The sequence below is a fragment of the Heteronotia binoei genome, chromosome 12, assembly GCF_032191835.1.
Source record: "Heteronotia binoei isolate CCM8104 ecotype False Entrance Well chromosome 12, APGP_CSIRO_Hbin_v1, whole genome shotgun sequence".
NCBI classification, from domain to species: domain Eukaryota; kingdom Metazoa; phylum Chordata; class Lepidosauria; order Squamata; family Gekkonidae; genus Heteronotia; species Heteronotia binoei.
In genome coordinates this window covers 80135740-80543986 of record NC_083234.1, presented here as the reverse complement: position 1 = coordinate 80543986, position 408247 = coordinate 80135740, and the positions used below count along the sequence as shown (strand labels likewise).

At 46.9% G+C, this 408247-nt stretch overlaps 1 protein-coding gene across 3 annotated transcripts; it reads right to left on the bottom strand.

Annotated features, from left to right (window-relative positions):
• Positions 1-29792: 29792 nt before the first annotated feature.
• RXRA (retinoid X receptor alpha) lies at positions 29793-317907 on the bottom strand. 3 transcript variants are annotated; one of them, XM_060250971.1, is made up of 11 exons: positions 317869-317907; positions 118464-118729; positions 90451-90601; positions 88871-89050; positions 76105-76161; positions 68727-68896; positions 50417-50546; positions 49234-49366; positions 48797-48888; positions 47151-47256; positions 29793-30848 (listed from the first exon to the last, which is right to left on the bottom strand). In XM_060250971.1, the coding sequence occupies exons 1-11, from the start codon at positions 317894-317896 to the stop codon at positions 30701-30703; spliced, it is 1461 nt and encodes a 486-aa protein (XP_060106954.1). In that variant the 5' UTR covers positions 317897-317907; the 3' UTR covers positions 29793-30700. The 3 variants fall into 3 exon arrangements, with proteins under 3 accessions (XP_060106954.1, XP_060106955.1, XP_060106956.1); XM_060250972.1 differs by having other exon boundaries at positions 49234-49321; XM_060250973.1 differs by lacking the exon at positions 76105-76161.
• Between the last annotated feature and the right edge of the window lie 90340 nt (positions 317908-408247).

The following is a 408247-nucleotide window of genomic DNA, read 5'->3' as shown; positions in this document are numbered from 1 at the left end:
GAGAAGTAAAGCAGGAAAGAAGCCCAAAGACATCCACGCAAAAACAACCTCAATTATGGAAAAATTTATATAAATAACTTACTGTATGACCAACAAATCTAATAATACAATAACAAAGTACCCTGAAAACACAGTCCTCTCATTCAATACACAGTAATAATAATAATAATAATAAATTTTATTTATATCCCGCCCTCCCCACCTCGGCAGGCTCAGGGCGGCTAACAACATTTTATAAAAACATACAGTAGTTAAAAGCCTTTAAATTTAACAATATAAAACATTAAACACTAAACTTAACAACATTAAAACCAATCCAATGAGTACAGTTATTCAGCGGTATAGGTCTTCAAACCGCATTGGCGGATCCTTAATTACCGATCTTCTTAGCAGTCCAAGTGTGCAAGCTTAAAAAGGGCGGTCTTGCAGGCCCTGCGGAACTGATCAAGGTTCCGCAGGGCCCGCACCTCCTCGGGGAGTCGGTTCCATAGGGTAGGGGCTGCGATTGAGAATGCCCATGCCCTAGTTTTCTGGTATTTAATCTCCTTCGGCCCAGGGATGGTCATTAGATTTTTCCCAACTGACCTCAGTGCTCTCTGGGGTTCATATGGGGAAAGACGGTCCCTCAGGTAGGCAGGTCCTCGGCCATATAAGGCTTTAAAGGTAATGACCAACACTTTGTACTGGACCCGGTATATGATCGGCAGCCAGTGCAGTTCACGTAGCCCCGGCCGTATATGTTCCCATTTTGGGAGTCCCAACAACAGCCTGGCCGCCGCGTTCTGCACTAGCTGCAGTCTCCGAGTCCGGCACAGAGGTAGCCCCAAGTAGTGGGCATTACAGTAGTCTAGTCTTGAGGTGACCGTTGCGTGGATCACTGTTGCGAGGTCCCGGCGCTCAAGGAAAGGGGCCAACTGCCTTCCCCACTTCAGATGGAAGAATGCTGACTTGGCAGTGGCTGCTATCTGGGCCTCCATCGATAATGAAGGCTCCAGTAAAACACCCAGGCTCTTTACCTGGTGCGCTGCTTTCAATAGCGCACCATCGAAGGCCGGGAGAGCTATTTCCCTTCCCAGAGCGCCGCGACCCACGCAAAGGACCTCTGTCTTCGCTGGGTTCAACTTCAGCCCACTCAGCCTGAGCCATGTTGCAACAGCCTGTAAGGCCCGGTCGAGATTCCCTGGTGCGGGGTCGGGCCAGCCGTCCATTAGTAGATAGAGCTAGGTGTAATCTGCATATTGATGGCAACCCAGCCCAAACCGCCGGGCAATCTGGGCAAGGGGGCGCATATAGATGTTAAACAACATCGGGGAGAGCACTGCTCCCTGGGGCACCCCACAGTCCAGTGTGCGCCTCCGGGACCGTTCACTCCCGATAGCCACCCTCTGTCCCCGACCCAGGAGAAAGGAGGAAAGCCATTGCAAGGTCGACCCCTCAACCCCAATGTCGGCGAGGCGGCGCGTCAGTAGCCGATGGTCGACTGTATCAAATGCAGCCGACAGATCTAACAGCATCAGCACCGCAACGCTGCCTCGATCCAGTTGCCGTTGGAGGTCATCTACCAAGGCGACCAACACCGTCTCCGTTCCATGGCCCGGCCAGAAGCCAGACTGACATGGGTCTAGGACAGAATCGTAATCCAGAAACCTCTGAAGCTGCGACGCCATGGCCCTCTCAATAATTTTACCTAAAAACGGTAAATTAGACACCGGCCGGTAGTTCGCCAATTTGGCCGGGTCTGCTGTGGCTTTTTTCAAGAGAGGGCGGACCAAGGCCTCTTTCAGAGGTGTTGGAAACTGCCCCTCTGAGAGGGACCTGTTTATGATGTCCCGTAAAGGACAACTAAGCTCCCCCTGGCAAGATTTAATCAGCCAAGAGGGGCAAGGGTCCAGATCACATGTTGTCGGGCGAGCAGCAGAGAGGATTCTGTCAACTTCCTCCAGGCTGAGCGGGTCGAAGTGGTCCAGCACTAAACCCGAAGACAGGCACAGGGCCTCAATTTCACTCACTGTATCCAAAGTGGTAGGCAGGTCTTGGCGGAGCAACGAGATTTTATCTGCAAAATATCTTGCAAATGCCTCACAGCCTATTTCTAATTCTCTAACGTTTGGTTTGCCTTGTGGCAGCGTTATAAGATCCCCAATTACTCTAAATAATTGTGCTGGGCGCGAATTTGCAGATGCAATCTTGGTTGCAAAGTAATCTTTCTTTGCAGCCTTGACTGCCATCTCATAAGACTTCATAAACGTTCTGTAGGATGTTCTTGTTGCTTCATCCCGAGTATGCCTCCACTGCCTCTCTAGTCGTCTGAGCCCTTGTTTCAGCCGGCGCAGCTCCAAGGTATACCATGGAGCCAGCTTCATACGAGGGCGTAGAGGACGCCGGGGTGCAATTTCGTCGATAGCCCTGGACAACTGGCCCTGCCAGATCTCCACCAGGTCATCGAGGGAATTGCCAGTGGGCCAGGGATCCCTCAGGGCCGTTTGGAACCGTTCCAGGTCCATCAAGCCCCGAGGGCAAGCCAAAATAGGCTCTCCGCCCATACAGGGTTGGGGCAGCGTCCCCATACGGGCCTTAAGGGCTAGGTGATCCGACCATGGTACCGCTTCTACGGTGATATCGTTCACCAAAATCCCGGATGCAAAGATCAGGTCTAATGTGTGCCCGGCCTGGTGTGTGGGAGTCGTGACAAATTGAGAGAGTCCCAGTGTCGCCATGGCCGACACTAGGTCCATCGCCTGAGTGGAGGCCGTGTCGTCGGCATGGACGTTGAAGTCGCCCAGGACCATAAGCCTCGGCTACTCCAACGCCCAGCCCGCCACTGCCTCCAATAGTGATGGTAAGGCGTTAGCTGGTGCGTTAGGCAGACGGTACACAAGCCAAACTGCCAACCCCTCTCCAACATCCCACACCAGACCGGCGCATTCAATCCCATCAATCTTTGGGTCCGGGAGAGCCCAAAAGGAGTAATCCTCCCGTATGAGTAACGCTACGCCTCCCCCCCGCCCGCTAATCCGTGATTGGTGAAAGACCGAGTATCCCGGGGGGGACATCTGGGAGAGAGCTACTGTCTCCCCGTCCCTCACCCAGGTCTCGGTCACGCAAGCCAGGTCCATATTCTGCTGTAGCAGAAACTCTCTAAGGGTCGCGGTCTTATTATTTATGGACCAGGCGTTACATAACACCAATGACAGAGGCGAGCATTTCCTCTTGGCCCCACTACCTGCCACCATTGGGATGGGAAGTAGACTGGAAGGTGGCCGAGCACTATTTTGTCTCTGTCTCCTTCCATTATATTTCTGTCTATTCCCACCGTCATATCTTCCCCTCCCCAGGAGCACTGGGATCCCCTGGCCGAACATCTGCAGCAACCCAAGATAAAGTCACCGGTGTCACTCCCCCGATTTGTCTCCACCTGCAGTTTCAATTACCCTCCTCACCGGCCCCTCCGATTCCCGGCTAATAACCCACTACTTGTGTCTTGAATTAATTAATTTAGTTAGCCCTCCCAGTCCACCTTACAGTCAATTAGTTTAAATTTCTATAAATTCATTGGTTCCTAAACTTGATAGAAGAAGTCTGGAGAAAACCTTGCGAAGCCGTGAAGTGGAAGTCCAAGGTTACGACGATTCTTTCAGCCAGGCAGATTAATCTGTCAAAAAAAGTTCAGCTATGGCTGTATATGAATTATTCAGGAAATGTGAAGCTTGTTAAACCCCCAGGTGAAACAGGGCTATATGCGCTTCCCTGTTGCTTTATTGCGCTGTGTTGCTCCTACAAAATAGCGGTGTTCCGCTTTTCGTGTATACACCTTCCTGGCTGAAAGGCTTACAAAATTGTGCTGTGTCACTAATGCAAAATAACGCTGTTGTCAATACCTTCCTGGCTGAAAGAATCACCATAACCTTGGACTTCCACTTCACGGCTTCGCAAGGTTTTACTCGGACGTCTACTATCAAGATATATACTGTGTACTGAATGAGAGGACTGTGTTTTCGGGGTACTTTGTTACTGTATTTATTAGATTTGTTGGTCATGCAGTAAGTTATTTATATAAAATTTTCCATAATTGAGGTTGTTTTTGCGTGGATGCCTTTGAGCTTCTTTCCTGCTCCAACTGGGGATTGGCAACCTTATGCCTAGGTGGTGAAGAAGAAGAAGAATTGCAGATTTATACCCCGCCCTTCACTCTGAATCAGAGCGGTTTACAATCTCCTTTACCTTCCCCCCCCCCACAACAGACACCCTGTGAGGTGGGTGGGGCTGAGAGAGCTCTCACAGCAGCTGCCCTTTCAAGGACAACTATGGCTAACCCCAAGGCCATTCCAGCAGCTGCAAGTGGAGGAGTGGGGAATCAAACCCATTTCTCCCAGATAAGAGTCCATGCACTTAACCACTATGGCTGACCCAAGGCCATTCCAACAGCTGCAAGTGAAGAAGTGGGGAATCAAACTCATTTCTCCCAGATAAGAGTCCACACACTTAACTGCTAAGCCAAACTGGCTCTCACACCAAACTGGGGAACATCTCCTTGAGAATATAAGAAGGGGCCATGAGAACATCATGATTTCCTCAAGTATTACATATAGGTAAGGTAAGAAAGAAGGGGTAAGTAACTGAACAGTAAATCCAGCTAAAATTGGAATAACACATTGGGTGAGATGTGTAAATCACAGTAAATTGATGTACAGATAATAAGGTAATGGTAAGTAAAGGTAGTCCCCTGTGCAAGCATCAGTCGTTTCCGACTCTGGGGTGATGTTGCTTTCACAACGTTTTCATGGGTTGGTTTGCCATTGCCTTCCCCAGTCATCTACACTTTCCTGCCAGCAAGCTGGGTACTCATTTTACCGACCTTGGAAGGATGGAAGACTGAGTCAACCTGGAGCCAGCTACCTGAACCCAGCTTATGCTGGGATCGAACTCAGGTTGTGAACAGGGAGCTCAGACTGCAGTACTGCAGCTTTACCACTCTGCGCCACAGGGCTCTTACAGATAATAAAGCAGTCAACAAATATGAGAACTGAATTGAAGCCAAGTGGCACCTTTAACACCAACAAAGTGGTGTCTATAACCCTCCTTCACAGTGCCTTCTTACTTTTTGGCGCTTTTTGACTTACTTTTTTCAGACAATAGAGCTTCTGGGGTTACACACACACATACACACACACATACACACACACAAATATTTCTCTGACATGAGGCATGGGTGGGGTTTTTTGCTAGGAGGTAGGATGGGGTATAAATTGAGATGAGAAGGAGGAGGAGGATATTATTATTGGATTTCTATCTCACCCTATACTCTGAATCAGAGTGGCTCACAATCTCCTTTACCTTCCTCCCCCCAATAGACACCCTGTGAGGTAGGTTGGGCTAAGAGATAGGTTAGGATAGGTTTGGTTAGGATAGGATAGGTTAGCTTAGCTTAGGTTAGGTTAGAATAGGATAGGTTAGGATATGTTAGGTTAGGTTACGTTAGGTTAGGATAGGATAGGTTAGGTTAGGCTAGGACAGGTTAGGATAGGTTAGATTAGGTTGAGTTAGGTTAGCTTAGGATAGGTTAGGTTAGGATAGGTTAGGTTAGGATACGTTAGGTTAGGTTAGGATAGGTTAGAATAGGATATGTTAGGTTTGGTTAGGATTCGTTAGGTTATGTTAGGACAGGTTAGGATAGGTTTGGTTACGTTAGGATATGTTAGGTAAGGATAGGCTAGGTTAGGATAGGTTAGATTAGGTTAGGTTAGGATAGCTTAGGTTAGGATAGGTTAGGTTAGGATAGGTTAGGTTACGATAGGATACGTTAGGTTAGGATAGGTTAGGTTAGGTTACGTTAAGATAGGTTAGGTTAGGTTAGCTTAGGATAGGTTAGAATAGGATATGTTAGGTTTGGTTAGGATACGTTAGGTTATGTTAGGATAGGTTTGGTTACGTTAGGATATGTTAGGTAAGGGTAGGCTAGGTTAGGATAGGTTAGATTAGGTTAGGTTAGGATAGCTTAGGTTAGGATAGGTTAGGTTAGGTTACGATAGGATACGTTAGGTTAGGATAGGTTAGGTTACGTTAAGATAGGTTAGGTTAGGTTAGCTTAGGATAGGTTAGGATAGGTTAGAATAGGATATGTTAGGTTTGGTTAGGATACGTTAGGTTATGTTAGGACAGGTTAGGATAGGTTTGGTTACTTTAGGATATATTAGGTTAGGTTAAATTAGGTTAGGTTAGGATAGAATAGGATATGTTAGGTTAGGATAGGATAGGTTAGTAAGCTAAAAATAGGTCAGGTCAGGTTAGGATAGGTTAGGATACGTTATTTTAGGGTAGGTTAAGTTACGTTAAGATTTGGTTAGGTTTGGTTAGGTTAGGATAGGTTAGCTTAGCTTAGCTTAGGTTAGAATAGGATAGGTTAGGATATGTTAGGTTAGGTTACGTTAGGATAGGTTAGGTTAGATTAGATTGGGTTAGGTTAGCTTAAAATAGGTTAGGATAGGATAGGTTAGGATACGTTAGGTAAGGTTAGTATAAGTTAGGTTAGGTTAGGATAAATTAGGTTAGGTTTGGACAGGTTATGTTGGGTTAGGATAGGATAGGTTAGGATAGGATAGGTTAGGATACGTTAGGTTACGTTAGGTTAGGATAGGTTAGGTTAGGCTAGGACAGGTTAGATATTGGATTTATATCCCGCCCTCCACTCCGAAGAGTCTCAGAGTGGCTCACAATCTCCTTTACCTTCCTCCCCCACAACAAACACCCTATGAGGTGGGTGGGGCTGGAGAGGACTCTCACAGCAGCTGCCCTTTCAAGGACAACCTCTGCCAGAGCTATGGCTGACCCAAGGCCATGCTAGCAGGTGCAAGTGGAGGAGTGGGGAATCAAACCCGGTTCTCCCAGATAAGAGTCCGCACACTTAACCACTACACCAAACTGGCTCTCCATAGGTTAGGTTAGGATAGGTTAGATTAGGTTGGGTTAGGTTAGGTTAGGATAGGTTAGGTTAGCTATGACAGTGACAGGTAGTGGGGCTAAGAGGAGCCCGTCTCCGTCATTGGTGTTATGTAATGCCAGGTCCATAAATAACAAGACCTCAATCCTTAGGGAATTCCTGATTAAACAGGATATGGACCTGGCTTGCGTGACCGAGACCTGGGTGCGCGACGGGGAGACGGTGGCTCTCTCCCAGATGGTGCCCCCGGGTTACTCGGTCTTTCACCAATCACGGACAAACAGGCGGGGGGGAGGGGTGGCACTATTCATATGGGAGGATTACTCCTTCAGGGCTCTCCCGGCCCCAACGATCGATGGTCTGGAATGTGCTGGTTTGGCGTGGGATGTGGGGGAGGGGTTGACGATCTGGCTGGTGCACCGTCCGCCTAACGCACCGGCCAGCGCCTTACCATCCCTGATGGAGGCCATGGCAAGATGGGCATTGGAGTTCCCAAGGCTTATGGTCTTGGGTGATTTCAATGTCCATGCAGATGACATGGCCTCCAATTGGGCGCTGGACCTAGTGTCCTCCATGGCGACACTGGGACTCTCCCAATTTGTTACCACTCCCACGCATCAGGCCGGGCACATGTTAGACTTGATCTTTGCGTCCGGGATTTTGGTGGACGATATCGCTGTAGAAGCAGTGCCATGGTCGGATCACCTAGCCCTCAAGGCTCGTGTGAGTGCGCAGCCCCAACCCTGTATGGGCAGCGAGCCTATTTTGGCTCGCCTGCGGAGTCTGATGGACCCTGAGCGGTTCCAAACTGCTCTGCAGGATCCCTGGCCCCCTAGCGATACCCTTGATGACCTGGTAGAGACCTGGCACGACAGGCTATCCAGGGCCATCAACGAGATCGCACCCCGGCGCCCTCTGCGTCCCCGTAATAGGCTGGCTCCATGGTACACCTCAGAGCTACACCAGCTGAAACAGGGACTCAGACGACTAGAGAGGCGGTGGCAGCATACTCGTGACGAAGCGACGAGAACATCCTACAGAACGCTTATGAAGTCTTATGAGATGGCAGTCAAAGCTGCAAAGAAAGATTATTTTGCGGCTAGGATTGCGTCTGCAAATTCGCGCCCGGCACAATTATTTAAGATAATTGAGAATTTGACTATTCTGCCTCAAGGCAGACCAAACATGAGAGAATTGGAAATAGGCTGTGAGGCTTTTGCGAAATTTTTTGCAGACAAGATCTCGTCGCTCTGCCAGGACCTTCCCGCCACATTGGATACAGTACAAGAACCCGAGGCTCCGTGCCTGTCTTCTGATTTTATCTGGGACCACTTCGACGCACTTAGCCTAGGGGAAGTCGACGGAATTTTCTCTACTGTGTGCCCTACAACTTGCGATCTTGACCCATGCCCCTCCTGGCTAATTAAATCTTGCTAGAGGGAGCTTAGATATCCTGTACGGAATATCATAAATAGATCCCTCTTGGAAGGGCAATTTCCAACATCCTTGAAAGAGGCTATGGTCCACCCTCTCTTGAAAAAAAGCACAGCAGATCCAGCCGAATTGGCGAATTACCGACCGGTCTCGAACTTACCATTTTTAGGTAAAGTTATTGAGAGGGCAGTGGCGCTACACTTGCAAAGTTTTTTGGATGACACTTCCACCTTAGACTCCCACCAGTCCGGCTTTCGTCCGGGCCATGGGACGGAGACAGTGCTGGTCGCTTTGGTGGATGACCTCCAACGGCATCTGGATCGAGGTGGCGTGGCGGTGCTGATGTTGTTAGACCTGTCAGCTGCGTTCAACACGGTTGACCATCGGCTACTGGCCCGCCGGCTCGCCAACACATGGATTAGGGGGTTGGCCTTACAGTGGCTTTCCTCCTTCCTTGATGGACGGGGACAAAGGATGGCAATTGGGGGAGAGCTGTCCTGGAGGCACCCACTAGTGTGTGGGGTGCCACAAGGTGCAGTTCTCTCTCCAATGTTATTTAACATCTACATGCGCCCCCTTGCCCAGATTGCTCGAAGGTTTGGGCTTGGGTGCCACTAATATGCAGATGACGCCCAGCTCTACCTACTAATGGACAGCTGACCTGACTGCGTCCCAGAAAACCTGGACCTTGCATTGCAGGCCGTGGCAGGTTGGCTTAGGTTGAGTGGGCTGAAGTTGAATCCAACGTAGACAGAGGTCCTTTGCTTGGGCCACGGTGTCCCGGGAAGGGAAATCCCCCTTCCGGTTTTTGACGGTGTGCTGCTGAAAGCGGCCCATAGGGTCAAGAGCTTGGGGGTACTTCTGGAGCCTTCATTATCAATGGAGGCACAGATAGCGGCCACTGCCAAGTCCGCGTTTTTTCACCTTCGACGGGCAAAGCAGCTGGCCCCCTTCCTGGAGCGCCGGGACCTAGCAACAGTGATCCATGCTACGGTCACCTCGAGACTGGATTACTGTAATGCCCTCTACATGGGGCTGCCCTTGTACCGAACCCAGCAGCTGCAGCTGGTGCAGAACGCGACGGCTAGGCTGCTGTTGGGACTCCCAAGATGGGAGCACATACAGCCGGGGCTGCGCGGACTGCACTGGCTGCCAGTGGTGTACCAAGTCCATTACAAAGTGCTGGTTATCACCTTTAAAGCCATATATGGCTGAGGACCTGCCTACTTGAGGGACCGTCTCTCCCCATATGAACCCCAGAGAGCACTGAGGTCAGCTGGAAAGAACCAGCTGAATATCCCTGGGCCAAGGGAGGCCAGATTGAAGACCACCCGGGATCGGGCCTTCTCCATTGCAGCTCCACTGATGTGGAATCAACTCCCGGAGGAGGTACGGGCCCTGCAATGTTTAGACCAATTCCACAGGGCCTGTAAGACCTACCTCTTCAAAATAGCCTTCACCTAATACCGAGCCAAGAAAGTTTCGCTGGACATGTTTTAGTCATTGAGTCTTATTAAAGACCTAAGTTATAGCACCACAATATTAATTTTAATACAAGCTGTTAATGATTTAATGATGATTTTATAATTGTAATTGTAATTATTATGTATGGTTTTATTGTATATTACATTTATATGTTGTGAGCCGCCCTGAGCCTGCACTGGCGGGGAGGGTGGGATATAAGTAATAAGTATTATTATTATTATTATTATTATTATTATTATTATTATTATTATTATTATTATTATTATTATTATTATTATTATTATTATTATTAGCTAAGGATAGGTTAAATTTAGTTAGGTTAGGAGAGGTTAGCTTAGGATAGGATAGGTCAGGATACGTTAGGTTAGGTTAGGTTAGGATAGGTTAGAATAGGATATGTTAGGTTTGGTTAGGATACATTAGGTTATGTTAGGACAGGTTAGGATAGGTTTGGTTATGTTAGGATATGTTAGGTTTGGATAGGATAGGTTAGGATAGGATAGGTTAGGTTAGAATAGGTTAGATTAGGTTAGGTTAGCTTAAAATAGGTTAAGTTAGGATAGGATAGGTTAGGATAAGTTAGGTTAGGATAAATTAGGTTAGATTAGGTTGGGTTAGGTTAGTTTAGAATAGGTTAGATTAAGTTAGGAGAGTTTAAGTTAGATCAGGCTAAGTTAGGATAGGATAGGATAGGATAGGTTAGGTTAAGTCAGGATAGGATAGGATAGGTTAGGTTAGGTTAGGTTAGGTTAGGATAGGATAGGTCAGGATAGGATAGGTTAGGTTAGGATAGGATAGGTTAGGATACGTTAGGTTAGGATAGGTTAGGTTAGGAAAGGTTAGGATAGGATAGGTTAGGTTTGGTTAGGATACGTTAGGTTATGTTAGGACAGGTTAGGATAGGTTTGGTTACGTTAGGCTATGTTAGGTTAGGTTAGGATAGGTTAGGTTAAGTTAGGTTAGGATAGGATAGGTTAGGTTAAGTTAGGTTAGGTTAGGATAGGTTAGGATATGTTAGGTTAGCTTAAAATAGGTTAGGTTAGGATACGTTAGGTTAGGTTAGGATAGTTTAGGTTAGGATAGGTTAGGTTATGACAGGTTAGGATAGGTTAGGTCAGGTCAGGATAGGTTAGGATAGGATAGGGTAGGGTAGGTTAGGTTATGAAAGGTTAGGATAGGTTAGGTTAGGATAGGTTAGGTTAGGTTAGGTTAGGTTAGGTTAGGATAGGATAGGTTAGGTTAGGTTAAGGTTAGGGTTAGGAATTTTTTTTTAGGAAAAATATTTTATTTTATAATACTTTTCCACATACAAACTACCAAGCTTAAGAAACTGTACATATTCACTAAATCTTTAAAATCAATACAGAAAAATGAAGGAACTAAATCTGTATATATCTCAAGTTCAGTAAATAATACATATGGCCTTTGTAGAAAATTAGCATATACATGGAATGCAGATTAAAGCTATTAATGCAAAATATAACTATACACACTTATGTACGCATTGGTACAAGGTCAGTAGAATTTATAAAATCCTAAAGATATATTAAAGTAGTACAAGGCAATCCTTAAATATAAGCAGAAAATGAAGTATGATATTATACAACTTAATGAAAGACTGAGTGGACTGTTTCAAAGTACTGTTATACCTGAGTTATATTATTATTAATCTATTAATAAACCATTAATAACGTCTTAAAAACATGTTAACATGTCAGTTATATATCTGCAAAGGCACCAGAAGAAAGGTTAAATAAAAGTTAATTCTTTATGGGACTGGAAGGTTCACCTTTTGATACCACCATCACCGTTTCCACAATGTATCTTTACAGGTGTTCTTCTGTTCTCATATTCTCACACTATTACTAGAACCCGTGTAATTGTCTTTTTAACAGGAGTTGGGGTTTTCGAACAAGATTCTGTAAAGCGATTTTTGAAAATAACTTGTAATACAATCAGATTTAACAATCTCACTACTGACCATGGGACTAATACTGTTGGTTTCTTTTCCCCCTTCAAGGGACCACCACTGACCAGGTTGTCCAAAACCTGCTTGAGGTTCACTTCCTGAGACTATTGTTTCCCAGTCTTGAAATAATAAAAAGGGCCACTTGAGAAGTGATGCAATTTTAGCCCAATCCTTTCTGACTGCTATGCAAGATGCTACTGCATGAGAAAGGGATTCTGGAGTTACAGTAATTTTGCAGGTGAGGCTCTTCCTTTTTGGCTTGCAGTTGCATACAATGCATCCTAGCACAATTTGGTTGATCTAGAGGTGCCACAAATCGTAATTTCCCAACTTTTAATTCCTGGTGATATGCTCTCCACTGTAAGTCTTTCAAGAAAAAGGGGATGGACTTATCTCGGAATGTGGGGATTGGAAAAGATGGTATTGGGAAAGAGTCAAACTCAGGGATCTTCCTTGGTAATAAGGTTCTAATACAGCCGTCTCTAACAAAGTCCAGTAAAGTTTACCTATTTGGCCTTTCCTACCTGCAACCTGAGTTTTAATTTGAAGTGCCTTCATTTTATATTTACTTGATTGCTTTAGCTGCCTCCTGTAAAAAATTTGGTAACATATGCATCCTCATTGCTGTCATATGAAAAGTCAAGTTTTCCTTCAACCACCACTCCTTTCCCCAAGGAGTCTCCAACCAGCTTTGAGCAAAATTAATCCAAACCTGTTCATCTTGCGTTTGAACTGTAGTTGCATTCTGAACTTTAAACTAGATAGAGATATAGAGTTCTCAGTGTTTAAATGAATCCATGCATTCTTTCCACTGTCAACAATATTCAAAGTTCATAAAAATGCAAAGGAGAATTTCAGGAAAACACTAAGCAAATGTTTGTTATGGTCACTTTGAAGTATATACAGCTACAAAGTAATGATTTCTCATCACTCCTTTAATAAATCCATTGAATGAAGCAAGTTCTTCTAAGCTGAATAGAATGCAGAAGATAATCCCTTTAAAAAGCTAAGCGCAAGTCTGTTATTCAAAGTGGTGATTTCTCCCCACTGCTTTCATAAATCCAATCATTCTCTTAGGACAGTAAAGAGTCTTGTAAACTGAATTACATAAATCCAATCATTCTCTTAGGACAGTAAAGAGTCTTGTAAACTAAATGACAAGACTGAATTAAGAGTCTTGTAAACTGAACTAAGAAGAGAATTCCTGAAAAAAACTAAGTGAATGTTTGTTATGTTCACTTAGTAGAATTTGAAAAGATACAAATAACTGATTTATCCTCACTGCTTTCATGAATCCGTTCATTCTCTTAGGAATCTCTTAGGTCTTGCAAATTTAATAAAATTCCTGGAAAAAAGTGAATGTCTGTTATGTTCAATTGAAGTACAAACAAATACAAAGTAGTGATTTCTCTGCACTGCTTTCATGAACCCTTTTGTTCCTTAAGGACAATGAACAGCGTTCCAAGCTGAATAGAAACCGGAAGAGAATTCCTGGAAAAAGCTAACCAAATGTCTGTTATTGCAACTTTGATCTCAGTATAGATACAATGTAGTGATTTCTTCTCACTGCTTACATGAATCTGTTCTTCTCCTATGAGAATTAGTGGAATCCTATAAGCATTGAGAAGAAATTACGACTTTGTAACAGTATTACATGAGAGTCAAAAACAGCATAACAGACAATCCCTTGGTTTTATTCAGGTATTCGGCTGTGCATTGTATGAAGCCTAGAAGGGTATTTATTGTACAGGGAGAATCAATGGATTCCTTTAAACAATGGCAAGAAATCACTAGTTTGTAACAGGGTTACATAGAGAGTCAAAGTGAACATAACAAGCAATACCATGGTTTAATTCAGGAATTCTCCTGTACATTTTATTACACTTTGAAAGCTGCGTTATCTATAAAGAATCAATGTATTCTTTTAAGCCCTGAGAAGTAATCAATAGTTTGTAACATAGTGAACAATAGAGTCAAAGTGAACATCATAGATAACCCACTTGGTTTTATTCAGGAAATTGGCTGTACATTGTATTGCACTTAGAAAGCTCTTTAACCCCTAAAGGGAATCAATGGTTTCCTATTAGCACTGAGAGAAAATCACGACTTTGTAACATAGTAACCAATAGAGTCAAAGTGACCATAACAGACAACGCATCGCTTTTATACAAGAATTCTACTGTGCGTTGTATTACGCTTAGAAATCTGTCGTATCTCCTAGGAGAATCAATGGATTTCTATAAGCACTCAGAAGAAATCATGACATTGTAACAGGGTTCCATAGTGTCAAAGCGACCATAACAAACAATACCATGAATCCAGGAATTCTGCTGTGCATTGTATTATGCTTAGAAAGCTGTCTAATCTCGAAAGCAAATCAATTAATTTTTTATAAACCCTGAGAAGAAATCACTGGTTTGAAACATGGTCATGTATATAGTCAGGGACCCCATTCATTCATTTTATTCAGGAATATGGCTGTGCATTGTATTAAGCCTAGAAGGGTGTTTATTGTATAGGGAGAATCAGTGGATTCCTTTAAGCACTGAGAAAAAATCACTTGTTTGCTATATAGCAAATAGTCAAAGTGAGCATAACAGACAATGCATTGGTTTGATACAAGAATTCTGCTGTGCATTGTATTACACTTAGAAAGCTGGCTTATCTCCTAGGAGAATCAATTGAATCCTATAAACACTGAGAAGAAATCACGACTTTGTAACAGGGTTCCATAGAGTCAAAGAGAACATAACAAACAATACCATGGTTTAATTCAGGAATTCTCCTGTGCATTGTATTACGCTTTGAAAGCTGTTAAATCTACACGGAGAATCAATGTATTCTTTTAAACCCTGAGAAGAAATCACTAGTTTGTAGCATGGGAACGTATGGTGTCAATGGTACCATAAGAGAAAATCCATTGGTTTTATTCAGGAATTCGGCTGTGCATTGTATTAAGCCTCGAAAGGTGTTTATTGTACAGGGAGAATCAATGGATTCCACTAAACACTGACAAGAGATCATTGGTTTGTAACATAAAAAACAATAAAGTGAGCCTAACAGACAGTCCATAAGTTTTAAACAGGAATCTTGCTATACGTTGTATTACGTTTAGAAAGCTGTTTAATCTCTAAAGTGAATAAATGAAAATACAAGGACTGAGAGGAAATCATGACTTTGTAACAGTAACTAATACAGACAAACATAGTAACCAATACAGTCAAAGTTTATAACAGTAACCAATAGAGTCAAAGTGGACATAACAGACAATCCATTGGTTTTAATCAGGCATTTGGCTGTACATTGTATTATGCTTAGAAAGCTGTTTAATCTCTAAAGAGAATCAATGGATTCTTTTAAGCCCTGAGATGAAATCTCTAGTTTGTAACATGGGAACCTTTGGAGTTAAAGGGACCATAACAGACAATCCATTGGTTTTATTCAGGAATTCGGCTGTGCGTTGTATTAATCCTCGAAGGGTATTTATTGGGGAGAATCAATGGATTGCTTAAAGCACTGAGAAGAAATCACTAGTTTGTAACAAAGTAACCAAAACACTCAAAGTGACCGTAACAGTCAATCCATTGGTTTTAATCAGGAATTTGGTGTACATTGTATTTATCTTAGAAAGCAGTTTAATCTCTAAAGAGAATAAATGGATTCCTATAAACATTGAGAGGAGATTACGACTTTGTAGCAGTAACCAATTGAGTCAAAGTGACCATAATCTGTTATGCATTGCTTTTATAAAAGAATCCTGCTGTGCATTATATTACGTTAAGAAAGCTGTCTTATCTCCTAGGAGAATCAATGGATTCCCATAAGACTAAGGAATCACAACTTTGTAAAATGGTTACATAGAGAGTCAACGTGAGCAAAACAAACAATAACATGGTTTAATTCAGGAATTCTGCCGTGCATTGTATTATGCTTAGAAAGCTGTTTAATCTCCAAAGAGAATCAATGTATTCTTCTAAACCCTGAGAAGAAATCACTAGTTTGTAACATGGGAACGTATGAAGTCGAAGGGACCATAACAGACAATCCATTCGGGTACACATTTAGTTCCAGAGTAGGCAGTAGTGTTGTTGTTTCCCCCAATTTGAGAAAACCTATTGTGGGCTTGTCAGTGGGTGAGAGCTTGGACAGCGACCATTTCCCATTGATTACAATTACTAAACTGGAGGCTGTTAGCCATTCATCTTTGGTTCCAAGAGTTAGATGGTCTGAGAAAGTTCGAGAGAGCATCGAGAGAGTTGCTTCAAACAAGTAACAGAACTAAACCAACAACTGGTTGAAGCTGAAAACCCTTCTGAGGCCCTCCAAATTTATAGCAATATAACCTGGCCATAATTAACTTTTATGAACAACTGCTAAACCCGATTCCCCTGTTTGGACCCATGGTAAGCTAAGGAATGCCAAAAACAACCAACTGCGCACAGTATATTGCACTTATCATAACAGCCTCGCTGCCAATATTCTTTTGAGCTACTTTGAACTGAAAAAATAAGCTCAGAGATATTAGTGGCTCATAAGACAATTATGCATTAAGAACTGGGATTTATTAGTGCCTCTACTGCAAGCTTTTCTGGTCATACGTTACTGGTGCTTCTGAAGAGTCATTGTTTTAGACATCCCATCCCCTCACTTCCAGCACTTATTTTTTGACCCTCTGTCCATTGTATCCAATCAGCAAGAACAAATCCCTCCCAAACTACCTGAATGGCCCCGTTAGTCCTAATGACATTAATCATCTAATCAATCAGTTCCTGTTGGCTTGGTGTCAGGGGCATGGCTTAATATGCAAATGAGTACCTGCTGTGCTTTTTCTACAAAAAAGCTCTGGTAAGATGTATTGCCTTAATAGCTGAAGTGTGGTATAGCGGCCTAGGTGTGTTAACCCCAAAGATCACATCTAATCAAGGAGTTAAATATGGCTGTATTCTAGCCCCTTATCTGTTCAATTTATTCCTGAATGATCTGGCCGTCTCCCTAAATGCTATTAATGGTCACTACCCTAAACTTGGGCCATATATTCCTTTATTGCTTTATGCTGATTATATAGTTGTATTGTCACACTCGCAGAAGGGCCTGCTACTCGCCTTTACTTCCTATTGCTAGGCAAATTTCTTGTCTATAAACTATGCAAAATCCAAAATTATAGTATTCTCAAAGCCCTGGAAACTACAAAGCTGGTGCCTCAAGGGAAATAATATTGAACAGGTGGAATCTTTTATATACTTGGGGGTCTTTTTCCAGTACAATCATAACTGAACAGTTCAACGCAAGCAAGCAGTCATTTCAGCAAGGTGTAACTCGTCTGCGGTGGTTAGCGTCTTTTACAAAAAGGGCAACCAATTTGTCCCAGCTGTCATTCGTGTTTTTAATGCCAAAACGGTATCTCCCATTTGGATTTGCGCCTTCAATTCCCAACTTGAGCACATTCAGGCAGCATTTCTACGCCGTATTTTGGGAGTCCCCATGTTAGCTATGCTGCAATGTGCCTAGAAACGGCAACCCATTTGATCATTTGATTATGGTTAGCATAGCTGCTAACCATAAAGTTTTGGCTACGCCTACACTTTAGGGCAGGGTTATATTCATATGATGCTATATTCATATGATCCTTTGTTTCCAATTGGTATAGTCGGATCCAGAAGAAAATACATTCCATAGGTGTCTCCCAGGACAACCTCTGTATCCTAAGTGAAATGCAGGCATTCAGAATTCTGAAACAGAGGATTTTAGATGTTGAGAAACAGTCCCTTTATTCCTCTGAACATAAAACTTGATCCCCTTTGGTATCTTTCCAAATTATGGGCTGCCTACTGCCTACGTCACCCCAGTTACGCCGCTCTTTTATGTTAAGAAGACTTAATGTTTTACCCTCAGCAGTACTGTCTGGGAGATTTACCAGCATCCCTTATCAGGAAAGATTCTGCCCGTGTAATGAAGGCACCTTGAAATGGTCACCCATGTCTTATTTCACTGTGATTTCTATGGAACTGTATAAGTGCAGGACTATATAATCAAACCTATCCATAACCTTTATAGACTGCCTGAGCAAATTTGGCTTTTATTCTACTATCTGACCAATGTTCCCATACCACTAGTATAGTTGTAAAGTACCTTTTGGCTGCCATAACAATCGGAGCAAAAGACTAACTCCCCTTCTTGATGCTGGACTAGTTTTTATAACTGAAACTCTGTAAATTTGCCATGCTGTATCTTTTGCTGAATAGTCTCCTATGTAGAATACTTTGCAGAGGAGAATTCCTGAAAAACGCTAACCAGTTATGGTTACTTTGAAATCAATATAGATACAATGTGATTTCTGCTTACTGCTTACTTGAATATGTTCAATCTCTTTGCACAATGAATATGTAGAATACAGTGCAGTGGAGGTTTTCTGAATAACACTAACCGAATGTCTGTTACGGTCACTTTGAATTCAATACCATTGTTTACTTTAATATGTTCACCTTATGTTTACATTTAATTACTTTGCACAATGAACAGTCCCCTATGTAGAATACTTTGCAGAGGAGAATTCCTGAAAAACAATAACCAGTTGTCTGTTATGATTACTTTGAATTCAGTACAGATACAATGTAGCTCTCCTCACTGCTTAATGAATTCGTTCATTCTCTTTGCACAATGAATAGTCTCCTATGTAGAATACAGTATAGTGGAGATTTCCTGATTAAAATGAACCAAATGTCTGTAAGGTCACTTTGAATTCAATACAGATATAATGTAGTGATTTGTCCTCACTGCTTGCATGACTCCATTCATTATCTTTGTACAATGAATAGTTTCCAATGTAGAATACACTGCAGAGGAGATTTCCTGAATAACACTAACCGAATGCCTGTCATGGTGAATGAATGCCTACCTTTCCCATTGTAGAATACATTGCAGAGGAGATTTCCTGAATAACACTAACCATATGTCTATGTCACATTGATTTTAACACAGATACAACGTAGTGCAGAAGAGATTTACTGAATAACACTAACTGAATGTCTCTTATGGTCTCTTTGTATTTAATACAATGCTGTGATTTCTCTGCACTGCTTACTTGAATATGTTCAATCTCTTTTCACGATGAATAGTCTCCTATGTAGAATACACTGCTGAGAACATTTCCTGAATAACACTAACCAGTTGTCTCTTATGGTCACTGAATTCAATACAGATACAATGTAGTGGTTTCTGCTTACTGCTTACTTGAATATGTTCAATCTCTTTGCACAATAAATAGTCTCCTATGTAGAATACACTGATGAGAACATTTCCTGAATAACACTAACCAGTTGTCTGTTATGGTCACTGAATTCAATACAGATAAAATGTAGGGATTTCTCCTTACTGCTTACTTAAATATGTGAAATCTATTTGCACAATGAATATAGTCAGCTATGTAGAATACACTGCAGAGATTTCTTGAATAACACTAACCAAATGTTTTTTATGGTCACTTTGAATTCAATACAATGTCGTAATTTCTCCTCACTGCTAATATGAAGCCGTTCATTCTCTATGTAGAATACAGTGAAGTGGAGATATCCTGAATAACACTCACCGAATGTCTTTTATGGTCACTTTGGATTCAATACAGATACAATGTAGTGATTTCTGCTTACTTGAATGTTCAATCTCTTTGCAAAATGAATAGTCTCCCAGGTCCCAGGCTGGCACAAGGAGCAGCATGGGAACTACCTTCCCTTATCCCTCATTTAAAGACCACTGCCAGCCCCAGGCTCCACTCCCATTTACAGACCCTCATGGGAAGGGTAGTGACAAGGGCATGGGTGGGGGCAGCAAAAACTCCAGCACTGCTCCCCAAATGGTTGGGAACTGCTGGTATAAAGGACTGGTCACCCCAAAGCTGACACAGACTTGTATCGCTCCTGTTCTATCAATAAAGGCAGCTTTCTGACCACATTGGAAGCCTTCTTTGATTGAGGATATTCCCAGGGCTGACAGAATCAAGGAACAAATTTAGGTAATGTCTGTATGTACTTCATACAGTATTAATTGTATTAATTTCTCATCAGTGCTTATATGAATCCATTCATTCTCTTATGAGAATAAACAGTCTTCTAAGCACAATAAAAGGAACAGTAGAAATCAAGGAAAAACATAGATAATGTCTGTTCTGGTCACTATGAACTATATACTATTTACATATACATTGCATTGATTTCTCATCAGTGCTTACATAAATCATCTCATTCTCTTAAGGGAATCTCCTAAGCATAATAAATAGAATAGGAGAAATTAAGGGAAAAAATCGAGAATCTCTGTTCTGGTCACTATGAATTGCATACTGATGCATTGTATTAATTTCTCATCAGTGCTTACATAAATTCATTAATTCTGTTAGCACAATAAAGAATTTTCTTAGCAGAATACAAAGCACAGGAGGAATCAAGAAAAAACAGAGAATGTCTGTTCTGGTCACTATGTTGATATAGATACATTGTACTATTTTTTCCTCAGTGCTTACATGAATTCATTCATCTTCTAAGCATAGTAGAAATAATAATAAAAAAACTTAGAGAATATTGGTTCTGGTCACTATGAACTGAATACAGATCAGTACTTACATGATTCATTCTCTAAGCATAATAGTATTTTAAGCACAAGATAAAACACAGGAAAAATGAAGAAAAACCTTACGAGAATATCTGTTCTGGTCACTATGAACTAGATTCAGATACATTGTACTACTTTTTCCTCAGCATTTACATGAAATCATTCATTCTCATAGGACAATAAATTCAGATACATTGCACTGATTGCTTACATTAATTAATTCATTCTCTTAGGGCAATAAGCAGTCTTCTGTTATTTCTATTGTGCTTAGAAGACTTTATTCTCCTAAGAGAATGAATCGATTCATGTAAGCCTAAGGATAAATTAGTACAATGTATCAAGTTCATAGTGATCAGAACAGACATTCTCTAAGTTTTGTTTCTTGATTTCTCCTATTCTTTGTATTATGCTTAGGAGACTGTTTATTCTGCTAATAGAATGAAATAATTTATCTAAGGAGTGATGAGAAATGTGTACAATGTATCTGTATCTAGTCCACATTGAGTAGAACATACATTCTTTAAGTTTTTCCCTTCATTTATCTGTTATTTGTATCCAGTTCATAGTGATCAGAACAGATATTCTGTAAGTTTTTTTCCTGATTTCTCCTATTCTTTGTATCATGCGTAGATTGATTCTGCTAACAGAATGAAAAAATTAATGTAAGCAGTGATGAGAAATTAGTACAATGCATCTGTATCTTGTTCATAATGACTGGAATAGACTTTTTCTAATTTTTTTGCAAGAGATACTGCTTTGTTCAAAGTGCATTACAAAGGATATTGCTCTTGGCCTTCTAACAAGAAGAAGACTGCAGATTTATACCCCACCCTCCTCTCTGAATCAGAGACTCAGAGTGGCTTACAATCTCCTATATCTTCCTCTCCCACAACAGACACCCTGTGAGGTGGGTGCGGCTGAGAGGGCTCTTACAGCAGCTGCTCCTACGAGAGCTATGGCTGACCCAAGGTCATTCCAGTAGCTGCAAGTGGAGGAGTGGAGAATCAAACCCAGATAAGAGTCCGTGCACTTAACCACTACACCAAACTTACTCTCATCTTCTGCAAAAGGTGAAACAGGAAAGGTTAAGGGGGAAAGACCTACCTTCCCAGAGCTGTGCTAATTTGAATTTTAAAAGGCATAACTTTAAATTTTGCTCTTTAAATCACTAACAGCGCAATTCTAAGAACTGTTTCAAAGACGTAAGCCCAACTGAAAAGACCTTAGTAGGATCATGAGCAAACCTGGTTAGGATTGGTCTTCCAAAGAGGAATATAGCTTCAGAGAAACTGTAGGGCTGCATCACTGTGGGGAATACAAAAAAGAAACCACAGAATGCCCACTGAGGAATAAAAGAGAATTAGAACTGAATTATATTTTAAAATGCTCATATATTTTTACTTTTTTAAAAAAACTAATACATTTGTTCAAAATACTGCAATTTCCAGCAGAATTTTATTTTTTATTATTATTATTTTTTACTGAACAATAATAATGGTAGTGATTTCACAGTAGAGGAGACCTGCAGAGTAATGCTGTTGGTGGGGGCCACAAAAGGAGACCATGTGTGGTTTTCAAAGAGTAACAGATAAGGTAAAATCTATTTACTCTGGGAAAAATTGACTTCTGAAGAGAACTTGGATAAAGCAATTTCTACACAGGTTTGTCCCTGCATCATTGTGGGCTAAACATACAAACGACAGCTTTAGAACAAATCTTAAAATAGCAGAAAACATACATCCCCTGCAAAATTATGTAAGAATATGCAAGGGTTAAAATTACATTTGTACAAAAATAGATATTTAACTTTATTGTCACTTTAGATACTTTGTTTACCTTTTAAAATCTTTATTTTTTTTCTTTGTAACCTTTTCTAAATTTCATTTTTAGCTATGCACTCCATAGCAAAGGCATCCATTTTCTATGGGTTGGGAAAATGCTAAAGCTATAGTTCAGTCCACCTCTTGTTTTCCCCCACCCCCTCCTCCCTAAAGCATCCTAAAATAGATGCAACAGTTCCTTGGGGTGGCACAGATCTGCTTTTGGCACCCACCACTGGGGAGGGGCTGGGGGAAAGTGAGGTTCCAATGCAATGTACTTGCTTTTATAAAGCAATTAAAAATGCGCAGAAAACCCCAAGACGTTGAAAAATAAAAAAGAACTGGGAACACAAAGATAACACTATGGGTATAATATATGACTATGATGAATGAGCATATTTATACAGTGTATCTATCTACACTACATACATGAACAAACACACACAGACCCACACACACAGAAGTCTCATCTTTGAATGTGTCCTGGGATATCGCCAGCCAGTCGGCCATTTTGAAGCAACGAGGGGGCAAGAAGCAGGAGAGGGCGGCTTGCTTGTTGCAATGATGTTGCTTGCTTGTGTTTGCACCAAGGGTTGCTTGCTTGGTGCAAACACACAAAGGGGGCACCCCAAATGCCAAGGGAGGGTCAGCTTTGCTAAGCACAAAGTACCAGAAGCATTTCATTTGTGGTCACAAGAAGAGAGCCTGCAGAACTTCTCCCAACTTGTTCCAGAAGGAGTTGATTAGAGCTTGACTCTTGCCATGCTAGTGTTCGGGATTGCACCATCCTGTTGCTCTCCTGCCTGAGTGGTTTCCTGCCCCCCTCTGGCCTATGCTGATGCCTCTGCAGGATGTGGGAGGTGAACTATGCTTGGACCAGCATTAGGTTCAGCAGCTGCCTGCTTGGCAGCAGAGGGTAGAAAGTGCAGAGCTACTCCTTCCATGGTAACTAATCAATTTTGCTTTTAAAAAGTGACTGCACTGTGTCCTTGCCTTCCTCTTCCAGTTCTGGAATTGCTCTCCACACAAGAACACCTCATTACTGAGTCCCTGCAGACAACCATTGGCCTCTGGCAAGCAGACCACCCCCTCTTGAGAGAGCTCACCTCTGGGACAGCTTGAGGGCTGATGGTGGCGGAAGCAGCAAAGCCAAAAAGGGAAACGGGAAAGAGAGAGAGAGAGAAAACACAAAGGCAAGGGAGGATGTCAAACATAGCCAGAGATGTCAGCTTTAGAGGCTGCAGTGGTGTTGGATCCCCACAGGGTTTTGACATAAGCTTTGCATGCCCTCTGGGAAGTGATCGTATTGGGACCTGAAATTTGCACACTTGCTCCAAACCAGGGCAGCACATCTTGTCCACCACAATGTGAGAGGCTGAAAATTGATTTAGCCACACTCCCAGTTGGGTGAAGCTCTGGGCCTCTGCCCCAGTGTTCAAACTACCGCACCATTGCACTCATTTCACATGCCAGCAAGGTCATGTCAAAGATCCTACAAGCTAGGCTTCAGCAGTTTGTAGAAGTTCAAGCTGGGTTTCGGAGAGGTAGAGGAACTAGAGATAAAATTGCCAACATTCGATGGATTATGGAAAAACATGGGAGTATCAGAAAAACATCTATTTCTGCTTCATTGACTATGCTAAAACCTTTCATTGTGTGGATCACAGCAAGCTGTGGCAAATCCTTAGAGATGGGAGTACCAGACCACCTCAGATGTCTCCTGAGAAACCTATATAAAAGTCAAGAAGCAACTGTCAGAACGGGATATGGAACAACTGATTGGTTTAGAATAGGAAACGGAGTTCGACAAGGATATATATTGTCACCCTATTTATTTAATTTATATGCAGAGTACATCATGCGGAATGCTGGCCTGAATGAAGCACAAGCCGGAATTAAGATTGCTGGGAAAAACATCAACAACTTCAGATATGCAGATGACACTACTCTAATGGCAGAAAGTGAGGAGGACCTAAAGACTCTCTTGTTGAGGGTGAAAGAGGAGAGCACAAAAGTAGAAATGAAACTCAACATCAAAAAAACTAAAATCATGGCATCCGGCCCCATCACACCTTGGCAAATAGAAGGAGAAGACATGGAAGTAGTGACAGACTTCACATTTCTGGGATCCAAGATCACTGCAGATGGTGACGGTAGCCATGAAATTAAAAGACCTTTGCTCCTTGGGAGGACAGCTATGGCGAACCTGGGCAGTATAATAAAAAGTAGAGACATCACCCTACCAACGAAAGTCCGTATAGTTAAAGCGATGGTTTTCCCAGTAGTAATGTATGGCTGTGAGAGCTGTACCATAAGGAAGGCCAAGCGCAGAATAGATGCTTTTGAGCTGTGGTGCTGGAGAAGAATCTTGTGAGTCCCTTGGACTGCAAGAAGATCCAGTCAGTCAGTCCTAAGGGAAATCAACCCAGCCTGTTCCCTGGAAGGTCAGATGTTGAAGCTGAAGCTCAAATACTTTGGCCACCAAATGAGAAGGGAGCACTCCCTGGAGAAGACCCTGATGCTAGGAAAGACAGAAGGTAAAAGAAGAAGGCGACGGCAAAAGATGAGATGGCTGGACAGTGTTACTGATGTAACAAACATGAATTTGAGCAGACTTTGGAGGATGGTGGAAGACAGGGCCTGGCGTGACTTTGTCCATGGGGTTGCAAAGAGTCAGACTCCACTGTGCAACTGAACAACAACACTTTCCCAATCTGGGACAAGTCTAGCATCCTTAAAATACGTGGAATGGGGTGCTTATGACCATCTCCCAGCCCCCATCAAACCCTTGGAAGCCCTCAGTTCTTTCCAGCTCTGGCTGGAAAGCTTGATACCATTTACAGGACAGAAGGTGACCTTGAGCTCATAAAAAGCAAGGGAGGGATGGTGGCTCAGTAGTTGAGCATCTGCTTGGTAAGCAGAAGGTCCCAAGTTCAATCCCTGGCATCTCCAACTAAAAAGGGTCCAGGCAAGCAGGAATGAAAAACCTCATCTTGAGACCCTGGAGAGCTACTGCCAGTCTGAGTAGACAAGACTGACTTTGATGGACTGAGGGTCTGATTCGGTGTAAGGCAGCTTCATATGTTCAGTTCTGCAACCTAAACAATTCAAATGGCAGGCTGGGAGAAACATGTCCCTGCCCTCCAGGACAAGTATTTATTATTTTTTGACGTATTTAATTTAATTAGCAAAATTGTAGCATGAAGTGACTCAAAGGTTTAGTTCACAGAAACAGGAGTGTTCAGTTTCAGGTTGCTAAAGAAGAGGATCTGGAGGTGCTGGCTTATTTTTTGGGGTAATGCTCGCTGAAATATACCTGCTTCTCTCATGGCCTCAAACTCCTTTGTGGCATCATACTTCTTATAGAATTCTGCATATGCCCACTTCCTGGTGCAAACACCATACTTGAATCCAGCTGTAATTACAAGAAGGGAGAGATACTGCTATATTTCCTTAGATGGCTAGTCAACAGGCCTCTCACCTGCAGTTTGGGCAAGCAGATCACATGGTTAACCTTCTATGAGGAGCCAGTTTCTTTTACAAAAAACAATCAACTCCTTCATTGTGTTAGCTCCAGGTAGGCAGCCATGTTGGTCTTAAGCAGTAGAACAAAGTTTGAGCTCAGCGGCATCTTTAAGACCTACGAAGTTTTATTCAAGGTATGAGCTTTCATGTGCAAGCACACTTTCTCAGATACAACAGAATGGAAATATAAATAATTATCTATAATTTCTATTTTATTTACTAGGAATAAAGTCCATTGTGAAGAAAAATACAATGCATTCTAGAAAGAGGCTCTGGGTAAGTGCCACCTCTTGCTGTCTTCCTACCCACCCAGGGCCAGATATAGACTTTTTTGCACCCTAGGCAAGCCTGTTTGCTCCCCCCAGCTGCATCTCAACCAGGTGCACAAGACTGCCACCTGAAGAGGCCTGGCCACCTGGTCTTGGTTGGTTAAGTGTCTTCTCCACATGAGCAGCTGTGGGTTGCATGTAAAAGTGTTCATCTGTCAGACTAACCATTAAGTAGACAGGGACGGTGGGGGGGGGGGGGGGGGGAGAGAACCTAAATTGGTTTAAGAGACACACATCCAGAACTATTTCATTCAGTTTAAGAAACTTCTATGGATCATTCAGAAATGCCAATCAGATGCTCTCCCAATAAAAAGCAATGCAAGCACCACAACGCTATGCAAAGCTTAATGCACGCATTGCACACACTGAACCCTCCTTAAACTTGGAAAGAAACATTTGCAACCCCCCCCCACACACACACATACACACACACTTCACACAAACTCTGGCAAGCCCCGTGTGTGGAAATACTTGCAAAGCTTTTGCATCAACTTCATGCGCCAGCAGCCCTCCTGGTGCATGGAAGGCATTCTTTGCAAAATCCCCCTCAGTGCTCTGTTGCTGCTTTGTGGACAGCCTCTCTCATGCCAGCCACTCCTGCCCAGCACCTACCTCAGATGTAAGTGCACTTGCTCTCATCCAGCAAACTCGAGCCTGAGCCACCCATGGTGTGGGTGATCTGAATGGCTGATGATGAGAATGATGCAGAGAAGTGGCAGAAAGGTGTGCAGCAGGATTGTGTCTCCCTTCCCTGAGGGAGCTGCCAGGGCAGCCCTTCTCTTGACCCCACACATCGGTTTCTCCAGCTGGCTGCCCAACAGCAACACTTCCTCCACCCCAAGGGTACCACCCTCTGAGACATCTCCTTCCTTCAGCAGTGGGGGAGGCAGCAGGGGGAAGGTCCGTGAATCACGTGGAGGCATCACATTTGGTGCCCCCCAAAGGCTGGTTTCCCAAGCAATGGCCTAGGGTCACCTAAGAGACATTCCGGCTCTCCACCCATCCAAGTGAAGGCATTCATTCTCCTCTCACCTCAAGGGGAGCTGATCTCTGCCACCTGGAGAACAGGTGTAATTCTGAGTGATCTCCAGTCATGCTTCCCCAATAGGAAATGACTGGTTTGGAGGGTAGAGTCTATGGCATTGTACTTGTCTGAGGTTCCTCAAACCTAACCCTCTCCAGGCTCCATCCCTTAAATCTCCAGGAATTCCCTAACCTAGAGTTGGCAACCCTATTCTTCTTTATCCACCCCTGACTTCAGCTTCCCATCACCTCCCCCCTCCCTGCAACCTCTACATAGGAAAAGGACAGTCCTACATAGGAAAATGACAAGGTGAGGACCAAAGCAGTTTGCATCATTCTTCTCTTCTCCCTTTGATTTGCAAAAACCTCCCTGTGAGGTAGGTGAGGTTGAAAGTATGTGACAAAATCACCCAGCCAGCCTCCACAGCAAGAACCTGGGTCAGGCAGACCCTGCTCTGAAACCCTAACTCTGAAGCCCTCCTCAGACTCCACCACAAAACCTCCAGGAATTTCCCACCAATCTGGTACTGGTAGCCCTAGTCAGGGCTGGCCCCAATGAATTCTCCCTCAGAGATCTTTCAGATGAACAGTCTCTCTTTGATAACATTGTTGATCTTAAGCATGGGACTTCAATCTCTCTCTTTGCCTTGCTTTCTTCTCTCTCTCTCTTTGTATCTGGTTTGCTGCCATTTCCCCATTTCTCTTCCAGAGGAATCCAGAGGCGGCTTTCTCTGGCTCTTTCCCTCATCCTCCCTCCCTCAGCCAATTGAGGGCAGGCTTTCTTTCTCTTTGCTGTGAAGCAAAGTCCTTGTCCGTCCTGGGTCTGGAGCATGGGGGTTTCTCTCCATTGAGATTGAGTGACAGCCAGCTAAGCCAATCGGATTTATATCCCCCCTCCACTCCGAATCTCAGAGTGGCTCACAATCTCCTTTATTTTCCTCCCCCACAACAGACACCCTGTGAGGTGGGTGGGGCTGAGAGGACTCTCACAGCAACTTTCAAGGACAACCTCTGCCAGAGCTATGACTGACTCAAGGCCATTCCAGCAGCTGCTGGAGGAGTGGAGAGTCAAACCTGGTTCTCCCAGATAAAGGTCCGCACACTTAACCACTACACCAAACTGGCTCTCATAGGTGAACCCATGTCTGGAGAATTATGTTATAGGGGAGATTCTGTGTTATTTTAATTTTCATTCTATCGTATCTGAAGAAGCGTGCGTGCACATGAAAGCTCATACATTGAATAAAACTTTGTTGCTCTTAAAGGTGCCTGCCTGGACTCCCACCTTTTCCCTTCATTGTGTCTTATGCTTATGAAGGAGAAGAGATCTCCCTTTAGAGGGCCCCTACTCATAGCAACACTGCACCCTTTGGAGGCATCGCTTTAGTTCCTGTTCCTTGAACCACACTTTCAAGCCTCTGCTTACATAATGAGATAAGGGATATTATGGATTCTGCTTTTTAATAAAGATCAGCTGAGACTCTCTAGAAGCTGAGATCCTAAGCTTGTGCAGAAGACACACAGCCTTGGCGAGGGCTCTTTCCTCACTCCCTCTTAACAGATCATGTTTTCATTATCATGGCCCTGCCCTGGAGTGGCCTGACAGGGGTGTCAAAAACTGTTTGGGCTTTCCAGAATAGCTGCTCAGATGTTGTGTTGCATTCACTAGGTCTCAAGCTGGGCAGTGGTGGCTTTTGTTCCAAAGGCTTCTTCTGAAAGTGCCTTGAGAACTGGGACAGCTGGGACTTCAGTCTGCAGAAAAAATCCCCAAAGTCCACCTACTTCAGTTTCCTTATTTCTAGTGACCCACCAAGATGCCACCTGGAAGCCAACCTTCAGGGCATGAAGAGAACAGCCCTTCCCCCCGGCTTGGCCCCAGGGTCTGGTGCTTAGCGGCAGGCTGAACATGTTTCCTTCATCTTTCAGCTTAGTTTGTTCCAAGTTCTGTGAGGAACCCAAGGTCTTCCAGCTGCCAGATGTTAAGCTTCCAAATTAAGCAGCAGTATAGAGAAAAGGTGTTCTGCCCTGGATAGCCCAGGCTAGTCTGATCTCATCAGATCTCAGGAGCTGAGCAGGGGCATTCCTGGTCAGTATTTGGATGAGAGGCCACCCAGGACGTGCAGAGCCAGGCAAGGGCAACCACCTCTTAGTCTGATGTCTTGAAAACCCTACATGTAGCCATGATGGCATTTTACACATATGCAGAGAGAAAAGGACTGTGGGAGATGGGAGGAAAGGAAAGACTCTGGGCTCTGAGCAAGACTGCTTTTCCCCACAGAGGAGTCTAGTGAGGCTGGCTGGAAGGCTGGCCAAGTGGTAGGGTAGATTTCACAAGACATTGTGGCATTTGCTGGACTAGGAAAGTCTGGGCCAGATGGGGCAATAGTCTATACCCACAGGAAACAACTTTATGGGCTTCCACTGAGAACCCAGCAGCCCAACAATCAGCTTTTCCAACCTGAAGGTGCTGACACAAAAAAGCGCCACAACTCCCCTAAATAACAAATGTTCCTGAGAAGTGCATGAATTGCTGGCTTCGTGGCATGCATCTACTAAGCACGCAGTGGCTACTGCCCATATGGGAACAGTCAGTGGCACAAGGGATGGGTCTGTTTTGTTTTTAAAGCTGACATAATCTACTGGGAAGAAGCTCAAAAGGAGAGAAGAGATGGGGTGATCCCAAAGGGAATCTTCTTTTACAAAAGCCCCAACAGCCAATGAAAGGGCATCACACCATCCCACCCCCCTGGCCAGCAGCATAGCATACAACCAGGACTAACACAGCTGCTACAAAGAAGCTTGGACTGTCCTTTGAACACTGCAGTTGGCTTGCAATCTGATTAGCTGGCTCGGCTATTGAGAGAATTTCCTCTTAGCGCGTGCGGACACACACACACACGGGCGCTCTCTCTCTCTCTCTCTCTGACTGTTGGGGAGCAGAAATGACAGCCCTGCCCTTCACACTCCTATGAGATTCTGGCCTTTAGCATATGGCCCCTTTCCCAACCATTGCTTGCTCTCAATACAAAGACAGCTACAGAAGATTATGGCCAGTTTAGCCAGACTTCAACCCCATCTCCTTTTGAGAAGAAAAAGGGATTGTTTTTGTTTCCTTAACTGGAGGCAAAACCACCACATCCCTTCAATCCCCCCCCCCCCCCCGCTCGCCCTTCTGCAGCCCAGCAGATCAGACAATTTGGGGGGGAGGGGTGCGTGCAGGGACAACCACAGCCACAAACAAGGGGGAGACAAGAGTGAACCAAGTGCGACACTGCTCTGAAATCCATCTGTGCTCAGGAAAGAGGGGGTTGAGTTAGTGGCAGTTGGGGCCTTTGGTGTGGCTGAAACGTGTGGTCTCTGCATCCATAACAAGCATAGTGAAAGTCACTCCTCAGCTGCAGCACAGGTGCCAAACCCAGGAGCAGGCGCAGTCAGCAGTGTGTTCAGGTGCCACGTCACCCAGAGGACAGCAGGCAGTGTCTCTTGCTCTGGGAAGGAAGTGGCAGAAGAGTGGGAGGCCTTGTGTATGTGGCAGAAAAGAGGGAGCCTGCTGAGGACTCAAGCCAGAGGCCCTCTTTTAAGTCATTTGGTGGGGAGCTTCTAGCATCTCCATCAAGAAGGTGTCAATCGGTGTGTCGCCTATTAACTTGAAGAAGAAGAGATGCTCCAAACATTTCAAGCCAATGGAGCGAAGGGCTGGGAGGCGAAGCAAGAGCTTGGCAAACCTAGAAAGAAACAGGAGAGTTAGAACAGCAGCCTAGTCACCTTTAGGAAGCTCATAAACAGGTCATACAGGACCTCCCAGAATATGGCTACTCCAGAGGGTTGCCAAATGACCTGGGAAAAAAGGCTTGTGAGATGGAATAATATCACCCGCCAAATAACAACCCATTAAGCCTATGCTAAGTGACAGGACATCTTTCACCAGACCAGTTGGCTATCTTTCTATGGTCAATAGACTATCAGCCCTGGAAGTTTCCAGTTCTTTAAAGCTTATGGCAGTGAGTTCCATGTTAGCTGTGTATTGTGTGATGAAACACATCCTTTTGTTTGTACTGAATCTATTGCCCTTCAATTTCATTGGGTGGAAATACATGCTGTTGAGCAGACCAAAAAGCTACAGAAGTCTTCACTGAAAGCAATCAACAAATTACCACAGCAAGTGAAGAAGATGAGCTTGAATATAAAACTGGCAGTCCGTGCAGATACTTGAAAGAGGAAACTTAAAAAATAAACAAACAAAAAAAGGGTTTGCCAAGCATAATTCCCTCTAAACTGTGCTAGGGGGCGCTGGCACACAAAACTTTAATAGGAAGTTTGGGATTTCTGCTTCAGCTCAGCCAGGGGCATCTCCTTCTGGGGCCTGTAGAACTGGACGCCCTGGTCCAATCTCTTTGAAACTTGGGGAGGTTTTTGAGGCGAGGCGTCAGCAGCTATGCTGCACCTTTGGAGCATTTATCTAAAAAAACCCAAACCCATTCCAGATGCCACCAAGTCAATTCTCATTTATAGCCTACTAGATTGAAACCCATATTTCGCTAGAGTAACCTTTGATCCAGATATAATACTTGAGGATATATAATTTTTTTGTTTTAGGAAGGGTGTTTTGTTTTTTGGAATTTGCTTTGTCACTAGCATTTTGTAATATAATAGCAATAGCATTTCCCCAGAGCCTCTTTCTGGAGCCTGATGCATTTTTCTTCACAACGGGCCTTATTCCTAGCATAGAATAAACACCAGCTGTTTGAGAGCTGCAAGATATGGACATCAGGTGTTGGAAGGAAGTAATGTCCTAACTGATGGGGGAGGGAGGGAGAGATGGAAAGAAATCAACTTTAACCTTAAATGCATTCTCCAAGCTGGCTTGGCGAGCTGATTTAAAAGATGCATCCTCCAAGCTGGCCAATGGGGTGGGGGGAGGGGGGGGCGTTGAGAGCTGCACAGGATGTATGAAAGAGCCACAGTTCAGCCACCTCTGGACTATAGCATAAATTAATTTTTTAGATTACTTCCATAACCTTGTAAAAATCTCAGAATAAACTATTTTGAATTATATTTAAGCTAGATGTTAAGAATAATATAAACATTACAAGAGAAAACAATCAAGTCAAATTTCATCCCCCCCTTTCCACTATATTGGTAGGCCTGGCCTTGGGCAGTTGCCCTGTGCTGAGCCTCGGAACACACGCAAGCACTTGGGGGGGGGCAGTCTCTTGCAGTCTACTTCATTTTTTTTTTTAAGTGAAATATGACAACCAGTGTTACAGGTCAAGTATAACAGAGGATGAACAATCACTGCCAAAATCCTGCCTAACTTAACAAACAGGAAGTTGCTTAAATGTTATCAACATGTCCAAACTATTTCTTTATTCAAATATGTACATCCCACTTTTCCCTGTTACTCAAGGCAGCTAACAAATCTTACTGGAATGCATAATGGGACGTGGAAAAAACTGCTTTTTTCCATCTCCCTTGTAGCCTCTGGGGCTACAATGGCCCCAAGTATCCTGACTAACTCATCAACACCCAGCTTAAACCCCTGGACCTAGAAACCCAAAATCCGGGGAGTGCATTCCTTCCATGATGCAAGCACCCACTAAGAAGGGATTCTTAGAAATTCCACCCCTAAGGGGTAAAATGTGTTTTCACAAAGGGATAAAGCTTTGCTGTGTGGCTGGCAGGCTGCTGCTTGCTTGCACATCCCTCTCTTTGACTGGTCTGCTGTGGAGCTCTGTGTTTTGATATGAAAATCAGTTCACAGAGACTGCAGATAGTTCAACAGGTATCCTGACTAACTCATCAACACCAAGCCCAACCCCTGGACCTAGAAACCCAAAAATCAGGGAGTACATTGAACATAAGGGACCAGGCCACATGGTTCCCTGGTCCCTGGATGGAGCTCGCCTGTCGCCCCGCCCATCAAGATCTGTGGCGGGAAGTTTGACTGACCAGGATTGGCCTGGTTGGAGGACAGGGCTGTTCCAGGTAATGTACATAAGCGGGGTCCGGCCCGCGTGTTCCCTCTCTTGTAATGTGCTACTGAATAAACTATGTTGCCTTCAAACCGTCTCGTTTCTCAGTACATTACAGTGGCAATGAAGGTGGGATCCTAGCTAGCCCATTCCAGTGGGGCTTCGCGGATCCGGCCAGAGACGTCAAAGGCAAGCGGTTGTAGACCGACGTGCCCGCTGCCACAGCCACCATGGCTAACCAGAGCAGAACCACGGGCCGACTCGAAGAATTCAACCCCGCTACCCCGGAGAGGTGGGAGACCTACACGGAGCGGGTCGTGTGCTACCTGCGAGCGAACAGGATAACGGAGGACAGCCTGAAGAGGGACGTCCTCCTGAGCATCTGCGGAGAGGCCACATTCGAGATCGCCAAGGGTCTCTCGGCCCCCGCGAGGATCACGGAGAAGACCTACGAGGAGATAATCAGACTCCTCACCGGGCACTTCTTGCCCCAACCCTCACTTGTCGCCCGCAGGTTCCTCTTCCACAAGAGGGATCAAGAGGCGGGAGAATCGGCAGCGGACTACCTAGCCACCCTCCGCCAAATCGCAGGCAACTGCAGCTACGAAAAGCTGAAAGAGACCCTGAGGGACCGTTTCGCCTGGGGCCTGAGGGACGAAAGACTGCAACAGAAGCTCTTCACGAGGGAAGAGCTCACCCTCCAGAGCACCTTCAACAAGGCTGTGGCATTCGAGCGGACCATGAAGACCTTCCCCAAAACAAGGGCCAAGGCCGTCCATCAGGAGGAAGTCGGCCCCAGCCAACCAGACGAAGAAGAGGCACTCCAGCTACGCCGCCAGACGAGGATGGGCCCACGAGCACCCCAGCAACCCTGAGCGACCGACAGACCAGCCGCCATCAAGTGCGCCAGCTGTGGAGACCAACACGAGCGACGGGACTGCCCCTACCGCAACGTGGTCTGCAGAAGCTGCGGCAAGATGGGCCACATCGCGAGGGCCTGCAGGGCCAAGAGCAACCACCGCCGCCAGACCACCCACCAGGAATCGACTGAGGACCACTCGATTGCCTCAACCTCCGTGCAGGTAATGAACTTGCCCAACGATACCCCCCAAAAGGTCAAGGTTTCTGTCAGGATCGAGGGCAAACTCTGCCTGATGGAACTGGACTCGGGTTCCTCCAACTCCATAATTTCGGAGGAATCCTTAAGGGAGCTGTGCCCACATGGCCTGCCTAGACTGCGACCGACAAGCTTCGTGCTAGGGGATTTTCAAAAAAAATCCTGTGGAAATCCTGGGGTGGGCGACGGTGGGGGTAGAGTACAACGGGTTTAGGGATAAACTCAACATCTTGGTGGTTAAAAGGAGTCAGCTCACCACCTTGTTGGGCCTGGCCTGGTTCCGGCCACTGGGAATAAAGATTGTGGGGGTGCAACAGCTGGGGATGCAGGGGTTCGAAAACGTGTGCCAGGAGTTCCCGGAGGTGTTTGATGGGGCCCTGGGATGCTACAAGGGACCTCCCATATCCCTACCTCTAGATCCCCATGTGCGACCCTTGAGGCTGAAGGCCCGGAGGGTTCCATTCACTCTGAAACCCAAAATCGAAGCAGAGCTGGACCGCCTCACAGCCCAGGGAGTGCTGGAGCCCGTGGCCTACGCCACGTGGGAGACCCCGATAGTAACCCCGGTGAAGCCGAACGGGGAGGTGTGCATATGCGCCGATTTCAAATCCACCATTAACAGGGCGCTACAGGACAACCCCTACCCCGTTCCAGTAATCAGCCACGTTCTGGCAGCACTAGCGGGGTCCAAGATCTTTGGGAAACTTGGCCCAGGTGTACCAGCAGCTGCCTGTGGACGCCGCCACGGCAGAAGCGCAGACCATAGTAACCCACAGGGGGGCGTTTAAAGTGCGGCGTTTGCAGTTCGGGGTGAGTGTGGCCCCGGGGGTGTTTCAGAGCCTGATGGATTCTCTCCTCAAAGGGATTCCCGGGGTGCAACCATTTTTCGACGACGTTTTGATCGCCGCACTGGACGCGGAGGAATTTAGCAACCGGCTGCGAGATGTCCTCCGCCGTTTCCAAGAGGCCGGTCTGAAAGTCAAGCGTGAAAAGTGTTCCCTGGGGGTATCGAGGGTAGAGTTTTGGGGGTTCGCAGTGGATGCTGCGGGAATCCACCCGACGCTGGACAAAACCAGGGCCATAGTGGAAGCCCCCACCCCCAAGAGCAAGGCGGAGCTACAAAGTTTCTTGGGGTTATTAAATTTCTATCATTCATTCTTACCCCACAAAGCTGTCCTAGCGGAACCCCTCCACAGACTCCTAAACAAAAATGCCCCATGGGTATGAGGGAAGAAGCAGGACGCAGCGTTCCAAGCAGTCAAAGGGCTGCTCGTATCCAACAATGTGCTCCACCATTTTGATGAGAGCCTACCGGTGATCTTAGCATGTGATGCGTCACCGTACGGGGTGGGCGCGGTCCTGGGTTACCAACTCCAGGATGGGAGGTCCCGGTAGCCTACTACTCGAGGACCCTGACCCCAGCGGAGTGGAATTATGCCCAAATAGACAAGGAGGCCTTAGCAATCGTGGCAGGGGTGCATAGGTTTAACGATTACCTGTATGGGAGATGTTTCACCATAGCCACAGACCACAAACCGCTCCTGGGCCTCCTAGCCCCGGACCGCCAAACGCCCCCGATTCTTTCACAGCGCGTTTTGCGATGGAATCAGTTCTTCAATTCCTACACATATGCCCTGGTCCACAGGCCGGGCAAGGCGATGGGACACGCAGACGCCCTCAGCCGCCTACCGCTGCCCTCGATAGGCCCCAACCCGGCCCCAGCACACCATGTGATGCTCATCGAAATGCTACCAGAGAGACCCCTACACGCAACAGAGGTAGCAAAAGCCACGGGGCGAGACAGAGTACTCACGCGGGTCCTCGACTGGGTGGTGAGGGGCTGGCCAGAGGGAAAACAGGGCGAAGAGTTCAGGGCATACACAACACGCAAGGAAGAACTATCTGCCCACAAGGGGTGTCTGTTATGGGGGAGCAGGGTAGTGGTTCCCCCCCCGCTGCGGAAGCAGGTGCTGGGGGCCCTTCATGAAACACATCCAGGGATTGTACGAATGAAGGCCTTAGCCTGCAGCTATGTATGGTGGCCGGGGATGGACGAGGAAATAGAGGGGTGGGTCCAGAGGTGCAAAACATGCCAGGAGTCCCAACCTGAACCGCCCAGTGCCCCCGCGGAACGCTGGGAAGCACACAGGAAGCCATGGTCGAGACTACACATAGACTTTGCAGGGCCCTTCCAGGGCCAAATATTCTTCATCTTGGTGGATGCATACACCAAGTGGTTAGAAGTCATCCTGGTTGCTTCAACCTCGACGGCGGCAGCCATCCGGGAGCTACGAAGAACCCTGAGCACACACGGCATCCCGGACACCATATTCTCGGACAACGGGACCGCCTTCACCTCCTGGGAATTCTGGGAGTTCATGCAGAGATACCTGATACAACACATCAGGTTCGCCCCCTTCCATCCGGCCACCAACGGCCAAGCCAAGCGGATGGTGCGCACCATGAAGGAAGCCCTGGGTCGCATTGTGCAGGGGGATTGGGACCACAGCCTAGCAGCCTTCCTATTCGATAATAGGATAACTCCCAACCCAGTCACGGGGGTCAGCCCAGCCGAGCTTCTAATGGGGCGGAAGCTAATCACTAGGTTGGATAGACTGCACCCCGACCGAGCCACCAACGTCCGCAATTCCCCGGAGGTCAGAGAAGCAGCCCGAGGATTTTTCCCAGGGGACCCAGTATACACTAGGAACTATGGATGCGGCCCCGAGTGGGTAGAAGGCCGGGTGTTGCGAGTAATAGGGTCCACAGTGGGAGGCAGTGTGTTGCGGAGGCATATAGATCAGATACGTCGCCGCACCTTGCCGGAAGAACCAGCCGCAATATAGAGCGAAGAGGAGCTCACGGCCGTGCCCCCACAGAGATCCACCCCAACACCGCTGAACCGCTGCACCCAATCAGGAGGTAGAGCCCAATCATAGCGAGGGCGACTCCCAGGCAACAGGGTCACCAGATGAGGTACTTGGTGCAAACAACCCTAGACCGGCGGATCTCCCACGAGGGGAAACAGTCGCCCCGTCTGAGGCAGCAGCCACGGCCCCGGCAGCTCCGCCGACCGCTCCGACTCCACCGGCCATCCCAAGGCAGTCTACCCGGGAGCGCACGGCCCCAGGTACCTGCAGGACTATGTGTCCTGAGCTAGGGGGGAGGAGTGTTATGTATTGAACATAAGGGACCAGGCCGCATGGCAATAGCTACTGAAGGCGACCCCCTGGTCCCCGGATGGAGCTTGCCTGTCGCCCTGCCCATCAAGATCTGTGGCGGGAAGTCTGACCGACCAGGATTGGCCTGGTTGGACGAGGGGGCTGTTCCGGGTACTGTATATAAGCGGGGCCCGGCCCACGTGCTCCCTCTCTTGTAATGTGCTACTGAATAAACTATGTTGCCTTCAAACCGTCTCGGTTCTCAGTACATTACACCATGGTTGGCTGGTTGATGGATGGCTGGGAAGGAGATAGGGTTGCCAACTCCTCTCTCTTTCTGTCTTGCTTTCCCTCCCTCCCTCTTTGTATCAGGTCTGCTGCTAGGGGACACCATCCCACCCCTTTTCCACTGTATTGGTAGACCTGTCCTTCATTCCCCCCATCTCTGGCTGTTTCCCTTCCAGAGGAAGAGAGGGAGGAGCTGTCAGCCAACCAAGGGAAAGACTTTATCTGGCTATTTCCCTCCTGCTCCCTTTCTCAGTCAATCGAGGAAAGGGTTTTTTTCTCACCTCTGTGAAGCAGTGTAATAGGTGGTTCAACCAATGGGAGAGTAGGGAAAGCCAGCAACTGCCAGAACTAAGGTTGATTGCCTTTTACTGGCAGAATCAGCTTGGCTGGCTAGCAATAGCTACTCAGGTGCAAGAGAGGAGTGGACTCAACCAATGACATGCAAGTACCTATGGTCAAAGGATGATGCAGCGCAATCCCAACCAATGAGGGAGCTCAGTTCCTTGTTAAGTGGGACTTTCCCCCCACCACCAAAAAGTAAGAACACAGTCAGACTGATCTTAAACTGGCACAATGCTAGCTCTATTTATGGCTGCTCTTTCAGTAAACACAGACACATTCCCAGAACTACAAAAGAAAAGGAGTGTGTGTGTTGGGATCAGGAGTGTTGGCTGGCCCTTGACAGGCAGAAAGGAGAGATGGCTGTGGGATGGGAATTGTTGGTGGTCTGGCTGTAGAAGGAGAAAGCCAAACCCAATGAGTGTGGGTGCTCCATGAAACCAGTTCTGGAAGGGAAGGACTGGCCATAGGGCTTCAGGTGGAGAAAGCCAGCTTAGGGTTGCCAGCCCCAGGTGGACCCTGGAGATCTCCTGGAGAAAATGGCTGAGAAGAGGAGGAGGAGACTGTATACACACACACCCATACCACATGCATATACATGCACAAAGACACAGATATAGAGAGAGCATATACACACACATACATATTGTGTGTCTCTGTGTACATATGTGTGTGTGTGTGTGTATGTATATATATGGCCACCGCTGCTATAGTCAAATGTAAACTCACTCACAACTTTAATATTACTAGTTTTTTTCACTCACACAGTAGAATTTCTGCTTGCAACACTGTGGAGCTTAGAGGGAACACTGCTGCCAAGTATCATCTAATTTTGATGCAAAGTTTGAAAACAGCACATTTCAACTGAATACCAGAAAATATGCAAGCCTCACTGGGTACGTTACGGCTGTTTAGCACCAGTTAGAAGCTGCTGGTTCTTGCAAGCCTTTTCTTCTTTGCCATTGAATCTCCTGGGCTGCAGGAACTCAACAGAATTTTGTTTACAAACTTCAGTGACTTCATCACATATACAGAACTGTGACATCACTGGGGGGAAAAAATCTTGTGATTGCCATAGTCAATAGGACTAGACAGCGGCAGGAGCAAATGAGGCCACTGACATTTGTGAAGGCAAAGCAAGGAAACAGCACAGAAAAGAGCAGCACAGAGGCCAAGAAGGCTTGTTTGCAGCAGGGGCTGGAAAATCACAGCAAAGAGGAGCTGCTCATGAAATGTAGCACCAAACGAGATGGGAAAGTTTGCTCCAGGTCCAAATTCTGGTTCATGCAGCACCTCTTGATCATTTAAGAACTGGCCATCATCAGATCTCAGAGCATCTCTGTCCCTCACTGCCCTCCGCATACATCCCGCAGCCCCCCCTCCCCAGACATGTAATTATTTGTTTTTATTGTCAGTGCATGCAAATGTGCAGTTCTGAAAGCTGCAACTGCTTTCTGGTTTGAATCCCAGAACGGAGTACTAGGAGCAGGGAAGGGCAGGGAGAGGCGTGCTGAGCTGCCAACTGCTGTGGGACAAAAGAAAAGAACATGCAAATCAAAACCCGGCACCCTCCCTCCTTCTCCAAATCCAAGAAGTTTCATTTCAGCACTGGCTGTTTGGAAACATTTTGACTGTCAGGCTTGGAGCTGTACCAATCAGAGAAGAGAGGGCTGAAGAAGTAGCTCTCCCCCTGCAGTGGCAAACTTGGCTTGGAACTGTTTCCTCTTGTCTCACTAGCTGGAGGGAAGGAGTTACTGAGGATGCAAATGCAAACAGGCTTCTGATTGGCTGCTTGTTCACAAGACCCATTAATACCTCCTAGTTAAAAGTAACTGGCAGCTGAGAAACAGCCCCTTCCTCCCTTCACCAAGTTTTGGCATCACTCCAGACAATGTTCTCAAAGCACAGAGAAGAATTTATTTCTGGACAAATGAAAGGCACTGACTGTGGCAAAATAATTCTCAAAGTATCTGATTTATTCTTTCTTTATTGCAGAGAAAAAAGGGGGGACTCCTCCCCCTCAAAGAGAAACAAAGAAATTTGGGGTTCCTCTATTCCAGACCAAGAAGGAGCCTGTACTGGCTTGCAGGTGCCAGAAGTAAAGCAAGGCAGTGTCTGTGGCTTCACATCTAAGGTTCTCATTGTGTCCATGCCTAACAGCCTCTCTTGGCTGGTTTCTACAGCCTCATGCCTAAGGGTCATGCTTGCAGTCAGCTGCGCAGAAGCAAGCCTGCAACTACTCATCTTTGTTATCAGCAAGCCTTGGCCTAGGAGGCATGCATTTTGCCATCTTGTCTGTAGCTCTATTCTCAGCCTCTGTCTGCAGCACTCTAAGGATGCAGGTAGGGTTGCCAGGTGTCAAGTTCCTTGTTTATAGTAAGCTTTTGTGGCAGTAATTGTGGCTTTATGGCTTAGGCCTGCATTATGTCTCTGGTAAAGAATGTAAGGTGATTACCATAGTGAGACAGCTAGAGCCTCCAAGGCCATTCTCTTATCCTCCCTTCTTTCACTCCCTGTTTTCCCACAGCCATTTATCAACATATTATTGTAACCTGTGACCTTTGCTACTTTGAAAATTCCCAGGTGGTAGAAATTATTGCTAACCGTCTATATATTGTGTGCCATGCTTTACCTGTTCAGTTTTCTCACTGGACTGTCTAAGAAGTACCATGCTTCAATAAACAATTCATTTACTTTCAACAAATAGTCTCGTTATTGACAGACCTGGAACTTGACACCAGGTCTGTGTTGGAAAATGCCTAGAGACTTTGAGGATGGATCCGGGAAAGGGCAGGGTTTGGGGAGGGGAGGGGCCTCAGCGTGGTACAATGCCATAGAGTCCATCCTTTAAAGCAGTCATTTTCTCCAGGGGAGCTGATCTCTGCCAGCTGGAGATAAGTTGTAAAAGTGGGAGATCTCCAAGCCCCACCTGGAAACTGGGAGCCATAGGTGTGGGTGATACTGGTGGGCTGGGAGTGGCTAACTGAGGTTCACCTGCTGAACCAGGGTTGGAGGGTGTCATGATTCTGCACCAGAGTTGGCTGTGAATCTTGACAAGCCTGCAGCTCATTTTTCTGCTGGTCAGCTTCTGTTAACTCAAGGTTTCTCCTGAGGAGTCATTGTTATAACTGAGCCCTGACTGACCCACAACAGAGTCAGATAAACTGAACATCAAATTAGCCAAAGGACCATTGGGTTTTCAGAAGAGAACCTTCAAAGCACATTTCTTTTTCTTTGCCGGTGGGGGGGGGGGAGACCAAGTAGCCACCTTAGTCTACAGACAAAAGTTAAGCAAGATGCTTTTTAAAGACCAACCAAAATAACAAGAGTGCATCACAAACTGGGTTCTCTAGCAGGTCTCGGACAGGATGCTGAACACCAAAAAACCTGGAGTGTGTGGGAGGGGAGGGGAGTTGTTTAATAGCACGGCTGTAGTGTATCGAGATAACGATACAACGCAATAACGCGATAACATAAAACCAGCCAGCGCGACCCTGCGCAGAGCGACTGGGCTGTCCCCGGGCTGCTCAGCGCAGGGCACGAACTCCCAGCCAATCACCAGCTGTGGCGGGAAGTTCAACAGGCCAGGATTGGACTGGCCTGTCAGGAGGGAGGTTCCCGGAGTTGTACATAAGCGGGACCCGGCCCGCGTGTTCCCCCTCTTGTAACGTGCCTCCATTAAAGCATGTTGCCCTACCAACGTCTCCTGTTTCAGTATGTTACAGTGGCGATGAGGGTGGGATTCTAGCCACGTTGGCTACACCGGAGACAGGGCAACCCACGGGCCACGACCGCCACCATGGCAACCCAGAGCGGTACCACCCGTCACATTGAGCCGTTCAACCCCGCAAATCCCGAGGGCTGGGAGTCCTACGCAGAACGGGTTGAATGCTACTTGAGGGCCAATCGAATCACAGAGGACAGCATGAAGAGGGACGTTCTCCTGAGCGTCTGCGGGGCAGCCACGTTCGAGATCGCCAAGGGTCTCTCGGCCCCCGCAAAACTCACCGAGAAGTCCTTCGCGGAGATCATCAGGCTCCTCACTGGCCATTTCCTGCCCCAACCATCTCGGGTGGCCCGCCGGTTCCTTTTCCACCGGCGAGACCAAGCAGCAGGAGAATCGGCCGCCGACTATCTGGCGGCCCTACGCCAGATTGCGGGAAACTGCAACTTTCCTCGGCTGGAAGAGACCCTGGCCGATCGATTCACGTGGGGCCTCCACGACGAGAGGCTCCAACAGAGGCTCTTCGCGAAGGAAGAGCTCACCCTGCAGAGCACCTTCAGCGAAGCCGTGGCGTTCGAGAGAACCGCGAGGACCTTCCCCAAGGCGAGGGCCGACGCGGTCCACCACGAGGAGCTGGACCCCGACCGTCCGGACGAGGGAGAAGTGTTCCAGCTGCGCCGCCCAGCAGGGGCAACCAACCGCGCGCCACAACGACCCCGAGCAGCCGAACGATCCCCAGCGGCGGAGAGACCACCGGCCCCCAGTGCGCCAGCTGCGGCGACCCCCACGACAGAAGGGACTGCCAGTACCGGACCTGGGACTGCCGGAGTTGCGGAAAGACTGGCCACATTGCAAGGGCTTGCCGAGCCAAGCCCAACCGCCGGAGGCCGACCACGCACCACAAGTCAGCGGAGTTCCACTCCACAGCCTCCACAACCCTACAGGTACTGAACTTGCCCCTCGCCACCCCTGACAAGATCAAAATGGCAGTCCTCATCGAAGGGAACCCCTGCCAAATGGAGGTGGACTCAGGTTCCTCCATTTCCATTATAGCAGAGGAGACCCTGAGGAAACTGTGCCCCCGCCAGCAGCTTCAATTAAGGCCGGCGGACTTCATACTTCGGGACTTTCAGAAGAATCCGGTGCAAATCGTGGGGTGGGCCCGGGTGCAAGTCGAGCGGGGGTCCTTCTACGGCCCGCTGGACATCCTGGTGGTAAAGCGCCAGCTTACCACCCTGCTAGGACTGGCATGGTTCAAGCCCTTGGAGATCCGCTTGGAGGGGGTGGGGCAAACCCTAACACCCAGGGGGTTCGGGGAGATATGCCATGAGTTCCCAGACGTGTTCGACGGCTCCCTGGGGAGCTACAAAGGGCTGGCCATCTCCCTACCACTAGACCTGACGGTCAGGCCGATCCGGCTCAAGGCGAGGCGGGTCCCGTTCGCCTTGAAACCAAAAATAGAGGCTGAACTAGACCGCCTCACTGCCCAAGGGGTCCTGGAGCCGGTGGACTATGCCACCTGGGAGACTCCCATCGTAACCCCGATCAAGCCAAACGGGGAGGTGCGGATCTGTGCCAACTATAAGTGCACAATAAATAAGACACTGCAGGATAACCCCTACCCAGTGCTGGTGGTGAGCCACGTCTTGGCTGCCCTAGCGGGGTCTAAGATCTTCGGGAAGCTGGACCTGGCACAGGCCTACCAACAGCTCCCGGTAGATACTAAGACGGCAGAGGCCCAAACTATTGTGACACACAGGGGGGCCTTCCGAGTGCGGAGGCTACAGTTCGGGGTTAGCGTTGCTCCGGGGATTTTCCAAAGTATAATGGACGCTCTCCTCAAAGGGATCCCCGGAGTCCAACCGTTCTTCGATGACGTTTTAATCGCCGCCCCGGACTCCGAAGAATTCGGCAACCGCCTAAGAGAGGTGCTCCGCCGGTTCCAGGCAGCGGGTCTCAAGGTCAAGAGGGAGAAATGCTTGCTGGGGGTACCATGGGTGGAGTTCCTGGGTTTCGCCGTAGACGCAGCGGGAATCCACCCAACGGAGGAAAAGACCCGAGCCATCGTGCAAGCCCCGGCCCCCACCTGCAAAGCGGAGCTACAAAGCTTCTTGGGGGTGCTTAATTTTTACCATTCATTCCTCCCACACAAGGCAGCCCTAGCAGAACCTCTACACCGGCTGCTGGACAAAAAAACTCCTTGGGTTTGGGGCAAACAACAAGCCGCCGCGTTTCAGGCGGTCAAGGACGTCCTGGTGTCCAATGCGGTGCTCCACCATTTTGACGAGGGCCTCCCCGTCATCCTGGCTTGCGATGCGTCGCCTTATGGGGTGGGGGCAGTCCTGGGGCACCAACTCCCGGACGGGAGGGAGGTACCGGTTGCATACTACTCCCGCACTCTAACAGCAGCCGAGCGCAATTACGCGCAGATAGACAAAGAGGCTCTGGCGATCGTGGCGGGGGTCAGAAAATTCCACAATTATCTGTATGGGCGGAGGTTCACAATAGCCACGGACCACAAGCCGCTCTTAGGTCTGCTGGGCCCAGACTGACAAACCCCCCAAATACTTTCGCAGCGTGTGTTGAGGTGGAACCAATTCCTCAACTCATACACATACACACTGGTCCACCAAGCCGGCAAGGCTATGGGCCACGCGGACGCACTCAGCCGATTGCCCCTTCCAGTCACCGAACCTGACCCAGCCCCCGCACACCTAGTCATGTTGGTCGAATCCCTCCCGGAGCAGCCCCTCCACGCTGTGGAGGTCGCCAAGGCTACAGGGAGGAACAAAACACTTGCAAGGGTTCTCGACTGGGTGGTGAGGGGGTGGCCAGAAGGGAACATGGGGGAAGAATTTAAGCCATACAAAATGAGGAGAGAGGAGCTAGCAGCACACAAAGGGTGCATCTTATGGGGTAGCAGGGTGGTGGTCCCCCCCCCCCGCTGCAAAAGCGAGTCCTAGAGTCACTCCACGAGACCCACCCCGGTATAGTAAGGATGAAGGCTCTAGCCAGGAGCTACGTCTGGTGGCCGGGGATGGACGAGGAGATCGAGAACTGGGTGCGGAGGTGCAGCATATGTCAAGAGTCACGCCCCGAGCCACCAAGCGCCCCGGTCACACGGTGGGAAACCACCCGGAAACCTTGGTCCAGGCTCCACCTAGACTTCGCGGGGCCCTTCCAGGGACAGATCTTTCTGATCATGGTGGACGCCTACACCAAATGGCTGGAGGTCATTCCAGTAGCGCCCACTTCATCAGCCGCCGCAATACGGGCACTGCGGCGGGCCCTTAGCACCCACGGCATTGCGGACACTATAGTCACTGACAACGGGGTGGCCTTCACCTCGGGGGAATTTCAGGCATTCCTGCAGAGGTACCTGATCAGGCACATAAGGTCGTCCCCGTTCCACCCAGCCACCAACGGACAGGCAGAGCGAATGGTCCGAACAACCAAGGAAGCCCTGGGCCGGATTGTGCAAGGCGACTGGGACCACAGACTAGCTGCCTTCCTGTTCGACATCAGGGTAACCCCAAACCCGGTCACGGGGGTAAGTCCGGCGGAGCTCCTCATGGGGCGCAAACTCATCACGAGGCTCGACAGGCTACACCCCGACCGAGCCTCGGACATCCGAGGGTCCCCGGAGGTCCGGGAGGCAGCCCGAGGGTTCTTCGCGGGGGACCCCGTGTTCGCATGACACTACGCCCAGGGACCCATGTGGGTGGCGGGTCGGGTGAGGCAGGTAATTGGGACCCGTCATTACGAGGTATCCACAGAGGGGGGCCAGACTCTTCGGTGGCACATCAACCAGCTGCGCCGCCGCACTCTACCGGAAGGGCTGATCGACGTGGAGGAGGAAGTACCCGGGGGAGAGCCGGCTAGGGGTCTGCCAGAGGCCACAGCGCCAACACCAACCCTGCCCGCCAGCGAACTCCCCAGACCAGCAGAGGCCGAGCGACCCACAGTGATCGACCAGCAACCCACAGCAGCCTCGGCCCCCGGAGAGACTCCCGCGGCCGAAGCAGCACCGACACCACAGGCAGCTCCTAGACGATCCACCCGGGAGCGCCGACCTTCCGCCTACCTAAGAGACTATGTACAGCAACTAGGGGGGGAGGGGTGTAGTGTATCGAGATAACAATACAACGCAATAACGCAATAACATAAAACCAGCCAGCGCGACCCTGCGCGGAGCGACCGGGCTGTCCCCGGGCTGCTCAGCGCAGGGCACGAACTCCCAGCCAATCACCAGCTGTGGCGGGAAGTTCAACAGGCCAGGATTGGACTGGCCTGTCAGGAGGGAGGTTCCCGGAGTTGTACATAAGCGGGACCCGGCCCGCGTGTTCCCCCTCTTGTAACGTGCCTCCATTAAAGCATGTTGCTTTACCAATGTCTCCTGTTTCAGTACGTTACAACGGCTGCAAAGCCTGAAGTGTGCAGTTGAAGCCTTAGAAGGGGAAATGGGGTGTGATGCAGGCTGAATTGGCTTAGCACAGATGGTGATGGGCACAGAGCTGATTTCAAAATTGCACTGAGCTGCTGGGTCAAAGCAGAGAGGGAAAAAAAGGGCACTCTTGCTTTGTGAAGATGAAAGGCAGCAACTGGTGTCTGCACCGCTAACCAAGAGGCCCAGGACCCTTGTGAGGCAGAGAACAAAAGGAAAACTTCCAGCACAGGTAAAAAGGTCTCCAAAATGTGTAAACCAGGAGTGTCAAACACGCAGCCCAGGGGCCAAATCAGGCCCCCAAGCAAATGGCTCGTCTTCTTCCTTCTCCCTCTCTCTAGCTTCCTTCTGCATCTCAACTTGCTTTTTCAGGTTTGATCAACTGCACAGGAGCTACAGAGCAAACTTGATTTTGTCCATTGGTTGAAACTCCTCTCCCTCCTAGTCCCCTGGGGAGGGAGGGAAAGAGTCAGAGTTTCCTTTGCCCAGTTCCCTGGATTCCATTGGAGAAATACAAAGAAAGCACCTTTCAAACCAACAAGTGCTAATGTTTTAACCATGTTTTATTTTAAGTTTTTTTTTTAATTCTTTTAGTTGTGTTTGTCTGTGTCCTTTAAAAAGTTTCTATCTGTGCTACCTAATCTTAAATAGGTACACACATGGCCCGGCCTGGCCCAATATGGCCCGCCCAATAAAGTCTCATTTATGTCAGTTCCAGCCCACATAACAAATGAGTTTGACATCCCTGGTGTAACCTTTCCCAGAGGAGTCTAGTTGCATTTGTGGTGAATTTGTAGAGCTCTTCCCTCAGGCAAAAACTAACAGAAAGCCAAAAGACTTCCAAGAGTAACTGAGTAAAATTTACTGTATCTTTGGTGGTAAGAAGGTAACATAAACAGTGTAAGGAATTAGCAAATTGGCTAGTTTCCCACTATCCTTCATTTCTTCCTTTTGACCATTTGCTGCAAACAAGGACACTCACCTCCCAGGCTGGTCAGGATATTTGTTTTTGCAGTAGGCCTCAAGTGAAGCATACACCTTCTCACGGAGAGCCTCAACCTCAGTAGGATTGGAAAGACCTTTTGAATCTGCAATGAAAGAGAGGCCCTTAAACTGGAGATCTTTGGAAGCTTCCTGAGGACTAGAGGCAAGGGTATTTTATGGAATAATTCTTTGTTAAAAGCAAGCAAAAGGCTTCGGCATAGCTTGAGCACGTGGTAACAACAGGTCTTTGGTTATAAATACTGCTAATTTTATCTTGTCAGGGTGAGCTTAACAAATGATGGTGAAAGCACACCCATGGGAAAGAAAAAAGGAACAAAACAAAACAAACATCAGATGATTAAATTATTTATAAAAAAACACACTCCTAATGGCACTGCTTGCTCACAGGATTCCATGGCCTGACACATCCATTCAGATTTTTGGGTCTGTCCCCTTTAATTTCCCCAATGCTGCATCCCCATCTTCTCAGGAATTGGTGGGCTGAGTACCACCAGACAGAATTCTGTACAGGAATTTAATGAGACCTAAGGACAAGGACATTCAGCCAGGACTGAATTCCAAAGGTATTTCCTTTACGAGAGTTCTCCCTTTGTAGATCAAGAGGCCTGGAAACACAGACAGATTTGAGAGCTCAGAAAGGAGGCTTCAGAACCTGAGAGGATGAACCTGACAGAGAACACAAAGAATTCTTCCCAGCAGACATGGCAGTGTGACCCACTTCGTGTTCCCTGTCAGTTTCAGTCTTTACAACAGACTGTTACAGAGGGCCAGTACTGTTGCCAACTTCCAGGTGGGGCTGGAAGATCTTTGGGAATTACAAATAATCTCCAGATGACAAAGAACAGTTCCCCTGGAGAAAATGGCTGCCTTGGATTGTGGACTCCACGGCATCTTATGCCTGCTAAGAATCTGCCCTCTCCAAACCCCACTCTCCCAAGGCTTTATCCCCCAAATTCCAGGAATTTCCCAAGCCAGAGCTCACAACCCTAAAAAAAGCGACTCCTTTGTGCAGCTGAGCTGTGACCAGCTGAAAGGTCATCTGACTCAGAACTCCGACTCCTCACCTCTGGGCTTCTGACAGATATGAACACATATGAAGCAGCCTCCAACTGAATCAGACCCCAGGTCAGTATTGTCTCCTCAGACTGGCAGCAGTTCTCCAGCGTCTTTCACATCAGGTCCTTTTAACTGGAAATGCTGGGGACTTCTGCATGCCAAGCAGATGCTCTCCCACTGACCCATCCTCTCCCTGACCCTCATACAGCATGTGCGGAAGTCGGGGGAAGTCGAGGGCACATACCTAAGGCAAGCAGGAAGATCTGCACTGCACCTCACTTGTGCGCCACAGAATCACTCCACCACAGCAATGGACAGTGCATGGTGCTTGACAGAGTGGCAGAAGCAAGAAGGGGCTCTATGCCCCAAGACCACCTAATCTACCTAATCTTGGCACAGTGGCCGAAAAGAATGCCAGGCGGAGGGCAGAACCACCAGGTTTCCTTTCTCTTCTCCAATGTCAATTCCTGGGCACATGGCTAGAACATTTTTTGTCTCCTGATGTTACTAAGGAATGAACCCCAAGCCAGGGGAATTGAGGCCTCCTCTCCGGGCAGTCACACTTACCAGGGTTGAAGAGTACGATTGCTCTGAGGCATCCCAGTTCTGTTTTGTCCATCTGCATGTCCCTCATTTTGGACACAAGTTCTGTCAATACTCTGCAAGGTCAAAAGAATAGGAACCAGTGGGGATTCTGGAAGCATTGCCGCTTGCCCTTGGGTACCTAACAACTGCACATTGTGAGCCTCTGAACCCCCAGGCTAATTTCTTCACTAGGACTTATAATTTCCAGTTTTTGGAATGGGGTTACTAAACCCATGAGGGCTGGAAATGGATGTCTAAACAAGAACTGTTAGCTGTTCTTTATAAACGGTAATTAGACCCAACCTTTATGTGATTGGTGGAGGATCACAGGCATACATGTAATGGGGCCAGATAAGTATGGCAAATCAAAGCCAGTTTGAGATTCCTTTAGCCCCTCAAGAAGGACACTTCCTCCCCACCTATCAAAGATGGCGCCAACCCCCGCACTGTGAGCACTGTTCCGGTGGACGTGGAGGCCGGTGGCAAGAAGGATTCCATCTTTCACAGCTATGGACCGATGAGAAAAGGACGCGATAAGTAACTCATTCCAACCTGGAGAGGACAAAACAGGGCACAGAGTGAACACTGTGTGTCCCAGACTCTTTGGCATGTCTCAATGCTAAATCCAAATTTTCCCCTTGGTTTAAATTAATTAAAAGAGATCATGTTAGATCTTCTTATTTGGTGAATATTTCATCTCAAAAACTCAGAAAGGCATTTACATCCTTACGTTTTCAGACAATGTCAATGGCTTTGCTTACGGGAAGGTGCTATTAAATACCAGTGGCCTTACATGTTTGTGTATGCGGTGCTTCATTTCCATAGGATAGACTTCATTACATCTTATTTTGCCCGATGTATACAGAAGTTAGAGCTAAATTTCTTGATCGCCTGTTAATAGGACAAAATGTTTCCTCTGATTCTGATAAGATGGTTTTTCTATGTGATGCTGGCCTGTTTTGCCCTGGCTTCAAAAAGCGATCAGGGCCAGGACTGCGGCCTCAGTAAATAATTCTTTTCATGACTAACTTGGCACAAGGTTGGGGTGAAAAGGAAATCTTCTGCTGGTGAACCTGCGTCTCAGATGCTGTCTGCTTTCTTTGCCCTGGCAAAAGCTACTGCCCTGTCATGGTTGCCAGGGGGAGACCTGGGTTCCAATTCGCACTCAGCTGCAAAGCTCATTGGCTGCTCTCAGCCTCACCTGCTTCATAGGGTGGTCGTGAGAATAAAATGGAGGAGGGGAGGGCCATGCGCATTGTCTTGAGGTTTTTGGAGGACTGGCAGATGGGGTACAAGTGGCACAGGCATATAGACAGAACTCATTAGGAGCAACTGAAGCCAACGCTGGTGTCTGTCTGCATAGTCATGCCGATTCACCCATAGAGCTCCACCTTCAGTGCCGTTTCTCGATCACACTAGGGTGTGTCGGAATTGCACAACTGCTTCTTTATTGTCCACACCATGAACAGATTGCATAGGTCTGCTGTGAGCCTTTTCTGGGCAAGTGATTATTGCCAGCACATCCAACCTTAGTTGGCTGATGGTTAGGGAGGTGCACCTTGGGCCCAGTCCCCCCCACCCCCAGCAGCATGCCCTACTCACCAGCCCTGAGCAAGATGACTTGGTCGTCCAAGGGCAGTTCTGAGAAATGCGGAATCCTCTTTGCCCACTCCACCAAGGTGAAGAGCTGCTTGTCTGCTGCCTGGCATATGTTGGTGACTGGGTCATTGGGCTGTGAAGGGCAGAGAAACAAGCTCAGAGCAGGATTACTGGCAAAGGTACCACCCAAATAGCTTCTGTCATTTTGCATTTGATTTAATGAAAAGCAGTTAGCAATTCGGGGCATTGTCAGCTGTCAGGGCAAAAGCAATGCATTGTTCCAGAGCTGTTGTTCTTCCTGAGGCCATTTTCTGCAACCTTGTTGACTTGGTTCACACACACTGACCTTTCATTCTACTGGCTACAGCAACTCATGTGACTTTGCTGACAGCATCACAAGGCTACGTGCTGATGTCACTGACGCCTGCGAATAAAAGCACAGCCAGTAGAATGAATGGCAGTGTGGGAAAATAAAGTCCAGGAGAGTTTGAGCAAAAGAGGCACCAGGAAGAAGCAACAGCCCAGGGAGCTGAAAACCCCTGAACAGGAAGCCTTTCCAGGTGCTTGGCTAGCTGTGTCAAGGGTGCTAAGCCTGGCCCAAATGCCAGAACGAGAACACATTTGGTGTTGTTCTAGTGAAGGCTTCAGACCATTTAACAAGTGGGATTGTACCATACTATACCTATACAGATGGCAGGCATAGAACAGGCATTGTGTCCCACCTGAGCAAAGTTGTGTGGACACGACCAGCTCCTGACCATCCAGATAGCCTCATTTAAGTAAGTCACATAAGCCCAGAGCCAAGACTACAAAAAGGCGAGGAGAGTGCTCAAGAACATGTGCAAAATGGTGTTAAAAGCATGACTCACTTCCAAGCCACCTAGTTTTATCCTCTAATAATGCATTCTCAATCTCAAGCTGGATGTTAAATCAGTAAGTATTCAGTAACAAATCACTCATGGACAGCAAACATATAATTTATACTTGCCTGGGTCCCAGGCTCCCCCCGGACTTACCCCACGTGGAAACAACCCCCAGCAACATTCAAAAGCTCCTGACTTCAAGATCCCAATGGGTCTGGCTCTCATACCTGCCGAGAACCACTCTTCTACCCATTGGCTTTTCTTTCCAGAAGCAGACCCAGAGAATTATGGGATGCTCCCCTGCCAAACCCCCCCCCCCCATTTCTCCTCCAAAGGGTGCTGCTGTTTGCATGGTAGGAGTGCCAAAGTCTTGTTCATCACTAAACCACAACACTGGAAAGCATTTAAGGAGGGAAATGGCTGTTCCTTTTGAAATACTAGGAAACAATGAAAAACAGCTACGCCAAAAACAGCTAAGTTGCAGCAGGAGATGCAGCCCAAACACTCCAGTTCCACACTTAAAATTAGATTTTAACCCACCAAAGTTGGGTTCCACAATGCACCTTCTGTCATTTACTGGTAAGCAAAATAAGCAAAAACAAAATAGAGAGACGAAGATCCAGAAAGAACTGCGAACAGTTTTTCTTAAATTTTTATTGTTATAACTTCCTTTAACTGTCTTAATAACTTTTATTGAGTAATTTGTGTTAAACGTAGGTCAAGAATTGATCCAGGCTGATCTTGCACTATCTTTAAAACTTCGCTTTAGCTAATTAGTGAGACATCTGAGCCTGCATTTCATCCACCAGCTTTTTGAAGTTGGGTGAATATTGCATGAGGGCCAGTCTCAGGGAATCCTGGAGATGTTCATCTATCATGTTGGAACGCTGTGTACTCTTTGTCATTTTCAGATGGGAAAACGCAGATTCACACAAATAAGTTGAACCGAAACAGGAGCGTACAGCTTCACTGCATCTTCTCAAGTTGGGAAATTTGTCTCTAGGCACTAGCTTCCGAAACGATTCTTGCTCAGCACAGGTCTTGAGAAAAATGTCATTTTTAAAGGTTACTATTTCGTTTTCAAGAGATGCCTTGTTCAATGAGTAATTTTTACTGATAGCAGCTGCAGTTTCCTTAATGTCCATATCTGCTTTGAATGGGTATGACAACTTTTTCAATTCTTTGGAAGTCACAGAATCTTTTTTTGAATTCCTGGATAACAGAGCAGATTTCTGTCACATACTTCTCGTTCTGAAAAACCAAATTTGGGTATTGTCCCAGATGGTCCTGCGTATTAGGAAAATGATCAAAAGTGTTGTTTGCAAGGTCAGTCATCATTAGCTCAAACTTGCTCTTGTAGGATGAAACTGTACTCAACATCTCGCCAATGCATTTCTTTTTACTTTGTAGTTCAATGTTCATATCACTTAGTTCGCCTGCTAAGTCAGCAAGACATGCCAGATCACATAACCACTCCTCATCTTCCAACTCTGCTTTGTCATCTCCCCTCTCCTTCAAAAACCTTCTTATTTCATTCAGCAAATCACAAAATCTTTGCAGAAATTTGTGCCTACTTAGCCACCTTTCATCTGTGTGCAAAATGATTTCTGCTGCTCCTTCATCAAGAGTAAGATTGAAAAGCCGACTTTGAAATGATCTTCCACGAACTGAATTTACAATTTTGAAAGTGATATCCATGACAGTCTTTGTATTGAGTCTCTTGCTTGCCAAAACTTGCTGGTGAATGATGCAGGGGTAAGAAAGGAAATCTGCAAAGTCATCATGCTGTCTACAGAGGCCTATGAAACTGTTAACCTCACCTGTCATTGCTCTTGTTCCGCCAGTAGTGATGGAAACAAGTTTATGCAATGGAAGATTACACTTTGTCACAAAATAATGGAAAAATTTGAATATTTCCTGACGAGTAGTTCTCCCTTTTAAAGAAATCATTCCAAGTAGTTTTTCTTTAACACTGAAGTCTTCAAAAACCATCCGGATAAAGACTAGTAACTGGGCTATGCCTCTTATGTTTGTAGATTCATCCAGTTGGAGTGAGAAAGCAACACAAACTGAAACATCCTCCAACAATTGTTCAGTTGTGTCTCCACACATCTTTTCTATTCGCCGCACGATGGTGTTTCTTGACAATTGTACGTCTTGAACAACAGCTATGATCTCTTTCTTATTCTTAAATCCTTCAAAAAGATTGTCTGCTGCTTCAAGAAACAATCTTTTACAAATTCTCCTTCACTGAAAGGTTTGTATTTCTTTGCGATCAGGTTGCTGACCTCGAAGGATGCCATGGTTGCATTGACCGAATGGGACTTTGGCTTCGCCATCAACTGTTGCTGCGCAGTCAATTTAGATTTCTTTGAGCTCCAGCTTATGAATTTCACTTTTGGGTGGAAAATCAGCATCAAATTTATTGCTATGCAGAGCCTTATAATGATGCTCCAGATTACGCTTTTTGGGCAAGGATACAGCAGCATTACAAAGTAGACAACAACACTTGTCTTTCACCATGATGAAGTAGTCCATTTCCCATTCATCATGAAAGTGATAGGTTTTGCTCTTCTTTGGAACACTCATCTTTGTTATATTGGGGTGTCTGGGGTGCTAAGTTAACACTGGCTGAATCTTGTCCAAAACTGTCACTGTCCCAAAGTATTAAAGATCAACAGGAACTGAAGACCTCTGGATGATGCCAAAACCACACATGCAGTTCTAAAAGTAAAAATAAGAATTCATCGTACTGGCACCAATAATCAAATACCACCACACCAAACAATCATCAAAAAACCCCAAACACCTGTCCAGCAAACCATGAGACCAAGTGGGGCTGGTGATCTACCTCTGTCCCCTCTGCGATCTACTGGTAGATCGCGATCTACCTGTTGGACATACCTGCTTTATACGCATAGATTCATGGCAAAATGTGCTCAGTAAATGGATATCCCCATTTGCAATAGTTATTAGTCCTGATAACCAGGGCTTTTTTTTGAATCAGAACTCACAGGAATAGAGTTCCTGCTACCTTCTGGAGCATTCCGACAGGCTTAAGAGAGAAAGCAGACACTTAGGGGACTGTCTCTTGAAGTGTCTGCCTTCTCCAAGCTTGCTTTCTCCAACTGTTTAGCTTGGAGAAAGTAGGCACTTAGTAAGACCCCAGGACCCAATTTTGCAAGCTTCTTCCCCCCCAGCTCCAATAGCCGCCATGTGTAGCCTTTCCAAGGCGAGGCCAGAAGCAGCTTGGGAACTGCTTCCTTTTTGGAAGGTGTGTGTGCACTTCAGTCTATAGAAGCCAGTCTGATCGGGGGGCACGGGAAGCTTGAAGAACAAAGGCTGCTCCCAGTGATGTGAGTAACTAGCCCAGTCCCTGCATTTTTTTTTTTTTTTGTATTCCTTCATAAGTCGTTTGCACAGTTAAAACAGAGAAAAAAGAGTAAGCCAGAACCTTTGGTTTCCCTGTGTTGGTCTGGATAACTTGGTTGAAACTTGGTTACATTTAACAACTCTCCTGTGTGTGTGATGTGTTTATTTTGGCTGCTTTGTGTGTCTTAATGTGTCTTTGTGTGTCTTAATTCCTTGAGCTATATAGAACTTCCTTCTATATTATTTTTCAATATTATTACTATTATTATTGTCTTCCCTTTTCAGAGTTCTTTCCACAGAACTTTGTGTCACTGCTTCTGGCCGTGGGTGACTTCTTTCGCAATTGAGCATGGTTATTATTTCCAACTTTCATACTCATTACTCTACATTTATCCCTTTTGCTTTGGGAAGGGGGGAGCTGAACAACTATTTGGATGATTTGTAGTCTGCTTGTGAATCCTCTCCTTTTTTAAAACGTTTTACTTAGATATCTCCTTCACATACCCCTTTACTTGCTGAGCTTCCTATTGATATTCAGACTTTGAAAACAGTTTCATATATTCAAATAACTGTTTTAGAAATATTAATTCCTTCAGGTTTCATTTTTTATATACATTTGTGTTTTTCAACATTATTAGTACTTTATGATTTTCTTTCCTTTTGTGCTGTCAGAAGCTCATTGATTCCAGAATCTTGAGCAGCAGAAGACACTTATTTTATTTTTAAATGCAAGTTCTAAAAGGACTGAGACCAATTCCACAATTGATAGAGTGTTCTTAGGATCCTTGCCACTGAGTCAAAGAGCCAGGTTTTCTGGAGTATTGGGAGGGGGACATGATTTTAAATGAAATATGTTTTTATACTTTTGTTTTATAATTAATTCCCCATCTTTTGAAGGTATATGAAAAACCCTTCTATGGTTCTGTATCTGTCAGCTTCCTTTATTGCTCAGAGCATGTTCAGAAATTTAAACACACACAGTCCCGAATTTCTCAGTGTTCTGTTTCCTCTGTTTAAAAAATTAGCAACATGGCAGCCTCTGGTGACTGTGTTGGAAACTGCTTTAAAGCTGAGATACTTGTGGTGTTTATCTGCTGGAGTGACTATAATGCCTTTACTCTAGAACTTCCAGCATCAATCACCAGAAACTCTATGAGGTGAGTGTGGCGGGTGATGTCAAGGGGTATGGCCTAATATGCTAATGAGTTCCTGCTGGGCTTTTTCTACAAAAAAAAAAGCCCCACTGATAACTAATAGAACATCTCTTTGTGGGGATGTGCCATTTTACATTTATGGGGATGTTCAATTTAGTTAACTATCTGGATAGCGATGTTCCATTTAGTTATCTGCCTGTGTGGGGGTGTTCCATATAGTTATCTGCCTGTGTGGGGGTGTTCCATTTAGCTATCTGCCTGTGTGGGGGTGTTCCATATAGTTATCTGCCTGTGTGGGGGTGTTCCATTTAGTTATCTGCCTGTGTGGGGGTGTTCCATATAGTTATCTGCCTGTGTGGGGGTGTTCCATTTTGTTATCTGCCTGTGTGGGGGTGTTCCATTTTGTTATCTGCCTGTGTGGGGGTGTTCCATTTTGTTATCTACTACTGAATTGTAGGTGACAACAACAAAGGAAAGCGCTGGCTGAAAACAGGATATTGGGGGGCCTTGCTCTGGAGAGTCACATTTAGATCTGACTCTTGAGTAAAATCCCACTGACAGTCGGTGAACCAGCATAGGAATCCTGACTCCCGCATCTCTTTCTAAATTTTAAGAGCACATCACTTTCAGATTACTCCAGAGCAGAGACGATCACAAGGCCTCTGGACAACTTTCTCTGTGATGTAGAAGGCGGTGGTTTGGGAACGGAAATGTGTCATAGAGGGAACTGCAAATCCCGACATCACCTCTTCTCTGCAATGCTTTCAAACGCCAGAGTTCAGACTGTCCTCCTTTGCATCTGGTCCCCTCCCTGGATGTCTCTTGCCCACCTTCCTTCTGCAAAAGGCCCTTCTGTGCCAGAGGATAAAATGGCTCCGTTCCAGAGCATGACAGACTGAAAGGACATCTCTGCCACCTGATCCCCCTGGAAAAAGTGCTGGGAGGCACCCTCTCCAGGCTCAGGCTGCAAATGCCACCCAGGCCTGCGAGACTTCTCCATGAGAATGGTCAGAATTGCAGTGAGGGTTAAGTGACACCAGAACCCCAAACCCCAAGCAAGACAGAACTCAGCACTTGCTGAGGGAGAGTTCTGCAGGCTCATGCTCCCTAACAGAACATCCTGGGGGCCTCGATTCTCTGCCTTGGCAACAGAATGCACACAGAGGAAGCAGGCAGTGGCCAGCAGGCATGTGAAGGTGCCTTATCCTGAAACAACTCTGATTTTTGGTTCAAGTTCCTTGATAATAATATGAATTCTTAGCCCCCTTCTTGAAAGGAATTGATGGTCATAATCCAAAACTAGGGGTAACGCACGTACCTCTCCTTTTGTATGCAGATAATGCTCTATTATTCTCCCTTTCAGAAACAGGGATGAAAAGGGATGTTATCTTGCTTTTTAGACTATTGTGAATTGAATAAACAGACCTTAAATTTTAATAAATTCAAAATCATGGCTTTCGGGAAAACCTGTCAAGTTAAGAGGGAACGGGACTGAACAGGTTGAAAGCTTTAGATACTAGGAGTCTGTTTCCACTATAGTGCTAGATGGGTTACCCACAAAAAAGAAGTGATAAAATCTGTGAATACTAACATACTTGCAATCACTATTATACTAAGGGAAATCACTATATTCCTGCAGCCTTTAGAGTTTTTAACCCCAACATCAGTGCTAAACTGCTTCATGGCATTCCAATCTGGATCACAGTCCTTAATAAAGCAGTAGAACAAATACAATCCAACTTTTAAAGGAAAATATTGGGGCTGCCAGCGTGTGCGCCCTATGCAGCTATACACTTAGAGCCCAATCAAAGACTCCTAGAGACAAAAGCCTGGATTATAACAATTAAATTCTGGTTATGTTTACATTTTAGGAGTAGCCCCAATAGTGTCATTGCATACATGCTATCTGAACTTTACATATACAACAACAAACCAAAAAATCAGTACATCTGTGCAGCATAATAACTTTTCAATTAACAAAGGATCAGAGATATATACATAATCTTCACATATAGCTTCCTCTCCCCCTTCACCTTTCATTACAAGCAGTTTGTTCAATAAACAACGAAGTTTTTTGTATTTCAGAGGTACTTTACAATATGCTAAATTGGAATTTTCTATATAGTCAAAGAAATAAAACCATCTTTCCAGGAACTCATTGTTGTCAAGCATCAGATCTCAAAATAACAAGTCCTTTTTGAAACAAAGTACTGGTTTATTGATAATCCATGTTGCTTGAATAGGCACGAGATTGGAAGTGATACAATGTAACTCAAGAGTACTAGCTTTAAGGGGGCACATCAAAGACACCTTAGGAATTTCTACCCTAGCATGTGAAATTCACACACTTGCTATTTTATCTACCATTGCGGTTTGCTACATCCTGGGTTCAGACTCCCAACATGAGCCTGAGAAAGTATTCCCAGCGGCCTTATCTTCAAAGTGGACATTCCTGCATTTGCTGCTAGTGAGAATGAAAGAAAGGTTACATGGCTTTGATGTGCACTACATTAAAATAACAGTCAGTAATATAGGCATGGTAAAAAGGAAACAATAAAGAGACAAGATGCTTGACAATTGTTAAATTGTGGAGTCTCTTGCTGCTTACTTTGTGCAGCTATTTTATCAGAAACTAAAACATCCCAGACTTTTAGGAGCCAACTATCTAAAGTATAATTAGAATTAGCTGAAATCTTCCAATTGGAAGCAATCAGAAGCTTGGCTGCCAAGATAAGTAACACTGCCAACTCCTTTTTTAGTTGAGTTAGCTTAAGTTCTGACCAGTCCAGTAATAAAATCACTTCTGGTTTCCTAGGTATGGAGCTATTAATGATCTTTTCAATGGTAGGTAAAACTTTAACCCAGAAGCCTTGGATGATGGGGTAGTCCCACCAACAGTGTATGAAGGAGCCTATTTGTTTACACCCTTTCCAGCAGAGTGGGTCTGTTTTAAGCTTGGAATGGAAAAGCCTTACTGGCGTCAGGTACCATCTAATCCATATTTTAAGATGCTGCAGTTTTAAATTCAGAGCCGGGGTTCTAAAACGAGGATTTGACCAAATGTTGAGCCACTGGATTATTGGAAGAGTAAAGGTTCTGGTAAAAGTCTTGGAATATTTGAGTTATCCCTTTTGAGGTATTAATGATATCTCCTTTGGCAAGAGCACAGAGTATAAATTAAGGTAGATGATTTTTGTTGCCCCATCCTGTATTTTAATAGTTTAACCGCCCTAGGTGTTTTAGTTACATATTTCTGCTTAAGAAATCTCAAATTGTTTTGGATCCCTGACGTCTCAAGAGCTTCAAGCTTCTTCCTTTCCATATTAAGTTTTTAAAGCAATTTTTTCCCTCCAAATTTCATATGCTTTACTTCCATCTCTTTAATGGAAGCTCTAAGGTCTGAGATTAATCCTTGTCTTTCTTTTTTACAGTGCGAAGAGATAGATAGTAACTTGCCTTTTAACACCGCTTTGAATGAGTCCCAAACGACATCCTGGACTACTCCACACTTAGCATTAAACTTAAAAAACTCTTGAATTTGTTTTATAATGTCTTCACAAACACCGTTGTGTTGCAGCAATAAAGGGTTAAATGACTAGTTAAAGCCTTTACTGTCTGATTGTTGGAAATTTAGTTTGCATATTACCCAAGCGTGATCTGAAATTGTTCTGTCCCCAAGGTCTGCATCTGAGATTTTGCCTATTAAGGAGTGTGAGACAAAAAGATAGTCAATTCTGGAATATATTTTGTGTACTGGCGAATAAAACGTATATGATTTTGAAGTAGGATTGAGGGAACTCCAAACATCTTGGAGATTGTATGCATTAATAAGTTTTTGGAGCATCTGTGACGAAGACCGGTCATGTTTTATCATTTTGTTTCGGTAAGTGCGGTCTACTGCTGGGTCCAAAATAAGATTTAAGTCACACCCTATAACTACTTCTCCTGTTTGAAAATCAAAGAGTTTCCTGAGAAACTCTTCTATGAATTCAATTTGGTGGGAATTGGGCGCATATATTGAGGCTATGGTGATTTGTTGGCTGTCAAGATCCCCAGAAATAAAAAGAAAACGCCCTCTTGGAGCTGCCAGTTCCTTTTTTAGAATGAAGGGGACGTTTTTCGAAATTAAAATGGCTACTCCCCTGGCCTTTGAGGAACCAGGGGCTTGGAATTGTTGGGTGAACGATTTGGATTTCAAAAGTTGAGCCTGGTTTTTTTTCTGGTGGGTTTCTTGCATGCACAGTATGTTGATCCGCTTCTTATATACCAAGTTGGCAACCCTTTGGTTTTTTTATTGGGTTACCCAGGCCACGACAATTCCATGTACCAACCTTAAGTGCCACCGACATTGATTTTCTAAGCTTGAATTCAAAAAATGAACCTTTTCCAAGATTAGTTTCTCTCTGATCCCCAAAACCTAAACACCCAACATGTGGAACCTTTTAAACTAAAAACACCCTCCTCAATGCCTGAGGATTTGTTTCCTATGATTCCCTAAAAAGGGAAAGTACAGAGGGAAGCTTACGTGCCCTCTGGCAAGAAACTAAAACCACCTCCACTACTGGGAGAATGTGCCTGAAGAAGAAAAAAAAATAAGATCATTATATCCAACCTTTCTCCTCTGTTTGAAGTTCTATATGTGGTTTGGCTAAGTTTCAGAGCTAAATGAAAATTTTAAATCAGAAATGAAATTATAAAATTTGTTTTTGGTTTGTTTTGTCCTTCCCTATTTTAGAAAGGCTATTTGTCCACTCGCTATTCTACCTTTGGGGACTACCTTTACCTTTTAGTCTTCTGGCACCTCACCTGTTCTTCAAGAATTCTCAAAAATAATGGCTATTTTTTCACTTTTTGAAATAAGCCTTTGACTCCATTTCTAGGACTAAACCAGGGGTGGCCAAACTGTGCCTCAGGAGCCACATTAAGTGGCTCCCGGAGGTCAAGGAGGGACTAAATGCAGGCTTACTTCCAAGTAAGTGTGCTTTGCATCAGGCCCTCAATCAGCCTCTGAGTGCTGACCCATAGGTAGGCAAATATTTTAGCCATTTCTGAGGAGGAGATGGAGGGGGAAATAGACAGGCTTGCAAACTCTTCTCCTTCACCACAGAAGTTGCCTGGAGATAGAGCGAAAAAAGAGAGCACAAAAGAACCTAGGGAGCCACTGGAAGGAGGGATGGTGCAGGATTAGCAGGGGCATAGTCAAGATTTTAAAAGTCAGGGGGCTTTTTAAAAAGTCATCCACTGTGGGTCTTGCCACTTCTCATAAGCTTTCTTCTGGCAAAAAAGGAAAAAAGCAGGCTGCAGCTTGGAGGGCCTCCTGGAAGACAGGGGGCAGTGCCCCCACAGGCCCTCCCTAGTGGCTACAGGCTGCTTCTTAGTTTCATAGAGCTGTTGTATTTATTTATTACTTTAGTTTTCTAATCCGCCCTCTCTGCAAACGGACTCCGGGCGGCTAACCATCAATCAAAGCACAATTTAAAATTACAATAAAATTATATCTCCAAACCAGGGGGTAGAGTATCAATGGTGACAAGATAGAAAAGGTGGCCAATTTTAAGTACCTGGGGGTTGTATGGCAAGCCTCTGGGGCAAGGAAGCACACTGTGAATACAGAGCTGATGCTGGCCAAAGATCTGTCCATGCCATAGTCAAATTCCTGCGCACCAAGGGAGAACAATACATTACATTATATTAAATTATTCCAGGCCAAATTTTATATGGGACAATGCCTGGGTTGCATCTTCCTGCTTGGCACCCTTGGAGTAAGTGCAATCAAAATTCGTAAGAACAGTCCTCACAAGGCCTCGATGTGTCTCTAATGCAAATTTGCACCTGGAGATTGGTTTGGTTAAAGTTTTGGACAGGGTATGCCTCGCCTTCATCAACCTCTGGCTAAAGCTAAACTGCATCCCACAGGGTCTAATTCCCTTGTTTCTCAATCATCTTGACTGAAGGCAGTAAGTAACAAGCTGCTGAGTCTGGGCTTTCCCCCTCATTCTGTTTTAGAGATGGGCTTGATCAGGCAAAACTAATCTTAAAGAAAACATTGTTGGACGTTGAGCAATGTTGAGAGTTCACCAACCTATCAGGCCTCACTGAGTTCTAGATACTTTGTATCTGTCTGAGATACAAGTGAATTGGAGAGCAGTTTTTCCTAGCTGTCTCAGTCAAGTACTAGATTGGATATCCAGAAGCCTGCGCTGGATTATCTGAAATATTGTTGAGGCAGATGATAAATAAAATGAGTTCAGGGAAATACCTACAGACCTAATTTTATTTTAGATTAATTTTAACCAATTAGATTCATGAAAGTCTGTCAGCATTAAAAAGGTGAAAGAGTTCAAATCAGAATTAAACAAAAGGTGAAGCCAAAATTTAATAGTCTACAGCCAAGCCCGGGTTTCTAACAGCATCTGACCAGTTTCAAGACAAACTGCAGCGTATGGAACACAATTAGGGAGACAGAAGATTTTTTGTAAAAAAAATTGTAGCCCCTCCACTGTTTGATTAATTGTCCTTGTCCAAATTGGAGCTCCATCGAGGAGTTGTGAGCTAGATTTTGCATTAAAGGCCATGGGAGCATACCTATTGCCTCTCAGATAGTAGAAACAGCCAATAGTGGCAGTGCTATTTGTAGCTAAATTAATGGCACATTTACGGTGTGTGACCCAGCTTCCATTATAATAAAAATTAATCCCCAGATACTTAAAAGATTTGACCTGCTCAACAGAATTTCCCTGAACTGTCTATGTAAATTGTTTCCAGGATTTAGCAAAAACTAAGATCTTTGTTTTCCTATAATTCAAGGTTAGTCTGTTGTTATTACAGTGAGACAAACACAGATATAAAAGGCACCTCAGGAACACAAAAGTAAAACAGGGTCATCCGCATATAAAAGAATTGGGAACACAAATTCAGGAACACAAAAGTAGAAGAGGGTCATCCGCATAATAAAAATTGGAATATGGTGTTGACCATTTTTAGGTGAGTGTCCGTCAATTTTGGACAAGGCACAGGCCAGGTCATTTAAAAACAGATTAAACAAAGAGGGGGCAAGAATGCAACCCTGTGTTACGCTTTTTCAGAATGGGATTTTTGGAGTTAGGTTTGCCTGGAGGCTGAATTTGACCTGGCAACTAGTATGAGTGGAAAGATTTTTAATTTTAAAAAGTAATCTAGTCTCCTTGGGGACTAACTTGTCCCATAAGAGATCTCTAGGGATTGAGTCAAATGTGGCTCTAAGATCTAAAAAAGCAATAAAAAGCTTGTTACCAGATTTCCAACGATATTTAGCAAATAGATGTGACAATACTATATAGTGGTCCAGCATAAATTTTCTACTGTGAAACCCTATTTATGTTAGCCTATCTGGGCCTAATATATTATGCTCGCTCATCCATCCTTCTAATTTAATTAGGTGTTTTGCATAAAGCTTGCCAACTTCTGACAGAAGGCTGATTGGTCTGCAATTGTTGGGTAAAGAAGGATCGCCCTTTTTGAAAATAGGGACAATAACAGCATTAGTCCAGTATTCTTTATCATAGTGAGCAAAACAGCTAAGGGGGGAGACCACCATTCAGGGTGGGACTTCAATAGTTTTGGGGTAACCAGAGGACATTTTTTGGTTTAAGATGTGTGTAATAATCTCCTCAGGAGCCACTGGTGGCCTCTCAGGCATCACAGCGATATTGTTCAGTAGAACTGGAGAAACTAGCACCATCTTAATTAAAAAGATTTTAAAAGTATGAAAATCAGGTTTGAGGTGGGATTGGTGGTGATGAAATTGGTTTAATCCACGAGACACCAGAAATTAAGGCCCAAAATTTCCCACAGTCCTTTGCCCTAACTACTTTGCTAGGACCAAACTGCCACTGGTCCTTAGCATACTGGAGTTTCTTGGCCTTGATTAGGTCTGTTAGCTGTTGCTTGACAATAGAATAATCCTTCAATAATGAAGACTTTTTTTGGCTCTGAAAACTATGATAAATGGAGTGAAGAGTGCACTTCAGACATATACAATCTCTATCGAACCAAGGATTATGATTGAGTTTATATTAGAGAACTGAGATGGGAGCTGGATTAAGTGAAGAAATGAAATTTGAAATTAAAATGTCATATAAGGAGATAGCTTCTGAAGGATTTGAGGTCATAAGTGAAAAACACAAGTCTTTGATTGCCTGTTAGTGGACTCTCCGTAAGATTATGTGGCCAAATAAATATGGGAAAGGACTCAGATGATAGCTAGTGAAGCTAAATCACGTTCAAGGTGTGTCTGGGGAGTGACTGAGAAAACCAGAGGGAAATGGTCATTCTCAGAACGAACATCAATATTGAAGAGCTCTATGTTAGCTTTAAAGATAAAGGGGTTAAAATATAATCCAATACACTACAACCTCCGGTGGATACAAAGGTAAATTCCCCCGAGATATCACCTTCATGGGAACCATTCAAAATAAATTTATCAAACTGCAAACAAAATTTAGAGAGGAGTGCCCCCACCTGATTAATATCTGTGTGCCCAGACTAAAAAAATATGGGAGGAAGTTGTTTGGATTGAAGTTCAATGCAGCCAAAAGATCACGATTATTTTTACCAATTCTGGAGTTAAAATCACCAAGAAGAATAATGTCTACGATAGGAAAACAATATTCTAATTGTTCAAGGTATGAAATCAAACAGTCCCAAAGAGAGCATAGGGAAAGTTTATCAGGTGCAGGAGATAAATAGACACTGACAACAATAAAAGCAAAGTTCTGAAGGCTGAAATGAAAAGCATGGGAAAGAGGGTTACAAACAGATAATTCCTGCAGTTTAAATTTAGAATGTGGAGAGAACAAGAGTTTTAAACCAGGTTGGAAATGACCCCGAGGATTACTCTTGAACCCGAGCAAGAAGAATGTTGAGAATCCTTCAAGGAAGGAAGGTTGCAGATTGTGTCCAGGTTTCTAGGAGAAAAATAATCTTGAATTGTTTTAGGAAAGAACAAAAGTCATAGTCCAGTTTCATATTAGCCCATGTTCCAGGATAATAACTTCAGGCTGGAGTTTTGTTGATTGTCAATCTCTAACAGCTGTTCCAGAGATTTATTACTATCAAAATTAATATAGCCATTGTTAATATTCAGACCACCGTTTGTTCCAGAAGGAGATTAACTAGGATTAGAAACACTGGGCTGCACAGGGCTAGCTAGTCCAAAGGCTGTATGAGGATGAACCATTGGTTGGTTCACTGAGCCAGCTGGGTTCTGAGGGGAGGAAGGAAGCGAGGTCATATTGACTGGATCTTGCGGGAGGGTTGAGTTCGGTGGCTCCTCACTCTTCTGGTTCAGCAAAAGGCATGATAATTCCTCCAGTCTGGCTGTAATTAACTGTTGATCATATATGCTATCAGCTTTTTATAAGTAGCCAGAAGGTCTTCTTCCAAGGTGAGATGTCCCACCAGATGCCCTCTCAATAGACAAGAGGTCTCATCAGGGTCTTTCCAATTGGTTAGGTTGTTCGGCTTAGATTTGTTTAATGTGCTGTAGTTAGCGGTGATGGAATTAGAGGCACTGGGAGAAGTATCAGCCAGGACAGTACAGCTGTAGAAGATGGAGGAAATAACGGGGCTACTGTGGTATTCTGGAAAACTCTTGCAGTTTTCCTTTGGTCCTGAGAAAGGCTTTCTTGCTCAATAGAAGTTGTGGAATTTTTGAACAGCCAAAATGTTTTTTTTTTTTAAATATATATTCGTCATTTATTGAGATTAGTATATATAACAAATCCATAGTAATAATAAGTATTTAACAATTAAACAAACAAAAATTACGTAGTTCACAATTATCCACTCATCCAGCACCCTGTGACCCATCACCCTTGTTGCCCATACTTATCTATCACTGCCTATTGTATGCCTAATACTTGATATAGCTCTCTGGACCACCTTGGCCCCCACAGCCTAGAGGGAACTATGTTCAAAATCACATCCCGGACCCTGTAAATTATTGACAGCCGCCAAAAATGGTGCCCAAATGTCCTCGAATTGTTGTTGTTGCATCATTCGTCGGTAGACCAGCCTTTCATCCACCGCCAATCGCAGCATGTCCTCTAACCATTGCGCTACGGTTCCTGAAAAATCCGTTCTCCACATCTGCATGATTATCCTCTTTGCCGTCATCAGTGCCCGAAATCCCCAATATCGCTGTGGGCGAGACAACACCCATGTTGACGGGAAGTAGTTTAAAAGAACTTGCATGGCTGTGAATCTGTGCTGACCTCCCAATACGCGGTTTATCCACCTGAGTATATCGCCCCAGAAATCAAGCAGCACCGGGCATGACCAAATCATGTGGCTTAGCCCCGCTTCACCTCCCTGGCATCGCCAACATGCTGGTGAAGTCAAGAGGTTAAATTTGTGTAGTCGAACAGGTGTCCAGTAAATACGGAAATGAATTTTTTGCTGAATTAATATCAAGCGTTGATCTTTAGAAACTTTTCGGATCGCCCTGTTGATTGTGAACCATTGGAATGGTAGAATATTAAGGTTCAGTTCATCTACCCATTTTACCCGTAATTCTTCAATTAGCTGTTGTTGTTGCGTCCCATATCGAAAGTATGTGTACAGGGCTTGCACTGGGTTATCTTGCTGCCATGTCCGCCTTAATACAGCTAAAAGGGATGGTGGATCAGGGGCGGCCAAGGCATCCGGACCCAGCAGCTGCGTCAGCGCCGTCTTTATTTGGTAATAATGTAGCCATTGGTTAGAATCAAGATTATACTTGTCTTGAAGCTCCTTAAATGTCCAGAATTCTTCTCTGTTTGGGTCTCGTAGATGATCAAGAGTTATTATTCCTTTTTCAATCCAACCCTTCCAGACCACTTGGCACCCTCCAATCCTCAATTCTGGGTTTCCCCAAAGAGTCATTGATCCATGTAAGAAGGCGTTAAAGCCTTGCTTGGTACCTATTAGCTGCCATAATCGCCTGGTGGCCTGAACTGTTGGAAGCAATACTTCCCCTTGGTGGTGCTTCGAACCCAAAACCTCTAGCGTAGAAAGAGGGGCCACTGTTGAAGCCTCGAGAGCCACCCAGTCTGGAGATTCCTTCCCTACATCTTGCCTCCACTTACTAACACTTGCCAACATATAGGCCCTATGGTATACACTTAAGTCTGGCATACCAAAGCCACCTTGATCAGCCAAAATGTAACAGGACCTTATGTACTAAATTGGAGTTGTTCAGCTGCTCAACTGGTATCAGTTCAACATGGTTAATTGACAAGAGAGACTTTAAATGCCTCACCACAATAGGTTTTGTATGCCAAGATGGAATATGGCCCTTACAATCACCAATTGTTAAACATATTTTGTGTGGTTGTAATGTCAAGTGCCAGGCAGGAGCTGACGTAGAGTGGTCCTAGAGTGAGATGCTGGTATTTTATTATAACTCTGGCTGTGGCCAGTTTAGAATGTAAGAAAGTTAAATTACTGTTAATATGCTCCATAGTTCTCACCGTAAGGACACAGAAATCAGCCAGAGTACAGCTACAGGCTTTAACAGGGTCATTTACATGGCAAGAGCTTGCTGCTTGGGCTGACACTCTCTTGAACCTAGGAGAATTTGAGCTGTGAGCAATGTCTCCATTGCTGCAACCCCTTCCATCATTACAGAGTTTGCCGGCATCAGCAGCAGCTGAAGCACCAATTGCAGCAGTTGAGGCTCTGGTTACCGAAGGGGAGTCAGAAAAGTTTGCCAGAGCTGAAAATTTGTTGCTGAATTGAGGTACTTGAATGGAGAAATAATCTTCGATTTTTTTTGGGGGGGGGGGGAAGAGTTCTTCCGACTCCCTTACGCTTAAGTGACCCCATTATAAGCTTGCTTCCAAGTTAAAATAGTTACTAACGTGACAGCAGACAGAGTGAAGAATAAATACTTAAAGCCTCATAGTGTTCAAAAAGAAGCAAGCAGTAAACTAGGGAGAAGAGAATTAACAAGCTTGACATCAGAGGCTGCTTCCTCTCCTAACACTTGAGACCTTGCTCTTACTCAACTTCTGGCAACAGCCCTCAAAACATTCCAAGTCAATAAGGATTATTGTACATTTTTAACCCAGCCCAGTCAGGAGAAAACAGGAAGCAGTGAGGTTTAAGTCTTTTCTTGCAGGAACCTCGGAAGATAACCACTAGACAAAAAAAAATGCTTAACAACTCCTTCTGGCAAGCCAAACAAATGTATTGAGCTTGATAAGCTGGGTAGGCAATACAATATCTGCTGTTACCAAAAGAGCAGAATAGAACTTGGCAAGCAATAAAAAATAAAACCTTAAAATCCTTAGAGCTCTGCTGTAGATGTTCGTACTGGATGCTGCCCAACCGGAAGCTTCCGGAGATGTATAGTTGCTTAGCTGCTTATCTCCCCAGCTGGAGACTCCTAGTCAACAGAGGGCATTCTCTCTTGCCAGATGGCAAGCTCTCCCCTCTGTGGTACTTGAGGATTGATACAAAAAGGTCCTTATGGTAGGCACAGGGGAATTTGAAATGACAGAACATGTTTTTCTTCACTGCCCTTTTTACTAAGAGATCTGTTCTAAGTTTATTATGTCTTTCCTTAGCAAATATCCTGGATGTTTTGAATTTGACACAGGCCAGATTGCTACTTTTAGGTGAAAACTCACAGGTTGTAGCTCTCAGCGCAAAATTTTGTGTAGCTGCTTGTAAAGTTCAACAGAAAGTTTTAGGTATTTAATAATTTTAATATTTTAATAATTTTGCATCTCTTAATTAATAAGGGTTTATCTCCTATATCTATATATACTGTGAATTATACATATTATGACATGTTGGTCTGTTTTTAATAAAGACTGATTCACCATCATTAATTTGTCTAATTGTTTTTCAAGTTATCTAAGGAGCAGCCCAAAGAAACAGTGTTGGCATTTGTTTCCTTACCGAGTTTGGAGTCAGGCCCATGTTTGCTTCGATGTATGTCTCTGTCTTTGGCTCCACTGCCAGCTCGGCTTCTAAAATCTTCTCCACAGGCATGTCCTCATTTGCATTGCTCGTTGACTCAACCTCATTCTCATTGCGGTCTTTCCCTCGCTGCCTCTCTTCCTGCACCGCTGGAATGCAAACAGAGAGAAAAAATAAGTCTGTAGCTCTGAATGGAGTCTTTTGAAGAGGGGTTTGGGAACCCTTCAGGTTTTCTGGTCTTAAGACTGGAAGTTCTAGTGAACAGCACCAATGCCTGCAACTATGCAAAAGAGATCAAGAAAGGTGCCGAGACTGCGAAACAGAGTGGGGCAATCAGAAGCTGTTCTGCTCATATGGCCTGGGCAGGAGCAATGAACAGACATTGGGCGTTTTCACACTCACCTTCAGCCGGCGCGACCCCCCTCTTCACCGCGCAGGATCTGCGCGGATTTTGCATGTAAAGCCGCGGAGCAGCCGAAAGAGCCGGAAACTCCCGGCGCAAAAGGAAACTGCTTTTTGGCGGTTTACGTTTGCGCCGCAAAAGCGCCGGGAGTTTCCGGCTCTTCCGGCTGCTCCACGGCTTTACGTGCAAAATCCGCGCAGATCCTGCGCGGTGAAGAGGGGGGTCGCGCCGGCTGAAGGTGAGTGCGAAAACGCCCATTGAGAATTGTGAGAAGTACTGGCAACTGGTTAATCAAATCATGTTAAATTCTAAAATCAGGTTCTCTTTTCAGCTTGGATCACTTTGATCTTTTCCCAGCTCTGTAGAGGAGAGACAGATACCCATGGGCTGGGCAGATTCTTGAGGGCAGGGAGCCATGTTGAGAGGCTTCCATTGGTCCTAAGTCTGCAGCCACAGAGTGAAGTATGGGGCTGAGGAGGAGAGAAAATCAAATAGCACTCTTTCCCCAGATTTCCTCAGTTGCTCTTACAAAAGGCCAGTAAAGGGAAAACCCAAGTGAGACTTTCTATATGTGTAGAAATTATAGTTCTGAAAAACTACAATTCTTTCTCTTTTCTCATTTTCAATGTCACGCCTCAGGCTGGCTTTTGGTATGGGAACACTAACTGATCTCGCAGCTGTGTTGAAACATCTCTGACATAGTTCAAGATCACAACTTTCCACATGCTTGCCACCATTTCAGCAGCTTTCTAGAACAAGACCTGAGAGAGAGCTGCAGTCTTAGGTCTTCCAAAGGCCAGACTTCACCGCCACCTCAGAGTGACTGTGTGGACTGGCCACAAAGCCTGTGGGAGCACAGCACACAGAACACCCTTCTGGCCCACAAACTTGGTATAGGGTTGCAAGCGCTCAGGTCCCGGTGGGGGTTCCCTTGCTTTTGAGGGCTTTGGCCTACCATCAGTCAGTGGGGGAAAACGCACTCCCAAACAGTGACGTCACCTCCAATGTTGCCAACACAATGATGGCACTTCCTGGTGATGTCATCATACTAGGGATGTCACACAGTAATGCTCTGGTTTTTGGACAAACTCTATGGTTTTGGAGTCAAAACCCACAGTTTTGCACAAAAACCAAAGTGTCACCCCTGACATCACCCAGAAGTGACATCATTGCACTGGGCCCCAGAACGCCCCCCAAATGCCCAAAGTCTGTGAGATTTTCAGCCCAATATTCCTCTGCCTGCCTCTCAGACAGCTGCATAGTATCATAAACTCTTTTTCTGCTGCTCAATCATATAGAAATCTTAATCAAATTATGTGGGTGTGACTTAGCAGAAGCAGCAGATCACTTTGGTGTGATGAAAAACCTCACTGGAGGGGGGGGGGGGGAGAGGAGAGGCCTCACATGGGGGGGGGAACCTCACATGAGGGGCGGAGAGGAGAAGCCAAGATTTGAAATAAGTAAAAATAACCAAGCATCTCTTCCTTCCTATCTCTAGCTTGTGCTCTGAAATATGCCCATAAAACAGAGGAAGATTATAACCGCAGCCTCAGAGAACTTTGCCCCATCCACAAAATCCCAAATAAATAAATAAAATGGTTCAAATTAGAGCTGAGTCAAAGCTACATGGAAAAAATAAGTTAAAAAACAGTAACCTCAAGTTGTTCTGATGCTTTCTGCCCCCCCCCCTGCTTCTGAGGTGCCCTCTCTATGACCCCTCTTCTTTGCACTTGGCTGTTCAACCCGATTGGCTGCAGAGACTCATGCCCTAGCACTGGTGAAATCATTACACAGCTGTAGCACGATGACACCATGGACAAAACCACAAGGATTGCCAACAGCTAATAAAATGAAAGAAGGCTGAGAACAGTGAGGGCAAAAGAAACAACCAGTTGCCAGAAGGGTCTCCAAAAAAATCACCAACAACATCAAGGCACAAAAGCAAGCACAGAACTCAAAAAGCCATTTCAGCATTAGCCTGGATCCAGCAGCATTCCATGCACCAAAGGAAGCCTTTGGGAGTTGCCACTGGGGCTTTTTGTGAGCAGGAAGGCACAGGAACACAGTTCCAGCTGGATTGGTGTCAGGGGGTGTGGTGTAATATGCAAATGAGTTCCTGCTAGGCTTCTTCTACCAAAAAAAAGTCCTGGCTGCCACCATGCTCTCCACAGGAATTTCAGCTCACTGATGGATGAGAAGAGCTCCGGCCTCTGGCTTGTAAGCAACCGATACTCCCTTTAAGCCAAGGGTGTCAAACTCATTTGTCCAACATAAATGAGACCTTGTCGGGCTAGGCCATGTGTGTCATAAAACGAAGTGCCAGGTAGCGGAGATACAAACTTTATAAAGAACACAAACAGTTAAAGATTCGTAAAAACACACGCTTAAAACATTAGCACTCATTGATCTTAAAGGTGCTTTCTTTGTATCTCTTCTATGCAATCCAGGCAACTAGGCAAAGGAAGCTCTGGCTCTTTCCTTCCTTCCCCAGGGTACTGGCGGGGGGAGGAGGGGATCCTCAGCCAATAGAAGGAAGAGAGGCTTGGCTCAGTAGCTCTGCTGTGCAATTTAGAGAGCCTGGCAAAATCACTGAGGCTCTGCTATGTAGCTCCTGTGCGACTGAGCAAACCTGGCAAAGCAAGCTGTGATGCAGAAGGAAGCAAGAGAGAGGGAGAGGGAAGCAGATGACAGCCAGTTGCTCGGGGGCCTGATAGGAGTCTTTCAGGGGCCTGATTTGGCCCCGGACCACATGTTTGGCACCCCTGCTCTAAGCTATGGAGTCTTGTGAGGAAATATTCTACTTTGTGAGCTACTGGCATTAAAGTTCTGAGCTACTGCATAAATTAGTTTGCTCTGTGGCCATTTTTCCAGAGCTAGGACAAAAATGTGTGATCAAGAGGCTAAAAACTGCGAGCCAGCTTAGAGGGAACACTGCAAGCAACAGGGTGTTATTAGCACCAGGTCTCCTGTAGGGTGCTTCCTCACAGAGGCTTTGGTCTGTATTTCCCCCACCCAAACTTCAAGACTGATACTGCCATGTAGTTGTCTGCCTTCCAGGTTCTCCCCAGGTTCACTGAATGTTTTCTCTATCTGCTTGGGCACATTTTCTCTTCTTAGCAGTAGACATGTCCTTATAGTGCAGTGGAATACTTACAACTACTTTTCTATAACACCAGCAAAAAGCACTCTAATGATGTGGAGGGGGAGGGGCATGAGAGGACTTTTTGAAGCCTTCATGTTAGCTGCCCCCCCTTCCATCTGCAGCCTGACTTCCAGGATTTAGCCCTGGCTTTGCACAGCCAGACTCCAAGTTTGTGTAGCCTTTTCGGCAGATTCCTTGGTTCAACCATCATACTGCTGAAAGCCTGCAAAGATCACAAAGTTTGCTTCTCCCTTGATCCTTGCAAGGGGAGGTACACCATACAGACGCCCTATTAGCGTCCTGTTTGAGATCCAGATATGACTGAGATGACTGAGTTTGTGATCGAGTGTTCCTCGGTGCTAGCTGGAAACAGCCCTAAATAACAATCCCCCTTGGATAATTACCCCCCCTAAATAATAAATCCCATCAGTGTGCTTGCACCCACCCAGCAGCACCACTGATCCCAGAAGCTTTTCCTGTCATCAGAGGTGAAGATTCCTGACAGCTCTGTATGGGCTCACCCCCCTCACAGCCCCAGGGCCCTGAAGGGGAGGAGATGCTGTCAGGTATGCCCAGGGCATTTTTTGAGCAGAAACACACAGGAACACAGTTCTGGCTGGCTTGGCATCAGGGGTGTGGCCTAACATGCAAATGTTCCTGCTGGGCTTTTTCTACAATAATGCCACAGGCCTCTAAAAAAGCAGAAGTGGTTGTATGAAAATGGAGATCAAAGCCAGGTGGCCAGAGACAGGGAAAAAGTTCCTTCCATTTGGTCCAGTTAAGATTCACTAGGTTCCAAGTTTCACAGAAATCCTCTTGCAGGGAGCATGTTGAAAGCTGAATCGAGGGAATGCTGCTGGGACTGCACATGACCTCTACCCTTTCAGCAGCAGTGGAAAAAATTATTGGATTGTGCCTCAAAAGATCTCACAGAGAAGCACCGGTGGCCTGCCCCCTCTGGAGACTTTCATAAAACTGATGTTAGCCTGATTTGCTGCAGAATTAAGGCTTCCTCTATCATGAAGGTGGCCAAACTGCAGCTTGGGAGCCACATGTGGCCCTTTCACACATATTGGGTGATACCAGACGGCCGGTTTGGGACAGCTTCAAGGCATCCCAAATAGAGCCAGCTGGAAATGGAAATGGAGCACCCTGGAGCTTCCAGTTGACGCTCAGAAAAGGGGTGGGCCTTTTTGAGCTGGCTCCCGGCAAGCCAGGGGCGGGACCAGGGCAGGGATGGGATGGGATGGGAGTGCGTGAACAAACTCATTTGGTCCTCCTGCTTCCTGTCCCTTGAGCAGCTTTAACCACCCATCTGGTATCACCCATTGTGTGGCTCTTAAAGCCCCCAACACCCTTTTGGCCAGATTGGAGAAGGCATTTTTCTCTTTAAATCACTTCTCGAAGCCAAGCCAACCAGGCTTAGAGCATACATTTAAAGTTGCTTTCTTGCTACGTCTCCCCATCTATTTTCCTTCCTTCTGTTCTGTATTGCAGCTCTCATTTGACATTCATGTCTTGTGGTTCTCAAACATCTGACATTTATTCTATGTGGTTCTTACATTAAGCAAGTTTGGCCACCCCTGCTCTGTCACCAGACAGAGCCCTGCTGCACCAGAGCTGAACACCCTCTGTTCTTCTTGTTAAAAAAGGCTTTGATTGCCAGAAGAGTTCTGTAGGACTCAAAAACTCACACAGTGTTGGTGGTGCGGTGGGGTGGGGTGGCAGTGGAAAGAATTGTCAAGTCACAGCCAACTTGCAGCAGCCCTGTAGGGTTTTCAAGGCAAGAGACAAACAGAGGTGGTTGGCCATAGCCTGGACCTCCTTGGTGGTCTCCCACCCAAGTCCTAACCACTCAGCTTTCAAGATCTGATGGGACTGGGATAGCCTGAGCTAGCTAGGTCAGCAGAATTGTGCTTAAGGAATGCAGCATTTTGTAGCCCCTGTCTGAGATTCACGAAGGTCTTTCTTTACTGAGGGCAGAGTTGCAGGCATCCTCGAGCAATGAGGAGGCTGGACCAGCACGTATCTGTGGCCTGTGCATGCAACTGACCACGTGCCATCCATGTCTGAGCCCACTTTGGGGGTTCACCCGGTGCTGCACACTGCAAACTTGGGGGACCTCAAAGTGCTGCAAATGCAATTTGGGGGACAGTGTCCCCCAAATATCAGTTCCAATACAGTGGATAGGATGCTGGGATCCTGAGGGACTACAGCAGTAAGGAGGCCTTGCTTCAGTCTTTGGAAATACTCACAGCACAGCACTAAAAGGGCACAGGGGGGTGACCGAGGATGACACAGATTTGGAAACGAAACCTTTTGATGAGATGTAAACTGTTCATTCAAGCAAGTAACTACCTCTGTCAATGCTGCCATTAGATAATGGAACCAGGAGCAGAGGAGAAAGAGGGCAAAGGAGAAAGAGATAAGTGTACAGAAGAAGAACCATAAGGGACCAGCGCAACATGGATCCATCCAGCCCCACTTACCTTCCCAATAGTGGCCAAGAGAATCTCAACAGCACCCCCTGATGTTTGTCCCTAGCAATCAGGACATCAGGAGACCCTGCTGGATCAGACCAGCAGCCCACCTAGCCCAGCATCCTGTTTCACACAGGGGCCAACTCAATATCCTGGAGGGCCAGAGAGCCCAGCAGCTGAGGACTTCCCTCTTAGCAGGGGGAATCAGAGGTTTGCAGCCTCTGCATGGGAAGGTTCCCTTTGATAGTAGCTACAGAACCTAATTCCCTCTTCAAACTGTCTGTCCTTGTAGCCACCACTACGTCTATTGGCAGCGAGTTCTACAATTCAGTTACCTGTATTTCCTTTTGTCCATTCTGAACCTATGGCTCATCAATTTCATTGGGTGCCCCTGAGTTCTAGTATTATGGAAGAAGGGGAAAAAAACTATCCACTTTTAAAACTCTGGCATTCAGAGTTCTATTAACTCCACACTTGGCGTTTGCATTTAGCTAACATGAATCTGCAGGTCTTTTTTTCTTTTTTGCAAAACCAGCTACTCTCATGGCCACCAGCACATTCTGTATGGGTGAGACAAAGACTGTAGGCAAAAAGGGTCATGCAGAATGTACACGATGCATCAAGGGAAGCCAGCATCTTCAGTGTAGTGAAATTACTCTGATTCTGCCTGTCGTGGGAAGGTGAAGAGTGCCAAAGGGTTAGCATCTGTGGTCTGGAAGTTCCACACACAGCCACAACTGAGGGTGACTGAGGATGACACAGATTTGGAAATGAAACCTTTTGATGAGATTTCCCTGTAAAATCCAGCAGCATAAACTCACTCAAGGTAGCAGGAAAGAATAGGATTGCATAAGTATAGACACTACTTTTATAACTTTTATTCTATCAAAATGAAGATAAACATTGCAGCCTCATGTATGTGGGGACATGATGCAAAACAAGGGGGACAAACAGGACCAAGGTCCCACCTCCCTCTTTTGGCATTGCCTCTTCCACTGACCCAGGCCATTCCCAGGCCAAAGGCAGAGAGCTGGCACCTTTGGAGGCTCCTTCAGGAATAGGTGGGTTTAAAGAAACTGCATCTGAAGCAAAGCAGTCTTTAAAGGGGGAGTGACCAAAGGAGGGAGGGGAGAAATGATGCATATTGTCAGGGGGAGCAGTAAGAGACTTGCTGAGCTTTGGGGCAGGGCTTAGGTGGGGAGGGGAGGTCTACCATGTCGCCTCCCCCTAACTTTGAACTAGGATATACTTCTAGGATATACACTTCTGGGATATACCAACATGGCTTGCTGCTTAACAGCTGGTCTAGTAAGATTAAAATGGGAATAATACCTTGTTCCTCCTGCCTTCCTGGGAGTCTTGTGGGCCGGGATGGATGGTGCTCCATCCCTGTAATAGAGTAAAAATTTGGAAATGAAACATTGTTATAGCAAAGGTTTTGCAGCTGTGCTTTAGCAGTAGGGTTATGTTTATAGCACCATCAGCCTACATGGTGCTCACCTTTTGACTGAACTGCAAAAAAAAAAAAAAATCATTCATTTCAAGAGGGGTGGGGGAGGGGAGATGATGGGGCTTCTCATCCAATAAGCCCCCTCACTTGCCTCCCATTTACTGACAGGCCAGCAGTGCCATAGGGGGCCAAAGGCTGCGGGTGGAGGGCTGGAGGGATGCTTCCCTGCCAAGGCATTGAGGCACATCTCTTAACCATAACAAATGCCACCCATTGCCCTCAGGATCTTGGCAGGGGGGAGCCTGGACCTCCCCCATGGGAAAGTGTCAATTGATGTCCTCAAAAAGCAGCCTGGCAACAGAAGGCCACCTGCCAAAGAAGAAGGGACACCATGAAGATCTAGCACAGGGGGCCAGGCCTGGAGTAATTACATGGGGGGAGGAATGTATCCAAGGACCCTCTGAAGTGAACCCCAGGCAGGTCTAGTCCGGTTTTGCAGCCTAAAGTGGCAGTGCCACATGATCCAAAAGGAGAAGCCCACAATCCCTTGCAACAAAGAAGAGTCTCAGGCACACCACAGGAGCCGTGTTCTTTCCCTCTTTCAAATGTTTACAAGGATAAAACACTGGTATGTCCTGCGAGTGAAGTTCAGCACTGGGATGCTCTGCTTCTGAATTATTATTTTTTAAGAGCAAGACCATTTCTGCAGTACCTGCTTACCCCATTTTAGCAAAGAGTGGAACTCACATCTGATGCTTTGACTTTGGCCCACTTGTTCTGCGGCAGGGCTTTAACCTCAGGATCGCACTCACCCCATGTGTTCCACAATCAATTTGAAAAGGGGCCAAGCTGCCTCCTGTCAGTGACGTAGCAAACCTTTTTTTTTTTTTTTTGCACATGTGCAATTACATTGCAATGTTATCAGAGGGGGGAAACGAAAGCACCGTGGAACACTCGGGGGGTTGGGGAGAAGTTTATAACTATAGGAAGTGCTGCGATGTGAATAAAATTTTGTGTGTAAACAAAGCACCACGACTGAAGACTCTCTAGAAGAGGACTGTCAAACTCCCAGCCAGGGGGCCACACCAGAGCTTCCATCAGGCCTGCAGCAATCTCCTTCCCCCTCCCCCTCCTGGCCTCCGCCTTTGAAGTTCTGAGGCTGCCACCCACATTCCCAGCTCCTTCTGCAAACCTGCAAGGAGAACACCCAATGAATTTTCCATTAAGGTCTCTGCACCCAGAGATCTTTGTGGAAAATCAGTTTCACGTTTTCCTTGCAACTTTGTGCTGCCATGTATTTCAATGGAGTAGAGCTAATGTAGTGTTTTGCAGCTTTTTGCAGTGTTTATGGCCAGTTTAAGCTCTTTGCAAATAAAGGGTAGATGTTTTGATCCAGCTTGTGTCTGCTGAATGAACTGGTGCCTAGTGAGTACTCTAACCTGGGAACCCACAACTAAAGGGGGATATTACACTGGAGAGTCATTGCCAATCTGAATAGACCTGGGGCGGGGGGGGGGGGGGAGCTTGCAATGCTGAACCATTTTGTGTTTTCCCAGGCTCAGAGCATTTTATATTTTTAGTTGCTGCTGTGATCCACATAATGGATTCTTTGTTAAAAGGTATCACTGGGGTTCAGCCGCTCTTTGGCGATGTGCTGATCGCTGCGGCCACCGAAGAAGAGTTTGCCTTCCATCTTTGGGCGGTGCGCCAGCATTTTGATGGGGCAGGATTTAAGGTAAAAAAGGAGAAGTGTGTGTTAGGGGTCTGTATGATAGACTTTCTAGGTTACACGGTGGACACGAGTGGAATCCACCCTGCGCAGGACGAAATCAAAGCCATTTGTGATGCACCTGCTCCCACCAACAAGGTCGAGTTACAAGCTTTCCTTGGCCTCTTAAATTTTAATCATGCATTCCTCTCCCACAAGGCAGCAGTAGCGGAACCCCTGCATAGGCTTCTGGACAAACAGGCTCCGTGAATTTCAGGTAACCAGCAAGCAGCCACTTTTCAGGCAGTCAAGGACATTTTAACTTCAAACAGCTTGCTGGTGCACTTTGATGAATGGCTAGTCTTGGCCTGCGACGCTTCCCCCTATGGGGTGGGCGCTGTCTTGGCCCACGTGCTACTGGACGGCTGCGAGGTCCTGGTAGCCTACTATTCCAGGATGCTGCAAAGGCCAGAGCGCAATTATGCGCAGATTGATAAGGAGGGCTTCTCCTGGGTTTTGGATTGGGTGTGGAGGGGATGGCCTATGGGCTGGGGTAGGCTCAGAATTTGCAGCGTTTGCATCCTGACGGGATGAACGTTCTGTGCACAAGGGGTGTCTGTTGTGGGGGAGCAGGGTGGTGGTTCCAATGGTGCTGCGGTGTGTCCTCACCATGCTGCACAAAACCCACCCAGGCAGGAATCATGTGCATGAAGGCGTTGGCCTTATGTATGGTGGCCAGGAATAAATGAGGCTATTGAGTCTTGGGTTGCCTGATGCCAGCCATGCCAGGAGACACGCCCGGCTCCACCCCGAGCACCAGCTCAACAGTGGGAGTCCACACGCAACCCCTGGTACTGTCTGCACCCGGACTTTGCGGGGCCCTTCCAGGGGCAAGTATTCTTCCTCATCATGGACTCCCACTCTACATGGCTTGAGGTAGTCCCCGTGGCATCCACCTCCTCCTGGGCCGCTATTGGTGCTCTCCGTAAAGTCTCCGCTACATACAGCTTGCCCCGACATGATCATTTCCGACAATGTAATGGCTTTCACAGAGGGCAAGTTCCAGGACTTTTGCAGCTGAAACCTAATCAAGCACATTAGGTCAGCCCCTTTCCACCCGGCCACTAATGGCCAAGCTGAGCAAATGGTGCAGTCCACAAATGAGTCACTCCGTCGCATCATTCATGGGGACTGGGAGGCCTGCCTTGCCAAATGCTTACTGGCACAGCACACAATCCCTTGCACAGAGCTACTAACGGGCTGGTAGCTCCTGGTCCGGATGCACCCTGACAGAACCCCAGACTTGCAGGAGGTGCCGGAGGCAGTCTGAGCACCCCAAGGACTCGATACGGGGGACTTAGTGTTTGTCAAAAACTTGGGGGGGGGGGCAGCATGGTTACCAGCTTGGGTTTCTAGAGTGTCGGTCACCACAGAGGGCGGGCTCACAATGAGGCGTCATATAGACCAGCTATGGTCACGTGAGGCACTGGGAGCGAGATCGATGAGGACAGCCCGACTGACCTGCCTGCCGCTTTGCCCCCCATGGCTGCCGAACCGGCGGTACCCGAGGCTCCGGCACCCATTCTTCCATCCGAGTCGGAGGCCTCTGAACCACCGGCCGAAAGCCCAGCATCGCCACGCACTCCACTTGCCACGTCTGAAGCTGTGATTGCTCCACCGCCCACTCCGGCGCTCAGGCACTCAACACAGGAGCACTGCAAGCCTGCCTACTTAAGAGTCTATGACTGCTAAGGTTTGCTAACTAGGGGGGGGGGGGGGAGAGATGTTGTGTATGCGGACCAAAGTGAAGACTGTAATGGGTGTTCCTGCCTGGCTCATTGGAGCCATAAGAAAGGAGCTTGGGGACTCAGGAACAATGGGCAGCAGGATCCAAATCCGTGCTGGCCTGTACCAATCACAAACCCCCTGCTGGTTTGAATGACCCAATAACATGCTTGTGCGGGAACCCTGAGTTGTATATAGTCGGCCCCGCTGGCCCAGTTCCCCAATCTTGAAGTGCAGCCTACCTAATACTGTATCTGATAAAGAGCTGATGCTCACTACCACCTCGCCTCTTCCATGCATCAAACCCACTATATCTTTCTTTCTTTCTTTCTTTCTCTTTCTTTCTTTCTTTCTTTCTTTCTTTCTTTCTTTCTTTCTTTCTTTCTTTCTTTCTTTCTTTCTTTCTTTCTTTCTTTCTTTCTTTCTTTCTTTCTTTCTTTCTTTCTTTCTTTCTTTCTTTCTTTCTTTCCCTCACTACCAAGAGACTATGGGCAGTTGCTGGGTGAAACTTCAGAAGCTGCAAGACAGGATGAATAAGGGCAGAAGGTATCAAGGAATACCTTCAGTATTGCTTGGCCTTCCTCACAATGAGCAGAGATCCAGATCAGCTCTGCAATCAGCAACCCACAGCAGAACCCTCCCATATCTTCGCAGTGGAGGACGGTAAGCAGTGGGGTGCTGCAGGGCTCAGTACTGGGTCCCATGCTCTTTAACTTGTTCATTAATGATTTGGAGTTGGGAGTGAGCAGTGAAGTGGCCAAGTTTGCGGATGACACTAAATTGTTCAGGGTGGTGAGAACCAGAGAGGATTGTGAGGAACTCCAAAGGGATCTGTTGAGGCTGGGTGAGTGGGCATCAACGTGGCAGATGCAGTTCAATGTGGCCAAGTGCAAAGTAATGCACATTGGGGCCAAGAATCCCAGCTACAAATACAAGTTGATGGGGTGTGAACTGGCAGAGACTGACCAAAAGAGAGATCTTGGGGTCATGGTAGATAACTCACTGAAAATGTCAAGAAAGTGTGCGATTGCAATAAAAAAGGCCAATGCCATGATGGGAATTATTAGGAAGGGAATTGAAAACATATCAGCCAGTATCATAGTGCCCCTGTATAAATCGATGGTGTGGTCTCATTTGGAATACTGTGTACAATTCTGGTCACCGCACCTCAAAAAGGATATTATAGCATTGGAAAAAGTCCAGAAAAGGGCAACTAGAATGGTTAAAGGTTTGGAACACTTTCCCTATGAAGAAAGGTTAAAACGCTTGGGGTTCTTTAGCTCAAAGAAACGTTGACTGCAGGGTGACATGATAGAGGTTTACAAGATTATGCATGGGATGGAGAAAGTAGAGAAAGAAGTACTTTTCTCCCTTTCTCACAATACAAGAACTTGTGGGCATTCAATGAAATTGCTGAGCAGTCGGGTTAGAACAGATAAAAGGAAGTACTTCTTCACCCAAAGGGTAACGTGGAATTCACTGCCACAGGAGGTGGTGGTGGCTACAAGCATAGCCAGCTTCAGGAGGGGATTGGATAAAAATATGGAGCAGAGGTCCATCAGTGGCTATTAGCCACAGTATATTATTGGAACTGTCTGGAGCAGTGATGCTCTGTATTCTTGGTGCTTGGGGGGGGGGCAAAGTGGAAGGGCTTCTAGTCCCACTTGTGAGCCTCCTTTTTTTTTGGCCACTGTGTGACACAGAGTGTTGGACTGGATGGGCCATTGGCCTGATCCAACATGGCTTCTCTTATGTTCTTATGTTCTCTGTTGGTTCTGCAGACATTCTGAGGCACTCCCCAAATGCTCTGAAATGGTAGGGCCTCGGCCAACATGGTCTTTGCAAAGGGGCTGTTCCCAATACCTGCAGCAGTCCCTTTTGGCCTTGCTAGTCCTCCCTTTCCTAAAGTTTATATTTCTGGACTGCTTTGGAGAATGGAGGAATTCGCACCTTGTCTCATCCCTTTCTATCCACATAGAAAAATACGGTTTAAAGCACCATAGATATTTATAATTGTGGATAACCATTCACCTCCATTTATGAGAACGAACAGGTATTACCTATATTCTATGTTGTTATTTTAGGATTAAAATATGTCATACACATGTGCTGTGATTTTTCCATGTGGGCTTCTTTTCTTGTGAGTTTTTTCTGTGCGCTGTGGCGGGGAAACAGGAACACCATCAGGAATTTCCTGGGCTGGAGGCAGAGGGTCTTTCTCTGTGGGTCTCGGGTGCCAGGCTGAGTGGTACTGGCTTGCCCCCAGTCTGGGGCAACGCTGTCTCTTCCCTGTCACTGTCTTCTTCAGTTGTCCCCGGGTTCTCTGTCTCCTCAGGAAGCATTCTGTGGCACAGCTGGTCGATGTGCCAGTGGAGCAGTTGGCCCTCCTCAGTCAACACTTCATAGGAACAGGGGCCAGTAGCTCAGATCACCCTGGCCTGAACCCATTCTGGGCCGCTGGTGACATTCCGGGCATACATGGGGTTGCCTGGAAAGAACTCTCTTGGCGCTTCTTGGCTCACTGGGGGGGGGGGGGGGGGGCGGAGTGCAGCTGGTCCAAATGTGTTGTGAGGCACTGCTCCATGAGGAGTTCTGCTGGACTGCGGCTGGAGGCCGTGCTCAGGGTTACATGATGGCTGAACAGAAAGGCATCCAGCCTGTGGTCCCAGTCCCCACGGAGTCTTTAGAGGGACTCCTTGGTGTGTGCACCATTCTCTCTGTTTGCCCATTGGTGGCGGGGTGGAAAGGAGTGGACCAAATGTGCCTAATTAAATAGCGTCCCAAGAACTCCTGGAACTCCCCGGAGGTGAAGGCAGCTCTGTTGTTGGTCATGACTGTGTCAAGCAGACCATGAGTTCTGAAAACCTGTCTGAGATGGCTGCCCGTGCTGATGTGGAGGCAACGGGTATCACCTCCAACCACTTGGTGTAGGAGTTCACCAATATGAAAAATATCTGGTCCACAAAGTCCAAGTGTAGCCTCACCCACAGTGTGCATGTAGACTCCCACCTGTGCACAGAATCCTGGAAGGGCTGGCACTGCTTCGCCCATGTCTTGATCTCCTTGTCCAGCCTGGGCCACCTCACATAACTCCTGGTGAAGGCCTTCATGAGCACAGTCCCTGGGTGTGTCTCATGTAGGCCCTCTAAGACCTGTTTTTGCAGTGGTGGTGGAATCACTACGCGGCTTCCCCAGAGTAGGCAACCTTTGTGGGACGACAGTTCATCCTTGCGGGAAGCGAAAACTGTAAATTCTGGGCCCACCCAGGTGATGGGCCATCCCCTGCCCACCCAGTCCAGAACACAGGAGAGGATGCAGTCCCAGACCAAGTATCTGGCAACATCTGAAGCGTACAGGGGCAGATCAGGCAGCTTCTCCAATCGCATGATCTGGTGCACCAGGTCTGCATCAATAGAGCACTGCAGAAGATGGCTGAGTGCATCGGCGTGGCCCATAGACTTCCTGGGGCGATAGACAAGGTTGTACTGGTAGGCACCCAGGAAGATATTCCAGCGAAGGACCCATGGTGACAGGACCCATGGGGTTTGCCTATCCAGGGCGAGCAATCCAAGTAGAGGCTTGTGGACAGTTGCAATGGTGAAGGCCCATCCATACAAGATCTAAAAGTAGTTCCACTCTGCTGACGACAAGGTGCGAGAGTAATAGATCACTAGCACCTCCTGGCCGATGCCCTAAGACAGCCCCAATGCTGTAGGGAGAAGCATTGCAAGTAAGGACCACGGGCAAGAAGTCATTGAAATGATGCAGGACTTCACTGGAAACAAGAAGGTCCTTGATGGCCTGAAACACGACCGCCTGTTTCTTATCCCAGACCCACAGAGCCTTCTTGCCCAGCAGATGGTAGAGCAGCTCAGCAAAGGTGGCCTTGTGTGGCAGGAAGGAATGATAAAAGTTCAATAGTCCTAAAAAAGTCTGTAATTCTGTCTTGGAAGTGGGTGCAGGGGCCTGTACTATGGCACAGATCTTCTTGGGAGTTGGATGGATGCCAGCAGCAATGACTGCATATCCCAGGAACTCCACTCATGGAATGCCCAGGAAATACTTTTCTTTATTTACTTTAAGCGGGCCGTCTTGAAACACTGTAACACAGAGCGGAGGCAGCAGCTGAACTCTTCTTCAGTGGGGCAGCGATCAGAACATTGTTGAAAAATGGCTGGACTCCTGGGATTCCGTTAAGAACAGAGTCCATAAGATTCTGGAAAATCCCTGGTGCCACGCTCACTCCGAATTGCAACCATTTCACTCTAAAGCCCCCCCCCCCCAAGTGGGTAACTATCGTTTGTGCCTATGATAAGTCCAGCTTCCCAAAGATTTTAGCACCAGCCAGGGAAGCCAATACGTGGCTGACCACCAGAACCGGGTATGCGTGGTCCTGTACTGCCTTATTGATTGTGCAATTGTAGTCCATGCAGATGGGTTTGATTGGTATCACTATCGGAGTCCCCAGAGGGCATGTGGGACGGGCTGCAGTACCCCCTGGGCTACGAGGTGGTCTAGTTCAGCCTCTGTTTTGGGCTTGAGTGTGAACAGGACGTGCTGAGCCTTCAGCCTTATGGGCTGTACAGTTGGATCAAGTTAGCTCTGTCAAAAACCTTGGGGAACTCTTCACAGTTCTGTGTGAAACTAGGAGGCCTGTTTATATGCATGCAAAAGAACCACTCCCCAGATTCCCATACCAAATCACAGCAGTCAAGTTTCGTGCCAAGACTGCTCATTGGTTACAGCTTAATGTCCAGATCTAGAGATGTATCAAAGCGTCTCTAGCGTTCCCACTGCTGCCCGGGAGCGTGTGAAAGCTTCCCGCCAAACATAAGGTCCAGTACATAACACTTCCCAACCTTTTCTTTTTGCCCAGCAGTAAACTAGAAGAGGTGCAAAAGCAACTGGCAGGTAACACAACAAATAAGCTGCTCGTTTTGCATAATCAGAAACCAATCTATATAATGTACAGCAACACCTCACCCGGAGTTGGGAATCTTGACTACGGCAACCCCAGGCCTGCAGCAGCAAAATCCAATTAGGATTCAAACGTGCACATTTTGCATAAATGGGGCAAGTAACATATTTCAGAAGAGTATTTGCTTTGTCTGGCTGCACAGCGCTGATGCACAGCTCTGTGGTGCAAAATGCAAGCCAAATGCAGCCTTGAACTGATCACACAAAATCCACTTGGGATATGGGTCAGGTGAGGCACACTGCGTTTAAATCCAGTCAGGCTTGAAAATATAGCTACCAGCTGATCTGCTCTGTACAAAGAGATATCAGTTGCCAGGCCCAGACAAGCCACATGTAACTGGCTGGACGGGCAGGCTGGCACTTTCTATGTCCTGCCTTGGGGGGTCATGGCTCAACCAACCTACCATGATGCCTGACACTCAGGCAGGGGACAGGGGGCCACAGCCGTACAGCCACAATGCCAGAGGCTCTGCAGCCACAGTGGTAGCCCATAGGCCATTGTCTGTAGTGCAGGAGACCACCCCCCTGGTGATTCTGGAGCCCCACCCTTGAGTTTTGCAGGGGGGTTCCCAAATCACTCTGCCTGTCTATTTGCATGTCTCTCCGCTCAGCCACCCAAATTGAAGCCTATGTGGTACATAGAAAGGGTGTGGGGGAGTTTTCTCTCGCTCTCTTTGGCAGCAGCTTCAAGACTGAAAAAGAGAGCACTTCTCCACAGAACATGGCTTGTGAGAAGAAGATAAAAATCATGGTGGATAGAACTATCAACAGTTAAACAACAGATAACTGGAAGCTCCATGAAAATATTAAGTGTATCCCTAAAAACTGGGTAGTGTGTGTGGGGGGCGGGGGAATGGGAGATGGCTGCTATATTCCTGTTCTGCATATAAACAAGCCAGGAGCATCCGGCCAGCAGAATCCGGATCCACCAGTCCCACAACATGATCCAGCAGAACTCTTCTGTCCATTTGATTTTCCTGCTAGATCCTGGAGTTGGCTCTTTTCCTGGCCCCTCTATGCTTCCTTCCAAATGCCCTTTAATCAGTTGCCTTCAGAGCTTCCCTAGAGAAGAGACGGTGCTGACATTTCCAGAGACGGCACATGCAAGGCCTCAGATAACCCTGGAAATGAAGCATGTCAGATTTGCTTAGTTCTCGCTAAGGCTGCAGATGAATCCTCCATGCTCTTCCACAAAGACAGCTTTGGCAGGCAGAGTGACTCCAAGAAGGCAAAGAACAGGCCTGGAAGTTTCCTGAGCTGCGATCTGGGGCCAAATGAGATCATATTTGTAAAGCATTTGTGAATAGGGCTGCCAATCCCCAGATGGGAGCAGGGATCCCCCAGTTTGGAGGCCCTCCCCCCGTTTCAGGGTCATCAGAAAGTGGGGCACTCTGCTGGGCACTCCATTATTCTCTATGGAGACCAGTTTTCATAGGGTATAATGGAAAATTGATCTGTAGGTATCTGGTGTTTTTGAGGTAGATGCACCAAATTTTCAGCATAGCAACTGGTGACTCTCTTCAAAATACCTCCCAAGTTTCAAAAAGACTGTACTGGGAGGTCCAATTCTATGAGCCCCAAAAGAAGGTGCCCTTGTCTTTCTTTATTCCAAATGGAGGGAAGGCATTTAAAAGGAGTGTGGTCCCTTTAAATGTGATGGCCAGAACTCCCTTCAGAGTTTAATTGTGTTCCTGGCTCCACCCCCAAAGTCCCAAGATATTTCTTGAGTTGGACTTGGCAACCCTACTTGTGGTGTACAGCAGCAGGCTGACAGAGAAAGAAACCTGGCCTGAAGCCACCCCACTGAGCTTGATGGCAGAAAAAAGGCCCTGAGTCCACTTCAGGTAGGGTTAGAATCATAGAAAAATGTGGCCCTGGGTCCTCCTAGGTCCACTTCAGGTACGGTTGCCACCTCTGGGTAGGAAATAGCTGGAGCTTTTAAGAGAGGAGCCTGGGGAGGGAGGGAGGGAGGGGACCTCAGCAGGGTATCATGCTATGAAGTCCACCCTCCAGAACAGCCATGTTCTCCAGGGGTATTGATCTCGGTGGTCTGGAAATCAAATGTAACAAATGTATCCCTCACTCTGGGGCTCTGCCACTCAGGCTCCCCACAAACTCTCCACGGGTGACCTCTCTCTGCCACTCTCAGCACACCCGCTTTTTATCTCTCCATAATACTTTGTACGGTCAGCATTAACACCAATGGATTCTCACTGCTAACAATCATCCAACTGCGGTATTCCTGGCACCAGCCATCAAGGAGCCCACCAAAGACAGAGGCAGAGCACTTGGCACCAAACCCTTGTGCTGGTTGGGGTTTTTTACTACAAAAGAAACCACCAAGGGCCAGGAGAGCTCTGATTAGGAACAGAGAAACAGTGCTTAGAGGAGGGGGTGTGAACTTCCTGGGACCTTCCCCCCCCATCAGAGCACCCCCCTTCCCGCTTCTGAAATGGCTACGAGTCTTCCCCATCCCATGGAATAATGAAAAGTGACCAGCCTTTTAGGACTATCTGCTTCAGAGGGATAGTTTTGTTCGGGAAATGGTTCGAAGTTTTCCCTCACTGCTGAAAGCAGAGTTCCATCCCTTACAGTTCTCTCCCCAAAACCGTGAGATCCAGTCAACAATCTTCAGCATGTCTGATAACAAATGATCCAGAAATCAACCCCCTTATTTTGTTAAGAGAATCAGTGAGACTCAACATGGACTCTGTGAGGAGAACCAGGGCTTTTTTTTTGGTAGCAGGAGCTCCTTTGCATATCAGGCCACACACCCCTGATGTAGCCAATCCTCCTGCAACTTACAGTAGGCCCTGTACTAAGAGATCTGTAAGCTCCAGGAGGACTGGCTACATCAGGGGTGTGTGGCCTGATATGCAAAGGAGCTCCTGCTACAAAAAAGCGCCGAGGAGGACTAAATTAAAATGATCAACAACAAGAAGGAAGCAAATGTAGACTGTGCAAGGTGGAATTTTCAGCACTTGCCAAAGTAACACACTTTCCAGTAGACTGCATGCCCCCTGCTCTTGTGTCCCAGGCCAGACCCTCTACAAATACTCATGGAGAGTTGGTAGTCTTCCATGCAGGTTCAAATCACATCCTGGTTTGTTAAGCACACTTCCTTTTGAAAGGATTAAAATGATATTTTGCCACATTCAGAAATTCTGGCGTGTCACATGCAGGTGACAATGGAATAGAAAGATGTCACATGACCCGTTAGGGCAGGAAGTAGGGAAACTATTTAGTATCACTGAAAATCACAGCTACCTCCCCACAGTGCCTTACAAAGTGAATATTGTGGGTAACAAGAATCCCTGCACTGTTGGATCCTTGACTGTACAATGGCCTCATCTGCCTTCAACCTTCCTTTGAATCCACATCATGGCCCCTCTTGGAACCTGCTGGGGCAAACCTGCCAAGAGAATAGACCCCAGGGCTGTGGAGATGGTGCAGTTCCTTGTGGCAGAGGATGAACAGCACAAGAGATTATATCGGCTGCAAGATTTAGCTCCCTGAGACACACTGCTTTTTGTATCCTTTCTTTAAAAAAGACATCACACCCCTCCCACATAGGATTACACAGCAATGCTTGAAAATGCATGGACAATGACAGGAGAAATCATGGACTAGTTTCAGGGACCTCCTTTGGTCTACTCTGACCAGCAGAACAATTTATGCAAACAGCAAAAATGGGGAGGGATTATGCAAGACATATCCACATGTTTTAGGAAGGTTGCAGAATTTGGTTTCTGCAGTGAAGAATTTTATTATTGTTATTATTGGCAATATTATTACACCTCTAATCAACTGTTGCACATTACACAGAAAGAAGGGGCTTGCGGAGAAGGTGGGATAAAAGTCTAATGTAAATAAATAAATAAACAATTCTAGACTGTACTCCTTCAGTTGTAAGGAACATGTATGAAGAAACACAGAAACAAACAGACTTCAGCACAGCTAAGGCTGTTCAGTTGCTAATCCATGTGGTGGCCAAACTTTGAAGGCTCTTCCATATAAGAAGCTTCCTGTGTGTGCAAGATAGGAGTGTGAAGTAGGGGCTTTTGTCTTTCAGGAGAGCATTCAAAAACAAGACCTCCTCCCCACCCATCATCAGAAGACGTTGCATCCAGCAATGTACCCCCACCCAGCCTGGTCTACAGCAACATCGCAGGCCTTACCTTCTCTCTTCATGCCCATTGCAAGGCATTTCTGGTACCGGCAATACTGGCACCGATTCCGCTGACGCTTGTCAATTAAGCAGTCCTTATTATCACGACAGGTGTATGTCAAGTCTTTGCGCACTGTCCGCTTGAAGAAGCCTTTGCAGCCCTCACAGCTGTACACCCCATAATGTTTACCTGTCAGGAAGAAAGAAGAGGCACCGATGGGAAGCTTTTGCAACAGAGTCCACAGAGCTGCATATTTGCCCAGCTGGAATCCTGTGTCCTGTGATGTGTCTTGCACACTAGCCCATTTTATTCATTCCAAAGTTTATATCTTATTAAGTTCAGAGCAGCTTACAAAAGTGTTTAAGACAGACAGTGAAACCAAAGTAAATAAAAGTAGAGCAGTATTCCAAACCCAGCAGAAGTAAACAATATCGGCCCTCCATAAGTCCTTCTAAAAAGCAAAAGCCTTTCATGTGGGCTGGAGTCGACTGCCCTTCTTCTGGCAAACTGTTCCAGGGGAGGGCAGCAATGCCTGATGAGGTCCTTGGGGTTGGTGTACAGATATATATGTCCATGGGAAGAGGCACCAGAAAGACGTCCAAATAATTCAACTCATAGTAGAAGAGGCATGCAGGGTTCTCAGGTCGAGAGGGGCTTACAGAGTCAGAATCAGCACCTTTAATGGATCCCAGAAGTAAACAGGCAGCTGGTGGAGTTATTTTAAGACAGATTTGGGAGGGGGCTGTCTGAAAAAGCAGAAAGGGGGAAATCCATGGAAACTGTCAGTTTAGTCTGGATCCAACCCACCATTAGCAACTACCAGTGGAGCTGGCATGCCATGCCAGGCAGAGAGGGTCAGAATTCCAGCTGAGTAAGACACAGAATTCTGACCCCAAACCCTCTCTCTCCCAGTAAATGTCTGCTGCATTCCAGAAGGGACATGAAAGATCTGTCCTGCTTACCCTGTATATATCCAGAAAGGACTCAGTGGAAGTCTCTCAAAGACTTTCAAATAAATAGAAATAGGCAGGTGGGGGTTGAAAATGCCATCTCTCTCTCAACTTCCACTCAGCCAGGAAACTTCTGCTACTGATTTGTGTGTGTGTGGGGGGGGGGGGGGACACTTAAATACCAAGACAGAACATCGCCTCCCATCCCAGAGAACAGCTAGTGAACTGACCCCCCCAACAGTTATATGGGGCCAGATGCCACTATGAGGCAGAGGCAGGAGTGTGTAGCTCAATTTATTTCCGATCAAGATCTATAATAGCCTGTGTAACTGTTTGACTCAGCTTGGATAAAGTCCCAAAGCGGCCCTAAGGCTGTTAGACCCAAGCATGTGGCAATAGAGGGGGAGGCACTGCACTTAGAGGCCATTCCCTGCCCCTTGGACACCTCTAGGGATAGATAGTCACTCACAGCGGGTAGGAGGCAGACTCGGGGTGAGATATTATGATAGGACAAAGCTTATTTTGTAATTAATTAAAAAATTAACTGGTATTAACTGTCCAGTCACATAGTGGCTGGATAATTAATTTGGTTCTGGTACCCCACCCCTTCTACAAGACACTCTGCAAATGTGGCATTACCTGAAGATCTGTCCCCACAGATCGCACATATGTGCTTAGTGAAGGAGGCCATGGCTGATGAAGGGTGTACTGGCACTTTAAGGACTCCATTGAGGCCCAAGGGGGGTTTAATGTCCTCTGTGCTGCTCACTGAGTTCATGGGGGAATTGAGCTGCAGAGACAGGAAGACAAAACAGGATATCACCATCAAGCCAGAAAGGGAAGGAAGAAATAACTTGATGATGCACATCAACACAGTCAAGTGCTGTTCAATTCATCAATTGCTGCAAATGTGTATAGTCGTCCCAAAGTGTTCACAAGCCATCACAGTTATGAGGTCAGAACCTTGAAATCAACCCTGGCTAAGAAGAGGAGAGCTAAGGGATAAACATGGATCTTTCCATTTTCCCTAGTGTAAATTCCCCAGTGCAAATGGCACTGGCTGTTCTGCCAGCCCCCTGATATCAAAGAGACAGTCTGAGGGAAGCGATGTGAAACCAAGTGAGTCTGCGCCTGGTCAGGACTGATGAACGTCAACCCCTTCTGATTCTAACACTGCATGCCTTCAAAGAGGGAGTCAGCTAATAAAAAATGCTAACAGCATCACAAAGCACTTCTAGTACATTAACGCAGCTGTCCTATAACAGCCACAAGCCAGAGCTCTCCCCCAAATGGCAGACAGGGGGGGGCTTAACACGGCAAAAGGTACTTTGTATGAAGCTAAGCATGGAGCCGAAAACTGAGGTGAGATTTGAACACACAACCTTCCAGCTAATGTTCTTGGCTATACGATACTGTACATCTGCTCCAGGGCAGCTCATCAGATGGTGGCCTTGCCCTGGGATTGTATCTTGATTTCTTTGTCTGTCTATAGGAGAAGACCTCTCCTCCACTGACATCAGCTGGACCTTCTTGAGGGTGACCCCATGGTGCCATCTCAGCCTCCCTAGGAAGCCTTGCCAGGCTTTTTGGCTCTGGCTCACGGTTTCGTATGATCTGTCCTGACTTTTCCCAACAGAAAATGTGGTTTATAAATACAGTATTTATAAGTGCTGTTTCTATTTTATTTCTTACCAGTAGTAAGGCCTGTTGTAGTGAAAAATGCAAGAGGCTCTAGAAAGATACAGTGGGTAAGTGCCCCCCACCCTTGCTGGCTTTCCATTCACCCAAGTAAAGTCATTCACTCCTCCCCCCCACCTCAAGGGGAACTGATTTCTGCCAACTGGAGATCTCCAGCCCTCACCTGGATATTGGCAACACTGGTTCCCAGGAGGAAATGGCTGATGTGGGGGTGGAGTTTATGGCATTATACCTGTCTGAGGTCCCACCCCTCAGGTCAACTTAAGTCATTCCAGTCAAGTTAAGGTAAAGTTAAGTCATTCCAGTCAGGTGGCATCAAGTCACCAAGAGGGTGCTGCAAGGACTAAGGTAGCCAACCTCAAGGAAACGGCTTGGCACAATCACACAGCTCTTCCGCTTAGGAGTCATGCTTAGGCATTAAGACAGCTGTCGATTATACAACCTAAATGTGATTCAGGGGGAAACTACCAGGATGATCCAGGTAGCTTTTTAATCTTGATGGGAGGCATCTGGAGAAGGGGTAAGAACGGGTGCAGCTTGGAGGGCAGATGTGATCATGTGCTTCTTCTTCCCCTCCCTTTAAGGTAGGCTAAGAGAGAGAGAACAGCTAGCTCAGCATCACCAAGTAAGCTTTGGAACCTTCATTCAGCACTGACTGCTCAGCATCCATTCCAAATATCATTGTGTCCCAACCACAGCCCAGGTTTCTGACCTGGGGTGACTCTACCCCAATTCTAGTTGCTAAAGTCCAAACATGAACTTGACTTGTGACTTCACTGATGCATCTCCAGCTACTTTGTGATGTATGGCATCCAGTCCCCATTGAAAAAATTGTGTCACTTTTAGGCAAAATGATCCTGCACAAAAGCCACCCATGAGATCCTTGAACATTGCTTGTTTATGCATGTGCACACAACAGGTGCACAAACACTTTTCATTCCATTTGAAAACAATATATATAAGCGGCCAGTGGCAGCAGCTAAACCACTGCCATGTGAATGCAGGCGCACAATAACATGTAATGCCACTTGGACATAATAACATAAACCAACAATATTTGGCATATAGAGCTTTACATTCAAAACTATGAGATGTTTTGTGCCATATCATTTCCATAGTAAGTAATGACAAAGCATATTGACTTAAAGCATATCTGAGGGTTTTTTTCTGACCGAGGAAGCCAGAAACAGCTTGGGACAGCTTGGCGGTTTCACACCACCAAGGCATCTCACTTGTACCCTTCCGCTTCCAAACACCGAGAAGGGCAAATGTTGTCCCCATCTTCAAGAATGAGAAAAAGGAGGCTCTGGGTAATTACCAACCTGTCAAATGAAACTATACTGGGAAATGTTTTAGAACAAATAATCAGTCAAGGCCTTGAACATTTAGAAAGGGTAGCTGTGATTACTAAGAGCCAGCATGGGTTCAGTTGTGCTTGCCACATCCTTGCTCCTGGCCCCACCCCCAAGGTCCCCAGATATTTCTTAAGTCAGACTTGGCCACCCTATGTCAGACTAACCTTGGCTGGGTCCAGCATCATCATGCCAGATTAGGGTTGTCAATCCTTCGGTTTGGAGGCCCTCCCCCCACTTCAGGGTCATCAGAAAGCGGGCGGTGGGGGGGGGAAGAAATGTCTGCTGGGCACTCCATTATTACCTATGCACACAAATTCTCATAGGGTGGAATGATCTGTGGGTATCTGGGGCTCAGGGGGGAGGCTATTCTTTGAGGTAGAGGCACCAAATTTTCAGCACAGCATCTGGTGACTCTCCTCAAAATGCACCCCCCCCCCCAAATTTCAAAAAGGGTCCAATTCTATGAGCCCCAAAAGAAGGTGCCCCTATCCTTCATTATTCCAAATGGAGGGAAGGCATTTAAAAGGAGTGTGGTCCCTTTAGATGTGATGGCCAGAACTCCCTCTGGAGTTCAGTTGTGCTTGCCACACCCTTGCTCCTGGCTCCACCCCCAAAGTCCCCAGATATTTCTTAAGTTGGACTTGGCAACCCTATGTCAGACTAACCTTGACTGGGTCCACACTGGCACTTTAAGTTGATACAGGAACGGCTTCCAGACAGATAAAAAAAATCAAGTCCAAACAAGCACATCTGCCTCCGTCCTGCTCCTGTACTCGCCCCATCCTCAGGTGTCTCTGATGGCTCAAAATGCTGCCACTTCTGAAGTGATTGCAGATTTCTGCACTTTTTTGGTGTCTGAATGCCGGAGCCTGCAAGCGAGGCGCATTGGCGGTTCACCCCAAGCTGCTTCCAGCTTTTTTTTTTTAATCATTGCTTCCAACATATAGGCACACAGACACACATGTGCATGACCAATTTGGTGTAGTGGTTAAGTGCATGGACTCTTATCTGGGAGAACCGGGTTTGATTCCCCACTCCTCCACTTGCACCTGCTGGAATGGCCTTGGGTCAGCCAGAGCTCTGGCAGAGGTTGTCCTTGAAAGGGCAGCTGCTGTGAGGGCCCTCTCCAGCCCCACCCACCTCACAGGGTGTCTGTTGTGGGGGAGGAAGGGAAAGGAGATTGTGAGCCGCTCTGAGACTCTTTGGAGTGGAGGGCGGGATATAAATCCAATATCTTCATCTACCTCACAGGGTGTCTGTTGTGGGGGAGGAAGGGAAAGGAGATTGTAGGCTGCTGAGACTCTGTCCTTGAAAGGGCAGCTGCTGTGAGAGCCCTCTCCAGCCCCACCCACCTCACAGGGTGTCTGTTGTGGGGGAGGAAGGGAAAGGAGATTGTGAGCCGCTCTGAGACTCTTCGGAGTGGAGGGCGGGATATAAATCCAATATCATCATCAGCATCATCAATAAATGAATGGGGGAGAAAGAAACCCAAGCCAAGCTATGTGGATGGTGCACAACAGTCATCTGACTGCGCCAACGTGCGTCCCATGTGGGATATGGGCGCTTTGCAGGGGACAGGTTTCTGCAGCTCCATTTTGAGCTGGCCTGATTTGGGATGCCTCCTGCACACCCCAAGCTGCCGGTCTGGACCACGCCCTGATCACTTCTTTTTTGAGGCAGTTACTATGTTGCTGGATTAGGGGGATGCTGTAGTTTATCTTGATTTCAGTAAAGCTTTTGATAAGGTTCCATTCCTGTTGAGAAGTTGGTAAAATATGGTTTGGATCTTATTACTCTTAGGCAGATCTGTAAACTGGTTGACAGATCACACTCCAAGAGTGCATTCCTCATCCTCTTGGAGAGGAGTGGCAAGTGGAGTGCCTCAAGGATCTGTCCTGGGACCTGTTTGTTCAACATCTTTATAAATTTGGATGAGGGAATATTTATTAAATTTGCAGATGATACTAAATTGGGAGGTGTAACAAATATGGTAGAATGTAGAGTCAGGATACGGGATGATTTTGACAGGCTGGAAAACTGAGCTAAAACAAAAATGAATTTCAATGGGGATAAATGTAAAGTTCTACACTTAGGTAGGGAAAACCCAATGCATCTTTATAGGATGGGGGAGACTTGTCTTGGCAGTAATATGTGCAAAAAGGGTCTTAGTGGAACATACACTGAACATGAGTCCGTAGTGTGATGCTTAAAAAGGCAAATGTAATTTTGGGTTGTACCGACAAGTTTAGTATCCAGGTCATGCAAAGCAATTAAATCGCTCTGGTTAGACTTCACTTAAGAGTATTGTGTTCAGTTTGAGGCACCACAGTTTAAGAAGTGTGGCAGACGGGGCCTGTGTCAGTTGCTGGGTCCCGCTCTGCCCGTAATTCTGACCTGACACCCGACCACTCCACTGCCTCAGGGTATTGCTGCCACCACTGTCCCTTTCTTGGGCTTTGGTCAAGCGGGGCAGCCTCTTAACTTCCCTCTGGTGTCACTAGGAACCCACCAGGGATATCTGGGGCTTCCCTGGAGAGTTAGCAACTGACCATTTTACTACTCCTGATACATACTGATGTTACACTGACTTTGATAAGGAGATTTTACCCTTAGCACCTAAACTGGAAGGTACATATTTGCAATATTACTATTTCCTGTATATGGTGGCATAAGGCCAGATACATTTGTGGCCTTAAAAAAAAATTGTGCCATTCATTTCCAGACTGAAACATTCCATTTTGGGTCCTATATTAATTATTTATTGATTTACAAGGATAACAGGGACTCTGTTGTATGTTGTAATTTATAATATTTAACCTCTGAAGAAGGCCTCTGCAGGCCAAAACATGTCATGTCATACAAGGTTCTTTCATGTGCATTTGTCACTTTGATGATTTGATGAGGCTTCATTTGGGCCTCTTCAAGGTTTTTATGTTTTTGTAATAAACTGGTGTACTTTTGTCTATAACTATTGATGTTTTTAACTTTTAGCCCCTTACTAGAATACTTAATTTCCTTTGGAGGTTTTTGCTTGGTTTACTTTCTCTTCCCCTCTCTTTGTGGCAGATATAACCTTGATGGGGGTTATCTTCAGGACCGCCTCTCCCAATGTGAACTCCCCCACGCTCTGAGGACTGCTGCTCAACATCTTCTCCTAGTCCCTGGTCCTTAGAACCCCTGGCTGGCTTCAACGAGGGCCAGAGCCTTTTTGGTCCGAGCTCCTACCTGGTGGAATGAGCTCCTGTTGGAGATCTGGACCCTGCAGGATTTATCAAGGAGCTCTTCTGCTAGACTTTTAATTAATCCAGCGGGCGTCCTTGAAAATCATCACTTCCCCCAGCATTTCACCATTCTCTCTCTCTCTCTCTCTCGGCTTGACTTCGCGAACGAAGATTTAAAAAGGGTGCAGTAGTCCACGTCCGCTGCAGGCTCGCTGGTGGCTGACAAGACCAATGCGGGACATGCAGATCCGGCCACAGTGGCTGCAGGGAAAAGTCTGATTTGGGGTTGGTGCTGTAGCAGTGCGATTCTTCCTCAATCTCCTTTTGTCCTCAAGACCAGCTATGCGTGCATTCTCAAAGGAAGAGACAGCCTGGTGGATGGTGTGCCTCCATGCTTTGCGATCTGAGGCTAGGTCAGACCACTGGTGATGGTTGATGCGACAGGTGCCAAGTGATTTCTTCAAAGAGTCCTTGTACCTCTTCTTTGGTGTCCCTCTATTTCGATGGCCGGTGGAAAGTTCGCCATACAGAGCAATCTTGGGAAGGCGGTGGTTTTCAATCCTAGAAATATGCCCTGCCCAGCGCAGCTGCGTCTTCAACAGCAGTGCTTCGATGCTTGTAACCTCCGCCCTCTTGAGGACTTCAGTGTTGGTCACAAAGTCACTCCAGTGGATGTTGAGGATGGTGCGAAGGCAGCGCTGATGAAAGCGCTCAAGGAGTCGCAGTTGATGACGGTATAAAACCCACGATTCGGAGCCGTAGATGAGGGTTGTCATCACAACCGCTTTGTAAACATTGATCTTTGTGACTTTTTTCAGATGCTTGTTGCTCCACACTCTTTTGTGCAGTCGGCCAAATGCACGGTTTGCCTTTGCCAGCCTGTTGTCAATCTCCTTGTCGATCTTGGCATCTGAGGAGATGATGCACCCCAGGTAGCTGAACTGCTGGACTGTCTTCAGTACTGATTCACTCACAGTGATGCAGGGAGGGTGATAATCTTCCTGGGGTGCAGGCTGGTGGAGAACTTCTGTCTTCTTCAGACTATCTTCTAGGCCGAATAGCTTGGCAGCCTCTGCAAAGCAGGACGTCATATGCTGCAGAGCTGATACCGAATGGGAGACGAGTGCAGCATCATCAGCAAACAGTAGCTCTCGGATGAGTTTTTCCATTGTCTTGGAGTGAGCCTTTAGTCGCCTCAGGTTGAACAGGCTGCCATCAGTGCGATAGCGGATGTAGACACCATTGTCATCATCTAGATCTACTGCGGCTCTTTGAAGCATCATGCTAAAGAAGATCGTAAAGAGAGTTGGTGCGAGAACGCAGCCTTGCTTTACACCTGTGCCTATTGGGAAGGGCTCCGAGAGGTCGTTGCAGTGTCTGACTTGGCCTCGCTGGTCTTCATGTAGCTGGATGATCATGCTGAGGAACCTTGGGGGACATCCTAAACGTTCCAAGATTTGCCACAGGCCTTTCCTGCTAACGGTATCGAAAGCTTTGGTAAGGTCAACAAAAGTCACGTATAGACCCTTGTTCTGTTCCCTGCATTTCTCTTGGAGCTTCCTGAGAACAAATACCGTGTCGGTGGTGCTCCTGTTAGCTCTGAAGCCGCACTGGCTCTCTGGGAGAAGTTCTTCTGCAATGGTGGGCACCAGTCTGTTCAGGAGTATTCTGGCAAGGATTTTGCCTGCGATGGAGAGCAGGGTTATCCCCCGGTAGTTGGAGCAGTCTGACTTTTCTCCTTTGTTCTTGTGTAGGGTGATGATGATTGCATCGCGAAAGTCCTGTGGTAGTTTGCCTTGTTCCCAGCAGGTGACAAGTACTTTGTGAAGTGTGCTATGTAGTACTGTGCCCCCATGCTTCCAGATCTCTGGTGGGATTCCATCAACTCCCGCTGCCTTGCCACTTTTCAGTTGCTTGATGGCTTTAACAGTCTCTTCTAGGGTGGGGATCTCATCCAACTCTGTTTTCACTGGTTGAAGTGGGGTGAGGTGGATTGCTGAATCTTGAACTACGCGATTGGCACTGAAGAGAACCTGAAAATACTCCGACCACCGGTTCAGTATGGATGCCTTGTCTGTGAGGAGCACTTGGCCGTCTGCACTACGCAAGGGACTCTGAGCCTGATATGATGGGCCATATACTGCCTTCAGGGCTTCGTAGAACCCTCTTAAATCACCAGTGTCTGCACACAGCTGGGTTCTCTCTGCAAGCTTGGTCCACCACTCGTTCTGAATGTCTCGAAGCTTGAGTCCTTGTTCTTCCTTGTGGAGAACCCGAGGACTTCTTCAGAGATCTGCAGGATGGTAGTTTTTAGGTGTTCCCAGAGTGCTTCTGGAGAAGGGTCTGTGGGGCAACTGGGGTCCTCAATTCTTGACTGGAGTTTTGCCTGGAAGGCAGCTTTAACTTCGGCTGACTGAAGGCTGCCAACCTGAAGCTTCCTCCGAGGGATACCTCCTCTCCTGGGTGTGGGTTTAAAGTGAAGACGGAGATTGCAGCGTACAAGACGATGATCCGTATGACATTCCGCACTGGGCATTACTCGGGTGTGTAAGACATCTCGAAGGTCTCTCTGGCGCACCAGGATGGAGTCGATAAGGTGCCAGTGCCATAATTTCACCATTATGGTGTTATATTATGCTGTTAGCCATCAGCCGTATGCTGTTTACCGCCTATGTCCAGGGCCGGTGCTAGGATTTTTGGCACTGTAGGCGAGCTGCCCACTGGCGCCCCCCACAATTTAAAAAAACAGGAAAAGTGTAGGAAAAGTGAAGGAACTTGAAACTATTTACATTTGTAATTACTGGTTTCTTAATTTTATTATTTTTAAAAAACTGAGAATAAGTAATATAATATCATCATAGGTGGTTTTATTTTTGATCCTAGACCTACAGGGGAATTCTGCAGTGGTCCAGAGATTTACCATCTATCACCAACCTAAAGCATGAAGCAATACCATACTGCATAACATTGGCTATATATCAAACTGAGTGCAAACAAGTTTTCATCAGCTTTTTCATAGTAGCACAGGAGCATCTTAGGTGCTATAAAAGTATATTGCATAGGTGGGAACAGCTCAAATTCTGATATGTTTCATGAAAAAGCTACCTCAACTTTACTCAGCAAGCCTACCTAAAAGTCAAGCTTGACAATATGCTTGAAACATCTACTGCTATTATTGAGCATCATTTTACAAAACCATCCTCCAGATTCAAGAGAAGTCCCCCGTCTTAACAGTAGTTATAATCCAGTCAGATATGGTATATAGATTTCTTTTAACTCTGGTTGCTAAAAGATTATGCCTTATGAAATGTATTATTAAATGCTTGTATGTCTGCTTCTAAGTCCGTAGGAGCTAGAAAACAGCTAACTATAACTGTTTCATTTTATATTTCTGTGCCAGTTTCCTGAGCTATAGCGGTCCCGTGGCGCAGAGTGGTAAAGCAGCAGTTCTGCTGGACTGTGGTCTGAACGCTCTGCTCATGACCTGAGTTCGATTCCAGCGGAAGCTGGATTCAGGTAGCCGGCCCAAGGTTGACTCAGCCTTCCATCCTTCCGAGGTCGGTAAAATAAATACCCAGCTTGCTGGGGAGAAGTGTAAAAGACTGGGGAAGGCAATGGCAAACCACCCCGTAAAAAGTCTGCCATGAAAATGTTGTGAAAGCAACGTCACCCCAGAGTCGGAAGCGACTGGTGCTTGCACAGGAGACCTTTCCTTTCCTTCCTGAGCTATATTTTAAGATAGAGAATGCTTACAAGTGTGTATGGGAAATGTGTGTGTGTGTGTGTGTGTGTAGTATAAATATCCACCTCTTCCTAGCCCATGGCCTAAAGCTCTGCTGTAGGGTCTTATTTGCCCTAGAGAAAAAGGACTAACGTCTATAAACTATCCTGTTGCCACAAGGCCTATACAAGCTGATTAGAGACAGACACTTCAGTGAATGCAGACTTCTCACATACCTCCCACCAGCACCCCCAGGGCATTTTGTACCCCTGCACTCTTGAAGGCTAGAGGAGAAAGAGAGAAGCAGAGTTAATTTTGTAGGATAACCCCTCGTAATGAGTGGTGGTGAAAACTGCTGCCAGGAAACCTTGCTGGTTCCCTGTGGCCACTCTTACAACTAACCTGCCTCACAGGGTTTGTAGGAGGATAAAATGGAAGTGATAATGTTGTGAGCCTCTTGGGATTCCCACTGGGTAGGAAAGTGGGACATAAATGAAGTAAATAAATTATACTGAAAGCAAAGCTGCAAGTGCCCGGACCTGGATAGTCCAGGCTCGCCTGATCTTCTCATCTCTTGGGAATTAAAGAGGGTCATTCTGGCCAGTATTTGGATGGGGAAACAGAAAGGAAGCCTAGCTGCTGCAGTAATACAGAAGAGGAAGAGTCCAGCAGCACATTAAAACCTGACCCCTCCCCCCCAAAACCCCCTCTCACCCCCCCCCCCCCAAAACCCCCTCTCACCCCCTGCCACAAATTTGGCTAGTCCTCAAAGGTGCTTGCTGTCATCACGGGTCATTCAGGCTCACATCCCAACTGAATCCCTGGGGTGAAAGTTGTAGCAAGCAATCCTGAGTCTTCCCTGAACTGATGTGTTCTGCCATCGACCACTTTTTCTGTCACTTCGCTTGAGACAAAAACAAAAAAACCATTAGGGTTTGTAGAATCTTTCGGGATCCTCAGTGGCGTTGCAGCCGGAGCAGGCGCTCAGACCTTCTTGGCTGCTGTGCACAGGAAGATCTGAGCCAAGAAGGTCAGAGCGCCTGCTCCGGCTGCAACCCCACTGAGGATGTTCTCCGCAGCTGAGAACGAAACGTCTGGAAGGAAAACTTTCTCCAGTAGAACACGGCACTTGATCCCGAAAGATTCTACAAACCCTAATGATGTTACCAGCCGTGAAAACCTGAAATCTTTGATAACAAAAAAACCCTTGACTGATCAAAAAAAAGAGAGACTTAACAAAGGCACAGACAAAATAAAATGCCCAAGGGGGAAGGGGAGAGTGATGTCCAAGGAAGTTTTTAAAACACACACACACATTTGCAAGCCCCACCCCTACCCTTGTTATCCATGCTAAGCAGCCGCAGCACTCTAGGCCCAAACTTCTTGCAAAGAAGGAGAGCCCCCCCCAGCCCAGCCTCCTGCAAACTTCCAGTTTGACGAGAGGGGGAGAGAAGGGGCTGCCTCAGCTGGTAAATAAGGGAACCATAGGGCCTGCTTCAGAGTTCAGTTTAAAGGAGAGGAAACAAGAGGCACAGCCAGCCCACTTGTTTAGCCTGGTTGAGGGAAACTTCCCTGGGTCAGGCTGAATGAGCGAGGCATGGCTTGGCCACCTAGCCCCCTCCCTCCCACCCAAACAACTCAAGCCGCCCTCCGAGCGGCAGGGACACATGCCATTTGTTCAGCCTGGCCGAGGGAAAGTTCTGTTTTCTCCGCCTTACTGACTCACTCACCCTGTCCCTCCTCCTCCCCTTCTGCATTTTCACTTCCTTGGCTTTGCACCAAGACTCCCAAGTCCAACTTCTGAAAAGGGGAATCTGCAGAGTTGGGGCTGGATGCAGGGGGTGGGGGTAGGCCAGGAAGGTGCACTGCATCTGAATGCTCCCCAGTCCCTCTTCCTGGCTCCATTTCTTGCAGAGGGCTCAGGGGGGCAACGGCGCAGACATACTCAACAGCAACAACAAAGCAAAAGCTGCTTCCATGCAGCATGCACCCCCTCCACTGGGGGCTGGGCTTGTGCCTGGCTGGGAAGGAAGGAGAGAGAGCAGTTTTGCCCGGCAGGCAGGGGCTGGCAGCAGCGGGTGGCATGCTTGGAAGACGGAGGGTGGCAGTGTCACGTTCTCGAGGTGCAGGCAGCCAGGAGTCCAAAGCTAGTCCAAGGTCAAAGTCCAGGAAGTCAAGCAGGAGCCAGGTCACCAATGCAGAATCACAAACTGGAATCAGAAGTTAATGTCCAAAAGCCAAAAGGTCAGGATGCCAAGGAAATCAAGCAGGTCAGGATCAGGAATTAGGAAGGAGCATGGATGCAAGCCAGAGAATAGACTTGTTGCTTCCACAAGGTTACCAGGTCCTGGATGGGAGTTATATGGGAGTCTCAATCAGCCTGCTCCATGGGTGGCAGTGACTCTGCTAGAACTCAGGGCTGAGAGATCTGAAGCATGGGCGTGCCTCATTCTTCACTCTGAAAGTTCTTTGCGGAGCCTGCTTCGAACTCTTGAGGTGGGAGGAGGAGAGCTTGGAGGAGATTGATCGTCAGCAGCTGACACTGGTGCTGGAGAGTGATTGATGGGCCAGCTGCTGTTTCTTCAGCTGAGGAACTGGCTGGCAACTCTTCCAGGTCTGTTAACCCTTCCAGCTCCTCCTCGGCAGGGCTCATTACACTATCCCCCCCCCCGCAGGACCTCCCCCCACAGACGAGCCAGACCGGTCAGGGTAGGCCATGTGAAACTGCTGCACGAGGTCAGGGGCATGTAGGGTGTCCGCGGGTTCCCATGAACAGTCCTCGGGGCGATAGCCTTCCCAGTCCATGAGGTACTGGAGATCTCCGCGGTGGATTCAGGAGTCCAGCAGCTGGTGGACCTTGTATTCTTCCTCGTCATTGACCAGGACAGGAGGAGGCGGTGCTGGAGGCGGCGGTCAGATGGGATCCGGTGGTGTAGCAGGAACAAGGAGGGACCGCGGGAAGACCGGGTGGATGCGGACGGTGGCTGGCAGCTGTAGCCGGAGAGCAACGGGGTTGATGTGGTCCATGATCAGTTAAGGCCCCGCGAAGCGAGGGTCCAGCTTGTGAGACTGGCCAGGCCGATGCAGGTAACGGATGGAGAGCCAGACGTAGTCCCCGGGCTTCAGTGGGGGCCCCACCTGTCGCTTTCAGTCGGCAGCTGTAGGCCTCTTTAGCCTGTTGGAGCCGCTTACAGAGCAAGTCCTGGAGAGCCCAGAGTTCCTGCAGGTGCGCATCAGCAGCAGGGACTGCTGTGGGAGACAGGACTGTGGGAAAGAAGCGAGGGTGGTACCCATAGGTGGCTGCAAATGGGGGTCTGTTGTGTGGACGCATGTACGGGGTTGTTGTAGGAAAACTTGGCCGGGGTAGCAAGGCAGCCCAGTCATCCTGCTGTTAGCTGGTGTAACAACACAGGTATTGTTCCAGCGTGACGTTGGTGCGTTCGGTCTGCCCATCTGTTTGGGGATGGTACGCCGAGGACAAATGCACCTGGGTGCCTAAGCTGGAGTGCAGGGCTTGCCAGAATCAGGAGGTGAATTGGGGGCCTCTGTCTGAGATCAAGTGTGCCAGGTGCCTGTGCAGGTGAAAAATGTGCTGGAGGTACAGCTGGGCTGTTTCAGGAGCCGTGGGCGGTTTAGGACATGGAACAAAGTGAGCCATCTTGGTGAGGAGGTCAACCATCACCAGGATTCAAGTGTGCCCCTTGGACCTGGGGAGCTTGGTGATAAAGTACAGGGAGACGGTGTCTCATGGTCCTGCAGGCGTGGGTAGGGGATGCAAAAGCCTTGGGGGCTTGGCCGGTACATCCTTGACCCGCCGGCAGATTTCACAGGAACCGACATAGCGGACCACATCGGCACAGATGCGAGGCCACCAGAACTCCCGCATGAGCAGGTACAGGGTCTTGTGTTGGCCGAAGTGCCCCACAGGAGAGGCGTCGTAGGTCAGGTGGAGCACTTCGGCTCGGAGGGGCCCCAGAGGCACGTATAGGCACCCATGGTGCAGGAGGAGACCTTGGCAGGTAGAGGGGTCCCCAGCCGGGCTGTCTTGCACTTCCAGGAGGCATTGCTGAGCCCAGGGGTCTTGGGCCTGGCTGGCCTGGATGTCTGCAGCCAAGGTTGGGCGGGTCATGGTGACAGCGAAGACCGAGGGTGCAAGGATGAGCCCAGTTGGGGTCTCCGTTAGAGGCAAAGTGTACTTCGGTTTTCGGGAGCGGGTGTCCGCTTTCCGGTTCTGGACCACTGGATCTGATGCTGGGTGAGACATCAAGCAGTCTGTAGATGCTCCAGGTTGCAGTGGCCAGTCAGGACCTGGATGGGGTGGCAGGCCCCTTCAAGGTGATGCCTTCAAACCTCCAAGGCGGTCTTGAAGGCCAGGAGTTCCCACTCCCAGATGGTGTAGTTGCGCTCTGCGGGCATCAGGTGCTGTGAGTAGTATGCGCGGGGTTGGAGCGGCTGGGAAGGGCCCTCCCGCTGGGATAGCACTGCGCCGAGGGCCACGCTGGAGGCGTCGGTCTCTACTGTGAACGGCAGCTGCAGGTCTGGGTAACACAGGAGCAGCTCGGTGGTGAAGCAGGTTTTTTTAGGGTGGTGAAGGCATGGTCTGCCTCTGGAGCCCAGTGAAATGGCTCTTTGGGCCGGAGGAGCTGGGTCAGAGGCGTGGTTACGTCAGCATAGGCAGGGATGAACTGGCGGTAATAATTAGAAAAGCCAAGAATCCGCTGTACGTCCTTGCGGTTCCATGGCGTCTGCCAGGTCAGAACCACCTTGACTTTGTTCGGGTCCATCCGAGTCCCATGTGGTGAGACGATGTGGCCAAGGAACTTGACCGCTGTTAAGTCGAAGGCACACTTCTCTAGCTTGGTATAGAGACCATGCTCACGCAGGCGCTGCAGGACCTGGCGGACATGCCCTGCGTGCTGGGAGGGCCTTTGGGAAAAAATTAAAATGTCATCTAAATAAATGATCACAAAGTGGTCGAGCAGGTCGCGGAAGATGTCGTTCATCAGCCTTTGGAAGACAGCAAGGGCGTTGATCAGGCTGAAGGGCATCACAAGATATCCGTACTGGCCATAGCAGGTCCTGAATGCCGTCTTCCATTTGTTTCCTGCGCGGATCTGCACCAAGTTGTACGCGCCCTGGAGGTCCAGCTTGTTCTAGACCTGGGCCTCCTTAAGGCAACCCAGTAGTTCTGGGATCAGTGGCAAAGGGGAGCGGTCCCAGACAGTGATTTTGTTCAGGGCCCGATAGACATTGCAGGGCCGGAGCTCACCGCCTTTCTTCTTGACAAAGAGAACAGGGATGGACAGTGGGGACATGGATGGCTGGATGAAACCCCATTCCAGGTTTTCGGTGAGGAAGACCCACAGGGCTGCTACCTCCGGTTCGGACATGGGGTAGAGCCGCCCCATGGGCAGGGGTGCCCCTGGTACCAAATCGATGGCGCAGTCATAAGGCTGGTGCGGGGGGAGCTGGTCGGCCCTCTTTTCCTCAAAGACATCAGCAAAGTCTGTGTGGGCCAGGGGAAGTAGAGGACCAGCCGCTGGGCCGGCGGCCAACGTGGCCGACCAGGCCTGGTGAGGACAAGGGTCCTTGAAGCTCAGCATTCCCGGTGCCCAGTCCACGAAGGGGTTGTGACTCTGCTAGAACTCAGGGCTGAGATATCTGAAGCATGGGCGTGCCTTATGTCTTCGCTCTGAAAGTTCTTTCCTGAGCCTGCTTTGAACTCTTGAGATGGGAGGAGGAGAGCTTGGAGGAGATTGATTGCCAACAGCTGATACTGGTGCCAGAGAGTGATTGATGGGCCAGCTGCTGTTTTTTCAGCTGAGGAACTGGCTGGCAACTCTTCCAGGTCTGTTAACCCTTATAGCTCCTCCTCGTCAGAGCTCATGACAGGCAGAACCACTGGGCTGGAGTGGGTGCACGAGAAGTTAATGATTTTGGCGGGGGTAAAGGGTGGGTAGACCGTCGAGGCGGGGGGAGCACACATGAGCTTCACTCCAGCAGCTTCCCCTCCTCCTCCTTCCCCCAAGGCTCACTCCCTTCTTCCAACTCACAGGGGCTTAAGGCATCGACCAGGAAAGGCAGCCGAGAAAAGGGGCCCCCAGGAGGAGAAGCAGGAGAGCAGCAGCATCTCAGCGAGGGTGTCGCTGGCTAGTGCAGCACTGGAGAGGGCAGGAGAATCATCTGGACAAAGCGGAGTGGGCAGGCAGGCAGGCAGGGGGCAGTGAAGGGCAGACTTGAGCAGCTGCCGCTGCTGCCACCTCTCGGCACCACCACGAGCCTGTTGGAAGAGGATGAGGCAGCAGTCGGAATTCACCCAGGAATCTCTGGTTGGGGAGATGTAGGGAGCAGGTGCCCCTGTAGGCCAGGTGGGTCCTAGGCAGCCGCCTACCTGGCCTACTTCTACCCGCCGGCCATGACTATGTCTGTAAGATTGTTTACTGTGCTGCTCCTGTTTTGTAATGTCTGTTTTTATGATATTATTTTAACTGTCGTTTTATTGTTGTAAGCTACCCTGAGCTGCTTGCAGGATAGGCTGGGATATACATCTAAAAATTAAATTAAGCCGATTTCCTGTCCTCTCTAGGGAGTTGTCCTCAAGTTACTAATTGGAAACAGGAGGGGAGGGGGAATGAGGAGGAGACTAGGCCAAGTTTGATAATATCCTCCCATCCAGCCTACAGAAAGTTAAACCCACACACAAGATAGCATTTTTCCAAAAGAAGGATAGTCTCCCACCCCAATTACATCAAGCCTTCATGCTTGCATGATTTAATGCCCTACCATTGGTGGTTCTATATGGGAGATTTGCAAACATTCCCTATTACAAAAGACTGCCCATGTAGATGAAGGAAACCTGAAATGGTAGCTGTTATTTTTATGAAAAAGTCTGGGACTTCCCCTTGTTTAATCATCTTGTTTAATCAGAAGAGAGGCTAGTTTTCTTTCTATTATCTGACTGGCGTTCCCATATTACATACTCAGTAGCAAAGAATCTTTCAATTCCTATGATGATCAGGGAGCATAGGATTAGATCTCTTACTAGGTGATTTTTTTTATTGTATTTCAAATCTGAAGAAGCATTTCAATCCATATTCATTGTTGTATTTTCGAATGTGTGCCAGTAAAGCAACTGAACTGAACTGAAGGATTTCGACAAGTCCAGAAGAGGGCAATGAAAATGGTGAGGGGGTCTGGAAACCAAATCCTATGAAGAGAGCCTGAAGGAGCTGGAGACGACTGAGAGGTGATCTGCTCACCTACAAGTACTTGAAGGGCTGTCATACAGAGGATGGTGCAGAATTGTTTTCTGTTGCTCCAGAAGGCCTTGACCTCCTCCCATACAACCCACAGGTTCAATGCGTTAAAATTAAATCAAAAGTTTCCCGCTAAACATTAGGAAGAACTTCTTATAGAGTGGAACAGGCTTCCTTGGGAGGTGGTGGGCTCTCCTTCTTTGGAGTTTTTTAAACAGAGGCTAGATGGGCATCTGACAGCAATGCTGATCCTGTGAAATTAGGCAGATTATGGGGCAGGAAGGGCTGCATCGATGCTTAGTTCTCATGGCCTCTTCTTCCATGCCCAGGGAAATGCTTACCACCCCTTTGGGGCCAGGAAGCGATTTTCTCCAGGTCAGTTTGGCCAGGGATCCTGGAGGGGTTTTTTGGTTATCTTCTGGGCATGGAGCCTGCAGGGGGCACTGGGGTGAATGGGGGAAGGTATTTGTGAAGTTCCTGCATAGTGCAGGGGGTTGGATGACCCTGGAGGTCCCTTCAAACTCTATGATGCTATCATTCTTCAGGCTGACATGGAGAACAGCTGACAGCTACAGCAGGGGGTGGGGTGGGGATCCAAAGGTCTTCTAGAAACAAGACCTGCATGTGGGTCAGGAGATGGCAGGCAGCAGAAGTTCTTCCCTACACATCTTCTGCCCACATACAGGATATTCTCAGTGAGTTGGCAAAAAAAAAAAAATCAGGCAGCTGCAGAGTCAGCTTATGGGACTGGCAACCCATCCAGGTTCCTCTTTCTGCACCTTTTCTGAGAAGCACGGCGCCACTTGGGTCTTCCCTTCTAGCGCCTGTGGGTTCTCTGTGTTGCATCATCAGGCTATAAGCAGAACTGAACTGAACACAAAATCACAGTACTCATGGGTGGGAGAGGATCATCCAGACTACAGATGGACAACTTCTGCATTCTCATGGGCCGTTTGATCTGAAGACCAGAAGCATCAGCCTTCTCTCCCCCCAAGGAAGATCAGGCTCTATTGTACAGCTGGTACACCAGAAGGGGGCATAGGGTCAGGGAGCAGGGGTTGAAGGTTGAATGTTAGTCCTCTCCACAACTCAATGAGAAGTGTCCACCTGCTTCTCCAGGAGGCACTGGTTCCCATACCGTAGTTCTGGACCCCAAAGTGGGACACAATTGTATGTAAAATGTGAGCAACAAGGCAAGCTGGAACAAGAGGCTTTGTGAGACTCAGCCCATTTGGGTCTGCCTGTGCAGAATGTGTAGAGGGGCCTGTAGCAGCTCAAGGCTGCTATATACTTTGATAAATATTAAACATAAACCAATAGAATATAAACTTGTTTAATGTTAACTGTTATGAGTTTCTTGTGTTTCATGTTGGCAAGGGAGGAAACTAGCTTGGAGTTTCTTTGAGAGTCCCCAAAAGTACAGTACATTTGGAAAGTTCAGCAACCACTACAGTACAGTAGCAGTGACATGCATAGATAGATTCTCCTCTTTTTATTTGTAAGTTACATTTAGCATTTTTTAAAAAATGACAGGGCCACCGGAACCAGACAGAGTTAATGGTGTGTGTGTGGGGGGGGGGGTACCTCTTGGCTATCCTTAATCTAGACTAGGGATGGACACGAATTCAAGCACGAACCAAAATTTGTGATGAATCAGGCTGGTTCATAGTTTGAGGAGAATGTGTCTCCCCTCCCCACCAAGAGGTTCCTGGGGGCTCTGAAGGCATTTAAATACCTTCAAAGTTTACTTCTGGGTTCCACTGGAGCACACCACCAGGCAGTGGCCTGACTCAAGTGAGTTGGGATGGTGGGAGAGACAAATGCCACTGAGGCTCAGCTCTAGGTGCAGGGATCATGGACTGATCAAGCACCATCCTGCCCAAGTTGCTATTCTGAAGACAAGGAGAAACACAGACTCAGAGGGAACAGCTGCAGTCCCCCATAAGACACAGCTATGGCAGAGGTCATGATCAGAAGGCACACCTGGTCTTGCTTCTGTCCAAGGCCTTTCAAAGCACAGTTCTTTATATCAGGCTGCCCTCCAGAGAGCAGAAAGATGCAATATTTTTAGAAAAAAGCCCGAAAGGTAGATTCTGGATTTGAAAAGATAGAAGGTTTAATGTAAACATTGTAAAATTACTTTTTATCACTGATATGCATGCTGCTTTTCTCCTAAGAGCTTAAGGCAGTTAAGTCTGCCAGTTCATGAAGGAGAAGTGAACCATGACAGCCAACCAGAACACACACACATGAGAAGAAATGGCAGGAATTGAGGGATAAACCAGTATGGGGAGGCTATCAATATTGTGCCTGTTTTGCAAGTTAGGAAGGAAAGATCCCCCTCCCAATTCAATTCAGAAACAATTTGGTGAACATGAATGGGTTATGGGTTTCTTTTGATACAAGATCAAAGCTAAGAGGCACATCATCAGGTTGTGGAGGCCTCTGTGCTCAAGACCAGAAGGGCAAAAGCGGAAGGATAAGCCCCTCCCCTCCAGAATCACGTTTGAGCCGGCCTCTGCTGGAAGAGGAGGAGCTCCATTCCCAGCAGTAAGGACTGACCCACTACCAGGACCACCGGAGAAGCCTCCTTTTGCCACCTGTGCCAGGCCAGACAGGTGTCTTGCCCTGACCTAGCCACTGTAACCATGCAGCTGCTGCTGTTAACTTTAAAAACTTTTCACAACTTGGGGCCCTTAGAACTGCAAGACTGTGTCTACCCACGTGGAATGTTCAGTCATCAGATTTATTATCCTGCTTCATTTATACTCCCACCCTTCTGCCCAATAGGGTCCCAAAACAGCATACTTAGTTCTCATCTCATCCATTTTATTCTCACAACATCCCTGAGTGGTAGGTGAGGCTGAGAATGTGTCATTGGCTCAAGGTCACCCAGCAATTTCCCACTGCACAGCAGGGATTCAAATCTGGGTCTTCCAGATCCTAGTCTGGCACTCTAATCACTGCACCATGCTGGGGCAAAGGCCAGAGATAACTAGGAGTTCTACCAAGTTGGCAAGTAAGAACAGCCACTCCTGGAGCTTGCACTTTTCCTATGACTGCCCACAGGCTGTAGAACAGGTTTCTTGAAGGTATGCAGAAGTCCCTGGCCTCACGTGGTTTTCAGATGCTCTGTAAAGCATGGTCTTTTCATCCTGCCTTTGATAGGGAAGGTCGAGGCCTGCTTAATTCTATTTTGTAAAATTGCATTTGTTTTTAAATATATGTAAACTGTGTTGGCTCTTGCTAATCTGGTGAAAAGTGAAATGTACATATTTTACGTATAAATACATACATACATACATGCATCTCCAGGAAGTACTATTTCGATTTTCACAGCCTCTCACATTTTGGAGATATTCAATAGAACAGATGTCAGGAAGTAGTATAAACTGCAGAATTAACTACCCAAAATCCAAATCTGCATAATAACTTACATAGGGCATCGAAGTCACCCATCTTCAGCACAGAATCAAGATGGCTCAAGCATGTTTACATGCACAGTGTCAGAGAGAAATCTGGCGTGTTCTCTGTTTGTGGTCCTGTGTATTGTGGAGAACTCTCAAGGCCCTTGGGCTCTGCTAGGTCTCCGGTGCCAACCAAGCAGAAGCTGATAGCAAGTGGCACCTGCCATCTGATGCTGCACACCTTCCATCAGGGTCACCTCTACTCCACAAGGCAGGTACATGCTTCATTACCCTGGAAGCTTTGCAGACCCTCACAGAGACATGTGGAGGGGGTGGGCAAAGGTTCCCCTCCTTCCTCCCCCTTCCATATTTTGTGTTCTGTAAGCTCAGGAAAAGAGCAGGGCAGGGCCTTAAGTGTCTCTTTCAAGAAGAGCACCTCAAGCAAGCCATAACGAAATGTCAGGAGCTGGCTTGGCACCTGGCAGGACCTGCCCCTCCTTTATTTTTGGCCCTCTACCTCATGTGATGAGTTCCAGAAACAGAATTGGCATGGGGCTAGGGTTGCCAGGTCCAACTCAAGAAATATCTGGGGTCTTTAGGAGTAGAGCCAGGAGACTTTGTGGGTGGAGCCTGGAGCAAGGGTGTGATAAGCACGACTGGACACCAAAAGGAGTTCTGGCCATCACATTTAAAGGAACCACACACCTTTTAAATGCCTTCCCTCCATTTGGAATAATGAAGGATAGGGGCACCTTCTTTGGGGGCTCACAGAACTGGATCCCACAGTCCAATCTTTTTGAACCTTGGGGAGTGTTCTGAGGAGAGTCACCAGATACTTGATCCCACATTTCGCTATTGCTTCTATGAGCTTTCTGAAAGAATTATTACATTCAGTTCAAATGCTGTCGCTTACACCAACATCCATTCAGTATGGTCAATTTCCCAAGTTCTTTCGGAAAGCTCAGAGAAGCAATAGCGAAACGTGGGATCAAGTACTGCCACATCATATTTTACTTCCTATGCCTTGCTGTACAGAAGATAAATTTTGTGGAGCGTGGATCTTCATGGAAGACTTCTTGAAATATGATTGGAAATTTTTAGGAGCAGTGCTCCGTGTGAAAGACTCTGCCATTCGAATTTTCATCTGCACCCAGCTGTTGGAATATATTGGACATTAATTTGTTTCTAGGTGACTGTGGGTGTGAGAATATGTTCCTTATAGGCTGATTATGTACTTTTGGTTTATCTAATAGAAATTTTGTAGATTTTCTAAGTGTTATGAGAAGTGTTTGATTTGTATATTAATCTTGAGGCTAGTTCTCGTGAAGGTTTGTTGTAACCTTAGTTTCCTGCACCAGTATCCACGTTGCTCTTTGTTGGTTGCTCAATCCCCAGGTGGGGGCAAGAGATCCCCCCGTTTGGATGCCCTCCCCCAGCTTCAGGGTCATCAGAAAGTGGGGGTGGGGAGGGAAATATCTGCTGGGCACTCTATTATTCCCTATGGAGACTGATTCCCATAGGGTATAATGGAGAATTGATCTGTGGGTATCTGGGACTTGGGGAGGGGCTGTTTTTTTGAGGTAGAAGCACTATAGCATCCAGTACCTCTCCTCAAAATCCTCCAAGTTTCAAAAAGATTGGACTAGGGGGTCCAATTCTATGAGCCCCAAAAGAAGGTGCCGCTATCCTTCATTTCACACCCTTGCTCCTGGCTCCATCCCCAAAGTCTCCTGGCTCTACTCCCAAAGCCCCCAGATATTTCTTGAATTGGACTTGGCAACCCTAGCTGAGAGATCTCTCAAGAGAACTGTGACTGACCCAAGGTCACCCAGCTGGCTCCGTGTGGATAAGTGGGTTCTCCAGATTAGAGTTGGCCGCTCTTAACCACTATACCAAGAACGTACAATGAACCATACAGAAATTATCTAGGAGAGAATAATAGAATCATCGAGTTGGAAGGGACCTTCAGGGTCATCTAGTCCAACCCCCTGCACAAAGCAGGAACTTCACAAATACCTCCCCACCCCCACGTACATCCCCAGTGACCCCAGAAGATGGCAAAAACCTCCATGATCCTTTGCTAAACTGGCCTGGAGAAAAATCGTTGACTGACCCCAAAATGGCAAGCAGCATTTCCCTGGGCATGTAAGAAAGGGCCACAAGAACAACTTTCCTGCCCTCTATGCAACCCTTCCTGCCCTCACAGTCCTACTGTAACATGTGGTCACGTAAGCAATATGCAGGCACCAGACTTGTTGAAGAGATTCAACCAGCCCTCCACCACAAATCTACCCCTAATGTGCGGGCCAGGATCAGGGCACGTGTTGTGAAGGGCGTGAGCCTCACTCCCCCTCCAGAAGAAAGTGTGTCCTCCTGTCACCATAAATCAAGCGAATAAAACAGCAAAAGGCCTGGCAGGTGTCCTGCTCCCAGGCAGCAGCAGCAGCAGCAGCAAACAGCAGGGAGAGGCCGTTTCTTGATCTGCCTCCCCTCCCCCACTTTGATGGATGTGCAACCCGCAGCCAAGACGGGGCTGCCAGCGACAGGTGGCCAGGGCAGTCCTGGCTATTTTTAACCAGGGGGCTTATCTCCTTGTCATGGGAGGGCTTTCTGTCTTTACATAATCTACCATCAGCCCGGCTGCTTCCCGCCTCCCAAGAAGGGAAACTCGCTGTGTGGGAGGAAATAATACTAACAACGGCAATTGCAGAGGCCCATCTAGAAAGAGGAAAACCAGGACTCTGCTCCACAAGACCTGCAGGAGGGGCAGTGGTGAATCTTCCCCATCTCCTCCTCTTGATGCCAGCCCAGCACTTTCCCCCATGGCTTGGAGGAGCCCATGCATCCAGGTTCCTTACAGTAAGGTAGCTGTGTCCAACGTATAAAGAAGTGCATCTTAAAAAAGACCAAACCAGCAGATTCCGAGAAGGCCTCCAGGAGGCCTGGAAGGGAGCTCAAAAAGGATGCCTTCCGTTGGTGCTCAACTACCTCTCAACATGGAAGTACCGTGTCACCTGCCACAACTGGGAGCCATCCTGGCACAATCTACGTACAGACCTGACCTTTAAAAATCCATCAAAGCCTGCTGCCACCACTAGATCTCCCAGCAGAAAATTAGCCATAAATAAAATAAAGGTGAATAAATCCCACATGAAAACAAAACACACTGGAAAAATATTTCATTTTGCAAGTTCTGAATCTACTGCCTCCCATCAGCTCCTCTAACTTCTAGTATTATGAAAGAGGGAAGAAACTTCCATCTTCATCTCTCCAAACAAATCTTTTAAAAAGATTTAACTTTTAAAAATTCTATAAGAACTTAAGAGAAGGCATGCTGTTCAGGCCACTGGCCCATCCAGTCCAACACTGTGTCACACAGTGGCCAATATGTGTGTGGGTGTATATACACATACACACATATAGATACATACATACACACACACATATATATATAATATGGCTAATAGCCACTGATGGACCTCTGCTCCATATTTTTATCCAATCCCCTCTTAAAGTTGGCTATGCTTGTAGCCTCCACCAGTGAATTCCACATGTTAATCACCCTTTGGGTGAAGAAGTACTTCATTTTATCCGTTTTAACCTGTCTGCTCAGCAACTTCATCGAATGCCCACGAGTTCTTGTATTGTGAGAAAGGGAGAAAAGGACTTCTTTCTCTACCTTCTCCATCCCATGCATAATCAATGAAAGATTACATATTTTTGTCAGGAGATCCACAAGTTCAACTTGGATGTATGCCATCCGGATCTGGTGACATTAGTTTTGAATTCGTCAATCAGTTGTAGGACCTCCTCTCTTGTCACCTCAATCTGACTCAGGTCTTTCAACACCCCTTCCAAAATTAGTGGTTCTGGAGTGGGCAAACACTTCTCATCTTCCACAGTGAAGACAGAGGCAAAAAATGCATTCAGCTTCTCAGCCATTTCCCTATCCTCCTTCAGTAATCCTTTTACCCCTTGGTCATCCAAGGGCCCCACTGCCTCCCTGGCTGGTTTCCCGCTTCTAATATATTTGAAGAAATTTTTATTGTTGGTCTTTATGTTTTTAGGAATATGCTCCTCATAGTCCCTTTTTGCCTGCCTGATCACAGTCTTGCATTTGATTTGCCACAGCCTGTGTTCCCTTTTATTAATCTCACTTGGACTAGCTTTCCACCGCTTAAAGGAGTCCTTCTTACCTTTTACAGCTTCCATTACTTTGTTAACCATGCAGGCCTTTTCTTGTACCTGTTTGTGCCTTTCTTAACTTGTGGTATATATTTTATCTGAGCTTCTAGGATTGTAGTTTTGAATAGCTTCCAAGCTTCACCAAGGGTTTTGACTGTATTTACCTTTCCTTTCAGTTTCCTCTTCACATGCCTCCTCATCTTAGAGAATTTACCCCTTTTAAAGTTCAACATGGTTGTGCTGGTCTGTTGGGGCAACTCCCTATTTATACAAATGGTGAAATCAATAACGTTATGGTCACTGCTCCCAAGTGGTGCAATCACTTTTACATCTTTCACCAAGTCTTGGGCATTACTTAGGACCAAATCCAGGATCGCCCCACCCCTGGTAGGTTCTGTGACCATCTGCTCCATAGCACAGTCATTGAGAGTGTCTAGAAACTAAATCTCTTTCTCTCTTCCTGAACACATATTGACCCAATCAATCTGCGGATAGTTAAAATCACCTATTACGACACAGTTTTTATGTTTAGCCGCTATCTTTAATCCTTCCCTCATATTATAATCATCCTCTATTTTTTGATTTGGTGGGCGATAACGAACACCCATAGTTAAATTTCCTTTTGGGCCCTCTATTTTGACCCAAAGCATTTCCAGAAGGGAATCTAATTCTTTGACCTCAATTTTACTGGACTGTATACACTCTCTAACAAACACAGCCACCCCACCTCCAACCCTTCCATCCCTATCCTTCCGATATAACTTATATCCAGAAATCACCGTGTCCCACTGATTCTCCTCATTCCACCAAGTTTCTGAAATTCCCACAATGTCTATGTTTTCTCCCAACACTAAACATTCCAACTCACCAATTTTACTTCGAACACTTTTAGCATTTCTATACAAACATCTATAATTTCCCAGGCAAGTTAGGCCTGCAACCTTCCTCCTGCTGCCTCGAGACTTTGGCAGACACTCCATACTGTCTGTCACCATCTCAGTGGACAACTCTGATCCATTACATGGTAGAAAAGTAACAGCTAACCCTTCATCTCTTTGAGATGAGTCCTCCCAAACCAGAGACATTTCATCTCCTGTTGGCTTTCCCCCAAGATTTAGTTTAAAAATCGCTCTGTCACCTTTTTGATTTTAAGCGCCAGCAGCTTGGTTCCATCTGGGGACAAGTGGAGACCGTCTCTTTTGTACAGCTCCCGCTTGTTCCAGAATGCATCCCAGTGCCTAACAAACTTAAACCCTTCCTCCTTACACCATCATCTCATCCACACATTGAGACTTCTAATTTGTGCCTGCCTCTCCAGCCCTGCACGTGGAACAGGTAGCACTTCTGAGAAGGCTACCTTGGAGGTCCTGGCCATAGGTCTCCTGCCTAGCAGCCTAAATTTTTCCTCCAGGACCTCACGACTGCATTTCCCCACATTGCTGGTGCCAACATGGCTCCTCCCTAGCACTGTATCAGCCTATCTACAACAAGTGTAATGTCCGCTATCTACGCACCAGGCAGGCAAGTCACCATATGGTCAGTATGCGGTTTTGCCACCCAGCTGTCTACTTGCCTAAGGATCGAATCACCAACTACCAAGACATAAGAACATAAGAGAAGTCATGTTGGATCAGGCCAATAGCCCATCCAGTCCAACACTTTGTGTCACATATGTGTATGTACACACACATATACATACATACATACACACACACACACACACACATATATATACACACACACACACACACACACTGTGGCTAATAGCCACTGATGGACCTCTGCTCCATATATATATACACTGTGGCTAATAGCCACTGATGGACCTCTGCTCCATATTTTTATCCAATCCCTTCTTAATGCTTATCCAACGCTTGTAGCTGCCACCACTTCCTGTGGCAGTGAATTCCACATGTTAATCACCCTTTGGGAGAAGAAGTACTTTCTTTTATCTGTTTTAACCTGACAGCTCATTGAATGCCCACGAGTTCTTGTATTGTGAGAAAGGGAGAAAAGTACTTCTTTCTCTACTTTCTCCATCCCATGTATAATCTTGTAAACCTCTATCATGTCACCCCACAGCCGACATTTCCCCAAGCTAAAGAGCCCCAAGCTTTTTAACCTTTCTTCATAGGGAAAGTGTTCTAAACCTTTAATCATTCTAGTTGCCCTTTTCTGCACTTTTTCCAATGCTATATCTTTTTTGAAGTGCGGTGACCAGAATTGTACACAGTATTCCAAATGAGGTCGCACCATCGATTTATACAGGGACATTATGATACTGGCTGATTTGTTTTCAATTCCCTTCCTAATAATTCCCAGCATGGCGTTGGCCTTTTTTAATCGCAATCGCACACTGTCTTGACATTTTCAGTGAGTGATCTACCACGACCCCAAGATCTCTCTCTTGATCAGGTCAGTCTCTGCCAGTTCACAACCCATCAACTTGTATTTGTAGCTGGGATTCTTGGCCCAATGTGCATTACTTTGCACTTGGCCACATTGAACCTCATCTGCCATGTTGATGCCCACTCACCCAGCCTCAACAGATCCCTTTGGAGTGCCTCACAATCCTCTCTGGTTCTCACCACCCTGAACAATTTAGTGTCATCTGCAAACTTGGCCACTTCACTGCTTACTCCCAACTCCAGATCATTAATGAACAATACTGAGCCCTGCGGCACCCCACTGCTTACCGTCCTCCACTGTGAAGACTGCCCATTTATACTCACTCTCTGCTTCCTATTAATTAGCCAGTTTTTGATCCACAAGAGGATCTGTCCTTTTACTCCATGACTCTCGAGCTTACTAAGGAGCCTTTGATGAGGAACTTTATCAAAAGCTTTCTGGAAGTCAAGGTAAACAACATCTATTGTGTCCCCTTTGTCCACATGTTTGTTCGCCCCCTCAAAGAACTGTAACAGATTAGTGAGGCAAGATCTTCTCTTACAGAACCCATGGTGAGTATTCCTCAATTACTTGTGTTCATCAATGTGCCTACTCATTCTGTCCTTGATAATGGTTTCTACCAACTTTTCCGGAATAGAAGTCAGACTGACTGGCCTGTAATTTCCTGGATCTCCTCTGGAACCCTTTTTAAAGATGGGGGTGACATTTGCTACCTTCCAGTCCTCAGGAACGGAGGCAGATTTCAATGAAAGATTACATATATTTGTCAGAAGATCCACACGTTCAGCTTTGAGTTCTTTCAGAATTCTTGGATGTATGCCATCCGGACCTGGTGACATTAGTTTTGAATTCGTCAATCAGTTGTAGGACCTCCTCTCTTGTCACCTCACTCTGACTCAGGTCTTTCAACACCACTTCCAAAATTAGTGGTTCTGGAGCAGGCAAACACTTCTCATCTTCCACAGTGAAGACTGAGGCAAAAAATGCATTCAGCTTCTCAGCCATTTCCCTATCCTCCTTCAGTAATCCTTTTACCCCTTGGTCATCCAAGGGCCTCACTGCCTCCCTGGCTGGTTTCCCGCTTCTAATATATTTGAAGAAATTTTTATTGTTGGTCTTTATGTTTTTTGCAATATGCTCCTCATAGTCCATATGCTCCTCATAGAGAGAGACCACCCCCCTCTCTCCCTGCCCTGGGATAGTTCCTTGGTGCAAAAGGATTTCCGCTCACCAACTGAAGAAGAGGTCCCTTCTGAGGGCGCATTCTCCTTATCCTCAGCACGGTGCCCTGTTCCCTCTCGACCCTCATGCTATGGCATTCTTGCCCTCCAATCATTTCAGTGCATCCCCTGGGGATGTGTTTGAGGCCACTGCAGAACTGCCCCCCCCAAGCCACTCACCTGTGGGCTGCCAGTTCCAAAGCCAATGCTTGGGGTAGATGGTCCAGACATCGAGTGAGGCCCCATTGGGGAACTGATGACTGAGAAAGGAGGCCCCATGCCATTGAGGGGGGAACTCAGGGTGTTGATGGGTGAGTGAAGTTGACTTGGGGAACCCAAGGAGGAGCCGATGCCAGGCCCGATGGATGGATGGAGGGAAGATGTGGTCATAGGCCCGCGGCCAGTGGGAGAGCTCAGGGAGGTAGAATTGACTTGGGTGGAAAAATCTGCAGAGTAAAGAAAGAAAAACACCATTAGTGGAAAAAGAAAACCACAACCACACCAAACTTTCTGATCCTTAAAACCGGAAAAGACGGAAGAGAGAATCTTTCAAAAATTTATTTTTAAATGATTAGATCAAAGCAAAAAACACAAATACTCAGTAGCACAATTGTTACTATTTATGTAATTATTTATTTGATCAAGTTACCCCATTTTACTCTTGTAAAGTTTGTTAAGCTGAGTGGGAGTGAGAGGTTCAAGGGCACCAGGCCAGCAGCAATTCTTCCTAATGCAGCAATTCTTCCTGCAGGTCCAAATTCAACATAATGCCTCACTAGCACTAAAACCTTCCAAAAAAAAGGGAAGAAGTGAGCCTAAATAAACAGGAGGAATACAGCATCGAATCCAGTCTCCTAATCGGTCATTTCGTAAGTACCAAAAATGCTGATGCACAGCCGCCTATCAAATATCAGCTGCAAAACTAAATAGTGTATCACATCATGCATCAAATATCAACAGCCAAATATAAAATCTTGAAATCAAGGACCTCTGCATGATAAGTTCAGAGATCACATCCAGCCTCAACCATCTTTCTGCTGCTGGGGGAAATTTCCTTTTCTGTTCACATGAATATCTAACCGTCCAGACATAGAACAAAGTCTGAGTATAGTGGCACCTTTAAGAGCAATAAAGTTTGATTCTGAGCAGGGGTCATTTTGTAGGAAAAAAGGTACAGGAGCTCAGTATCATTTGCATATGCCCCAGGATCTGTGTGCAGCAGGGAAAGAACTCCCCACTGCATGCAGACCCTGGCTGGAGGTTCAGGAGCTGTGCTCCTGTGAGCTCCTGCTGAATTCAAGCTCTGATTCTGAGTATAAGCCTTTGTGTGCATGTTTTAAAAACTGCCTCTCTTCTCTCCTGCACTTGGGCTCTCCCTGGAGGTGGGTACCTCCACCTTACAGAGCTGTCATTTTTTGCATGTTCCTACCATCCTGTGTCAGAATTCCAGAGGTGCCCATGGGCTTAGAAAGGTAGGGGACCTCTGCTATAAGAGAATAGTTCAGGAAAGTGCTTTGTAAACGGAAAGGGTCTGTGAATTATGGAACTCTGTACAGAACTCATTATCAGTTTGCTGCAGTTTGCTCTTGTTGTTTCATTGTTTTCTACTGCTGTTAATGCCATTTTTCTGCACTGTATTCACACTTTATATCATGCCTCATACAGACTCCTCATGTAGACTGCACTGACCTACACTGTGCTTCTCACCTGTCTCTTTCTCTATATCAGTACTGACTTTCCATGATGTGTGACCCTCATTGAGTCTCACTGAGAAAATACGGGGGTGGGGGGCAATACTGGGAAGGAAGCAAGTCTGTCATTCATGTTGTAAAGTATAACACTAAGAGGAGGATCTGGGAGACCACAGAAGCTTTGTCGGGTGGCCCCGAGTCCATCACTCTCCTTCAGCCTCGCCTACCTCACAGGGTTGTTCTGAGGATAACAGGGAAGGAGACCCTGTAAGATGTCCTGAGCTCCATAGAGAAAGGTTAAGATTAAAAATACATTTAAAAATTATTTCATGCATTACCTTTTTTAATGTCTTAAAAGGCACACGCAAAATGAAAAATATGTGAAGTGGCTCCAGAGTCCAGGCTGGCTGATTTCTCAAATTAGCAGGAAAGGAAGATCAATGGAGAGGCGCATCTGTCAGCAGCATGGTAGCCACTCCCATCTGTCCTCCCTTACAGTTCCCTCTTCCAGGTTTTTTCTCCACTCCTCCCTTCTTGTTTAAGAGCTCCCTGCTCTTAAATTGAAAATCAGGCTTCCTAAAACCTCCTTCTGCACTGGCCTGGTTTTGTCTGATCAGGAGACCACGCATGCCTTTGGAATATTTCTCCTTGTGTAAACTACAGGAGTTGTCCTTCAGGATTCAGCCCCTCCCCCATTCTCACAAGCACACCCACTCACCCAGGGACTCTAAAGGTTGCCATCCTATGTGCACTTTGGTGAGGTGCAAGTACTAATGGATTTAGTGGGGCTTACTTCTGAGTATGCGCAGGCTGGATCAGGTGCAGGGCACCAGAGATCACCCTGGTATTTCAGGATGTTTCATCTGCCACAGCCCATGTGGTTAGTCTGGAATCACTTATAGTCTTTGCAACAGTGGAGGATAGCATGGTTATCATTTCTCACCATCTCTGCAAACAATCCCTTTCCTTTTAAAATCAACACCTCTGTAAGTTTATTTTCTTGCTATCCATCATGGATCATGGGTCCTGACTTGGTCTGGAGAAAGGCCACTTGTAAGTATTTTAAACAAATAAATGCCCAGGGATTCAGTGTTCAGTGCTGCGTAGCAGCATCAAAAGGAGATGGGCAGGGAGGGGTGCTGAGTGTGAGGTCAAGGGTCTTCTGAGGACAGATATGTGTCCCCATTTTCATCCACGCAATGCTGGAGGAAGCACCTCTGCAGTCAGAATAAATCTGAGAGCTCTCCCTAACTGGAGGGGGGTGGTGTCCAAACAGGAGATATTTTTGCGAGTCATTCCAGGAGTAGAAAGCTGCCAGACCAGCCCTGCCCCCCCCCCAACCAGCTTCTCTTACTCATCCTGTTTACATGCAACAGACAGTTAGTTCCCAAGCACTGGCTTGACAAGGAACAGGGTGTGTTTGTTGGAGCAGCAGCCATTCCTCTACAAAAATCAAAGAGCAAAATACTTTGGGGCTACCAGACAGGTCCACTCTGTGCAAGCTGTGAGCATGCAGCATTACCTCAGGAGCGCAGGGAAAGTACACAATGTGCCCAGAAACCAGGTCCTGAGAATCTTATCTTGCTTGCTTGCTGTAAAGTGTTGGTGGCTGTGCTGGTGCTGGTGGATGTAATATAGGCCTGAAAGGGCATGAACAAAACCTGCTAGAATCTTAGAAGCCAGAGAGAGGCCTGAATTCCCAGCTGGCCCTGCCCCTCCCCATAAGAAGTTTGGAGGGAAGCTTTTGCACACCCAGGCAGCGGTGGGAGCACTAGAGACGCTATGATACATTTCGAGATCAGAACGCTAAGTGCAAAACTTGACTGCTGTGATTTGGGATGGGCATCTGGGGGGTGATTCTTTTACATGCATATAAGCGGGGTCACGGTCCTGCCATATTGTCTTAGTGCATAGTTATAAATAAAGGATGATTCCTGTTTCACTCTGATGTATCGAACCCAGTATTTAACACTGGCGATGAGCCTGTTGAGTCAGCCTATTGCTCAGCCACATCACATACACCACACACCGAGCTCTGGTGCCCCATGCGCAACTTGCAGCTAGGATCGTGGCTGTTGCTCCAGGACAGCATCTGCTGGAGTTCAACCCCGCTCACCCAGACCTGTGGGAAACCTGGGTGGACAGATTGAAATACTACACTGTTCCACAGGATCGGCGAAGAGGCAGACAAGAAATCTCTGCTGCTCAGTGCTTGTGGCATCATGACCCTGAAATTAGTAAAGTCCCTCATCGCTCTGACCACTCTCGAAGCCGTCACGTATGAGAGCCTGATCCGGGAGCTCACCAACCATTTGGTGCCCCAACCAACCTGCATAGCATGCCATCTCAAGTTTTACACCTGGCAACAGAAGCCTGCCGAGTCGGTTGCTAAATACGTGGCTGAGCTACGAGGTCTTGCCCTAAACTGTGAGTTCCAGAACCTGGATGAGGCACTCCTGGATAAATTCATGGTGAGGGTCCAGGATGACAAATTTTGCCACAAGTTCACTATCCAGGACGACCTAACCCTGTAGAAAGCACTCCGAGAGGCCACGCGTTTGAGCAGTCACACAGAGACCATCCAGCGACCACTGTGCAAGAGGCTACCACATCCTCTGCCTCCAAGGCGTCTGATGGTGAAGAAGCCCATCAGATCCGATGTCCGTCTCGCTGCGAGAGCCTACCGGCAGCTCCTCACACGAGCGCCGTTGCTGCCTGTTCCGCCAAGTGCAGGAATTGCAGCAATATGGGCCACATCACTCACGTCTGCCGTGCTAAGGGAAACCGTAGACATCTAGGAACCAACTAAGAATTGGCAGAGCTGCACACCACCTCCCTGAACCATCTCCAGGTGCTGAATTTGCCCCAAGACATCTCCAACAAAATGAAGGTCACAGTATGGATTGATGGAGCCCCTTGCTCTGGGTCCTCTATATCTATCATTTCAGACTCTGGGTCCTCGATATCTATCATTTCAGACTCTGGGTCCTCGATATCTATCATTTCAGAGGAAACCCTTAAGAAGCTTTGCTCCAGGGGAGGCCTCCAGTTTTGGCCTGCCAGGTTCATCCTGAGAGATTTCCAAAAGAACCCTGTGCACACAAAGGGGTGGGGCCGTTTCCAAGTGCAGTTCAAGCACTTTGATGGCATGTTGGACTTGATGATGGGGGGGGGGGGTGCAAGCTCACGAGTCTATTTGGACTGGCCTGGTTTGAGCCCATCAGGATAGAAATCATAGGGGTGCAACAGATGTAGTCTCCCAGTTTCATGCACATCTGTAAAGTGTTCCCAGGGGGTTTTGATGGGTCCCTTGGCCGATACAAGGTCCCCTGGTGTCCCTACAACTAAATCCAACTGTGCGGCCCATAAGGTTGAAGGCGAGGCGTGTTCCATTTGCGATTAAGCCAAAAATTGAGGCAGAGCTAGACAGCCTCATAACCCAGCAGGGGTTAGAGCCCCTCTGGGAAACCCCAATCAATCATTACACCAATCAAGCCAAATGGGGATATTTAGTGCACTATTAATAAGGCTCTACAGGACCATGCATATCCGGTCCTGGTGGTCAGCCACATATTGGCTTTGCTGGCTGGCACCAAGGTTTTTGGAAAGCTGGACTTGGTCCAGGTGTATCAGCAGCTCCTGGTCGATGACTCAACAGCCAAGGCACAGACCATAGTGACATTGAGGGTTTTCCGGGTTAAAAGATTGCAGTTTGGGGTGAGCGTGGCCCCAGGGTTTGGCTCTTGATGAGCTTAAGTCAATTGAATGACTCTGGAAACCTCTGTAGACACTGGAATGCAACTCCTCTCCGGAGACCCTTCAAAGCCTCAAAGGAGCCCCCCCCTCGGGACTCCCTTTTGGCCAAAGTAAATCTCCTCAGAATTTTCCGAGCATGTCTTGGACTAATCTCTGTCTGAAAAGTAGGCAGTAGGCATTGAATTGCCTTTTTCAACCCTGAACAGAAGTTCCAGTCTGCTCCCCTTCAGAGAAGCAGTTCAGCTCGCCATTTTCCAACCCCCGGAAGTCCAGGCTTCCCTCCCCATTTAAACACCTAGCCAGGTGTTTAAATTGGGGGGCGGGGGAGGCAGATCTCTCAAAGTCACCTGACTCCACCCCCAAATTTTAGTGAGCCATGAAGGAGAAGTATAAAAATAACTGGGCCATGGGGGGGGGGGAGTCTCTCCATTGTTGTTTATAGTGACTCTTGAAATTTTGTTGATGCAAATTCAAGAAGATAAAGAAACAGAAGGTTTGAAATTAAAAGGCAGATGATGTAATGTTTATAAATGAAGTGTTTCCAGGGGTTTTTGATGGGTCCCTTGGCCGATACAAGGTCCCCTGGTGTCCCTACAGTTACCTACCGGGTTCGTTACAAAGTGCTGGTTATTACCTTTAAAGCCCTATATGGCTGAGGACCTGCTTACCTGAGGGACCGTCTCTCCCCATACGAACCCCAGAGAGCACTGAGGTCAGCAGGGAAGAACCAGCTGACTATCCTTGGACCAAAGGAGGCCAAACTCCAACACACCCGTACACAGGCCTTCTCCATCGCAGCTCCACAATTATGGAACCAGCTCCCGGAAGAAGTGCGAGCCCTGCGGTGCCTTGACCAGTTCCGCAGGGCCTGCAAGACCACCCTTTTCAGGATGGCCTTTGCTGGCTGAGAGACCGCTGTTGGGTGACTTTCGCTATTATCATTTATAAATGGAATTAGCACCTGGAAACTTGTATAATACTCGATTAATTGGAATGTTTTGAAGCTAATGTGATTTTAAACTCTGTATAATTTTTATGAAATGTTGTTAGCCGCCCTGAGCCCGCCTCAGCGGGGAGGGTGGGATACAAATAACATTTTATTACTATTATTATTATTAAAATCCTATACAAGTAATGCCATTATTATTAGGTAAGATACAAGAATATGGAGAAATGGTAGAATTTTACACTAATAAAGAGAAGTCAAAATTTTAATGCAAAAACATGCAAATGAGTAAAAAGAATTGCAGAAGCTAATGGGATGTGAAGTTACCTCTAAAGTAAAATATCTGGGTGTGGAGATTACAATGAAAAATATCGATTTATATAAAAACAATTATGAAAAGCTATGGCATAAAATGAATGAAGATATGTTAAAATGGAATAAACTTAACTTGTCATTGCTTGGAAGAATAGCTGCAATAAAAATTAACATTCTACCAAGAATTATGTATTTGTTTCAAACAATTCCGATAGTGAAAAACAGTAAACAATTTAATAAATGGCAAAGAAAAATTTCAGAGTTTGTATGGGCTGGGAAGAAACCAAGAATAAAAATGAAAATCTTAACAGATGCAAAAGAAAGAGGAGGATTTCAATTACCAGACTTAAAGTTATACCACGAAGCAGTATGTTTAGTATGGATAAAATAATGGGCGACGTTGTTGAACAGAAAACTTTTAGCATTGGAAGGTCTCAAGATCGACTAATAACGACTTAAGACTGGGGGGATCATGGCCTAAGCAATAGGCCCTGTTAAAATCTTAATGGATCTACTGCTATTAATGTTCTACCTTAGTTGCTCCCCTTCCCCCCTTTTCTTATTTTGATTTGTAACTGGGGTGAAGGAACTAGCCGGCGCCTTCTCAGGGCCTGAGGTGGGAGGAAGCCTTGCATAACAATTCAAGAGCATTTGCTAGCTATGGTCTGAGGAAGTATCTAGTAGTTGCGTGTGAATGTTTCCTCCTGTAAACCCCCCCCCCATAGGAATGTTTTGAAGTGTACCTTAAAACCCATGTATCACTGTATTGGTTTCATTCTTTTTTTTTTTTTTTTTTTTTTTTAATGTCCAAAAACTTTTTTATTGAATTTAGTAAACATACAAATAAAGCAATCAATGACTGTATCTGCAATCATTCTTTGTGTATAAGCATAGCATACCAGCAGAAAACAGAATATATATATATACACAAAATACAAACAAAACAACACATACATACATTCACACATACATACATACTTGGCAGCTGAATTAAAAAATAAGTACTCTGTCCATATGTTAATTACATCAAATTAATAATGTCATAATATCTACCAGGAATACATGTACGCATCTGATCTACAGGACTAAAAGAAAATTTAAGAAATGGAAGCCACTTGTACATCAGAGAATCGTTACCTTCTGAATTATTTATATTGCATAAACTATCTGCTATCTTGTCCATAGCATAGACCTCCCAGATTTTAGCATACCAGGCTTTAACTGGAGGAATATTGGGAGATTTCCAAAATTGGGCTAACACCATTTTAGCAGCAGCTAGTAAAAGGGATATCAGGGATTTATTGAGAGAAGTAATAGAAATACCTTTCCAACAGTCAAGCAAAATGAGTTCCAATCTTAAGGGTAAACTATAGCCCGTGATATCCTTGATTTTTGCCACAATTACTGCCCAAAACGACTGCACCCTCGGGCAAGACCACCAGCAGTGTATAAATGTGCCCACCTCTCCACAATTTTTCCAACATTTGGAGGATTGATTTATCGCCATATGGCTTAATCTCTGAGGTGTTAAATACCACCGGAACAAAATTTTTTGAGTTTGTAATTGTATATTCAATGATTTTGAAACAAACGAAGGAGATGACCAGATTTGTTGCCAAACATCCTCCTGAAAATTAATTGAACTATTCCTTTGCCAAATTTCTTGATAGGATAACAAATCAACAGCATCAATGTCTAGCAAACCCTTATAGATAAATGAAATCAGTCCCTTCCGCTTTAAAAAAGGAGATTGTAACAAGGATTCAAAGAAAGTAAGAGGTCGATTGAAATTGTATTTCTTTGAGAGTGATGTCACCAAGTTGTTAATTTGCAAGTATTCAAACCATGGGATTTTTGTCCCACCAGTTTTCTCTTCTAAAGATTTTTTGTCGAGCACTTTTCCATTGGACAAAATATCCACAAACCTATAAAGATTATATTTTTTCCAAATTGGAAAAGACTTGTAAAAAAACCCCGGTTGAAACCAAGAAACATCCATAAAATGAGATAGTGGAGACATAGGAGGGGCTAAAAAGAGGCGGCGTTTGTCCCAAATCTGAAAAATGGCTTTAAGGAAAAGGTTGGAGGAGATATTAGGAGGTCTCTTCTTTGGAAATTCCCATAATGTAGATTGAAACGATTTGTTATTTAGATAGGTATCTTCTAGGACCTTCCAGCCTGAATTTAAATCAGCATCATGGTATCTGACAAGGCCTCCTAAAATGGCAGCTTCATAAAATTTATGCAGATCCGGAAGAGCCAGACCACCTGAGGATTTAGAACGAATAAGAGTTGCATACCCTATTCTAGATAAGCCCTTGTTCCAAATGTATCTTAAGAACGAACGACGCCAACCCACAAATACGTCCTCAGGAATAAGAATAGGAATGGCTCGAAATAAAAACAGAAATTTGGGAAAAATAAAAGATTTAATAATCTGAATTTTTTCATTCCAGGGAATGAGTGAAGAATTTTTATTCTTTTGCATAGTAAGAATGTCCTTAATCAATAAATGATGATTGACTTTAAAAATATCTCCCAATTTTAAAGGTATATTGATCCCCAAATATGTCCAATATCTATCCATTTTTTTGAAGTGATAATTTGAGTAGATGGAATCTTGGAGAGCATCTGAAATTGTGATGGGATAAAGAATGGTTTTAGATGGGTTTACTCGAAGACCCGAGATAGAAGAAAATACAGATAATAAATCAAAGACAGCTGGTAAAGAAGTCTTAGGTTTTGTAACAAAAAGCACTAGGTCATCTGCAAACAAAGACACCTTAATTTGTTTCTTTCTAATAGGGATACCAGCAATAATATTGGTATTACGGATAGCATTAGCAAGAGGTTCAATTGCGATTGCAAAAAGCAGAGGAGACAAGGGGCAACCTTGCCTCGTCCCTCTGAAAAGATTAAATTCTTCAGAATCCAAATTATTAATAGAAAGAATAGCAGAAGGCGACTTATATAAAGAATGGATTATCTTCAGAAAATTCGGGCCAAAATTCATTTTCTGCAGTAAGGTTGTAAGATAAGGAACTTCAACGGAATCAAAGGCTTTTTCAAAATCAATAGACAAGATAAAGGAAGACTCAATATTAAATTTCCGGCAGTATTGAATAACATCAAGGACCATTCTAGTATTGTCCGTTAACTCACGCTGTGGGATAAAGCCCGATTGGTCAGGATGAATGTAGTTCCCTATAAAAGTATTAAGCCTAGCCACCAGGGCTGCTGTAAAAATCTTGTAATCGCAATTAAGGAGCGATATCGGCCTGTATGAACTAGGGTCTAGCAAGTCTTTGTCTTTCTTTGGAAGAAGAATGATTTTTGCCTGTGACCAAGTAACTGGAAAAGAACCAGACTGTACAAACTGATTACAGGCGTCCGCCAAGATGGGAGCCAACAAAGTATTAAAAAATTTATAAAATTCTGGTATAAAGCCATCTCGGCCTGGAGATTTATTGGATTTCATAGACTTGATAGTCTCCTGTATTTCAAGTGCAGTAAAAGGTTTGTCCAAAAGGGATTTAACCTCAGGAGAAACAGGCTTAATAACTGAGTGAGTGTCTAAAAAAGATGAAATAAGGTCTGATGCTGGATGCTGGGAGGAATATAGAGATGAATAGTATTTTTTAAAAACTCCTACAATATCCTTAGTGGAATGTTTCAAGGTACCGGATTTAGAACGAATGGAAGAAATAGCCATTGAGGATATTCTCTTTTTAACCTTCCATGATAGGAGTTTAAGGGATTGAGGAGTTCGAAACCAATATTTTTGTTTTATATAAGCTATTTGTTTTTGAATCTTGGAGACGTCAAAAGATTCTAATTTTTTCCTTTCTATAAGAAGTTTTGAATAAGTTTTTTTGCTACCAAATTTTTTAAATTTCTCTTCCAATTTGGTAATGTTGGCAACCAAATCTGATCTAATTTTGTCTTTTTCTTTTTTATACGAAGAGGCAATAGCCAAAAATCTGCCACGAATTACAGCTTTAAACGAGTCCCAAACTATATGCTGAGGTACTCCACACTCAGTATTGAATTGAAAAAATTCTTTAATGTCTTTTTCAATGGAATCTGTAACCGATTTCATAGACAGAAGTTTACTATCCAATCTCCAATTAAAAGAAAAAGATCTTTCAGTGATTCCTGACATATAACCTTCCAACCATGCATGATCAGACCAAATCATTGGGCCAATGTCTACTTTAAAAAAAAGGTTAGAAATAGAATCCGAAACTAAAAGAAAATCTATTCTGGAATAAGTTTGATGACGAGAAGAAAAGAAGGTATAGTCTCTTTCTTTTGGATGCCTGCTTCTCCAAATGTCTGACAGATTATAGGATTGAAAGATTTGAGCTAAATCATTTTGGCCATTCGAATCTTTTGATTGAGACCATTTATTGGCAGATAGAGGTAGCAGGCTTTTTTGAGATCTATCTAAAGAAGGATTGACAACATAGTTGAGATCTCCTCCCAAAATAATGGGCCCTTTATGAAAAGTTTGAAGTTGTGACAACGTATCTTTAATAAATGCAATTTGTCCATCATTTGGAGCATACACCGATGCCAGAGTATAAGGGCTACCATTAAAGACCCCATTGATAAAAATATACCGACCCCTAGGGTCAATTGAGGAATTTTCAAAAGTGAATTGGACTGATTTACCTATTAAGATGGCCACACCTCTTGCTTTGGAGGACCCGTAAGCTTGAAATTGATGAGCAAAAATTTTTGACTGGAAGACCTTGGGCTGGTTACCCTTAAGGTGAGTTTCTTGCAAAAAAACTATATCTGGTTTCTGATGAGAGATGGCAGAGGCAACCCGTTTTTTCTTAATTAAATTATTTAGCCCATTACAGTTTAGAGATAGAAATTTCAAGTGGCACTCTGCCATAATTGAAAGAGGAAATAACCAAGGTTATCAAAATTATTGCAATTCATAGCTTTGAACCCAGGTGCCACCAGGATAGCTAGAGGCGAATCCTGTAGATCAAATTTCAAAGGTATGAGGACAGATTTCAGATCAAAGGCTTTAAAAAACTTCCAACTAAATCCATAATAATTCAATACAGTTATGCTGCCCGTAACACAAACAAAAAACCATAACCAACACCAGTGGTCTAGCATTAACAGACACTAGCCACTAACTCACCCTCCAACTCTGTTAACCCAAACTTGGGAAAACAACAACTATTTACTTAAAAGGATAAATTTGAAGCGGAAGTCTTCGTTACTGAAGACACCACACAACTAGCAACAACTACCAAATGGAGCTAATTAAAAAAAACTGAAGTTCTCCATTCTCCCTCTCTGCCAAAAATGCTTATATTTAACACTATCAACCCAGCAAAAATAAAATTTATAAACAGAATAACAGAGCCGAATGTATAGAAAGTTTATAATGAAAGGCCAAACAAAGCTGATCGAGTCAAGGCTAAAATGCCTAGAAAGCCACATATAATAAAACCTGTGCCTTTTACCAACTCAGGTTAGTGAATTAAAGATAATTACAGGCAAACTAATATACCATGTGTAACAGCATCAGATCTCGATCACAAAGTTATTGTAAGACTTAAGACACTATGATAAAAATACAATGAAACTTTAAACAGAACTATGAACGCTATTAAATACTGGTCTCCCCAAACACTCCCCACCAACTATCCTTCAGCCACTTATAAGCCTATGTAGGGAGATATGATGGTGAGGGAAACAAGTTTCCAAACCTTCATAGTAGCATAAGGCACAAACTGACACACACATACATTCCCTACCCACCCTCTGTCTCACAGATTCATTTCCATTCAACAATTCACACAGGAAGGGAAAAGGTCCTGACAATTCATTAACTCATAGTAGAAAGAAATATATTGATATAAAACCCTAATCATACTATTCAAGTTTCTCACTCTGATCTACCCCCCCTCACTCACTCTCTCTCCCTCCCTCTCTCCCACTCCCTCACTCAACACCCAGCCTCCCCATTCCAGCTCCTACTCAAACCATATATTCCAAGTCACCCCATTCTTCCAATCATGCATACCCAATCAACCAAGAAGATTTCCTTTAATGAGTTGATTTGAATTAATAACTCCCTCACATTCATAACATTGTGTTCAAAAGATATAAATAACCAAAAAAAAAAGGGGGGGGACCCCCCAATTTCGTATATAAACATTGCTTCATAGGCACGAAACAATCATCAGCATATTTCTAAGCCGTGACAGAGTTACACGTAGGCAAAGCTTATAAGTCAGCAGTTCAGTAGGCAAAGCTTATATGTCAGGAAAAAAAAAAAGGGGGGGGGGGACGTCAAGAATCCACACAAAAAAGGGAAGATTTCTGCATAGCAACAGTTCCAGCGTTTAGCTTCTAGGAGAAACAGGCCGATCAGGACGGTTCATAGGCACACGACGCCATCTAGTGTCTGAAGTTATTGAGTGAACATGTGAGCTTGCTTCTATAAGGCCGGTGGGAACAGGAAGATTCAAATCTCTCAGCATGCTTAGGCCTGAGTCAAGGCCTCCAGCGACAAACGACCGATCCTGTACAGTAACTTGCAGCTTGTACGAAGCAACCCATCGATATCTGATGTTTTCCCTGTTCAGGATTTCAATAATTGGCTTCAAAATTTTCCGCCTTTGCAAGGTTTCAGAAGACAAATCCTGTAGAATTTGGATGTTGTAATCTTCTAGCAGAAGTGGATTTATAGCCCGGGCTTTTTGCAGCAGCTTGGATTTAACTGAGGCAGAAGAGAAACGGACTAAAATGTCCCTAGGCAACGAAGTTTTCTGTGTGCGCAAAGGGCCAATTCTATATGCAGCCTCCAGGGCACAAAGATCAGATTCAGAAAAACCCAATGCCTTTGATAGCCAGGAGGCTATAAGAGATTTTAGGTCAGAGGGAGAGGCAGAGTTCTCGGGGAGCCCGCGAATTTTAACATTCCCCATTTTCAGTTGGTTCTCAAGTGCAATAATTTTATCAGTGGCCCATTCATCTCTTTTATAAAAATACTGAGTGTCCTCCTGCACAGCACATGCCATGTTAAAAGCAGAATCTGCAGTCTCTGCCACCTTCTCTAAGGACGTTTTGAAACCCTCCAACTGAGCAGAAAGGGGCTGGATCATGGCAGATATTTTGTCAGTCATATTTTTTTCCAGTTTTTGAAAAGCCTCCATTACCTCAGAACGAAATGAAGCTAGGTCTGCTGCTGTGTTTTCCCCTTCTCCCGACGCCATCTTGCTTGCAGGGCTGCTTGCTTTTCCTGAGGCCTTAGCCTTAGGCTTTTTGGGAAAATAGTCTTTAACAGAGTTCCTTGAGTTTCTTTTTGATCTGGATTTTTGACCATCTACTGTTCCCATACTAATTAAAGAAAAAAAAGAAAACAAACAACGCTGGGCGCTTGCTTAAGTGGATTTGGCAGGGGTAAGTAAGGAGCTCTGTTTTCAGGCGTCCATTCCCTATGCGTGCGACGCCACGCCCCCCATTGGTTTCATTCTTAGCAAGCTAGAGGCTTGCGCCAGAGTACCGGTTATCAATAAATGGGAACTTAGTATCAACTTTGACTCATTCTTGAATCCGTCGACTTGACAGAAGGCCATGGAAATATATTTGGTTGGCATGCTTATATGTATTATGGGGGGGGGGGGGGAGATGGATGGATTTTTCTTTCACCACTATATAAGAAGTAATTTGTTAAATACATGGATGAAATATAGAAAATATGGAGATGAGAGGAAGCCGTTGTGGATAGTGCCAGCAGAAGTAATTAAAATATCGGCTGACAGGTGAATCAAAATGGTTGTCATATAATCAATTATTAAAAATACAAGGTGGAAAGATAGAGTTGAAAACAGCTGAAGAATTGAATAATAAGTATGATTGGTTTCAAATGCAACAAATAAAGAGCTTGGTGGAGAACGATATTAAAAATGAAGGAATAAGGAAGGAGCAAACTGAATTAGAAAAAGTTCTGCTTGGCGATAATGACAAGTTGATTTCAAAACTATATAAAGTATTATTGAACTGGTCCACTGAAGATGAAGTAGTAAAATCTCAAATGATAAAATGGGCAATTAATGTAAATAAAGAAATACAGATGGAAACATGGGAATACTTATGGAAGAACTCTATGAAAATCTCAACATGTTATAGTATTAAAGAAAACTGTTTTAAAATGATGTATGGATGGTATATGACTCCTAAAAAGTTGGCAAAAATGAATAATAAGATGCCGGATAGATGTTGGAAATGTAAAAAACATGAAGGTTCTTTCTACCATATGTGGTGGACTTGTGAAAGAGCAAAACAGTTTTGGCAAATGATCCAACAAGAAATTTCTAGAATCTTGGGATATAAATTTAAGAGAGCTCTAGAGACTTTCCTATTGGGATTACAAATGGAGAAATTTCCAAAAGAAGATAGAACTGTAATATGGTACTTGCTTTCAGCTGCTAGGACATTGTATGCACAGTTATGGAAGCAAGATAAAATACCAGAAAAATTGGACTGGATTGTAAAAGTTATGTCATGGAGTGAAATGGATAGACTTACAAGAATCTTAAAAGATTATGACTTAGAAGGATTTAAGTGGGTCGTGGCGCTCTGTGTGGGTCATGGCGCTCTGGGGAAGGAAATATCTCTCTCGGCCTTCGACGGGGCGCTGCTGAAGGTGGCGCAACAGGTAAAGAGCTTGGGTGTTTTACTGGAGCCTTCACTATCAATGGAGGCCCAGATAACAGCCACTGCCAAGTCAGCATTTTTCCATCTGAGGCAGGCGAGGCAGTTGGCCCCTTTCCTAGAGCGTCGGGACCTAGCAACAGTGATCCACGCGATGGTCACCTCAAGACTGGACTACTGTAACGCCCTCTACATGGGGCTGCCTTTGTGCCGGACCCGGAGGTTGCAGCTAGTGCAGAATGCGGCGGCCAGGCTGTTGCTAGGTCTCCCAAGATGGGAGCATATACGGCCGGGGCTACGCGGACTGCACTGGCTGCCGATTGTATACCGGGTCCAGTACAAAGTGCTGGTCATTACCTTTAAAGCCCTATATGGCCGAGGACCGACCTACCTGAGGGACCGTCTCTCCCCGTACGAGCCCCAGAGAGCACTGAGGTCAGTAGGAAAAAACAAACTGACCATCCCTGGGCCAAAAGAAGTTAAACTTCAGAATACCCGCGCACGGGCCTTTTCCACCGCGGCCCCATACCTTTGGAATCAGCTCCCAGAGGAGGTGCAGGCCCTGCGGAACTTTGATCAGTTCCGCAGGGCCTGCAAGACCACCCTCTTCAAGCTGGCGTTCATGAACTGCTGAATTATAGTTTGTAACAAAGGAAAACGCCAAAATGGTTCGGCTCAGGGACCATTGTTATTATTATGTCAACTGACAGGGATAGCGTCAAAAACAACAATGTTACTGTCAGATTTAGTAATTTAGTAATGTTTTAATTAAGTATTGACTGGTTTTAAATAATGTTAATCTAATGTTTTTATCCACTGTATTGTTTGCTTATGGATGTTGTTAGCCGCCCTGAGCCTGCTTCGGCGGGGGAGGGCGGGATATAAATAAAATTTTATTATTATATTATTATAAAATGGATTGGGATAAATTCAGAAGATATATAGAAAAAGAATGGACAGTAAAAGGACATTGGGTGATTTTTGAGAATATCAATTCAGTTTTTAGAAGAAGATGAACTATAATAACTGAGTGGGGTTTTATAAGAATATAAGAAATGTGTTTTTTATTTCTTTGCAAAATTATATATATATATATATATATATATATATATATATATTCTTTCTATTATTAAGATTCTTTTAAAGTTAAGGATACCTTTTGATATTAGTATTTTAAGTAATTGGTACCGGCGGGGGTCAAGATTAGGGGGGAGGGGAGGAGGAAAAAGAGTAATGTATGGAGAAGATATTAAGTGTTTATTAATATTTTATTAGTATCGGATATAATTACCATATGTTACTAAATAAAAATTGTTTTAATCTAAATGGGGAGGGAAGCCTGAGGGCGGCGATCTGCCTCCGCCCCATGTAAACACCCCACCAAGTGTTTAAATGGGGAAGGAAGCCTGGGGACTGCCTTTGCTGTCTCCCCACCTCAAAGATCAGTGCAGCAGGTCACTGCAGTGAGACCAGCAATGGCGGTGCTGCACTGACCTTACTTGCGACCCAGTATTGAGACATCCATGACCCAATGCCGGGTCACGACCCAGCAAATGGGAAATGCTGCTGTGGAATATTCCAACGGCAACAGGACAGCATCCACCACTTTTTAAAAACCCCATTTCCCTCGGTAAGGCCCCTCTATTGGAGGGTCTCCAATATGTTCTAATCTGGCCAGTAGGACTCGAGGAAAAGGGAGAGAGAGAGCTAGCACAAGAGAGAGCAACTAGAGCAACAAGAGCAAGAGACAGCGACAGTGAGGGGGAGAGCAAGAAAGCAACAGTAAGAGCAACAGCATGAGAGTGAGGCAGAGAGAGAGAGAGAGTGCAGCGAGGGAGAGAGCAAGACAGCAAGAGCAAGAGAGAGTGATAGCGAGGAAGAGAGCAACAGCGAAGGAGAGAGCAACAGTGAGAAACAGAGCAGGAGAGATGCTGGGGCCGGGCGGGCTGGTCGCTGGAGGGAAGAAGTAGCCAAACCCCATGGCCCCCTCACCAAATTTTTTATCTCCTGGGCCCCTCCATCCAAAATTTTCTGGCTACAGGCCTGTTCTGGGAAGGTCCGTTTTTTGAGGTAGAAGCACCAAACTTTCAGCATAGAATCCAATGCCTTTCCTTAAAACTTCCTCCAAGTTTCAAAAGTATTGGACCAGGGGGTCCAATTCTATGAGCCCCCAAAGGAGGTTCCCGTATCCTTCATTATTTCCAATGGGGGGAAGGCATTTAAAAGGTGTGCAGTCCCTTTAAATGTGATGGCCAGAACTCCCTTTAGAGTTCAATTATGCTTGTCACAACCTTGCTTCTGGCTTCACCCCAATGTCTCTTGGCTCCATCCTTAAAGTTTACTGGCTCAACCCCAAAGTTCCCAGATATTTTTTTAATTGGACTCGACAACCCAGACTTTTACCAACAGCTGTCAGGCCACAACAAATTCTGTGTTGCAAGCTGCCAGTATTGAAACCACAGAAGTCCATTAGCAAGGCATTATCCTCCCCTAAAATTGCAGTTATCTTTTCTGGATAGACAATTTTTTGCATTTCCATGCCTTCCTGAATTTTCATTATAAGTAGAAATCTGAGATGGCTCAATTGGAAATCTGCTAAGCAGTTTATGTGAGACATCCATTCCACACCTACGCCCCTCCTCACCATTTCCAAAACAGTGGTCCCTCTTTCATTCGAACCCAGTCGCTCCTGATCTTTGTGCTGCAAGAGAATTGCTGGCATGCTACAAGAAATACATTAATTAAGTGCAGGATCCTATGAGCCTAAAACAGGCATCCACAGAGGAGGCTGTCCATTGCATGATTTCTGTTGTGTTTCAGTCTACCTGACTAATTCTGCTGTCTCTGGATTAAGCGATCAATTGCTTCCAAAAAAAAGATGGCAGAAGAATCCATGTGTGGTTCCGCCTCCTGCAGCAGTCATTTTGTGGCTGGCTCTGCCTCTTTTGAGAGCCAGTTTGGTGCAGTGGTTAAGTGCACGGACTCTAATCTGGGAGAACTGGGTTTGATTCCCCACTCCTCCACATGCACCTGCTGGTGTGACCTTGGGCTGGTCACAGCTCTTTCAGAGCAGTTCTCAAAAGAGCTCTCTTAAACCCACCTACCTCACAGGGTGTCTGTTGCGGGGAGGGGAAGGGAAAGGAGATTGTAAGCTGTTCTGAGACTCCTAGTGAAAGGAGGGGTATAAATCCAATTGCCTTCTCTTCTTTTCTTCTTCTCTCTTTTGGCAGCCATTCCGTGGTTGCGCCTACAAAATTGTGTCAGAATTCCAAAGGAGTTTGCAGGTTGAATCCAGACAGCCGATTTGAGCTGACATAAGCATGGCCCCCAGGTGGACTTAAAAAGCAAGTTCAGACAGGCACAGCTGCTGCCTGTCCCACTCCCAAGCTCACCCTGTCCTCGATGTCTCTGAGACAGATCAAACAGTGGAAGTGGTAGCAAATTCTTCTGCCGCATTCCAACTGTCTTTCTGGGCGTCTGAATCCAGGAGTACATAAACAAGCCTACTGCCAGCTCTTGGAGGATTGGCTACATGGGAACATATACGGCCGGGGCTACGTGAACTGCACTGGCTGCCGATTATATACCGGGTCCAGTACAAAGTGTTGGTCATTACCTTTAAAGCCTTATATGGCCGAGGACCTGCCTACCTGAGGGACCGTCTTTCCCCATATGAACCCCAAAGAGCACTGAGGTCAGTCGGGAAAAATCTAATGACTATCCCTGGGCCGAAAGAGATCAAACTTCAGAACACCAGAGCACGGGCCTTTTCAATCGCGGCCCCTGCCCTATGGAACCAGCTCCCTGAGGAGGTGCGGGCCCTGCAGAACCTTGATCAGTTCCGCAGGGCCTGCAAGACTACCCTCTTTAAACTTGCATATTCGGACTGCTGAAGAAGGCTGTTAACTAAGGATCCGCTAATGCGGTTCTAATTAAAGACTTATACCACTGTGTAAACTGTATAGATTGTATAAACTGACAGAACTAGCGTCAAACACCATCGGCACTGTCAGACAAAGTTATTTTAATTGTATTGACTGGTTTTTAATGTTGTTAAACTTAAAGTTCTTATATTGTTAAATTTAAAGGTTTTATTTATTATTGTATGTTTTATGAAATGTTGTTAGCCGCCCTGAGCCTGCCTAGGTGGGGAGGGCGGGATACAAATAAAAATTATTATTATTATTATTATTATTACATCAGGGGTGTGTGGTAGGGTTGCCAAGTCCAATTTAAGAAATATCTGGGGACTTTGGGGGTGGAGCCAGGAGACATTGGGGGCGGAGCCAAGAGCAAGGATGTGACAAGCATAATTGAACTTCAAGGGAGTTCTGGCCATCACATTTAAAGGGACTGCACAAATTTTTAAATGCCTTCCTTCCATAGGAAATAATGAAGGATAGGGGCACCTTCTTTTGGGGCTCATATAATTGGACCCCCTAGTCCAATCTTTTTGAAACTTGGGAGGTATTTTGGGGAGAGGCACTAGATGCTATACTGAAAATTTGGTGCCTCTATCTCAAAAAACAGCCCCCCCAGAGCCCTCGATACCCGCGGATCAATTCCCCATCATTCCCTATGGGAATCGTTCGTGGAGGTGCATGATGGCTCTGGGGGTGGGGCTTTCCCCACCAGCCAGCTGGCTGGGGGAGGGGGGAAGCCTGTAAAACCGGGGGATCCCCCTGTGGGACCTGGGGATTGGGAAGTCTAGTGTGTGGCCTAATATGCAAAGGAGCTCCTGCTACAAAGTGAGCCCTGTGGAAATCCAAATTGTATTGGGCTCCCTCTGTCCTATTTGGTTCTGTCCTGTTTTCTGACTATTCCCCCCCCCCCCCATCCCCAGGTATCTGCTATATACCCACCTGCACAGAAATACGGAACCCTCAGGAGCAGATGAATTATTGGCACCATTGGTGGTGGACTGTTAGTATAAATTGAGATGGAGTTTTAAATTTGTCATTATGTTTTCAATGGGATATTATGTTGTTATATGTTGTAACCTACCCTGAGGCTGCTTGCGGGGGAAGGAGGGCTAGAAATCCAATAACAAATAAAATAAAAATATGAAAGCCAATTGGCAGGGAACTATTACCTTTTATGGCTACCCAGACCAAATGGCCAAGCCACACTGTTTTATCATGTGACCACAGTTTGTACTCTTCAACAACAAACTGCATGTATTTCAGCCCACCATACCTGATCCCCTCGTCTGATGAAGTGTGCTTAGAGAGCACACTAAAACTTACGTTCTCAATAAAACTTTGTTGGTCTTAAAGGTGCACTAGACTCCTGCTTTGTTCAACTGCTTCAGACCAACACAGCTGCCCTTTTGGATCTATGAAAGGGCACATGAGCCATATTTGTCAGAAGCTGTTTCCCTTGTCCAATCATCCCACTGGAGAATAAAAGCTCCCTTTATCAGTTTTTGCAAAACAGAGGGCTCCTCTGACATCACAGACCCACCCCCAGCAATTAAGCTGGCTTCCTTCCTTCCCACACCAAATCAGTAGGATCTCAAGGGAGAGCAAAATGGGGAAGCAAGTCTGCAGTGTGTCTACGTGCCACAGGAAGAGCTCAGGCATGATAAGGGAAAACATGGCTGCCAGATCTGGCATGCCTTGTGCAGAGTCAGCTCCCTCTGGAAGCAGGACTGAAGGCTTCTTTTAAGGAGATAGTGCCAGATTTGCTTCTCTGCACAAACACATTGCATCCATGTTTTGTTTTTTTCTTGGTTGGTTTAGTTTTTCTTCCCCTACCTTTGTGGTTGGTTAGTTCTGGCCATGCCTGCACCAACTGGCCCTGATTGGTGTGGACCTGCACTTCCCAAAATCCCAATTGCTGGGGGCAGATTATGGGGATTAAAATGCAAGGCACATCCCAAATGAAATGTGCCTTCCCTACTCAGCTCTAGGGCACTCCTGATACTCTCTGACACCAATCCCAGCTGATTCTGGCTTGAGAGAATGCATCCTCCTTGACAAGTGCAGGAGTCACTGGAGATAGAATTATTCTGCTGCCAGCTGGAATTTTAGTTAATGTGTCTATGATGTTTTTATGACTTAATGTGATACTTTTACGACTTTAAAAGGGGTAAATTCACTGAGATGAGGAGCCATGTGAAAAGGAAACTGAAAGGAAAGGTAAACAAGGTCAAACCCCTTGGGGAAGCTTGGAGGCTATTTAAAACTACAATCCTAGAAGCTCAGATAAAATATATATCACAAGTCAGGATAGGCACAAATGGGTATTTTAAAAATACCTATAAAAAGCCTGCATGGTTAACAAACAAAGTAATGGAAGCTGTAAAAGGTAAGAAGGATTCCTTTAAGCGGTGGAAAGCTAGTCCAAGTGAGGTTAATAAAAGGGAACACAGGCTGTGGCAAATCAAATGTAAGTCTATGATCAGGCAGGCAAAAAGGGACTATGAGGACCATATGGCAAAAAACATAAAGACCAGCAATAAACATTTCTTTAAATATAGTAGAAGCAGGAAACCAGCCAGGGAGGCAGTGGGGCACTTGGATGACCAAGGGATAAAAGGACTACTGAAGGACGAAAGGGAAATCGCTTTGAAGCTGAATGCATTTTTTGCTTCTGTCTTCACTGTGGAAGATGGAGAAGTGTTTGCCCACTCCAGAACCTCTGATTTCGGGAGGGGTGTTGAAAGACCTGAGTCAGATTGAGGTGCCGAGGGAGGAGGTCCTAAAACTGATAGACAGTTTAAAAACTGATGTCACCAGGCCCGGATGGCATACATCCAAGAGTTCTGAAAGAATTCAAAGGTGAACTTGTGGATCCCCTGACAAAAATATGTACTCCTTCATTGAAATGTGCCACCATTCCTGAGGACTGGAAGGTAGCAAATGTCACTCCCATCTTTAAAAAGAGTTCCAGAGGAGATCCAGGAAATTACAGGCCAGTCAGTCTGACTTTAATACCGGGAAAGTTGGTGGAAACTATTCTTAAAGAGAGAATTAGTAGGCACACTGATGAACAGAAGTTATTCAGGAAGACTCAGCATGGGTTCTGTAAGGAAATATCTTATCTCACTAACATGTTAAGAGTTATTTGAGAGGGTGAACAAACATGTGGACAAAGGGGACCCAATAGATGTTGTTTATCTTGACTTTCAGAAAGTTTTTGATAAAAGTTCCTCACCAAAGGCTCCTAAGTAAGCTCAAAAGTTATGGAGTAAAACCACAAATCCTCTTGTGGATCAAAAACTGACTAATTGATAGGAAACAGAGAGTGAGTATAAATGGCCAATTTTTGAAAAGGAGGGTGGTAAGCAACGGGGTGCCCACAGGGCTCAGTACTGGGTCCAGTGCTTTTTAATTTGTTCATTAATGATTTGGAGTTGGGATTAAGCAAAGTAGCTAAATGTGCGGATGACACAAAATTGTTCAGGGTGGTGAGAACCAGAGATGATTGTGAGGCACTCCAAAGGGATCTGTTGAGGCTGGGCAAGTGGACGTCAATGTGGCAAATGAGATTCAACATGACCAAGTGCAAAGTAATGCACTTTGGGGCCTAAAATCCTAATTATAAATACAAGTTGATGGGGAGTGAATTGGTGGAGACTGACCAAGAGAGAGATCTTGGGGTCGTGGTAGATAACTCACTGAAAATGTCAAGACAGTGTGCGATTGCAATAAAAAAGGCCAATGCCATGCGGGGAATTATTAGGAAGGGAACTGAAAACAAATCAGCCAGTATCATAATGCCCCTGTATAAATCGATGGTGCTGCCACATTTGGAGTACAATTCTGGTCACCACACCTCAAAGAAGATATTATAGCATTGGGAAAAGTGCAGAAAAGGGCAACTAGAATGATTAAAGAGTTGGAACACTTTCCCTATGAAGAAAGGTTAAAATGCTTGGGGCTCTTTAGCTTGGAGGAACGTCGACCGAGGGGTGACATGACAGAGGTTTACAAGATTATGCATAGAATGGAGAAAGTAGAGAAAGAAGTACTTTTCTCCCTTTCTCACAATACAAGAACTCGTGGGCATTCAATTAAATTGCTGAGCAGTCGGGTTAAAATAGATACAAGGAGGTACTTCTTCACCCAAAGGGTGATTAACATGTGGAATTCACTGCCACAGGAGGTGGTGGTGGCTACAAGCATAGCCAGCTTCAAGAATGGATTGGATAAACATATGGAGCAGAGGTCCATCGGTGGTTACTAGCCACTGCATAAAGTTGCAACAAACTGGAAGGAAGAGGAAGAATCCATAGGAGCAACAAAGTAAGGCCAGGGAAGAGAACACGGCAGCCGTCAAGACGGGAGGCAGCTACAGTGTGAGCCACAGTAACAGCCCACTTGGAGAAGACTACTGTATGGAGCTACGAGGGAAGAAACAAGAGCTGAGAGGGTTGGAACGATCTGGTGTTGGACTCCTGATAAACCTACAAAAACATCTTATAGGGCGTTTATGAAATTCCATGAGTTGGTAGTGAAAGCCGCAAAGCACGATTTCTATATTAATTCCATAGTATCTGTCAGCTCTCACCTGGCTCAGTTATTTGGAATAATTAGGCCATTAACTTCCCAAAAAGATAATAACTGAGCAATTAGTTGTGAGGCTTCTGCAAGCTATTTGCAGATAAAATCTTGTCACTCCATCAGGCCCTGCCAGCCAATATTGCTACAGTATGGGAACTAAGAGGAGCCCTGTGGCACAGACTGGTAAGCTGCAGTACTGTAGTCCAAAGCTCTGCTCATGACCTAAGTTTGATCCCGGTGGAAGCTGCGTTCAAGTAGCCAACTCAAGGTTGACTCAGCCTTCCATCCTTCTGAGGTCGGTAAAATGAGTCCCCAGCTTGCTGGGCGGAAAGTGTAGATGACTGGGGAAGGCAATGGCAAACCACCCCATAAAAAGTCTGCCTTGAAAATGTCATGATGCGATGTCACCCCAGAGTTGGAAACAACTGGTGCTTGCACAGGGGACTACCTTTACCTTTGGAACTCTCTGTTGGAACTCTCTGTCTAGGGCAGTGATGGTCTGTATTCTTGGTGCTTGGGAGGGCACAGCAGGAGGGCTTCTAGTATCCTGGCCCCACTGATGGACCTCCTGATGGTGCCTGGGTTTTTTGGCCACTGTGTGACACAGAGTGTTGGACTGGATGGGCCATTGGCCTGATCCAGCATGGGTTCTCTTATGTTCTTGTGTTCTTGCTATTTATCGTTTTATTTTATGTTGTGAGTTGCCCTGAACCCATTTGTAGGATAGGGTGGAGTGTAAGTAGAATAAAATAAATAAATAAATCCCCTCATCTCCCAGGCCCACGATTAACCATGGCTGACAGGGGACTTGAAATGGAGTCATCCTTGGCATTACACTATGGCATCTCTCTCTCACAGATCTTCTTCCTGTCAAAACGTAGGGTGGCATAGCGACTCTCTCTTCCTCCACATCCACTTTTCCCAGGAAGCTTTTGGTACAAACCATTATTCCTCATTCTAGCCAAAATGAAGCCCAGCATATTCAGCCTTGGTCTGTCTCCTCTCCACTGCCTTCTTATCTATCCCCGGGCAGGACACTTCCATATATGATTTTGTAAAGCAACAGGTACTTGGGATGGGAATTCAGTGACACTTGACAGACCAACAAAACATAGATGTAGTGATGGCCACAAGAATGGAGTTAGACAAATCCAGGGAGGAGGAAGTTTAATCAGTGGCTACAAAGCAGCCTCCATCTACAGATGCAGCAAACCTCTGAATCCCAGTGCCGGGAGACAACAGCAGGGGGGCTTCAGCCTCCATTCCCTGTTTGTTGGGCCTCCAGGGCTACTGGTTGGTCCTTGGGTGGGACCAGATAGACCACTTCAGGACTCTTCTTGCAGCCAATTCCATACATTTTAAAATTAATTCTACTGTAAACTCTGGTGATTAACAACTAACATGCTGGAATATGGTATACTGGTGACCCCCATTTTGGTGTCTGGGGCAAAACTACATTTTTAGGAAAGAATTGTCCACATTTGGGAGGACAGTTGGGACAACTGCACCCCAAAATACTTGGCAGGCCCTCTGCTGCCACCTGTACTTGCAGTGGTTCCAGCTGCAACTACACAAATCAGTGTGTCATTAATATGCAAAATGGTATTTGGAAATAACAGTAATCAGGGAAACAATCTCCTCCTTCAATTATGTTCCACCAAATGTGGAACAGTCACAAGAGGTATTTGATCATTCCAAAGAAGTTCCACCATTACATCCCATCACATCCTTCCTTCTCAACAGTTTTATAAATATCTGGACTCTGGCTTTGCATCTTAGACAAACACTCCAGGGAGAGGAAATACGATGTGCCCTGGTCTGACTATGACCCCATGGAAAGGACGGATGTTTTGTTTTAGAAGTGATCTTTGAGCCTGTGTTCCTAAACTGGCTCCAAGACTAATTGGAAATGAGCAAAGTTCTTCAATCAATTAGTCCAGTTTGGTGGTCTCAAGACAACATGGGGCAGGGGCAGCATTCCAGGATACTCAACTCAGCCTCTGGATAAAACAGGAGTTCAATGCTTAAAGGGAAGAGTATCAACACAAATATTTTCTGGGGTCATATTCACTGACCCTGATTTCCCTTGGCTCACAATGGAACATAGTAGCCCCAGTTTAACTCATTTTTTGCTGCAGAAATGCAGCTGATATCTGCCCTGCCATTAAACACAGTTGTTTTTGTTTAACCCCAGTTGTGAGCCAAGTATGGTACTCACTGTCTAAAGCAGTGGTCCCCAACCTTTGTGGCATCGGGGACCGACAAGGTGAGGGCATCGAATTTGGCCCCACCCCCCCACAGTCACGCAACCTCGCCGCCCCAACCCCCCCACTGCAGCACTACCCCTCCCACAGCCTCGCTGCTCCACCCCCCACCGCGCAGCCTCGCCCCCCGCCCCACCTCACTACCCCTCCCGTGAAGCCTCCAGCACCCTCCGTTTTTACGATTTTGAGTCCAGGGAAGGGGCGAAGCGCCGCCTTCCATGGCTCTCTAAAGGCCGACAAACCCTGCCCCCCCCGCCAATCGGCAGCAAAAACCTTTGGAGCCGCAGCGAGCGACCCACTGAAGAAGCAGCACCGCTCTTTTCTCCTCCCCCCCATGCCTAGGAAGGAAGTGGAGAGGAGACAAGGGCAGTGGCCCGCTGCTGCTACGAAGGTTTTCGCTGCTGATCGGCAAGGTGGTGGGATTTGTCGGCCTTTAAAGAGCCAGGAAGGCGGCGCTTCGCCCCTTTCCTGGTTTTGAAATCATAAAAATAGAGGGTGCTGGAGGCGCTGCGGGAGGGGCAGTGAGGCTGTGCAGGGGAGGAGGCTGCGGCCTGGTTGCCAATAGGCCACGGACCAGTAGTGGTCCACGGCCCGGAGGTTGGGGACCCCTGGTCTAGAGTGCCTGCAACCACCAGCATGAGAGGAGGATGGATGAATGGTGGATATGTAGCTCAGGGCATTGGCGATGAAGGCTGGCAGGGAGTGTGGCTCTCCTGTACTCAGCACCAGTGGGAAGGATACCCTGCTCTGAGCCCAGGCAAAAGCAACAAAGGCCCATCACCCTGCCTGACAGTTGCAAAGATCAATCACTTCTGTGCCTGAAGAAGGTTTGGGGGCCTAAGTACCCTCCCAGACCTGGTAGAAATTTTGGCGCTGCCAGAATTAAATTGGGCATTCCCATCCCCCTCAGCCACAAGGGGTATGTGATCATTCCACAGAAGTTCCAGTTGCCAAACCATTCCACCATTCCATCCAATTCCATCCTTGCTTCTCTGTATGAGCCATTTAGAGCACACTGTTTGCTCAGAAGGGGCAGCTGCCCCCATGTGCCCACGGGCACGCTGCCAGCTGGGGAAGAGACGCTTAGCATGGCCCTGCTGCTTTCCCGGGCTTCTGCTCAGGTGGAGATGTACAGTGATATGAGCCTTACCTCTTGGTAATGACAACACAACACAGTCAGCATTTTTGGATGGGAGACATAATAAAAATCCAATGCTGTCTTCTCCATCAGATTCCCAGAGAAACACTTTTCCAGCCTACTCAGTAGCACTGCATGACGTACACATCTCAACAAGATGGGCTACACATTTATAAGATCTACTATTTACTATCCGATTGAGGCAACACTGTGTCAGACAAGGAACCTTTTATGAGGGAGAAAAATTAGCACAAGTGATATTTTGCTGTTTTCCCCACCCTCCCAAGCAATGATTTAAAGCAGGGAGGGAAGACAGCACGGGACAGCCTGATCTCATCAGATCTCAGAAGTTAAGCAGCGTTGGTTCTTAGAAGGGAGACCACCAAGGAAGACTCTGCACAGGAAGGCATTGGCCAACCACCTCTGCTTCTTGCTTGCCTTGCAAGTCCCTTGCTGGGAGAAGCTGAGCAGGGTTAGTACTTGGATGGGAGACCACCAAGGAAGACTCTTCAGAGGAAGGCACTGGCCAACCATTTCTGCTTCTCATTTGCCTTGAAAGCTCCTTGCTTGGGGTTGCCAAATGTCAGCTGTGACTTGACAGCATTTCCCACACACACACTCACACACACAGTGAAACATTATTAGAGTCAATCTAATATATGCGCAGACTGCTTTTAGTCTGACTCATGGAATCATAGAATCACAGAGTTGGAAGGTACCCCTAAGGGTCATCTAGTCCAACCCTCTGCACAATGAAGGAAATTCACAACTACCTCCCTCCCACATCCCCAGTGACACCTGCTTCATGCCCAGAAGATGGCAAAAAAACCCCCCAACTTCCAGGACCCCCTGCCAAATTAGCCTGGAGAAAAAATGCTGACTGACCCCAAAGGTCAGTAGGAAAGGCCCACAAGAACTAACCACTGATGCAACCTTTCCTGCCCTCCGTCTCATGATCAGCTTAATTCACTGAATTAGCATTGCTCTCAGATGGCCATCTCGCCTCTGTTTACAAACCTCCAAGAGCCCACCATCTCCCTAGGAAGCCTCTTCCACCAAGGAACTGCTCTAACTGACAGGAAGTTATTCCTAATGTTTAGCTGGAAATTCTTTTGATTTAATTTTAACCCACTGATTCTGGTCTGACCTTCTGGGGCAACAGAAAACAATTCGGCCCCTTTCTCTTGGAGACGGCACATGTGGTCCAGTCTATGTGACGAAACTGGGGTGGAGGCTGGTTTCGCCCAAGCTTCCTTGATGGTCTACAGAATTACCTTAGTGACTGGAAGGGCCACGGTGGTAGATGTGTCACATTGCATTATGTTGAACACAGTATCATCTATCATAGGTTGAGGTTGGACAATGGGTAAGGAGAATGCTTGTGCCATCCTCTTCAGCAGGTCCCCATATGATTTCAGATCCTCAGAGGAAGAGATCAGTAGGTCATACGAGATCTGAGGAAGGTTCTGCTGGAGACTTGTCGATTGAGTCTTTGGCTTTAGAGTCGGCATCGGAGGAGGATGCGCCGCTGATGTCACTCAGACAGGTGCGGTCTGTCGATCTGAGGTGATGGGGGAGATGGCTCAGCGGTCTTGAGAAGACGAGGCTTCTCCTTTTCCCTGGTGTCGGGAGGTGGAGGCGGGACTGAGATAGTTGACGATGGTTTATGCTGGGGCGGAGATCAGTAGGACACACGCAATCTGCATGAGGCTTCTGAATGTTGGTCCTAGTCTGGTGGGTCACATGGTGGGTACCAGTGACACGGGGGGCTAAAGGGATAACCACCATACAAATATGCCCACTGATGCTGGTCCCAGCTCGGGGGTGGTGGTGGCCTCCACCGGAAAGTAGATTGCTCAATGTCATGATTGATGGATTGACACTCTGATAGTCTGACCAGCATCGAAGGTTGAGGCACATCTCACTCTGACCAGGAGTCTCCATCACTGGGGCCTCAGGAACCAGAACGAGAGGACGAGGTGCACGGTGTCAGATCGATCTCAGGATCAGAGCTAGACAATCGACTGTCTGTGTGGACTGTCTTGGCACCAGAGAGCTTCTTCGACGAGATGGGGTGGCACGTAGAACGGTGGATGCCCCTGTCGAAGCCGATCCCCTCAGAGTCAGTGAGGGGGTACGACTGACGCGGTCGCACTTCTTGTGCTTGTGCTTGTCTTTCTTGTGCTTCTTCAACTTGTCCTCCCAGCTTTTCTTGGCAGGTGTCGAGGAATCCGACCTGGATGCTGAGCCCGCACGTTTAGGGGGGCAAACAGCATCAGAGGGCAGTAGGCTCTGGGAGCTTCCATCGACTGCCTGGTTCACGATCAGTGCCAGTGTCGATGGCATGGTTGACATCTTGGCTGATGCCGAAGGAGTTGAGGGCATCTAACTCAGGGTGAGCGCTGATTCCAGCAATGCTGCCGAGAGACGTGCTGCTTGGTTTTTTCTGGTTTGCTTGGGAAACTTGGCGCAAGGTTGACATGAGTCGACTCAGTGGCTCTCCCCTAAACACAGGAGACACAGCAAATGTCTGTCCAGAGGGGCGATTTTGCTGCCACAATGCGTACAGCGTTTAAAGAAACCCCAGTGCTTTTCCATAGGCTGGAGGCAAGGGGAAAGTCCAGTGGAGGAAAGGGGGAACCCCGGAGGGCCCGAAACTAGTCTAACGCTAACTATAACTTAAACCATTCTAATTCTACATTTTTGTAGGAGAACCAGGAACACAAAGGTAAAACGACAAATAAATAACAAAGGTTTAATGCCAATAAAGGTCTATGGTATATCTATCTAAATAACAAAGGTAAGTATCGACTGGAGCTGCGGAGAAACAAACTGTTCGGTGTGACGGTCAGAAGAGAACTGGCGGGATGTCCATGCCCTGCCCAGTGGGCATGCGCAGTAGGGGCTCTGCACGTGTACACTGGTAGCGGGGCATGAAAATTCCGGGCTTTTTAACAACCAATTGAGATCAGCACAGGCACCTTATCCCACAAATTGAGACCACGAAGAAGATCCTGGAGATGATGCTAGAAAAAAGTGACATTCCTGTGACAAAGTTTGCCATGAGGAGAATGATATCAGCTGCTTTGGGTCCCCACTAGGGAGAAAGGCAGGTTGGAAATAAAGTAAATAAATAAATCACATTTCTAGGGTCACATTTTCCTCAGCTGAGAGGTTGCCTTAAAGCTAATGTGAGGGGGGAACTCCCCTCTTCCTCTAACAGAGCTTATTGGGCTGTTAAGCTGTATTAATCAATCCGTAATGTCATTTCTTTCACTAAGGTCACAAAAGCTATGCATGCACACACAAACTTTATATTTATCCTAGGAATAACGCCCATTGTGAGGAAATATACTACAGGGTCTAGAGAGTGCCCGCCCCCACCCTTGCTGTATTCCAACCCAAATGGCTGCCATTTGTTGTCTTCGAGTTCAAAATGTCCTTCTCCTCTGACCTACAAGGCCCAGCAGACCTTGGGCCAAAAAAATGCAGGGAAAGGAAAACTTCCCCAAGGGGCAAGGCAACCTCTATTTATGCTGCTATCCAACCAGGAAGCAGGCAGTCTTTGATCTACTGAAGAGTAGGAGAGGTTCCCGTGAAAGGGCTGTGCAGGAGTGGCCAGGCCACAGAAGTGGGGAATCCTGCAAGACAGAATTGGAAACCCAAGGCATTTAGCTGCAACCAGTCTGGGGCAGATTGGAGGCTTCCCTGCCCTCTCTTGGGGGAGAGAGAGGTGAAGGTTGGAGGCCTGTTGGAGAAGAGACCCTATCCTGTACGCAACCTCCCACGTAGGGAAGTTAGGGAAGTGTGTAGGGATAGAGGGCTGCATTTTTTTCTGCTTTATTGGTGCCCTGTTGGTCCACAGTGTGGGGTTTCCCTTGCAGTGTGCCTTATCCTAGCAATGTATGCGTTTCCCTATTAATAGTGTAAATAGTTTGAATAAATACTTATATTTTTTGGAGTTAACTACTGGAGTTATGCTCTGACCATGCTCTGCATGTTATCAAGACAAAAAAGGGGGGCCCTGAGAAGGGAAAGGAGAGGCCTGTTTTTGGGTTGCCAACTCTCCAGGGCCACCCCAAAGATTTGGGATTTCACCTCCGAACAAGGAGATTCAGCCAGAGGTGTCCCTCTAAGACAGCAGTGACACATTCCGTGAGTGGTGGCAGCAAACTAAGGAGGTGGGGGAGGGACAGCAGCAGGACTTGCAAGCCACAGAGGGTTGTACGGTTGCAAGGACTGAGCAAAGTTAATTAAGAAAAGCAGTGACTGGACAGTGAGGGAGGACAGCACAAGCATTATTTCAAGGGTCCGTGGGCTCAGCGGTAGAGCCTCTGCTTTTCATGCAGAAGGTCCCAGGTTCAATCCCCAGCCCAGCACCTCTAGTTAAGGATCTGGTAATGTAGGTGATGTGGCTCTAGCTGAGACCCTGGAGAGCAGCTGCCGGCCTGACTGGACTGGATTTTGATGGACCAGTAGCTTGACTCAATGTAATGCTTTTTCATGTGCTCATGCCTGTCTGTTGAGAATTCAACAAAGAGAAATCACCTCTAGAATCAGGACATTCCCAATCAAAATTGCAAAGTTAGGAAACGTAACAAATACAGATTTACAAGAAGGGGCAACGTTCTCTGTACCACTTCAAATATAAAACAACTTCTGGATTAACACCCATTCAGTCCTGAACCTGTTAGAAAACTAGGATGACGGGCTGCAACCTTTAACCCAAGGGCTGGTTGTGGGAGAGACAACCCTGCCCATTTCATGATGGATTAGCCTCCACCTCACATGCATGGGAATGGTCGGCCAGGGTCATCTTCCCTCCTCATCCTCCTTTTTCACCCACTCCTGCTCCCCTCCCTCCCATGTCAGAGTCCATGCCTTTCCCTTCTCTGCATAGGTCAGGTCCACTCCAGCCACTTATTTGTGCGAAATACCTTTAATGTTCCAAATCATAGGCAGAATAATGAAGGCAGCAGTAAACTGCAGCCTCCACCCCCCGCCATGACAGGTATTCGCTGTTGCCGGGAAGGGTTAGTGCAGAACTGAAAAGGCAGAGGCAAATGTCAAGAATGCTTCTTGCCTTTATTATTTTTTCCTTCAGTGCTGTAACCTCTAGTAACTCTGGGGCCTGCTTGTATGTTATCTTTCTGCTGCTAAGAACATAAGAGAAGCCATGTTGGATCAGGCCAATGGCCCATCCAGTCCAACACTCTGTGTCACACAGCGGCCAAATATACACACACACACACACACACACACACACACACTGTGGCTAATAGCCACTGATGGACCTCTGCTCCATATTTTTATCTAACCCCCTCTTCAAACTGGCTATGCTTGTAGCTGCTACCACCTCCTGTTGCAGTGAATTCCGCATGTTAATCACCCTTTGGGTGAAGAAGTACGGTACTTCCTTTTATCCGTTCTAACCCGACTGCTCAGCAATTTCATCGAATGCCCATGAGTTCTTGTACTGTGAGAAAGGGAGAAAAGTACTTCTTTCTCTACCTTCTCCATCCCATGCATAATCTTGTAAACCTCTATCATGTCACCCGCAGTCGACGTTTCTCCAAGCTAAAGAGTCCCAAGCGTTTTAACCTTTCTTCATAGGGAAAGTGTTCCAAACCTTTAATCATTCTAGTTGCCCTTTTCTGGACTTTTTTCAATGCTATAATATCGTTTTTGAGGTGCGGTGACCAGAATTGCACACAGTATTCCAAATGAGACCGCACCATCAATTTATACAGGGGCATTATGATACTGGCTGATTTGTTTTCAATTCCCTTCCTAATAATTCCCAGCATGGCGTTGGCCTTTTTTATTGCAATCGCACACTGTCTTGACATTTTCAGGTCCCTGGCCATAAACGGCCTTAAAGTTAAGAACAACACCTTGAAACGGATCCGGTACTCGATAGGGAGCCAATGCAGTTCGCACAGCACCGGCTGCATTCGAGCCCATATAGGCCTCAATCCTAAAAGCCAGGCCGCTGCGTTCTGCACCCACTGGAGTTTCCAGAGCAGGGAAGTCCCACGTAGAGAGAGTTACAATGGTCTAATCTGGAGGTGACTGTTGCATGAATCACTGTGGCTAGATCATGGGAGGTAAGGTGGGGGACCAACCTCCAGGCTGCCTCAGATGGAAAAAGGTGGCCCTTGCAGTGGCAGTGACCTGTGCCTCCATAGATAAAGAGGCATCCAGGAACACCCCCAGGGTTTTCACCTCTGTCGATGGAGTCAATTGGGTGCCATCCAAGGGTGGGAGCTTGATCCCACTCCCCACCCCTTTCTGACCCAGACAGCGGATTTCTGTCTTTGATGGAGTCAATTTCAGCCAGCTCTGATGCAACCAACCAGCCATGGCCTGCAATACCTCACCCAGTTCTTCAGGGGCAGAGTTCAGGCAACTGTCCATAAGCAGATAGAGCTGGGTGTCATCAGCATATTAGTGACAACGTAGCCCATATCTTTGGACCATCTGGGAGAGGGGGTGCATATAGATATTAAATAGCATCAGGGAATGGATTGCCCCCTGAGGCACTCCACATTCTAGTGGGTGCCTCTGGGATAATTGCCCCCTGAGAGCCACCCTCTGCCCCCGACCATGGAGAAAGGAGGTCAGCCACCGTAAGGCTAATCCCCGAATCCCTGCATTGGCAAGGCAGTGGGCCAACACCTCATGGTCGACCGTACTGAATGCTGCTGACAGATCTAACAGTATCAGCAGCTCCAAACCACCACAATCCAGATGCCTCTGGAGGTCATCTACTAAGGCGACCAGCACAGGCCCTTTCCATGGGTGGGGCGAAAGCTGGACTGGAAGGGGTCCATAGCGTCAGTTTCCTCCAAGAAAGCCTGGAGCTGCGTTGCCACCACCTTCTCCACTACCTTGTCCAGAAACGGTAAATTCGATACTGGGCGGTAGTTAGTAAGGACCGTAGGGTCCAAAGACGATTTCTTCTGGAGACGGCAAACTAGTGCCTCCTTCAAAGCCCCCGGGAATGTCCCTGATAACAGGGAAGTGTTGATAATCTCCTGCAGGGGAATCCCTACCTCATCGCCACTGGCTTTTACCAGCCACGATGTGCAGGGGTCAAGGGGGCAGGTGGTCTGTCTCACAGCCACCAGGGTCTTGTTTTTGGCACTTAAGCTTTTAACTTTGTAACAGCTGGACTTCAGGTATATGCCCACTAAAAGCAATTCAAGTGAGGAACCTCTTGCCTGCCATGTTCTTTGTTCAATAAAACTTTTTCTTTCAAGACAATGGTGTCTTGAATGTCCAAGACCTTGCAGTACTTGACGACCAAGAGGAAAGGGAATTTGGTTTGGATTTGGGAAGGTGATTTCCACTCTTCTTGGAAGAACTTTGCTCCTGTGTCTGAATCTCAGCTTCTGATACAACATTATCATCAGAAAGCCCTAGAGCTCATCTTTTCCCTTCAGATGTCACCTCCAGTACCTGGTTTTCATCTGCACTCAAGATTCACGAATGCGACAGTTCTGCAGTCCCATGTCTTTGTAACACACCCAACACAGGAATCCTTTTCACTACTGAAAATCCATTTTCAGCTTTAATGATAAGTTGCAAAAAAATCTGTATGTAACATAAAATTCTAATAATGTACACACAAAAAAGTTGTTCTTACTAAACACAATGACCTGCATTCAAAATGAGGTGGGAAAACTGCAAATCAGCTTGATAAATAAACCCTTTCTCAGACATACTGGATTTGCCAGCTTCCAACACTGCACCACAAGAAGAACTAAAAAGGTAAAGGTAGTCCCCCTGTGCAAGCACTGGTCTGTTACCCACCCATGGGGTGACGTCACATCAGGACGTTTTCTTGGCAGACTTTTACAGGGTGGTTTGCCATTGCCATCCCCAACAAGAAGAACTACTGATACTGAGTTTCTAAATTCTTTCATTTTCATACACTGACAGCAAATATGAGTTCTTGCAACAGCATTTTAGGGGCAGGGGACTTTCACAGGGAATCTTAGTCTTCAGCTGGTACAAATGCTAACGAGTGTTCTGTGCGTGCATGTTCGAAGCATTCTGCACACATTACTGTGCTTCATCCCTGCAATCCATGTGATCACCTTCACATGGCAGATTGCGGGGCTGCGGCTGCAAGAGGAGGGCTTGCCTAAGCGTACCTTGTGAGCTTGTAGCAGAAGGAAGATTTGAACTGATTCACAGCTTAGCTACTCACCAACCAGCTACAGAACACTGATCCAATCCCCTGATGTAGTAATTCCCAAATTGAGTGCCTGTCAAATAAACAGTTTAAATAATCAAAGGCTCTTCTGAACTCAAGATACACACATCACAAGAGGCTGCGCTTTACACTTCTACACAAATTACTGTTAGGGGTTACTCCAGGTTAGAAATTCCAGGAACTCTGGGGGTGAAACCTAAGGGGATTACTTCAGTCGAGTACAATGCCAGTGCCTCCAAAGCTACCATTGTCTCCAGAGGAACTGATCTCCATAGTCTGGAGATCAGCTGTGATTCCTGGAAGCCTCCAGGCTTCACATGGAGGTTAGCAACCCAAGTCAATGTTCTTGGCTTGTCTCCTTTCCAGCATGAGGCATGCCTAGAACAGCAAACCAGTATGGGGGCTGGGGGGGGGCAACTTTCTTTTGCCCCATCCTTCAGCTATACTAACTACTATAACAGGGGTGGAGAACCTCTGTCACGAGGGCTGTATGAGGCCCTCGAGGTCACTTGGTGTGGCCCTTGGGGATTGCTGGGCTGAACCGAGCCATGTGGCAGCCCCTCTGGGGCCTGGCTGGCCAGCGAGGATCGTGGGGTCCAGCTGCACTGTGCAGCAGCCTTCCCAGGGCCAGGCAGAGATCACAGAGCCCAGATGCACTGTGCGGCAGCCTCCTTGGGGCCTGGCCGGCCAGAATTGTTGCAGGGCCTGGAAAAGTTACTGCCACAGTTCAGTTTGCACTTGATTATCCCAGATGGTGTGGCCTAATATGCTAATATTAGGGGATGTGGTCTAATATGCTACTGAGTTCCTGCTAGGCTTTTTCTACAAATGCATTTGCCTAAGGCAGTGGGCCAGGTGTGTGTGTGTGTGTGCCAGATTAGGCTCTCTCCACATGACTTCAAATAGAAAAACAACTATTTGTATTAATGTTGCCGGCCTGAATCGTTCTCCCTTGGCAGAGCACTGTTTTTTTAAGTTGATAATTTTTATGGCCCACTAATGATGTAATAAATATCCACATGGCCCTTGGCAGAAAAAAGGATCCCCACCCCTGTACCATAAGAATGAGGTCTTAAGTATTCTTTGTTACTTTTTTGCCTTCTGCCACTATTTACCCATAAAAGTACCCCCCCTTTTTCAATATATATCATGGTTGCATGGTGACTAATACTGCTGGTAAGCAGAAGATGGTCAAATGCTGTGACCAATGTTGAACAATAACCAAATTCTACCCTTGTAGCAACAGGTCTTTATGTCATTGGTTCTGCACTCAGAGCCAGTGAGAATGGATTCATAAACTTGGCCAGTCAAAAGTGATACATTTTGAATCCTCCTGTCTCCCATGCCAATGAGAGACTCACTGAAAAACCACAGAGAGAAAAATGCACCTCAGCAACAGTAACTAGTTGTTATCTTTACTGCTTTGCAGGCTGCCCAGAGGCTTATATACCTCTGAACTTTGCTTTACCTCCCTCACAAGGATTATAATTACCTCACATTTTTATCATAACTTTACAATTCCTTAATATATATCTTTTCATACAGAACTATTACTTAAAGGAAACGTAAGAGTGAAGCATGCATCCAATTTCCAGGAAAAAAATCCTGGCCCAACAAACAGACTTTTTAGAAACACCTACCTAAAGATGGACAGAGAAACTCAAAATGTCGTTTTTTGTGGCAATGTTAAACCAGTTTTGTGGGATCTTTAATTGTTTTCTTTCTTCTCGCCTCCTCTTGGTATTGCAAGTTTTAACAGCTATGCTTCATGTTTAACAATACAAATATGTGTGTTATGCCATCCTTTGACAGCTCTGCAAGAGCAGACATATTACTTGGATAATAAACAGTGGCCCTGCGCTCTCCATTCTCTCTTTCTCACTCTGCTAAGTGGGTGATGTTGCTCAATATCTGTGTTGCAAGCTCAGGAAAGACACATCTTACATTCACTTTGTTTTTGCAAAGTGTTTTTTGTAGATGAATAATGATGCTACATATCTAAAACGGCACACACCAAACTGTAGGCAAAAACCCTAGTTCTGTGGCTAAATTAATATTAATTTGTATAAAATATTGTTTATTAACATCATTGATGCAGGGAGTTTTTGTTTTGTTCTGCAAAACTTAACTCATCAAGGTTTTGGAGGAACCAAGTGGAGAAGAGATGGAGGCCTGATTGGGCCCATGAAAGGCTAGACTCTGTCCTCCCTTTCCTATCAAGGCCAGTGCCTCTTTTGTGATTAAGGGTAGGGGGCACAGAGCATCTGCTTGGCATGCAGAAGGCCCCAGGTTCAATCCCCAAGGGTCTGATCCAGTACAAGGCAGTCCACGTGTGTCCATGTGACATGCCAGGACTGAAGCTTATTTGTGTCCCAGCCCAGCTTGCAGTGCTGGTGTTTACAAGGAACCTGGATTGGGGGGGGGGGGGCAGCCTTGAACTGTTATGTGGTCATGTGAAATACATCACAGCAACCTTACAATTACCCTGTAAGAGAGGCCAGTCATTTCCTCCATTTTTCAGTCAGGAGGCAGAGAACGGCCAGCTAATGAGCAAGCGTTTCCACCCTCTGTTTGCTAAACTGAACCCTGCAAGATTTTTAGTATTCTGACTGTGCTTGAAAGCAAACAAAAGGCCTGGTTCCTGCCCTAAGGAGCTGACAAGCTCAGTGTCAATAGCTGGAAAGAAGACCACCATGAGAGGGATGAAGCTAAGAATGGGTGGATGCAAACCAGTGCAGCTAAGAGGACTTGGGCGGAATTTCATTCAGGCATGTTTAGGCCTGGAACTTCATCATGAGATGCTTCATATAGGAATTGAACACTTGAACCCATTAAGTTGCCTTATAACAAATCAGACCTCTGGTCCAATCAATGCAAGTATTGTCTTCTCAGACTGGCAGCAGCTCTCCAGGATCTCAGGCTGAAGTCTTTCACTACCTGATCCTTCAGCTGGAGATGCCAGGGGTTGAACCAGGGACCTTCTGCTGGCAAAGCAGATGCTCTACTGCACACCCATGGCCCCTCCCCAGTCAAAGCTCGGTGGCAGAGCACCTGCTTTGTATGCAGAAGATCCCAGGTTGTGCATGATGAACTGTGAGGGATAATGGGATAATTCATTTGACAGACAGCAGAGCGTGGAGGAGTGTTAACACAGATCATGGGCAAAGTTATCACGGGAATGCAGGCAAGGCACTGGCTAGACACAGCAGGGGATGTGGAGGAGGTAGAAGAGGATGATAGACAAGGTGTATTATGATAATAAAACTAAGTGTAAGTTTGTACTGTGGGGCTCTGATTCTCTGGGGCAGAGAAGAGACCGTGGAAGGAAATAACAGGCTGATGTCCCAAGCTTTGACCAAAGTGGGGGGGAGGGGCTGAGCAGTACATCATCCGGCAAAGGATAAGCAGGAAACCGAGGTCTGAAAGGCAGAGGGGTGGCAAAGCCCACAGAAATTTCCTTTTGGCCAGAGCCCCTTTCCTATTTATAAACATCCTCACAAGGGCAGCTGAAACAAAAGCCAGGGGAAAGGAGAGGCAGAAAGATGAAACCCGGGGAGTAGGGCCAGCCCTAGACTGTCTGCACCGATAACATCAAGTCACATGGGGGGCTCCCAATTTGTCACCCCCCAAAGGTGGTGCTCTAGGCAGTCACCTAGTTTGCCTAGTGGCAGAGCTGGCTGTGCCAGGGAGATGCAAAGAAGGAACCCAGCTGCTGGACTTTAGTACAAGCCCATTAATCCTGCCTACTAATGACTGGAAAACCAGGGGTGGGGCAGGGGGCTGAGCAAGATTTCCCTCTCTTTAAAATAAACCTTGGTTCTGTAGATTATAAATGGCCTAATTGCTGGCATAAGGGTGGAGAGTCTTCTTCTGATCATTAAACAGTCAACAGTTTTGTGTGGAATTTTGTTTGCAAACTGCTCCTTCCCACCAGTTCCAAACTACTGGGGAAGTTTAAGGCACAGGTCGCAAGAGAACACGTACTGAATTGATTTGTATTGTGGAAAAAATACAACTGAGACATAAAAATCCCAGAGCTGAACTTGTCTTGCTGTTAAGTTTACTCAAGATTCTAGCCATTGAGACTGTCTAGAAACTCATTCTCTTTCTCCCAACCTGAACACATATTGACCCAATCAATGCGTGGGTAGTTAAAATCACCTATTATGACACAGTTTTTACATCTAGACACTATCTTTAATTTTTTCATCATTTTATAATTATCCTCTATCTTTTGATCTGGTGGGTGATAAACTCCCAGAGTTAGGCTTCCTTTTGGGCCCACTATTTCAACCCAATCCATGAGTTTGAGTGCTAGGAGCTTGAGAGCTCCTCTCTTCATCTCCCCCCCATCCCCAGTATCCAGTCATCTGCAGCTGGGCCCCCGAATTCCTAGGTGCGGGGGAATTTCTTCATACAAGGGCCCCTGAATTCCTGGGTGGGGGGCATTTCTTCATACAAGGAAACAGTTGAATACTAGAAATGGCTTAGCCCCAAACTGCACTCCAGTTTTAGACTGGGACTAATTTGAATAGTTATTGGTTCATTTTGCAAAGCTGACATTTTTCAACAGCTTCCCTAAGGAGTGGTGGGTTGTGGTCGAGGGAACAACACTTGTGCACTCTGATCACTAGCAAAGGGTGCCTGCTCTTCTTCTCCAGAGGGAGGCTCAGAGACCCAGGGAAAACCTTTCATTGAAATCTGCCTCTGTTCCTGAGGACTGGAAGGTAGCAAATGTCACCCCCATCTTTAAAAAGGGTTCCAGAGGAGATCCGGGAAATTACAGGCCAGTCAGTCTGACTTCAATACTGGGAAAGTTGGTAGAAACCATTATCAAGGACAGAATGAGTAGGCACATTGATGAACACGGGTTATTGAGGAAGACTCAGCATGGGTTCTGTAGGGGAAGATCTTGCCTCACTAACCTGTTACATTTCTTTGAGGGGGTGAACAAACATGTGGACAAAGGAGACCCGATAGATGTTGTTTACCTTGACTTCCAGAAAGCTTTTGATAAAGTTCCTCATCAAAGGCTCCTTAGAAAGCTTGAGAGTCATGGAGTAAAAGGACAGATCCTCTTGTGGATCAAAAACTGGCTGAGTAATAGGAAGCAGAGAGTGAGTATAAATGGGCAGTCTTCGCAGTGGAGGACGGTAAGCAGCGGGGTGCCGCAGGGCTCGGTACTGGGTCTCATGCTCTTTAACTTGTTCATAAATGATTTAGAGTTGGGAGTGAGCAGTGAAGTGGCCAAATTTGCGGATGACACTAAATTGTTCAGGGTGGTGAGAACCAGAGAGGATTGTGAGGAACTCCAAAGGGATCTGTTGAGGCTGGGTGAGTGGGCGTCAACGTGGCAGATGCGGTTCAATGTGGCCAAGTGCAAAGTAATGCACACTGGGGCCAAGAATCCCAGCTTCAAATACAAGTTGATGGGGTGTGAACTGGCAGAGACTGACCAAGAGAGAGATCTTGGGGTCATGGTAGATAATTCACTGAAACTGTCAAGACAGTGTGCGTTTGCAATAAAAAAGGCCAACGCCATGCTGGGAATTATTAGGAAGGGAATTGAAAACAAATCAGCCAGTATCATAATGCCCCTGTATAAATCGATGGTGCGGTCTCATTTGGAGTACTGTGTGCAGTTCTGGTCGCCACACCTCAAAAAGGATATTATAGCATTGGAGAAAGTTCAGAAAAGGGCAACTAGAATGATTAAAGGGCTGGAACACCTTCCCTATGAAGAAAGGTTGAAACGCTTAGGGCTCTTTAGCTTGGAGAAACGTCGACTGAGGGGTGACATGATAGAGGTTTACAAGATAATGCATGGGATGGAGAAAGTAGAGAAAGAAGTACTTTTCTCCCTTTCTCACAATACAAGAACTCGTGGGCATTCGATGAAATTGCTGAGCAGACAGGTTAAAACAGATAAAAGGAAGTACTTCTTCACTCAAAGGGTGATTAACATGTGGAATTCACTGCCACAGGAGGTGGTGGCGTCCACAAGCATGGCCACCTTCAAGAGGGGGTTAGATAAAAATATGGAGCAGAGGCCCATCAGTGGCTATTAGCCACATTGTGTGTTTGTGTGTGTGTGTGTGTGTGTGTGTGTGTATATATATATATATATATATATTTGGCCGCTGTGTGACACAGAATGTTGGACTGGATGGGCCATTGGCCTGATCTAACATGGCTTCTCTTATGTTCTTATGTTCTTACAGGGAGCCCATGGGCTAACATACATGTTGAGATGCTTAAGCCTGGCCTTGGGTCACATCTGCACAGATCCAGAAAGCCAGTGCTGGTTCACTGCTCCATCTTTGGAGATGGCACTCCAGTGCAGCAAACCAGATGGAACATTCCCAAGGGAACTATTTAAAAAATCAGATAGAATTAAAGAGTTGGTGGAGGGGGGGGCTAAAAAAGTGCCCGTCTCCTGCTCAGCATCCCTTTTAGACAACAGATGCTCTCCTCTTAACCTCTCACTTTATCAGATCAATTCCAGCTGTACTTGGATCAAGTGTATGTCTTGGCTGGCATCCAAGCTGAGTTTTCTGGGTCTATTACCAGCCACACAACATCACTCCCAAACAGCAAGTGTCAGCCAACTCAGAGAGGACGATGGGCACAGAAGCAAGATGGGCATAAGTGACAAAGCACAGAGCTTCTCTCCTGCCAACACTGACAAGCCAAAGCTGGGAGGGACGGAGGGACTGTAGAGTTCTCAATACTTTATGCCAAAAGGGAATGCTTGTTCACATGGTTAGCACATGGAGCAGGCAGTGGAAGTGAATAGGGAGAAATTTCTCATACAGCACCAGAACTTCACCATTAGTTCACAGCACACAAAGAACATACTTGTCATCCAATTTTGGCCACGTAAGTGTGGTTGCCTTAGAAGGGTCAGCAGAAAATAAGACAAATTCATGGATGAAAGGTTTATTGATGGTGTGATGGATAGCAGGCATATACATGCTTAGAGGCAGTGCATATGAGTGACAGCTAATGGAACTACAAATGAGTGGCAGCTAATGGAACTCACTCTGATTGGGGGACTGCAACTAACTGTCGAGAAAGGGGGTCAGTTTAGTGTAGAGAGCCAGTTAGGTGTAGTGGTTAAGTATGCAAACTCTATCTGGGAGAACTGGGTTTGATTCCCCACTCTTCCACTTGCACCTGTTGGAATGGCCTTGGGTCAGCCATAGCTCTGGCAGAGGTTGTCCTTGAAAGGGTAGCTGCTGGGAGAGCCCTCTCCAGCCCCACCCACCTCACAGGGTGTCTGTTGCAGGGGAGGAAGGTAAAGGAGATTGTAGGCCACTCTGAGACTCTGTCCTTGAAAGGGCAGCTGCTGTGAGAGCCCTCTCCAGCCCCACCCACCTCACAGGGTGTCTGTTGTGGGGGAGGAAGGGAAAGGAGATTGTAGGCCACTCTGAGACTCTAAAATTCAGAGTGGAGGGTGGGATATAAATCCAATATCTTCTTCATCCAATATCTTCTTCTTCAGTTAAGGCAGTTGATGAAGCTGTTGAAGAGTTGGAGAGTGGATGGATAAGGGAGTGGTTGCTTTGAGAGTCTCTCTAATGTGAGAAAAGGCTGAAACAGAAGCAGAGTCTGTTTCAGAGCAAGTGTGGTGTGGCTTTGAACCTAAAAGAAACCAGCCAGGGAGGCAGTGGGGCCCTTGGATGACCAAGGGGTCAAAGGATTACTGAAGGAGGATAGGGAAATGGCTGAGAAGCTGAATGCATTTTTTTTGCCTCCATCTTCACTGTGGAAGATGAGAAGTGCTTGCCTGCTCCAGAACCACTTATTTTGGAAGGGGTGTTGAAAGACCTGAGTCAGATTGAGGTGACAAAAGAGGAGGTCCTACAACTGATAGGAATTAAAAACTAATAAGTCACCAGGTCCAGGATGGCATACATCCAAGAGTTTTGAAAGAACTCAAAGTTGAACTTGTGGATCTTCTGACAGAAATATGTAATCTTTCATTGAAATCTGCCTCTGTTTCTGAGGACTGGAAGGTAGCAAATGTCACCCCCATCTTTAAAAAGGGTTCCAGAGGAGATCCGGGAAACTACAGGCCAGTCAGTTTCAATACCGGGAAAGTTGGTAGAAACCATTATCAAGGACAGAATGAGTAGGCACATTGGTGAACACGAGTTATTGAGGAAGACTCAGCATGGGTTCTGTAAGAGAAGATCTTGCCTCACTAACCTGTTACATTTCTTTGATGGGGTGAACAAACATGTGGACAAAGGAGACCCGATAGATATTGTTTACCTTGACTTCCAGAAAGCTTTTGATAAAGTTCCTCATTCAAGGCTCCTTAGTAAGCTCGAGAGTCATGGAGTAAAAGGACAGGTCCTCTTGTGGATCAAAAACTGGCTGATTAATAGGAAGCAGAGAGTGAGTATAAATGGGCAGTCTTTGCAGTGGAGGACGGTAAGCAGTGGAGTGCCACAGGGCTCAGTACTGGGTCCCATGCTCTTTAACTTGTTCATAAATGATTTGGCGTTGAGAGTAAGCAGTGAAGTGGCCAGGTTTGCGGATGACACTAAATTGTTCAGGGTGGTGAGAACCAGAGAGGATTGTGAGGAACTCCAAAGGGATCTGTTGAGGCTGGGTGAATGGGCGTCAACGTGGCAGATGAGGTTCAATGTGGCCAAGTGCAAAGTAATGCACATTGGGGCAAAAAATCCCAGCTACAAATACAAGTTGATGGGGTGTGAACTGGCAGAGACTGACCAAGAGAGAGATCTTGGGGTCGTGGTAGATAACTCACGGAAAATGTCAAGACAGTGTGCGATTGCAATAAAAAAGGCCAACGCCATGCTGGGAATTATTAGGAAGGGAATTGAAAACAAATCAGCCAGTATCATAATGCCCCTGTATAAATTGATGGTGCGATCTCATTTGGAATACTGTTTGCAATTCTGGTCACCGCACCTCAAAAAGGATATTATAGCATTGGAAAAAGTCCAGAAAAGGGCAACTAGAATGATTAAAGGGCTGGAACCCTTTCCCTATGAAGAAAGGTTAAAACGCTTGGGACTCTTTAGCTTGGAGAAACGTCGACTGCGGAGTGACATGATAGAGATTTACAAGATTATGCATGGGATGGAGAAAGTAGAGAAAGAAGTACTTTTCTCTCTTTCTCACAATACAGGAACTCGTGGGCATTTGATGAAATTGCTGAGCAGTCGGGTTAGAATGGATAAAAGGAAGTACTTCTTCACCCAAAGGGTGATTAACATGTGGAATTCACTGCCACAGGAGGTGGTGGTGGCTACAAGCATAGCCAGCTTCAAGAGGGGGTTAGATAAAAATATGAAGCAGAGGTCCATCAGTGGCTATTAGCCACAGTGTGTGTGTGTGTGTGTGTATAAATAAATTTTTGGCCACTGTGTGACACAGAGTGTTGGACTGGAGGGGCCATTGGCCTGATCCAACATGGCTTTTCTTATGTTCTTATGTGACACAGAGTGTTGGACTGTAGGGGCCATTGGCCTGATCCAACAGGGCTTCTCTTAGGTTCTTATGTGACACGGAGTGTTGGACTGGAGGAGCCACTGGCCTGATCCAACATGGCTTCTCTTATGTGACACAGAGTGTTGGACTGGAGGGGCCATTGGCCTGATCCAACAGGGCTTCTCTTAGGTTCTTATGTGACACAGAGTGTTGGACTGGAGGAGCCATTGGCCTGATCCAACATGGCTTCTCTTATGTTCTTATGTGACACAGAGTGTTGGACTAGAGGGGCCACTGGCCTGATCCAACATGGCTTCTCTTATGTTCTTATGTGACACAGAGTGTTGGACTGGAGGGGCCATTTGCCTGATCCAACAGGGCTTCTCTTAGGTTCTTATGTTCTTAAGAGGCTCTAATGCGAGACTGTTCCCAAAAGGTAAACAGTCTCTCTGTGTGTAAAACAAAGAAACTCATCTTGTGAGGGAATTTTAGTTTGCCAATTTTAAGCTTACTGTTCAGGGTATAGTCTGGAAGATAAGGATTGGGCAAAAGGGTTTGAAATTGCATTGAAAGGCCCTCAACACACCGAAGGCCCAATCTTTAGTCTTAAATACAGGGACAAAGCTGAGTACACTGTCAAGACTGTATGTTTATCAAGTGGGAAGTTTACAAAAAATTCTATAGCAAGGAACCTCTAAGAATAGGTCTCATAACATCTGCAGCACCTTTAGTGAAACCCAACAACTTTCAAGTGTAAAACTATCTCTTGTGAATTCTGCAATCGACGAAAAAACAGGTCACTTACCTGTAACTGATTATCTTTGAGTGGTCATCTGTACTGTCACACTAATGGGATATAGTGTGCCTGCACCGATCCCGATCGATACTACAAAGCCTAGGGAGAAAGGATTTTCATGCCCTTCCCAATTGCCATGTGCAGGGGGCTCCACCACACATGCCCAATGGGATGGGCATGAGGATCTCACCAGTTCCTTCTGACCACTGAAAGCCGTTAGAGGAGGACCAACAGCAATGGGAAGGAGGGCAAGTAGTGTGACTGCAGATGACCACTCAAAGATCATCAGTTGCAGGTAAGCAACCTGTTTATTTTCTTCATGGTCTCTGTGCTTCACACTGATGGGAGATTAGCAAGCTGAGACAAGATCTACCTGGAGGAGAGTGTTGTAGGTGCTCAGAGACATGCTGCATGTAACACTGCTTGGTCCATGGGAGCTCCTTGTGTATGTCGGACATCCAGAGCATATTGTCTCATGAACATGTGAGGTGTCACCCAGGTGGCAGCTCTTCATATATCCAGTAGAGGAACTCCCTTGTGGAAAGCAGTGGCGGCTGCTACAGCCCTGGGAGAATGGGCATGAATAGGGCCTGGGAGAAGCTTCTTTGCCAGTAGGTACCAGTTTTATTGGCTGGGTCCATACTGCCTAAACCTGCTTATAGTCCAACCCCCTGCTTATATTCGGCCTCTCCAGGGCTTTTTTTGTAGGAGGAGCTTGCAGTAGATCCTGTAAGAAAAGCCCTGTAAGCTCTTTTAGGATTGGCTACATCGAGTGTGTGGCCTAATATGCAAATAAGTTCTTGCTACAGAAAAGCCCTGGGCCTATCCATCCCAGTAGATTTTAGACTTCTTTTATTTGATATTTGGCCAGATAAATTGGTGAGCAAAGATCAGAAATTTTTAATTTTAATAATGTTGGCGTTAGCTCGCTAAGAATGCTAAGAATTGGAAACCCCCATAGTCTCCCACAATTGATATGTGGTATGACAAGCTACAGGATCAGTATGTAATGGGGAAAACAATGGATAATCCCTTTTTTGATAATGATACTGGTTTGGCTATAGATTATGATCAACTTTGGGCCCAGGTTTTGATATTTTTTGAAAAAAAAATCTTTTTTGCCTAAGAGATTGGATTATAAACTATTTTTGAATTTTTAATACCTAGCACAATCTGTATTGTTTCTGTGGATTTTTTGCTATTTGCACCTAATGGTTTAAATTAGACCTTCATGTGTTGGATATATTTTTTTCATTTATTATGCCTCTGTTCCTTTTGTATTGCATTTGGACCTGTGTGGAACTCGTTTCTCCAATGTGCTCCTGACCCTCTGTATCTTCTCTGTTTGCTTGTTTTCCTGTAAAATCTTACTGGAATTCAATAATGCTTTTTTTAAAAAAATAAATATTTATATCACTGTGAGGTAGAAAGAGAGAGCGACAAGCTTGAGATCACACGGGATGGTGCAGTTCCGCGTTCCAACCACCATTCCACAACGGGCTATGCACACTGGCTGCAATTTTTTGCAAGTTGGTTTTTACTATATTGTATACCTTAGTTTTACTATAGTTTGGTTTAAAGATAAAGAATGCCTCTCCCAGGATCCCCCCCACAAAGCTTTCAGCACCTGTGAATATTGCTTCAGCCCTAGAACTGCTTTCCCAGACACAAGACAGGTGGCATAGTGAGCTTCAAGGCACAGTGGGATTGGAACACTCTAACAACTACAGTACTTGCATACCGGATACTCAGTATGAATCTCCACATAAATCTCAGTAGAGAGGAGGTACTTGTGAATTTCATGCATGGACTAGATGACCCTGGATATATCTTCCAACTCTAAGGCAAGAGTGGAGCATACGCGTCTTGCTCGATCTAATTCAGAGAAAATACCAGATTCTCACGTGCCATGCACAATGACACTTCCTTTGAAATCAAATGTCTTTACTGAAGCCTTTGGCACATGCACACACAACTGCACACACACAGAGGCTCTTGTCGCCCCCCCCACAAAAGCTACGCTAAACCTGAATCAGTAGAAAGAGGGGCCGCTCCTGCCCCATCCTCTGCTCATCCCATCTCCCATCTTATTCCCCCCTTTTCCATCCCTCTCCTATTGTCAGCACCACATGGAAGCCATCCATCTTCTCACACCACCACCCCATCCCCAGGATGGCAGCACATAAGATACTGCCTCAGGGCTTCTTTTGTAGAAAAAGCCTAGCAAGAACTCATTTGCGTATTAAGCCACACACCCTGATTCCAAGCCAGCCGGAACTGCATTCCTGTGCTCAAAAACAGCCCTGTTGCCTTTACCTAAGAGAAAAGATGGGATCAGAAGAGACACTTCCAGGCCTCATTTCTAGGGTTAAAAGGGGGAGGGGGGGCAGCAACCTTGGCAGAGAATGTTCATTTCATTTCATTTATTAGCTTCTCTGACCAAAGGTCTTAAGCTCAATCAGGATGTAACAATTGTCAAAACATGCATTGGTATACAACAGAACTAACCATATTCACAGATTCAAACGTTACAGTCAAAATATTCAAATCTAAAAGTGAATAAAATGTTAAAACAGGAATTTCTAATAAAACCTATTGTACAGTTAAGTAAACCTAAAATTGTCATGTTAACCACATATATGCCAGATTCCATTACCATCAGATCAATCCAGATTTCTGTTGTTTTGCAGATAAGATTACTGTTAAAAATTTTGCAGCAAAATAGGTTTCGGGATAGGTATCTGCCAAGCAAATAAGGGACCACCCAAAGATCAGTTGGTAGTTGGTGTTTAATAAGAACAGGAGTTATCCAAATTGATCTAGGAATCAACCACTGATGACAAGGTAATAGAAGATGGCCAAGTGTTTCTACAGTTCCAGACCCACAATCACATAAGCGATCTGAGTACAGGACTCTAGAAAAACGACCTGTCAACTCAGCAGTGGGAAAAGAATTAAGCCTAGCAAGAGTGAAAGCACGTCTATGAGTAGATGTTTTTAGGGATCTAGTATATGAAGGAAGTTACTCCAGAGGAGGAATACCTAAGGCAAGAGTGGAGCATACGCGTCTTGCTCGATCTAATGTACTAGCCCAGTCAAGATTGATCACCCTTCATTCTAGTTCGCTTCAAAGCTTCCTGATAAGTTAAACTATTCCAAGCTGTTAGAGGAAAGCCCAATAACTCAAATCTAATATCTAAATAATTTTTCACCTAGTGGGGGGGGGGGTTTGCCATGGAGAGATTTGCCTAGACTTAGTGAACTCTGAACAAGAGCAAGGCCTGCCAGAAACACACCTGATGCTCTGGCCTAACCCACCCCACCCACATGGAATCTGAGTTAGACTCTGAGTTAGCACATATGAACAAGAGAAAATCAAATCTCCAGCCTCATGCAAAACCCATTCCGCTCACCACAACAAGCTCCTGCTTCACTGCAGTCTTTGCCACATCCTTCCTTCCTGCCAGGGTCTCGCTCAAATCAACATGCCAACTAAGGAAAGGCCCAGGGCTGAAAGACAACACGGCTGTCAGAGAGAGTGCGGAAGGTGCTTTCTATGAAATGTGGCAATGGGACTACAGCCCAAGCAGTCAGTCACAAACAGGACCGTCTGAGCCCAGCCAGACCATTCAGGGGCCTCTCTTTAAACCTAACTGAGTCTGGGTAATATCTTGCCAAGTGATCCCCCCTCCCCCCAAATACAAGGTGCATAGTCTGGCCAAATGTTCCACTGTTTGGAAATGCTTTTCTTCTCATCTTCAAGTGTGGTACAGATGATCTGAAGAGGAATGGATGCAAGAGAGGGATTTTGCTTTCCTGGTCACTTCATCTGAAGTTAGGAAAAAAGGCAATGGACATATTGGAAATTCTAATGGGACTCCTGTAGGCTACAATAACATTCCCTGGAGCAGTGACTTTCTGGGGTACTCTGGTGTCCCTGGAAAGCATACTGGGAGTTCCTAAAGACACTACCAGTAATTTCTGAAAGACTGCTGGTCCATCATCACCTGTCTCTCTCCACACCCACAGGCTGGAAACCTTGGGATGAGGCTCCCCAAGCTCTGGCTTGCTTACTATGTGAAAACAGGATGCATTCTAGAGCACCCACAGAATCCTCTGTACTACACAGGGGCCTCCCCACCAAGTTAGAGAACAGGAGAGATGCCGGAAGATTGGAGGCGGGCGAATGTTGTCCCCATCTTCAAGAAGGGGGAAAAAGAGGATCCAGGTAACTACTGACCCATCAGCTTGACATCTATACCTGGAAAAGTTTTAGAACAAATCATCAAACAGTCGGTCCTGAAACATTTAGAAAGAATGGCTGTGATTACTAAGAGCCGGCATGGTTTTCTCAAGAACAAGTCATGTCAGACTAACCTGATCTCTTTTTTTCGGAAAATAACTACCATGCTGGATCAGGGGAATGCTGTAGATGTTGTTTATCTTGATTTCAGTAAGGCTTTTGATAAGGTTCCACATACTATCCTTGTTGACAAGTTGGTAAAATGTGGTTTGGATCCTGTTACCGTTTGGTGGATCTGTAACAGGTTGACAGATTGCACCCAAAGAGTGCTTGTGAATGGTTTCTCATCCTCTTGGAGAGGAGTGACAAGTGGAGTGCCTCAAGGATCTGTCCTGGGACGTGTTTTGTTCAACATCTTTATCAATGATTTGGATGAAGGAATAGAGGGAATGCCTATTAAATTTGCCGATGATACTAAATTGGGAGAGGTTGCAAATACAGTAGAAGACAGAAACAGGATACAGGATGATCTTGACAAGCTGGAAAACTGGGCTAAAACCAATAAAATGAATTTTAACAGGGGAAAATGTAAAGTTCTGCATCTAGGTAGGAAAAATTCCACGCATAGTTATAGGATGGGGGAGACTTGTCTTAGCAATAGTATGTGCGAAAAGGATCTAGGGGGTCTTATACTTCAAATGGTCGAAGGCTGCAAGACCTACACAGCTTCTCGCTTCCTGACAAGGCAAAAGCCGAATAAATGATGCAAAACAGGGGACATGCAAAATTAGGTAAGCAGCAAAAGGTAAATTGTACACACTGCATGCATAATTTGCACAGGCTTTGGAATTTCTCATTATTGGCTGCAGGATTCAAGCCGTGCTATAAATTACTTTCCCCCTCTTTTTCACAGCAGGCTTTTTGTCCTAAGGATCTGTATTTCAGGAAGGGGGTTAAATCATAAGACTTCCATGCTTCTCCCTCCCTTTGCAATATAATATTTGTGGCAAGATATTCCCAGGGCATAATAGGACTTTCTCCACAAAATGCCACTGAACAGTAGGAAAATCTCATGGCCCGGCACTGGAAGTTAGAACTTCTGCAAGTACCCTGCAAAGTGATCCCTTTTGGCAACTCTCTGAGTCATGATATCTCCAGATCTTTTACAAATAAATACCCATTCTCATTATCTCAGCATTAAAGTTACATGCTGTGCAAAGATGGGCACTGCACTTTCTTTCACTAACCTAAACTGGATGCCAAGGATTCTATTATTAATGCACTGGGGTACCACCTTCTCTCTTCTCGTCTCTCACTCCTGCCAAGTCTCTTTGCAGGCCTCAGACTTCTTCCCTCTTCTTTTCTTATGATCCCGTCTCCCCCAACAGCCTTGTTTATTTTGCAAAACGTCTTCCAGGTAAGACACTTAAGCATCTGCCTGTCCTACGAAGGCACCATGGGGAAATGTGCAACCACATCAGCCAGACCCAAATAACTCGGGAGCCAAAATGCAGCATTCCAGCCAGGGGCACCCTCAATGCCTGGCTTTGCTAGGAGGAGGGGGATCGTGTACAAGGCAGGCCACAAGACAACAGCTGTGGGGTCAGGAGCAATGTTCCCTTTAAGCTATGGAGACTTGTGAGCAAAAATTCTACTTTGTGAAGTTGTGAGCGAGCGATTTGGCTACTGCATCAATGAGTTTGCTCTGAGGCCAACCTTCCTGAGCTAAGGCAAAAATGTATGAGCTGGAGGCTAAAATCCTCTGAGCTAGCTCAAACTAACTCAGCTTAGAGGGAACACTGGTCAGGAGGGACGTATCTAGTTTAAGCTAGGTTTCACCAAGAACCTCAGCTTCAGATGAGCAGCACCATATCAAGAACAGATCCAGAACTGCTGTTTTCTGATGCATATCAGATCCTATTTCAGAACCAGCTTGGTGTAGTGGTTAAGAGTTATGGACTTTAATCTGGAGAACGGGGTTTGATTCCCTGCTTCTCCTCTACCTGAAGCCTGCTGGGTAGGCACTTGGGCCAGGCACTGTTCTCTTTTTCAGAGTTCTCTCTCAGCCCCACCTGCCTCACAGGGTGTAGGGAAAGGAAGGGAAGGTGATTGTAAGTCACCCCAAGACTCCTTCAGATAGCGAAGGGCAGGGTATAAAACCAACTCCTACTCCTCCTCTTCTATAACAAAAGTATAACAAAAAGTGTCCACTCCCGTGCTGCAGAAAAGAAGAATCTGTGCAAGTTAGAGGACAGTTAGAAGATAAAAAGAGTTAAAGCATTGACATATGTGAAGGGCTGCAGGGTGAGATTTCTTGTGAGGTGATGTAATCTACAAAGGGAAACCATTTCTCAGAAAAATGAGAAGTCGGAGGAGAGGAGTCTGACAGTTGAAGTCTGTCTATGATTTTCTCCATAATGAAGCGCTCCCAAACTTTAGTAAACCAGGCTGTTGAAGATTTCCAAGAGGAAGCAATAGAGGCTTTGGTGGGCAGCAGTAGACTAATAATCAATTTGTGGCACATCTTCGGAATACACAGAGAGTCCCGATGACATAAAAATAATAGTTCTGGTTTTAGAGGGACTCTGTAAGAGGTAATGTTATGAATTAGATGGAGGATTTCCAACCAGAAGTTTTGAATCACTGGACATTCCCACCAGCAGTGGGCATATGTGCCAAATTTCTTCCAGCACAAAGGAGAGTTTGATTTACACAAAGAAGCAAGATGAACTGGTGTGAGATACCAACAATAGAGTAGCTTGAGTGACTGCAACTGTGTACGGATCACTGGGGAGGAAAATAAGGATGAAGAGTACCTGACAGACCGCACTGATCAGGAGAGAGAGAAATATTACAGTCTTGATGGCCCAAAGGTTTGAAAATGTTGAGACACAGTACTATGTCGTAAATCACAGAGAGGAGGCCTTTATTATCAGAGATTGAAGGTTCCAACAAACATTCAAAATCAATTAGCTTAGAGTGCAAGATTTTTGAGAGATCCCCTTTGGAGAGAGCATGATTCAATTGAAGATTGAAGATAAATTGAAGATAAAAGAACCATGGTATAGAGAAAGGGTGTCAAACTCATTTGTTAGGAGGGCTGGATCTGACACCAATGGGACCTTGTGGGGCCAGGCCATGTGTGTCATCAAATATAATGCCAGGTAGTAGAGATATAAACTTTATAATGGACACAGAAAAACACAGTTAAAGATATTATTTTTAAACTTAAAATGCAAACATGTTTAAAACTCTTCCAATATCTTGTTTAAGTTGGAAAGGTGGGAGAATAATGGAATTCGGCAGTGCAATTTTTAAAATAAAACATCATAAAAAAACCCCAAAGGCTCTGACTCTGTGGAAACAATGAAATGGCATTGTAAGCTTCTCCCCCGCCTCCCCGAGTCTACTCAGATTGGCAATGGCTTTCCGATATAATATCCCCCTTTGGCTGTGGATTCCCACATTAGAATACTCACTAGATTAGGGCCATTCAACAGAGATAAACTGACTGAAAGCATCAACCTTTTGTTTGCAAGGACACGACTCCAGGAAGCATGTGTTTCAGCTGGCTACAGGAACACTGAAAATGGACCTTAAAGTCCACCCCACATTTTCCTTGCAGCAGCCAGCAAAGAAAGGCAGGAAGAGTGGGGAAACTGAGACTCAGCCAGGGAGGTTCAAAGGGAGCTTCAAAGAGCCTTTGAGGTTCGCAGGCTAAAAGAGACTGTGCCTCAGAGCTTCAAAGAGCCTGCGAACTGAAAGAGATGCAGCCTCAGGGGAGCTTCAAAGGGTAAGAACAGGAAGGGGAAGAGGGGGGAGAAAAGAGCCCTGTGGGCCTGATCAAAGCCCTAGCAGGCCAGTTTCAACCCGCAGGTCAGGTGTTGGGACACCCCTGGTATAGAGTATCCAAGTTTTTGCTCTAGGGAGCCTTTGGACAGTAACACAGTTCAGAGGTGATGTCCTTGATGCAAAGCAAATTTGCAGATTTCCAGTGTTTAGAGAACATAGATGAATTGCCAGGAGGAAACCACAACTGATTAAAGACAGGTAAATAGTGAGACAGTTCAGGGATCAATCAACTCCTATAAGTGTCCCAAGTCCTAAATATAGCAGAGAGCAAGGGATTTGTCATGGGCAACAGTGATCATGCTGAACCCCTGCCCAAACTGACAGCACCATCAGAGCCTGCAGCTGGCACCTCTGATGCCCCAGGAGTAGACAGCTCATCACCACTGTTTGAGTCAGCATTCTCTGCACCTGGCTTAGCAACAGCTGACGAGGTGCAGTTGCAAACAGAAAACCTGTCTGACTTACCACCGTGGGTAACTCAACTGAGAGAGAGACTCCACCAGGACTTAGCAGCCCATTGTCGAGATTCATTCCTATGGGGGAGGCAGTCAATGAGTCCTGAGTACTAACAGGAGCCCTGCTGCTTGCTAACTGAAGGATAGCTGAGGGCTGGGCTCTCCATGGAAACAAAAAGTCACATCCATGACAGCTTCACATCCACCCGTCCCTGTCTTGGTTTTCTCGGCTTCCAGAGCCCCTACTTCTGACAACCACACTCTCAGACATTTGAATCATAGAGTTGGAAGGGACCTCCAGGGTCATCTAGTCCAACCCCCTGCACAATGCATGAAATCCACAAATACCTACCCCAAATTCACAGGATCTTCATCGCTGTCAGATGGCCATCTAGTCTCTGGTTAAAAACCTCCAAAGAAGGAGAGCCTACCACCTCCCGAGGAAGCCTGTTCCACTGAGGAATCACTCTAACGGTCAGGAAGTTCTTCCTAATGTTGAGCCGGAAACTCTTTTGATTTAATTTCAACCCATTGGTTCTGGTCTTACCTTCTGGGGCCGCAGAAAACAAGTCACATCCTCTAGATGACAGCCCTTCAAGTACTTAAAGATGGTGATCATATCACCTTTCAGTCACCTCCTCTCCAGGCTAAACATCCCCAGCTCCTTCAACCTTTCCTCATAGGACTTGGTCTCCAGACCCCTCACCATCTTCATCGCCCTCCTCTGAACCCCTTCCAGCTTGTCTATATCCTTCTTAAAATGTGGTAACCAAAATGGAACACAATACTCCAGGTGAGGTCTTACCAGAGCAGAGTAAAGTGATACCATCACATCACGTGATCTGGACACTATATTTCTGTTGATACAGCCCAAAATTGCAAATGAAAAACACTGCTCTAGATGACAGCCCTTCAAGTACTTGAAGATGGTGATCATATCACCTCTCAGCCGCCTCCTCTCCAGGCTAAACATGCCCAGCTCCTTCAACCTTTCTTCATAGGACTTGGTCTCCTGATCTCTCACCATCTTCGTCGCCCTCCTCTTTCCAGCTTGTCTATGTCCTGCTTAAAATGTGGTGCCCGAAACTGAACACAATACTCCAGATGAGGTGTTACCAGAGCAGAGTAAAGCGATACCATCACATCACGTGATCGGGACACTATACTTCTGTTGATACAGCCCAAAATTGCATTTGCCTTTTTAGCCACCACATCACACTGTTGACTCATGTTCAGCGTATGATCCACTAAGACCCCTAGATCCTTTTCGCACATACTACTGCTAAGACAAGTGATGTCCTTGATGTATGGGATTTTTCCTACCATACATATAACTGTGTATGGGATTTTTCCTATCGAATTGCAGAACTTTACATTTATCCCTGTTAAAATTCATTTTATTGGTTTTAGCCCAGTTTTCCAGCCTGTCAAGGTCATCCTGTATCCTGTTTCTGTCTTCTACTGTATTTGCAACCCCTCCCGATTTAGCATCATCGGCAAATTTAATAAGCATTCCCTCTATTCCTTCATCCAAATGGTTTATAAAGATGTTGAACAAAACAGGTCCCAGGACAGGTCCTTGAGGCACTCCACTTGTCACTCCTCTCCTAGAAGATGAGGAACCATTCACAAGCACTCTTTGAGTCCTTGACTCAGCTCCTGGCTACCTGACTCGGCTCTTGTTCTGGCCATGACCTCAGACTGAACCTAGACTCTGCTCCCAGACAGGATTCTGTTCGAGTTTTGCTAGGCAGAACTTAGAGGCAGTCCAAACAGTTTCAAGTGGAGACAATGGTGATAAAAGTGATAGAAAGGGTTGGAACCATTCTGCGCACACCAATTTTACAACATTTACCAGTAGCACAGTCTTGTAGTAGAATGATAAGTCAGGATAATTCAAGTCACCAAAGGCGCAACAACATTTGATAATTTTTACATGCTGTGTACATGCTACCCTGGGTTTCTTGTTTTGCCATAAAAAGGAGTTGGATGAGAATTGTCATTTACAAAGAAGCTACAAAGGTATATCTATGGGGATACTGTGAAAAAGGTATAAAAGTCTTGGAAGAGCAAAAGATTTTAAAAGGTGTAGTCTGTCAGCAAAGTATAATGTCAATTTGTCCCATTTAATGAGGTCAGAACTGATCTCTTTCAATTTGGCTGTGTAGTTAAGCATTAGAAGATGTTTGAGTGTACTGGGTAGTTGGAAGCCCAGATATGGTAGAGAGGACATAAACTACTAGAAGGAGTAATGCTGGCAGATAAATGTCACTGAAGAAGAAAGGTTGAGCGGTAGAATACTCAATTTGGATTGATTGATTCTTAGCCCTGAGATGGAACTGAAGGTCAAAAGTAGATCTTGCAATCCAGGAAGATATTCTTCAGGCTTGGAAAGATAAAGTAACATGTTGCCAGCAAAGAGGCTTAGTTTCTGTGTGTGGGAACCACAAGTGATACCATGGAACTTTCCAGCAAGTTGAATCAAAGCTGCTAAAGGCTCAATAACAAGCACAAAGAAAGCAGGGGACAACCTTGCCTCATGCCTCTTTGAAGTTTTAAGGTATTAGAAGTCAGATCATTAATGGAAACATGGGTTGGAATAGATGGCTATAATAGTTTTAATAAAGGTGGATCCACGTGCTTTAAAAGTTATAACAAGTATGAAGTCTCCAAAGAGTTGAAGGTTTTCCCAACATCGAAGGACAGAAAAACTGCAGCTGTCTTTGAAGATTCACACAATGAAATCACATGTAGTGTCTTATGGATGTTCTCCATAATCTCTCTCTCAGGCATAAATACAGCTTGATCTGGATGAATATAGGTAGTTATCAAATAATTTAGCAATTTGGCTAATGCTGCTGTAAAGATTTTGTAGTCTTGGTTTAAGCAAAGAAATGGGATGTAAAGAAGCTGGGTTAGTAGAGTCTTTGTTGGGATTGGGAAGAACTATGATGGAGGCTTCATTCCAGGTGGAAAGTAAAATTCCAATCTGGAGTACATCATTGTAGACATTAGTTAGTGGAAGGACAATATGATTTGCAATTTTTTTGTAAAAATCCCAGGGGTAACTGTTGGGTCCTGGTGCTTTATTACTTTTGAGGTGTTTTATAGCATCTAGAAAGGATAGAAATATTTAGAAAGGGTGGCTGTGATTACTAAGAGCAAGCATGGGTTTCTCAAGAACAAGTCATGTCAGACTAACCTGATCTTTTTTTTTTTTTTTGAGAAAGTGACTACCATGCTGGATCAGGGGAATGCTGTAGATGTCGTTTATCTTGATTTCAGTAAGGCTTTTGATAAGGTTCCACATACTATCCTTGTTGACAAGTTGGCAAAATGTGGTTTGGATCCTGTTACCGTTAGGTGGATCTGTCACTGGTTGATGGATCACACCCAAAGAGTGCTCGTGAATGGTTCCTCATCCTCTTGGAGAGGAGTGACAAGTGGAGTACCTCAAGGATCTGTCCTGGGACCTGTTTTGTTCAACATCTTTATAAATGATTTGGATGAAGGAATAGAGGGAATGCTTATTAAATTTGCCAATGATACTAAATTGGGAGGGGTTGCAAATACAGTAGAAGACAGAAACAGGATGACCTTGACAGGCTGCAAAACTGGGCTAAAACTACTACAATGAATTTTAACAGGGATAAATGTAAAGTTCTACATTTAGGTATGGTTGCATGGTTGTAGGATGGGGGAGACTTGTCTTAGCAGCAGTATGTGCGAAAAGGATCCAGGGGTCTTAGTGGATCATAAGCTGAACATGAGTCAACAGTGTGATGTGGTGGCTAAAAAGGCCAATGCAATTTTGGGCTGTATCAACAGAAATATAGTGTCCAGATCACGTGATGTGATGGTATCGCTTTACTCTGCTCTGGTAAGACCTCACCTGAGGTATTGTGTTCAGTTTTGGGCACCACATTTTAAGAAGGATATAGACAAGCTGGAACAGGTCCAGAGGAGGGCGACGAAGATGGTGAGAGATCTGGAGACCAAGTCCTATGACGAAAGGTTGAAGGAGCTGGGGATGTTTAGCCTGGAGAGGAGGTGGCTGAGAGGTGATATGATCACCAAGAAATTGAAGGGCTGTCATCTAGAGCAGTGTTTCCCATTTGCAGGGTTGTGACCCGTTACCGGGCCATGGAAGCCTCACTACCGGGTCACAAGAAAAGCCAAAGTTAGCCCTGCCCCCAGCAAAGCTAGCCCCACCCCGTCTCTGTGTTGTGCAGAAAGGAGCTGAGCTGCCTCTTCCTCCTTCTCCCGTTCCCACTGTTTGAGAGAAAAGCTGGCATCCACTGGCACTTTAGACCCATGAAGTGTTCTTCAAGGCATGAGCTTTCATGTGCCTTGCAGTGTGTTCTTTTGGGAAGATTTCCCTGGGAGGCCTGGGCAGCAAAGAAGGGTGTGTGTGTATTTTTTCAGCTGGGAGGGGCGGGGAGTGGGCATTCCAATAGCTAATTTTTTTACCAAATGACCCCTGGGCAGAATTTTTGCTGGTTGGAGTCATCTGATGGTGAGGAAGGCATTTTTTTCCTTTGCCCACCCCTTCTTTCTTTCTTTCCCTGCAAGTGATGCTCTGTCTGTACTCTTGGTGCTGGGAGGGGGGGAAGCAACAGTGGGAGGGCTTCTAGTGCCCTGGCCCCACTGGTGGACATTCTGGTGCTTTTTTGGGCATTGTATGGGGGAATTTTGGACTGGATAGTCCACTGGCCTGATCCAGCATGGCTCCTCTTACGTTTATGTTCTTTCTTTCCATGTCTTTCTTTTCTTTTCCTTTCCTTCCATTTCATTCTTTCCCTTTCTTTCTTTCTTTCCTTCCAGTTTTACTGGATGAAACTTTTCTGTTCATCATACTGTTGTTGCAGACATAGGAGCTCTGTCAATTAAATGTTGGCACCCCCAGTAGTAGCCAGGTGGCCTTCTATGAGATTTCTGTGTGAGTGAATGAGAGTAAGAGGTGTGGGGCAGAAAGAAATTATTGGAGATTACTACAGTATATCTCAACAGCACTGGAAGAGGTGGTACTATGAACTTGGCACCATTTTACTACTCCTGCTTTTAACAGCTGTCTGACACCAAAATTAAACTCCTTCTGTAGATATTAAAAAGGATGGAAGTAGTTCACTGGCTAAGTATCTGCACAACAGGTTGCTTTTAAAGGCATGGGAAACACAGCCAGTAAAAAGCTGCAAGCCCCTCATAAATATCCTTTTTGGGATAACTGCAGAAAAGCTTGTATGAACTTCATATAACTTGAAATTAATTCATTAATTGCAGTAAAATTCTCTGCTACCTTTTACAGCAATTTTCCAAGTGTTTCAACCAAAGAAAAGTATGAAAAATAGCTGTCGAAAGATTTTCTTGAAACCAAGCAAGCTTGGTTGTAGCTTGAGGCAGGGTTCCAGTAGTAGCAGTTGAAGAAAGGGGCTACTAAATGTGTCAGCATATTTTGAGGTAGAGCAGCTGTCAGGGCCTAGCGTGGGTGGTACACAGTGCTGGAATTCCTGATGGCAATGGCAACAGCACTTCCAACTGCATACATTGGCCAGTGCTGTTGAGGAAGGGATTTGTAGGTGGTGCAGGCAATTGAACATGGGCATTAGGAGTGCTTGCAAGCTGGAGAAGAATACACAAACAGATAGGTGCATGCAGGTGTGGGGGTGATAAGAGAGGACTGCCCACTTTCCACCCCCATTTTGGTTCAGCATGAGTTTCAGAGAGATTTTTCTGAAAATGAATTTACTTCCGAAGTAGAGGCAGGTTTGAGGGAGTGCCCTGGAAGTGACATCACAGGAAAAGGTGTTTTGGTTCAGTGTGCCCCGGAAGTGACATCACTTGGTCCTTGACACCACAGAAAATGACATAATTCCTGGCTCCACTCCCAAAGTCTCCTGACTCCACCCCCAAATTTTAGTGGGCTACGAAGGAGAAGTGTAAAAATAACCAGGCCATGGGAAAGAAAAGTTTGGGAAGCCCTGATCTACAGGATGGTGTAGAATTGCTTTCTGTGGCCCCAGAAGGTAGGACCAGAACCAATGGGTTGAAATTTAATAAAAAGAGTTTCCAGCTCAACATTAGGAAGACCTCCTGACTGTTAGAGTGGTTCTTCAGTGAAACAGGCTTTCTCAGGTGGTGGTGAGCTCTCCTTCCTTGGAGGTTTTTAAACAGAGGCTAGATGGCCATCTGACAGCAATGAAGATTCTGTGAATTGAGGGGGAGGTATTGTGCGTTTCCTGCATTGTACAGGGGGTTGGACTAGATGACCCTGGAGGTCCCTTCCAGCTCTATGATTCTGATGGTTCAAATGGATGATCGAGGAACTGATGGTGATCTTCAGACAACTTGTTAATTTGAGGGTGTTGTGAAAGAAAAATGGAGATAGAGAGAGATGAAGGTTTCTGAGAAGTGTATAAGGACTGGTAATAGAAAAAAAAGGTTCAAGCAATATCTGATGATTTGGTATGCAAGCATCCATTAGTATCTCTGGAAGCATGGAAAAGAAGAAAATCAAGAAGAAAAATTGTCTTTAACCCTCCAAGAAAGTAGTTTTAGAGAACATGTGCCTTTGTCTGATTAAGAGTAGGTTCTTTTGGATTTTAGTGCTCTCGGGGGATTCCATGATTTTGTGTTCCAATATGAGTTTCTTGTAAATTTTTTTCGCTTCTCTCTTTATGAAGTTGTTCTCATTTTCTGATTCATATTAAGACTTCCTTTTTAAAAGCTTCCTTGGAGATTAAGCTACCCCTTAGGTCAGCCTTTAGGGCCTCCAAAAGCGTTGATGACGTAAGCCTGGAGTCGCGTTTTCTTTGAGATATTGTTGAATGTGAGTCTCAATTTGTTCTGTACATTCCTCATTGGACAATAAAGATTTATTTAAGGACCAGTGTTTGAATGATGCCTGGTTAGAGTCCAGATCCACAGAACAAATCACCCGAGTGTGGTCCGACCGCACAATGGGACTTATATCAAAGTTGGATACTTTGGCAAGAAGTGAATCAGAGAGTAGAATGTAGTTATTCTAGTGTAGACACTGAATCTCGGAGAATAGTAAGTGTGTCCTCTCTATGAAGATGATGCCAAACATCTGACAGATGAAATTTCTGGAAGAGTGACAACAGATTAGTGAAACATTTGGTGGCTTTCAGTTTTTGTTGTGTAGGCTGTGAACAGTCAAGAGAAGAATCAGCAATGAAGTTGCAAAATGCCGAATATTTCATCCATGAAACTCAGTTGTTGTGTGTTAGGGGCATAGATCAAAGCTATGGTGATCTGTTGATCATCCAAGAGACCTTTCACGAATAAGGATCTATGAGGATCCGTGTGGGTAGCTTGATGAGAGAATCTAACTTGGATATGAGGATGAGAACTGCCTGGAGCGTGAAATTGATATTAGACCCATGAGGCTTTCAATGATACGGATGTATTTCTCAGATGGGTTTCCTGAAGTAGTATAATGTTGGAATATAATTTGGATAAATTGTTTAAAATTCTCTTTCTCTTTATGGGATTATGCAAGCCTCTAACATTCAGTGAAGTAATATTCCAGGAATGACTCACGGCAAATTAGAAAGATGGATGGAAAAGTGAGGGAGGAGAGGGGAAGGCAGAAAATTATTGCTAGATGAAGTGTGAAGAAGGGATAAGCACAGATTGAGTATAATACAGAAATGGAGGAGAAAAATATGTAATTAAAGCAAAGCTGAGGTTGTAGAAACCTAATCTATCAGATAAACAACAAAACAAAAAAAAAGAAAAAAGGGAGAAATATCCTTAAAGTGCAAACTGGAGAGCCAGTTTGGTGTAGTGGTTAAGTGTGCGGACTCTTATCTGGGAGAACCGGGTTTGATTCCCCACTTGCACCTGCTAGCATGGCCTTGTGTCAGCCATAGCTCTGGCAGAAGTTGTCTTTGAAAGGGCAGCTGCTGTGAGAGCCCTCTCCAGCCCCACCCACCTCATAGGGTGTCTGTTGTGGGGAAGGAAGGTAAAGGAAATTGTGAGCCGCTCTGAGACTCTTTGGAGTGAAGGGCGGGATATAAATCCAATATCGTCAATATCAAAACCTCATGAAAATCAGAAGAGAAATGAATTGTTGTCAAAATAATGTAAGAACAGTTTAAGTTATAGTTCATCAATTGAGTAAAATGACTGGAATACAATCAACATTAAGCTTCAGTTGATTAGATAATTATACTTCTCTTGAATCAGTGAATTATCCATACACACACACACATATACACACATACACATACACGTGTGTATTTGCCAAGAAGTGAATCAGAGAGTAGAATGTGTGCGTGTATGTCTGTTATAATAAAGATTGGACAGAAAGAATAAGTAGAAATAAATAAATAAGGCCTGTAAGTAATTACAATACAATAATAATTACCCCACAATGATGAAAAAAATAAGTGAAGAACAATTAAAAATAAATAAGCAAAGAACAATTAACTGCAACTGATCACTTAATTGTGAATTTATGAGTAATAGATCAAGAGAATAATGTAATTAGTTATGCCAAAGATGAACAATAAAAAACATTGTGAATGTAGTATACCTAGCTTCTAGCATCATCTTGAAGTAAAGAGAAAATACAAAACAAAATAGTATGTTATTGCATAGTTTTGTAGTGTTATAAAGAAGAAAAAATTGGCAGAAAAATATTTATACAAAAAGAGTTGTGTGTGAGTATGTAGGTGTGTGTGTGTGTGTGTGTGTGTGTGCATATGCACATGTGTAAAGAGTGGATGTAAGCTTTATAGATGATGTGAAAAGTGTGTAAAAAAAAGAAAAATAAAACTATGGTATAAAATATGATGAGAAAGAAAGCACTGAGAAGAAACTGGCACAACTAATAGCAACTACTGAGAACCTGAAACGCAATAGTCCCACTTAATCCCAAGAAAGTAAATACTTGCTTAGAATTACTAGAGTGAACTTCACTAACAAGAGACTATTATTGACATAGAGGCAAATTTGAGAAAGCCCACCCCTCTTCCCCCAAACCCCAGTGAATAGAGATTACAAAGCGAAGTAGAACACTGGAAAGCATTACAATGCTATGGACATTAAAGGCAGCACAGCTCCGCCCCCACCTGAGTCCCTGGGCCTGCTGCCTACTCATGAGTAGCCCCACGCCTGCCACTTACTCACAAGTAGCCCTGTGAATCAGCAAAGATGATGCAGGACAGGCGAGTGGAGGACAAGAAGGGATGGGGAGGAGGCGGGCAGTGGGAGGATGAAGAGAATCAGTGGGGAGGAGGTGGGGTGGCTGAGCGGAGGATGAGAAGGGACGGGGAGGAGGCAAGCTAAGAAGGAGGGGAATGGGTGGACGGGCAGAGGAAGAGGTAAACTAGCGGTATGTCTAGGGCATGGCGAATTCGTCGCCCCCACCCTGCCGGCGCCCTAAGCAATTGCCTAGTTTGCTTAGGGGACGAGCCAGCTGTGATAGTGGGTGGCAGATTAACCCTCACTGGAGGATGAGGAAGGCAGACAACGTTTTTGGTTTGGCTTAGACGTGTCTGGGGACATCTTAATTTTGAGAGATTTGAGAAATGCGATGCCCGAGTGAAGGTTTTCAATGTGGTACAGTCTGTCTTTGTAAGTGAATTGCAGCCTTATTAGATTTTTCCAAGAATAGTGGAGGTGCGCCTGCCTTAGTGCTTCAGCTAAATTCTCAAGGCTATGGTGATGGTTCAGTACTTCTAGAGGTAAATCTTGAAAGATGGTAATTTGATCTCCTTTGAAGGTAAGCTGCCCCATTTGGCGAGTAGCATCTAGGATCATTCTCCCTATATGGACATTTGGAATGACTGCTACAATGTCCTGTGGACCTCACTGCTGGATATTATTAGCTGGCCCCAAACGATAGGCATGAGAGATAAACAGGGCCTGATTTACATCCAGCTTAGTTCAAGTTCTAGCCATTCCATCATAAAACGCTCAGTATTAGCAGTAGATTGCTCAGCAAATCCATGGGTCTTAATATTTTGGCGCACTGAGGCTTCCAGTTGGAGAATCTGATCTTGAAGGGCACCATTTTCTAATTGTAAAGTGCTGACATCTTCCTTCAGAGAAAGCCCCCGTTCCCTTGCCCCCTCAGCAGTTTGGTGACCAGACTGCCTTTGCTTTAATTCCACAAACTGTCTGACAGGGGCAGAAAAGCCACAGGCCCCTCACCAGTCGCCATAGTGTTGTTGTCATCAGATCAGCCTCTGGAATGTTCTCAGACAGGGATTTGGCAAAGAAAGGAGAAATGTTCTTACTGCCTGCAGAGTTTGAAGCAGATTTATTGGAGCTATGTTTGCCCATAGTAAGAAAATAAAATAGTCGCTTAATAAGGTTGCATGAGGGGTTCGAAGGAGATCAGGGGAGGAATCCTCTCTTCTAAGTGGCTATCTTGCTCTGCACTGATGCCACGCCCTCTGACCCCTTTGTTTTTGTCTCTTATTTTAGACAGTAAATTCTTTGGAGGCAGGGACCTGTTCTTATCCGTTCCTAACATGTTATTTTGAAAAACATCCTGTGCATTGATGCTGGAGCACACTGTGGGGCCAGGCACCCATCCTGGAAAAGCCATCCCCTCACCCCAGAGGTGACCCACTCTCAGGGCACTCCCAGAAGCCAGTGGAGACAACGGGCACTCTCTGACTCTTCCATAGGAAGGAAGGGGCTTTGCAAAACCCTGGAACTGGCATTGCAGGGAGCCTGGACAGGTGCTTCCACAGCAAGTGTGCAGGTGGTTCCCTGGAGAAGAGGAGAGGTCTGTTCCATTCTATGAGGTCCCTTTTGCCTGCCCAGGGCTTGTTTCCAGCTCCTGGAGTTGGCAAATGGGAAGGCCTAGCAAAGATGAAGAGGAGGAGGAGATGATGATATTGGATTTATACCTGCTCTCCACTCCATCTCAGAGCAGCTCACAATCTCCTTTACCTTCCTCCCCCACAACAGACACCTTGTGAGGTAGGTGAACCTGAGAGAGCTCTGCCCTTTCAAGGACAGTTCTGCAAGAGCTATGGCTGACCCAAGGTCATTCCAGCAGCTGCAAGTGAAGGAGTGGACGAAGGATTCCTCAGAACCGAGACGTCATTGAATCATCAGTGGAAAAGCCACTTGAGTCATCTGAGGGACTGTGTTGCAACCTTTTTTCTAGTGTGATTGCAACAAAAAAACCCTTTTGATCCTTACAGTGATGGGGCTTTGTGTTTTCTGGGGCAGCAGAGTCCTGGCTGATTCCAACATTATGCTGGCCAGGAAGGAGCCTTTTTCTGTGGGAATTACACAGATGAGTTCCCCTCACATCTATGCTGAGTCCCTTCCCCTCTCCCCAAACTCTGCCCTGCAGGAATTCCCCAACTCAGAGTTAGCAACTCTCCTTGGCATTAGCATCAGAACAGCCACCTGTGCAACCCAGTTGTGAGTGCTGCTTTGGGTCAGGCATGCTGCTTTGCTGCCCAGTTTAAAAGAGAGGTTGTGTGAGTATGAAGTCCCTCAGGAAAGGGCTTCAGCCAGCGGCACATAGCAACCAGCCAAGTGTGCTTCAAAGTGAGCATCTGCTAAGAGGGCTCACACTCAGGCTCAGCTCTACACAGGGCCCTTCCTGCTGCCACACCTGCTTGCCACCGCAGAAGACTGCAAGATGTGTGACAAATCTGGGACTGACACCAAAGGCAGCATTCTGCTCCCATCACCTATTGCCTGCTGCCATATGGTATGTTCCCCTGCCCTCGCTCATGGCACTGAGATGGGCTAGGGAAACAAATTATGTGACAATGTCGGAACATAGAAAGAGCAGTATTGCAGCCCACAGAGAACAGGGGAGGAGGGAATTCAACACAGTTAGGCCGTTTGAGGCACTGACCTGAGGTTATGCAAAATGCATTACTCACCTTCACATTCACACATTATATTTACAAGTGTTTGCTTGAAAACATAATATGTGAATAGGGTTGCTGAACAGGGTTCACATAATATGTGAATAGGATCCCCTCACCTATCCAGCAGGGGGATTTGGGGGGCAGTGTTCTTGGGGTGCGTGGGGATGTCTGTGAGGACACTCTGGAATATGGTTTTTTCACCCTCAAAACCCAAATGCCAGAGCATCCTGACACGATGACATCACCTGGAAGTGGTGGGATGTTGCACAATGACGCCCCTGTTTGGGGGTGGCCGGCAGCAGATCAAAGCCCCCAGAAGTTGGGGAGCCCCCACTAACACCTGGGGGCTAGCAACTGGCTCCCTACTGGTCCCTCTCCAACCTAGCCAGTAGAGCATTATACTGAGGCACTAAAAATCTCCTGGTCCCTGGCCAAGGGAAATCCAGCTGTCTTTGACCATGGCCAGGCCTATTCAGCCCTGGTTCCTGCCTGGTGGAACTCTCTGCTGAAGAACATCCATGCCCTGTGAGACTTACTACCTTTCTGCAGGGCCTGCAAGGCAGATATGATGAGGACAGCCCTCTTGTGCTCCTAGGTTTTTCCACCCCCACCCCCACCCCCCCTTACCTGCCTTCTAGAAGCTCTGGGGAGAGTCACAATTTTAATTCCAAATCATCACCATCTGAACTGTTTTTAATTGGAAATTGCACTATGTTTTAATACTAATTTACACTACTTGATGCAGGTTGTTGTTTTTACTTTGATGTAAGCTGTCCTGAGCCCTGTTCACAGGGAAGGGCAGACAAAAAATCTAAATAATAAATAAATAAAATGGTCATCATGCTAAAAGGGGACCACAGGAGAGCACTCAAACACAAGGCTGGACTGGGTCAAGAGAAATATTTCTGCCTGGTGCCTAGAGGCCTGTAAGGGAGGCATCCTGTGAACTTCAAGGGAGGGGGCACTCCACCACCAAAAGCCTGACCTCCGGTTGCCACCTCCTTCTGTGGGGGGAGCAGCAGGCACAGAGAAGGGCTTCTGAGGAGGGTATTAACTGGCAACAAGTTTATTTATTTGAGTGCTTCTAACCCACTTTTCTCCATTCAGTGTGAACTCAAGACAGCTTACAATGCTGGAAACCTTTCAGGGTCAGAAAGCTTATAATATCAGTATCCAAACCTTGAGCTATTTAGGGCCTTGAAAACTGCTAAACATCTTGTAACCTCTGGGGCAGAAACAGATGAGAGCCATATGAAACATGGCCTGAGACATTTCACTGGCCTTATCAAAACTTGTTTTGCTTCCCACAAAGTACCTTAGACCCTCTGCTCAAAAAGGAACCTTCAAATTCATCTTAGAATTTCAATGGAGGTGTAAATCTATGCCAGGCCACATTGGGGTCCTGCACCTCAGTGCACAAGCAGTTTATTTCAACATCTTTCTTGCACGTTGGTGAAGTGGCAGGGGCCCCTTTTCTTATCTGGTGCTCCCAGCCACTTCATAAAGTCAGTTAAGCATTTAAGAGCCAGGTCAAGAGTCTGGGTTTTGCCTTCCAGCAGGCTTGAAAACTGCTAAACATCTAGTCACCTCTGGCATGTTAGCTTTCTCTCAGGCAGGCCGGGAGCCATCGCAAAAACTGGCATCTTTGCCTCCCTGAAGGCCACAGATGCACAACAACAGTTGGACAGGAAAGAGATCCCAAGCTAGTTACTTGTGACTGTGAGAGCTTCTGACACAGCTCCTCTTGTTTCCTCTGGGCTTGGCCTTGAGACGGAAATAAGCTCTGTCATGTTAAGTGGTGTTAGTCAGGAAATCCCAGGGCAACAAATTATGTTCTGCACCACTCAATAAATGCTAATCAATACACATGACATAATTTTCCTTACTGTGCACAATCAACTTAATTCCTAATAATAATAATTCTCATGAAAACTCATATTGAATGAATGTTGCCAGGGAGCTTTGTTTCAGTTTTTTTTGTGCAGTTTCTTCAGTCTATGTTAGTCCTGGGGAGGGCAAGTAGCTATACAAAGAACTCAAGTGTCCCCAGTTTGTAGAAAGCATATTCAGATCCTCTGGCTTCTGGGATTCCCACCTGTGGTTCTGAGGCATCACCACAAATGCTGCAGCCACTTTCTTTCCGTTTTCAATGAAAGCTCAGATTCTCAGGACACTGAATTCTGTGCCCAGTGCTGCATTCTTCTGCTTGCTGCATGCAGTTGTCATAATGGATGGACATACAGTGATGACCAATTCTGGAGAATGAGGAGATTTGTACAGTGGATCAGAGCCAGTAGGCTCCTGAGGGTATCTCTCCCTTTCCCAGCAATCAAATCACAAGCCTTCCTACTCAAAGAGAAATTAATCTTTCCCTTTTCCATTTACATTCCCCTGAGATCACCAAATCCCTGTTGGAAGGAATTCCAGACACAATACCCAAGTCTGTGAAAAATAGTCTGGGAAACCATGACAAAAAGACACCAAACTAACTGCCACTGCTGGTAATTTCAGCTGCAATAACCATGAATAAGTATCAAAAATTGCAATCATGTATAATCTCAACTTATAACGCTGAATAATACATTGAAAATTTTCTCTAAGTGTCATAAATTCACAGCAATAAGAATCTTTATATATAGAGGGAAAGGAAAGGTCCCCTGTGCAAGCACAAGTCGTTTCCAACTCTGGGGTGACGTTGCTTTCACGTTTTCACAGCAGATTTTTTTACGGAGTGGTTTGCCATTGCCTTCTCCAGTCATTTACACTTCTTATATACAGAACACCAAGCAAATACACTCAAAATTTATATATACTCATTCAGACCTTGCAAAAATCTATGGATACTCATCTAGTCTTTGCAAAAGGTACGTAAGTCTATCGTTGATATTTCAATGAATATACAAGATTATCAAAAAGTGCCTAAGTTCCTCAAAGAGTGAAGTGCATAAAGCCTTGACCATGAAAAAGTGTTTGTGCAGAAAATTTCAAGTAGGAGCAGATCAGACTCCTCGCTGCCGTGCAAAGAAGTTTCCAATACTTCGTCAAAGAGGGCTCCAGACAGTCCTTCATATACATCTTCACTGCTTCCATAGTGTGAGGTTAGTAACGATCAGATAGACTTCCTCTACAGAAATATAGGTGATGCTTTATTGATTTGCTAAGTACATAAGCCTTCTCATTGCAGAGGCATTGTTAGGAATGAAGGTAATCGATACAAGCAGTTAAATAACCTCAGTTCCCGACTCTCCTCTCCTCTCCCCCCTCCCAAACCCAACTAGCATAAACAGTCAAAAAGCAGTTGCTCTCTAATGTAAACCAAGCAAGATATAACTCAAGGAAGTTACAAGGTGTTATCTTGAAGGACCCCTCTCCTTTTCCCCAGATGGTGCGCGGAGGAGCAGTAATTCACAAGATGGTGTCCCCGGCTCAGGCAATTCCAGGCCCAGGGTAATTCAGAAAAGAATGCTTTTACGTCTCTCCCCAACCATTCCCCGAGGATATGATATTAACAATGCAGACAATACAACACTAACCCTGAAACAATCACAAAGCCATGATAGAAAACATAGTATCAGTTCAGACACATAGTTGATATAAACCTTCATAAACAAGCTGAAGCTTTCAGAACTTATCGTATGACCCCCTGGAGCCCCTTTGGTGAACTATTGGAAACGGTGCCTGTTAGAGGTGGCAGCGAGGAGTCCCATCTGCTCATTCTTGAAATTTTCTGCACAAACACTTTTTCATGGTCAAGGCTTTATGCACTTTACTCATTGAGCAACTTTGGCACTTCTGATAATCGTGTATATTCTTTGAAATATCAAAGACAGACTTAATATACCTTTTGCAAAGACTGGATGAGTATCCAGAGGGAGAGAGAGAGAGATGAACTGTGAGTGTATTTGCTTGGTGTTCTATATGTAAAGATTCTTGTTGCTGTGAATTTACGACACTTAGAGATAATTTTCAATGTATTTATTCAGCATTACAAATTGAGATTATACATGATTGCAATTTTTGTTAATTATTAATGGTTATTGTTGTATTTGCATTCTCTCCTGTGGATCTCCTCCTCCTTTTTCCATGGTGATTTCAGCTGAGCAACAAGGAGGACTATCAAGTTAACCTTTCTAGCATCTGTAATGAAGGCAAACACATTGTTAAGGCAAAAGGGGTAAAAGGAGAGGGTGTCCTTCAAGATAACACCTTGTAACTTCCTTGAGTTATATCCTGCTTGGTTTACATTAGAGAGCAACTGCGTTTCTGACTGTTTATGCTAGTTGGGTTTGGGAGGGGGGAGAGGAGCGTTGGGAACTGAGGTTATTTAGAACTGCTTGTACAATCAAAGGGTTTAGAGGCGCTCTACTTAACATGAATGATATTTATGCCATGACTATAATGTACGTATATCATTGTAAGTATTTGTTGTTGAGTGTGTATTTGATTGTTGGTTTTGGTTGAAAAATTAATAAAAAATTTAAAGTATAAAAAAAAAAAAGAACTTCCTAACAATGCCCCCTATGGCCTATCACAACCTGCAGAAGAAATTAGTCTCCAGCAGGATCCAATCATCTTCAGGGCTGGTTTTATTTCCCAGACTGCAGGCTCCCTTCCACCAGTGTGCCATATCAAGTTTGCATTCATTTCACCCTCACTCCCACACATGAATGGCTTTCTGTTGCTAGAGAGTATTTCTAGGGTTACCAACTTCCAGGTAGAGCCTGGAGATATTTAATTTTTACAACTGATCTCCAGCTGACAGAGATAAGTTCCCATGAATAAAATAGCTATTTCAAAGGGTAGATTCTATGGCATTATACCATGCTGAGGGCCCTCCACTCCCCAAACCCCTCCTCTCTGAGATCCACCCCCCCCCTTCAAGTCCAGGTATTTTCAAACACAGACCTGGAAGGAAACCCTCAGCTCTTCTAAGGGTCAGAAAAGCAGCTCAGCTGCACCCATGGCCCAGCAAGAGGATCAGGAAGGATGCTCGTGCCTCAGAACCACCACCTGGCCCTGGGGACCTGCTGAGCTGCCATGCCACAGGCAACTCCCCCAGCCGGAGGGGGTCAAGAGGCCTTGCATCTTTCCATTTCTGTGTGCTGGATGTCTCAGGAATGAGGGGGGTGCGCTGCGCCCGCTTCGCCTTAGCTCTGCTCTGTCCATTGGGACAATCACACATATTAATTTCTGTCCAGCAGAAGGGATTGAAGCCTTTGTTCTCAAGGGCACTTCATCCCTTCTCAGCGGCCAAATATTTAGTGAGAGAAAGGTGTTGGTGGGAACCAATTTGTATTGCTTTACATGGGCTTTTTGCACTGCACTTTTGTTGGGCCCTAGATAAAGTATAAAGGACTAGTCATCCCAAAGGCAAACCAGTCCTGACACAGACATGTATCGCTACTGTTTCCATCTATCGATAAAGCCAGCTTTCTGACTACAGTTCACTCCCCGATGCTATTTTAATATCTATATGCGCCCCCTTGCCCAGATCGCCCGGAGGTATGGGCTTGGGTGTCACCAATATGCAGACGACACCCAGCTCTATCTGCTAATGGATGGCCGGCCTGACTGCGTTCCAAGGAATTTGGACCTGGCGTTGCAGGCCGTGGCAACTTGGCTTAGGCTGAGTGGGCTGAAGCTGAACCCAACGAAGACAGAGGTCCTTTGCGTGGGTCGCGGCGCCCTGGGGAGGGAAATACCTCTCCCAGTTTTTGACGGTGTGCCTCTGAAAGCAGCGCACTGGGTCAAGAGCTTGGGAGTTCTACTGGAGTCTTCACTATCAATGGAGGCCCAGATAGCAGCCACTGCTAAGTCGGCGTTTTTCCATCTGAAGCGAGCAAAGCAGTTGGCTCCCTTCCTGGAGCGCTGGGACCTAGCAACAGTGATCCATGCAACAGTCACCTCAAGATTGGATTACTGTAATGCCCTCTACATGGGGCTGCCTCTGTGCCGAACCCGGAGGTTGCAGCTGGTGCAGAACGCGGCGGCTAGGCTGATATTGGGGCTCCCGAAGTGGGAGCACATACAGCCAGGGCTACGGGAACTGCACTGGTTGCCAGTTACCTACCGGGTTCGTTACAAAGTGCTGGTTATTACTTTTAAAGCCCTATATGGCCGAGGACCTGCCAACCTGAGGGACCGTCTCTCCCCATACGAACCCCAGAGAACACTGAGGTCAGCAGGGAAGAACCAGCTGACTATCCCTGGACCAAAGGAGGCCAAACTCCAAAACACCCGTACACAGGCCTTCTCCATCGCAGCTCCACGCCTATGGAACCAGCTCCCGGAAGAAGTGCGAGCCCTGCAGTGCCTTGACCAGTTCCGCAGGACCTGCAAGACCACCCTTTTCAGGATGGCCTTTGCTGGATGAGAGACCGCTGTTGGGTGACTTTCGCTATTATCATTATAAATGGAATTAGCACCTGGAAATATAATACTTGGTTAACTGGAATGTTTTAAAGTTAATGCGATTTTAAACTCTGTATAATTTTATGAAATGTTGTTTGCCACCCTGAGCCCGCCTCGGCGGGGAGGGCGGGATATAAATAAAATTTCATTATTATTATTATTATTATTATTATTATTATTATTATTATTATTATTATTATTATTATTACACTGGAAGCCATCTTTAATTGAGGATAGTCCCAGGACTGACAGAGGGGAGATAATAGAGTGCCAACCACTCTGCTGCTTTTGTGCTATTGGCCCATACAATGGAAGGTGTGAGCAGGCAGGCTTCCAAACACCATTCAGTGTGCAGCTGGCCCAGAACTAAGAGTTCCCTGTAACAGGCAGCACAATGTTGTTTGTTGGATTTTTATATGTTTGGATTGGGGGTATGTGGATTTCCTCCCCCAGGTACCCAAACCAAACCTCTGGCTCACAGTTAAATGCACAATCAAGTTCAGCACTGAGCTAATTAGATAAAACCCTGTCTGCAAGTTTTGACATCAGATGCTGCAAGGAAAACATGCTGTTTCATAAATAGAAACTAAAAATTAGTTTGAAATAGCAGTGTGGGGCAAATCCTGCCCCAATGTTGGTAAGAGGTGGCCAGAAATGGCAACTGTATGACAGAGGAATTGGGCAGGAAGTCATCACGGCAGGCTTTAGGGCTTCTGCCTCCTGGGCAGGCAGAGAAAACCCCCAAATTCCTGAAAGCCCTCAAGGGAAAGACCAGCAGGCCAGAGAACTTTGCACTTACTTTGTTGAGGGCGGAAACAGATTCATGAGAATGACCAGATCCCGCTGTCCTCAGTAGGGCAGGATACGCTAGTCCCACACACACAGAGATGCTGCTGTTTCCGTGGTTGATTCATTTCAGTGCTCAGCCTCCCTATCCCAAAGACCGAGGGCAGATGAAGGCAGCACTTTAGAAAGCAAGAGGCATTTTATTTGGTAACCTTGTCATCCCATTTTTCCTACGAAGCGTTCAGGGCAGCATCCATGATTTTAGTCCTCAACAACCCTGTTAACTAAGGTACACTGAGAGAGAAAAACAGGCTTAAGATAAACTTCAGGGATGCGAATCTGGTTCTTCCAGCTCTGGTCTCTAGCCACCACGTCACCCTGGGTCTCACTGTTAAACACTGCTCTAGCCCAGTTAAACCTCAGACAACAACCCCCTGGTGTCAGGGGGAATCCTGGGCAGCTGCCCTTGACCCTAGCGCTGGAGACAGAGGTCAGAGAAGCACCGCAGCATCAGCCCAATATGTGGCAAAACTGGCCTACTTTACAGAGGGTTGTAACAAACATTCAAATCACAGAATCATATAGTTGGAAGGGACCTCCAGGGTCAAACAATGTATGCAAGAGATTTAAATACTTAGAAGAAGCTCAAAACAAACATTTTTACAACAGAAAGCTTGCTCTCCTGGGCTAAATTACTGCAAGTTTCTCTGGCACTGTGTAAGAATTACTTTTCTGGCAGAAGAGGCTCAGAGAAAAAAGAGAAGCCACTGGGAAAATCTGAACTCCACTGAGGTGGGAGGGTGGGAAATCCAGCTACTGAACACAGGGGAAAACCAGGAGTGTGTTGCTGGTGTTGCTAAGCTGCTACTTAAGTCAAGCAAAGTCCAAGAAATGGCAGACCACTATTTAATGGATCAATTTCAGGTCACGCATTTACTTGCAACACAGCTTCTCTCCCAACTGAGGATCACAGCCAGACCAGAACATATGCCCCCCCCCCCTTTGAAAGCTTTTCTGTGTGCACTGCATTGCCTGTAACAGAGGGCTTCATCTCATGATTAATCTGGTTGCACTTGCAATGGAGAAGGGTGAATTCTCTGGCATTTCTCCTAAAAGGGCCAGTTCCAGAACATAGAGACTGTCCCTGCTTGGATTTCCTGTAGGGTCAGGGTGAGGAGAAGCAACGAGAAATGTGCATCTGAAAAAAATGGCATTTTTCAAAATTGAATTTTGTGAAGAACATAGATATTGATATTCAATAGTATTCGTGTACCCCAATACCATTTTGGGATTCGGATTCAGGTATTTCTGGGATTCTGGAATTATTTGGGTTTTATTATTCCTTATGACTGGTCTGGTTGGTTTTCACCCAATGACACCAAAATTGCTGGGGGCCTCTTGCGGCCTGTTCACTAAATGCTGCCCAGGTTTCAAGCTAATTGGACCACGGCATTCTACAGGGATCTGAACAAGGTGTGCCCAGCCCAACGAAATATCTGGGGACATTGGGGGTGGATCCAGGAGACTTTAGGGGTGGAACCAGGAGCAAGGGTATGGCAATCACAATTGAACTCTGAAGGGAGTTCTGGCCATCACATTTAAAGGGACTGCACACCTTTTAAATGCCTTCCCTACACTTGGAATAATGAGGGATAGAGGCACCTTCTTTGGGGGCTCACAGAATTGGAACCGCCCAGTCCAATCATTTTCCAACTTAAGAGGGTGTTTTGAGGAGAGTCACCAGATGCAATGCTGAAAATTTGGTGCCTTTGTCTCAAAAATTAATTAATTTTAGCTAATTATTTATTGGGAAGATTGGGGTGGGGCTTTTAATTAAATAACTATTAGAGGGATTGGCAGATTAGTTTTATAAATAGATCAGCTGAGAGGAGGAGGGTTTGAGGAGGGGGCAGTTCCAGCTTCAACTATTCCATCAGTGAAGCGGACACAACTAGGAGATGGCTGGCCTGGGGAATCCAGTACTCCTGAGGAGGGGAAGGTATGACGGTGGGACTAGGCGGAATTATAAGGGAAGGGGGTTGAGACATGACAGGGCTCGACCCCCTTCCAGCCTACGTCCCATCCCGACGGTGGCAAGTAGTAGGGCCAGAGGAAATTACCCGCCTCCGTCACTGGTGTTATGCAATGCCAGGTCCATCAATAATAAGACTTCTACCCTTCAGGAGTTCCTGTCTGAACAGGATATGGACCTGGCATGCGTGACTGAGACCTGGGGGCACGAGGGGGAGACTGTAGCTCTCTCCCAGTTGGTTCCCCCAGGATTCTCGGTCTTCCACCAGTCCCGGACTAGTGGGCGGGGGGAGGGGTGGCTATACTCATACAAGAGGTTTACTCCTTTCGGGCTCTCCCGCCCCTGGAGATCAAGGGCATTGAATGTGCCGGTTTGGCATGGAACATTGGGGAGGGGTTGGCAGTTTGGCTGGTGTACTGACCGCCTAACGCACCGGCCGACGCCTTACCATCCCTGATGGAGGCCGTAGCAGGCTGGGCATTGGAGTACCCAAGGCTCTTGATCCTGGGTGACTTCAATGTCCATGCCGATGACATGTCCTCTAGTCAGGCGATGGACCTAGTGTCATCCATGGCGACGCTAGGACTCTCCCAGTTTGTTACAACGCCTACCCACCAGGCGGGGCACATGTTAGACTTGATCTTCGCAACGGGAATTTTAGTGGACGATATTACTGCTCAGACAGTGCCATGGTCGGACCACTATGTCCTTAAGGCTCGTGTGGATATTCCACTCCAAGCCCGTTTAGGCGGCGAGCGTATTTTAGCTCGCCCGCAGAGCCAGATGGACCCTGAACGGTTCCAGATGGCTCTACGGGATCCCTGGCCCTCTGGCAATTCCCTCGATGACCTGGTGGAGGCCTGGAATGATAGGCTCTCCAGGGTCAATGACGAGATTGCACCTAGACACCCTCTGCGCCCTCGCCTAAAGCTAGCACCCTAGTATAACCAGGAGTTGCGGCAATTAAAGCGAGGACTCAGTCGACTAGAGAGGCAATGGCGGTGTACTCGAGACGAAGCGACTAGAGCATCTTATAGAGAATGTATGAAGTCCTATGAGATGGCAGTCAAAGCCGCAAAGAAAGCATACTTTGCGGCTAGGATTGCGTCTGCAACTTCGCGCCCGGCACAATTGTTTAACATAATTCGGACTCTTATAACGCTGCCACAGGGCAGCCCAAACGCTAGTCAATTGGAAATCGGCTGTGAGGCTTTTGCGAAATTTTTTGCAGATAAAGTCGCGTCACTCCGCCGCGACGCCCCCGCCATATTGGAGACAGTATGCGAACCCGAGGCTCCTTGCCTGTCTTCAGACTGTATTCTGGATGGTTTCGGCACTCTCAGCCTGGAGGAAGTTGACAGGATCCTCTTGTCTGCACACCCTACAACTTGAAATTCGGACCCGTGTCCCTCCTGGCTTATTAAATCTTGCCAGAGGGAGCTTAGGTATCCTGTACGGGATATCATAAATAGATCCCTGATGGAAGGGCAATTTCCAACACCTCTTAAGGAGGCAGTGGTCCACCCCCTCTTAAAAAAAACAACATTGGACCCGGCCGAATTGGCACACTATTGGCCAGTCTCGAATTTACCCTTTTTGGGTAAACTCATTGAGAGGGCAGTGGCGTTGCAACTACAGAGTTTCCTGGAGGATGCTTCTGTCCTTGACTCCCATCAGTCGGGCTTCCGCCCGGGTCATGGGACGGAGACAGTGCTGGTTGCCCTAGTGGATGATCTCCAGCGGCATCTGGATTGAGGCGGCTCGGCGGTACTGATGTTGTTAGACCTATCGGCAGCGTTCGATACGGTCGACCATCGGTTGCTGACTTGCCGTCTTGCCGACGTGGGGATTCAGGGGTTGGCTCTACAATGGCTTACCTCTTTCCTCAAGGGTCGGGGACAAAGAGTGGCGATTGGGGGTGAACTGTCCCGGAGGTACCCGCTGGATTGCGGGGTCCCTCAGGGAGCAGTTTTCTCCCCGATGTTGTTTAACATCTACATGCGCCCTCTTGCCCAGAGATATGGGCTGGGCTGCCACCAGTATGCTGATGACACCCAGCTCTATCTACTTATGGATGGCCGGCCTGCCTGTGTCCCAGAAAACCTGGACCTGGCATTGCAGGCCATATCTAGATGGCTCAGGCTGAGCGGGCTGAAGCTAAATCCGACGAAGACAGATGTCCTTTGCCTGGGTCGCCGTGGTCCGGGGAGGGAGATTCCCTTACCGGCCCTCGATGGTGTGCCTCTGTCAGCGGCGCACAGGGTTAGGAGCCTGGGGGTGCTATTGGAGCCTACTCTAACTATGGAGGCCCAGATAGCAGCCACTGCCAAGTCCGCATTTTTTCATCTTAGGCGGGCAAGGCAGTTGGCTCCTTTCCTGGAGGACGGCGACCTGGCAACAGTGATCCATGCAACGGTCACCTCGAGGCTGGACTACTGCAATGCCCTCTACATGGGGCTGCCCCTGTGCCGAACCCGGAAGTTGCAGCTAGTGCAGAATGCCGCTGCCCGGCTGTTGTTAGGGCTCCCTGGACGGGAGCACATTCAGCCGGGGCTTCGGGGACTGCACTGGCTGCCGATAACATACCGAGTTCGGTACAAGGTGCTGGTTATGACCTTTAAAGCCCTTTATGTCCTGGGACCTGCCTACCTTAGGGACCGTCTCTCCCCACATGTTCCCCAGAGAGTGCTGAGATCGGGGTCTCAGAACCTCCTTATAATCCCTGGGCCAAAGGAGGCCCGTCTGAAAGTGACCAGAGACAGGGCCTTTTCGATTGCAGCTCCCTGTTGGTGGAATCAGCTCCCGGAGGAGGTGAGGGCCCTGCGGAACCTTGAACAGTTCCGCAGGGCCTGCAAAACAGCCCTCTTCCGGTTGGCATATAATTAATTGTTATCGGAATGCCTGAATATTCAAATCTCGAACATCAGATTATTGAATACTGGAATATTGAAGAATTGATTTAAGGAAAGGTAGCATAGTACATATTGAAGTGAGTTTTATGTGTTTTTATGTATTTTATTGTATAATTATTAATGTATTTTAAACTGATTTTTGTTAGCTTTTTATGTTGTTAGCCGCCCTGAGCCCACCTCGGTGGGGTAGGGCGGGATATAAATCGAATAAAATAAAATAAATAAATACAATAAAAAACAGCCCCCCTCCCGAGATCAATTTTCCATTATACCCCTTGGGAATCAGTCTCCTTAGGGAATAATGGAGTGCCCAGCAGACACTTCCTCCCCCTCTCCCCTTTCTGATGACCCTGAAGCACGGTGGGGGGAGGGAGGGCCTCCAAACCAGGGGATCCCCTGCCCCCACCTGGGGATTATGTATCAAAAAACAACCTACCAAGGTTATGGTGACAAATTACTAGACTGTATTACAAAATTAATTCTTTTTATGGTGAACTATAGGTCACATTACTCCCACATTACATATTGGATACATTCTCTATATTCCAAGTTACAATTAAAGTACACAAAATAAGTACAGGAGGCCAACTAAATATCCTGCTTCAAAGTTTTCTTCCAGCAAAGGTGCACTCTACATTCTTTTTCCCAATGGAGACAACTCCCACAAGTCTCAGTATTTTTTACAACTGGCAACTGCTTTAATCATGAGAGCAGTTGCCAGTGGTAAAAAATACTGAGACTTGGTGTCTGTTTACAAATGCTGTACAAAGGAAATGTTGTAAAATATTGAAGGAGGAAGAGTGTGAAGTGTCTTCCAATTGGAGTGTTGTAAATCTTGTGGGAGTTGTCTCCATTGGGAAAAAGAATGTAGAGTGCACCTTTGCTGGAAGAAAACTTTGAAGCAGGATATTTAGTCGGCCTCCTGTACTTATTTTGTGTACTTTAATTGTAACTTGGAATATAGAGGATGTATCCAATATGTAATGTGGGAGTAATGTGACCTATAGTTCACCATAAAAAGAATTAATTTTGTAATACAGTCTAGTAATTTGTCACTATAACCTTGGTAGGTTGTTTTTGATATATTGTCCTGAGTGACTTCTCTCTTGCTATTTTTATCCCACCTGGGGACTGGCAACCCTACCAGCCATCCTATTGCAGAGGTGCAGACAGGAAGAAAGGGTCTCATCCCCAAAAGGAAGGCAGCAGAGACAAAGAGCTGGCCAGACCTGCGTTTGGCTTGCCTGAGCTGGGAGCCCCCTTTCCTGCACTGAAGAACACCGGTGAGAAATTGCCTCCCCCAGGCCAGAAGAGGTGCCCCTCCCCCATCGCCTGAGAAACCTTTCAAGCAGGGATATCGAACGTGCGGCCCAGGAGCTGAATGAGGCCCCTGAGCAACTGGCTGTCATCTGCTTTCTCCTCCCTCTCTTTTGCTTCCTTCTGCATCTCAGTTCACTTTGCAAGGCTTGCTCAATCGCACAGGAGTGACGGAGCAAAACCTTGATTTAATCCCTCCTGGTTCCCTGGGGAGGGAGGGAAAGAGCCAGAGCTTCCTTTGCCCGGTTTCCTGGATCCCATGGGAGAAATACAAAGAAAGCACCTTTAAGACCAACAAGTGCTGATGTTTTCAGCATCTTTGAAGGGTTTTTTAAAATAATCTTTAGTTGTGTTTGTCTGTGCCCTTTAAAAAGTTTATATCTCTGCTACCTAAGTTTAAATAGCTACACACATGGTCCGGCCCGACATGGCCTGGCCTGACAAGGTCTCATTTATGTCAGGTCCGGCCCTCATAACAAATGAGTTTGACACCCCCACTTTAAGGGGGGAAATCAGGTCTGCGATACCTAAAATGCCAGCCCTGGATATGCCCAGGTATTTCCAGAAAAAACTGACCCTGGACACCAGAATTCCCAAGAATCCCAAATATCAGATTAGATACCTGAATATACAAGATAGATAGATGGATAGATAGATAGATGATGGATAGATGGATAATCTTTCCGTTAGATACTTGGAACACATATCTGAGCACATATCCCTAGAAGCAACTCACTTCATTGGTACAAATGGAAACAACCGAACAAAATGACACCTCCTGTGCTTAGGGGAGCATCAAGACACACAGAAAATCAGCAGGTAAAATTTTAGCCACTGTTGGAAGAGGCTTCCTCAGCTGTGTTTCTGTTTGCTGAGCACCAATTCAAGGCACAGGAGAGCCCTGCCAGGTTAAAGCAAACACACACAAATGACAAACCTGAAACAAAGTTTCACTTAACATTTAGAAGCATCCATGCCTGACACTCACCAGACCAAGGGGATCGAACTCATTTGTTAGGAGGGCCACATCTGACACAAATGGGACCGATTTCACACTAGGCTTGTTCCAGGTGAGAGCCCTTTTGCTCCTGGGGCTTCTTTCCATTTTTGCACAAGTTGCCCCGAAGCTGCAAGCTGGAGCGCTGCTAGTCCACAGCAAGTGAGATCCTCTGACAAGCGGTTTCTGCCAACTAGCAGCTTCATGGCAGCTCCTGTGAAAATGGAGAGAAGTCCCGGGGGCCAAAGGGCTCTCTACCCAGAACAAGCCCAGTGTGAAATCGGTCTGGGACTCTGTGTGTGTGTCATAAAATATAATGCCAGGTAGCGAAGATATAAACTTTATAACGGACACAAAGAGTTAAATATATTATTTTTAAACTTAAAATACAAACATGCTTAAAACTCTTCCAATATTTTGTTTAAGTTGGAAACGTGGGGGAATTTAGCAGTGCAATTTTAAAAAATAAAACCTCAAGAAAAAGCAAAAAAGGCTGTGGAAACAATGAAATGGCATTGTAAGATTCTCGCCTACCCCCCACCCCCGAGTCTACTCAGGTTGGCATTGGCTTTCCAGTATAATGTCCTCTTTTGGCTGTGTGTTCCCACATTAGAGTACTCACTAGATTAGGTCCATTCAACAGAGATAAACTGGCTGAAAGCATCAAACTTTTGTTCGCAAGGCCAGAACTCCAGGAAGCATGAGTTTCAGCTGGCTATAGGAACTCTGAAAATGTAACCATCTCCACTCTATTTGAAACCATTGCAGAGCAAAGACAAAGCTGCAAGAAAAACATGGAATGGATCTTAAAATCCACCCACGTTTTCCTTGCAGCAGCCAGCAAAGAAAGGCAGGAAGAGCAAGGAAGTGAGACTCAGTCTGGGAGCTTCCAAGGGGGCTCCCAGGCTGAAAGACACTGTGCCTCAGAGCTTCAAAGAGCCTGGGAACTGAAAGAGACGCAGCCTCCCAGCTTCAAAGGGTAAGGACGGGAGGGGGAGAAGAAGAATGTATAAGAATTTGCAGATTTATACCGCACCCTTCTCCCTGAATCAGAGACTCAGAGCCGCTTACAATCTCCTATATCTTCTCCACCCACAACAGACACCCTGTGAGGTGAGTGGGGCTGAAAGGGCTCCCACAGCAGCTGCCCTTTCAAGGACAGCTGACCCAAGGCCATTCCAGTAGCTGCAAGTGAAGGAGTGGGGAATTAAACCTGGTTCTCCCAGGTAAGAGTCCATACACTTATCCACTACACCAAACTGGCTCTCACTACACCAAACGGGGGGGGGGGGGAGAGCTCTGTGGGCCCTGGACAGGCCGCTTTTGGCCAGCGGGCCGGGTGTTTGACACCCCTGCACTAGACAGAAGAACACTGATTGTTCCTGGACTTTGGATTAGAAGATTTCTCCCCTCTGCTTCACTTTAGCCTGTTTTTATTAATTATTCCTAGAGTGCCATTCAAATGCAACAGGTGTCAGCCCCAAGGAGCCTACAATTGTTAACAGACAACAGAGAAGAAAACACAGGATGAAAGGAAAGGGGAGCAGGCAAGGTAAATGGGACCAAAGGCACCTAGCTAAAGCGGGAGCAACGGTTTGGGCAACCAGCCAAAGCCCACTGTCCACAGTATGGTCCAGCTGACAGGGCTGTTTTTCCCATCATCCACTCTGAGATTTAAAAAAGAATTGGGCACTGTTTGGTTAACTGCAGCATCTATTGATCAGGATGCTAAGAGGGTCCTGGGAGGCTGAAGTTAGAGATGTTTGGCTCATGCGCTACGCAAAGGCCACTGGTGCAGCCACAACATCTGAGTGCAAATGACAGGATTGGTGCAATCAATATTGTCTGCTGCTCAGGGAACCATCCCATTTAATTAGCTGATGACCCTGCAGGGGCCCAGAGAGACAAAATGGAGGCTTAAAGCTGACCCTTAAAGTGAACACTCCTGCCAAGGTCTAAGCTTTAGGTAAATTTCACTAAAAAAACAGGTTTCCTACCTGTAACTGATGATCTTCGAGTGGTCATCTGTGCAGTCACACTGATGGGATATAGGCGCCCGCGCCGATCTCGATCGGTATTCTTGAAAGCTGCGGATTTCCGCGCCCCAGGCCCAGTGCGCATGCGCAGAAGCCCCACCGCGCATGCTCACAGGGACCGGAGCGGACATCCCGCCAGTTCCTTCTGACCGCTGCGTAAGCCCTTAGAGATGGACCGGCAGCGGAGGGGAAGGAGGGCGGGTAGTGTGACTGCACAGATGACCACTCGAAGATCATCAGTTACAGGTAGGAAACCTGTTTATCTTCTTCGTGGTCTCTGTGCATCACACTGATGGGAGATTAGCAAGCCAGAGTCCTACCTGGAGGAGGGTGCAACGGTCCATCAGCGAGAAACCTCTTGAAGCACCGCACGGCCCACTGATACACGTCTACGCCAGTCCAGGTCCAACGCATAATGGCTCACAAACGTATGCGAGGAGGACCAAGTGGCAGCATCACAAATGTCTTTCAGTGGTATTCCTCTCATAAAGGCTGCCGAGGTCGCTAGGGCTCTAGTGGAATGAGCTCTAACCTGTCTTGGCAGGGGTTGTTTGTTCAACAGGTAGCACAGTTTTATAGTCTCAGTTATCCACTTCGAGATCCGCTGTGGCGAAACTCTCACACCTTGCGACGTTGTGGAATATGAGACAAAGAGTCTAGGGTCCTTACGTTCAGGCCTTACTCTATGTAAGTAAAACGAGAGTGCCCTCTTTACATCTAGTGTATGGAGTCTCCTTTCCGACTCCGTACTTGGATTAGGAAAGTACGTGGGTAGGTAAATTTCCGCGTTCAGGTGAAAGGCGGAGGTTACTTTCGGGAGAAAGGTTATATCAGGGCGTAGCCCCACTCCCTCCGCGCTGAATCTCAAATATGGGTCGTCGCAGCGCAGTGCTGCCAGTTCACCGACCCTGCGAGCAGAGGTAACGGCCACTAAGAAGGCTGTCTTCCAGGATAGTAATTGCAAGGAACATGTCGCCATAGGCTCGAAGGGTTTCCCTGTTAAAGCCCGCAATACTGCTGGGAGGTCCCAAGCAGGAGCAGGGACTCGTACCGCGGGGTACAATCTTGCCAGGCCCTTTAAGAACCGTTTCGTATCAGGGTGTGAGAACACCGAGTGGCCTTCAAGTTGCTCATGATTAGCCGATATGGCGGCTAAGTACACTCTCACAGATGACACTGTCAGTCCCTTGTCAAGGAGTGAGAGTAGAAAGTCTAGTATTAGTGGGAGACCTGCAGTCTTGGGTTCCCTGTTAGTTCTAATCACAAATTGGCTAAACCTTGCCCATTTATATCCATACGATTTCCTAGTGGATGATTTTCTACTGTTTAGCATGACATCCAGGGCTCTATCAGATAACCTTGTCACACCAGTCTCCACGCCGTGAGTTTCAAGTGAGGCACGTCGTGGTGAATCACTCGTCCCTCGTGTGATAGCAGAAGGTCTGAGTTCGTTGGAAAGTGGTGGAACATTCCGCCGGACAGCTTCAGTATCGGGGAGAACCATTGTTGTCTGGGCCACCATGGTGTGATGAGGATCCCCTTGGGGCGTTCGAATTGAATCTTGTGAACCACCCTTGTGATTAGTGGGATCGGTGGGAAGAGGTACACATGTAAGCGAGCCCATGGGATCAGTAACCCGTCTCCTAACGATAGAGGGTCCGCACCCCCTCTGCAGCAAAATTTGGCGCATTTCGAGGTGTTGCGTGTGGCGAAGACATCCACTTCCGGTGTGCCCCACTTCTGGAATACCGGTTGGAGGAACTCCCAATTGAGTTCCCACTCGTGGAGTGAGGCCCCTCCTCGACTGAGGTAATCTGCACAGGCATTCAGATTGCCCGGTAAGTGCGTGGCTACTAGGGTAGCGTCCGATTCTCTGCAGATTTCCCAAATCTTTAGCGCTAGAAGGCATAACTTTCGTGAGACTGTACCGCCCTGCCTGTTCACGTAAGATAGGGCTGTGGTGTTGTCTGTCAAGATCGCTACTGTTTTCCCCACAATTAGGTGTCTGAATGAGAGAATGGCATGATGTATGGCCAGCAGCTCCAGGAAATTGATGTGGTAGCGCAGAAGATTCTGAGGCCATCTGCCCCCCACACACATGCCTTCTGCGTGTGCTCCCCAGCCCCATAAGGATGCATCCGTCGTTATGGTCAACGTAGGGGTCTGTCTGTGGAACGGGGCCCCTTGGAGGAGGTTGTGCTCCTCCTGCCACCAGGATAGGGTCCAGACTACCGTCGCAGGGACAGTCAGTTGGCGCGAGGGGAGATCTGTCTGACAGTTGAACATGCGCAGGAACCACAACTGTAGTATTCGCATGTGGAACCTGGCGAATTTCAACACTGCTGTTGTCGCTGCCATCAGTCCCAGGAGGCGTTGGACTTGGAACGCTGTGACTGTAGGGTTGGTTAGGAATACATGAATCAGAGACCTGATGTCCTCCGCCCTTTGTGTCGGGAGGAATGCCTTGCAGGTTTGTGAGTCCAGAATGGCCCCTATGAACCGTACCCTCTGAGAGGGCTGCAGTGCCGATTTCTTTAGGTTGACCTGTAAGCCTAAGTTTCGCAGAAGGGTTAAGGTGACCTCTATATGCTGTAGTAATAGAGGTTGTGAGCTTGCCACCAGCAGCCAATCGTCTATGTAAGGAAAGATAGTGATTCCTTGTAGACGTAGATGGGCTGCCACCACCACCATAGTTTTTGTAAACACTCTCGGTGCCGTGGAGAGGCCAAAGGGCAAAGCTTTGTATTGGTAGTGGGAGTCTCCAATTGCAAACCTGAGAAACTTCCTGCAGTCCTGATGTATCGTTACATGAAAGTAGGCGTCTTGCAGGTCTAGCGTGGCCATCCAATCGCCTTGGTTCAGGAGGGGTAGGATGTTTTGCAGAGAGACCATTCTGAATTTTTGGTTTGGAATGAACTGGTTCAGGCCTCGTAGGTCCATAATGGGTCGAAGGCCTCCATCCTTTTTGGGAATGGTAAAATATCGGGAGTAGAAGCCTTGTCCCATCTGGTTGGTTGGTACCTGTTCTATTGCGTCTTTCAGGAGAAGGGATTGAACCTCTGTCCTTAGTGTGGGGGATACCCTGGTGTGGATGACTGTGGGAACTGTCGGGTTTTCTCTGAATTCTATTTGATAACCCATCCGGATTATCGACAACACCCATTTGTCCGTAGTGATTGTGGACCATGCCCGGTAGTATGGGAAAAGTCTGGTACGGTCCGGGTCCAAAGGGGAGGGGGTAAAACGGGGGGAAGGGCAGTCAAAGACCCTGTTTAGACGGTCTATTCCCTTTTTGTCTGGATTGCTGTGACGGAGTAGGTGAGTACTTCGTTTTGGGGTTGTACGGAGGTTTGGAGTAAGATGTGGAGCCTTTAGGCCTCCATTGTTGTTCTGCGGGTTGCTTGGAGAACGGCTTCTTACTCCACGGTTTGTTCCAGGAACGTCTGCTTTGGGTCCTAGATGAGATGGGAACCCCCAAATTGCGAGATGTTTTAATGCTTTTATCCATCTCCTGTAGTGTGGCATCTGTAGTGGAGCTGAATAATCCACTTCCATCGAATGGGAGATCTTCGATGCAGGATTGAGTATCCGGCTGGAGCGCTGTAGATCTCAGCCAAGAGTGACGTCTTAAGGTGATCGCTGAGGTAAGTGTCTTTGCTGCAATGTCACCTGCGTGTTTTGCCGAATTGATTTGTTGTTTTGCTAATGCAATGCCTTCCCTTTGTATCTTCTTCATTGCCTGTTTAGTTTGTTCGGACAGGTCTGGTAGAGCCGATAATTGGTCCCATAGGGCGTATTGGTAACGGCCCATACACGCTCCATAATTTGCAACTTTTATTCCTAACGAACCTGCTGTGTAGAACCTTCTGCCCAGGTTATCTAGCTTTTTTCCCTCTTTGTCTGGGGGAGCAGCGTGTGTCTTTCTGGCCTTCGAGGATGACGCTACTACTACCGAGTTTGGTTTTGGGTGTGTAAATAAAAACTCTGCTGTGGACTCCTGGACTCGGTACATATGGTCCAGCCTTCGGGAGCTTATCGGTGTTGTGACTGTTGTAAGCGGTAAAGCGACGGCCGTCGAGGTGTCTAGCTGGACGACATCGAACACGTTGTCGGTAACTACCGGCTCCGGCTGGACCGTCGGTAGCGACAGGGTGTGTGCCATCCGTTTAATTAGGTCCCCGTACGATTTTAGGTCCTCGGATGGGGATATGGGGAGTTCCTCGCCCACCTTACTCGATGGTGCCGGTTCCTCTGGGGAGGAAATGTCGTGGACTTCCCGGGGGGAGCCTTCCTCTGATCTGGGGGAGCCTTCTATGGACTCCGAGTGCTCCGAAGAATGTCTGGGCGTCTCCGACGCTCTCGGCGACTCAGGGGTCTTCCGGCTCTCCGAACTCCGCCGTCGAGGGGAAGTTTTCTGTGTCTTTGGCGGTGTGTCAGGTGGTTTGGACACCGACGCCGACGCTGTGTGTCTTGGTCGGTAAGATGTCCGGGATCTGACCGAGGCTTCGGACTGCTGGTCCCAATCTAGGTGTCTGGGTGGGAACCAGGGAAACATGGAGGGCATAGGGCAAGACCCATATAGGTATTGCCATTGCCTCTGATCCCACGACATTGGGGGCGGTGGTTTCCGAGGAGAGCGATCTCTGTTGCGAGAGCTTTCCTCTGAATCTCGGGATCGATGTCGGCCCCGAGGGCTACGCCGAGGGCTGCTTGAGTCGTCGCGCCTGGGATCTTTCCTAGGCGTGGTGGATCGATCCTTCTTGGGGCTTCGGGTTCGCCGCTCGTCAGGGCTGACCGACGGGTCTCGGGCCGGTGTTCGGGGCTGAGCAGTGTCCTCTACAGTATGTATTTCTAGTGGACTGCCCTCCGCTCCCGACCGTTGCGACAGATCGAAGTCGCGGTCCGAATCCGAAGAGATGGCGATTTGCGTCGACATCGATGCCAGTGTCGGGGGGCTTGGACGGCGGCGAGGGGAAGCGAACAGCTTCAACGGCGGTACTCTCGCTGCCGATTCCGACGGCGACGTCGGGAGCGAAGTCGCGGACGATCGATGTTTGTCCGACTTTTTCCTCTTCTTCGCTTCCGACTGGAGTCCCTTCTCCTCCCTTAGCCGTTTTGCAGGAGTGGAGGAGGCGGACTTTGATGCCGAGCCCGTTTTTGTGGGGCGATCGGCGTCGGGGGCACTCTTGTCGGTGCCGAGCGATTCTGATGTCGACGGCTTGTGCGACGGCGCCGACATTTTCTTAGGCGACAGAGCTTTCTCCATCAGTGCCGCCGCCAAACGGCCCGCGCGGTTTTTCTTCGTCTGGCGGGAAAACTTCGCGCAGTGAGCACACGCGTCAGGGATGTGTGCTTCTCCTAGGCAAAAAAGGCAAAGAACGTGCCCGTCTGTGGGAGCGATTTTGCTGCCGCAGTTCTTGCACCGTTTGAAAAATCCCCACCGTTGTTCCATGCGGGGGGGGGGGGAAAGGGCGGGAAGAGAGATTTGAGGAGAAAGTCCCGAAAAGATTTAGTCTTCCCGCTCCCTAGTCTTTACAAAGACTGTTGTGTGGTCCAAGCCAAAACAAAATTTGTCAAAATCCAAAAGAAAAACAACTTCCAAGAAAGGATTCCACCGACCGTGGCGAGAGATCGACTGATCCAAGCGGCGGTCAGAAGAGAACTGGCGGGATGTCCGCTCCGGTCCCTGTGAGCATGCGCGGTGGGGCTTCTGCGCATGCGCACTGGGCCTGGGGCGCGGAAATCCGCAGCTTTCAAGAATACCGATCGAGATCGGCGCGGGCGCCTATATCCCATCAGTGTGATGCACAGAGACCACAAAGAAGATTCAGCCATTCACTTGTGACTTGTATCTTTTGGGAGGGATAATTAAAATGAATCGACAGGAATGAAATACCTAAACACATTCTCCCAATTTTTTGTAGCAGGATCACCTTTGCATATCAGGCCACACACCCCTGATTAAGCCAATCCTCCGAGAGTTTACAGCAGGCCCTGTAAGAAGAGCCCTATAAACTCCAGGAGGATTGGCTCCATCAGGGGTGTGTGGCCTAATATGCAAAGGAGTTCCTGCTACAAAAAAAGCCCTGCTCCCACAGTTCTGTGGCAAAAATGCAAATGCTTAACAATGCTAAAATGATGCAAAAATAATTTTTAATTATGAGTTTTTATGCTGTTTTAAATGGTGTTTTAAATTTGTACTTTTTTTTTAAATTCTTGTTTTTTAAAATATTATTGTAATGTAATGTATTGTAATGTAAAATTTTATTTATATCACGCCCTCCCCCGCCGAAGCAGGCTCAGGGCGGCAGATTGTGAGCCACTCTGCAGCCCAAAGGGTGGAGCAGAAATAAACTCAAGGGTATCACTAGAGTTGCCAACAGGCCTGAGAAATATGCCCTCTCCTTCTAATTGAGGTTCTGTAGAAATGGCCCTGAGTTGGATGGCCCAAGCCAAGCCAACCTCCTCAGATCTGGGCAGCTAAGTAGGGTTGGCCCCAGCTGGTCCTTGAATGGAAGTTCAGGGGCTGTTAGGCAGAGGCAGGCAGTGTTTGGTGCTTGCCCTGAGAACCCAGCAGGGTCGCTGTAAACTGGCTGTGACTTGGCAGGACTTTCCATGACCACCATGTAGGCACGGGCAAATGAAACTTTTCACAGCATGGAACCTCACCTGGTAAATAAAGTGCTAAAATGACAGGGCATTTCCTCTTTCCATGCAGCCAGCAATCCTAGGCTTGAGCCACTGGCTCCCGCAGGCCCAGGAGCAGTCTGAATGCTCCTCTTTCAGGTGTGCGGTCTGTGCCTCTCCCAGCAGCAGGGTGGAAGCTGTGTGATTGCTGCGGCATGCATTAGAGAACTGGCTTTGAAAAAGCCAGGATACTGCTGCACCAAATTCCCATTGTGATCCCACCCACAGAAAGACTCTGGAGAAGTGCTGGTGCATCCTGGGAATTTGGCATGCAGCAGCCACACAGACAAGCACTTCCTCAAGTGGCATCTGCTCCTGACCACTGTGTGCCTCAGTACAGAGGACCGCTTTGCCACACCTCTACCTACAGCCTCCAGCTTAACACTTGACAAGATGTGCCAGACAATGCAAAATGAACAGAGAAAGTTAAGCTCCAAGAGTTTGGCCGCTTGGATATTGACTGCTTTCTTGTCTATCAGGGCAGCATCCAGAGTATCCCCGTCCTCACAAAATGGGGCAGCAAAACAGGGTGGGAAAGGAATATGGACTGGGCCAAGCATATTACTTTGCAACACAGCAGGGGTGTGAACATAGCAATTGAATCAGCACACTAAACTGGCTCCCCACCCACATCTGTAATGCCAGGTACGGAGGAGGGCTTCCAGTGTCCTGGCCCCACTAGTGGACCTCCTGACGGCACCTTTTTTTTTTTGGCCACTGTGTTACAGAGTGTTGGACTGATCAAACATGGCTTCTCTTATGTTCTTATGAGGAGAATCCCACTCTATATCTGGTGCAGCCGAGGAGCAAAGTATACAGTCAAATTATGTACTGCAACATCCTATGAAGTGATGGCAAAAATATTTCATCATACATTTAAGATCTCAGGAAGCGTAGTTGGCAGAACATTCCAGGTCACTGCTTTTCTACCCAGTGGGCCCACCCCTCTTCCCTCATATGTCTGCACTACAAACGCAAACCAGTTTCGCATGAGTTCCAAGCAAGGAAATTTGGGAACTGCAAATGATAAATTGCAAGCAGCAGTTCTCTGCACAGCAAGCACATCTGGTATCAATGCAGTTGGCTCAGCATCCACAGAGGAGTCCACATCTGTCAAAACCCTTCACTCGCCACTTGAACTTGTGGCCCCTCACATCACCCCTTCCACATTTCCTACCAGTGACAGAGAATCCACCCAGGTCTCCCCACTGCCAGAGATGAAGCAGCACAATCGGTGAATGGTTGCACTTCAGAAGGGTGGTCTTGCCTTTCTTTTTTGGTGGTCTTTTGATGCTCAGGCTCCAACAGGCACAGCACAACATGAAAGGACACTCTCCCCTTCAGGCCAGTTCCCCCCACCCATGTTTGTTCAGCCGTTCTCAATACACATTCTGTTAAGCTGGTGCTAAAAGACTTGCAATGGGACAGAATGCATTTTTTCAGAGTGAAAGGAGGAAAGAATCTGACCTCAGAGAATCTGTCTGATGAAGCCAAAAGGTGGTAAAACTCAACCCAGAAAGTGTTTGGAAGGCTGAACACAATTCAGAGAACCAGTCTGATTATCTGAACAACCCTTATACTCTCTTCGCTTTCCTGTCTCATTATCTCTTTCCCTGACTTATTCTCTTCTTCTCCTTTCACTCTGTAGTAGGATATCTTTAATTCTCTCCTTCCCCATTCACCAGCCTACCTTTAATCTGCCTTCCATCTTCAGCTGTATTTATTATCTACTTCATTTATATCCCCCTTTTCTCCACAGGAGGGACCACAGCAGCTCAGATTATTCTCCTCTCCTCCTCCTTTTAATCTGAAAAACAACCCTATGAGGTAGGCTTGGCTGAAAGTACATCACTGTGGTACTGTCTATTCAGAAATTTTCGTCACAAGTATTTAATCATATTTATGTAATCACTGGATGTAAGGTTCTGGCACAGCTGGGAATTATCTCTTAGCTATTGCACAAATACTTGAAGTTCAGAAATGGAGAGAGAGAATCACCATGTGGGGCAACATAAACTTGGGGGGGGGGGTTTTCTATATAGTAAGATTATTAGGAAAAAAATCACTTCTGCGCCCATTTGGAGAAATCAGGAGGCTGTTTGGATGCCTTGAAAGTCTGTAGGCTCCTGAGCAGTTTCTCCCCGAAAGACACTGAAATAGTAGCCAAATTCATTTTTCTGGCCACCATGATATGCCAAGGGATTTTGTAGCCATAGTTTTAATTGGTAACAATGTTTCTAAATTTTAACTGTACCTTTTGTATTTTATAGGTAATTTTTATTCTGTATAACTTGGTAATCCTTTTACTCCGTATAACTGATTTCTTTTATGCCAATAAAGGCTGATGATGGTGATGGAGATTATTAGTTGCTCGCTCGTAACTAATTTAGATCAATATCAGAAATCATTCCAAGCTCTGTGGTACCCAGTAGTAGAATACCTTGTAGATAACGAAATATTACCATCAAAACCATATTATGCCAAACTGATATTTTTAAAAGTATATTAATGTTATATTTTTAAGAACAAAGAGAAAGATGTGATTTAGTCCCATTAGAATTGTTATTTATGGATGTCGTCTGTTTTAAGTTTTGTATCATACTTATTTGTATATAAAGTCCTTACTGTTTTCCTGCTATATTTGTTTTTGAATTATTAATAAAATTATATTTCTTTTTCTTTTTAAATGTATGTGACTGAACACCCAGTCAGCTTCCACAGCCAGATAGGAATTTTAACTGGAGTCTCCCAGACCCTACTATGATGCTCTAACTCAGGGGCATCAAACATACGGCCCATGGGCCAGAAGCAGCCCACCGAGGTCTTTAATCCATCCCATGGGTAGAGTGCCCCCTCGCGATCCCCCCTTTCCAAGTTAAAGATTTTGGTCAGCAGTGAAATCAGCAGCTCCAAGTGACTGGCTTCTTCTGGAGGCTGTGATCTGCTACTTCCTCTTTCCCCACACAAATCCCACCCCCTCGTTGCTTGAGTCTGCCTCCCCCTTGCCTTGCTGCCGTGCATCTGTGCGTGTGCAAAGCAACATTTGAGTCTGGAAGCATCTAAAGACAGACAAAGTTTTCCTCTAGGTATGGGCTTTCCTGGCCTTGCTACTTTGTGTATATGTGTTTTCAAAATACCTTTTGTTGCACTGCAGCCTTTGGTTCTCATTGCTGTGAACTATGATTCCCAAAAGCCCAAGCAAGCCAACTGAGACACATGCTTTTGCATGATTGCAGGGAAGGGGTGTGCCTGATTTCTGAAAGGGATGTGGGGCAAGAAGGTGGAGAAGAATTGTGCATGAGCAGAGTGAGCATGAGAGACGGAGGGGGACTTTCAGGGTATGATCCTGGCACACAGACAAGTGATCTCCAAAATAGGGGGTGAGGATCGTTCCACACCAGCTGGTTTCATGATTTATTTTTCATTCTCTCCGTTGCCAGATTACCTTGCACAGCCCCTAGTCCAGGGGTGCAGTTTGGCCCCTGTTTTAGGAGTTTCCTGTCCTCTCCTTCTCCCACCTTTGGCCAGAGAGAATCTTCTAGTGCTAAATATTCCCCTTTTTTTGTGCTTTTCCTTCCTAGCAATTGCAAGCAGCCTCTCCCACCTCCTCCAACTCCTTTTCTCTCTCCCCTCCAATCTCTGTTGCTCAACTGGCTGGGTCACAGGTTAAGCTTGCCAATTTCCAAGTGGGGCCTGGAGATCTCCTCCTGCTGCAGCTGTACCCCACTGAGGTCCCTTCCCTGCCCTGCAATTAAGCCCCTGGCTTGGGAGTTTCCCATCCAGCTCAATCTCCACCCTACCCCTGGCTCTTTGGCCAGAGGGAAAATTTCATCCCCGTTTTGGTTCTTTTCCTTCCTAATCAGTGCAAGCAACCTCTCCCATTGCTTTCCCTCCTCTTCTGCTCTCTCCTGTCTGTGCTTCTCGGCCAGCAGGGTCCCCAACCTCCCAACGGAACTCAGATATCTCCTGCAGTCACAACTGCACCCCACTGAGTTTTCTCCCCAGGCTGCCCCCCCAAATCTCCAGGAATTTCCCAACCTGGGATTGGCAACCCTATTCCCAGTATTTTGCCTGGTTTGAAAAACCTGGATCATAGATGGAGCACTGCAGACTACTGCCAGGGCCTCCTGTGATGGGATGTCCCTCCAGACAGAGTTTCCCGGGCACAGAAAACTAGCCCTTCAGGAAGGCTGGGTTGGAAATTTTCCTTGAACTGTTACTCTTCTAGAGCCAAGGAAATGTTTTGTGTGGAGTCACGTGCCATCATATAAGGCCCTCATAACCCTCAGCCTGCCTGCATTGTAACACTAAGGGTTTTCTCTAAGTTTCCTGACAGAACTTGAACTCTTTGTCTCTGGCAATCCAATCCTATCAGTACTTTATAAAACATAGTCTGTCACCTCCTGTCATTTCCTTTTCTGCTTTAAGAACATAAGAGAAGCCGTGTTGGATCAGGCCAGTGGCCCATCCAGTCCAACACCCTGTGTCACACAGTGGCCAAAAGAACCCCAGGTGCCATCAGGAGGTTCACCAGTGGGGCCAGGACACTAGAAGCCCTCCCACTGTTGCTTCATATGTTGATCCAAACCCCCCTTGAAGATGACTATGCTTGTAGCTGCCACCACCTCCTGTGGCAGTAAATTGGTGGAAAGAAGTTCCAGAACCTCTTTATGAAAACAAAATTCTAAAAAAATGTTTAAAAGTTCCTGAGGGGTACCTGTGTGTGAAAGTTCTGCACTTCTTTTTCCAGGAAAAGTGTGAAGAAAGGGTACTTGTGCTGATCCTTCAAGGTGAACTTTTTTGAAAAGGGTTGCTTCTTCATGGAGGGGCCTTCTCTGAAACCTTGCAGCTTGAATTATCAGGAATGGTATAGGTGGGTAGGTGGATGTACATGCATGGGGAAAAACTATTTGCACATTTCCATAGGGCTAGCTGGGCTGAGCCAAAGATGTGATCGGGCTTCTCCGATGACCTTCACGCCCATTAGGACCAGGTTTGCTGCACTCAAAACATTCCTCCCATCTTTGGATGAGATGTGGGTAGCATGTATATGAAGGCCTTTCTCTCTCTGCAAAGTGGAAGGGCCTCGGGATTGGCAGGGCTACTGCAGCTGGAGTGGGCCTGCTGCTGCTGCGTTGCTGTGGGAACAGGGAGGAGATCATTTATCTGGATGTGGTGAGCGTCTATACAGCAGTGGGGTCAGCGTTTTGTTTGGTGGCCATCGCAGGCCAGAGAGGGAAGTGTGGAAAGAGGCCAGGGTGTTCTCCTCTGTGTCTCCCAGGATCTGGACACCCTGTTGGATCAAGGGAGAATTGCGTGGCCATATTAGGCTGCTAGTTTTAGACAAGCTGTCTTCAAAGAGACCTTTCTATCTCAATTAATTTGCCAAGGAAGCAGGTTTACCAGGTCCCTCCTGGCCACCAGCAAGGGATGGGGGGGATGGGTCTCCAGATCTGGGTTGGGAAACTCCTGGGGATTTGGCGGTGGAGCCTGGGAGGACAGGGATCTTAGTGGGGGACTGTGCCATAGAGTCTACTCTCCAGAGCAGCCCTTTTCTCCAGGGGAACTGATCTCTGCAGTCTGGAGATTAGCTGTAATTCCAGGGGATCCCCAGGTCCCCCTGGAGGCTGGCATCCCTACAAGGAGCACCCGCCAGATGCCTGCTGCAGAAACCCAGCGTGCCACAGAAGATTCTGGGATGTGTTGTAGGATGGCACAGGAACTCTTGCTGAGCCCCATCCATTGATGTGGGGCAGAAAATATTCCAATATTGTGTTATTCTGTGGAAGCTTTTCTGCCGCACATATGTAAATATGATCTGTGTATGTAGGGCTGCTGCGCTACAAATTAATCATGTTAGAACAGGGGTGGCCAAACCTGTTTAACGTAAGAGCAACACAATAAATGTCAGATGTTTGAGAGCTACAAGGCATTAACGTCAGGTGTTTGAGAGAAGGAAGGAAGGAAGGAAGGAAGGAAGGAAGGAAGGAAGGAAGGAAGGAAGGAAGGAAGGAAGGAAGGAAGGAAGGAAGGAAGGAAGGAAGGAAGGAAGGAAGGAAGGAAGGAAGGAAGGAAGGAAGGAAGGAAGGAAGGAAGGAAAATAGATGGGGAGAGAGAGGTGGAAGGAAAGCACCTTTAAATGCATTCTCCATGCCACTGGCTGGCTTGGAGAAGTGATTTAAAGAGACAAATGCCTTCTCCAAGCCAGCTGATGGGGTGGTGGGGGCTTTGAGAGTCACACAATATGTGTGAAAGAGCCACATGAGGCTCCTGAGCCACAGTTTGGCCACCCCAGAACTAAATGTTCCCTTCCTATGATTCCAAATGGACTCACCCCTCAGTGAGGGAGCCCTCTGGCTGCCTTCTCTCCAGACTTCAGCCTCTCCAGAGAAAACCACCTCTCTCTGTCTGCAGCATCTCTAGAGAGAACACCCCTGTCCGCAGATCGGCCTATTTAAGCTTTCCTCCCACGGCTAATCTTCCTTCCTCTGGGCCAGTTTTCTGCTTTCACCCAATCAGAAAGACGGAAGGGATCCTGGGAGAGGTAGGCCCTGTAGCTATTCCTACACATGTTTTTCTGGAGCTTGTAGGCCTTACTACACCTAGGAACATCGCAATTATATTTATTTTAAAAAATTAAGCCATACTGTTGAATATGAAATTCTTGTGTATTGGTTGTTTTGACTGCTTATTTGTTATGTCTGTTAGTTGACCTTGAAGCATACTTCATTGCCCTACGTTCCAATTGTCCGTACTTTTAGAACCAGCCAATCGGGGCATGAGGCATTTCTTCAGGAAATGCAAATGAAGGGTCCTGGAGAGACCAATAGGGTGGATTGCCACCCACATAGGGGGGGGCGTGTTTAACTCAGCCCAAATGGATATATGTTGCCTGTTTGTGTTCAGTTCTGCTCTTGTTCAATAAACATTCTTGCTTACCACAAGCTGGCTAAACTCACTCTATAGTGGAAATATTATTATTGTGAATTTAACTTTTACTTAAATAAATAATTTTTATCTGGGGGAAAACCCCCCCAAGATAATTAAGTCTTTTTAAAAAGCAATGGGCAGTAGAAGTGGGATGGTGGGCATCAGGGAGATACTGTAAGAGTGTTAATATTTTGAGCATATTTGTATCTTGAGTAAAAATAATTATTAATTCAGGTTTGCTTGTGTCCTTTATAAACTTTCTATCTCTGGTACCTGGCATGTCCTTTTGTGGCACACGTGGCCCCCGCCTGACAGAGAGACCTTTAGGTCAGATCTGTGGCCTTCATAAGAAAATAGTTCAACACCTCTGGATTAGATTAGATTAGATTAGATTAGACTGCTTCAGACTAGCCGTGCTGGTCTGAAGCAGCTGAACAAAGCAGGAGTCAAGTGTCACCTTTAAAATCAACTAAGTTTTATTCAGAACGTCAGCTTTCGTGTGCTCTCTTAGCACACTTCATCAGACGAGGGGATCAGGTAAAAGACATGCAGTTTATTGATTAAGAGGGCAAGCTGACTGGGATAACATGGTCAACGGTGTGGCTTGGCCATTTGGTCTGGATAGCCATAAAAGGTAATAGTTTCCTGCCAGTTGGTGTTTCTGCAAATCTAGGTAAATCACAAAAGGACATGTATTGCCTAGTTGTAGTCCACCTAATTTACTTATCAGCATCAATCTATACATTATAAACATCATTCTAGTCTGCCATTAGAAAACAAGAATTCATAAAATGAAAATGGGTTAAGTACACGTACAGACTGTTTGTGATCTACTATAAAGACCATGTTATTCTGCTAATCCTTTGTTACTTTTATCGAGGCCATAAATTATATGATCATTAAATCTACCAAGTGGAGCAAGGGACAGGCAGATTCACAAACAAATCTGAAATCTAAAAAAGACCACAAGAGAGACTGGTGCTCCTGGAGCTCCGCAGGGTGGAGGCTCTTCTGCGGGACAGCCACGGCAGGGCTCTGATGTGCGACTGAAAGCAGGATCTTCTATAGAGCAGCCAGAGCAAGGACCTGATCAGCTACTGGAATGGGGGCGGGGGGACAAGGGTCTAGAACAAAACAGAATCATTATCTCCCTCCCCCACAACAGACACCCTGTGAGGTGGGTGGGGCTGAGAGGGCTCACAGTAGCTGCCCTTTCAAGGACAACCTCTGCCAGAGCTACAGCTGACCCAAGGCCATGCTAGCAGGTGCAAGTGGAGGAGTGGGGAATCAAACCTGGTTCTCCCAGATAAGAGTCCATGCACTTAACTACTACACCAAACTGGTAGGGGGAACTGTCCTGATTCTTCTAAGATCACTAACTAGTGGATGACCACTCTTTTATCATGCAAAACAACAGTCATTCAGAGCAAGAATGTGGAAAGCAATAAATGAAACCAAGCAAGAAATAGGCCATAAAAATCAAGTTGCTCTTGAAAGTTCACTAATTAGGAATGAAATATTGACCATACATCATCAACTCACTCACTCTTCCTGTTACAATATCCAAGAAGATCAAGAGGTACAACAGAAGGATCCAGCAATACAGACAAAACTTCCAATTCCAGACTAACCAAAGACTGCCTTACAAATCACTAGAGAAAGATGAAAAAAGTAGAAGTAAAATCAGACAAAGAAAAGACAACAAGGAAAAAGGGTCTTTGCTCATTTTATACACCAGCAGGGCTTATTTTGAGCAGGAACACAGTTCTGGTTGGCTTGGCATCTGGGGGTGTGGCCTAATATGCAAATGAGTTCCTGCTGGGCTTTTTCTACAAAAGAAGCCTTGTATACCAGCATTATGAAATAATAATTGTGGGATTTTTTTTCTCAATCAGTGATTTGGCTTGCTGCAAAATAAAAACAAAACCAAGAAAAGTTGATGATCAAGCATTTATTTATGAGTATCAGGAGAGAAGCAGTCAGCTCAGAGAAAATAAAAAGTAAGCCATCAGAATGGAAGGAGAACAAACAGATGGCCGGGCTTTAACCATCCACACGAGATAGTCAGATTATAGTCAGCACAGTTTGAATAGGAAAAAATCACAACAAATTACGTTTTTGTTTTGTTTTTTAGTAGAAAATACTAGAATATCAGGCAGGGGGAAAAGGTCTGTCCCTTTACTAGAGGCTTCACATGTGGAAATGTGTAATTGAAGCTTTTCATGGGATTGAGGTAAATAACATCCCTCTACAAAGCTTCTATTAAAGGAAGGGCAGGACATGGGTCTCCAGGACAGCTGGCAACCCAAATGCCATGGGTTGGCACACCACCAGATATCACCTGGACAGGCCCTCTAAGCCAATAACCAAATAATGGCAATTGCAGGCTAAGTAACTAAATGATCCGCCCTGGATCCTTTCACAATGAGAAGAAAGAGTAATAACACAGATGGCACGGGGGGGGGGGGGGGGGCGTGTGTGTGTATGAGAGAGAGGGAGAGGGAGAGAGAGAGGGAGAGGATGCAGAATCCCAAAGCAGATGAAGTGATGGGAAGCTTGAGGCCACTACCGTACTCGAAGATCTCAAGGGAGGCGGCAAGCCCACAGAAGGGCTGCATAAAAACCACGTTTGAAATCCTAGGAGTCCCGTCCAAGTCGAAATGGGGTTTATTATTCAAACGCTAGAAAATCTCCTCTGTGCTTCTTGCTGTCAGCACCTGGGAAACTGCTCCGGTGCAAGCCAGAAGTGTCATGATTTGTGGTGTTAATATTTCCAAGCAAAATTGTGAAGGGAAAGGGGACGAAAGAGGCCAGCCAGCCTCGCTTCTTGATGGACCACTTGCTGGGGTGAGGCTTGCCCAAGGCGGCACAATCTGGCTGATGGATCTACTGGCAGGGGAACAAAGCCAGGCAAGAGGAGACAAGCAATTTATCACCTGCATCTACCCCATCATGCACCCTGTGAATCGAAGCAGCGCCTGCCTGTTCCAAGCTGGCAGCCAGAGGGTTTGCCTTCTGCAACAACTGTCAGCACTGGAAACATGTCACAGTTCCATGCAAGTGCAAGGGGAAAAAAAGGAATTTGATTGCAGAATTCCATTTCCTGAATAACTCAAAAGCAAACATTAAAAAGCAGAGCTATGCTAGAAGATGAGACAGCAAGACCTGCTGCAATCTCCAAGGGGGTGGGTGCCACACAAACAGCAGCAGCCGGGTCACTGCAGGATCTTTAATCAATGAGTTGCCAGGTCCCCCACCAGAAGCAGCTGCTGCAGCCTCCTTCTCCACAGTCAGTCCCTGACTCACTTCCTGCACTCACCTCTTGCTAGTTCCCTGTTGGGAAGTTGAAAGGCTTAAAGGTGAAAGAGATCTTGATTATCCTCACACAGGGAGCTTTGGAAGCTCACTGAAGTGGCTGAGAAGCTTAAAAGACAAACAGCCACCTGATTGTTAAATGTCCAGCTGGAGAACATGGGCACAGCAAAACCTCTTCCCATTATTTGGCAAAGGAAGACATATTCAGTGCTGAAAATTATGTTACAGTTATTAATATTTATCCAAATTCTCTCAATTCATATAAGCACAAACAATTAGCAAGCAATGTTTTGAGATCTGGCTGTTTATTTTGTCTGTCTGTGTGGAATGCAAAAGGTTTGGATTGAGGGTTTTTTATTTTGGTTTTAGTGACAAGGTTAATTTTATTGGCTTTTAATTTTTTTACTTATCAAATGCTGTAAGACACTTTGAGCAACTCTCTGGAGAACTGGCATCTAAAATGTCTAATAAATAAATATTCTATTTCTCCTAATCAAAGATTGCAACAAATCTTTTAAGAAGAGTAGAGAAAACAAGACAGGGAACTTTCTCTCCCTCTCCCCCAATTCTAGAACTCAGGGGCACCCAATGAAGCTGCTGGGCAAAAGATTCAAGACAGATGGGAAGCACTGCTTCATGCAACGCGACTGAATTGGAGAATTCACACTACCAGCAAGGGTGGTGATGTCTACTGTCAGTCAGGCACACTTTGCTGATACTCCATGTCCAGAGGCAGTCAGACTCTTAATCCCAACACTAGAAGGCCTCAACATCCTGTTTGTTTTCCCTCCTGGCTGGCTACTGTGGTGTAGGAGGTCAGAGTGCCGTACTAGGATCTGGGAGATTCAGGTTAAAATCTCCACCCTGCCACAAAAACTCTGTGGGCCACCTTAGGCCAGTCATATTCTCTCTCTCTCTCTCCCCACCCTCAACTTAACCAACTTCACAATTTTCATGAAGAATACAGATATGGTGCTGTGAGCCAATTTGGGTCTCCGCTGGGGAGAAAAGCAGTACAGAAATACCCAGGGCTTTTTTTGTAGTAAGAGCTCCTTTCAATATTAGACCACACACTTAGGCTTGCCATGTCCCTCTGCCACTGCAGCAGGGAATTTCTCTTGCATATGCTTTGCACGCAGTGCAATTACATTACCCAGAAGTGACATCATTGCGCCAGGCATGCTGAGCTGGAGACACTCTAGGATTTGTGATAAAACTCTATGGCACCATAGATGTTTATCAGGAATCCTAGAGAGACCCTGATGCAATGCTCTAGGATTCTTGGAGTTTTATTGTGAATCCTCGAGCATCCCTGGCATGATGACATCAATTCCGGGTGACATCATCGCACAGGGCATGTTGTGTGACGATGGGGCTCTTTGGGGATGGGGATCCCCCCGCCCCCCAGTGACTTGCTCCATCCCAGCAGGTTGGGAGGCCCCAAACCGGGGAATCCTCTGCCACTTGCGGGAGATTGATGTACATTACCCCTGATGTAGCCAACCCTCCGAAAGTTTACAGGGCTCATTACAGGGCCTACCATAAACTCTTGGAGGATTGGCTACATCAGGGGTGTGTGGCCTAACATGCAAAGGAGTTTCTGCTACAAAAAAGCCCTAGAAATATCTAAGATATCTAAATAAAAGAACTGAGGAAACAGGATGCTGGGCCACATGCCTCACAAGTAAGACACAGCTGAGAACCCACTGATTTCCAAATTTATCAGGATTTCACTGAGTCAATAACAGCCAACCCTCCTAAAAGAACCTGCACAACCTACTTAGTGGGGACTCATTTTGAAAGCTTCTCAAAACAGAATTTTATTTTTCTTTATAGAGACTAGGAATAATTCAGTCATGGGAATGGGGCAAATAACTAGGGGCGTTTTCGCACTCACCTTCAGCCGGCGCGACCCCCCTCTTCAACTGCCAAAAAGCAGTTTCCATTTGCGCGGCTTTTGCGACGGGAGTTTCCGGCTCTTCCGGCTGCTCCGCGGCATTTAGTGCGAAATCCGCGCAGATCCTGCGCGGTGAAGAGGGGGGTCGCGCCGGCTGAAGGTGAGTGCGAAAACGCCCTAGGACATTGAAGAAGACATTGGATTTATATTCCGCCCTCCACTCAAGAGTCTCAGAGCGGCTTACAATCTCCTTTACCTTCCTCCCCCACAACAGACACCCTGTGAGGTGGGTGGGGCTGAGAGAGCTCTCACAGCAGCTGCCCTTTCAAGGACAACCTCTGCCAGAGCTATGGCTGAGCCAAGGCCATGCCAGCAGGTGCAAGTGGAAGAGAAGGGAATCAAACTTGGTTCTCCCAGATAAGAGTCCATGCACTTCACCACTACACCAAACTGGCTCTCTATTTAAGAATCTATTTGCAGTGCCTCTGACACATACGGAAATCCTTTCTCATAGAAAGGATGCTGCCAACAAAAAGGTCCTGCCCACAGTAGCCCACCTCAAGTGTGAACGTGAGGACACCTATGCCAGGGTCCCAAAGATGCCCCAAGCACAAAGGCTAGGCAGTTGGGGTCCCAGGCTCCTTGCTGCGTTAGCACTTCACTCTAGGCTCAAGAAAGCCTATCGCAGCAGAGCTTAAGCACAGCAGAAAGGCTCTCCCCACAACAAACAAAGCAAAATGGGGGAAAGGTCAGGAGTGTTTGCTCAATAGGCTCCAGTGTGAGCAGAGCTTGTGTTGCCAGACATACAAGAATTCTTGCACATCCACCAGAATCTGCACAGGGAGCCAGATTTCCCATAGGAGGCAGTGGCATTCAGGCTAAACTGGAGAATGGCTTTTCAAAACTCAGTGCTGAGACAGTCAGCAATAGGAACACGGTGCTCAACACAAGGTATCAGGTTGAATTCTGACTGCACATTACACTGGAACTCTCTGTTCAAACAGCCTCATCTGTCCCCTCCTTTTGCCATCTTCCACCAGTGAGTGAAGACTTTTCTTTTATCTGGAATTCAATCAGCAGCCTTCCTTCCTGTCTGCGTTTTAACTGTCATTTTAACATTTTTTAAATATGTGTTTTAGCTTGGTTTGGTTTTAACAAGGTGTTTTTGTTTGGATTAATGCTTTTTAAGATATGAGAGCCAGTTTGGTGGAACAGTGGACTCTAATACGGAGAACCAAGCTCAATCCTCCACTTGAAACTTTGGCAAGTCAGAATTCTCTCAGCCAAAAAATAAGCCATAAGTTGCCACTTAAGTGGTGCCAAAAAAAAGAGCTACAGCTTAGGCAGCCAAACTATCCCCCTGGAATCTCCAGGCTATTCCACACAAATAATTTAAATTTTACTTTTTAAGATATATTTTTATTATGTATGTTTTAATCAATTAGCCACTCTGATAGCTTTTAATAGGACAGAAAGGTAAGGCAGGGTTGTCAAACATGCAGCCCGAGGTCTATATCAGGCCCCTGGAGGGCTCCTATGAGGCCCACAAGCAATTCACTGCTTTCTTCTCTCTCTCTTGCTTCCTTCTGCATCACAGCTTGCTTTGCCAGGCTTGCTCAATCACACAGGAGCTACAGAGCAAAGCCTCTAATTTTCTCCATCGGCTGACAAGCACATGAAGCAGCTTATGTACAAAAGTTCGCAATGTCCAGCCATTTCAAGTTTTCCCCTTGGACTTAGGCTCAAAGCATTGACCATGGGATTTCTGTAATGAATGTCAACAAATTAAAAGTAGGTTTACAGCTTACAGACAAACATCTGAACGACACCTGAACATCTTACTCATGATTGCTACAGCACAGACACGGCTTAATAAATAATTCAGAGCAAGAGGTATCAGTTATCATAGACTGTTAAATAAATGAAATAAACGAAATATCGCAAGAGTGCCAATCTTTTAAGCATATTTTAAGTTTTTAAAAAATCTTTGTGTTTATCTGTGTCCTTTATAAAGTTTATATCTCTACTAGCTGGCATTACATTTTATGACACACATGGCCTGGCTTAACAAGGTCTCATTTATGTCACATCCAGCCATCATACCATAAACTCTGTGCATCAAAGTTGGGTTCTATTTGTCCATGAGCAGAGCTAAGGAGTCGAAGGGGGGAGGCTAAGCTTGCTAAACTAATCTTATAAATGCAGTTATATCTACAAACATTGAGAGGGCCAAGGCAGTTGGGCTGGGGGGGTGGAGTTGTATCTTCAGAAAGATTCCTGCCAGCAGTTAGGATAAGCAAGCAACGTTCAGGAGTTTTGCAAGGACCAGCTGGGAACTCCAAACAAAGTTCCATGCAGGACTCCAGCAGCTACCTTAACACAGAGTCCCAAAAGATGTATGGCAACAGCTAGCTTTTTTGGAAATGCTGGAAGATGCTTTGCTCACTATAAAGAGCCCCCCAAAATGCTGGCTACAACTTAAAAGAGCGGAACAGAGAGAGAGAGTGAGTTCAAACTATTGTATAGCCTACAAAGGTGGCATTTGAGGTGTCGCCACTTTTTTGCTTTTAAACTTAAACAGTTTGACAAAAGACTTATTACAGAACTTTAAGGCTGACAATGAAGAAATTGTAATCATTCCAGATTTTCTATTCCTTGTCTCCATCATCAACAAAAAGGGAGACTGCGACAAGAAATCGGAAGGAGACTGAGGAGGGCAGCCATAAAGTTGCTGGTGACCAAGATCAAGAGAATTCATGCCATGGTATGCCCCATTACTATGTACATGGCTTTTTTTTGTAGCAGGAACTCCTTTGCATAATAGGCCACACCCCTGATGTAGCCAATGCTCCAAAAGCTTACAGGGCCTACTGCAAGCTCTTGGAGGACTGGGTACATCAGGGGTGTGGCCTATTATGCAAAGGAGTTCCTGCTACAAAAGAAGTCCTGACTACATGTATGTATGTGAAACTTGGACAATGAGGAAAGCTAACAGGAAGAAAGTAGATTCATTTGAAGTGGTGATGGAGGCAGGGCTGGCCCTTCCGCCAGGCAAACTAGGCATTTGCCTAGGGTGCTGGGCTGGGGAGGGCACCAAATTGGGCCCTGCTGGTCCAGCATCATAGGCAAATGCCCAAGTTTTGCTGGGGTGCAGTCTCTGTATCACTTCGCCTGGAGGACGCTCAGGGAGCAATACAAAGACTGTGCACTGCCAGGATGGAAACATCAGAGAGGGACAGGGAAGGGCTTCAGGCTGGTGGGCAGCCTCTGTAGCGCTCTCTGAGCATCCTCTGCCTGGAGAACGCTCAGAAAGTGCAACAGGCAGGGGCAGCAAGGGCAGGGGCTAGAGCGTGGCACCGCAATGTTGTGCCAAAGGTAAATAGAGAGGGGAGGGGCGGGGTGCTGAAGATACAAAAATAGGGAAGGAGCAGCCCTGGGGGTGGCACCAGGCAAGTCTGGATGGAGGAGAGTTTTGCAGATACCTTGAATTGCCAAAAAGACAAATCAGTGGGTTCTATGCCAACCAAACCTGAACTCTCCCTAGAAGCTAAAGTGACAAAACTGAGGTTGTCGTACTGTGGTCACTTTCTGAGAAGACAAGAGTCCCTGGAGAAGACCACAGTGCTAGGGAAAGTGGGAGGCAGCAGGAAAGGAGGGAGACCCCACCTGAGATGGGCAGACTCCAATGGTCCTCTGTCTGCACCGCCCAAGCAAGGATGCTAACAAAAGGGTATTTTGGAGGTCATTAAGTTGGAAGCAACTTGACATCACTTCACATACAAGCAATAAAAAAATAGAAATTCAAAAGCTGTTGACTCAGTTTTATTGGTTTCACTTTCACAGGGGCAGAGTGTTTTAGGAGTTTAAGCCCACCCCTTTTAGGCCGGTACCTCCAATTCCGACCATGAGGCACACTCTGCGCTGCTAGTCAAGCAAAGAAGAAAACTGTTGTCCCAGCCTTCTTGTTAGGAGACAGGGTTGCCACAGGATACTGCGACATAATCACTTCAGCTCAAGTAACTATCTCTGGCTTTGTTGCCAAGTTAGCAGGTTCCACCATTAAGGGCTCCCGCCAAAGTTTGTGCAGAGCCCAGATTGAGCCTCTCTCTGCTGCTTTCGTAAGAACATAAGAGAAGCCACGTTGGATCAGGCCAATGGCCCCTCCAGTCCAACACTCTGTGTCACATAAGAACGTAAGGAAGCCCTGTTGGATCAAGCCAATGGCTCATCCAGTCCAACACTCTGTGTCACATAAGAACAGAAGATAAGCCATGCTGGATCAGGCCAATGGCCCCTCCAGTCCAACACTCTGTGTCACATAAGAACGTAAGAGAAGCCTTGTTGGATCAGGCCAATGGCTCATCCAGCCCAACACTCTGTGTCACATAAGAACATAAGAGAAGCCATGTTGGATCAGGCCAATGGCCCATCCAGTCCAACACTCTGTGTCACATAAGAACAGAAGAGAAGACATGCTGGATCAGGCCAATGGCCCCTCCAGTCCAACACTCTGTGTCACATAAGAGAAGCCATGTTGGATCAGGCCAGTGGCCCATCCGGTCCAACACTCTGTGTCACATAAGAACAGAAGAGAAGCCATGCTGGATCAGGCCAATGGCCCATCCAGTTCAACACTCTGTGTCACATGAGAACATAAGAGAAGCACTGTTGGATCAGGCCAATGGCCCATCCAGTTCAACACACTGTCGCACAGTAGCAAAAAAAACCAGGTGCCACCAGAAGGTCCACTAATGGGCCAAAACACAGTGCAGCAAGGACACTGTTGCCTCCCCTCCAGAATGCAGAGCATGACTGGCCCCAGACAGAGACTTCCATCTATACCTTGTGGCTAACACCCACTGATGGACCTCTGCTCCATATGTTTACCCAGTCCCCTCTTGAAGCCATCTAATCTTCCTTCTAAGCTGACTGCTCAGCAATTTCATTGAGTGCCCACGAGTACTTGTATTGTGAGAAAGGGAGAAAAGGACTTCTTCCTCTACCTTCTCTATCCCGTGCATAATCTTCTAAACCTCTATTACATCACCCCTCTCAGTCCAAGGTAAAAAGCCCCAAGAACATTAGCCTTTCTTCACAGGGAAAATGTTCTAACTCCTCTGGTTCAGAGCTTCCCTCGCCCCACTGCTCAATGTGAGCCTGTTTCACATCTCCAAGAGAACAGAAGGCTGCATTTGGGCAGGGGAGGAGGAAACTGTTTCAGTGGCCCTGGGGCAAGTCGTGCTGCCTCGTGGTGCCAGGGAGCCCTGGAGAGGCTTTGGCCCCTGCTTCAGCAGCACCTACCATGGTGGGTGTCAGGATTGCGCCCTTGCCTCCTCTCATGCCCACCAGAGCCACGGCTGGTCCAGCCACAGGAGGGTGGTGTGGCTGCAGCAGGTGCCAGAGTCGCTGAGTCTCAGCTCCCTCCTGACTGCCAGCAGTTCCCTGGGAACTCTCCTGGCAAACAGAATGCTTCTTGTAAAGGTTGCCAACTCTAGGCAAGGAAACTCCTGGAGATTTTAAGGTGAAGCCCGGGGCGGGACCTCAGCATGGTCTAATGCCACACAGCCCCTCCAAAAGTGGCCATTTTCTCCAAGAGAGCTGGAGGTCAGATGTCATTCTGGAGGACTTCCAGGCCCCTGTGCAAGTTGCTGCCTTGTGGCCCCTGGGCCCCTCCTGAAACCTGGAGACCCTTTGAACCCTTCTCTCCCCACAAAGCCTTCACATGGCCATGTCCCCAACCCCAAAGAAGGCTGCACTGCTGTAATTCTGCACACCCACAGCTCTCCCTGCTTCCTGGCTGCCTCTCCCCCACCCCGCTTCCTTCCCTCCCAGCTTCAGTGTGTGCATTTATCTACAAACACAAGGCCAGAGTTCTCAACTCAGGGTCACCAGGGCTGTTCCTTGGAAGGGGTCCAGCAAGCCCTGGGTTGCCTGCAGAAGAGACCGGAAGCCTTGGAGACCGGAAGTAGGGGTGTACAGCAGCTGAAATACAGTCCACCCAGCCCTGACAGAGGGAACCGAAGTCCACCCAGCCCAGCATTCTGTTTCTAGCAGCAACCAGCAAGAGGCTTCTAGGAAACGTACAGGCCTGGCATAAAAGCAAACTGCCTCCAGCATCCAGTGTGTCGAGATACACTGCCTCTGAACGGGAGGCTCCACTTGGCTCTCTGGGATACCAGCTGTCAATTGCCCTACCATCCACCCATTTGTCTGAGCCTCTCTTAAAGCCACCAAAGCCACTAGGCAACACTGCCTCTGGTAAGCCCTGCTGCATGGGGGATGTGCTCCTTGAAGAACTATCATGTACCTTTTTAAAGAGCTGTTTCCAGATTCCTTGGACCCCGCAGGCTAAAGCAGCTGCAGAGAATGCTATTTTAAAAACCAGGGATGGAGAGCCAGTTTGGTGTAGCGGTTAAGTGTTCAGACTCTTATCTGGGAGAACCAGGTTTGATTCCCCACTCCTCCACTTGCACCTGCTGGAATGGCCTTGGGTCAGCCATAGCTCTGGCAGAGGTTGTCCTTGAAAGGGGGCAGCTTCTGGGAGAGCCCTCTCCAGCCCCACCCACCTCACAGGGTGTCTGTTGTGGGGGAGGAAGGGAAAGGAGATTGTGAGCCGCTCTGAGACTCTTCGGAGTGGAGGGCGGGATATAAATCCAATATCTTCATCTACCTCACAGGGTGTCTGTTGTGGGGGAGAAAGGGAAAGGAGATTGTGAGCCGCTCTGAGACTCTTCGGAGTGGAGGGCGGGATATAAATCCAATATCTTCATCTACCTCACGGGGTGCCTGTTGTGGGGGGAGGGGAAGGTAAAGGTGATTGTGAGTCGCTCTGAAACTCTTCGGAGTGGAGGGCAGGATATAAATCCAATATCTTCATCTACCTCACAGGGTGTCTGTTGTGGGGGAGGAAGGTAAAGGAGATTGTGAGTCGCTCTGAGACTCTTTGGAGTGGAGGGTGGGATATAAATCCATGATCTCCTTCTTCTTAGGAGGCTAGTGCCTCCCTCCCTGCATCATTTCTCCAAGCTATCCTGACCTGGGCTGGGGAGTTATTTCCCTCTTTTTGGAGTTGTCTGTGCAGGGAATATACCACATTGGGTGGGCAGCAGCCAAGGGGCCCTTGTTTTAAGAGCCAGGCATGTGGGATGCTGGTCAGGGAAGTCCCTTCAAAAGCAGGCCTCACTCAATGCCCTCAGCCAGCCTCCATCTTCCCAGGAACTACAGCAATGGTGGGGAGTGCTGTTAAGTCATAGCAGACTCATGCCCCCCAATAGGGTTTTCTAGACAAGAGACGTTCAGAGGTGGTTTGCCATGGCCTGCCCATGCAGAGCAACTCAGAACTCCCTTGGTGGCCTCCCACCCAAGTCCTAACCAGGGCTGACCCTGCAGTGTCCCAAACACTGTAGCTTGTTACACTGTCTCTTTAAGGAACCCTAAGTATGTACACCTGTTACCTATAAGCCACTTGTAACTGTTTTTCTCTAGCACTATTCAAGTACCTTTCAATGTTGTAATGGAACAGCATTTTTTGCCCAGGGTATGAAAATGTATGTTTTAACTTTTTAGCTCCATATTAAGATTTGTGGCTTATATGTATACTGGTTAACATTTTATATGATCTCGTCATGCATTTAGGATTTTTGCAGCTCGAAGAAGCCTGTGCGAAACAAGGGTTCCAGTATGATCTTGTTCTTTTCAACCTTTTGGATTGCTGGCTGCTTATATTGAGAGACAGTGACCAATTGCACAACTATTTCACCAGGACTCCTTGGAATGAACTGAGCAATGACTGGATTGATTCTTGGTGAACACCTTCCCTATTTTGCTAAGGACTAATTGTATGGTCTTTCATGAACTAATAGATGCTTGTGTAATTGTTGAATTGTTTGGTGGAGGGATTTGGCAACCCTATACAACAATCAAACATGTTTCCCAATTTCAGACGGCTAAGCCCTCTGCATGTGGAGGGCGGGGAGGGGCAGGGCTGTTACAGAGAAGAAAGGAGGGTGCCAGCCTGCCTGACATGAAGCAGGGAGAGTGACAAATTCTTCCTAAACTCTATTCTGAGAACTCATTTAAGATACCACAAAGCAGTTAGTAAACTGCTGAGTTTCACATAATTCTTCCCTAGGCTCAGAATTTTTTTTCATTTTATTTTTAAAAAACAACAATGAAAAATGCAAAACTAGGGTACAATGGAAAGAAGAGGCCATGGCAGAATCCCTATCTGCAATATGCAAAAATCGTAAGATGACAATTCAGGAAGCCTAAATAGGCTAGATCAGGGATGTCAAACATGCAACCCAAGGGGCCAAATTAGGCCCCCAGAGGGCTCCTATCAGACCCCTGAGCAACTGGCTCTTGTCTGCTTCCTTCTGCATCTCTCTTGCTTCCTTCTGCATCTCAGCTTGCTTTGCAAGGCTTACTCAATCACACAGGAGATACTGAGCAAAATCTCAATTTTCTCCATTGGTTGAGACTCCTCCTCCTGGTCTCCTGGGGAGGGAGGAAAGATGCAGAGCTTCCTTTGCCCAGTTCCCTGGATCCCATGGGAGAAATACAAAGAAAGCACCTTTAAGACCAACAAGGGCTAATGTTTTAAGCATATTTTAAGATTTTTTTAAAGAAAAATCTTTAATCGTGTTTGTCTGTGTCCTTTATAAAAATTTATATCTCTGCTACCTAATCTTAAACAGGTACACACATGGCCTGGCCTGACATGGCCCAGCCTGACAAAGTCTCATTTAGGTCAGATCCGGCCCTCATAACAAATGAGTTTGACACCCCTGGCCTAAATCCTGTTCCATTCCAAAGACAGCAAGTAGCTTCAAGTGGCCTCCACTGCTGAAATTTTCTCTTTAAAATTCAGTCCACAAATATTAGACTATAACACACAGACCCTCAAACACAACAGCGGGGGTGGGGAGCATCCAGAAAGCATGTCATTCAAGTCTTATTTTGACTGTTAAAAATTCATTAATGAGAGCAGATTGGTATTATGCTGCTGCCTTAATTAAAGAGGGTTACGGAACAGCATTTTAAATAGCAGTGTCATTTTCTAATTGAAACAGATACATTATAAAAGAAAAAAAATACTTCAACAGAACTTGAAACCACACTAGTTCTCTCCCCCCAACCCCCAATGGCAGGGCTCATTTGGGATTGAATGTTTAATACTCTCATGAATTATTGAGGGAGGAGAGAGGTCATGTTTCACAAGGTGGATGGTTTCTCTGTACTTACCTGGATCTTCACCCCCACAAGAAAGGTGGTGAAGAGGGAAGTGCTCCAAACTTTTAATTGACAACAACAGATCTAGAACCAAACCAGGAAACGCACAGAAGATCCAGGGTTACAGTTCTGCTCTTACTGGACCCCAATATTATTTTGCTGGAGGAAACATTTTTCTTGTGCTTCAGATAAATGCAAATGTTTTTGTCAAAACCCAAAATTGATTCTTGCCCATCTGTGATGGACTGGGGGGGGGGGGGAGAGCACAACTACCAGAAAAACAGAAACCTGTCAGGTGGTTTTACATTCCCCCCCCCCCCCCGCCTCGAGTGCTGAGCTTGTCACGGGGGAATCAACTCAGCTGTGCTTGGGACAAACCACAGCAAGAGGAGGCCTGCCTCCAGAGCAGCTCCCACCAGTTCTAAAGCCCATGAGGACAAAAGCTGAATCTCAAAAAGAATAATCACTGCCCTCCATCAACCCAGTCTGACAGTCAGATGCCTCGTACTCCAGACTCAGAGCCCCCTTGCCTGTGCCTGTTCTGGTCCCCAGTAGGAGCTGCCTGGGGGACTACCCCAGGATGAAGCAGACGGCACACCAGACACAAGCCCACTCCCCCTGGAAACTGGCTCTGGACTTGCCCCCCGATTCTCTTGCTGAGCCCCCCACCTGGGAACTCCTGCCAGACCCTCAGAGAGAGGAGGCCGGCAACATCACTCTCTCATCCTCGGTTTGCTGAGCACCATGCTCTTGCCACAGTCCACCTTTTCACAACAAATCAGAAATGTTCAGAAGCAAAAATGTCATCAGTCTAATGGCTGCTTTGCACTTTGTTACATTAAAAAAAACCCAACTAGATTTATACAAGAAAGACAGAGGAGGGGAGGAGGGAAGGAAGAGGATGCACAACTGCTAGTTTTAAAATACAACCTTACAGTGCTATTCCCCCTCATTCCCCATGCCCTCAAAAGTACCTACCATCTTCCACACATCCCATTACAATTTGCTGGTCTACAGCTAAGCTGCTCCCCTGAATGCCCAAGGTTGAGGAATGAGGAGTGGGGCAGACTTCGGGAAGCCCTGGCCTCTGTTTCCACTTTGACTCCTTTTAGGAAGCTGCACAAAGCAAGCCCTACGGAAACTAACCAGTGGTTTCTGAGGGCTCAGTTTCTCAGTGCTTTTGAAGTGCTGCGCTCTGCCTTGCAATTTTGGGATTTGAGGTTAGAATTAAAACTGGGCAGTTTGCAAGCCCAAGCTTTCCCAAAGGACAACACACACCGGACCTGCCAGGCTGTCCAGAAACATTCCTTTGAGATAAAAATAATTTAATATCACTTTCAGGTTGTAGCTAAAACGATCTGGTGCCGCTGAGCAGGAGTTACATGATGATGCTCACTGGGCATAAAAAATGAAAGCTGGCTTAATGAAATGAGTCTAATGACAAGATCTAATTCTGCACATCCTGCCACAAACCACAGGCAGGGAGGGGTGCCTCAGCGTCACTTCATCTATGGCACACAGCAACTCACTAAAGGGTCAATACCAAATACTAGCTTAACAGAGTTTGCCTGCTTTATGCATAGCTTTGATTGCTCTACCATCTGATAGAGAGCCATGCTTTTATGAAACAGCTCCCCTGCAAGGAAGTCTCACATTTGCAGATTTCCATAATTAGAAGTCTGCTTATCTACAGAGACCTTAATAGAAATCAGTGTTAGCACCTCTGGCCTTTGAAAATTAAGCTCTGCAGGATGGATTTTCTTTGACATTCTTCTCCACTAAATGCAATCAGCGTGGCTCATTGCAACTGTTTTCCTGAACCCTTTTTTTGCAAGGGGATACTACAAAAGTCGAGCAAATTTCTTATTCCACTTGCCTGTCTGGCACCCTATTTGCCAAAAACCTTGACAGATGGTACCCAAGTGCTGCTTGCATTTTTTGTGTGTTCAGTTGCAAGTTGCTCATACTGCCGAGTACGTAAGTTAAAATTAAAAGCAGGTTGTTTTCAAAAGTTTGGATTTGCAAAGGAAGACTGTTCCAGAGCGACAGAACCGCTAAGAGAAAGAAAACGCCTGATGAACAATCTAGCAGGGAGGGCAACTGGGGGTGGTGCCCTGTCCCTTCAGCAGGCATGCAGCAGAGAGAATGTGGGCATGCAGAGGTTCTCACATCCCTGGACTACAGCAGGAAGAAAAGTTTCACCCTTGCTTGAAGCACAAAGGATGGAAACCAACATCTTCTATCCAGCCTCAGCTTCGACTCCCCCTCCCCAGCATGCATCTGGCTGTGCCTCCCAGTTGGCCAGGAGAAGCAGAGACTCCCCAGCTGGCTAGGCCAGCCCAGGGATCCAGGCGCAGCTTAATCAGAGGAGCTGTAGGGCTGAGCTGGTGTTTTTTTCCTCCCCAGGGGCTGTAATTCCTTTCTGATAAAATATTGCCAATGCTGGCCTCCCATCCACCCGGCAGCAGTCTACGCTTCCCGCTTCCTTGCAAAGCCGGCATTGTGGGTGGGGGAAGAAGGAAAAAAGATTTTTAAAATGAAAAGGAAGGAGAAAATGAATGGCAAAAAACAGTGGGAGGGAAGGGAACTGCCTGAACATATAGAACAGTCCAAGTAGTTTATCCCCGGACAAAAATACTGCAATACTCTCTCAGAAGGACAGTGCAAAGCACAGGCCACAGGGAAACAATCTAAATAAACGGCATCTGATCAGTTCCCAAGCAATAGAGAGGAACTAGCCTGCCCTGCATGCTTAGAACAACCAGTTCTGTCTTTCTGGAAAAGAAAAGAGTTGCCATCGCACTGTGGCCGCACACTCTGGACCCATGTAACCAGCCAGCCACAGAATCGGGCAAGAAAACTGGGATGGAGAAAGAAGAAAAGCAACTGGGTTTATACCTCGCCCTTCCCCCCAAGCCCCCCAGCTCCACCCACTGCTGCAACTGGCTTCACCTTTTTCATGCTGGTTTTTCGAGGATCTTGTTTGCTGCGTGAAAAAGACGGAGCAAGTTGCAGCCCTGGGGCAGATAGTGGGGAATCCAACAGAAGCCCCGCAGAGAAGAGGAGAGTGAGTGGCCCAAAGGCTAGTGGGAAATCGGCTGAAGGAGCTGGGTGTGTTTAGACTGGAGAGGAAACAACAGGGAGGTGATGTGATCTCCATTTTCAAGTACCTGAAGGGCTGTCATATAGCGGATGGTGCAGAATTGTTTTCCGTTGCCCCAGAAAATTGGACCAGTAAATTAAAGTTTTTGGCTAAACATTAGGAAGAGCTTCCTGACAGAACAGTTCCTCAGTGGAACAGGCTTACTGGGGGTGGGGGGTGGACTCCCCTTCTTTGAAGGTTTTTAAACAGAGGATAGAATCAAGGGTGTCAAACATGCGGCCTAGGGGCCAGATTAGGCCCCCGGAGGGCTCCTATCAGGCCCGTGAGCAAGTCTGCTTCCTTCTCCCTCTCTCTTCCTTCTTTCTGTGGCACAGCTTGCTTTGCCAGGATTTCTCAACTGCACATAAGCTACAGAGCAAAGCCTCTATTTCCCCCATTGGTTGAGGCTCCAATCTTGGGGAGGGAGAGCTTGCTTTGATACTAGCCGCAATATTGCAAGAGTGCTAATACTTTAAGCTTGTTTTATTTTAGGGTTTTTTAAAATCTTTAATTGTGTTTGTCTGTGTCCTTTATAAAGTTTATGTCTCCGCTCCCTGGCATTACATTTTATGAAAACACAGCCCAGCCTGACAAGGTCTCATTTATGTCAGATCTGGCCCTCATAACCAATGAGTTTGACACCTCTGATGTAGAGCCTTTGTCCATCATCTTCCAGACCTCTTGGAGGATGGAAGATGTGCCACAAGACTAGAGGAGGGCAAATGTCACCCCAATCTGCAAAGAAGAAACTGCAGGCTGGTCAGTTTGACCTCTGTCCAAGGGGAGATGCAGATTTTAAAGGGATCAAGCTGCAAGCAACTAAAGGACCACTTGGTGATCTGGGAGAGTCAGCACAAATTTGTCCCCAACAGGTCCTGCCAAACCAACCTCATTTCCTTCCTTGATCGAGCTTACTCGATCAAGGGAATGCTGTTGATGTTGTTTATCTTGATTTCAGTGAAGCTTTTGACCGGGTTCCCCAGGATGTTCTGATGAGTAAACAAGTGGATTGTGGACTGGACTTTAGGATAGTTAAGTGGATAGAGAACTGGTTGGAGAACTGCACTCAAAGAGTGGTAGTCAATGGCATTACATCTGAATGGAGAGGTGCCAAAGAGCTCATTTTTAGTCCCTGTACTTTTCAATATTTTTATCAATGATCTGGATGAGGGTGTGGAGGGGCTACACATTAATTTTGCAGATGACACCAAACTGGGAGGAGCAGCAGATACACTGGAAAATAGAACAGGCTCATCGAGAGACGGCAGTGAGCAAGGGGTGGTGCACAATGCAGAAAACTCACAGACACCTCCCCCTAAATTCACAGGATCAGCATTGCTGTCAGATGGCCCTCTAGCCTCTGTTTAAAAACCTCCAAGGAAGGAGAGCCCACCACCTCCCGAGGGAGCCTGTTCCACTGAGGAATCGCTCTAACGGTCAGGAAGTTCTTCCTAATGTTGAGCCAGAAACTCTTTTGATTTAATTTCAACCCACTGGTTCTGGTCCTACCTTCTGGGGCCACAGAAAACAATTCCGCATCATCCTCTAGATTAGTGTTTCCCATTTGCAGGGTTGCAACCCTGTACTGGGCCACAGAAGCATCAATATTGAGTCACAGGAAAAGCCAAAGCTAGCCCTGCCCCCAGCAGAGAAAAGCTAGGCTTGAAGACTGACACAGGCTGCAAAGCTTGAGCTCCATTCTCCTTCCTTCCATCTCCCCACATCTCTGTGTTGTGAAAGAAAAGCTAGGCTTGAAGACTGACAGGCTGCAAAGTTTGAGCCCCGTTTTGCTTCCTTCCATCCCTCAACATCCCTGCATTGTGCAGAGAGGAGCTGGTCTGCCTCTCCTTCCTTCTCCCTCCCTTCCAGTGTTTGAGAGAAAAGCTGGAGTCCACTGGCACTCTTCAAGGTATGAGCTTTCATGTGCCTTGCAGTATGCTCTTTTGGGAAATTTCCCTGGGAGGCCTGTGCGGCAAAGAAGGTGGTGTGTGTGTTTTTTCAGCTGGGAGGGGTGCGGAGTGGGCATTCCAGCAGCTAATTTTTTTACCAAACAACCCCTGGGCAGAATTGTTGCTGGCTGGGGGTCATCTGATGGTGAGTAAGGCTTTCTTTTTCTTTGCCCCCCTTCTTTTTCTTTCTTTCCCTGCAAGTGATGCTCTGTCTGTATTCTTGGTGCTGGGGGAGGGGAGGGAGCAACAGTGGGAGGGCTTCTAGTGCCCTGGCCCCACTGGTGGACATTCTGGTGCTTTGGGGGGCACTGTGTGAGAGAATTTTGGACTGGATGGTCCACTGGCCTGATCCAGCATGGCTTCTCTTATGTTCTTTCTTTCCATGTCTTTCTTTTCCTTACCGTCCATTTCATTCCTTCCCTTTCTTTCTTTTTCTGCCTTCCCAATGTAGGAACAGCTCATGAAGAGCCTGGCAGGTAGGGAGCAGCTTTTCAGAGCATTCTTCTAAGCTTGGATCCTCCCCAAGATTTGTGATTGCCCCTGTCCCTGTGGCAGCCATTTTGTGATTGGCCACACCCTGCGGCAGGCACGTTGGGATGGAGCCCATTACCATTTCCAAACATTCTAAATATGCTTACAAGCTCAATAAAATTTCAGACCCCTGACAGAGGACAACATCTCCAAATGCATTTTTCTACCTGCAATCTCACATGGGGGAGCATTTTACCACCTCATTCCCACCTTGTCTTAGAACCTGGCTTGGGGAGCAACTCTTCCACATTTAGTTCTGGATGCAACCATGAACTGCTTGGCACCCACCAGGCTGCACAAATGCTCACCCCATTTACAAGAGTTGACAAGAGCCAGCAGATGCTGCGCCTGCTAAAAATAACTGAGCGGTGAGGGCTGGACAGAACTAGGTCTCAGTCACATTGGTTATCTGCTTTACAAAACCCCAGAGCTCCTTTGCCATAGCCACTCACATACACCTGCTGCCCACTAGAGGGGGTCCTGCAGAAGGACCTGTCCATCACTAAGCCCACATTAAAAGGAAGAGGTTACACTACCCTGTTTGCTGGCCCTCCAGGACAATGGGTTGGCCACTGTGTGGTCAGGATGCTGAATAGATGGGTCACTGGCAGTGTTTCCTCTAAGCTGCAGAGCCTTGTGAGCAAAAATTCTACTTTGTGAGCTCCTGGCATTAAAGTTGTGAGCTACTGCATGAATTAGTGTGCTCTGGGGCCATCCTTCCTGAGCTAAGATGAAAATGTGTGAGCTGGAGGCTAAAAATCTGTGAGCTAGCTCATGCTAACTCAGCTTCGAGGGAATACTGGTCACTGGTCTGATCCCATAGGGGTACCTCTTACATTCACTGGAATGCCTCTTGGAAGCCTGAACATTCCAGGTTCCTGCCACAGACCTGACCGGTTTCTCCAGACAGCCCCTGGGGCCCTCCTGGTTCTTCCTGCACCTTGTCTGTCAGAGCTCCACCTTTTGTCTCTCTCTGTAAGCAGCATTAGGGGCATTTCGTTCTCTATTATGTCTCAAGGTGGTAACTGGCTCCACACCAGGAATGCCAACTTTTAAACTGCCTCCTGCAGCTCTCCCTTGACAGTAATTCAGGTGATCATGTTCCAAAATTCGTCTTGAATTCAAAATTTTGAACCTTCCAAAAATTCATCTTGAATCCTGCTTTAACTGAAATTTAATGGTATTCTTATAGCTGCATGGAAACCACACTAAATCTACATCCGCACTCTTGAGCTACTGGTACATTTTAGCAACCATTTAGAACTGGGTTGTCCTGTGCAGATACAGAATTGACTGTGTGGACGCAGGCATTCTGCTAGGCTTCCCAGGACTCTTCGCTTATGCTCAAAGCACATGCAGCACAATGACATCACCCGGAAGCAGGGCTTTGTTTGTATAAGAAAACCAGCAGGAACTCATTTGCATATTGGGCCACACACACACACACCCAACATCACCATTGCTTCACACAGGGCTTTCTGTGGGAAAAGTGCAGTAGGATTACACCTGAATATTAGGCCACAGAGTCAGCCAGAACTGCATTCCTGTGCCTTCCTGCCCGGAAGTGATGCCATCGCGCCAGGCAATCACAGCGTGCCGGTGCTCTTTGGGGGCGGGACTCCCCTAGCAGCCAGCTCCATGGCAGTGGATTGGAGGCCCTGAAATTGGGGGAACCCCACCCTCAGTGGGAGGTGGGAAGCCTACATTCTGCTCATCTTATTGAAATTCTTTCCCTCAAAATTTCTACTGATATTTTATCTGTGGTTGTTAGATTATGACAGCCTGCAATCCTACTGGGATGTCTGAAAGATAAAGAAAGTGGAATCTGCTCTGTTGATAAACTTCAGAGACAGATGAGGTAAAGGCTTCCCAATCCCCAGGTCCCAGCAGGGGACCCCCTGGTTTTACAGGCTTCTCCCCACCCCCAGTCAGCTGGCCAGTGGGGGAAGCCCTGCCCCCATAGCCACCATGCACCTCCATGAACGATTCCCCATAGGGAATGATGGGGAATGGATCCATGGATATCAAGGGCTCTGGGGGGGCTGTTTTTTGAGGTAGAAACACCAAATTTTCAGTATAGCATCTAGTGCCTCTCCCCAAAATACCTCCCAATGTTTGAAAAGATTGGACCAGGGGGTCCAATTCTATGAGCCCCAAAAGAAAGTGCCCCATTATTTCCTATGGAGGGAAGGCGTTTTAAAAGGTGCTGTCCCTTTAAATTTGATGGCCAGAACTCCCTTGGAGTTCAATTATGCTTGTCACATCCTTGCTCCTGGCTCCACCCCCAATGACTCCTGGCTCCACCTCCAAAGTCCCCAGGTATTTCTTGAATTGGACTTGGCAACCCTAATGAGGTATAACAACCCATTTGGAAAGGGCAGGATAGAAATGTGAAGTAATAATAAATAATACAATAATAGATAGTACCAGAAGCACATCAGCTGCTGATTTCAAGGAGGGCCCTTAGTCTGTGCATACAACCACAAAAAGGGGGAGAAAAACACTTTTTTCAGGTTACTTTTTCTCAGGCTTTTTTGCCTGAGAAAAGTAACCAAAACGGTTGGAACAACTTTTTGGTTACTCTTAGCCTATGTAGCAGGTTTGTCACTAGCTCAGCGCCCCCGCCCCCCAAAGCCAAGTACCCACCGAGACCCCTCTCACGGCCGCCTATGACCTTCCAGGCAGGGATGCCCAGTTGCAAAAGTACAGCTAAGTCCTTGCATGCTCCTCCTTCCCCTACAGTGCATACAAGATTAAGCCTCCCTTGCAGCTGTGTATGCCACCAGGCTTCAATGCAACACTAAATGATTCCAGGGCTAAGCAGAAGGCATGCCGACACAGTGCAGTTCATCTGGAAATGTATCTCATGAGGGAAAGTCAGCAGTGCATTTGGAATCGAGGAGAGGACGTCCTGCAAACTGGGCAAAAATAAAGCCTTTGTTCTGCCATCAAAAATTGCTCAAATTTGAGCATAAAAAAATCTGTGCAATATGCACATTAAAGAAATTGCAAACAGGTTCCATTTTCCCATTCTGGTTGCAAAGGGTGAACTTAGTTACAAATCTGGAATTCTGGTCAGAGACATCAAATAACACATTTTGTTTTCTTAATTAATTGGTGGGGCTTCCCTTGCTGAGAGTTCAAACATAATCCAGCAACTGAAAACTCGCAAAAATTATTGAGCTCTACTTTAAACTGCCAACCTTTTAAGGGCAACATCAGCACTTTACTTGGAAATCACCACTGCAAAAGAAGTGTTACAAAACTCTCTCTCTCCACCCCCCCTGCTCTTACAGGGACTCCTGCTTGGGCATCCACAGCTAACCACTCAACTCCTGCTCAGCTTCACTCCAACTTTTCAGAAGAGAAGCTTTTGAAACTGAACAATTCTCAGCTCCAGTCGCCAGATCCAGGCCAGGAGAGGCCTCTCAAACCTTTCAGAGCTGCAAAGAAGGGAAAACCTGTCCCAATCTAGTTTCTCCCACCACTGCAGTGTTCTGATGGGGAAAATTACACCAAACAACCCTCCCTTTTACTAAAACTCTTGGCAAGACTATGAGCCCTCTGGACTGGAGACTGGTATGATCTGTGCTATTCTCTGCTGAAATACGCCCAGAATTGCTCCAATGTATTTCTGCCTGAAGAAGGGAAAGAAAGTACAGCAGGCCATCTCCCCCCCACCCCACCCCCCAAAAGCTAACATGCAGCTTTGGTTTGCAAGTCATTCTGGAAACTATACTAATGCCTCCCCCACCCCCACTCCCATGCACCATGGATACAGCCATAATTCCGCTCCCCTTCTTCTCCCCACATGTTCCTTCCCGGTGCCTGACCCAGATTTCATAATGAAAGAGACCTCACAGTGCTCACTGTTCAGACTTTAATTATTTCCCCTACTTTTGCTCTTCATCATACATTATGCATCAATAAGAGGCAGGGGAGGGGGGAGAAGAGCCACACAGCAAACCAGCACAATTGATTTCTGTTTCCATGGGTCACTGCCCTCCTCCCATTAGTGAAAAAATCAAAGCCTTAATAATATCAAGGACTCCTCCTGTTTTCCCCTTTTTTTGAAGCAAAACCCAAGAGGATGATGCAAACGGTGCTTGTGAAAACAGAAACATTTTATAGCTTTGTAAACACTGGGGGTGGGGAAGGCATGGGTGTGAGAGACAAAATTTGCAGGCATGGCACACACAGAGGGCTGGATCCAGCAAGTCTTTTCACTTGCACACTTCCCCTCCTTGCAAACTAGGAGTCCAGTAGCACCTTTAAGGCCAACAATGTAAGCTTTTGTGTGCATGCACACTTCATCAGACAATGGGATGGGGGACAGTGAGCACTGCTACATATAGCTTGTGTTGTGGGTAGTGGTTAAGCATGCAAAATAGTATAAAGTTAGAATCCAATGGCAAAGTAGTGAAATTAATAAACTGAAAGAAGTTTGGTCTGGATAGTATAAGTTGGGTGGGAAAACAGCAAAAGGCAATAAACTTGTTGGAATTGGAGAATGATGGAGAGAATGGCAGTAAATGTTAATTACTCTGTTTCTCCTCAAGCATAGATTAAACTGAGACCATCTCTTTCTCAGAGGTGTTTCTGCCCACCCAACATACTTTTTAGCATGTAGATTAGTTTTATAAATATCAATCCACCAATACAAAAAAGACTACATTAGACTGCAGTGGAAGAAGGGTTTAACACGTGTAATGAGATAAACAACCAATATCCTTTATTCCAGTTTGTCAATACAAAAAAAAGACATTATTCTGATACATTATTCTAAAAGAGAAATACATTGGAATAAAGTGGATGACTCAGCCTTCCATCCTTCCAAGGTCTGTAAAATGAGTACCCAGTTTGCAGGGGCAAAGTGTAGATGACTGAGGAAGGCAATTGCAAACCACCCCATAAAAAGTCTGCTAAGAAAATGTCCTGTATGGCTGAAACCAGAAGGCCAGTTTGGGGTGGCTTGTAGCCGCCCCGAAGAAAGCCGGTCGGAAGAAGAGTGCCCCGGAGATTCCAGACAGCACTGGAAGAAGGGGCGGGCCTTGGGCGGTCAGGGAGCGTCTGGAACGCTCACGCGTCCTGCTCGCAGCTCCCTGGGCACTCATAAGGCACCCTCCAGACTTCCAGACAGCCGGGCGCCACCTCGGAGCCACCCCAGCGAAAAGGGACCACTTTCCAAGTGGTGCCTCTTTGAGGCGGTTGGAGCGTCCTCGAGGACGGGGTAAGTGCGGGACAGGGGTGGGTGGCAGCTGCTGCTGTCTGGACGGTTTTTTTTGGATTGACTTCAGAGACGTCTCTGAGTTGACCCAAAGTGCCGGTCTGTAATCAGCCTACTTGTACCGTTTATGGCTCTACTGGGTGAGAAAAGTAGTCCCTGTGCAAGCACCAGTTGTTTCCAACTCTGGGGTGAAGTTGCTTTCACAACGTTTTCATGGCAGACTTTTTATGGGGTGGTTTGCCATTGCCTTCCCCAGTCATCTACACTTTTCCCCCAGCAAGCTGGGGACTCATTTTACCGACTTCAGAAGGATGGAAGGCTGAGTCAACCTTGAGCCGGCTACCTGAACCCAGCTTCCACCGGGATTGAACTCAGGTCGTGAGCAGAGCTTAGGACTGCAGGACTGCAGCTTTACCACTCTGCGCCAAAGGGTTTAGTATAGGGGTGACCAAACTGTGGCTTGGGAGCCATGTGTGGCTTTTTCTTCAAGCCCTCACCACCCCATCGGCTGGCTTGAAAAAGGCATTTGTCTATTTAAATCACTTCTCCAAGCCAAGCCAGAAGAATGCATTTAAAGTTAAAGTTGTTTTCTTTCCACCACTCCCTCCCTCCTCTGTCCCCCATCAATCTCCCTCCCTCCCTCCCTCCCTCAAACATCTGATGCTAAAGTCTTGTGGATCTTGTGGTGTCTTCTGGCCACCCCTGGTTTAGCATATGCAATGAGATAAGAAACCAATATTCCTGTTCAGTCCCAGGGAGGTGTAGGGGAATAATTTAACCTTCCAGAACATTCAGTGGGTGACCTCAAAGTAGCTCTTTTAACTGCAAAGGAAACGGAGAGGGTATTTGTGAATTACAAATTATTATGAAACTTGGAAAAAACACCTCCCCAGGACTGAATAGGGATACTGGTTTCTTATCTCATTACATATGCTAAATCCATTCATACCAATAAATCTACAGCAGAATCAGGATTCAATTCTGGGTCTCTCAGATTCTGTTCTGAACTTGAACCCCTACAACCATGCTGTCTTTTGTGGGGTGGCTGCTCTTGAACAGTAGCAAGCAGCTGGGCCTGGATGAGTCACTTGGTAGCAAGTCAGTCCTGTCCTCTTTCCTTTTTGCTGACAGAAACCAAAATTTGAATGCTGACAATACTGTTGTGGTTGCCTAGCAACAGCCACTGCATGCATTCTTAAGATTACAGGCACAGTTTATCATTTGGGGATTTTTAACCACTCAGTATAGTAAAAATGACTGCAGAAGGCAATGACAAACCACCTGTAAAAAGTCTGCCAAGAAAACGTTGTGATGGGACGTCACCCCATGGGTCGGTAGCGAGTTAGTGCTTGCACCGATGCTTTACCTTTTATAGTAATAACAGTAATAAAAATTTATCGCTGGTGGTCAAAGGCCATTACAATGTTGGTCTAAGACAGATTCGGGTCAGCCCCTTAGCCAGGATTTGAAGAATTGGGGAGCCCTGATTTTTTTCAGGAGGTACATAGTGGCCCCAACCTCCATGGCCTTCTCTCCTACCACCGCTGAGGAGGAAAGCTGCCAGCTCGCTGCCATACAGCCTCCCCCCTCCCCACAGCTGCCCCAAGGTGATCTCTTTCCACCCCTCTTCCAGCAGCTCTGGTGGGGAGCCACTCAGAGGTTTAGTTACGTGCCGCACAGTCTCCTGCCCTTACCTGTAGCATGATCCAGCTAGGCAAGCCGGTGAGACAATGGGGGGGGGGGGAGGTGCCACCAAATCGCAACTGACTTCTGGAGTTACAAGACCTCCAATTCGGATTTCTACCTGTCAGAGGCCGAGCCGAGGATGCCCAAGCGCAGCTCCCACCCTCACTCAGGCCAGAAAATCCCTGCAGGCGAACATCACCTCTCCACTGATCCCCAGCCCAGGACTGCAGCCGGGACCTCCGCTTGTGTGCGCCAGCCTACCCTACCCTGCCCTGTCTGCAATGGAGCCATCTGCCCCCTACCCCCGCCGCCCCACTTGAGGGCCAGAACGGCCTCTTCTTGCAGGCACCCCCTAGCCCAACGTGGAGCTTAACTTTCAGTCCTGGGCGCTGAAAGTGCCCAGTTGTTTCTGCTTGCTGTGGGGAGGGGGGGGGGTCAGAGAATTCTTCCAGCCCCTAAGCAAGCAGAAGCAACAGGGAGCTTAACTTTCAGTCCCGGGCTCCAAAAGTGCCCCGTTGCTTCTGCTTGCGGGGGGGGGGGGCGTCCAGAGAATTCTTCCGACCCCTAAGCAAGCAGAAGCAACGGTGTATAACGACGACAGCAGAATGGAGAAGGATGCAGCCAAGGCACTGGAGACTGGTTAGGGACCCCAAGTCAGGGGGCCCGGCCTAGCAGACAGGGGGCTGTGCCCCCACAGGCCCCCTCATAGCTACGGGCCTGATTCAGGTGGGTCGCTGTGTTGGTCTGAAGCAGCAGAACAAAGTTTTGGGGGATAAATGGTAGGAAGGAGCTTTTGTTTCACTCTAATGATGGACTGGCTTTTGGTGTAATGCTTTTACTGTATAAAAGGCAACCTAACATTACAAGCACTTTATTTGGTCCATAAGAACAAGGCCTCTTAAAAGGTGTAAGCACTTTTAAGACAGTGCTTCTTGAAGCTGCAGCACAGCGTAAATTTCTAAAGCAAGAGAACAAGCGCCTCTACAGTGGTAATTTACTAAGCAGTTTTCCAGACAAATTTGTGTGATCACAACTTTTCAATAAATCGTTACTTGTTGAGAGAGGGGGGAAAAGACCAACACAGTTTTATTCGAAGTATAAGCTTTTGTGTGCATGCACAGTGGGTGCATTCACACACACTAAATAATGTGCTTTGCAACTGGATTTTTACTGTGCAAGAACAAAATCCACTTGCAAACAGTTGCCGTGTGAAAGCACCTAGTGCATGCACACAAAAACTTATACTTTGAATAAAACTGTGTTGGTCTTAAAAGCGCCACTGGACACAAACTTTGTAATGTTAATTTAGATAAAACATAGGAAGAATAAAAACAATCATCAAGATAAAATGCCATACAATTAAAACAGATTACAAAACTACAGATTTTAAATTTCAGACATCATTTTCTTAGCCAGATAATATAGGGCTGCCATCAGAGCCGGATCTTCCGCTAGGCAGCCTTAGGCAGTTGCCTACAGTGCAGCATCAGGGGTCACAGAAGTAGGGCCGTTGCTAAAGTAGCCAGCTTATGCTGGCTTTCCCCCGCCCAGGCAGCACACAACTTTTCAGCTCAGAGTGAGTGCCATGAGTTTGGGGGGAGGGAGAAATCCCCTTTGGCCTGCTGCAGATGCCGCCTCTGGACACCCATTCAGGATGAGTGTGCGCTGGACTTGACGGCTGTGCATGCAGAACCAAGCCTGGCTGGCCAGGGCCACACTGCCCCAATGCAGGAACCAACCTCAGAACTCCGTGGCCACCTAGCCCCACCCCAGCTCTTGATTCTGCCCTTTGTCTCCAAAGCAATCTCCCCCCACCCCAAGAAGGAGCTGAGAGGGAGGTGGACGGTGAGGGGGGGTGGCCTCCTGGAAATGGTCCTTTGAGCTGGGAAACTGGGGCAGGACAGGTTGGATACCCAACAATTGTGCTAAGTGGGGGGGGGGGGGGTTCCTCCCCTTTTGCAAGCTGGCACCTGGGCTTTGGGGAGAAGCAAAGACTTCCTTTCCTGTTCAGAGGTCCCATGATCAGATGATATGGAGCAATGACTCAAAGAAGAGAAACAAAGACTGTGGGGGGGAGGGGGGGTGTTCTGCTCCCCTCCCCCCTGTTTTGAAGCGACAGAGAGACTTCCCAAACAGAGCTCCTGGAGCAGTTCTGGCAAGAGGAGAGGGGCTGCCAAAATACGTCCCTGAACTCATAGGGGAAGGGCCAGAACCAAAAGTCTGTATAATTATTGGTTCATTTCAAACATTACTGCTGGCACTGATGAGCTAGTTCCAAAGCAACTTATTTAAAATTGCAAAAACAACAACAACCCCACCTCGGAAATCTTTTTAACGCAGCGGCTGGGCTAGATGACTCTACTAAACGTGGGTAGGCTTCCCAATCCCCAGGTCCCAGAGGGGGATCCCCCGGTTTTACAGGCTTCCCCCCTCCCCCAGCCAGCTGGCCGGCGGGGGAAGCCCCTCCCCCAGAGCCATCATGCACCTCTATGAACGATTCCCATAGGGAATGATGGGGAATTGATCCACGGGTATCGGGGGCTCTGGGGGGGGCTGTTTTTTCGAGATAGAGGCACCAAATTTTCAGTATAGCATCTAGTGCCTCTCCCCAAAATACCTCCCAAGTTTCAAAAAGATTGGACCAGGGGGTCCAATTCTATGAGCCCCAAAAGAAGGTGCCCCTATCCTTCATTATTTCCTATGGAAGGAAGGCATTTAAAAATTTGTGCAGTCCCTTTAAATGTGATGGCCAGAACTCCCTTGAAGTTCAGTTATGCTTGTCACACCCTTGTTCCTGGCTCCGCCCCAATGTCTCCTGGTGCCACCCCCAAATACTCCTGGCTCCACCCCCAAAGTCCCCAGATATTTCTTAAATTGGACTTGGCAACCCTAAACGTGGGGGCCCCAGTGGGCACCCCTGCAGTCAGCAGCCTGTCAGCTCCAACCCCTTTTGCCCCCGGGTTAAACATATGAAGCTGCCTTCTACTGAATCAGACTCTTGGTCCATCCAAGTCAGTATTGTCTACTCAGACTGGCAGCGGCTCTCCAGGGTCTCAAGCTGAGGTTTTTCACACCTATTTGCCTGGATCCTTTTTTAGTGGAGATCCCAGGGATTGAACCTGAGACCTTCTGCTTCCCAAGCAGATGCTCTACCACTGAGCCACCGTCCCTCCCCTTGCCCCATCCTCGCAGGCACTTGGTGGTGGACGTGGACTTGGCAAGAACAAGAGGCCTGCACTATTGGCACGCACCTTGGAGGAGTCCTGCCAGCTGGCCTAGCAAGTAATCTCTGACAGTCCTGGATTCACCTCCATTGCCGCCTCTAGCTGGCAGGCTGCAGGACAGGTTAATTGATGTGCAAATGCCAGGCTTTTCTTCCCCGCCCCATGGGCAGCAAACAATTTGCTTTTTAAGATAAGCTGCAATTACCAAGTGATTTGATGAGGAACAAAAACAGAGCCTTGTCACTCACACAGTGCAGTTCTTTCCCCTTAGAAGGCATTTTGAGCGCCGCCTTCTTGAGCACCTAAACTCCCTCAACCAGCAAGTGCCTTAAAAGTGGGAGCCGGCCCATGCCTACTTGCTTTGTCCCAATTGTGTGTGCTGCTTCTTTAAAAACCCTGGGACCTTCTGGGGGAATCTGAGCAACTTTTCAGCACTCCTTCCAGACAAAAGGATTGTGCAAACTGTTGTCTCACAGAATAGTGATGCTAACTTGCTTGGGAAATGTGTGTGCTGTACAACATTTTAAGAGCTGCAAATATACCTAAAGGTGCAAATGCAATGAAACACAACACAAGGACATTAGTGAATTCAGAGAGAAGGATTCTGTTTGGCTCTGGAAACCACAAAAGCCTTCAGTTAATGTATGTTTGATCAAGAGTCTGTCTCTTCTTGCAATTGGCACATTTTTAAAAATCTTGAAATCTATCTTCAGAATTGTGAAATTATACAAAAGAGTCATGGGTCTGTATTTTCACACTACAAAAACAAGAGAGTTTTTAACTCACCACTTACTTTTCAATAATGCCAAGCCTGGTAAAGCTGTATTGCTGGATGTATACAACTATGAGATGAAGAGGTGCCCTTTTATTTAAGGCGTCATTAACATTTGTATTTTGATGTAGTTTCCCCTTTAAAACTAACAATTTCAAGTTGGGTGTTTTTTTTAAATTATTATTATTTGTATATTTGTGTAAGTGTGTGTGTGTGCATGTGTGCACCTGGAAGTCATGGTGACCTCTGGTGACTGACCCCTACTGGGTGCATGAAGGATATTCAGGGAGGGGGCTGAATAAAGCCTGCCCCCACCTCCTGACCTGGTATTCCAAGGAGGTCTCCCATCCATCCAAGTACTAACCACAGTCGAACCTGCTTAGTTTCCAAGATCTCACAAGATCAGGTCAGGGAGCAATTTCAAAGTTGTGCTTTTCGTTTTCCCACAATTCATCTGTTTTTGAAAACCGGGGCGCAAGGATGCAAAAAGGTTGGTCTGGCTCTGGCTGCCATGTATATAACATCCTCAAGAATGAAGATTATTTCCTCCTCAGCGAGGGCTGCCAGCCTCCAGTGGGGCCTGGAGATCTCCCACTTTCACAATTGATCTCAGGCTGGCAAAGATCAGTCCCCTGGAGAAAACGACTGCTTTGAAGGGTGGGCTCTAGGGCACTGTACCATGCTCAGACCCCTCCCCCCAAAAACTGCACCTTCTCCCAGGTCCATCCCCAACGTCTTCAGTGATATTATGGTGGGGGTCTGCTATAGACCATCAATAATAATAATAATAATAATAATAATGAAATTTTATTTATATCCCGCCCTCCCCGCCAGGGCAGGCTCAGGGCGGCTTACAGGGTGTGGCAAAAGCCATGTTAAACAATAAAACAATTATACATTTCTATACCATTTAAAATTTACCATTAAGTTTACATAATATAAAAATCTAAAATCAATCTAAAATAATCTCATCTTATTGCTATCTCAATTGTTGATGTTAGTGATGGCATAGTGTTCATTTCAGGTTCCATCTTGAAAGGCTAGCCGGAAGAGGGCAGTTTTGCACGCCCTACGGAATTGGCTAATGTCCCGTAGGGCCCGCACCTCTTCTGGCAGCTGGTTCCACCATTGGGGTGCTTTTATAGAGAAGGCCTGTTCTCTAGTTATTTTTAGTTTGGCCTCCTTTGGCCCAGGTACTTCCAGAAGGTTTTGTGAGCTGGATCGCAGTGCTCTCTGAGGAACATATGGAGAGAGGCGGTCCCTAAGGTAGACAGGTCCTCGGCCATATAGGGCTTTAAAGGTAATAACCGGCACCTTGTAACGAACTCGGTAAATAACTGGCAGCCAATGCAGTTCCCGCAGCCCAGCTCGCACATGTTCCCACCGAGGTAGGCCCAATAGCAGTCTGGCTGCTGCATTCTGCACTAGCTGCAGCTTCCGGGTTCGGCACAGGGGCAGCCCCATGTAGAGGGCATTACAGTAATCAAGCCAGGCAGAGGACTAAGATGAGATATTCCTACAACAGACTGCAAACTTCTCAAAAAGAAGGCACACAGTGGTCATGGGAGATTTCAATTACCTGGACATCTGTTGGAAGTCCAACTCTGCTGAGAATAAAAGGTCAACTAAACTCCTGACTTGTCTTGCAGACAACTTCCTTTTCCAGAAAGTAGAGAAGGAAGCAATCTTGGACTTGATTCTTACCAACAGGGAAGAACTGGTTGATTAGGTGTAAGTAGTGGGCACCCTGGGTAGTAATGACCATGTGGTTTTGGAATTTATGGTCTTGGGGAGGGGAAAAGCTGTACATAGTCATATAGACATAGACATATAGGTTGGACTTCAGGAAAGCAAATTTTGACAAACTTAAGAGTGATGCTGGGTAAAATCCCATGGTCAGAAATACTGAAGGAGAAGGTAGTTCAAGAGGGGTGGGAATTTCTTAAAAGCGAAATATTGAAGGCGCAATCACAAATTATTCCTATGAGAAGGAAAAATGGGAGGAGCCTAAAAAAACCATGATGGCTCCCTAAACAACTTTCTAAAGACTTGAGAAATTAAAAAAACTAATTTAGGAAATGGAAGGAGGGCCTTATAACCAAGGATTAATATGAGCAAGTAACCAGTGCCTATAGAGAAAGACTTAGGAAAGCTAAAGCTCAGTCTGAGCTGAGGCTAGCGAGAGATGCTAAAAACAACAAAAAAGGGTTCTTTTCTTATGTTCAAAGTAAGAAAAAGAGCAAGGACATTGTAGGCCCCTTGCAGGGACAGGAAAGTGAAATTGTAACAGGTGAGGAAGAAAGGGCAGAACTGCTTAATTCTACTTTTCTGCAGTCTTATATTGTGAAGGAAATAGAGTTCAACATGGCAAAAACAGAACATAGAAAGAGGGAGGGAGCTGCAGCCTAGGATTGGAATAGCAGTACTACATAAACACCCAGGCTCTTTAAAAGAAACTAAGTCCTCAGGGCCAGATGAACTGAACAGATGTACTGAAAAAACTTGCAGATGTAATTTCTGAGCCTCTGCCCATTATTTTTGAGCATTCTTGGAGAACAGGTGAGGTGCTGGAAGATTGCAGGAGGGCAAATGTTGTCCCCATCTTCAAGAGGGGGGAAAAGGAGTTTAGTTTATTCGCAGCCTAAGCCAGCATTTAAAACAATAAAATCATACAAAATTAAAACTGAATGACATAGAATCGTACATAAAAAGTCATAAAATACTGTTTTAAAACTACAAATATAACGGAAAAACAGGTTGCTTACCTGTAACTGATGATCTTCCAGTGGTCATCTGTGCATTCACACCGATGGGATATAGTGTGCCTGCGCTGTTTCGATCGGTACTTCAAAGGCTATATAGAAGGATTTTCGCAACCTCTGCTGTGCATGCCCATTGGGACAGGCATGAGGATCCCGCCAGTTCCTTCTGACCGTTGTGACCCTTGAAGGACCGACACCAGTGGGGAAGGAGGGCGGGTGATGTGAATGCACAGATGACCACTCTAAGATCATCAGTTACAGGTAAGCAACCTCTTTATCTTCTTTGTGTTCTCTGTGCTTCACTCCAATGGGAGAATAGCAAGCAGTGTAAGGCCTCCCTGGAGGAGGGTGCTGAAGGTCCCTGCCCGTTCAACTGGAGCTCCTTAAGAGCGATGGACGTCTAGGGTATAATGTCTCACAAATGTGTGCGGTGTAGCCCAGGTGGCAGCTCTGCAGATGTTCACCAGTGGGACTCCTCTGAGGAAAGCCATGGATGCAGCCAGTGCTCTCGTGGAGTGTGTGGAAACAGGATGTGGGAGAGGTTTCTTTGCTAGCAAGTAGCAGAGTTTGATGCTCTCCACAATCCACTTGGATAAATGTTGTGCGGATATCCTGTTCCCTCTAGTTCTGGTTGCATATGAGATGAACAGAGAGGAAGAGCAACAAAACTCTCTCGTCCTGTGAAGGTAGAAGGACAGGGCCCGCTGGACATCCAAGGTATGTAGCCTCCTCTCCTTGTCCGAGGAAGGGGCAGGATAAGTGAAACTCTGAAATGACTTTTGGCAAAAAGTTCAAGTCAGGAGCAAGAGTTACGCCATCCTGGGTGAAGGTACGATAAGGGGGACCATGACGCAGTGCCCAAAGCTCCCCCACCCTGCGGGAAGACATAACTGCTATCAGGAAAGCCGTTTTCGTAGGAACATATAGCTATGGGTTCAAATGGCTTCATTGTCAGCTTGGGCAATACAAGGGGTATGCCTGGGAGATGGTATGCAATTGGGTGTACCTGCCAATCTAGGCACTCCTCCCATATGTCCCTGGCTAGTTTGCATAAACAGAGTGAGACTGTGCCCCCTTGTTTGTTCAGTAATAGAGGGCCATGGTGTTGTCCGTTAGCACAGAGACTACCTGGTCTCATATCAGGGGCTGGAAGGAATGGAGTGCATATCGTATGGCTAGGAGTTCCAGAAAGTTTATATGGCACCTTAGCAGGTGTGGTTCCCAAGGGCCCCCTATGCAAATCCCCGCTAGATGGGCTCCCCATTCCCATAGGGAAGCGTCCGTCGTGATGGTTTTGGATGGAGTTGGAAGTTGGAAGGGAGCTCCCTGTCCCAAATTGTGGTTTGACTCCCACCACGTCTGGAGTGCAGGACACATCGTGGTATAGCAAGCCTGCAGGATTGTGGGTTTCTGGATGGGTTGAATACCCATATGACCCATTCAGACGTACATGAAGTAGGACTGAGGTAGTGGATGCCATGAGGTCAAGAAGCCGTTGAATCTGGAGCACTGTGGCGACGGTCTGAAGTCGAGTGGTCCAGATGAGGTTTTGAATCACTGTGATCCTGTCCAGTGGCAGGAAAGCTTTGCAGTGAGATGAGTCCAGAATCACCCGTATGAACTGCACTCGAGTGGATGGTATGAGGTGTGATTTCTTTAGGTTGACCTGGAGCCCCAGGTCCTGTAGGAGCATCATGGTGACATGCAGATGCTCCTGAAGCTGTAGTGGAGATTTCACGACCACCAGCCAGTCGTCGATGTACGGAAAGATTAGAATCCCCTGCAGATGTAAGTGGGCTGCGATGACCACCATAGTCTTCGTAAACACTCTGGGCGCTGTAGAAATGCCAAAGGGAAGGGCAGTATATTGGAATGCTGATTTCCGATGGCAAAGTGAAGGTAAGGGTGTGATGAAGGATGAATGGTCAGATGGAAGTACGCGTCCTTGAGGACTATGGTGGCCATCCAGGTGTCCTCCCAAAGGAGGGGCAGGATGTTCTGTAGGGATACCATTTGGAATTTTTTGTAGACTATGAATGTGTTGAGTGCTCTGAGGTCTATAATGGGGCAGAGACCCCCATCTTTCTTGGGGACCATGAAAGATAGGGAATAGAAGCCATGGTTGTGGGCAGGTAATGTGACAGGTTCTATTGCTGCTTTGGTAATAAGATTTTGTACTTCTTCCAACAGGACAGGTGTTGGTGGTGTGATGATGATGCCAGAGGGAGGAGTCTGAAGAAATTCTATGTGGTATCCTTCTTGGATAATCGTAAGGACCCACTTGTCGGACGTTATCCTTTGCCAGACAGGTAAGTATGGGTAAAGGCAGGTGGGTTGGGATATGGGTGGGGCCCGGGGGTGAAATCAAAGGCACAACAAGCAGAGTTTGTGTCCATCTGGTGGGGGAATTTCACTGCCGCACCATTTGCACCTCTTAAAGAACCCGCAAGGTTTTCCCATGCGGTGGTGGATTAGCATGCTGCCCCAGAGGGACGGGGTGGGAAGGAGGTGTCTTTCCCCTGACGGGGACTGTGCATGCGGGGTAAACAGTCCTTACCCTATGCCAAAGTTTTTCATTTGTTTTCGCAGGAAAAAAGCGACAAAATGCCGAAGGAAAAGAAGGTTAGGTGAGTACTGATGAGCAGTTGGGAGGGGAACCAATCTGTGCAGGGAACTGGTGGGATCCTTGTGCCCGTCCCAATGGGCATGGACGGTGGAGCCCGCGCGCATGACCATTGGGAGGGCACGAAAGTCCTATGTAGGCTTTGAAGTACCGATCAGAACCGGCACAGGCGCACTATATCTCATCGGTGTGAAGCACAGAGACCACAAAGAAGATCATGGCAGTTACAGCAAACAGATTGGCAAAGGTGTTTAGCCATTTCCTGACTGAATTATTAGTGCTTTTCTTATTCTTGTGGCAAGCCAGACAAATTTTGCTAATTTGTATGTAACCTCAGGGTTTTTATAATCAAGACGATTCTTAAGGAGTTGCAGTTTTTTGACTACTGGTAAAAGGTATGGCTGTGGAAAATGGAAGTACTTTGCGATGATCTATTATAAGCCTCACAGGCAAATATGACACGGACTAAAGATTCGATACCATCACTGCAGCAGGGACATAATCGTTCTTGAAATGGCACTTTTTTGTATCTCTCCACCACCACCGCTGAAGGGAGAACGTTCTACCTCATAAGAGTAAACGTTCTTCTATATTAATTACTTATTAAGCGGTATAGTTAAGAGCCCCGTGGCGCCGAGTGGTAAAGTTGCAGTACTGCAGTCGGAGCCCTCTGCTCACGACCTGAGTTCGTTCCCAGCGGAAGCTGGTTCAGGTAGCTGGCTCAGGTTGACTCAGCCTTCCATCCTTCTGAGGTCGGTAAAATGAGTACCCAGCTTGCTGGGGGGAAAGTGTAGATGACTGGGGAAGGCAATGGCAAACCACCCCGTAAAAAGTCTGCCGTGAAAACGTTGTGAAAGCAACGTCACCCCAGAGTCGGAAACGACTGGTGCTTGCACAGGGGACCTTTCCTTCCTTGTTTAAAGTGGAGTCCCTCTTTACCACCTAGTTCCCCTAACCGCTTGGAATGCTAGGAGTGGGTTGGGGAGTCCTCGGAGAGAAGTGGCACAGCGACTGGTTGTCAACTTTCCAGGGAAGCCCCAAAGATCCCTAGGAAGCCCTGAGGTGGGTTCCTAGCGAGTCCAGAGGGAGGCGAGGAGGCTGTCCTGCCTAACTAGAGCTCCGGACAGGGACAGTGGTGGCAACAAATACCCTCACCTACCTTGTCCATTGAATAGTAGGTGCAGCTGGATAACAATCCATGGATTAGGAGAGTGGGCAGCGAGCCAGCCAGCTGCAATGAGCTTTGCCACACCTCAAGTAGCCCTCATTAATCCCTGGAGAAGCCTGCACCACCTTTTGTTCACTTCTTGTATGATTTTGGATGGCTGGTGGCTTGCTGGCCTTTTGACTGGGGGGGTGGCCAAGGAGAGCCTCAAGTGAGCGAGGCCTGCTTGGGCTGGCTGGCTCTCTAGCCAGCCCAAGCAGGCCTTGCTCACCCGGGGCTTTCCTTTTTTGCCTCAGGTTGCTTTTGGCTGGTGGGGGGGGCAGCATATGCTAATGTGTTATGCTGATGAGCTCTACCACCTATTGTTCTACAAAAGGACACCTGGGAATACTTATTCAATTTGCAGGTGATACTAAATTGGGAGATGTGGCAAATACAGCAGAAGACAGAAAAAAGAAACAGGCTGGAAAACTGCGCTAAAACAAATAAAAGGAAATTTAAAGGGGATAAATGTAAAGTTCTGCATTTAGGTAGGAAAAATCCAATGCATCATTATAGGATGGGGAAGACTTGTCTTGGCAGTAGTATGTGCGAAAAGGATCTAGGGGTCTTAGTGGATCATACACTGAAAACTGTCAGTACTGTAATGTGGTAGCTAAAAAGGCAAATGCAATTTTGGACTGTATCAACAGAAGTATAGTGTCCAGATCATGTGACGTGATAGTATCCCTTTATTCTGCTCTGGGTAGATCTCACCTGGAGTATTGAGTTCAGTTTTGGGCATCACATTTTAAGAAGGATATAGACAAACTAGAACATGTCCAGAGGAGGGCAACAAAGATGATGAGGGGTCTGGAGACCAAGTCCTATGAGGAAAGATTGAAGGAACTTTTGGCCTGGAGAGGAGACAACTGAGGTGATATGATCACCATCTTCAAGTACATGAAGGGCTGTCATATAGAGGAGGATGCAGAATTGTTTTCTGTGGCTCCAGAAGGTCAGATCGGAACCACAGGTTGAAATTAAATCAAAAAGGTTTTCAGCTAAGCATTAGGAAGAACTTCCTGACAGTTAGAGCTGTTTCTCAGTGGAACAGGTTTCCTCCTGGGGAGGTGGTGGGCTCTCCTTCCTTGGAGGTTTTTAAACAGAGGCTAGATGGCCACCTGACAGCAATGAAGATCCTGTGAATTAGGCAGATCAGGGGAGGGAGGGCAGGAGGGGTTGCATCAGTGCCACATTCTTGTGGCCCTTTCTTACATGCCCAGGGAAATGTTGACACTTTGGGGTCAGTCAGCAGTTTTTCTCCAGGCCAGTTTGGCCAGGGATCCCGGAGGTTTTTGCCATCTTCTGGGCACGGAGCAGAGGTCACTGGGGATGTGGGGGGGGGGGGTGTTTGTGAGTTTCTTGCATAGTGCAGGGTGTTGGACTAGATGACTCTGGAGATCCCTTCCGACTCTGTGATTCTATGATTTGCCCACCCCCAATCTTCTGTCAGCTTCTGGCCAGAATATATGTATTTGCTTCAAATGAAGCAGATTTTTCTGTAAACTTGGGGCACTTTTCAGACTTATAGAAGTGCCTTGTCTGTCTGCAGTCCCTATCTCTTGATGTAAGTATCCAGAGATGAGGCCAAGTAGAGAAGTGGATATACTGATGGCTATTCAGTTCAGTACTGGCTAAAGTTCAAGGAACATTTACAAATACAAAAGAATTTCTGTTAAATCAACAACCAAAAGCAAAATGCCTTTTGACAGTAAATAAATTACATAAGACTGAATTTGAATTACTAGGAATAAGGCCTGTTGTGAAAGAAAATACAACGGGCTCCAGGAAGAGGCTCTGGGCGAGTGCCCTCCCCGCCCTTGCTGTCTTTCCACCCACCAAAGTGAAGGCATTCACTCCCCCCACCCCAACTCCCAAGGAGCTGATCTCTGCCATCTGGAGAACAGTTGTAATTCTGAGTGATCTCCAGCCCTCACCTGGAGATTGGCCAAAATGATTCCCTGGGAGGAAATGGCTGGCTTGGAGGGTGGAGTCTGTGGCATTGTATCTGTCTGAGGTCCCACCCCTCTTCAAACTCACCCTGTCCAGGCTCCACCCTTCAAATCTCCAGGAATTTGCCAACCTGGAGTTGGCAACTGCTAAGTCATACCAGCTGTCATAGGGGGCTGCTGCTGAACAGGAGCAAGCAGCCAGGCCTAGTTATGCCAGTCAGGAGACATCAAGTCACCCAGAGGGTGCTGCCAGGCCTAGAGTAACTAACCTGCAGGGGGAACCTGAAGATTTCCTGGGATCACAACTGCAGACAACAAATCGCATTCCCCATCCTAGAGAAAATAGCTGCTTTGGAGGGTAGATTGTGTGCCATTGTACTCAGCCTTTACCAGGGCTTTTTTTGTAGCAGGATCTCCTTTGCATATTAGGCCACACTCCCCTGATGCAGCCAATCCTCCAAAAGCTTACAGGACTCTTATTACAGGGCCTACTGTAAATCCTTGGAGGATTGGCTACATCAGGGGTGTGTGGCCTAATATCCAAAGGAGTTCCTGCGACAAAAAAGCCCTGCCCTTTGCTGAAAGAAGCAGCCTTGGTTGCCTAGCAACAGCCTCTGGTTAGGGGCGAGGCTGAGGGGAGGAGGGAGAGAGGGAGTGACAGGAAAAAGGCAGCAGCCTGCGACTCTGAGGAAACACTCCCAGCAAGGCCAGGCTTTGCCACCTAGTCGCATAGCAGCAGTGATTCCCTGCCTTCAGAGATTGTGTGTGCTGGGAAGCCATCTGTGTGGGTCATTGAGGGGGCAGCAGAGGTCTGTTGCCGGCAATGCTCTTCATGGGGTTGGCTGACAGACAGGACAGAGAGGAGTTGGAGATGTATCTGTCTCTGAGGTAAGACTGTTTTGGTGGTTTGTTCAATATTCCCAGGCCTGCAGTAGGCAGAGGCAAGGGAGTTAGCCAATGGGAGGCCAGAGATGCTGACTGCATTGTGATGGAGCAACGGTTTAATGAGTGCATGGAATACACCCCTCAGCCAATGGGAGAGCTCCATTTGGCCACCACCATTAGCGAATTTATATATATATATATATATATATATATATATATATATATATATATATATATATATATATATAAAATTCTTTATTAAATTTGTTTACTGTCTTATCAGCACTGAAAATGTCCTCATTTTGTGTTCCCCCCTCTCTCCCAAATGGATTAGATCAGAGGGGTCAAATTCATTTGTTATGAGGACAGAATCTGACATAAATGAGATCTTGTCGGGCCAGGCTGGGCCATGTTGGGTCGGGCCATGTGTGTACTTATTTAAGATTAGGTAGCAGACATATACACTTTTTAAAGGACACAGAAAAACATGACTAAATATTTTTTAAAAAAAAAACTTAACATAAAACATACTTAAAACATTAGCACTTGTTGGTTTTAAAGGTGCTTTCTTTGAATTTCTCCCATGGGGTCCAGGGAACTGGGCAAAGGAAGCTCTGGCTCTTTCCTTCCTTCCCCAGGGGACCAGGAGGGGGAGGAGCCTCAGCCAATAGAAGGAAGAGAGGCTTGGCTCAAAAGTTCTGCTGTGGGATTGAGAGAGCATGGCAAAGCAAACTCTGCCCCCCCTTCGTCCCCAAAGAAGGAGCCTCAGCCAATGGAGAAAACAGAGGTTTTGCTCCTGTGTAATTGAGCAAGCTTTGCAAAGCAAACTGTTATGCAGAATCATAGAGTTGGAAGGGACCTCCAGGGTCATCTAGTCCAACCCCCTGCACAATTCAGGAAACTCACAAATACCTCCCCCTAAATTCACAGGATCTTCATTGCTGTCAGAGGGCCAGCTATCCTCTGTTTAAAAACCTCCAAGGAAGGAGAGCCCAAGGAAGGAAGGAAGAGGGAGGGAGCCCAAGAAAGGAAGCAAGAGAGAGGGAGAAGGAAGTAGATGACAGCCAGTTGCTTGGGGGCCTGATAGGAGCCCTCCGGGGGCTTGATCTGGTCCCCAGGCCACATGTTTGACACCCCTGGATTAGATCAACCACCTTGTGTTGTGACATCATAATCTAATGAGTGAATTCTACTTATGCAGTATATTCTAGAAATTTAATAAAATAAATAAGTTTATTGTGAATACAAAGTATTTGTATATAAAAGAGGATATACACATCTCCCCCTCAGGTGGTGGCAAACAAATTCTACCTCAGAAGTTCACCAACAATGCATGAAGGCCTCTCTCTACTGCAAGGCCGGGGCATTTGGTGTTCAGCTCCAATGCCCCTGCATATGGAGATTGTATTTAGTGATTATGTTGATAGTCTGTACTCACCCCCATGAATTCCTCATCTTTTCCCCAAGCCACATAAACCTTCAGGCAGTGAATCCTGCACTGATGTATCTTAGCAGTAAATGATGTAATATATGAAGCAAAAACAGGAGACAATGTGGTTAATCTGGTAGGTCCTAACCCAACAGTTGGGGAGGTTGGACTCTGGAAGACTTTCTTGTTCCTTCCAGTAGTGTGATTTGCAGGCTCATTGCCTGCAGGCAACCTTTACCACATCTTTGTTTGCCAAACACACCATGAACATCTTCAAGAGAACTCTCACATGTTGCAGAGGACTGAGGGAGCCATTCTAAGTGTCTCCTCACTTTTAAATTAGGGCTACCAAACTAATGGTGAGGCCTGAAGTTCACACAGAATTATGGCAGATCTCTAGACAAGGGAGATCCCCCAGAGGAAATGGCAGCCTTGGAGGGCAGATTCTATGACATCACATCTCTGCTGAGCTCTCTTCCATCCCTGGGCACTAAGCCCAAATCTCCAGAATCTTCCCAAACTGAAGTTGTCAACCTCTGTTAGAGCAGAGCTCCAGTCAAGCCTTTTGAGTCTCACCATGTCTCCTCTTTGTCAAGTACTGTGTCTTGCCATATTTGTGTAGAGTGCAGAAGTCTGCTTTTATCTATTTTATGCCTGCACTCGCTTTGTTCTTGCACTTTTGTAACAGTGTATAAATAACCATTCCATCCCAGCCAGCAACATACATGCTTGTGAAACATGTGAAGGCCACATCTTATCTCTTGGGCTAGAGCTTCCAACTTTCGCTTTGGGAAAAGACTGGGAACTGTGTGTGTGTGTTGGGGGGCGGATTGCTGAGGTGTCTGCTTTTGAATGTTAAGTCCACAATAAATTGTTCGCCTGAAACACTGTGTAATTAGTGGTTTGTTGTAATCTATAAAGGTGTGAACTGACCAATGCCACTCAGTTCAGCAAAGTCCATGGAAATTCATAAATAAAGCCTAATTTGATTTACATCAAAGAGGTGAAATAGATAAGTACTGCACAGAACTTGACACTCTTCAGTGGAGGCCACTGCTCTGCCTCTCTTGTGGCAGCACAGTACATGGGGAACTCAGCAATGGGGGCAGCTGTCTCTCTGGTACGATGGTCCACCCTGCTTCTGTGTCTACCAATCTAAAGCAACAGTGCCATGCAACTTAAGAAAATGCCTAAAACCATCCTCAGCAATTCCAGTGGCCGTCAGAGGCCCCCAGTCTGCTCCGGCATGAGAAGATGAGCAGTGAGCTATCACCCCTGGCAACCTGGTGACAAGGACAATCAGCATCAGCATGGCATCCAAATCTCCAGGATGCTGGAATGGGATTGTCCACATGGGCTGTTTTCTCTTAACCACAAAGATCATTTAGGAAGAAAGTAAAGCGTTCAGAGGAGGAGTGAATTCCCTGGTCCCCTCGCAGTTTGCTGCATGCTGCTCACTTGTCTGTTAGTGCCAAACTCCAAGCGCAGTCAGGCGCACAGCCTCTCTGCTCCTTGAAGTACAGAAATGTAATGAAGTAGCAAAAAACCAAAAAGAAATCCACCAGAAGCCCCAGCTGGTTAGAAATTAAAGGCACAGCTGGCTCATTGGATCAACTGAAAAGCGCTGCGGTGTCACGCAACAGGCCCTGCTGCTCTGTGAGATGAGAGGGGGGCTACACGGACAGATGACAGGGTTTGTTAATCCCACGGCCATTCCTCAGGAATTCCTGCCTCTCTGTTTTCTAACAGGAAACTGGAGCTTGCTTCCTCTTGACTGATCGGGTCCCTGATTTCAGCATACTGGGATTTCTCTCCACGCTTTCCCATAGAACTGCTAAAGAAAGAACGGCCTTGCATGCGTCAGTCATGGTGCTCCAGGAGAGCTGCCACATCCATGGGCTTGGACTACAGCCAGCCACTGGGTCATGCAACCGTAGAGATGTCAGTTCTGGGTTGGGAAATGCCTAGAAATTTGGGGAAAGAGCTGGGGAGGGCAGGGTTTGGGGGGAGGGGCCTATAATGCTATGGAACCCTGATCTCTGTCATCTGGAGAGCACTTGTAATTCCAGGAGATCTCCAGGTATCTGCTGGAGGGTGGGCAACCCTCCCTCTTGCTTTGCCCAGCTGCTGCCTCCTTGCCCCCTGACCTTCCATCATCCAAGCCTTTTGCAACTCTGCAGAGCCCAGCTGGCTGATAGGCAGAACAGCTCTCTCGCCCATTGACTTTGTAATGAAGAGGAAGCCTATAGGGAGGGTCTCCCGCCAAGTCCCTCAGCTGAGGGAAGAGGCACTGAGTGGACCTCTTGCAGCCAAGCTGCTTGGGATTGCAATAATGTAGCTCCCAGGAGAAGGCACCCCCAGGCTGCCCGTCTCCAGATTCTAACCCACCTCACTAACTGTGTGGAACTTCCTGCTGCAGAAACACTGCTGGCTTTGTTGCAAAAAAAAAAAACAAAAAGGCAGGAGGAGACGGGCTAATGAATCAGCAGAGCTGATGGGAGGTTGGAGGAGCGGTTTTGGCTGCTCACACAGACACGCGCGCGCGCTTCGAGTTCGGTAGCAACTTAGAGACCAACAAGATTTGGAGGGGTACGATCAAGATGGGCAGCCATGTGAGTCTCTCTGTAGCAGCAGAAAACAGCCGGAGTCCATGAGCACCGTAAAGACAAGCACAGTTTGTGGGAGGGGAGGGGAGGAGCTTGCGTGAGTCACGGCTCACTTCTTCCGATGGACTTCTTCAGATAGATGCGACTCACAAAAGCTCTTCCCCTGTCACAAATTGTCATTATGGTGCCACAAGATTTTCAGGGTATGAACTTGAGAGTCCAAGCGACCTTTGCAGAAGCTCATAATGAATCTGTACTCATTACTCATATTGCCTTGTATCTAACCAAGGGAACTTGGACTCTCAAAAGCTCATACTATGGATGCCAGACCCCTGGTCCAGGCAGGGGTTCCCCCAGTTTTTTGGGCTTCAGCCCCATCCCAAAACAGAGATTTGCACAGTGTCGTCCCTGGCATGATGACATCACATGGAAGTGATGTCACCACACCAGGATGTCATATGACATCCCCACCTACCCTCAGAATGCCTCCCCCCACTGGCAAGCTGAGGGGGCCTCAATCATGCCCTGGAAACCAGGCTGGTCTCTCCTGGACTTGACTCTACCTGTTCTACTGCAGACCTGCGCAGTTGCCCTCTGAAACGGTCTTCACAGAAGGCACCATATTCAGCTGCATGGAAGGGGAATCCATCAAGGTGTCAGACAACACGAGCTTGGACTCTCAAAAGCCATCCCCTCACCCCCCCCCAAAAAAAAAATCTAGTTGGCCTCTAAGGTGTTCCTGGACTCCAGCCTAGCTGCTCTCCGGCAAATACAGCTACTAACTACCCTGCTGGTGGACCTCCTTCCTAAGAGCACTTGGCCTGGGCCACAGGGTCTTACCCTCTGAAACTAACTTCATTTATTGAAAATGAGTGAGAGCAACATTCCAGAATGCTTTTTGTGCCATAAGAGATGACCACAACACTTCCCATCTGGAGGTTTTCAATACGAGGAAACACACAACATGGGAAAGCAGGGGTCATTTTGTAGGAAAAAAGGTGCAGGAGCTCAGTAGCATACCTCATTTGAATATGCCCTGGGATCTGTGTGCAGCGTGGAGAGAATTCCCCGCTGCATGCAGACCCTGGCTGGAGGTTCAGGAATCCTAGAATCACAGAATTGGAAGGGACCTCCAGGGTCATCTGGTTCAACCCCCTGCACAATGCAGGAAACGCACAAACACCTCCCCCTAAATTCACAGGATCTTCATTGCTGTCAGATGGCCATCTAGCCTCTGTTTAAAAACCTCCAAGGAAGGAGAACCCACCACCTCCCGAGGGAGCCTGTTCCACTGTTCCACGCTATAACCATCAGGAAGCTCTTCCTAATGTTGAGCTGGAAACTCTTTTGATTTAATTTCAACCCATTGGTTCTGGTCCTACCTTCTGGGCCACAGAAAACAATTCCACACCATCCTCTATAGGACAGCCCTTCAAGCACTTGAAGATGGGGATCCTATCACCTCTCAGTTGCCTCCTCTCCAGGCTAAACATGCCCAGCTCCTTCAGCCTTTCTTCATAGGACTTGGTCTTCAGACCCCTCACCATCTTTGTCGCCCTCCTCTGGACCCGTTCCAGCTTGTCTATATCCTTCTTAAAATGTGGTGCCCCAAACTGAACACAAGACTCCAGGTGAGGTCTTACCAGAGCAGAGTAAAGTGATACCATCACTTCACGTGATCTGGACACTATACATCTGTGCTCCTGTGAGCTCCTGCTGAATTCAAGCCCTGGGAAAAGGATTCTGGATATATCCAAAACCACAGACACAGATTCAGCAGCCCACTGCCTCCATTATGTGCAGAAGCAGGGTTTTTTCCCTTTAAAGTCATTACATTACATGTTTTCAATACTATAAAAAGTTAATATTGTTTCCATCCATGAGAGAAATAAGAAACAAATTTATCACCAGTAGAAAGGCGGGGGTGGAATCACCATTATATAACACAAACCACTGAGGCTACAATCCAAGAAAATATTTGAGAGGCCTGAATTTCAAAAGCAGTTTGCGGCGCAGCAAGAAGCAAATGCTGTTTGAAAGACGGGGAAAACCCTATCCTCCTGTTTTGCACATGTGGGAGACTACCTGCATGACCATACATGTGTGTTGGAATGCACGCTTAATGTGCAAACCGAGTTACTGTTTGCAAGATACTAAGTTCTTGATCCCCAGGGGGATTTACTCCTGAGGAGTGCCACACACAGCTAGTCTTGTGCAAGGCCACCCAGCAAGTCCAGACTTTGGTGGGAATCTGAAAGCAGAACTACCATGTCCCAAGCCCCACACTAACCACAGGGCCACAGGCAAGCTCAAAAATGCCTCTTTTATTTATATGAAGTCACTGAAGTCTTTTTCTGCCAAAGGAAATTCTTTCTCCTCCAGCTGCTTTGCATTTTTTAAAGGTATAATAATACTTTACTGAACTTTAGAAAGAACATACGTACATCTCACAGTAAAACCAACATTATAAGGTTACCAACACAGAGAGACAAAACAAGATTAAAAACTTCATTCACTATGATGTCACCAAATCAGGGCTCAGCACAAGTTAGAAAGAATATTAATAACGACAATGATGACAACGACAATGATGAAAAATAACTAAAAATATTGACTACTATATTATAACATAAATGAGTTACCATAGTTGTAATATGAAAATAATGTCTGGAATCACCTGTTGTCCCTGCAAATGTTCTAATATAGCAAAATCACTAATATCAGACCCCCCCCCCCCCATTTAATTTAGATATATCAGTCAACTTAGCCATTATATACAAGTGCCACAGTTTAGAATGCCATAATTCCAGTGAAGGGGGTTTCTTTTATTTCCATCTGTAGGCAATAGCAAGTTTGGCAGTGAATAACAATAATGCCACCCTTCGAGATGTGCCAGCAGACATCCTATATTCTGATCTGAGATTTAATAATACACTACTGGAGTAGGTTGTAACATCAAGCCAGTTATCATTTTGATTTTCTGGAGTATCTGTAACCAGAAAGCAGAAATAGTTGGGCACTTAAGCCAACAATGCAGATAAGAGCCGATCTGATTACAGTGCTTCCAGCATAATGGTCGAAATTTTAAAGGCATTTTTGACAACTGTAACCGAGTGTAATACCTGTCTGTCTTCCTTAATTTTCCTTATAATCTGGTAGAGAATTGAGATGACACACTTTTTGGTAGAGTCTGCCTGTTGGATAAGATGTTCTAATTCAGTCAGTGAATTAGAATTTCATTAACAATATTAAGCAGTTTGATGGTGGAACATAAATGAGATAATTGGAAATAGAGATACCATGGAACAGAGGTTTGAATTTTTGTCTCCAGAGTTATTTTATCAAAATGCTATTTTTATTATAGAATCATAGAGTTGGAAGGGACCTCCAGGGTAATCTAGTCCAACCCCCTACACAATGCAGGAAACTCACAAATACCTCCCCTAAATTCACAGGATCTTCCTTGCTGTCAGATGGCCATCTAGCCTCTGTTTAAAAACCTCCAAGGAAGGAGAGCCCACCACCTCCCGAGGAAGCCTATTCCACTGAGGAATCGCTCTAATGGTAAGGAAGTTCTTCCTAATGTTGAGCTGGAAACTCTTTTGATTTAATTGCAACCCATTGGTTCTGGTCCTACCTTCCAGGGCCACAGAAAACAATTCCACACCATCCTCTAGATGACAGCCCTTCAAGTACTTGAAGATGGTGATCATATCACCTCTCAGCCACCTCCTCTCCAGGCTAAACATTCCCAGCTCCTTCAACCTTTCCTCATAGGACTTGGTCTCCAGACCCCTCACCATCTTCATCGCCCTCCTCTGGATCCGTTACAGCTTGTCTATATCCTTCTTAAAATGTGGTGCCCAAAACTGAACACAATGCTCCAGGTGAGGTCTTACCAGAGCAGAGTAAAGTGATACCATCACATCACGTGATCTGGACACTATACTTCTGTTGATACAGCCCAAAATTGCATTTGCCTTTTTAGCCACCGCATCACACTGTTAACTCATGTTCAGCGTATGATCCACTAAAACCCCTAGATCCTTTTTCCACATACTGCTGCTAAGACAAGTCTCTCCCATCCAATAACTATGCATGGGATTTTTCCTACCAAATTGCAGAACTTTACATTTATCCGTCAAAATTCATTTTATTGGTTTTAGCCCAGTTTTCCAGTCTGTCAAGGTCATCCTGTATCCTGTGTCTGTCTTCTACTGTATTTGCAACCCCTCCCAATTTAGTATCATCAGCAAATTTAATAAGCATTCCCTCTATTCCTTCATCTAAATTGTTTATAAAGATGTTGAACAAAACAGGTCCCAGGACAGATCCTTGTGGTACTCCACTTGTCACTCCTCTCCAAGAGGATGAGGAACCATTCACAAGCACTCTTTGGGTGCGATATGTCAACCAGTTACAGATCCACCTAACCGTAACAGGATCCAAACCACATTTTACCAACTTGTCAACAAGGATAGTATGTGGAACCTTATCAAAAGCCTTACTGAAATCAACAACAACAACAACAACATTTTATTTATATCCCGCCCTCCCCGCCGGGGCAGGCTCAGGGCGGCTAACAACACAATTCAAGTTTAGCTATACAGGTAGATAAAATTACAGTTAAACAACATGAACATTTAATTAAAAATCTGCTTAAGTTTTAAAATTAAATTAAATTAATAAAAGTGCTAATGCTATGTTTACTTTATGTTTGCTTTTATGATGGCGGTTTCTTTATCAATTTCCATTTTCATCAGTGAAAGCCAGTCGGAAGAGGAAGGTCTTGCAAAATAAACGACATCTACAGCATTCCCCTGATCCAGCAAGGTAGTCACTTTCTCAAAAAAAGAGATCATTAGTTTGACATGACTTATTCTTGAGAAACCCATGCTGGCTCTTAGTAATCACATCCATTCCTTCTAAATGTTCCAGGACCGACTGTTTAATGATTTGTTCTAAAACTTTTCCAGGTATAGATGTCAAGCTGACGGGTTGGTAGTTACCCAGATCCTCTTTTTTCCCCTTCTTGAAGATGGGGGCAACATTCGCCCGCCTCCAATCTTCCAGCACCTCTCCTGTTCTCCAAGAATTCTCAAAAATAATAGCGAGAGGCTCAGAAATTACATCCGCAACCCTTGGATGCAGTTCATCTGGCCCTGAGGACTTAGTTTCATTTAAAGAAACTAGGTGTTTATGTACTACCCCTATGCTGATCCTAGATTAGAACTTCATACCCTCCTTATATTTTCTGTTTTTGCCATGTTGAGCACCGTTCCCCTCAGAAGAGAAAACTGAGGAAAAGTAGGACTTGAGCAGTTCCACCCTCTCTTCATTACCCGTAACAATTTCAGTTTCCTGTTTTCGCAATGGGCCTACCATGTCTTTGCTCTTTTTCTTACTCTGAACATAAGAAAAGAATCCTTTTTTGTTGTTTTTAGCATCTTTGGCCAGCCTAAGCTCATACTGAGCTTTAGCGTTCCTAACTTTTTCTCTACAAGCACTGGAAACTTGTTTATATTCATCCTTGGTTAAAAGGCCCTCCTTCCAATTCCTAAAGGAGTCTTTTTTTATTTCTCAGGTCTTTAGAGAGCTGATTATGGAGCCAACTGGGCTTCTTTAGGCTTTTTCCATTTTTTCTTCTCATAGGAATCATCTGTGATTGATTATCAACAAGGTCCTTCAGTTTAGTGATTCTAGCAGTCTGAAAAATGTGAATAAGCTGCCTTATGTAAACCAGGCGGGTACCAATCTTGGCCTCTAAAGTATGTAAACCTAGATACAGCTGGCAATAAATGCCATCTCACATCTTCCCATTCATTTAAGATGGCGAACAAAAAAGGATTAGAACTATCAGAGCTCTCTTTCGAAGATTGCCAAATTATTTCTTTTATATTGTATGGAAAGGTATATTCTTGAAACATATCTGTCCAATCAGGAGCATTATGTTCCCATAACATTACAACTAACTTAGCTAGTTGTACCACCTTATAATAGTCTAAAAGATTAAGGAAATGGATTCCTCCTTTTTTGTGGATGTCTATATAAAGTATTCGCCTTGACCCTGCGTCTTTTATTTATCCATAGATCACCAAGAAATAATTTTTGCCAATTTTTAATTTGATTATAGTCTATCCTGATAGGTAAAATAGCTTGAAAGAGAAAGACAAATTTTGGCAAAATAAATGATTTCAACAAATCTAACCTATCACTCAAAGATAAATGCTTATTGTCCCATGTACAAAGCTGAGTTTTAATATTACTGAAGATTCTGTGGTGATTATATTTTAGGATATCTGAAAGCTGCAAAGGTAGGTTTATGGCCAAATATGGTTAAAAGTCCTTAACCTGGTGAAACTTAAATACTGAATCAATTTGATCTCTCAGGGATTTAGGCAAGTTCAAACACATTATTTTGGATTTTTAATTGATTTTTAGTCCAGAGCCTTCACCAAATTGCTGCAAATTATACTGTGTATTTCATAGAATTGGAGAATCACAGAGTTGGAAGGGGCCATACAGACTAGTTCAAGCCCCTGCTCCATGCAGCATCTCTGACAAATAATCATCCAGCTGTGAATCATCCATCCCCACCTTCCTAGGCAGCTGCTTCCACCTTTGAACTACTCTGACTGCAACATTTTTTTACCTAATACCTTTCTGCTTGTAATTTGAGTCTATTGCTTCGGGTCCTATCCTTGGCTGCAGGGCCAGATCGGGGGGGGGGGGGGCAGAGGGGGTGCTTGCCCCAGGTGCCGACATGGGAGGGGGGGCCAAATTGGGTATGGAGTCCATTGTATTCTATGGGCTCATAAGGTAGAATGGGCCCATAAAGGGGTGTCATTTTCTAATTTTGCCCCCCCCCTCAAAAAACATGTCGATCCGGTCCTGCTTGGCTGCCAAGTGGAACAGCTCCTTGCCCTCCTCTAAATGGCAGCCTTTCAGATATTTAAAGAGAGCAATCATGCCCCCCCTCAGTCTCCTCTTCTCCAGACTGAACATTCCCAAGGCCCTCAGCCTTTCCTCAGAGGGTTCTTCCTCCAGGCCCTTGATCATCCTCGTTGCTCTCTTCCGCACCCGCTTGACTTTGTCCACATCTCTTTCGAACTGAGGCCTCCAGAACTGCACACAGTATTCCAGGTGTGGTCTGACCAAGGCAGTATACAGTGGAGTTATGACCTCCTATGATATTGATGTGATATTTCCTTTTGATGCAACCCAGGATGGAATTTGCCTTTTTTGCCACGGCATCACACTGACTGTTCATATTTAGTTTACAGTCCACAAGTACCCCAAGATCTCTTTTGCACACACTACTTCCCAAAAGTGCATCCTCCATCCAGTATTTGTGCTTCACATTTTTGTGGCCCAGATGTAGGACTCTGCACTTATCTTTTTTGAACTGCATCCTGTTCGCGACTGCCCACTTCTCCAGATTATTCAGATCTTGTTGAATTTTAACTCTGTTCTCCTGGGTGTTTACTACTCCTCCCGATTTGGTTTCATCAGCAAATTTTATAAGCAGCCCTTCCACTCCTTCATCCAGATCATTGATAAAAATGTTGAAAAGAACCAGGCCCAAAACCGAGCCCTGCGGCACCCCACTGCACACCTCTCTCCAATCTGATGAAACTCCATTGACAACCACTCTTTGGGCACGGTCCTCTAACCATTTTCCTATCCACCAAACTGTCCTAGATTCCAGTCTACAGTCTTCCAGTTTGCCCATCAAAGTGTCATGGGGAACCTTATCAAAAGCTTTACGAAATCCAGGTAAACCACATCAAAAGTGTTCCCACAATCCAGTAAGCTTTACTTGATTAAAGAAGGAAACCAGGTTGGTCTGGCAAGACCTGTTGGAGACAAATCTATGCTGACTTCCTCGAATCACCAAGTTATCCTTCAGATGCTCACAGACTGACCCCTTTAAAATCTGCTCAAATATCTTTCCAGCAACAGAAGTTGAACTAACCAGTCTGTAGTTTTCCAGTTCATCCCTCTTCCCTTTTTTAAAGATTGGGATGTTTGCTCTCTTCCAATCTTGAGAGACACCTCAGTCCTCCAGGAGGTCTTGAAGATGATGGACAGAGGCTCTACAAGTTCTTTAAAAAGTTCTTTGAGCACACCATCCGGCCCAAGGAATTTGTATTCATCCAGTGCAGCCAGGTACCTTTCCACAATTTCTCTACCCATGTCAACAAGCTTCTCGAGCATTCTGTTAAGTCTTCCATCAACTCTAGATGAGCTTGAATTCTTCTTCAGGGAGAAAACTGAGGCAAAAACGTCATTAAACCTGTCTGCTTTTTCCCTGTCCTCTGTCAGAGTTTCTCCTTTTGCTCCCAAGAGTGGTCCAATTGCCTCCTTTACTTTGCATTTGCTTCTCACATAAGAAATTTTTCTTGTTGTAGTGAGACCTCCTAGCCAGACCCAGCTCATACTGAGCTTTGGCCTCTCTAATGGCTGATCTGCAGTACCTAGTAACCCTCATATAATCTTCTTTAGAGGTGTCCTCTCCATTTCCTAAACATTTCCTTTTTCTTCCTTAGCTTATTCTGGAGCTCTCGGTTCATTTGTCAATGACTCAATTGGGTTCAAAATCAATAATAAAATGTCATCAACAAAAAGTATAAGTTTATAGTCTTTCCATCCATTTGAATACCCTGAATAGTAGGGGAGGTTCTAATCATTGAAGCTAGAGGCAGTAGCGTGGGGAGGGGGGGGGCGGGGGGAGCGGATCGCCCCAGGTCTGGGGGGGTCTGGGGGGCCCCTTGGGGGCCCCTCAGAAGCCGGCTGCACTCGCCGCCTTCCCCGCCCACGCGCTGGTCGCTGGAGGCCGCTCGTTCCGTCCGGGCTCCTGGGGACTGGTGGGCGGCGTCGATGGGGGCAGCTTCGCAACTTCAGAGCGGCCAGGGCAGCGCACCTCCGCCGCCTCTCCCCTCCCACCGCCCCGCCTCGTCCGCCAGGCGCCTTCCGGATGTCTCCACTCGCCCAACTTCCCAGCTGGAGTCCTGGGGCAGCGAGGAGGTCTCCGGAGGGCCCGCCCGGCTCTTTCCCTTTCCGGCCGCCAGGAAGGAGGAGGAGGAGGGCGAAAGGGGCCCTCGAGCGTCCCGGGCTGCCTGCCTGAGTCCCTCTCGGGGCGGCATGAAGCCCGACGGCAAGGTGGTGCTGCTGGGCGACATGAACGTGGGCAAGACGTCGCTGCTGCACCGCTACATGGAGCGCCGCTTCCAGGGCACGGTCAGTACGGTCGGCGGCGCCTTCTTCCTCAAGCAGTGGGGGCCGCACCACATCTCCCTCTGGGACACCGCAGGTCAGCTGAGGAGGGCGCAGCCGAGGGGAGGACTTGGCGGGGAGCTGGGGGGCCGAACCGCGACCCGGGGGCCACATGTGGCTTTTTTACACATCTGGTGAGGCTCGCAAAGTCCCCACTGGGTGGTTTGGAGAAGGCATTTCTCTCTTTAAATTGCTTCTCCAAGCCAAGTCAGCTGGCAGATTGGAGAATGCATTTAAAGTTAAAGTTGCTTTCTTCCCACCTCTCCTTCCCCATCTTCCTCGGGAGGTGGTGGGCTCTCCTTCCTTGGAGGTTTTTAAACAGAGTCTAGATGGCCATCTGACAGCAATGAAGATCCTGTGAATTTAGGGGGAGGTGTTTGTGAGTTTCCTGCATTGTGCAGGGGGTTGGACTAGATGACCCTAGAGGTCCCTTCCAACTCTAGGATTCTGTGATTCCTTCCTTCCTTCCCCTGATGCGCATGTCTTGCAACTCTCAAACATCGGATGTTTACTTTATGTGGCTCTTTCATTAAGTGAGTTTGGCTCTCCCCACGCCCAATGGCCTCCGTGCCGCCACAGCCCCGGGGGCTGGGGGTGGAGGGGTCCCCTGCCTGCTGTGTTGATCTGCTCCTCTGTCCAGTGCACTTTGATCTCAGCTAAGGAGCTGTGTTGTGTCCTCACAGCAACCCTTTGAGGTAGGTCAGGCTGATGGAGACTGGCCCCAAATTGCTTTGGAGTAGAGGGGACTGCTCCACTGTGCCACAGCCTGTTGGGGAGTGCAGTTTGAGTTCAAGGACCTGGGGGTTACCAGTAGCACAGGGGTGGCCAAACTGCTGCTCGGGAGCCACATGTGCCTCTTTCACACATATCGTGTGGCTCTCAAAACTCTCTTGAGTTACTCCTGAAGGTTTTGGATCTAAAATTGGTTGTGAATGGACATGTCTGTCACTCGAGGTTGCAAATTCCCCATGAGAACGCAGTTTCTAACACAGAGCTTTTGTTTTTGTGGACAGTCCAGGTTTCTTGAAATCCCCACTGCCCTGTAGCTGGCTTGGAGAAGGCATTTGTCTCTTTAAATCACTTTGCCAAGCTAGCTGGTGACTTGGAGAGTGCATTTAAAGTTAAAGTATATTTCTTTCCACTTCTCCCTCCCTCCCCATCCATTTCCTTCCTCCCTCCCATTGTAGTGGTTAAGTGTGCAGACTCTTATCTGGGAGAACCAGGTTTGATTCCTCACGCCTCCACTTGCATCTGCTGGAATGGCCTTGGGTCAGCCACAGCTCTCGTAGCAATTGTCCTTGAAAGGGCAGCTTCTGGGAGAGCTCTCTCAGTGCCACCTATCTCACAGGGTGTTTGTTGTGGGGGAGGAAGATAAAGGAGATTGTGAGCCACTCTGAGACTCAGAGTGGAGGGCAGAATATAAATCATCTGTCTGTCTGTCTTCCTTCCTTCCTTGTGGCTTTCAAACATCTGACATTTATTCTGTGTGGCTCTTACATTAAGCAAGTTCGGCCACCCCCGCAATAGCGATTGTGCGTGATCCTGGCCTTCCTTTCAAAGCGGTCCAGGTAACATCGGTACAGAACTTCTGCAGCCACGGAGAAGTCCCCAAGAAGATTTTAAAAAGTAACCTGGATCACCTGGGGAAATGATAGGTAATGTGCTGGCATGGCTGCTGTTGGCACAGTGCTGTTAAATACTTCTGGGCCCCGTTTTTTTTGAAAAATGGCTTAACTTTACTTGGATTACTCCTAGGTCAAAGTCCACCGGCTCCTCAGAGATCAACAAAAGTTCCAGAGTATAAGTTTTCAGGAATCACTTCCCGTTTCCGGCAGGTGGCACGGGGGAAATGATGTCACAGGAAGTGATGTCACTTCCTGTTTCCGGCAGTGGCATGATGTCACCGGAAGTGACATCGCTGGAAGTGATGTCACTTCCTGTTTCCGGTGGCGTGCACACACGTAGGGGGGCCCACATAAATCTTGGGCCCCGGGCCCCCAAAGCCCTAGCTACGCCCCTGGCTAGAGGCTCTATTCATAGGATGAGTAAAAGTGGCACCTTGCCTGATGCCCCTCTCTAATTTGAAAGATCCTGAGGTCTTTCCATTAATTTTTAAATATGCCTGAGGTCTCTCATATATCGCACTCCAGATGCTTTGTTGAAAAAACCTTCTTTTATCAGAAAAATGTTTCGACTGAACACTGTCGGCTCAGCCAGCTCCGATAAGAATGAAGGAATTCTGCAGGCCAGCATATTCCTTTTGAAAAACACAGCAGATTACCACAATAGCAACATTCTGAAAATATGTCAGCACTTTTGCCGGGAAGGAAGGCGCTTCATGAGCAGTGCCAAGATGGCAGATTAGAAAGCACTGAGGCTCACCAAAAGCCCCACCAAGACTCGCTGCCCCTGGCTGCTTCCTCAGGCGTACCAAAAAGTATGCAACATGAGCCATCTGATGTGCAGCTTCACAGGCCCTCCTAAAACTACCCTAGGAATGGATGAAGAGGCCATAGCCAAAACCAGCTCATGGTCTGCCAAGATCTTTGGTCCTGTTTTTCTTCAAAATATCTTTCCTAGGTCTTCTGCAGAGGCCAGGACTCTGGGAAAACAAGACACATGCTCTCCCCTGAGGTCATGAGGTCACATCCTGCTCAGGACCTGCTCTTCCTTTCCTAGACCTGTCCCTCTTTCTTTCTGTGCTGCTGACTGCCCTGTTCCTCTGCCGGCAGCTCTGCCAGTAGCAGCACAAGAGCCTGCAGCTTCACCTGCCCTGTTGTGACAGGGGGACGGCTCAGCTGGTTGCTTCCAGAGCTGATCTGCCAACTCCAGGTTTGGAACCACCTGCAGATTTGAGGGTGGAGTCTGGGGAGGGGAGGGACCTTGGCAGGGCGTGATGCCGCACAATCCACCTTCCAAAGCAGCCACTTTCTCCAAACGTTGAATAAATGTTTTACATTAATAAGTATTATGCCAATAAAGGTTCTGTGACTGTGATGCCTCATTAATAAATAAGCAATTAATGTAGTCTGGAGATCAGTTATAATTCCAAGAAAGCTCCTTTTTAAATGTCTTCCTTTCATTAGAGATAATGGAGAATGGGGCACCTTATTTAGGGGCTCCCTTGGTCCAATATTTTTGAAACTTGGGGGATCTTTTTGGGGAAGAGGCTATGCTGAATTTTTGGTGAGCCTACCTCAAAAAACAGTCCCCCCAGAACCCCATGGATTGATTCTCTGTTATACTCTATGGGGACCAGTCTCCATAGGATATAATGGAGTGCCCCACAGAAATTCAACCTGCTGCCCCACTTTCTGATAACCCTGAAATGGGGGGAGGGTCTCCAAACTGGGGGATCCCCTGCCCCCAATTGGATATTGGGGTAGAGGTAGAAAGAGCTTGGCCAGTTCCGACCTCCCAGCCAAGCTGGAGGGAGGACAGGAATGGGTCAGGAGGAGGTCAGTTTCCCAGAGCAGAAGAAACCAGCTTGGCCAACTTCTTTGCAAAGGTGAGGCTTTAAAGAAATTCAGAGTTCCCTAACAAATACACTTCCGGTAGGGTTGCCAGGTCCAACTCCAGAAATATCTGGGGACTTTGGGGGCAGAGCCAGGAGACTTTGGAGGTAGGGTTGCCAATCCCCAGGTGGGGGCAGGGGATCCCCCAGTTTGGATGTCTCCCCCCCTGCTTCAGGGTCATCAGAAAGCTGGGGGGTGGGGGGAGGGGAATGTCTGCTGGGCCATTATTCCATATGGAGACCAATTCCCATAGGATATAATGGAGAATGGATCTGTTGGTATCGGGCTCTAGGGGAGTTGTTTTTTTAGGTGGAGGCACAAAATTTGCAGCATAGAATCCAAGGTCTCTCCTTAAAATAACTTTCAAAAGGATTGGACTGGGGGGTCCGATTCTGTGAGTCCCAAAAGAAGGTCCTCCAATCCATTATTTCCAAAGGAGGGAAGGCATTGAAAAGGTGTGCAGTCCCATAAAATGGGATGGCCAGAACTCCCTTTGGAGTTCAATTATGCTTGTCACAACCTTGCTCCTGGTTTCACCCTCAATGTCTCCTGGCTCCACCCCCAAAGTCCCCAGATATTTCTTGAATTGGACTTGGCAACCCTGTTTGGAGGCGGAGCCAGGAGCAAGGATGTAACAAGCATGACTGAACTTCAAAGGGAGTTCTGGCCATCACATTTAAAGGGACTGCACACCTTTTAAATGCCTTCCCTCCATTTGGAATAATGAAGGATAGGGGCACTTTCTTCCGGTGCTCATAGAATTGGACCCCCTGGTCCAATCTTTTTGAAACTGGAGGGGGGTGGGTTGAGGAGAGACACCAGATGTTATGCTAAAAATGTGGCGCCTCTACTTCAAAAAAACAGCCCCAGATACCCAGAGATCAATTCTCCATTATATCCTATGGGAACCAACCTCCATAGGTTATAATGGAATGCCCAGCAGACATTTCCCTCCCTCCACCTGCTTTTTGATGACCTGAAGTGGGGGAAGGGTCTCCAAACCAGGGGATCCCCTGCCCCCAACTGGGGATTGGCACCCCTTACTTCAGGTGAAATTCTCTGACAATTTGTGGTTCACCAAACTTTCTCAGTTTTACCTAAAGTTGAGAAAAACGTGGAAACTCCTTCTAGGTCAAAACCCCCAAGGAACCTGGGGTGGGGTGGAGCAAAAGAGTTTTGACAATATTGCTGTGTTTCTTGGTGGAGTTGGATGGCGCACATATTTACTTTTCCTCCCTTCAGATTCCTCAGAATGTTTTGCCACAGCAGGAACTTCCAAACTCAAATCAAAATTTCCCTTCAGGCCAACCTCAGCAGCCTCTCCAAGTATGACTGGATTGCTCGGACATCGAGGTGCCCACTTCAGGGCCAGAAGTCACACCACCAGCTCAGCCTCTTTGGTCTGCAGTTATTTAGTAATCTGGGGGTCTCTCTGGGGCCTTTTGCCCTTCTATGCCTATTGGAGGACACAGTCCTGTGACTGATGGGGTCCCAAAATGAATCCAGAATTTTGACCTCCTTGCTTTGCTCCTTGGACTCACCTCCTCCTTTCATGGGAGAATTCACAGGATGTGGAAGTGCCCCGAGAGGGTCAGGACACTTGCACCAGTGAACTCTCTTTCTCACCTGTGTCCCTTGAAAACAAGGCCCACCCCAGAGGCTGCTGGGATCAGGGCAGTGCTGAGTTGCAGAGTGTCTCCAAGTGGTAAGATTGTTCCAGTGATGATGGAAGACCTCGGGGAGTGCCTGGGGAGGTGTGGCCATCAAGGCAGCATATGGAATGTTTCTAAATTCCTCTTCCTTTCAGTTATAGAAGTCAGATTTGTTACTCTCTCCCCCCCTCAAAAAAAAAATCTGGGGTAGTGGTCGGGGCAGCTGACTGGGGTAGTGGTCGGAGTCAAGGATCTGGGAGTCCAGGCATGTTGACTTTGATGGCCCATGCACACGGCAGGCTGAGGTGAGGAAGCCAAGAGAAACCTGTCACATTGTTGGTGCCCCCATGTCCCCTTCTCACTAAGTTGCCCTTAGGATTTACTTCGAGCCATGATGTCCCTTTGGGCATTCCCCCCTCCTCAAAAATGCATTGCAAGATGCATCAGACATAGATTCCACTCTTTGCTCTGCCCTGATGATTCCCACTAGGCAGCCTCTACTTAAGTCCCTAGCTCTCGGTCCAGCCTACCTCACAAGGTCATTGTGAGGCCACAGGCAAAACATCAGTGACCATGGCAACATCACGAGGAAGCTGGCAAGCCCAGCTCCGGAAAAGGACAGCAAAAGCTTCTGCCAGCTGTACGAAAATGGAATTGAAACAGAAACCTCAAAGGTCAGAAGCCTAACTGATGTGTTAATAAATAATGTCAATTAATTAGCACTTGCCCTCTGAGCACTTCATCAGTGAGCTAATTAGTCCCCTGGAAGGTTAAGCCAGACGAGCTTTGCGGGCACAGAAGGGCCCTCCCTGACTTTTAGGCACAGCCGAGGCTGGCACAGTCTTTGCTACGGCCCTTCATGGCCTCCCAAGTCCACATCCTGGCAAGGCTGAACGGCTGGAGCAGCAATTTGGACCCAGCAGCACCCGACAAGAAATAACCAAAAGTCCCTGCCCAGCACTGGAGGTGCGAATGTAGCAGCTCCTGTGTCCTGGGTTCAAGTGCTGAAATCCCAAAGGCCAGATTTAGACCCAAGAGGTAGCCTTCTTCCCCACCCTCACCCTACAGTCCTGGAGGCAAAAGGGGTATGGAAGAGAAGCACCGGAAGCCACGGGAGGGCAGCAAGAGTTGGTGGGGGCCATCGGCCTCACATCGCTCTCCTCTCAAACAAGCCCTATGAATGGATGCAGGGGGTCACGTGGCCAGACTCCAGCTGGGCTGCCAGGCCAACTTGTCAGCAGGATTCAGACCAGAGCCTTTTTTGTAGAAAAAGCCCAGCAGGAAGTCATTTGCATATTGGGCTACATCCTCTGACGGCACCACTGTTCTACACAGGGCTTTTTAAAAAAAAAGGCTCAGCGGGAACCCGTTTGCATATTAGGCCACACCCCCTGATGCCAAGCCAGCCAGAACAGCGTTCCTGTGTATTCCTGCTCAAAAGAAGCCCTGGCTCAGACCCAAAAGATGACAGACAAACAGCAGCCCAAGTCGGCATTCAGCTCTGAGCAGCTGCAGGATGTAACTCTTGGAGTCCTGTGCCCTGCTGCAAGGAAATAAATGCCTCCTCCACGCCTGAACACAGCACTGTCCTTGGCCTGCTGAGCAGCCCGGTGGATTGCTTGCCCTGTCAGCCAAGCCTGAAGAGCAGTCCCACTCTGTCCCGGCCCTACTGAGGTATGCAGCAATGATTCTTGGCTCATCCACCCAAAGGAAGAGCCTTTGCTTTTCACATCCTCTTTTTCCCACCCTGTCAGCAAATTTTATGTTTTTCTTCAAGAAACTAACATGCTTTTATTACAAGACTTTTCAGGGGAGAGAGAAAGCCAGCAACCTAGAAGTGATGCAATATCCCCACAGCCCAGATATGAAGTCCTCCCACTGTGCTTTAGTAAAGGGTGGGGGAGCATAAGAATAAAAAAATAGCAGGAGCCCTGGGTGGTCCTTCCCAAAGCACACTTGCAAAGCGCATGACTGCACACACACACAGGTCCATGCGTGGCAGAGCACTCCCATGAGGAGCTAGTGCAGCAGAAAGGACTGAATCCCAGACTCAGAAGAGTCAAGTTCAAATCTCTAGCATGTCACAAGTTCAAATTTCTAGGCCATCACAGGCAAGTCATGCTTTCTTGACCTACCTTACATCACAGGAGTAGAAATAATCCTGTGCCCCCAACACTAGACTTTTTGGAGGAAGGGTGGGAGAGAAATATAATCATCTACCATGTGTGTTTGTCAACAAGAAGAAGAAAAAGAAGACATTGGATTTATATCCCGCCCTCCACTCCGAAGAGTCTCAGAGCGGCTCACAATCCTCTTTATCTCCCTCCCCCACAACAGACACCCTGTGAGGTGGGTGGGGCTGAGAAGACTCTCACAGCTGCTGCCCTTTCAAGGACAACCTCTGCCAGAGCTATGGCTGACCCAAGGCCATGCCAGCAGGTGCAAGTGGAGGAGTGGGGAATCAAACCTGGTTCTCCCAGATAAGAGTCTGCACACGTAACCACTACACCAAACAAGATGAAATTTCCCAACAGAGACCTGAAACTACTGGTCCTCTGAAGCCTCAAGTCCATATCAGCAGTTCCTGGCCTCTCCCCTCCTCCCTTTACCAATTGACTGGTGTCTATCTGTGCTGGCCTTATTATCTGAGCTTTCTGCCTGAAGAATTCACAGTGCAGAGAGCAGAGCAGAATAACATCACCCTGCATGAGATTCAGTTGGTTTTAAGAGGAGGGAAGCTTGAGAAAGACTTTTGAGACTCATGCCAGCAGCTCCCAGACTGGCAGGCTTCCTGGCCAGGGCATCTGGCAGACTCCAGCCATGCCCGTGGGGTCCCCCTGCTTCAGTCCAGCGGCTCCTCTCTACCTCCCAGCCTGATCTGCTGACCTGCCCCTTCAGAGAAGCTTCTTGGCCCAGACCCAGACCAGGATCAGGTCTGACCATCTTGTGGAATTGTCCCAAAGCTCTTTGGGCCCTGATCCTGACCAGGCTCCTTCCCTTCAGATCTCCCACTGACTCATCTTTCCCTGGGGAGGAACCCCCAAACCACATTTGCAATGGAAATGTCAGCTGTGACCCCAGTCAGCCAAGCTAAGAGAGGCCTAACGCTAATCCTAACCCTATCTTGCTTGTATGATATTGAGATACCAAAAGGAAAGGTGGCCCACATACCCTCTAATTTCCAAATCTGAACCCTCTGCTCAGAGGCCCAAGAAAAAGGACTGAGCACAAAATCTCCTCCAAGAGATCACAGCGAATCATGGTCAGCACATTTCTTTTCAAACGTGACACACTCCTGTACATTTCAACAGAGGGGCTCCTAAGCAGTGACACCAACAAGCTCTGACTTTGTTCCCTGGACGTGCCCTTCCACCTTCCCTGCCTATATTCCTTTTAGGAGCCTTCCCATCTGGCTTCCGTCTCTCCCTTTGAGTCCTCTTCATCTCACTCTGTTCTTCTTTTCCTCTAAGCACAGTGCCTCAATCAGGTTGACCGTTTTATCTCTTTCTGCCTCATGTGCTTCCCACAAGCGTCTCCACACACAAAGGAACTCCACAGGCAAATAACTCTTCCATGAACTGTTAAGGTAGCCAAATGTTTCATTTGGCATAGTGGCTGGAACAGCAGTGGGGACAGCAGTGACTGCAAAGGACCTGAAACAGCTTCAGGGCTGAAAACTTGTGAAGTACAAAGAGCGGTAGCAAAGCCAGTTGGAGACCTCCCTGCCACTCAGTGTAGCGATCCAGAACCTGTTCTTATGCAAGAAACACTACCCAGGCCTCAAACTACAGGCCATGCCCAGGGATCTACGTGAGGTTTTGCCAAATAACACTCAGATAGATTTCTACTTATGAAAGCATAGGTGAAGCTTTATTGGTATATGACCAGTTCAAACCTTTGCCTACAGAGGATGAAGGAATAAGAGGGAATACTTATTAAATCTGCAGGTGATACTGAATCAGGAAGGGTCACAAATACAGTAGAATACAGAGTCTGAATACAGGATGATCTTGACAGGCTGTAAAAATGGGCTAAAACAAATAAAATAAATGTTAATGGTGACAAATGTACAGTTCTGCATTTAAGTAGGAAAAATCCAATGCATCATTATAGGATGGGGGAGATTTGTCTTGGCAGTAGTATTTGCGAAAGGAATCTAAGGGTCTTAATGGACTATACACTGAACATGAGCCAACAGTGTGATGTGGCAGCTAAAAAGGTCAATTTGATTTTGGGCCGTATCAACAGAAGTATAGGGTCCAGATCACATGAAGTAATGGTATTGCTTTACTCTGCTTTGGTTAGGCCTCACCTAGAGTACTGAGTTTCCTTTTGGGCACCATAATATAAGAAGAATTTAGACAAGCTGGAACATGTCCAGAGGACGGCAACATAGATGATGAGGGATCTGGAGACCAAGTCTTATGAGGAAAGGCTGAAAGAGCCAAGTATGTTTAGCCTGTAGAGGAGACAACTGAGATGTGATATGAACACGATCTTCGTACTTGAAGATTTGTCATATAAAGAATGGTGCAGAATTGTTTTCTGTTGCCCCAGAAAATCAGACCAGAACTAACGGGTTGAAATTAAATCAAAAGAGTTTCAGAGAAGGTGTCACTGGAGGTGGGGGGGAGGTATTTGTGAGTTTTCTGCAGTTGCCAGCCATTTTTGGACTCTCTGGTGAAAGCACTCAGTGTGGTGATCCATTGTGGTATTGCGACCTTGGGGTGGAGCCCATGTGGAGTTTTTTTTTATCATGGTGTTGGTTTCATTGGTATGATGTGCTATATGTGGCTCTGCTTACTGTACCTCATTCCTCGTCTGAAGAAGTGGGCATGCACACGAAAGCTTGTCCAAGTGAGATTAGTAAAAGGGAACACAGGCTGTGGCAAATCAAATGCAAGACTGTGATCAGGCAGGCAAAAAGGGACTATGAGGAGCATATTGCAAAAAACATAAAGACCAACAATAAAAATTTCTTCAAATATATTAGAAGTAGGAAACCAGCAAGCGAGGCAGTGGGGCCCTTGGATGACCATGGGGTAAAAGGATTACTGAAGGAGGATAGGGAAATGGCTGAGAAGCTGAATGAATTTTTTGCCTTCGTCTTCACTGCAGAAGATGAGAACTTTTTGCCCGCCCCAGAACCACTAATTTTGGAAGGGGTGTTGAAAGACCTGAGTCAGATTGAGGTGACAAAAGAGGAGATCCTACAACTGATAGACAAATTAAAAACTAATAAGTCACCGGGTCCGGATAGCATACATCCGAGAGTTCTGAAAGAACTCAAAGTTGAACTTGTGGATCTTCTAACATAAATCTGTAATCTTTCATTGAAATCTGCCTCCGTTCCTGAGGACTGGAAGGTAGCAAATGTCATTCCCATCTTTAAAAAGGGTTCCAGAGGAGATCCGGGAAATTACAGGCCAGTCAGTCTGACTTCAATACTGAGAAAGTTGGTAGAAAGCATTATCAAGGACAGAATGAGTAGGCACATTGATGGACACGGGTTATTGAGGAAGACACAACATGGGTTCTGTAAGGGAAGATCTTGCCTCACTAACCTGTTACATTTCTTTGAGGGGGTGAACAAACATGTGGACAAAGGAGACCCGATAGATGTTGTTTACCTTGACTTACAGAAAGCTTTTGATAAAGTTCCTCATCAAAGGCTCCTTAGAAAGCTTGCGAGTCATGGAGTAAAAGAACAGGTCCTCTTGTGGATCAAAAACTGGCTGAGTAATAGGAAGCAGAGAGTGAGAATAAATGGGCAGTCTTCGCAGTGGGGGATGGTAAGCAGTGGGGTGCCGCAGGGCTTGGTACTGGGTCCCATGCTCTTTAACTTGTTCATAAATGATTTAGAGTTGGGAGTGAGCAGTGAAGTGGCCAAGTTTGCGGATGACACTAAATTGTTCAGGGTGGTGCGAACCAGAGAGGATTCTGAGGAACTCCAAAGGGATCTGTTGAGGCTGGGTGAGTGGGCATCAACGTGGCAGATGCGGTTCAATGTGGCCAAATGTAAAGTAATGCACATTGGGGCCAAGAATCCCAGCTACAAATACAAGTTGATGGGGTGTGAACCGGCAGTGACTGACCAAGAGAGAGATCTTGGCATCGTGGTAGATAACTCACTGAAAATGTCAAGACAGTGTGCGTTTGCAATTAAAAAAGGCCAACGCCATGCTGAGAATTATTAGGCAGGGAATTGAAAACAAATCAGCCAGTATCATAACGCCCCTGTATAAATCAATGGTGCGGTCTCATTTGGAGTACTGTGTGCAGTTCTGGTCGCCGCACCTCAAAAAGGATATTATAGCATTGGAGAAAGCCCAGAAAAGGGCAACTAGAATGATTAAAGGGCTGGAACACTTTCCCTATGAAGAAAGGTTGAAACGCTTGGGACACTTTAGCTTGGAAAAACGTCGACTGCGGGGTGACATGATAGAGGTTTACAAGATAATGCATGGAATGGAGAAAGTAGAGAAAGAAGTACTTTTCTCCCTTTCTCACAATACAAGAACTCGTGGGCACTCGATGAAATTGCTGAGCAACCAGGTTAAAACGGATAAAAGGAAGTACTTCTTCACCCAAAGGGTGATTAACATGTGGAATTCACTGCCACAGGAGGTGGTGGCAGCCACAAGCATAGCCACCTTCAAGAGGGGTTTAGATAAAAATATGGAGCAGAGGTCCATCAGTGGCTATTAGCCACAGTGTGTGTGTGTGTGTGTGTGTGTGTGGCTATTAGCCACAGTGTGTGTGTGTGTGTGTATGTATGTGTGTGTGTGTATATTTATATAAAAAATTGCCAATAAAACTAAGTTGGTCTTAAAAGGTGAAATTGACTCCTATTTTGGTCTTTGCAAGACGGAGCCATAATGAAGGGGGAGCCAGTGGTCCCTGCTACACAGCTGGGCAGTTGCCAGCCATATCAGTCCCAGAACTGCTCTTGAGCAGAACAGCTCACTGAGAACTTGTGACTGACTCAAGATCACATCATGTGGAGAAGTAGGGAACCAAACCTGGTTCCTCTAGATGAGTCCATGCACTTAACCACTACACCAAACTGGCTCTCCTTGTTATGCACCATGCAGAATGTTTGTCTAACATATGCACTGGTCTGATCCCCTCACATGCACCAGCAGCAAGCTTCCCTCCAGGCAACTAGTTTGCTTGCACACAACTGGGCTGGTGCTTCAGCAAAGCTCCAGGCTGCATGAAACCCTGCCTGGCTGAGGCCTTCTGTAGCTCCCCTCTCCTCTCCCATAAAGCAAGTCTAGAGTACCTCTACCTAGCCCAGGTGGAGGCACTAAGAAACTCACAAGCAGGAAGTAAGGAGGGGGGTGGCTCTCCTCTCTTCATCACCAGAGAGAGAGGTCACCTCTGAACAGGAAAGTTCCCTTTATTATTATTAATTTGGCTACTTAGAGTTTGCCTTTCTCTCTGAAACTCAAGGCCCAGGGTAAGTCAAGGTCAATCAACGGGATGGGACAGCCAGTGAACATTACAATAAGATTTTCACTACAAAAGTCTGGATAAAACAGAGCTAAAACAAAGCATGAGCTTCTAAACATGATACACAAAGTGCTGTAGCTAGACTGGAGAGTACTTACTGTGAAACGTAGCAGCACAGTAGTGGAGGCCACGCCATTGTATTTCATGCCCAGCACCCATTATACAGACTAAGACTTAAGTGTAGATTGGACATCTGTTCCTTTTCAGCCCTCTCAGAGAAACCAGTGCAAAGATCAGACGTACCCTTGCATTCCAAGGCATGAATGTCTTCAACTGTGAAGAATTTACTGCTTCAGAGACAGTCAGACAACAAGGCACCCACTTGATGATATTGGATTTATATCTCGCCCTCCACTCCAAAGAGTCTCAGAGTGGCTCACAATCTCCTTTACCTTCCTTCCCCACAACAGACACCCTGTGAGGTGGGTGGGGCTGGAGAGGGCTCTCCCAGAAGCTGCCCCCTTTCAAGGACAACCTCTGCCAGAGCTCTGGCTGACCCAAGGCCATTCCAGCAGCTGCAAGTGGAGGAGTGGGGAATCAAACCCGGTTCTCCCAGCTAAGAGTCCGCACACTTAATCACTACACCAAACTGGCTCTCCTTGCTGCCCAGTATCTTAAGGAATCTACATTTCAACCTGATAATTACAGGTATCCTGTCATAGCCTTTCTTCTGCAAAAGCCATGAACTAATTTCTTGACCCCTGCCAGAGGAGCGAGAAGCCACTGGCAAAATGGTATGCTCTTTTCATGGGCCAAAAAAGAGCCTGTTTGGTATAGTGGTTAAGTGCGCAGACTGTTATGTGGGAGAACTGGGTTTAATTCCCCACTCCTGCACATGCACCTGCTCCTCCTCCTCTTAAAACAGCAAAATATACTTAAGTTGATATGACACTGCATATATTACAGTTTTCCCCGGATTTTCTTATTATCCCCTAGAAAAAATGGTGGAAACTTGTTTTTCTCATGGCTTCAAGACTGCTGGAAACATGCCTCTAAGCAGAAGCAAAACAGACCATGTTGCGGAATTGTTTTCTGTGGCTCCAGAAGATCAGACCAGAACCAATGGATTGAAATTAAATCAGAAGAGTTTCCGACTCAACATCAGGAAGAACTTCCCGATGGTTACAGCAGTTCCTCAGTGGAACAGGCTTCCTCAGGAGGTGGTGGGTTCTCCTTCCTTGGAAGTTTTTAAACAGAAGCTAGATGGCCATCTGACAGCAATGCTGATCTAGTGAACATAGGGGGAGGTATTTGTGAATTTTCTGCATTGTGCAGGGGGTTGGACTAGATGACCCTAGGGGGTCCCTTCCAAGTCATAGAATTCTATTATTCTAAGAACCTAGAGAATGGCTGCCTATCAGAAGAGAAAGCATTCAGTCACAAGGCCCCATGGTCTGATCCCATGCAAGACAATTTTTGTACTGACTTCCTTAACAGAGTTTAGCTCCTCTGGGCTCATTTATGAAGCACAAGCATTTTCCACATTGAAACAGACTTGTGCAGTTCCTCCAATGGTATTGTTTGTGGGGTTTTTTTAAAAACTGGCAACTGACATCATTACAGTAATATAATCTTACAACAATCTATCAAGTTCCCTGAATTTTTAATTTTAATTTTTAAAAAGTAAGTACCTAGTCCTCTTTGTTGTGGTAGCATGTCTTTCCCCTTATATCTCTACAATGAAAGGTTCTAGACTCTTTTTTCTTACATAGATCTGGAATTTCAGAGGAATTAAACAATAGATCGTATAATGCTGTAACACTACAATAATATGTCAAATCCTGGCTTTCTTTCAAATCAGCCAAGATGAGGAGAAATGACTACTGCAGAGGACACAGACAGGGAAAATGGTGCTAACATAAATGGGACTGGGAAGATCTTGACTTTCCTGTTCACATGGATGCCACTCTGGCTTTGCTACAATCTCTTCCAAAACTTCACACCAAAGCAGGTTTGGGAGAGACAGCAAGAAATATGGAGAATCTCGTAGAGGCACCCAGAAGCACCACAATGCTATGAGGAAGTGAGGAGAAAACACTTCCCAAGCTGGGGCAACCCCCCTCCCCCGTGTAAGTGAGCACAGACTGTCTCCATGAACACAAAGCTTCCTCATGAATGCCAGCCCTCCAAAGCCACAGCAACCGCAGAGCAATGGCAACGGAAGCCAGGTGTCCTTTCGACTGGGGGACCCTCCCAGAGCAGGGCGTGGAATCTGCCTGCCTTCACTTGCCAGCTGGTTTCTCCACACAGCCTTTTAGGTCATTTAACTTCAGGACTGAGGGCTGCTTTCCAAAGAATGTGTTTGCCTCCTTGCCCCCTCTGCTGGCTTTTTTTGTTTGTTTCTGTACTTCATTAGCTCTTCTATAATGAGGTCTCTCCACTGTACGTACAGTCATTATCCTTTCCAAGAGAGGGATGATAATGGCTAATGAGCTGATAAGCCTCTGCACTGAATGGAAGGAGCCCAGAGTTCAGAGAAAGGAAGAAGGACAAGGCAATTCTTTTAGCTGCTGGATGGAGCAGAGGGGCTGGCAGCACAAGTGCTGGGGGGGGGGGGATATCAGCCTGATTTTGAAACACATCTACAAGAGGCCAGCTATGCGAAATTAGTTCACAGCCTGACAAGCACTTGGCTGGTTTCCCTCTCCATAGTAGCCACACATTCCCCAGTCACACTTCCAGCAGACTATATTGGTTTTACATCTGGTCATTTGTAGTAAACAGCTTTGCTTGGTAATCAGCTACAGCAACAATTTGCCTTCAAAATGCAGCTTCCTGAAAAGACACACCTCCGTTTTTTTGGATATAAAAAAAAAGAAGCCAGTTTCTAGCTCTCAAGGTTACAAACTTATGCTTGAAAGTCAGTGCCTCACCAAACTTCAGATGCCAGAGGAATTGCCCCTTGAAAAGGTGATAACTGCAGCAGAGGTGGGCAGAAGCTAAACACGAGGTCCACTTACAAGAGAGCATCCGACAACTGGTGTTTGGAAGTGCTCCCAAATCATGGTGACTGAGGGCTGGTGGCAACTCTCCACACTGTATAAAATAATGTGCTGCTGTCTGCAGTTTGGCACTAAAAAAGACCCACAGGAGACCTTCCCCTGCCTGTCCTAAACATACCTTCACTTGCTTTGTACCTTAAGCGCTCAGGTGTGGCTTCTGGAAAAGGAAAGGTCCCCTGTGCAAGCACCAGTCGTTTCCAACTCTGGGGTGACGCTGCTTTCACAATGTTTTCACAGCAGACTTTTTATGGGGTGGTTTGCCATTGCTTTCCCCAGTCATCTACACTTCCCCCCCACCCCAGCAAGCTGGGTACTCCTTTTACCAACCTTGGAAGGATGGAAGGCTGAGTCAATCTCGAGCCGGCTACCTGAAAACCCAGCTACTGTCGGGGATCGAACTCAGGTCGTGAGCAGGGCTTAGGACTGCAGGACTGCAACTTTAACACTCTGCGTCACGGCTCTGAACAGACCATAAAAAAGAATGCCAGCATGCCCTGGGGCAGGAAAGGCAGGGGTGAGGTAGTTTAACGCCAAGACCACCCTCTGAGACGGTGCAGACCCTTCCTCCACAAAATTCAGGGCTTCCTTCTCAAGAGAGTCTTAAGAGCCCTGCTGAATCACACAGGGGTTCATCTAGTTCAGCATCCCATCTTGCACAGTGGGCAACCAGTTCTTCTGGATAGCAAACAAACAGGGCATCTTCCCCTCATGTTGCCTGCTGGCTCTGCGATTCAGAGGATTAGTGCCTCTGAAGGTGGCTAGAAGCCACTGATAGACTATCCATGAATCTGTCTAATCTCCTTTGAAAGCTGTTTATTCCAGCGGCCATCACTACATCCTCTGGCAGCACTTGCTGTGTAAAGAAGTATTTCCTTTTGTCCATCCAGAACCTTTTGCCCATCATCAGCGTCTGAGAATGTCTGGGGGTTCCCTCCACTCCCACCCCCACCCCACTGAGCAGTTGAATACAAGGGAGATACCAGGCACTGCTCAGACAATGCCTGGTAAACAAACCAATTCCACTTGTCCAGCTCTGAATGGAAGCCCACAGGACAGAGCACAACCAGCCTCCCCGAAGCTTGCGAGTGCAACCCCTGGTTCTGGAGCCAGCCAGAAGAAGACCCTGCACCTAGCCCAACAACACAACAGCAAGATCGCAAGTCAGCATGTTTCACAGGTGGTACAGGGGCGATTGGACCAGAAGCTAGATCACAAGATGGCTGCTTATGACACATATAGTGCTCCACAGTGGTGGGACCAAGCAAGTCCAGGTTCAAATCCCTCCTCTCCATGAAACTGAACCTGGGCTAGCTGATCATTTTGTCTCATCTGATCTGGGATCTCAAGTACATCCAGTGAAGGAGAAACATGACCTGCAGGACACAAAATCAACTAGAGGCAGGATTTCCCAGATGGCTTAGCAGCAGGGAAGACCAGGAGGAACAGTCAAGTTCCCTGAAGACAGTTGGGTAAAAATAAACCAGGATTAGCAGCTGTGGAGCCCCCCCCCCCCCCCCGGAGAAAGCACCAGTAAGAAATGTAAGTTGCTTCCCTCCTGTCCCCAGCTCACCATGTCCAGTCCTTCCCCCTCCCCAGAAATCCATCAGCTGCACTTTGTGCTCACAGAGGGCTGGTGAGGCCCAGTGGTGCCCGCCAGCTCCCTGCTCCCTCCCCCAAGGGGGACTCGGGCCTATGCCAGCACCCCCAGCAACAGGCAGGGACCCACAGAGGCCCTGAGCTTCCTCTGCCTGCAAGCAGCCAGGGAAAAGGCTCCTGGGGAAAGGGAAAGGAAACAAACGCGAAATTATTTGTAAAAAAACAGACAATACGTGGGATTTTTTTTTTTAATCTAGGCTTTTATCCAAAGCAGACTAATCAAACAGAGGATGCAAAAAACAAAAACACCACTAGCAGAAGCCAAACAATTGACAACATTGGCATCATCATCAACAACAACAACTTGCCAGAATGGAATTATGCACAATGAAAATAAACCTTGCCCATTTGGGGGTAAGCAGGAGAGCTGGAGGTTATGCTCTTTTATTATTATTAATAAACCAAGTGACAGAATGATTGCACTTACAGTCTTCTGCAAAGTTTTACAGGGTAAGAACTGCTCCATCTGCAAGAAGTGTCCATCTACGTTTTGGTCCTCAGGAGACCAGAGCCAGGACAAGAGGAGAGCTGGGCAGACACTCTCCCCTTAGGGTTGCCACCTCTGGCTTGGGAAATTCCTGGAGATTTGGGGGTGAAGCTTAGGAAGACTGGAGTTTGGGGAGGGGAGGCAGCTCCACAGGGACGTGAGGCCCTAAAGTCCACCTTCCAAAGCAGCTGCCATCTTCTCTCAGAGAACTGATCCTTGGAGCCTGGATGCCAGTTGCAATCCCAGGAGATTTCCAGGCCCCACCAAGCCCACCCCTGCCAAGCCCATCCAGGCACAGGTGAGCAAAAAAGCCCACCCAGCGGGAAGTGGAAACATTTTTCCTTCCTTATGTCACATGCTGAGCTCTGAAACACCAGACTTGGTTGCTTTCCGCCTCCCCCGTAGGCATTCTGCAAGTCAGAAAAGTGCCAGATGAATCCAGGGGGCAGGGGGAGGCACTGGAAGCCTCTGATGCATTGTCTGCAGGATCACAGCCCCCCCCCCCCCCCACACACACACACAAACACGCCTCCTGAACTTCTGGAAGAGCCGAGTGCCTCTCCTGGGGACCAGTCTCTCCTCCACACTTGTTTGTGGTCCCTGTTCATTTTCTGCTCTGGACGAGAGACCCACCCAACCAACACCACATTCCATCACTCTTTGTTCCGGCTCAAAGCCCTCAGTCCCCAGAGACATTATTAGAGAACTGCAAAGTAACTGACAAGCTGTTCCACAATCAACCAAGCTTTTTTAGGCTCCTTCTTCTTGGTGGGGCTGCTAAACAGACAGAGCCTGCAAAGAGACCTCCTCTCCCCCTGAGGTGTGCAGTTGGCTGGGGGGGGGGGGAGAGGGGGCCAAACCTGGACTCTATTACCTCCCAGCAAACCTGTTTTGACTGGCACAGTAATGGCTGTATGAGGGGTCCTCTGATGGGTCTCTGGACTAGGGGTCAAAACAAGCCTACAAGAGAAGGACCCCACCCCTTGCCCAAATTATTTATGTTTGTCACCTCCTGACCATGTGCTGAGCAGAGGAACTTGCTGCCAAAGGCAGGTGAAACAATCTTAAAGAACAAGACAATACACTGCTTCTGTTTCTCTCGGAGCGCTCCAATAAATCCCATGGTTCAGCAAATAGAAACAGCTGGAGGATCTTACGACCCTTCATCTGCAGGAGAGGGGGCTGTTATATTAATATATTGGTGCATTAGGTTGGTACTTACTGTCCAAAGGCTGGGTTCTAAATTTCTCAGCTCGAATAGACTTCCAAGGGCTCCAGAGCAGAAATTCTTGTTTAATAACAGGCCTGACAAGTGGCCAGTTCATTCACAAAGAACACTCTGGGGAGACAGCTGCCATTTGTCTGCAAACAAGCCAGCCAGGGTAGCTTCAAAATTAATAGGATTCTTTGGGAGGTGGACAAAACGCAACCACAACATCAGAATTCTGTTTCTTGCTGAAAGCCAAGATCCTCAGGCTGTGTTCCCACATAGCAAGGTGCTCATCTTCACAATTGCACAGAAGAGTCTAAAATTCAGACAACTCAAGACCAAGTAACATAAAAGGAGAAGTGCGATTTCTTCTTTTCAAACCACCTCTATGCAGCCTTGACTCAGAGTTCATAAAAGCGGACAGAATCATTGTCTTGGCCAGCTGCCCAGGTACCAGAACCAAGCATGCAACAATGGAAAAAGAGTCCACAGAGGAGAAAGCAGAGAAGGACTCGATCTTTTTGGCTTCCCCTCCAGGCCCATCTCTGCCATGGGGAAGTTATTTTCCCTTCACTAGTGGCAGAAAAGGAGGGCAGGGCCAGGACAAGAGAGAATCATCCGGCCCGCCCTCTCAGGTTCCCCAGCCCACTTTCCTGCCTCAGAAGTTGGGGAGGGATGACACCAGACTTTCGCCATCTGGATTATTTTAAATTAGAAGTTGTATTTTAACTGTATTGTAGTTGTTATTTGATATGATTGATTATTTATTGTTCTGTGTGTTTTATCCTGTCGTAAGACACCCTGAGCCCTGCGTGCACGGGAGGGCAGCCTAAAAGTTTCAAGAAGAAACAAACAAGTAGAAACCCCTTGGCTGTTCCACCTGAAGGGTAACCCCCGTACACACTTCAAATGTAGTTCCTCCAATGCAAGAAAGATCCAAGAGAAGGATGTGGCTCTAAGACAGATTGTCCACTTGACAGGCAGAAAGGGCCCAACTCCTGACACCTCTAATTGCAGGGAAAGTTTTTTCTGGCTTAAGACTTGGAAGAGCGAAAGAAGCCAACACTGGTACTGGACCGGGCAGAACAAGGGCCAGTCTCAGTATAAGGCTTCAAGATGATGCCCTTGGTAAGTTGGAAGGACCACTCTGTAGTAGCAAAAACACTCAACTAGCCCAATAACTATTTTCTGTCAAGCAGAGCATGAAGTCATTGATGATTAGTTCGCCATCAGTATCTGATAGTGAGGTAGACTGTTTTTTAACTTAGAGGTTCTATTAGGCTATCAGTCAGCAGCCAGTAATAGACATCTCTTCCATGATTTTGTCTAATTCCCCCCTTTTAAAGTGATTATGTTTTGTGATAGCAGATTCCAGAGGCATAACCATCAGGACCAACTTTTGATCTTTTTCAAAAATATTTATATACAACACAGCATCCACTTCCCCAAATATACACCTTGAAGTGGGGGGGGGGGGATGCAACTCTGTCTACAGGTCTGGATCTGTTGGCACAAAATGGAAACAACAGGATCACACCTACAATCCAGCTACCAGAACCCGAAGAAAAGAGCACTCCAAGTTCCCTGGCTGCTGCCTAAATTGATGTGCCCCTGACATGCCCTCTTCAAGGCCAGAGCTACAGAAGAGGAATACCTTGTACAGGTGAACCGAGTACACACAGGCCTTGTGGCAACACAGAACCCCGGAAAATAAGTTAGGCAAGGCCATCTCCAAGAAAAAATAAAATCCAAAAAAGCGAACGCTGGCCAGGATTCAAAAGTTTCTCAAGAGCAGCAGGAGAAAGATGAGATGTCATTGTGTCCTCCTGCCTCTGCTTCCCCCAACTTTATTCCATTCCTTTCTGCTCCATTTCATGCTCACTCTGCTGCAGAGCTAGACAATTGCTTTGTAACTCTAGGGGACAATTTGACCGTCTATGAGCCAAGCCCGACACTGACAGACGCACGCAGCAGAGAGAAAGCCCTGCAGCACAAGGCCTGCCTGTAGGGCCCAGACGGCAGCTATTTTTAAATAACTTTATCTCCCTTCTGTCCATGCAGAGTCATTTTAAGCACCTCTAATTTATCAACTCCTGAAAGAAATAGCTAAAGTTGCTGAACGGGGAAGAGTTTCCACAACACATCTCTGCAGATGCAGAGAGATACACATTTCCTTAGTTCAGACTGGCTGGTCACCTGGTAGTACGCACAACTCACCAGCGAAAACCAGCTACATTTTGCAAGTGAAACGGTTCCTTAAATCAGGCATGAACCTCAAGCACAGAGCCTCTGGTCTTTTGCTCCCTGGTTTCTGCACACCAAGTTCTGAACATGGGAATGCAGAATGCTATGATGAGCACGGAATGCAGCTTCCCAGCTTTGGTTTTTTAAAACACCCTTCTAGCTTATGCTTAGAAGCCATGAACACATGAAGCTGCCTTACACTGAATCAGACCCTTGGTCCATCAAAGCCAGCATTGTCTACTCTACGCAAACTGCAAGAGATCTTTCACATCACCTACTGCCTGGTCCTTTTCAGCTGGAGGTGCCGGAGATTGAACCTGAGACCTTCTGCATACCAAGCAGACGTTCCGCCACTGAACGATGCCCCCTCCCCATCTAAAGAACAAAAGATATTCCAGGCTGAACCCCACCCCCCAAGATGTCCTCCAGACTGCCTAGATTGCAAAGAAGTACACAAAGGCCTACAAACATCACCATCTTTATCTAGAATGCTACACCGCCCTGTTTCCATGCTGTCCTTACTCTGTAAGGAGTAGCATGTAAGGAGTAGCTCAGCAGGTCCCCCACCTATGTCCCTGAGTACCTCAGAGCACCACACGAGGGACTGAAGTCTGCCTCAGATTATCTGGATCTATCGCCATCACTCTGTGCCCTGACTGGGAAGGTGCTGATCATCAATGTCCCCTGAAGCAGCAAGAAGTGGCCCTGACAGAGTCTTCCAATCCTGGAGGGTTGTGGGGTTGATGTTTTTTCTGGGCATGGGGGGAGGTATTTGTGAAGTCCCTGCATGGTGCAGGGAGTAGACTAGATGACTCTGGAGGTCCCTTCCAACTCGATGATGGTTCTAAGTCCCTGCTCGTGAGGGAGGGTCAGCAGAGGCTCAGTTGCTTTTTGTTCCAGAGTTTCTTTCCCAGCTGATTCACACACATTCTCCCCCGTCTGCCCCAAAGGTGCTGTGAGGAGGAATGGGGCATCATAAAAAACAACTAACAGCTCGGAAGCCCACCACCACTTTATTGGCCCCAAAGAAGGGGGGGCTGCCCCATTAACCGGCGTGCCATCCAAACACAAGGGGAAAGGGCCATGGATGTTCAAGGGCTGAAGATTCAGATTCAAAGTGTCCAAGCAAAGGATGGAAAGCTGAGGGAGGGGAGGCAAACTTGGTGTCGTCTGCTCCTCTTTGCATGTCTGAAAGCCCAGCAGACAAGCGCATCCATCCAACTTCTGGCAACCCCAAAGGTTTCCAGGGCAAGAGACCTTCAGAGCTGTTTTGCCACTGCCTGCCTCCACATCATGACCCTGGTCTCCCAGGGCTGGCCCTCTTAGCTTCTGAGATCTGACGAAAGTGAGCTGGCCAGGTACACTCCACCTGCCTTTGAGCTGCCACCCCAACACACAATTGGTTTCCTCAGCCAGCCAAAGGCAGCAGGTATTCTTGGTCTCCCCCATGCCACAACTGACAGACAAGGTTCTTTATTTCCCTCTCAGAGGAAACCAGAGCTACGCTTAGGCCCAGAAAGTGTCCCTTAGAAGGCCTTGCAGCTCTGCAGCCAGAAAGCACTCCTGAATCACCACATTCCCCAGAAAGGCAGCAGCCGGCAGGAGGCGCAGTTTGGAATTCAATTTTGCCATCTCTGTCTGTGAATAAACAATTTTATTAGTAACATATGGTAGTAGAACTATAACTACAACTTATAAAAAGCTTAATATATATTAAGAAAAAGACCATCATTCTACCCCACATCTTACTTTCTCCCACCCCTCCCCCAATTACTTGACCCCCGCCAGTGTTATTTTCTTTAAAAAAACAGATATTAAAGGTACCCTTAACTATCAAGAAAAAAAACGAAACAAAAAAGAAACATAGGGAAGAAGAACCCCCTTCAAGAGTTATATTGTTATCTTAAAAATCTTAATCCTCAAAAATTGTCCAATGTCCTTTTATTTTCCACTCTTTCTCTACATATCTTCTGAATTTCTTCCACTCTTGGTTAAAAAGTTCTAAGTCACAGTCTCTTAATTTTCTTGTTAATTTGTCCATTTCACTCCATGACATAACTTTCATAATCCAGTCCCATTTTTCTGGTATTTTTTCTTGCTTCCACAACTGCGCATACAATGTCCTAGCAGCTGAGAGCAAGTACCATATTAATGTTCTATCTTCTTTTGGAAATTTTTCCATTTGTAATCCCAGCAGAAAAGTCTCTGCCTCTTTATTGAATTCATATCCCAGGATCTTAGATATCTCTTGTTGAATCATTTGCCAAAACATTTTAGCTCTTTCACAAGTCCACCACATATGGTAGAAAGAACCTTCATGCTTTTTACATTTCCAGCACCTATCTGGCATCTTATTGTTCATCTTTGCTAATTTTTTTGGAGTCATATACCATCTATACATCATCTTAAAACAGTTCTCTTTAATACTATGACATGTTGCGAGTTTCATGGAATTTTTCCACAGATATTCCCAAGATTCCATCTTTATTTCTTTATTTACATTAATTGCCCATTTTATCATTTGAGATTTCACTACTTCATCTTCTGTAGCCCATTGTAAAAGTAATTTGTACACTTTTGAAATTAATTTCTCATTATCTCCAAGCAGAACTCTTTCCATTTCTGTTTGTTCTTTCCTTATTCCTTCAGCTTTGATATCATTCTCCATCAAACTTTTTATTTGTTGCATTTGAAACCAATCATATTTATAGTTTAGTTCTTCTGCAGTTTTCAATTCTATTTTCCCGCTTTGTATTTTTAGTAACTGGTTGTATGATAGTTGTTTTTCCTTGACTGTTTTGGCCGTTAACTTTATCACTTCAGCCGGCACTATCCATAAAGGTCTCCTCTCATCACCATATTTCTTGTACTTTATCCACACATTTAATAAGCTACTCCTTATATAATGGTGAGAGAAAAGACCGTCCATCTTCTTTTTTCCATAGTACAAATATGCATGCCAGCCGAATTTTTTTCCATGGCCTTCTAACATTAGAAGTTTTTTATTTAATAACGTTATCCATTCTTTTAACCATACTAAACAAATTGCTTCATGATACAGTTTCAAATCTGGTAATTGGAATCCACCTCTCTCTTTCGCATCTATCAGGACTTTCATTTTAATTCTAGGTTTCCTCCCGGCCCACACGAATTCCGAAATTTTTCTTCGCCATTTATCAAATTGCTTAGCATCTTTCACAATGGGGATGGTTTGAAACAGATACATAATCCTTGGTAAAATATTCATTTTTACTGCAGCTATTCTACCCAACAGTGACAAATTGAGCTTGTTCCACTTTAGCATATCTTCTTCTATTTTACGCCATAGCTTTTCATAATTGTTCTTAAACAAATCAATATTTTTCATTGTTATCTCTACCCCTAGGTATTTTACCTTAGAGGTAACTTCACAACCCGTTAGTCTTTGTAGTTCTTGTTGTCTATTTTTCTGCATATTCTTACATAAGATTTTTGATTTTTCTTTGTTTATATAAAGTCCCGCCAACTCCCCAAACTCTTGTATTCTCATTAACAACAAAGGTGTAACTTGTAAAGGATCTTCATTTATAAACATTATATCATCTGCAAATGCTCTGTATTTATAGGTAAATCCTTTTATTTGTAGTCCTTCTAAATCTTTTTCTTCTTGAATCTGCATTAGTAAAATTTCAAGAGTCATTATAAACAGCAATGGCGAAAGCGGGCAGCCTTGTCTGGTACCTTTACTAATTTTCATTTCATCTGTAAGATCTGCGTTGATGCACAGCCTTGCACTTTGTTCAGAATATATTGCCTTTATCATTCTTATAAAACTTTCTCCAAGCTCCATTTTTTCCATCACTGCAAACATAAAGTCCCAATTTAAATTGTCAAATGCTTTTTCTGCATCCGCAAAGAATAGCGCTACTTCCTTTTCTGGATGTCTTTCATAATATTCTACAATATTTACAACAGTTCTAATATTGTCTCTTATTTGTCTTTTGGGAAGAAAACCGGCTTGGTCCTCTTTTATAAAATTTATCAAATATTGCTTAAGACGTTCTGCCAGAATTCTTGTAAATATTTTATAATCATTGTTCAAAAGTGAAATTGGTCTGTAATTTTTCACATTTGTAACATCTCTTTCTTCTTTAGGTATCAAAGAAATAACAGCTTCTTTCCATGTATTTGGTACCTTCCCTTTGACTCTTATTGCATTCATCAGCTTCTGTAATTTTGGTATTAATTCATCTTTAAACATTTTAAAATACTTGGCTGTATAACCGTCTGGCCCGGGAGCTTTATCATTTTTCATCACGTTGATTGCTGCCTCAATTTCTATTTTTTCAATTGGGTCATTCAAAATTTTTCTCATATTCTCAGTTAATGGCTCAATTTTTATTTTCTGTAGATATTCATCTATCTTTTTTCTCTTTACTTCAGCACCTTTAAACAGCTTGGCATAATACTTAAAAAATTCTCTTTTTATTCCCTCTTGAGTAACTACGTCTCTTTCATCTATCACAATTCTATTAATTATTTTATTTTCCCTCTTTTTTTTCAGCTGCCACGCCAAGTATTTCCCCGTCTTATTTGCTCCTTCAAACGATTTTTGCTGGAGCCTTTTCAAATTCCATTCTACTTCTTTGTTTAATAAATGTCTTAGTTGAGTTTGCAATATTGAAATTTCCCTTAGAATTTTCTTTTTCCCTGGTCTTTTCCTCAGCTCTCTTTCTTTTTTCTTTATTTCATTTTGAATATCCAGTAGTTGTTTTTCTTTTTCCCTTTTATCTTTATTGTTCAAAGTAATCAGCAACCCTCTCATTACTGCTTTATAAGCATCCCAGACCGTCTGAAAATCGATATCTTCTTTATCATTCACTTGGAAAAATTCTTTAGTTTCTTTTCCTAGGAAAGTCACTGTTTCTTTGTTCTGTAGCAAGTCTTCATTCAATCTCCATCTTCTCAATCTTTTGGACAGTTTTGTAATCCACATTATTGGGTTATGGTCAGTGCCAATTTTAGGCAAAATCTCTATCTTTCTTGTTATGAGGCCTAAATCTCTGGTTCCCCATAGCATGTCAATTCTAGAAAATGTCTTATGTCTTGCAGAAAAAAAAGTATAGTCCCGCACTTCAGGGTTAAACTTTCTCCATATGTCCTCCAAATTTTCCTGTTTTACTAATTCAAAAAAAGACTTTGGCAATTTTCCTTCTTTTCCACTATTTTTTTTCCCTCCGGATCTATCCAATGAGTTCTCAACTGTTCCATTAAAATCTCCCATTAAGAGTATTTGATCGTAGGTCAACTCATCTAGTTGTTGTGTAATGTCTTTAAAAAAAACATCTTTTGCACCATTAGGTGCATATAGTCCCAATAACAGCGTTTTTTTCCCATTTGATGTTATTTCCACTGCTACAAATCTTCCATCCTTATCTTTAAATACCAATTTTGGCTCCAGGTCTTGTTTAATATAAAAAACTACTCCCCTTTTTTTCTGGTCAGCTAACGAAAAAAATTCCCTTCCCAATTGTTTGTTCCATAAAAATTTATAATCCTTTTGTTTAATGTGGACTTCTTGCAAACAAATTATATTACAATTTTGCTTTTTAATCCAATGAAAAGTTGCCCTTCTTTTTTGTGGTGAATTTAGTCCATTAACATTCCAAGACAATAGTTTGTAATCCATCATGGTGCAAATTCTTTATTTTCTTCAAAAAATCTCCTCAGTTCTCGGGCATTTGTGATCGTGACTCTCTTCCCCTGAAGTTCAAAGCTCACACCCTCGGGGATTATCCATCTATACCTTGTGCCATTGTCTTTCAATTTTTCTGTCAACTTTTTATATGTTCTCCTGTCATTTATCACTTCTTTCGGTAGCTCCTTCATAATTCTCACTCTGCTACCTCTTACTATCAATGATTGTTCAAAGTTTCTCTTCATAATCCTTCCCACCATTTCCTTTGTCATGAATCTTACAACCACATCTCTTGGTAAGTTATTTTTTTTGGCATATAACGAGTTGACTCTATACATGTGATCATACATGCTTTTAGTCTTATCAGGGTCTTCTTCTAAGAATTCTGCGATTATGTTTGTTATATATCCTTTCAAATCATCATTCTCTTCCTCAGGTACTCCTCTCAAACGTAGCTGATTTTCCATTAATTTGCAGTCGTGAATCGTCACTTTTTCTTGTACTTTCAGCAAGGTGGTATCATGTGTTTTAACTTTCTCCTCCACCTCCTGTACTTTCTTGTCTATTTTCCCAATTTGGTTTTTGAGGTCATCCACTTCTTTTTTAATCACTGTAGTAAGTTCTTCCTTCAACTCTTCCATCATTTTCTTAACTCCTTTCATAATCCTGGCTTCCATAGCCTCCATTTGGTCTTGCATTTTTTCTAATGAAAGGGCTCTTGTTCGGAGCTGCCTGGGCTCTGACATTTAAGCAAAGAGCAAGGGGGATGCAATTAAAATACCAAAAATTTCCGTCGCACAATTTGCAAGTTTGACTACCAAGTTCAGAAGGTCTAAATTTTCTCTCTCAATTAAACTTTGTTCTGTTTTCTTCTGAGCTTCCCAGGCCCAGATATAAATTTTTGAAGAATTTTTCCCCTTTAAAAAAATGACGAAATTTTTGACCTCACCAATTTAAAATCTGACAGTCAGGTTCAATAGAGCAGGGCTTGCCCTTTCCAGCAAGCCCAATTTCGCTGGTTTCTGAGCCCCCAAAGCAAAGATATTTAACAAAAAAGTCTTTAAAAAATCCAAAATGGCGGCCGCGATTTTTTCTCCTTTTAAAGATTTTTTTTCCCCTTTTAAAATCACCCCAGGAGCCCACCAATAATGTAGTCAATAGTTCTTATCTTCTTACCCTTTTCCCTGTCGTTTCTGTCACTTTTTAAAGTCCCAAATCTTTTTAAAACGATGTTTTAAATTGGACCTCCCAGCAATGGCTGCCGATGTTTCTCTATGATGTAGAGTAGGCTTTTTTCTTTACTGCTTCCTGTCTCTGTCACCTTCAACCTTATAGATTGCTTGACGCACTTCCTGTCTTGCTCAGTAGAGTTAGAGGACTGTTCCAGTATATTCCTGCGCAGTATGGTTGTTTACATTCCACAAATCGTAAGTAGACACAACAATGATTTCTCTTCAATTTTTAGCAGTTTTTAACACTGTCTTTTATGTCAAAATAGTCCAAACTTCACCCTTCCCTTCTTCTACTTGCAAGTTTTATATTTTCCCCTTATTTCCACCTTTAAAACGTCTCTTTAGTCTGTAAATAGCTCCGGAGTGAAAGAAGAGTTTCTGTACCTTTTTTCCTCTGTTTATCCAAGTTCCACTGGTCTTCCAAGACTTTAGTTGTTTAAAAATGTCCCAGAAGGTTAGGATCGTGACGAGCTTATGCCAAATCGATGGCTCTGAGAGATCTTGCAGACGATAATTTTGCAAACTTCTGAGACTCCTCAAAGCCTCAAAGGACCCTTCTCCAAAGCTCCTTTTCAGCCAAGGTAAATCTCTTCTAAAGTTTTTAGTGCAAGTCTTGGACCTTTCTCTCACTGAGAAAGGTAGGCAGTGGGCTTTGGTTTGCCCTCCACTACCCCGAACAAGACCTTCAGCTTGCTCCCGTTACGAGAGACAACTCAGCTCGCCATTTTCCTCCCCGGAAGCTCAATTTTGCCATCTCTGTCTGGAAGCCCCGATTGTCAACTGCGTGGAGGCAAAGCAGGATAGGATGCCTCCCTGCCAGCCAGCGGAGGGGCCTCCTGCCTGGGGAAGTGTGCTCATTGCCCACAGCGAGGGTTGCCAGCCTCCTGGTCTCCTGCTTTTACAACTGATCTCCAGCGGGCAGAGATCAGCTCCCCTGGAGAAAACGGCTGCTTGGAAGGGGGGGACTCTATGGCATTGTACCTCTATGCTGAGGCCCCTCCCCTTCCCAAACTCCGTCCTCTCCCAGATCAACCCTCAAAGTCTCCAGGGATTTTCCAACATGGCGCTTTTACCATTTGCTCAAGGTATTCAACCCAACACCCCACACACAGTGAACCAAGGAGGAAGACCAGGGCAACAGCATATCCCAGGCCACTACTGTGGGAGACCCCAGAGCACCTTGGCCCTGCACAGAACATCAGTTCAGGGTGGCCAATCTCCAGGTGGGGCCTGGAGATCCCCCAGAATGACAACTGATTTCTGGACTATGGAGATCAGTTCCTCTGGAGGAAATAGCTGCTCTAGAGAGTGCACTCCATGGCCTTGTACCCTGCTGAGGCCCCTCCCCTCCCCAAACCCTGCCCTCCTCAGGTTTCACCCCCCCCCCAAAAAAAATCTCCAGGAATTTCCCAACTCAGAGTTGGCTACAGCAGGCAAGCCCTTCAGTAGGCAAGCATTTCAGAATCTGCACTGTAGTCTTGAACCATCCATCTACTGCAGGTGGAGAATCGACACAAGACTCCGTAAAGTAATTTAAACAAAAACTCAGACCTTACCAACCACCTCTGTGACAACCGTTTTTACTAACTGGGATTTTTTATCCTGCTGAACCTGAAAACAAGATCTTGGAAAAATTCACCTCCTCTAGGTCACCTTGAGAGGTGCAGCCCCATGTGTGCAAAAATTCATGGGAGGCCACATTGGACAGGGCCTGGCACCAAACAACAGGAATTCCCTCCCTGGGAGGTATTTCTTCCTTTAAAACTTTCATTAGGTGCCTTTCTTCGTTACATAGTTCAAGGCAGCTTATATCATCGATGAAACTCATTAAATACATTAAAAAATAAAAACCAAAATGTGATGGTAGGTCAATCCGCCCCCCACCCCTACTTTTTAAGGAGTTGGTTCCTTCCTTTTTAACTCTGTACAGATGTTTAGAAAGTCAGCTTCTGCTTTTATTGCAAGATATTTAGGAAGGGTGGGGTTTTGGGGTTTTTTGCTGGAAAGTAAATAAACGTTGAAATAAAAAGACTTCCAACATTTTCAATTATAGAAAGCTATCTAAGATCACGGGGGAAATTCCCAGCGGATAGAATAGGAGGGACAAAGACGGGGGCTGCCTCTGGCCCAGTGTCAGCTGACTAGGAGGAGAAGGCAGAATTTTAAAAGTTTTACAATTTTGCATCTGAGCGGTTCCCATTCTGTGCCAACTCTGGCCCTCTGGCCAAGTGATCTCCAAGAAGGAGATGGCTGATGGCCACATCTTTTGAACTCTCTTCCAGCAGGGGACCTAACCTCCAGAGGGCTCTCCTGCTGGGCAAGCAAGGCAGAGGCCGGATGTGCTACTGGAAGCAAGATCTCGTACAGAGCAGCACCCAAAGAGCTAATGGGAAACCAGCAACTTCTGAAAAAATGGTCTCTGGAACCAAACAGAATAATCATGCAATGATATTTAGAATCAAGGCCTGAACAGCATGAGTATTTGAAACAAATGCCTGAAATATGGAGTGTCCCAATTCTACCATCACTGTACAGCTGTGAAAAAATTTTTCACAGCAAAAGATTAAATAAGGAATGACAGCCGCTCAAAAGAAGAACATGAAGAACAAAAAACAAATGAAACCAACCAAGAAGTAGGCCACAGAAATCGTTGCTCTTGAAAGTCCTCTAACCAAAAGCAAGATATTGAGACTATATCATTAGCCCACCTCTGCACAGGAAGAACCCTAGAGCAAATTAACAGCAAAGTGACAAAGATTACTTGTGCACATCACAGAAAGAACTTGCAAGACTCATTAATCATATCAATGCAGCAACTGAAATAATTCCTACAGCAAACATAACTGAAACCAAGCAGCTGATGTATATAGTGAGTAACAAGAGAATTTGGAATGGACATTAAGAAAAAGGTAGCTAAGGGTTTTAAGGTGAAACCAAACTGGCAAATGAGACTGGAGGGAGGGGATCCACAAATGCACCTTAAAAGAATTAAAACAAGTGCCTTAGAAGAATTAAAATAAAGGAAACTCAAAATGGAAGAAGGAAATATCAGTTAGATATAAAAACAATAGCCCAAGCTGCAGAGGAAATCAAACATGGCATTGTTGAAATATCCAAGATCAAGAGGTACAACAATAGGATCTAGCAAAACAGACAAAACTTCCAATTCCAGGCTAACCAAAGACTGTCCTACAAATCACGAGAGAGAGAGATGTAAAAGTAGAAGTGAAACCAGACAAAGAAAAGACAATAGTCCTCTGGAAAGACCTCTGAGAAGACTCAAAGGAATACAATTTAAAAAAAGCCACCTGAATCACAGATGTGAAAAACAAACAAAAGGAAAGCAAATGGAGTCTTACAATAAGCATGGAAAACCTGCAAAAACAACTGAAGAAAGTAAAAAAAAATTAGACAGCACCCAGAAAAGATGAAGTCCAGGGCTATTATCTTAAAAAACTGACAAATATTAATCCACGACTGGTGGAACATATAATGCATATAACAGCTTTATACTGGTGATCAGGCCCTTGGTCCATCAAAGTCAGGATTGTCTACTTAGACTAGTAGTGGCTCTCCAGGATCTCTTTCACATCATCTGCTGCCAGATCCTTTAACTGGAAATACTGGGGTCTGAACCCAGAACCCTCTGCACGCCAAGCAGATGCTCTGCCACTGAGCCACAGTTCCCCAACAGCTTAATGGAGTGCTCCATTCCAAAGCAGTAGAAGATTCAATAGCAACTGGCAGGACATTTCTCATCCTGAAGAACAAAAGAGCTTCCACCCAATTACCTCCACCAACTTCCACCCAATCACCTGCCTCCCAACAAGTTTTACACTACTGACAGGAACCGTAGCCAATTCCACTCAAGAATATCTGAGCTCAATTCAATTTTACAAGAACAAAAAAGGAATTGTCTGAAAGTCCCTAGGCGCTAAAGATTATTACTGATTGATAAAATGGTCTTAGAAAATTGTAAATGTTGGAAAACCAACCTGACTGTTGCTTGAATAGATTACAAGAAGGCATTTAATTCACTCCCTCATACACAAGTCTCTCCTAAAAACCCTAGAAATGTTAGGCATCAGCAAAACTGTAATAATGTTTATCAAAAATGCCATGAATAAATGGAACACCAGGTTGATAGTACTTGGAGAGTAATTTGGAACAGGCAGGGCCTTTTTTTTAGCAGGAATGCACAGGAGTCGGGGGTGTGGTCTAATATGCAAATGAGTACTTACTGAGCTTTTTCTACCAATAAAGCCTTGGGAACAGTTAATATCAAACAAGGAATTTTCCACGGAGACTCACTGCCATTGCCCTAATACCACTCACAATCATTCTCAACAGCACAGCTTTCAACGACAGACCTCAAATTTTCACTTTTATCGTATATGGATGACATGAAAATATATGCAAAATCATCATCAGAGATTGATTCATTACTAAATACAGTTTAAATATTCAGCAAAAACATAGCAATGGAATATGGCCTTGACAAATGTGCTGCATTAGCACTGAATAGAGGGAAGGTCGTTGAACAAGAAGAAATTATGATGACAAGCAATCCCCTGCTTAGATAGCCCAGGCAAGTCCTATCTCACCAGATCTCAGGAGCCGAGCAGGTCAGCTCTGGCAAGGCCTCGGATGGAAGACCTTCTGGAAATAACAGCAGTTGGGCAGAGAAGGCAGGTCCCTGAACAGCCTCCAAGCCTCCGGAAGGGATCAGTAACCAGAGGTCACCATGACTGCCAGGTGCATGAGCACACACACACTCACACATATACACATACGTGTACACATGCACATATAAATTTTAAAAGGCAATCAACAACATCAAAAAGAACCCTGACCTGGATAGCCCACCCAAGGCCAATCTCATCAGATGATGAAGAAGAAGAAGATATTGGATTTATATCCCGCCCTCCACTCCGAAGAGTCTCAGAGCGGCTCACAATCTCCTTTATCTTCCTCCCCCACAACAGACACCCTGTGAGGTGGGTGGGGCTGAGAGGGCTCTCCCAGCAGCTGCCCTTTCAAGAGCTATGGCTGACCCAAGGCCATTCCAGCAGCTGCAAGTGGAGGAGGGGGGAATCAAACCCGGTTCTCCCAGATAAGAGTCCGCACACTTAACCACTACACCAAACTTGCTCTCCACAGATCTCAAATAATAATAATAATAATATATTTTATTGATATCCCGCCCTCCCCGCCGAAGCAGGCTCAGGGCGGCTCACACCATGTAAGCTAAGCAGAGCTGACCTGGCAAGTACTTGGATGGGAGACCTCCAAGGAATACCGGGGATGGGATGCAGAGACAGCCAAGTCAAACTTCCTGGTACACATGCACACACACACACACAAATACTCACCCCTCCTCCCAAAAAAAACCCCATCAAAACACTGGGCCTTGAGGGAAAGTACAAATATCTTGGAATTTTGAAAGCTGTCAACATCAAACATACCCTTGTTAAGAGAAATACAACCAAGGACTATTACCAAAGAGTGAAAAAGATACTGCAAACAAAATTAAATGGAGGCAACATGGTGAAGGCAATTAGCACACTTCTGAAAGGTAAGCAAACAGTTGAAGAAGAAAAACGAGCACTGAATGACTACACCAAGCAAAGAAAAGCAAAGAGAAGCTTCTAGTTGGTGTACAAAACAGACTTATTTTTTTTTTAAAAAATGTATTAAAGAAGTTTATTTAAACTTGAATACTAAAACATATACAAAAAGATTGAATTTGTGGACAATGCCACCAACAGTGCATGAAACTGGCCACTGAACCACATTTTTTCCAGCAGGTTGGTGTGTTAGAAAGAGAGATATGAGTCAGTCAAGACGGAGGTAAGTACCATCAGTTTAACGCTTTGAAGGAATTAAAATGTATATTAAAAATAGGTGAAAGCATAATGGGTGAATTATAAATGAGTTCCCAATCAGAGTCTTGAATAGCATTTGGGAAGTCTTTCAGCCAGGCAGAATGAATTTTCAGACTTGAATGGAAGTTGATGTTGATCAGGATTTTATAGAGCAGGGGTGGCCAATGGTAGCTCTCCAGATGTTTTTGCCTACAACTCCCATCAGTCCCATCCATCAGCCATGCTGGCTGGGGCTGATGGGAGTTGTAGGCAAAAAACATCTGGAGAGCTACTGCTGGCCACCCCTGTTATAGAGTTTTGATATTAATTTTTTGAGTAGAATAAAGTCTGAGTTCAGCAAAGTTTCGAAAGAAGTCAAAGAAAGATCAAAGTTTTGTTTATGTTTTGGTTTAAAAGTGGTAAGCATATGCAATATTTTGAGGTATCTAAACTATGGTATTTTGTCTCTTATTTTTTCTTCTAGCTCTAGTAAATGGCTTTCCTTTTTCCAGGAAATCGATGATGCGAGTTAGACCTGCCTGTCTCCATTTGATAAAAGCTAAGTAATCTTGCCCGGGTGGAAACCTTCGTTGATTAAGGAAGGGAGTAATGAATGTGGGGCAACTAGCTTAGATCTATACTTGTCCCAGATTTTTATTTAAACACTTAAGGAATCCAACACTTTTTAAGAACTAGGCCTATCTTTAGCTGAAAACCAAATTAATTCTGAAAGGGATAAAGGAGCGGCATACACTTCTATCTTTTGCCAGCCCGACATGGTATGATCTGATATTATTCTGACTATTTTGGCGAGATTTACAGCATCGTAATAGGCTGTAATCTAGATCACCATTAGTCAAAGGTCTGGATAAACTTGAAGCTTTAATTCTTGGAGCTTTATAGGACCAAAAAAACTGATTAAAACACTTCTGGCAGGAATGGAGTGATTTAGTATTGATCAGAAGGGCCTGAAATAAAAATAAAAATTTCGGAAATAGAAAACTTTTAATCATGTTTAGCCTGTTAGCCCAGGAAAACCCTTGGGAAGTCCAAAGTTTCATTTTCTGTTGGCATTCTTGAAGCAAAGGACCTTGAGGAAAAGTACAAATATCTTGGAATTTTGGTAGCTTGTTAAGAGAAATACAACCAAGGACAATTATCAAAAAGTGAAAAGGGTACTGCAAACAAAATTAAATGGAGGCAACATGGTGAGGGCAATTAGCACACTTCTGAAAAGTAAGCAAGCAGCTGAAGAAGAAAAACAAACATTGAATGACTACACCAAGAAAAGAAAAGAGAAGCTTCTAGTTGGTGTATGAGAGACTTATTTAAGGTTATAGAAATAAAAAAAGATTACAGCGGCTGATAACACACCGGCACTTTGGGCTGACTCACAGATGCCTCTGAAGTCGGCCCAAAAATGGCTGCAAATGGCAACATCTGCCTTCCGTCCCCATCCCACACTCACCCCGTCCTCCAGGCTGATCCACCCAGCCCAAAAAGCTACCACTTCAGAAGTAGTCACAAATTTTGGGGCCAGCCGCCTGTCACCTCCACATTGTCAGAAAGGGGAAGGGCGCACACAAGGCGAATTGGCAGTGTGGAAGCGCCAAGCCGCCCCAAGCAGTTCCCGATTCCCCCCCCCCCATGCAGCCCGGTGGGAGCACTTGTGTGCAGGAGCACTCTGCCCCTTTAAAAAATGCTGAGCAGCAGCTTCTGAGGTGCACAGACGGGATGGGGCCGCCTCCCCACTACTGTGGGGAGGCTCCGGGACGGCTCTTTTTGAGCTGTCCCGCTTTTGGCTGCCTCTCACCTGCCCCAGAATGCCTGTCTGCTATCAGCCCCCAAGACTGAGATCAAAACTCACGTTGACAACTAGAAGGAAAAGAACTTGCATGGGCACTCTTTGAAAGACATAGAAAATAATAGCAAAAATACCTGGAAGTTTGTCCCAAATGGGCACTTGAAGAAAGAAGTGGAAGGACTCACTCCAGCTGCACAAGAGCAGGCAGCACTTAGAATGAACAGAATGAAAGCCAAGATTCAGAAGACCAGGGAATGTCAACTTTGCAATACAAAGGATGAAACAGTTGACCACATGGTCAGTGCCTGCAATGAAATTGTTCAAGATGACTATAAAGAATGTCACAATAGAGTTGCAGCTATGTTGCACTGGAATCTCTGCAAGAAATATGGCTTAACATCAGCCAGAAATTCATGGGAGCACAAACTAGACAAGAACATTAAGAATGAGGAAATAAAGATTATTTAGAACTTCCGATTACAAACAGATAAACACCTGGAGCACAACACCCTTGATACCAAAATTGTGGAAGAAATAAGAAAAATATGTAGAAAAACTGTAGAAACCATTTTAAAAATGTAGGAAAAAAAGAGACATAATTGACCTTGCAATCCCTGGAGATAGCAGAATAGAAAAAAAAACAGGAGGAGATCACAGAATCATAGAGTTGGAAGTACCTCTAGGGTCACCTAGTCCAACCCCCTGCACAATGCAGGAAACTCACAAATATCTCCCCCTAAATCCACAGGATCTTCATTGCTGTCAGAAGGAGAGCCCACCACCTCCTGAGGAAGGCTGTTCCACTGAGGAACCGCTCTAACGGTCAGGAAGTTCTTCCTAATGTTGAGACGGAAACTCTTGATTTAATTTCAACCCACTGGTTCTGGTCCTACCTTCTGGGGCCACAGAAACCAATTCCACACCCTCCTCTATATGACAGCCCTTCAAGTACTTGAAGATGGTGACTAAAAATGTAGTGCCCAAAACTGAACACAAGACTCCAGGTGCAGGGTACCAGAGCAGAGTAAAGCGATATCGTCACTCTAACTATCAAGACCTACAAATAAAATTATAATGTCTTTGGGAGAAAAAGGTTATCATCGTGCCAGTTTTCAATGGAGTTCCTGAAGCAGTGCCTAAAAGTCTCAAAAAAACACCTGGGCATTCTGGGCAAATAACACCACCTCAGCTCCAGAAGACAGTGTTGCTTGAACAGCAAGAATCCCGCAAAGATACTTCTGCAAATCCCAAGAACACGGCTAGATCTCAAATTGCAGAACACCATCCATCTATCAGTCAAATATCTGTGTCAATGATGATGAAGAGGAGGAGGAGGATCCCTGTCGTCGTCATCATCATCATCTGGTTGTCACTAGTGTTCCCTCTAAGTTGAGTTAGCGTGGGCTAGCTCACAGATTTTGAGCCTCCAGCTCACACATTTTTGTCTTAGCTCAGAAAGGATGACCCCAGAGCACACTAATTCATGCAGTAGCTCACAACTTTAATGCCAGTAGCTCACAAAGTAGAATTTTTGCTCACAAGACTCTGCAGCTTAGAGGGAACATTGGTTGTCCCTAGGGTAAGTGACAACACAACCTTGCAAGCGTCCCAGCCTTCTGTGGTGATGGGCCTACTAAGCAATCCACTGTGTCTGGCAGAAGGCTCCAGGGCACAAGCATGCACACAAACACAAGTTTCTGCAGGTGCGACCCAGGCAGGGCCCTTGTGAATGCACCCCACATGCTCCTCATAGTTGGTGGGGAAGAAAGCTTGTCTGCCGTTACCCAAGAATCCCTGAAAAGTTTTCAAGGGATTGTGGGGTTCTCAGGCACATTACAGAGCCACTGATGTTAAAAATAAGAATGGTGAATATTATTGTATATAGTCACTATCGCCAGAATTTTGTACGCTAAATACTGGAAGACGAATAATACCCCTAACAGGGAGGAATTCATTAACAAGTTGTTAGATACCGCTGAATCTGATTTAATGTCCACAAGACTAAGAGATGGTAATTTGCAAAAATGTCAGGAGGAATGGAAACCCGTGTATAATTGGGCAAAAAGTAGAGGTTTTGATTTGGAGCAATAAGAATTTACTTGTATTTTTATCCTTTCCATCTCCCAGTGTGTGGGAGTGGGCAAATGTGTTGTATTACTGTTATTGTGGTTTGATTGTGTGTGGGTGTATGTATATCCTTTTATGTTTGTATAGGTTTTTATTACTCTTGTCCTTTTTTGTTGTGTTTACTTCTTGTTGTGTCCATCTATTTTTCTTAAAATAAAAAATTCTTCACTTAATAAAAAAAAAAGAATGGTGAATATTTTCCTTTATGTTTTAAAGATTTTATATTTTTTAAAAACTGAAAGTAAAACCACCAAAACCCCACAGTCCAGCACCACCAAGGCAAGAACGCAATCTGCTACTGACTGCACTAGAATTAAAGGGGAAAATGTTCAAATTCCCATGAAAGCCATTCTCAAAGGCCAATGGCAAGAGGTCCCAACCCAAAGGCCCTCTGCCCAAAAACATTATTTGAATGAAAGAAATAAAATTTCATGTTTTCTTCAACATCTTTATACAAGATTTGGAGGAAGGAATAGAGTGAATACTTATTAAATTTGCAGATGATACTAAATTGGGAATGGTCGCAAACACAGTAAAGAACAGAAAAAGGATACAGGATGATCTCAGCGGACTGGAAAACTGGGCTAAAACAAATAATGTGAATTTTAACAGGAATAAATGTAAAGTTCTGCATTTAGGTAGGAAAAATCCAATCCATCATGATAGGATGGGGGAGACTTGTCTTGACTGTAGTCTGTGCAAAAAGGATCTAGGGGTCTTAGTGGACTGTACACTAAATATGAGTCAGCAGTGTTATGTGGTAGCTAAAAAGGTCAATTTGATTTTGGGCTGTAGCAACATAAATATAGGCTGCAAACAGACTGGCACTTTGGGTTGACTCAGAGACACTTCTGAAATTGAACCAAAAACCCTTCCACACACAAACATCTGCCACTTCTGAAGTGGTAGCAAATTTTTGAGCTACACGCCAGTCACCTCCTTGGCATCTGGAATTGGAAGGGTGCAGGCAGACTTGAGCTCTGGGAGAGAGCAGGAAAGGAGTGCTGCTGCAAGGCTGAATGTTTGGCTTTCTAAACATCTGCAAGAAGTTGCTGAGAGTCCAAGTTTGTGTGGTTTGTGTGGTTGCTGGGGAACCGCTGTTTGTTTATTTTGAATGGGCTGTAGGTGATTGTTGCTGATTGTAGGTGATTGTTGCTCATTGGGAGTGTCTGTGTTGCCTGGGGCAGACTGAGGCCCCACCCTCTTTGCATTATTAGGCTGCACCTTGCCAGAGGCGCGAGCCTTTGGCGCAAGCAGAAGGGTGAGAGCTAAAGGGCTCTTGGCCTGGGGTTCTAGCCTGGGGGTTCTCTGGGAAGGTGGGTAGTTCCTCACGAGTAGTCTCAAGTGGCAGTTGGTAGTGGAATTTACAGGGAAATCAAGACAAAGAGAATTTTGAAATGGATTGCAGCAGCATGGCTGGTGAGGGAGCAGAAGCAGTGACATGTAAAGACTGTGGGATGTTTGTATTTCTACCTGAGAGTAGCAGCAATTTCACTTGCAGCAAGTGTAAGTTAGTAGCCCTGCTGGAGGAGAAGATACGAGACTGGAGGCAAGATTGTCCACACTGCAGTGTATAAAAGAAGGTGAGGATTTTCTTGACAAAACCCTTAAAGCACTCTTGAAAGGTCAAGAGAAGGATGGGGAAGTGGTATCTCAGCAGTTGGGAGAGAACCCAACACAGGAGGAGGGTTCATGGAAAAATGTAACCCGAAGGAGCAAGAAAATCAGGAGATGTTCTGAGCCTCTGCTGCTCAGCAATAGGTTTCAGGATCTCCCCACAATAACTGATTCTGAACCACTGGAACAAGGGCTACTTCCCCAGGATCTGCGAACCCTGAAGAAAGTTTCTCAGGATCCTGAGGATAAGAAGCCTGGAGCTTCTTCTTCCCAATGTAGGAAGAAGGTGGTGGTAATTGGAGACTCCTTGCTCAGAGGGGTGGAGCCGAAAGTATCTGCTGTCTGCCGGGTGCACACATCCAGGATGTGACAGATAGGACTGGAAGACTTATCAAGCCCACGGATTATTATCCTTTTTTGCTGATCCACGTGGGAACGAATGATACTGCCCGTCATAGCCCTGAACGTATTAGAAAAGACTATGTGGCTCTGAGTCAGAAGGTGAATGAGCTGGGTGCACAGGTTGTGTTCTCGTCAGTTCTTCCTGTAGAAGGTCATGGTTTAGGACAAGAAAGAAGAATACTTCAAATAAACGACTGGCTACGTCGATGGTGTCGTCAGGAAAGATTTGGATTTCTGGACCATGGCTTACGCTTTCGAGATGGTGGTCTTCTATCAGGAGATGGTTTGCACCTTACGACAGTAGGAAAAAGGGTGTTTGGTAACAGCCCTGCTAACCTAATAAGGAGGGCTTTAAACTAAATTGTATGGGAGAGTGATACAATAATTCAAAGCCTCGTATGATGCCAGAAACTGGGGATAAGAACACCAAAGATTTGCAGAGAGTGGCGCATATGCAGGTATGTACGGAAACTAAACCCTCGGGATGCATAAAATGTGGATTCCGATGTCTCTACACTAATGCACAGAGTATGGGAAACAAACAGGAGGAACTGGAAGTCCTAATACGAGGAGACTATGACATAATAGGTCTTACTGAAACTTGGTGGGATGACACTCACAACTGGAATATTAGGATTCAGGTGTACAACTTATTTAAAAGGGACAGACAAATTAGAAAGGGTGGAGGTGTAGCAGTATATGTGAAGGAGGTATATACTTGTGAGGAAATATGCAAACCTCAGCATGGCAGTGGATTTGAGAGTCTCTGGGTAAAAATAAAAGGAGTAAGAAATAACAGTGATATTATTGTGGGGGTCTGCTATAGACCACCAAGTCAGGCAGAGGACTTGGATGAGATACTGCTACAACAGATTGCAAAATTCTCCAAGAGAAGGGACACAGTGATCATGGGAGATTTCAATTACCCAGACATCTGTTGGAAGTCCAACTCTGCTAAAAATGAAAAATCAAATAGATTCCTGACTTGTCTTGCGGACAACTTCCTTTACCAGAAAGTGAAGGAAACAAGGAGATCTGCTATCTTCAATTTGATTCTCACCGACAAGGAAGAATTGATTGAAGAAGTAAAAACAGTGGGCACCCTTGGCAGTAGTGATCATGTGATTTTGGAATTTACAGTTTTACTGAAGGAAAAAGCTATACTTCAGAAAGGCAAACTTCGACAAACCTAGAACTATGCTGGGTAAAATCCCATGGTCAGAAATACTTAGGAAGAAGGGGGTTCAGGAGGGGTGGGAGTTTCTTAAAAGCGAAATACTGAAAGCACAATCACAGATGATTCCTATGAGAAGAAAAAATTGAAGAAGCCTAAAGAAACCGAGTTGGCTCCATAAACTCCTCTCTAAAGACTTGAGAAATAAAAAAGACTCCTTTTGGATTGGAAGGAGGGCCTTATAACCAGAGACGAATATAAACAAATCACCAGTGCTTGTAGAGAAAAAGTTAGGAAAGCTAAAGCTCAGTATGAGCTTAGGTTGGCCAAAGATGTAAAAACAACAAAAAAGGGTTCTTTTCTTATGTTCAGAGTAAGAAAGGGGCAAGGACGTGGTAGGGCCATTGCGAGGGCAAGAAAGTGAAATTGTAACAGGTAATGAAGAGAGGGCGGAACTGCTCAATTCCAACTTTTCCTCCTCTTCTGAGGGAAACGGTGCTGAACATGGAAAAACAGAACATATTATGAGGGTATGAAGTTCCAACCTAGGATCAGTGTACGGATAAACTCTCTTTAAATGAAACTAAGTCCTCAGGGCCAGATGAACTGCATCCAAGGGTTCTAAAAGAGCTTGCGGATGTAATTTCTGAACCTCTGGCTAGTATTTTTGAGAATTCTTGGAGAAAAGGAGAAGTGCCAGAAGATTGGAGGCGGGCAAATGTTGTCCCCATCTTCAAGAAGAGGAAAAAGGAGAATCCGGGTAACTACCGACCCGTCAGCTTGACGTCTATCCCTGGAAAAGTTTTACAACAAATCATCAAACATTCAGTCCTGGAACATTTAGAAAGGATGGCTTACTAAGAGCTGGCAAGGATTTCTCAAGTCATGTCAGACTAACCTGATCTCTTTTTTTTAAGAAAGTGACTACCTTGCTGGATCAGGGGAATGCTGTAGACATAGTTTATCTTGATTTCAGTAAGGCTTTTGATAAGGTTGCACATACTATCCTTGTTGACAAGTTGGTAAGATGTGGTTTGGATCCTGTTACCGTCAAGTGGATCTGTAACTGGTTGACAGATCACACCCAAAGAGTGCTTGTGAATGGTTCCTCATCCTCTTGGAGAGGAGTGACAAGTGGAGTGGCTAAAGGATCTGTCCTGGGGCCTGTTTTGTTCTTTATAAATGATTTGGATGAAGGAACAGGAAAGGAAAAAGGAAAAGTCCCTTGTGCAAGCACCAGTCGTATCACTTTACTCTGCTCTGGTAAGACCTCACCTGGAGTATTATGTTCAGTTTTGGGCACCACATTTTAAGAAGGATATAGACAAGCTGGAACGGGGACAGAGGAGGGCGACGAAGATGGCGAGGGGTCTGGAGACCAAGTCCAATGAGGAAAGGTTGAAGGAACTGGGGATGTTTTGCCTGGAGAGGAGGCAGCTGAGAGGTGATTTTGTCACCATCTTCAAGTACTTGAAGGGCTGTCATATAGAGGATGGTGTGGAATTGTTTTCTGTGGCCCCAGAAGGTAGGACCAGAACCAATGGGTTGAAATTAAATCAAAAGAGTTTCTGTCTCAACATTAGGAAGAAATTCCTGACCGATAGAGTGGTTCCTCAGTGGAGCAGACTCCCTTGGGAGGTGGTGGGCTTTCTTCCTTGGAGATTTTTAAACAGGCTAGATGGCCATCTGACAACAATGCTGATTCTTTGAACTTAGGCAGATCATGAGAAGGAGGGCAGGAAGAGTTGCATCAGTGCTTAGTTCTCATGGCCCCTTCTTACACACCCAGGGAAATGTTGGTTACCCCTTTGGGATCTGGAAGCTTTTTTTCTCCAGGACTATAGCCCAGGGATCCTAGAGGTTTTTTGCCATCTTCTGGGCCTGGAGCTGGGGTTACTGGGTGGGTGTGTTGAGGAGGGAGGTATTTGTGAATTTCCTGCATTGTGCAGAGGGTTGGACTAGATGACCCTGGAAGTTCCTTCCAACTCTATGAGTCTATGATTCCTCTACACATTCACAGCTTGTCAGTAAAACAGCCAAAACCTTCATTGCTGTGGCAATGTGTTGATTCTATCTTGATTATGTTTCTGATTTGTACAGCCTCACAATGCCAAGAACAACATCTGGAAGGGCTATCTAACATGCTGGGACTCTCTCAGTCAAAGACTGTTGAGCGAATAAGAAGGCCAAAGGCTTTCTTGGGAAGAACTTTTCTTACAGCTCATAGCAGGCAGGAATCCTAAAAACACCACCTGCTGCAAATTTCATAAAGCTTCACATACCCCAAAATGTGGTATACATGTGACAAAGCATATTATACTGATGCACATGTCAGTTAGCTGGAATTGGCTGCAGCTGGACATGCATTGGGTGTCAACAGAGTGAAATGGCCCCAAAAGTTCCCACATCCAACCAGGCAGAGATTTTTTTGTTTCATTTGCCACTGCCTCAATGGCAAACCACCCCGTAAAAAGTCTGCCGTGAAAACGCTGTGAAAGCAACGTCACCCCAGAGTCAGAAACGACTGGTGCTTGCACAGGGGACCTTTCCTTTTCCCCAGTGATCCCTCCTTCCTAACCAATGCTTTTACGTTTGGTATGTATTTTAATTGTTTGGTATGTTTTAACTCTGCTTTTTAACTCTTTTTAAAAATCATTTAATTATGTATGTTTGAGAGGAAGGTTGATCTTAATGGTTTGAAATTCATCATGTCAGCCACATTGTTAGTCACCTTTGCGGCCGTTATACCTGCAGAAAGGCTGATACAAGTTTTGTAAATGAATAAATAAAATAAAAACCTCTGTGATGCTTCTACTGGGAGGGATCTCTGGTCAGATAACTTCTAAACAACACTTCCTGGCCAGACAACCTTAGGTCATTGCTTTAGCATGGGGCCAACAAATCCAGCTCCCTCCAAGAGGATGGTATGTGTGGCAGAAAGGGAGTGGCCAAATCAACCTCATGGGTGTGAAGATACTCCAAGTGGCTACAGAGATAGCAGAGGCCCAGCAACCCAACAAGGGCTCTGGCTCACAGAACATGGAGGGCTGCTGGAGACCCACCAAAAGGACAGACCACACTGGCCCTCGTCCATATTTCCCCTTCTGCTGTGAAAGGCAACACGCTCCTTACGAAACAAGAAGTGGCTGTGTTCAAGTCAGACAAGGACATCTCCTTCCCTGCCCAAAATCATACAAGGGCTCCAGCTAGCTGCTGACTGCGGAACCCCGTCTCAGGAAGGTTCTGATGACCAGGCCCCACCTTCCTATCCTACCCTCCAAACAAAGTTACAGGTCTGCATTTCAGTGTTCTGAAACCATGTTTTTCCAGGGACCCACTCAGGTTCTCCTGGCCTCCACCCGGAATTGTCAGGAATTGCCCTGGCTGAATTCTCCTAGGAGCTGAATTCTTAAGTTAAGAACTTCAGATCTCAGAAAATAAGCAGGGCTAACTCTGGCAAGTACTTGAATGGGAGACCTCCAAGGAACACCAGGGCAAAGAGGAATGCAACAGAAGTCACCTCTCTGAAAGTCCAAGCCCCACTAGAGGTCACTAGAACTCAGCCACAACTTCCAGACACACAGAGACACAAATACCAAGCGCACACACAACACTTCCTTCCCATTGCTCCTACTCCTCAATTGTTAGAATACAGCTGCAGTGCCCACACAGACCCCACCCCCCACAAACAAGCAAGCTATTTCTATCCCCAATTGCCCCAGTTCCAGACCATATGTAGAAGTTCCAGGAGATCCTCTTGTTCTTTTATCTTCCCTCACCCTTCCATGTCTTCCCAATGATTCTGGAGGAATCCTTGTATGTGCTGAAATACATCGGGTTAGTCTTTATGTTGCCCCTGGACTCCTGTTTTATTTTGGGATTGGCTTTGCCAACAAAACTAACATCACATCACAGCAAAACTAACATCACATTTACCTTGTGTTGTGCTGTAACAACACAAGGTCCAAAAAGTTTCCTACAAAAAACCAGGGCATTTTGGAGCTGAACACTGAACCCTTTCTATTTACTGCTCCTTGTGATGGCCAGGGACTGCGCCCTTCGGCCCGTTCAGCCTACCCTGGACTGCTTGTGATATGTAAGATTCTTCCATTATGTCACAGAAGGTCAGCCAATGGCTAGACAGAGCACAGGGTGGCTAGCAACACCCTCCCACTTCCTGTCTTCTTGAAGCTAATCACAGGAATATGTGTTCTGTGCTTTCCAGTCCCTCAGCCTTGCCTACAGCCAGGGCTCTTTTTGAGCAGGAACACACAGGAATGCAGTTCCAGCTGGCTTGGCATCATGGGGTGTGGTCTAATATGCAAATAAGTTTCTGCTGGGCTTTTTCTACAAGAAAGGCCCTGCCTACAGCTATAGCAAGTGACCTGGAATGACACTCAGGTCAGAACCAACATCTACATGGAGCTTCACCTTCTGCCCCTTCCCTATTTCCAGAAAACCAGGGTATCAGAAATGTATCGATGTGAAGACTTGTTCACACATTATCCAAAGCCATTCCTCTCTCCCACATACACTCTAGAGCAGGGTGTGAAACTCATTTGTCACGAGGGCTGGATCTGATATACATGAGACCGGGCCGGGCCATAAGACCGGGCTGTGGGTGTACCTTAGGTACACCTACCTTAGGATTAGGCAGTAGAGATATACACTTTATAAAGGGCACAGACAAACACAATTAATGATTTTTTTTAAAAAAAAACAACCTTAAAACATGCTTAAAATATTAGCACTCATTGGTCTTAAAGGTGCTTTCTTTGTATCTTTCCCATGAGATCTATGGAACTGGGCAAAGGAAGTTCTGGCTCTTTCCGTCCTTCCCCAAGGGGCCAAGAGGGGGAGAAGCCTCATCCAATAGAAGGAAAACAGGCTTGGCTCAGTAGCTCTGCTGTGTGATTGAGAGAGCCTGGCAAAGCAAGCTCTGCCTTCCCCCCTTCCTCCCCAAAGGAGAAGCCTCCACCAAAGGAGAAAATCATTTTGCTCTGTAGCTCCTGAGTGATTGAGCAAGCCTTACAAAGTGAGCTGAGATGCAGAAGGAAGCAAGAGAGGGGGTGTCAAGTGCACTCATTTCTGTAATGTATTTCTCTTTCTAGAGAAAGACCAGGCCACCAGCTCTATACTGCTCCCCCCTTCTTTACAGCCAGTGGGTAGGTAATAAATCCATTTGCCCCTAGGATGTTTATGCTACAGCCTGGCTGGCATTACCATCAAGTCACCTCTCCCACAGGTTCACACAGACAACTCTTATCTTCTCCCAGAAAAGTGTGAGAATGTTTGATGTTTCCAATAGCCTACATTCCTAGTAGCCTTGGAACCCGTGACTCAAGTATGCATCTGTATGGTAACCTTTGAAGATATCCTATATAGCAACTGTGTAACTATGTGTACATCATTACTCCCAAGGCTTGTGTCCTTGGTGCAGCTCCTGAGTTTCTAACAATAAAACAGCTTTGATTTAAAACAAAAGACTGCTTATTGAGAAATATCGGCGTTTGACAGGGAGAAGGAAGCAGATGACAGCTAGTTGCTCAGGGATCTGATAGGAGCCCTCCAGGGGCCTGATTCGGCCCCCGGGTCGCATGTTTGACACCCCTGCTCTAGAGAGTCAAAGGACAGCGCTGTAGGTACGCCAGCACTTGGGGGTTTCTAGTGCAGCCAGAGCCACAAAAAGCAGTGCTCCTTTTGAAACTGGTTTCAGATTCAGTACCGCTGTTTTTGAGGTCTACAAATCCCTAGCTGGCTTTGTGCTTGGGCCCAACATGAAGCAGCATGTGGGGCAGGGTCCAAAAGGGCTTTCAGAGTGTTGATTTTCAGTTGAAGGCCTTTTGGCTATTAGGACTGGATTTATTCCTTAATTCCTGCCCCGCCCCCGATATGTGTTTATGTATTGATGAATTCAACCTCACCTAGTGTTTTTGTGAAATATAATCTCTACCTGAATGCCAGTTGGGACCATTACACCCCCAGTCTCCTAACAGTCTGAGAAATGCCGGCACAGCCAAGAACCAGAATCCAGGATGTGGCCGTGCCTGGTGAAGGGGCAGGGCTGTGCGGGGGAGGGGGGGAGGCAGGGCACTGACTGGCTGCCCCTTCCATACCAGGCACAGTCATCTTTTCCTGCTGCCCTATAAGCGGGCGCCTGAGAGGACACAGCCCCTCCCCCCCAGCTTCACAGAGGTCCCTTCCAACCCTGTGGGGAAGGCAAAGGGGAAAGCCGTTCCTGGCAAGCCACTGTTTTTTTTTTAAGTCTTTGCTTTTAAATGGTAAAATTGTCAGCTGCTCTGAATGTCTTGAGAGAAAGGTGGTAAAATAAATGCATTCAATATATGGTTGCATTGCCCCTGTCTGGCAGGTGGAGTGAACAAGTGCAGCACTTGGGGGCAGGCTTTATGCTGACCCTTGCAAGGGTGTCCAGGAGTGGGGAGAAGAGAACCTGTCCTCCAAACAAACCTGGTCCCTCACCAAGGAGAGCTCCCCTGGTTCTGTTACACACATACGGTAGGTATGGGTGAGGAATCCAAGTATAGTGTAGTGGTTAAGTGCCAGTTTGATGTAGTGGTTAAGTGCGTGGACTCTTATCTGGGAGAACCGGGTTTGATTCCCCACTCCCCCACTTGCACCTACTGGAATGGCCTTGGGTCAGCCAGAGCTCTTGCAGGAGTTGTCCTTGAAAAGGCAGCTGCTGTGAGAGCCAGTTTGGTGTAGTGGTGAAGAGCACAGACTCTTATCTGGGAGAACCGGGTTTGATTCCCCACTCCCCCACTTGCACCTCCTGGAATGGCCTTGGGTCAGCCAGAGCTCTCGCAAGAGTTGTCCTTGAAAGGGCAGCTTCGGGGAGAGCTCTCAGCCCCACCCACCTCACAGGGTGTCTGCTGTGGGGGAGGAAGATAAAGGGGATTATAAACTATTTTGAGAGCCTGAGATTCAGAATGAAGGGCGGGGTATAAATCCACTCTCCTCCTCCTCTGACAGGTATCTTCACTCCCAGGGAAGCAGCCAACTGCCAGCTGGGCTTCCCGAGGGTGCAGGTGCAAAGAGGACCAAATCTGCCTACTGTCCTTTCAGGCTGCAAGGAGTCTTGCTGCGCCCAAGCTGCTGGGCTCAGCCGGAGGGTGTGTGGTGGACAAGTTGCCCCTTGCCGGACACAATAACAACACAGAGGTTTGGAATGCTGAGCACCCTGCCAGGTGGGCGACCACCAGTGTTCCCTCTCAACTCAGTCAGCATGAGCTAGCTCACAGATTTTTAGCCTCCAGCTCACACATTTTTTGTCTTAGCTCAGGAAAAATGGCCCCAGAGAACAATAATCTAGCTAGTAACTCACAGCTTTAATACCAGGAGCTCACAAAGTAGAATTTTTGCTCACAAGACTCTGCAGCTTCGAGGGAACATTGGTGACCACTAGAAACCTCTTGGTTTATCATTCTGCCAGCACCCTCAACGTATCCTGGACTCCCAAGAAGTTTGCAAGCTCAGAGAAGGCAGCGGAGCCTGGGGAAGGTGGGGGAGGGCAGCAGGGGGGAGAGGGCTGAGCGAAGGTGGGGTGGAAGAGGCCTGTGGGAGGGACCTGCTTGGCAGGTAGGTCCCAGGTTCAATCCCCGGGAACTTCAGTTAAACATCTGGAGGCAGGAGGTGATTTGAATAGACCCCGAGACCTGCTTGGAGAGCCACTGCTGGCCTGAGAAGCCAAGCCTGCCTGTGATGATCCCCTCCCCGGGGGTTGGTCTGGTTCCCTGCAAGGCATTCTCCCGTGTCCTCTCCCCCCCTCGAACCCTCCTGGCAACTGCTGCAGGCCTTGCTCAGGCAAGCGGCTCTCCGGGAGTATCGAGAAAGAGAGAACCGCAAAAGGCACCCGGGCCCTAGCAAGAGGACGCAGCACTTCCAAAGGGTTTCTTTCCAAAAGCAGACTGAACCGCAAGAAGAACTCCGCGCAGCACAAACCAGGCGGCGGCCCGAGCAAGACGGGACTTGACTCCAACTCCCAGGCGGGCAAAAACACAAAGGCAAGCAGGGGGCGGGGGAGCCCCAGCCGGCGACCCCCCCCCGCCCCGCCCGGAGGTGCTGCCCAAGAGGCACGGCGCGGCTCGCAGCAGCAGCAGCAGCGGGGCAACTTTCGGGCGGGCCGCGGGGGGCCTCCTCGCGGGAGTTTTGCAAGCGCCGCCAGGCCAGATCCGGCCTCCTTGCCCCCCCCCCCCGCCTGCGCCGCCCCGGGAAGCCGAGAAGGAAGCTGCCTGCCTCCGCCCCCCCCCGCCCGGCCCGCATCCGAGGGGCCCCCGCTCGCCAGGCACCTTCGCCCCGCCCGCCCGCCTCCTGGGCCCGCGCCGCCGGGAAGAGCAGCAGGGCACTCACTCACTCACCCAGCGGCAGGAAATGCTTGGTGTCCATCGCGGCCGCCGCTCCGGGCGGGGGGGCCTGACGGCTGCCTGCTCTCCTCCCCCCTTCTCCGCCGGGCAGCCCCCGCAGAAGCCAGGAGCGGCTCCAGCCCCGCGGCGGCGCACGCACGCACAGGGCCGGAGCGAGGGGAGTTGGGCGAAGTAGTCCGACAATGCAACTAAAGTAGTGGTGTGCGTGCGTGGCTCCCTCCCCGCGCTCTTCCTTCCAGCGACGGGAGTTGCAATTGCAGCGGGGCCTCCGCCAAGGGGGACCCCGAGGGCCGACCGGGCAGCAGCGACGGGGCCGCGCATTGTCCGCCCGCCAGCGAGAGAGCGGGAGTGCTGGGCAGGGCAGGGCAGGGCGAGCGCTGTCGCTCCGGCTCCGGGGCCCCGGCCACATACCGAGGCTTCCTGCCCCGCGGAGCGTGCAGCCGAAGGGGCCGCCTTCTTCTCGGGGAAGCGGATCGAGCCGCCCGTTCGCCTCCCGAGGATGCCCTTTGGGCAGGAGCGTCGTGGCCTCCGGGGCCAGGGGAGGGGCAGGCTCCGGGCGAACCCCTGGCTGGCAACCCCTGCCGCGGCCGTAGCCAGGAGGAGTCCCGCCACAGGTGACCGACACACCTGCCCAAGAGGGCATCAAAAGGCCAGCGCCCCCCCCCCGCCGGGTCCGTGTGCCGCCGCCGCCGCCGCTGAACCCTGGCTGGGCCTGGCATCGCTCTAGTCCGCCTTGCGGCCCCAGAGGACCACTAGGCCAGGGGAGGCCGTGCTCCTGAAGTGCTTTGAACACTTGGGTGTGGCCTAATAGGCAAATGAGTTCCTGCTGGGGGTCTTCTACCCCAGAGGCCCTGGAACGATCTGTCACGTTCTCAGGGTGCAAGCAGGCGGCAGTCCAAGGTCAAAGTCCAGGGAGTCAAGCAGGAGCCAAGTCACCAATGCAGAATCACAAACTAGAATCAGAAGTCAACTGCCAAAAGGCCAGGGTGCCAAGGAAATCAAGCAGGTCAGACTCAGGAAGGCGCATGGATGCAAGCCAGAGAATAGACTTGTTGCTTCCACCAGGTTACCAGGTCCTGGGTGGGAGCTATACAGGAGCCTCAATCAGCCTACGGTACTCCCTGGGTGGCAGTGACTCTGCTAGAACTCAGGGCTGAGAGATCTGAAGCATTGGCGTGCCTCATGTCTTCACTCTGAACGTTCTTTCCGGAGCCTGCTTCAAACTCTTGAGATGGGAGGAGGAGAGCTTGGAGGAGAATGATCATCAACAGCTGACACTAGTGCCCGGAGAGTGATTGGTGGGCCAACTGCTGTTTGTTCAGCTGAGGAACTGGCTGGCAACTCTTGCAGGTCTGTTAACCCTTCCAGCTCCTCCTCATCAGGACTCATGACACTATCCATTATTGTATAATAGCAACTAATGTTTTAGATCAAGGATCCCCAACATGGCACCCATGGATCCACCCACACCTTTCCTGCACCCGCCCACTAAGTGGTGGAAAGTGGGAGGGGCCAGGTGGGGCTTCTAGTGGGCTGCTGGGCCCACTAGTGTTTCTTTGGCAGCCCCTGCCATGACATCAGGAGGCTGAAGGCAAAGTCACCCCCTGTGGCAGCCCTTTTGTGGCGCTGCCCACCATGCTGTGTCAGAAATCCTGAAGGCTCAAAAAAGTTGAAGACACCTCCTGACCTAGATAGCTGAGGCAAGCCCGATCTCCTCAGATCTTGGAAGCGAAGCAGGGTGGACTCTGGGTGGTACTTGGATAGGAGACTTCCTTGGAATACCCAGTCGCAAGGCTCTATTCTGCCACCTCTCTGAATATCCCTCAGGACCCCAGTAGGGGTCAGTCATCAAAGGTTACCATGACTTCCAGGTGTGCATACACACCTAAAATATATTTAAAAGTTGGAGACACCGGTCCATTATTATATAACCTTTAGTGGTCCTCTTGTGATATGTATTTAAACCAGGGGCATCAAATGTGCAGCCTATGAGCAACTCACTGTCATCTGCTTCATTCTCCCTCTCTTGCTTCCTTCTTGCTCTGCCAGGCTGCTCAATTGCACAGGATCTACAGAGCAAAGCCTCTATTTTCTCCTTTGGCTGACCAGTTCTTGTACAAAAGCTCGCAATGCCCAGCCATTTTATACTTTCCTCTGGGTCTTAGGTTCAAAGCATTGGCCATGAGATTTCTGTAATGAATGTCAATAAATCAAAAGTAGGTTTGCAACTTAACAACACCTGAACAGCATACTCAAGAGTGTTGTAGCACAGACATTGTCTCCATATTTTGATGCAATAATGCAGAGCAAGAGGTGTCAGTTATCAGAGACTGTTAAATAAACAAAATATTGCAAGAGTGCTCTTAGGATTGCAGTGTTTTAAGCATGTTTTAAGTTTTTTCTGGTTTCAATCTCAGCTGTAGTGATGCCTGAATGCCCTGCTCTGTAATCTAGCACTAGGTGCTCAGAAGGGCACCCACAGTTCTCCCTTCCTTCAGTTTATCACTACAACAACTGCAAGGCTGAGAGACAGTGACTGGCCCAATTTCATTCACCAAGCTTCATTGCAGATAAGGGGAGTTCTACCTGTATCTCCTCTGTCCTTATCCAACATACTAACAACCGACATGCTAAGACACTACACACTAACAACCAACACACTAACAACCAACATACTAACAACCAATATGCTAACACAATGTGACTGAGTGGTAGAGCATCTCCTCTGCATGCAGAAGATCCCAGGTTCAATCCCTGGCATCTCCAGCTGAGATGAACAGGTAGGAGGTGATGTGAAAACCTCTGCCCCAGAGACCCTGGAGAGCCTCTGCCAGTCTGAGGAGACAGTACTGGCCATGATGGATGAAGGGTCTGGTTCAGTAGCAGGCAGCTTCATGTATTCACCTGACCAAAGCTGGCTTTTTAGAGAGCAATCCTAAGAAGGTCTACTCTGAATTCTACTAAGATCTATTCAATGGGGCTTACTCCCAGGAAAGTGCTCTTAGGATTGCAATGTTTGTCTTATTTAACCACTGATTGTCTGCCCACCTTCACGTCGTAAGGTTCCCCCACCCCCACCCCAGAGAAGGAAACTTTATGAGAGGTAACTGATTTTTCTTCTGAACCATCTAATTAACATCAGCATGCCTGAGTGAGGAGCTAATAACCTTTATGGACTTCTTTGCAAAGGTGAGCTGAATGGTTCTCCAGACTTGCTGCCTGAAACAAGCTGCTGCTGCCCACTTGATCTGCCCGTCTGCTTCTCCTTCTCGCTTCTGCAGACAGCTCAGCTGGTGTGAGGAACTTCTCCTGCACAAGCCTCTCCCGAGTGAGCCCCTCTGCCACTGGTGCCCCCAATGTGCACACACACACACACACACACCCCGAGGGAGAGCAGAAATCCACAGGCAGGCACAATCCTCCCCACCTTAACCAGTGAGGTCAGCACAGCCCCCCCCCCATTGAAGAAGGGGGGAAATGATTCATGCCATTGATATGACAGGCACAAAGCAAACCAATAGCCCGTTGGAGGCTGTCAAGGCTACCCTCTGCCAGAGGGAAATGTGATTTAAATATTCTATATGTGGCAAGTGCAACATTAGGGATATGATCACCAGTTCTCCCCACTATTGATAGTGCTCATAAAGCGCATGGATTTTTGAACTGGCAGAGATGACAAATAAGCCACATGCTTGCTGGAATCCTGGCAAAAGGAAGGAAGGGGGTTTCCAGGCACTATTTCCCACCTGCCAGCCAGCCAGCCCTTCTGTATTCTCCCTCTAGGGCTTCGCTGAACATTTGTAATGGTTGATTTTCATCCTCAAAATTACGCCCTGTTGTCCATCCAGCAGTTCTGGAGGCAAGAGGCTCTGATGTGGACAGGATTAAGTGGATCTCCCTTGCTTTCCTGCCTGTGGAGAAAGGGAAGTCTGGCCCTTAGGCCCTGCTTTCTGTGGAGAGGTGTTGATGACATGAAGTTCAGCTCATAAATGCAGCCACTCCTCTGGATTATCAGCATAGGGGCTGTGGCTCAGTGGTAGAGCATCTGTTCTGCACCCAGAAGGTTTCAGGTTCATTCATCTCCAGTTAAGAGGACCAGGTGATGTGAAAGATCTTTGTCTGCCTAAAGGCCCTGGAGAGCTGCTGCCAATCTGAGCAGACAATACTGGCCTTTATGGACCAAAAGTCTGATTGAGTATGAGACAGCTTCATTTAGCAGAGGGGCTGGGCTCAGTGGACGAGCATGTGATTTGCATGCAAAATGTCCCAGGTTTGGTCTTTAGCATCTCCAGTGAAAAGGACCAGGTAGTAGTTATATGAAAGCCTGAGACCCAGCTGCCAGTTCGAGCAGACAATACTGACTTTGATGTACCGGTGGCCTGATGCAGTATAAGGCAGCTTCACATACGCTGAGGTTTTACTCCTTGCAGAGCCTTTTTGGTGGAAAAAGCCCAGCAGGAACTCATTTGCATATTAGGCCACACCCCCTGATGTCAGCATTGTTTCACATAGGGCTTTTTGTGAAAAAACCCAGCAGGAATTTATTTACATATTAGGCCACACACCCCTGACACAAAGCCAGCCAGGACTGCGTTCCTGTGCGTTCCTGCTCAAAAAAAAAAAAAAAGCCCTCACTCCTTGCATATCTTTGCTATGACAAAGGCTAGAAACTTGTTTTTTAAAACAATAAAAGTAAAGAATATCAGGAAGCGGAATTCTTCACTAAAACATTCTGTGCTTGTCTTGGATGGGCTTACAGCATATCTGCAGCCCCACACAGAACCAGCAGCTCTAAGAAATGGCCATCTAAGCCTTAATAGGCACCCTCTGTCTTTCTACTAATAACAGAAAACAAGGACATTAATTTCCCCTCCCCTGAGCAACTCTGTCCCCCCTCCCACCTTCCCCATGCCTCATGCCTCTTTCCCAGGCTGGGGGGGGGGGGAGAAATATTCCCTATTCTGTGAGTGTTCAATGAACTGTGAGATCATTAATTACAAACAGACCATGAGATTATTTCCTCCCACTCCCCCCCCCCATCACTAATAGAGTGAAAACCTCCTTCTGCTTCAGCCTCATTAGTGTGAAGGAGCAGGACTTGTGGGTCTGAAAGATCTGCATTCCGGCTGTTCCAGATGGGGCTGCCCTCTAAGCTCTGAAGTCTTGAGAGCAAACTTTCTCAAGCCCGCCTCTCATGTGGGCCCTGAGCTTAATTCCAGCGGTGGTCGGGGTCACACATGCCAGCACCCCAGCAGTTCCTGGGCTGCCCTGCTTGCACACGCACTGAACAGAGCACTTTCAATCCACTCTCAGTGATTGTTTGCAAGGGGATGTTGCCATTTCACATCATGTAAATCCCATGCATTGTGGTTTATATCAGAGGTGCCAATGAGCTTTCAAGGGGAGGGGAAAGGTTCCTCAGCTCTGGGCAAGCCTCCATGAACCTGCTACACACAGAAAGAAACCCCAAAATGCAACAGGGCAGTCCTCACCACCCTGCAGCCCACTGCCCTAGCTGCTGCCACCATGGAGTCACTGCTGATTCCCCAGGGCTGATCGCTTCCTAACCAAAGTGACTTATCTAACCAAAAAAAGCCAGGGGTGTTTATACCCCCTTTACGCAGCCATAGGAAATGCCACTCTGTTCAGCTCTTCTTCCTTTGTATGCTGATAGCCATCTCCCCCTCTTCCAAAGACAGCATCGCTGTGTGCTCTGTGAGAGGCTGCAAGGGTGGAACCTTCCCAAGAAGGGCCTGTGTTGCCCCCCACTGGTCTCCCTCTTGGTTTGGTTTGGGAATCGCCAGAGGGCCTGTGAGACAGCACCACTGGCCCTATCCTTGCCCTTGGGACTTGGCTCCTTGGCAGTCTGAGGTCCCTCCATGGCCCCCTGCACCCTTGATCCTTTCCCTTTCCTAGAAGCCTCTCCGAGTGCTGCTGGAGCAGCTGCATTCTGCTGCCGCTCTGTGTGCTCCAAGAGCCATGAGGCCATTTGGATGAAGGCATGGAATTGAGTTAGGTGGAGAGCAAGAAGCCACGCCTTTCCCAGCCCCTCCCAGCCCCGGTATTGAGCTCCTTGCCTTTGGATTGTTGAAAGGTTTCTCTGGCTTGCCATCCTCCGGTTAAGCTTTCCCCTTCGGCCACTTCCCATTTCCCCGCTCCACCTTTGCCTTGCTTTCCCTCAAAGTTTCCCTCTTGATGCTTTCTAGGCTGGCAACCTCCAAGAAACCATGTTCTTTTCTTAAAACTTAAGGCAGCTCACAACTTCCACTTTTGAAAAGCATTTTTTTTTAAATCAACATTAAAAAAGTCCCAGCAGCACCTCTATCAATGCACAGTCACACCTGCATGCTGTCAGCCTTTCAGCACCATCCCTCACCCTCTGCACATGACCCTTTGGCCCTCAGAGACATGGATAGCTTCACGGGGAGAGTTGTGGGCTCCCCAGGGCCTCTGATTTGGAGACCCAGGAGTTGGGCCTGGAAGCCGACTCCTCAATGCCAAGTGGGTGGACTGGGCACAGGGTGGCACCTGCTGGTCAGAGGGCCAAGGGTGGCTATATTTGGTGCTTCAGGGCAAAACCAAGTGATGTGGGAGCCATCTCTGCTAGGAGTGCCAGCTCTGGGTGGGAGGTACCTGGAGATTAGGGGGTGGAGCCTAGGGAGGGTGGGGTTTGAGGAAGGGAGGATCTCAGCAGGGCACAATGCCATAGAGTCCCTCTTGTTTTCTCCAGGGGAACTGATCTCTGTAGTCTGGAGATCAATTGTAATAGTGAGAGATCTTCTACCCACACCTGGAGGCTGGCAACCCTATGAGATGGGGTCAAGCCAAGTAGAACAATTCCCCACTCCAGTCTCTTGATCCTGAGATTGTAGCTTTTCCCTGGAGACCATGAGAAGTAGTTTTGGTCAGCCCCTGAGACCTGGCATCCACCATACAAGTAGAAGGTGCTTTTCCCTTGTTGGGGTCCATGGGGGACAGTCAGGGTCAGAGTGTAAACACTTTGAATTTTGTCACCTTTACCCAGTACCTCAGGGAACCAGAATTAAACTTTGACAGAAAATAATGAAGCACCAATAGCGTTTTAAAGTAAAAAACCAAATATTATGTTTATTAAGTACAGAAAGCAAGGAAGGGAGAAAATAATAACTGTCGGGTGCTTATAATAATAATAATAATAATAAATTTTATTTGTACCCCGCCCTCCCCCGCCGAAGCAGGCTCAGGGCGGCTAACAATACGGTGACCAATGGTGCACCAACAATAAAACAGTTACAATAAAACTTATGGAAATCAGTTGGCAGGCAGGAATTCAAATAACAAATAATCTAGAACACTATAGATGTTGGCAGTTTGAAGTTTTAATATAAAACCAAGCACACAGTGTTCCCTTCTGGTAAACACTCTTAATTAGAGAAAGATTTATAAAATATGTTCAGGCTTTTCATATATAAATCCACACACTCTCTCATTCACTCAGAGGACTGACTGAACTTGTGATAGATACATCCCCTCACAAACCCTTTCCTTTAGCAATCAGGTACACTCTAGACTGTAGAGCAGGGGTCCTCAAACTACGGCCCGCGGGCCAGATGCGGCCCGCTGAGGACGTTTATGCGGCCCGCCGGGTTATGGCAAAATCAGACCGGAAGTGACGTTCGACCTAAACTCGCGTTAGCAACACACACTTCCGGCACTGGGCTGAGGCGGCGGAGACAGAGTGTGAGGTGATACCGAGGTGAGGTGAGTTCCCAGGCCGGGGTGTGTGGTGTGGGGAAGGGAGAGAGATGCAGAAGATGGAGAACTGACGGCCCGCGGCCTTGTACAGTAATGGCAGTCCGGCCCTCCAACAGTCTGAGGGACAGTGAACTGGCCCCCTATTTAAAAAGTTTTAGGACCCCTGCTGTAGAGCAATACCCAGGAACTAACACCCTTGAGGGCTATTTACACCAGCACCTCAATGCGTTAAGTCCCACACAGCTAGGATTGCTGTCTGACTTCCGAGATTTCCACACAGCCACAAGAACCTTTTTGTTCATCTCCCAGTGTGTTTGTGTTCTATGTTAGAGCCAGGAGTCTGTCCTTTGGCACTGACAGAGCTCCTCAGCAGAGCCTTAAAGTTTCCCTCTGCCTTGTGACACGGTGTGCCATAGCTTTGAGAGTTTTCCCTCAGAAAGAGATTTGGATTTGCCCCTTCTCTCAAATTAAACTCTCTTCCAGACAGAAGTTATAAAAACCAGTTCTGTTTTAAGGAACTGAACTGACAGTCTGCTCTTATCTCTTATCCCCAGTCGAACTTCAACTGAACTCAACACTGAGGATATTTCCCCCCTCTGCCAGCTTCCTTCCCCTGGATACATTTGTTTCTATGGAAGCAGCTCAGCCAATCAGCTTTTCAACCCCCATTCAGGGAGACTGCTTTGTCCATCTAGGATTGCCAAGTCCCCTGTATTCCCTGGAAGTGACGTCATTGCGCCGGCAACGTCACGCATGGCCGCTGTAGGCGTTTCCAGGAAAACACTATGGTTTTCCCGAACTGTCTAGCAATTTGGGAGGGAAAACTCTATGATACAATAGGTACCATAGAGCTTTGCCCTCCCAAATTGCTAGAGCATCCAGGAAAACCCATAGAGTTTTACTGGAAATGCCTAGAGTGGCTGTGTGCGACGTAGCCGGCACGATGACGTCACCTGCAAGTGATGTCATCACACCGGCAATGTCGGGGGAGTGTGGGCTGGCTGATTGGGAACCTCCAGGGTGGGAGAGTCCCTGCCCAGGAAGTCCAGACTCTCCAATGGCACAGCTGAAGACAGAGATGCGCTTGTGGCTCTTGATTAACACCACCCTTCTCACACTGAAATTCAGCGGCTGCTGGAGTATCCCCCCACCCCACCACCATTGCTCCCTCTTGTGCATTGCTGAAGAGTCTTCCCTTCTCTGGGCTGTATTAATTGATTCTTTGGGGGGGGGGGGTATGGGAGGAGCCTGACCAGAAGAACTTCCTAGCAAGGAGGCCCCCTCTCTCTCTCTCTCTCTCACACACACACTGTCATTACCCTGTTGTGCTAGCCCAATTTCTTCCAGCTGCTTGTGAAGGGCAGTGACAAGTGTCGAGGTGGACAGAGCCAGCAGGTGTCCAGAGCACCCTGCAGACAAAGCAAAAGAAGGGCAGTTCTGTATGAGAGCAGGAGGCTCAGCAGAGCCCAGAGTCTGTTCCCGGAAGTGGCAGAGGCTGGCTGGAGAAGCACGGGCAGAGGCACAGTGGTCTTGTGTGGCCAGATGAGGTGCCTGGAATGTTGCCAGGAGGGACCCGGCAGCAGGACCGGATTAAACCCTGTGGAGGTCCCTTGGAGGGGCCCTTGCAAGCACCTGCCCTGCCACCTGCAGCCTGTAGGCCCCTTTGCCAAAGCTGTGGGAGAGAGGGAGAGAGAAGCAAACGTGGCCACCAGCAGCAGCCACACCAGGAAAGTCAGGCAAAGAGCGGCTCAGTTGGTGGCTGCGTGTGCAGGCTGGGAGGGCTGCAAGCAGGGGGGAAACTGAGAGGGAAAGTTGGCCCAGGGCCCCTAAAGGCGTGGGGGCCCATAGGCCAGTGCCTACTTGGCCTAATTGTTAATCCAGCCCCGCCTGGCAGCTCTACCCTATGGCACAAAAGGCCAGCTGGGGCAAACAGCATTAGCAAGGGTAATGTCTCATGTGCAAGGGGAGTCTCAGGGGAGCATGTTGAAGTAGTCTAAGGCACACTCCCTCCCCCACACACTCAGTTTTTGCCTCTGAAAAGGCTAAGGAATTGACCTCTTCAGGGATCCCACCCTCACTGTTTTGACATGGAGATCAATTCAGGGGGGTCTGAAGCAGCAGAACAATGCAGGAGCCCAGCAGGGGCACCTTTCAGTGGCACATGGAAACTCGTACTCAGAATTAAACGTTGTTGGTCTTATGAATCAACTTTCTTCCTGTCAGCTTTCTTCATGGCCCAAGTTTCACACCCACCCATAGTAATGGGGAACACTCTGGCATGAGTTACCTTGACTTTGGTTGCCAGAAAAACATCCTTACATCTAAGGGTCTTTTGAAGTCCCTTCATGACTGCCTTTCCCACTCTCAGTCTCCTTCTGATTTCTTAGGTGCCCTCTCGCTTTTGGTTGATGATGGAGCCAAGGATTAGGAAACTTTTACCAATTTCATTTTCCTCATCTTAAAGTTGTGTAATTCCCCAGTGATCATCACTTTTGTCTTCTTGATGTTCAGTTGCAATCCTGCTTTGGCACTTTCTGTTTCAATCTTCAGCAGTAGTTGTTTTAAGTCTTGTGGTGTCATCTGCTTATCTCAAACAGATAATATTCCTTCTGCCAATACTCCACCTTCATCTAGATCTAATCCAGTTTTCCTTCTGGTATGTTCTCCATATAGACTGAAGGGGTTGCAAATATAGTAGAAGACAGAAAAAAAGGAAACAGGATGATCTTGACAGGCTGGAAAACTGGGCTAAACAAATAAAATGAATTTTAACAGGGCTAAATGTAAAGTTCTGCATTTAGGCAGGAAAAATCCAATGCATCATTATAGGATAAAGGAGACTTGTCTTGGCAGTACTGTGTGTGAAAAAGATGTAGAGGTATACTGTTAGTGTACTATACACTGAACATGAGTCAGCAGTGTGATACGGAAGCTAAAAAGGCAAATACAATTTTGGGCTGTATCAATGGAAGTATAGTGTCCAGATCATGTGAAGCAATGGCTTTGCTTTACTCTGCACTGGTTATATGTCACCTAGAGTATTGTGTTCAGTTTTGGGCACCACAATTTAAGAAGGATATAGACAAGCTGGAATGTGTCCAGAGGAGGCCAACAAATATGGTGAGGAGTCTGGAGACCAAGTCCTACAAGGAAAGGATGAAGGAGCTAGGTATGTTTAGCCTGGAGGGGAGACAACTGAGAAGTGATATGATCACCATCTTCAATTATCTGAAGGGCTGTCATATAGAGGATGGTGCTGAATTGTTTTCTGTTGTCCCAGAAGGTTGAACAGGAACCTATTTTGGTTAAAATTAAACCAAAATATACTTGGCTAAGTATTAGGAAGAGCTTCCTGACCATTAGAGCTGTTCCTCAGTGGAAGAGGCTTCCTCCATGGGAAGTGGTGGGCTCTCCTTCCTAGGAGGTTTTCAAGCAGAGTCTAGATGGCCATCTGACAGCAATGCGGATCCTGTGAACTCAGGCAGATCATGAGAGGGAGGAGTGAAAGGGCTGCATCAGTGCCAAGTTCTTGTGGCCCTTTCTTACATGCCCAGGGAAATGTTGATTGACACTTTGGGGTCAGTCAGCAATTTTTCTCCAGGCCAGTTTGGCAAGGGATCCTTGAGGATTTTGCCATCTTCTGGGCATGGAGCCTGCAGGGGTCACTGGGGATGTGTGTGGAGGGGAGGTATTTGTGAACTTCCTCTATTGTGCAAGGGGCTGGACTAGATGACCGTGGAAGTCCCTTCCAATTCTATGATTCTATGTTTCTATGATATAGGGAGATAAAATACATCCCTGTCTGACACCTTTGGGGTCCTGACCCTGCTTGGGAGTGAAGAGCCAGTGTGTGTGCCGCAGTTGCAGTGATTCCTAGCCCAGGTCAAGGCCAGTTTTACCTGAAGGGAGATTCATTTTCTCTTCATCTCCCCAGATCCCTTGTGCTTCTTTCCAAACTGGAGTCAACCATTCTTCCCTTTTGTATTTCCCAATTTTGTACAGACTCAGTTACCTGCAACTTTCAGCTCCTTCCGCTCGTTTGCATCTTTTTTCACTGATTTGTTCTTTATTATTTATCCCTATTATTTGTGTCTCTGAACTTGCACTTACCACAATCAGCTTAAGAAAAGTCAAAATGGAAATAGATAGAAAGACCCAAAGCAGGGCTGAGCAGCAGCATAAAAGCCATATAGAACCACATTTGTGTAAGAGCAGCCAAAAATGCCTTTGGCTAAAACTGCCGCTCCCTGTTATCCAGATTCGCTGCTTGCAGGAAATAGTTTTCTACAGAGGAAAGAATCACGAAGTGGTACTTTGAAGCCGGAAGTGCTGCAGTCTGATCTGCCACATGAGGACTTTACGACTTCATTTTGCTTTTGGGCCTCACTGTGCGGAGCAGAAGTGTCAGAAAGTGTCAGAAATCTGACCCCAAAGTGTTCTTTGTCCTACTTTTCTCTCCACCACGAACCATCTCTTTCATAAGGTTGACCTTGGATTCCCTTTTACACTGAACTCTGGAAACTCTCCTGCAATGCAGGGTGTGCGTCTCTCTCTCTCTCTCCAAACTGCTGCCACAACAGCAAGGCCTGAGTTTAGAAAGGGAGGAGCCTGTGAGTGGGAGGGGGGAGAGGGCAGACTGGCTGTAAACTGGGCCTGGACAGACAGGTTCCATGAGCACCAGTGTAAATACAACTCTGGGGAGGAGGAAGGGGCACCTGCTCTGTATTAGACCAGGGTAGGCCGCACATGTAGGACAGCAGACCACCAGAATATGGTGCTCCACATCTGTGCTCCACCCCAAAAGCAGGGGGATAGTGGAGCCAGGCAAGAAAGGGTGTAGCTCCAAGAGCTCAGTCACCAGCAACACTCCCTTGCCCTAAAGGATCTTTTCTAACTCCTTTATGGCTGCCCTCCCTAGTCTCAATGGCCTTCTGGTTTCTTGGTCATAATCTCCCTTTTGGCTGATGTTGGAGCTAAGGTCTCTTAAACAATTTTAATCTCTCATTGTCAGCCTTAAAGCTGTATAACTCCTTCTTGATATTCAGTTGTAATTCAGGGCATCTACTAAGCTCTGTTCCCAGAAAAGTGTGGATAAGCATTTTAGGCTTTAATGCTGATGAAGTTTGGATTGCATATCAATAATGTTGTAATAATATTTTAATATTGTTAGGCTATTGTTGAAGCTTCCTTTTCTGTTTTGCCGGTTTCTCAAGCTGTAAGTGGCTGTGTGGACCCTGTTCTGGACAGAGAGATGGAACACGCGGCCTGCAGTTAGTCCTGCAATGCAGGGTTGTGAGTAGAGCCTGCAGGAAGGGCCTTGCCCATGAAAGCAGCAGCCCTGCAGCTCCAGCCCCTCAGGACTCCAGGGGCCTCCTTCCCCACCCTCCCTTCCTTCTTGACTAAGTCGTGGAATCAATAAAACACACTCCTGCAATCAGGGGAATCCCCAGGCTTGAGTCTGGAAAAGTCAAGGTTTTTGTTACATCTGCCAGAAACCTGGCTAGGAGCCAGCAGGGACACGTGCGAGTCCCGTGTCCACAGGCCTGAACTCCGAGCATCTCTCTTGAACTCCAGCAATTTCCCAGGGCTGAGAGATTTTTTGCATGATCAAAGAAGGACACTAGTGGTGCTTTTGTGCTGCAAACTGCAGCCTGGCCCTCCCCCCTTCTCCAAGCCAGGATTCGCAGGAGAAGGAATGCACAAATTGCCTGGCCTTTGCCAGGTCACTTTGAGGCTCAGGATGCCTACTATTCTGACTCACAACCAGGGCAGAACAGTGGCAATGGTTGCATACCATCACCTCTAGCACCCAAGAACTGCCCTACTGGACCAAGGCAAAAGTCCCTCTAGCCCTGTCCTCAGTCTCTAGCCTGCCTCAAACAGAGGCCTCCGGGAAGCTTGCAATCCATGGGGATTAATGCAGGTCTGCTAAGGTGGACTGATGTCTCTGCCTGTGGACGGCCCTTCAGGCATTAGGATAGGACTCTGCTGCACCCTTTAGGCCAAGCCACTGTTCAGCCACCTGAGCTAGCAGCTGCCCATCTGTGGCCAGTTGATTATTAGGTGTGTAAAGAATCATTTTCTTTTGTTCCTGATGTATCTTTCTGCCAGTTAATGTCATCATGGATTACCACCTCACTGGTACAGTTCTGACTGCCCACTCCCTTATGATACTTAGCAGCCTGCCACTTCTCACTATAGTCGTCTTCCGAGGCCCTGCTTTGGTGCCCTCGGGCCTTTTGAGATTAGGCAGGTGGCATCCAGGGAGAAGAGGGCCTTCTCAGCTGTGACTCTGGTTCTCCCCTGGGAGAGTCGTCTGTCCCCTTCTGTTGCTGTCTTCTGCCAGCAGGTAAAGACTTTTATCTTCTGTTATATTCAGTGACCGGTGATCAGTGACTTTTATGTTCAGCGATCTGTCATTTCTACACAGCTCTTTAAGGGCTGTTTTTCTGTTTTGTGTGTATTTTAAAATGTTTTCAATTGTTTTAATGATGTGTAATGGTTTTTTAAATGTGATTTTATAATGTATGTTTTGCTTGTTAGCCACTCAGATGGTCTTGCAAAAATAGCAGACTACACATTTGGCAAGCAAATAAAGCCTACGTCCCAAAGCAGGTTGGCAGCAGCAGTCCCTCCTCCCAGCATCGGTCATGCACACTTGGGTTTGTTGGGGATGGGAGGATCTAGGAAGCAGCCACAGACTTCTGGCTCCCGCCTGCCTGCCTGCCGCTGCTCTTTGCTGTGGCTGAGGAGGGAGCTGGAGAGCAGCAAGAGATGACCCATCCTGCTTTGGGGGGTGCTTCTAGGGGGGTCCTTTTTACAAGGTCACATTCCTGAGAGCATAGAAGCCTGTGGGGATTTCAGAATGCAACTCTGTTTGTTTACAACACAAGTGGAACAGGCAAGTCTCCAGACCCAAGAAAAAATGGCTGCCCTTTTCACCTAAGGCAACTTCTTCAATGAAAGCCTAGACGAAGGCTGTCCATGGGCACCACGGTGCCTACCAACACGTTTGGCACCTGCCAAGTGTTTGTAGAAAGTGGGCAGGGCCAGGTGGGGCTTTTGCCCAGCAAGGCTTCTGAATACTATTGGAGACTGGATTGGCTGTGCAGATGTTCTAAAAATGTTGGCGGTAGTCGCCAACACGGCACAAGGATCTTCACTGTGTGCCTGGTCAGTTGTGTCAGCAGCCATTGGGTGGCAGGCTCCACCTCCTGCAGCTGCCATTTTGTGACTGTGCATACCAAATGTTACCAGAATCCCCCAGTTGACCGCAGGTGGGAAAAGGTAGGGACCCTGGCCTAGACTGTTGCCTTTGGACACAACATCCCTTGCCTTGGGCTCCAAGGGTCTTCTTGTGAGCCATGGAAATTTCACCCCAGGAAGATCTCCTCTTTCCAACAAGTCGTTTCCATGCATTCCTGTGTTTGATTAAGTCATGCATGGTCATGCACCCATTCCTAGGAGCTGAATGCACTCCAAGTGTTCCCCCACTTCTGCACAATATGTCGTTTGCTGTTCAAGATTCTCCTAAGGTGGGCAGGTTGTCCAGAGTTTCCACTGTTTGTGTGCACCTCCAGGCTTTTTTTCTTGCGACTCCTGAATGGTTCTGGTTTTCAGATGAGAATCGGTCTTGATGACAGAGGGACTGATGCGGGCCTTGTAATCTTAATGACTTTGGGGTGCTGGAAAATGGAGGTGCCAATCCTTTGAGAGGCAGGCCCAGAAACATTGAGGGATACTGCAAGTCAATGCGAAACAGCAAAAATAGATGGATTTAAACAGAAGTCATTTAATGTATTATTTTAGTGCAGAACAAATCACATAACTACTTGCCAAATCATCCCACTGCCTTTTTACTCACAGGCCATAATGCTAGGAAGTGGGATTGGCCATGGAGGCCAAAGCTCTCTCCCCCACCACCCCAAAGGGCTCCGCTGCTCTCTCAAAGAGATTCCCTCTCTCTCTGTGACTGCAGCAGACACCTGCCCTTCGGAGAGACTCTTATGGAGGCTCTATATACTGCTAAGGCTCTGGGGGTATGAAAGTGGAGGCCCCGTTGGACCCTTAGAGGTGAGGTGGGTGGACTTTGCCTGATCTGCTGCAAGATAAGACCCACTCTCCCCCGCGTTGGAGGGGATGACACCCATCCATTTGCAAGGAAGAAAATAGAGTGGTGCAGCAAGGGACAAAAATAGGATGGGGCAAATCCTGTCCCCCGTGGCTGATGACAATATTGGCCCCTCTAAGCTTCAACTTTCCTTCCTGCCGACCTTCCATACAATTCAATGGGAGCCCTTGAAAAGCCAGCCAGGCCCATTGGTCTGAATGTCAGGGTGAAATGGCACACGTGGCAAAGAGGATCTGGATCCTGCCATCTTCACCATGAGCTCCTGAGAAGAGAGACACCTTCCGCCATCAAGAACTCTTTTCCATGCTGGGATCTTCACTCTCCCAGAACCGCGCAACTAAGCCCTGGGCTCCAGAGGCTGCAGGCAGCGCCGAAGAATGCTGAGCACATCTTCATGATGCACGAGCCAGTTTAAAAATGCATCGCTGAAATGCAGCTAATGACAAGATGCTATAAGGATAGCGGTAGGGAAAAGGTGAAGAAATCCATCGTTCCTCTCAGGTTGTCTGCCCTGAGATGGCCTCCTTTCCCACACCCCCTCATTCTGATAGTGGGCCCATCCCACCTCACCCCCTTGGCAGGGAACCAGCCAGCCCCCTCTCTTCTTATTCTCCCCCCCTTACTGTCCTGCCATGTCGCACAGCAAATTCCCTGGGAGTCCCATTCCAGAGCAGCCCGGGTCAAACAGAGGGGGAAAGACCAAAAGAACCAGGCGTCCATTTCCCCCTCGGCAGAAGGGGAGCCCCAGGACTTGGGGGGGGGGGCAGCAGCAGGTGTTTGGGGTGCACCTTCAGGGCAGGGATGGTTTGCTTTTTGACCATCTACAAGGCAAAGTGACCAGAATGGGGAAGTTGTTGGTTTTTTTAATCTCCCCCCCCCCTCAGAGGAAGGAGGGTGCACACAAGGAAAACAAAACAATGGTTTTAAAAGGGGAGCTCTAGTTTAGAGAACATGCAAAGGTCTAAATAGGGCATTTCAGTTTCTGTTTATTTATTTTAAATTTTATTTTTTAATTTATTTGCTTTACTTCTATCCCACCTTTATCCCCAGTGAGGACCCAAAGCAGGTGACATCCTTCTCCTTTCCTTTGCGCTCCCAACAGCCCCGTGAGGTGGGTTATGTTGAGCATGTCCAGCTGACCCAGGGCCACTCAGCAGAGCGGGGATTTGAACCTGGGTCTCCCAGATTGATTCTCTAACCACTACCCCACCACCCTTCTTTTTGACTTCAAGTGTAAAAAATCTTAAATTCAGGCCTTCCAGAAACTTTCTGAGGGCAGGGAGGGTTGCATCGGTGTTTAGTTCTCATGGCTCTTTCTTACACGCTCAGGGAAATGCTGGTTGCCACTTTGGGGTCAGGCAGTCGTTTTTCTCCAGGCCAGTTTCGTTTAGCCAGGGATCTTGGAGTCTTTTTGGCATCTTCTGGGCATGGAGCCTGCAGGGGTCACTGGGGATGCATGTGTGTGGGGGGAGGTATTTTTTAAAAATTTCCTGCATTGTGCAGGGGGTTGGACTAGATGACCCTGGAGGTCTCTTCCAACTCTATGATCCTATAGTCGCAAGTACAGTGGATAACACTGGATGAAGTCAGTCTCTGAAGACTGCAGAAAGAGAAGGGGACTATGCAGGGCTTTTTTAGTAGAAAAAGCCCAACATGGACTCATTTGCATATTAGGCCACACCCCCTGGCATCACCATTGTTTCACACAGGGCTTTTAAAAGAAAAGGCCCAACAGGGACTCATTTGCATTTTAGGCCACACCCCCTGATGTCAAGCCAGCTGGGACTGCGTTCCTGTGCAGCCCTGGGACTATGACCATCTGTGGTGGGGTCAAGACTGAGCCTGTCATGCCTGGGAGGGGAGGAGACTTTCTTGGACCCAATCCAGATGGTTGTTGTGGCTAGGGTTGCCAACCTCCAGGTAGCACCTGGCAATCTCCTTCTCTAATGATTTTCAGATTACCAAGATCAGTTTCACTGGAGAGAACAGCTGCATTGGAGGACAGACCCTGCTGAGGTCTCCCAAGACCCCGCCCTCCCTAGGCCCCACCCCCAAATCTCCAGGTGTTTCTCCACCCAGAGCTGGCAACCCTGCCTTTGCCACAAAGAGAAGCCAGGCCCCCAGCAGCTTCTGAGGGCAAAGCATCACTTTTCAAGTGATTCATCATTCGTTTCCTTTCACGGGAGGGTGGCCAGGACAGCTAAGCAGCTCATTCTCTTGGCCTCTTGGATCATCCGTCTTGCTCTAACCCCATTTGTGTCTCCTTGGGGGGAAAAAGAGAAATAAAGGAGAGTAAAAAATGAGCAGCCCTCCTCCTAGAGGCTTTTGTTCCCCAGCGGTGCCTGTGAAAGACACACAGAGAGAAATGAAATGCAAGTGGAACTGCCCGCCCTCCCCACCCTTCTGTCCAATGCAGGGGTGCCCTGAGACCAGAATGAAGCCCCTTCTTCTCAATAAGGTGACGCCTCTGGGAAGGGGAAGCTCATCAGGGTGATGAGTTGTGCTTTGGCTGTTGCGCAAGGGACACCACTGCTTCCCATCCTCCCCAGTCAGTTCTTATTTTGAACTTTCTCGGGGTACAATTTTGGGGGATGTACTCCAGGGAAAGTTCATTTTGCCCAGCTGTAACAGCCCCCCATTCTGATCTTACCCAGAAAGAGGCTGCAGTGATGCCCCCCAGTATCTCCTGGCATATTAAGCTCAGCCTCTGCTTGCGGGGGGGGTCCTTTTCCTAGAATGGAATTTGTGGATTCATCTCAGTGTTGGCCTACATTTGAAGGCAAGGCTGCACCAGTGAAGAACCTCCGTGGGCCATATTGTCATAGAGCAAGGTTTCCCAAACTTTTATTTCCCATGGCCTGGTTATTTTCACACTTTTCCTTCGTGGTCCACTAACATTCGGGGGTGGAGCCAGGAGACTTTGGGGGCGGAGCTGGGAGACAGGAATTATGTCATTTCCAGTGGTGTCACTTCCAGGTCAAGGGCCAAGTGATGTCACTTCTGGGGCACACTGAAACAAAACTCCACCTTTTCCTGTGATGTCACTTCCAGGGCACTCTCCCAAACCTGCTTCTTCTTCTGAAGTAATGTCATTTTCAGAAAAATCTCTCTGAAACTCATGCTGAGCCAAAATGGGGGTGGAAAGTGGGCAGTCTGCAACTTTTTCATACATTCCCAGGGTCCTCTCTTTCCACCCCCACACCTGCATGCACCTATCTTTGTGTGTTCTTCTCCAGCTTGCAAGCACTCCTAGTGCCCATGTTCAATTGCTTGCACCACCTACACACCTCTTCCTCAACAGCACTGGCCAGTGTATGCAGTTGGGAGTGCTGTTGCCATTGCCATCAGGAATGCCAGCACTGTGTACCACTCACACTGGGAGCTGGCGGCTGCTCTACCTCAAAATATGCTGACACATTTAGTAGGTCCTTCCTTCAGCTGCTACTACTAGAACCCTGCCTCAAGCTACAACCAAGCTTGCTTGGTTTCAAAAAAATCTTTTGACAGCTATTTTTCATACTTTTCCTTGGCTGAAACACTGGGAAATTGCTGTGAAAGGTAGCAGAGAATTGTACTGCAATTAATGAATTAATTTCAAGTTATATGACATTCATACAAGCTTTTCTGCAGTTATCCAAAAAAGGATATTTATGAGGGGCTTGCAGCTTTTTACTGGCTCTGTTTCCCATGCCTTTAAAAGCAACCTGTTGTGCAGATATTTAGCCAGTGAACTTATTTCATTCTTTTTAATATCTACAGGAGAAGTTTAATTTTTGGGTCAGACAGCTGTTAAAAGCAGGAGCAGTAAAATGGTGCCAGGTTCATAGTACCATCTTTTTCGGTGCTGTTGATATATACAGCAGTAATCTCTAATAATCTCTTTCTGCCCCACACCTCTCACACTCACTCACACAGAAATCTCATAGGCCAGCTGGCTACAACTGGAGGTGCCAACTTTTCATTGGCAGAGCTCCTATGCCTGCAACAACAATATGATGAACAGAAAAGTTTCATCCAGTAAAAATGGAAGAAAGGAAAGGAAGGAAGGAAGGAAGGAAGGAAAGAAAGAAAGAAAGAAAGAAAGAAAGAAAGAAAGAAAGAAAGAAAGAAAGAAAGAAAGAAAGAAAGAAAGAAAGAAAGAAAGAAAGAAAGAAAGAAAGAAAGAAAGAAAGAATATAAGAGAAGCCATGCTGGATCAGGTCAGTGGACCATCCAGTCCAAAATTCTCTCACACAGTGCCCCAAAAGCACCAGAATGTCCACCAGTGGGGCCAGGGCACTAGAAGCCCTCCTACTGTTCCTCCCCCCCCAGCACCAAGAATACAGACAGTTTATCACTTGCAGGGAAAGAAAGAAAGAAAGAAAGAAAGAAAGAAAGAAAGAAAGAAAGAAAGAAAGAAAGAAAGAAAGAAAGAAAGAAAGAAAGAAAGAAGGGGGGTCAAAGAAAAAAAAAATCCTTACTATCAGATGACCCCAGCCGTCAACAAGTCTACCCAGAGGTCGTTTGGTAAAAAAAAATTAGCTACTGGAATGACCACTCCCCACCCCTCCCAGCTGAAAAAAAATCCCCCCCTTCTTTGCCACCCAGGCCTCCCAGGGAAATCTCCCCAAAAGAACATACTGTAAGGCACACGAAAGCTCATACCTTGAAGAACACTTAATGAGCCAGTGGACACCAGCTTTCCTCTCAAACACGGGGAGCGGTGGGAGAAGGAAGGAGAGGCAGCCCAGCTCCTCTCTGCACAACACAGAGATGGGGGAAGGAAGCAAGCTAAATGGAGCTCAGGCTTTGCAGCCTGTGTCAGTCTTCAAGGCTAGCTTTTCTCTGCACAACACAGAGACGGGAAGGAAGGAAGCCAAACGGAGCTCAGATTTTGTAGCCTGTGTCAGTCTTCAAGGCTAGCTTTTTTCTGCACAACATAGAGATGGGGGAAGGAAGGAAGCAGAGCAGAGGTCATGCTTTGCTGGGGGTGGAGCTAGCTTTGGCTTTTCTTGTGATCCAGTAGTGAGATTTCTCAGGCCCGGTACCGGGTCACGACCCTGTGAATGGGAAACACTGTCAAAGAGCATCCTCCAAAGCAGTAATTTTCTCCAGGGGATCCGGTCTCTGTAGTTTGGAGATCAGTTATAGTTCTGGCAGAATGCCAACCCAGCCTGGAGCATTTGGGCAATTCTAAAAACTCCTCTGCTTCTGTGGAAAAAAATTGAATGCAATCATGTTAGCATCCATGGTGCTTCCTACCACCATTCTATCAGTCAGGAATCCTGGAAAGTAGGCTAGCAAGAGAGAGAGAGAGAGAGAGAGAGAGAGAGCAACTGGTCCACGATCATCCAGTATGCTGGGTGAATTTGAATCCAGGTCTCCACAGTTACAGTATAGCACATATATCCATCTAAATTGTTATCCCTCCTAGTTGCCCTCCTGCCTGCAGTGACATTCACCATGTAGCCAAATCCAATTGGCTCTTTTACCCCATGTGTTTTACTTGCTATCATCCAGTAACATCATTGGAGCAAGATGTAGTGCCATGCCATCATCCCCATTCATTGTGTAATCCCTGAATGGGTGGGATCCTTTGAAAAAGGAGGACAATAGTTCAAGTGCTTGGGGGAAAACTTCTGCCCTACCCAAATTTGATAACTATTCAGAAGAGCTTTGAAACCAAGTTGATGGCTTAAGTGTGGGAATCCAACATAGCAAGCAGCCCCTCTGCCCCACCTGCCAGGTACAAGTCCCTGACAATGGAATGCTTCGTAGTGATGCTGTCATGAGCTATGCTGGTTTTCTTATGGGTATTGTCATTGCTTAGTATAAGTCAGTTATTCACAATTATGTAACAAGTGCATTCCAGGGCTTTTTTGGTAGCAGGAACTCCTTTGCATATTAGGCCACACACCCCTGATGTAGCCAATCTTTCAAGAGCTTACAAGGCTCTTAGTACAGGGCCTCCTGTAAACTCCAGGAGGATTGGCTACATCAGGGGTGGGTGGCCTAATATGAAAAGGAGTTCCTGCTACAAAAAAAGCCCTGGATATATGCAGGTATATTCATGTAAACTAATCACTAACCCATTATACTTATATCCATAGCTGTTTAGTTTCATAGATGATTTAGATATAGTGGTTTGTATTGTATAAGAACATAAGAGAAGCCATGTTGGATCAGGCCAACGGCCCATCAAGTCCAACACTCTGTGTCACACAGTGGCAAAAAATTTTTTATATACACACATACACTGTGGCTAATAGCCACTGATGGACCTGTGCTCCATATTTTTATCTAAACCCCTCTTGAAGGTGGCTATACTTGTGGCCGCCACCACCTCCTCTGGCAGTGAATTCCACATGTTAATCACCCTTTGGGTGAAGAAGTACTTCCTTTTATCCGTTTTAACCTTTCTGCTCAGCAATTTCATCGAATGCCCACGAGTTCTTGTATTGTGAGAAAGGGAGAAAAGTACTTCTTTCTCTACTTTCTCCATCCCATGCATTATCTTGTAAACCTCTATCATGTCACCCCGCAGTCGACGTTTCTCCAAGCTAAAGAGTCCCAAGCGTTTCAACCTTTCTTCATAGGGAAAGTGCTCCAGCCCTTTAATCATTCTAGTTGCCCTTCTCTGGACTTTCTCCAATGCTATAATATCCTTTTTGAGGTGCGGCGACCAGAACTGCACACAGTACTCCAAATGAGACCGCACCATCGATTTATACAGGGGCATTATGATACTGGCTGATTTGTTTTCAATTCCCTTCCTAATAATTCCCAGCATGGCGTTGGCCTTTTTTATTGCAGACGCACACTGTCTTGACATTTTCAGTGAGTTATCTACCACGACCCCAAGATCTCTCTCTTGGTCAGTCTCTGCCAGTTCACACCCCATCAACTTGTATTTGTAGCTGGGATTCTTGGCCCCAATGTGCATTACTTTGCACTTGGCCACATTGAACCGCATCTGCCACGTTGACGCCCACTCACCCAGCCTCAACAGATCCCTTTGGAGTTCCTCACAATCCTCTCTGGTTCTCACCACCCTGAACAATTTAGTGTCATCCGCAAACTTGGCCACTTCACTGCTCACTCCCAAATCTAAATCATTTATGAACAAGTTAAAGAGCATGGGACCCAGTACCGAGCCCTGCGGCACCCCACTGCTTACCATCCTCCACTGCGAAGACTGCCCATTTATACTGACTCTCTGCTTCCTATTACTAAGCCAGTTTTTGATCCACAAGAGGACCTGTCCTTTTACTCCATGACTCTCAAGCTTTCTAAGGAGCCTTTGATGAGGAACTTTATCAAAAGCTTTCTGGAAGTCAAGGTAAACAACATCTATCGGGTCGCCTTTGTCCACATGTTTGTTCACCCCCTCAAAGAAATGTAACAGGTTAGTGAGGCAAGATCTTCCCTTGCAGAACCCATGCTGAGTCTTCCTCAATAACCCGTGTTCATCAATGTGCCTACTCATTCTGTCCTTGATAATGGTTTCTACCAACTTTCCCGGTATTGAAGTCAGACTGACTGGCCTGTAATTTCCCGGATCTCCTCTGGAACCCTTTTTAAAGATGGGGGTGACATTTGCTACCTTCCAGTCCTCAGGAACGGAGGCAGATTTCAATGAAAGATTACAGATTTTTGTTAGAAGATCCACAAGTTCAACTTTGAGTTCTTTCAGAACTCTCGGATGTATGCCATCCGGACCCGGTGACTTATTAGTTTTTAATTTGTCTATCAGTTGTAGGACCTCCTCTTTTGTCACCTCAATCTGACTCAGGTCTTTCAACACCCCTTCCAAAATTAGTGGTTCTGGGGCGGGCAAAAAGTTCTCGTCTTCCACAGTGAAGACGGAGGCAAAAAATTCATTTAGCTTCTCAGCCATTTCCCTATCCTCCTTCAGTAATCCTTTTACCCCATGGTCATCCAAGGGCCCCACTGCCTCCCTGGCTGGTTTCCTACTTCTAATATATTTGAAGGAAGTTTTATTGTTGGTATATTCATTCTGGATGGAAAGAGGACAAGCTACTTGAGAGAGGGCCTTGTTTAATCTTGCCTTGATGAAGACTGATACCAACAGTAGACATCTGGGCAGTTGGAATGTGGCCTTGGCTGAGAGTGCCACTGAGGCCTGGGAATACAATTCAAAGTCTTAACGAAAAGATGCTGAGCTGTTGACTGGTAGACTCTGTGAATTGTAACTTTGGATTTTCTTCAGCCTGGCAAGTCATAGCCTTGTGAATCCATGCTAATAGTGTTTGCTACCTGATCTTTCAATAAAGGATTCTTCTGCATATACTCAAGAAGTCTCGTGACAGCATCTGGGCAAAACCTTACACCGCCTCACCTCCAAACATGTCCCACCGCAGTCCATTTCATTCTCCCCTCCGCAAAGCCATGATTCTTTAAGAACATAAGAAGAGCCCTGCTGGAACAGAAGAACAGTCCATCTATTCCAGCTTTCTGTCTCATAAAGCAGACAACCAGTTCCTCTGGAGGGCCAAAAACAGCACAGAGGTCGAGGCCTTCCCCAGTGTTGTCTCCTGGCTCTGGGATCCAGATTAGTGTCCCTGAATGTGGAGGTTCCCCTCCGTCACTATGGCTAGTAGCCATTGATAGACTTGTCCTCCATGAATCTGTCTAATCTTCTTTGAATGCTGTTTATTCCTGTGGCCATCGCTACATCCTCTGGCAGCAAATTCCAAATTTTGATCACTCTTTGTGTACAATAGTATCTCCTTTTGCATGTCCTGAACCGACTCCCGTTATTGGATGCCCTTGAGTTCTGGTATTTTGAGAGAGGAAGAAAAAATTCTCTGTATCAATTCTCTCCACCTCGTGCATAATTTTATAAGCCTCTATCAGGTCCCGCCTTAGTCGTCGCTTTTCAAAATGGAAGGCCCCAGACTCTTCAGCCTTTCCTTAGAGGGCAGGTGCTCCAACCCTGTCAGCATCTTTGTTGCCTTCCTCTGTACTTGCGCCAACTCTACAAGGTCCTTTTTCTTTACTTCTACCCAGTTTTCTGCTGTGTCCCCCAAAACTGTATACCTTTTTCATTATTACTTGTGAGTCAATATATCAGCATTATCCCTATAGATTATAAATTGTCATACAGTTTGTCCCTGTGGTATTCAGCAGTCTGTGATGGGAGGCACCACAGAAGAAATCTGTCACACTTCTAAACAGGGCATGATAGAGACTCCTTGTCAGGTTCTGGGTGGCTCGCATCAACTCAGCCTCTTTGATTTGAATCAAATAAGGACTTTATTGAAAACATACATGCTTACAGCAACACGTTTCCTGCTAGAACTGACCTCATAGGATAAGGCCAGACACTTATACTCTAGGTATGGCAGTTAATGATATCAGCAACCCAAGCATGCAAAAGTGGCGGCAAAGTGTTTGAATAATTATTATTTGCACAGTTCCTCCCCCCTCCCCCAATAGTCACTCAGTGCCTTTCTTTAGAAATAAAACTCCAAACCATACTTTCCAGCAGCTCAGATTGCATCCATCTCATCAGGAAGCAACCTGTGTTCCAAGGCCGAGTGGAAAGAGAGGCCGTAGCTTGCCTATGAGTCTGTTGCACATTCCAGTCCACTCTAAGATTACATAGGCTAAATAATGAGCAGAGCAGAGCTAATGAGCAAATGGATTATAAAAGGTAAAATGTGAAAGAGAGATATGAAATACATATATTAATATTTAACAATCACAGTATTAGTAATCAACATTGGCAATCAGCTGACATAAAATCCATGGCAAGAAGCCTCGTCTTGACACTCCTACAATCATATGCATCTGGTTATTCAGCAAAACTGCTTGGCAATTGATTAAAAGGATGCCCAGGTAGCCCAGGGAACGAATTGCAACAAGGCATTTAGTGGTTTTTATAAAGGTTTAGACTAGGCTTGCCAATCCCCAGGTCCCAGCGGAGGTTCTCCCACTTTCCCAGGCTCCTTCCTGCTCCCAGTCAGCTGGCGGGCAGGGGGAAGCCCCGACCCCACAGCCACCACCTGCCTTTCCACCTCTGGAAGCTTTAGACCCCACTTGGAAAGGCTTCCTCTTGGGATGGTGTGTCTGTGTCTTTAAGGCTGAATGGGGACGGGGGGAGCAGGCAGAAGAAGATGGCTGCTCCCAGTGGCTGTGAAAGCAGCCCAGACTCTCCATTGGTTGCACAAACATTTCAGAGGTGCTTTGCATAGAAAAGGTAAACTTGAACCTTTGGTTGCTCTGTGTTACTTTGAAGAAGTTGAAAGTTCAGCAACTCATGAGTAGAGATGTCAATCCCCAGGTGGGAGCAGGCCCTCCCCCGTTTCAGAGTCGTCAGAAACAGGGGTGAGGGGGTGGGAGGGAAATATCTGCTGGGCACTTCATTATTCCCTATGGAGAATGATTCCCATAGGGTATAATAGATAATTGATCTGGGGATATCTGGGGCTCTGGAGGGGCTGTTTTTTGAGGTAGAGGCACCAAATTTTCAGCATAGCATCTGATGGCTCTCCTCAAAATGCTCTCCAAGTTTCAAAAAGATTGGACCAAGGGTCAAATTCTATGAACCCCAAAAGAAGATGCCCCTATCCTTCATTATTTCTAATGTAGGGAAGGCATTTAAAAGGTGTGCGGTTCCTTTAAATGTGATGGCCAGAAGTCCCTTTGGAGTTCAATTGTGCTTGCCACAACTTTGCTTATGGCTCCACCCCCCATGACTCCTGGCTCCACCCCCAAAGCCCCCAGATATTTCTTGAATTGGACTTGGCAACCCTAGTTTAGACAAATTTTGAAAAGAAAGATATATTGTCAATTGTCAGCCATATTAGCCAAAAAACTGAACCTCCATGTTGTGTTCCTGAATGGGTTTTTGCTTTCAGATTGCATCCATCTCATCAGGAAGCAAACTCAGATTGGTGATCCATAGAGAAAGTGGGGGAGGGCAAGTCTTCATTTGACACAAAGAGTACATCTTTTGGGAAGTCAGCTCTAAAATTTCATTGTGGTGGTGGTGGGCGGGGGGGGGGGGAGTGGGACCATGCCTTAGCTGCCCAAGTCTGAAAAATCTGGGCCTTTTGAGACCTAGACAGCCACTGGGGCAGTCACCTTGGGCCCATGGACAGCAATCTGTTCGTGCCTCCAACTGTCAGGCAAAGTTCATGCAGGCTATGTGAAATGAGTTAAAATTTAACAAAGGCTTTGCAACTCTGGCTGCTGTGATTGAATCTGTCATCCGATATGGGACACATTCTTGGAGATCTGACAAACCCATCTCCGAAATCATGCTGCTTCTTTTTTTTTGGGGGGGGGGGGCACCAGCCCTTGCTGGACTCATCCCACAGATGCCCTGTCAGCAAGAAACCTCCCCTCCAGAGCAGAGCCCTGCTTCCAGCACTGGCCAGCCAGATGCTCCTGGGAAAGCTTCATGCTGCCTTCCCCTGCTGTTTGTCCTCAGCAGCTGGCATCCTGGGGTAGGCTGCATCTAAGCAGGGAGGCTCCATTTAACAGCCATTAGCTGACATGTCCTCCATGAATTTCCCTTGAGCTCTTTTTATGCACTCTAAAGCAACAGGCAGCACACTGTCGTGGTAGTGAATTCCATAAAAACATATTGTGTTGGACAAAGGATTTGGGAGGGAGGTATTCTGAACTTTCTGCCTATCAGTCTTGCTCTGGTTTCAAAGAAGGTGAACAGAAATGTTTCAAGTTGGTATGAATCAGACAGATGTTCCTGTCATTACGTTTCTTCAATTTTTGTAAACCATACGTGGTATGGAATATGTGCATATGCACACAACTGATCCACAACTGTCAAGCCAACATGACTGATCATTTGCAAGGAGGCAGTTAGGTGGTGTGTGTGTGTTCAGACTCAGGACCCCTCTCTGGGAATGCTGTGCCTCCCCTCCCCTCCCCACCCCTCAGAAGAGATTTTGCTTTGGGATGATTCATGACGGGCTGTGGTTTTAGACGGGGATTGTGTTTTATGCTGTGATCTGCCCTGATTGTAGAGCACCTGTACACAGACAGATCCTTGTGTCAAGCATGCGATTTCAATGACGAGTCGAAGTTGATACAAAACTATTGATAAACCGATACTTTCAGTGTACCAGATTTTTGAGAGCGATGCCGCAAATACATTGATACAATACTTTTAAGGCTTACTTCAAAAGGATTCCAAAAGGTGGGGATGAGGAGTAGCTCTCAGACATAAACTATCATAAATGTCTACATTCTCATAGTGTTATCAGGAATCCGTCCTTGCTTCCCCCAGATGTGTCGCACTCCCTAACAGGAATGTATAGGAAGGTGCTGATTACTCTTTCTCAAGTTAGTTTCGTTTCTCTCTACTTCTACTTCGCAAGCAATAAAGCTAGATGTCAGACACTGGAATACAACTACAGTAACTACTTAGCATAACTGACTCCATTTTCTTAGCATTGATACTAACCATGAGAAAGCTTGCTGCATATCAAAGTAAAGGTCACAGAATGTAACTAACGGTTGTTGTGAACATTCCTTTCTCTGCAACAAAAGACACTTTCCTTTGAAGATAAGGGCCTCAGGGCTGGCAATTCGGCCATCCCTGTGAAGCAGCTAAACAAAGAGATAAGAGGAAGTACCCGTGTGAAAGTTAGCACCCCGACTTAGCAATGTTTAGATGTGTGGGTTTTTTCTTTAAGTTATGTGCTCATGTGCAACAATGTATCATTTCCAATCTCTCTTAGTTCAGATTCCATGGGTTCTCTAATAAAACCTTTACTTTGTATCAAATCCAAGTCTGGTTGATTTGAAGTTCCGTTGTCTGACATTTTGGAACTGATCCACGTTTTAAGAGTTTAAACGTGCTGGCTACTTTTAAGCCAGATGGCTGCAAAATTTCCGGAGAACGGAGAACCTACCGAACCAGCGGAGGAGCCGAAGACCCCCCCCCCACGGTACTGGGATGAGGGGCGCAGGGGGATCCCCGCTGCATTTCCAGACGATCTTCCTCACTCCAAAGCAGTGGAAACCCCGCACCTCAACAACCTGGATGGACGAGGCGCCGGGTCAACACGAGAAGCTACTCACGAGACCAGACCAGTGTGAAAACCTGGGAGGTGACGGTAACCTGAAACGGGGGACAACTGAGGAGGGTCGAGGCCGGGGGGCCGACTTGGACGGAGAGGATGGAAACCCCCCGAAAGGAGAGGAAATCCTCGAGAGGATGCGAGAGGAGATGAAGAGGTGGGCCAAAGACCTCTGGAACGAGATCCAGGCCAACACAGTGAACATCGCGAGAGAGGTGCAATGGCAGCTCGACCAGCTACGCGTCCGCCCACCGCCAGGCCCCGGGTTACCGGGCGCACCGCCTGGGGAACCAGCACCCCCCCCGCACCACCAGCCCCACCCGCACCACCAGTGGAGCAGCCAGTGGGGCCAGCCACCCCGCGACCCGTGGGGCCCGGGCCCTGGGACGGGGGGGAGAGGCAGAGGGCTGGACATCACTTTTGACGGAGACCCTGAAGAAGTCGAATTCTTTACGATTCAGGGCAACAGCTACATGCACTACTGGGGGAACACTTTCCCTGACGAGCCCAGCCGTGTGGACTAACCTCGCATCGAAGCTGAAGAGAGCAGCCCGGAGATGGTACGTGAGCCTGTACGAGAGTCGGGCTCCCGAGCTGACCAGTGTAGGAGGGTTCCTGCAAGTGATGCTACAGCAGTACGAAGACCCCCTCCAGGAAACCCGAGCACTGACCGCACTGTGCGAGATGCAACAGGGGTCGAAAACGGTGAGAGAGTACACCGCGGACTTCAGAGCCCACTGCGCGAGGGTCAGGGGCTGGAGTGAATCGATGAAGATCGAAGCCTACCAGAGAGGCCTCAACGTGAGCCTGCTGGATCGAGCCTTCCACCAAGCCTGCCCAACCACGCTGGTGGGGTGGATGCAGCTAGCTGGGGTGGTGGAGACCAATATGAAGCACATAGCCTTTCAACGCCAACAGCAGCAAGGGGCGAAGGGGGGAAGAGAAGCTCGGCTGGGGGCGAAGCCAGAGGTAAAGAAGGCCCAAACCCCGGGAGGGACCCCCAAACCAACAGGGGGCCGAAAATGTTACTGCTGTGGAGACCCGGGGCACCTGTCCGTAAATTGCCCAGAAAAGCCTCGAGCACCCCCCCTGAACCCGAAGCCGATGGCAGCCGGCCGAAAGAAGACCCCAGGAAAGCCCAAGGAGCCCCGTCAGGGCAGCACCGCCATCAACATGGTGAGGATAGTATAATTACTGAGGATCTGAGCGACGAAGCGTAGGAACCCAAGCCGGCGGAAAACGAGAACGACCTGTACTAAAGGGTGCCAGGCGGCAGGTCGTGGAAATATCGGCACCATTATGGGTGAGAATAACCGGGTCCCTACTTTTCGTTCCCCTGACTTTGCTAAACCCGAGACTTAAGAGATTCATGCACGCTCGGGCCTTGGTCGATTCGGGGTGCACCCGAGAGATCATAACCCCACGGCTTGCGGACGCCCTGGGACTGGTACAGAACACCCTCCCCCACCCGATCCAATTTGAACAGATGGATGGGTTGGCCATGAGGGGGGAGCCATGCACGGAAGAGACCCAGGGGCTACCAGTGGGGATTGAGGAACATTGGGAGGTGGAAGTGTTCGTAATCGCCCCGTCGTCCTTTTTCGATGTGGTGTTGGGGGTGGGCTGGCTTGCGAGGCACAGCCTGACATACAGTGGAGAGCGCAAACTATAGATTTTACGGATTGACGGTGTGCACACCATCACTGGCTGGGGAAATGGGGGCTCGCACCACCCCCTAAGAATGAGACTATGTGTGTGTCGGTAGAAGAAATCAGGTCGATACCTAAAGAGTATTGAGACCTGCGGAGGGTGTTTAGCGAGGAGGAAGCCAACGAGCTGCCACCCCACCGCAGCACTGACTGCGCAATCGAACTGATCCCGGGGCAGGAACTCCCAAAGGCAAAACTGTACTCCATGGGGTGGGCAGAGAAGGCAGAACTGAGAAAGTTCATTGACAAAAACCTCAAAAGGGGGTTCATCAGACCCGCCATGGCCCCTCACATGGCTCCAGTCCTCTTCCGGAAGAAGAAGGACGGGAGCCTTAGACTTTGCACGGACTTTTGTGGGATAAACAGGATCTCGATGTCAAACGCCTACCCCATCCTGCTAATTAAAGACTTACTCAGTATCGGAGGGGTCCATTTTCACTAAACTGGACCTAAGGAATGCCTACTTCAGAGTAAGGATTAAGGAGGGGGACGAGTGGAAAACGGCGTTCAATACACCGATGGGGCAGTTCGAATACTTAGTGATGCCGTTTGGCCTTCAAGGAGCCCCTGGGGTGTTTATGAACTTTATTAACGAAGTGCTCAGAGAATACCTGTACAAGGGGGTGGTGGTGTACCGGGATGACATCATTATCTATTCCAAAGATCCTCCCTCCCACGTATAGCTGGTGAGAAAAGTGCTCTCCACACTGTATGAACACAAACTGTATGCAAAATTGTCAAAATGTGAATTTCATCAAGCGGAACTGGATTACCTGGGGTTCTGGGTGTCGGGGAAGGGATTTGCAATGGACCCAGCCAAAATACAAGCCGTGCTGGACTGGGAGCCCCCAAGGACACGTAGGCAGCTACAATCCTTCCTCAGATTTGCGAATTTCTATAGGGGGTACATCCAGGGGTTCGCCCAGGTGATGCTGCCCCTGACCGACCTACTTAAGACTAAGGGGAGGAGGCTGGAGGCAAAGAAACCCGGGGCAAAACTTCCATGGTCGCCGGAGTGCCAGGGGGCGTTTGAGCAGCTTAAGAGATTATTCACAAGTGAGCCTATCCTGGCCCACCCGAACGAACTCAAGCCTTTCGTGGTCCAGTGCGACGCTTCCGATGTAGCTGTCGGAGCAATATTAATGCAGAAAGACAAGGAGGGGCGGTTAAGGCCATGCGCCTATATCTCCCGGAAATTCTCCCCAGAGCAACGGAACTGGTCGGTCTGGGACAAAGAGGCATTCACAGTGACATTTGCCTTAAAGACTTGGCGGTCGTGGTTGGAGGGGGCGAGGGTCCCGTTTGAGATATGGACTGACCATAAAAACCTAGAAGCCTTGACTGGCTGACAGATGTTAACTGCTAAGCAGATCCGCTGGGCCAGCTTCTTTGCCAAATTTGACTTTACCTTAAGACACATCCCGGGGGCAAAGAACTTTCTAGCCGATGCACTATCTCGGCTTCTCCAGCACGAAAGTCAGAAGGAGGAGGTCATAGACTCTCTAATTCCTTCTTCGGCGGTAGTCAGGGCAGTGACTATTTGCTCCGGGAAGAACTCGAAGTCTCTGGAGCCGTGGGGGGGCAGTAGACTAATCGAGGAGACAGAGAAAGAGGGTGAGCAAAGACCAGAGGGACTTGTAAAGGGGGAAGGGTTTTTTTGGTACCACGAGGAAAAACTGTACGTGCCCAAAGCCCTCCGCTCTGAGGTCCTGCAACACTGCCACTGCAACAAAATTGCAGGGCATTTTGGGTATGTGAAGGCGCTGCATTTGGAAAATCGGCAGTTCTGGTGGCCAAAAATGAAAAAGGACATCTCTGAGTTTGTGAACTCCTGCTCGATCTGTATCATGGCCAAAGAGAGAGGGGGTAAAACACCTGGCCTCCTCCAGCTGACCCCCACAGCAACGAGACCGTGGTCGGTAGTATCCATGGACCTTATAGTAGAGCTCCCATCATCTCAGGGCGAAACTGTGATCCTGGTAGTGGTGGACACTTTTTCTAAACAAGCGCATTTTATTCCTTGCAAACCACTCCCACCTTCCAAAAAACTGGCCTACTTGTTTTTCCAACACATTGTTGGATTACACTCATTCCCAGACAAGGTCATTAGCGACTGCGGGCCACAGTTCGTTGCCAACTTCTGGCGGGAATTTTGCAAGCTAGTGGGCATGGAACAAGGTTTGAATTCCGCATACCACCCGCAGACGGACGGACAGACGGAACGCGTGAACGCCCTTCTGGAACAATATCTAAGGTGCTATGTGAACTATCAACAATCTAATTTGGTTGAGCTGAGTACGGGTACAATAATAGCTTGCATAGCTCAACCAAAGCAACACCGTTCCAGATAGTTCATGGCTACGAAGGAAAGCCATTCCTGCTGCTGCCCAGCCAAAAAGCAACAGCTCCACCTACCTCTTGTCAACAATGGTGGGAAGAAATAAAAAAAGGGTGGGCAGTCATCCAAGAAAATCTAGAGACAGCCAAAAGGGACTATAAAACCCATTTCTACAAGAAGCACTCCCCAGAATGGGACTTTAAAGTAGGGGAGACAGTGTTCCTATCTATTAAGAACCTGCCGTTGCCACAGATCTGTCGGAAGCTGGCCTACAAGTATTTGGGGCCCTTTAAGATCAAACGGGTGATCAATAAAGTGACTGTTGAATTGGAACTCCCTAAAATGATTAGTAAAGTTCACCCTGTGTTTCATTGCAGCCTTCTTTGTCGAGACCCTGGTGGCTTATCTTGGCACCCCCGCCCTCCAGAGCCTCCACCTATTCCAATGAAGGGCCAGAGTCACCATGAGGTGCAAGAGCTGTTAGACGCCAAAATAAAAAGGGGGGTATTTCACTACTTGGTGCGCTGGAAATATTTTCCTCCCAGCTGCGATAAGTGGATCAAATCATCCAACCTCCGGGCTCCTATGCTTAAGAAATTTTACCTACTGCACCCAGACAAACCCCGAGCAAGAGCTTAGGGGGGCCAGTATGTCAGACACTGGAATACAACTACAGTAACTACTTAGCATAACTGACTCCATTTTCTTAGCATTGATACTAACCATGAGAAAGCTTGCTGCATATCAAAGTAAAGGTCACAGAATGTAACTAACAGTTGTGAACATTCCTTTCTCTGCAAACTAACAAAAGACACCTTCCTTTGAAGATAAGGGCCTCAGGGCTGGCAATTCGGCCACCTCTGTGAAGCAGCTAAACAAAGAGATAAGAGGAAGTACCTGTGTGAAAGTTAGCACCCCGACCTAGTAATGTTTAGATGTGTTGGTTTTTGCATAGCAAGCTTTGATGTAGAATTCTTTAAGTTATGTGCTCATGTGCAACAATGTATCATTTCCAATCTCTCTTAGTTCAGATTCCATGGGTTCTCTAATAAAACCTTTACTTTGTATCAAATCCAAGTCTGGTTGATTTGAAGTTCCATTGTCTGACATTAGAAGGGAGAAGGGGAAAGAATAACAGAGTTAACAGACCTTGGTCCTCCATGATATTTCACAGGCCAGCTTTATGGAGGACTCTAAAACAATCAATTACCAGTGGAATTCTACCATGCTTGACATACTGCCCCCCTTAACATCAATGTCGGGGGTTTTGAGGGAATGCTTTATAGAACTTGTTTACTAAATCAGGGGCTAAGACATTTTGTTCTGCCACCCATTCATTCTGGCTGGCAGGGAAATGCTTCCACTTAATCAGATAGTACAACACTCCACGTTTCACTTTAGCATCTAAAATTTCTTCTACTTCTTGATGACTCTGATTCCCAATCTGGATAGGTTGTGGAGCTGGTGGTCGAGGGTGCCAAGGAGTACCACCCGGGTCTCTTCGCAAAAGACTGCAATGAAAGACAGGGTGTATTTTACTAAACATCTTGGGTAACTCCAGTTCTACTGTCACTTTATTGATTACCCTTTTTATTTTGAATGGACCCAGAAACCTATAAGCCAACTTCTTCGAAGGTTGATTCAGCGGAAGGTTTTTTGTTGACACAAACACAGAATCACCCACTTTGAAATCCCACACGGGCACCTGGGATTTATCATATTGTTTTTTATAAGCTTCCTTGGCCAGTTCTAGATTCTCTTGGATTCCCTTCTAGCTTCCCTCCAATTTGCCCCACCATTGTTCGAAAGAGGTGGGGTCTCGGGCCCGCTCTCCCCCCGGCAACAATGGGACAGGCTTGCCTTCGTATCCATTCACAATCTGAAACAGGGAAGCTTTGGTTGAGCTATGCACACTGTTGTTGCAACCATATTCGGCAAACGGCAAGAGGTCCACCCAATTAGATTGCTGGTGGTTCACATAACACTGTAAATACTGTTCTAAAAGGGCATTCATCCATTCCGTTTGTCTGTCCGTCTGGGGATAGTATGCTGAGCTCAACCCCTGTTCTATACCCATCAGCTTGCAAAACTCCCGCAAGAAGTTGGCAACGAACTGCGGGCCTCTGTCACTAATGATCTTATCGGGGAATGAGTGGAGTTTCACAATATGGTGGAAGAACAAATAAGCTAGCCTCTTAGCTGTTGGCAGTTGCGCACAAGGAATGAAATGCGCCTGTTTGGAAAAGGTGTCTACTACTACCAGAATTACGGTCTTTCCCATGAGACTTGTAGTTCGACTATGAAATCCATTGATACTACGGACCAAGGACGTATAGCTGTTTCTAGAGGCTTCAATAACCCAAGGGGCTTCCCTCCTCTTCTCTTAGCCATTAAGCAAATAGGGCAAGAAGCCACAAACTCAGAAATGTCCTTTTTCATACAGGGCCACCAGAACTGCCTGCTAATTAGGTGCAGTGTCTTCACATACCCAAAATGCCCAGCCAGTTTATTGGAATGGCAAAACTGCAGGACCTCTCAGCGGAGGCTCTTAAGGACATAGAGTTTGCCATCTTTATACCAAAATCCATCCTCCCCCTTTTGCACTTCACCCGGCCGGTCTTCCCCTTCATTTTCGGTCTCGGTGGCCAGCTGTTTTTCCCCCACACTTTTCTGTTTTTCCCCCACACTTTTCTGTCTGCAGATTTGGACCGTGTGGTTACCATGGCGGCTACTTGGGAGGAGGAGAGCAGGGAGTCCACTACCTCCTCTTTCTGGCTATTGTGCTGAGGGAGGTGCGAAAGAGCGTCTGGCAAAAAAATTTTGCGCCTCCAAATTTTTGTGGTCGATCCAAATTTCAAATGGCAGCTTGGCACCTTCCAGCCAGGACCTCCAGGTTTTTAAAGCATAGGTCACTGCAATAGCCTCTTTATCCCACACTGACCAATTTCTCTGCTCCTGAAAATTTCTTAGAAATATAGGCACAGGGTTTCAGCCTCCCCTCCTCGTCCCTTTGCATGAGGATGGCTCTGACAGTGACATCGGAAGCGTCGCATTGCACAATGAAAGGCCTTAATTCATTAGGGTGACTCAAGACTGGCTCACTGGTGAACAGTCTTTTAAGCTTATTGAACGCTTCCTGACATTTAGGTGTCCAATTTAGCTTTGCTCCTGGTTTTTTGGAGTCTGAACCCTTTCCCTTGGTCTTCAATAATTCAGTGAGGGGCAACATTATTTGAGCAAACCCCGGTATGAAGGTGCGGTAGAAATTGGTGAACCCAAGGAACGATTGGAGCTGTCTACATGTCCTCAGGGGATCCCAATCTAGTACCGCCTGAACCTTATTCAGGTCCATGGCCAGTCCCTGCCCAGACACCCTGAAACCCAAGTAATCGAGTTTGGTTTTATGGAAGTCGCATTAGGACAACTTAGCATACAATTTGTGCTTTAGCAGTGTGCTGAGAACTTCCCTCACTAGCTTAACATGTGATTGGAGTTCTTGAGAATAGATAATTATGTCATCCAGGTACACCACCACCCCCTTAAACAAATATTCTCTCAGCACTTCATTGATAAAGTTCATGAACACTCCCAGCGCTCCTTGCAACCCAAATGGCATCACCAGGTACCCAATTTGTCCCATTGGTGTATTGAACGCTGTTTTCCACTCATCCCCCTCTTTGATGCGTACCCTGAAGTACGCATCTCTCAAGTCCAATTTAGTAAAAATCTTTCCCTCCGACACTGTACTGAGTAAGTCCTTGATGAGGGGTATTGGATATGCATTAGAAGTGGAAATCCCATTGATCCCGCGAAAATCAGTACAAAGTCTAAGCGAGCCGTTCTTTTTTCTAAAAAGGACGGGGGCTGCATGGGGGGCCGTGGTGGGTCATATGAAGCCTCTCTTCAGGTTCTTATCTAGGAACTTCCTCAGTTCCACCTTTTCAGCCCACCCCATTGAGTACAGCTTTGCCTTGGGCAGGGTTTGCCCCGGGATCAGTTCAATGGCACAGTCCGTGTCCCTATGGGGCGGGAGTTCATCGGCTCCCTGTTCACTGAATACCCCTCTTAAGTCTTGATATGCCTTAGAGATTGTCTGGACTTCCTCCATTGTCAGGCAAACCTTCTCATTTCGGGGCGGCGGACTGGGGCCCCACTCCTTATTCTAATGGTGGGCTCGGCACCTCGTATCATTGAACTCTATTGTCTGGTCCCCCCAGCGGATGTCTGGCTCATGCTTTGCCAGCCACCCCACTCCCAACACTACATCGTAATAGGAGGATGGGGCTATTACAAAAGCCTCCTGGTCCCAGTGGTCTTTAATGCACCAATTGAGTCCCTAATACGCATGGCTCCCCCTTCATTACTGACCCACGCATTTGCTCGAACTGGATGGCATGCGGCAAAGCCGCCGTGGGAAGCCCCAATGCATCCACCAGTTTAGGGGTGATTATGTCCCTCGTGCACCCTGAGTCAATCAAGGCTTTCACCTGAATGAACCTCCTGTGTCTGCTGTTTAACAAAATCACTGGTACAAAATATAGCGACCCCGTTACTCTCACCCTGAGTGGTGCCAGTTCATCGGCGACCTACTGATTGGCACAATTTAGAGCAGGTCGTCCTCGTTTCCCGCCGGCTCGTCCTCCCAGGACATCTCACTCAGCTCATCGATAATGACGGTCTCCTCGTCCAGCACCGAGCTCACGGCTGCGCTGCTCTTCGCCGCATCCTTAGGGTGGCTGGTCTGCTTTTTTGGAGTTGGAGTGCTTGTCTTGGTGGTGGCTGACGCTGGCCTAGGGGGGTTCGGGCAACTGCTGGCCAGGTGGTTTGGGTCCACGCAACGGAAACATTTGCAGATCGCCGTGGACTTTCCTGCTCCTCCCCCCACCTGGGTCTTCTTCGCCTCCGTCTTCACCCCTGGTTTCTGATCACGGCCCATCCTGCCACTCTGCTGCTGGCGCTGCATGGCCACTCTCTTCATGTTGGTCTCTGCCTCTCCCACCAGCTGTATCCACCCCACCAAGGTGGTTGGCCTTGCTTGCTGCAGGGCTCGATCCAGAACACTTGCATTCAGCCCCTGGGTGAAATGCTCGATCTTCATCAGCTTACTCCACCCCCTCACTTTAGCCGCGTTGGTGCGAAACTCGGCCGCGTATTCAAGGGTCAACTTAGAGCCTTGTTGTATGTCACTTAGGGCGGCCAACACACAGGTCTCCTGTAGGGGGTCTTCATACTGGGCCAGTAATGCTTGGAGGAAGGTGGCCACGTCATCCAGTTCCGGGCTCACGGCCTTGTACAAACTCACGTACCATCGCTTAGCGGCTCCCTTCAGTTTCGATCCCAGGTAGTCCACATAGCTAAATTCGTCAGGGAAAGTGTTTTTCTAATAATGCATGTAGCTATTGGTCTGGATCGTGAAGTACTCCACCTTCGGGGTCCCCGTCGAAGGTGGCCACTCTCTCGAGGGGCCAGGGGTGCTGCCGGTTGCGCCCGGGGAGGTATAGCCGAGGGTCTAGCCGCAGGCGGTTGCGGGGCTCTTCTCGGGTCAGTCGTCCTCAGAATACGGTCAACTTGCCTATTGAATTCTTCGGCCATCATAGTGGTCATCGCTTGCATCTCATCCCGCAACCCCTTGGCGACCTCTTCAACTTCCTTTCTTACCATTGAATGGAACTCTCGAGCAATCTCGTCTTCCTCATCCCCCGGGCCCGTTATTTCATGGGTCCCAGCCACTTCCACCTCTACCAAAGGTGGATTGTTTTCCGCACAGGTCTCTGCTGCGCTCCCCTCCTCACCATGCTTGGCCACCCCTCCTGCTCCTGTGGCCATCTTCACCCGGCGCATGTGCCTGGTCAGGATAGCATCTCTGTGCACCAGGGCCTCGTCCATTGTAGTGGTAGAGGTGCGCGGTTGCCACTGGTGCAGGGTGACCGAGAGTTGTTGAATATGGAGAGGGGAGCCCTTCCCAGTGACTCTCTGGGCGTCCAGCACGTACCACGGTGGGGTTGGTGCTCTTGCCCCTTCTTCAGGTTCTGGAAGTTCACTGTTCACTGGAATCTTTTCAGCCATCCAGTTACAAAGTTGCCAGGGCTGTTAAACTTCTTATAGGATCACTCTCAAAATGTCAAGCATGCGGTTTCAATGACGAGTCAGGTTTGATAAAAAAACTATGTTTATTGATAGACCGATACTTTCTGTGTAACAGATTCTTGAGAGTTATGCTAAAGATACATTGATACAATACTTTTAAGGCATATTTCAAAAGGATTCCAAAAAGTGGGGGCGAGCGATGCGCACTCACACATAAACTATCATAAATGTCTACATTCTCATAGCATTATCAAGACTCTGTCCTTGCTTTCCCCAGATGTGCCACACTCCCTAACAGGAATGTATGGGAAGGTGCTGATAACTCTTTCTCAAGTTAGTTTCGTTTCTCTCTACTTCTACTTTGCAAGCAATAAAGCTAGAAGGGGGAGGGGGAAAGAATAACAGAGTTAATAGACCTTGGTCCTCCACGATATTTCACAGGCCAGCTTTATGGAGGACCCTAAAACAATCAATTACCAGTGGAATTCTACCATGCTTGACACCTTAGCCAAGGAAAGAACTGTTTTATCTGGCTCAGGGAATGGTCACAGAAGTTGACCAAGACTGATTTCCCACTAGCTCTTACGCTCCTCTTCTTCAAGTCTTCTGTCGGATTTCACACTATCTGCTCCGGGGCTGCAACTGGCTTCACCTTTTTCATGCTGGTTTTTCGAGGATCTTGTTTGCTGCGTGAAAAAGACGGAGCAAGTTGCAGCCCTGGGGCAGATAGTGGGAAATCCAACAGAAGCCCTGCAGAGAAGAGGAGAGTGAGTGGCCCAAAGGCTAGTGGGAAATCGGTCCAAGTTTTATGAGGAAAGGCTGAAGGAGCTGGGTGTGTTTAGACTGGAGAGGAAACAACAGGGAGGTGATATGATCTCCATTTTCAAGTACCTGAAGGGCTGTCATATAGCGGATGGTGTAGAATTGTTTTCCGTTGCGCCAGAAAATTGGACCAGAATGAATGAGCTGAAATTAAATTAAAGAGTTTTTGGCTAAACATTAGGAAGAGCTTCCTGACAGTTAGAACGGTTCCTCAGTGGAACAGGCTCATTGGGGGTGGGGCATGGACTCTCTTTCTTTGAAGGTTTTTAAACAGAGGATAGAATCAAGGGTGTCAAACATGTGGCCTAGGGGCCAGATTAGGCCCCCGGAGGGCTCCTATCAGGCTCGTGAGCAAGTATGCTTCCTTCTCCCTCTCTCTCACTTCCTTCTGTGTCACAACTTGCTATGCCAGGCTTGCTCCACTGCACAGGAGCTACAGAGCAAAGCCTCTATTTTCAACTTTGGCTGAAGCTCCTCCCTTGAGGAGGAATAGGGGAGGGAGAGCTTACTTTGCCAGGCTCTCAATCGCACAGCTGAGCTACTGAGCCAAGCATCTCTTCCTTCTATTGGCTGAGGGTCCTCCCCCTCCTTGTCCCCTGAGGAGGTGGGGAAAGTGCCAGAGCTTCCTTTGCCCAGTTCCCTCAATCCCATGGGGGAGTTACAAAGAAAGTTCCTTTAAGACCAAGAAAGTCTTTTTCAAAGTATGGGTTTGCTTCCTGGTTTTCACTGTATTCATGCCTTCATGATCAAATCTTTCACAGTAGGAAAGCAATGTGAACTATTTAGATGATGAATAACAACAAGCCCATGAGGTGGATTAGGCTGAGAATGTGTGTCCAGACCAAGTTCATCCAGCACATTTCATTTCTAGATTGGGGATATTAACCTAAAGGTAAAGGTAGTCCCCTATGCAAGCACCAGTTGTTTCCGACTCTGGGGTGACATTATATCACAACGTTTGCATGGTACTTTTTACGGGGTGGTTTGCCATTGTCTTCCCCAGTCAGCTACACTTTCCCCCCAGCAAGCTGGGGACTCATTTTGCTGACATCAGAAGGATGGAAGGCTGAGTCAACACTGAGCTGGCTACCTGAACCCAGCTTCTGCCAGGATCGAACTCAGGTTGTGAGCAGAGCTTCGACTGCAGTACGGCAGCTTTACCACTCTGCACCTGATATTAACCTAGGCTTCCCATATGAGTCTGCTGATACTGGCCACTATACATGGCTGTCTCTCTATTCTTGCACTACCCCACAGGAGCTGTAGTTATTTCTCAGGGAAAGACTATAGTTTTGTACAGGGCTTTTTTTGTAGAAAAAGTCCAGCAGGAACTCTTTTGCATATTAGGCCAAACCTCTTGATGGCACTATTGTTTTGCGCAGATTTTTTTTTAGAAAAAGCTCAGCAGATACTCATTTGCATATTAGGCCACACCCCCTGACACCAAGGCACTGTGTTCCTGTGTCTTCCTTCTCAAAAAAAGCCCTGGTTTTGTAGACAAACACATAGCCTTCTGTCTGTGTCATGGTGCCTGTGGAGAAATGCCATTTTGGCTGGTCTTTTACTGGGAGTTGGCTGGAGGAGTCTGGAAGCAGGCTTTGGGGCCTAGTCTCTTCCTTCTCCCCCCTCCCCTCCTGTCTGGGTGGAGCCTCCTAGAGAGACAGGAAGTCCTTCAGGCCTGCCTCCCAGAATGCTGCAAGAGACGTAAACCAGTTCCTGGGTGGGAACTGGATTTTATATTGGAGATTTGGGGCAGGAAAACAGTTAGTTAAAGGTAGTTCAGTCCTGACAGTTAAAATGGACAGTCAGTCAGCTGAGTTCTGTCTTGGAGTTCAGGCAGACTCAGGAAGGTCTGGTCAGGCTTGCAACAATCTGAGGCCGTTTTCCCACTGACCTTACTCCGGAGTGATGTCCCTCTTCACCGCGCAGAGTCTGCGCGGATTTCCCACCAACCGCTGCGCACAACCAGGAAGAGCTGCGGCTTTTGCGTCGCAGATGTAAACTGGTTTTTAGCGGCTTCCATTTGCGACGCAAAAGGTCAGGAACTTCCTGGTTCCTCGGAGCAGCCTCGGAGCAGTTGGTGGGAAATCCGCACAGATGCTGCGCGGTGAAGAGGGATGTCGCTCCGAGGTAAGCTCAGTGGGAAAACGGCCTGAGTGTTTGCCCTGCATGACATCCAGTCAGGGCAAGTATTAGAACAGGGAGAGGAGGAGCGTTTTTCCCTACTATGATTTATTTCTTCTGTTCACTTTTCTTTGAAATGCTTGTAAATAGTTAAATACTTTAATAAATGTTGTTTGTTTAAAGTGGAGTCCCACATAGTTCCCCCGACCACTTGGAAAGCTGGGAGTGGGTTGGTGGAGAAAAGTGGCACAGTAGCTGGTTGCCAACTCTCCAGGGGAGCTCCAAAGATCCATGGGAAGCCCTGAGCAGGGTTCCTGGTGAGTCTAGAGAGTGGTTAGGAGGCTGTCCCGCCTAACCAGAGCCCAGTTAAGAACAGTGGTGGCAGTGAATACCCTGCAGCACAGACATTGTCTCCAGCTCTTGATGCAACAATTCAGAGCAAGAGGTGTCAGTTATCAGATTGTTAAATAAACAAAATATTGCAAGAGTGCTAATCTTTTAAAGTATATTTTAAGTTTTTAAAAAATATTTGTGTTTGCATCCTTTATTAAGTTTATATCTCTGCTACTTGGCATTAGATATTATGATAGACGTGGCCCGGCCCATTTATGTCAGATCCAGCCCTCATAAATGAATTTGACACCCCTGGGCTAGATGACCATCTGACTTAGGCAGATCATGAGGGCAGGAGGGGCTGCATCAGTGCTGAGTTCTCGTGGCTCTTTCTTACACGCCCAGGGACATGTTCACCACTTTGGGGTCAGGCAGCAATTATTCTCAAGGCCAGTTTGGCCAGGGATTCTGGAGGGGTTTTTTTAATGCCACCTTCTGTGCATGGAGCAGGTGTAACTGTGTGTGTGTGTGGGGGGGAGTATTTGTAAGTTTCCTGTATTGTGCAGGCGGTTGGACTAGATGACCCTGGAAATCCCTTCCAACTGATTCTATGACAGGGGGTGGAGAACAGTTCCCCTCTTGCCAGTGCCAGCGCAGCTGGTTCTATTTGACATACTCCTTCCAGACAGCAAGGAAGCCCTTTGGAGACAGAGCCCTCTGACAAGCAAAAAAACAGACAGCTCTTCATCTCTGCCTAGATTTTCATGACACTATTGCCTCTCCTCTTGCTTCTCCTGTCTCTTGCCTGTGATCATACTGTCAGAATTGCACAGGACGCCTCACCCAGCAAAAGGCAGCTTCTGTGCCTTTAAATTTTTCACTTTGAGGAGGAGAGTCCCAAGGTTTAAGTTGTGCAAGCTTCCTCCTTCCCAGTGCATGCATGTGGGTGGGGAGTGGCTCATCAAAATGAGGAGCTGCTAGAAGGAAAGAGGTGTGCCCAGCGTTCACTGCCAAGAAAATGCAATAAAGACTTCATGAGGGAACTGGGTTATTCCAAAAAGCACAGGACAAAGCAGCTTTCTAAAGAGAGATGTCCTGTTGAGTGGGAAGGCATCAAGGAAGCCATATCCTGGCAGTCAGTCCCAGCTCAGAACTTGTCACGTCGGAGCTTCTGAAACTTGTTTTTAGGCAGCAAGTTGTTAGCCCTCGGCCTCCACACTGACGAAAATATTTGGTTCACACAGCTGGGATTCTACAGCTATTGAATCAAGTACTTGAATTCTGGCTTTTTTATTCTTTGAGGCAAGTCCAATTTTCTCACCACAGATGTGGGAAAGCCCTGGAAATGTTTTCTAAATGAAAATCTGATTTGGGGCAGGGCAGCAAGGAAGTTTGCATCACACTCCATTGCTGCTCTCTGCCACCTTTTTTAAACTTTAATTTTTAGATTTGCACTGACAAGCAACTTCCCTCTTCAGAAACCCAAATAAATGGCAGGTTCTGCAGCATTTCCCTCTGTCTTTATTGAAGTTTGGGTTTAAGATAAAAGTTTAAAATAGCAAAAAAGTAAAAAAAACAAAAAACAGATGAGATCTTGAAGGGGCCTGTCACCAAAGAGCAGGAGGCGGAGATGCTGACAGCTGCTGGAATCTGCAGAGAATCGCCAGGGCTGTCTCCGCCGGGCACCCCAGCTGCCCTCTGCACAGGCTCAAAGACCCTCGGTCTATTATGACTGCAGCCTCCGCCCCTGCTCAGAACTGAGCTTTGCAGTTTCTGGGCCTCAAAGTCAGCTCTTGCTGCTCCTGCCTGAAAGGCAATGTGGAGATACGCACAAGAGATGGTGGCCTGAGCTATGCTTGTGAAAAGGGCCAACTGGAGCCCTGGATTGGCAGGATCAGCCTTCCTCTCCCTTGGCAGCTTTTGAGGTGCCTCTCTGTGCTGCAGGGAGGCTTTGCCAGAGGCACTGCCCATCCTCTCCTCTCCTCTCTCCGTCTTGCTTTGCTCTCCTGCAGCTAGACTCCCCACCCACTGCTTGGTCCCGGCACAGTGGCAGCGCCTTCTCTTCTGGCCTCCAGCTTTCCTGGAAGTGCACTGAGTGCACTGGCACCTGAGAAGGGTCTAGCAATGGTGATGTTCAAGGTAGAGAAACCAAACCCGCCTTGTGTGCACACCGATGAGAAGATGGGATTGCGAGGAACACACCTCATTTCCCCCCTGTCTCCTGCCCATGCCATTAGAGGAGCATTAACTTGTACACCTATAGGTGGGAGTGAAGCCCCCATATCTCAGGCCCTACAGGTGCCACTTTACTATCAACCCTTCCACACAATGGGCTGATTTACACCAGCACCGGGGTCAGTGGCCACTGACAAGACTCAGGTCCATTTCACATGTGCTTCCCATGTTCTTCACATGAAAGCCACATAATCCAGTAATGGTTTGCACACAATCACCATAGCTCTGTTCCCACAGCTATAATCATAGAGTGGGAAGGGGCCATACAGGCCATCTAGTCCTTGCTCCATGCAGGATCAGCCTAGAGCTGCTCACCAAGCTTTTAACAGCTAAATGAACTAAAGTCAGAGACTGCTGCCTGGAATAGACTGATCTGACCGCCTGAAGCACAGACCTGGACCTATTTTTTAACTAGAGTTTTTGAAGTGTGGTCCCATTTCCATCTGGTGAACTTGGATGTGACATTTTGGAATAAGATCTGCTGTATTTGCCATTATTAATGTAATGAATAGCACTGCATAGTTTTATTGTTACTAGCTAGAGTTGTAATGTATTGCTTCTGCCATGTGTAATGCAACTTTGAACTTGCACCCTTATAAGTAACAAACACAATTCTTGCTGAGAACAGCCGGATTCTGTTGTCTGCAAAAAGTATGCAAGCTCACTTGCATGATTTCTTTTGCATAATTAATTTGGTCCCATCCTGCTGACCGTCTGCTTCAGCTACCTTTGTGGCTTCTGGGAGTCCTCAGGTATTACATCCACAGATGTGTCCCTTCATACAGCCCACCTTGCTGCGTGAAGTAGACCCTTAGAACAGCAGCATAAGCAAAGTAGAGAGGCACATGTGGTAGGAGTAGTAGCAAGACCTGTGGCCTGGCCTGGCCAGTAGAGGCTGGGTGACAGCCGAAGCATTTCGTACCAGCTGAATTAAGATTTGATTCTCTCTTCCTTGGTCAAGGTAACACCCCTTCCATATGCCTGTTCTTCGCACAATATGAAGACACATGTAACAAACTCAGGACTTGCTTAGATGGCTTGTAATCTTTTCCTGGGAGTAAGCCCCATTCAAGAGACCTGAGTAGGATTCAGAGTAGACCTTCTTAGGACTGCTTTCTTAGAGAAGTGCATGGAGGAAATGATGATGATATAAGATTGGATTTATACTTTGCCCTTCACTACCTGAAGGAGTCTCAGAGTGGTTTACCATCTTCTCTCCCTTCCCCTCCCCACTACAGACACCCTGTGAGGCAGGTGGAGCTGAGAGAGCTCTGACAGAAACTGCTTTTGAGCAGAACAGCTCTGTGAAAACTTGTGAATGACTCAAGGTCTCATCAGCAGGTGCATATGGAGATCAAACCCAATTCTCACGCACAAAGTCCACGCACTTAACCACTATGCCAAACTGGTTCTTATTTGTCTCTGAGTACCAAACCAGTCACCACTGAGAGACAGTCTGAGGTAGTGGTTAGAGTGTCACATTAAGATTCAACAGTCCCAGGTACAAATCCTCCACTGCCATGGAAGCTTGCTAGGTGACCTTAAGCCAGTCATTTCCTCTCTGCCTAACCAACCCTGCAGGGATTTTGTGAGGGCAAGATGGAGGAGAGAAGTACAACCTAAGCCACATTTGGGGGAAAGGTGGGGAATAAATGAACCATCAAGTGGTCCTCAGATGCTTATAAAGTATTCCTTATGGCTCCTTTAGACCGACTTAGTCATGCTCATGATATTTACAAATTTTTGTGAGTAGACAATTGCTATTACAGGCTGGGGAACCATAAAGCATATTTGTTTGAAAACCCACCCCTATGGCCAGGGTTCCCTGAGGCCCAAGAGCAGGCCAATGGCTCTTGCTCCGCTTCAGAAGACTCCTCACCAGGCTATTGGGAGAGCTTCTTCCCCATTTCTGTTTTGGCTGATCTACAAAACCATGTTTTTCTGCATAGCTGAAGAGCCACCCAAGCGCAGAGCAGCTCCCATGGGGCAGCTTTTGTCACCTGTGTGGTGGGGTGGGGGGACCATCCATTAGCCTCCTAGATATAATGATTAACCCTAACCTTTACTTTACAGCTGCTCAGCACAACTAATGAGATTTCTTCCGGCTTCTAGATCTTTAACAGACACTGGCTGTGCATGTCCAAAATTTTGTCTGTCCAAACAGGACCAGAAACTTTTTAAATTGGAAGGGTAGCCTTTTTAGTCTCTTGCAACATAATAAACAGGAGCCAAGCAGCGCTTTAATGATTAACAATATCTGTTCAGCATTCTACAAGTCCTACTCACGCTGTGAGGTTACAATTGCATCCAAGGCTCTGCAAACACCCACCACATCTTGGGTCTGGGGCTTTCCTTGACTCTCACTTCCAGTGGGGGCACTGCCCTCCTTCCTGCAACAGGCGCCACCACCTTGTAGCATACAAGAAGGAAGGTTCAACATAATTTTCTCCCTCCCACAGAGAGGCTTGGTTTTGTTTCATAGGCAAGCATCTCATCTGCAGACTGAGAGGATAAAAGTTCAGGAAATGATTTAGCACTATGTTTCCAGATGGATAAACTACCCTTGCTCTGACCTGGATAGCTCAGGCTAGCCCAGTCTAATCATACCTTAGAAGCTAAGGAGGGTTGGCCCTGACTAGTAGTTGGACGGGAGACCGCTAAGGAGGTCCAAAGTCGCTATGCTGAAGCAATGATCTGTTTGTCTCCTGCCTTGAAAACCCTACAGCGTCCCCATAAGTAGAGTTGGAATGGACCTCCGAGGTCATCTAGTCCAACCCCCTGCACAATGCAGGAAATTCACAACTACCTCCCCAGACACCCCCCCCCCCCCCAGTGACACCTGCTCCATGCCCAGAAGACGGCAAAAAACCCCTCCAGAATCCCTGGCAAAACCAGCCTGGAGAGAAACTGCTGCCTGACCCGGAAGTCTCAATCAGCATTCCCCTGGGCATGTAAGAAAGAACCACAAGAACTTAGCACTGATGCAGCCCTTCCTGCCCTCCTTCTCAGGATCTGCCCAAGAATCAGGATTCTGATGGCCATTTAGCCTCTGTTGGAAAACCTTCAAAGAAGGAGAGCCCTCCACCTCTAGAGGAAGCCTGTTCCACGGTGGCTTGACAGCCCTGATCTAGATGGCCCAGGTTAGCCTGATCTCATCAGATAAGCAGGGTCAGCTCCAGTTAGTAGAAAGGGAGGTCCCCAAGGAAGTCCAGGGTCTCTTCACAGAGGCAGGCAATGGCCTGTTTGTCTCTTATCTTGAAAACCCTACAGGGTAGGGGTGCCAGGTCTGACTCAGGAAATATCTGGGGACGTTGGGGATGGAGCCAGGAGCAAGGTTGTGACTCCAAAGGGAGTTCTGGCCATAATATTTGAAGGGGAAAAAATTCCTTTTAAATGCCTTTCTGTCATTGGAAATACTAGAGGATGGGGGCACCTTCTTTGGGGGCTCATAGAATTAGACTCAGCTAAAATCAATCTTTTTGAAACCGGGGGGGGGGGGGGCGGTGTTAGAAGAGGCACCAGCAGCTATGCTGAAAATTTTGTGCCTCTACTTCAAAAAACAGTATCCCAGAGCCCCAGATACCCATGGATTGATTCTCCATTATACCCTTTGGGGACTGGTCTCCATAGGGTATAATAGAGTGCCCAGCAGGCATTCAAACCCCCCCACACACTTTCTGATAGCCCTGAAGTGGGGGAGGACCTCCAAACCTGAGGATCCTCTTTCCCCACCTGGGGATTAGCAACCCTATCACAGGGTCACCATAAATCGACTGTGGCTTGATGGGACTTCTGCCACCAAATTTCCTTTCATTGGGCTGCATCTACTGCAGCACACCTTCCAATGTCTCTTTCTCTGTGTATCTCATTGCAGCCAGGGTTTGCGCTATTCTCCAGGCACTCATCACAGCACATCGGGGTTCTTCTTTCCCTTCCATTTATTTTTAGCTAGCTACCCACTGCCTCTGAAAGGAAAACTGTTTGAAAGTACTTAGTGATCAAGCAAGTGAGTGTAGATTAAGTGACTGTCAAGTTTGTTTGCTTTGCTGAAGCCCTGATGTAATCCAAGGGTGGGGCTCCTTGAATTAGAAGGGGGGCGGGAGGAGGAGTATCTATATGGATGCTGCAAGCTCCCATGTGGAAAGACAAGCATCATGGCCTAGTTTCCATAAGGACAGCATCTTCTCAGAAAGAATCTCATAAAGCTGGAAAAGGTGCTGAAAAGGAGAACCAAAGTGAAGAGGAGGATGGAATGGCTTCCCTCAGGGATCTGCGGCCTTTCAATTTAGACAGAAAGACTATGGAACATGTGTGCATTTAAGTTCCATCAAGCTGGTTCTGACTTGATATAGTGACATGTGTATGTTAAATTTCAGTAGGGCAGACTGATGAGAATCATTCCACGGGCAAGACAGCTGGAAGGGAAAGGAGCAAGTGAGGAGTGGGCTCTTATAAAACAAGAGTGCTTGCAAGCTCAAACCATCACTATTCCAATAAAAGGAAACGTGGCAGGGAAACCAAGAAGTCAATGTGGATGAACAAAGAATGCTGTGATGCATAGACATAAACTACCGGGGGGGGGGGAGGGGCTGAGGGGCTTGAGCTCCCTCCGATTTTTTTCAGTGGGGGCTGAGTCCCCAACCTCGGGCAATTTTCAAGAAGGAATGATCTTCAAAGGCATGTGAAGCAGTAAAACTCCCCCATCTGTGTGTTTTTTCCTCTGGGCTGTGAAGAAGAAAGTCAGAGCTGTAATGAGCTTTTTCACCTTCTTCAAATGCTAATTGAGCTACAAAGCAGACAATGGATAGATAAATAAACATCACCCTTCTCTCCCCTTCCGGGAAACATATATGTGAACAGGAAGGCTATCTCTGGTGTCAGGAAAAGCTGTTTTGACCTGAACAGACTTGGGTCAAATAGGTGGGGAAAGAACTTTTTGATAATGTTTCTGGGTTGGCAAGAGAAGATCTTTTGCTGCTTGATTATCAGGAGGGACAGATTTCTCACCTGAGATCCAAGAAAGGTGGCAATTTTATCCATTCATCTGGCTGGTCTAGAGGGCTGAAGATGATATAAAAGGTAATTGTGATCTGCAAATTTTTTTTGCTGTCTCTTTGGACTCTCTAGATTAATTACTAAGGTTTTGATATCCAGAACACATCAACACTTAAATATGTTTGGTGTCTGTTGGAAAAAAAGTATAGTCCTTAACCCCCTGGCTGCATCCACTTTCAGTGTGGTAACAGTCAGGCTGCAAGGCCTTTGTTGGGCTCAACATACGGTACTTACAATTGGGGAGAAGTGAGATTGGGAGGAGGGACATGAAGATCAGAGGCCTTTTAAAATTTCTCCTCCTCCTCCTCAATTTATACCCCATCCTACCCCCTAGCAAAAACCATGCCTCATGTCAAAGAAATATTTGTGTGTGTGACCCCAGTTACCTCTTGTATTCGCATGCTAATTTTATGCAATTCACAGATCTTTCTCACATCCAGTCTCAGCTGTAATCAGCTATAATCACCCAGTATTTATGCATCTTGGCTTTTCTGACAACCCCTGTAAGTAAGAGTTGAGGAAACTGTTTTCAATGTATCTGAGGAAGTGTGCTAGCGCAGATAAGCTTATACCCAGAATAAAACTTTGTTGCTTTGTTACTGGACTCAAACTTTGTTCAACTAGTTAATGATTGCAGAAGAAACTGGGGGGAAGAATAATACTGTATTGCTATGTTGCATACATATTGCTATAGTATTTGAGGGTTCTTTTGGCGGGTATTTTGTGTCTTCTTCAAGCATGTGATGGTTTACATTCATTTAAGTGGATGCTGAACTGGATCCTTTTGAAAATTAATGGCTCCAGCAAGCCTTTTTTTTTTCTTCTCAAAATGGCTATACTCTTAAAGACTTGGTCAAGTAGGTATGTATTGACAATTGCTCACCACCTAGGCATAGGGTTGCCAATCTCCAGTTGGGGGCAGGGGATCCCCCAGTTTGGAGGGCCATCAGGGGTCATCAGAAAACAGTGGGAGGGAAGAGAGATGTCTGCTGGACACTCTATTGTTCCCTATGGAGATCGATTCCCAAAGGGTATAATGGTGAATTGATCTGTAGGTATCAAGCTCTGGAGGGGCTGCGTTTTGAGGTAGAGGAACCAGATTTTCAGCATAGCATTGTACATTGCTCAGAAATTGAGTGCCCAGAAACTGTCTTGTATTCTGCCCTGGGTCAGAGACCCATGAATTTATCAAACAAAGGTATCTGTGATGCCATAGTTTGTCAATTTCAGTACAATTGTACTTTATTAATGAGGCAGAAACAAGACACCTGTAAGTGAAAGTCCAGGGAAACTTATAAAATGTTCCCCCTAAAGCTTTTCTGTATTGCCTTTTACTGTCAAATTTGTGACCATTGGTTTGTCCTATGAATGATATATATATATATATCTGCAGATCTTAAAGTGACTATTCTAAAAGTGAATTTCAAAAACAGGACACAGCAATAGACCTCTGAGATACCACTATAACCACTGGCCAACTCCCACCTTTTCCTGGGTTTGGCCTGGTCTATGGGCATTGTTGGGGGGGGTGCACCCTAAATTTATGGGGAGGGAGCTTCTCCATAAATTCATAGGTAGTGATAATGGAGGCCCCTCCCTGTGATGTCACTGGCTCCTCCCTATTATGTCACTGGATCAAATGCCTCTGGCTGGGCCCCAGCCCCCCCCTCGGGAAATTGAAAAGTCTATGGCCCTGCTGTGATGTGCTAAAAAAGAAAAAAAAGAAATGTTAAAGAAATGGAGGCAAGGACATATATCTAAAGAAGAGTTTCGGCAGGTTTCTAGGCACCGTAAGCTGGCCATCAGAGAAGCCAAACCTCATGGTGAGCTAAAGCTGGCCAAGAGGCTTGCTACAATGAGAAAATCTTCAGATATGTGAGGAGCAAACACCAGATAAAAGAGGTGATGAGCCCACTGATGGGTGAAAATTGAGAACCTCTGACAGGATAGAGAGAAAGCAGAAAGGTTTAATGCCTATTTTGCCTGTTTTGCCTGAAGGCTTTGTGAGGAAAAAGCCCCCTACTTCTCATACATATGGACATCGTGATCACCAGTATGGTTGCCAGGGTGCCTGGAGTTTTGACTCTCACACATCTGCTCTAAGAAGTGGACTTTGCTTACAGTTTCTAAGGCTTATATGGATACTATCAGCCTCAGCTTTGCAGCAGCATTCTACAAATGAGCTGCCAGCTACTCCTTGTGTGCCCAGTCTTGGCCACTGCAGTGGCAGAAGCCACACCACCATGAACTGTACAGGCAAGCAGTTTCTAGCCTGTTTTCCATGAACCAAGGGCTAACACCACTCGTAGCCATCTTCCTGCCAGACTGGACTTCATTCCTTCATAGTGGAAGGCTCACGTACACACCCTGTGTCACCCTTGGCTCGCAAGCAACCCATCTGCCCCATGAATGGATTAACAGCTCAACTAATGTTCCTGATTGCCGGGGAATACCCTAAACAATAACTCCTGCCCAGAAGATGATGAGAAAAGAGGAAGAACATCTCCTCCATCAACCAAGTCTTTTGTCTTACCCGGGTGATACCTAGGCCAGTATTTGATTCTCTATTATCACCTTTTCAGATAATCCCATTTAACCTTAAGTATCCAGCCATTCCCATTCTTACCCCAGTCTAACACCTTGGAGCCGCCTTAGGCCATATTGCAACTTGGAAATTTCCAGGTTCACAGGACTAAGGTGAAGTTCATTGGTTAAAGCTGACACCCAATTGGATGTCACCAAAGGACTCACCACTGGCTCTGCTAATGTCCAGCCTTCATGGTCATCACAGAGCCTCCCATCTCTCCTCCCCGTCACCTCCCATCCCCTAAGGGGCCTAAGGGAGCCTATTTAACCTCTGACCCAACTCCACTCATGTGTGCATCTAACAGTATCCCAGTTCCGCTGTCTAGATCCATCCCCAATTCTGGCCACAGTTTTGGGTCCATTTCCCCTGTCCTCTTATGTCGCCATTGGAACCTTCCTCGAAGACTACGATGGTAAATATTACCCTGTCTGTTTACCCTTATATGTTCCCCTATCAATCTATCTGTGTTTCTTAGACCTGTGTGAATGTGTGATTGTTTTGTATTTTTATCTTGTGTGAAAGAACTATTATTCTAAATAAATTACAATTGGTTTTTATTAAAATAGAGTCCTTTTTATTGAGTATTACCCTCTGGATGGTTGAGCCTGGTATATATTGGTAAAAAGATTCCTAATGAGCCAGGTGCCCACCTAACTAATTCCCCAACCTCGTTTTGAGGGCATTTTGGCTAACAGCTTGTCTAGAGACTAGTAGTAGGCAAGGCACAGTGTCTGGGTCACTCACTGACATGGACAGAGAGGTAGTTGAGAAGCACCAGGCAGCACTGAATGAGTACAACCCTCCCAGGCCAGATGGTATGAAAGGAAGAAATTGGCTTACAATCTCCTTTCCATTCCCCTCTCCACAACAGACACCCAAGGCCAGACCTAGACTGTTTGGCACCCTAGGCAAGGTTAACTACTTGCACCCCTCCCCTGCACTGTTCTCCTTTCTTCTCCTCCCCTCCCCTCCTTTTACCCTCCGCCCCAACTCAGATCGCATAAGCTAAGCAGGGTCAGCCCCTCACATGCACCCCCCCCCCACAGCCTTCCCCCGACAGTGCTGGTCTTAGCAGTCCCCTGAAGGGCACCAGGGCTGAGCTGCTGAGGGGAGATGGGCACTTGAGGCCTTCCCTCCACCAGAGTAGCCCTGCCTTGTGGTGCCCTGGCACTTTGGAGGAGCAAAGTTTCCCTTCCTCCATCCTGGGATCTCCAGGCTTGGAAGTGCTGCAAGTCAGAGCCCAGAAGCCAGACCACTGTTTCCAGCCTCAGCATCCTAATGAGAAAGACTCCTCCTCCAACACCTGGGTGTGCATGGGCAGGTGTGCACCTTTGGATAGTAGGAGCAAGCCCCTTGCCATTGACTGGTGCACGGAGGTGTGGGTGCTCCCTTGGCTGCATGGCAGATGAAAAGGGAGGAGAAAGTGGCACCGCAGAGCCTACCAGCGTGCTGGTGGCTGTCCTTTTTGGCTATTCCTGTTCCAGTTTTGTCTCAGTCTTCCTGCAGGGCATATGCTCCATCCCAGCAGACCACTCTCTCCCCTCCCCCTGCCAAAGTCCCGAACCTTTGGGGGGATTCACTAGCTCAGGAGGGTGGTTGAGAAGAGGCAGCTCTCTGCCTCTTCCCGAGGCCACGAAGCCTTGCGCTCCGGCTCTTCCCGAGGCCACAAAGCCTTGTGCTCCAGCTCTTCCCGAGGCCACAAAGCCTTGCGCTCCGGCTCTTCCCGAGGCCACAAAGCCTTGCGCTCCGTCTCTTCCCGAGGCCACTAAGCCTTGCGCTCCGGCTCTTCCCGAGGCCACTAAGCCTTGCGCTCTGGCTCTTCCCAAGGCCACAAAGCCTTGCGCTCCGGCTCTTCCCGAGGCCACAAAGCCTTGAGCTCCAGCTCTTCCCGAGGCCACAAAGCCTTGCGCTCCGGCTCTTCCCGAGGCCCCAAAGCCTTGCGCTCCGGCTCTTCCCGAGGCCACGAAACCTTGAGCTTCAGATCTTCTCAAGGCCATGAAACCTTGCTCTCCAGCTCTTCTGAGGCCACGAAACCTTGCTCTCCAGCTCTTCTGAGGCCACAAAGCCTTGTGCTCTGGCTCTTCCCGAGGCCAGGAACCTTGCACCCCAGCTCTTCTTGAGACTGCAGAGCCTTGTGTTGGGGGTGCTCCCTCTCACCCTCCCCCTGGCCCTCAAACACACATGTCCACGTGGGAGCTGCCTCCCCAACAGTGCTGGCTGCAGCAGGCTCCTGAAGGGCGCTGGGCTGCCAAGCGGGGAGGAGGGCGCGGGGGTGGAGAGGGGGAAATTCTGTGCCCCTGGACTGCTGGCACCCTGGACAATTTCCTAATATGCCTAGTGAATGGTCTGGTCCTGCAGACACCCTGCAAGGTATGTGGAGATAAGAGAGCTCTTTTGAGAACTACTCTTGAGAGCATAGCTCCCAGAGAACTTGTGACTAACCCAAGGTCACACCAGCTGGTTCTTCCAGATTGGAGTCCATGGACAAACACTTGTCAGGGATGCTCTAGGCTGATCCTGCACTGAGCAGGGAGTTGCACTAGATGGCCTGTATGGTGTCTTCCTACTCTAATTCTCTGATTCTATGACTTACGGTGGACCTGTGAATTCATAACCTCCAACATGTCCTCTCTTTAACAGATCTGCTTAGGCCTTGCACACTGAGGACTGGGGCTTCCTTGATTGAGTCCATCCATCTCATGTTGAGTCTTCCTCTTTTTCTGTTGCCTTCTACTTTCCCTAGCATTATGGTGTTTTCCAGTGAGTCTTTTCTTCTCATAATGTGATTAAAGTACAGTAGTCTTAGTTCAGACCAAAGCAGGAGTCAAGTAACACCTTTAAGACCAACAAACTTTTATTCAGAACGTAAGCTTTCATGCGCATGCACACTTCTTCAGACAAGGAATGAGGTACAGTAAGCAGAGCTACATATAGCTTGTGGGGTTTAGAATGTAAAGTGATACAAAGCTAAAATCCAACAGCAGAATGCAAAGTGGTAGTCTTAGTTTAGTCATTCTAGCTCCTAGGGAGAATTCAGGCTTGACTTGATCTAGAACCCACTTATTAGTCTTTTTGATGGTCCATGGCACCTGTAAAATTCTCCTTCAATAACACATTTTGAATGAATCAGCTTTCTTCCTTTCAGCTTTCTTCACTGTCCAACTTTCATACATATATAGTAATGAGGAACACTAGGGTATGAATTATCTTGATCTTGGTCATCAGTAACACATCATAGAATCATAGAGTTGGAAGGGACCTCCAGGGTCATCTAGTCCAACCCTCTGCACAATGCAGAAAGCTCACAAATACCTCCCCCTAAATTCACAGGATCTTCATTGCTGTCAGATGACCATCTAGCCTCTGTTTAAAAACTTCCAAGGAAGGAGAGCCCACCACCTCCCAAGGAAGAAGCCTTGGCTGCCACCTCTTTCCTGTCATTCCCTCTCTCCATCCTCCTCTCAGCCTCATCCCAGGACAGACAAGGATTGGACCACTGGGGAAACTCAGGCTGTTGCTAGGCAACCAAGGTGGCAATCAGCTGCTTTACAGGGTGGACTCTATGTCATTATACCCTGCTGAGGTCCCTTCCCTCCTACTTTGATCCCCACTTTTGAGAAAGACTGTACTTTTCCTAGGTAGAGGTTGTGGGGGGATGGAAAGCTGAAGTCAGATCAATTCCCCTTCAGAAACCGGCCACCTTGAGGTGCATACTCTATGGCGGGGTTTTAAATGTGTGGCCTGAGGGCTGACTCAGGCCCCAGAGAGCTTCTATTAGGCCTGCAAGCAACTTACTGTCATGTGCCTCTCTCTCTCCCCCTCTGCTTGCTTTGCCAGGCTTGCTCAATCACACTTGAGCTACAGAGCAAAGCCTCTATTTTATCCATTGGCTGACCAGCACATAAAGCAACCAGTACAAAAGCTGACAATGTACAAAAGCTCACAATGCCCAGCCATTTCATGTTTTCTCAGGGTCTTAGGATCAAAGCATTGACCATGAGATTTCTGTAATAAATGTAAATAAATCAAAAGTAGTTTTGCAAGTTACAGATGCACATCTGAACATCACCTGAACAGCATACTCAGGATTGCTACAGCTCAGATTGACCGTTTTCGCACACAGCTTACCTCGCAGTCACAATCCTGTTCCCTCCGCAGCATCTGTTCGGATTTCCCACCATCTGCGCCGAAGTTACAGGAAGTGCCGCAGCTTTTGCATAGCAAATGTAAACTGCTAAAACCCAGTTTACTTTTGCTATGCAAAAGCCATGGCACATATAAACATATGAACATATGAAGCTGCCTTCTACTGAATCAGACCCTTGGTCCATCAAAGTCAGTATTGTCTACTCAGACTGGCAGCGGCTCTCCAGGGTCTCAAGCTGAGGTTTTTCACACCTATTTGCCTGGACCCTTTTTTGGAGATGCCGGGGATTGAACCTGGGACCTTCTGCTTACCAAGCAGATGCTCTACCACTGAGCCACTGTCTTTCCCCAAACCATCCCTTCCTTTAACTCCAGTGCAGATGGTGGGAAATCCGACAGATGCTGTGGAGGGAACAGGATTGTGACTGCGAGGTAAGCTGTGTGCGAAAACAGTTGTTGTCTCCAGTTTTTGATGCAATAATTCAGAGCAAGAGGTGCCAGCTATCAGTGTGCCAATGCTTTAAGCATGTCTTATTTTAATTTTTTTAAAAATCTTTGATTGTGTTTGTCCCCTTTAAAGTTTATATCTGTGCTACCTGGGATTACATTTTATGACACACACGGCCCAGCTTGACGAGGTCTCATTTATGTAAAATCTGGCCCTCATAATAAATGAGTTCCAACACCCCTGGTCTAGGGGGTGGAGTTTTCCTCTGTCCCATACTCAGGTTCTAGTTTAACTCTTTACAAAGAGTTAACTAGTATCCTTTACTACACAGCTTCTGAAAGGAATGCAACGCGAACAGTGGGATTGAACTCTCTTGCTTCCTCTGTGGCTCTTCCTGCTCACCCCTCCCCACAGCTTCAGTCACACACATCTTCCAAAACATGAACAGTTGCAAGCTTCTGAACCTGCCTGAGATCTAAAGGCACATCATGGCTGTTGGGGGGGGGGGGGGGGCTTCCACCTACTAGCCAGCCGGCTGGCTGTGGGGGGAAGCCTGCAGAACTGTGAGATCCCCTGCCCAAACATGAGGCCTGGCAAGCCTAGAAATAACCCCCCATGCTGTTTTGGCATAGGAAAATGGGGGGGTGGGGAGGGGGTCAGAAGTCCTTCCCCTCCCTGCAGCTACCTGGTGGGCTCTCCTTTATTTTTAAAAGCTGTTCCCTGCAGCTGCTGTGTGGCTCTGGCGAACCCAAGCTGGGTCCTGGAATCCCAGGCCCAACTCATTAAAAACCCAGTTGTGTGGTCTGGCCCCATGCCCTGCATGGCACAGAGTCAAGGAAATACTCATCTACAACGCACACAGGGGAGGAGGAGGAGGAGGCATACTAATAAAGGCTATATAAAATGTCCTGTTTTTTTAAAAAAATTAAAAGCAGAAAACAGATTTGATCTAATTTGAATGTCCCCTCCCCCTGCAAACAAATCCACAAACAACACTACTCCTGTTTGGGGGAAGGGATCCCTAGTCTTTTTAGTCCACAATATAAGTCAACAACGGAGGGGGAAAGTATGAATTCTCGCCAAGTTTGCAGAATCCGCCCTGCATTTCAAGTCCCAGGTTCAGTGATCCAGTCCCAGATTCAGCAATCAAATGCCATTTTATGCCTTCTGTCCAATACTGTCAGTGATCAGATAGAGTCAAATATGTTGATTTTTTTTAAAAGTAAACCAAAAAAATACACACCGAAATAAAATGCATTTGGATGCCAATGGCAGGTCTCAGTTATTCGCCAAATATCAAATGTTTAAAGTAGTAAAAAAAAGAAGAAGAAGATATTGGATTTATATCCCGCCCTCCACTCCGAAGAGTCTCAGAGCGGCTCACAAAAGCTAATGAATAGTTAATATCAAGATGACTAGGAACAGCTCAAACATGCAAAATGCAAAAGGACCCAGATCCATGAATAAAATGGATGAAATGAAAGGGGAAAGAGACATCTATGCCACCTAGAACACCCTGGAAGTGGGAAGGGTGTGTGAAAATGTGGCACACAGAAAGACAGAGAAACTGATCTCTTGCATGAATTCTGAGATCACGCTGCACTGACAGAGCTGTTGCCAGGGAAGCAGGGATAGGCTGGGCCCTCTTCTTCAAGGGGCTGGGTGTCACTCCAGCATCCCCCAATTCCTGCTGTGGGTGAAGGGTGAGAGCAGCAAGAGGAGCACCCAGGCCTGCAAGATGCCCACCATGTGGCCTTGAATGATGCCTCCTGCCATTACACATGACTGGTGCGGATTACATTGCTATTCTACCATTCCTTGGTTTTAACTAGCAGCTGCACTACACCTCCCCTGCCAAGGAAGAGACAAGCTTGAAGGCAGGCAAAAGGCCATGAAATCCTGGAATGGGTGTTTGCAGCCCCCTTGCCAGTTGGGGGTCACAGATTTCTAAGCCACTGACTGGACTTCATTGAAAGCAGCACTTCCAAATTGGTCTGCCTGAAAGAAAGTCCCTTTGTGTGTTTGGAGGCCCACCGCCAGCCACACACTCACTCTGGCTCCCTTGCTATGGAAAAACTGAGCAAGATCACTTGATTATTACAGCTTTCTTCCATGTAGGAGAGGCGCTCCAGTTGGTACCAGAGGCAGCATGCTGTTTGCATAGCAACAGAAGTTGCCACACGGAGACCAGCACCAGAGCTTTGTTTTCTCCTGGATGGTCAAACTCAGCTGAAAAATAACTCCTTGCATGAAGGAGAGGGCACCTCTTGTGAGGAGAGCTAAAGAGAAGGTGATTTCCTTTCCCAATCAGGGTACCTAAAAAACTACTGGGGTGTGTGTGTGTGGTAAAGATGCCATGCAGTTATCATTTGGCACCTTCACACAGAGTCCCTGTATGACCCCACTCACTGGAATCTAAGCAGCCGCCCTTTAACCAGAATCTCAGTGCTAACGAGATAGAGCCTGTGTGGTGCAGCAGTGCTGAGCTGAAATCTCCCCTTGGTCACAAAGCTCACAGCATCACTCTCTGCCCAACCTCTCTCACGGGGGAGATGCACATTTGTTCCTCTGAGCACCTTGAAGGAGGTGCAGGGGCAAGGGGAGAGGGAGACATAAGAGAGACGAGGCCTCTGCTCAAGCTTGTCAGGGAGCCAGGCGGGTGTGAGGAAAGGCCTTGCTCAGCTGGTGTCTTGAAGAACTGAAGTAAATAAGAAAGGATGTGAGCCTGGAACTGGCCATTCAACATAGCAGCTGAACCCCCTGAGGCAGTGGCTAACTCTTTCAGGGAGGAGCAGGGTCCTGGGAAGCAGGCCCAGTCCAGTCCAGCACAGCATTGAGTTGCCAGCTCTGAAGCAGCCTGTCGGTCACTTCCGGGTTCCTGTCCTGCATCTCGACCTGTGTTATTAGTGACAGGCTGCTTCAGCGTGCCGCTGCGCCGGCCCCCTGGGTCCCACAACGATGGGACCGATGCCACAGGGACGGGCTCGAAACACTCTATAACCCCTCAAAAGAACAGCAGTCTAGCTCACTTCCCCCGAGCCCTGCCGCCATAAGCCTCAAGGGGGCTCATTTTGCGGCATCTCCCGGCGGGAGGGTGGCACCCGCACGGGACACATATCAAATGAAAGAGGGGGCGCAGGGCTGTCAGAAACAGCCGGCGGAGGGAGTCGGGAGACCACCCCACTGGGGGATCCACACCCCGAAAGTGATGAAGGTGGCGCAGATAGAGCCAACAGAGCAAACAGGACAAAATAAATAGGCTGCATTATGCAGCACAGTCTCACTGGAATCTCACTGGAATCTGACTGGCTTCTCAGCGTGGAACCCGTTCTCTCTAGTCTTCTCACTTTGAAAAAAGTAAAAAAAGAGTTTTATTTAACTTTATTTCCCCCTTTCCCTCTCTATAAATAATCTTGGTGTTTCCGGCGGTGATATTTGGGGGATTTTTGGGGACGTCACAGGAAGTGCTGTGAAGTCACTTCCTGTTTCCGGCAGTGGCATTTGGGGGAAATGATGTCATTTGGGGGAAATGATGGCACAGGAAGTGATGTCACTTCCTGCTTCCGGCAGGTGGCGCGGGGGAAATGATGTCACAGGAAGTGATGTCACTTCCTGCTTCCAGCAGGTGGTGCGGGGGATGATGTCACAGGAAGTGATGTCACTTCCTGTTTCCGGCGGTGGCATGACATCACCGGAAGTGACGTCACTTCCTGTTTCCGGCGGCTCGTGCGCTCCATGCGCACGCACACACATTCCTTCCCCCCTCAAGGTGTCCCTGGCTGGCCTGCAGAAATTATGGCCACCCTATCTTTTCCCTTTAACCAATTCAGATCTTCTTCACCACTATCCAATAGTCCTTATTTTATAATTGCCAACTCAGTTGACTCCACCAATTTTTACTGTCCCAGTCACTTTAAAAATGTTAAAACTTTGTCCTCCCAGCAATGGTCGCTGATGTTTCTCTCTGATATTATAATTCTAGAGTAGACTATTTACTTCTCTGACTTCCTTCTTCTTTCTCTGGTACTTCCTGCTTTTCCTGCCACCAAGTCTCGTTTCTCTGGTAGAGAAATCTCACGATATCTGACATACTTCCTGTATTGACTATGAGTGCTGCAGATCTATGACGATGGGGCTACCTCCTCAACCGCAGATAGACTAAACAAAAAATTCCTTTCTCCTTTTAGCACTGTCTTTTAAATATACAAAGTTCAAATTTAGCCCCTTTTCTTCTCCTCCTTTCAGGCTTCCATTATTTCCAACTCCCACCTTTTAATTTTGTTTTGTTTAGCTTTAGTTAGTCCCAGAGTGAAAAGAGAGCAATCGGTACCTTTTTTTGGTAGTTTATCCAGATCAACACCAGTCTTTTGTAAAAGAAGATTCGGATCCTGTCGAGCTTATGTCAAATAAATGACTCTGGAAACTTCTGCAGATGATGAATATGCAACTTCTCTCCGGAGATCCCTCAAAGCCTCAAAGGAGCCCCCCCCCCCCCCGGGACTCCCTTTCAGCCAAGGTAAGTCTCTTCAAAGTATCTGTGCATATCTTGGACAATTCTCTAGCTGAGAAAATTAGGCAGTAGGCATTAATTTGCCTTTTACTACCCCGAACAGAAGTGCCAGCCTGCCCCCGTTAAGGAAAGCAGCTCAGCTCGCCATTTTCTGATCCCGGAAGTCCACATACTATCCTTGTTGACAAGCTGGTAAAATGTGGTTTGGAGCCTGTTACCATTAGGTGGATCTGTAACTGGTTGACAGATCGCACTCAAAGAGTGCTTGTGAATGGTTCCTCATCCTCTTGGAGAGGAGTGACAAGTGGAGTGGCTAAGGGATCTATCCTGGGACCTGTTTTGTTCAACAACTTTATGATTTGGATGAAGGAATAGAGGGAATGCTTATTAAATTTGTGGATACTAAATTGGGAGGGGTTGCAAATACAATAGAATAGAGGTCCCCAACACCCGGGGTGTGGACTAGTACCGGTCTGTGGCTTGTTAGCAACCAGGCCGCACAGCCTTGCCACCTCACCCCTCCCCCTTAGCACCTCTTCCCCCCTCCATTTTCACAACTTTAAGGCCAGGGAAGGGGCGGTGAAGTGCCTCCCCAGCTCTTTAAAGGCCGACACCCCCTCTCCCGCTGATCAGTGGGGAAAACCTCAGCAGCAGCTAGTGACCCACTGAAAAAGCTGCACTGCCCTTGCCTCCTCCCCACTTCCTTGAACATATGAACATATGAAACTGCCTTCTCCTGAATCAGACCCTGGGTCCATCAAAGTCAGTATTGTCTTCTCAGACTGGCAGCGGCTCTCCAGGGTCTCAAGCTGAGGTTTTTCACACCTATTTGCCTGGACCCTTTTTTGGAGATGCCAGGGATTGAACCTGGGACCTTCTGCTTCCCAAGCAGATGCTCTGCCACTGAGCCACCGTCCCTCCCTCTGGAAGTGGGAAGGAGGTAAGGGCAGCACGGCTTTTTCAGCGGGTCACTTACTGCTGCAGCCGTGGTTTCCCCCCCCCCCCCCCAGCTCTTTAAAGACCCACATCCCCCGCTGATTAGCTAATCAGCAGAGAAAATGGCAGCGGTGGCAGCGAGCGACCCACTGAAAAAGTTGTGCTGCCCTTGCCTCCTCCCCACTTCCTTTCTGGGCATGGGGAGGAGGTAAGGGCAGTGTGGCTTTTTCAGCGGGTCCTTGCTGCTGCCGCTGCTGTAGCTTTCCCCGGCGATCAGCTGATCGGTGGGGGGGGGGGTAGGGGGTTGGCCTTTAAAGAGCTGGGGAGATGCTTCACCTCCCCTTCTCCGGCCTTAAAGTTGTGAAAAGGAGGAGGCGCCACCAGGGGGCAGGGAGGAGGTAGAATTCAGTGCTCCCACCCTGCCGATCCTGGAACCGTGGTGGGTGGGCCGGCTCTGGGGCCAGTCCCTGGTGCCAAAAAGGTTGGGGGGCATTGCAGTAGAAGACAGAAACAGGATCCTGGATGACTCTGACAGGCTGAAAAACTAGGCTTAAACCACTAAAATAAATTTTAACAGGGATAAATGTAAATTTCTGCATTTAGGTAGGAAAAATCCCATGCATGGTTATAGGATAGGGGAGACTTGTCTGGGCAGTATTATGTACAAAAGGGTCCTGGGGCCTTAGAGGACCATACGCTGAACATGCGTCAACATTGTGATGTGATGGCTAAAAAGGCAAATGCAATTTTGGGCTGTATCAACAGAAGTATAGTGTCCAGACCACGTGATGTGAGGGTATCACTTTACTCTGCTCTGGTAAGACCTCACCTGGAGTATTGTGTTCAGTCTTGGGCACCAAATTTTAAGAAGGATATAGACAAGTTGAAACAGGTCCAGAGGAAGGCAACAAAGATGGTGAGGGGTCTGGAGACCAAGTCCTACGAAGAAAGGTTGAAATAGCTGGACATGTTTAGCCTGGAGAGGAGGTGGTTGAGAGGTGATACTTCAAGTCCTTGAAGGGCTGTCATCTAGAGCAGGGGTCCCCAACCCTGGGCAATGGACTGGTACCTGCCTGTGGCCTGTTAGCCACCAGGCCGTGGTTGTATAATTATTTCATTACCTATTACAATGTCACAATAATCATAATATGAAGACGACACTGGATTTATATCCTGCCCTCCACTCTGAATCTCAGAGCAGCTCACAATCTTCTTTATCTTTTTTCCCCAAAACAGACTTCCTGTGAGGTGGGTGGGGCTGAGAGAGCTCCCCCAGAAGCTGTCCTTACAAGGACAATCTGCCAGAGCTATGGCTGACCCAAGGGCATTCCAGCAGCTGCAAGTGGAGGAGTGGGGAATCAATCCCGGTTCTCCCAGATAAGAGTCTGCACACTTAACCACCACACCAAAATAAGGCACGCAATTGTATCATCCCAAAACCATGCCACCCCCTCCCCCGCCGATCCATGGAAAAATTGTCTTCCATAAGGTTAGAGACCACTAATCTAGAGAATTATGTGGAATTGTTTTCTGTGGCCCCAGAAGGTAGGACCAGAACAAGTGGATTAAAATTAAATCAAAAGAGTTTCCAGCTCAACATTAGGAAGAACTTCCTGACCATTAGAGAGATTCCTCAGTGGAACAGGCTTCCTCGGGAGGTGGTGGGCTCTCCTTCCTCGGAGGTTTTTAAACAGAGGCTAGATGGCCATCTGACAGCAATGAAGATCCTGTGAATTTAGGGGGAGGTGTTTGTGAGTCTTCTGCATTGTGCAGGGGGTTGGACTAGATGAACCTGGAAGTCCCTTCCAACTCTATGATTCTGTGACTCCCCACCACTGAACCATATGATTCTATGACTCACCACTGAGAATGAAAGGCACATTATTTTACATCCTTAGTGAACCCTAGACTGGGCATCAATATAAGAGAGCAAGTGCTGCTAGACTTAGGCTGCAACAGACTGTCTCCTCAACAATAGTCACGGGGGTTGGAGTTAGACTTAGTATGGCTTGCAGAACCTATCAGGTTTGAACAAATGGATGGGACCCCCATGCAAGGTGACCCCTTTGTTTTAGAGACTGGGTCAATTCCCATGGGGATGTAGTATCATTGGGAGGGATGGAGTTTTATAGTAACCCCCACTGACAGTTCCCCAGTAGTGTTAGGTTGACATTGGTTGAGAGACCATGACCCGTACGTGCAGTGGAGTGAACAATATTTTCTAGATAAGCGATGCCAAGAGCACTGCTGGAACCCGGCATGGGTTCCTGATCCTCCACCCCTGCCCGAGACGGGGTGTTCGATTCACAAAGAGCTGTGAGGAATCCCTCCTGGGTATCGTGATCTAAGCAAAGTGTTTGAGGAGAGCGAGGTGGCTGAATTGCCCCCTTCCATAGGCCCACTGACTGCTCCATTGAATTGATACCTGGAGAAACATTACCTAAGGGGAAGTTATATTCTATGAGCCCAGCTAAGAGAGTGGAACTGAGGAAATATATTGATAAAAACTTAGAGAAAGGATTCATCCGGCTAACTCCACTCATGCTGCCTCGTCCTTTTCAGTAAAAAAAGGATGGGGGGTTAAGACAATGCACAGATTACCAAGGAATTAATGAGGTCTCTATGTCTACTCTGATGCATACCCCATTCCACTAATTAGAGACCTGTTGCGGGTAGTAGCAAAAGGGAAAAAAATCACAAAACTGGACTTGTGGGATACTTACTTTAAAGTGTGCATCAGAGTGGGAAACGGCCTTCAAAACACTCCTTGGCCAATTTGAATACTTGGTGGTGCTACTCGGATTACAGGGGGCCTCTGGGGTGTTCATAAACTTAATCAATGAAGTCTTGCACAAGTTCCTATACAAGTTGTGGTCGTTTATCTTTATGACGTGTTGATTTGTGAGGATGTGTGAGGACTCTCTAAGTCCTCCAAAAAAAGTTGGTTAAGAGAGGTGTTAAGTACACTCTATGTGAACAAACTATTTGAAAAACTTTCAAAGTGTGAGTTTCATAAAGAAGAATTGGATTTCCTGGGCTATAGAGTATCCAGAGCTGGGGTGGATACGGACCCAGCCAAAATAAAAGATGTGTTGGGCTGGGAGCCTCCCAAGATGAGGCAACAATTACAATCATTCTTAGGCTTTGCAAATTTCTTCTAGTTGTTCATAAGAAACCTCATTGCTCTCTTCTGCATCTACTAGATTTTGTCCACATCTTTTTTGAAGTGAGGCCTCCAGAACTGTACACAGTATTCCGGGTGTGGCCTGACCAAGGCAGTATACAGCAGAGCTATGACCTCCTGTGATTTTGATGTGGTAGCCCTTTTGAAACAACCCAGGATTGAATTTGCCTTTTTTGCCACAGCATCACACTGACTGCTCAGCCACTTTAGGCGTTTCTGGGAAAACTCTTATGGTTTTCCTGGACACTCTAGCAATTTGGGAGGGAAACTCTATGGTACAATAGGTACCATGGAGTTTTCCCCTCCCAAATTGCTAGAGCATCTGGGAAAACCACAGAGTTTTCCCAGAAACACCTAGAGTGGCTGGTGTGCGGCGTCATAGGCATGATGATGTCACTTCCGGGTGATGTCATTGTGCCGGTGACATCAGGGGAGGTTCCCCCCGCCAGCCCAATGTGGACCGGCAGATTGGGAACCCCAAAGTGGGAGAACCCCTGCCTGGGCCGGGGGATTGACAGCCCTAGACAGCACCCTGCTCCTCACAGCAATGAGGATGCACACATGAGTGGGAAACAAGACTCCTTCCATCTCTCTGTCATGCTCTGAACTCCACATCTTCAGCCTTCCTCACATTTTACAAAGGACTCCTCCCTACCCTGGCCATGATTTTGAAGATGTTGTTCCCCTTCTCTTCTGTATCCCAAACAAGCTCAACATAGTGTGGAGGGTGATGTTTCCCTTGGCACTGTTCTATGGGATGGCGTGAGTGTTTCCATACCAGGAGCCCCAAATACTGACAGGAAACAGAAGAGGGCAGGAAGCCACAGAGCATTCCAATGGGGCTGGAGGCTCATAGCGGTCCTCCAAAGTCAGCATCCGGCTTTGGCCCTACCTTTCCTCACATAAACACAAAAACCGCACTGAGGAGGCCACCACTTCCCTGCTACTGAATTCACAAGAGATGCCCAGGTGACCGGGGCTGCCCAAAAGCATTGCTGGTGTGCAGGTGAGGACCTACATCTTGTTCTGCTGGGTGAGGCTTAACAGGGGAGGGATTTGGAAGAGACCTGGGAGCCCTGCTGAGGTCTGCCAGGAATGCCATAGAGCAGGGGTGTCAAACTCATCTGTTATGGGGGCCGGACCGGACATAAATGAGACTTCATTGGACCGGGCTGGGCTATGTTGAGTTGGGTCATGAGTGTTCCTATTTAAGATTAGGTAGGGAGATATAAACTTTTTAAAGGATACAGACAAACACGACTAAAATTAAAAAATATATATCTTAAAACATTCTTAAAAATTGTTGGTTGTGAAGGTGCTTTCTTTCTCCCATGGGATCCACGGAACTGGGCAAAGGAAGCTCTGGCTTTTTCCCTCCCTCCGCAAGGGACCAGGAGGGGGAGGAGCCTCAACCAATGGAGAAAATAGAGGCTTTGCTCTGTAGCTCCTGAGTGATTGAGCAAGCCTCGCAAAGCAAGCTGAGATACAGAAGGAAGCAAGAGAGAGGAAGAAGGAAGCAGACAAGAGCCAGTTGCTCGGGGACCTGACAGAAGCCCTTTGGGGGCCTGATTCAGGAGCCTTTTTGACACCCCTGCCCTAAAGTCTTGGAGCAGCGTTGCAGAGCAATGGGCAGCAGTGTGGGAGTGCTTTCCCTCTGCCTTTTTTTTGAGCTGGAGCTCTGAGCGTATCAGCCAAAACAGTGTTCTGGGACATTCCGGCTCAAAAAAAAAGCCCTGGTCCTTTGCAGTAAAACAGCCAGGTGGTCATCTGGCAGTAATGCTGATTCTGTGAACTTAGGGGGAGGGATTTGTGACTTTCCTGCATTGTGCAGGAGGTTGGACTAGATGACTTTGGATGCTCCTTCCAACTCTATGATTCTATGATGGCAACAGCAGCAAGAAAGAAGAAGGAGAAGCAAGATTCTATCTAAAAATGACAGACAAAATAAAAACATTAAAACAAGAATATAAAACCACAAGAGACAAAAAGAAACTAAAAGAGATGAGAAAATTAAAAAGCAATTAGATTTAAATATCTGATTCTATTATGCCATTAAAGGTTTGGTATGGTATGGTAATTAGATTTAAAGCAAAGACATTTTGAATTTGCAAACAAGTGTGGAAGATATTTAGCCTATTGTCTAAAAAAAGAAAGAAGAAACAAAGGGGGAAGAAACCCAGCTATGAAAACTGTGGGTACTCAGAAGGCTGAGTGTAAAAAACTTAAAAAAAACAAAGGTCGTTTTCGCACTTACCTTATTCCGGAGCGATGTCCCTCTTCACCGCGCAGCGTCTGCGCGGATTTCGCACTACTTGCTCCACAGAACCCGGAAGTCCCGCGGCTTTTGCGTCGCAAATGTAAACCGCCAAAAACCAGTTTACATTTGTGACGCAAAAGCCGCGGGACTTCCAGGTTCTGCGGAGCAAGTAGTGCGAAATCCGCGCAGACGCTGTGCGGTGAAGAGGGACGTCGCTCCGGAATAAGGTAAGTGTGAAAACGACCAAAGTGTAGCACAGTGTAACAATTGACAAAAACAAGATAGATACATAGAAATACTAAAATCCAACCTATACATAGAAATACTAAAATACTAAAATCCAACATGATAGAATCATAGAGTTGGAAGGGACCTCTAGGGTCATCTAGTGCAACCCCCTATACAATGCAGGAAACTCACAAATACCTCCCCCTAAATTCACAGGATCTTTATCACTGTCAGATGGCCATCTAGCCTCTGTTTAAAAACCTCCAAGGAAGGAGAGCTCACCACCTCCCAAGGAGGAAGCCTGTTCCACTGAAGAATCGCTCTAACGGTCAGGAAGTTCTTCCTAATGTTGAGCCAGAAACTCTTTTGATTTAATTTCAACCCATTGGTTCTGGTCCTACCTTCCGGGACCACAGAAAACAATTCCACACCATCCTAGATGACAGCCCTTCAGGTACTTGAAGATGGGGATCATATCGCCTCTCAGCCGCCTCCTCTCCAGGCTAAACATCCCCAGCTCCTTCAACCTTTCTTCATAGGACTTGGTCTCCAGACCCCTCAGCATCTTTGTTGCCCTCCTCTGGACTCGTTCCAGCTTGTCTATATCCTTCTTAAAATGTGGTGCTCAAAACTGAACACAGTACTCCAGATGAGGTTTTACCAGAACAGAGTAAAGCGATACCATCACATCACGTGATCTGGACACTATACTTCTGTTGATACAGCCCAAAATTGCATTTGCCTTTTTAGCCACCGCATCACACTGTTGACTCATGTTCAGCATATGATCCACTAAGACCCCTAGATCCTTTTCGCACATACTACTGCTAAGACAAGTCTCCCCCATTCTATAACCATGCATTGGATTTCTCCTACTTAAATGCAGAACTTAACATTTATTCCTGTTAAAATTCATTGTATTGGTTTTAGCCCAGTTTTCCAGCCTGTCAAGATCATCCTGTATCCTGTTCTTGTCTTCTGTGTTTGCAAGTCAACCCCTCCCAATTTAGTATCATCTGCAAATTTAATAAGCATTCCCTCTATACATCAATTGAACATGAGTCACATAAACCTCATAAAAAGCCACCAAGTTAGATGCATTTGGGCAATAAGACCCTTCAGTAGCCTAAAATCAAGTTGTGCACACTTAAAACAAATTGTAAAATTTAAGAGACAGGCAAGTTTGTAGTATTTCAATATGAGAGTGGGCTTCATATGAAAGTCATGTGAAAGTGTGCTAACACAGCACACAAGGAGAGGTTGGATACAGATGCAGAATAACTGGAGAGAGACCCTGTTCTCTTTGTAGGTTGGCTCAGAACTACATGCAGGCCTGACGGTTGCCACTTTGGGGTCAGGCAGCCATTTTCCTTCAGGGCAGTTTTGCCAGGCATCCTGGAGGGTTTTGTTTTTTTACCATCTTCTGAGCATGGAGAAGTTGTAGCTGGGAGGGTGCGGGGCAGCCGGCAGGTATTTGTGAATTTCCAGCATTGTGCATGGGGCTGGACTAGATGACCACGAAGGTCCCTTCCAACTCTTTGATTCTATGATTTTTTTGTTTATTTATTACCTTTACTTCTATCCCATCTCTCTCTCCCAAAGTGTTTTACATTTTTCTCATCTCCTCTATTTTATCCTCACAACAACTCTGTGAGGTAGGTGAGGCTGAGAGTGTGTAACTGGTCATCACCTAGTGTTGCCAACCTCCAGGTGGGGCCTAGAGATCTCCTGTTTTTACAACTGATCTCCAACTGCCAGAGATCAGCTCCCCTGGAGAAAATGGCTGCTTTGGAGGGTGGACTCTTTGGCACTGGACCATGCTGAGGCCCCTCCCCTCCCCAAACCCTGCCCTTTCCCAGATCCACCCCCAAAATCTCCAGGGCTTTCTCAACCCAGACCTGGCAACCCTATCGTCACCCAGCAAGCTTCCATAGCACAGTGGGGATTTGAACCTGGGTCTCCCAGATCCTAGTGCAACATTTAAACCATGCTGGCTCTCAGATAATTTATCCCCCAGTTACTAGCTGGTTTCTTGAACAGAACCCCCTGTGCTCTTGAAAGCTGCCCTGGCAATCCTAGTCTGCTAATCTCTTTGGCCCTGGCCACAAATGTCACTTGGGAACAAAAAATAAACAAAAGAGAATGTAATTTGTTCTGCTCTGCAACCTTTGAACAGGTCAGTCCCTGTGCTCTCTATCTCTTTTCCTCTGGTCCCAAACTCTGCCCCCTCCCTGTCTCTCTTGCTCCCTCTGCTGGCTCTTTCAGGAGATTAGCAGCCAGGGAGAGAAAAGTCTCTGCCTCGAGAAGCTTACAGTCCCTGAGGGATGGTTAGGGGGAAAACAGATGTAAGGGAAAGAAGGGGGATGGGAGGAAGGGATTTGTGGGAATGCACAGAATGTGCTTAGGTTTGGTCATAAGAAGACAGGAGGGCCAAGCATGGAAAAGGTGAGCCTGAAGGAGAGATCTGGAGGAAAGGAGAGGCTGTTGGAGCCTTAAGGGCAGGCCCATAGCTACGGGGGGCGGGGCTGTGGGGGGCCATCCTGACTTCCTGGGGAGCCTCCCCAACTCGGGCCCCCAACCTGTGGCCTTCCCTCACCACAGCTTCCATCACAGCCTCTCCCACACATGATTCAAATCATGTGTGTGGGGAGTGCAGAAGCAGCCACTGGCCTCCTCATGCCATTTAAAGGGCCCACTGACCAACTGATTGGCGGGCCTTTAATCTGAGTGAGGAGGCCAGTGGCTGCTCCTGCCACCCCTCCCACGCGCTTTGAATCTAGGGAAGGGAGGGGGCTGCTCTCAAGTGGAGGCAGGGAGGGAAAGCTGCCAGTTGGGGGCCACCCCACCCTCCCTCCCCCGCCCTCCCCTCCTCCTCCTGACTGATGCCTCCTTCCACATCCCGCCAGCTCTGGTGAAGGAGAGCATGGGAGCTGGCGCTATCCCGGACTCCGCTCCTCTTTCCTGCTTTTATTGCTGGCATGGATCATGCCATCTCCAAACCCTCTCTTTCAGGCAGTGCTTTGCTTGCTAGGTGCAGGAGCCTGGTGGAAGGGGGGGTGTGGTTAGGAGAAAGCAAAGTGAACCAAGTCCAGCGCAGCAGGAAAAGGCCGCAGAGGGCACCACTCCCAGTTTCCCATCCCCAGAACACTCAGACTCACAGCTGGTCGCTCAAGGATCCTTCCCCCGCAAACACTTGACCTGACAGCCGAAACAGGTCCAGGGTGCAGGACCCCCAACTGAGGTTTGCTGAGGTGACTGCCAGGCACCCCAGTGGCCCTGGGTCAGAAATGCTGCTGGAAGAGGGCAGGGGGAGGCTCACAGGAGCTTCTCCTGTCAGTTTGGGATGATTTTTGGAGGTGTGTGATGTGGCTACAACTACTGTCGCTTTGATGGAGGCTGGGAGCGGCAAAGACCAGGTCCTCTGGACCTTTTGGGGTCTTCTCAGCACCTCCGTCATTGCCCTCACCCTTCTCATGGTTGGTGTCAGGGCGCAGAGGAGAGCGCAGGCAGGCACTTCGAGGCAGCCGGAGACTTGGGCCACTGGTTGAAAGCAGGTGGAGAACCCCTCTGCCTCTTTGGCATCAGTGAACACTGAAGCTGCGCTTTGATCCTCTGCTGCTTGGGGGGCAGGGGGGAGGAGATTGGATTTATATCCCACCCTTCACCACCCAAAGGAATCTCAGAGCAGCTCACAATCTCCTTTCTCTTCCCCTCCCCACAACAGACACCCTATGAGGTAGGTGGAGTTGAGATCTCTAACAGAAATTGTTCTTGAGAGGAACAAGGTCACATCAGCAGCTGCAAGTGGAGGAGTGGGGAATCGGACTCAGTTCTCCCAGATAAGAATCCACACACTTCGCCACTGCACCAAACTGGCTCTTTCCCCAAGAAATTTAAAAGCCCCTCCCTCCCAAAAAATTGAAATCCTGGCTGTAGCCTGCTTTAGGGGCAACAGGGGAGAAGGGGCAGAGGTTGCATCTCTGCACCGAAGGGGGAGACACACTGCCTGCTGCAAGAGTGATAGAGAGGGTTTCTAGGGGCAGGAGAAAAAACTATCCTGTCTCTTTACTTGAGGCTGAATGGGATGTTATCTGCCTCTATGCCAAGGAAAGCGTCAGCTGCCCACTGCCACCCTGAGAGGACAGGAGACTTCTCTCCAGGCCTGTTGACCATCTGAGCTGTTTCACTCTTCCTTCTAAGGAGACCCATTAAGAAAAAAAAAGTACAGTTATACAAGTTTTCAATGTGGCAAAGCTTGGATGGGGCAGACCCACCTTTGGACAATGTCTATTGGCTGGTGCTCGTGTGTCGCAAGCCCATCTCTCTCTCTCTCTCTCTCTCTCTGACCTCTGAGCAGTTACACAACTCTTTAAAATGATTACTAGGGGTTTTTTTTAAGGCAGAGAAACATTTTAAAATACTTATTTTTAATTTTGAAAATACCCTATTGATGTCTCTCTGCCTTACTTTAAATGGTCGGGGGCCTGAAAAATAATTCTCATGACTAAACCAGCACTGGATTTCCTGGTTTGTATGTCTGTCACACAAACTAAAAAGCTGGAAGAAAGCTGAGCTCACCAGACCCAACAGCCACGTCTCCTGTTTTATGACCTCCCTGTTCATTGCTTGTGCAAAGCAAGATACGTTGTATTCCCTGGGACCTACTTCTGAGCAAGCAGCCTCCAGAAAGCAGGGGAGCAGAGGGCTGCTGAGGAGTGTGAAGGTAGAACAAGATCTGGGCAAGAAGAGTGTGGTAATCTTGCTCTTTCCAGGCTGTCGAAATCACCCCAGGTCCAGCCAACTCTCTGATCTCTTCATTCTTCCTCAGGGAGTAAAATGGACTCCAGTGCCAAGGATCAAGAGTGACAGAAAGCAGCTAGACTAAAGTATGAGGGCAGACAGAATATCATACTTACAGAACTAAGAACTCCTACTTTGTTCTACTGCTTCAGACCAACATGGCTGCCCACTTGGATCTACACTTACAGAACTGTGAGGTCAATTTACAAAAGTTCTCATAAAATTCACTCCCAATGTCTCTTCTCCAGGGCTCAACTCCTCAGGAAAGGGGACACAAAAGCACTCTTTTCATGGCACAGATTAGCACTGGGCTACAATGCCTACAAAACTCCTCCTCAGTCAACACAACAGTCTTGTTGCTTTTGGGTCAGTCACTGTTTCAGCCTAACCTACCTCAGGTTGTTGTTCTTGTGAGAATAAAATGGAGGAGGAAATAACCATGTTGCAAGTTACTTTAGGTTCATGTTGGAGAGAAATGTGGAGTATAAATACCTCAACAAAAATAATAAGGTCTGCAGACAGCCTGAGATGAAACAGGCTGATGGCTGAATCAGCATTTGACACATTGGTCTGTTTTGTCGTTGTGTGAAGCTGGGAAATTGCTGGGCTCATTCCATTGATGATGACTCCTGCCATGCTTTCCCTCTACCTCCAATGTCTTTACTAGTTCTAGCTTTGGAGACTCCAGCTGCCGGTGGCAACTGGCTGTAGATGCTTCTCCCCAAGGTATATTCTTGCCTCCGTTTCCCATTGCATTCATTCTTCCCAAGCTGGGTCTTTCCCCTTAGTTATTGTCTGGCTTTCTGTCACATTGCAAAGTTCAGCAGCTGCTAAATCCTTTAAAACAATTCATTCCCAACTGCAAAGTGCAACAGAGACAGCATAACCACTATTAATATTAGTTATGGATATTGATTTCCACTTTACAGGATTGATTTCTAGTCTTGGGCTGCATTTATGAGTCACTTTGCTGAAGATACATCTGTGGAAACTTCTGCCACGGAGTGCCTCATCCTGTACCCAAGACCTCCACCTGGAACCGGGGTCAGTCAGTCAAAGAGGAGCTGCAGCCTGGAGGGGAAACAAAAGGGGCTTTGGCAAAGCTCTTCAAGATACAAATGCACAGAGCAGCCTCCTACTGTGCTGAGATGAGCTTGGCCTCCTCTGACTCATGAAAGCATCTCTCCAATAGAACCTTTTGAACCTTGAAGTGGAGATGCCAGAAATACAATCAAGGCCCTTCTGCGCACAAAGCATGCACTCCACCACTGAGCCTCAGCCTCTCTCCAAAATAATGATGGGTAGGGTTGCCAAGTCTAACTCAGAAAATATCTGGGGACTTTGGAGGTGGAGCCAGGAGACTTCACATGCCCTAAAATAAATAAGTAAAAATACAGCAGTGCAGTTCCCCTGAATATAGCCTTCATTTCCTCACTCAAGCATCTGCACATCCTGTGTACATTCTCTCTCTCTCTCTCTCTCTCTCTCTCTCTCTCACACACACACACACACACACACACACAGCAGCCAAAATAAACAGTTTGCAATTTACACACAAGTTGCTTAAGTTCCAAGTTCTTCAAACTAACACAGGGAAACCAAAGGTTCTAGTTTACCCTTTCATATGCAAACGACTTCTGAAAAGATTATAAAACAAATGGAGGGTCTGGGCTGCTTCCTTCCTTTCTTACAGCTTCATAGCTCACTGCGAGCAGCCATGTTGTTCTTCCGGCTCTCCCCGCCCCATTCTGCCTGACTCCTAGATTTAAAGGCACAGACGCACCATCTAAAAGCAAGCCTCTCCAAGCGTCTGAAGGGGGCTGAGGTCTTACACTGTGGAAAGGCACATGGTGGCTGTTGGGGCGGGGCTTCCTGCTGCTGGCCAGCTGACTGGGACAGGAAGGAGCCTGGAAAACCGGGAGATCCTCTGCTGGGTCCTGGAGACTGGCAAGCCTAAAATCATCAGGAAGTCTCCTGCTATAATGAGGAATCACCACCCCCAACACTACAGCGACTTTGTTTTGGCTGTGTATGGGGTGGAGGCTGAAGTCTTACACGGCAGGATTAAAGCAAAGGTGGACTTTGAAGAAAGAGAGGCAACTCAGACACTCGTTGCAGAGGCTCTAAGCTATGGCAAGTCTAAGAGGCCCTTTACCATTATTCCAAAAATGGCCTCTTTGTAGTTTTTAGTAATTCTATTATATTTTGAGACCTCTCCTAATCCTCCCCCAGAACTGTAGCTTACTTAGCTTGCTCATCAATCTAGCACCACCGGGGAGGGAGTTCCAAGCATCAGGAGAGTCAGTGGAAGCTTCCCAGGGTTTCAGCAGAGCCCCCAGAGCAGCTCATGGTATTAGTTCCACCGTGGAAACTCACAGGCACATCTTTAATTTGGAAGGGACCTGAAGGGCCTCGATTCCAGGGCCCTGCCCCCAATTGCTTCTAGGGCGGGGCTGCAAGGAAGTCTTCAGAAACCAGAATATTTCCAATGCTCATCGAGGCAACTTTGGAGCCTGGCAGATTTCCTGCTCCCTTCCCTGTGACTTGAAGAAACAAAACAAAAAATAATAAAAACAATTACAAAAAAATTGGGGGTGGGGGCACACTTACAGCCCCAAGGGAGAGAGTCCCTTAAGTCCTAAGGCACTTTCCCCTTTCTGAATTAAAACTGGAGACACTCTTCACTCCTCAGGCTGGAAAGGTTGAGTTCTAGAGGGTGTAAGAATAAGCAGTATCCCACCCAGCCTCAAAGGAGCTCCGTTCCTGTGTTCCTGTGTTTCTGTGTGAGTCTCTGTTCTGGGTACACTTGCCCTGAGGACAGAGAATGACCAAATGATTCAGATGCACTGAAAAGGCCCTGACCGGGATAGTCTGGGCAAGCCCGATCTTGTCAGAAACAAAGACCATGGCAAGTCCTCGGATGGGAGACCTCCTTGGAATACCAGGCCTGGGAGGCAGAGACAGGATGTAATAAGCCACTTCTCTGAACATACTCCATGCCCCAGTAGGGGTTGCCAGAAGTCACCATGATTTCCAGGCATGCATGCACACACAAAAAACAAAAAAGGGAGACTGACTGCAAGGAATAAGACACCAGAGTGGCAAGCTGTGCAGAGTGAAGAGGCAATCTCTGCTATACTTTGGCCTCACCTGAGCTTTAAGTCTTTAATTGTTTCCTTGTGGCATGCCAGCAGCCCTCTACAGGCTTGCCCTCTGGGAGCAAGCAGACAAACTTCTGTTTGGTGTAGGGTTAGGTGTACAGACTCTTATCTGGGATAACTGGGTTTGTTCCCTGCTCCTCCGCATGCAACTCGTGGAGTGACCTTGAGTCAGTCATAACTCTGTCAGAGCTGTTCTGCTCATGAGCGGCAGTTCTTGGGAGAGCTCTCCCAGCCCCACATACCTCCCAAGGTGTCTGTTGTAGGGAGAGGAAGGGAACTTCTTCCTCCTCCTCCTCTTCCTTAATCAGGCATAGCCCACCACACTGTGGGGCACACTGTGCACAAAAACCTTCAAGGCAGGAGCTATTTCTTTGCCTTCCTTTCCAGCACAGTTTTTCCTTGTGATCAGCGGAGCCAAGCAGAGCAGGGGACTGTGTGCTGCCAGCTCCCACTTGGAAGCTGCAGGAGATGGCAGTGAGGCGTACCAGAAACAGGCTCTGCCCAGCTGTTGCAATTCCTGCATCTGGATAATTGATGGAGACTTTCAAAACACTTTGGGGTTGTTTACAGAGTTGAGCAAGTAGAACACTGTCTCCTCTCCTCTCCTCTTCTTCCATAGAGACAATGATCAGCTCCCCCATTGTTGTCCTTTATCTAGAGACTTATGCCAGTGCAAAACCTCTCTGGACATTGTTGTTCCTATTATTTATTCAGCTTCTTTAATCTCACCCTAGGGTGGGCTCAGGGGGATGCACATCAAGTAAAAACAGTTAAAAATACAACTAAATACACAGCTAAAATGACATAGCAATACAAATTAAGCAATAAAATGCCAAATACTGCAATGACGTCTTAGTAATTAAGTTATTTCCCAGAATACTGGAGCATACGGGGGGGGGGGGCAGTCTGGGGGGACAGAGAAAAAGAAGAAGGTGCCAGCTGTCACTGTCCTCAATCAAAAGCCTGGTGGAACATCTCTGCCTTACACAACCTGCAGAATTGCTGAAGGTCCTACAGGGCCCAGGTGTCAAGTGGCAGAGGGTTCCACAAGGTTGGAGCCAGGATGGAAAAGCCCTGGCCCTTATAGAGGACATACTATCACTATCTACGGGCAAGATGCGTTATAGTTGGTTTCTGTTCAATTCCTTGTGTACTTTACGTAGTACATAAAGTAAAACATTGTTTAGTACTTGTATAGTTTACTGAGGAAGAGGCCATCGGAATGAGGGATTAGCTAGAAGCCTCGTATGGGCGAGGACTGCATATTGGACTTCTTATGGACTTGATGGATTCCATTTGAGAACTGGTGAGTGTGAACTTATAATGGACTTGGTGAATTAATCTATTTTTTCATTGACTTTTGTGCACTCTGCTTGTTGCTTTAATGCTCCATGTTAAGTGGTGATAATATTGTGTACAGTATAATAAGACTCTGCTATCATTAATGAACATTGTTTTTTTATTTATATTCTTCTCGTGTGCTGTTGCAGCTAACAGTGTGTTGGGTCATTTTGGTCTTTCATGCTGTAATCCTTAAATAATTCTTATCCCTTTTTGAGGACAGCCAGGCCTCTTTAGGGCCAGGATTCACCAGCAAGTTGCTACCAGTAAAGCGTAATGCTCTATTAGGACCTAATGGAGGAGATGGCCCCGCAGATAACATTGGTCACAAACCATTCAAGGTCTTGTAGGTCAAAACCAAAACCTTGAATCTGATTCAGTACTTGTCATGCCCTATGACTGCCAGTGCCCCTCCCCTGGGGTGGCCGTCACCCTTGCCCCTGAGGTTTGGCCCCGAGGATGCAACCAGAAGTCTCAGACCAGGTGGAAGGCTGGGTTCATGTCATCCTTCTTGGCTTTTCCCCCTTTTTGCTGGGTAGAGATCAGCTCTCTTGCTTTTGCCCTCTCCCTGTGCCCTCATGATCTCCAGCTTCCTCCTCATACATATTCCTCATATATATTCCTCCCCCTTATATCCCTCCCAGCCTCCCAAGCTCCCTCCCCCAGCTTCCCCCTGCAGCCCCACCCCCTTTCATAGGCTCAGGCACCAGGGTGGAGCCTATGGTATAGCCACACCTCAGGTCTTGTCATATCCTGCTGGTGTATTCTCCTCCCATAGGGCCTGCTGTTGCCCCAGAGGGCTTTGCCCTGCTGTTGCTGCTGGCATATGGGGGCACTTTGCCCTGCCATAGCTGCTGGCATAGAGGAGTCAGCTGGACTCTCCTTGCACCACTCTGCCCCTTTTCCCTCCCGAAGCTCTGCAACGGGTCTCGCTCAGTAGCTCTGGGGGGCAGCTCTGGGGTTTCCTGCAGTGGTTCTGCAGCAGGGCAGCAGCTCCTCCTCTGGTGATGGGTCACTGGGGTCACTGTCTTGCCCCAGGGCGAGTCTCGGCCAGGGCCAGTTGGGACAGCATTCATCTGGAAGCCAGTGCAGCTGGCACAGCAGTGGTTGTATATGTGTCATGCATGGTGTTCCCAACATGACTCACACTGTGTGAGGGTTTGCCAAGTAATACTCAGATAGACTTATGAAAAATTAGATGAAGCTTTATTGGTAAAGGAAAAAGGAAAGGTCCCCTGTGTAAGCAACAGTCGTTTCCGACTCTGGGGTGATGTTGCTTTCATGGCAGACTTTTTGTGGGGTGGTGTGCCATTGTCTTCCCCAGTCATCTACTAATTCAAACCTTTCCCTACAGAGGCTTTGCCAGAAGTGAAACTGAAACATAAAACATTAAATGCATTCCCAAAACCACGATTCTTCCTCCAACCCCCAGGCCCGTAGCCACAGGGGGGGCACCCCCATAACCCTGTAGAGCCCCTCTGTTCAGTGCCGGCCCAGCACCACACTCTGTTGAACTTGCACCCCACAGATCATGGCAGAGCCTAGGTGTGTGTGATTGCACGCAGGGGGGGAGGTGAAGGAAAAGGAGGGGTGGGCAGCGGTAACAGCAGCAGCAAGCCAGCAGAGGAGGCACAGGTGGCGGGCAGGTGGTGCGCTGGGGGGGTGCAAAGGGAAAGGAGGGGTGGGCCTTCACCAGGTGGGTTGGAGAGAGGGGGGAGTGCCATGGAGGGCGGCAAGGCCCCCAGAGCCACAGGGAGGTCGAGGGCTGCCAGAGCAACAGCAGCGGAGAGAGAGTGGCCCTCCACCCAAAATTTTATTTCGCGGGCCCACCTTCCCAAACTGAAATTTTCTGGCTATGGGCCTGCTCAGGCCTTCAAAGATATAGAATCATAGAGTAGGAAGGGACCTCCAGGGTCATCTAGTCCAACCCCCTGCAGAATTCACAAATGGACAGTGGAACTTACCCAGCCATGGGTGACAGTCCTCGCATGTAGAGCCTCCGGGAGCCCGGAACTTGTGGAGACCTGGAAAAAAGAGCAGTTAGCCCCAGGGGAGAGACCTCTCTCTCACCCTCGCAAGTCAAAGATACTGTCAAAGCAACCGCGCGGTGCAAAACCCGTCACCAACGTGCCCGCCTGTCCCTCACTCTTAAGTCTGTATGGCCGGGAGCTCACCAGCAGAGCTTCCCTCCGCGTGAACCTGTCCCTAACAACTGAGTTGTGGGAGGCAGAGAGGAAGTATTTCTAGGAGGGGGGGCCACGATTGGGCACCAGGGAGGGAGCTCGCCACTCCCTAAGGGGTTTGTGAGCTTCCGCAGCGGCGGAGGCAACCTTTGTTTTTGGCTTCAATGAGTGCCTATGGGACGTGCCGCTATTTTTGCCAGTGTGACATTGCACCTCTCAAAGGGGGTGTGTGTGTGTCATGGGCCAAACTGCTCAGGACGTGACCTAAGCTTGACCACGCCCCCAACCCCACCCCCTCCTTCGCTTGAATGCCATGCTCTGCCTTGCTTCCGCCCGCGCTATGGCGCAACCCTTAGGCGCCACTGCACTCCGGTGGAGCGGTGCTCAGGTGGCCCCCTGCCCATATAACTCCCCTCCACTGTGGTGGCGCTGGTCGTACATCGGCGCACACCCTTCCTGCATCCATGTAGCAGCTCGTCTGCTCCCAAAAGACTCCCCCCCCCGGATTGTGCTGTAAGACTCCTAGATCCTTTTCACACACAGTACTGCCGAGACAAGTCTGCCCCATCCTATAACTATGCATTGGATTTTTCCTCCCTAAATGCAGGACTTTACATTTACCCCTGTTAAAATTCATTTTATTGGTTTCAGCCCAGTTTTCCAACCTGTCAAGATCATCCTGTTTCTGTCTTCTACTGTATTTGCAACCCCTCCCAATTTAGTATCATCTACAAATTTAATAAGCATTCCCTCTATTCCTTCATCCAAATCAGATAAAGATGTTGAACAAAAAAGGTCCCAGGACAGATCCTTGAGGCCCTCCACTTGTCACTCCTCTCCAAGAGGACGAGGAACCATTCACAAGCACTCTTTGTGTGATCTGTCAACCAGTTACAGACCCACCTAACAGTAGCAGGATCCAAACCACATTTTACCAACAGGGATATTATGTGGAACTTATCAAAAGCCTTATTAAAATCAAGGTATTCCCCTGATCCAACAAGGTAGTCACTTTCTCAAAAAAAGAGATCAGGTTAGTCTGACATGACTTGTTCTTGGGAAACCTACGCTGGCTCTTAATAATCACAGCCACCCTTTCTAAGTGTTCCAGGACTGACTGTTGATATGTTCTAAAACTTTTCCAGGTATTGACGTCAAGGTGATGGGTTGGTAGTTACTTGGATCCTCCTTTTCCCCCTTCTTGAAGATGAGGACAACATTTGCCCACCTCCAATCTTCTGGCACCTCTCCTGTTCTCCAAGAATTCTCAAAAATAATGCCCAGTGGCTCAGAAATTACATCCACAAGCTCTTTTAGAACCCTTGGATGCAATTCATCTGGCCCTGAGGACTTAGTTTCATTTAAAGAAACTAGGTATTTATGTACTACCCCTATGCTGATCTTAGGTTGCAACTTCCTGCCCTCAATATATGTTCTGTTTTTGCCATGTTGAGCACCGTTTTCCTCAGAAGAGGAGACTGAGGAAAAGTAGAAATTGAGCAATTCTGTCCTCTCTTCATTACTTGTTACAATTTCACTTTCCTGCCCTCACAATGGGCCTACTATGTCCTTCCTCTTTTTCTTACTCTGAACATAAGAAAAGAACCTTTTTTGTTGTTTTTAGCATCTTAGGTCAGTCTGAGCTCATACTGAGCTTTAGCTTTTCTAACTCTTTCTCTACAAGCACTGGTGATTTGTTTATGTTCATCCTTGGTGATAAGGCCCTCCTTCCATGTCCTAAATGAGTCTTTTTTATTTCTCTAGTCTTTAGAGAGCTGTTTATGGAGCCACCTTGGCTTCTGAGGCTCCTCCCATTTTTTCTTCTCAGAGGAATCGTCTGTGGTTGTGCTTTCAATATTTTGTTTTTAAGAAACCCCCATCTCCCCTCGAATCCCCTTCTTCTTAAGTATTTCTTAAATATTTCTACCCAGCAGAGTTCTAAGTTTGTTGAAGTGTGCCTTTCTGAAATACAACGTCTATGAACAGCTTTTCCCTTCCCTAAGACTGTAAATTCCAAAATCACATGGTCACTACCTTCCACCTCATCAACCAATTCTTCCTTGTTGGTGAGAATCACATCCAAAATAGCAGATCCTCTTGTTCCCTTCTCCGCTTTCTGGAAAAGGAAGTTGTCAGCAAGACAAGTCAGGAATTTACTTGACCTTTCATTTTTAGCAGAGTTGAACTTCCAGCAGATTCTTCCCTGTTCACAGCTAACTCATCTCCTTATCTTATTCCCAGGCTTTGGGTGATACACAAGGGAGGGGAGGGCCAGCCACTAATGCTCTGTTTGTGAGAGACATAAGAATCTAACACAGCCCATTTCCACAACAATGTCTGGTATGACAGTGACAGGAAAAAGCAAAGCAAAACATGACAGGAGACACTACATGGATCTTGATATGCTGCTGCCTTCGGAATCTGTTGGAATTTCCACGTCAGCCTCAGCGGCAGACCAGCATAGAGTGAGGGTTTTGTTGTTGTTGTTGTTCAGTCGCACAGTCTAATCTGGAGGTGACCATCACATGGATTATTGTGGCTAGGTCCGAACGGGACAGGTAGACTGCCTACAAGTACTGTATGTTCCATTTAGATAACAGCTAATAAAAGCTGCTGAAGACCATGGACTTGTCCATTCCTGTTCTACAGATCTCAAAGTATGCACTGTATTTTGTAGCAGAGAGTTCCATAAGTCAGTTCTTGTAAAGCAATAATTAATTGTGAATGATAATTTATTTATTCTTCTTTCTATATGTGAGTTGCTCTAGGTTAGGCCCCAAAGCTCATCTGGATGTGTTTTATTCAAGGGCTGAACGGTACCCAGTGGAACGTCTTCTTCACCACCTGCCTAGCCTATCAGGGAGCCCAGCACAGTTTCCACAGGCCCATCCTGTTTCATCCTCATAGCAATCCTAAAAGAGACCACCCCTTGCCTAGGCTCCCTTGCCAAGCAGGGAGCAAAGAATCCTCTGCCTCTCCCAGCCTGCCATCACTGGGGTTCTGGTGTGGCAGGGCATTGCAGGAGCCCAGGTATCTTTGGCTGCAGACACACCTGTCCTTCCCAGCCAGGGTTCCTTGGCTACCTCTTCCAGGCTGTTCCTGGGCAATCATCCATGAGAGATGGTGACATCACACATGAGCTGAAACTGTGGCAGGCAGGGAAAGCAGACCCTTCTGTTTCCCAAGAAGGACTGTCTTTGCTCTTGACTTGGATCTGATTATCTGTTCAGTCCCTACTCTCACAGTGAATGGCCTTGAACATCAATGCAGCAGAATGTCAGAGCTGCTGCTTCCACCCTTCCCACCACTGTGTAACACTCCATGGAGGCATCTGCCAGCAGGGCCTGGCACGGCAACATCTCAAAGCAAAAAAGAGCAGCTCCCCTGGAGGGAATGTCTGCTTTGGAGAGTGGACTGCATGGCAATGTACCCAGCAGAGATCCCTTCCCACCCAGAGACCAAATCTCTTGAATCCCCAACCTGGAGTTGGCAACCCTACTGATGAATGAAGTGCTATAACTCGGTGGTTGCAGAGCACCTTCTTGGCATGGTCCTAAAAAGATCTTGGCTAGACATGAGGGTAAGGGTGCCAACCTCCAGGTGGGGACTGACGTTCTCCTGGGATTACAATGGATCTCCAGGCTACAAGAATCAGTTCCTCTGCAGAAATGGCTGCTTTGCAGAATGAACTCTATGGCCACCCCCACTGGCAACCCCAACCCAAACAGAGGGGCAGGTGCAAGGGAAGAGGGCCATTCCCCTCCCTCCCTGAGAAGCTGAAGAGAGGAGCAGGAGCTCAGGGGCAGAGCATCTGCTCCACATGCAGAAACCCTCAGGTTCCATTCCCAGCACCTGCAGCTTAAAGAAGGATCAGGCTGCAGGAGGCGTGAAAGACTTCTTGACCTGAGACCTTGGAAAGCGGCTTCCAGTCAGAGTAGACAACACTAATCTTGACATGTCCAAGTGTCTATGGCAGCTTCATGAAGAGAGGCGAGGCCCAAGCGTCAGTTTCTCTTCGGCCTGGTACCAACTAGCAACATGCCGCATCTCACACAGAGGGACACCACCGTTCCTCATCCCCTACATATAATCTCACGAGCCATGAAAAGAGGGCTGTTCTATTTTCATTCCATATTCTGCTCCTTCAAAATGTCTGCCTTTGCTACTTTTGTAGAATAATAACAACACCCAGTCTGAGAGTCTCTGGCAGCATTGTGGGGGGCGGGGGGATCTCTGTGTAGATATGTGTGATGGAGGGTGAATTAGATGTTTGTATAGATTGTACGGTTCCCAACTGTTGCTTGGTATATTCCTGGAGATTTGGAGGTATTACCTGGGAAGGACTTCTGTTTTTCTTAGGCTGTATTGGATACCATACAGCCTGCCCTCCAAGCTGCCATGTCCTCCAGGGGGATTAATCTCTACCCTCTGGGAATCAGTTGTAATTCCAGGAGAACTCCAGACCTCACCTGGAGGTTGGGAAGCTAGGGTTACCAACTCTGGGTTAGGAAATGCCTGGAGGCTGAGGAGTGGAAGGCGGGATTGGCAGAGGGAAAGGCCGGAAGGGATTGGCAGAGGGCAGTACAAGGCCACCGCGTCCACACGCCAATTTCTCCAGGGGAACTGATCTCTGCCCTTCCCACCAGGCATCCCCCTCCCTCCTGCCTAAATTGTGGGGACACTGGGAGGTAGTAGAAAGGGCACCTTCTGCAAGAGCCCTGGTACGGGGTGGAAGTTTGCTGTGGGACAGTTGAAAGGGACTCTGTACTTGCACAAAGGGGCTTTTATCTCTCTCATCTGTGCTCTGGCCTGGAAAGCAAAGGTTCCTGGTGCAAAGAGCTTCCCTGTCATGACACCCCCTGAGAGAGGGCTTTGATGACCAGCCCTACCCAACTGCCCAGATGGGTTTCTCATGTCCTTCCCCATTCTCTTCCAGAAGTCCAGGAATCCCCATCCCCATTTGCAATAAAGGAACATTCATGCTAATCCCGAGAGAGGCATGAAGCAAGCAAGCGCATTCCAGCCCACCCCCAAGGCACATGTGGGCCGCCAGCCAGCGCTTAGGAAGAGGAGAGCGTTGGCAGAGGGGCTGTTCCTCAGAGGAGAACGGACAAGCCAGCAAATCAGACCGTTGCCACCGTCTCCTCCCCTCTCTCCAGTCAGGGCCCATAACAGCTTATGGCAAGATGGAGGAAGGAGCCAACAAAATTCGAAGCCACATGACTGAATGAATTCATCCCAAAGCTCCGTCCTGCACACACACACACACACAGCACAAGGAGGAAGTGGTCTGGCTTCATTTCAGACCAGTCCTCAACTGCTGAAAGAGTTTGGCAGCAAAACCAGGCCTTTCTGGCAGGCAGCTGTTAATCCAAGTCCATATGTTGAAATTTCACACAGAAGCAGATGAAGAGATTGCTGGACAGACAGATCTTAGCATTAAAGAAGAGACATGCTGTTAAATCCTGGGCTCAGTGGAAAGAACGAGGAACTCCCCAAGTAGTGGTCAGCATCTTTCACTAAAGTGATTTCAACATGTACAAGCATGAGAAGCCCCCAGACCCAGGCCTGAGGCTCTGCCCTGCTGTAGCCCCATTGGTGCATTTAAACTTCACCTCAATCCCCTTATAAGCAGTCCTGGCCAACCGGACTGCAGCTGTTTCAGTCCTATCTGTCCATTGTCTACAGGGTCAGTTCTCAATACAACAAGCCCAGACATAACACAGGCCATAATACAACACAAGCGCTTCAGCCTGAGGTGGCACATGCCATAATGTGGCACAAGGGTGTCAAACGTAAGGCCTGGGGGCCAGAACCATCCCATCCAAAGCTTTTATCTGGCCTGCAAGCAGCGGACACGATGGAGGGAACAGAGGCTGCTGGGGGTGGGGGTGGAGTGGGTAGTTTTGGCTTCAGTCTGGTGGAACGATCTTGTCTGCAGCGGCCAAGCAGAACCCTTTTGCTTCAGTGGCAAGTTGGGAGCTGTCACAGCCCCATTTTGTGCCGGCTCAGAGTTCCAACCCCTCCCTGCTCAGCCTGCAGCTCTGGGGCTCGGTGTTTGCACACTGGGGGGTGCAGAGGATGTCAGCTAGCGCCATTACTAAATTTGCCTCCCCCCAAGTGGGGCGAAGGAAGAAGGACACAGGCAGCCGCTGCCCGCAGCCCAGCCAGGTCCCTCTGAAGAGGAAGAAGGCTGGGCAAGGTGACAAATAAAGACTTCGTTGTATACTTTTTGAGATTTATGTTTTAGTGAACAGTGATTGTGACAGCCTTCTGGGTTTTTTTGTGTTTGACTTCTGTATCACAGGTTTGGTTTGTACCTCATGGAGAGGGGAACAGGCCCGTAGCCAGGATTTTAAAAGTTGGGGGCATGTAAAAAAGTCAGGGGCACTTAGCGGCTCCTTCCCCCTGGCTGCCACCATGACTCACCTTCCGTCCCACCACTACTGCCACCACTTGAGGACCCTTTAAATGGCATGGGAGGGGGCAGGGGCTGCTCCTGGGTATTCCTCCCATGCCATATAAATCGTGAGGAGGGAGTGGCCCCCAGCCTTTCCGCTTTCACCCCTGGAGGGGGAGGGAGGGAAGGTCAGGGTGCCTGAGTTGAGGCACCTGACATTAAGTTGAGGCACCTGGCAGACCCCGTGGTAGCTATTGGTCTGCAGTGGCAGCAATCTCCAACTATACTGGTCAATGGATGGCTCGTGGTCTCTGCCACATGCATGGCCTTGTGCTTGCAGTGCCCCCATCAGACGATCTGGGGGGCTTCAGTCTGGGGTGGCACAGTTTGCTGGTGACCTCTGGCTTGGAGGTTCCCCTTTGCTATCAAAGCTAATCAGTCTGTTTGCCTTTGTATGGAATCCCTCTTGACACCATCTAGGCCGTTGTCACATCCTGCATCGGTGAGTCACACGTCTTAATAGGTGGATTATGAAAAGGTACTTCCTTTCTTCTGTCCTGACTCTACTGCTGATCCATGTTGTTAGTTTTAGAGTTTTGGAGAAGGTCCCCTTCTGTCCACCACCTGGGCCAAGCCGTTAGGCTTGCCAGCTTTTGGTTGGGGCCAGGCAATCTCCTGCTATATTACAATAGATCTCCAGACAACAGAGATCAGTTACCCAGGAGAAAATGGCTGTTTTGGAGAGTGATCTCCATGGCATTGGACCCTGCTGAGGCCCCTCCCCTCCCTAAACCCCGCCCTCCCCAGGCTCCACCCCCCAAAACATAGTTTGGGGATCCGGGGCCTGCTGCTCTTCCTCAATCCGCTTTTGTTCCACCTCAAGCGCCCGCTGAGGCCCTTGCAAAGCATGCCAGCATGAGGGCCCGCCCCTCCCTTCCCAGCCGCTGAAGAGGAGGGGGAGGCAGGCCACTGCCTCTGGAGGCCAAATGAGGCATCCTGCGAATGAGTGACCCGAGCGGGCTGGAAAAGAGGGGAGGACTGGAGAAGGCGCCATCAACACTGGGGCTTGATCAAAGAATCGCGAACTCTGGAAACAAAGGAGCGGCAGGCAGGCAGTGAAGTAGTGCCGGCCTCCTCCTGCCTCGGCCACTGCTCTTTCGACCTTGCCAGAAAGCGGGGCTGGGCCAGGCGAAGCCAGCCTGCCTCTCCCCCCCCCCCACTTCCAGCGGCCTCCTGGCTGGTTTCTTGAGAGCGAGCGAGCGAGGGAGAGAGAGAGAGATCACTCAAGGCTTAAGAAGATCACCTTGGGAGGACAGAAGGAAATGACAGACTTGCCCCAGCTTTGATCTCCTCCTCACCAAACTTGCTGTCAGCGGCACATTACTGGCACTTACCTCACCTGAACATTTGCCACAGACAATGACCTGGCGCTGCTGCAGTTGCTGGCAGGGGGGTGGGCGGTGGGTGGATTTCACTCTCTCCTGGAGGTCAACCCTGCTGTGCAGACAGGCTCCCCTAAATCCTGTGCAGCAGCAGCAGCACTGGCAGCCAACAGGGGTGGAGGCATCAGGAGAGGACCACAGAAGAGGATGGCTGAAAGTGAGGTCCTTAAGACAGGGCAGACCTTGTCTGACTTGATTAGAATCAGAGCAGGTGAAAAAAAACTGCTGTAGAGCCATTTGGCTTCACTCTCACAGCACGTGCAACCATAGAGCGGCACTGTGCATGAGTGCTAGATGCAGCCACAGCAGAGATGCAAGGGTAGCTGCCTGGTGCTCTTTGCAGGAGGCCACCAGTATGCCAGGCCAGCCAACAGGCATGAGTATTTCCCATGATTTCTGCAGGGGAGGAGAGGGTTTGGGGAGCTGCTTGCTAGTTGTCTTCCTCAACAGCTTCCAGGCAGTGGTGTGCCCAAGAACCACTGGAGCAAATGATGGTGAGAAGTTGTTCAAAGATTGGAGCTCATCAGAATAAAAAAGACTAGAGACTTTCTTTTTCAATGACAGCCAGGAATTCAGAGGAATCAGTAGGTTGTGCTAATAGATTGTTGCAATGCTTTTGTGCTGTAGCACAATAGCAATTACCCATTAAAAAAAAAGGCATGGAAAGTCCTTACACAGGTCCTCGGCCATATAGGGCTTTAAAGGTAATAATCAGCACCTTGTAACTAATCCGGTATACTACTGGTAGCCAGTGCAGTTCCTGCAGCGCTGGCTGAATGTGCTTCCACTTGGGCCGCCCCATTAGCAGCCTAGCAGCCGCGTTCTGCACTAGCTGAAGTTTCCGGGTTCACAACAAAGGCAGCCCCAAGTAGAGGGCATTACAGTAGTCCAATCTCAAGGAGACCGGTGCATAAATCACAGCTGCCAGGTCTCCATGGCCAAGGAAAGTAGCCAACTGTTTGCCCACCTAAGATGAAAGAAGGTGGATTTTGCAGTTGCTGCTATCTGGGCCTCCATCATCAGGGAGGCCTCCAATAGCACCCCCAAACTTCTGACCTTGTTAGTGGTACCCCGTCAAAAGTTGGTAGGGGGATTTCTCTGCCCAGACCGCCGCGACTCAGGCAAAGGACCTCTGTCTTTGTCAGGTTCAGCTTCAGTCGGCTCAGCTTCAGCCAACCAGCCATGGCTTTCAGTGTCTGATCCAGGCTTTCTGGGACATCGCCAGGTCGGCCATCCATCAGTAGATAGAGCTGGGTGTCATCAGCGTACTGATGGCAACCCAGTCCATACCTCTGGACAATCTGGGCAAGGAGTCGCATGTATATGTTAAACAACATAGGGGATAGAACCACCCTCTGAGGCACACCACAGTTAAGCGAGTGTCTCCAGGATGACTCTCCCCCAATTGACACCCTTTGTCCCCGACCGCATAGGAAAGCCACTGTAAGGCTAGCCCCTGAATCCCTGAGGTGATGGGCTAGCAGCTGATGATTGACTGTGTCAATATCCCTATGGGACAATTTGAGTATTTGGTGATGCCGTTTGGGTTGCAGGGAGCGCCGGGGGTGTTCATGAACTTTATCAAGGGGTGGTGGTGTACCTAGATGACATTATTATCTATTCTCAGGATGAAAAGTCTCATGTAAAATTAGTGAGGGAGGTGTTGAGTACATTGTTGAAGCATAAGTTATATGCCAAACTGTCCAAGTGTGAGTTCCAAAAAACTGAGTTAGACTACCTGGGGTTTCGGTGTCCGCTCAGGGGTTGGCGAGGTACAAGCGGTATTGGATTGGGCTCCCCCGAGGACACGCAGACAGCTACAGTCTTTACTCGGATTCACAAATTTCTACAGGAATTTCATAGCGGGATTCGCCCAAATCATGCTTCTCCTCACCAAGCTATTAAAAACAAGGGGGAAGGGCCCTGAGGCGAAAAAACCTGGGGCCCGTCTAAATTGGACACCGAAAAGCCAGGAGGTGTTCGGCAAGCTTAAGCGATTATTTACTAGCGAGCCAGTCCTGAGCCACCCCAATGAGTTGCGACCCTTCATTGTGCAATGCGATGCCTCCGATGTGGCCGTAGGGGCCATTCTTATGCAGAAAGACGAGGAGGGGAGGCTAAAATCTTGCGCGTATATTTCCAAAAAATTCTCGCAGGAGCAAAGGAATTGGTCAGTGTGGGACAAAGAGGCGTTTGCTGTAACTTATGCGCTGAAAACCTGGCGGTCATGGTTGGAAGGGGCCAAAGTCCCATTAGAGAGCTGGACGGTCCACAAGAATCTGGAAGCGCTCACTGGGAGGAGAAAGCTGAGTGAAAAACAGATTAGGTGGGCGGGCTTTTTCTCCAAATTTGACTTTGTGCTGAGGCACATCCCGGGAACCAAGAATTTCTTGGCCGACGCTCTTTCTCACTTGCCACAGCATAACAGCCAAAAGGAGGAAGTCGTAGACTCTTCGGTTTCCCCCTCCCAGGTGGCCGCTGTAGTGACAACACGGTCCAAAACAAAACGCAGCCAGGACAGGTGGGGGAAAGAACGTATGGCTTTAGAAACAGAAAAAGAGGGAGAGGACCGTCTGGGGGAAATTCAGAAAAGGGAGGATGGTTTGTGGTACCGAGGGGAGAAGTTGTACGTCCCCAAGACCATGAGGTCAGAGGTCTTACAATTTTGCCACTCAAACAAATTGGCCGGACATTTTGGGTATGTGAAGACACTCCATCTAATCAGTAGACAGTTCTGGTGGCCGTCCCTGAAAAAAGATGTATCCGAATTTGTCGCCTCCTGCCCCATCTGCTTGATGGCTAAAAGGGGGGGGGGAAACCACCTGGACTGTTAAAACCCCTGGAAACAGCCACACGTCCTGGGTCAGTAGTGTCAATGGACTTTATCGTCGAACTGCCGCCGTCACAAGGCAAGACGGTAATTCTAGTAGTAGTGGACACTTTTTCCAAGCAAGCACACTTCATCCCCTGTGCACAATTGCCAAAAGCAAAAAAGCTGGCCTATCTATTTTTCCATCGCATTGTGAAACTTCATTCATTTCCTGACAAGGTAATTAGCGACAGGGGGCCACAATTTGTTGCCAACTTCTGGCAGGAGTTTTGCAAGTTGTTAGGGATAGAACAGGGGTTG

Excerpts from the sequence above, each read along its gene's own strand:
- RXRA (XM_060250971.1), bottom strand. The coding sequence starts at position 317,896 with ATGGACACCAAGCATTTCCTGCCGCTGG. Across the intron at positions 118,730-317,868 it reads CAAGCATTTCCTGCCGCTGG|ATTTTTCCACCCAAGTCAAT; the intron begins GTGAGTGAGTGA and ends TTTACTCTGCAG. Across the intron at positions 90,602-118,463 it reads TTGGAACTGGCAGCCCACAG|CTCAATTCCCCCATGAACTC; the intron begins GTGAGTGGCTTG and ends CTGTCTCTGCAG.